Source organism: Gobius niger (genome assembly GCF_951799975.1).
Source record: "Gobius niger genome assembly, chromosome: 8".
NCBI classification, from domain to species: domain Eukaryota; kingdom Metazoa; phylum Chordata; class Actinopteri; order Gobiiformes; family Gobiidae; genus Gobius; species Gobius niger.
The window spans coordinates 28,530,121-29,101,275 of record NC_136859.1 but is presented as its reverse complement, the minus strand read 5'-3'; the positions used below and the strand labels follow the sequence as shown (position 1 = coordinate 29,101,275).

The following is a 571,155-nucleotide window of genomic DNA, read 5'->3' as shown; positions in this document are numbered from 1 at the left end:
CCTTCAGTGACACCAGGGAAACAGCATACAGTGGGGAAAAAAAGTATTTGGTCAGTTTCACATAGACATTCTATTGGATTTTGGCCAAATACTTTTTTCCCCCACTGTAATTGGCCTTACCTTTACTGTAAGAAAACATCTCCCATCCAGTGCCACTAGTCAGTGTCTGGTACTCCTCCAGCTCTAGGATCTTGATCAAGAGACCTATAAGGATTAGCCAACATGCTTCAATTCAGTGAGGTGAGAAGACAGCTCGTCGCCTGCGTCCAACTGAGACACCTCTCCCATGTGTTCTTGACTATCAATCTTCGGCGAGGCTCTTTTTACTGTCACTGCCGTCCCTGAAACTCATCCAGGGCCTGATAAAGTTGCACATATCATACTTACACTTTCCAGGCTCCACACCCAAGGCCTTTTAGATTGTCCAGCCGAAAGGTTCATGTGCCAACTAATCCGTTCATGTCAGCATGTGTCCATCTGACTGTCAGTCTTACTCATTCCCCACTATGGTTTCCTTTCAGAGGGAACATTTATGTAGTTGGAGCTACAGAGCAGTATGAGTTTATTTCTCAGTGTTAAAGCAACAGTCTGGAAGTCTAAATGTAATGCAAATTTGATCAAATGTGCAAAATTAACCACATATTTTTTTTGTAAAGTCCATCCTTCCCGGATCTCAGCAACGAATCATAGTCTAGTGTCCTCCTGCGTTGACCAATGAGATGAGCTTTTCCTGCAAACCCGCCTGTCAGGTCCAATCATCTTCTCTACCCATTTTGCAAACTAATGGTGCGTTCCAGGCAACCGGTAAATTTGGAAAAATGCCTTGGAACGCCGCTCGAACTGGTAATTACAACTTACAAACTCGGAGACCTCCTGACTGCTACGAGTTTGGAGACGAGATGAAGTCTCGTTCCATCGCATGTCTTGAATAATACCTGATTTGGAGAAACGTTCATATAACGTTAGCATCGTATGGGCTAACTGTTTTAGCATTAGCCGTTTTGTTTATCCACGAGTTTATTCAGCTGTAACGCTCTGAGGTTGTAAATCGTAACTTCTTTCAAATGATTGTAACAGTTATTGTAATTTACTGCAAGAGATTAACATTTTTTTCAAGTGCAATTTCCTATACTCTCTAGTATATTATTTTTGCTTTACTTTATATGATGTCACCTTTTTCCAAATAATTTGTTCACATTCATCGACTGAGTAGAATCTGCTGTCAAGGAATATGAATGGATTACATTGAAAAAGATGACATAGAAATATCAAGAACATCTTTAAATGGTCCACACACAAAAACGGTCCCAGTCAAATAAATAATCTAAACTTGGCACAGTTATTTTGATTAAGGCACCTCTTGCGTGTATGTGTTTGGGAACATGCTGTAGTCGCCCACAGTCCAGCCTCTGTCCTACACTATTTAAAAACACCCATTCATTGGCCATAAACTTTTACTGCCTCTACTTGGCATGTTTCTTTGCTTTGGCCGCAGTGAGGGAGGTTCCCCGTTGGTCGGGAAAGCCGTCAGTCAGTAAGATGCCCTGCATGTCCCGGCGACAGCTGGACAGAGGCTCGTGATTGGCTGCAGCCCATAGGTCACTGGTGTTGCGTAACTCTGGTCTGTGATGTCGTGTGGATTTATGTTTTCTCGTCAGCAAACTGTCTGATGATGTAAGGATGGCCCCCAGTGTGCCAGGCCTTACATAAACACAGTTATCCGGATTAACACACATATATGTGCATCTCCCATTGTGACCTTTCATGCTGCGATGCCCAGAGCTGGAGCGCGCTCGGTGGGGATTTCTCATGCCGTGATAGTTTTTTATTTTATTATGTGAGAAGGCAGTCTGGAGGGAAAAGACAACACATGGTGAAAGCTGTGGCAGTGTTTAGTGGAGGGTGAATAGAGCGCCTTCAGTGCACATCATTGCATAACATGAGAGTTAGTGCTGCATCTGTACGTAGTTTTAAATGGTTTTGGTTTTGAAAGATGATTTAGAAAGGAGAAAGAAAAGAAAATACACACTGAAGAGGCGCTTGATCGGGTAAACTGACTGAATTTGGAGAAAGAGCCGTGCAGACCTCCATAAAGGCAATAGCACTTGAGAAATCCATGGGACCTCCCAGTTCTACATACTGGATTTGGGACATAAGTCTGAGGGCGCTATCAGGCACTATATCGAGTCTCAGGGTATATTGTATTATTATTATATTATATGTTTGGACATTATATTTGCCTGGACACTACATTTACTTGGGCATTATTTTGGTTATTTGTTTTACTGTTTTAATGTTTGGTGCAGCCCTGTAAAATAACTCCTGTTGTGATACTGGGCAACACAAAACAACTTGATTTGAGCACAGAGTTTTTGTCCCGGTGATGGGAACTCCTGTAGTGGAAAATAGCTGCACGATAGAAGCTCTGATGAGTTTTATGAAATAGAGGTCGGGTTTATTGAAAGTACAGGGAAAAGGTAGGAGGTCTTGCACATAGTGGCTGCCTCACATCAAAATGTCCCTCGTCATCGAAACAGCGGGTTTTCATCCAGACACACAAACAAACAGAGGTGTGATAGCAAGTTTCTTCTTCTCATGTGCTAATTCACTCAGGACGTGTGTGGCAGGGGTCTTCAATACACAATACATTTAAGTCGGGGCCATGAATGTTGATTAATTAACAAAAGCCTGAGGTGTGAGAAATGATGCTGGCTCCAGCTCGTCTGGACGTCTGGCCAGTGTTTGGGTACACTGTTACTTTATCACGTAGATCTAATCACATAGAAAACACTGTTTAACTTTAAATATTTCCATTACCCCCTCCTGGAACCGCCACCTTAACGTGGTGGAGGGGTTTGAGCGCCCGAATGATCCCTGGAGCTCTGTTGTCGGGGGCTTCGTGCCCCTGATAGGGTCTTCCATGGCAAACAGGTCCTATAGGTGACGGGTCAGACAAAGAGCGGTTCAGAAGCCCCTTATGAGAGACCAACAGGCTTGAGAATCGTGAGGCCGTCCTTCTGTAGACCCACCACCTGCAGGAGGACCCATAAGGGGCTGGTGCAATGTGATTTGGGCTCCAACAGCTGCCCCCACAACAAGAAAATGGATGGATGGATGGATATTTCCATTACACACCATTTCAGACAGCATGGCCATATACACTAGAGATGGGATTGATGGCTCTTTGCCGGGAGCCGAGTCTTGGGATCATTCCTTTCAAAGAGCCGTTTAAAAGACTGGCTCCTTTTAATGTAAAATGTTAATAACACCAGCCATTTAACCCACAATATCTAAGATTTGATCGATAAAAGGCACTCTTTAAAATTAAAATCCTCTAAAATTACAATAGTACTGATATTTACACTTTGAAAAATGTGTTTGTGAATCAAATCTTGTGTTCGTTCGGGGGAGTTCTGGGTAAAACTGACAAGATCCAGCTTTTTTCACTGAAACTGAAATCTGTCTTGACCCGTTCAAAGAGTCGGTCATGAACGTCACATCACAAATGTATACTATAGTCTAAAAAAATGTTTATATATTGTCTTTTTCTCTCAGTAAAAGATGACATTTTCATTTCTGCCCTACATTTGACATTAGTTATATATTGCTTTCGTTCTCCTCAGGCTGCAGCAGAAAAACCCCCAGCATTTGAAAGTACTGGCCCAGGAGTAACTTTATTTCCTTTTCCATTGCATCATCATGGAGCAAACAGTCTTTGACAAACCCTGTGTAACATTGCATGTTCTTATCCTTGCCACACATCCCTGACAAATCAAACACGTGAATCAAACTCAATGTGAAGTTACTTGAATCTCAGTTTTCCACTTCCGTCTGACATTCAGCTGGCGAACCCTAAATTCCTCCAGGGCCAGAGCTGCTCCCGTGAAGAGGCTCCAGAACAAACCGGCTGAGAACTGCTCTTCGGCTGGTTTGAACAGGTTTGCTTTACCTCCCGACAATCTGAGGGGGGTTGGAAGAACCGAAGACGCTCAGAGTTAGTGCTGCTCACCTTGGCACATACATGTGAGCCCAGGCTAAACGTGTTCAGAGACACAGCTTTCAATTTAACATTCATAGTGTAATAATAAACCACCGAATGTAATAATAAACCACTGAATGTTCTCTAAGCCAAGTGATTCCAGACCTTTTTCATTTATACAGTGTGTGTGGATAGTTGTCGCTTGCTCTGCTGGTCCGTAAAGCTCCCCCAGTTCCTGTCCTGTCCTGTCCAGTGAGGAGAGTATTGTGCCTGGGACGTCCACCAGTGTCCGTGGAATGTCTCGCTGCTTGTTGACAGCTCTCCATCATGTCCGTCCAGTTCAGAGGTTGCGCTTTGTGTGTGCTTGAAGACAACACAGAGGTCAGGACCTTAAGAACTCACATAAAGGCACTGAACAGAATGGATATGGCTGATTTGTCTGCATGTTGTTACCTGCAGCGCATCAAGTGTTTACATTGTATGGCTTTTCAGATGGAACGGTGTCCTAAAAAAAAATCACCTTTGCAGTTATGTTTGTTTCATTTGCGATCAGTCACACTCACGGGCTCCTTAATCCCCTTTCACCCTGAACTAGTCTAAAAAAGCCCAAAAAATCCTTAAAAAATGTAATTATAGACAATGACATCTGGTTAAAATTGGAATATCAATCAAGAATATCGGCTGGGATAATGAAATCTTCAAAACTCTGCATCGGCCTTAGAAAAACCCATATCAATTGACCTCTACTATACGGTCATTGTTTACTGTGCCTGTAATGTCACATGAAGAAGTAAAAGAAAACAAAAACACAATAACCACTCTTGGAATTTCGTAAAGCCGCGGACTAATGCCAGGGTGACGATGGAAATATGTCCGCCTGTTTGGAGGAAGAGGCGTGAAGAGGCATTTATTTGGAGTTACACAACAGAGGAAGCCAGAGTGGCAAACCCGCGGGGCCCTGTAAAACCCCATGTTTATGCAACATGTACGCTTGTTTTATGTAAGAGCGCATTTAAAGAACTTACGCTGCATGATGGCACAATACAAAAACAATGCTGAGTCAGTAAAACAACATTTCTAGCTCCAAATCGCCTTACCTGCACTATACAGCAGGGGTCCACCAAGGTAGCATTTTAGGGCCTATTTTATTTAGTATACATATCAATGACCTGCCCCAGGTTTGTGCAAATGTCAATATCCCCCTGTATGCAGACAACGCTGTAGTTTTCATGCACGCTAAAACCACATAAGATGCCTCTGAACATCAGCGGTTGGACAAGTTGCTTTCAACTTAACAAACCGTCTGCATGATGTTCAGTAAAAAACAAAAACTGAATCACAGCAGTCCAATGTCTGAGTCGAGCTCTGTCTTGTTAAAGAGTTCAAATACCTGGGACTGGCTTTAGACCCCACATTCACATGAAGCATGTAATGTACCTCTCTAAACATTTTCAGACAGAAAAGACCCTTCACGACGCTGTATGCCGCTAGAGTGTTTTTACACCCCAGGATTTTGTTAGCCTGGCTATCGCCAGACAAAATATCACAAGTTATATTTAGTCTGGGGACCACCAATTCATTTTCCCTTGGGAGTGACGTGGTTTACGCAATCAATGTCTATTATGTGTCTGCCAAAAGCCATAGCCAATCGTATCATAGTATTCAATGACGTATGATGAAACTTTCGAGCTAAACTATATAGAACACGGTCTAAAGCTTGATCGAAAGATGGAGTCACTGGTGTCATGTTGGAGCTGTAAATAAGCTTTCATTTTTTGTTTATTTATCCGTAAACAAACTACAAAGTGCATCCCATCTCGTTCTGTGATTGGTTCCCAAATCCATGTAGAAATTTCGGCCATGGTCCCCAGGCTGTTGTGCAGTTCGAAATGATTCGAGCGCACACAGCAGCATGGGTTTTACCAGGCTAGGATTTTGTCCCATTTAGAGAAGAGTTTGCATAACAACATGGTCACTTGCTGCCTTGTTTAAAAGCCTTGAAAATGTTGGACAAGAAACTATCTTCATTTCACCACTGTATAAAGTAGCCTATTCATTTTAAATGTGGATGCTTTGTTTATAAAGTGTTGCATGAACTTGCCGATCCTCCTATACAGGATTTTATTTAACCTTTAAGAGTGCGAGTGGGATAGTTACCAGGGCCAGGCTCCACACAGGAAAACTACATTTGGACAGACTGTGCTAATAGTCTCTTATTATCAGTAAGAGGGACTCAAACACTTTTAAATCCCATCTAAGACAGCAGCTAAAGAAAAACCATCACTTGTTACTGGTTGTATTTGTAGCATTTTGTGTTGTTTCCCTGTCAGCTGAGAACTATAGATGGAATGGAATATTTACATTGCAAACATTGTAGATGTTCATTAACACAGCATTGTCCCTAGCAAATAAAAAAATAAAAAAATGTTTGTATATGCACACGGTTGACAGATTTGGATTGAGTGAATTTGAAGAGTGTGAGGTATTTGTCATGAACCACACCTTGTACACATTTGGAAATCATTTGGCTTGTTTTGCATACCAAGCCAACACCTCATTTAGTTAACAAAGTGTGAAAGCAAGTCCTGACATGTGCAATTAATAAAAAAGTATATAAAATGGATGGAAATACTACTGGTCGGTAGCTTTATTTGCTCTGGCAACAAGGCCTCAAAATATCCAGCTTCAAACATGTGTGTTGTCTTCTTTATACCTGAACTATTTATAAAAGTATGGAATTGTTTTTTCCTTATCTTTCTTTCTTTATACATTTATTCATCTAGTTCTGATGAAGTCATTTTTAGTCCTCTATAGGGGTTTCAATCATAGCTACAACAGTAACTAAGTAGTGTGGAATGTGAAGTGTTTTGATTTTAAGACATCATTATTTTTGACTGTTCTCTTTGCCCTAACAGGGAATGATTTAGATGAATTCTCTGAACCTTCTGCAGTGGAGTAAACCTTGACACGCATTATCAACAGGTCCGTGGAGCTTTGTAAAACAGTGGGAGATCCCTCGGCTCCTATAGACAACCCGACGTTAGTGCGTTGCACAAGCTGCAGCTGCTGACCCACTAACCTGCATATAGCTTTAGTCTAATGTACAGTACACTATATCAGTCCTATCATTAGCTGCACGTGAATCTGGAGCAGGGGTTCTCAGGATGGCGTCAGAAGCCACCGTCTCCTCGGAACATGTGCACAGAAACATGATGATCTGCTCAATTTCCTGACTTTATATGCATTTGAATTGATGTGAGTTAAAACCTTTTATGAATAGACTTGTTTTTCTTATAAACTCTACATACTGATCATGACATGAGGGTTTGATCATTGTGATAAACCTATTTTTATATCGTCAGTAAAACTTTCCATTTCTGACTATCTGCACGTGACTCCCCGCTCCAAGCCACGGTCCGATGAAATTTCAACATCCCATCCAAGTCTCAGCAGGAGGTAGGACATTACTCTTCTAAATGGAACCGAGCACCACATGGACACCAGGAAAGTCGAGGACAGATGTGGATTTTCTGCCTAAATGTTTAACAATCCCTGGTCTATTTGGATCTGGAGTTCACCCAGGACGACCTCAGGGTGAACATAAGGATATCGAAGGTGGGGTTTGCTATATGCAGAAACCAGACTTTGCCCTGGGGTGTATCTATGGACGGCTGGAATGTTTTACTCAATGCAAGCTATAGTACACAGTGCCAAATACTCCATGATGTATTTAGAAAGCAATTCTAAGAAGTGTTTGCGCGGATGTAGAGCAGAGGTCTCCAACCAGAAGCTCGCTTTCTATGCGTGTGGCCATGTGTAATAAAGTGAGCACAATTTGCAAACATCTACGTCAACATTGCTTGAGTTTACGGTGAATACTAGAGGAGCGACAGTTGTGCTGGAGGTTAGGTGAGCTGACAACAATTCAGAAAGTCTGTGCTTCATTTCCTGTTCAACCCCGTACTTACAGTTATTGGTGTTTCAGTGAAAACAGCTTAACCCCTTCATCTCCGCACGGTGCAGTTTCAGAAAGCGAGTCTGGGACCATCACAACATGGCCGCCCAAGATGTCTCACTATGGCAACGCCCTGTCTGCACTTTAACCGCTTATATACAGTGCATTTTCCCTAAATCTAAAAGTTTCTTGACTGGAGAGCGAGAGACCAGCGTAACGTCTCATTTGAAAACTAAGACCAACAAAACTGATCTAAACGGATATATTTTTCCTTGTGTCGTTGCCCTTATTCCATTGCTTTGTCTCGGTGCAGACGTGCAACATAAAACATATAACACAGAATTTAGATAGAAATAGGCTATAAAACTTGACATAGAACAATAGCGGGATTGTATTTACTGATGTGTAGGTGTATAAAGAGATAAAGTGATAGCAGTGGATGTGATTTTAAAATGTGGTTTTATGTATTGTACAAAAAAATGATTCCAATGTGTAATCCATAAGTATACAGTATAATGTGTAGTACATTGGTGTGTGGATGAGAGCGTGAATGGGGGACTAGTTGAAGGTAGAAAGGCGCTATATAAATTGAGACCATTTACCATTTATAATGTCAACATTTTTTAGAGAGAAATAAAGTAACGAGATTGCAAATTTCACAAAGCAAAATCTGCCTGGTAGATGAAGCCAATGCATGGGAGTGCTATGTCTAATTTCCTCTCACTGAGCATGGATTTTGGACTATTTCTATCTCTCCCGCTGGTCACCACACATCCTATGCCCCCCATTGAGCAACTCTAAAGCCACAAAAATGGGATTAGCTGCAGCTTCCTTGTCCAGTGAAAAGGATTAGTTACACTTTGTCAAAATACTTGCACTTTATTCAAATCGACACATTAATATCATTGAATAGAGTTCCTTTATTTCGACGTTCTTTTGACTGTGGTGTGAATTGTAGAGATATGTAAGTAGAGTAAAGTTCAGCAGGTCTCTCTGCAGGTGACTTTGAAATGCTGCTGGAAAACAAGTGTAACCTAAACACCTGTGGGCACTCGGACACAGTGTTCTGTACATTATGTCCCTCCCAAAATGACTCCACTGTCTCCTCCTAGTGGTCAAGGAGGGCGAACCAGGACATGGACACCTGTCCATAAAAAGGACTAGTCACTAACAGCTCAGTGACCTGAAAGATCAAGGCCATAAATCATATGTTAGTGGAGCCAGTACATTGTGAATACTCAGTCATGTTAAACAGGCTACTTTTATAAATACAATATAAACACATGTGCCTGCAATGTAGAGCAATGACCAAGAGATTATTTAATGTGTTGACTTAAGTTGTAGTTTTTTTCCTTAAAGTTTTCTTAAATCTGAGCTAAGATGTTGCCTATACACAGAATTCACAGTAGGCTTAATATAGACAAACTGATCAAACGATAATGAATGCGTTTCTACAATAGCTGTCATGGTCCTTTAATTGCGGTTCAAGTTTACAATAGTCTGTAATTACCCCGGTGACCTTCCATCCATCGTGGTCGCACCCTGTGTACAGCAGCCTGGCGCCCTCTGGTGGTCAGACTAACTCCCTTCACATCAGCGCCGACTGAAACGAGCAGGGGAAAGCTGCGGACCGGAGCCGGGACAGATGCAGCCGTGAAGCGAATCCACCGTGATGGCGCGCCCTCTGCTGGTGATGACGGCTCGAGCCCGATCAACATTTAGGGTTGATGTTAATATGTTGATTTACTTAACGCACGAGCGGAGTTAGTAACTTAGTTATTTAACCCCTTAACGCCTGAACTAATTTCCCATTATATAAAAAAATTTATTATCAGTGTTTTTGCTTTCAAGCTGATGCTAAATTAAGTGGAGATTGTAAATTTTTATGTCGCACATAGTATAGATATAGTTTTAGGTATGTTGCCAATCGGCAACAACAGGCATAAGTGCAATTTTGGGTATGTTGTAATTCGGCAACAACAGTCAAAAGTTGTAAATGTATGAAAATGACAAAATGTATTTATTCACAATTATTACAAATGTAAATGCACTGTAAGATACACTGAACACTTGTGTATTCAGGTTAGGATATTAGAACAGTAAACAGAGCTAACGCTTTTCACTAAATTCTTGCAAAGTGTTGATTTTGAGCAGCTGATGTCGTCCTGCAGCAGCAGCACTGGTAACAGGAAGGGCATCAGGATGTTCAGTAACATCTTCATTACTGCTGTTCCTGTCATCAGTGCCTTCCCTGCTGCTGCTGCTTTCATCACCTGATGTAGGGAGGTGAAAAAAAAGCACTTTATAAAGGTGCAGACAATTTATCTACAAAATATCTACAATTTTTATGACTAATTATCAGATTTTGCTCCCTTTCCTGAGGTTTTATAATACATTGTACATCAGATACCTCTATGTACCATTACTTATTTGCAAATTATATTATAATTGCACATTATTTTCGGACGTGGAACTCTTGTTTGTGGTCCAGTAGGTCCACCTTGTGGTCGCTTTGCAAACAACACCAACGGTTTCATTTTGTTCTGTGTAAAAAAAGGGCTAACTTTTTTTTTTATATCTTTGTATGTTATTGTTACAATGATTATAGAATTTCACTAAAATGGCATGTTCTAAAAAACGTTTTAGCGCTGTAATAAATCTAAATACTACTAAAATGCGGTCACTGTGGCCACCAGATGGAGCTACTGCAGTTTTCCTTTATGGCCTGATGTTGCCGATTGGCAACGTACCTAAATCTTCAAATAACAAAAAAAAAATCCATCACACGAAGTTCATTCCAATCAATAATCTAAAGATGGAAACAAGGAGCTGCTGCATAATTTTATTTTAGCACAACTCAATTTACATTTGAAGATTTCATCAAAGTTGCTGCCTCGATTTGCAGAAATGCTATTTCCGCTAAATAGCTACCATGACCCGCTTGTGGTTCCTTCTCTGACCGGTCCTACGAGAAACTAGTGCTTGCAAAACGTTCCTAGGTACGGCATGGATGTGCGCAAACAGGTATCAAGGGAAAACGTGCGTTATTTTAGCCACAGTCTGGCAAGAAGAGGTATGTTGCCGATTTACGCCAATAGGCGTTAAGGGGTTCGGTTAAATGTGTTCGTAAAAACAAAGCAAAAATCTTATGAACACATTTGGAAAGTGTAACTAGATGCTTCTGTTGATTGATGAAGATATCATAATTTCTAACAGCATAGGCTACACTTTTTGCCATGGTTATGAACAGGTTCACAACTAGTTTTTTTTTCTTTTCTTTTTTTTCGGTCGATCGTGCAACATGAAACCCTCACCCTATCACATAACTTTGATAAATGATAAACTATAAAAACTTTAAACTATAAGACAATAAGGGAATGCGTAAGAAGATTCAATTTGAACTATGCTAAAGACGACAGGAAATGCTTGTTATTTTTGTTCCGAAACCCTAACCCTAATCCTAATCAAAATGACCCTAACCTAGACCTAAACCTAGACCTATTTCTAAAAAATCCTAACCAAATTAACCCTAATCTTAACCTAACCCTAATGACCCTAAACTAACCCTAACAATACTTGTAAAACACAATGTACCAACTTATCAGGAGGCCACACACACATACAGTCTAGATTTAGTTTGAAGAATTGATTTCCCTTGTCCTCTTCAGCCTGCCGTCAGGAGCAGTGAGTGACCGCATCTCTGCTCCTGTGTCAGAATCTTGGTCAAGAGTTCATGGCTGGATGATCAGCCTATTGTGCATGTTTTGGGTCAGTACAAGAAACCGGAGTAATCCATTAAGACATGGAGAAAGAAACCAGAAAACCAAACATCCTGGGACTTTCTTGCTGTGAGACACTTTATTATTGTCTCCTAATGGAAATCAATCCTCTGCATTTCAGTGCCGCTGGAGGAACCTGAAAGGAGCAGTGGACAGTCACACTGCAGCCTGTCCAGATCTTGAGGCATCACCTTGCTCCAGGATTAGCCCATTGTGCATGTTTTGGGTTGACAGGGGAAACCGGTGCGCCCAGAGGAGATCCAACCAGACACACGGAGAACCTGAAAACTCCCCACAGAAAGGACTGCTCATCCAGGCACTATAATGAAATGTGCTGTGAGAAGCTTCTACAATACCAGCCCAGAAAGTCATTGGTCGTGTGTCGCCACCATTGTTCTGTAGATATACCTGGGTGTGTCTTCTTTTCTAAGGTGAAACATGAGCGGTCTGTTGCTCAAAATACCTCCATGCATGTGCCTGTGAGTATAGACATGTCACCCATGCGCCCATTCATAATGCATGTCCACGGCTGGGATATGGCTGAATTTATGGTGCCTACGCTGTGTGCGGTAATCAAACCGCAGGAACACACGAGCCATAGGATCAGATTTCTTGAATGGGCAACCAAGACTATCATCGCACATGAACTATTGGCTGACTTTACATTGATGAGCACCAAACTGGAAATGACACCTGCAATTCAGTGATTGAAAACGCAACAGAAAAGCTACAAAAATGACATGAAAGCAAGGATGAGAACGCAACAAGACGGCCACGGATAAAAGTCCAAAACATGGCAATAACGTGAGGACGTTTTGCTGGTTTTGGCTTTCAAATGAGGCCGACCTGGTGAAAATGTGCTCGGTTCAGGCGGGAGCTAAGTGGTTAAAAAACAATTACAGTTCAAAATGATATGTATATGTGTATTTCTTTGACAGTCAGGAGTCAGTTCTGGAATTGTGGGAGTAGGGGAGAGTCCCTTTATGTTTTCTAGCCTGGATTTAAATATAGGATCTGGCAACCTCAGTGTGTGGCTCTTTCTGCTTTCTGATAATTGTCTTGAGAAAAAAACAAAAATGTAAAGATTAGAGAAATCAATGGTGCAATTAAAACCAATAAAACCATTATTTGATTTTAACGTGTTATACTCAAGGAAGGCCGGGCATGTCCTATTGGGAGGAGGCCTCGTGGAAGACCCAGGACACCCTGTGTGGATCGGGAAGTCTGGGCATCTCTGCTGAGACTGCTGCCTCTGCCCCGGATGAAGCGGAGGTAAAGAAAATAGATGGATGTTAGACTCAGATCTGGAGACACAGCTAAAGGTCATGTTAATGAATTATTTACAAAAGAAAATATTACCCACCTTTGATTAGTTAGTGTTAAAGTTGGCCAAGCTAAATCTTCACCTTTGAGGAAAATTAAAATGGGCATTTCACAGGGATCTGTTCTGGTGCCTTTGCTGTTTAGCCTGTTTATAAATGAGTGACTTACCTCCTGTAAACCTGCTCTGGTGCCCTGTACTGTATGCGGACATTGTGATGTGGCTGACATGACTCAATGGCTTAATCAAAATCAGTTAGTGCTAAATTGAACTAAAACAGTTTCTTCATTAGAAAACAAAATGTAGACCAACGTTTTACATACATTTGCAAAATAAAACATACAATCCTTGACAGAATTCAAATATCTTGGGTTGTTCTTGACCCCCAGCTGAAGTTTAATAAACATCAAGGAAATGTCACAAATAATTCAAAGAAATCTAAATAGCTTTGAGTTAATCAGACACACATATAAAATTCTAACATAGATCATTGTGCATTACAGCATGGGCTCAGGCTGCTCCCTCTGCCACAGAGCGTGTTGGATCACAACCGAGAAACAAGAATCATGGACAATAAGCCAATTCGCTACTGCAATATTCTTGAAATGTATACACTGCTAGGCTTTGAAAACTTTGGCAAGTTGTGCATTTTTAAATGAATATTCAAATGTGTCAATGATCGAGCACCTGAGCCCCTCAGTTCATTTATCCAGTGACAAAACGGCAATATCAATCACCAGAGGGTCCAAAGCGACTACTTACTTTAGCTTATTACTAAATAGTTTAAAAGATTGAGTCTGTGTGAACAAAAGAACATGTTGTTGACTTTTGTTGTACTGTATGTGAGTAATTGAAAAACTTTTCTTATTGTATTTTACTATTGTAAATTGTGTAGAAAATATAAATAGATAAATAAAAGCCTTTAGGCCAATTTATCACGGAATCTAAAATCCCACTTAGTATGCAGTAATTTGTTCTGTTTTTGTTCGCAGGTGAAACCCAATCACTCATCAAAGCTTTATACATCCCTCTTTATCTCTGCCACACTCTGCCCAGCCATGTCTCAGGTTACCGCGGCGACCAGTGACAGAGGGAGCAAAGGGGAGGCCTGTGAGGAAGTGAACAGGGAACAATGAATGGTAAACGCTGTATGATCAGCTGCTGACCAGAGGAAGAGCTAAAGATAGAATACAGTTGCATCATGGGAAATGTAAACAATGCTCTGGACTATAATACTTATTTTCAGATGAAGTTTCTCTTGACTGTTAAATAAGCCCCGGATGAAGATAGTGTACAAGTATTTGTGTTTGACTGGAGGTTACAGGAGCCACTCACCGTCTCCTTCTGACAATAGACCTCGCTGTGGAAAAGAAAGAGCCCCTCTGAAATATGCATGAGTAAAAGTACACCTGTTTCCAGGTAACCGTGGCAGGGATTGTGAAGCGTGACGCTGGCTGTGTGGAACAGTGCAGGTGCATGCTCAAGCAGACTCACCTGGTCATAGTCTGTGGGGAAGGACAGGACAGCTAGCTTCAGCGGTAGCACTATGAAATAGTCTTTAGCACCAGTCTAAAGTTCTGTTCAGCAGCAGCGCAGAGGCTCATGCATGGGACCACCTTAGGACTGCCACAAGCTACAGTGAAGACCACTGCACCAGGGAGGTTTAGAGAGGCCTTTTCAGAACCCTGACGGGGCATCAGTGCAAACATGAACCCTATGTGGAAGTCCTACAAGAGCAAAGTGCTCAAGACCCTCAACCCTGAGTATGAGGACGACACAGCGGACGAGGTAAGGACTTGTTCATCATTTCTGCTTGATTAAAACAAAGCCACTGTCAGCAGCAGGTTCAGTTTTGGATCATGTCTTATTCATCCTGAGGACAGACGAGCTCAGTGATCATGTTGTTTCGTTATCTCAGTTAAAGGCTCGGTGATCCATCTCTAAGTCAGTCTGTCAGTCTGCGACTGCACTGAAACCACCACTCTCTGAAGTCACTAAAGTTAAATGCTATCATTGATTCATCTTTATCAGCGCAAACTGAAAATAAGACATTTATTAAAAACACTATTACACTATTTTAACTATAAATACATTTCATGTTCAATGGGAACTTTAAAATAGAAGTTAGCGTTGCACATCATTTCAAGTTGCTTTTGAGCATGAACCATTGTTTGTTTTGACCAGTTTATGGATCTCGTCTCACTTTATAATACGTGATCCATCATGTCGGTGGACACGCCAGTCTCTCCTGCACCTGTTAATGAACACACACCTGTTTGTTTGAAATGTCTGTGTTTCCATTGTTTTCTGTTCAGCGACACCTGCACAGACAGTGTTTCACTGACCCAGATCTCAGAGGCCTGATACTTGATCTGCGTGGGTTAGCTGGCATTCCTCAGTGAGTGACTGACAGGGAAATAGACCACAGTCTCCAGCACAGGCCCCATGTCCCTGAGGGAAAACAGGAGAAATACTGACACAGATAGTTTCCATGCACAGATGTGTACAGCTGTCCCCACAGACATTTGAGGGATCACTGGTGGCTGTGCCCCAGCTCAGTCCAAGTATTATGTTTTTCACAAATTGAATGCAGCACATACCAATAACAGTTAGGTATATGTCATATGTCCATCTGTATTCAGACTCCATAGTCCATAAGAAGTCCATAAGCTTGATTTATTGCTTTCTTTGAACTTCACTCTATTTCATATGATTTTTGTGAAGAGCTTTGTGCTCTCTTACCCTGGTATGAGAGGAGCCAAAGTATAATTTATTTATTTCATGATTATTATTTCCATTTTGCCATTTTAGGCACGCATTGTTGCATCTACAATCACCACTAGATGGTGCTAATCGTTTGTGTTGTGGAACAGGTCACTGATGTGGAGATGGAGAATGATGTGAGTCCAGTTCAAGAGGATGAAGGCCCAAACGCAGTCACGCAGTTAGCCAAAAAGGTTTGTGTAAAATGTAATACACATTCAAGGTAGCGTGTACTGTCCTTGACCTTTCACCTTTGTGAGGGTGCAGATGCAGGGAGCGGGAGCTAAGAGCTGGAACAAACTGTCCACTTTGTTTAACAAAGAAGATGAGCACCAGCTTCTGGAGGAGACAGAAAGCCCGCCAGTCCCAGACCAGTGAGTGCAACATACATGTCACAAGTGTGAGAGCAGATTATCAATTAAACAGATCACTTATTCCTCGGACCGTTTGAAAGCTACATGTGTTTGCTGTAACAGTCAGTAGCTGCCATTTGTCTCGTTCACAGTCCGCTGGCTGTGAAGCCTGAGGAGCCTCCTCGACCCTCACGTGGTGCAGGATTCTGGAACAGCTTTGCGACTAACTTTGCAAAGCAGAAGCAGGCCGAGGCTGCGGCCAACGAGGCCGCAGCATCAGGGCAGGAGGGGGAGGAGGCCATGGAGGCAGGGGGGCAGCAGTCCCAGGACGGCCACATCTCAGAGGGGTCCCAGGGCGACGAGGGCGGAGCTAAGGCCAACAGCTTCTCCAAATACATGTCTCTGGGGGGAGGGGCCGGAGGCAGCGAGGACGCCTCCTTCAAGTGGAACTTTGTCACCAGTAAACTGGCCGACCTGAAGACCAAGAGCACCACCAAAACCAACTGAGCCGCTCTGACTCCGCCACCTGTGACAGACTGGCCTTTGAACCACGGGGTTACAAGAGCACAGGTTCTCAGTGCTCTGTGCTGCTGACAGGACATTTGATGAGTCCTCAACTTTCAACACACTCATGTTATTTACTCCTGAAATTACACCTTTGAGCCTTATTGCAGAGACAGAAAAACAGTAAACAGTAGCAGTGATAAAGACCAAAGAGCTGAATAAGAGCATTACTCACCTGTGTGCAGCTGCAGGTGAGTCCACACAGGATCAGGAGATTACAGCACTGATACTGTCAGGATTACTGTCACCTCTGCTGTGAGTGCTGTGAGCGCACACAGTACTTTCATTCACAAATGTGAAAGATATGAATGTTTGTGGTGAGAGTAAGTGCCTGGTGTTAAAAGTTATTTATTTTGTTTATACTCTGTGTAGCCTCTGAGTGTGACTGAAACATGCAGAATGTGTGTTTGAAGAGTTCTGTTTGTGATGAAATCCTCTTTTTCCTCAATTCTTGGTGTGTCACGTGGTATGTGTTAATTTTGAATTGTTTTATGTTCTAATAAAGTCCCTGTTGCATCTTTATCCTTATTTGTGAATCTTTATATAATCTTTAAACGTTATGATTGGATTTCATGTGTTACTGATCTCAGGGGAAACGAAATAGAAGCACAAATTCTATGTACAGCTTAGATTCAGGTTCTTATATATACTTGGCAGAGGTGGAAAGTAAAAAGTACAAATTATAGATACTTTTAGTTTACTTAAGTACATTTTATGATCTTCAATGAAGGTTCTTGTGTCATCTTCTGTACTCTGTAGTTGAAGTGTCATACGTTTCGCCTCTTCATCCAAAAGGCTCAGCCCGCAGACTAGTCAAAGACCACAAGGAGGAGTTGATCTCGGCCCGGCTCCTCCCCTCTAATAACAGCTCTGGGTAAACACCTTTAAGTTGTATGATGAATACTTTTTACTTCTACTTCACTACATTTTCAAGCCTGTATCTGTATTTTCTACTCCACTACATTTTTAAATTGGGTAAAAGTAAAAGTATCTTATTTTCAAAGTGACCTATACGGTGAACTGGTTTGGTCCCGGTTTAGACTTTGTGGTTTACTCCTTTAGGCCTTGTTTGGATCTTGTTTAGACCTGGTTTAGTTTCTGTTTTTTACCTGGTTTAGTTCCTGTTTTTGACCTGAGTTAGTGGTTTACTCGTTTAGACCTGGTTTCATTCAAATGACTTAAAAAAAATCCTGCACATTAAACTTTTAAATTCTTTTTACTTATAAAGTACATTTTACAATGCATAAATATTTTATCAGACACTTTTACTTAAGTACATTTATGGTCCTTAACCGCACTTTTACTTAAGTAAAAATATCGAGTACTTCTTCCATCATTGACCCCTGGGTCAGGTGTACAAAGCTGGAGGATTTAACATGTTGTGGGTTAATGGGAAGGCCCACTCAGCCCAGGAATCGAACCTGCAACCTCAGTTATGAGGCGAGTGCTGAAAAAATACATTGGGTTTATTTCATTTGTTTGACCGGGATCCATGTACTGGATCATTAATCAAAGAGTATGAAAAATGCTTTATAGGAGCTATAGCATCCATTTTTTTTTTTTTTTTGACGAACCAATGCCATGTAAATCCTTAATGAGATACTTGATATAGACATTGTATTTATTTATTTATTTGCTTTCATGGTAAAAAGGCATAATGATTGTAATACAACTCCCCACCAGCAGAGGTCACAGTCCATCAGCTCGTTGCTCTATCCACCGCTACCACAAGAACTGCACAGGCTTTCAAAAAAGAAAAGAAAAAAATCTTCATTATTATTTCTGGCAGCTTTATCATTTCCTGCTCTTTTCCCACTTCCTGTTTTACACGCACAAACTTCCTCTCGGACTGTTCCATGTTTCCTCTGATAACACCTCCTTCCTTTTAATTTTAGGATCATTTGTTGACGTTTCCACATCATCAAAACACAACATCCTATATGATGCGGTAAAGATATATATTTATAACACGGCCGATGAACTTGGGCTGGGTTCATTGCTGTGTTTTGTTCTTTTTACATTTTCATGCCTTGTCTGTCTCGGTCAGCTCTGAGCCTGTCAGCGCGGATCATATTTTGGTCAATAGTTTTTGTCCAGAGCCGCACAGCTGTCAACTTCACTTTGATTCACTTGGAACAGGCTCTTCAAACTATAACTCTCTCCAGTAGAAAACAACTCAGAATGCATCTGTGTAGAGGATGACAGATGAGTGGCCAAAAAAAAAGTGGATGTATCAGCATGGGCAGAGAGAACGACAGAAACTTACATTCTCGAGCTACTATACACTTTAGATGATATATATAATATTTTAGCCAGGGAGGGAGGAGGGATGGCTTGAGAGAGGGCTGAACGAGGCTTCGTCATTATCTGTCTCACTGATACGACGGCCTCCACAGATCCTCCATCACAGAAAAGAGGATGAACAGATGAGCACGAAGAAGCCTTTTGGATGAGAAGAAGCGCCCTCAACTCCGACAACCTGCAGTCCATGTAGCAACTTTGACAACCTTTTTGGAAAGTTATTTTTAAATGAACTTACGTGGATTTCGAATTATTATTCATATTTGTACTCATAGCTCTTATACAAAACCCAAGTCACTATATTTTCCTATACTGACTGTCAACAACATCATAACTGAAGGTAATAAGCAGGGACTAGATGCAAGTTGGACATTTTATGCTCACTACTGCCACATCAGGTCATATGTGCAACTGCAGTTTCTATATTAAGCTTGTGCATGACGGCAATTCGGACCGAATTAACACCTATTTGAGTGACAGTGCAGGATTTTAGAGGCAGTTGTGGTGAACAGGTCTGGGCTCATTCTACACATTAGGTCATGGCTGGAAAGTGTAGGGGGACGAAAATACAGAATTTTAGCATTTTTAAACTCAGTATAGTCCCTTTAAAGAGGGGGGTCTTGTGCTTTTTTCAATCACATAGCACCATTCTATGTCACACTACAATGATGACGAAACCTTCAGTTGGTCTGTAAATGCAGTAAATTAAAATAACTGCCTTGTATAAAATTGCTCTCTCAAAATGGCTGTAGTGAATGTCTTGAAATAGGCCTCTGTCTCTTTAAGAACCTCTGACCCTTTCCCACACGCCCCCTCCACACGCTGTCTGTGGCATCAGTGGGGAGGGGGTTCTGCTGAGGAGCAGTGGTTGGTTCTCCAGGAGGTGGGGGCGTTCCTAGGAGGACTCAGGCAAACCCATCCCTAAAATGGCCGCCATCAGAGTTTTTACAGATTACTCAAAAATACGTGAATGTGCCAAGGCAACACTTTAGGCATGTTTTTAATGAGGGAATGACATTATAACATGATGTAAAGCTTAAAAAGTCAATTTTCCTTAAACCCCCCCTTTAAGGTTAAAAAATGTCTCAGTAATAGATAAATAAGTCAACATTAATTACTTAATTTAAGCGATGCAAGTGGTTTTTAGATGTAAAATCAGTGTGACAGCAGTGGAACAGATTCCTGATTACTCCTTTAAAAAGTAAATTAGTTACTTTACTGTTATTACTTGATATTAAAAGTAACTAAGTTAGCTTATAAGTTGCTTTGTTAGTTACATTCATCAGATGTCGACATCCCCTCCCCCGCCCCAAAATGCAAATGACGACTGGTTTTGCCAACACTCGCGTTATTGGAAGTGCATTTTAACAGTAACATCAACAAAGCTGCCACAGATTCAGAACAGTGACGTACTTCCATCTCTCTCCTCCTCTATTGTCTATGCTTACGTCGTGAGTCGTCTTCATGCTGAAATTTTACTTGTCGCAATATTACGTGACTCCACAAGACGCAAGACAAAAGAAGTATAAATAAATACATCTTTTTTTCTTGTGTCTTGTGGAGGAAGGAAAATCCTAAGGAAAATGACAGATGTAAAAGGAACTTAAATCTGATTACTGGTCTGGAGAAAGTAATGCGTTTTATTACTCTTTGCTGAAAATAGTAGTCAGCCTGGCATCAGCTACACAATTGCCAAACCTTTTCTCCAATGCGACTACGATTAGAACATGGACCGTCAGCTTAACATGCATGATGCTATTAATGACTTTGTGGTTGTTAAAAACATCATTTTGACTATATAACATTCGAGTGAGGATCATTTCCGTCATTTTCAGCTCCAAAGCTCATAAAACCAGACTAAGCAGCTGTGGGGCAGTGGTCTGTGTCCCATTTGTTGTTTAGTGTCTGCACAAACACGTCGTTTGGAGCAGGTCGGTGGAAGACCTCAGCTCTTCACACTTCGCCTCGGGCTCTTTCCCGCACGCTGTTAGTGTAAACAAAAACAACCCCTGAACACCGAATCAGACTAATCATTATAAGTTGTCGACATTCTTTCTTTCTTTTTCTTGTTTACGTGCAATTAGCAAATGGATTTTCGGATAGAAACAATAGAGCGTTTAGAAAATCAAAGCAACGGAGGTGCCTTGATTAAAAAATGTAGTAAAATTGTAGAGTGGAACAAATCACTGGAGAAGATATTAAAAGTCTTTTCTCACCGCGTTTCCACCATAATTGGGCTTAGTCAGGGTAATGTGACAAACACTATATTAGGTCATCACGAGAAGAGTCATGCAAGCTGCCCCAAACTACCATAAAATATGTAACGATATTCATGTCTTTAAAGTGATAGTCTGTAAGTTTAAGCATTTCACAAATTTAATAGATTGTGTATAACTGACCGTCTGGGTCTGAAGTTTAAGGTAACGTAAATTCAATAACAATATTTTTTCTAAAGTCCCTCCCTTTGCTGATTTCAGCAACCAATCAGAATCTGCGGGATACCAATTTGACCAATGAGACGAGCTTTTCCTGTGAACCGGCCTGTCAGGTCCAATAGATACAGACGGCATCTCTGGAATCGCCCATATATGGTCATTTTTGAAAACAGTTAAGGGGGAAAACAATTTTGAAAAAATGTATATTTTCTCTAATTATTCAAAAACTACTTTAACAAATGCTGAAATATGAACATAGTTTATACTAAATAATAATATAAAGACATGGGGAGGAGCAAAGTGGTTCAACATCCCATAAATACATGAATAACGGAGAATGCTAACTTGATGCTACATGTTAGCATTGGGCTAATGCTAACGGTTAGCTAGCGCTTGCTACAACTGCCGTTTTTTCACTTCTACTGAAAAATCTGCTGTGAGAAAATATCCAAATGGGCCAGATTTTCACTTGACTTTATTTATATGTGATAAATAAGTTGATATTCCACCAGAAAATGGCAAAAAAGAGTGAAAAATTGTGTTTCTCTAAAGATTCTATTTTCCCCCTCGGCGAAGCCACGCCCCCTTCTGTGACGAGATGCCATAGATCTATCGGGAGAGAAGGGGGAGGAGCTTGATTGTTTACTTTTGAAAATTCTGTTCCTGCGCTACTCATTTTGCAAACCAGGAAGGTCTTTACTTTTTTACTTTTTTCACTCTTTCTCTCCTTACTTTGCAAACTTACAGACTATCACTTAAACACAAAAGCAAATACTGAAAAGCAGGTAGGTTTGAAATATATAAAATAGATGTAATTAGAACATGAGTCGGTGGGTTTGACTAAAGAATGCAATGAACATGGAGACATGAAATTCAAGTACATTAATTAACAAAAAACAAAAATATAGCTAATAATAATAACTCGAACTAAGTAATTTTGATACCAGTAATAATATATCCTCAACAGAGAAAAATATTTACAACTGGAGTCTGACATAACAGCACCAAACCTCAAAACATCACCCTCGCGATGATATACTACTTATAGCCCTCAGGTGCAGTCTAGTCCACATCACTGTTTTGTCTGGAAACTCACAGAGGAGAAAGAGGGCGCTCCTTAATCCAAGTGAAATTATGGAAGAGTGGTTGTAAAAGTAAACAGGAAGGTGAGACTTGACGTGCCGCCCCGCACACACTCACGGCTCCTGTGACACCCACGGGAGACAGTCAGACATGTCTGGGGGTGCTCAGGTATGACGGGGCTGCTGTGGGCGTGTCAGACCGGGTGAGTCACACGGATACATACTCCAGGGGTATTGTCCCATCTGGAGACAGCTGGAAAAAAACTGGGAGAGAACAAGTGGGTCCCACACAAGAAGGGACTATCCTGTGCTTCACCTGCTGCCGGCTATGAGGCAGGTGGCTGGGGATAGATACAGGTTTGCACAAAGGTTTTCTGAGGTTAGTTTTCTTTTGGGGCAACAGTGGCTCAGTGGTTAGAGAATGTGTCCATATCCCACATGTGGAAAAGTGAAATACCATTACACTTGAATGTGTTGAAGAGGCACTCTGACCTGTTTAAGATTTCCCACAGGCCGTTTCATCCTGTAATCTGCAAACCGAATCTCATCCGCTTAATCTGAGCCCCTCGAGAAAAAGAAAACCTCAACCTTTTAGTCCTGTGTTTCCCAGGGCTGGGGGTAATCTCTGTATTAGACCAACCCCGATCCACCACCTCCAATCCCAAACAGGCTCAGGCACGCACCCCGCTCCGCACACTGCCCAGCACCCACTGACGGCTACTACCGGGGCAGACCCAGAGTTTATATTCAGAGACTCTAATGAGCAAAACCAATTAGGAATACCAGTTTGAAATTGTAATAGACATTTGTGGATAAGCCTTACACAAAGCCTTTTTACAGGTCATGAAGCAGTTGTTGCCATTTGTTTCCTGAACAATGAGAAATGTGCATTATAACCGCATCCATATGAAGAACTGGGATGTGCTAAGAAAGTAATAAATTGATTTTGACTACTCTTGACAAACTGAAATGTGCATGCTCCCTCTTTTCTTGCTCTAAACAAATGTGATACAATTCTTTAGCGGAAAAACAACCGTGTATTTCGTTGTCGTCATGGCTTCACGGTCATGGACTTCTCATTGGCTTTGCTGAATCGATTTGCCACTGAACTACTCGTCAGTTCCACTGCATGTTGGGCCTAATCTCTCTGTATGTTTGTCCTCCATATTGATTATTTCTCCAAAGCTGTGACAACCAACCGAGGAAATCAACATGAGCCCTGTCATGACGGTTTGTGCAGGAATAGCAGTGCCTCAGATGGTGGGGAGGGTTTTCTTAACGTTGGTGCATGGTTCGAATGGTTCGTCTGTCTGTCTGTCTGTCTGTCTGTCTGTCTGTCTGTCTGTCTGTCTGTCTGTCTGTCTGTCTGTCTGTCTGTCTGTCTGTCTGTCTGTCTGTCTGTCTGTCTGTCTGTCTGTCTGTCTGTCAAAAAAAGACAGACAGATCTGGAGAAAAAAAAAAACAGGTCAGAGGCCAAATCCAACCTTCAAGCCTATCCAGGCCCCCTAAATAATTTTCTGTTTATTAACCTCTTAACTCCCGCCTGAACCGAGAGCATTTTCAGCTTTACCCAAATCCTGTAGGCCAGTGTCACACCTCATTTGAAACATCACATCATCAGATTTTTTTCATCACTTTTTCGATTTTTTTTGTCCATTTTTTCGTCAAATTCTTTGCATTTTTTGTCAAATTCTTATCACTTTTTTGTCACTTTTTTGTCACTTTTTCCTCCATTTTTTCTAAATTTTTCGTCAAATTTTTCCTCACTTTTTTGTCAAATTTGTGTCAATTTTTGTCATTTTTTTGTACATTTTTGGTCACTTTTTCGTCAATTTTTTCTAATTTTTTTCACATTTTCATCCTTGTTTTCGTCTCAGTTTTGTTGCTATTTTCACACCTTTTTTCCAGAAGCTTTTTGGATTGGGGTTAAGCTGGAGAAAATGTGCTCGGTTCAGGTGGGAGTTAAGGGGTTAAGGGATGCTTGTTAAGTATTGATAAGGTATTAATAAGTATTCGCAATGAGTGGGCCATTAATATTATGCTCGTAAAGATATCAATATGCTGCTCAATCTAGGCTACTATTATCAACTATCATGCTAATAGGCCATGAATAAAAGGCTTATTCAATGCCCTGCCCTATTGTTGGGTAGTAACTGAACACTAGTATTCAGAGAGTACCTCACAGGACTCAATCATTAAACTTCAGTTATTCAGTTCATAATCTTAACCTGTTAAGGCACTCCAAAAAAACGGAATTCCTCTGAAAATATTTGAGAGAGGGTATCCAATTCCAAGTTTGATGAACAAAACCAGTATTAGTTGACAGAGGTCCTTTTGATTCTTGTTTTTATATAGGAAAGGCCCTCCATGCCTGCCCCTGCTATTAAACAACTGTAGACCCAGTTCACTTCTCTCAAGCATAGTTGGACTGTTTTAGAACAGAACAAGTTTAGGTCTGTACCATTCATTGTCTATGAAAAAGAAAGATACAAATAACGGGTTGTGAATACTTCCAAAACCAACTATATATGTCTGCATAAAAGTGTCATTAAGATTACCCCCTCTTTTTACAGTGGCACGTGATCGCATATCTGCACTATGTTATTGACTCTTGTTTGCACTGATCAATAGCCCGGCCTTCACCTCTGACTGCTCGGGTTACTGTTGCTACAGCTGCTGAGCCTTGTTGGTCTTAGCATGTGCTCCCGACCCGCGGCTACAAGCGCTAAGCCTAAACACACACGCTAACACATGCGCTCGTATCGTACAGCGAGCCGTGAGAAGCAATAAAGGGAAAACCTGGAAAGTGTTGGTGCGATGCGTCCTACTTTTCGCCCATTGATTAGGTGCTACACTAGTGTGAGCTGTGCAGGAAAAAAAAAAAAAAAATGGGCGAATTCCAGGTCAGGGGGTCAGAGGAGAGATCAAAGTGCTAAGCATGTTATTGCCAGTCAGAGAGTATTAATAGCATTGTAAGCAGTTGAGCGTGTGGGCAAATTTCCCAAGTGGCACTGAAAGTTAACCATCGTAGCTTTAACCTTTGTCATTGTGAGATCGTTGCGGGGCCTCTAGAAAATGGAACCTGCTCAAAAGTTTGTTAGTCTGCAGATCTTACAAACTAATAAACGAATGTGATGAAATTGCAATCGGGGTTTTCTTTTCTACGACCTCGTTTCCCTCACGATCACCAAACCACAACCCATCTTGGGGCGTCTTTTGTGGACAGAGATGGATGATGAGTTGGGTTGGTTAAGGCAACTACAGCCACCCATTTGCCTTGCCCGTGATGTGTATTAGGTCTTGATTCAACCTCTTCCACCAAACCCATATTAGTTGGTAAAAAGCACGCAAGCCTGGTAGAGATCATTTACTTGGGGTTGTTATGCCCTTCTCCCAAAACCCTTACCATAAGTTCTTCTTCAGTCACAATTTCGGGTTAGAAACCAATGACCTGTGACGAGTTGGAAACGTCTTGTCCTTGCACCAGCAGGAACTGACTAAAAGAAGACATTTCATACGTAGGCTCACTTTACTCCCACCACCTCCCGTGCACCCCCACAGCCTGTCGTCAGGAGGCCATTAAACCAGCTGAGTCCGTCTCCTGTCTGGTTCAACACAAATTCTTCAGTTTCATTCCATTCCCTTCACAGTCTTCATCCTCCGGTTTCTCTGACCCCTGATTTTCTTGGATTTTTTTCTGACATGGGAAATGTCACTGGAGGGTTGGATGACACGCAAAGATAAGGACTTCATTCAGGTTGTCTGGAAGGAGGGCTATTGTTGCATGGGCATAGTTGACAATCAGAGATTATAAAAGGGATTCAAAAATGCAGAGGACAAATTTCCCTATGTGGTTTTAATAAAGCACACCTGAACCTAAACTAGCTGGGTCAACGTTTTATGGTGGTTGGTGTAGAACAGGGGTCACCAACCTTATTTCAGTTGAGGGCTACTTTAAGAGCATTAAGTTGTTCGAGGGCTACCAGTTAAAAACAAATCCTAAAGACTTAAACGTACACTGTTCACTTATAGGATATTGACCCCATATTATATTAAAATAGCTTTATTTTAAACTCATACCGAGTCACAAGAACCGAAATAACTGTAATTTTAAGAATTAGATTCAAGAAAATAAAGTGTTTTACACTTTAGAAAAAGTCCGAAGGGCTACTGGACATGCCCCAAAGGGCCCCTGGGTGCCCGCGGGCACCACGTTGGTGACCCCTGGTGTAAAAGGTGCAGAAACTGGTACAGATGGAATAAGGCTTGAAGATTCAATGTTTTTAAATGAATGAAAAATGACATCATTACCAAAAGCCCAGGTATCGTGAGCTTTGGGGATTAGCGCAGACCTCTCATTCAACACCCCGACACCTTCTCCAGCTCTCTGCACCTGCGTGACTGGCGCACCGATCGGCCAATTAGACACCTGGACCACACCGGCAAAAAGGTCGCAACCTCATTCACAAACCAATCGCGGTCCGCTGTCAAGTAAACAGCGAGGGGTCAGGCTTCTTTTGACAATTCAGCCCCATTCAGACTTCGTTATTAGATGCTACGCAGATGCCATGTTATCTCTCTTCGCCTGAGGGGACCTTAAGACAAATGCGTCAGTGAGAAGAACAGACCCCCCCTTTCAGCGAGTCAATAAAACACAGTCAAATGAGGTCATGGAGTCTCTGGTTCGAGCCAATTTGGTTTCAGCCTGACTTTCTTGACAACAATGAAAGAGGTGCCTAAAGTAAAGTTATCCATGTAATGCTTATCAATATATTTATTCAAGTAGATTGCATCAAATATTAAAAAGTTTCTCTTTGCTGAACAGATGCCCTTCTAGTCAAAATTAGCATATCTGTAGAGGCCAATGTGGGTTTGGCAACTTGGGCAACACAGTTATATCGTTCACCTCACAGCAGGTTTGAGCCCAGACCTACAGTTGTGGAGTTTGTGGAGTTTGTGTCTGCGTATGTTTCCTCTGCTTTAAAGACATGTACAATAGGGTTCTTTCTGGTCCCAGGACACTGCTGAAAAAGAGATTTTGAATTGTAGTGAGACTTTCCTGGTTAAAAAAGTTCAAATAAAATCGTTTTCCCATTTGGACACCACAGCATTTGAGATATTTGTAGGGATGCACTGATGCATCAGTGATACCACATGCTTAAAGCAGTACTAAGTAACTTGTTTACCTTAACAAATCCTTTTCGTAGTCCCTCTGGAGGTAATACAAGTGTTAATGGGATGACTGGGTGGTCTTTTATCTCCCCCTGGTGTCTCTGGCCAGAAAACCATGCTTGCAATTTGACTGCCACTGGGTCAGAGGCACCAATACACACTAATGGAATCACGAAGAAGAAGCTAACAGGCAAACGGGCAAAGCTCACTGCGGGCTAGCGCCACTTTAACAGTATTTACACGAAAGCATTTATATTTGATAAGTAGCCATCTAAATAGAATTACGAAAAAACAAAAACAAATACAACACAGGCACTGAGTAACTTTTTATTGGCCGTTATGTTTATGATGGACAGTGCTCAGTTTGGACTAAACCATTTCCTATCATTTCCATCTTTAAAAATCAACAAAGTGAGACCCAAGAAACAAATCACACAAAAAATGCCTTGTATTCGCATCGGTTTTAGAAAGAGCCTATAGGTGCATCTATATAGTTGTACTCCTACCCTCTTAGCCACTGTGCCACTCCCCTAGGTTTTACTACATGTAAATATAGGTTTAACCTGTACAAGACCAAAGTAAAGGCTAAGTGTAAGTGCAAAATACATACAATTTGCCCTCTATTGTTTCACAGTAACAATGGGCCAGGATAAATGAGAAACCTGAAATGAAATATAACCCACATGGAAATAGACTCCTTGTTGCTTATAACTAGCGATGGCAGTTTGCCTCCATGGGTGCGATGTCAGGTGGAGGCCCGACAGTGGTTTTTCAGAGCTATCATTGGTCAAATCCTCCGGGAGGTCCTGCCCTGCGAGGCGCCACGCTCGCTGATCGGCCTTACCCAGCCCCGGCAGCCCGTCTGGGGTTAAATTAGGAACGGTTAACCCCAGAAATCTGGCGCAGACGAGGATGAGGTCAAACGCCTGCAGGCTGCTTTGAAGAGGCGGCAGTGGCACACACACAGACCGAACGGCAAACAGAGAACGGGCTTGTGTGGAGATGGTGCAGGAACGTACATAAATCTACTTCCAAGGTCGCAATCCTTCTGTAACAATGGCCGACGTCCTTGTAGAAGCATGTCAGGGCTGTACGGGTGATAAAGGCCTGGCGAGGGTTGTCACGGTGATTCAGGGTTAGAGTAAATAGCAGTAAGGCACTGATGTGGTCGCTGTTGATGCGGTTTTGTTGTGCTAGTAATCGGGAATTGCACAACATAAAAAAAAAACAAATGGATCAACTTTCATGATGATAATAACAATGTTGACCGACTTCGCTGTCCTACTTTTCCAGCTCCTAACTCCTTTTGCCCGGAGACACTGTCCCGACTCGATGAGCTGCGGAAAAAAACATCAGGACTAATTTGTGAAATAAAAAAGTTTCCTACCCTGGCTAAAGGCTATAGCGTTATTGTCTAAAAAACGAAATACCGAAAGGAAATGAAAGTGATCAACGGGTAATAATGCCGGAATAACAAGATTACCGTCTCATATTAAAACTCCCGTGCGACCCTCCACATGTTTGGTAACTGCCGCGGCCCGGAAAATTACATTAGTCTTTCTACACTGAGGGACAATTTTCTACTCTGCTCCAAAAAACAACAGAAACACGTGATGAAAATTGAGAACCCGAAGATTTTTATTTTCAGTGGTGCAAGTCATTTCCAGGTTGGATGAGGTGAAAGAAAATGGAAGGATGGACGGATGGTTAGAAGAAAATGATCCCTGTTTGTTTGCTTTTTATTGTTTGCAGTAGGAGGCCAGAGGCCAGAGATCCCTACTCCATAAGCAAAAGTGGTGACATAAGATAATCTACTCACATGAATGCATTACAAGGCTGTTGTATAAAGTATTTACCCTGAACTTAAAGGCACACTGCGTAACATTTTGGACTATATTGTTGCTATCAGTAAAAACAACATGCACCTAATGACCAGCTCAACACAGATAATGCTTTTACTGCAGTGGGTAATCAAAGAATGGATTCGGATGAGGACCTAACCTGTTTAGATCTCAAATTCTGCTGACTTTAGTCTCATCTCCATGGAGACGAGCTGGAGACGTACCCACACCAAGTTACTGTCATGTCTTTGGAGAATTGAGCCGCTCACAGCAAAGGCACATGTTTTATTTGTACATTATTTTTCAATTATGAAGATATCTGCCATAAAATAACTGCTTGTATTTCAATTTCATTTATTGGGTAAAATGCTACGCTTTGTAGCTTTAAATTGAAAAAGGTAGAGCTGACACCCCTGTAAACCCTCTCCATGTCAACATCTAAAACAGGGGTAGGCAACGTCAGGCCCGGGGGCCAAATCCGGCCCTCCAGTACAGAACCTGTGGCCCCAAGATGATTATGTGAAATATTATAATGCAAATAAGAGGTCAAATACCTGTTAGTTGTCTAAAAATGCAATAAATAGTGACAGTGTTTTAAAAATTTCCTGTCCGAACATATATATGACCTGCTTGGTCATATATAATGTTAAACAGTGATTCTCAACTGGTGGGTCGAGGCCCAAAAGTGGGTCACGGAACCATTTTCAGTGGGTCGCGAGGGAACTTGTGCACTCTGTCTGTTAAAATGAATGTTATTGGGTTGTTTTGATCTTAATTTCAGTCTTACTGGGATATCTACTGCTTGTTCAACAAAAACATGTGTGGAAAATACAATATTTTATACGATATATGACAATATTTTGTTTTATTTGGGTCCTCGGCTCGTCATCCGAGGGTAATGGTTGGTCCCATAGCCCTGCCACTTGGGAACCACTGATGTAAAACATTGGCATTTGCAGAAAATAGTTCTTTACTTTAGGCTACAATGTAGAGGTTCGGCCCTTGGGTGTTGTAGCAATGATGAAAATCGGCCCTACACGACACAAACTTGCCTACCCCTGATCTAAAACATTTGTGGTTCAATAGCAAAGTCAAATATTTGCTAATCTGCACAGACTTCCCCAAACAAATTGAACCAAACTGTGGGGAAAGTTGCATCAAAGCTGGCATCTGTAAAAAAAAAAAAAAAAAAAATTGTGATTGGCCATAACCAGGACTTACTGTGAACACATTCTGCATGGCGACGCCGCTCCAAAAAAAAAAAGAAAAACCTCTCTGAAGGTGAAAGAGAGAAAGAGAGCGGCCATAGGGGTCCAATAAAGTCGCCAATAAAATGCCATTCTGCGCGACGGCGGGTTTTGAACTGCGGGGCTGGATATCCCCCAGTGAGAGGAGTGTTTTTGTAGATACGGTCGAGGAGTCAGGAGCAGCTGTTGACCTGATGTTGTCTAGTTCCCACATGACCAGGAATAGATCGCACTGTGTGATTAGGCCGCCTCTCACCGCGCTCCGGACCAAAACACATCTCCCGTCCACAACACGAACGCGAGGTATTACTGTAAATCTCAACACAATAAATTAAGTTTGGTATTATTATTTTTTTTGGCGAAGACCAAGACAATGACCATTTGTTAGCAATGTCTAGCTGGGATTACAATGTGACTTTTTTTTTGGCATGGACTTTACTTTGCAGAGTCTGTCAAGAATCCCAATAGTAAATGCTCGTAATAACCTAAAAACTGGAATACTAGAAGGAATTATTTAGTCAAGACAATTTCGAGCACAGTTTTAGTCAATAATCCATAAGGCTACAGGCTGTGTGTCTTGGAAAATTGTTTACTATATTGAATTTGTATAATGACATAATTCAGTTTTCCTAATGTAATATTCTCCAGATGACGTTGCTTGCATAAACATCACTTGCAACTTATTTTGTGGTGCAAATCTACTCTGCGTCCACAGTTTGATTACAGTGCGAGCGCAGCAAATAAACATGGATGATTTAAATTAATAGATGTGCAACTGCCACTCCCATCGGCGCACGGATCAAAAGGATATTACCAGGAGTATCTGGTTACCCCTGACGGCATAAATCAGGCATTTGACCTTTCGGCTTCCGCGCCCGGTCTGTGTTCCTTTCGGTGTTTGCAAATTAGCCGCCGCCAAACAAGCGCGCACAAACAAGACGGCGTTATGAGCGCTCAGCAACTTATCACACATTCGAGTATAGCGTTTTGGATATGGCTGGTTTTGTCCTCGTGCAGCTCCTGTGTTGAATCTGCTTCGCGGTTGTTGTGATTCCAAAAAGTCATAATCTGTGCGTTTCCCATGTGAAAATAAACGCCCAGCAGCTTGTGTTTCTGCTACGTCGGCCACACACCTACAGGCTTTGTAACTAACACGCATCTTCCCTCACTAATAAACAGTATAAATCCATCATGTAGCAGCAGTGAGCCTGGGAATCTGAACTTGCAGGATTCTTAAAACATGTGCTGCGGCAAATTAGAATGTGTTTTTGTATTGGAGCCTGTCAAAAAGATAATCGAGAGGGCACACCGCAATATAAAGTCGTCAGTAAACATTCAGTGGCAGAAAACGGGAAAGTCTTAGCGTTCACCGGAGAATCGTAAATTAGCATTCAGTTCAAAACAATAGGTTTTGCATAAGATCCGTTGTGGCAAAGACTTTGGGGATATTCCACTTTTAGAATGTGTTTCCTCTTCAGTATCTGGTGTTTTGCGAGTTGAGCTTTAGTCTTGAGAGAGGTTAAACAAATACAGCCAACAAAGGGCTGGAACTATCCCAATAGTAGTGTCTTTTGTAGACCCACCGCATGACAACATTTTGACCTTTTTATTATTTATTGGTTTCTACCTTTCCTGGTCCATGAGGGAACTCTATTGTACATGTTGTTACTGGTACGTGAAACCAGACATAGAGACTTGGGGAGTACACACAAACCTTAGACTGTACCACTGCCTTAAAGGAACAGGCCACCAGAGATATGTTCTTGCCTGAGCTTAGACGAGTTGATACGTACCTGTCTGGTCTTTGTGGGTGCTCTCAGTCATGCAAAATGACCAAAGATGTTGTTGGCATTTGGCCTCTCTCAATGTATTCTAATAGCTCCAAACGGGGGTGAAGTTGGAAGCGACCAAGCTCTTCCACGACCAGACAGGTACGTATCGACTCGTCTAAGCTCAGGTAAGAACATAGCTCAGTATGGATCTCAGGATTTCGTAGGGTTTTTGCAGGTTGTTTAACTGTAATTCATCTACAGTAGAGTCGACCGACAGCTCAACCGTTGAACATTTTGAGTTCCTCTTTTTCCCGCTTCAACAATACAGGTCAACAGATCCTGCCCCAGAGTGAAAAGGTGAAGTTTTGCTGCACTCCCCCGCATTGACATCAAGATAGCCACTGCCACTGCTCAGGTTACCCATACAGAGCTAATGCCCCGCCCATCTCAACCCCCTACCCCCGTCAGCCCCCCTTCCTCTCCTCTGTGGATCCCAGGTCACGCATGGCAGAGGGCAATGAAAGGGCCCACTCCCCTGATTTATGACCCGCACTGCCACAGGATACTTCCAGCTCCGGGATGGGCTTTTGTTGAGCTCTGCAATGCGGGGGGACGCATCCCGCCAGCATCGGGTTTTAAAGTCGCACCCATTTTGGATATTGGGATTAATTCATTCAGCACTTTGGGAAATAAGAATGATGTGGATCTTTATTGTGCGCAATGAAGATAAAAGCAATTATCTCTGAGTGATGTTTCGTATCGGGCTCGGATTTCCAGATGTGAGCCGGCTGTTGCATTCTGGAGCGCAGCGATGTTGATAATAAAGCCCTTGTGTTCTCAAAGCTGTGTTTGCAGGTTTTTTTTTATTTTTATTGAAGTCTGACAGTGGCATGTCTGTGATGAGGCGGAGGCTGCTTCAAATCAAACGCAGGTTCATGAACTGGCGTGTTGCACTTATCACTGAAATGTACATTTGTTTATTAGCACTCACCTGTCAGCTTCTTCTTGTATAGCAAAAGCACCATGAAACCCACCGAGCCAACACGACTCCCATCAATGATGCCCCGTCCCTCGTGAGAGACGTATTTGAGCGAGCCCTGCGCCTGAGTCATGCAGTGGGGGCTCCTCTCAAGCGAATAAGTCTGCAGTCTGCTGAGGCTGCTGGCACTGGAGAACTGGGACACATTTGACACACTTCACAGGCCATGCTAACTCTGATGTTACTGCATCTGTGGACAGGGCACAAGTCACAAAGCACTGGCACAAGCCCTTCTATGTACAGGGCAGAAAAACACTCAGCAGATTGATGTTCCGCTGAATGACCTTTCCTCTTTATTTTACAAATCTGAACTTATTTTTATTTTTTTGTGTGGAAAGGGCACGGTAATCAGAATCATGTCCCCCATATCTTGTCCACTTGTGGGTCTAACATTGAAATAATAGTGATGCAAAAAAAAGATTGCAATAAGTTACTAGTGATGTGACGTTTATGACCGGCTCTTTAAGGTGAACAGTTCGAGCTGGATCTCAATTGTGAAAAGAGCCAGATCTTTTTTTTTTGTTTTTGTTTTTTGTCAATATTACCCAGAACTACTCCGAACGAACACAGGAATCCGCCCAACAATGGAGCGGGCCTCACAGGTGAAAGCTGAATGCACTAAAGTCAAAGCTGAATGCACTAAAAATGATTTGTCAGACAGTTGCAGCCTCTTTTTATGGCATGAAAACAGGAAGCGACCTCCCTCTCTCCTGGTACAGCTGAATTTTTTGCTTTTTTCCCGCGAACTGCATTTGTGGTTTCTGTTCCACATTGTTTTTCTGGATACTTTTGAACGTCTTTGTTTTTGTGGAGCTTTGGTGGATTTGTTTACTCTGAGAGTCCAAAATGGTCCTGAAGAAAGCAGCTTTTTAAAGGTAAACAAAAGCTAGCTTATCAGCTAAACCCACAACAAATGTCTTCTTCTGAGACACTGAGGAGGCACCAAGAGCCCCCCACACCTGCAGCACAGTGGAGGCGTCACACGAGGAGCTCCAGGAAGCAAAAAAGGGGCAGACGAGGAGATGGTGAAAGACTGCTGTGGAGCGGAGGAAGCTGCAAGAGGAAGAGGAAGAAGGAGGTGGGGAGCTGACCAGTGCAGGACACCACGCTCTGAACTTACTTTTGTACTATCTTAATTGCTGTGGCACAAGATTTGGTTCACAAACATGTTTATCAAAGTGTAAATGTCAGTCCCATTGTAATTTTAGATGATTTAAATGTTTAAAAAATGTGCCTTTTATCGATTGCGTCTTAGATTTTGTGAGTTATCTGTCTCGTGTTATTTATTTAAAAAAAGAGTGCCAGTCTTTTGAACGGCTCTTTGAAATGAACAGATCCCAAAGACTCGGTTCCCAGTCAATCCCATCACTATAAATTACTGGCCTGTAACTTGTCTAACCTGTCAATCAACCAACCAATCAAAGTCCAGTTGACAACATAGAAAATATGTCTCATTAAATTGTCTTTAAAAACGTCTTTTAACCCAAACTTTTGCATTTGCTGAAACACAAAGAATCAGGTCTGTCCCCCTTTTTCATTGTTTCTTCCATGCACCAAACCACATGAAGCGCTGCAGCCCGCACTTGTGGATCCCTACTGTTTCATCAGCCACTTTTCCCGACCGTTCTGCAAACCTCCCTCAGGTACAGACTCGGAAGACTTACTCAGCAGTAGACGGCCTCAAAGCCGTCTGGCCTGTAATAATAATAAGTAAAGCAGCCTGCAATTGTTCTGGGACAGCTGTTGTGTGTTTATATCCAGGCTGAGAGAAAACCCAAAAGTGGGCCATATGTCTGAGACCAAAACTGCGAGGAGTCCAAACAGGAAGAGGCAGCAGGCCCCTCCGGTCAGAGCAGGAGAGGCAGACACAGGAGGCCATTGTGTTTGGTGCTTTGATAAAGGGCAATGTGGAGGAGCAGTGAGAGGTCCGCCGGGGTCAACCGAAGCCTGGATGTGGTATTGTTGGACAAGTCATGTTGGTTACACGGGCAAATCTTTGGAGGTAGAAAAATAAGAGACTGCGCTGTTTACTTGAATGGGAGGTCAATGAGGTCACGTCAATTTGGTCACAAAAAATTGTCTACTTTGTTACAACGAAAGGAAAAACTAGGACTGTACGTGGTTCCTCTGTTATTGAAACCAGACACAGCTTAGTGAATGTATTTTTTTGATCACACAGTGGGGATTTTTACTTGTTTTAAAAAAAAAGGTCTGACAATGATTTATGTACTAAACAGAAATTAGATTTAGATCATTTTGCAATATAATTTCCACCCGACAGGGAGGCGTCTAAAGCTAGTTTCATTTATCTCGTAACACGCTGTTTATGCTTTTGTAAGTCTCATGATATTATGTCACAAGCAACAATTTGTCACAAGACAGTGGGTGGATACTACTTAATGCTCAATTGATGAAACCTCGCCGGGCCTGTTTCCTGACATGAGGCGGCTGAATCAGTTATTAAGACACAATAGTTGAGTGTGAAGTGTCCGTGGAACGGGACACCGCATCAGGTCACACAGACGACATGTTGTCTCCAAACGCAACCTGTTGCAACTCACTCAAGTGCAGACTATGCGGAGAATGCTAAAGGGATTAGCACTTGGCCACTTGAGTTAATGTGAAAAATGAGAAGACACAGTCAGTGAAGCATTGAGATCTGTGAGATTAGCTCCAGTACCTGCCTGTAGACTAATTGTATTACTACTGTTTGTGCTTATGAAGTCAGAGGCACGAGACACCACAAAATTATGTTGTTTTTTTCAGTTTATTTGGTGTGTACACAATACACTTCTCTTTGGAATAAAAAATACATCTTTAACATATATATATATATATCGGATGACTGAGATTTATGATTCACAGAGCCACTTTGTAAACATGCAGCCAAATGATTTTCAAAGGGAGGATACACAACCCAACAGCAGTCCAGCTTTAGTAAATCCAGGGGTGATAAATACAGAAAAGAAACGTATCTGCCTGAAATAAATGGTGTTCATTCATTACACGAACAGATATCGAGATATACAGATATAGTGTGGCCCTGGACACCTCCCAGTCTGACCTCACATACCTCAGCAGAACCCCTTCACGTTTCAGTGGCAGCCCATGCTATGGAAATGACCCTTCAAGGAGATAACACAGGAATCATTGGGATGGAAGGAGTGAGGTAGGATGTGTGGCTATCGGAGCAGAGAGCGTCTTCAGACTCCTCTGCTTGTTTTGATGGGAAGCACACTGATAGAGCAGACTGGGAGGTGGAACGTTTGGAAACTGTCCTGCTGAGATATTAAAACCCCCGGCACAAGGCTTCCTGTCCTGTGTAATATTGCCTTTTCTCTGGTTTGAACACACTGTGTGAGTGTGTTTCTCATGTTACAACAGCAGGACCAAAGTGGAGTAAACAGGACAGCAGCGTTAGCTCTTGTAATCAATGACTCTGTCAAAGTGTTTACTTTTAGAATTGACCCATTTAAAGAAGTGAGAATGAGTTGGCACTGCTTTTAAAATACTGTCCTGGCTCTGAGTCCAGTCTGCAGGTGCTCCCTAAAGCAGTGGAGCGGTAACATTAGGAGATGAATCTCTGTAGATAAATCTATAAGCCTAGTTTCATTTCCTCTGTCCAGTTCAGTGCATTAACAACCCCACAGGGGTGCTTTGCATGTTTGTTCCAACGCCTGCGTTAAAGGAGTAAAAAAGTAGCATACATGCTAAACTGGGACAGTTCCAAATGAGGTACTCACGGTTCACTTCACTCACACACAACTGTTTCCAGTTCAGACAGACATAGCTTAGTGGTTTTCAATTTCAGATTAAGTGTTGTCAGAGACACTACTCTGTGTGGACTGTGTCCTGACAAACAAATACTATTATGTGCCTTGTGCAGTTCAGAAGAGCTGGTTCTATGTTAATTGTGAAAGTAGTTAAATCACTTTGAGACAAAACAGCAGTGTCTACCCAATATACACCCACACATACTCAAACTTTGCTGGTTTTCAAATAAGTCCCCACATACTTCCATAGGATTCATAAATACAATATATCAATGTGACAGGAATTAACTGCTAGCAGTCACTGCCCTTAACCTTCAGTCTCTTTGGATCTAAAAAGGGCACATTACAAAGGGAACTGTACCACTGAGTGCAAAAGGATTGAAGCAAGTTAACCAGGATGACAATACCTAATACAATTACATAATTGCATTGTATCACACGTTATCATCACTTGTATTGCTTGTAAGCAGTCTGTGATTCTGAGTTTGTTGCTTTTCTTTTGTGCAGATTCAGCCCTCCCTGGCAATGGTCCAACATTAGACAGTGGACTCTTTGGGTCCTTCACGCGCAGCGTTCTTACATCCATAAAGCCACTTAATGACTCGAGCGTTTCTCTCGATGATGGACACACCGGTTGGAAGTGTCTCCACCAGCTCCTCCTCGAACAGTCCGTCTCCTGAGTGCCGCGAGAATTCACTGGGCTCTGAGCCGCCACAGACGTCCTCTGCTACACTCCGCAGGGCCAGTGACAGAGTATCTATGGAGCTGGCACCCGACAGAAAGTTCTCCCGGCCCAAACGCTCAATCAAGTCCATGTCAAGGCCACAGAAGGCAAAGAAATGCTCCTGCTCTGACAGCGCCACGGAGCAGCGTATCTGGAGGTCAGATTTAGACCGACGCAAGTCTCCGAGCTGCCTTCTGTGCGCTGGAGGAGATGCTCGTTTCCATGGATCGTTCTCATCTTGGTCACTCAAGTGGTTGCCATTAGTGACATTATCATTGGTACCATTGTGAACTCCAGTCTTTTCACATGTGCTGAAACCTGGGCTCGGGATTGACCCCGGAGAGCGGTCGTGGTCCATTTTGCTAGACCTTCTACTTTCCGGTCTGCTGTCTGGAGTGTCTGGAGTGTCTTTGTCATTGGTCCAGGACATGCGGGAGTCTCCATCCCGCGAAGGAGCCCTCTCCTCACCAATCACCATTCTTTGGATTCTGATGTCACCTCCACTGCTTTTCTCCCTCATTGATCCTTGGAAGAGGCGCCGGACAAAGCTGTAACCCCGTATTTCGGAGTTGTTGTTCTCTCCTGGTGCTGAACTGGTGGGACTTTTGCACTCTTTCTTCTGTCGGTAGATGACAAGAGAGTCCGGCCTCAGCATGCGTTTGCCAGTGCTTCTCCTCAGCACCGGCGCACTATGAGGCGCCACCAGCTTGTGAATGGCGGGCGTCCTAGGGCTCGGTGGCAACACATTGTTCACATTGCTCCGGTTGTTTGCCTCAACATCTACAGAAGTCTGATTGTTCTCCTTTCTGGAGTCGTCATTTTCATTTTCGTCTCTGGAGGCCGCAGAGTCGGACAGGGTGGAGAAGGCTGCGTTGGAGGAGCGGCGCGGGGGGAGGAGAGGTGTAACGTTCCCTGGGGTAACTCCCGCTCGTCTGGGAGGTGGGGTGGCGCATGGAACCAGAGCCGGCTCCTGTTTGGTGTTGATTACCTGCTGGCTCTTCACGTATTTAGCTTTGTCCGCCTCCAGCCGCTCCACGGCGCTGATGGAGCGCCCGTGGCTTCCCCCGTCGATCTGTCTGCGCAGATAGTCCGGGCCCTTGTTGAGGAGCCTTAGAGGGGAGGGCGAGCCGATTGGTGTTAGCGGTTTCATGTTGATTTACGGAGCAGGCGAGAACAGAGGTGATGCTTTGCCCCCGGTGTCCCCCAAGGCACAGTTTTTGGTCCTCTTCAGAACTCAGCAGAGTGCACAACTCTCTGCAGTCACTCTCAGTTCATGTTTTCACAAATCCTTCACACAAAGTATTGGATAGGTAGCAATTCAGGGAGACCACAGGCAGGCAGTTTGTTGTAAAAACCTCCAAAGATAGCTCACAGTGTCTTTGTTGGGCAAACTTAGTCTGCAGACAAATTGATATCTCTATCCAGTATTTAGGCAAGCATTTTACTAGGCGGGGAGGGCACAGGGAGGTCCTTTTTTTGTCGACCAAGAGCTCTCCCAAATGAGACGCGCCCTGCCCACAGCGCAACAGAAATAGCAGGCGGGGTGCGCTTTGAAAGGGTTACTTCTTCCTCCCCCGCCGGCACCCGTCAGTGTTGGTTTTGTGGCGACGACTTCTCCTCGAAAACGAGATATAATGTCTTCAAATATTTGCCTTTCACTCTGGGTTTTGTTAGACGCCCGTCGCGGTTGACTGGACTTGAGGGTGGCCGGCACCGGGGCACTTGATCCGTTGAAGGACAGATGGCCAGATGTGGATCTCGTCCTTGTCCTCACCTCACCTGTGGGAGAGAGACAAAAAGAGAAAGAGGGTTTAGTTTGAGGGGCAGGTCTCCTGGGCAAAGTACAAAGAGCAGATGGCAGAAGAACAGTGGTCCCAAAAGCTCAGCTCACATTATGCTTATTTAAAGCTTGAGGGAGCCGCATGTCCGGAGCAGTGAAGCAACGGCGGGACTGACATGAATAAGCATTTAATGAGCCTTAGCTGCATATACATAATAAATACAGTGTGCATTAGCTGGCACGCTAGTTAGCGATGAGAAAATGGGTAGGTCAGGCCAACAACAGGCTATATTTAGACGTCTTCGTTGCATCTACGTTGAATCATTCCTATTTTCCCAACGCGTTCTTGCAAAAAACACAAAAAAACATGTTATTTAGATCCTATTATTGGAATAAAAACAACAAATAGAGGTAACCCTAAAACTCAAATCAGTGTGAGTTCAAACAACATAGAGGTAGTCAACATAAAACAACAGCATTGTGGTGTTATTGATATCTTCCCCCGAGGCCACAGTCAAGTAATCGTCAGCGAAATGCCAAAAGCAGATCATTTGGAACATGCTACAACTTTATAGGATGTAAACACAAGTCACAAAAAAACAAAACACCATGAGCTTCTGAACTTAAACGCACTATGTCTTATTTATGATGTTTTGAAGAACGCCATATGTTCAATGCATTTACGCTACACAACAGTTTAAAGAAGGGAGAGCGGGGGAAGAGGCCTATATCGGGAACAGCTCGACCAAGCCTGTATTTATAGTTTGAAAACATCCCAGCCTATCTGCTTTCTCGTGTGTCTGTGTGCGAGTGCATGTGCAGCCGTACCGTAGCCCGTATACTCCTACTGTACGCCTATGCTAAGCCTGAGAGCATGTGCATGTGTCAGCAAGAGGCAATAAGAGGCTTCCCTGTAAATGAAAGACTGCCGTGCGCACAGTGGGGCTGCTGATTCCCACGACTTTGCTTTATCTCGAAACGCTTTTTATACGAGCCAGGGAGAGACCGGTGTAGGTGCCAAGAGTATACAAAGACAGTACGAAACTTTTGCAGTTATTAAGCCCAATGGGATACGCGGCGTCTAATTTGTATTCACTTCTATTCAAATGGTGTTACGCTATAGTCTGAAGAAATAAAGGCTTCCTGTGCTGCGGGAGGGTGTCACGCTGTCGGGCTGAGCACTCCTCCGGGCTTGCTGCTCCTATTGTCGAGCGCTATTTTAGCCTTTCCTTCGCATGAGGCAGAACAATGAGCAGCCACCTACGGCAGGAAAACGGATCCATGCATCATCCAGCGGGGCGAAAAAAGAAAGAAGTGAAGCAAGCGCACAGGGGTTGTCAGTGTTTTCTTACATTACAAGGTTGGAGGTGGTGGAGTGACAACGAGCCTACAGCGAGAAAACAGTTACAACTTTTGAGGCAGGCGGTTGAACTCAAATCTTTTAGAGGAAGCCAAACACTGGCGGAAAAATAGCCTTTGTGAGTGAAGAAAAGGCTAAAAACAATACAGTGTTTTCCAGATGTTTAGCACTAAAATAGGTTGGAGCGAGCTGTATTAGGTAGATCTACAGATTCAAGTTAATTTAGATTCATAAAAGGAATAAAATGTCCTTGTTTGCCCAATGAACTGACGTATTGTATCACCAACTATGTCGTCATCATGATATTTTTCTTTGTACAGTGATCTCATAATTTAGGCCCGAGCACCTTGTCCTGATAACAACAAGGCAATGATATCAGCAATAAGGCAAAGTAAGATGTCCTCTGGATCAGGCCCAAGCTCAATGTCGAGCAAAAGAAACTGCCAAACAATTCAGCTGAAGTGGAAAGTGCGCACGGTCTTTTCTAAAACTTATGACATGGCATTAGACTTTACGTAACCCGACCCTCCTCAGCCCTCGTTGGGAATATCGCTCGAATGGCACACGGCTATAAATTTACTAAGAAAAACGGTCGGGGGGCAACAGTTAGCCGGTACATTTTTTCCAGATGTTTTGGCAGCTCAGGCACAGGAAAGCCAGCCATTGTTGTGGAAGGGTTCTGGGAAAAGACGTAACTCGACAGGTGTAGGTGGGGGGGCGGGGGGTTTGATGCGGTCATCAAAGGAGAAAAATGGGCAGAAAACGAGGAGGATGTGGTGCTCTGCATTAGGGCTGCTGGAGGTGAGGTATTTATTAGACACCTCTCTTCCGGAGCAAACTGTTCTCCGTGAGATCTGGAAGTCCAGCGGTGGCAGCCTAATGCCATTGAAGCGTTAAAGGATTATCGCCACGGGAGCCGAAACAAAAGTCACTTATCTTGACGTTTGGCTTTGCATAAGGACGGTACAGCCTGCAAATGTATCCGTGCGGAGAGCATAAGGGCCGATATCAAAGGACACAGTTAGGAGCTAATCCGTAATGACCTCGCTGCTAACCTGGAAATCCATACACTGGCATACGGACTGTTCATCCCCATGTGGCCTACTTCCAAAGTTCCTACGCTTTTCCTTAGTTACTGAAATATCGCAATCATACCTTGAATATTCAAAGATGAAGAAGAACGGATTGTGCAGCTGTTGTTGTTGCTTTTATCGATTTCAACTTTTCTACAGTCCAACTTTTTCTACAGTCCAAACCTTTCACCTACACTCACCAAATGACAGCCCAACCGCCTGTGGATTAGTGTAAAGAACAAAAGCCACGGTGAGGTCCATTGGCAATAATGAGCCAAATTATTAGCTTCTGTGATGTCTAAAGTGGAGCATCTCTAGTGGTGAGTGGTGACTTCACTGCGGGCTGTCATTAACCTCAAGCTGGTCCCATCGCTCTTGTTTCTGATCTCCTCCCCTTGTAACTATAGTGTGCCTTTCTTTGCCTCCCCACTTTTGATCTCTGCCTGTCTGCTGTATCTGCCACGGGGGCTCCTCGCTCTTTCATTTCACCGTCTTCCTGTGGACGCCCTGTACAGATCCCCCTCCCACTTTTTTTTTTTTTTTACTTCACTCTGTTCTATAGATTACATGCTGTAGGTTTGACCAAGTTACTCACAAAACGCCCCGCACCGCTTTTTATTCCCTTTTACAACCCAGGAAAAAATGTTGCTTTCAAATTCGAAGATGTGGTGCAAACTTATTCCTACAACTTTTGTAATACATTCCTAACACCCTACTTCTTCACAGAGATGAGTGTATGAGAGTTCCTAGGTAACGGTTACAATATTTGCCTCCACCAACATCGATGGTGCTCCATGTCGGTGAACACAAATGCAATTAGCAAGCGTCTATCTGCAAATAAATGCCAAGAATGACATCCTATTGACTTGACACTGTCAGATCTAAACACAAATTATCATTATGCCTTGTGCAAAGACGTAACTCTTATAAATAGTTCAGAAAATATAAAGAAATGGATGAGGTGGCTTGATTCTGTTTCCTAAAAGTTTGCCTCGGACAACCTTCAATCTTAAATTGTGATTAATACAAGATCTAAACTATCCAAATTTCACATGCCACTGCACTGTTTCCTTTCAATAGCTGATTAGGCACTGAAATTTACTGCAACCACTAATGTGCACCTAACAGCTGGCTCATGGAGGTCCTTGCCCCTTTGAACGTGTAATTTAGTGCAATACAAGTTGAAGCTCAGCAGATATGTAAACGGACACAAGCAGTCGTCCTAGTGCGTGTGCTTGCATTTGCCTTCTCTGTTTTCTCTAATGCACCATGTTGCTTCCATGTCTGTCCTCCTTCTGAAGCGGAAGACCCAGCCTGCAGGGGATGCTTGGGCTACGCACCCCCATGCGGTCAAAGAGGAACCAGATGTTTGGTCATGCTACATCAAGACATCGGATTTACCCTGGCACACAGACCTGTCGAGCCAAGAGACTACGGCCTTTTCATCTAAAACATTGTTTGGGCTACTTGTGTTCGCCTTTCCTGGGACATGAAATGGGATGTCACAGGGTTGTCTCCGCATATAGCTGGGAGAAAATAGGCCGGGTTTTCAGACCGTGCCCCAGAAAAGTTGCCAAAGAAACCCAGGAAGTGGTTGCTTTCACATTAAGCCCGCTCCAATGGTTCATCTAGACTTGACGGATGCGAAAGAAAAAAAACAGCTGGCCTTTGGTTTTGACAGCGGAGGCGAGCTCTGTGTGAATTATGCATTGGGTTAAATAGATAAGAAGTTGATAAATTCTCCAGAACCACCTTTGAAGCTGTTGGGAATGCATTGAGCACACTTACCGGGGCAAATCCATCTCTGTGCAAGAAAGCATCTGCTCTTGACAAGAACCCAACTGGCCACTTCTGCGTCTTCCCCTTGTCCCCTTTGTCCCAACACTGTCTTTAAGCCAACATCTGGCAGCGCTATTAGCAATGGCAAAGACTAATTGCTACTGTTTTTGATGTCAGGATGTTACAATGCTCATCGTGACAAAACAAAGCACGCGCCTCCATTAGCGTCAACGCAAAGTGTGTCCGCTGATGAGTTTGCTTTCATGACAGGTTCGTACATTAACCAGCACAGCAGATTTGCTCCTATAAAAAGTCTGTTAAGGGGCGTGACCGAGGCGGCATCCCCTACAGCTCTAAACAAAAGGAGACACCGGCTTTTCTTTGCATTATTAATGAACCACAACAATGGTGAGTGGCCAGAGAAGGCTTGGCTTGGCTGCTGTCCCCAATTAGTCAAGGGAGGGAAAGGTATAAATAACAACACGGTGACAATAAAGTGTAACCGAGCCAGAGGACACAAAGGAAAAGCCAGACAGACAACTGTAAGTCCTGCCGCCTGGAGCGACATTAGCCACTTGATATACAGTCAGAAGATGAATGAAGCTAAGGACGATTTAAGGAGCACCAACGTGAATGGGCCTCCACTCAAAAACAATAAAAAAAGGCAAGATGGCCTCCTAACTCTCAGCGGGCGTCTCTTTTGTCATTCAAAACAAGTGATAACAGGAGCACTAGACGTAGTTTCCAACCAGTTACGGCACCATTTAGTCCTAATTTGATCTCGATCTCGGCCTGGTGGTACTTGAAGGGTCGGTACATGGTGTTAAAAGTTTGAGAATCACTTTTATATTAAGGCACTATCTCCACTGCAAAACCCATAAAGATAAACTTTCCAAAGCCCGCACGTTCACATCGCACTCGACAGACTTGGCTCGAGTGACGAAGGTGCGGCGCTGATAACAAGTGCACTGACCTCTAAGGTTCATGACTCAATGTTTACCTTTTCTGCCTACAGATTTCCAGCAACAACAAAAAACAGAAAGGGACTTTGAACCGGAGTTTTACCTGGGATTTGCTGTCATCCTTTACGCACATTTTCTTGCATAACAAAAGTCTGCGAGAGACTCTAATCCAAGACGCCAAATGAAATGGTTTGTAAGAGACACCTGGGCAAACCACAGTCGGAATGTTAAGCCCGTGACGTGACGCAAGCTGATGGCTGAGCTAACGCATCCCAAACATTTACAGAGATGACAGTGGGCTGCTAAATCCTGCCCGAGCTCATCTTCCCTCACGTCATGTTGCTTAGGCTACTTCGAGTTTTAATATGAAAGGTTTGCTACCCAACTCACAGTGGGCACTCGAAGCGCAAGACAGAGACGGCTAAGACACATTTAAATATCAATGATTTCAGCGTCCAATAGTGTTTTCCTAAGCGTAGCCGTATTTGTGATTAGCAATTAAGCTAAAGCTTAAGCTGAAGCTAATCTAAATCAGGAAAATGCTAATACGAGTCGCTAAAGAAAGCTCCAGAGTAGCCCAGGGTAGGCTAACTTAAAGGAAAAGGCCACCATTTTTCCAGACTGAGATATTCTTACCTGAGCTTCGACGAATTGATAAAAGTACCTGTCCGTGACCAAAGATGTTGTTAGCAAATGGCCTCTCCCAATGTATTTCTATAGCTTCAAATGGGGGTGAAAGACCAAAGACCAGACAGGTACGCATCAACTCGTCTAAGCTCAGGCAAGAACATATCTCAGTATCTCAGTAAGCTAAAAAGGAGACTGAAAACATGCTAACAATAATGAAATATGCATACAACACGAAGGCCTAATCTCAAGTAACTGGGAACTGGAAGCTAACTGTTAGCATTACATTTAGCATGGTTAGCATTCCCTGTCGTATGTACAAATTTAGGCTGTTGAACCACTATGCTCCTTTCCACGTCTCTGTATCTTTATTTAGTAAAAAAAAAAAAAACATTCATAATTCAGCATTTGCTATTTCTGCAATCTGAACGATAACAGGACTAGCACAAAATGGCCGCTTAGGCTAGGCTTGGTTTAAATGCGAAAAGTAATATAACTAAATGTAACTGAGTGTTTTGTAATAATGCTAATGGAATAAATGTTTCAGATTTGACATGAAAAAAGGCTGATTGCTTTTCTATTGTCATGTGATCACACTGTCATGTTGCTGTTCCCTCCACATGCCGGTGAGACGCTGGGCTACAGAAAAAAAATCTGCACCTATTTGGCCCGTTTATCCCGTCCAGTTGCGTTGAATACGTGGGCACCTCTCTCCGCTCTGTTCCCACAGCGTGAACTCTCATTAAACTCTCAGCTGGTGCCAGTGCTCTGAAAGACAGCGCTGTCTGGACCGCTGCCAGATGTTTTATTTCACCAACTCGGCACATTTTTCACTCTGCCAGGCTCTCGTCGGCTTCAACAACGCGATAAAAGACGGGTCAATGGATAGCGGCGCTTGAACTCTCAAAGAGCAACACGAAAGTCAAAACATAGTTAGCGGTGATAAATCAAGTCCCCTGCACACCTGTAAAACCCTTTGGCTGACAGAACGGGGTGCTTAGAGGAAATTACTTTTGGGATAAGAGGGATATATTGCACTAACATCACTCGAATGACCCATCACAGAGGGTGAGGAGGTTACAGTGAGGTGGAGTGCTCCCGAAGAGCCTCGGAATCGAATGATGTACTCCCACAAATGGTCACATTCGAAGCTGCTTCAAGAGGAAAACAAAGAGGGGGGAAAATACTCTTTAATCTGTTTGCTAGGCTACTCCTCCTTCTTAAACATGGATTATGGATGCAATGGAGAGCAGCAACAGCCTCAATTTGTACATATGACAGGAAATGCTAATGCGACAGGAAAGGCTCCATGCTACTTCTAACGGTTAGCTTCCAGTGCTGGTTTTTCACTTCCAGTGGACATGTGCTGTTTCTAAACACCCAAAAGGAAGCACTTTGGGCTTGACATGATTTGTGTGTGCTGAATATGTTTATAGTCCACCAGAAAACGTCTAAAATGAGTGAGAAAATGATGACGTCCATAAAGGACTTCCTTCTTCCTGGCTAGGCGCCTAGGAGTATAACGGCTGTATCCATTTTAGACATTCTTCAATTTAATTAGAGATACTTTTATTTATTTTAGTAATTTAGACATGCTTTTACACCCAGTTTAGATACAGTTTAGTCCAATTAAAAAAAAAATCAGACCCGGTTTAGTCTATGTTTTGAACCTGTTTTGAACCTGGTGGTACTTAGAAGGCCACTTTATGAGGTGGTGTTGGTGTGAAAGGTTTAGGAAAGAAAATCCACAGAAAACAACAAAGCGTCTGTCTGCATACGGTTTTACCTTGCCCTGTAATTTACATTTCTTCAAGCATGTTCTGAAAATCCATAAAAAATGCTGTTAGTTTAGCACTTCATATTCAGTCTTCTCTCAAAAGAGATCGCTATAGGACTTGTTTAAAATGTGCAATCTCTGTAGTTGTCACAGAAATCCCAATTAGCCTTGTTTTTGGCCGAAATCACGCAGCTCCAACACCAAACACATTTTCAAGAGGTTTGCAGTAATAAATCAACACCAGCTAGTGAGTGCCATTGACAAGGCTGACGTTGCTCCAGCTGTGATGTGTCCCCAAATACTGGGTCATTTGTGCCTGTTGTGCCAGGGCCCATCAAACATTGATCTCCTCTCTGCGCAGCTGAACTTTGTTTGACCATCGCACAGCACGGACACTGGACAGGGATGACAGCAGGGCACAATAAGTTACTGCAGTGTTAGTTATAGTAAAGCAGGAGGGCTGCAACTAACTATTATTTTGTAATCGATTAATCGATCGATTATTTTTACGATTAATCGAGTAATCGCTTGGCTGTGAATGGTGTAGGAAAATTCTAATTTTTCAATTTTTTTAATCACATATAGCTTAAGTGGCACTGCTTGAAGATGTGTTGATGGAGTAAACTAAAGGGAAATTGTTGGAGGCTCTATTCATGACATTTACAATGAACAAAATGACACAGACCCTAACTATATAAACAAAGTAGGATTTCATCAAAAATACTGCATTTTTATGTCATTTTTGCTCCATTTTAGTCTGTGTGAACCAAAAAACGATTAATCGATTACTAAAATAGTTGTCGACTATTTCAATAATCGATTAGTCGTCGATTAATCCATTAGTCGTTTCAGCCCAATAAAGCAGTGCGTCGTGTCTGTATTAAGATCACAGATGACGATAGCCACCCATTGTCCCATCACTTTGAGCTCCTTCCATCAGGGCAGAGATACAGACTTCCTTGTGCCAAGAAAAATGTGTACAGGAATTCTTTTGTTCCCTTTGCCATCAAGGAGCTGAATAAGTTGTAAGCATTAATGTCGTTCAGCCAGTCTGTTCCTTTTTCCTTTCCTGAGTGAAGTGAACCTGCTACTGTGTCTGCAGTGAACTGATTTTATAATGAACTGATTTTATTATGTACATTGCTGGGCAAATATATTAGAATGTATGAGCAAGCCAAAGGCAAATTTCTGCCATCATTGTGCATGGTAGACAATAAAGTTTTTTCTATCTTGACAAAAGTGCAAAATGGTAAATGGTCTCAATTTATATTGTGCTTTTCAACTTCAATTGAATATTTCACACAGAGAAATCACTCACCCAGTCAGTCTAGCATTCGGTATTACCAATCGGGCAACCACTCATGTCAGATTAGATTTTTTTTTTTTTTTCAAATGCTTTCATGGACAATGGCCTGGCACACCGGACCGCAACCAATCAATGACAGACCATATATCTGCCAAAAGTCAACAAACAACAGCACATGGCCATTTTGAACTCAGTGTTTGAACTTTGAATCATACGAGCCTTAACCTAAAACTGCAAAAGACCTTCCAAAAAATGCAAACTCCCTGGACTCTCGTAATGTTTTTTCCCTCCGCTGCCATCCACGCTTACCCGTTAACCCCGGCTGAACCTGCCCGCTGTCCTCTCCCATTACCCCACGGTCCGAGCCGCCCGCTCCCCCTCGCGAACAGCAGACCCCTCCACCGCAGTGTCCACTCCTCTCTCCATCCCATCGCCTTACACCTCTGTCTGTCAGAATCAGCAAACATCTGGGCCAGCCCGAGGACTTTTTATTTATTTATTTTTTTAAACCAATACCACCTCCATGCCCCCTCTCCCCGAAGTCGCTCCTACCGTCTTCCCATCCTCCCCTTGCGCTCGAGCGGACGGCTGAGTGTGATCGGATGTGGCGGGGCAACACAGGCGCTCGTCCCGACTGCGAAACAATTACCGGGATGTGCGAGCGGCGCGGAGAAGAGCGGCCGCCGCAGCTGTCGCCCGCGCACAGGGGACCGACAGGAGATGGAGACGCGTCAAAACGGGTTGCGAGCCCTTCACTGCCCACGGTGAATTATTGATTACGGAAAACATATATAACGATGTGATGTAACTGGAGAAATGACGGGGCGGTTTGTGGAAGGACACGAGAGGTTTCCCACAGACGTCTGCTGATGCTAATGGGGCCTATAGGCTAGTTTTATTTGAATCATTTCAGTCACTATGCATCCATTTCATCTGTACACAGTCCTATTAGTGGAGCTGTTAAATGATGTAAGTCGGTATTGGAAAAAAAGTTTTGGTTTTCGAAGGCAGGTACGGAAAAATATCTTCTATCTTTAGAGACCAGTTTTCATGTTGTTGAGTCCAGGGACAGCATTAAAGAAAGTTACTTGATGGGTTCAGCTCAAATAAATGATCCATTTTCCCACCCTTTTTTTTTTTTAAAGAAATTTCCATCATTTATTATTTTATTTATCTATTTCGCCCTATTTGTTTGCTTGTTTTTTAGATAATTTCCCCCCATTTTCCTCAAATGAGTCCCCATCTTTCACACATTTCTTGACATTGGAGGTGAACCCGATATTGTAAATTTGCAGATGTTCCAAACATAGTCGTTCGGCTTTCTGGTTCTAAAGAAATATTTTAGTTTAGATATCAGAAAAAATATTGTTTGTGTATCAGCATCAGAAAAGCAAGTGCCATTAAAGTACTGGTATCCAAAAAACGGTACCTGGACCAACCTATTCAAATGGTGGTTCACAATTGTTTCCAAAAACATTGTCACTTGTTTTAATGTAATTTAAATATGTAAAAATAACACATTTGTTTTTGCAGTTTGGAGTGCATAAATATGGTAAAGGAAGAGCCGAACTAAGATCATAGAAACTACAAACAATTCTTCTGAAGTCTGTGTTTGTTTTGTTTTTTTGAGGTGTTTTAGTCATGTTATGTGTTTGTGCATGTAGTTTTTGTCTGAATATTGTGAGATTTATTCATTTCCTTTTGTCTTTTTTTGTATTTTTGTAAAATGAAGCATTCAGTAACTTCAATAATGGTTAACCTGTAAAATGATTTGCTTCTCAATAATAAAAAAATTGAATCAGAAACTACAAACAAAAGCAAAATGAATATTACTGATCATAAACGGAAGACATAGGATCCGCATAGAAAACACTGCTATCTTGCTTTGGGTTTATAATTCACATTCGTCAATGAATTGAATCTGTCCAGGCCCTGCTATGGGGAACATGCTGCAAAGAGAAAGCCAAATCAGAACAATAAATACTGTATTATGCTAGAGCCAAAGCCAGCTTTCATGATTATGACAGGGACCTAAATTTGTCATTCTAATCTCCTCAAGTAATTTCCCATAAACTCAACGCTAAAATATGCATCTCCTGCAAATTAGAATTCAGTGAGTGAGCAAAAGCTAATCAAAGCATTTCTCATGAGGAATAACACATAAATAATCCGAGCCAGACACAAGTTAATTCCAAGAGGCAACACAGTCTCTTCGTCTATCGTGAAAAATACGTCTTTGCCCGTGAAATGAATATGACTCCTGGGCTGTGTTTACAAAACAGAAGAGCAACCAGCTTGTTACGTGGATTGCAGGTTTTGCTCCTCATTTCAACCAGACGGCCTTTGTAAAGAGTGGCTATTACTTTATCATAGGGCTGAGGAGGTCCTGGAAGTTCTCACAGCTCTCTGAATCCGTGACGTTTCTGACTCCCTTTTCCTCCTTTTCAAACAGCTCTTCCTGCAAACACCCCGGCAAGGAACTTCCCAGAGCCCGTCGGTGTAATGAGCCAAACAAGACGACAAGGGGCAATAAAGGTTAATTATAAGTGCGAGAAGGCTGTGAAGTCTCACTCTTGTGGATGTCAAATGTCTCGAACCAGCTGCTATCTCCAAAAGGCAGACACCCTTTTAACGTAAGCGCTGAGGGGGGAGATGATGTCACTAGCCCACTACTTTTAACCCTCTAATTAGAAACTCGAGATTCCCGCCATAACTCCGGGGTCTTTGCACAAAGCTGTGAACAATGCAGCAAAGCAGAGCGTTAGCATAACAAATGCTTTAGCCCCAAGTTTTTTATGGCATTGCTCCGGAGGAAAGCCAAGCCCCCGTGCGCTGCGTACAAGCGATCTTTAAAGTGATATGAAACACATTGTGAAGTGAAGCCGTGAAATGCCCTGTGGCTTCCGCTTGTTCTCCACAGGCTGCGCTGATACGGCCCCTGACAATCTGATTCGACTTTTATACAGCCGTGCCAAACACAGCAGGATAAACAGGAAGAAAAAAAAGTTTTGAAGCCGTAATGTTCCTGACTTTGAAACGATTGTTCAAAGGGCAACAGTGATGGCTTCTTAGGAAAGTCGAGCATTTGGCCAACAACAATGGGGAAATAATATTAATGCATCCTTGAAATGCTTTTAAGGGTTTGTTGAGGATGAGGAACAAAACTTAAGGCCAAAATATCAAGGATTGAGTAAACAATAGACATACTGTACTGTACCTTATAGGAACTGCAAAGGTCAAAGCACACAATTTCCTTCCTTCATGCCAAAAAACACAATATTCTTATCCGCGAAGTGCCTCACATTCACGGCCCTTCACAGATAAGGGCGAAACCAGGACTAAAATCAGGTCTAAACGAGGACAAACTCCAGATTTGCCCAGGACTAAACCCTGTCAATAGCAGGGCTTAACCTGGACTTAACCTGCACCTTTCAGTAAATAAGGCCAAAGAGCCACTAAACCCACATGGAAAATGGAAGAACGGTGGAACCACATGAAAAAGAAGAGGTCACTTTAGACGCGAGGTGAAATTCTGAGCACCCCAGTACAGATGACTACGTTTTAGAAAACCTTTGCAACAATTGAAAACTCTCAACAATGAGCATAAACATTGCTTTGAATGCACCACTCATTATAAGCTAAACCAACATGTGTGAGATTAATACAATGTTTCTGGAGATCTCACCTACACAAACCATGTTCCTCTAGACCAGGCGTAGGCAACATCAGGCCCGGGGGCCAAATCCGGCCCTCCAGCAGAGAACCTTTGGCCCTCGAGATGATTTTGAGAAATATTATTATACAAATCAAAGTTGTTTTAATCGTTTTAGAGTTTAACCTTAGCCAAGCACACTTTCTCCAGTTCAGCTTTACCCAAATCTAAAAGCTTCTCGACTGAAGCTTACAGCCATTTTTGATTGACTTTTTTGTCACTTTTTTGCTGCATGTTTGTTGCTTTTCTTGTTTTTTATTGTCTTTTTCATCACTTTTTCCAGATTTTTGGGGTTTTTTGTGTCATTCTTTTGATTCTTTTATTAAAGAAGCTTTTTAGATTTGGGAAGGTCAAATTGGAGAGAATGTGCTCAGTTTAAGGCAGGGGGTTAAAGCACTGAAAAAATGTGAGAAATACTGCCAATTACTTAGAAATATCTAAACAGAAAACCAAATGAGGTCCTATATTATGCACAGCACTGGCACTGGTAGAAAGTGGTGCTTTAATTTTGGCTAAAATGGTCAGATTTGGCCCTTAGACTATTTACAATGAAGATAATCGGCCCTCCACCAGGCAAACTTGCCTACCCCTGCTCTAGACCCTTTAACTGTTTATCCTTCCGGGCTTTAGCTGGAGGCGGGAAGCTCGAGTCCATTGTATTTCCATTGTAGCTGTTGTCATAACGATAAGCAAATGTCTAACCGTTGTTGGAAATATCAGATAAACCTTATTTTATCGCCTCAAATGTCATTCCTCTTGTTCTTGCACCTCAAGCCACAAGAGGACCACATTTTTTAGTTGTAGTTTTACACTTATAATCGCTAGTTTTAGTTTCATCTTATTTCTCTTGATCACTTCCTGCCTCCAGCTGATGTCACTGATGATGTAAGCAGCGAAAGGCTCTATACTCCGGAGCTGTAGCGAAATGCTTCAAAAACAGAAAGCCCTTTCTTCCACAAATGTCTTCTTTTACGATACACTAATGGACAAAACGAATGCATTCCACGACTAGAAAGAAAAAATGATGTTTCAGGGTCGCACGCGCTTTGCATTCTCACATTGTTTATTCCTAAGACAGACAAGTGTACACCAGCCGACTCGGGATGCCCTGGAGATGTCGACTGTTTATACCCCACCCTTTAGCCCACATCACAACCGACAACATCATTCCCATGTAACGCACCAAGCCGGGGCACGAGCCCTAACCACGCTTCATTTAGTCCTGCTAATTATGTCAACACTGCTGACGGGGGAGGGAGAGAGCAGCCTCATGCCGCTACACCCACAACTCGCGGGTCAGGTGGTGCTCTCCAAAAATCAGGAAGGATCTACTCCACTCGGATCATCTTCAAACGGGACAGGGCCACATGAATGGAGCGAGAGGGGAAAAAGATACAGTCATTTTAGGGATAGGTGCTGGTGCATGACGGCACTGTATGATTGGCGTTGGCTGTAAGTGTTTTTTACGACGCATGACTCACGCAAAGCTTAAAGGCGAAGGGATGGATGCAAGCCCGGTCGCATTCGAGAGGTTGCGCAAAAACAAAAAAAAGCCTCAGACCCATAAAGGGACTTACGTCACGCGAGCGCGGCCTTCGGATTTACAATCAGAGGAAAGGAGGTGGACGGGCGAGCGCGGGACCTTGCCAAAGCTTTGACAAGAAGCAAAAGCGGTGTTCCCCCTGTCCACTCTCACCCATAAATGTCCGGGTTTGAAGGGCACCTGCGGCCTGTTTAGTCTGCCATTGGCGACTTGTTTATGCGCCGCTCCACGCACAGGTGACACCGAGACGTGAGGTCGAAATGCGTTAGAGGCGGAGGAAGAAAGGGGGCGGGGGTGGGGAAGGCGGGGGTGGTGACCCTGAGGGCACGTCTGATACCGGGAGAGGGGACACGGGCCCTCCAGGCTATTCTTGTTCACTACATTCAAAACATTTACATGCGGCGCTCAGGGAGAAGATGCTCCAGGATTCAGAATGAGATTTACAAGCAGACTATTCATGCACAATGACTGACCAGTCCAGAGTATGTATAATGTCTAGTCTTCTTTAAATGGAATTCTTAGACAAAGAGAAGCCAGGGTTCTTAGTGCCAGTCCCATGTCTGGAAAATTTGAGAGGGTCACTGCAGAGAGGGCATCTGCGAGGCATAAAAAAAGAATCTGACAACTCTTTTCACTTATTTAATTTATGGAAATTTAATGAACTGCCATGAGGCTTTTTAATTGTCAGGGTTACTGTCAATTCTGTGGCTGCAACACTACTTGGTTTGGAGTTTCGGGAACAACTCAATGTGTGTTAAATGGACTTAAAATCAATCTTTTTTTTTTGTTTGAGCTCCATGAACCAGCTCAGGAAAAAAAACAAAAAAAACAAGACTGATCAATGTGACAGTATTTATGCAAAGAAGCTTTCACTGAACTTGATTTCTTACGCTCTATGTGCTAGCAATTTTGAATGACAACCTGTTTTAAATGAATCCTTTTGAGTCCTTTAAAGTTGCTGTATATGGTCATTTTTTGGGGGGCTAACTCAGCAGCTACTGTCTGACTTCACAAGCTCCACAAATCATATGCATGGAGTCATTACACACAAGCTTTTACTTCTGACACAATTCAGACATCTTAGATCACACGAACAAGCTGGATCGCTGAGACTTTCCATCTCAGCTGTGCTCAGTCCAACCTTAACACGCCACACACCGCGCCCGTGAATCACTTCGTCCAGGTGTGTTCCTCTGATTAAGAATTACAGCTGAACCAACAACTCCCCAAATCAGACTCAAAGGCGATAACTTCTCCTCGCCGTGCAGACGAACCTTCTGATTATATGTCACATCTTCAGCCCTGCACTGGACTCGTCTGGCTCAAAAGGCAACCCTGCCTTAAGTGGAGTATTTTTCATAATAGAACAGCTCGGCGGGACGACTGTCAAACTTTCCCCTCCTTGATTAGACGGTTCGAAGCCAAAGTCCCCGTTGCACCATCCAGATGTAAATATTTAGCAGCTACGATGGCTTAAAGCTGCTGGGCCCGGGTCAGCTATCTTACTTCAATCACAGTGGTCAATCATCCACTGTTCTCTCCCCCTTCCTCCTCTCTCTTTCTCTCTGGCTATTACTGACCGGACTTCCAATCCAAGGCTGACTTAAAAACCAGTACAGTATAGGTTTACATGCTGAATTGTTGCACTTCGAGTCCCCTCCAAATGCCACATCTGTTGTTTATGGGTTGTCCACACATCCATGCACAGAGGCAGACAGACAGAGTGTCTATACAGCGCAGCAAATAAGCACACCATAAAGCTCTAAAGGCAATGTAGCAAACTGACCACTAAAATCAGCTTCCAGTGTTCCAGGAAAATGTAAAATCACCTATGAAATTTGATCTAAACGTGGAATTGTGAGAGGGATCGTTCCTGTTTTTGAAGTTATGGGAAGCCCAACGTTACCTACAGCCTCTCCGACAGTGAATAAGTGACTGCCATGGTTGTGAGTGAGCATCTGCCCTCACCACAATCACAACCACATGTTAAGCAATGACCAGCTCACCTTCCTCTCTGTGACAGTTTCAAAAGTTGCCTGACTAATAACATGCAGCTCACCTGACTAAAGCGTGCCTGTGCCCATTGAAAGTTGGTTACGTGTGCCAGTGTGCGCCATCGGTCTGCTGACAGGTTTACGCGCGCGCAAACACGTACCAAACAAGATATAAAGGTCGTTTTCGCATCAGCTTTATCAGCAGAGATAAAGTGAAAAGTCCAAAAAGTGCTGTTTCACATGCGTTTGTCCAAATTGATAAGAAAACATGTGACTTATTGCCATCGCAAGGGTCATTCAGTTGTAAATAACGAGCCCTACGCGCGTAGCCAGTCTCCCCATGGCACCGGTCACGCTGAACTTTGGCCCAAACGCCACCCCCCCCACCCTCCCCTTTCCAAAAGTCCATGTAAAAAAAAAAAAAAGGAATCGATACCAACCTGTTCGGGTAGATCCGTCCACTGTGCGTGAAATCCCGTGAAGCTGCGCGTCTCCTCTTGCGTGTATATATGTATAAAAAAAGAGCGTGTCTCCGTGATGTGAGCGGTCCGGTGGTTGATGGCACACTGACTGAAGAGGCGCGCGGCACTGGAGTAGAAGAGAGACAGACAGTGCGAGAGAGAGAGAGAGAGAGGGAGGGAGAGAGGGGGGTGGGCAGGTACGGGACCAGGCCAGGCAGGCAGTCTGTGCGTATGTGTGTGCGTAAACTGACTCCTGCCACCGCTGCCGGCAGGGGGTGTGGGCCGATCGCAGGGCTCGAGGGGGGAGGAGGGACGAGACACGTGTGGAGTCAAGAAGAGTGTTGTTTGCGCTGAGTTAACTGTTTCACCGCGATATGAACGTTTAGTGTCAGGAAGCGGCGCTGGACTGAGCCCTCCGCGTGAGCAAATCTCCTGCGTTACTGACAGTGATGACTGTTTTATTGGGCGTTATTACCAGCGTGATTTGAGATCAGCATTAGGCAAACAGTGCTTCTATATTGGCTTGTAACTATGTGTGTATGACAGGTTTTGATGCTTTTGAAAATGTGACTTAGAAGGATGACATCAGTTGTTTCAGTGAAGCAGAAATTTTAGTGATAAATGAAAAAAGACATTTTTTTTTTCCATTTGAATTTTTAAAGAGGGGGTATTATGCTTTTTTCAATCACATAGCACCAGTCTATATCACACTACAATGATGACCAAACCTTCTGTTGGTCTGTAAATGCAGTAAATTAGAATAACTGCCTTGTATAAAATTGCTCTCTCAAAATGGCTGTAGTGAATGTCTTGAAATAGGCGTCTGTCTCTTTAAGAATCTCTGACCCTTTCAGACACGCCCCCTCCACACGCTGTCTGTGGCATCAGTGGGGAGGGGGTTCTGCTGAGGAGCAGTGGTTGGTTACTCGGCTGTTGACGAAAGCTCGGAGGCGTCTCCAGGAGGTGGGGGCGTTCCTAGGAGGACTCAGGCAAACCTATCCCTAAAATGGCCGCCATCGGAGTTTTTACAGATTACTCAAAAATACGTGAATGTTCCAAGGCAACACTTCAGGCATGTTTTTAATGAGGGAATGACATAATAACATGATGTAAAGCTTGAAAAAGTCGATTTTGCACAATACCCCCCTTTTAAAATTGTTGTTTCACTTCCTGTAGGTGTTCAATAAGGAAGTGAAACTATAAACATCACAAAAAATGGCAAAATTGAATAAAACTGGGTGATTTTTTTTTTAGCAAAAGCTTAAATATAATTGTGTTAACTATGTTTTAGCAAACATTGTGTCTCATGTGTCATATGCACTTTAAGTCTAATTATCCACATGACACATTTACTGTAATAATAGCTTTATATGTTGAATATAGCAGCAAATGTCAGTGGTTCTCAGGCTTGTCTACATTTCTATTCCAGCGTCATTTACAGATTCACTTCATTTATGTTTTTGTCCACTTTTGGGTTAGTCCAACTGTTTAGAGCCTCCTCAATCTTTAGTCATATTTCAGAGCTATTTTAGACTGGGCCTGCAAAGCTTTGTCCTGTTATAGACCATGGGGTTTAGTCACTGTCTTCTTACATGGCAGTTATTGTGAAAAGTAGGAGACCCACTGACTGGAATATTGTGCAAATGATACACATTGATCATCATAGTTACAACATGAAAGAAATTAAGTACAGGACGTTTCTTGATTAAGATGGGCCACGGTCTCTTCTCGGGCCAATTATCAATAGAAGTGGTGGCTTTACCTTCTGAAAAATGAATTTGTTGTCGCCCCTCTAATTCGTCACAGTCTCACGTGTCAGAAACCTTAGCCCTGTTCTCCCTTGAGTCGACTAAACCGCTCCATCGTTGAATTAGCTCTGATTGATGAGCTAAACAGAGACTAATCCAGGATTGATTACCAGGCCCTTGCCCCGCGATTGATTAAACATGCCGTTCACACTCGATCTCAGTTTCTCCAAGTCACTTTCAGCCTTTACCTGCAGTGGCCTAAGCCTTTCTATCTGTTGTTATGTAAGTGTGCCGCTTGATGTTGTCAGATAACATTGCATAATTGGTTTCCATGTGGAGAAGTGAGGCAAGCGACGTTAAAGAGTCTGCAAAAATGTGTCTGACAGAAAATGTGAGCCTCACATATTCAGCTGTAGTGTTGCATGACTCAGCCATAAACAGGACCTTCCCACGGGCAGCAGTTTTGATTTATTCAACCCTCGACAGTTTGCAAGTCCAGTAGTAAAGTGTGTGACAAATGCCAGTGGTAGAAGTCTTCAACCTCATTTTATCCTTCTGCGTTTTAGCGAGCCAAATTGAAGCTTATCTATGTTATCGTGTTTCTACAATCTTCAATCTTTATGGCGTATTTTGAAACACGCCTCCATGGTTTGAGTGGGGAAACCTGAAATGCCTCTAAAGAGCTGGGAAGCAACAATGGAAATGAGAATGCTGTCGGGGTAGTTCCTGATATGACCTGAATTTCAGGACTGGGTCTGAGGCGAATATATTTAAAGCTTTGCTACAATGGATAATTCATGGGCAACTGAGAGCCCTCACAAATGTTAAATATATACGTATAAATAAAATATCAACAAATATGTCAAATAAATCAGGGACTTCACTCTTGGGTTTGGAGCTAAAAGTGGATTGCGTAACCATTTTCATCGGGTGGCAGGCCTTTCTCTGGGAGCATTTCATTCAATATTTATATATTTATAAACGGAAACATTGCTTAACTTTGCTAAAATGACTGGTGGAAATGTTTAATCATAACTGATGCTTTATAGCAGGGGTGTCCAATCTGTTTTTCAAGGAGTGCCACATATTGATGCTTTACAGATCTTGTCAATTTGTAAAGCACTTTGGGCTTTCCGCATTGTAAACGTGCTATAGAAATAAAGCTGACATTGAAGGGTGCACGGGATGAACGGTCAGTGCAGCTAAACCTTCCATTGGGTGTAAATTATTTACTTCTATTTATGATTTTTAAATACACGTAATGCCAGCACTGTCTCACAAAAAAATGTTAGTTGTTCAGGTGTTGTGTAGAACAAAAGACTATAATAAAAAAAAAGACTGCTTCTGACTCTGTGTGCCGAATCAGCAAGAAGCCTGAGGGCCACCAAAAAATGGTCTGGGTTCCGCATTTGAGAAACATTTTTACACAAACCAGAGAGTACTTTTAACATTATTAGAGTTAAATGGGAGAAAAAAAGTTAGAAATACTGTCAATACACCCAATGTGGTTTGAAGGAAGTGCACTGGAAAAAGAATAATCGTTTAAAGGAAGAAATGACATAAATCTACTGGAATTAACAGATTAAATCTAAGGTTTGAGTAGATTTGGTCAGGTCATAGACGAGACAAAACCTCTAGTAGTAGTTATTCTCTTTTTTATTCTTGTTCCATTAGCGCTATAGCATTTGTATCTTGGATTAGTTCAAACCGATTCAAATTCAACATAGAAGAACTTTAATTCAGGCAATTTCAAGTCATTTAACTCATTTAAGATGGTCATTTTTCCAGTGTTGTGCTTTACTTTGGGCTAATAATCAGCGGCTTCGGCCCTCGGTCTATTTACAATAAAGAAAATCGGCCCTCCGCCAAGAAAACCTGCCTACCCCTGGTCTATATCAACAATAACATGTGGGGAACTACAGTGTTTAACTATATGTCAGATTCAAATATTGTGTGTTTTATAACTTTCTTTGTATGCACTCGCGGCTCGTCAATCTATGGTGATTTTTATCATAATTTTTCAATCTTTAGCGTCTCTGCCGCTCATAAGCCCCACACTGAAGACCTTTGATTTAGATTGCAATAAATTAATAAAAACAGACAAATCATGAGCGAAAGAATCAGTCACCAAACCAGTATCTTATATGTGCTCTAAGCTAAAGCATTTCCTCATTGGCTCTGCGCCCTCCCCGTGTTTACCCTCTCACCTCTCTGTCGTTTTAAAGCCCAGGCGGCGTGCACGCAGGCGGGCAGAGCGGAGGGCAGAGCCAGGCGGCGCACAGGGGAGACAGAGCGGAGATCTCCACACCACACCTGTTTCTCATTCTCCAGCTCATCGCGGCTGACAGCACGGAGAGGAGAGTGAGGAAGGCCAGCGCTGAGCACGGCCGCGGCAAATATGTGGGCCAGATATAAACAGGCCCTAAAACAGCGCCGTGGACAGGATCATACGCACCATACATCACAACATGCCTTTGTCATAGTTGGCCTTGAGCAACACTTTGCGCTTCTATACAATGATACAGTTTTGACGTAAAGGTGAAGCCATTGAAACGTGTAATATCTGAATACTGAAACGGCTACTGGCTGGAGAAAAATCCTATTTCAGGGTCTCACATGGGAATAACAGGACTGAGATACAACATAATATACACAGTAAAAGCAGTAAAGTACAGCTGTATTAGTAATAATGGCTTGGATTTGTTTTGCACTTTACAATCTTGACAAGCTTCTCAGGGTGCTACTCTGTACTCATTATGTATGCACTCAGTTGAGAGTCAGGGAAAATATTATAGGATAAAGTTTATTTAAAGAGGGGGTATTATGTTTTTTTCAGTCACATAGCACCAGTCTATAACACACTACAATGATGACCAAACCTTCTGTTGGTCTGTAAATGCAGTAAATTAGAATAACTGCCTTGTATAAAATGTCTCTCTCAAAATGGCTGTAGTGAATGTCTTGAAATAGGCCTCTGTCTCTTTAAGAACCTCTGACCCTTTCCGACACGCCCCCTCCACACGCTTTCTGTGACATCAGTGGGGAGGGGGTTCTGCTGAGGAGCAGTGGTTGGATACTCGGCTGGTGACGAAAGCTCGGAGGCGTCTCCAGGAGGTGGGGGCGTTCCTAGGAGGACTCAGGCAAACCTATCCCTAAAATGGCCGCCATCAGTTTTTACAGATTACTCAAAAATACGTGAATGTGCCAAGGCAACACTTCAGCCATGTTTTTAATGAGGGAATGACATAATAACATGATGTAAAGCTTGAAAAAGTCGATTTTGCATAACACCCTCCCTTTAACAGAATACTAGTATGAAAAGAATACTAGAATGACAAATGTTGAGACTTTGAACTTTTTTATGCCCTGGGAATAATTTAATTTGGAGTTAGCAACTATATTAAAGGCCATATTTAATTACAAGCAATGAAAAAAGCCACTAAATTAAAATAGTTGTGGCCCATGCACATTCCTAACTTTTCCAGCATATTCAGGGCTCAAACGTGCGACCACTTTGGTTTAACTCGTGCAACTAAACATTTGCCCTGATCCTCACCAAACCCCCCCGTAAAGACTGATCAGGATAACATAAAGGAGAGACTCCTTGTTCCAAAGCCTAGGAACAGCTTCAGACCATTCAGGCACAAAACAGACATCACAGATATATGTATTTGATGATTTCAGCAAAGTTTTCAACCTTAACACAGCAGTTATAAATGGAAGAAAAATAAGTTACATCGTCAATGACACGTGATTCTGAATGATGCAGCATTGTAATCGTGATTTAATAGTTAGCTAGCCTTTTACATTGGCTTTTCTTGCTATTGAAGTCGTTTGGTAGGGATACCAAGGATACCAACGATGAGGCAATCGCAGTTATAAAAGGATTACAAAACATGGCAGCAAGATGATAAGACATGTTTTACAACCCACGAACCCGCAGTAGCTCACGGGCCGCAGCACTTACCGGTGGAGCAGGTAGACTTGAAGGAACCCATGTGTCCAGTTGTAGCAAAACAACCAGTGTGTCAATACATCCATCAGGCAAAAGAGTGAAGTCTGCCCGAGAGTCATGGATGGATAAACTATGGATAAACTATAGCTAATATAAATTACTTTTGGAAAACCTTTATGCTACAGATGTCTATGATACCCTGCATGTGCGATACAACGCGATACATCTCTGACAGTTTCATAGTTTTTTTCGGGGTGTACAATTGTCTCAAATGTAATAAACTGACATCTTAAGTTAGCTGTGGCTGCCTTAAAAATAGCATCCAGAGAAGAACAATCAAATGTGCAGGTTAAGGAAGATCAGAACAGCGCTGTCACCATAAGAAGAGCTCAAAATAGTGGGTTTGCATTTTTCACGCTACATTCGGGGCGCCACCAGACAGGGGCCACACACTTATCTTTGCTGTCCCATCCCATGCAATCTCCCCAACGTCCACAACCTTTAACCTCACGCCCGAGCCACTTGCTGCTGCGTGTGAGGCGCCGTGTGACCTCCGCCTCTTTTTTATACGCCAGTTTTGACCCCATACAACACCCTTACTATGTCGGACCATGTTGCTATGTGGTTCTGGATGGCACGGGAGGAGCAGGTGGCTAAGTCCCAGTGCCACTCAGCTGTTTAGGAGCCCGTTAGCCTCCAGCGATAAGCCTGGGAACATACGAGAGAACACGGAGCGAGATGGCGATACATGCAATTGCTACATGTGCAGGTCTGTTGTTATGGGTGGAGTCAGGTTGGTTGTTGTGATTAAGAAAAACAACATTTTGCTGCATAAGCTCCGCCTGACTAGACAGACGTGACTTTTTACACGGGACGGCATTTGTGTTTGCCTTACTGACTGACCTACTCTGTATATATATAGAGAAGAAGAAGTCAGGCAGCTAGCCAGGCTATTTACAACCGTCACTTCACCTCATGAATGTCACGCTCAAGTACACAATGAAATCGTTGGCCCCCCAGTGTGACCCACCAAAACATTTGCACCACTGGTCCAGTCAGAAGCAAACTGCTGCCTCTAAGTTACAATACAAGGCATAATGCTGCACCCACAGGCTCTTACACCTGTCGACTTTCCCACTTTGCCCCCTTTGCTGAACCCAAACAACACATTTTTGTTGACTCATGTCTTTGCTTGACTAGCTCTCACCTTGTTTTAAAAGTTGCAGAATCAGCACGATTGAGGGGAAAAGGTCTCTCCTTTAGGCCTTAAGACCTTTTATTCATTTATTTATTTGACCTTTATTTATTCAGGAAAGTCCCACTGAGATAAAGAATCTCAGTGGGACTCTTTTTTGTGGTATAGGAAACCGGAGTACCCAGAGGAAACCTACACAGACACGGGGAAAACATGCAAACTCCACACAGAAAGGCCCCGTCAGACGAGATGACATCTGATGAAATATAAATCATATAAAAAAATATGTTTCCATTTTAGGATGTGCGCCGACCCCTATATTCAATACTCTCAGCATGACTGTAGCTTCATATCATTGCTGTGCAATGATATGCCTTCTGTAACTAAAGGACTATGAACAGCTCAAATAAACTAAACTGAACTAAACTAAACTCATTCTGCATTATTCAGCAAGGAATATACTGCGTTCCAAAATATTATGCAAATGACATTTTTCTAAGATTTTCTAAATTGTCAACTCAAATGAGAGTCAGCATAATTTTCAAGTCTTTAACTGGTAGAGGATCATTTAAATGTGGTGGGGGAAAAATCCTAGTGATAACAGTATTTTTTTCAAAAAGTATAATAGTATTGAGTAATAGTAAAAGTAATAGTAAAAACCTCAAAATCTACTATCTACTACCAAATTATTATGCAACTCATCGTTTCAATATATTTTAAAGCTTCTAATTAACTGAAAATGGTCATTTGTTGGATTTGTAGCATTAGGAGGTCATACTTACTGAAATCAAAAGCTATTTCAATCAAAAAAAGTATTAACAGGTCAAGTTATATTTTACCATAGGAGCCCTTGTGTGAAGCAGCTTAAAAATTCTTAAATCCCTTAAAATTGTAAGTTTTTGGACAGTTTCTGCTTGGATTTCTTTGCAGGATGGAAATAGCCTCCCAGAGCTGCTGTTTGGATGAAAACTGTCCCCCACCCTCATAGAAGTTTTTTTTGTTGAGGCTCCAAAGGTTCTCAATAGGGTTGAGGTCAGGGGAGGAGGGGGTCCACATCATGAGTTTCTCTCCTTTTTTGCCCATAGCAGCCAGTGATGCAGAGGTATTCTTTACAGCAGGACATGGTACGTTGTCATGCATGAAGAGGATTTTGTTCGGGAAAGCACGGCTCTTCTTTTTGTAGCATAGAAGACAGTGGTCAGTCAGAAACTCCACATATTTTTCAAAGGTCATTTTCACACCTTCAGGGATCCTAAAAGGGCCTAATGGGGCCGACGAGCTCTCTCCCCATGATTCTGGCCCAAAACATGACTCTGCCACCTCTTTACTGACGTCACAGCCTTGTTGGGACATTGTGGTCATTCACCAACCATCCACTACTCCATTGAGTTAACCATCCAGGGTTACACGGCCTCATCAGTGAACAAGACTGTTTGAAAATGAGTCCTCATGTATTTCTGAGCCACTGCAGCCGTTTCTGTTCTTCAGCTTCAATTAACCGTTTAGGGGAGGCCGGATAGAAGGTTTATGCACAACTGCAGCCTCTGGAGGGTCCTACACCTTGATGTTCGGGAGACTCCAGAGGCACCAGCAGCTTCAAATACCTGTATGCTGCTTTGTAGCATCTGTTCTCTTAACCTGATGTGTTTGTCTGGCAGAAAACGTCCATATTGTGCCATTATCCGCACAAACCGGAGTGTGCTCTGAATCATCCACAAATCTCTTATCTGTATGATGATTATGCTTAATCTTTCATGAACTATCAAAGGTTTTCATACCTAGACCAAGGCATTCAACTATTTCACGCTTTTCATCAGCAGAAAGACCCTTTTTCTTTACCATATTGCTTGAAAATGATGATCTGCATAATAAAGTGGAACACCCTTTTTCAGTAGTTTTTCCCTTAACTGGGCTTAACCTGAAAACTAATCATCCCAGGTCTCTGAGATTAATGTCAGTGATTCATAGAGCCCCAAGACACGATACCATACATGAGTTTCATTATTATTGTTTTTTTTTTTACCTTTTTGACACAAAAATCCAATTTGCATAATAACTTGGAACGCAGTGTATTGCAATTGCAAATATTGTGCAAACCAGCCGTGGCGCCACGGGTAGGCCTGGGCAAGCCTAGGCCCTCCCACTTTTGTTCTTCGTCCCTCCAGTCAAAGCTGAAGTTTTTTGCTTCATAGTTAAACTATTAGATAAGGACTCTCTGTCCGAGGGAAAAACAAAGAAAAATATCTATACAATGAAAGCAAACCCGTGTCCACTCTTGTTGTCTTTGTCTCCCCACCCATCAATGTATGCACATCCCCTTCCTTCAACTGCCGTCTCGTTTTACCCTGTTTAACAGAGCTGTTTAGCTCTGCTGCCTTTGTTTGTATTTGTGTAAAAACTCAATAAAAAAATAAATTAAAAAAATAAGTATAATAAGGAAATTATCACCTAAATGTTCTGTTTCAATGCCTTTTAGCAAATTTCGACCCCGCGCAGTGTCATAACGTTCTAGCGCTGCTTCAAGATAAAAGTTGCGTTTATTGGCGTTATTGTTGTTTATTGGCGATATTGTTGTTTATTGGCGATATTGTTGTTTATTGGCGATATTGTCCAATGGGCTGAATAAGGTAAATCCAAATGCACAAAGCTCTAATTTTCCTCCACAACACTGAAGATCGACAATACGGTTAAAACACTCAGAACAAAGTAGTCTTATTTAGTTTTCATTTTTAAAAGTTCACCGTGAAGGCAAGACTCAGGCGGAGGAGGAGAGAGATTGTGCTATATCACCAGAAGCACTATGTAGTAGGTCAATACAGTAGAGCAGCATCTTCTACGGGAAGCCAAGAGCTGTACAGGGAAAACAGGCTTTTGCATGTATTCGTCACACAGGATTCTCTCATTTACACATCAGATTTGGGGCCCTAAAACTGTAACAGGCACTTTCAAAAGGTCAACTGCACTCGCTATTTTGCACCCGGTTGATAAATGACCTCCTGAGTGCCAAATAATTGCACACATGTTTACATTGATTTCTTTTGACCCAATATCACTTCTCTGATTGTAAAGCTAGTTAGGTTTAGTTTTCCTCCAATACTTTTCATGGCGTTTCAACTTCTCAATTTTGGTTAAACACAGGACAGTAGCTGAACCAGGCTCCTAAGAAAAAAAATCTGATTAGGCTTTCCAGAACATGGTGATTGCTCACACCAAGAGGTTAAAAAATGAAGCATGTTCTCGTGCTTGCTTTCAAAAGGGGTCAGCAGCAGTTGTTTGTGTGCAGACCTACTGGCTGACCGACCTCCCCGTCTTCTCGGAGAATGCCAGCTCCGCAATTGTTTGGCCTCAGGAAGATGTTGAGCCAAAGGGGCCGCGCTTCCCTGATCCGAGTGGAAATACCCAGGGAATGCCGTCTCTCGCGCAAATATTGATCTTTAATATCGAAAAAACTGCACAGGCCGCATTCCTGCCATTCCCATCATAGAGGTCAGATTATGGATTTTCGGCGAACAGTGACTTGTGCAGAAGAGCTGCTTATTCACGTCGCAGTAGGACAGCAGTGGGCATAGAAACCAAAATATGTACTCAAATAACAGTAAAAGCAGTCATCCATTCAGTTACTCAAGTGAGAAGTACAATTCCTTCAAAAAGTCACCACCTCCGCTATAGATTTTGGCCTCAACCCACAGACCCGTGCGGCACATTGGGAACAAACCCATAATTCTTGTACGCCCAAACAACGGTGGCACTCGCTCAACTATTCTGACATTTCTGAAAACACACTGCGCCCTTTTCCCTTTTCTTACGACGAGCTTGAAGCAAAAGCGACGGTGTGTCTCCCTGATGTAAATGGGCTGTGTGCTCAGGGGGTCGTTGGGGTGATAGGGGTCACTGCAGGAGGGGGGTCCGAGTGGCTGTGTGCGGGTCAAAAGCCAGGTCTGGGTCACAGTAATTACCCTGATGATCCGGTCGAGGGGATAATGCGGATTCAGAACGACAGTCTGTGAAAGGTTTTGGGGCATTTGACGGCTGTTTAACGAGGTGAGTCGAGTCGTCTGGAGTTTAGGGACGCGGAGCCGATACTTGAAAAAAGTATGATATCGGTTATCGGATACAATTATCCGATATTGAACCGATACCAGTTTTGGCTCTCACTGTTTTAAAAACTCATTTTGAAGGGCAGAACCTGGAGGATTCAATTGCTGAGTCGCGGCTAGCAGCAGCATGCTAAAGCTAGCGCCAGCATGCTAACGCTAACAAGAGCTAATCAAGGCTACCTTACCTACGTCTGTAGTCTCTAAAATTAGTGAAACTTGTTAGTTGCATCAAGGCCTGATTTTAACCCTACCCCCTTTTGAAATCCCCTAAAACTCATACATTAAAAAAGATATGCAGCTCAAATTGTATTCACAGAATATTTAGTATATCAACATCAACTGTGCCCAGTTTGAAGCAAATCCAAAAAGGTGAAGTTGAACTGTTGTCCTAAAAGCTGTTACTTCACCATGGAATGGTCTCGCAGGCCTATGTGGACAAATGCATGAGAACTCCACAGCTCTGAGAGGGAACATGGAACACATTTTCTGTTACAGCTGCTGATCCGTTTGAGGTACTGAGCTCATCTTGGGCTTAATGTGAAGCTAATGAGTTGGGGCAGTTTTCTATTTACATTTGAAATGGTAAAGATAAACACAAAAGACAATAATGCACTCATTTGTGAAGCGCTTTTCTTATCTATATGACATTTATTTAGCATGTTTGTATATATATTGTTTAATATATGGAAAAAGAAAAAGCTAAAGCCCAAAACTGTCATATTCCTTTGTTCCTCATGATGTCAGCTTTCTTTGTTCTAAATTTCATTAATCTGTGACTCAGTATGTGACCACAGCACTACTTTGGATAGAATCACAAAGTTCCATCTGAAGCCTGTCCCGTTAAAGTGTTTTTTGGGGTCCCACAGCCGAACGGGGCCGAGTTACTGGTAATGACCCAAGATACACTCTATTGAAAGATACTAGTTTGGAAAAGATAGCAAAAATGTGCCTGAGGAGGGGCTCTGGCTCCCGGTCTACATGTACGTATGACTCAGTTACATGTATCAGGATGGTGATTCTAACTTCTGAATACCTTTGTCTCAAGTAACGCCTATACTCTGTCCTAGTGTGAGAACTAAAGTATGCAACTAAAGCATTTTACTCGCCATTCATTATATTTTTATTGTAATTCAAAATCAAAGAGTAGTTGCCCCTTCTGTTTGAATCTGAAACAAAAGCACATTAATAAGGACTTGGGTCTGTGATCATATACACAATGAAGAAAGAGGATACTTGCTGCAATGCACTGCTTCAAACTCTTACTGACGACTCCTGATGCCATGCCAAACATTATTTAAACCCTTGCTTTTTACTGTCATTAATTAATTCTTATGTTGAGGTTTTATGGTTGGATTTGATCCGCTCTGTAACTTTATGCAACTGTGAAGCAATGTGAATGAATTGTGCAATACAAATAAACTTGCCTTGCCTTGCTTTAGAAACATCCTCAGTATGTCACGTTTATGCAAAACCTTGTCTCTTAACTTCCAAGTCATGACACGTTTACCGCAGAATCTCTCCGATCTACAAGTGAACTGCTCTGTTTGTTCTTCATCCCAAGAAACGCATCTTTCGGGGTTTGTAATCATTAAAAACGATGAAATAAACCTTCACAGTTTCATATTAAGAATGCTGCTCGGCTCAGAGGCATAAGGCGCAATATCAGCCTGGAGATAATCCCTTGAGCGTGATATCTGAGTCATACCATGAGTATTTAAATCTTTTGCCTGGCCACAATGTTGACAGTTATGGCAGATTCTTACACGCTGCACACACTCTGGTGAAAATACTTTGTAATTTACACATTTCTTGCTTTGTTTTGTCAGGAGATACTCGTAGTGTTTATTATCACATTACATTATTACAGTCATTATCACAATTTGCATTTTCTGCCATTTATCATGTGGTCCGCTTACACTCTGTTATTACCCGTCAACAAATATCTAACTCAAATTCCAGGCGCAAAGAGCTTCTCAAAGCCAGACACATAGGCTCCATTAAAAGTGAAACAGTTCCACATCAGGTGAACCGCTCTCTGGCCTCCCGTTGTTGAACTTCACCTGCTGAGGACTCGAGAGTGCTACCTCGGAGGCCGAGGTCAGCGCTGTAAACGGCTCCACATGGCCGCGGCGGTCACCGTCAGCCGGGGAGACGCTGGTAAGTGGCCTGAGATGTGCAGGAGACCGGCCACGTTTCGCCTTCCTCCCCTTTGAAGAGTCATTACGCTCTGAGCTGGTGCGCACATGTAGACAGACTTCACTCACGGCCAGATTTTTTTTTTAAAGGGACAGATTGTGCTTTATTGTGGTTTTAGAAATACCTCTGGATTAATCGGCCTTTCATGTTTTGTGGAGCAAACTAATTCATCCACTGTTGAAAATGAGGACCATCACTATAAGAATTGATATTTCGAAAACAAGATATTCTGCCCATTGCGTGACCACAAGTCGACCGAATGGAGCGTGTAAACAAGGTGGGCGGGAATCTTGTTGGTATTCACGCCGATGTACTTCACGATGGGCTTCTTTTTTTTTTTCATAGACTCCGAATGATCTGGTGGCAAGCAAAGTATGTAGCCACAGCTGCCCTTGGGGTATAGACTGACAGACCCCTGGACCACGGCCAACCACACGCCCCAGCCACATGGCAAGATAAGATTTGATGTCACTTATTTGTTTGGCTGTATTAGCTCTTAAAACCCACACAAAGTTGTAGAATGTGCATCTAAGAAAAACAGGGTCAGTGAAAACAAGCCGAAACAATAAAAGGAAGAAAAAAAATATGTAAAAGGATCAATTTTAGCCGTGCAAAGAGACCGACTGCCTCCGAGAGCTGACACGACTGTGCACTCACGAGGTGCTATGGCCATTTTGCTCATGGTTATATCGGATGGACAAAGAAATGTAAAAAAAAAGATGCTGACAGATGCTGAAATGCTGAGAACAAGCCTGGTGTAGGAGCACTATGGTTTTCATCACAACTCGAACATGTCATAACAATATGTACAATTATAGTTCCTGAAGCTCTCAAACCTATTGTGGAGACGGCACAAAAGAGCCCTCAAAACACCAGCTGTGGCCGAACTAACCGTAAAGCTGAAGCGCTGACAGGCCGAGAGAAATGTCAAATGTCAAAGGCGATGATTTATTTTGGCATAAACTTTGTGCACCGCCTTTCAAATAGAAGGTGACATATTTGTAATAGTGGGGGATTATTTATGGGCATTCTCTTTACTCGTGTTGCAAATGCTTTGGCGGGCGATAAATAAATATCTTAAATATAGTTTACGCGGGAATCGGTCTGCGGAAAACATATCACACAGCTCGACTCACTCTGATCGATGGTGCTGTGTAGTGGTAGGCAGCGCTTCAAAATCTGGTGCAGCGCTCGATGGAAAGCAGAAACAGAAAGTTAAATATAGACATTGTGCTGTCTAATTTGGGAAGGGCTTTTTGTAGAATGCGATGCACTCATCACAGAAGTCATATTCTGGTGCATCTCAGAGTCATACTGAGGCCCTGCGATTCTTTATTTTCTAAATGCGTACAAGCATTTTCACATCGCAGTTGCAATTAGCAAATCATAAAGACTGCAACTAATTATCTCTAGACTTAAAGGAACAGGCCACTGTTTTTCCATACTGAGATATATTCTTACCTGAGCTGAGACGAGCTGATACGTACCTGTCTGTGTGTGTGCCCGTGGAACAGCTTGGTCGCTTCTAACTTCACCCCCGTTTGGAGCTATAGGAATACATTGGGAGAGGCCAAATGCAGTTACGCATCAACTCGTCTAATCTCAGGTAAGAACATATTTCAGTATGTAAAGGAACGGTGGCCTGTTCCTTTAACCCCATGCAAGTGTATTTTTAAAAGAGCTTTAGTACTTTGGAACCACGGGTGGGGCGATAAACAGTAATAACGGTAATCAAAAGTTTAAAAAAAGCATGATTAATTGGGATCATAATTTTTTAAAGGGGCTGGATGCAAGTTGGCCATTTTATACTCACTACTGCCACCTCAGGTCATATGTGTAACTGCACCTTCTATATTAAGCTCGTGCATGACGGCAATTCGGACCCGAAGTGACACCTTTTTGAGTGACAGCGCAGGGTTTTAGAGACATTAGTGGTGAACAGGTCTGAGCTCATTCTACACATTAGGACATGGCTGGAACATATAGGGGGAGGAAAATACATCATTTTAACATTTTTAAACTCCCTATAGCCCCTCTAAGATAATCGCCAAAAAAACACGGCTCCACATGATACCTGGTCATACCGCCTTTGCTCTGCCCAATCCCGTCAGACCTCGGAAGCTAAGCAGGGAAGGGCCTGGTTGGTACTGGGATGGGAGACCGTTTAGTAACACCAGGAAGCCTAGCGAATGTAGTGAGTGAGTGTGTGGTGGTGGTCGGAGGGGCCGATGGCGCAGACTGGTTGCCTCGCTTCCGTCAGTCTACCCCAGGGCAGCTGTGGCTACAATAGTAGCTTACCACCACCGGGTATGGAGTGAACGAATAGTGCAATGTAAAGCGTCTTTGAGTGTCCAGAAAAGCGCTATATAAAACTGATGCATTATTATTATTATTATTATTACCTATATGCAAAACAAACTGCGCACCCGCCACATTTTATTTGTTTAATTGACTGCCAATTCAGAATCTATTGTTTTTTTATTTACCATTGTTTTGCCCATCGACGCAATGTTCGAGATTTCACAATACTCGGGCTAATCTTCAACATTGGTCACGTATGAAGTTGTGTGTTATATCAACTTTACCATCAACTTTAATTTGTCTTATCTTTTCCACTGCAGGGATAAACCCCCGTAGCTTATATTTTCTCCATCCTGGTCTCATTACGCACATGTATGGTTTTCTCCAAATCCAAATTAAATCACCCTTGTCTTGCCCTCTCGATGAGCTGCCACTGGTTTGGATGTTACACATTTTCAGACTTCAGACGCACGTCGTGGCTTGCACAGTCCCGGTGTCTCGCTGCATTAGCCAGGACTTTAAGATTATTCGCATATTGGAATGAAGAATTTGGACAGACAGCACAGGAAACTTCAAAGGTCTGGCTCACAGAAGGGGAGGCTGACCGTGTGCCCCGCTAGAATCTGTCAAACAGCTGGCACGGAGCAGATGCCGGTGCAAAAGCCCAAGCTAATCGGCTACAAACCCGCCGGCTCCCTCTACACGAGCGCTGCAGCCGTAAAAAGTCATCATATTTTCCTTGCACCTATTTACAGCCGTCATTTAATTATATGCACAGTCATATATTCTAAGCAGGCCACTTCCATGTTGGCATTACAGCCCTGAAGCGCACGTATCAGGGAGACTCACAATGCTTCCCACATATGGCCGCTGCATGTTGGCTAATGAGCGACGGCACACTTGTGTCATCTGGCAAAAAAATGTTAGCAGCTTGAGCTAAAACCTGAGCACTGAAAAATGAAGGGTAGCTACTAATAGGTCTCTGTGGAACACGAAATGAAAGGAAATATGTGAACAACTCGGTTACATAAGGAGAGGTCTGAAACTTTTACTTTGGGAAGGATTTCAACTTTTACAAGACTATAAGAGTTTGCTGTCGGACGACTTTGTCAACTAATACTGCAACTATCTCCCAAACCTTTTATTTAAAATTTATTGCAATTCTGGCAGGTTGTTTGACTTTTCTCCATAAAGCAGAACTAAGTTACTTTTTTACCTTAAAGGGACTATACAGAGCTTAAAAATATTAAAACAAAGTATTTTCCTCCCCCTACATGTTCCAGGCATGTCCTACTGTGTAGAATGAGCCCAGACCTGTTCACCTAATATAGAGACTGCAGTTACGTGTAAGACCTGAGGTGGCAGTAGTGAGCATCATATGACCAACTTGCATCTAGTAATACAAGTGTAATGGGATGAATGGAGGGGGCTTTCATCTCCCCCTAGTGTCTCTGGCCAGAAAACCACAATTGCAATTTTCCCTGCACCGACCCGGCAGACCCAATACACACTAATGGAAAACATCTCTTTTCGCTGCTGCAGTTGTCGACAAAATCACTTTTGGCTCGCATTTCTGAGGCTTATGACATGGCGGACAGGTAAGTCCTGACTGTTTGTCATGATCAGAAGAAGCTAACAGGTTAGGAGCAAAGCTAAATTTGGGCTAGCGCCACATTAGCAGTATTTACAGCCAAGTTTGAGCGGAGAAAAAAATATCTCCAGCGAAAGCAAGTACATCGTCAGCCTGACAGAGTCAGATTTAGACAGGTAAAGGTCAAAAACTCAAACTACCAAGTACAGATGACGACTTAAGAACCTTTGTCAACTTCTGTATGACTTGAAAGCTCCTGTATGACAAGAGAGCTTACAGAAACATCTTGCAGTATTTTTCGGCTGCTGAATGCCGTGGGAAGTTTGAACATTTTCTCATGTGGAATCAACAAGATTGCTGTTGTTAACCCAGGCCAGTATTCAGGAGTCAGCACCAACCTCCCCAAAGCCGTTGCTACAGGCCTAACTAACTAACCATGGCCCATTATACATCGTCAGGGGCCAGAGAAAGAGCAAAACAAATGTTCATCAAAGAAGATTCACACTTCATTAGCTTTTCCTTCCGAAAGAGGAAGTGTCCTGTTCTCCATTCCCTTGTGCCCTCCAGGAAGACACGACAGGGCCTCACCTGCCCTTCGGAGGAGGCGTTGATTAAGGTAAGTGCTTGCGTGACAGCTTCTATTGTCCCGCCAGGCCCAGAAGATCAACCTGACTTTTGTTCTCATTTCTTAAAAGGGGAAAAGGCAGACTTTTACCATACGACTGGACCGGCATTACGTGTTTTTTGAGCATCGGGGGTGGTCGGCGTACCATAAACAGGTTCTTGTCAACACCTGTCTTGTTGCAAAGGTGCAGGACTAAGTGGATGTGTATAGTAAGAACGTGGTACGGTGACAGTTGGCTCCGTTCTCTTTTGCCCTTCTCTGCGCTCCGGCAATCAGAACTTTCATGGAGTTGATTTAAAGTGCGGTACACGATATGTTGGAGGATTCATATGGGTGACAGATTGAAGAGACCACACAGGCTTGTCATGATTGGTATTTATCAGCTTATGTTTCAGATACTGTTGCATTTGAGGGTTTACGAGTTTCATTTTGAAAGCTGTGCTAATTCTAGACTCTGACTTCCTGGTTCACGCTGGAGGAAAACATACTATATTTAGACACAACACAACAGCGCACATGGTCGGTTTTTCTGTAGCAAATGTAGCGTTTATGATGTGGATCCCTGGTGTCATATGAAGTGTGTTCTAATACAAGAAAATAATTTGGTTACCACAGCTTTAAAGGGATATTTCAGGATTTGTGACATAGGGCCTCATTTCCTAGTTATCCAGAGTGTTGCTGGTACCTGGAGATGTTTTTTTTGTAATTCATGCAGTTCCATGTTTGAAGAGTGGAATATAGCTGACCTTGTATCACATGAATGATCGCATTTTGAGGGACTATTTTCTAGCAGATCACTCCGCCGCTGCATAGCTTATACAACCACGAAGCTGATGCTGCTCAAGTATAAGGTGTTTTAAATGCAAAATGGTTAAAATTACTCTATCGACACAGACATTTATATGGTTAGTCTGGCGTTATAAGTTATTTGCCTCAGGTGCTCTGTGGAGCATGTAAGACTGTTTTAAATGCAGGCTAGCTGATGCCGTAGAAATGCGCTAGCCTTACATTAGCCTAGCGCCACGAAACTCTTCAAACATAAGAACTGCATGAATTACAAAAAAAAAAATATCTCCAGATATCAGCAACACTCTGGATGACTAGCAAATGAGGCCCTATGTCAAAAATCCTGAAATATCCCTTTAAGAAACAGAAACGTGCCTAAGTGTAGAGCAACACTAAACTCAGACAAAACTGAGATCATTGTTTTTGGCCCACAGGCACAAAGACAACGTGTTATCAGTCACCTTGAGTCTCTCTCTCTAAAACCAAAAAATCAGGTTAGAAATCTAGGAGTAATCATGGACTCAGACCTGAACTTAAACAGCCACATCAAAGCAATAACATCAGCAGCTTTTTACCATCTGAAAAACATTGCTAAGATCAGAGGAATAGTGTCAAAACCAGACTTAGAGAGACTTATCCATGCATTTGTCTCCAGCAGATTAGACTACTGTAACGGCCTACTCACTGGCCTCTCTAAACAAGCTATCAGACAGCTACAGTACATCCAGAACGCTGCTGCTCGAGTCCTGACAAGAACCAGGAAATACGACCATATTAGTCCAGTGCTCCGGTCTCTGCACTGGCTTCCTGTCACTCAGAGAATAGACTTTAAAACAGCTCTGCTTGTGTACAAGTCATTTCATGGTTTAGCTCCAAAGAACATCTCTGACATGTTAGAGCCGTATGAACCATCTCGGGCCCTGAGAACCTCAGGGAGGGGCCTCCTGGTGGTTCCCAGAGTTAATAATAAACACGGTGAGGCTGCGTTTCAGTTTCATGCAGCTAAAATCTGGAACAGTCTTCACGAGGATGTGAGACAGGCCTCAACTCTGACAATGTTCAAATCCAGGCTGAAAACAGTTCTGTTTGCCCGTGCATATAACTGAAAGTATTTTATCTGCACTCTCGCCTTTTACTGTAATTGATTAATTTTATATTGATGTCCAGAGGAGAAGGAGCGACAAAAACAGAGGTTAGGTAACTTACTTTTGAACGAGCAAGAAAAATAGTGCTCAAGACAGAGCGAAATAGTGCTCAAGACAGAGCGAAATAGTGCTCAAGACAGAGCGAGTCAAAACAAGACTTAAAAATGGTGCTCAAGACAGAGCGAGTCACAATAAGAATTAAAAATAGAGCTCAAGACAGAGCGAAATAGTGCTCAAGACAGAGCGAGTCCAAACACGACTTAAAAATAGTGCTCAAGACAGAGCGAAATAGTGCTCAAGACAGAGCGAGTCAAAACAAGACTTAAAAATAGTGCTCAAGACAGAGCGAAATAGTGCTCAAGACAGAGCGAGTCAAAACAAGACTTAAAAATAGTGCTCAAGACAGAGCGAAATAGTGCTCAAGACAGAGCGAGTCAAAACAAGACTTAAAAATAGTGCTCAAGACAGAGCGAATCAAAACAAGACTTAAAAATGCATATAACTGAAAGTATTTTATCTACACTCTTGCCTCTTACTGTAATTGATTAATTCTATGTTGATGTTTTATTGATTGTATTTGTTTTCTTATATTTATGCAACTGTGAAGCACTTTGAATTGCCTTGTGTATGAATTGTGCTCTACAAATAAACTTGCCTTGCCTTGCCTTGCCTAGAGCAATACTTTGCCTTGAGTGACTTGAAAAGTTCAAAACAAGCATATATCATTTCCTTTCAAACCTACACTAAATCAAAGCTTAAAACCCTCAAAAATGACAGATTTCAGAGCGTTTTAGAAGTTATATGCTAGCCTGACACCACAACATGACTTTCTGTCTGCTTTAGCTCAACCAATGACCTTAAATAATGTTTTATGTCAACATTTTTAGCTTTAAATATGTCACTTAAACATGTGAACCACAACCACAATGCCAATATCAAGGCATATTGTTTATGGACTACATATGGTTGATGTAATGACCGCGGGACATAAATTTACAGTCACTTGAAAGCCTCATGAACAAGTGTTTCATGTTAGCTCAGAAGGGCGGAGTCTTTGGGTCCCAGTGGGGCATTTACTGTTCCTCTGTTCAGCGTACAACTTTGAGAGACGTTTGGCAAATGTCACCCCGATGTCGGCTCCCCGTGAGCACCGTTTTTCTCAAGCCTGTCAGTCACTGAGGTGGTCCGTGCGCCTAATCCTGCGGAGTATCAAAGAGAACGGACTTCCAGCGCGCCATAATCAGAATCACATTGTCCAAAGCCACCGGTCCATGGTGGAACTTGGAGGCTTACGGGGAGTTTTACTTTGATTAGGCCTGGGCTCTTTGATCCGGTAAAGCTCTTATGCAGGAAGCGTGGTGCCCCTTCATCAGAGGCTACGGGCCTGTCCAGAATTCCCCCTAGGCCAATAGCGAATTTGAGCGGGAAACACCATATCAGGCTGGCTCCAGACAGGGATCACCCCTGGCGGCTGCCGTAATAACGCCATTAAATCATCTTGACACAGTGACACTGCCTAAGTGAGCAGCGCAGGGGCCATTTGCCAAAAGTGGACGGCAGAACAAAGAACCATATTAAAATCATTACAGACAATTGGAAGGATAAGCAATGTAAGGCGTATAAGGCTCAACTTGGCAGGAATTAGGTGGAAAAGAAAGTGCGCGAGACTCACTTCAGCTATTTGACCAATCAGTTTATAAAGATGTTTTAAACCGATGAACCATACGCCAATGCTCCCTAATATTTTCAAGATTTTTCATAGTTTGGCTTTAGAACTGAAAGGAATGAAAGGCAGTGTATCCGTTCATATCACAGAACTTAATAATGCTGTTAAATAAAGCAGGGGATTCTAGGAGAGCTGTATTTCGGTCCAGAACTAAATTTAGGCCAGCCCTGAAGAACAACAACACCTCCAAAATATCGCATATAATCAACCTCCTTTACCATCGCAGCACTTCATACAATAGTCATTATGTCGGCAGGGAACACATGCCTCTAAGCCGGTGTCTTCAGACGACCCCCGCAGGAGCAGACGGTTTGCGCTCGTGGCCAGGCTGGAGCCCCCCAAACATCATCAAATAGAGCTTGACCCTTCAGGGCCTTTTGCCTCGGACCTCCCACCCTCCGCTTGTTTTCTGAAGGCCACTCGTTTGCTTTGGTCAGCGTCTCCTGTCATTCCATGTGCCCGTGTTTGTCCAAATGACTCCTCTTGCCTTTGAAAATATGACTTATTTAGATGGATAACTAAGTTGTTTTTTTTCAGTGAAGCAGCAATTTTAATAAAAAAAAATGTTGGGGAGCACTAGATACAGACGGGAATGCGTCATACAAGGGGGCGTGGCCCAGTTGAGGAGGAATAATATCTCTCTTTTAATCTCTTTTAAGCCATTTTAAGAGTGGACTATAAATATATTTATCACACACAAAAAAATCAATTTTCACATCAAATTTTTCCGCTCGTCGCTAACGTTTGCATTTGTAGCACGACGCTAGCTGCTTCCAGGTTAGCATTGTTTGTTCTATTCAAGTATTTATGGGCTGTTGAACCACTTTCCTCCTCTCCGTGTCTCTGTATTTTTTATAGGTTGTGTTCACTTTCTAGAATGCTATTTCAGTTGGAGGGCAGGGGCCAATACAATTCTACGGGAGAGAAACAGTTTTTGAAAGAAATTTCCCAAAAGCAAAAGTCCAAGTGTTTTCCCTGATCATTATTTGACAGTGATTGAATTCACAAACCTGATTATTCTTTTTTGGCTGAAAGTCCTGGCCAACATCACGCTCATGTTTTTGAATATTGTCTCCACTTTTGGACGCCTTTATGAGGAAATCATTAAACCATTGTTCATATCTGAAAACCTTCCAAACAATTGATCCTGGAGTGTCCTAGAGACCACTGTGATCGAAAGTAAAGGTGTCATGCTGAGCACTCATACAGCTGCTCGGTCACTACAAGGTGAAATACACACAAACGTCAACTTTTTCCGCTTAAAAGTTGCATAATGCACCTTTAAATATAATTGTGTTGCTATGTTTCAGCAAAAAGTGTGTCCAATGTGTCATATGCACTTTAAGTCATTGTTAACATGATAACCTGAGCAACCAAAAAGCATTTATTGTATGGGGCAAAGTTTATTCACGTGTGTTGGCCAACAAAATAGCTTTATTCAAGGCCTTCTCCAGCGTCTGCCACTCCCCGAAAAAGACAATTTTTGTTTGCTGATGCGCATTTTGCTTCTGACCTCTTCATCCCCACCTGAACCGAGCACATTTTCTTTCAAGTTCACCCGAGTCTCAAAGCTTCTTGAAAAAAGTGTCGAAATGGCGACAAAACAACGAGATAAGTGATGAAAAAGTGACAAAAACACAAGGAAAAAAAGGTTTGAAAAGGTTTAACCAGTTTTGTAGGTCTTAGCTTTTGTAGGTGTCTTTTGGTTGTCTCTTCCTCTTCTGCTGAGGCACTCCAATCTGGCTTTTTTTCCCCCTGGCTTTTGTTTCCTTTAATAGCTGGAACACTAAACGGTCCTCTCCATTTTTAAAGCTCACCATCAATCTCAGGACTTGTTCCGAGCAGCTCTGTGCTAAAAGTGTGTTAATCATCGACTCTAGCTGAAAGTGAGAGCTTGTTTTCCCTGCAACGTGGCATTCCCAAAAGCTCCCTCCAGATTAATTAGAAATTCTCTCACTCCTTACTGCCTTTTCTTTACATAGCATAGAGAAGTCTGACTGCTGCCTCCCACAACCTGACCCCGGATAAAGCAGCAGAAGGTTGATGTATGGACGATTGTAGCCACGGAGTCCTCTTATTTTACATCATTTAGAGTTTGACTTACTCACCTCTTCTTCCCCCCCTCCCCTCCTCCAAATCTTTCTCAGATTAGAAGAGAAAACAACCACAGTCCACAAACCACACTCATAAGTAGCAGCGCGTTTCCAGATAGCGCTACAAGACTCTGATATCGACCCTCCGGATTAGCCACCACTGAAGCACCTTCTTCCACCAAATCTGTTTATCTAATTGTTATTCTTGACCCTTTCAGGCTCCCTTATCTGCTGGGGGGGTTCCTGTGTTTTCTCGGGGGAAGTGGCGTTCTTTTTTTGTTTTGTTTTTACATGGGTACGCTATAAACAGGAAGGCAGCCCCGTTGCATTGAGTGAGACAAGCCAGAACACACACAGGCACGGCGTTAGGCATCTATCACGTATCCGGGGTTTATTTACACACTTGACGGCTCTATACGCGGCCTGTCAGCGCAGAGTGGAAGTTAGCCCCCCAGTCACACTCACGGTGATCAGGAGCACAGGTTTCTGAAATCAGGGCAGTTCTGGAGAAGGGTGGGTTATAACTGTGACGTAGTTTTTGCGCGATGTGACCCTAGTGTGTTACAGAAGTATGGATTTCTAAGTATGTTTTGAGTAATGTATTGAGTAAGTATGCACATGGAATGTTTAAAGTATGTTAAGGTGCCGTATCAACTCGTCTAAGCTCAGGTAAGAACATATCTCAGTATAGAAAAACGGTGGCCTGTTCCTTTAACATTTTAGATGAGGTCGGGGCATTTAAACAAAATATTATACTGTAAGCTACGACTATGACAGAAAAGACGTTCACTCATTTGGAGATTTAATTGATACAAACATCTCCACATGTTTGCAGCTCTTGTGTATTTTAGTCTATAATCTGTAATCTGTCAGTACTCTTTTGTGATTGACAATTTTGTTGCTAAGTCACTGAGAGGGAGAGCATCTGTGTAAAGTCATAATCCACTTTTTACCTTAAAGGAACAGGCCACCATTTTTACATACTGAGATATGTTCTTGCCTGAGCTTAGACAATTTGATGCATACCTGTCTGGTCTATGTACATGCCCTCAGTCACACAAAACGACCAAAGATGTTCTTCGCATTTGGCCTCTCCCAATGTATTCCTATAGCTCCAAACGGGGGTGAAGTTGGAAGCTACCACGCTCTTCCACTGATACGCACAAAGATCAGACAGACCGCATCAACTCGTCTAAGCTCAGGTAAGAACATATCACAGTATGAAAGAACTGTGTGCCCTCAGTTACACAAAACGACCATAGATGTTGTTTTCATTTGGCCTCTCCCAATGCATTCATATAGCTCCAAACGGGGTGAAGTTAGAAGCGACCACACTCTTCCACGGGCACACACAGAGACCAGACATGTACGTATCAACTCGTCTAAACTCAAGTAAGAGCAAACAGTAAATCAGTATGTAAAACCGGTGGCCTGTTCCTTTAAAGCAGGGGTGTCAAACTCAAATACACAGTGGGCCAAAATGTAAAACTTGAACAAAGTCGCGGGCCACCATTGAACAAATGAACCTTTTAATATGGACCCAAACAAGATTTGCTTTAACATTGAATATGGAACAAGCAACACTTATTACTATACAATATATAACTTAATAGTCCAGATATGCAAAATCTGAAAAAAAAAAAAGTATAACACCGGTGGGCCAGCTCGAGTAGTCATTTGGTATAGCTTCGCGGGCCAAATATAATTACATTGCGGGCCAAATTTGGCCCGCGGGCCAGAGTTTGACACCTATGCTTTAAAGGTTCAAAATGTATAAGTTAGCCCATTGCTTGCTTGCAGTACTTTCAAGTCCGTAAATGTTCTTGAAGAAACTTTAAAGCATTGATTATAATGAAATATGTGGCCACTGAAGCAACTCTTCTCAAAATTTCCATCATCTGAGTTTGCAGCAAAAGTTCCACTTTGCGCACACATCCTGAGTTATTGCCGCTTACAAAATGTTTCTGCTAGATCAGTTTTTCGATGGGCTTTGATCTAGAAACAACAATAACCCCCTGAGCCTTATGAATCATTCCGCAAATCCCATGTCGCAATGTTTCAAAAACCGGGAGGAAACTTACCTCACAGGTGCCGATAACACACCCCGCTCGCATGTGTTGACTTTGGAAGCCGCACACTTTATTCAGCGATAGTAAATGAGGAATTGAATGGCGCTCTCGTATCGGACGGAGTTTGTGTTTCTCCGGCTCATCCTGAGTCTTCGCTTCTATCTGTCAGCAGAACAAACAGAGGAGCGCATGTCAGTGAGGGGCAGAGCTGCAGCTGTGTCAGCAGGATGTGAGCAGAATACAGGGGAGAGGATGGAGACGCGCACATGTTTGTTTTGGCCTCCGTCTCATGTACTTTTGATACTCATGCATAAATGATCAAGTAAAAGTAGTGGTAGTCGTATCTGCGCCATCATTGTTTAACTGAGGCGTGATGCTGTTTACTTTTCATCTCGCATGACTAATGTGACGGATGTGAAGGATATTGTTCAGGGAGGAATGCCTTAAATTCACTGTTACCAAGGAAATCCAACAAACATTGTTCATAGGCTAATGTTAGCTAAAAACAGCATAAAAAGTGCAGAAAAGAGCCGTGAAACAACTCAACAACTGCTGTGGCACAACAGGTAAATAACACATTGTAGAATGCAAGTTGGCCATTTTACTCACTACTGCCACCTCAGGTCATACGTGTAACTGCACTCCGTCCCGAATCCCTCTTATTTATGTGGTTGCACAGGATTATAGGGGCGATTGCAGTGATCAGAGAGGAGCTCAATCAGCACATCAGGCAATTGTTTAAACATGTATGGGTGAGAAAACGGTTATTTTTAACATTTAGAGTTGCGCATAGCACCTTTAAGCTCATACATGACTGCGATTCGGACCCGAAGTAGCAACGTTTTGAGACAGTGCAGGATTTTAGAGGCAGTTGTGGTGAACAGGTCTGGGCTCATTCAACACATTAGGACATTACTGAAACATGTAGGGGGAGGAAATGATTTTACATTTTTAAACTCTGTATGAGTGACATGTATTCAGATGTTTATAATGACGATGGAATAAAGTATTACTACTACTACTAGTATCAATTAAAAGTTGATGACTGATTCTCACAGCCCACCATGCAACATACATGTCCAATGTTATGAAATGTATTAGAACACAATATTAGCACATGTCCTCTGCACTGCCCATAATGCTTTGCGATATGACGTCATGTTGCAACAAGTCCATACACAGTGTTCTCTACAACTGCACACTATGACATTTGATCATTTTCTTTTGAAGTCTCTACTGACAGACATCTTCTAAGACCCGTGGTTCTCAAACTGACGGCATATGGGCGTCTTCAGTTGAGACTCCTCTCCCTGAGGCAGGACGAAAGAGGCTTTGAGAAGAAGGTGTGGTATTCCCTATGACAGTGGGAGCTTTGACTGGTGAGAGGGTCAGGTCGTAAATGATAATATTTGAGCAAAATAAATGGTCTAAAATCATGAAATATGACTGAGTAAGGACTACAGCACTACGCAGGGGGGGCTTCAACTAAAACAGGTTGGGACCCATTGCCCTATGAGACATGATGTCAAAGGGTCAAACAGGCCCTGTCCATAACACATGACAGTCACACACACTCCACTAAGAAGAGCGTAATCCAGGTTGTATTCTCCCGAAATATCTAAAAAGAATGACCACAAACTCCTGACACCTTTTTACTGGGAAAAGATCAAGACCATTTCCCTTCTGGTCAGGGTTCTTATGCCATTTACTGTATTGTCCGCACTTTCGCAATTCCATGTAATCCTAACAATAACAGTGCTCAATGTTCTATTGTTCTAATTCTGGATAACAGGAAAGTGACTATAACTTCCTCAGGCCAAGTGGCTAACTTATTCCGGCTAAGTGACATTGCCTCATTCTAATCTTTTCACCAACATGTAATTCCAACGATATCACAACTTCCTCTTCTGATCCCAGACTATACAATGACTGTGACAGCACCAAACTTTTGACCTTAGTTGGTTTTGCGGGCTTCATTCATCTTAGCGCATGGAGAGTGATACTTTTGATCTCTCAACCAATTTATCCTTATTCCCACAGCTCTCCTCAAAAACCCCATTGACACCAGCACGGCTCAGACCCAGGGCTATTCAGACAAGTTGACAATCTCCGAAAGAATACTAACTTTACACAATCCTTTCCAGATACGCTACTAAAACTGGAAACAGCCTCCGGGACACTGTATACAGGGAACACAGGGGAAGAAAGATTAAAAGGAATAAAATGTTCTCAAAAGGTTTTTTTTTTTTAATTATAAATGTATTTCCTTCTGAAATCAGGGCCCGTCTTTGGCGTAGCAGCCTCATTAGCCTCTTTATGACCTCATGATGAGATACTTAGTGAAGCTTAGTCACTTTAAATACACTGTAACCCATCAGGTTCGGTGGGCTATATATAATGCAATTCTCCCATTTGCCTTTCGAGATAGATCAACTTTACACGTATAACATAATGGACTCAAAACCTGTAGACCGCTCTCTTGTTGCCTTAAAATGAACCTAAAAGTTTGCAGATTCTGTCCAAAAGAAAATGTATCTATGTGACTTATCAAGCCTTGGCCGACGACCAAGTAAAGGCTGAAGAGATCCCAGTTGAGAAGCTTTTAGATTTGGGTAAAACTGAAGACTGGAAAAAAAAATGCACTCGGTTAAGGTGGGGGTGAAGTTGTTCAGTATTTTTCAGACTTTGTAACAAGCTAAAACAAAACAAAAAGTGCTGAAATTCACACAACAAAGACTTGAGGGTTCTATACCATGAAAGATAGACCTTTTATTTGGCTTTTAACCATCTTACAATGTTAAATCCTGATCCAATAACAAACCTGGAATGCATATTTAGTTTGTCACTCAAAGCGCCAGCCCTTACACAAGTCTCAGAAATGTTCCTTTGTGTCTGAAGTCCAGACACCTTCACCAATAAAGTTCTGCCTCTGCCCATGTCTACACACTGTACCTAATAAACTGCCATCTACATATGCATCAAATCTCCAGATGACATTTTTACTCATTCAGACTTCACTGTACAACAAACAAACCACATCACACCCTCCTCACGCTCCTCTCGCCGTTCCCCAGAGGTTCGAGCTCCGACCCAGGCATGACATCCCACTTTGTTCCCACCGACAAGTCACTGACGTCTGCGTGTTCCACAATCGCGCGCTATTTTCTTCCCCAAACAGCTCTATTCTTGTGAGCTGCCATCATCTCCTCTCCTCTCGCTTTGTTGTGTTGTTGCAGAGACAGAGAGGCCAGACAATGGTTTATTCATGCGAGGTCCTCTTAGCCCAGACGATGTGGTCAACAGATAATAGGACTAGAATAGGTTCCTCTGTGTGAGTGGAACATCTGGATTTAAGGCCTGTCCTTTGCTGTTCGCTTCTGGTAAAAAAAAAAAAAAAAAAAAGTAGGTTCAGCAGTTCAGACGCACAAAAATCGATCATTTCCCGAGCGACGGTTGGTGCGCCCATATAACAGCAAAGTATTGCAATATAAGCTGATGCAATATCACTGAAACCTTCAATTCCACGAATATTCACACATTTCTTTCTAACACAGCTAGTAAAGTAAATGCATGGTTGCTTTAAAATGTGCAAAGGTGATGTTTTTTGTTATATATAGTTTAATTTATAGCTTTGTTTCGGCGTTGTTTTTGTTGTTGCTGTACCCCAGGTGTGAGAAAGTATGTACGCCCCCTCATCCCGGTTTGCAGACTGGAGAGTGCATTTACGAGTGACCCACACCTGTGCAGCACCTCCTGGGTTTGCCCCTGTTTCATAGCGTGGTGTCCTGCACTGGTCAGCTCCACCTCCTCCTTCCTCCTGTGCAGCTCCCTCCGCTCCACAACAGTCTTTCACTATTTTCTGGGAAGAGCGTGCAAACTCCACGCAGAAAGGTCCAGTCCCCTGTGGGAAATCGAACCCGGACCTCCTAGCTGTGAGCGCTAACCTCTGTACGACTGTGCCGCCCACGGTAGATGGCATGTGGGGCTTAGCTGTGAGTCTTTCCCTGGATACCTCCTCGTTAAGCCGATCTCTTCAGGACCATTATGGACTCTCTGCAGTAAAAAAATAAATCCACCAAACCCCACAAAAATACTGCAAAAACGTACAAAAGCATACAATAAAACAATGTGGAGCACAGAAGCTACAAATGCAGTTTGAAGAAAAAGGCAAAAACCCAGCTGTACCAAGAGAGAGGGGGTTTGCTGCTTGTTTAGATATTAGTTTATTGCCTCCTACGATCGACGCATTTTGACAATGCACTATTAAACCATGCTTTTTATTTTTTATGACTGCAAGTGATTTCTTTTTTCTGAGTTGTTTTTCACATTTTTACTTACACAACTTGATTCTATTAATGTGGAGATGATAATGAAAATGTTGCATTTGAAAAGAAGAAGAAACTTTAACTTTAAACTTTATTTACATATATATAACACCTTTCGCAGATCAAATCACAAAGGGCTTCACAATGAAAGAGTCAGTCAAAAACAAAAAACGGTAATTAAATTAAAATAGAAACAATCGTTATTTAGTGTTCAAAGATGACCCAACTTAAATCAAATTACAATCACTATGAAAGTTTTTTTGTATCTTCACACCAGCTAAATGTTGAAAGCAAAAGCCGAGATTCGCTCTACCCCCATATCTCTGACCAAAATGACCAGCAAAGCCATGTTATCCCCACGGCACTGATACAAACTTTGATGCGGTGCTTATCAAAGTAACTGCAGCTTGGCCCGAAAAGAGCAGCACAATGGAGGAGACAAGCGGCGCTCTGTAATCAGCCCTGCCCACTGATAGATTCCATATAAAGATGTCATCTGGAGAGAGGAGCGAGGAGTGGTCGAGACTGGCACAGAAAGGCAGAGAAAGCCTCGAGGTACAAGAAACAGAAGTGAGAAAAGGAAAGCTGCCAAATGACACGGGCTCAGCGGGGAAAGTCAATGATTTACAACGTGTTACCTCAACAGCTGCAGGCAATCCGCAAACTGCGAGCGTAAACGGTTCGATTGGGCCAGTTTGGTGCCAGTTTGGGGCTGTTCAGACACACACACACGGCGCAAAACTGTAGACCTGGTAATTGTGCTTCGGAGCAGTAAAGTACAGGGTCAGGCGAGGTCATGTACATAGGTTGCAAAGGGAGATGGTGTGCGTGCAGTGTTGCCGTGAAGAAAATCTGCTGACATATTTGTTGAGTAAATGCTGACATATTTAAGATGAACTCAAGCATTTTTAAGCCTCATTTTGCAAGGTGCTGTTGCAAGTCCAGGTTCACTTGATTGGCACATGATTCTGTACTTTTATTGCACTTGCTTTAGCCTATACATCGATTGATTACTACGATACAATAACAAACTCGTTTTGCCTTCTAATAATATTTCACGTGGTTTATTTGGGTTATTTAGTTTTATATTCCCAGTGTATAAACTTGTCACATTAAAAGCGGTGCACACTAGAGATTTTTTATTATTATAATCAGGTCACAGTGAAAGCAGCCACTCTGTTCACTTTTATCTGTCTGCTGTCTTGTTTATCATGCTTATGTTTATCCTTTAGCCTATTCAATCTATCCCGTTTAAGGATAAGATAGCCTCCCTTCCTAGTGCATAAAAGTCTGTGTGGGTTTGGGCTGAGTCCAGAATGTGTGCATGTGGTCAGCCTGTACTTACAGGCTGAATCAAACAGGAGCTCAGTTTGCCTAAAGCCCCATTGAAACATGTCGACACATTGACAGAGGCAGACACACGTCAGCAGACTGTGGCCAAGGGGCAGACATGGGAAACATCTACTTTAAACTGTACTCATTGATGCCTCACCTCTTCTGGAGTGGTGCGGTGCAATTTAGGCTCCAAATGTCGTACTGTTTTCCCTCTGCCGTACTTTTCTGACAGCTTTTCGTAGGCAGAAACTGATCAATATGTAGCTCTAAAAGTTTGAAATTACATAATTAAACCAAAATTACCTTTTTGTCTGCAGCACTTCCATACACACTGAAAGTTTCAAACATTTACATCTTTCGGTCACTAGAAGACTTTTTATTTTGCACTGTGTTTGACCTGTAAACTAACCACCGTTGCAAAGCATTTGTTAGCATTTTAGGCAAAATACTTTACAATAGAGAACCCCTATAGCTGTAGTAATTCCTGTTGCCTCTCTGTGACAGTAAAAAAGTGACAAAGGAGGAAAAGAGCAGTTTGTAGCTTTGTGATTACAAAGTTGCAGCTTGCTGACTGGACAGGATTGGTTGTATTGAGGATGTTGAAACTGGTTGAGATTAAATGGACATGATGAGGATTTATGATTTAGCAAGGGTTTTACAACCACTGTGTAATCACAGTCACCAACTCAAGAAGTAGTTTTTCACCCAGGATACGTGCAAGACCACGCCCCACTCTCTAGTCTCAACTTCGAGGTCACCCAGGTTCATTCTTACAAATAGCTGGGTGTCCACACTGACTCCAGCCTCATGTGGGTTGTCCATGTAGTCTGTAGCCGGGTACAACAGAGACTGGACTTTCTGCATAGACTAAGAGTATTTGGTGTTGAACAGAAAATGATGTTTCCTTTTTATCCTGCTGTTATTGAAAGTGTAATCAGACATGGCATGTCTGCGTGGTTCACTAATTTGACAGCAAAAAATGAAATCAGAATTGACTAGGTTGATGAAGTGATGGGAGTAAAAGATTATCCAACATATTTGAGGAAATTGTCTCAGATCCATCCCATGTCCCAGTGTGAGCTGCTCCCGTTCAGACGACATTATAGATTCCATATTAAAAACAAAAATAGATACCTAAGCAGGTGTGTAAGAGATGGGTGGGTCTCCTGAACTCCAGCCAAAGAGCAGAGCGGTGATTGTATTGGAATGTTTTGTAATGGTTGTTTGTTATGTTCTGTATTGAATGGTGTGTGTCCTTGTCATTATCTCATTGTATTTCTTATTTCTTTTTGTTTTATGTGGCAGCCTCTGTGTCCAAGACAAATTTCCTTTGAGACAAATAAAATAAATCTTGAACCATCGATGGCATATCAATGTTCTCAGGATCTCTAGTGTAAAAGTTGATGGGATTGAGTGGTGGATATGATGAGGAATGAGTTTGGCGTCACCTCAATATAGGATCAGGATAACTGTGGTCGTGAATATGATGATGATGAATAATAATCCAGTGAGAGCTTTTTTGTCACCCCATTTCCTTTGCAAATTAGCATATATGTCACTATGGATCTAGCCCAGAGCCGACTGCACACAATCCTTTCAAAACCCTTTCAAAACCCTTCTCAGACATGGCTTTGCTTTACCCCTTCCTCCCAACAGTCCGGGAGACGACAGCCCCAATGCCTCTAATAATGCAATATTCAGATGTCCGTGTGTCTGTGCGATGTGCTCTATTGTACATGTGTCCTGTTCCATAAGCATCCGCGCTGAGTCACGCTCCACAAAGCGCTGCCCCCACACACTCCTGACATTTGGTGTAGTGCCTGGGGCCCAGCGGGGGCAGTGGTGAGCACACATGTACCCAGTGAACACCAATGGAGAGGTAAGGCTGTTCCCCTTGCTCTGTACACAATGTTTAAGAGCTCATTTCAACAGATGAAATACTGTAGTAGAATTATGGTTAATTCATGGCGACATGTTAACAAGCAGCAACCTCCCTCTCTCTTGGTACAGCAGCGTTTTTTGCCTTTTTCTGCATTTGTGGTTTCTGTGTGGTTTCACTGTTTACTGAATGCTTTTGTATGTCTTTGCCGAGTCCATGATGGTTCTGAAGAAAGCAGCTTTTTAGAAGTAAATAAACAGCTAGCTTATGAGCTAAAGACATTTCAGATCGACAGATTTGTTCTTCTGAAAAACTGAAAAGGCACCAAGAGCCCCCCCACACCTGCAGCACAGTGGAGGCGTCACAAGAGGGGCTACACGAAACAAAAAAGGGACAAACAAGGAGGCCTCCGGGAAAGACTCACAGCTAAGCCACACACGCCTTCTATCCCTGCTAGTGTTCTGGCTAACGGACGTTCATCGGAGAATAAAACAGATTAACTGCTAAGCTCCTCCCAGAACACGGTGAAAGACTGTTGTGGCGCAGAGGGAGCTGCGCAGGAGGAAGAGGAACGAGGAGGTGGAGCTGACCAGTGCAGGACACCATGCTCTGAAACAGAGACACACCCAGGATGTGCTGCACCGTTTCACAGGATCAGAGAAGCACTGAAGGCAGTCAGCCAGGATTCCTCTGGGTCTAACTAAGGACTAACGCCTGAACACAATTTAGTTGTATGATTGTACAATGACAAGTAAAGCACTTACTTACTTACTTACTTACTTACTTCATGCAGATTTGAGTAATCCTGTTTGCTTTGGTCCTTTCTTCTTCCACTGCTGAGGCATTCTGATTTGTATTTTCTGGATTTTGTTGCACTGAGCTATAGTAACGTCATGAACCGCCATGAATCATATATAATTTCTTCTGCTGACAACGATGGGCGTCTCCCCTGTGCAACATATGAGATTTCTAAAAGCCATCTTCAGTCTTATGTCTATATATAAAGCGCGAGAAGCCCAAATGCAGGTTAAGCCATAATAATTATTCATGATGTGCACTTTAAGACAGGCCTACTGACCCTTTCCATTTGGGTCAGGAAGGTTAACAGATGTAATAGCTAAAGCTCGATGTATTTGCACAATACGTGAAAACAAAATCCCTCTTTTTACTTGTGCTTGTGCATCTAAGCTCCGAGACACCCGCCCTTTTTTCAGACGCACGACTGAAAATCATAATAAATCACAACAAACAGTCGCGGATGATTCAGCAGTCTCTAAAATTAGCCGCGTGCGCAGTCTTCCAAAGCAGCGAAAAGGGAAAAAAAAAAAATCAGTGACAACTTTCCACCGCACTCATCAAAAAGCCCAATGATGATTCAATCACAAGTGAAATAGACGCCAGGAGGGGCACGGCTCAAACTGGCCATTTTCTGAGTTATTCTGTATCACGTTTCCTGCCCGTGTCCGACCGTGCACTCCATAATGTTCACAAGAATGGGTCACACACACCATTCCGAGCCATAAAACAAGCCATAAATGAGCCTCCAATAGGTCCCTCCGCTCCCCTTTGTGCTCCACCAGAAATAGCCCGCTGCATGTTTTATGAGGAACTGTATTTCCGTCTCTCTCACGCTTAAAAAAACGAGATGAGAGCGGCGTTTGGTGGCGTCCCCTCCGCGGGCCCAGATGACCACAGCCTTCGCTCTCATGTGGCGAGTCTATGGGGCGCGATGGCATTTGAACTCGGAGTTGTCACCCCGAGTTGATATGAGGGTATAAAGAGCGCCACTGTAAACTGCTGGGTTGATTAGAGACAGTAAAAAAGAGCTGGTATTTTGGTAATGTACATGGAAGTTTATAGAACAGTCACATTGTAAAGAAACACGTGGAAAGACAGAAGGCGGTTTGCGCGAGTGTGTAAGAGGCACATAGTTTTCTCACTGGGAAAATTGCAGGTTTTGGGAAAGTGAACCAGCTCTGTAAGGACAAGCTAAGCGACGAGAAAAGGATTTCGATTGGATGATAAATGGCATTGCCTTCATCATTCGCTACTGAATATAAAAGTCATCTTGAACATATTATGAGGAAAGAGAGACACAGACATTGTTATAAACCTTTCAAGTATTAAAACACAATCGCTATGGATTTTTAATAAACTTAGTGGCGGCAATTTACTGACTAACTGCAGTCCATTTCTAGATGACCATTCACATATTTGCCCTTGATTATAGGCCTATAGAGCAGGGGGAGGCCGATTTTCATCATTTCCAAAACACCAAGGGCCGAGCCTCACCATTGTAGCCCAAGGTAAAGAACAATTTTCTACAAATGCCAATGTTGTGCATTATGTGTGACCTAATGAGATGCTCTGCTAGGAAATGTAAAAAATACTGACAGCATTACTTTAACAGGTATTTGATCTGTTATTTGCATAATATTTGATGACGTGGCACTCAGTGTTAAAGGGGCTAGATGCAAGTTCGCCATTTTATACTCACTACTGCCATCTCAGGTCAAACGCTGTAACTGCAGGTTTTATATTAAGCTTGTGCATGACGGCACTTCGGACCCGAATTAACACCTTTTTGAGAGACAGTGCAGGATTTTAGAGGCAGTTGTGGTGAACAGGTCTGAGCTCATTCTACACATTAGGACATTGTTGGAACATGTAGGGCAGGGGTGTCCAAAGTGCGGCCCGGGGGCCAAATGCGGCCCTCAGACCAATTTTTGGTGGCCCTCTGCCTTCTTGCTGAATCGGGACACATCATCAGAGTCCTTTTTATTCCTAGAGTCCTATTTAGTCCTTTTTATTTGAAATGTAATAATTCTACACAATTCTAACCAAACAACTAACCTTTTACTGTGAGACAGAGCTGGCATGAAGGTTTTGAGCATAAATAAAGGTGTGGGGCGCAATTTAAACCTCTGCTAGTCAAAGGTTTTGCGGCACTAACCACCGATCTATGGCCCTTCACCCTGTGTACGCTTCAGTATGCGGCCCCCCATGAAAATAGTTTGGACACCACTGATGTAGGGGAAGGAAAATACATAATTTTGACATTTTCAAACTCCATATAGTCCCTTTAAAGGTTTGAGGACAGGGCCGGTGACAGACTTGCCGGGGTTCGGAGAGCGAAACGTTTCACCTCCCACTTTTTGCCATGAAATAAATGACTTACAATTGAAAATGGGCTCCTTCATGTTGTCCCAGTTGTCACCCCCCCATGTCGACGGCCCTGCTTTTGGCGTAGAATATAGATTTGTGTCCATATTAGTCCATTCCTCCCATTTATTCACCTAAATGGTAAACCTAACTTCAGCACGCACTGGAAGTACACCGTAGTTTAGTCTACTTTCTCAAATGTAAACGCTGATGAACAAGAGTTGGAAACTGTTGTAACAGTCTAGTCTGGCCCGAATAGTGGGTCACAGTGTTAAATAATATATGAAAGAGGAATTCCTTGCCGCGGTGAATAATACATGATATGGAGCTGGTAGTAGTGGTGGTGGTGAACTAGAGACTGAGGCGCAGGTACAGGCCGGGACATCTCCGAACGGATCAGGTGATGATTTGTGTTGCAGCTGAAACCAAAGGATGAGTCACAACATGGGCCAACGCCAACACCTCTGTCAGTGTCAGACAGTGGCTAATATTTGTGAGTGGGACGGTTTGAAGAGAGCAGCAGAATACTATTACTAAGTACTACAATGAGGTCACAATCCGGTTTATTCTTTTTCCCGTCAGTCAACACTTGAAATGATTAAATGTTGATTTAAGTGAAATCGTTAAGAAGAAGATGAAGATCCTATTTATGTTTATTTGACCATTCAATAGGAAAGGATGGTTTTGTGTGACCATATGTGTTATATACACTGTATATGTATATCATGTGTTGGTAATTATGCCTATATTGAATGTGAGAAAGAAACACTTAAATGCACAACGTCGCTCACTGAATTTTAACAAGATGGCATGGGAAATCAAACGTAACACATGCAAGTTGAAATGTGTCTAAGCCTGCAAATGGAAACTAAGAGGGTCATTTACCAAGTGTTTGCTCACGTGCAAAACGAGTAGCAGGAGAAAAGTGGAGCAGCAGCAGTCATTTCATTTGTGCATTTTTAACTCAAGCAGTGTCTTCTTATTTCCATACACGTCATTACAAATGTCTATTCAAGTGTAGTACAGGCACAACATACGTTGCACATTATATTTCGCAGCTTGCACGCACTGTTCAGCTCCTTTCTTGATGAATGACCCCTTAAAAAGGTATTTGAAGGCCAATATGCTTTATTTGTACAATTGTACAACAAGGTGTCGGGTGTTGGGTCAGTCATGAGCCTGGCCTCCTTTCTGTTCAAAAGAACCGTCTGGCCAAGGCGTGGGAACCCAGGGTGCTGAGGGCGCTACAGCACCCCCTGGAGGATAGCTTGCGAACTGCAGGCAATATTATTAAAGTGGAAATGTGCACAGAAAAGCATTTTTGGGGTAACTTTTGTCCCTCAGCACCCCCTAACTAAAATGTCTTCCCACGGCTCTGCGTCTGGCAGCCTATCATTTCATGATTTTACCCACATCGGTCCAACCATGCACCCTGAGACGGAAGCTGTCACCCATCACCACCACGCACTCTTCCTAAACATTAAAGATGGCGGCGCTGCGACTGATGCACTGTTTTCTTCTGCTCTTTCGTCTGTTTAAAATCATTTGGAAAAAATCATTCATAAAAAAGGAGGTTTTTGAGAAGGCTTCCTGCCGCTTGTCACTGCGACGTATCTAGCGTTGCTCTAATTGGTTGATGCCGTCTGTCAATCCCGCCCACCAGGAAATCGTTGAGATCGTGCTGGAGTACTGCCTTCAGTGCTCCTGTGAAACAGTGCGGCACCTCCTGAGCTTGTCCCCGTTTCAGAGCGTGGTGTCCTGCACTACTCAACTCCTCCTTCCTCTTCCTCCTGCACAGCTCCCTCCGCTCCACGACAGTCTTTCACCATCTTCTGAAGAGCGTAGCACACAAAAAATATCATCCGTCCTATTCTCCAGTGAACATCCATTAACCAGAACAATAGTAGGAATAGAAGGCATGCGTGGTTTGCTGCGAGTCTCTCCCGGATACCTCCTTGTTTGTCCCTTTTTTGCTTCCTGTAGCGCCTCTTGTGACTCTATATGCTATAATTTTGTGATAAAACCCTTTGTGAATTTATTTGCAAAAAGCCTATTTCGAAGATGAAAGTGTAGCCGCATATGTGACCTGGGTAGAGCTTGTTTATATAATGAGTTAAGAGGTTTTGCCCTAAAGCCATGAGTCTCTTACCTGCTCCACAGAGAGATGAACACTTCTCAGACCTTGACCTGACGGCTCGCGCTCTTCTTCTCCGAGCGACTGTGATTGGAACAGTATGTGTGAAGAAAACAAGTGATGTTTCATTCTGCACACATCTGAAACTACTTTACACTGTGTGCTCCTATAAAGTGCATCGGTTCTGGTCTGGTTTAGATCTAATGTGGATATTTTATATTACTTTTAAAGATAGGCTACGTCACACACACAGCCACTGGCAACGACTGGCTTTACGTGAAGTGCATTCATCTAATTGTCTCTTTAGTGTTGAGAGAGTGGCTGCAACGCCGGTGCATTTGTAGAATAGCGCTGCCCCCTCCCGGTAAACCCATGTAAATGCACAGAGCGTGTTTGTTTTTAGGAGGCTCTTGTTGTAGGAGCTGAGCTTGAAAGTTAGTTATCCATAAGGGAGTATCGTAACAAAATTGAAAACTGCAAATAATTACCAATGTTAAATCTTGATTAAAATCCTACATTTATAATTGATAACTTTGCATACTAAACTTGCACAAAAAAGTCATATGATACTGTTAAGTGTATAGCTACATCATGTTGTGGCTCAAAATAAGTAATAAATCAGCAGAAATTGAAACTATAGCCTTAAACGTACAAGCAGCCTGGCCCTACTCGATTTATTATTATTTATTCTGAGTATCTCAGCATGCATTACATATTTAGCTCTTTGACAGTAATGGTAGAGGGAATACATGATCAATTATATAGCTCAGGGCGGATGTACCTCTGTAATGAAAGATCATGATCCTCCTAAACAGTTTATGTACATGACTAAACCATGACCATGGAGCTGCCACATCCTACACACTCATTTGCCCATATGTAAATCCAATATTCAGTACTGGCTCTTATTTCTTGATGGCTTACTTATTGGCGATGATTCTATTTTCAGTACAAACCATAAAATCATGTTGCCCTATGGGTGTAGGATTTTGCCGCAAATTTAATGGCAAATTTGATAAAAGGCAAATATTTTGTTTGCTGTAACCTCTTCCCCCCGCCTTAAAGTGATAGTCTGTAAGTTTGCAAAGTGAGGAGAGTGAAATTCGAAGGTAAACAATCAAACACCTCGCCTCTTTAACCAGAAAGCCCTTCTTTGCAAAATGAGGAGAGCAGAAACAGAATTTTCAAAAGTAAACGCTCAAGCTCCTCCCCTTCCTCCTGATTGGACCTTACAGGTTGGTTCACAGGAAAAGCTCGTCTCGTTGGTCAAAGCGGGAGGATACTAGACTCTGATTAGTTGCCGAGATCCTTAAAGGAGGGACTTTACAAAAATAACGTGTATTACTTTAGATCAAAATGCAAGACCAGGTGGTCAATTTAGCACATTTTATAAAATGTGTCATATATTTAGACTTCCAGACTGTCACTTTAATCAAGTGCTTTTTCTCCAGCATGACCCAAATCTCAAAGCTTCTGGGCTGGAGTCTTTAGGCTTGTGTAACCCCTCAGTTGGAAGCTAACACCTACAAAACTGATCTAAATGGAACTTGTCCTCATGTGGTCCAGTGTCGCTTTTTTTGGTCACGTTTTCGCCGCATTTTCATCACTTTTTTGTTTGCCCTTTTGTGGCATTTTTGTCCCCTTTCTATTGCATTTTTGTGACTTTATTGTTGCGATTTTGTCACTTTTTATGTCAGTCACATGACATAACTTTTGGGAACTTTTTTTGTGGCTCTTGTCACATTTTGTCACATATTCATTGCTTTTTTTGTTGCTCCTTTGTGGCTGTTCTTGTTGTGTCATCTTCGTTTTCGTCACATGTTTGTCTTACCTGAATCTAAGCTGAATTCTCACGGTATTTGAGAGACAAACACACGAGAATCCATCTTTAACCACTCCCGCCTTCACCGATTGGAAGGTCAAACTTGTTTATCGCAAAAAAGACACTATTAAACTCGGCGATCTAAATAAAAACACAAGGTACTTTGCTACAACACATCACGCAAACACACAAAACTTATTTTCAAAACTAAACACTGAATGGATTTGCAGTGTTCTTGATCCAATGATTCAAGCCGGCGCCGTCCCAGATTGATGCCAGTGCAAATATTATTGGCACTGAAATGGCAATCTGGCTCTTCCCAGGTAAGTTTTTATTCCCAAGAAGTTTTTAAATTTGGCTGGTAGAAAATGTGCTTGGTTCAGATGGGGGTAAAAAGTTCTCTGACTGCTGGCATTTACAAGACCTTCCATGTGGATATGCACTAAAGCAGTGGTTTTCACATTTTTCCCTCCATTAACCACCAGGATCAAAACCAAATCAGCACTCAAACAGGCCAAAAATCGGGCTAAAACGAACCTGCTCTAACAAAATCGTAATGAAAATGAATGCCTTTGGAGATGAACCACCTGAAGGTACTGGTGGTTCTCCTCCCCATCATCACTATAGTTTCCAGGCTCAAACATCACTGACAGCTCTTCATTATGGTGCAGCCACTTGATCCAGGCCTGTCGCCGGGCGGATTTGCGACGATGGCCTGGGCATAACAGACGGTGCCGTGACTCCACCTGCCATAATCTCCTTGGAGGATGACTAGTCGTGACTGCATGTCTGCCTGTGCGCACTGGAGACAAATATTGTGACCATTTCCACCGTAACGCGGGCTGCAGGTGGTGATTTGCGGATTGGACGGTCTAAGAGTCACGTCTGACCTCGGGTATTTAGCAACTCAATTACATCCCTGCTTCATTTTCCCTGATAGCTCTTAGCAAATGCCACTGCGCTAATGATCCTCTGCACGAAGACATTTCGCCGTCCCCGGAGTCTCCTAGGAAATGCCATCTTTTCATTGCCGCATGCCGAGAGTCGCAAGCGGGTCCTATGGTAAATGTCCATTGTCCCTGCAGAATGTAATGTCAGTTCACATAAAGGTCTACAATAGCCTGAAGTATGTGTGCGCCTGTCACGTGACCATAAATGGGCACATATAGGCAGCAGGGGTGCGGGCCTAATGAGCGGAGCAGCCTGGTCCCGAGATCTGCCAGAGGTAAACATATATACAGTTAGGCATACTACTTTATTGTGAGTTGGGCCGACTCTCCCCAGGCCTGACACTCCGAGCCCCTTTCCACGAAGATGCTTTGACTAGCCAAGCATGAGGTTTAAATACAGCAGGTCCTCTTCTAAAGGTTTCTATTTCAACCAACAAAAAGGGAGCATGGTTGGTGTTGCCGGCATGTTTTTTCTTTGTGACGACAAAAAGCCCAACCGAGAATGTTTGGCGGCGAAAGGGAGAAAAGTGACACCGAAACATGAAGCGAGCATTTCAAATATGGAGCCAGCAAAATGTAGGAAATGTGAATGAGCTTTGAAATATCTTGTAGAAAATGTTTCCTGTTATGTTCACGATTTGACTTGTTAAACATCAGTTGTCCATCATGTACAGTGGATAGTGTAACAGCCTCACTCCAAAATGGATAAAATGTATTGCATGTGCATACGTTTACACACCCTTTGCTCTGACACTCAAAACTGAGCTCAGGTGACTCCTTTTTCCACTGGTTGTCCTTGAGATGCTTCTAAAAACTGACCAGAGTCCACCTGTGGTCACACCTCGCTATTAGGTCCCACTGAGGAACTGTCTGTAGACTTCAGAGACAGGTTTGTATCGAGGCACAGATCTGGGGAAGGAACAGAAAAAATGTTGCAGCATTGAAGGTCCTGAAGAGCACAGTGGCCTCCATTATTCATAAATAGAAAAACTTCAGAACCACCAGGACTCTTAGAGCTGGACGCCCACTAACTTGGGGGTCACTCTGACAGAGCTCCGACTTTATTCTGAGGAGATGAAAGAACCTACAGACAGACAACCATCTCTACTCTAATAAATTTTCAAAACATTCTAAAAAAAGAAACGCTGTGTATAAAGTCTTGTGTGTGATTGATGAGAAAAAAAAAGATTTGAATCCATTTCGGACTGAGGCCATCTCTGCAGCACTGAAGGCCTTTATGGCGCAGTGTATAGCATATAGTATATAGTCCAGTTGGTTCTCCCATTTCCTCAGAATACACTGCATGTCTAATCTGCAACTGCAGGAAACGTCTGGATGAAGTTATTGCTGCCAAAGGTCAACCAGATATTGAATCCAAGTTTTGGCCAATAGAAATACAGTATGATAACATCTAAATGTTTGGGTGGTATGAGTTTAAGCAGACACTGTTTACTCATTCTTGTGATTTTAATAAAGATCAGACCACATTTTATGGCCGATTTAGGCAGAAATTCTTATGGGTTCACATACTTTTTCCTCCCACTGTATGCACATTCCATATTTCAGAGATTTCTTTTTAGTACATTCGTAAAACATATGAAAAAAACTTTTTTCCTTTTGTCATTGGGGGGTATAGTGTCCATCCATCCATCCATCCATTTTCTTCCGCTTTATCCGGGGCCGGGTCGCGGGGGCAGCAGTCTCAGCAGAGATGCCCAAACTTCCCGATCCACACACACCTCCTCCAGCTGTTCTGGGGGGACCCCGAGGCGACACCAGGCCAGCTCGGAGACATAGTCCCACCACCGTGTCCTGGGCCTTCCACGAGGCCTTGTCCCACTAGGACATGCCTGGAACACCTCCCGCGGGAGGCGACCAGGAGGCATCCGAAACAGATGCCCGAGCCACCTCAGCTGGCTCCTTTCGACGTGAAGGAGCAGCGACTCTACTCCAAGCTCCTCCCGGGTAACTGAGCTCCTCACCCGATCTCGGAGGGTGCGCCCAGCCACCCTGCGAAGGAAACTCATTTCGGCCGCTTGTATTCGCGATCTTGTCCTTTCGGTCATGACCCAAATCTCATGACCATAGGTGAGGGTGGGAACGTAGATCGATCGGTAAATCGAGAGCTTTGCCCTCCGACTCAGCTCCCTCTTCACCACGACAGACCGATACAGCGACCGCATCACTGCTGACGCCGCACCGATCCGTCTATCGATCTCACGCTCCATCCGTCCCTCACTCGTGAACAAGACCCCGAGATACTTGAACTCCTCCACTTGAGGCAAGGACTCCCCACCGACCTGAAGAGGGGAAACCACCTTTTTCCGGTGGAGAACCATGGCCTCGGATTTGGAGGTGCTGATCCTCATCCCGGCCGCTACACACTCGGCTGCAAACCGCCCCATATATATAGGGTATAGTGTGTAGATTCAAAATGTGGGAAAGGTGTAGGGTTTGAAGACTTTCACTATCCGTTGTATATAAATACTCAACATGAAACCAGCTGCAGTTTGCATGGCCTTGTAAAATATGATATGAGTTTGAGAGTCAATACTGTACTCTACGTCAAATCAACAGTATGGCAAATATTCCTTCTTTCCTGGTTGAATTTTTGACTATCTAGGACAGTTTCCTCGATCGTCACCCCATTTCACCCTTTTTTGCTAGTCTCAGTAATTTGGGGCATAGGCTGGGTCTTACTTCTCAGAATGATCTTAGCAGAAGCAAGTAAAATCTGAACACTGTATATTGCACACTTTACACGGCAACTTGAAAAGAAGAAAGTCGGTATAAAAGGTAATACCGTCTAGACTTTGTTCAGCAAACATACATTCACAAAATAGAAACGTCAAAAGTGGCAAACGGAGAAAGAATGTGTGGGTAATTTTATGCTGCACTGAAAATCTTTCGCTTCACAAAATGACAAAGTCTCCCTAAATGTGGGTGGCTGGTCCTCCCAGGGCCCAATGCATTTTTCAAAGCCTTCAGAGTACCACACTTTTCTTGAGGCTGCAAATGTACTTTTGTTGAGTGCAATTGATGTTGTTCAGCTTTTGCAAAGGCATCCTAGTGTAAAAGGTATTGTTTTGTTTTATTTTTTGCTTCCAGGGGTCTAGAATATTTCTAGGAGCCTCTTATGAATATTCTCCAGACCATAATGATTGGACAAATGCCATGTTTTAGGACAAACAAAAAGCTGCTGATTCTGCAGACCATCAGTTTTCATGTCTCATCTCGTGGCTAACCCTTGGGCAGCAGCAGTCTTCACAAAGGTCAGACACCAACACACTTCCCCTTATTTGTTTTGATCGACAGACTTCCCAAACAGGAAAGGCTTCTCTAGCCGAGTCAATATTTACTTGTATAGTCGTTGCTTTGCAGCGTATATGTGTCTGATATTGTTACTCAACAACAAACAAATTCTGGTTACATTTTCTGTGTATGAGTTTCTACATTTTACAGCTCATTATAAAGTGTTTTGCGGGGGAAAAAAATCTTGTTAACCAAAAAGATGACCAACTCCACACATCTCCAGCACCGACTGATGTAGCAATTATTTATTGCAATAAGATAGAGAAAAGGAATAGAAGCCAGGGCTTTCAGCTTTCGTTTAACCTTTTACCACCTGCCTAAACCGAATGCATTCTCTCCTCTTTGCCTATAGGCCTGAGTAAAGCCTAATTTGAAAGCTAAGACCCACAAAACTGATCTTTATCCTCCCGTTGTTGCTGATATTATCATGTTGTTGTTTTTTTACTTTCATTTTTGCCACTTTTTTCCTCACTTTTTTGTTGATCTTTTGTCACATTTTTGTCTTTTTGCTGCTCTTTGGTTGATTTCTTTGTCATTTTTTGGTCACTTTTTGTTGCACTTACATCCTCATTTTCTCATTTGTCGTCTCCATTTGGATGAAGAAGAAGCTTTTAGATTTGGGTAAAGCCAAACTGGAGTAAATGTGATCGGTTCGGGTGGGAGTTAAGAGGTTAATGTTTAAAGTGATAATCTGTAGACTCGTGAATGAAAAGTGTGGCAACCAACCCTGTCTTTCCTACAAGCTTGTTTTCCAAACATGTGGACGAGTAACAGAAGTCAGCGTTTTTCAACCAGGGGTGCGGAGACACCTACATGGAATTATATCAGACTAAAAAAAAAGATGAAACTCAATAACATTGTGTCTGTGACTGCCATAAGCTGTATAATGATCGGCCTCCTCCACTGACTCAAAGCGATCTCATCAACATGGTGCAATAACTCATTCTGCAAGGCCATTGAAAAACAGACATCTTGCGTTAATTATAAATGGATGTGCACACACCTGATGGGCGTGTTCGGAATTTACAATGTTAAGTCAAAAAAATGTGAGGCAACAGGCTATGGCCACACCTCCAGAGGAAACAAAGTGCACCCCACACACAATGCCTATCTTTAAACATCACAGCTCAAGTTCAAGCTTTTATCATTCCGTAATCAGTTTTACAATCCTGGGGTGTTTATTACAAGGCTTATCAGACTTGTAGGACAAAATAGAACACTGACCTGGATTATTGGAAATGTTTTCATATTCAAACATGCTTTTCCAAACAACTTTTCAGCCTTTATTTTGATTATTATTATTATTCTACCATGAAAGCATGACCTAACTCCCTCAATCACAGACTGTACATGAGTTCATTTTCGAAGGAGCAGTTACAATATTAAACGTGTTGCAGCCTGGTTATTTTGGCATTCAAACAACACATGTAAGGTTTGACAGCAGTGATGATGATGTGTGGTGCTGTGGGCTATAATCGTGCTTTGCATAAATATTACTTCTGTTATGTGTCTGAAGCGTTTGACCTTCCCAGCGATATTTGGAGTGTCACATTACTCGGACATCCCAAACAGCAGTTAAAGGGCAGCTAAGCACTTTAAGTATTCATGCAACCTACATCGACGAATGACGAAATCAAGGGGATTACCGGCTGTTTGGGTGTCAGTTGTTCAGAAAGGGCTTTTGTGAGGTTTAAAATGGAAATAAATAAATAACTTAAAGGCCCTATGCTAGATATTATACATTTTACAAAACAATGAGGAAGCTTGAGCATGCTAAATTGTAAAATGGTTGAAATGCCCCGTGAGACATCGACGCATTCATACCAGCTCCTGCAAATGCACACTGTTGTTGTGTCCTTGGGCAAGACACTTCACTCGCCTCCAGTGTCTGCGTGCATTGGTGTATGAATGAGAGAGTGAATGGGTGACTGGGTCCTTACTGTAAAGCGCTTTGGGCCTGAAAAAGGTAGAAAAGCGCTATATGAGTCCATTTACCATAGAACTGTGTCGACACATGTACCAACACTTCAAGATGATTTGCTCTACTGCCCCATCAAACAAATGCATCATGAAGCAAATAAAGAAAATAAAAAATAAACAAAAAATAAACAAAATAGAAAAAAAGGTAATTATTTTCATCTGCTGTTCATCAAAACAATATAAAATCACAAAATCATAACTTAGAGCAGATTTGAACTCCAAACTGGCTATTTACTAGACCCTGCGCCCGGTGATTAAAGCAGTACTAGGTAACTCTTCCCCCTAGAGGCCATGAGCGCAACTGCAGGTGTAGTAGCAAGTTACGATAAATACTACGCTGACAGAAAAGGCGAAGGGAGAGAGGGTTACTGTGCATTCAATTATACAATGGAAATATTTTTTTTCACTTAAACTTGGCTGTAAATACTGTTTAAAGTGACGTTAGCCCAAAGTTAGCTTTACCCGTTAGCATGTTAGCTTCTTATTCGTGATTCCATTAGTGTGTATTGGTGGCTCCGGTCCGGTGGCATTCAAGTTGCAAACATGGTTTTCTGTCCAGAGACACCAGGGGGAGATGAAAGACCCTCCAATCATCCCATAAACACTTGTGTTACCCCCACAGGGACTACGGAAAGGATTCATTAAGGTAAACACGTTACTTAGTACTGCTTTAAGATAGAAGTTACATGGTCCATTATTTTCCTCTGATTAAGTTGTTTTTATTTATTTTTATTCATTTGTCCATGTCTTTTGAAGAGACGCTCCAAGCCAAGCTTCATTTGTACCTAATTTCAGGTAAAACTGATCAAAACGTAGGGTGACCAGATGTCCCAGTTTACCCGGGACAGTCCCAGTTTACCCGGGACAGTCCCAGTTTACTAGGGACAGTCCCAGTTTACTAGGGACAGTCCCAGTTTTGAGCCCCTCTGTCCCATGTCCCTGTAAGATTTCTCCAAAACCCATTTTTATGCAAGCTCTGTCCCAGGTGACCCCGGTTTATCACCAGTATACCATGACTAAAGCGTTTTTTGTGTATGTCAAAAACAAAGAGTGACCGAACCAACTAAATATCTTAAAGGGGGGGGGGGGGTATTATGCAAAATCGAAGTGTTGCCTTGGCACATTCACGTATTTTTGAGTAATCTGTAAAAACTCTGATGGCGGCCATTTTAGGGATAGCTTTGCCTGAGTCCTCCTAGGAACGCCCCCACCTCCTGGAGACGCCTCCGAGCTTTCGTCACCAGCCGAGTAACCAACCACTGCTCCTCAGCAGAACCCCCTCCCCACTGATGCCACAGACAGTGTGTGGAGGGGGCGTGTCTGAAAGGGTCAGAGGTTCTTAAAGAGACAGAGGCCTATTTCAAGACATTCGCTACAGCCATTTTGAGAGAGCAATTTTATACAAGGCAGTTATTCTAATTTACTGCATTTACAGACCAACAGAAGGTTTGCTCATCATTGTAGTGTGATATAGACTGGTGCTATGTGACTGAAAAAAGCATAATACCCCCTCTTTAAATATCTACCTTAATGCTGGTTGTTCCATTTAATTAATATTAGACTTTTAGGAACAACAAGTGTCAGTTAGCCTCATGTTGTTGTTGTGTGTGTGTTCTGCAGAGTAGGGGGTACTCTGGCTCCACTTGGTGCAACCCATTTACGCACCTTTTTCTCTCCACACTTCCCCCTCCTCTCCTATAGATGTCACTAGAGTAACCCTTCCTCCTCCTCCCGTCCCACCCCTCCTCGGCTCTCCTCCACCAGGCAAACCTCCGCGAAAGGGTGTGCGTTTGAAGGTTGTGAGCAGCTAAACCCCACTGCAGGCGGGAGGCAGGAGCAGTCACCACTCGGTCAGCCGGAGCGCGCAGGGGAAGCCTCTTTCCTTCCTTCATCAGCTGCACAGTCACCACCTCCATTCTTCTGCTCAACTCTTCTTCCCCCCGACAGAACGTCTCGTCTTGTGTCCTCCACGCAGAGAAATGCAGCATCCCTGGACAGAATCATTGAAAAGTTTGCACTGACGGGGCACGGGGGTGGAAATGCTCACTGACAGCTGTGGGTTTTCTCCCTCAAGGTCAGCATTTGCGCGCGGCTGCTTCCCGTGCGCTACTTTGGTGCCTCTTGGACAGTCAGTGGACAACACTACAGGAGGAGGAGGACGGGGGATGCCGCCTGACTTTGCTTGCCTCTGGGTGTAAACAATGACATTTGACTACAAGGGGAAAAATCACAGAAACGGCCTGAACTAAAGTGAGGAAATAAACTGGCTGTGGCGTTTCCTGCTTCTGTCCCACACCGCCGTACGTGCCGTGTTTACCTGAGCAACGTGAGGACACCGGAGTTAAGCTAGCGCGCCCATGGCTAGAAGGACATTTGTGTAGATATATCCGGGCTCTTTCCTCTTGTGACAGCGCGGAACAAACTCCAAACCATTAGCATGACCGACCAGAGCAGACTTTATTAACAACACTTCAAAGTTACAGCGAACTCGGCTGTAACTCTAACTTTGTTCATCTGTCAGTCCCTCTTGTGTGATAGCTCAGGATGCCTGCACGGATATTACCGGTGGTCCTGGTGCTCCTGGTGGGATCCGCGCTCCACCCCGCCGCTGCCAGCCCCACGGATCATCAGACAAACCACTCCGCTCCCACCAACGCGACGCTCCCGCCCCCGGCCCATCACAAGAAGGCTTTCCCTGTGCTGGACCTCAACTACGACCACGTCCAGGCGCCCTTCGAGATCTCGTTATGGGTGCTATTAGCGTCCTTAATGAAATTAGGTGAGTTCCCTTTGGATATTAACGTGACATGCGTCACTCCCACAGCACAGAGACAGCCAGACATGGGGTGGCCAAGTTTGCTATTACCTTTGCGGTCTAAAACCACTTTCTCCAAATCCCAGGGTTGTACATATATATATATATATATATATATATATATATATATATATATATATATATATATATATATATATATATATATATATATATATATATATATATATATATATATATATATATATATATATATATATGATCACCTAACACAGGGGTTTAAACGTTTGGGGTCTTCCTATGTAAATGTTTACAAGTTGTTTATTTTTGCAAATACCTGTATGCACATGTTAAGTCTAAAAAGAAAAAAAGAACCTTCAACATTGCAAAGTGGAAAACCCTGCCTGTCCATTCAGTTTGCTGCTGTTTACCCTGATGGAATGTTAACATGCCATTACTGTGTTATGACATCATACCATTACCTCTATAGGCCTTTAGCAGCTATTTGATCTCTGATCTTCATCTTAGGGGCCACAGGTTGTAAACTAGATGCCCTGATTTTTCCGCCCCCTTGCTGGACATTGCCTACACCTGGTTTATAACATAGCTAGAGCAAGGGTTTTACTTAAAATGTTTAACCCTCTAAGTCCTACCAGGACTAGACTATCTTAAAAGGGAATTAAGATAGATTTGGACTAAATTATGTCTGAGCTCACCTGGGTTTAAACCATGTTTTAATCAGAAAAAACACCCTAAACACAAAGACACATTACTAAAGCATAAATCAAATCAAATCAAATCAAATGTATTTATATAGCACATTTAAAAACAACTCTAGCTGACCAAAGTGCTTCACAAAAAGGTCTACAGCACTACCTCATGTAGTCATGAGGTAGTCCTCACTGTCTCATGTAAAGCGCTTTGTGACTATATGTCTGTGAAAGGCGCTATATAAATAAAGATCTTCTTCTTCTTCTTCTACCAGCTCAGATTCTGACCATGGTATGAATGATATACGTGTTAAAAGGTTTTGAGTAGAAATGTGTCTTATGATGAAAAAATTCTCAAATTTCTGATGACTCTGAGTCCCACTCAAAGAAGTCTACCAGCGATTCATGCATCACAGTTTGAGACCTGTACTGTTGTGTCATTGGACACTACTGTGGGTTTGATGTTTTTACCAGTAAAAACCCGGCAGTAAACACAGTTTCATATCCTTTGATCCCAAACTCTAGTCTAATTGAAGTCCATCAGTAATATTGTCTGCTTGTTTTACCATTGATCAAATAGATTGTTAACAGGGCATTGGTGAATCACGACCTTGTTTGGTGTGTAGTTTCAATTCTTTGAAGGCTACGCTGACACAACACAAGCTAGACCAGGATTAACCAAACTAAGTGAGAGTGATTAATAGTGGTAATGTAATCTACAGTAATTCATGCCCATGCAAATGCCTACTCGTCCGAGCCTTGTCATTCTGGGGTCTTTTGCTGTCGTACAATGATGACTCAGCAGGTCAATACAGCAGTTTGGCAACTTTTCAGAATGAGCTATGGTTGTGTCACACTTTTGCATTGCCATTGTCTGCCAGTGTTCAGCAGCTATTCCTCATGGTCAGGGTTTGCGTCTTAGTACGTTGCTTGTGGCTTGTCACAATAGTAATAATAATAATAGTAATAATAACAGTCTCAAAAACCAACTCCTGATTTAAATCATGCACTGTGACCTGGCTTCAGATTTAGAAACCAGAAATTGCCTATAAAATCCCTTTTACTTTCCAGATATCTTCAAATTACATCTTTCCCCACAGTCGTTCAGCCCCAGTGCTCATCCTGCTTTTTGCTTTCAAGTTGTAGATCATTTCCTTTTATGCTGTTTCTGCCGTGTTTCCTCTCTTTGCAACTCCTCTCCCTTCACACTCATGCATCTCCTTTCTATACTTTCCTATACTTCATGTAAACTAATGGCTTCCCTCCTGACCTGACATCTTGTTTGCATTGTTTTGGCCACAGAATAGTTCCATTGTGTTGCATGTGATCTCTTACAACAAACCCGGCGGTTTCCTGTGACACACATGACCCGAAGTAGCAGCAGCAGCAGCAGCAGAAATGGCGGCAGTTTGCAGTCAGTGTCTGGGCTGACGTCCCAGCTGTGCGTCCGTGGAGAGGACAAGCAGAGACCACCTGGCTCGCTGTGCCAGTGGTAGGACACTCTGAAGGACATGGCGCGCGTGGACTAATGGAAGGGACAGTTAGTGAGTTGGAGCATGATGTAATTGCACAAAGCTTTAAAGGGAGACGGCGGACCCAGGATGAATTGGCGGCTGCAGACAGTAGTGACCTTAAGCCCGTGATCATCTTTGCCGCGGTGGAAATGGCCAGAGGATAATTGGATGTGTCATCTCTCCTGAATTATAATAAATCAACAGTTATCTATAAAACCATTCTAATATTTTCCTCTTTCTAGTCCCTTGTCTTTGAAATAATGGCTGCTGATGATAATGCATGCAGGCTTCAAAGTTTACCTTTGGAGTCAGAGATGAATGCAGACATTTAGTTTTTTGTTTTTTTAATCAAAGCTGACTTCATTTAAACTTGTGAGTTTAATAACACAGGTCTAAAGAGCCGAGTATAGAAAACATCCCAGTTTTGAGTCTTCAAAGCTTAAACCTTCTGCTGAATCCTAATCTGTGGTGTCAGGACACGGATATGAACCTTGGACGTTCATAAAGACCCGTATACTTCTTCAAAAGAAGCTACTGATGCTTTAGCCAATCATTTATTCTTTTACAAACCCCAGCAATTGACCATATCTTGTCTGTCGTATCATTTCCTGAGATCTCAGATAGGATCCCTTTAGCTTTACTTTGTAGGGCGCGCCTCATGGTGTTTGAAAGTGCAAGATAGCTTTATCAAATTCCGAAATTGAAATAATGCTCTTGTTTCAGATAAGTCCCACATTATATCATTACATCAATCACATTCAAATGACTCTAGCCCAGTTTTATCATCATACACATCCTGTTTATTGACCATCACAGTGCGGTTTCTGATTGAACAAACCGGGGAAACTCTAGAGTGAAAGTCGGAATCATTTTAAGCTGAATTACAGAAATAAATGAACTTTTGAACAATATTCAAATTTTTCCGAGTTTCACCTGTAGTTATGCACAGGTCATCTGTGGACACGCCTTCTGTGCATAGAAACTCCCCTTTTCCTCGACAAATTATTCTCAGTAACATGTTTGGCAGGCCCAGTCAGTCTCAGCTTAACACATAATTGAAAAGACCTGTTCCAAAGAAGGCGTTGCTGTGTTTGTTATTGGAATCACGCAGCACTTTGTAGGCCACGGTTGATATGAAACTAACCTGGAAGTTGCTTGGTAGCTAGAGGGAACTCCAAATACAACTTTCAACATTCCTTTGCATTGATTAGCCAGCAGCTAGTGAGTGTAAACAGTCATCGTGTATGCAAATGGTATTGGCTTTCCATAGAACTGTGCTTTCTGAAACTAATGAGTGGAGCCTTTTTACAACATTCCTCTTACAAGTGGTCTTCCATTTTTGGATATTATTTGTCCTCTCTGTCACCAAACAAATTTATAGCTTTCTTAAAAGTCCATGTGGAATACATTTGAACCGAGAGGGTTAAGAAGCCACGTATGCATTTCATTATTCTTTTACTTCTTGGGCGTAAGTTATTGTGTCATGTTTGCTCAGCTTATCAACACTTAGAAAGGCTACGTCGACTTTTATTGGCAGCATTTTCTTTAAATGTGTTTTGCATCATTAAACGGAATAATGAAAACGACGCTTCGGAAAATGAAATGAGTGAACAGTTGCTTCCAACAAAACACATTGCTTTAAATTTCTTTCATCCATTGATCGGTTTATCAAACATAATTTTAGATGAACTATAAGTTAATTTCCCAGCACATTCATGAGTCATCAGAAAAAAGACATTTACAGTACAGACTTGTTGTTAATCTTCAAAATCACTTGCCAAACTGTTAAAGTGAATCTCGTAACGTGAACTTCCCTGTTTTTATGCTCGATTATTGAAAAAATAATAATCACGATTATTTTTGTCATAATTGAAATCACGATTATTCAAACGATTATTTGTTGCCTTTAAAAAAAAGTATTTTATTTATATATTTATTAATTTAAAAAAAACGATGCTGAATATTTTCAGTTTTCTGAACAGTCATAAAAGCACAAATGATTTCAAGTTTGCCTCGATTTAAGAGAGATCCCTGTTTCACACCTGCCCCCTGCTGGCCGGCCCTCACACCTGTGCAAGTGAACTGAGCAGCGCGGCCTGATGACATCATCACACAGCACTGTTTGTTTTTATGTCAGGCAAAAGCATGAGCCATGGCACGTGGAATGCGAAGGGAAAATAATCCCAGCGCCACGAAATAATGCAAGTCTGCTTTGCAAAAAAAATATAAAAATAAATAAAAATAAATAAATAATCAATTATGCTAATTTTGTAATCGTTTAGTGTAATAATCGAAATCGTAATCGAATTTCGATTAATTGCACAGCCCTAGATATGCCATTGTTATATCCTGTATCATATCTACTCCAAAGATCTGGGCATTTCAATCCCTTGGTTCGGAAACCTTTCACACAAAATTGCACCTAACCCTTCAAGTGCCACAGAATGCAAACTAAACACAATCAAGATTTTGCAGAAAACAAAAACAAAAAGATGTTCCGAAGTTTGGCATTTTTGTGAGGTTTATTATTTCACTTCCCTATTGGACGGTAAGTGGCATATGTGGAAGTAAATGTTTTAAACTGGAGAATTCAGAACGTTTCCTCTTTCGATTGCTGCTTCTCTGAGGTAAAACTATGATAGATACCGACCCCTCCATCAAACTAAGTCATAATTACAAAAGGATTAAAGGGGCTAAATGCAAGTTCGCCATTTTATACTCACTACTGCCACCTCAGGTCATACGTGTAACTGCACCATCTATATTAAGCTTGTGCATGACGGCACTTTGGACCTGAATTAACACCTTTTTGAGCAGGATTTTAGAGGCAGTTGTGGTGAACAGGTCTGAGGTCCTTCTACACATTAGGACATGGCTGGAAAGTGTAAGGGGAGGAAAATACATAATTTTAACATTTTTAAACTCAGTATAGTCCCTTTAAAACCCGTCATTTGCACTTTGAATTGGGCTAATTTATGCCTAAACTCAACCGGGTTTAGGCATAAGTTATGTTTCAGTAATGCTTAAATCAGTGGTTCTCAACTATATTAAAGGGGGGGTATTATGCAAAATCGACTTTTTCAAGCTTTACATCATGTTATTATGTCATTCCCTCATTAAAAACATGCCTGAAGTGTTGCTTTGGCACATTCACGTATCTTTGAGTAATCTGTAAAAACTCTGATGGCGGCCATTTTAGGGATAGGTTTGCCTGAGTCCTCCTAGGAACGCCCCCACCTCCTGGAGACGCCTCCGAGCTTTCGTCACCAGCCGAGTAACCAACCACTGCTCCTCAGCAGAACCCCCTCCCCACTGATGCCACAGACAGCGTGTGGAGGGGGCGTGTCGGAAAGGCTCAGAGGTTCTTAAAGAGACAGAGGCCTATTTCAAGACATTCACTACAGCCATTTTGAGAGAGCAATTTTATACAAGGCAGTTATTCTAATTTACTGCATTTACAGACCAACAGAAGGTTTGGTCATCATTGTAGTGTGATATAGACTGGTGCTATGTGATTGAAAAAAGCATAATACCCCCTCTTTAAAAGACATGTTTTCTGGGAAAGGCGTGTGACCCACTGAAAACTGTTCCGAGAACCACGGCTTTAAAGTTGCTGCTAGTTTCAAACTTCTACGTGTAAGTTATGTCATCCAATGGCTTGTTCGCACCTTTGTTTTTTTTTCTTTTTACAAACCAAGCTCTGGTTATGCAGAGGTGACACCAGATGCCGCACTAAATATGGCAGGCAGCAGTCACCCAATATGAATAATTAATAATAAATCAACATGGGTCTCGCACAAGCCCCATAGGGAACATAATAGTGCATGCACAATCAAACCATGACTCACGACAGCTTTTCTTTCACACAGCACTGGGCACGCCTCAACACTATCTTTTGTGGACATAGCACGGTGCTGGAAAGTCAATCCGTTTAGTGCACCGACAATGACATTGCAGATGAAATTGATTGATTTAGGACCTATTTTACACACAAATCACAAGGCTACGTTGTGATTGTTCAGTCAGCCGTATTTGGCAACCACCGCTGAACAATTAGTCACTTGGCAACGGGACACAGCTTGCGACTTCAGAAATGACTATGTGTAACAAGTGCCAGTGGACGCTGACACACTGTACAGAAGGGGGTCGGAGGAGCTAATAGCGTAATGCGGGGGCTTTCAGTGACCTTGTGTGAAGAAGACTCTCTGGGGAGGCTGAGGGAAGGGCTGTGAGCACTTATTGACAAACTGCCACAGCGGATTGGACAGGGTAATCGATGAGGGAAGCCCGTGAAATGCACTTTTTATTTTAGACTCCACTGGGTGTTTTTGCTTCACCTGCCACATCCATATGTAGCAATGTCCTCATGGCTACACAATTTCCTGCAATCAAAAAGCTTTGATTGGAGGTCTATTTTGTTCCCTAAGGGGATTGACGATGCAAATAAAAATATTGCTCCATCATTGTGAACAACTTCTCAGTCCAAAACAACTGAATCAGATTGATCCCAAAGTCTATTGCAGATTTTAGGTAGAGGTCGACCGATATGGGTTTTTCTAAGGCCGATTTTGGGGGATTTTCATTGGCTGATGCCGATGTGCTCAGCCGATATTTTTGACCGTTATTTTTGGCCGACTTTTTCCAAATCTCTGGTCTAAAAACATAAATTCGATTTCATTACTTAAGGTGATTCAATCTTAGTTTCTGTCCCAGCTTTGATTAGCTGCCGTTAGCATTAGCACACTGTTGCTAGCCACGGCATTTTGCGCGGCGATCCAAAATACAATTGCAGAGGTAAAAACTAAGTCAGCGATTGAATTCTCCAGATTCGGTGCTTCAAAATGACTTGCAGCATGTCCATACTCACTGAGGCTTAGTGAAACTTGTATTAAACATTGCAATGAAAATTGGTTAACTAAAAGATCTGTTCCCCTAAGGCTGAGGAAGTCGTGGAAGCCTCGTTTTAAAGCCCTGACGTTGCTCTTTCCAATGCAAAAAACGTGGGAGTCTCTATCCCTTTCGGTCCCGGAGATATCGACTTTTATCGGCACTAGATCGGCCAATAGCCGATATTGTAAAATCCCCAAATATCGGCCAACCTCAATTATTAGGGCTAGGACAAAATATCATATTGCAATACCTTTTGTTGGAATACCAAGGATCGATACGTTATTGTATCGCATACTTTCAATGGTCATTTTCACTTTGGTCATTTTGCGTGACTGAGGGCATGCACATAAACTAAACAGATACGCATCAACTCGTCTAAGCTCAGGCAAGAACATATCTCAGTATGTAAAAACTGTGACCTGTCCCTTTAAGGTCAACATATTACTTATCATAATTACTTACCGGCCGCCGTGTATCGTGATGCATATCATGACAAAAGTGTATCGTCCCGAATCCAGCAGTTTAATACTTAACCTAGTCCATTTTAAGATGCATAGATGGCATAAACACTAAGGTTTCTGTTTCTGCTTAATCTTTATATGCTGTATTAGGCTTATTGCTGATTCAAATGTATTTATTTAATATTTAAATACAAAGCAACATTCGTTCTATAAATAAAAACTAACAAAACAGAAACCGCTAGCCTTTTCCAGTTTGCTTTCTTTATAAATATTTCCCCACCTGATGAGCAGTTTTAGAAAGTCCCGTGACGTTCTTGTGGCCCAACACTGTTGTTCTGAGACGTCATTTCCTCTTGGATGGATGCCAGAGTTTACCCAATGAGTTACAAAGTAATGATGGCGCTGCTTGATCTTGTGTGTGTTGTTAAAGCTACAGTTCCACTTCACAGTCTTATCCCGAGCTCTTCAGTCGATGGGCACTGGAGGCCGTAATCAGAGTCACGCTTAGCAGCTTTAAGTATGTGGGAACCGTCCCTCTTCAGGCTTCCTACAGTGAGGGCTTTGTCCAAGGCCCTGTTGCTTGTGCTACTCCAGTCTCTTTTTGTCACTTTGACTCCGGTGCTGCCGTCTTCACTTGTCCCTTCCAGTCACCCCTGCTCTGAATGATAATGGGTCATGTGCTGTGTCTTAATGCCCATCGAACTAATGTCCATCTTCTATAGGGACACTGCGGCAATTAGTTTAGTCCAGAGGTTAGATAATGCTGTTCGTTAATCATTGGGACAACACAAATCTTGTAAAAACAAAAGTACATTATTTTTACTTTATCAACCAGACATTTATCTGGCCTTTTGGAAAATGGAAAACTGTGGTGTTTGGTCTTTCGCTTGTTCCAAGAAGTTTCTATACCGTGCTCACAAATGCTGGGTTTTTGTATACAGAAACATGTTTTTTCCCCCTATATTTTTTTTCAATTTTTAAAAACATTTTTGCCCAATGTTTCCCATTTCTCACATTGTTTTTTTATGACTAATATTTCCCCCCTAATTTATTCCCATTTTTCCACCCTATTTTCGTACACATTTTTTTTCTTAATTTTGCCACAATTTCCCCCCAATTTTTCACAAATTATTCCCCATTTTTAACACATTTCTTGACATTGAAGATGAACCCGATATTGTAAATGTGCAGATCTCCCACACATCCACACATTATTGTTCTGTTTTCTGGCTCTAGATGACAAATATTATAGTATAGGTATTGGAAAAAGTATCGTTCAGGTATCTGTATTGACAACCAAGTATCGTTAAAGTATTGGTATCGAAAAAAATGCAATGTAGTTGACTATTTACCGTTGTTATCAGGTAAATAGCTAATCGATGAGGTTTTCTTAAGTGGCTGCTCTACTAATTCATCCTCATCCCAGCGTTCACTCGCCTGCCATTTTCGATGTGCCCATTAGCCTTCCATCAAATGCCAGTTCTATTTCTGGATGGTGGTTTGAGGGGTAAGTGACAGTTGAGAGAAAAGTACCCAGGCAGTTTCACGACTGAGTGCAGATTGGTAGAGCTATTTAACCCCGCGAAGCATCTCATTATGACGCCCCTCACTGCTTCACACGACTCCATACAACCTGGAACTAACTTACGGACCAAAGTGGTAATTGTATGTGAGGAGAAAGGCTGCCAGTTACAAAGCCTCTTGCCTTGGTGAAGAATTCCTAAAGAATTAGTATGACTATATAGTTTCTTCTTGTTGGCCTTTCTTCGGTTTTACGTTGACATTTAGATTTAGAATAGATCGAAACTAACGCCTGAGTGACTGTATGTGGTGGAAAATCACATACAAAAAAAATATCTACAAAAGGAGATTGACGTGACTAAACATCCGGGCACGCTTTCTCAGTTAACTTAGAAATATTTATGATATATAGTATATAATTGATTTAATGCAGATCTCAAGGGGTACACGACTGCAAAAGGTTTGGGAACCAGATCTACTCTATAAGACAGTTTTGTTTTTTATTTACTATATGCTTTTGGGCAATAAAGACTCATTTTACTTAATAAGGTGTGTATGGTATATGCCAATAGTACAATAGGGACTCCCCTGCAATAACAGAACATTCCAAATCTCTGTTTGACACTCTCACCTTTTGTCCGTTGTAGAGATTAGATTTTGCCCTTGTCAGCATCAGCAATACATGATGTCGGGACAAACTCACTGCAGTTACTCTAAAATGCAGCTTTTACTCCTGTCCCTCCAATAAAAGGCTGCCATTGTCCTCTTCCCATAAAATTGTGACTTATTGAGCAGATTGCCCGACTAAGTCAGCATTTACAAATCGGTTCTGCTGTATTTGTATTCTCTTGGCCCTTTATTTACCCAACAATGGTGCGTTTCCCAAATGTTCCCTCCACCCTTGCGCTCCTTTCAAATGAAAACGCAGCATGACGAGGCATTTGAAGAGAGTGGAGTTTTATTTCTTATCATAACCGGGCAAGCCTAATTGAATCTTCAGTCTTGCACGTTTTGATTCATCTCAATAGCGCCACATGTTAATTTACCAACACCTACAACAAGGGAGCGAGTTGTTCATTTTCTTTTCCAGAGGCCCTGCAGTAAACAGATTGGCTGTTCTTCAGATGTGTGTGGAACAGGCTGAGCCAGCTGTGATGCCGTCCTCCTTCTGCAGAACCCGTCACAAAATTACTCCTGGGCTTTCACTTGAGGCGTCGCTGGCAACATTTGACAAGATACTGTTGTTATCCCAGCTGGCAAGTTAAACCCAGAGAGCAGTGGGTATATCAGTCCACTCAATATTGATGAGAAAATAGTCCAGCAAACGTATTAGAATCTATAGATGGGAGCCAAACCACAAAGGTCCCTGAGAAGATTACCAACCCCTTTGGGTGACGCTCTTGTCCATTGAAATGAATGGGCATATTTTATCCCCAGAATGAGAAAAGGTCCAAGATTTTGTATCTGCAGCCATAGAAAAAAATAAGCCGTTTTCACCCAGAGGGGGCGGGGTCTCGGTTAAAGTGCCCGGATGTTGCTCCCATCTACAGTTCAATGGACTGCAAAAAAGAAGTAGCAGGTGGAGTTGAGATTTAGGGCGCACTCACACTTGTCCATCCGAACCGCGCCCAAGCGCTGGAAGCCCCTTCTGCGCGGTTCGTTTGTGCAGTGTGAGTGCAATCAATCCGTGCCCGAGTCGGACTCGGTTCCGGACTTTGGCCCGCTTGGAGGAGGTGGGCCAGAGCGCGGCTCGGTTGCTCGTGTATGCGCACACGCACGGATACAAGCGGCTGTTGTGTGGGCGGTTGCATTTGTCACGTAAAACAGTGAGAAAAGTCTGTATTTATCAAACAGAGCAGAGGCTGCCTCGCTCTCGTCTCCCCGGCCCCGACCGCTTCTCCCCCGGGCGGTTCCCCGGACCCCGGGCCACATACCGCTCGTCTCCCCGACCGCTCACTCCCGACGCCCTGGACGCTTCACGCACGTCTCGGGCTGACCTTACGGGAGCGGCTGCGCTTCTCCCGCCCTGTATCTGAGCTTCTCTGCTGCTGCACCTGGTTTGGCCGCAGGCTTTAGTGGGACAGATAAAACCTGCGGGTGCTTTTATCACTTGTGACTTCGGTGCGTGTTCGTGTTAAGTGCTTTGTTGTAACGTAGCGTATACGAAGTATAGTCTATACTTCCAGGAGTTCACCAACATAAAGCTGTTTAACCAGTGGCCGAAGCAGCAGTGAATGACATAAACTGAGCGTCATATCTTCATTTTTCGTAGCCTTTTTTGAAGGCTGTATATGACTCCAAAGAAAGGCTCAGAGCGGCAGGTGCTGCTCCACCCCCCGCCTCAGCTGAGCGGGACAGAGGGACGCGCACTTCTCTATTTCTCTGCTTTATTAAAATCGACTATTATATTCACCACAGCCCTTTTTGTTAAACTGTAGTAAAATACAAAGAAAAGTGGAGTGAAGAGATTTGACAGGGCTCATAGACATTATTTCAAGCAGCTGTTTAAGGTTTTTTTTTCTTCCGCATAAAGTTGCGCTGCTGCTGCTCACGTGCACTTGTAAACAACTCCTCGTGTTCGGCCACGGCTCGGTTCGTTTGTGTAAGTGTGAGCGCGGGCCGTTCGGGGCATCCAGGCCTTTCCTCAAACGAGCTGGAGAGTGGCACGGTTCGGATGTCAAGTGTGAGTGCGCCCTTACATTTCTCGTGACGCTATGAAGCTACAGCTCACATTTTGCTCATGGGCTTAATGAATCTCCAAACCAGGACAGTTTGCTGTAAAATTTAAAATTGAAAAAATGCAAACGATGTTGTTTAGCTAGTGCTGTTTTGTTTATCAAAGCAAATAGTTTGCTCCACTGTTTTGGACAGGATAGGCCATGTCCAGGGCTGTCCCTGTTAATGAACGCCATGGTTCTCATTGTTAGTTTCAGTACCACACCGCTAAACAAACCTAAAACAGAACTAGTTTAATTGCTGTACATTATAGGGTCATAATAACTCCATTGCAATACATGCCAGTACCATGAGACCATCAAACTTTTAACCTCCATTATTCCATTGCCCTCCCATGTGTGTTGGGTAATTATACCAGTGCTGGCCAACCTGAACCTGCCTGTAACCCAACACAACCCGCCACCGTTGTGCCATATGCTGCGGCCAAGCGAGCTTAGCCCTGTGGCCCTGTCCTTGTTTTTAGAAATGACATGTCTCTATTGAAAGATACCCCTTCTCTTTCTACCCTCCGTACTGAATGAAATCCACAACAATGGCTTTCCTCCCTCATCCCTTATTAGATCAGCAAACCGTGTCGTCTCCCCGTATCGGATTGTTGAGCCCCCATGAGCATGTAGCCGTACCTGGGTCGGGTTACCGTACGTTTGGAGTGGTTGTTGATGTGCTCTTTCATCAGCTGAGACGGCGACAATGGAATGCCCTAATGCTGTAGAAGTGGAAAGTAAATATAGACAGGTGTTATGGGAACTACTATAAGCTAATCAATTTTAAAAGCCCTTTACTTAAAGGCCTTTTTTTTCTTGTGGTTGAGTATAGAATCATGATTTGAGGGCTTAAACACATTGGGGTTGCAGCTGCTACCGCTCTGCTGCCGTCTGTGAACAGGACAAATCGGGTTTAGGGCTGCCATTGTCAAAGTCTGATCAGCACATATCATCTAGAATCAATGTGACCTTTCCAAGTTTATAGTTAGGTGAGACTTTTTGAAAATGTCAGTGTTGGAGGTTTTTTCCTTGATTCCCCCATACACTCACTGGAGAAGGCCGTAAAGTTTTTACTGTCGGGCTGTCCAGGAACACAGACCCAACAAATACTCGAGTGAGGTTCAAAGCTACTCTTTCCATTCCTGTGTTGACACTTGACCCGCTGCACCACTGTTGCACGCTTTGGCAATGTTAATCATCTCCTACCACAAATCCTTTAACTCCACCTTACTGCACGATTGGTTTGAATGTTTTCTTCCAACACGATTTTGTGAATTTGTAGCGCATCCTTCACTCAGTGCCTTTCAAGGCAATCTGAAAAGAGCAGTGGGTGACTGTAGTGCAGCTCCCGAGGACCCATCCCTACCAGGAACTTGGTCACTGGATCAGCCTCCTGTGCGTGTTTTGGGCTGATGGGGGAAACATCCAGTGGAAACCCATCCAGTCAGGATACAACATGCACACAGCTTGCAGTGAGAGAGGTGCTGCCATTCCACCACTGTGTCGCCTGAACGAGAAGATTCAAATTATTTTTTTTCATCACTCAAACCCGTAAAGACCCCTAACACTTCCTTGTTTCTTTTTACAGCCAACATTTAGAGTCAAATAGTTTGTCGTCAGCTGTGTGCTGCCTGTAAAGACGTTCCCTGAGGCTTCAGAGTTCCTGCCTGTACTATCACATGTTTTGATCTATGGATGCTGTCAGTGTAAATAAATGTTATCAGCGTGTCAAATAGGTACGAGAAAGTGTTCTTGTGCGGCTGAATGATCCAGGAAAAACTGCAATATGATATCGGATTTGCCGTGCTCATTTTAACCAGTTCCCTGCCATGTGAGTTGTGTTTTACTTTTAGTGTTGTGTTTTACTCACACAGATCTTACACACATTTTCAGAAACTGCAGGGTCTTAGCTTTCAATTTAGGCTTTAATTAATCAAAAACGTGAGAAAAACACAACAAAAAGCCACAAAAACTCAACAAAGAAATGACAAAAAGGACGTGACAAAAACGTGACATATTAACCGCGGCAACAAGGTGACAAAAAAGTTCAGATTAGTTTTTTCAGTCTTCATTTTCAAGTGAGGCATTACACTGGCCCATAGCCTGTAAGCTCCAATTCAGAAGCTTTTAGATTTGGGTAATGTCGAACTGGAGAGGATGGTTAAAGTGGGGGTGAAGAGGTTAAAGGAACAGGCCACCATTTTTACAAACTGAGATATGTTCTTACCTGAGCTTAGACGAGTTGATGCGTACCTGTCTGGTCTTTGTGCGTGCCCTCAGTCACAAAAAATGACCATTTGGCCTCTCCCAGTATTTCCTATGGCTCCAAATGGGGTAATGTTAGAAGCGATCACACTCTACCAGACAGGTACGTATCAACTTGTTTAAGCTCAGGTATGAACATATCTCAGTATAGTAAAACGGTGGCCTGTTCCTTTTAACAAAATTTCCAGGAGCAATTACATTTAGGGAAAACTGGAATATGAACTGATGAATACAGATCTAAACTACTGGGTGTGCACTTTTTAACACAAGCCACAAGCCTTACAGCCTATTCATTTGATTGTGTGACAAATATGGGGCATGGGGATGTTTATTTTTTCCGGCAATTCCACAATCGATGGTTTGCATCTGATTTCCATTTTTCCTTCAGGTTTTCTTAGCGAGAGGACCACAGTATTTGCAGGGTCAGCTTTTGATGCTTGTCGTTTGTGTGTCTGGTGAAGTAACTAATGTGAGGTGTGGAATGCCGTGCACTGACATGACTCAGCCTGCACTGCAATTTAAACCAGGACACAGTCTCATCAGAAGCAAAATTGTGGTCATTGTTCTTTGCCATCCAGTTTGATGTTATCCAATTGCTACACGCTTTGCACACGGCGAGTAGACGTTCACTTTTGGTATAGCAACGTCACTGCTGCTGCTCAGTGCTCACAGAAGTGCGGTATGTCACGTTCTCGTACTGACAGCTTGAGTTCATGTTTTTTTAGTTTAGTTAAAACGTCGTGTTATTTGCTTTCAAGAACTATATCAGTGGCCCTATTGTACATAACACGTCGCATACATTTCTGTGTGGTTTGACCGGCAGCTGGTTAAGAGTCAAATCGCACCTTTCAAATATTTAGTCAGGCTTTCTTTGAAATGAGACTTTAGATTGCACACTAAGCTTATCACATAGCAGCAATCATGTTATAATACTAATCAAAAAGCCTGGGAAGTTTAAATACAAAGAACCATGGGAACAGTCAAATACCTTAAAAGTTCTCTCTATGTGTTCTTCAATTTTGGGTTGTGCCAAAAATCTGATTTAATCATATTTGCAATTTATACTTCAGAGAACTTTATTTTACATCTCCAGGCAATACAGTGTGTAAGAAGATCGAGTTCAGAATGGAATTTGGACTTTTGATAGGGAAAATGGAGATGACCTTGTAGTTGTTGTTCTTTGCTGTTTATTTTAAACAAGTCCATCTTGTCTATGTTCATAAACCACATTTAAATAAAGCATACAAATAAAATGTAAAATTCTTTTAATAGATTAGCCAATATGAGGAAAACTAGGCATGCCTGTCTGCCCTATCATTCACCCCAGTCCTTCTATCTTGATGGGGGGAAAAAAATCTAAATGTATATATCATGTATCTGAAAAGCTTGTCTTGTGACACGCTCTGTTTCTTTCTTTTTCCCCCCTCATTCCCAGGCTTTCACCTGATCCCGCGCCTGAACAACATCGTCCCCGAGAGCTGCCTCCTCATCGTCGTGGGGCTGCTGGTCGGGGGCCTCATCCGACTGGCCGGAGAAGAAGTGCCGCCAGTGATGAACGCAGAGGTGTTCTTCCTCTGCCTTCTGCCTCCCATCATCCTGGACGCTGGTTACTTCCTGCCTATCCGACCCTTCATTGAGAACATTGGCACCATCTTGATGTTCGCTGTCGTCGGCACTCTGTGGAACGCCTTCTTCATCGGCGGTCTGCTGTACGCCGTGTGCCAGATCAATCCGGGTTACCCGATTGAGCTTAACCAGCTGTCGCTGCTGCCCTGCCTGCTGTTCGGGTCTATCATATCGGCGGTGGACCCCGTGGCCGTGCTGGCGGTTTTTGAGGAGATTCACATAAATGAGCTCTTACACATTCTAGTCTTTGGAGAGTCACTGCTCAATGATGCTGTCACTGTGGTAAGTGAACGTCAAATATCTTTTTTGACCCGGCGGTATTCTGTTTTCTATTTATTTTTCCACTTTATGAGATGGTAGCATTTATCTGTCAGTGGAATTAATGAAAATTGTATCAGAATCTCATTCTCAACTCATTATGGGGCTTTTTAATCGTGAGGTGTAGAGCCAAATCTGTGGCAGTTAGATATGATTAATATTATGAATATTTGGGTGAAGTGGTGAAGAGCGGGCCTCCAATAAATTGCCAGCAAAATTGGAAATTTACAAACTGTTTGTTTCTGAAATTGTTGGTCAGGTACCCCTTAAATTCCTCCATAGACCCACCCCTCCATATTTCACAGTAGGTATGATGCACTTTTCATCATAGGCCATCATTGGCCTTGTTTACAACAAAAAAGTGCACCATACCTGCTGTGAAATATGGAGGTGGTTCATAGAATGAAGGTCCCGTTAGTGCCATCTCAGTCTCCTGAGGGAGAGCTGAAACGTGCAGTTCATGCAAGACAGCCCAGGAACTTACAGGACCTGGAGGCTTTTTGCCAAGAAGATATTGGCCGCTTTACCATCAGAAAAAATAAAGAACCTCATCCACAACTACCGGTTTAGAGGCCAACTTTGCCCTGTGCAAACGTGCGCTCCACACTGCAACACCTGAGTGCCCTTTCCTCCCCCTTATATAGGGCAGGTAATTGCACAAGTTTACACACAGTGCCACGCAGTGGCAGGAGGATCAAACATGAACAAAGTGCCATGATGGCTCCAACACACAGTATGAACTTTTCATCAGGGTCTTTTTGGTACTTTCTTTTTTCATTATGATTTAAAAATAGCAAACTCGGTTGTTTTACCATAAATGGCTTCACACAACCACTAGCTCTGAGTTATCTTTCATTTTCTTTCAATAATAGTTAAAAAATCTAATATTCTGCCAGGTTATGTAAACTTTTGAGCAAACTGTACATTCAATAAAAGGCATTCACCTACACAACCTATTCTAAAGCTTTGACTAATGCTCCTTACTCCTGTCGTCTTCAGGTGCTGTACCATCTCTTCGAGGAGTACGCAGGCGCTGGCACCGTGAGCGTGTTGGACGGCTTCCTCGGCATCGTCAGCTTTTTGGTGGTAGCGGTGGGCGGAGTTCTCGTAGGAGCCATATACGGGATCCTGGCCGCCTTTACCTCGCGTTTTACCTCCCACATGAGAGTCATCGAGCCGCTGTTTGTGTTTGTGTACAGCTACATGGCCTATCTGTCCGCCGAGATGTTCCACCTGTCTGGCATAATGGCGTACGTTGACACAGGATGAAATTATAACGTATCCAGTCTAATTTAGTCTGCAGACACAACAAGTCTATTTTCAACACTGTATAAAGCTTCTTTCTTTCTTGATTCTGCATTTTACTGTAAGCTGCCTTTTCTCTGATAGAGTCCAACTATCTAACTTGATTCAATTGACTAATCTTGAAGCCCAAGTTCAAGGTTATTCCTTTTGCCTGATTCAATTTTACCACAGACATTTCTCATGGTCAGCGATTGAGTGGCTCGTTCTATATACAGCCTTGATGTTACAGGGCCGCACAGTCACCTATTTCTCATTGGCAGACATCCCTGGCAGTCAGCAGACATACATCATGGTACATCCTTGTAACCTCTGCGACTATACAGCTCATCATATCCTTCATAAATGTGTAGCCTTTCCAACAGTGTCCAGGCTGCCACTTCTCATCCGCCGCACTCATATGTACCAATCCACTTTCTGCTGAAGGCACTCAGGGTTATAGATGATTAGGGGATATGGGGGAGGTGATATACTTAGTGTCGCTTGTGTAGCAGGGCCGTAGTAGTATCAAGGACAGATATCTCTTCTGAGGCTCGTCGGTGCCTTCTGAGAAAACCTTTGGACATCTCACTGCAGCCTCATTGTTTTGGTAGTTAGGAAGGCTCATTTTGTAATCTGAGAAACCTAAAGCAGATAAAACTCCTCATGACAAAAATACTAGGGAATTTTGACCATTAGAATCAAAACGCAAAATGTGTAAAGCGCTAAACCCTTTGTAGTTTCCATTTGAGTCGTAATGCTAGTACACACGGAAGTAAGTGCTTTATTTTTCATTGTACTTCTGTACAATGAAAATGTGTTCAGGCGTTAGTCCTGAGCCACTGCGACTGAGCATGTCACCACTGTGGGCCAACCTGACCAGCATGTTTTTGGAGGTCGGGGAAACCGTAGCACCCGGAGGAAACCTGGCCGGCTGCCTTGAGTCTCCTCTGATCCTCTGAAACAGTGCAGCGCCTCCTCGGTTTATCCCTGTTTCAGAGCGTGGTGTCCTGCACTGGTCAGCTCCACCTCCTCTTTACTCTTCCTCCTGCAAACCCCTCCACAACAGTCTTTCACCAACTTCTAAGAAGAGCTTAGCAGTTGATTTGTTTTATTCTCCAGTGAACTTCCATTAGCCAGAACCATAGAAGGCATGTGTGGCTTAGCTGCGAGTCTTGCCCGGATACCTCCTTGTTTGTCCCTTTTTTGTTCCCTGTTGTGCCTCTTGTGACGCCTCCACTGTGGGATGCTCTTGGTGCCTCTTCAGTGTTTCAGAAGAAGAAATTCGAAGGTCTCAAATGTCTTTAGCTCATAGGCTAGCTGTTTGTACACTTTTAGAAAAAGCTGCTTTCTTCAGGAGCATTATGGACTCTCTGCAGTAAAAAAAAGAAATCCCACAAAAAACTTTCTGCCATGCTGATATTTTATGTTGACTTTTTCCCGCCAGATTAATTGCATGTGGAGCTGTGATGAAGCCCTACGTGGAAGCCAACATATCGCACAAGTCCCACACGACCATCAAATACTTCCTGAAGATGTGGAGCAGCGTGAGCGAGACCCTGATTTTCATCTTCCTGGGCGTCGCCACTGTGGACGGGAAACACCACTCGTGGAACTGGATCTTTGTGACAGCCACCGTCATTCTGTGCCTGATCGCAAGAGTCATTGGTCAGTTAACTATGTTCCTTCCTTTCCAGAATTATATACTCTTCAGCACATGTATGCGCTACACTAGAAGGATAATGTCAAGTTTATTTATATAGCATATTTAAAAACGGCTACATCTGCCCAAAGTGTTGTACAACAAACATTATAAAGTGCAATCAAACAGTAAAACAGTTGAAATGAAATAATAAGAAGAATTGCGTAGGGTAAATGTCATGTTACTGAAGAGAAAACAATCCTCCCATTCATTTGTAGTATTACTGAGGCTGACAAATAGGAGGCCTCGGTGATGCAAAGTAGACAGTGTTAAATCCACTTCTTTCTGCATTGGCACTGCTTGGTTCGATTTTGTGTCCAAATTGTTTAGATAATAATGACACATTTGCATACACACATCAACTATACTATCAACTATAATGGTCTACTTTTCCTGTCCAGGTGTGATCGGTCTGACCTACCTTATGAACAAGGTCCGCATTGTGAAGCTCACCACCAAGGACCAGTTCATCATCGCCTACGGAGGCCTGCGAGGCGCCATCGCCTTCTCTTTGGGCTTCCTGCTCGACGAAAAGCATTTTCCCCAGAAAAACATGTTCCTAACAGCCATCATCACTGTCGTTTTCTTCACTGTGTTTGTCCAGGTAAAGCACATCTAATATCTATTACTTATTTTATTGTAACAAAGTGGTAGTAGTCATTTGGACAAAGTTGTTAATATTGCTGTTTAGAAATTGAGGTTGTTTCACCTTCTTTTCCTGGAGTTTCCATCAGTTCTGTTACTGATACTTAGGGATGGGTACCGAAACCCGATATCATAAAGGCCCCCGGGCCAGTCCATCCGGACCAATAAGCTCTAGCCTTAACAGTCATCTTAAAATAAGCCCACAAAAAAGGCTCACTCCCCTCTCATGGATGTATTATCTGCATCAGATCTGTTCATCCCCGCTACCCCGCCCGGAAACGCACGTGCTGGACCATCCCCACTCTGTCCCACGGCCTCCCTCTCCAGCCGTGCACGTAGTGAGACAAGCGCACGTGAAAGACATGCAGTGTTAACATTCAAAACTTGCTTCTACTACTCAGAATGCCTCTAGCCTGCTGTAAAAAGCTTTCAAAAGTGAAACATGTGAAACATCATTCACAAATACCCAAACTAAAGAGTTTCAGGAGAAGTGTATTTTTCCACAAATGACGACTTGAACGTGCTCACACATGCGCGTGCTCGTCGGCGCAAGCCGGTGTTGATCTGGACTCAAGCTGAGAGTGACAAGGAGAAAGTGGCTCTGGTTCATTATTTTAAAGAACTAAGATTTCATTTAGGCTCAGTCCCAGAGCTACAGCCAAATCTAACACTTGACTTAATCCTTTATTTATAGTTTTTATTGCCATTGTTGGTTAACAGGATTTTGTTTTTGTTTGTTTGTTTGTTTATTTTTTATTCCGAGTTCAATGTACAATATATATACAATTTTTACACCATTTTTTACATTAACATGTGCAGCTTTTGCGACATTTTAACATGCATTCATGACATATATACTTACATATAAACATAATGCTATACATAAACTCGAAAAGGAGTGGGAGGAAGTTTTTGTTGCTTCAATCGTGCAACATGAAACATATAACACATAACTTGGATTAATTATAAACTATAAATGCCTTTATAGTAGTGAAGGGCGGGTGAAGCCTTGTAACACTTTGAGGCTTTCCTAGCAGTGTCATATGCTTCGAAGTCTCTGAGCCGTTTCATTCTTTTTGAACACTGACCTCTTGTGGACAAACTTTATTCTCGCGACTTCTCATGAACACGACTGAAGCACCAACACAATCATGTGGAAGTTTCAAACAGACGTGTGGCAGTTTTTTTTTTTGCAGCCTGATATTGAGGTTTAATTGATCAAATCAATCAAAGGCTGATAAAAAAGTCATTTTCTTTGTAACGGGCCCTGATGACACCTGTGTTTCCATATGAACTTGCCTCCACCCTGCCCCCCAGTGGTAGAATGTAATGTAGGTCAACTGTGCCCAACTTAAACACTAGTGATGAAAAATAATGGCTCCTACACAATACATATTACAGTAGCCTCTCTCTATATCAGTGGTTCCCAACATGGGGGGCCTCAGAGGCACTTCAGGGGGGCCCCAAAATGTACCAGTTTAAACCAGTATCCACAGTTTTTATAGATGTTGTTTTTCATGTAATTTAAGCTGGTGTTTACTCGGCAGGAGCTCAAACTTTTTCTGTGGCCTTGATGAACACCTTTAAACTCAAACCGACTGGGAGCTTTCACTGACGTATGACACAGTTGGTTAATACTGGACCATTAAGAGTTGACACAAAGCATAATCCTCAGTCGGTGTCCCAGTCCCAGGAGGAAAAATATGCAGCCCAGCAGTTACCAAGGAGACCGCTGTGCATGACACACTGAATAGGACAACATGGCACCATAAACCTACAATAAATGGGTTGTTCCTTTGTTTCAACTCTGCAGCTTTAATCCATTATAAAAACCTCTTCCAGGGGATCTCCAGGATCTTTTGAAGGAGAAACTGATTGGCTGCCTCTTAAATGAAATCCAAATGTCTACTCTGAGGCTACATCGCAGCAATGTTTAATTCAATACCCGGGAGACAGCGCAGGTCACCCGGGGCTGAGATAGCAGGCCAAGAAGTCCAAGGTCCTTTTCGCTGGAAACCGTTCAGCGGGGAACGCAGTGATTTGTATCATAATGAATCCTTATCGCTTTAAGTCAAAGGCATTATCAGTTATGTCCATCTTTATAGCCATTGCATTTCTCAACGACACCAACTCCTCAACGTTTTCCACCAGATGTATTTATTTATTGTTGAATTACAGTGATATGACTTGTGTGTTACAGTATCACTTTTTGGGTTCCTTTTGTCAGACATTAGGGTTAGAGATGTTGAAATCAGAATCAGATTGACTTATCTGTGGTAGAAACACATTTGTCAGTGTGAGATATTTTCTGCATGACCTGTAAAAAAATTGCTCAGGAAACTGAGCAAACTCATTCAGAGCTTGTCCATTTGTGTCAGATAACTGGATATTTTTACTCTCATGAAAATGTCTTGTCCTGTGTTTCCTCTCAGGGCATGACCATCAAGCCGCTGGTGGAGCTTTTGGCAGTGAAAAAGAAGCAAGAGGCCAAGCGCACAATCAATGAAGAGATCCACACACAGGTAATGTCCGTCATACCAACATTAACATTTTTTACTTGTATTTTGTACTATAGACGTAGATATAGACATTTGCCTGTATTTCCTGCTGTGTGGCAGCAATAATGAGTATTTGACTAAAACATATTCAGACAGTGTGCCCAGCTGCATCACAAACAAAATATGGCAGAATCAAATCCTACGTTTTTCTATAAGGATGTTTTCATACATAGTAGCTCACTCTTATTAAAATATTTAAACTGGCAGTTCACATAGCACAAAATTAGTGCTGCGATTCTCATCTATTTTCCTTTAAGCGACACAGTGACCCCCAACAACCCTAATCTTACAGAATATTATTCCAGAACAAATAAATATAAAAAAGGACAATTGCCCTCTTTAATTGCACCTCTATCAACCTGTATTGGACACCCACTGCCCAGGGTTGGGAATCACTGCTGAAAACTGGAAGATTGCTTCCACCTACTGGCCAAATACTACAACTGCACGTTATTTCATAGCCTGGCCAGCCGTACGCACTTCTTTCTCTTTATATTTGAAAGAAAGTGTCTCCACTTTAGGATAAACAGGGGAATAGTCTGTTGTGCCAGGCTAGTTATTTCAGCCCACACTTTTCTTTAATTCTAGACTAACAAGCACACACTGTCGCGCTCATGTGTAGCTCTCATGTGTTTTTACCAGTCTGATCATAAAGAGTAGAGCTCATGCAGCCACCCACAGCTCTCTTTAGGGCTGAGTGGTGAGTCATACTGGCCTTCGCCTCTAAACTCTAACACGTGAGATCAGAGAGTCCACTGCAGCCTGCACAGCACTGAAGATACAACCGAGGTTTACTCCACTTGTGCATCAACCTTTCATGTGGTGGTCGCAGTTGTCCACTGCTATAGGTTTGTTGGTAGGTCTGAGGGAACATTTATTGGAGCCTTCATCTCACCGATAAAGCATCAAATGATGATGATGGGCTGGTCTAATATGGCTTTAGTGACATTTCTGCTTTGTAGACAGAAATGTTATATTTAATAAATCATAACAAATGTCTCTGTCTTCAACAATAAAACAATTGTTTTACTGGTAACATTTGTCATGCTCATAATTCAAAAACACCTCTTACAATCGAAAAGGTGTTAAAAGAAGTGTTTGTTCTTACAGCCTCCATTTACTGCCAATAGGCTCTGTGCAATGTTTTTGGCTAACTTCTTGTTGGCTAGTGTAGGGTGACGACTACTTCCTGTCTACAGTTAAGGTCAATTAAAATAAAATAAGCTAAAAAAAAACAGTAGACAACTTAAATAGACTTAAAGCCAAGTGTATTTCATGAAAATGGGTTTAGATGGTGGCTCTTTTATTTCGATATTTGATGGGAAAAGTAAAATCCATAAAGTGTATTTATTTATCTGAGTGACTAGCTGCTTTAGTACTCGGCAAAATCTGACCCACAATGAAGACAGTGGCCAAATTATTTGTCCAAACTTTCCAGGCAAGGACCCTCCAGATCCCCCTGTATTCCTTTCTATTACAATCAAGTTTCAAAGATTTGTACTTTTAATTATTTATTTATAGATACTGGCGTGACGTTGTAGATTGCAGACCCCTGCACTATAAATTAGCATCAAGTTAGCATCATGGCAAGTGCTATGCAACATTTTGTACACAGAGCCTGTTGTCTCTTCAGAAAGCTTTGTAAAGCTCTGTACTTTACAGATGCCAGATCCTATGATGAAAAACAGTCATAAAAAGTTAATTAAGTTAATAAACTGAAAGTGTGTTATTTTGGTTTTGTTAAGATTATTATTAGATTATGTTTTCTAATGATATAAAGGGGAGGCAAAAGAGACTGCCCAAATATTGATCACACTGCGCCGGTTCAATGTCCTGAAGTAGATGTAAGATTTCCGCTTGATTTACTCTTGGCCCTGCCTTGTCAGATGAGCATTTCCCGACCATGACATGGCCGACACCCCTGCTGGGACATTTTTCAAGTAAATCAATCAGCCCCCGGAAACTGTCAAAGGAAGTGGAGCTGTGGGTTGTCATAGAAACGGGCGGTTGTCATGTCAAGGATTAGTGAGCACAGCTGAGGGACCTGGGACCAGCCTCTTATTCTGGAGTACAGCATCAGCTCAGAGGCGACCAGAGAGCGCACTAAACACCGAGCCATCAATCACACGCGCTCTCTGCAGGGCTCCTCTGCAAAAATCCATTCGCTAAGCCGTCCCACTGCCGGTGATGATGAAGTTAGCAATATGACCTTTAAAGCATTGACTGTGACTGTGGGGGTACAGGAGGGTACAAGGAGCAGCAAAGGAACGTCTGATAAAGCTACAAAAACAATACTTTATCCTTCTTTCCGCAGTTCCTTGACCACCTCCTGACCGGAATCGAGGACATTTGTGGCCACTATGGACATCACCACTGGAAGGACAAGTAAGAATAGTTACAGTAAAGTTCAAGTTAATCCGACGAGTAGAGAAGCCTCATTTCACACAATGAATGGATCACTCCACACACATGTATGAGTGAAACAAAACCCAACTCCTCTTCATTAGTGTTCAACGTTATGGTCTAAGGCGAGCAAAAAAGAAAAGGGTTTACCGGAATGTGAGCCTTTTAAGCCTAACCCTACAAAAGGAGAAAATATTCATAACAGTTTTAATATAAATGTAGTATTCCAATACCACTTTTGTTTTCTTTCAGACTGAATCGCTACAATAAGAAGTATTTGAAGAGGTACCTGATCGCAGGAACTCGCTGTGAGGAGCCGCAGCTGCTCTCCTTTTTCCACAAGATGGAGATGAAACAAGCCATTGAGCAGGTGGAGAAGGGAGGAGGAAGCAAGGTGCCCTCTGCTCTGCCCTCTACTGTTTCCATGCAGTAAGTAACTTGTTTTAAAGATGGCTGCCAGTGTCTCGCATTCATTCACTTTGCACTATGCAGATTTTGTAATTTGATACATTCAATTGACCTTTCGCAAGACCCCAAAATGGTCATTGTTCATTGGCCATTTGCTGCATATCGTTCTCAACGAGCGAAACAAAACACTGCTAACCAGAGCCAAGCTAATACTTGTTTACCATATGCCATCAGCACATGGCCGAAACGCGATCTAACCAAAGCACATGTTCACTTGCTCCTCTCCCTTGCCCTCGTTCCTTCATGGCCACGGCAAGAGTCTGGTTGGAGGAAAAGAGTTGTTCTACATACAGTTATTGCCATTGGCCCTTGGGTGTCTGTCCAGCCCACGTACAGCCCACTTAATGTGCCAGGTCTGAAGCAGGAAGATTTCACAGTGCGTCCCTCGTCAGCTGAAAAAGTCTACGCTATAGTCTGTGTTTAGAAACACAAGATCGGGCCCATTGTGTCTGTGTTGGAGAATAAGAGAATAAAGATTGATGGTATATTGCAGACCCACAGCTGCGCGGGAGAGACAAAGCCACTGCAGCTTCTCTCTTCTTCACAGCCAGGAGCAACAGGGGCTGTCTGGGCATGGGCAGACCCCAGACTGGCCAAATTTTAGTCAATACTGGACTAACATAAGAAGAGTACTTACCCGGTGGTGCAAGAGTATGACTACTCCACACTACCGGTTTCATTCAGGGTATTTTCCGATTTCTTAAAAGCACACTGGTGCTTTAGCCACAATAGTTGAAGTGTTCCCTACGTTGTATATTTTAAATATATTCTTTCACTGCACATTGCAAACCATTTTGCCTCAATCTGGACGATGTCACCCTGGTATTGCACCAAAAAGAGTCACTTTGACGCACTTCTCCCCCATTACGATACGTGATAACCTCCACTAATGACAGAGCCAGCAAACATTGGCTAAGGAGGCAGGGCTTTTGCAAAAGGTCAACTGAAATTTAAATCAGAACTTTTTTTTTGCCCATATCTTGCAAAAATTTCAGACGGAAGACAGGGGTCTATATATAATCCTCTGGGAGTTGCCAGTTACTCATTATTTTATGCTCCAGGAACATCCAGCCCAAGAAGCCAGTAGAGCAGCCCGAGAGGATGCTGCCAAAGCTGTCTAAAGGGAAAGAGGACGAGATCCGGAACATGCTCCGCACCAACCTCCAGAGGACACGGCAAAGGGTACAACAACTGTGCTATAAAAGATCTGGATGTGTCTGCTGTCCTTCAGTGTTCTAGTCATATCAGCGCACATCTCGTTTTGTCTGTGCTGAAACAGTGTTGATGCTCGTCACATTAGTAGATACTGGATATCACATTGATTTGATTGATGTGTAAGAAGTCGTATGAATCGATAGATGTACTTAATATATCAGGAATCTAGTAATGACTTATAGAGGCACTTTATTTTTCTTTTTTTTTCAGCTACACAGTTACAACCGACACACTCTGGTGGCTGATCCTTTTGAAGAGGGCATCGGTGACATTATACTCAGGAAGAGGGTGATCCAAAAACAGGTTTGAATTTGACCCGACTCTCCTTTTTAACAGAAATCTTTAAACACACGCATGGTTTGGGTTTTATTCTTGTTTTTAGATTTCTATTGTGTTTTATACCATTACCTTTTCTTTCTCCTTCTTTTTCTCAGATGAAGGACATCAATAACTACCTGACTGTGCCCGCCGCTCCCCCCGACACCCCCGTCATGAGTAGAGCCAGACTGGCCTCAGGTAAAACATGATCTTAAGCTGATTTTCAGCCGTGATGAGTCTTCCCGAGTCATAACGACTTGAGGGCAGTTGCAGAGTGTCCTGTCTTGTAGTGTGGGAGGGTCAAGGACTGGACTCGTGTTCAATCATGTAAATGTGGGCGACTAAGCCTCAGTCGCAGAAACTCAAACATGTTTTAAGCCCAACTTTGGATGCACAGGAAAAGTGTGGTTGATTGATTTATTTTTTTACTGTCCCAAAAGTGAAGACGTGGAGTTCAGGGGCCAATAAAGTAAAAGTACTCAAGCTACCTCATCATAACAGCGGCACAAACAGCTAATTGAACAGAGTTTAGATGCACTTACTGTGCGTTAGGACAATTCAGCTACTTCTCTCCGCTGTCTCCTACTGTCTGTACACCTCCTCTTACTATTATTAAATCCACTGGAAATGCATCCAGCTCCTTCGTCTTGCCAACTTTTAATTTCCATTTGAAGGAACTATGAACAAGTTCAGGAAAACTCAAACATGCGCCTCAGAACCGTGTCGGGCCGACAGTGATCACATGACACTGCTGAGCAATCAGGACACGCACGTGTTTCCCACGCTCACAAACAGTGGCCTATCTTTGCTGATCTGGGGTCAGTTTTTCTCCTCTAAAGAGAGAAATCGAGCAGAAGAGATGCACTGCTGTGTGATAATACATCAGCATCAGCTGTTTGACAGACTCGTGTAGTGTTTCCACTCTCGTGATTCTCAGTCGTTATGTGTGAACCCCCAGTTGTTCTATAATTGCACTAAATTCAGTCGTTTAGTGTGAACCTACCAATTCTTTACAAGATCTTTTAAGACTGAAAAAAATGTGTAGTATGTTGCCAGTTCTAAGCCCTTTACAGGCAGGTCCCACAAGCTCAAGACCTTGCTGATCTCACAGACACAGAAATTAACAGACGCTCAAGCAATCAAGTCACAAAGTAGACAAAATATTTTCTTCAATGCTGAGCTTTTTGAAAAGAATCTGCAAACTTATAGGTTCATAAAGTAGACTTTAATGACAAAACTAAATTAAAATAGTTGAAATGGCATAACTGAAATAGCCTCTTTGATGCATAAGTAGCTCTGTCGGTTTTGTTACGTAAAAGTACCTCCACCATCATGTGAACATGGTTGGAGACCCCTGGATTAGTCAATACAAGTGCTTTGTCTTTCAGGTCATGTGTGAGCTCAGATACAGAAGTGTGTTTGGTCCACACATATGATGCGATTAATTAAATTAGTCACGATTAATTATTGTTTTGATTAATCGTGAGTTAAAGCTTTAATTTTGACAGGCCTAATCCTAACGTATAAGGACAGTTGGCAAGTAGGCTAGTCCACGAGTTAGTCTGCTCAATGTATTTTTCCTATAGTCGTCAGCATTAGCCACCAAACATTTTGAAATTATGAATGATCCAGATTTTTTCAGCTGTTGTCAAACCATTGATCACATGTAGGTTGAAGCTGAGTTACAGATCATTAATGAATGTACAGACCTTTTGAGATTTTACTTTAGATACAAATTAGTGTATAAAAGTGTCCTCTGAGCTAAATGCTATATCAAATTCAGTTAAGCTTCTGCTTTGTGGGGTCGGATACACATCCAATACTCTATTATGATAAGTAATATGTTTACCTTAAAATGTGTAGAAAGAAAATAAATGAAGATATAGCTCAGGTTTATAGCTCATTTATTGTTTGCTTTAAAGGGATATTTCAGGTTTTTTGACATAGGGCCTCATTTCCTAGTTATCCAGAGTGTTGCTGATCCCTGGAGATATATTTTTTTTTAATTCATGCAGTTCTTGTGTTTGAAGAGTTTCGTGGCGCTAGGCTAATGCAAGGCTAGTGCATTTCTAAGATGTCATCTAGCCTGCATTAAAAACAGTCTTACACACTCCACAGAGCACCTGGGCTGTGTAAGACTGTTCTTAATGCAGGCTAGATGACATCGTAGAAATGCGCTAGCCTTGCATTAGCCTAGCGTCACGAAACTCTTCAAACATAAGAACTGCATGAATTACAAAATATATATATATCTCCAGGGATCAGCAACACTCTGGATAACTAGGAAATGAGGCCCTATGTCAAAAATCCTGAAATATCCCTAAGTTTTGCTGCAGAAGATCCCCATGAGGGTTGAAGCGCAGGGCTTGAAAGCCTACTGAAGATCTCCAAAACTTCTGTTATCTATCTGCATGTGCGCTCACTGACCGTGATATACTCGAACGTCATTGTTGTGGTCCAAACTGATCTGAATCAGGCAGCCTCCAGACGGTAGAACATTGGGGGGTTTGTAGTAGCTCTGAAATCTGTTGTTACTGTTGATGACATCCTCCGGTCTTTGATTGTTCACTTCTCTGGCACTGTGTTTCAAGGGTGTGCTATAGCCGCTTTGACAGAGTGGCGTGTGAGACAATACTTGGTTCGCCGGTCCTGTGTTCAGAGTGGAGCTCGCCTCTCGCTGTTGGCAGCTACGTCTGCTGTTTTCAAGGATTACTTTGTTGCTCTGAATGTCATCTGCACATGAAGAAACATTCCAATCACTTTTGCTGCTGCTCCTGGTCCTGTGGTCAGCTGGGAAAGACAGCGGTGTTTCCAGGTCCTCCAAGACCAAAGTGGGGTCTCTATTTGGACCAGGTTTTTCTGAAGCCTTTCTGTAAAAGTTTGCCTCAAGCTCACTAAGTCGAAGGCTGATGAGTTTGACCTGTGTCTCCAGTGAGTTTGGCTCCTCTTTGCTGTCCTTCTGCTCGATGTCACATCTCTGCCGTTGTGCTTTGACCTTGTCACTTTCCTCCTTGGCTCTGTCTTGCTCCTTCTTGAGTTGATGTTTGATTTGTTGGTCGACATCTTCTTCTGTAGATGCAAAACATTTTCTCTTTTCAGCCAATGCGTTCTCTTGAGATTGCAGGGAGACCATTATGTTCTTCAGTTGGCTCTCCCTTAGCTCCAGCACCTTTGACTGCTCTTGCAACTGTGACTGTTTCACAGAGTTTTCTTTTTGCATTTTTTCTATGTTGAGCTGATGTTTTATGTTAAGTTTCTCCAGTTCACGAGAGTGAGACGCCTGAAGCTGCTCCTTTTCTTCTGTGAATCTTGATTGTAGTTGTTGCTTATGAAAAGTCATTTCATCCTTGTGTTTCTCTGTGATGCTGTCCATCTCTCGCTGGTGAGCTTCCTTGAGCTGCAGCAGTTCTGCTCTCTGTTCTTGGATTTCTTTATGCTTTTGAGCCTTTAGTTTTATAATCTTTCTTTCTTGCCCTAGTGCTATGCCAGTACGGATTTGGTCTAGAAGAGCATTACTCTCCTGCCTTAGTCTTAGGTCTTGTTCCTTCTCATTAGCTCTAAGAGATTCTTTGAGCTCCACCATGTTTTTGTCAGACTCTTTGGTGAGTTTACTCTCTTCTTTTCTTCTCCGTGCCTTCACGGACTGGCGTAGAGCCCTCAGTCTTTTTTCACTCTCAGCCTTGAGTAATCTCTCCTCCTCTTCTTCTTGCCTATGCAGAGCGTCCTGAAACTCCTGAAGCCTTTTCTGTTTTTCCTTCATCAATGCCTCTTTCTCTTCCTCTACAGGGTCCTTTATGTTTTGTTGCATGTCAAAGTCTTCATTTTTGTCTGAATGATTTGACAGTTCTGCATCTTGACTAAGTCCTGAATGGCATATTGAGATCTCTGCACTCTCCCGGCCAAAAGATGCACTCAAGTTGTGAGGTGGTGAACGTGAAGACTTCAGATGACTCGGTGAAAGACAGGCCTTGTGCGTTGCAATGGTTTGGTCTTTCAAAAGATCCTCTCCTGATTCCTGCTCCACAAGATGCCCTTCTTCTGTTACCTCCTCACTATCTGAAGGTTGTTTTGATTTATTCAAAGGCAAATAATTGTGACTTTCTTCCATTGACTTGGTTTCTTTGTTGGAGGAAGAAGTACTTGAAAGTCTATCCTTGGTTATTGCAGGCGCAGAATTCTCCACAAGTTCAGATGTGCGCTCAGGCAGACCTGCATCACTCTGTGAAGATTGAACTCCCAGTACAGGCAGGGGAGTCAAAAAACTGGAAAATCCACTGGGACAGGGACCTTTCAGTGGTGTCAGTGGCTCCAGCTGGACGCTCTTTGGCCGAGGCGTCATGCCTTTGAGTGGAGGAAGTTGTGTGAGTAGAGGTGCTTTTTTGGATTCCTCAGATTCCTCCCTTTCCAAAAAGACAACCTTCTTCACGGTTCTCCCAGGTTCTCTCATAGTTTTCTTTTTTGGTCCACTCAGAGGAGAAATATAGTTTATTTCTTCCTCTGACGTGGTGTCTTCATTGGTTGAACAAATCTTTGAAAGTCTGCTCGCTCCATCATCTGAATCATTGGACAGCCTGTGCAAGGATTCTTCAAAATCTGAAGAATAATGAGCATCTTTTCCTTCTGACATGCTTTTCTTGTCTTCTGACAAATCCAGTCCTTCTATTATCTCTTCAATGACGCTTTCCTCATCTTCTGAAGGTGGTTTTGGTCTATTCCAAGACCAACTATAGCTACTTTCCTCCTCTCCTTTGGTTTCTTTGTTACCTGATAGAGTACTTGAAAGTGTGCTCTTGGTCATTGCTTTAGCCTTCGTAGCTTTGACTCCCAGGTCAGGCAAGTGAGGGGACAATATGTCCTGAGTTTTGCCCAAAATACTGCATGATTCACTAGTACGAGAACACTTCAGTGAATTTGTCAGTGGCTCCAACTGACCTTTTTTGGGCTGAGGCGTAATGCAAGGCAAAGAACTTGTACTGTTTGTCATTGCCTCACCCCGTCTCCTCTTTGTTTTCTCCTCAAAAGCAATGCTCTTGTCATCTTTAGACGGTTCTTTGACAACTTCAGTGTCAAACCCGAGCTCATCCAGCAGATTATCTAACTGGTTGGACAGAGATTCACGTTTGTCCGTCTTTGTCTTCTTCTTCTTTAGGTATTTTTTCCGTCCCTGTATTTCAAAGTCCTTATTGTCCTGTGAATAACTTGGAATCGGCTTGACTAGCCGTCCTTCCATGCCAGGTAGCGGAGGAAGTCCTCCCAGGAGTCGTGGTTTTTCTTTCTCCACCATTTTTCCTTGAATAAAGGCTGTCTTCTCCATAGTTCCAGACGTGTGGACTGTCTGTGATGTAAGAGGTTTGTAAATAACTTGAGAGATATCTCTTGTACTGCGTCAGAGTTAGCTTTCTGCGTGAGTTTAACAGGTGTGTGCGAGTGCGCGAGTGCCAAGTAGCTAATGGTCAAATGGTCTAGTTCTCAGAAGTATGCAAATGAGACACATTTCTGGAACAACCATGGTAACGGAATATTTGCCAGATTCCGTCGCTACAGTTACACATTTAAATCACACTTAAAATTCTATTCACATAATTTGAGTTGTATATACGGCAGCGTAGTGGAGAGCAGAGGCCACCACAGAGTCATAAAAAGTCCTGAGCAGAGGCCTGCTCACTCCGAACGACCTCAGTCTCCTCAGAAGGTGAAGGCGACTTTGGCCCTTCTTGTACAGGGAGTTGGTGTTGTGGGACCAGTCCAGTTTATTGTTGAGGTGAACACCCAGGTACTTGAAACTGTCCACCTCCTCAATGTCCTCCCCCTGGATGTATCAGTCACTGGGTCCATGATCTCGCTGTACAAGACCAAAAATGTCCTCAAAAACAAAATAATTTTCCCTCTATATAATAGTATAGGCCTTTAGAATGCAGTGATGTCACCTGCAACCCAGCAATTGCATCGCTAAATACGCCACCTTTGAAACAGCGAGGTAACTTTGTCCCGAGAAGCGGACAAGCGCCGGACCACCCTCCCCCACGGTGCACCCCAAAACACACCCCTCACCACAACTATACAAGAACCGTGAGACATTATGAGTTACATAAATACTTCTAAATCTGACCGTGAAGATGATTAGTAGCACATGTTTTAGCAGAGCATCGAATACAAACAACAAAGAAAGATTAAAAAAATGTCATTCACTCAAAATCCTCCTGTTACGTTTTTGTCAGAGCTGTTTGGAATAAAAAGGAGAAGCAGCATTCGATCCTAACTAGTGCTGTCAATGGATTAATTTTTTAATCGCAATCAATCACATAAAGTTCATTTTTCTGTAATAATTATATTAATTATTAGCCTGGGAATACCCACGCTGCTGTGTGCGCTCAAATCATTGCGAACTTCACACCCACCTGGGGACCATGTTCGAAATCTTCGCATTGATCTGGGGACCAATCACAGAACGAGGAGGGACGGCAAGACAATGACGCACTATTTGACATACGGAAGCTTGTAGTTTGTTTACGGATAAAAAACAAGTTTATTTACAGATCCAACATGACAGCTTGATCTTTTGGTCAAGCTTTAGACCAGTTTAGTAAGAAAGTTTACAGCGGGTACGTCATACGTCATTGGATACATTGATTGATACGATTGGCTGTGGCTACATACAGACGCATGATAGACATTCAGCCCAATAAACGACTATGGACAATCGTAAACCACACACCTCCTACGAGAAAATGAATTGCTGATATTTAGGCTAATTCATTATTATTACTTGGCCGAATTCAAAGCATTTGCATTCACAGTTTTATAATTCTATGAGAAAAGCCTAACCGCTTATGACCTAACTCGCCCAAGGCTTTCAACATTTCTACTCGTGCTTGATAATCATCACAATTTAGATGTATTTTATGGATCAATTTATAAAATAGCGAAATGAACAGGTCAAAGAAACAGAGTTAGCTAGAAGTCACTGTAGATTAAATTGAACCACTTCCCTGTGCCTTTAAAGTGATAGTCTGTGCTACTTTCAAGCCAATTATACATTTTTTCTTTATGTGATGATGATTTTATATGATTTTATATGATGATGATAAGACAAAGGAAATAAATACATACATTTAAACTCTCCATCCATTTTCTCCATTGACTTCATCTAAGTCGGTGTGTGGTTTTGATTTTAGGCAGAGAGACTGATTTCAAACCTGCTCAGCAGCAGAAAGAAAGCGTAATGGGGTCAGGTATGTGGAGAGTGCAGTTTGTAATGGCTATCCCAGAAGCAACTAACATGCATGCTTCACCTTCAAGTCAAGTTAACATTCAAGCTAAAATTCTTTAACTTTTATTACTGTTATTTGTATCATGAGGATTGTTCTGAAGGATTTAGATCCCATGAGTTTTGTTTACGGTATTTATAATGATCAAGTTTTTAATAATGTTTTCAAATATGGTGAAACACGAACAAAGAATCTAACTAAGAATCTATTTAACTACAGTGAATGCCTTTGACAGAAACAGTCCATGTAATTCATTTAAAGGTGACACAAAATGTATTAAAAGTGGTGCTCTACCAGTAGCTATTTGATGAATCCAAGGTGGACTGAGTAGCACACCATGAAACAAATCTTTTAGTTTCTGTACTGTGTGCCAGCATTTAGTCATTAATCCTTTGTTGCTCCTCATTTAGCAGCTACATTTCTTGTAATCCATTAAGAATTACAACAATAATGCTGGTGACTCATATGCTTCCCCTCCGTTGCTCTGTAAATGTTCATTTTGTGCCGAGTTCTGTGTCAATCGCATGGTATTCTCCATCTCATCTTTGTTGAGTACATAGTTAAATATGATTTATTGACTGTATTATTCTCACAGACCCACAGGCCCGCAGCACCAAGTCCAACACGGACGACGTGCCCACCATCCAGGTAGACTTGGCGTCCCCCCAGTCCCCTGACTCTGTGACCCTGTTGAACGAGCTGAAGAAGGACGAGGACCAGGGGCTGATGATGAAAGCTCCTTCGTCGAGGTCCGGGGAGGGTGAGCGCGACCAGCAGAAACTCACCCGGTGTCTGAGCGACCCGGGACCCAGTGCGGACGAAGACGAGGACGAACCCTTCCTGAAGTAGGACGCAGGAAAGGACTCGTCCCCCTCGCCCTCGCTTCGGGGCGAATGAACCCATTTGCAAACAGCCTCCTGTTTGTCGTTATGCTTTATTTTATTCTTTAAACAGGATCGGAATCGCCTGTCAGCTCGAGATAGACATTCAGGAAAGAACTATGCATTACCAAAGGTTCGGACTGTTTTGATTTGTTTTTATTATCAATGTCACTTTTGATTTCACTTTCACGTGCTCTTAATTATATTTACCAAGGAATCTGCTGTAAGTGTCCACCTTTAAAACCGCACTTTGTGTCCACGTCCGATCGGGCCCACGTCTAATTAATACTGCTGGATATCCAAACGTTCACAGAGCTGTGTAGCTACGAGTTCCAACTATTTTGCCTTATTTTATGTGTCTTTTTTTTTTCACTTGGTGCAATCTGTTTAAATCCTAATTAACACATGTTTGATTTCAGGGGCGTCTTTTTTATTATTATTTTTTCCACAGATGCGAGGCATTCTGTTCAGAGCCACTGTTGGTGGCAGGAGAAGTGTTTAGTTGAAACACACTTTTTATAGTCCGTTTGGGGGACTTGTGGCCTTGTCTTCTGGTTGTAAAAATGAGCCGCGTGGGCACCCTTACTTTAATTTGAGAGTCAGTGTTGAACATGACGCGCCGGGAGTGTTTGGGGAACTCATTAAAAGGCAGCGATGCAGCACAGATGTTTTGATGTCAGTTTAAATAGCTGGTTCTCCAATTAGAAAACGCATCCTTCTGTGCAGCCTTAAGTTAGAGATGGCTCGGGTTTTTTTATGCTTTAAGTGCTCCTTTTGAACCAAATTTTGTTTACAAGCGCTTTATTTTGTCATTCAGGGTTAATTTAAAGGCCGGCAAAGAGGTATGTTTTGGCAAAGGAAAGAAAAGACAATGTACATCTATGCAGTAACTAAATGTAATTGTAAATGTTAATATATGACTATTGCTATATATTTATTAAAGCCCTTTAAAAACTAACTCTTTTAGTTAAAAAAAAAACATAACTGTGCACATCAAAACATGAACTAAAACTTTCATACAGATATATTTTGTTAGAAATCTATCTAGCTATTTGTGCATGTATTTGCATAGCTGCTCCGTATATTAAACAATTACCTATAAATGACATAGTTGTGAATTTATGACACTCTTGGCTTGACTCGGCAATCACAGCATCAATCTAGTGTTTACAACTGAAAAACAAAAATCACATTCACGATCGTTCACTGCTACAACTCAAGATATTCAGTCCTGTGCAATAAAAGAAAGAGATCGTACTGTCACATAAAATACTCCTGAAGAGAGTCGTTTGTTCTGTTTGGGAGAGACATTTGTTTAGGCGGGCATTGTATGTCAACCTGAAAGGAAGGAAGAAAATGTTTTGTACAAACAGTCTAGTGTGGTGAGAATGGCATTTGGCGATGTGGTCATTTCTTGACGTTTAAATAGAGCACTCAAGTTTCAAAGCTTTTTTTTTTTTTGGAGTAAGTGGCCGCTCAAAGCTCCCTCTTCCTTTTTAAGTGTTGCCTTACATTTAGAGGATTCGCATTACCACTGAAGGACTGGCAGGGGAATAAGACAAGGTTGTCCCAGTTATTTTTTTTAAGATCTGTAAACGACAGTATTGCCCCTTTGACTTCGACCAAAAGACTTGGACGTTTTTGAAAATACATCCTTTCCACCTGACTGCTCGATGCGCCCCCTCGGCATTTCAGCAGAGGCAGAGGGACAGACTGTAATTTGCGCGTCTTGGTCAAATTGAATTGTCTCTTAAGTCGTCTGCGTGTGTGATTATGGAGCAGACACAGGACGAGAGTCAGGGCTGGTCTGGATTACAACTTACCAGGCGACTCATGCGACCTTCTGTCAGCTCCCTTTTGTGAACCTCCTCGTTAAAGCCACACTGTGAAACATTCCAGGTGATATGCTGCTTCGCCACTGCTGCAGCTGCCCATCCATCAAAACCAAATGTGGTCCTCATGATCGGCCTAACAACAACAAAGCTATTTCTTTTGCAGCGGCTTAGCAAAATTAATCCTTTTTAGGTATTTTTCGTCATATTTTTTTGGTGAAGTGCTGCACAGAACGGCTTTAAATGTGTGCATTATCTCACATGAAGCTTGTGATGTGTCTCTTTCAGTAAATGATTACTGTATATTCAGAAGTCTCCCCAGGGCCCAGTTTTGTCATGTTTCGTAACTCCCGCTTCAGTGCAGGTTTGTAGATAAGATGCGATGTTTCTATCAAAGAATGTGCATATTCTACAAGAGTGTTGTATTTTTTCATAAATGAATAAGATGTTTATCAGACGTTGTAAATTGGGAATGGAGACCGACTGAAATGTTCATGTTAGTCCAAAGACTGTACGATACGTAAACACCGTTTTCATACTTGATTTAACAACATTTTTGAGACACTATCATTTTGTCATTTTTGTTTGTGCAAAAAAACTTTAAAGCCATAGAGCCTCTTGAAGAACTATTTTTGTATTTTATTTATTTTCATATCTGCCTTCGTCATGCACCAAACAAATCCTAGCCTTCCCATTCAAACCCTTTACGACGACGGTCCTCATGCTGTTTTGGACTCGTCACTTCAGTGTGGTACAATTAAAATGAATCTTTATGAATGTTTAAGCAGCGTCTTACATCATTTTCAACAGTTTTTTGTGTTTTAAAGTGAATCATCTGCACATTTTTAAGATTGTTTACCGTCGTGTAGCATTCCAGCAACTCTTCCCCGTGTTGAATTAGCTGTGCAGGTTACACAAGGCATTTTACAGATGAATAGTTTCACAAGACAAATAAGGTCTGGATCTGTGCACGGTAACCCTGGCGACCTGGTATTTTCTTCTCGGAGTGTAGACCTTTGTCCATTTATCTAAAGGCAGCTGATTATGTCTGTTTGCTTGACACCATTGTTATTTTGTGGTAACAATAACATGACATTCATGTGACTTTTGTTGTTATGGTGGCCATTTTGAATACCGAAATAGAATTATGCAGTGCTACAACGTGTAACAATATCTCTACTCAGGATGAAAATGAAAGACAATTGATTGACAGTGACAGTTTTATTTACTCGTAATCATTGCTCAAGAAGATAACAGTAATAACACGGCACCAGAGTTTATGTGAGGAAACCAGTGAGTCAGTGTGTCTAAGCTACTCAAGACTTCAGCATGCTACCGTTTAGCATTTAGCTTCAATAGCTCAGCTCTGACCTCTCCAAGAGAAAACCCTGAACCACAAACATCTAGCCTTGGATACAACATGAGACAGATGTCAGACCTGAGCTGTTTCTGTAGTATTTCCTCAGTGTTCATAGATGTGAGCCACACATGTGTTTATCGTGTTGAAGTTGACTGAATCAATGGTTGAAGGTAAATGCTATCCGGTAGCATGCTATCGTCTTGAGCAGCTTTAACACTGACTCAGTTGACATGGCAAACTGTAAAAATCACAGAGAAAGGTTTTCTGTTTCCTCTTTGATGTGTTGATTTAGTCTGAAGAGTGAAGCAGATCTTTAGTAAATCCTGCTGTAGCTCAGCAGACAGAGCCGCAGCATCTGTGCCACATTTGCTGGTTAAATCACATAAATGTGCGCTGTCAGGAGCCGTGTGTTAACTGTTATCTTCCTGAGCAATGATTACGAGTACATAAAAATGCCACTGTCAATCAGTTGTCTTTCATTTTCATCCTGAGTAGAGATATTGCTACATGTTGTAGTACTGCATAATTCTACTTCGGTATTCAAAATGGCCACCGGAACTATGCTTGATGTAATTGGAAACTTACTTTAACTTACTTATACTTTTAGCTTTCGTAGTACTCAATTCTCAGACTCTGACTTGTCATTTTCGGAACTCGCATTTGCCTGCTTTGGTGCCTTGGCACTACCAACCTCTGAAGATATGCTTTCATAACCACGCTTTTACGTCAGGGGTAGAGACATTTGGTTTTTGGTGGACCCATTTTCTCCCTCATCAAAAGAACAAGGCCAAACCTGTCAATTGTGGCCCAAAGTAAAGCATCACTTTCTCCAAACCCTTGTGTATTCCGTCATACATGATCTCACAGGTGGTTTTGGGGGCGTGTCCCTAAAGAACTTTGAAAGGAATTGGCTGTATTTCTGCATTTTTAGAGAAATTCAAGTAGCTGGTAATAATAGGTAGTAATTACAGTATGTTAAAAACTTTACTCCCGGTGTAAATACTTGACTGGAGGAGATTTCTATGTTTGTAACCGGAAGTGTTTAATCTTTGAAGCTAAAGGCTAACGCTAATTTAACACTAGTAAATGCTATTTTTAAGAAACACACTAGGTCTTTTAAATCTGATTTATCATTAATTGGCATTAAAATGTGGACAGGAAGAAGTCTTTACCCTACACTGGCCAGCAGGAAGTTTGCCAAAAAACAGTCTTTGCGCACAGCCTATTGAGTGAATATTCTTCATGGAAAAGAATAGGAAACTGTTCTTAAATGAGATTAACTTGTGACTTGCATTTGACTGATTTAGCTCCTCGGCATTACCGACCTCTGAATATACACTTTTCAGAATATACAGCTTTTAAGAGACAGTTTGAATGCTGTCAGAATTTATATGAGAGACTTGTACGAATCATCTTGTTTCTAGGCAACGTTATATTGGAAAAGACGATAATGACTTTTTTAAGCTGTAATTGCATCCGCTCAACTACGTCCCTAACCCATAATCAGTCTGCGATGGCATTGCTCACCCAAAGACTCCTGATTTACCTCAACATCTCCTTTACACAAGTCCTTTTGTTTCACAGCTGCACGAGTCGGCAATAAACGGCGTCAATGTAGTTTGGACTGTGTTCACTGACTGTTTTGAATTGGATTCTCTGCGTAATGGCTGCCATCGTCAAAGTTTTTTTTTTTCTTATTTTGTGTATTGTACTGATCACTTATATTTGCAATAATTATTTTAATGTATTTGGGGTTATAAATACAATGTGTGTTTTGTACAGAGATTGGTTCCTGATGATAAATGCAGACAGATTTTCTATTAACAAAGCTATCCATGTTCTTTAACAATCACTAAAATGAATCTACTTACAGGACTGTGTACCAAAATAAAGGTTTTTCTTAACAAAGCTATTGTAGTGTATTTTTTGTTGTTGTTTTTTATCACAATAGACAATTGTCAAACAGTCACAATGTTGGTGAATGGATTAGATGCATAACAATAATAGAGATTATATGATGCATCCTAAGATATTATTAAAGTGCATATGACAGGTTTTTATGCTTTTGAAAATATGACTTATTTAGATGATTAACATCTGTTTAGGAACAAATGTTGGGCAGAAAAGTTATTTGTATTAGATTTTTTAAGCTACTTACAGGAAGTAACATAGAGGTAAAGTTCCATAGCAGTTTGATTTATAGAAATAAAAAGGAGACTACCCCTCCTGGAACCGCCACCTTAACGTGGTGGAGAGGTTTGAGCACCCGAATGATCCTGGGAGCTCTGTTGGGGGCTTCGTGCCCCTGGTAGGGTCTCCCCCATGGCAAACAGGTCCGACGGGTCAGATAAAGAGTGGTTCAGAAACCCTTATGAGAGACCAACAGGCCCGGGTAATCGTGAGGCCGTCCTTCCGTGGACCCACCACCTGCAGGAGGAGCCATCGGGGGCTGGTGCAATGTGATTTGGGCAGCTCCAACAGCTGCCCCCACGACCCGGAAACGGAAAAGAGGAAAAGAAGATGGATGGATGGATGGAAAAAGGAGACTTTTCAGATTCCAAACATATACAATACAGATGTTTTCAGCTGTTGTCAACCCATCTACCACATTTAGGGGTCAGATTGATAAATGGATAGAAGTATGCTATACATGGATTTTCTCACTATGGAACAAGCAGCTTTTGCTCCTGAAGACTTGAGCAAAGAGCACCCAAACATACTTAACTAGTATGGTCTGCACTAAAACAAACAAATACATAGTATGTATGGCTTCAAAGGCCATTCATGGAAAGACTGGATGTAACTGTCCCAGTAAAATTATAACGATTTAAATTGAATGGGGACAGGCCTGTCCCCATTCAGGGGTCTGTGGTTTCTTTATCATTGACATCTTATGGCACAATGTTTAGTGGTCATTGGATGTGTGACTCCACAAGTGGCAGAAGCTTGACTGGATTTGAGTTGGCATTAGCTCACAAGACACTTTTAAGCGCTAATTTAGTGAAAGGTCAGTGCATTGATTGATTGCAAGAGTGTGCAATTTAATGCTTTGGAATGAATGAAGTGTGTATTGATTTTAATGCTGTTTTTGGGGAAATGTATTATTCTGCATTAGTATTTTTATGACTTTGTCTGTTGACATCAGTCTGCCCAGGGACTACAGGTGGAAATTAGCACAAGTGCTATAACCTGGTACAACGCATCTCTCCCTTTGAGGTTGATGTATATTGTACACTGTCCCTGCTCAAATAAATAAATAAACTAAACTGATGATTACTAATGGGTTCACCAATTGAGAGTCTGTATATGAACCCTCACAGGGCTTGGCATTACTATTGCTCTCCAGATGATTGTGATAAAAACATGATTGGATGTTGATAGCAATGATGATGATAAAGTAACATTAACAGCAATAATAATAATAATTCTAATAATAATAACGTCATGCCCAGCTCACCTTTTATACATTTGAAGATGTAAAAAACACAAAGTTTGTACAATGTGCAGGTGGCAGTGCAAGTACAGTCATAGTACAGGTGATCGATAAAGTGACTGATACAGATGTTATCAGATGTTATTGATTTTGCATAGAACTTATCACACAATGCACATAAGGTACTTTTGCGCAATTAGTAGTTTCATTTTGGTGAAAAAGTAAGTAATTGATCCATATAATACACAAAGGAGAGATTGCCGACTTGTACAGCTGTGAAAGAAAAGGACTTGTGTAAAGTGCAGCAAGTGCACCAGAGGAGATGTTGAGGTAAATAAGGCGTCTTTGGGTAAGTAATGACACCGCAGGCTGATCATGGGGTGACGAAGTTGAGCGGATCCAATTACAGAAAAAAGTCTGTCTGCAAGTCATTCTAGTCTTTTCCGGTGTCACGTTACTCACGTGACATTATGGCAGCTCGCCAACCGTGGATTCGAGAAACGAATTACCTGCACAGCTGTTCTCTAGTACAAGGTGTTCAATGTCCGAGTCCGAATCAAAGTCATGTCACTATCACCCAAACCCAATTCCAGCCTCCTTTAATAAGAGTTTTCCTTTTCTCTTCCAGCTAGTCTTCGCTCAATTGACTCTGGTATGAATTCTGACAGCATTCACCACCTTTGAACTTAAAACCATCATTTAACAGCTTGTTTATGAAAGCGTATCTTCAGAAGTCGGTAGTGCCAAGGAGCAAGGATTTGGAGAAAGTCATGCTTTGCTTTGCGTCACAGTTGACAGTAGTTAGGAAGTTAGGAGTTAGGAAGTTAGGAAAGTTATTTAAGGCACCTGCTTCCAATAAGGGTGGTATATTTTACTGCAGCTCTCTGGGTGCTACTTTGTTTCTCCAATTGATCCTGATGTTGAAATATCAGCGCTCCTGTTCCCATAAAAAGTAAACAGCTAATGATAAACCGATACGCAATTTCATTTTAGTGCAGGCTCTAATCCAAAATGTCTGCTGTTATTAAGAAAAATACCCAAAAATGCTTCATTTTGCTAAACCGCTGTAAAAGAAATAGCTTCATTGTTTTCTAGCCGATCACTAGGACCACATTTGGTATTGATGGATGCATCAATCAGCATATCACCTGGAATGTTTCACAGTGTGGCTTTAACTAGGAGGTTCACAAAATTGACTCACAAAAGGGAGCTGAACGAAGGTCGCATGAGTCGTCTGGTAAGTTGTAATCCAGACCAGCCCTGACTCTCGTCCTGTGTCTGCTCCATAATCACACACGCAGACGACTTAAGAGAAAATTCAATTTGACCAAGACGCGCAAATTACAGTCTGTCCCTCTGCCTCTGCTGTCAGCTCTATTCTTAAAGAAATGCCGAGGGGGCGCATCGAGCAGGATGAAGCAAGGATGAATTTTCAAAACGTCAAAGGGGCAATACAGTCATTTCATCGCTGAGATGAAGGTTCCAATAAATGTTTCCTCAACAAACCTATAGCAGTGGACAACTGCGACCACCACATGAAAGATTGATGCACAAATGGAGTAAACCTCGGGTTGTATCTTCAGTGCTGTGCAGGCTGCAGTGGACTCTCTGATCTCACGTGTTAGAGTTTAGAGGCGAAGGCCAGTATGACTCACCACTCTGCCCTAAAGAGAGCTGTGGGTGGCTGCATGAGCTCTACTCTTTATGATCAGACTGGTAAAAACACATGAGAGCTACACATGAGAGCTACAGTGTGTGCTTGTTAGTCTAGAATTAAAGAAAAAGTGTGGGCTGAAATAACTAGCCTGGCACAACAGACTATTCCTCTGTTTATCCTAAAGTGGAGACACTTTCTTTCAAATATAAAGAGAAAGAAGTGCGTACGGCTGGCCAGGCTATGAAATAACGTGCAGTTGTAGTATTTGGCCAGTAGGTGGAAGCAATCTTCCAGTTTTGAGCAGTGATTCCCAACCCTGAGCAGTGGGTGCCCAACACAGGTTGATAGAGGTGCAAATAAAGAGGGCAATTGTCCTTTTTTTTAATCTTTATTTGCTCTGGAATAAAATTATTGGGTTGTTGGGGGTCACTGTGTCGCTTAAAGGAAAATAGATGAGAATCGCAGCACTAATTTTGTGCTATGTGAACTGCCAGTTTAAATATTTTATTAAGAGTGAGCTACTATGTATGAAAACATCCTTATAGAAAAACGTAGGATTTGATTCTGCCATATTTTGTTTGTGATGCAGCTGGGCACACTGTCTGAACATGTTTTAGTCAAATACTCATTATTACTGCCACACAGCAGGAAATACAGGCAAATGTCTATATCTAAGTCTACAGTAAAAAATACAATTAAAAAATGTTAATGTTGGTATTGCGGACATTACCTGTGTGTGGATCTCTTCATTGATTGTGCGCTTGGCCTCTTGCTTCTTTTTCACTGCCAAAAGCTCCACCAGCGGCTTGATGGTCATGCCCTGAGAGGAAACACAGGACAAGACATTTTCATGAGAGTAAAAATATCCAGTTATCTGACACAAATGGACAAGCTCTGAATGAGTTTGCTCAGTTTCCTCACACTGACAAATGTGTTTCTACCACAGATAAGTCATCACTGTAATTCAACAATAAATAAATAAATCTGGTGGAAAACGTTGAGGAGTTGGCGTCGTTGAGAAATGCAATGGCTATAAAGATGGACATAACTGATAATGCCTTTGACTTAAAGCGATAAGGATTCATTATGATACAAATCACTGCGTTCCCCGCTGAACGGTTTCCAGCGAAAAGGACCTTGGACTTTTTGGCCTGCTATCTCAGCACCGGGTGACCTGCGCTGTCTCCCGGGATTGGATTTCATTTAAGAGGCAGCCAATCAGTTTCTCCTTCAAAAGATCCTGGAGATCCCCTGGAAGAGGTTTTATAATGGATTAAAGCTGCAGAGTTGAAACAAAGACAAAACAAAAACATTTATTGTAGGTTTATGGTGCCATGTTGTCCTATTCAGTGTGTCATGCACAGCGGTCTCCTTGGTAACTGCTGGGCTGCATATTTTCCCTCCTGGGACTGGGACACCGGCTGAGGATTATGCTTTGTGTCAACTCTTAATGTTCCAGTATTAACCAACTGTGTCATACGTCAGTGAAAGGATTCAGTAGTAAGATAGGTTTTAATGGTGTTCATCCGGACTGGGTTTTTTGGAGATGTTTCGCCTCTCATTGGGAGACTTTGTCAGCTCTAGAGATCTTCTGGTCAGGGGCCTCAGCTCAGGCTAAAACAAAGGCTGTGTCCGAATGTCCACCAGGGTGTGAATGTTTAGGAATCCCGGATCAATTCATACCTTGTAGCCCCAAATTTCTGAAATGAAGAGCCATCCATTCAAGTGACTTTTCAGTTTTTATGTCTAAATATTACTTACACACTTCTTAATTAACATGGATCCAACTTGAAATAACTGACATGTTAAATAGCGCTTGTGTTTCATTCAGTCGCCTTGTGTCCAGTTCCCCTGGCTCTCGCAGCGCATTGTGATGTATTATTGACCATCGATGAGCTCTACAATTTACCCTCAGGACACCACCACAAATTGGAATGACCGCGACATAATGAGGGAATAACACAGCCAAAAACTACAAAGTGCCAATTCAGGGAGCCAGTAATCAGTAACAGGAACTGATGGAACTGATGGAACCTCCAGGGAAAAAAGGCGAAACAACCTCACGATCTAAACAACCTTCTCCAAGTGACTACCTTTAAAACCTTTGTTCCGATAAAATAAGCAATAGGCAAGGTATGTTTATTTACCACGCATTTCATACACCAGGCAACTCAATGCAGCTTAGATATTAAAGGCACTATTCCTATATTTTTTTCATTGCCGACAATGAAAGGCCACTAAATTAATGTTAGGTGTGGTCCAAACTCATTCGTAACTTTCCTAACATATTTGTAGCATCCAAATTCTTTACAGGGACAAGCTTATCGGCACATTTCACAACTTGCAGGGTCACTTTTCAGGGTCACGTTCACAAAAATGCTCGAAAAATAGCCAGAAGGTTCATGAAATTGATACAAATGTTGCACGCTGCTTTCCCCACAAATGTTGGGGTTTACAATATACTAAAGGAGGATGAAATCATTTTCCTTCCATTTCTAGAAGTAAAATCAGGTATAGCTCCTTTAACCTCCTACTCCCCGCCTTAGCAGAGAGCATTTTCACCTGTTCAGCTGTACCCAAACCTAAAATGTTACAGCCTTTAGGCCAGTGTGGCGCCTCATTTGAAAGCCAAGACCTACAAAACTGATCTCGAAGGATCTTGGTCCTTGCGTCGCCACTTTGTCATTTTTTTCATTGCTTTATTGTTGTGTTTTCGTCACTTGTTTTTGTCACTTATTTGTCATTTTGTCGTCGCATTTTTGTCACTTTTTTGTTGCTATTTTGACACTTTTTTTGAAAACTTGGGTACACTGACGGGTGTTCTGTGTCTGTGATACTGCGTTAAAGAACCATATCATTTGTCTGGTTCTACGCAGCAGGTTCGGGGTTCAAATTTGGTCTAATTTTATTTCGCTCTTGCTTAAAACACACATGCAAACAGAATAAACTAATTACCTGTGTGATATCAAAAGATCCAGTGTTGTGTATTGATTATGGGAGAGCGTGACCACCGCGCAAAGCCTTCACCAGCACATCCCAAAGATTCTCATGCTCCCTGAGTCATCGGGGAAGAAAAAAAAGTCCATTGATGGAATACCTTGATCCTCCAGGATGTTCAGGTTGTCAGCACATAGTGTTGCTGAACCTAGACCTGACCGAGTTATAAAGCCATAGATAGAAACCATATAAAGAGGAAAAATATAATGTATTATAATGACGTCCCGCCTTCATAATTGTTTTCCAACTCTCTAATACTCAAGTCAGATATGTGGCATAACCAGACATTGTTTTAAAATGATATATATCTGTCAAAATGTGTTTATCATGACTTTCAGTCACAAAGAAATAATGGTGACTTAAATAACTGACTGAATATTGGATTTACATATGGGCAAATGAGCGAGTAGGATGTAGCTCCATGGTCACTCACGGTTTAGTTATGTACATAAACTGCTTAGCACGTTTTTCCTCTGCAGCATCATGATCTTTCATTATAGAGAGATACATCCGCCCTGAGCTAGTATATAATTGATCATGTCTGTGTATATATTCGTATACACACCCCCTCACTCTTTTTATACATGCAGTAAGGTATCTATTAATGATTTTTAATAGAGATGCACCAATCTAGCTTTTTGTTTCCGATACCGATACTGGGGGTTTGAGTATCTGTTGATATCCGAAATTAACCCATACCAACAGACTTCCATAAGAGTGAATGTTCCTCTTCCCTCCATTTTAAGATCAATAAAGTCTTATCTTTTTTTGTCATGATGTTACAGATCAATTATCAATTCTATGTATTAATAAACTAATGGAAGAAACATTAAACAAGGATCACTGGACTTTATGATATCCTTGTTGTACATGACAGGCTATTAGGTCACATTAATATTAACAACTCACATAAAATGATCTGATCATTACAACATTGCACTACAAACGTGTTACCTCAGTTATTCTTTAACAGCAATAAAATACAAACACTTGTTTTATGAGGCTACTTGAGGTCTTGCCATCTTAGTTTCTTAACCAGCCATGATTAGTTTTTGTTCTCGTTAGCATGCATTTTGCACGGCGATCAAAAATGAAAATAGCATTCAGCGTGTCCATATTCACTTAGGTTTAGTTGGTGAAAGTTGTGTTTTTAAAGTGGAGCCAAAACTTGTGCAGTGTTGGATATTTGTAGCCGACACCCGATATCACATTTTCTTCAGCGTCGGCTTCGATATCCTATACCAGTATCGGATCGGTGCATCCCTAGTCGGTGCGTCTTTTGTGCAAAAAAACAGCAAAATGTGTTTCGACCATTTCATTTTGACAAACCTATGCAGTAAAAAATACAGTAGTTTAGAAAAAGCAGTAAAAAAAAATCCACTTCTGCAGGTGCTATTCATCTTACCCATGAGCAAACGCTTTGCATAATTGGACACTCAGCGACGGAACTCTGGATGAAGTTGACAGCCTTGGCCCTGGAGCACTTTTCATGGAGAAAGTGTGTAGTGCCCAAAGACTCACTGCAGACCGCTTATTGTTTATTTCAGCTCAATGTCGCTCACAAACCAGCTTAGGCTGACTGTTCTCCCAGCATTATTCTGGGAATAGATCTGCGCCGCTAATTCTCCCATTTTAATTGTTGGCATGTGTCGCATTCAGACAGTTTTCCGCCGGGCTCTCAGTGTGGCCAAGGCCATTTAACATCTGAGGAGTCTAATTTGAGACTCCAATTACTGGAAATCTTGCCGGAAAATGTCCTTTGTATTCAGATTTGCTCTCATTTAGCTGAAATTCACCCATGTGTGTCGGCAATATCCCACAACTCTGAAAATCCATTTAAAAACAGGCAGGTGGAGCTTAATATTTTTGGGCATTTTCATTTATATCCAGGGATTACATATTTCATCTGACAAACATGGTGTCCAACTTTATATAGGTGGGATTGGATTTGCTCGGTCTTTCCATTTACTGACTCCTTTATCTGAAAGAATGAAAAGTCAAAATGCAAAACTTTTTCAGTTTTGGGCCGGTTTGATGTCAAAGATGTTTTTCTCAAAATGCATTTTCCTCACACTTTAGGGACAGCACAGAGTAGTAGTAACAGACAGAGACTGATCTAGTCTTGCTCTTAACAATATTTCACAGTTATTTCTCTGAAGTGGTTCTGTTCATTACCTTTATGGACAGAATTTCTAGGCGCAGCAAGGGGCTGTAGGTGTCTGGTTTGGGAGCCTCAGGATCTCATCTCTGCTGTTTGCAGACGCTGTTGTTCTGTCGGCTTCATTAAATCAGGACCTTCAGCACGCCCTGGGGCGATTTGCAGCCGAGTGTGAAGCGGCCGGGATGTGGATCAGCACCTACAAATCCAAGGCTATGGTTGTCTGTGGGGATAAAGGTGGCTTCCCCTCTTCAGGTCGGTGGGGAGTCCTTGCCTCACGTGGAGGAGTTCAAGTATCCTGGGGGCGTGATCACAAGTGAGGGACAGATGGAGCGTGAGCTTGATAGACGAATCATGTGGTGGGGGGCAAAGCTCTCGATTTACCGATCCATCTACGCTCCCATCCTCACCTATGCTCATGAGATTTGGGTAATGATCAAAAGGACAAGATCGCAAATATAAGTGGCCGAAATTGGTGTCCTTCGCAGGGTGGCTGGGCGCCCTTCGAGATCGCATGAGGAGCTCAGTTACCCGGGAGGAGCTCGGAGTAGCGTCGCTGCACGTCAAAAGGAGCCAGTTGAGGTGGCTCGGGCATCTGTTCCTCCCTGGGAGGTGTTCCAGGCATGTCCTATTGGGACAAGGCCTCATGGAAGACCCAGGACACGCTGGAGGGACTATGTCTCTGAGCTGGCCTGGCGTCGCCTCGGGGTCTCCCGAGAACAGCCTGAGGAGGTGTGTGTGGATTGTGAAGTCTGGGCATCTCTGCTCAGACTGCTGCCTCCGAGACCTGGATAAAGCAGAAGAAAATGGATGGATGGATAATTCTCTGAAGGATATGTTCTACTTTTTTTCTTGACAAAATAAGATGTCTAGTGTAAACCCATGCATACAAACTTCTGTTAATAATCCAGGTTTTTTTTTCCCTAAGAGTATATGCAATTTACAAAAATAATCTATAAATGGCTTTAATCCATTTTATTCTTGATATTATCAGTTATAACTTTCAAACGAAATATCTAAAGATAATACTTTTTTCAGTCCACATGGACTCTCATTCAAAAGCATCTGGCAAAGCAGACTGTTTCAGGTTGAACTTTTGCAGGAATAAACTTTATTCCAGTTCCTCTCAGATGCATTTCACTATTCTCTCCAGTAGATGGCACTGTGTAGCTATAAAATATCCATATCCTTCTTATCAAGTGCTGTCAAGTCTGTACCACTGAACAGTTTTTCTCCGTGTAATTTGTTTCACTGTTGGACTTGTCTGCGCCCTCAACACATACTCACATGTGTAATCAGAGTGTTGGGAAGGGATCGGAGCTTCTGCGGCCCCGTTTAACCAGCTTAATGCTGTGTTTGTTATTGCATTCACTACTCATTTTTTTACATGCCCCATATACCCCCTTCTAATGTATGGCTAATTGTTGTGTTTACTCTACAAAAAGCCTCAGCTACACAGTGTTGATGTTGAGTAACGTGAGGAAAAGTATCTGTTTAGATCAGTTTTGAAGGTCTTCAGGCTCCAGTCGAGAAGCTTTAAAGGGATTAGGTCACTTTTGTACTCACTACTGCCACCTCAGGTCTTACACGTAACTGCAGTGTCTATATTAAGCATGTGCTGTGCTGTATTAAAACAAAAACCCTTACTAACAGGAAACCCTGGGCAAGGTTGTGACACCGAAAAGAACTTCCCCATTTACTAACCATGGTTCATCATACAGACCTAAAAGGGAGGACATGGGGGTTCTCCAATGGAAGTTTTTGGAATATGTTGGCGTCTGGATAAGTGTTTGGATCATTACTATGTAGTTATGTTTTGTCTTGGAGGCCAGAAGAAGAGATATGCTCGAGGGTTACATTCATCCAGACCAATATACTATATAGGCGGTATATTCTGCTTGTGTCTTTAAAACGGAGCTGAGCAAAAGTCTCGGGAAACTTTGGTACCACTGCAAATAAGCAAAATGAATGGCACTGCACTGTCAATGGGGCTCCCAGTGTCCCAGTGCAGCTTTGGGTCTGACAGCCAGGGCCGTAATTCCCGATGTCTGGAATAATGTGTCGTGCTGTAAAGAAAAACAAATAGCATCCATTGTGACAAGCTCATTCATCTCTGCCCGCTGTGTGATGTATTGGAATGTGCACACAACAGAGACGCACTTCTCCATTGGCGTCTTCCTTCATGAATAAAACATTGTGGCACAGTTCATTTTTTGAATACAATAGAAGTGATATAACGGATCGCTGGACAGATTACAGGCCGTGTTGAAACTGTTTAAAGACCAGCGGCGCTTTTATGTCACTTTCCGGATCCCGTGAGAGAATCCAGCTCATAATTACATGATCATATACAAAGTTTTTAAATGGCTGTGATTAGCTTGGAGTTCCATGCTTTTAATCACTTATGTATTCGACAGTATTTGTGTAAATTACTCCTAATTGATAAAGCATGCAGCTGTGTGATAAGGAGGATCAAGCCAGGAGTGCACTGTCATTAACCCAGGCAAACAATTTCTCATGGTACAATGGATTTCCCATTCCCGGCTGATAAATAAACGTTCCTCAAGCAGCATCTCTGTATTTGCATGGACTATATGTGCAGAATCAGCACGGGATTTTCCACTATTTTCCTATAGAGCTCGGATCAGAATAATATAAATCAAATATCACCAAACATTGCCCATAGATTGACATTAGCTAAAGACAATGTATAAATTAGTTAGTTAGTAGAGTCACTACTGGTAAATAACATAATGTAGTGTCCAAATGGCTTTGCGGGAATGATAACAGTATTTTACATTTTAAAATCTTCACTGCTGGTCTATTATAATGGAATGTCCCAGAAATCTTATCAGTTTTCCCGAGCTCTGTCCTCAACCCGAAGAAACCTTTTTTGTTCTTTGAGGTAGGAGTTTTGTTTTTATTTTATTATCTCAGTGCTAATAGCTAAGGTTAAATCAAAACAATCTAAAATTGAGCCATTACCATCAACAGAAAACACCTTTCGTTATGATCACAGACTTCCACCAGAAATTGTGTATTTAATTTGCTTCCAGTCACAGCCCATCATTAAGTCGCCGTCCTTCACGTAATCTGGAGGTATTTATTTATTTGTGTGAGACACGGCTAATCCCTCATGGGAAAATAACAGGAAAGGAAGACCAGCGGCCGTCGGAAAGTCCAGTGTGCACGCCGCTGTGTGCACAGACTCCGCTGCAAGATAGACCGGCAACAGTCTCCATGAATGACATTTGTGCTACAGAATGGAGCCGTGCACTGCACTCCATCGACTTGCAGGGGTTACTTAGGGTGCCAAGAGTGAATGCAAAGTGTGCGTGGAATGGGGAAATTTACCTGCATTGGCTGTGTGTGAGAAATGCATGCGCTCCGACTTCAGCCTCGGCGGTGGCGCCTCGCTCATCTATCCTGGTGATGAACTGCACTGTCAGAGGGCGGCGCGGCTTCATGCACGCTCAATGTCTGGACTGTATAAGTTGGTCTTCTTGAGGAATGCTGACTTGATGTGTCTATTAAGATGGGTGGATAAGCAGTGGTTTGCTTTTCATTCAGATGAGATCCGCCTAAACATACGATGAATAAAACATCAGACAAATCCAGAATGCTTCAGTGATTCGGCTAATTATGTGCTCAGAAAGATACGGGCCGTGTTTGTCTCTGCTATGTATGATCTAACAGGCAATCAGACTTTACAGCCTTATTGAAAAGTACTGTATCAGTGACAACACTAGAAACCTTAATTGGTCTAACCTATTCAACATGACCAACTATTTTTGTAATCGGAATCTTTATCTGGCCTATGCAGTATGCACACAGTAGATTTCTAACACAGGCTAAATCACATCCTACCATTCCCTGCCCTCTCCTCCTCCTCCCTTAAATAATGTAACACAAAGTCTTAAGGAAATTAATATATTAGAACTGGTAGCCCTTGAATACCTTAACTTATGACACGGTTTAATGCTGTTGAAAATATGACTTATTTAGATCGGTTGCAAGTTCATCAGTTGCATAATTATCATTTTAAATCAGTGAAGCAGCAATTTTAATGAAGAAAAGTTATGTTTATTTGAAATTTTAAGCTGCTGACAGGAAGTGACGTCGATAAAGGTTCTGTCCCAGAGCACTTTGACTCACTCATATCCCATTGACTTAACATGGTCGGCACGGCAACAGTATAAAATCGTTGTCCTTTATCTATGTCACTTCCTGGCGGTGTCCAATAAGGAAGTGAAACTATAAACATCACAAAAATGGCCAAACTAAAGAAATCTGGGGAAAATCTTTAGCAAAACCTTAAATATAGTTGTGTTGATTGTGTTTTAGCAAAAATTGCCTCTAATGTGTCGTATGCACTTTAATGCTGTTGAAGCAGGCCACCACTCTTGCTCTCTGTACTATTTGAGGGATTGGGAGCAAGGTTATTTAAATAATAATAATAAAAAAATAATAATAACAAAAATCAAGGCATTTCAGTCGGCCTAATTTGAAGGAATAAAATATGAATGAATAAAAAATTGCTTTCACTAAAATGTTAATTTGTCGAAAGCAGCCCCACACGAAACAAAACAAGTAAACCAAACACCGCCAGGGGGCAGTAGTCACTGGGTTTACTAGGCAATCAATGCTAGGCTTTTTTCCCCCCTTCTTTAAACATTCAAAGTTGTATCAAACAAAATACAAACAAAATAACTTCAGTGCATCAATGCATTTTTTTTAGCAGTAAACTCAAAACGCAAACTATTGTTGTGTAAGTTACAGACACGCGGGAAAGTCTACTTGACCTGTGCTCCTGCTGCTGCTGCATCAACCCCAGTTTGGCTCATGTTATTGTTTTTCATCAGCTTCTTGACAGATTTGCAAAAATGTCAACTAAGTCTTCGTGAAGGTGAGTTATGTTTTAGTAGCCTTGTCAAATGCACGTACCTCCAAGGTGCAAAAATTGCCAAACCCGCTCTCAACATGTGCAGCTTGAATGTTTACTTTTTCAAGCTAACCGGCTAACGCTACACCGAGTCAAACCACATTTTACCCACCAGAAGTCCCGTTCAAACAGTTTGTCATTTATTTGTGTACATTTTTGCTAAGTCTGTATCAAACCTACCTTTATCCTTTAGCTGCAACACCCATAGGCTACGACCTGTGCGTAATTATCCACATCCTTACCTAGGTTTGGATATTTACGCACGGGTATATCGAATTTACATGGTAACACAATTGAATGGCGAGCTGTTTCTTGCACTCTTGTCTCCCATAAATGTTTGCTTGTGTGCCCCATAATACGCGTTTCTTCTTGCCAAGCTTGTTTGTTAAGTAGTATCTAGTGGCTGCGCTCTGTGTCCTCTTCTCCAAGCGTTTTTTTTTGGGGGGGAGGAGGATTAAACAGCTTATTTTCTCATGGGGTGTTGATGGTTTTCGAGCGTACAGAGCTATTCAGACCGGTCTGCTTTTGTCCGCAGGCTCACACGGCTTAACTCTGTTGTGATAAGCCGCTGTGAATATCCATCAAGACGTAGGCTACGACCGACCAGCCCACTTCTGGATTGCCGTGCAGCGGACCGTCTCGTATCCCCACACACACACACACACACTCTCTCTCTCCTTCTCTCTCTCTGTGTCTCCAAAGCCGGTGGACTTTGTGTATGTTTCATTTCCAGCTCCTCTCTCCTCGCTTTGTGCGGGCGGACGTCCACTGCGCGGCGACACGAGTGCGCACAACGAGCTTTGCGATCCTGAAGCAGCAGCAGCGGCGACGCACGGGCAGCGGCGAGCGGCGAACTGCAGCTGGTGGTGCCGGAGCGACGAGGCGGCTGTGCCTTTGTGTGGAGCCGGGAGGCTGCACGGGCTGGATCTGTTTATTCCGCGGATTTCGAACCTAAAGGGGGCTCTACCTCGGATAACTTCGCGTGGGACAAACACCCGCCTTGTTTCACGTCGTCCGCCCGTTTGTTGACGCCAGGGGAAGGGAAACCGGGATTGATCTCCGAACGCGGCGGGATGAGCGAGCGCTGACGAGAGAGGCGACATGAATTCGCACGCGTCCGCGGTCAGCGTGACAGGATAGACGCAAAACGGAGCGGGCTGGTGTTTTTGTTACGTGCGATTTCGGGAGGTGATCCATGCAGCAACGTGGGCCAAACGGAGCAGGGGATGAGATGCTGTGATGCTGGTGCTCGATGGTGATTTTGCACCACGGGGCTTTTACGTGTTATTGACGATTCACGCGGCGGTGAAATGTGTATCCAGACACAACTTTGGTCCCAGGCCTGACTCACTGACCGACCGTGAAATGCGTGGTTATCGTTTATAAATCCGTCTGTCATTGCGAAGAGCGCGTCGCTGCCCGGGAAAGCTCCGGTCTCATACGTAAGATCCCTGAAGCTTGTATTATTTACACTTCAAACGCGGCAGTCATCTTGACACCATTTAGTGCTGTTAAAAACCTCAAAGCTTTGGGTTACCAGTGCATGCTAAACGTGTCGGCAGGCCTAACCTCTGCTTATGCACATCCTGCTGATTGCGAGATAGAGACAGCTCTGGCAAGCTGTTGGAGCCAGCCCAAGTGTCACGGGGGTGTGTTTCAAATCCAGCATATCTACTGTTTACTTATGTCAATGCAGCGGCGGTGCTGCGCAGCGGAGAGGACACTGTCATAGCACCGACCACTCTGGAACTCTTCTCTGGTAGCGTTTATCCCAACTTCTAATGGTTTTCCGAAAGTTGCCCGGTGTTTCGGCATCGGGCATGGGTCTGCGACTGTCCCAGAAGTTTGTGTTTCTGCTCTTTCTCTCGGGCTTAGTAACGCTATGTTTTGGAGCTCTTTTCTTTTTGCCGGACTCAGTGCGACTAAAGCGCATTTTTCTGTCCAAGACAGAAACCCAGCCCGTCACTGTCGGCTCTGGGTCCGAGAATGACGCCAGGGAACACTTGAAAAGACCAAAGGACCTGGGCATGACCCCGGCAAAGGGAGAGACGAGCAGCACCAAGCTCAAAAACCTCAGCCGCAAGCCTTCGGTGTCTCGGGAGGGCGCAGAGGAGCGACTGGCCGGGGGTAAAGCACAGGAGGACCTGACTCTGCCCAAGACCAGGACGGAGCCAGCGACATCAGCCGAGCACCGCGTGGACGCGGATACTTTCAGTTACAACACGTTCAGGAGATGTCTGCTGAAGGCACCGATGGGGAGGGAGAACGGCAAACCAAGCGACCCCAAGACCAACGAGATGCGGGAGAAAGTGAAAGAGGTAAGCGCTGCTCTGCAGGGGGTCTCATTTCACCCGGGGCGATGTACTTCAGCTTTATTTGGTCATTAGGTCCAAGATGAAAGTGTTGCCATAACTGGTAACTGGAACATTTAACACTGTCTTTCTCCAGGTTGTTTTCTTTGAATTATTAAATAACACATGTGAATGGATAATTCAACATTTTGATCATTTTGTCTCAAAACAAGTGAAGTTCAGAGCAAGCATTTCAAATCTGTTGATTTTTTTTTATTATTACTTATATTTTATTCTATCGTCCATTTGCATACAAGTCCTCAGTGTCTGTGAGTTATTGCTGCTCTTGCTGCTCTATCTAAAAGTGCGTTATTGAATGAGTCTGATATATGTCATGGCGAATGACAGGCAGTTGAGATGTGAGCAGAAACTCCTCATCACCCTGGCACAACTGTGTAGAAGTAATGCGAGTGTGCTCTGTGCAGTGACATTGGCCAGCAGCTCCCGGAGCTGTGAGCCAGCCTTTGTTGAGCCCTGTAGGTCCAATAAGCTCTCCAGAGTGGCAGCGTCTGTGGATCACACATCTGTAGCACTCAAGGCAGGAACGCTGAGAGGAGGCGGGGTTTGTGTAGATGGCTTTCAGGCTTGGCATGTGACATAGATAAGTCCTGTTGTCACTCCACTCGGGCTGCTCATGCTTTTAGACCTAGAGGTGATGTGCTCCATGGTAGTGACAGCAGAGGGCCACTGGGTTATGCCCGGTCTACTCACTTCTCACTGACTCACGGCTTCTCTTTTGACGCTCTTTCACTGAATGTCAGTGTGACTTTGCCAGGCTGCTTTGTTTAGCTGAGCTCTGCAAAGTTCTGTGCCTCCGGGTCATGGGCGTGATATTTCACCACGCCCGTCTTACATCATTATGTTGCAGAATAAGAATGTTTTGTCCTCAGAGGGAAGACACTCTAAAGGCACAGGTCAGACTGTGCCTCCTCACTCACACTGATCGTACATTACGGCATGCATTACAGTGGCTGCTATTATGGCAGCACTTGTCACTGTGTCAAGCTTTCTGGCTGCATTCCAGATGGCTTCTGTGTTTCCTGGAGGCCCTCTTTTTGTTGGCCCACCCACACTCGGCACATGGTGTTTCGCCTTGACAGATGTACACAAATATTATCAGTCTCTTATATCTTTCAGAATATGCTTATGTATTATTAGTCTATTTTTGAATCATCAGGGGTCAGAGTGTCTTACCCTGGCTTGGAGCATCATATATTCTGTGGAGCAGGAGGTTGTCATTGGAGAATTGCGTGTTGTCTTTGCTGGAGTTACACCTGTGCTACCTGTGCGTGAGCAGGTATTTCGTTTCAGAGCCAGTCAATGCAAAAGGGGGGGTTCCTTTCAAAGCCAGACCCAGACCATTGAGTGCTCCACTGCCCAGTCGGTGAATGGGCATTGCTTTTCCCAACTGCCACCTACTAGAAAGCAGACTCCCCACTTGCCTGTTGCCTCCTGCCAAGACTGAAAGCCTGAGTAAAGGGACCAGCTTCTGAAGGGAGCCCACTGCTGGCTGAGCTGCAGGACACAAACAATTAAGTCCAGTCACTCTAGACATGTTGCTGCAACTCTAGCTGGCGCAGTTATTCCCATAAAGATAAAAACATGTGTGGTATCCTTCTGATGTAAAGCTTTGCTGTTTCCTTGGCTTTGGTGCCACCTCATTGGCCCAGACGCACAGACTTGCACATGAAATTGTGTTTGCTCAAAATCTGACAGTTCCGAGAATTTTTAGAGCACTATACTGGTAATTAGCTGTCACAGATTACACAGAGAGTAAAAAACGAGCTTTATTTCATCCACGATGCAAAAAGAATAACCTGTTGCCTAGGTTACTTGTATGGCGTGTTTGTTATGTTTGCACTTGTACAAAATGCAAAGTGTAAATGACACGATTCGCACTATTTAGCTGACAGCTTTGTCTTTGAGTGCATGAATATATTGGTGCCACGTGAAAAACCCTGTTATATACCAACTCATTTTCACCTCAATCCACTAGTCATTTCTCGATTTCAGGACGTCTTACAAGCCAGAATAGTATTGGGAGCATGCTTAAAGTGACAAAAGCAACATTCATTGACTGGGGCTTTGGGGCTGCACTTAGACACAAATATGCTCTCGGGGCAGAAAGCAAATCGGCGCATTCTTTGGATTATTGGACCTGCACAGACGCGGCCAGCTAAAAATTAAATTCACGCAGTAAAAATAGCCGCACATTTGACATCATAGTTCACCTAGTCCTCCGCAGAGCAGCAAAGGTGTGTACAAAAGGGGATGAGATGTCGCCTACTAAACAACAAGCTGCAGCCCTTTAGAATCAAACACAAATGTCAGATTGTGAAGATAGTGAAAGTGAAGATGTGCATGAAAGGATACCAAATGTGTGAGAAAAGCATTAAGGCCTCGAGGTGAATAATATATAAATGGGCAGAGCCAGTTCATTTGCGCTGCTGTATATTATATGCTGTATAAACTAAGTGCTTGTTGATACAAAGACAGGCCTATGTTTTTGCCTTTCATTTTCATAAAGGTGTTATTCATGTATTCAAATGAATGTACATATTGTGGTTTCTCCACCAGCTCACAGTCTTCTCTCGCTGTAAACAAAGCCGGGTCAGAAGCAGTGATTGCTGGAAGACTGGATGTGCTTACATAGCAGTAGCGACTGTTGTTGCGTCTGTGTGAATAAAATGCTGCCGTTAAGCCAGCGCCTCTGCGACCTCACTCCCGCTCCCATTATCCCGCGCTCTCCTACCAAGAACCAGGTGTGCCAAACAATGTTCAGCGTGAGCCGGGAAAAATGGCTGCCCGCTAGGCTTGTGGTAAAAAAAAACTTAAAAAAAAGGCGCGTCGAACAGTCAGAAGAAAAGACTTACGCCCTTGTAGCGCTCCCACAGAGATTTGTGCTTTTGCTTTCCGCAGTGGATGCTGTGCAAATGTCACTGACTGGTGTTTGGATTGTGAGCAGTGTCTTTGGTCTGTTTATGTGTGTGGGAGTCAGCCGTGGTATTAATATATGGAGCGGCTTAGGCAGATATTATCAACTTGCTAATGCTGCAGGGCATTGACGCCGGCCTTCACTGAAGAAAGTGACCTTTTGATCTTCTGGAGATATCTAGCTTTCGTGATACATTTTGAACCAGTGCCTCCCATTCTGAGCTGACAATAGCACTCGCTAAATAAAACACATCATGCTTGGTGTCTGGTGAAAAAGCAAAGTGTTTTTTTTTTTTTTTTATGTTCTCATCTTAGTGTAGTTTAATGGGTTCAGATGTCTGGACTGTTCGTAAGCTTTCATTGCAATTTGTAGCTAGATTGAGACTTGTTTCTGCGTTGGTTCAATAACATGTTAGCTTTTGGTATCATGTAAACCCTCCCTAAGGACACAAGAAGGCAGTGCAGAAGGAGGTAAGAGGAACATTAGATAAAACTATACCATTTCCCTGTGATAGCCATTAAGTTACAGAACACCAAGACTTTTCCCTTGGGCTAGAAAAAGAAGACAAAACGAGGATAGAGAGACGCCGCTAGCTTACATCCTTTCGCCAGTTTTCCCTTCCTGCATTCACTTTGTGGTGAGGCACTTGCTTAAGGGTACGACATTCTCTGTACAGACTTGTATTTGGAGAGTTGTGTGTCTGCAGCCCGCCTCATACAAAGCTCTTGTGCAACCTCATTCAGACAGCTCTCGCAGACCCAATAACAAGAAGCACGGTGGGTTGCCTTTGCCTGGGCAGATTTGTTTATTTTCTGTCCTCCTCCTTAGCTCCGGAGTTTTTTGGGGGGGAGTTTATCACGGTGCATGACAGCCCACTAAATTATCCTCAAGCCTTTGAAAGCGGTTTGTCTTTTCAGATGATGCGGCCAAGTCAACAGTTTGCATGTGTTTTCCCTTATTACACAAACCCAGATTCCCCCCCCCCCCCCCCCCCCCCCCCCCCCCCTCGTTTTGCTTGCTCCCATATTTGCAGCCTTTTGCACCAGAGCTATTTGTTTGCTGTGGCGGTCATAGGCCCCCCGACTGTTTACTGAAGCCAGCGGGTCCTGCGTCATTTGCCAGTAAAAGCACAAGGTCGCGTCGCCCAGGCCAGAATCTGTACATTTAGAACTCATTCAGGCGGAGAGGTGCTCGCATTACACACGATGAGACCGTAAACGTTTAACCCCCCCGGTACGCGATTCTTGAAAGCTACATTTCCGCTTTGCTCAAGTTTTCATCACCCCAGGTCTTTCCAAAATGTTTTGCACTATCAGCATGTAACCCCACCCCTGTTCATTGCTGGGATGTTGCAATAAGTTCCATGGAAGGCCGTTTATCTCGGGTTAACGGCAGTGTTGACATAATGGGGTCATTGTGTCTAAATCCTGGTTTCTGTTGGAAAAAACATAAAGTCATTCCTTAATAAATGCTCTCCAATTGCACGGTGCTTTCCCTCTGTAGGTAATGAGCATCCTTAAATAAAGTGTTTTGATTCGTATAATTGTTAGTTGTTGACTAGAGTCGATGATCCTTTGTGCCTTTGAGATAAAACATAAATCTAACCAAGTCTTATGATGGAAAATGTGTAAATAAAGAAGATTATGTTTATCTATGCAAATGTACATTAAAGGCTACGTCTGCTTAACCTTTTTGCTTGAGGCAGAGTTGAATTATTGCCATCGTCACAAAGAAAAAAATGACTCCTGAGCATTTCATAATAAAGGAACAGAGAAACTAGGGCTGTACGGGATGAGAAAAAAAATACTGTTGCAACATTTAATACAACAATTTCAACACAGTGAGTCCTAGGAATCATGGGTGATTTGTGTTTTGTCAAACAAGAGTACAGAAACTTGACCAAATCACTGGAAATCTCAATAATTGTGACTAAAACTGAACTTCAGCATATTTTACTTGCCATGCATTATTGCTAGATTCTGTTACAGCACAAAAAAACGGTGGCTTTTTGTGATATTGCGTCAACTTAAAGGGGCTAGATGCAAGTTAGTCATTTTATGCTCACTACTGCCACCTCAGGTCTTACGCGTAACTGCACCTTCTATATTAAGCTCGTGCATGACGGCACTTCGGACCCGAATTAACACATTTTTGAGTGACAGTGCAGGATTTTAGAGGCAGTTGTGGTGAACAGGTCTGAGCTCATTCTACACATTAGGACATGGCTGGAACATGTAGGGGGAGGAAACTTAGGGTTTGAGAGGGGGCGAGACACATATCTGTGACACCGCCTAACGTTTTATTTTTACTTCTTCCTGTTGCTGTTTAAAGGGTACAAGCGCATTACATGTGGCCTTGTCTTTACAATAGATTCTTTGTCAGGACGATCATTTGTTGCAGCCCGAGTTTGCGAGTGCTAAACATTGGCCAACAGTTCTGGACTTTGAGAAACTTCACATTGTTTGTCTGTGGATATTCTGCGTGTGCATTGGCTACAGATGAAGAAAGAGCATGAGATAAAAGCTCCTGGCATGGCCTTGTTTGCTGCCGGCGCTGCTGCGTTCCCTTTACTAGGCGGAGAGCGAAATTGTACCCCCCGCCTCAAGCGCCCCAGAAGCTCAGCTCTGCGGTCCCACTGTTGAGGCAGATTCAGCAAAAGGGGAGTGATGAGGGAGACAGTGGCCTAGATGTAACCGGCTGACGACTGGAGCCCACGCTGAGGGGCTGCCCTGTTCCTTTATGCTTGCCTAATTGGTCAGAAACTACATGCGTGCTTGTATTCACAGAGCAGCGGCAAGACATCAGAGAGTGGACTGTTTTTAACCCATATTTCTCTAACTCTTTGGAGTTATTGTCTTACCGAGGGGCTGTCAGTAGCTGCTTTGTAATTTAACTATGGCTGAACGACTTTAGGGGGGGAAAAGATAATTGCAGCCTTTGCGATTAGCTAATTGTGACCATTCAAACATTAAATAGCTATAAATCTTGCCTCACTGAATTCAACTTCTATATTGTCACGCTTTTCCATTATACAGGTTCGCCTTCGCCATTACAGATGAGCCGTTATCCCTTGGTGACATGGTTTCAGCCCACTTCGAGGCTCATTGTCCTTTATGTAGCGGCTTTTGTTGCCCGCGAGATCATGTTTGTATCCCAGGGGCAGGACAATAGCCTCATATAGAATAGACTTAACACTCGCCTTCAGTGGAAAACGTCTCCCTTTTGATTTCCGTCTCCATCAGCATTGTTCGTCTAATAGCCGTTAATTAGCATAGCGACTGTATAAGATGGAAACGTTTTTTTCTGTAATCAAAGGGCGTCTGTAACGCGTATTGGCCATTAGCGAAACCTAGAATCTAAATTTGGGTTTGGGCATGAGTGGATGACGGCCGAGTTGGAATATTTTGTATTTGTTTAGAGACAGTCAACGCAGCCAAGCCGAAACTAAAGTGGTTGTCGTCCTATGAGGGCTTGTGTGTGTAAAAAACACTATGATGATAATTAATTGGATGGCACTTAAGCGTACGTTTTTGAGAGCTAAAATTGCGCTGCAGGGAAACAACTAGTAACGCCGTGGAAAAATAAATAAAAGAGTTGATGTTAAAGCCACCTTCAGCCACTCACTGAAGCAAAGACAAGCTCCACACCTCCCCTGACTCACAGTGCGCCCCAAACACACCCCGCACCTGCCCCCGCTCCATGTTGACACATACACATTTAAGAGTTAGCGGCTAACACAGTCAGAGTTTTGCATTCTGACAGAAGTTTACAAAAGATCGTGAACTGACAAAGATCCGACCTTAATGAGATTTTCGTAGTTTATTGAATGCATCATCGGTGCAGCGTGTACTTAGTTAATGATTAGTTCATTTTCATGTCTTGTAATTTTTTTTGTAATATAAAGTTCTTTTACAGTTACAGTTTGTTGCGAGGAAAACAATGCAGATGTTTAAACAAAAAAAACATATTTTGGTTATAAAATGAGTCATATTCATTTTCTTAAAAACGATAGGGTAAAACAAGGTGAATAATACAAATCTAAATCGGGAACTTAAAATTAAAGATTGAATGAGGGCTTGAGTGCATCATTACTCATGCAGCACTTGCCTCAGTTAAACACACGGCGTCTAGAACCTGAAACTGCTACGACAAAAACCTTGGTCGTAGCTCTGATTGTCTCTTTGAACTCTGGCACAGTGACGAGAGACAAGAGCAGCTCACGGTTTTACAATCCCCACGTCGTGCAATGTGACATCTAAAAATGTTATAACACAAAAGAAAATTGCACAGTGTACGCCAGCCATTAGAGGTTTTAATGTCTGCAGCCTGAACAGCCAGTTTTTACGTTAGCATTAGCTATGATGCAGTAAATAGCTTTGGCTCTTACGTATTGTGGCTCCTTATTTAATAAGCAACATTTCACACGATCAAAGACCATTTGAAATGTGAAATAATGTGGGTACTTCCAGAAAAATCTGTGGTGTCTGCCCAAAAATCCGGAATCTAGAAGCAGAAGAGTTCGTTTGTAGTTACGTAATGCATTCTGTTAGATTTTTTTTGTAATTTTCTGGCTCAGACAAAGAGATTAGAGGGATTATATTTTCAATTATAGTAATGCTTGTGTTGATTTGCCGTTATCGAGATTAAGATCCAATTGTTTCATGTTGAACTTGCCTCAAATTCAGATGCGTTCATTTAATTATTATAAAACATTCAGCATCAAAAACCTGAAGACAACATAAAACAATCAATCATCCTAAGGAATAAAATATTTTGCCATTGTAACGCCCCAGAAGTTTGGTGATCCATGGGGGCAGTTATGATTACTACTGAATGGAGTGTCCAGTCTTTTTTCTCGAGAGTCTACAATAAAGTGTGCCTTTTTGTTACTTGCTCATGTCACTTTGATGAAAGCTTACTGTCAAAGCGTGGACCGCTGAGCGCTGCTTTACTGATAATGACGGGGACTGTTTGCTTAAAACACACAAATTACTCTCCCACTTTGGCCAGTCGTTCCAAAAATCAGGACGCATCACATATTTTTCCTTGGCGGATAAAGCCGTCTTGCAGCTTTACAAAACATCTTTCATTTAAGCTAATCATTTCTTCGCATAATCTGCTGTGTGCGCCGCTGTCACGCCAGAGCCCATTTGTACACGCAGGCGGCGGAGAATGAAAGTCGTCACTTTGTTGTCTCCCTCAGAGTTCAACAGCGACAGGAAATGGGTGGAACTCAAACATCCAGTTTCAGAAGTAACTGGTGACATTTTTGTCTTTGGGAGCACCCCCAAAGCCACAATGCCATGACACTCAGACAAAACCGCAAAATACACTATAAAGCGGCAATTTTACTGTCACTTTAGAGACTTATCACTGTAACTCCCTCCACTATAACGATACAATTTTCAGTCAATGTTATTGCACAATACCAAGTCAAAATGTGATGAAAACGACGCAATTCAGACCCCGACCCACAAGTTGAAAACCCTGATTTAGAGGATATCTGCTGCACTTCTGGTTGAGGATAATAACCCTATAAGAAAGGCCAGGTATAATAAATGAAAATGGTGTGAAATATATACAATAATTAACCTTTTGTTCCCAAGACGAGATAGTAGGTGCAGGCAGTCATTTTCATTTATGACATGCGCGTTCATACGTATCCTCCATTCGAAACCAGGCCACTTTTGAACCATGCAAATGATCTAATTAGTCTTTTTCACACGAGGTCCGTACTAAAAGCACAATCCATCCCTGAGTTAATTTGACCCATCATTAGAGTGGAAACCTACTGGTGACTAAACCGCCCCCCCCCGGAAGATGTGTGGCTGGTCATAATGATGTCCTGGGAGCGCAAAATGAGAGGAATGGAAATGACATGTTATAGTGACATCCTCCAGTGACCCGGGTCAGGGACAGAGCTCGGATCATGGAAGAGTTACTGCGTCACGGGCTGAAGCCAAGTCACTTTTAATTTGTCCAAATGGAGGAATAAATTGAAAATGGCAGTTTACATCATAATGAAGAGGCAGCCACTTCCGCTACAGTGATTGTAATTAGGTGTTTTTTTTTTTTAACGAAAGCGCCTCGATTGTTACACTTCCTGAATGGAATATTAATTTACGGTTGAAATTGAAATTGTTATTCCCCCTCCTCAGACGCTCAAGAAACTTAATGATTTTGATATCAGGAAACAATACCTAATGTGGATTCCTCTGAAGTATAAACTTCGCATTAAGCTATTGTAAGTAACTTGCTTTGCGTACAGTTAACTTTACAACTAGATCTTGACTGAGCAGAGATGCCCAGACTTCCCTATCCAGGCACACTTCCTCCAGCGCTTCTGTGGGAACCCCGAGGCGTCCCCTGGTCAGCTCAGAGACATAGTCCATTCAGAGTGTCCTAGATCTTCCCCGGGGCCTCCTCTCAATGGGACATGCTCGGAACTCCTCCCCAGGGAGGTGGCCTGGAGGCATTCGAAACAGATGCACCTCAGCTGGCTCCTCTCGACGTAAAGGAGCAGCGGCTCTACTCCGAGCTCCTCCTGAGTGACTGAGCTCCTTTCCCTACCTCTAAGGGTGCGCCCAGCCACCCTGCAAAAGAAATGAAAAGTCTTGTAAATGGGATAATGTCAAGCCACAGAGGCCAGTGGTAAACCTAAGAATAAATCATAAAAAAAATGTTTGAACAAGAGACCAATTAACCGAAAACTCTTTGAAAATGTCTTCACAACCAGAACCATACTTTATGTGTAAATGCTTTGGATGGGCCAGATCTCATGCCCCAAATATTGCGGGATCAAAATGCCACAAGATCTTTCGTCCTGTTCAGAGTAATATTGTCAATTTTTCTTTTTGTTTTTTTACAGGGATGCATCCAATATACTTTCTGTAGACTGCTTAAAGGTTCTTTGAGGAATATTTAGTCAATTGTTTCCCACCAATGTTTACACTTTAAAAAAAAAAGATAATTAGTTTTATTAGTGAGCAAATCTTGTTCCTTGTCTCATCTCTGGGAGTTTGTGTCTCAGCGCATACCCCCAGTAAATGCTTAAACTTACTAAATATATTCCTTGAGAGAAATTTCTGACTCAGTTTATCTACGCTAATGGGTTTGGCTCAATGGCGGCGCTCATAATGCCAATTACCACACAGATAATTATCTCAGCTGGACGTTTCTTTTATCTCTAAACGTGCGTAAATGTAAACTCCGTGCGGCTCCTCACAACATAAACACTCCTCTGTGCTGTATATAAAACACACACACATGCAAACCAGTAAAATCGTGTTTGGATACAAAAGAAGCCGCTGTTGCTCTGACAGCACATGGGAAAAGTTGTGATGTAAATGGAAAACAGGCCTATCAGTGGGGGTAAGCACCGCTGAGAGCTCGTGTGGGAGGCCTTTGGCGCAGAGGCTGACTTCAGAAGTAATGCTGCTGTAGTTTTCGGAGTCAAATGTTGTGGATGGTTGCAATTAGCTCTTCACTGTTAGTTGTTGTTAATGTTTTTTGTATGTCCTTGTTATGCTCTGCTTCGTCCTTCTGAAAAGACCATGAGAGCGAGAATGCAAAAGATTTGTCTGTGCATGTCTCTTAGTTAGCCAAGCAACTAGTTTGTTTCACTGCCCAGTCCACTCTCCCTAAAACTGGGCATGTGCCGTGTGATCTTGTGCCAGTCCAAATGAATCCCTAACTCGAACTGTAATTAAATCACACGGCAGGTAGAAACTCCCAGAACATTAGCTGAAACTCTTGGCGAGGTCGACTTTATCGACAGAAGAAAATTGGACTTTCATGACCGCGTGGGGAAAGCGGCAGGCAGACATTGACACACAGGCATGGCATTTTGTTGCTCACCTCTGCGATTTCAGACATGTCAGAAAAAACACTTCGATTGTAGATGTAGCGTATTATTCACAAGGGGAAGCCGTTGTACAGTACACACACAGCACCCCACCAATAAAGATGCATCCCACGTCTTCTTTTGTCCGCGTCAATCCGACTGACATACTAGTCATCCGTGGAGATCGCTGACTGATAAGCTGTAATTTTTGTAAATAATTTTATGTTTAACGCTTGGGTTGTTGCCCGCGCGTCTCTCTCGCATCAGTAATTGAATCAAGATATAGATGCAAAAAGCGATGGCCGATAAGGAACGGGAGCAAAGGACACGTGAATGACAACATAATACCAGAGAAAGCGTGTTATTGCTAGGCCATGGCAGAGATGGCTGCTGAGATGACGCTATTTCAATTAAGCTGGCGCTCACGTGACAGGGAGATGTTACATGGAGAATGCTAATTTGTAGTTGAAATTAATCGTCAAAGTATTTGATCGTGACCTTTTTAAAAGAAAATCTATTCAGTCAGTGACCTTCAAATCAATTTGTGTTATTTTGTAATTGATGTGTAATGCACTGTAGGGCATTCGGAACCCATTACCGCCCTTTATATGTATTCTCTGCGCTTCGGTCTTGGCACATTTGTAGCATTAGCTGAGTTTCTAAATGGCAAAGTTCAAAAGAGCACCTGGAAAACGGAGAACTAAACCTGTGCTCGAGCATTCTTGTTAATGCAATATGAGCTTCTTTTATATATAGCACTTTTCCACCTCCATTGCGCACTCAAACGCTTTCTTTCCCCGCACTTAGATCCTTACGACGTGATCCTTCTGTCTACTAGAGCGCTGCCTAAAGCAACAGCGCCAACACACTCAGGGGTCCGCTGGATACAGAGGAACTGTCTTATTTTAGCTCTCCAGTCGACACATGAGTGAACTTACAATGTGCACAGAACTAAAGGAGTCAACAAAGCGGATAAGCCACACCAAAACAAGACAGTAGTATTTGCAAAGCCTGCGCAGTAACGGGCAGGTCACGCTAGCAATGTGAGAGCTACTCGATCAAATAGACACAGACTAAACCACATGACTGAAAGTTTAAGCTTTATAGCTAAGTGCTCGTTCTGAGAGTTCACAGACATTGGTTAGAACTGCCTGTTATTCGCTCAAAGCGTGATGGTTACAAGAAAAGCAAAATTGACCTTTTTTTTTAATACATTGTATCGACTATATTGGTCTTGTTAAAATCATATCAAGAGCAGTATTTTGCTTCTCTCTGTTCTTTTCCAATTCTGCTACTGAAACATTCCGATCTGTATTTCTTTGAATTTTGTTGCGTCTTAGTGATTAGTGGGAACACAAAGTTTTCCTTCACATTTTTGAAGCCCATAATCGGTCACTGGACCCATTCTGCTCGCAAAGTGTGTTCATCACGGCATGTTTGATATGCTAGCTTGCCATTAGCTGAAAGTGGAAGCTTGTTTTCGCTGTTTTGTAATGAGTCATTCTAACTATTGCCTGCAGGGGAGGTGTTCCAGGCCATAAATAAATCCTGACCAGCCCGGTCTCTCACTCCTTATTGCCTTTTCTTAATATTGACGAAATGGTAAAGCACAAACTATCAGTGCTGAGGTTCCCCCACAGGATGGTTTTTCAGCCTCCATTGCCTTCATTGGGATGCTGTAAATACATGGAAATAAATACAAGATCAGTGGTTGATTCATAAAACATGCAAAATAAAACGCATCTGCATTGAAGCAATTTGAAAAATGCTCAATTATAATAATTACGCAACAGTTGAAATCAATTCTAATAGATTTGTGTTTCAAGTGCTTTCAAACTTCATAACCCACATCTGAGCCTCATTGTGCTGTGGGACTGGTCCAATTTGGAGACTGTCTTTGGGGACTGGCACCGGCTGGTTGGACCCCTCCCTGCGCACTGAACTCATTTGTTCTGAGCTGCCATTAATAATGTATAGCCGCTGTGAACAGAGGGGATCTCCAGCTTTCTGCTTGTGAAGCCTCTTCTCCAGCCTCGTGCTTTGCTCCACTGACACCCGTTTAGACGCAGTTTCACATTGTTGGTTCTGTCGCTTTGGCTTCCCGTTTTTTGCCCCGCACGCGACTGTCATTTCCAATCCCACTTTGTCTCGGGTTCCCTTGTATCTGGTTGCTTGTTGAGTGTATCAGAAATACAGAGGCACCGCGCTGCAGTCGCTCTCCTGTCATGAGAGCGAGATTATTTTCTTTTATGTCTGCCCCGCTCACATCAGCCTCGCCTGGTGAAACAGATGGAGCCCCTGGCAAACTGTGCCCTTGTTAGAATTCACTATAAGCATGGCAGGTTAGAGGCCACGCTGACTCATGCGCTACCATTAGAATGTGCACTCTTATCGCTGCGCTGCCGTTTGGTGATGTCTATTAGCGTTGTCAGGGATGACACAGGCACAAACCGATTTCACAGCTCCTGTCAGAACAGGGGACCGAGCAGGAGAAATTGCACTCGAGCAAACACCGCGTGTGCAGACGGCATGATGCAAGGAAAGTTATGCTCTTCTGATAACGGATTGGACTTGCCACGGCTATGATGAGTCTGTAGATACGCTATATGAAAAAAAAAAATCCCTCTTTAATTTATTTATTAGTCAAAGTTATGTCAATGTCCTGAAAGCTTTCTTCATGTGTTTACACAACAAACCTGTAAATTTATGTTCTCTGGTACAATTCGAGCCTTATACTGTCTGCACTAGCCTTATAACACCCCGATCTGTACGTCAGTCTGTCTCTGAAATTATTTAAACGTTTTTTTGTTTGTTTTTTTTCACAGAAAGTGATCTGGAAATGAAAAACAAGCACTGATATAATTGAAGATACTCTAATATTGCCAGACTTCCCTCCCTCCAGCATTAAACTGGAAGCTCCATTTGGACTTTAGGGGTCATTAAGTTTAACAATAACAACATTACGGTGGCTGTGCTCAGATTCTGGTTTAATGACTGCACTAAAAGGGATCAATTGCATTTGATTCTGATGAACCGATATTTCTCTCCGCTGTGACACGGCTCCAACACTGGCCTTTTAAAGTCGCAATCTAAAACAGAACAGCGCGTGTTTTCCAGCCGGATTTGCTGAACCTGTTGCTCCTGGCAACAAGTCTGCGATGCTAGCGCTACTCGCGGTCCATTTTTGTTGCAGCCAAAAATATTTGCCTCCATCTTGTACTACTACTACAACTACTAAAGCATAGCGTCCCCAGCTCATTCTTGTAAATGCACCCCCTCCGAGTGTAATCCAGTGCGTGGGAAGATGCATTGCCTCTGACAGAGCAGCTGGTTGTAGATTTATATACACTTCAGCTCCCACATTTTGGACTGTGAAAATCTGTGCAGCATTTTAGTTCAGTCTATCCCAAATGGTTCAGTTTATACTATGCAGCGTGTGAAGCATTACCATGGTGTAATGAAATTATACCAGCTGTGTCATCTTCTATCTAGCAAATGGACTACATCACTTTTGTTTTCAGATGAAAATATGACATTTTATGCATACAGACATTTCCTATATTTTCAGCAACAAAACCTAAATAATGGATCATGCCAAGTTTAAATTTATGGTTTTGTTTTGTTGATATAGTAAAAAAAAATCTGTAAAATAACAAAACAAAGCTCCCTAAATCACACATGTGTAGGAGATAACCATATTTGGGTCACAGAGTCATCACGGTTGCCTTTCGTGCTACACATGGATACCAAACTTGTCAATATTTATGAAGGAATGTACTTGGTGAAGTTATTTTCAGAGAGATGTAACAAAACCTAAAAATAATTGGCATCGTAAAGGGTGTGTTTGGTCTATTTTTACCCTGACATTAAGACTAAGATACTGAGGGAGAAAACATTGACCACTGTGTGATAAATAAATGTCTCAGTTTAAGTCCAGCAGCAACTCCTTTTGTTAAGATGCTGCATTTTATTAGTAGAGCTACCAAACACTTCAATCTCTTCTACTCCCTGACTATGTTTCTTCAGCTTCACGACCCTGCTCTTTCCCTTGACCTTTCCATGCCTCTGAGTTCATGTTTTGCTGACTCAGGCCTTTCTCTCCTCTCTGTGGGGTGGATGGTAATGCAGCAGAGCCGTAGGGCGCCTGTCGACTCCATGACAAACACTGTTTCCTTTTGAAGGTTCTCACCTGACAGCAGGGCCGCACACTGCACTTTTCCTTTTTTTTTTTACGAGCTTTTCTTTCTTATGACTGGGCTTTATGGCTTAGGCATGCAGAGAATCCACTTATCCTGAAATAACACTTCCTCTGTGTGTCGTATTTGCTGATGAAGGTCTTCTGAACTTTCAATCGCTGTTATATTTTGACCTACATTAACTGGGTTTTATGTTTACCTTGAAATAGGCTGGCTCATATTTACAATTTATTTGTCTCCGAGCAACACTGAAATATAGTTATTTTTTGTGTAGTTGTGTGCTCAAAGGGTCTTTTCTGTGCATAAAAAAAACGGCTTTAGAATTAGCCGCCATACCTGCTTACCAACCTGTTTCTCTATTCTTCTGCTGGTGAAATGTATACTGTAAATTCATGACAACTAATTCAGAGTTTTTTGCATTTAAAAATGGAGAAATAACAAGGCGACAGTGCTCAAAAAGCCTGAATAAACCCGTTAAGTTTAAACTTAACAGTTGGTTTTGAGACGCCATACTGCTGTCAGTACATAAATCATGCAAAACCAAATTGTGTCATGATGCGTGGCCATGTGACATTATCGAATCCTTCTCGCCAGCTAAACATCTGGCTGCTCTCAATATAAAACCAATTCCATCCATCTGTGTGTTAAAACAGAAATGATTTAACGCTCTATCCCATAAAGCCCATAAATACTGTACGATGATCCTCTTATTACCCCACAGCGATAGTTCCCCCCTTTGTCTGCACGAGCCGCTGGAAACAATGGCCGCTCTCTGCTCCCAGGTGGAAGCAGGAAACGGGAAGTGGACTCAGCAGAAGCGCCGTCTCCCATGGGGTGGAAGATTATCCGTGTCAGATTGCCCCGCTGCCTTCTCCTCGTCAACCTCAGCTCCTTTTCAAACATGCCGGGGTTAGAAGTCATCTCGCACGCATCCTCACAAATGAAAACAGCGCAGGAATCAGGCTTCAGGAATTTCCCGCTGTCTGTTATTGACACTTCAAAAGGTCCCGGGGAAAGCGGCGGTCTGGAAGTGTCCCTTCAGCAGATCGTAGCCCCCCCGGCCTCCCGCTCGGCTTGTTTTATTGGACGCTACAAGAAAAACAATTGAGATTTATGTGAGGGTGAGCTCTGCGGCACTGGTTCACTTGTTACTTTCAATCATCCCATCTTAGCTCATAATTCTGTAGAACCTCCCTTGACCCCGTTCCCCTCTTTGTTTGTGGAGCATCTGCATCGTGTTGGTGGTCCACGGGTCGCCCACGTGACCTGATGAGCTCAAGAGGAGTCTGGTCTTAATGAACTCTCCCCAAACTAGCAACAGATGTTTGAGGCATTGTGACTGTGTATTACTTGTGTAGCGCTCATCTTCTCCAAAAGCAATAAAAGAACGAATCATCTGGATTAAGTTTTTAGTTTAAATATGTTACAGCTTCCTTACAAAACGCTTTACAAGGGGGCTTTTGAAGATGTTATGGCAAGTTCAACTCCTTCTCACCGGCTGATACATCTCCTTTGTGATTTCTTGCAGATTGTGATTTGTTAGTAGCCTGCTAGCTACTAATGACGGCTTGGGATATTGCATCATAGGGGGGGAAGAAAAGTATTTGCTCAGTTTCCCATAGACTTTCTATTGGATTTTGGCCAAACACTTTTTCCCCCCATTGTAACGAACAGTTATGATCTGGGGTTGCTGCAGTTGGTCTGGTCTTGGTTCAGCAACAGAATGAGATCCGCTGAGTACCAGAACATCCTGAATGACAAGGTTATTCCATCAATGGGTTTCTTCTTCCCTGATGGCACGGGCGTGTTCCAAGATGACACACATTGTGAAAGAGCACGAGACATCCTTTTCACACATGGTTTGGACACCACAGAGTCCAGATCTTGACCCCATTGAGAATCTTCGGGATGTGCTTGGAGAAGGCTTTGCATAGTGGTTACACTCTTCCATCATCAATACAATTTGGTGAAAACTTACTGCAACACTGGATCTTTTGACCATTTCACTGCAACTGTGGGCTGTAATCAAAGCTAAAGGCGGTTCAACGAAACATCAGACTGTGACCTTTTTTCGGTCAGGCAGTGTATCTTTGCAGAAGACGTTTTCTCCACCTGAATTAGTGGAATCAAAACGCCTTTATGACAGGTATCGATCCAGGAAGCAAAGGCCCTCAGTATCGAGAGGCAGGTGCTGGGTGGCTACCTTTGCGTGTAAATATTCCAAATCCGAAGATGCATAATAGATTCAAATACGGCTAAATCCCTGCATGCTACTAGACTCCAGTTCCTTCCCGCTGTGCTGCCCAGCACTGCGCTGTAATCCGCGGCTCACCGGAGAGCACCTTGAGCACACAGGCATTAAATAGGCATGAAATTGTGCTCGGCTTCAAACGTTCAGAGGCAGGAGAGTGTTCTGGGGTTGTTACTGGCATAATTTATTTTTGACCGAACAACAGAGGAGCAGACGCACTCACAACCCATTTCTCCCAGTGACACCGAATGTTCACAAACAAGAGCCAGATGCACGTGAAGTGACAGGAATGAAAGCGCGGATTGCCCGGGTATTTCATGACGCTTCATGCTGAGGTGGGTTGAACAGTGCCCCGGGGCTGAAAGCATTAGTGGAGTATTTTTTGTGTGTTTTTTTTGCCTCTCACTGAAAAATTCTAACTCCGGGGGTCTCCTCAGATTGCAGCCAAGTTTGCAAGAAAGGCGGAAAGTGTGCCAGTGTTTCTGCATCAGGATAAGCATTATCCCCGCACAGCCCCTCATGAAAACGAGACACATTTTTACTATTACGATGAAACGATTCCCCCTTGAGCCTCCATACGGTGTGAGGGGGGAAAAAAAAAAACATGATTCAGCAAGATCATGTAATCTCCCATTGCCCTTTGAATTCCTACGTACAAACACAACCTCTTTCACAACCTTACTGCACCCTCGACTGTAGCTCTTGACAAAGCTGCTGCTCTCAGTCGTGGGAGGAAAAGGCAGCGTTGGAAAATCGCTGTAGAGATCAATAAGGCAATTTTGTGTTGGGTCAGCTGCTCAGGTTATTTACTCCTCGGGGCCAGGTTCGACAGTGCAGGAGCGTGCGGCCGTCTCTGCATGTTGTAAGACTTATCGCCCTTCTTAGCTAATCCTGCTCCGTGAGCGCTTTGATCCCGACCAACGGCTTCGGCAGTGTTCTGGATCACCGGTGAGATACAGCCCCACTGTGACATCACTCACAGGCCCGTCGTTCCCAAAAGTAGTAAATTCCAGACGACTTCAGTGTTGTTTACTCTCGGTAGAAGAAGGATGGGCTGATACAATGCTGGTGTCGAGTATTGACCCCAATCCAGAGAACTGATTGGATTTCAGTTACACATGTAGATTAAGGGTTTTGCTTGGGACGGTGGAAAATGTGGGTTAATGGACACACATGAGACTCGTGTGTCATCTCAATTTCTATTGTGGAGGAAAAGCCAGAAGCCAGGAAGAGGAGTAAACCAATCAGCCAAGGGTGGAAGTGCGTTTTTGCCGCTGTTGCTAGCAGTTTTGCATTTATATTTGAACAGGGTTACTAATCAATTTGTTTTTGAGAAGTTGCTGCCAATTGGCCATGTATTTTTATATTTTCTCTCAAAATGTTTGTCCAATGCAGTTTGTAAATTGTTAGAGAATAAACAATGGGATCCGAGAGGACAGATGAAAAATGGGCAGGAGTCTGAATGTCTTATGCAGGAGAAGTTTATTTACCATTGCTGCGGGACCCGGAGACATGAACTCGAGACATTACACTAGTCCTACCATTCAAGTGGGTCCATGCTTCCACAGAACAGGGACTAATATCCTCACACCCAAACATTCAGTGGCCAAGAGAAGGCGACTGAGCACCACAGTCAAGGCTTCGACAGAGATAGTACGACTGAACAGCTTGACCCACTGCGTGACCCAGTATGATAAATAGTATGATAATATTTTTATTTCATTCTCTAACATAAATGAATGAATTGGTGCACCTAGTTTAGAGTTGAGTGACGAACGAACAGGGATTGTTGTCACATGTCTGAAAGGTTCATGTCTCCTCAAGCCTACAGGCAAATGGCCAACAACAATCTTTGAATACTGTGATTCTTACTAGTTTAGAAAGTAATTATTTACTTGTGATAGGCCATAAACTGGTAGCGACGTAGGAAGTGGAGGTACGCAAAGGCTGTCGAGCTGCACAGTGGAGTAGGGCTGAAGTAAACAACACCAGCATATGCTAATTTTCCTTAATTAAGTAGCTACAGAACGGGGCATCCTCAATGGTCTATTTCTGACGTCTCAGAAACCCCCTCCGTGCTTTTCCACTTCCTGAAGCCGGCTAATGAGCACTGTTAAAGATTCTCCACATCCCCCCAACTCCTTTGGCCCCTGGAATAACAGAAGCCACCAGGGAAATACGGCCGGAGGATTCATGCAAAGAAACTATATTTACAGAACCCAGTGAGTACGACACATAAAGACATGGCAGGTTTCTCCAATACTGCTACTACTGAGTGTGGTGAAATTAAAAGATCTGAATGTACTCAAATGTGCCTTTCATAGGAAGGTCGTAGTTTAACATTCAAAAGCAGACTAGGCCGGATTTCTACTGCACGATCTGCCTTTTATTGTAAAATGCTGATGTTTTGACCCAGTATATGGTTATTAGCTCCATTATTTCCCACAGATTCAAACTGGGTTACTGTTTTGTTATTGAAATGCCACTTATGTCTTAATAAAAACCGGGCCACATTGATAACAACGTTTGTCATTGTTACTGGACTTTTGTGGCAGTTTGCCATACAATAATTCTGTTGATTATCACAGCACAATAGTGTTTGTGGGTAGGCACAGTGGCCATTTTCATTTCCCCTTCTGCGGAACAATGGACAAAAAGGGCAATTAGGGCCAATTACAGGGTCATTATTTTTCACAATCCAAAAAACATGTTCCTTCTCTGCAATTACAACGGCCTCAAAAGGATCTTGATATGAATTGAAATGTGGCCTTCGTGTCGTGTTGCCCCGGAATAATAGCGTGCAGTGATAATAACAGTCATTTTTAAGTCTATTTCTCTCACTGGCCATTCCTGATAGCGAATGCAGCAGCGCATGATGTGGTCTCACCCCAGGGACGGGAGCTGGTGTGTCAGGGCCTAAAGGCTGTAGGTAAATTGTGTGCTGAGTACACACCGGAGGTACCGGACGTATCAGTGAACCATCCAATTTGACTGCCCTACCCTCCGTGAAGCGTTTCTTTCTTTCCAATTACGGCAGTGGAAGCAGCGAGCAGGTGAAGTGGCCTATTTGCTTGTCGGAACACTCCCGAGTATTTGCCTTTGTCGCTCAGCTGACTGACGCGGAGGACGAGGATAAGGCAGGAGAGGTTGTGTCCGTGCCGACGCTCCTTTCTGTTGGCTCTAATAGATGCCGTCAGTCTTTGTGTGTTTATACCGGTGTGACAAACTCATCGCTTTCTACCCTCAGAAATATTGCCATGCCGACGACACGACCGAAAATAGCTGTGCGGGTTTTTCAAAACCACGGTAAACATGCCCCGAACATCTCATCCGGAGACTGCTTCCTGTCCCAGTTCCTCATGTTTGCTCACACCAAGAATAACCCGCCTTGTTGAATGACTTTTCTGTTATTTCCATAAATTCTCGCCTCGACACTAAATGCTACAGGCCTCATTCACAAATGTGCTTGCATGTGGTGTAGGTTTTGAAGCAGGGAATGACATTTTTCTCTCAATCTCTTCTTTGGTTGCAAGAGAAATTGCAATTTGACGTTTTTCCAAAATTGCCCCGCCCTGATTTCGAAGAGGCAACCTTCTCAATGGGGCAAAAGGTTGTTTAGAGGCTGCAGTAAACAAAACAAAAAAAGTTTTGGCTTGAGAGATCATGAGAAATTGCGAGTGACAGCAAGAGCAGGAGCTTTACTTGTCATTTAAAAAGAAATACAAAGTGCAAACTGCTGCATTGTTAAAAGAATCAGGGTCATGAAGGGAAGATCTGCTTTTACTGCCAAAAGTAATGAGGGATAGCTTGAAAGCAGTGAGTTGTCAACAGAATTCGGTCAACAATAGCCAAAATAAAACAAGAAAAACAGTCCGTCAGCCTGTCATGCCTTAAAAAATAAACTGCCATGCTCTGTGCCAGCCGCTCCGCCGCAGACATCTCTGACTGGAGCTGCTTGAGTGAGGCTGCACTTGTCTCTGTCCCTCACCGAGACTGAAGCAGCGTCACGGCCCGGCACCCAGCCCCCCGCCGACGAAACATGGAAGAGACACACAAAGGAGAGCATTGTTTTAAACCGTCTGCCAGTCGGGGGGCCAACACGGCGGGCACCTCCAAAACTAGAACCCGCGGGAGGCCTCGTCGTGACTCTGACACCCAATAGGCCGACTGACAAGCGTGTTCTCGAAGCAAAGGATTGTGGGACACGTTGTGGGAAATGGCAGAGGGGCCTATTCAGAGGTAGTCTTAACCCGAGAGCCTCTTCAATGGGGAACAGTGTCTGCCTTTGTCACGGCTGAAGTCGTAGACACATTCAGTATTTCAGCTGCCACCGCGACATTGTCGTGGAGGAGAAGTTCTCGGGAGTGAATGGGTCATGTGTGTTAGGGAGGGGGGGGCATTCAGGTTGGAGCGAGGGTCACGAAAGGCATCCCACCCGGACTACCCAGAGCCCGGTGGTGACATCATCGCTGCAGCTTTGGTTTCCATCCCCTGCTGAGCTCCAATTAGCCCGTCCGTTGCCTCCCGCTATCGAAGCCCGGGGTTTGTGCAGGCAGATGATAGCACCAGTGTTTTCTCACTGACTTCAGGCTGTCAGTTCGTCAGGAAACAGGATGTTGTGGTAGAAAGTGATAACACGCCCATGCAGTATGTTGCCGTTGCATCAAGTGCTATAGCTCACACATAAGCATAAGGAAAAGTAAAAGGAGGAAGTTTAACTTATTTGTGTGGCTCATTGCTACACATTCAGCACGCTCACAGTAGTCACTTTATCAGTACAATTGAAAGATGTGTTATCTGCGGTCCAGAGACTTTGAACCAGCAGCAGAACATCAGCGTACATTGTAATGGCTGGGCTCCATATGACGGCGGTAAAATGGCATGTCTAATCGCAACATGATAAGCAGTGCAGTTGCTGAACACATAACCAGCCGACAAAACTGGTTGAACAGTTCTTTATCAGAGTGTCAAAAACATTGTTATAATAAGTTTTAGGAGAAGCAAACTTGGCAGTGCTCACCAACCAAAACATAATGCAAAAAGCTATTTCATTTCCATTCAAATTAGTGCTTCGAGTTGCTATTACAAAGACAAACACAAGCCTAAAGCTAATATTGTTCAATTTCCCCACACTCTTCCGGGGAATGCATTTCCTTCATTCTCCTGCAAATCCACATAAACCAATTCATTGCTCGATGTTTGTTTTCCTCGTGAATTTAGCAAAGACAGTGTGCTTGATTAATCACCATCTGCATGTAAAAAAAAAAAAAAGCTATAACTCAATTATTGGTCCATTTTCCTGTTACAATCCAATCTCTGCCCTCATTGTCGTCCCTTTTCCTTTGCACAGTATGTTCACCTTAGTGGTATTTTTCCTGTCCGCAGATCCTGACACCTGCGTTTTCCGTGACGCCAGGACAACATTGCGTGATTTATCACCTTTTACCTTGATTCCATTGCCCAAGAATGCACCGCTTTAAGATGGACAAAGGGGCCGTTTAGCTGAGTGACCGTCTCATTTGGCCCTGTTGTAATTGGTTACCTTCTCCCTCCACGGCCTCGATGACTGCGCCTTGGCCTTGTGGCGCTTACCCACCCATTGCTACGGTAAATCATTGACAGTGGTTAAAGCCAACATGATAAGCCCTCCGAGTGTTTGATGAGAAGATGGGGCCGGACTGAAAAGAGTACAGGTCAGAATAGGACAGAAACTGCAAGAAATGGAGTTTGCTTCATTGCAGAAATCCAAGCTGAAGTCAAATTCACACGTGCACCCTCCCCTGGACAATGCTGTATGATGTCAGGAGATTTCCCAAAACAATCTTGACACATGAGAACATGGGGCATGTGTGAATTTGGCTTATGATTAGCTGTTCAGTTAGCTTCATTGTTAATTCTATGTAAATAGGATTTCATTTGCGTTACTCTCAAACTTCGGTGCAAAAAACAGACAAACAGCAACAATTCATTCTCAGTCCGTGTCTTAGCTTTGGGCATAATGATAAATAGTCAATGCATCTTTATGTATTTGGCTCTTTTCCACCTCAAGGGTCTAGATGCAACTGAAGGAAGGAAAAGGAAGGAAGGAAGGACAAGGAAGGAAGGACAAGGAAGGAAGGAAGGAAGGAATGAAGGAAGGAAGGAAGGAAGGAAGGAAGGAAGGAAGGAAGGAAGGAAGGAAGGAAGGAAGGAAGGAAGGAAGGAAGGAAGGAAGGAAGGAAGGAAGGAAGGAAGGAAGGAAGGAAGGAAGGAAGGAAGGAAGGAAGGAAGTGAATAAAGTGAAGGAAGGAAGGCGCAGAAAGACGGGGCGTGGTTAGGGAAGGGTGTATTTGTGTGCAGTTGTTTACAAGAAGTTGTTTACAGTTGTTTCCTATTCTAAACCCAAATCCTAACCGTTCTCCTAAACCTAACCGTTACTCACTCCCAAACTTAACCCCCACCCTTTTCCTAAATTTAACCATTTCCCAAATATTACTCTGTTCATTTAATCGCGTCTTACTGTTAGTTTTTTCTCTGCGTTCAAATCATTGAATCTTTTATTTTTCAAAAGTGGAAGTGACGTAATTTCCTGTGGAGCTCCACCACGTGACTGTCCATTGACTTCAGACAGATCCTCTTGCCTCCATTGTGCACTCAAAATGGAGTCACTCGCCGATTCACATTCACATCAATGTCGGACACAAACATCGCAATGTGCCCTTGCAGAAGCTGTGATCAACCACGCCACGTTCGCCCAGGGTCCTCCATAAAGTTCTCAAGTAATGTTTAGATGTTGGTTTTATATCTCACCTCTAAAGCTGACATATTTATTTCTCCCCACACTCTTTTCAAGCACTTTCCTCCACTTGTAAACGACATTGTGTTTGATCATTAAAACAATACTGCACATTGTGCTGAAGGTGTAGTGCCGTGTTCTTTATCGCCTCTTCAAAAGCCCTCCCCCGTGGATTTGCGCCGTAAACTCTCTGGCTTATGTGCAGTTTGCTCTCGTCGCTGACTCGTCCAAATTAGTTTGCTTACATGCAGAACTTTTTTGAAGCGAACTGGCTTGAGTTTTGCAGTATGCTAAAGGCAGTTCCCGGTTTTTGAAGGAAGTGACCAGAAATCCCTCCATGTTGAATCTGACAATATTTGCACCTTTAAGAATGAATGATGCCACCACTTTTTAGCATTATTTTTGCTTCATTCATGTACTGTAGCTATGAGTAATGCGCTTTATTAAAGTCGCAGTGCTAATTCTTGCACTTTGTTGTCTTAAATGTTTGTTAGGATAATTACTGGGGAATCAGTCTTACATCACTTTAATGCAGATGGGTGTTGAATACAGGTGAGCTTATCCTGTACATATTCATAATTTATGGCCCAAGTGAGAGGCGGAGCTTAAGTATCCAGCTAATCTAACCGTTAGCATGATCGAATCTTTTAGAAACACTTTCTTGAATACCTGCTTAAAGTTATGATTGTGCCTCTTATACAGACTCAAGATTCAAGATTCAAGATAAATGTATTTGTCCCGAGGGAAATTTGTTTTGGAAGCACAGGCTGCCACATATAAATCAAATAAAAACAATGAACAAATACAATGACATAATGACAGGACTTAACTTTCAAGACAAAACATTACAAAACACAATCACCGCTCTGCTTTTTGGCCTGAGTTCAGGAGACGGGAGACAGGAGAGTCGGGTTGTGAAGAAGAGATTATTTTTTCAAATGATTGCATTCATGAGGAAGTGTGTTTCATCACGATGTTATCAATTTGTCAAACCTCAATCATACGTGACAAGACGGCTTCAAACTAGGTCAAAACATTTGCATTTTGGAAGCGAAAAGGAAGAGCGTGCCATAGACTTCTGTCCGGCCCACCTCAACATTAAACCATATACTCTCCTGAATGTTGCGTCACGCGAGTGCACTTTAAAATCTCATCACAATCCTATATCAAAGCTGCTTCCTCGCGAGTCTCCTGCTCCACGGCAGTGGAGTGACAGTCTGACGAAGGCGTTCTCCTGACAGACGCCTTTTACTTATTCACATGAGCAAAGCAGACGGCTGATTGACGTCTTATTATAGAGACTTGCCTCTCTTTTGACACTTTATCAGGGAACTGGAAAAGTGATTATTTGAAGGGTGGTGAGGTGCCCCGGGACACTTTTTGGTAGAAATTACAAACCAGTCAAACGTGACAGTCCACATTGGCCATTTTTCTTTTGTTTCTGAGGAATGTTTAGATGCCATGGGGTCTATGCGTACTTTTTAAAAAACATTTTCATAGTGATAGTTCGGGTTCATTCTTTGAGCCTCTGGTCTGCAAGGCTTGTCAAATAATGGCCTTAAAAAACATCTATATCTTGTGCAAAGAGCGAAAACGAAGGCTAAATGTTCTGATGTAACGGAAAGAAGTCTAACATTGCTATTATGTTTTTAATTTTTTCTTGGAAACCTTGCAGGACTGATGGTTTTATAACAAACCTCCTAGGAGACAAGGTAGTTTTATTATTTGTGCTCCAGTATAATCCCCCATTGTGATTGTATTGTTAGCATTTGTGTTTCGTTCTATTTACTGGGTGAGACGTATGTTAGTGTGGCTTTAGGGTGAGTCCTGCAAACATCAAATCTCACGCTCCAAAAGTCTAAGTCATAAAGTTTTCATACAGTAGTTTACTGTGTTCGGTACTTCACGAGAGGTAATCTGAGGCAAGCCATGAAAGCCTCTATTCATCTAACTCTGAAGTGCAATAACAGTGGCTTGAGTGCATCCTGTCGTGGCCCTCAGCTGCTCCTCGCTGCACGTCTGCTACATCCACACTTCAGGCCCTAATTAAGAAATGGATGTTTCCCTCCAGGCCGTGAATGGGAACTGCTATGTTTGGATGTGCGAGTGGGTGTGAGGCTGCGAATGTAGGCACCGGCATTCTGCGAGAGCTACGGGGAGGCATGTCAGACTCTGTTTGCTGAAGCAGACATTACAGCAATCTAAGCAACAACCTGCAATCTGCAAACTCATTTTTTCCCTTCCCGTTCCCTAATGAAGTGCCTGCGCAGACGATCGCCCGTGTGACATTAAGAGGGCAAATAGTTTGCTCAGGCTTCATTACAATAAAACTGGAGCATTAATAGCGCGGCCTCTGAGCGTTCCATCTAAACATCGCAATAGGAATGTCATCGGCGTGATTTCTGTCTAGCGCCGGTGAATGCTAATGTAGCCATAGTCATTAAAAGTAACACACCACCGCTCGCCTCATTCTCAGTCTGTTCGTTTATTCGCTCAGCCGTCGCACGTTTAGTGATGCGAGTGAAAAACGACCGGTCGTCCGCGCAACAATCTCCACACACAATTCCCCCCTTTCGCGGAACTTTAGCTCGGGCTCAGTTGGTGCCGCTACCACCCCACGCTAATTCTGTTTTTAGGACCAGCCGTGTGCTATAAATGGCGACCCGCTCCTCTCTACACGCGCAACACAGGCGTCGCGCGCAGGTTTAATTTGCACCCACGCGCCGCGGTGACTCTTTATTGCCTCACTTCTTCAATCAAAACCGGCCCGCAGCCTGAGCGCTATAGTGCTGGAGAGACACTTCCATCAGTCTCGCCCGGGCCGCCGCACCCCGCGCACAAAGCATGACAAATGAGAAGAGCCCCTGCGTTCATTAGGCGAACCGTAATCAGTGTGTTGCCTGATAAGATAACAGCCGGTCCGCGCGCTCGCCTATCGACAACACTAACCGACCTGATCAAGTATCTGCGCTATCTGTGCAGGTCTGCTGAAACAGAACTAATGGGCAAGCGCGATCGATCACTGCACTTTTGACCTTTTTGCGTATTTTTTGGAGATACCGCCTCCAAAACCTGCGAAGCAAATGTCACACCGTCAGCCGCTGTTGCTTTTACTGCGCTCAGCGACAAACCCGACTGTACAGATGCAGCTGACACATTACCCTTGGGATGAAAACATGGCACCGTACATCAAGTTTATGCGTCTTACAGCAGTTTCACTAAACTTTATGTATGCTGGAGTCTGTTATTCATGGATGTGCTCTTAGAGGTCCGCTAAGGACACAAGCGCAAGTTTCAATACATCTGAACAATCCTCATTTGAAAGCTAGGAGCCACCAGAATTCAGTCCCTGAGCTTTAAAGCAGTACTAAGTTACTCTTGCCCCTAGAGGCCATAAGCGCAACTGCAGGTGTCGTAGCAAGTTACGATTTTACAAACTTATTAATTGTCTTGGAGAGTAAATACTACGCTGACCGGAAAGGCGAAGGGAGAGAGGGATATTGTGCATCCAATTATACAATAGAAATATTTTTTTTCACTCAAACTTGGCTGTAAATACTGTTTAAAGTGATGTTTGCCTGCAGTTAGCTTTGCCCGTTTGCATGTTAGCTTCTTCTTCATGATTCCATTAGTGTGTATTGGTTGCTCCGGTCCGGTGGCAGGCAAGTTGCAAGCATGGTTTTCTGGCCAGAGACACCAGGGGGAGATGAAAGACCCTCCAATCATCCCATAAACACATGTATTTCCCCCACAGGGACTACGGAAAGGATTTATTAAGGTAAACACGATACTTAGTACTGCTTTAACGACGGGAGGCCTGCACCAGCACTAGTATTTAAGACTTGATTGGATGTTGGAGAGAGTCCCTTTTCTGCTCATTTGAAGCTGATTTTAGCCATCGTTCTTAAGAAAATAATGTAAACATGATGAACAAGTTGTGTTTTTAAAGGTGCATTATGCAACTTTTTATGTGGAAGAAAAAAAGTTGATATTTGTGCAGATTTTACCTTGTTGTGACCCAGCCGCTGTATAAGGGGACAGCATGGCGCCTTTACTTTCCATCACAGTGGCCTCTAGGACACTCCGGGATCAATTGTTTGGAAGGTTTTCACTGCTGACGGAGCCTCTCACCAGAAAACCTACAAAACAATTGATCCTGGGGCAACATATAGACCACCGTGATTGAAAGTAAAGGCGCCATGCTGACCACTCAGCTGCCGGGTCACTACAAAGTCAATTCATCACAAACATTAACTTTTTTTTGTCTCGCATAAAAAGTTTCATAATGCACCTTTAATTGCAAATAACTCAATATTACGATAAAAATCAATACATCAAAGTATACGTCTTAAGTTGCTGCTGCTATAGTTTCAATGACTTTTGTTTAAGGATACACTTAAAGCAGTATTCCCACCCATGTCCTCGAACCCTGTTGCAAAGAAACAGCATTTTTCTAAAGTCCCTACAACGGTCCGGACAGCGGTGCGGGAGCAGTGGTTGTTAGGGGCAGGTTCAGACAAGACAGCGTGTCAACAGGAGAGTGTTGCTTTGTGCAGGTAATTGCAGGTAAGTCGTGCAGGGTGTTAAAGGCGAGGCAAGTTTATTTGTCTTCCAGGCAGGTGTTGTGCTTCATTTTCTTCTCATGGAAAGGGGGGGGAGTTACGGTGTTCAAAGAGCCTTTTTAGATGTCTGGCTTTTTTAACGATTGTTTTTGGCCCGTTGGCTTTATTGGACAGGACGGTGCGGAGCGAAAGGGAGTGAAGAATGGAGAGAGGAGATGCTTTTGAGGCGCAACTGGCTCATATTATATTGACTGACTGATTGGTTTATTATTCGATTCACAAATCACTGAGGGGCTACTTTTTCTTAATTAAAATCATCCAAAACATGGGCCTTGTTTTCATCTAATATCCCAAATATTTTTTTTTTTAGCTCAAACGCTCTCCTGTGTTGCCTGTCGTACTATTCCGAGAACAAGCTGTTTGAAAAAGGGGTCGTAGCACTTTGAATTCTGACCTAAGCACGACAGGATCAGTGTCTATTCTTTGAGCCGAAAAGCCCAGTCAGTCTGTGCGGAAACAAGAGCCAGTCAGGACGGACTGCCCCCTGCACTCCCTGCTGAGGTTTGCACTCGCAGGTCTGACTGTCAAGAACATGATGTGACAGGACACAGCTTCCGATGTATCAAGACCTGCCGCGGCTTGAGTGGATATTTTCCTAGCAACAATAGATACTGTAGGGCTTGATGCAGTTAAGCTAGGAATTCTGCGGTAATAAAAAGGTCATATTTTCATCAACATCATTTCCTTTGACACAAACTGTTTCCTCTCAAAGGGGTATAACTCATTTGTTTCATTTACATTGGTACAACTCGAGTTTGGAGTCCCTAGAAATGAAAGCCCTTGCTCATAATAACCCAGTCGAGGCGAAAAGGCAGAAAACCAGTGATGAACTACTGTACTCCGGTGTCAGTTTCACAGAATTAAACAACTTGCTCTCCCCGCAGCGGCCCAGTCAGCACATTTCACAAACACTCAGCAGGAAAAAAAAAAAGAAGAGAGGCTTGATACACGATAAATCACTTATGACGTGGAGGTGGAGGCTGTTTGGCTGTTCAGTGGCTGCAACTCAAAGTCCAGGTATGTGTTTGGTGTGTGAGAGGAGTGAGCATGGGAGTGCGTGTGCGCCCTCTCACACACATCGGCCCGGGCTGCTCGGAAGCCTGGCCCACGTCACCGCCATCAGACAGACAGCCAGACAGATGTGTTCGGTGGGCTACGTTGTGTAATTTGGCCCAGATGTAGGCGGAGACTCAGCAGCCAAACATTTGGAAACCTTTTACTCCCCCGGATCCCCTGCTGCCATTGTTTTTCATTTGACTTTCTCCATAAGGGGGATTTTTTTTCTTCTTCTCTCTACTTGACATGCAACTGGCTGGCCTTTGCGCATTTCCTCTTGGTGCCATACTTGTCTTTATAGCAGCTTTGTTTCCTCTTTTGGTTTGGCACTCCTTAATCACTTCATGAACTCCTTCAAAAAGAAAGATTTGCCCCAAAATGTTCTCTTCGCAGCCTGCAGCTTTCTCTGGCTTTATTTTTTAGGGCAACAAGGCAGCCAACAATCCCCATTTTTGTTGCGGATGCATGTTTTGGTACAAGTTAGTCGATCGAAAACTGCCTCTGTCCAGTTTTGGTGATTGCAAACTCTGTTGTTGTTTCTGTGTCTAGTGTTTTGGGGGTCTTGTTTTTTTTTTTTTTTTCTCCTTTGCTCTGGCCTCTTTTGGCTCGGTGCTGTTGATGCATGGTCCTTGTCAAAAGATTGAGAAACACACAGTGAGTGGAGGAAATCGAAAAAGATAGACCCAAAGATGACCGTTTGGGATAGCTGCGTCTCTCAGTGAACACTCTTTGGCTTTTGTTGACAAGCCCATTGCTCATGAGCTGCAGATAATTTAACAAGACGACTGTGATTGTTTTTCGTTTTTTTTGTGTTTTTTTTTTTTACAATTACTTGAGAAAGGTGATCAATAACACGCCAACATGTTATCATACAGCCGGCTCCTCTTCTATTTTAGTCCTTCGCTTGAATATAGCCCTTTCCTTTCCCTCAGTGAATATTTAATACAAAGCTACTTATGACGGAACTAGATTTGCATTTTTTCCCCCCATTCATATTCAATTCCCCAGAAATTCTTGCCTCTCATTTGACCTACTTCTTTTGAGTTGCAAAGGTAGGAAGAAGCTCTGGGGGAGCGACCTGGCCCCATGTATTTTTTTGGTTACATCTCAATTTGCATGCTATCTTTAAGACTCGTCAGCTGTATGTTTATATTGCCGTCTTACAGGTACTCTGCTCTAACTAACTCCGAAAACTATTGGCTCGTGATAGCCAAGAGATAGAAAATGATCTTATTAATGATGTAACGTGAAGACCGTGAATGGGCTCGGCTTTGATATCGCACTCACTTTTGGAGCTTTTACCATTTCATATTGTTTTTCTCTCGGCTCAAAACGCACGCCTGCTGCGAATGCACATCTGCACGCTGTGATCCGTGGAGCGCCGCCGTACCAGACTCCTTTCCTTTTGCACTGTGCTCGCAGATCAAGACTAGCGCCCTTTGGTATTTTACGAACTTCTTCCCTTATAAAAATGTCTGTTTACGAAGTCTCGCAAAGATCAGTTGTCTAAAAGTACTGTCGTCGAACTGTCGAATCTTCCGCAACATTTTGCCACGAAAGAAAGAACTTCTGCCTCCAGTAGAGTCCTCTTTCTCTGTGCACAAGTGGAAGCTTATTTAATGAATTGATTACATTCATGCTGCATGGATTGATTTTTACTGCCTTCTTGTAGCTGTAAACCACTTTGAATTGCCTTGTGTACAAAGTGTGCTCTACAAACACACTCGCCTTGCTTTACTGTACGTGACCATTGAGACACAAATTGATGCTGTTCCTCGGATCTGCAGTTGTGATTTTTACATAGCAGCATCAGGGAGCATCTGACAGACATTTTCCACCCACTTTCGCCCCGAGTTGCGCCGTCCACTGACACACGGCTCATTAGGTCATGTAATGGCTCCCAGAACTCTCCCTTTACACCACGGGCAACGCAGCAGAAGACGCCGGCCGCTACGGGTGAAGGATAAACAAATGCTCGGACTAATTTGTTGTTTTTTGGTCCGAATAAATAGGCCGTGTCTCCTCTGTCCAATTGACTGCTGCAAAGCTCCGAATGCGCCTCCCGCGGGAGAGAGCGCGCGCGTTCGGTGAAAGCCCTCCTCGGGGTATCATTATCATTTTTGTCAGGTGCTTGTTAGGCCAAGCTCATAGTTGGAGCAGTCTCTGTCCTTGAGGCGTCTGCAGAGCCTCCTGTCGTCCCGCAAAGACAAATCACTTTACATTGGCAGCGGAGCGGCCATTAGCTCGGCCAGGCTTGGCTCACCTGTTAGCCCAGGACAAAGGTTGTGGAGGACTCTACAAACACCCTGTCAAGATGCTCAGAGTAAGAGTGATCACGCATACACGCCAGTTTTACAATCAAATAAATTGGCTGCGTGATTTTGGATGGATTTTTGGATTGGAAATATGTTTCTGGCAAGTTGTGCAGTTATGAAAAGTTTTGCGATGTGTGTTTTAAAGAGGGGTATTCTGCAAAACTGACTTTTTACCTTGTTACAATGTTGTTCTCGGTTCAAAACATTCCTGGAGTAGTGTTTCAACCCAATGTTTGAATTAACTCCGCCCCCTATCTCTGAGCTAATCTGCCCATGTAATATTAGCAGTAAGATATAGTATATATTACTTCATGATGCAGTTATAAGGAGTTGATATTTGCAGCACAGCTTCATAAATGGCTAAACACACAAGCTAACACGCATTTTGACTCATCGCTCTGTTCTGGTCGCTCCATCGGATGTTTACTCGCGTTGGTTATAAAAGTTAATCCACTTTGATTCTGGCGAAGGTTCACCAAACATCCATCAGAGACAGTTACAGAAAAACACTTTTTGGGCTGATAGTCGCCGAATCCTAGAAAGAAATTCCAACTTCTGGCGAGTGGCCTCTTCTTTGGCAGGTTGAAAAAAGTCCTGTCCTCGTAGCCAAACTCGCTTTTTTTGTTCCGTGACATTATCGTTAGGTACGAAAAAAGAACAGGTGTGTCCAGAGTAGGTTAGACAGAGCTCCTTCACAGCTTTCAGTACAAACATGACGTCTGTTTAGACGCTCAGGCAACTCTTTTTACATTACAGACACGAGCCCTTCCTGTTTGACACTATGACGTAAAAAACGTCGTTTTCCAGGAGAGGGCGGAGCAGCTGCTCAGAGAGCAGGATTCAGGAGGATTGCTTAGAACTGCGTGAATGAAGCCAAAAAAACACTCTGGGGGTGTTTTTGATAAGGAAATTCATTACAACATGGCGAAAAGCTCCAAAAAGTTGATTTTGCGTGATATACCTCCTTTAAATCAGGATTCAGTCCACAGCGCACTTTTTAAAGATGAGTAATACAGCAATCGCATGAATTTCACAAGACGGTTAGGTCTAAGGTTAGCAGGGTTGAAACATAATAAGATCCCAAAGGTGTGAAGGATATTATGTCGTTTGGAAAGGAATTTGCCTCATTTGTTAATTGCAACCATTCAAATTGCGATTTTATTGTGACGTTCTACAGAGCAAAAAAAAAAAAAAAAAATCTATCTTTTGCTTCGGTCGGCTCACTCAGTTAAGACTGGGATTTAGTCTGGATCAGATATTGTAGGCGACGAGATGAGGCCGGTCCAAACAACTCAGCAAATTCACGGGCGGAAACATCGCACAGCGGATTGTGTTATTAGTAATACAAACACAAATCCACCACTATAACCTTATAATAAATATGCAAACGGCCTCATATCCTCCCACAGTCGAAGGCCTCATGCAGCCTCAGAATGCAAAATAAACACAGTCAACTCGAAACAAGCAGGAAAACTTGTTGGAGGCGAGTATTGAGGTGAAGTGGAGAATGCTGATGCCGCATCGTACAAGTTCAGAATGTGGGATAAGTTTCGAGTCGAATGAGGAAATTGTGTTTCAATTTGTCATAGTTTTTTTTTTTTTTTTTGACTTGTTCACCTTAACTTTGATCATTTTTGAATGGGACACAGTTTGACCTATAGTGAGCGAGCTTCCAACCATAAGATGTTGTTTTGTGCTGTTTTTTAGAGCAGTTAAGTTGAATGTGATACAAAACCGTCATTTACTGCATAAATGTTGTCATTGTTGAGCAGCGCTTATGGTTATATCCACGCTCAGAGCAATCATCTGATGGGATTAAGCATGGACTAATGAATGGCCGCGTGATATGAGCAGTGGACGTTTTGGCCTCGAGGCGATCACAGAATGAGACATAACCAACTCGTGTCGTTGGGTCCGTGGACAGTGGCGATGATGCGTCAGAGCCCACAGAGACCTGCCATTCCTCAGACTGACCCCAGGCTGTGAGGCGTCCCGCTGGGCCGAGGCACGGCGGCTACCCCCTGCTGCTGTTGAGCCATGACGACTTGCAATGGCCTCCCAACAGCTTCAGCCATGTAATGTAGGTCACCGTGGTCATTTGTGTGAAGGAACAGACCGGATGGAGCACGGTCACGGTCTAGCACAACATCTTTTAACGTCTTTTACCCTCATTGGTGTAGCCTATGGCTGCTCCACCTGAAACTCTTATGGTTTTGGATTGTCTTTGCAACACATGGACAACATCAAGTTTATAGTTTCCTCTCCTCCTTTATTTGCTCTTTCAGTCCAAACTTTTAAAGCAAATCCCAAAATAAACTCTGTGAAACATTGTTGCCTCCTTCAGATCTAAATATCGTATCATTGCAAGCTTTGTGTGCAGCATGTCTGCTTTAAAGCAGCCCCCGTGGCAGGGGCAGCTTTAGGTTTCCGCTCTGCCACTCATCCTGTCACACAGCTACCGTTTCCTCTTCTGGGTCATCTCTCCGGAGAGCAGGTCTGTCAGACGGAGACGGCGGAGAGGTACAGGGTTAGCGGAGTCGCATTTGAGTCTGGGTGTGAGGCACGGCTTGCAGGATGGATGTGGTAAATAAGAAACAACGGTGTACTTACCTGGCTAGAAAACGGATTTAGCGGCTCCGCCATGTTGTAGCTTTTCCCTCCTTGGTGGACACACATGATTAGAATAAGGATTAGTGGATTAACATAACGTTCACCTTAAACTCCAGAAAATCAGGCATGAAGCTTCTCCACCGGTGTTAGCTCAAGAATATACTACTCGGCCTGTAGTATGTCTAAGTATTGTCCAGTCAGAATCACACACTTCTTTAATTGCCTTGATCAGAAAACTGAAATATTGTCTTCTATTTTACTTGCTTCCCCCAAATGGATGTACTCTCAAAGCTTCACAACTCAGTGTAAGAATAGGCCGTGCTTTTCCGCGTATTGTTGCCACTCTCTTCTCCGGGACTTCGTAGATCTTCACTTAACTGTATACTGCCTTAACTATGACCCTATCTCCTCCCCAAAAACCATAAACAAGCGCGGCGCTGGCAGTCTATTTAGCTGATGGATATGCTATTGACTTTATGGCCTTCTGCTCCATCTGGAAGGGCCTGACATGGATGGTTTCCTGCCTTTGGGGGGGATTTGGCTGCGGGCGATGAATTGACTCCTGCATCGATAACTCTCTCCTTCTGTCTGTGGGCGTATGCTTTATGCACGTTGGAAGATGCTGAGGCGTAGACTCGTAGCGCCGTAGCCTTTTATGGCAGAGAGCGACTTATCACTTTACCCAAAGAGAAAGTGCATTTCTCTTCCTCTTAATACTTTGTGAAGGTGTGTGCGCTACTTTGGGCAAACGTGCACAACTATCTCTCTCTCAAACTTTTTAAAATGAAACTCTCAGCTCCAGCCGCAGTCCCAACTTTTCTCCGACTTCTGCCGATATTGTTGTTTTCCTGCCCGTCTGGTTGTTTTGCTGAAAACCTCACTGGTTTGCACTTTGCAGAGGTGCTGGCTAAGCCCCTGTTTAATATGAGGCTCTGACTGTGCATTTGTCTGAATTTGGGAGCGCCTTCTTAGCGCCGGTTATTGATGGGAGCTGTGTGAGTGTGAGCCGTGCGCGCCGGTGTAATGGTCTAGGCTTTTGTTTTCTCATCCCCGCACAAACCCTTAATGGCCTTATTCGGATCAATTAGGAGGCCATTCTGTAAAGGTGCTCAGTAACTCATGATTTAGCCTGCCTTCATTAGCTTATTGGGCTTGTTAATAGGCTTAGGCTGGCTCTGCGTCGGTTTGAGTGTGCGTGTTGTTCACTCCTTTTTCCCCAGTGGGAGGAGTGCTGGAGTTGGAAAAGTAAATGGACACTTTTATATTGCTGTGTGTTTAACTTAATACCTTCATAAAAGGCATTGATGATATTTTAAACTACTTACTACTAAATAGTCAATCAAACAATACAATAAGCTCCATTATCGAGGGCATGAACGGAAAATGTCGGTGCCTTCTGGAAGCTTTCGCCAATCCCCAAAATCAGGCTTGTTTTTACCATCTGAGGAACATCTGAAAAGTGAGGAAAATGTTGCGTAAGCAGGATCTGGAAGTGATCATTCAGTCTTTTATCTTGAGTTGACTATTTAATAAGACAACTTGAATTCAGCTGTTGGGGTTATTCAGGGTCACCCAAACTCGAACAAACGAGGTGCTGTTTCTGCCAAAGAAATGCTGTAAACCTGACGATTTTAAAGTCCCACGACGCAAGTTTACATCAAGTCAAATTTTGCATCGATTTTGAGATTTTACTTCTTTCTTTATGGGTGTTGGTTGATGAGGCAACCCATCATATCGCTGACTTGTTGTACCTATACACCTCACGACGTGCCCTTTTTAGGCCAGAGTCAATAAAGTTTACTCACTTACTTGTATAATTGAATTTTTTAGATCTCTCTGTCTCATCACCAGTTAAAGTGATAGTCTGTAAGATTGTAAAGTGAGTAGAGAGTGAAATTTGAAAGTAAACAAGTCCTTGTCCTCCCCTCCTGATTGGACCAGAAAGCCACTCCTAGTTTGCCAAATGAGAAGAATAAACTTTCATAATGGAATGATCAAGCTCCTCCCCTGCCCCTCCTGATTGGACCTGACAGACCGGTTCACAGGAAAGCTCATCTCATTGGTCAAAGCGAGAGCCCGGGGATTCTGATAAGTTCCTGAAATCAGCAAAGGGAGGGACATTAGAAATAATATGATCATTAAATAGTGTTGTGTGAAATTGCAGACCCAGGCGGCCAATTATACGCAATCTATTTAATATGTCAAACATGTGAACTTACAGACTATCACTTTAAAGAAGATCCATCTACCACTTTCTAACAGTGTTTTTTTGGGGGGTTCTTGCAGTCGAGTCAATTACTCTTTTGCCAATATGAAGCATGCAGCATTTTGCGCAGTTCATTTCAATGGTGTTGTTTGCCAAATCAGTACTTGCCCAAAACATTAATTAAATGTATTGATTAATGTGAAGAATCGGGAGGTGCTGGAGGGTTTGTGAGAGCCAGAAACGAGGGATGCCGCTGACGGTTTAAACTCGCACTGCCTCCCACTTTTCACACTTCAAAAACTGGGAAAAATCACCTTCAAATGGTCAGGATATTTGTTATAGTTAAGAGTTCATTCGTTAGTGTAGCTTATTATTGTAGCTTATTTCTTTTATATTGAATGCACTTTTAGAAGCCTTTTAGATCATTTTCCTGCGGTCATGGCTCTGTCAGTAAAAAGGACACGGCGTGGGGATGCCTCAGATGTATGGATCACGCACACGTAGCCGTAAACATTGATTAAAGAGGCTCGAGGGCACGGACACTTGGACGAGAAACAGAGCGGAAAGCAGTCTTCGCTCACATATGGAACGGCTCCCTTTGCTCAGCCTATATCATCAGCGCCTTTCATCCGCCTCTTACCTCCTCATTTGATGTGGCTTGTGTACAGTGCAGACAATGTGGGCTCGGAGATAGCGTTGACAGTACACACATTTGCCGGCAGCACAAGAGCGGGAGCTAAACAAAAGACGTGTAGCGACATGAGATGAGGCAAAACAGCAAATTACGGTCATTTGCAATCTGTTTGCTGGAGCGGCCGCGGCGTCGTCGGCTAAAAATAGGGTCACTAATTTTAGAAAACGCACTTCGGAAATGGCGGAAACAAAAGGCGGCGTCTGCGTGTAATGAAACCACGTGCGATTTTGGATTGAAAGATCAAAGAGGGAGAGTAATGCATATAGTACAATGCCGTTCTGAAGGACAGCGGCTTGATAAAAGTTGATAAGAAATGTTTTTTAAGCAAGGTGGGATAAGGGGACATTGGAGGTTTTATACGATATTTATTTGCCCTTGTTGAATATCGTAGTATCTAATTACAGTGTGTTGTCACAGGAAAAGACAGGCTTCTTGGGTACATCACTTTTAGATACACCTGTTGGAGTCTCTGACCGAATAGGAAACATATACTCCTCCAAATGTCTACCCAAGCCTTACGGAGGAGGCATGATTTCAAATTCCTCTGACAAAGTTGCTGCTCGTAACAAAAATATCACTTGGCGTGCGGCTCTTTGATGATGTTCTTCTTCATCATCAAGTACCGTACTTGTGGAGGCGACTGTCACATCCTATAGCCACGTCTATCTCATCTTTTGGGCACCGAAAGAGTTCGCTCGATATTTTTTTTTTTGTAGATCACAGATGACAGCCCTGTTATCAAGATCAACCCTCCCTGCGTTTCGAGGGGTTGCGGGGGGTTAGAAAACCTAGATATTGTCGGAGGCGTATTTGGACAGGCTTGCCGATTCGAGTTTATGCATCAATAGGAAAACCACACAAGCTGCCCCGCCCCCTCCTGTCAATCACAGCTGCGCTGGCTTTTTTATCTCAATCTTTTTTCTATGTGCCGTCAGCATCAAAGCTTCGCCGAAAAAAAAAACAGAACGAGGAGAGCGACAGGAGCGCTCTCAGAACATGAGATGATAAAACATTTGTGACAAGCACCAGACGCTCCCCACCGCGCTCGGAATTAGCTGCGGCTTGTGCGCTTTTGTCGATCAGTTGTTGGTTCCGTCAAGGTAAAGAGTGGCTGAGGGCGTCCGTCATTGTCAAAGGCATGCGCACTTAACCCCAGAGGAATCCCTTACAGACTGTGAGAGGTGAGTGGGTCAACAGTTATGTGCTTAAGTCACTCAGTAGCCTTTCTTGTTACACAAACTAGATGTTGACGTAAAGATTTTAAAGAGAGCGCTTTAATCCACTCTTAAAATATTTGAATTATTTAATTTTTACTGTATGTTCTTTGGAAATCTGGTATTTGTCTGGCCTATAACATCAACTTTTATTTAGCAAAACCTTCATTTTTACTCACTACTTTCTTCTTCCACTTGAGTAAATCATTTCAAAGTACTCCCTGTGTGTGATTTTTTGGATACTCTCTTCACCCACCTCTCCAGGCTATTGTGGTACATGCCGTAAGAGTTTTGGGGCCTTTTCTGTGTGTATAAATCCGAGGCCTGCTGCTGTGTTATTGGGCCAAATCTGATTAAGCCAATCGAGAAGAGCTCTTTTTATTGTTGTAAATTCCCACTCACCACCCCCACAGCTGTGAAGCCCTTTTATATTTTCATTTTGGGGGGAAATAGAACTGCGTTATGTAAATGAATTCTTCTTTTTGTGCTGTATTACAACCAAACATCATCGGTTGGACATTAAATCAGAGACTACTTCTTTTTTTTGTCTGGGACGACAATGTAAGCGGTTCCTGGAAGCTTAGACGGTGATGTCAGAGGATTGGATAGCGTGTATGCATTCTTAGAGACTCCTGCTCGTCCATTCATCCTCTTTCAGTCTTTTAATGTTGGCAGTTTGTCTCTGTTGGCTCCTCCGATCGGGGCAGTGTCCTTCCCACTCCTGTTTACGCTCAGCCAAATCGCTCTCAGATGCACGGTTAGAGGATAGGAGAGACAAATGCAGGCGGTGTACGGGACAATAAAGAATAAAGGTTTGACAGGGCTTTACGTGGCCATATACACAGAGCTTTGTAAAATCCAGTCTTGTGGAAAGTCACCAGCCTTGACATTTGGCCTAACAAGGAGAGGGAGGTTGCTCATGCGTGTTCACCTCTCGTCGGACTGTCATCAGGGCATGTGCAGGCAGAGAGTGGACAACATGGAGGAGTGACTCACATGCTAACACCTGCTGTGTGAGAGGCCAGTATTTGTCTAGACTGGACCAAAAAATGGAGCAATGTTTGGATATGGTTTAGTTGATTATCTTATTGATCAGGGACCATGTGCATTGTACAACTTTTTATACGAGGAAAACAAAAAGGTTGATATTTGTGCGTACATTCGTAGTGACCCAGCGGCTGCATGAGTGGTCAGCATGGCGCCTTTACTTTCTAACACAGTGGTCTCTACAACGCTCCAGGATCAATTGTTTTGTAGGTTTTATGGTGAGAGGCTCCGTCAGAAGCGAAAACCTTCCAAACAGTTGATCCTGGAGCGTCCTAGAGACCACTGTGAGGGAAAGTAAAGGCGCCGTGCTGACCACTCATACAGCAGCTGGGTCACTACATGGTCAAATACGCAGAAATATCAACTTTCACATAAAAAGTTGCATAATGCACCTTTAATTCAAGCTTCCACCAAACAATCTCACGGCTATGTTCATCACAATCATGTAAACTGTCAGAAATCACCATATTTCCCATTGATCGTCTAATAGCACTTTAGTTTTATGTTGTTCACAAACTGACGAAGGTCCATCTGGGATTTCACAATCTTTCCTATCAGAGCCAATCGGGACTAATAATGTGTGAATGAATATAAATAATCAAAAACTCTTGCTAACTTAGCCTTTTTTTTGTTCTTCTCTTCCTTCTTTTTTTGTCTTCTAAATAAACTGTTATATGATAGAAGATGTCACACACAATATATGCACAATAATCATATGACCAAGAAAATTGTCTCATGCTGTGTAGCAAGAGTTTCGAAACAGAATTTGCAGCAAACATGTCCGAGGTTCCTTTGCCATTACGGCGGAACCGTGTCATCGGCAATGACAAAACAATAGATGTCATGCCCGTCACATAAAAGCCACCTTTTTTTTTTCATACAGTAATCTATACACGTTACAGTGTGAGGGAAATGATTGACGACTTTTAAATCTCATCACGCGCCCCATCAAAGCCAGTGTAATCCATGTCCGCGTCGATATGCTTTCACGCCGCTATAACTCTCGTGGCACTCATCGGCAAAACAAGAGATGGTGACTGCTCCGTCGATACCCCTGTAATTAATGCTTTATCACAAGAGCCGCCGCGCCCTTGTGAACACATGAGCCGCTGATGTTCCGATAAAGCACCGGTGTAGCATTCGAGTCCACTAGCATTAGCATATTAGCCCACCGTTGCCCAGTCTGCAGAATGGAAAGTGTAAATTGCTTTTTTCCGGTGAATAAAACCGCTAACCTGTGTTTTTTTTCTCTCCCCCCTCCTCTCTCTGTTTCTCCCCATTTGCTGCTGTGACGGATGCTGACTCCCCCACTCCCGCGACCCCGATTCAACAGGTATTATTTAATAACTGTTTTTCTCCTCTTTTCATTCACCCGGTTGTTCGGCGAGGTTTCGTTCCCAGAGATAACCGTGCCCGGTGCCGTTGTAATAGCAGTTATTAAATAGTTATGACCTTGGTGTGGCCCTGAAACACAAGCATTATTCTTAATATTCTCCAGCTGAAGGGGGCACTTGACTGTGGCCAGCTATTAAGTGCATGCGCAGTCCTCGCTTTTGGTAGAAGAAAACTGTCCACATACTAGCGTAGATCCCCTATTTCTCACGGCAATAATTTGGTACTTTGTGTGAAAAGAAAAGAACCGCTAGTCGAGAATACTTTGTTGTGTATTTGTATTTGTAGCGACTGCCGTGGGCTTCGAGCTGTTGAACCCAATAACAGTGGGAGCATTGTCCAAGGACACATGGATTATTTGCAAACATTCTAAGGAAGCTTTTTTGTTGTTGTTCTGCACAGCTGGTCAAGTGTGACTTCCCTCGATTTTCCCAATCTTGAAATTATTTACCGTGTTGCTATCTCAGAGATTGTTCGGAGATTGTGTTTTTCCATTTCCTCCCGCACCAACAGTGAGAAAGAGGCTTAGCTGTATATTTCGTTAGCTTTACTCCAGCAAAAAGGAGAAAGCCCAGCAGAAACCAGGGTGTGAATGCGGGGTACTTCCTGACGTCGAATAGAATGAGTTTAATCCGCATAGGCACATCTGCTCTGCGTAAACATGTTTGTGTGTTTGTGTCACGATGCCACACTGCCCTCATTCACAAGTGTCCATATTTCAAATCCTCCGCTGCCCTTTGGCCCCAGCCTGCCCTCGCTGCCCCACCCCTGCTGTCGTTGTTTGATGTTTGCCTCCTCCCACTCAGCTGACATTTTACAACCCGCACCATTTTATTGTCTTCAGCCTTGGCCATGGTAGGCGGCCTCTTCTCCTCCGTTACACTTGTATCTTTTGAACTAACTTTGACTTTTAACCGAACTGACCATACCTCCCACTCACAGCAACTTCTCCCCCGACACATCGCTCTTTTGTGTTCTCTGAATTGTCGACGATACTGTAGCATGTTTTGTATCCAAAACAGTACACAAGTTGGCACAACACTGCCACTGTCTGTTCCCACGAGGACGTGTCACTGAAAGTGTTGTCTCTTCTGCGACTTTTGTTCACACAAATAGAGTTTAAGATGAACAGCTTTGATGGAACTTGAACACCCAAAGCAAAATAAGAAACAAGGAGATTGATAGTGATGCAAAACGCAAGCTTTCAAAAAATGTGTTTAACTGGTATGTTTTCAAGCACTCTTTTAAATCGTATGCTTGAGGCAAGCCATATAGAAAATGTGTGCCATGTTAAGATACTGGTTGCCTGGCCGTAAAAATATTTTTCCTAGGATAGTTGGTAAACGGTGGACATTCATCATCCAATCAGAGACTAACTTAAGATCAGGCACCAGCCCACTATCCTTAAGGTTAGTGGCTAGGGCAGGGTCAGGGATAAGCTGATTGGTTGATATATGTGTGACGTTTTACTCTCATGACTTGTGACTGGTTGATCTACCAACTATCCTAGGAAAAATATACTCGCTGCCCGGCCAGCCAGACCCAGCGCCATCTCCATGAGTTCCAATTTCCTACGTTTGAGTGATGGTTAAAAATTATCTGTGATTGGATCTATAAACACATGATCAGAGTAAATGATTTGCCGTGAGCCTGGTCCCAGTCCTAAGAGTGGCTGGCTGGACGGGCAAAGAAGTTGGCAATGCAAAAGTTGTGTTTTCTCTCCAAACAGAGACTATTATTACCTCATTCTGAACCAAATTTGCAGAATTGCATTCCAACAGTTTGTAACATAGAATTGCGGTCATTGCGTTGGACAGTGACAGATGTTGTTTCCTTTCCCCAAACAGCTGCCTAAGCCTGCATTTGTTTTGCTGTACAGCCGGGCTGAACTCTCCGAGGAGCCCTCTTTGTCTGTGTAAAGACCTTTGCTCTGATGCTGTTATTGTTTTGGGGTTATTTGAACAGACTATTTGTGTTTCCATGTCCATAGCCTTGTTTTTATCCCTTGCTCATAGTTCGTTGTCATTGCATCATGAACTGCCTCCAGAGACAGTTAATGCACGCCAAATGTCATCGCTCGACAGCCCGGTTCCCAAAATGACTGTCAACCACTTTACTGCATCGCACAGAGGACTTTGGGGATACCGCGCTGTTTGATATTCGCGTAAGAGAACAATCCGAGCTGGATGATGATGTCGAGATGCAGGGTGCAGATTACGAACTGATTCATTTGCGAGGCAAGATTTCTGGGGGTAGAAGGCGAGGGGCTGGTGGTGAGCTAAGCATTTGGGATTATCCAGATTTAATAGAGGGAATAAAGCAGCCTATCGGTGGCAATCCGCTTTCCATCCGTCCAGATTCCTGTCACATATTGGCTTCTGACGCGTCACAGAACACAGAGCACAGGGGCGACGAGGGGCATGAAGGCGCATCCTGAAGCACTGTTTGTCAATCCATCAAGGCACTCAAAGTTTGTGTGCACGTGTGTTCATAGATTACATAAATATCCAAAGATTGTTAGCATTACATGGATGGATTATGGATTGCGTTTCTTAGTTTATGAGTACCGGTCTCCGCATTAAAGCATTGGATTCCAACAGGCATTTATTTATTTCATTTCAAATATTCATTCCTCTGTTTGATTTGCAAATGTTAATAAACAGTAAATGCCAAGATTGTTTGTGTTCGTGACATTAAAACAGGCGCCGCTCACCACCAACTTGTCATCAGTCACGGGCAGCCGCAGTGCATCTTCTCTCGACTCGATTTACAAACATTAGCAATATCTTTTCTGCTCTGTGAAGATGAAATGACGACTTAAGGGAATCTTCCCCCGAATGCCAAGGATCCCGTCAATCTCCGCCCCGCTGCCTCTCATCTCCCAGACTGCGCCGCTCGTCCTGTGTTGACTTTGAGCCGCGGACTTGAAAGGTTGATTATACAGTGCCGTGGCTGCGTGATGAATGGACTGGGCCCGCGGATTGGCGAGCGTTAATAAGCAAAAAAGCAGAGCGCTGACCCGATCCCTCGCAGACGCAACCCAGTGAAACTAAATGGATCTTTGATGGCGCATGCTGTGGTCTGCGCGTTCGGGGGATCGGAAATGTGAGCAGCGGGTGGGCGGCTTGTGGAAGAGGGAAAAAAATGCCTGTGTTGAGTTCAGACGTTTGTTGGTGGGACGAGGACTTCCTTTGGTGGCGTTCAGGGTTTTCTGAAGTTTTTCTCATCGATTTCAAATGTACACTCTGATTTGACTCTTGCTTTGAAAGATAATAATAATCATGCGCCATTTTGGCTTTTAAACATTCTTTTGGGCGTTGACATTTAATGATTTGAAATGTCAAATACAGATGTTTGAGACATTTGAAGATTGTGACGGTTACGGTTTCAAATTGGCTTGGAGCCAAGAGAAACAAAAAACTGAAAATACAGGTTTCATTTTTAGATAATGGCATGCTAGCAGTTCAGTGGCAGCTTAATGAGTGCACGGGTTCGGTGAGGATTTTTGATCTTTGAACATGTAGAGGACAGTTGGGACCTTTTATATTTCAGAAAAACAGGATTACTCAAACTTGCGTGCATGAAGTAAAATACTATTTTCGGTTTGTTTTTGATGAGGGGACAGCATTGTACAGTATGATATGTCCCTCTGGACTTTTACACAGCGTTTATCATTTAATCCAGGTTAAGGCTCATTTAAAGGAACAGGCCACGGATTTGCATACTGAGATATGTTCTTACCTTACTTAGCTCAGACGAAAATGAAACATGTCGATTTTCTTGGCTGATAAAAGGGGTACCTTCGGAGCACATCGACGTCTGCAAAGTCACTGTGCTCCTTAGGAGTTATTACGCCTCATAATATAGTACCTTTTTTTATCCGATTTAGAAAATCGATATTTTTAATTTAGTGTGACTATACTCGGATCGTGTAACTACTCATGTAACCGTATTTAAATAGGAAAAACGTGGAAGAGCTTGGTCGTTTCTAGCTTCACCCCCGTTTGGGTCCATAAAGGAGAGGAGGAGAGGCTACATGCTAACAACATCTTCGTCTTTTTGTGTGACTGAGCGCACGCGTTGAGACCAGACAGGTTCGCATCAACTCGTCTAAGCTCAGGTAAGAACATATCTCAGTATTTAAAAACGGTGGCCTGTTCCTTTAAGTCCCACTTAGACCTGGAATGAATCCTGGTATAGTCCTTGTTCTATGCCCTAACCCCTTTCCACCCACCCACCATTTGCTTTACTTCACTGAGCAGGTGTTTCAATAAAGAGAAAAAATAAATAAACAGATGAATGTTTTTACTTTGCTGTGAAAGGATTATAAGCTCAGCAAGAGATCGAGAGGTGAGGAAAAGCTTTATTGGCTAATCATAGCCAAAGATCAAAGATGTGCGTGTGGCTCAAAACACAGCTCCAGGTATGTTTTTGATGAGAGCACATTGTAACAACAACAAAAGCTCTTAAAAACTGATCTTAAGAAATCCATCCATGACGCAAGGGTTTTTTTAGATTTCTTCATGCAGTGTGAGGTGCTCGGTGTAAACATTTCGAGCTATTGAAATAATCCCAAACCCCTCTGTTTATGTTCAAAATGATATTGCATGGAGGTTACCTTCCAACTCGACCATGCACTTTCAGCCATGTTATTTTCAAACACCCTCCGTGCGCTGTAGTGCAAAAAATGTTCAATAGTGCATTGCTTTTTGCAACTATCCCTCGCCGCTGCCCCCTGAGGCCAAACAATTCAAAGCAATCCATCGTTTCATGCTAGAAGTCCTTGAAATCTTCCACATGTGCCCTTGTTGGTCAAGCACTGAAAGATTTATGATATTACGCGCATTACGTTTCGCCCACAGTACAGGAGATGGAAATAGTGTACATCCCTGAGGCGGCATGAGGCATTCGTTGGCTACATTTGCTCCTGATAACGCTCCAAACCTCGCTAACAGTGTCGCCTTAGCGCGGAATGTCACCCAATTACTGCACGTCTACAACTTCTCACAGCTTCTTGTCACCGGCGCAGTGGCCCGGGCTCGTGCGAAAGGTTTCATGATGCGTGTGAGTGAGGTACAAGGTGGAACGCGGTCCTCACGCTCAGCGTTTTCTCCCAGTGTCCCGTGGACACCTAACAGCTGGTCGGGGAGGAGGGCTGTGCGCTAAATTTCCCAGGTGACTCTCTGTTTTCACACGCCGCGACCTGTTCTGTCAGCAAGGAGGAGCGTTACCTACTCCCCCGCGTCGTTTTCTGCCGGAGCTGCAATTATTTTAGCCCTGTGTTCTTATTTGTTCCAGTGTCTCCCGCTATTTTTGTATTTGGACATGATTAAAGCTAGCACAGACATCTCAGGGTGGAACAATAGCACGGGCTCATCTACTCACTAACGAGCTACTTTATGTGTGACTCTCTCCATAAGAGTCCAGCGACTTTGCCAAATGCGATTTACTATGAAATCTCATAAGCTCTTGGCTAATGCTGTCAAACAGTCGCCATCTGGAATGTTATTGTTTTCATTTAGACCGCAGGATTTGGTACAAAGTAATCCACGTCACATCTTTTAGGATTATTTGTGAAGTCAATTCTATTTATAAAGCACATTTAGAACAAATGCTGCTGCCCAATTTATACATGACATTGATTTAATGTCGCAAATGGGTCAAATAAACACAAGAAAGTAGTTCAAAACACAAAGACAGGTCAAATAATCAATAAATCAATGAAAAGCAAGTCAGTGCATCTGTATCTGACTGGGCGCTGCTGCAGGGAGGCCCGTGTGCTTTATGAGTGTACCTTTCCTGGTGTCTTTGAGCAAACGTGCCGCAGCCTTCTGGACTAACTGCGGGTGATGAATGGAGGCCTGGTCCAAGCCAGTGCAGTGGGTTTTAGCACAAAGATAAAGGCAGGAATGACGCGTAAAATTAAAGATATAGTCTTTTGCACATGGGTTAATATACATGCTATTTAGCGTTTCCTCAGCATGACCACTTGAAACAAGGTCCTCTTTCGACATAATCTGAAGACGCTGGTGAATTGTTCCTGTGGAGACCACCAGGGGCCAAAAGTCTGGCTGTAAATACACTTGTATTAATCAAGCGAGTGGATGATAGTGAAATAACCAATCAACTTGATGTGTCCCCGGGGCCTCCAACCCCAGGGTAATAATATAAATCTTAGAAGCTGCAATAACCCCTGGGGACTCATTTCACTTACTGGGTGAGAGAGGACTGAGGAGGTGATGGTCACTTGGAAATAAGTCCCATTGAAAGGAAAATGTAGTGTTATCCTTGGCGTTTTGCATGGGTTTCAGTCCAATCTTAAATGCAGTTGTTCTGTGAACCCGCTGTTAGACATTTGGGCAAAACAGCGCCTGTAAAATAAGACTCCTAGAAAGATGACAAGATTAATTATGTGAAAATGATTTATGCAAATGATTTTTGGCTTGTTTGTTCTGTTCTCTAAGTGGGACTTTCTGAATGCTCCTTTATCCTGAAAACACAATCACATTAGCGTCCCAGCTAATTCATAAACCTTCCGTCCTCGATTTATTGTGATTGCTTCCTAGTTTGTGCACATCAATGTTATAGTAGAGGATGTAATTAATTCCCCTTTGTGTCTCAGACTAAAAGGACAGACGTCAGGTGGGTCTGTTCAGAGCGTTGGGATTCAGATGAGGGATATTGTGTCATTTTTATAATGAAGTAGGGTGTTATCTGTCTGCTGCGATCACGGTTGTGGGTGGATTCCACCTTCAAGTGTTTCTACACGGTCTCCGCTCTGATGAATAATAATAATTTCCCCATAGCTGCGGGCTTCACCTAAGAAGGAAATATATTTTTAAAAAGATGTTTGTTTGCAAAGTGATGCGTTATCGCCGCTACATGGCTCAACAAACAGCGATTATGAAAGTTATTATTCACCTCCCACTGCTAATGCGTTATCAAAATACTCTCATTTCCCTTTTATCTGACAAGTCGCGCATTAATCACACTATAGGTGTATTTTGTGTTGCCTTTATTGATGCTGAGAGTACGTGCATTTACAAACTACTGCCATCCCTGAGCCTTTTATTAATAACCTAATTAAGTCTACAGAAATAACACATCAGAACATGCTAAGTTGTTGATGATAGCTAATTATGGAAATGTGCAGATAATTATCGACTCCGCAATATAAAGGCGGTGGGCATCCTCCTGTCTCGTAAGAAGCAACATGGACGTATTTATTAGAAAAGAAATTTGATTTACTTTTCACTGATTAGAAACTATAGTATGTGCTGACATGGATATCGTATTAAAAGTAGAGCTGGAAAATATGACAAAAAATGTGATATTTGATAAATCTCTTGATTATTGTTATAATAATATTATGTTATTTTACTAAATCATTTCAACAGAGTATGTTCATTACTTCAAACAAATAAATCCAAAGCAATTTTTCTATCAAACAAACTTTGGCGCGGAACGTAGCATAGTAGCATAAATACTAACTTCCTAACAACTGTCTGTGCTTTATGTCTCAATGAAATTAATAAATATTTTAACAGTACGTGACAGAAAACATGCAGCTGTTGTATAATTACTTACAACACGTTAAAACCTTTACACAGGATGGAAATATTCCACTGGTGGAGGCTACTGTTAGAACTATAAAGCTGTTTTAGCCTTGAAAAGGGCTTGATCGCATGTTGGCCATTTTGATACTCACTACTGCCACCTCAGTTCATACATGTAACTGCACCTTCTATATTAAGCTCGTGCATGACGGCAATTCAGACCCGAAGTAACAACTTTTTGAGTGACAGTGCAGGATTTTAGAGGCAGGGCAGTTGTGGTGAACAGGTCTGGGATCATTCTACACATTAGGACATTGCTGAAACGTGTAGGGGGAGGAAAATACATCATTTTAACATTTTTAAACTCTGTATAGTCCCTTTGAAGCTAAAGGGTACGTTAATTTAATGCTAATAGATTGCAAAATAGCTTTGCCATCTGAACTTATTTATGTGACACACGCTCGGCTTAATGTTTATTGAAGGTTTCTTCTGTTTTTTAGAAGTAATTTTATTTCAAATTTACGTAAAACTGTGGACAGGAAGTAGCCTTTACCCTATAGTGGCCAACAGGAAGTTAGCCAAAAACATGCGCACAGCCTATTGTGTCAAAACAAGACTTAACAAAAATGATTAATATGGTCCTCAACAAGGCTAACATGGAGCTAAAGTTGGATAATCATGATTAAAACTGAACTTTTGCACATTTCCAGCAAAAATACGGGCCAGATGTTGCGATGCACTGTGGCTCGTCAATTATAGATGCGGCTTTAAGTTTATAGTTTTGCCCTCCTCCTGTCGTTCCCTGCCAGCGTGATGAACGATCAAATATTGCTACAGGGTTAACACTATTTTGGAGGTCAAGGAGTATCAGAAGCGTTGTAGTCCCGTCCCTGTGAGTGGCCCGTCTCCATACATGCCAATAGAAGATGCCCTAGAGATGAGGCTAGATTGAAAAGCATGACTCGTGCCCGGAGTTGCGTGGATGTGTGAGCAAGTGAGGCGGCTGTACGGACGCCGATGTTGGCTGCAGAAGGATCAATGCGATGATTGAATGACTGGCTGTCAGCTGGGCCCGTCTCTGCTGAGGTGTAATTACGGGGGTGGAATAGCCATGCTTCTACAGGCTATAAATCTCAATCTGACTGCCCAGGGACAGCGCTGGAGCGGAGCTGCTGTGGACAGGCCGCTCTTCACACCCAACTTCACTTCAACTGTGCGCTTGAGCTCTTGCTCTTCGTAACTTTTTGACCATCATGTACAGCTTTGGCATTTGTTTCACATCATGCTCACCAAAAGCAGTATTGTGGTGTTTGCATTGGAGTACCTGAAGTCTAATGGATTCCTGTTCAACCTTGACCTATGGCTCAAAGCCCCAGAGCCCAACATCCTTCATAACCTAGACAGAAATAAGGTAGGGACTCCAGTAGTGTGACAGAGCTGGTAAATAATACAGTTGCACACGCAAATGGAAGGGAGTTCCATGAGCCAAAGTAAAGTAGAGAAGAATAAGTGCATAGTCGTGGTGTCATGGTACACAAATATACAAAATTGCCTTTTTTGGTGCACTAAACTTGCATATTGCTTATTTTAAGTTTCAAACATAAAAAAATCTGCACATTCTACTCCAGGAAAAAGGTAACGTAACGTCAAAATCTGGCCCCCCAGGCATAGAACCTCTTGCCCTCAAGATGATTTTGAGAAATATAGCTACAAATGCAAATCAAATACCTAAAAATGTGGAAGAAAAATGTAAATTTGTTACAAAACAGCCTGTTAGGCCTTCATATTAAATACAGTGTTGGCATTTGGAGAAGTGGTGCTTTACTTTGGGATACAAGTGGGAGATTCGGCCCACAAAGCAAACTTGCCTACCCGTGTTGTAAACCATACTATACCTTTTCCTATTGGCGAGAGCTCATATGCATTCATCTCTTGTCCAAGATGAATTCCACTTTCAAGGCCTGTTTTCTGCAGTCAGTTGAGTTCTATCTTGCACCCATAAAAGTCTTGCATGTATTTTACTTATTGATACAAGATGTGCTCCGCGTACGAGGAACCAGATAGTTGACAGCCCTCTCTGGCTCCGCTTCCCAGTGTACAGTATGAGATCAGCATTCAACAGCTGCACACAAGTGTCACGCGGCGCCGCAGCGCCCAGTGTGGATAAAAAAGACAACAGCCATGACTCATTTCCGTGGACTGAATATATGTGGCCACTTTGGCACTGGCTCCGCTCCCCGTGTCTGTCATTTACATACAAAGGAGTCGACAGTGAAGGGAAGACGGGGATTTGCATGCACATTCGTATCGTCCCGCTGCAACGCTCCTCACTCTGCGCCTTTATGCAAGTGTCCTTGTTTCAACATTATGCAACTCCTTGTCTTCCTTTGCCTCATTTTTACATAGACTGATTGCTAGAATGTAACCACAGAGGCTTGAGGAACGGCATTAGCCGGATTTGTTTCTTTTTGCGTGCAAAATGTTCTAGTGTTAGACATGCGGGCTGGGCTGCACTGCTGAATGTTCACGTCTATTAGTATTCCCAACTTCTTCACCACAAACCTCGGTCTTGTATAGTAAACTATATAGTGCACACATTCTGTTGGCGATTCGGACACGCAGCTCACTTGTGGAGAGTGAGCGCCGTGTCCAAATCACAAAAGATTGAGTGCTCTTCATCTACTACCGCCAAACGTCGGTAATTATGGATTTCTGTGATAAAGACCGACCAAATTCAAGTGGCAGTTTAATATACATTTGGATAAATATTAGTGTTCTGATATTTATCCATTAATTAATCCAATAATTTTATAAAACATTTTATTGTTTAACATGGAGTTTATTTATTCATGTTGTGTTAGTTCAGAGACCTGCATAGGGCTGGGTACTGTTACATGATACCAGTATGGTTCTAGGTTCTACTGGTTCTACTGGTACCGAAAAAATAAAAGACAGCGATTGATTTTTTGTGTTATCCAGTACATTAAGGTTATGTTGTCAAGCTCAACTGCAATTGTGTCGTAAGTGTGATTTAGAAGCATCACCGCCCTTTAAATCGTTTCCCCCCATATTATTTGGAATAACCAGTGTGCAGTCACACCCATATAGCTTTTATTGTGGGCAGTCCAAATGTCTGCTGTAGTGGATAGTGGAGATGTAATTCTTTGAACGACAGTTTGAGCTCAACATTAATTTGTTCATGCTCATTGTCTATGTGTGAAAGTCTTCCTGCATAGAGGTGCGCCCTCCACTCCTGCTCGTGTTGGTGTTCGTGTCTAAATGACTGTTGAGCTCAGATCTAGTCACCTGTTGCTGATCTGAAAAGTCTAGTTTGTCTTGCTTCAAGGGGGTGGCTCTGTCCCCTCCTTCACTAGAGCTCACGTTAACTGCACTCGGGGGGGCTCGGCGCTGGATTCGCGGCAAGAGGCGTGTTAGAATGTGACAATGCGAGGTGCTTCAGCAGATTAGAGTTACTCTAGGCAGACGTGGACAGAACCTTATTCCCAGTGTACATTTAACATATACATTTGTTCCTTTTATTTCAATAAGGGAGAAGTAGTGACGGTTCTTCCAGTTTGAAAATGCTACCTTTGAATTGCCGTGGCTCGTCGACGTTGTCGCTGTCTTGTTGAGTTTAGAAGTGTTTGGCATCAGCAAGGCAGCGTGAGTAGAAACTCTGCCCACCTAACTTTTAGCTGTCTAGATGCCTGACACCAAAGTGCTTCATTCAGCCGAATTGTAACGTTGTTCCCAGTAACAATAACGGCATTGTAATTATGGAGAGAGTGCTGTTATACTTGAACGCCGTTATTTCCAACACTGAGTGTAAGCAGATCAAACTTAGTTTATGTAGTTAATCCATAATTGAGCTTGTAAGCACGGGAAGTCGATAAAAGTAGATAAATGGTATTTGGAAGTACATCAAATTTAGAAAGAGTCAACCAGAGCCAGTGTCATTTTGCTACATGTAGGACTAAAGGCTACATGCAAGTATTGCACAGACGATTCTGTGGCTTGCTTCATTTCAAAACCAGAAACCCTTCTTAATCCATTGTACCTAAGTGTTTTCCCCTCCACATTGAAATTACTGGTTCACAATAAACCAAAACGTGATGAGGAATGCGTATGTGTGTGTAATGCTTTGTGAGAGCTATAAACAAGTAGGGAACAGCTAATAGTTATAATTCAACGTACTCGCCCCGACGCTGTTTGAGAACTGAACTGATGGAATGCAGGAAGCCTCACAGAAATGTCTCCTAGATTACATCACTCGTGAAAATCCTTGGTGAAGTGTAGCTGACATGTCGAGGTCTCGTTTTCCCCCCCCACACTTGACTGTTTCGTCACGTCATCGATTACACGCTGTTCTTCAACTCCACACCGTACAACACTTACTTCACCTTTAAGTACATCCGCAGTGTTTATTTTCCCCCACTCATCACATCATCGCTGTGACTGCGTCCTCTCCTGTTTGATTTCCGTTCAAGAGGCGCGCGGCGCTTTTGAAGTCCAATCCCTCTTGTTCCCCTCGACTTTGTATTGGACTGCGACGCCGATAATGACAAGGCCGCGCCGATCGCTCGCTCTCTCTCCCAAAACCTGCCGCCGTCGCATTTACATCAGCGGCGCATTACCGCACATTTATTCATAGCGCCGTGTCACGGAGAGAGGCCAGAGCGCCGATGATGGATCTCGGTAATGCATTTCACTTACAAGTGGATGGAGCACAATCGATTGACGTCTTTCGGGCTTTCGGGCAAACAACACAAATGGATGCAAAGTTTAGAGGTGCATGAATCACGGATGGAGTGATTGACAAGTTTGGTGCAAATGTTAGGATGTGTATCAGCCAATTGGACAGTGTGATGCATGTTAGAGGCGTGTGCGTGAGTAAAGGGCAGAAGTAGGCGGGTGTGGCATCATCGCTCAGGCAGTTCACCTATATGAGGAATGTGCCTAGATGAGAGAGGCTGGAAGCATTTTTTTTTTACTCAAAGGTGCAGTATGCAAATGTTTATGTGGGAAATAAAGTTGATATTTGTGTGTATTTGACCTTGTATAGTCAGCACGGTGCCTTTACTTTCCATCACAGTGGTCTCCAGGACTCTCCAGGATCAATTGTTTGGAAGATGTTTTACTGCTGACGGACCCTCTCACCAGAAAACCTACAAAACAAGTGATCCTGGATCGTAGAGACCACAGGGATCGAAAATAAAGGCGCCATGCTGACCACTCCACAACACAGCCGCTGGGTCAAATATGATGCATTAAATATTAAAATCAACTCCCCCCCCATAAATAGCTGCTTATATCTATCTTTAAAAGAGAAATATACATAATTGTGGCTTTTAAACCTGCTTTTGGGTGCCTCAGCATCAATATTTCACTTTTTATATTTTAAACGGACATTTTAGGGATTTTTTTTTACCATGTTACAATGTTTCCTTCTCATCAAAAACAGACCTGGAACTGTGTTACGACAATTTCGTAATCTTTGAGTCGTCACCAGTGGCAGCAGGGGACTCTTACATGCTTTAAACCAAAGTAATCCCAACATTTTTAGCTAAAGGCCTGGCAACAAACTCCAAGGTGCGCATTGTGCACATATCGAATGTCTTCGTCAGTAGAAGAGGAAACGACTCAAGAAAACAGGATTACTCAACACTGCATGAATGAAACAAAATACAACTCCAGGTGTGTTTCTGACGAGGGAACGCGGTTAAAAGCTGAAAGAGCCGATTTCGCACGAGACGTCCCCTTTAAATGGTTGACCAGTTTGCATGCATTTTTTATCCACATGTGAATCTCTAAACAACCCTGCACTCGTTCAACTATCCCATTCCTGGTGCGTTTGAACTTTTGCCCTTCATAATGGAACTTTTCGTGGCTTTTTTTTTATTGCTGCAAATACCACTCACACTGCTCTGTTTATACTCCCACTCCAGGCCATGTAAAGTGGCTCACGTCACCCCCACCGCCCTCTCTGGCCGTAAAGACCGCGTGCACTGAAAAATAATGGAGTGTTCGCCTTCTCCCGAACACATCAGTGGATGCAGTAAGTCAGGGCTCTTGCGGTCAGGGCTGTGGTCACCTGAAGCCGTAAAGATGAATTTTGTTGTGGGTGGGTTTGGCTTTCACTCTGCCGTGTTTATGAGGCTTGAGGGACGCCGTTATGAGCCCGCGGCGTTTGGTAATCAGCCTTAGAACGCGAGGCTGTGTATTTATAGGTACGGTCATAACGCTTAGCCTCCCGTCGCACAACAATAGACAGGCTTGGTCTGGTGTTTTAGATGCATATTCAAACTGCGCGTCACACGCTGACGACTGCATCTGTTTGCTGTTTACAAGTACTTTATGGCGGAACACCATGTTTATTCATTTGCACCAGGTTTGTTTTGGTGTTGGCTCAATATGAAACGATTTTGTCAAAACTTTTGTGAACCACGTCATAAGCGAGCGATGCGGTCTGATTATCATGCAGTTTGCCTATTCGCGTGAATTTATATCGAGCCGACCTTTGCCTTCTCTGTTAGCCTCTCAACTAACACTCAGTCTCAAGCTAATTTTACAAATCTTCTCCACACTATCTCGACCGCAGCAGCAGAACCATCAGCCTCTTCAGCCTCTTTGTTGCCTTTACCTTTGTGAGTGTCTCGGCCCCAGAAGTTTTTTTCCCTATTCACCTTATTCCGCCCCGCCCACTTTTGCCACTTTTTGCGTTGTCTCGGCACCTCGTTGTCCAGACACTTCCGGTCGAAAATATTCTCCGCTCAAATCTGATGTTTAGTCGATTGATTTGTGTAAAATGTCCAATGTTCATTTGCACCAACAAGTCAACACTGCACCGTTTCTCTGCGCGGCCTGAAAACGGCTTTGTTTTCGTGTAGTGACTGATTTTATCTGGACTTCTCCAGTCCCATGTTAACACATAGGAGAAAAGGGGCGGGCACAATTCATGGCGGCGCCCACGCGAACCTCCGGAATAAGGTGAATACAACAAATCCATCATTCTGTTGCTAAAATTGCTGTCATGGCGACAGGTAAACAAGCAGCAACCTCCCTCTCTCTCGGTAAAGCAGCATTTTTTGCCTCTTCCTGTGAACTGCATTTGTGGTTTCTGTGTTCCACACTGTTTTACTGGATGCTTTTGTACATCTTTGTCATGTTTTTGTGGTGTCCATAATGGTCAGCTTCTTAAAAGTAAACAAACAGCTAGCTTCTAAGCTAAAGACATTTGAGACCTACTTGACAAATAAAGCACTCACTTACTTTCTCACTTACTTACCTAATTCTATTTGCAGATTATATGTCTACATAAAAATCACACTGTGGAACATTGAATACATTTGAAGTCAGACATTATACATTTTCCTGCTCAAGTCTAGGGCTTTTAAGTTTTTCCTTGAAGCGCCATTATCATTTTCACCTTTTTACAATCTCAAGACTAAATACTGGATTGTCTCTAACTCAAGGACTCTTCTCTCACTCTGTCGTAGGATTATGATGCTCTTGCTGTACAACAATGTGTTCTCAAAAGATGGCAGCTTGGCGCATCACTTTGAATGGCTGCCCGTGGTGGAGTGTTTAACAAACCAGGGACAATGTGCTTTGTTCCATTTTCTCGCCAGAGTATTAAAATAAAGAAGTTACTGTTACGCTGAACCACTAAAATCGATTTAATATTGCAGCTGTTCATTTCTCAGGTTTGAGGAAGAATCCACGTCGGACTTTCTAGCGCAAAGCATTGCCCGTGCCATGACATCTTGCTGCAACTTCATTCTGCAGACTGCATATTCTGGTCAACTAAATATGCCGCCGTCTGACCACACATGAATTTGACCTCCCACATACTTCTCCTTTTAGTTTTCCATTGGGAATTGCCCAGCATTCCCTTGTAAGGTACGCACACTCTCTGTAGCATCTTGTCAACTCTAAACAACCCCATCCAAATCCGAGACAACTTTTCAAAGAATATAGGGAATATATTTTTATCCGAGACTATCTTTTTATTTTCTCCTGCCTTGGCTCCTCCAGCAGCTGTGTGTTCTTTATTGGTCGCGTAGATTGCCAAGCTGCCACTCTTTACGGCGCGGCTTCAGCAGGTGTTTGCGTCTTGATTGGATTTGATTTGTGACGGCGTATCCGAGGTTCTTACTCATGCATTAGAGGATATTAGCGCTGTGTGAAACAAATGGCTTTCCTCTGGATAGGCCTTCCTTTTAGATTTGACTCATCCACACGCTTCAGCTTGAGTTCTTTTTTTAATCCAGGACAAAAAAAAAAAAAGAAGAGTCTTGTAAGCACTCGCCTTTAAGGTCAGCATAAAGTTAGCAAACTATTAACGCGCAGTGCTCGAAATAGTCAGTCCATGATCAAAGCTTGAGCTGTTCTAAGTGTTTCTTCACATGCACAAATAACTTTTTTGATGTAGGTCTTGAGTAAGTATGCAAATCTGTTGTGGTAAACCATACCATGTGCTTCACTGTGATTTTTTCTTCTTGTATATGGGTGGGTTTCTCGTGGATGGACTGGTTTTCCCACAGTAGGCTAAATCCTTCAGCGAGGTATTGACCAAACCTTGCTCCTAACTAGAGATGCACCAATCTGACCTCATTTTTTTACATTTCCGATACCGATACTTGGCGTGGGAGTAGTTACCAATGCCCGAAACCAACAATACGGCATCACTTCCCTAACAATGGCTTGCTTTTGGTGAAAAAGTGCCCCTGCAAAATGAGATGTCATGGGGTTTTCCACTTCTACTAAACTGAAATGGAAAAGCTTTCCACAAAGTTCCCTGGACTTTTTGTACACGACACAACACTAGGTTGCATTAATATAGACCAACTTCCAACATAAAGGGATCAGATCACTAAACAACTTGTGGATTACAAAGGTTATATCAGTAAAAGCATTTAATTTAACCTAAAATGGAAACACTGAGATCTTCAACAATGGCCAATATTTTCACATTACTTTAAGTGTTACCCAGTCATAAAATCTGTCCCAGCTTTGATTGGTTGATGCTAGCGTTAGCATACTGCTGCTATTTGACATGGCAATAGAAAGTACCTTAAGTTACATTTGTAACTCAGAAACCGAATTTTACTCAATTCTGCTTTCAAATGAGGAATGACTTGTCCATGCTTAGTCTAAGTTGATGAAAGTTCTGTTTTTGAAAATGGTGTTTGCCAAAACTGGTATCGGTTCCGAATTGGGTATTTGGAATCGATACCAATGCATCCTACTCCCAGCTGGTTGCTCCAGTGTCATTGAAGGATATGTCAAAGCCAAAGGACACATTTTCCTAACTGGACAAATTCTATCTTATAATACTTTTTGTATTTAGTCTCAATATCCTCAAATAACCTCAAATTTTCTCCTTCGAATTCTCCTATAACATAAAGTTTCTATTCCAACTGGAATAGAACCAACAATACCCTGAAACTTCTTGATACAATGTAAGGTTCTTCTTCCCAAAGCAAAAGTCGTTTGGGAGCGGATCCGTGTCTCAAAGTAAATCTTATTCAGGAATCATTCAAAGGCCCAGGCCCTGAAGGATTCCCGTTTCCGCTGTGTTTCTTTTGTATCTCCTCTTTTGTGCCTTTTCTATTACGCTGCGTCCTCTCAGAGCTCCTCCGCTTTCCCTTGATATCCACACGCCTTTGCCTTGTCCTACAGCTCCGAGGGAAACCCGAGATTAGTGGGCGAGTTGAAGCTGCGTGCGTCTCTGCTTTCCGCCTTGTGTGGACACTTGAGGGGAATGAGTGCGCGGCGACCTTATGCCAGGACAAGTGGGACCAGGACGTCTCGGCTAAGGCTCCTTCTTCTTTTTTCTTTTTTTTTGGTCTTGAAGTTTTATACAGCTGAGATCAATGCTAACGCTGTCTGGGCAGTCTCAGGCGCTGTGATCATGGGAGGGGAGGTGAAACAAAGCATTGGTGTTGGTTCAGTTGAAGAGAAGCCTGGTGGGACAGTTTTGATGTTTTATGTTTTTATCATAGTCATTACTTGCTTTGGGACATAATTGATAAACTGTATTTTTTAAGAAAGATCCGACAACACAAATCCAATCTGCAGTCAAACATTCATTTTTACTTGGTCATTTTGAATTTGTATTGACATAAAACATTATCTTCTATATTTCATGTAGAATAATGTTCTTGTCTAACACCATACATCCCTTGTATTTAAGTCATCCTGCATCGTTTAGTCATTTTGCACATTTCCCAACTAGGATTCAACCAGGAGGCACGGCGAGAATGAGAGCAATTGATACGTGCCATACAATAAGGGAAGTCAATTTGCTAATTACAAGCTTGTAAACGGAGAGCGAAGTGTTTGTGCGCTTCTTTTGGACTCATTAAAATTTCATAATGGGAAATGGGGGCAAACGTCTTTCGAGCGTACGTGCTGGGAACACACACGCAAAAAAAAAAACAGAACAAATTGATGAAAAGCGTTTGGCTGATTGAGCGCCCAGTAAATGAGTAGATCCCATCTCTGATCCATATAAAATCTTCACAAATGTGTGTAATGGAGCGAGTGGAAAAGTCCTGCTGTGTTACTTACACCTCCAGTCGCCCTGCGGGGGTTAACTCAGCGTGACTGCTCCGATGTTGTGCAGCTCCCAAAAGCTTTTAGCCGCTAATAAATACTAAACTCCTCGACTGGATGCAGATGAATAACTTGGCGAATTGAGGCATCAATATTGAGCATTAAAATGTTTGTCTGTACGAACAGCGATGTTCCCTCCTGAGCGGCGGAGCGCTTTGCATTACAGCTCGTCGAACGCGGATGTTGTACTCATAGAAATCATCGAAGCATTCTTCAATATTACGAATGAATAAATCCCTAGATGAATATGGCAATATTTCATGACTTGCATATTATTTATTTTGTCAAATAAGGGGAGATTATGCGTTTTGTCAGTATTAATAATAATCTCAAAAGCATCTTCATCATTATCTTACTTCTTGATGGTTGGGAAATGCAATACTGATCTAGAACAGCTGGGAAAAGAATTCAGTAGTTTCACTTTCTGACTTTTTAGCCCCTCCCACTCACCTCCTCTTGCTCCCCTTCCCTGTGCAGCTGCTTCAATATAGGTCAAGTAAAGCGAGTGTTTTGACTTCACGATGAAAGCATTTCCTGGATACGTAGGACCTCAGGAGAAGCTTTTTGGGAGCTGCTGCCGCTGTGCTGCTAAGAACAGCCGTGGGGGAAGATTCCTCAAAGATGTGCAAGTGGGTCGAAACGTAGCTCCAGGTAGGTTTTTGATGAGAGAACAATGGCGTAACATGGAAGAAAGCTCTAAAATGGCGATTTTGCACAAAAGCCCCCTTTTAAAAGAGGAGGTTTGGTGGCCACTGGAAGCGTATGTGTCCAACTCAATGAATTTAATCATAGGGTACATCAGAGATCCCAAATTAATTCTCTCTACAAACATCTTTCTGTGAGATCGACAGACGGATCGGTGCGGCGTCAGCAGTGATGCGGTCGCTGTATCGGTCTGTCGTGGTGAAGAGGGAGCTGAGTCGGGGCAAAGCTCTCGATTTACCGATCGATCTACGTTCCCACCCTCACCTATGGTCATGAGATTTGGGTAATGACCGAAAGGACAAGATCGCGGATACAAGTGGCCGAAATGGGTTTCCTTCGCAGGGTGGCTGGGCGCACCCTTCGAGATCGGGTGAGGAGCTCAGTTACCCAGGAGGAGCTCGGAGTAGAGTCGCTGCTCCTTCACATCGAAAGAAGCCAGCTGAGGTGGCTCGGGCATCTGTTCTGGATGTCTCCTGGTCGCCTCCCGCGCCTCGTGGAAGACCCAGGACATGCTGGTGGGACTATGTCTCCGAGCTGGCCTGGTGTCGCCTCAGGGTCCCCCCAGAACAGCTGGAGGAGGTGTGCATGGATCGGGAAGTTTGGGCATCTCTGCTGAGACTGCTGCCCCCGCGACCCGGCCCCGAAAAAAACGAAAGAAAATGGATGGATGGATGGATGGATGGATGGATGGATGGAACATCTTTCTTCCTTTCCCCCGGGACACATGCAGTTCTTTCACTTAGCCGTGTTAAAAATAAGCACTTAAGTTAATTTACTAAACATAGCTGATCAATCAATAAATAAATATACAATTTGGCCATTTTAAGCTTAAAAGCCATAGACTGAGATGAGATTCGATTCAAAATGCCTTGGGGTCCGGACTAATGCCTCTGTCTCGCTATATGGTTTAGTATTTAGCTCAGATTCCACATCCACACCCTGACTATTATCTTCAGTGAATTTCAATAGGTCTGCACAATCTGTCACACTTTTTTAACCAGGCTTTGGCATCACCTGAATGTGGGTGATTGGTTGGCAACAGTCAAAAACCTTTGATAGCTAATACTGAAAAGTTTGCAGAAGTACGTTCGAATCAAATATCGCTTCTCCTTTTTTTTATTTCGGTGCTTGTACTAACCAAATTGACGTCCTGACAATGTGATTAAAATTATAACTCACATTTCCACACTCGAGTCCAATTTAGCCCCAGTCTCTTGTTCATGCAAATGCAAAGTGAGCGTGGTACATTTCAATGTCCGCACTCTGCGCTCCCCTCAGTTTTTTTTTTCCCCAAGCAACACTGAGCAGAAACACGGCGTTAAAGCGGTTGTGTGTCTCTTCAAAAGCTTTCTGTGCCCGAGTTTCAATCCATTTTAGCCCTAAAACGTGTCCTGGGAGCATGGGAGGGGGGTGGGGGGGCTGAATGAGTTAGAGCCTGTGCAATGCCTCGCTTTCCTGAGCGTGGCCATTATGGCAGATCCACAGAGACAGGCAAAGTCAAACGAAGTGAGGGGCCACGTCTTGGCGGTTTTGCCCCGGATTATTGGTCCACCCCTCGATGCTTGCAATCCCTTTAATCCCTTTTGTCACTGTTTTTGCTCACCCTCCCATGCTGTGGCTGCACTTACCTTTCCTTTAAAGCTCTTGAATGTTTGATGATCTGAAAACACCGCTCGCGTTCCTCATCTCTGGTTCCCTGGTTCTATTTTGATTTACATCGTGGGGCAGCAGAGTGAACAGAAATAGAAAATCAATTTTCATTTGCTAAGTGATATATGCCTGCCGAGGCCTGTAACTGGCCATCTGTCGTCTGAATGGATGACTTAGCAGATGGGCAATGCTGCTGACTTTGGAGGTAAGAAGTTCAAAGTGGAACCATAAACATGAGTGGCCTTTCTGTGACATGCTGTACTCCGAACTGGAGCATCGAATTGCCTCGTACTTCAATAGACGCAGTTCATTCGATTCATGAGCCAGAATCCACTTCCCGGTATCGAAGTTGATGGATGGATTACACTTCCTCCTCCGCTCAACTCATACCCTCATTAGCTGTATGTGCGCGGAAAGATGTTTGCATTAGTAAATAAATAATCATACTTCGTGCATAGTTTCCTCAATACACAAAAGCACGCTACATGTTCTCGACCCACAGCGCACGATAAAAATAAACAATTTCTCACATTTCAGCGTCTAATATACCAATACAGCTGGACATTTAGCCTTCATTTAGACGGCACTTGGTTTGTTCACTCACGTCGCGTTGTAAGTACAATTTTACAGTTCTTTGTTTACAAAAGTCACCATCCGCCCCTGTCGAGATAGTTGATTGCATTTAAGTTTCAAGTTTCAAGTTTAATGGTTTTGTATAGCCCAATATCACAACAGAAGTCGCCTCAAAGGGCTGCAACAAACATCAAGGCAATAAAACACAGCAATAAATATGACAATTAAAAGTTCAGGTGAATCCAGGCAAATATAATGTCCAAAGGTAGCGATGAGTGGCGTGGGCGTCCCCCGTCCTTAGACTCTCCAGTACGGCAAGGAAAAACTCAAAAACCCGGCAGGACAAAAGAGAAACCTTGGGGAGAACCACAGAAGGAGAGATCCACTCCCATGGACGGACAGGCTATAGAGACCCAGGGCCGAAGGATCCCTCAGCAGACGGGCCAAGATCACAGACTGTCCAGTCCTCGGATTCCAGAATGCCAGTTCCTCCGTTCACCCAGGTTCCTCCATTCGATCTAGACAGGCACTCCCGAGGGGGAGTGGGACAGGAGACACCATGTGAATAGTGATGAACAGACTACAGATAAATTAAGTATTGTATCATGATAAAACAAAGTCTGCAGTAAGAAGAAGAGGATAGCGCTTAGGGACACACAGATTGTACAATAGTTAAGACTGGAGAAGAACACGTAAAAAAAAAAAAAAAAAAGAATTGCAAATTTTCACACAACCTATGCGACCGAAATAGCAACAACTTATGCGATTTGTTACCTGCCACCAATAAAATGGCGATTTCAATTTGATCGCAGCTCATGTCGCTGTCACTTAAAATGGAGTTCATCTTCATTCTGGTCACATAAAACTAGAGGTCGACCGGCCGATATATCAGGCTGATATTTGGCTATTTTACAACATCGGCTATCAGGCGATATAAAGCTTAGTCAGAGCTTTAAAATGATCCCTCTCACATCTTCCTCAGCCTCTGGGGAACTGAGAAACATCACGATGAAAATCTGTCACAACTTTGTATTCATCGGATCATATATTATATATTATTTTATATATTTTATGTTGCAGACTTTTGGTTAGAATTTCAGAACCATAAAAGATAGAGACTTACCATTTTTTGTTTTGAAATCTGCCGATTTGTGTCTTTAAAAAGCTCCCTGAAGTACCCACTAAACAAGAATATCTCGAATTAATCAGCCCAATGCCTCTAATACAGCGCCCCCTGCTGTCACAGTTTAATCCTGACACAGGGTTAACCATGTAGAAGCTTCATACACAGGATTATAGACAAGACATTCGGATAAAATATAATAAAACTCCCCAAAACTCAGCATCGGCCTTAGAAAAACCCATATCGGTCGCCCTCTACAGAAAACCTTGATTAGCCTGTTCCAATCGAACAAAGGCAACGATCGCTCCCTTTGCATGTAAATGTATTGACTTTCCATTCATGCATTGTGCCAAAATTCACTTCTACCTCTTTCCTCCTATCTACGCTTCTGCAAAACGTAGATAAGTCTTTGAAAGGTTCCCATTACACCCCCCTCTCTTTCTCTCGCTGCTCTACCATACCCAGAGGCCTTTTCTTATTACTACGGTGTGTATCTCGAAAACAAGGACAGAAAGTGCATGTCTGATTGGATGCAAAAGAGAGAGAGAAAAAGAGAAGACTATATGCGCCGCGTTTGTTATTAATGTGCTCGGCGGAGGTTGGAGGCAGGTGTCTCTGTCCGGGCTCACATTATTTACTCAGCGGGATGAGTGAGGTGCTGAAATCCGCAGGCGGCTCCACTCCAGAGCGCAGCCGTTTATCTGAGATGGTAAATAACGGCCTAGTAAATATCGCTGCTCCGTCATGCCTCCAAGAGTGAGAAACCCAAGACCTGGGGGTTTGAACAACTCTTAAAACCAGGGCAATACTGACGTCAATGCCTGTGTTTGTGGTAAAGGCGTTTCAAAACACTGTCATCTGGACTGGTTTGTTTCGAATTGGAGATGTTTTGCCTCCTGTACAAGAGGCTTTTTCAGCTCTTGGGTTCCAGTGGTCTGATTCTGCACACTAGATTTAAAGGTCCTATATCATGCTATTTTAGCCATTCCAAAGTTAAGTATAGGCATGTATATGATATATTGTACCTCTACCATTATGGAGCACTCATTTTTGTGATAAATATAAGTGTTTTCTGGAGGTATTTTTCAAACCCGGAAGACACAACGCTTCGATTCAGTTAACTCCGCCCCCTCTCTCCGCACATACTTTACCGTAGTATAAATAAACAACAATAAGTGAAGTTACTTCACGATGCAGTTATACGGAGTTGACATCTGCAACACAGCGTCATAAATGGCTAACACACAAGCTAATATGCTAACACACAAGCTAACACGCGTTTGGACTGACTCACCGCTCTGGTCCATCGCTGTTTACATTGTGGGACTCGCGTTGATTATAAAAGTTAATCCACTTTGATTCTGGCTAAGGTTCACCAAACATCCATCAGAGACAGTCACAGAAAAACAATATTTTGGTAATAGTCGCTGAATCCCGGAGAAAAAAACAACTTCGATTGGCCTCTTCTTGAAAAAAGTTGAACAAACTCCCGTCCACGTAGCCAAATGCGCTTCTTTTTCTCCGTGACATTATCGTTAGTTAAGAATAAAGAACAGGTGTGTCCAGTTATAACGAGCTCCATCTTCACAGCTGCAGCGCAAACATGACTGATCTGTTCAGACGCTCAGGGGTGTGTTTGTTTTGGCCACAGCTGACCTGGAAGCACCTCGGGCACATCCTTTTTAATTTTTTTTTCCTCTTTCATCTCTCTTACGACAGAAATAATGAAAAAGTTGTTTTACAAATTAAAATCAGGCTGTAAGACATTACATTACAGACGTCGAGCACTTCCATTCCACTGTGACGTCCCAACTGAGCAGGTCAGTCGTTCACCAGGAGAGAGCGGAGCAGCTGCTCAGAGAGCAGGATTCAGGAGGATTACTGAGAGCTGCGTGAATGAAGCCACAAACCACTCTGAGGGTGTTTTTGATAAGGAAATAGCATAACAACATGGCTAAAAGCTCTAAAAAGTCGATTTTGCATGATATAGGACCTGTAAAGTGATTGTCTGTAAGATTGCAATATGAAGAGAGAGAGAGAGAGAGAGAGATCTAAAGCAAACAATCTGATCCCTCTTCCCCTCATGAATGGACCTGACAGCCACCCCGAGTGAAATCAGCAAAGGGAGGGACTTTGGAATAGAAGAATTATTTGATAAAACGGCGGTCAATTATACCTAATCTACTACAGTTGTAAAACATTTAAACTTACAGACTATCACTTTTAGCTGTCTTCAATGCTAGAAATGCCAGTCCAAATTACTACTTTTTTGTTTGTTTTTATAGCTTTAATTTGCTTTCAATATTCTTTGTCAACACACACACAAATATTATTACGGAATTATTGAATATTAAGCTATTTTTGGATGATATTCATTCCAGTATTGCAGGGTTTCATGTTTTGATTTTGGTGGCTGTTGTTCATCTATTTATAGCATTTTTGTTGATCATTTATCTATTTATTGATTTTGTGGATGAAGCTTTCTGATTGCTTTCCAAGTTCTGCGATTTGTCTTCATTTTCTTACTCATCAGAGCAACTTACCAAAAAAAAGCATCCGGCCAGTGTCATCGTGAGTCTATTCCGAGAGGGGCAGACTTGAATGCGTCTCTAATGTAACTTTGGGCTGTACAGTTACAAACGCGATCTCTCCTGATGAGTCACTGGGTTTCTTGCTGACTTCACACGCGGCCCTCGGCTTGTGTGATTTAAGGTCTAACAATGGGCTGATCAATAGCCATCAGGACAAATCCCCACGTCCGGCTGCAGATAGACGCCTCTCATTGCACGCTCATTGATTGGGAGGGAAATCCAGGCTGTAGGGAACGCCGTGCACTGTGTTCCTAACAGGGGGACAGCATTGGGGGAAAAGAAGTACACACAGCCACCGCATTTGCTCTAACTTGATGGGTAAAGGCTGCTCTTTTTGGGGATCTTGTATGTTACTTGGGGCGCCCTCTGCCAGGGGCGTCCAAGGACCTCATTTCGGACTGGGAGTTTTATCATTTAGACCAGCGCGTTTTCTTTAGCTTACTTTGTAGGATGTAAATTTGATAAGTCAGTAAGTCAGACTGCCGAGTCAGCAGAAGACTATTTTTTACACATGCATTGCTAAGGCCTTTTAGAACCAACTGCCTTTTTCTGTCCGGTCCTTTACTCACGCGCCCACTTCTCTCTTTGCTCGATTTTTAGAAAGCATGAATGAACTGCGTGATGCGAATGTGCTCTCTGATTAGATTGGTCCAAAATTGTGGGAATTATGGGAATTCAATTGTTTTTATTGACTGGCTAACAAAACATTCTCCATTTGTGCCTAAGAAAGTGAAACGTAATGAATATAGAGAGTGAGAAATATTGTTTGTTAGTGAATATAGTATTGTAACAGACCTAACTAAGCACTGTTTGAGACCACAGTCCACCATCAGACAAGCAAGTTTTAAAAATGAACGTTAACTGAGCCAAATGACTTCAAATGAATAATAAAGGCAGTTACTGGATATTGCATGGGTTGTTTGTAAAAATCCCTTCTCCACTGCTCACATGTTTTTGTCGTCTTCCTCCCCGACGCCGTAATAAAGCCATATCTGTTCTCTTTAGCTGTTTACCCATCGCTCTTGTCCAAACAGAGCGGGGATAAGGACACGGCCTCTCCACCGCCAAGCTGCACGTACCAGTGTTTCCCCCCAAAAAAAACCTCCGCCTCTCTCCTCCTGAGCTCCTCGCGCAGGGGTGTAATAGCTGTTATCTAAAGGGCCCGGAGCTGTTTCGGAGGGCGAGGGTTTCGCTGTAAAAGAAGACGGAATAATCCACGGGGCTGCGAAGCTGTTTATGATCCACTCTTTGAGGGTGACCTCCAGCTGCGGCTTTAGCACTTCATTTCTGCGCTCAAACAGTCGTGTTGTTTTGACCACCTCAAGACAGATGTGGAGTCGAAATAGCGGGGATGAGAGATGGACATTCGGAACCGACGGGGTGAAAACTTTCTTGACTCCGGGTCAGAGTTGAAGCAATGTTGGGTGTTTAAACTTGTTGTATTTGGAGTCTTTTATTCCGTGAGAAAGCCCACAGCCACTGCACCAAACAATTGCCCAGACGCATGAATGAGTGTGAATGGATAAAGGCAGTTTAAAATTAGACCATTTTCCGAGTGTTCAGGTGCTATGCGTGATTGTGTAAACCTATTATTAAGTACGGTATATGCAGCAAAACAAACTTGGTTCTGACAAAGCGTACAACGACAGATTGAATGTTGGCGCCGTAGCTTTCAAGGTGACATTTATATTATGCCACTTATCCATTAAGGTGCACATCCACAGCTATAATTACATAGTTTTGCCTTGGATGAAACTGTTATAGGATTATGTTTCTGCAGCATATTTGTGGATAACATCACACAGTATAGGCGTGATAGATAAGTTAGATGAATAGGAAAAGTTGGATGGATACTCTTCAATGCAGTGATGCGTGTTTGATGCAAATTGCCGCTGGAATAACATTCATTTAAGTTAATGCATTTAGCAACTTGTGCAGCTTGTGTCTTTTGGCTCAGCCTGAAGCTCATAGAATAGACAACAATGCAAAAGTGTCTGATCGGGTTTAGTGTGGTATTGTTTTGCTTGGAATAATATTTGTGACTTAATGTGTTTGATGCCCTGGAGGTTTTCGTGTCAGTTTCTCCTAAACTGGCGCCAAAGGCGAGAGTTATATATTGTTTTTCCATTTCTCCATTACTTTATTTAATTTAAAGTTATCTGAGTGAGCACTTTTCTATTTCTGAAGCAGGATAACGTTCTCATTCAAAGAAGAGAATATTTGATTTGGTAAACCATCACTCCAAGGGCTTATGTTTCAATAAATAAATCTGCTGGTATCAGCGATCAATAATCCCCCAGTGGTTTCATAAAAGACGTCAATGCTTTCACGTCACTCTCCTGATGCAATTTGTTACGGAGCGTTTAATATTTCAAAAATACATCATGTTGTGGCCAAGCGTTGGGCGACGCTGCTTTTAAATCATGCTGCGGGGCGGCGCATGTCGTCATTGGAAAGGATTAGAGACTAAACCGATCTATGTCTCATGCAGCTTATGACCCTTTGTAAGCTTTGGCTGTGATTAGATCTTTTCTATTTTTGGATGTTGCTTATGAAACATTTTTCAATTTTAAAAAGATGTGGGTCAATGGGACTTTGAGATTAATTGGATTCAAACTGCAATTCGAAAAGTAAATAATGAAGTTATTTAATGTTCCTTACAACAAAGTATACATCTTCCCTACGTTATTATTATATGATTTATTCATGATACCTTGTAGTTCGTAAAACGGGACTCCCCAGAAGCCATAAATAACTTATGAGTGGGGCCCACATATCAAACGCATGTTAATACAATGTGCACGCTGCATTACACTGTATGACATGGCAATAATGAAGATGTGGTTCAAACAGAAGGGCTACAGCACTAGGAGCTTCCCAAGAGCTCGGTGTTCTTTACTCTCTCAACAGCTCTTCTGTTTATTTCAATCTGTATCTTATGAGTATTTCTCCGGCTTCAATTTGAACAAAATATGATAAATGTAGCTTTATTTAGATTTAAAGATAATGCTAATGCTAATGGCAGAATGCTAATTCTAACGTCAACTATTCCATGCTGGGACAGAAATCATGATTGGATCACCTAATAAAATAGCCACTGCTGGATGGCCAAGGGCTTCATTCTAGTGAATTGTTTATATCAGGGGTGCCCAAAGTGGGGCCCGCGGGCCAAATTTGACAATTCTGTTGGCCCCTACTTTTGCGCTGCATGTGGTTAATACTCTCTTTCATTCATTCTCAAAGGTAAATATGGATGCAGTACACTTTTTGACCACCAGCGTCAAATTGGGGGCGCTGTTTCACTCCTTTCACAAAGTTAAGGAAAAACTGTTGTGGTGTCTTGGTATTTATCAATTACAGAGCGTTGTAGCATCAACTTTCATAGTTTTTGAACTTTTTATTGCAAAGGTTGTTGACGTCAACATCAGTATATGTTAAAACTGACTTATAAAAGAATTGATGCTGAACTTACACTTTCAAAATAATCTAATGTGGCAATTTCTTTCAGTTAACAAATGAGGTAAAGTTACTGTAGGTGCTGTAGATACAGGTGTTTTTTTTTTTGCACTAAATTGTTACAATGGTTGATTTTTTTTCTACTAAAACTAGGCTTTTGCCATAGTTACCATTTGTTTTAATATAGCATGTTATTTACATGGATAGAAACAAATGCAAATGTAGGCTATCGCAAAAATAAAATAAAGCAACTTCATATATGTGTTTTTCGTGCTTGACATCGCCATGTTTGGCCCGCGACTCAGAGGCACTTTTTCATTTTGGCCCTCGGAGACCAAAAGTTTGGGCACCCCTGGTTTATATTAATGTCACCTACTAGCCTGTCTTATACCCAAGGATAGTTAGTGAAGAAAAGCCCAGTGATCCTTGTGTAATGTTTTTTCCATTACTGTAGTTTATAATTGATTCGTAACATCTCGTTTGCAAGAAAAGATAAGACTTTATTGACCTAACACTGGAGAAAGGAGGATTATTAATTCTTTTTACTCACAGCAGCCACTTAATATCGTATATCGGCACAAACTCCAACCCCCAGTATCAGTATTGCTATTGGACGCAAAAAACATGGATTAAGCATCTCTAATCCTAGTTTAGGTCTGGTTTACAACCCCTTCAGTCATCGTTTGGTTCTCGGGTTTGGACTAGATCTCGTCCCCGGCAATTTGGCGTGACTCAACTCCTTCTCTTGACAAACTTTTTCAAACATGGTGGGGATAAGATGAATCTGTTTTCATAACCATCCAAATCGATGTGGTCTTTGATTGCTCGTAAAGCGGTGGTTGTTTTTGCGGTGAAGGTGATTTGTGATTTGTGGGAAAACACGGGACGCTCTTGTAAAGACGAGGAAGCGCTCCGTCATTGTGTGCCCATTCAAATAGAGGGTTTTTTTCTTTTCCTTTTTTCCCAGTTGGGATTTTTTCATTAAAGTGAGAGAATGGGGCTGTCAAAGAGTCGGGGCAAGGTGACGGATGCCTCCCCCACCTCCTCAAAGGCGAAGAAAAGAAAATTCATAACTTTCCCTCCGACCTGTGTTCACAGCTCAGCAAAAAAAAAAAAAAAAAAAAAAAATGCGTGTTGCATTCTAAAGCTGGCGGAAAGCGATAATTAATTAAAGAAGTGTTCTTGCGAGAGGTTATTCTGCTTATCTCGCATGTGAAGTCTGCGGGCCGCGGTTATTAAATTAGAATTTGGGGACGACGTTGGTTTCTGGGCTCGCCGTAATTGAAAGACGAGCCGGCGACGGCGCTGTATCGGTTTTACGCAGCGCATCGACTGTGATTTATGAAGGCGCAAGGACATCGCCCGGGATTTTCTGCTCCCGGAAAAAAAAAATGCCGCGGGCAATTTGGGAGAGAAAATTATGAAAAATACGCAGCAATAAACGATGTCATTAATTTAATCTTACGTCGCTGCATCAGAATAATATAATTAGGGGGGGGGGGGGGAGGGGACAACAACAGTGCACGAAGATCACCCTTATCAACAGAAATGCATTACGTTAATTGGTTCCCCTGGCGTTTAAATGGGAAAGAGGCAAATGTGCTAAACCAATTCCGCAGTGAAAACAGGCCGGGTATATTGTCTTGAAATCACAAAGTCTCCCATACAATTCTGCGCCGCACCAGGCTGATAAATTTGAGTGAAAAGATGAAGTCTCGTTTTCCCCTCTGCGTATACACTGCGTTCCAAATTATTATGCAAATGACATTTTTCTAAGATTTTCTAAATTGTCAACTCAAATGAGAGTCAGCATAATTTTCAAGTCTTTAGCTGGTAGAGGATCATTTAAATGTGGTGGAAAAAATTTCCTAGTGATAATAGTACTTTTTTCAAAAATAAATATAGTAAAAACCTCAAAATCCACTGTTCCAAATTATTATGCAACTCATCGTTTCAATACATTTTAAAGCTTGTAATTAACTGAAAATGGTCATTTGTTGAATTTGTAGCATTAGGAGGTCATACTTACTGAAATCAAAAGCTATTTCAATCAAAAAAAATATTAACAGGTCAAGTTATATTTTACCATAGGAGCCCTTGTGTGAAAGCAGCTTCAAAATTCTTAAATCCATTAAACTTGTGGGTTTTTGGACAGTTTCTGCTTCGATTTCTTTGCAGGGTGTCACAATAACCTCCCAGAGCTGCTGTTTGGATGAAAACTGCCTCCCACCCTCATAGAAGTTTTTTTTGTTGAGGCTCCAAAGGTTCTCAATAGGGTTGAGGTCAGGGGAGGAGGGGGTCCACATCATGAGTTTCTCTCCTTTTATGCCCATAGCAGCCAGTGATGTAGAGGTATTCTTTGCAGTATGACATGGTGCGTTGTCATGTATGAAGAGGATTTTGTTAGGGAAAACATGGCTCTTCTTTTTGTAGCATAGAAGACAGTGGTCAGTCAGAAACTCCACATATTTTTCAAAGGTCATTTTCACACCTTCAGGGAGCCTAAAAGGGCCTAAAGGGGCCGACCAGCTCTCTCACCATGATTCTGGCCCAAAACATGACTCCGCCACCTCCTTACTGACGTCACAGCCTTGTTGGGACATTGTGGCCATTCACCAACTATCCACTACTCCATTGATTTGACCATCCAGGGTTACACGGCGCTCGTCAGTGAACAAGACTGTTTGAAAATGAGTCCTCATGTATTTCTGAGCCACTGCAGCCGTTTCTGTTCATCAGCATTCAATGAACAGTTCAGGGGAGGCTCGGATAGAAGGTTTATGCACAACTGCAGCCTCTGGAGGGTCCTACACTTTGATCTTCACGAGACTCCAGAGGCACCAGCGGCTTCAAATACCTGTATGCTGCTTTGTAGCATCTGTTCTCCTAATCTGATGTGTTTGTCTGGCAGAAACCGTCCTTATTGTGCCTTTATCTGCATAAACCGGAGTGTGATCTGAATCATCCACAAATCTCTTATTATTACGATGATTAAGCTTAATCTTTCATGAAATATCGAAGGTTTTCATACCTAGACCAAGGCATTCAACCATTTCAAGCTTTTTATCAGCAGAAAGACCCTTTTTCTTTCCCATATTGCTTGAAAATGATGATCTGCATAATAAAGTGGAACACCCTTTTTCAGTAGTTTTTCCCTTAACTGGGCTTAACCTGAAAACTAATCATCCCAGGTCTCTGAGATTAATGTCAATGACTCATAGAGCCCCAAGACACGATACCATCCATGAGTTTCATTATTATTGTTTTTTTGTTTACCTTTTTGACACAAAAATCCAATTTGCATAATAATTTGGAACGCAGTGTACTATGTGAAGTGTATCGCTGCTGAAACTTTCGGAATAGAAGTAAATTGACAATGGGAGTTTAATGGAATAGTGTGCAGACAGAAGCGGCGATGTTTTTTTAAATGACCTCGACATTCGTGACCTTCATGAACCTGAACGCAGCGTCCTCGTGTTCTTTTGTTGGAGAGCTTTCTTCTTGTGGACTCCTTGATGGGTTCATTTGAGCATGACCTCGCCGGCTGCAGCAGATTGCAACTGTTTTAGTGATGCGCTGCTGGAGCGATCCACCCCAGTGTTCACAGGCCCACTCCAAATTGCGTCGAAAGGTTTGCAGTCATTTTAAAAGGATGTTGTATAAATCTGATTGTCCTGCATTAGGGCTGAAAAGTTATTTAGGTAATCTCTTGTTAAACACTGTACTTTAGGCTGTTGCAGACATGTGAAATTCATGTGATTCTTGTTTTAATTTAGCTGATATAATTCAGTCTTCTCTCAAGCCTTCTATTTTAATTTAGCTCATATATTTCTTCTTATTGCAAGACCAATTGTCAGAATTCTTTTTATTGTCTATATTTCCAAAATAGTTGGACGTGGTGTTTCACAAAACAGTCATTAAATGAAATGCCAAAGCTGTGGTCGCCTTCAACAGAAGCTTGACCAGAGGGCTGGTTGAATATGTCCTGGATTAGTTCCTTTAACCTTGGTCAACAAACCCAGACATGGAGCTTCTGGATAAGTGCTACTACATAGTGCATTATCAGTCAGCTAAGTTAACTCTGGCGTTTATGTGATACAAGACTGGTCAACGCCAAGTGGCCAATCACAGAAGAGACACAGACAGAGTTCATCCTAAACTCATGACGAATATGTTCTACAGCGCCATGAGCGGCACGAGTCTGAACCTCGCAGCACAGAAGGAGAATGTTCACATTTGTAAACAATCTTACTAAGACTTAAACGCAACACTCGTACCATTATGTGGACGAGAAATACACGCACACTTTCAAACAAAGAACTTCTCAAGGAGCTTCCTCCTCTTCCCTCTCTGCTCCTCACTTCCCCACGTAAGCCGCAGAGTTTGAGGTGACAACGCTGAGGATTCTCTCTTCTGATTGGTCAAAAAGCTGTCTTCTAATCTCAGCTGGAACTAAATTTGGTCCAGAGCAGGTTATGAGGGCATGTTCCCATGGAGATCTATCCCGCTAGAAAGGAAAACCCAGCGTTAACCCAGAATTTACCCCGCTAACCCTCTAATCCAGCCCCTCTGATCTCATTCTGTGGGCACATCGAGTTTGCTGAACCAATATGGAAGATTTTTTTTGTGTAATCAAAATGCAAATTTAAATGATTATTTTTAACACTGACATAACATGTTTGAATATTTTTTGTCCTCAAATTTCAGAGACTGAATATTCAACACATAATTCAAGTGTTGATGTTGAAATGAAAAGTCCACATTGAAAAATTCAGTGTATTGTTTGTAAAAGTTCCAATTCAACAGTCTAATTTTAGAGTGAGAAATTTGCTGTTTTAAAAAATCAGTGACTGAATGTTTCAATGTTAAAAAGATAGAGCATAAATTTCACAGATATTTAAGCTTCACATTTTGAAAATCTTCACAAAAAATATTCATTTAATACTTTAACGTTGCCTATACCAAAGTAGCAATCGCTCCTATTGCATCAACACATCAACACATATCATGCCAATAAGATAATGCTCACTATCCTGTTTTTCTTATTATCCTGTTTTGAACAGCAGCTGGAAGACTTATGATTATTCAATAGACAGACTGCTTTTGTTTTGAATTGGAAAAGCTGACGCTGTTGTTTTTCTTCACTTAGTTGAGACCAATGACAGATATACAGTTGATCTTTCTTACCTGGCAAATCGCTCATAAAAAAAAGTACAAATTCAGTTTTGCACTCTCATCAGATCTGTTTTCTGCTGGATTTGTCGGACGTGTTCCTGTCAGCTCTCCTCACTAACATTTCCCCCGACTGTAGGATTGTCTAACGTGCCCCCCTTGTCACATTGGGGACTTGTATCTAATAAGCATGGTGTGTCGGCCATCATGATCCGCGCTCTCTCCCAGTCAAACTTTGTCCCCGGGCGGCCCGCTCAAATTGGCAATTTTTCCTCTGACAAATGACTTCCTTCTGCTCTTGTCCTTCCTCCGGCACCCTCTCCTCCACCCCCCTCGCGCGTTCTAATAATACAGTAAAAGTCAGTAATGGGTGGCACTTATGCTGTCCAACGTACAATCTCGTCCCATCAAACCTGTAATTTTTTCCCTGACGCTTGTTTCGTCGAGAAAGTGCACGTCCAGAGCGCGGCTTCCGACTTCCACCGTCTCTGCGGCTCTCTCCTATTGATTGCGCCCGGTGAGTGATCCGCAGGAGCGAGGGAAACCATTTGAGCCGCTAGAGCTGCTGAGGAGACAAGCATCACTTTGAAATGTAATGCAACGAATGAAAGAAAGAAAGAGCAAACGCGGTGTGAAGTGTTAATGTAGCGTTTCAGTCAAGCCGTCACTCCAGCCAGGAGCGCTTTTCCCTTTGGACTCTTCGCCGAACGTTCAGTGAGTACAGTAATGAAAGTATCAGCTTCTTGACATTACATCCCCCTCATTGGAGATGTAATAAGTAATTCCAACTCGAGCTGTGTTTCTTGGGGGGGGGGGGTCATTTGTCAAGGTGGGTCCTAAACAGCGAGTGCAAGCTGAAAAATGAAATATGCTATTTTGTTGTCATTTTGCGCTTGGATTCCTATTTGATGCTGCCAGTATGACAGTATGGGGCCCCAAATCTGATATGTAAATGAGACAATGATGCGTGAGTAAAAAAAATGCACAAATGTCTCTGATGCTGATCCACATGTGCTACTTGTTTTGCACATGAGCAAACGCTTGGTAAATTACCCCCATAGTGTTCTACAGATGGTTCTCAGGGTCTTTAGGAAATGTTTAACTCCATTCAAACTCTATCATTTTAACAAGAGATAACTCAATCTATGCTTTAGTAGCACTTTAAGTGTTCAATTGAGGTCTATTTTAAAGGAACAGGCCACCGTTTTTCCATAATGAGATATGTTCTTACCTGAGCTTAGACGAGTTGATGTGTACCTGTCTGGTCTTTGTGCGTGTGCTCAGCCACACACAACGCACACATGATGTCAGCATTTGGCCTCTCCAAGCATATTCCTATAGCTCCAAACGGGGTGAAGTTAGAAGCGACTAAGCTCTTCCAAGGTCACAAAGACCAGACAGGTACGTATCAACTCGTCTAAGCTCAGGTAAGAACATATCTCAGTATGGAAGAACAGTGGCCTGTTCCTTTAAGCCCGTTTAGACGAGGTTTAGTCCCGATTTCATCTCGATCCAGGCCTTTTGATACATTGAAGCTCGTAAGGTCTGAATGTATTGTGATTGCAATAAGTTTTGCAATGAATTCATTTAAATCTGCATTGAGTTCACAGGAGCATTAACTCTGAACTTCTAAGCTCAAAAAAGAAATGCGCATTTCAACACATTTATGCAGCTGCCCTAAACCAGTGATTCCCAACTTTTTTCTCTTTTTTATCACACGTACACCTTGGTATTTCATTTAAACTCCAAGTACCCTCTAATTTGCGACTGCAGCCAATTATTTACAAAGTAATCATGTAAAAGTTTGAGCCCCTGGTTGGGAAACACTGGCCTAAACTACTATAGCAGTACAGTCTATAGATAATATTGGAGAGGACATTGTTGCAGCATTTGCGAGTCGCTAATTGCAACCATTCAAATCGGGATTGGCATTTTGCAGCGCCGAAGACCCTGCCTCGCGTCGCTCCCTGGGCGTCACAGTCCGGAGGTGGTAGATTTAAAAACATAAGGCTTTGCCCCTCGGAGACCAGAGTTCACGTCCTTAATTAGCTCCAGACACGACGAGCCTTTGGTCAGAGCTTTTGATTTGAATATTTATCGTTGGGCTTTTAATGAGATTTCTTTGCTTTTCGTTCGGTGTGTTCTAACCTCATTTAACCCAGTAGGCAGTAATTGGGTGAGAAAGTGTGCAGTATGTGTTCGCTGATAAAATGTGCCCAGTCTAGACGCTGTGGCTCATCAAGAGTCAACGGTACAGCTGCCGTTTACAGAGCCTACAGCAACATGAAAAGCATGAGTTAGAGTCTTTCATGTTCATTTACAAGGGGCTGCAACCTAGACATTGAGACAGTCCTTCCACCGGGCTGACAGGAGCTGAACTCTTCCCTCCCTCTGCTGCCCCCTATTGATATTGATATTGATATTGCTCAATAGATTATGTTAACCATTGCTGCACCCAGGGTTTGAGAGTAATGCAATAACTTTTCATGTGGTGGAACTGACTCGTCCAACAGCTGAAGACCAGCACGGACGTTTTAACAACCCGTGTGCGGCGACTCTGTCTGTCTGCATCAATGTTTCATGGCTCTTTGGAGCACTTTCTCAAAACCAACCGGAGAGAGGACTTGGGCTCGGGCCATACGTCTCCCCTAATGGTCCGTTTAACGCTAAAGAGGACACCTGGCAGAGAGGAGAGAATCCAAAAAAAGTCCAACACACACATGCGCACACATCGCCGCGGATTTAACGGCGAGGCTGTAATTGAAATGTTATTTATCTAATAGCTGTTACGCAGTGTCTTTAAAAAACGGGAGCTGATAAGTAGCACGGAAAATGCATCATAAATCACATCAGATAAGCACCATTGAAGCTAATTCTCTGGATATTATCTCCAAACGGCGTTTAGAGGGAGCCTTCTCCAACGCTTTTATGCATAAATCCAGGTGTCGGCATCGGTTTAAGCAGCGTTTTTGCCTGAATTATGTATTTGGCAGCTGGCTATGTGTTTGCGCATGTAAAAAAAAAAGACAAAAAACCTTGTGCTGACAGAATATTATAGCCGGATTATGTGTTTCCCGAACAAAACAAGCAGCTTTATTATGAGAGGAAGTCGTCATTTGTTAACACAGGTTACTCAAACATTAGCTTTATCCGCGCGACGCATTTTACACTAATTGGAGCATGTTCGGCGCACCGTCTGTCCGCTCCGACTGCCGTTCATTAATATCCTCCCTCTCACTGTCGTGTTTCCCAGGCTTTTATCACAGCGGCCCTTGTTTTGGGAGCGGACTTTAATTGGCCGCACAGTTTGCTGCTGACTCAGGACGAGACCTTGACTTTCGCCGCGCAATAGGTAGAGAATGGTCGGAGCGGAGCAGCTTTTGATTGCGGGAGACTGGTCCGTAAAGGTGGTAGGTTCAGGTATAGGAAGCTGATTTGGTATTTTCGGTGCCAAAGGTTCCTCTCCTCCCTCTCCCCGGTCGTTCGGTGATGATGATGCAGCACATTGTTCGCGCGCCGGCGTCTCCGCGCGACCAACACCAAGGTGATTTATCGTCCATGATCCTCCCAAAGCCGCCTCACATTAGAGGGACGCTTCATTCTGGCAGGCAAATCTAAACAACTGCATTTCCGTACGTGGGCCGGGGCGGGAGCACGTCAAGTGGGCCCTCGGCTGTGCCTTCTGTGTATTTATAAGGAGTGTAAAATGAGAAGTGGGGTAATGGAGGCACTGCGGTCGACAAGCTCTATATTGTACTTGAGTTTTGAGCGTTTGTATGATTTGCCGTTGGTGCTTCTATAAATACCATTAACTTGGAACAGCAGATTATATCATTATACCAATACCTAAATTATGAAGATCTTTGAAAAGATTCTCAAAAACATGATGGCCCCATTCATTCTTTATAATTTGCCTATCAAAAAGGCAAAGGCGTTGATGATGCAAAGCTGTGTATTTTAGACACATCTTGAAAAACCAAAAGCTCATGCAAGGATCTTATTTGCAAACTTTTCGTCTGCTTTTAACAAAATGAAGCCTCACATTTTAATAAATCATCTTTTATCTTTTATTTTATCAGTTTTTGGCACTGTTTTTAGACTTTCTTACAAGTCGTGTCCAGCAGGTTTGGATAAATGGATAAATGTCCAACAAAAGGTCGTCAAACACAGGTTCGCCACAGGGTTGCGTCCTGTCTCCTCTTCTTTTTATTTTGTAAAGGCGTCACAGGAAGGCAGCTACATTGTTAAGTTCTCCGACGACACTGCTCTCCTAACTCTGGTCACGGTCAGGCCCTAGATACTTTCGTTGAATGGTGTGATGCGAACTCTCAATGTGTCTAAAACAAAAGAGTTGATCATTGACTTTAGGCGCAGCAAGGATGCTTGTGGAATGAGCAGTTTTCATAATAAAAATGTGGACATTGTTGACTCTTATCGGTACTTGGGCACCATATTTGACTCTCAGCTAAAGTTTGAGTCAAATACAGAAGCAATTATTAAAAAAGGTCAACAGAGAATCTTTGGAGGAAGCTCTGTTCTTTTAATGTCTGCGACACAATTTTATGTAGGTTTTATTTATTTTACAATACAGTCTCTTCACATTTTCTTTCATTTGTTGGTTCAATGGGATTGTCTGTAAAAAACAAGAACGGTCTGCACAACATTGTAAAAAGCTGCTCTAAAATTATAAGAGTCCAGCTGAAGGACTTAAGTTCCTCTGGAAGTAGCGAGCTACTGATAAGGCCAAACAAAATATGAGCCAACCAGAGCACATTCTGTCCTCTGAGTTTCTGTTGTTGCCTTCTGGGCAGCGCTATAATGTGCCGCTAGCAACAAAGAATCTGTTGTCTTTCATACCTTCAGCTATAAAGCTGCTAAACAAGGATGAATCTCATTTTAATCATTAATGTGTCGTCTTAGGTCAATTATGGCTCCAACTTTTTGTCATCTTGCTGACTTATTTTATTTATTTGTATGTGTTAGGCCTATTCTTCTATGTACTGTATTTATGAGATAGACGAATGTTTGGCTGGGAAGCTGCATATGAATTGCCCCTCGGGGAGAAATAAAGTCTTCTGAATCTAAATCTGAATCAAATAGGTGCCTGAGCTTCAGACGGGTTGTGAACATTTTTTTAATTTTGTGTTTTTTGATGGGAATCTATGTTAAATTCAAAGGCATGACTTATTTCAATTTCGTTTCATTAACCCAGTGGCTGGTTAAGACTTCATTTCAGCCTGCGGGAGCTTGAGGTTTTAGATCTGGCCCACATTCAGCAGGTCAGCACACCAGAGGTTTTGTCATAGCTGATTGTGTGCTACGGTCTTAGACCATAATGATACGTCTTTGAAACAGTCAATTTGAGTTTGCATATCTGCGCTCGGGCATATTTTACTCTCGTATGGGGCTGCCGCACACCTAGTCAACTGTCAATTATTATGTATCCAATTTTCACACACGGGTCGATAGTGCCTTTCTTTTTCTAAGCATGGCCTTTAAAGTGCATGTGACACATTAGATACATTTTTTGCAAAAACATAGTTAACACAATTGTATTAAAGATTTTGCTCAATGTGTTTACCCAGCTTTCTTTTTGTGATGTTTTCAGTTTCATTTTCTTATTGGACATTGACAGGAAGTGTCATAGAGGAAAGCAATTGTAAACTGTTGCCGTGCCAACCATGTTGTGTCTATGGGAAATGAGTGAGTCAAACTTTAAGTCACTTCCTGTCAGAAGCTTTAAAATTCTAATGATTATTATTACTTACAACAAATCCATCCATCTAAAGCTCTAAAACCTGTCATATGCACTTAAAGCCTCACATGGCCATGCTGTATTCATTATGCTGCTCTCGACTCTTTCGCAGAGTGGATGGCAGAGACCAAACCGCAACCAACTTGAGCTAGCGCCAACTGCTGTCATTTTTGGGCATTTAGATCACACAAAACACAAAAATACTTGTGTAGCCCAGACTCCTGCTGCAGTCCAGTTATACTCCTATACCTAACAGCCCAATCAATATATTTTTGTCTGAAGGCCCAAAAGTGTGGCAGCCCACTGGCAAATGTTCCGACTCTCCCGATAACCCAGCAGGCCGCTGCATTAACTTGACTTGATACCTTTCAACAGCATATTCCTCACAATACGTACCAAATATATGCTGCGCTGACACTTTGAAAAAGCCTGGAGAATTCTAGTTTTATCTGGCAAGAAATATACATGTAAGCTACCACAATCGTAACATGCAAAACAAGCAACGCCGGTTAGAGAGTGTGATTCCTATAGATATGCTTTGAATTAATAAAACATTGTGACTGACATTATATTTTTGCAGCAGTTTTTTGACATTTTCTGTGGCAGCCATCTGGCACCATATTGTGAAGTCATATTTGTGCCCTGCGGATCTGTTATGCTACACTGATACGTACAACAAAAGCATGTGTTGTGTGAAACTTCCTCTTTTTGCCAGAAGCTGCTTATCCTCACGGCACACGTACATGGGTTTACTTTACTCGCCCAGGTGTGATAGTGATACATATCAAGCTCTGCTTGTGCTTTCCGCAGTGGATCTTTTGGAATACTTGTGATGTTTCACCGCGTCACTGCATCGATTTCTGTCTGGCTTTAATGTCAGCGCACGGCAAAAGCAGGACAGACTGAAGAATTCCAACGAGTCTGGCGGACTAGCTTCAGCAGCGCAGGTAGAACGAGGGGTTTTGAAAAGAAAAATGTAGATGTGAGGGCTGCACATTACAGACTATCGAAAAATTACTATACAATCTTACTGAAATATGCACATTTTTGCTAACACTGCCTAAAACTAAATTTTGAGTCATGATTGTCTCATTTTTGTTAGGATTAGACTTGCTATTTATATTAAAATTCCATATACATTTCACACTTCACAGTGCTCATTTTAAAACTTCAGAAGCATTAAAGACCGATATTTGAACAGCTAAACTTATACAACAATCCCTATGCATCTGATGACGTGTTTGTAAAACTGGTATGTCGACTCTCCACTCCATGGTAACAAAGTGATATACATTGGGGGAAAAAAGTATTTGGTCAGTTTCACATAGACATTCTATTGGATTTTGGCCAAATACTTTTTTTACCCACTGTACAGTCCTTTTCTGCACTGGGCGTAATACCTATACGTGCAGATTTGTTAATTGCGACGATTGCGATTTCGAGTCGATGGTGATAAATTGTGCAGACCATATCAGATAAATCCTGTTAATTCAAAAGTCCAAAAAGAGAGAAGGCAGGAGAATCCTACTAAAAGAGGCACGGCTGTTTGCAGATTGCTTTTAGTAAGTGCATGTTCACCACTCTCATCAGTCTGCACAGCTGTATGAATGAATAAATGTCCTCCTGAAACCTATATGAATGTCTCTCAAAATAGTCGAAGGTTCACTCAAAAACATTACATCTTTTTATCTCCGTGCCGCAGGTCCATAAAAAAAAAAACCTTTGTCCAAACAGACGCCTAGTTTCAAAAGAAAGCATCTTCAAGGCCGTGGCAAACACTGCGGCACCGGTTCAGTCTGTTCTGTCGCCTCTGTTCTATTGTTAAAAGAAGATATCCTTCCACTTGTCGCTGTGTTAAAAGCACATATGTGATCTCTCGTATCCATTTCAACACTTTGTCATCTGCGCTTCTCACACCAGGGTTTCTTCTGAAGAAAACCCACGCGCGGGGTGAAGGATGCCGCGTGCCTGCAGCCCAGATCCGCTCTAATTAGTCGTCCAGAAAAAGCTACAAATTGTTGGACCTGCCAGTTCATCTGCAAATATCTTGCACGCTGGGGCCGCGTGGAGGCCACCGGGTTCAGGGACATGTGCATCTTCTCCGGTGCGGCGGCCCACGCTGTTAGCATAATTGGCTCTAAACAGAATGCGCGCACGAGGACGGCAATGTGAGTGGTCGCAAATCACGAAAGGCCCCAATAATGTAAAACAAATGTATTTAATGGAACGCTAGCTTTTCCATCAACTGGAATCTATTCAAAACTAAGCCTGCTAACTTGTACTTGTTTAGCAGTTCATTTACATTGTTCCCTCAAACGCCAATGCTCTTGGACATGTCTCAAATGCATCTCATTGCACTCAAAAATCCTTGGCAGACAAATGGCAATGAGATATTTTTTTTCACAGAACATTTTCATAGCTACATCCTCCCCACAAACAGCCAACGGTTACTGCGTGCTCTCATCCACTCCGCCCTGGACTTCTTCTATCACTGCAGTTTCTTTGCTCAGTGTGAACAGTTTAGTGGCTATAAAAATAAAAAAAAGAAATAGAAAAAAGAAATCCCCCAAAAGCCATTGTCGCAGGAAGTCTATTGTAAAAGTCCCATTGAACGGCATTTGTCAAAAGCAATGAAACAGATGGACTTTTGGAAAATCATGACGCTTGCGGAGGTGGCTTCCCTCTTTCCCGGGTGATAGTGGCGATTATGGATCTCTGCAGGACAGATATTTGAGATATCCACTGAGAGGAACTATTATCTCCTCGGAACATCAGAGTCAGAGCGGCGCCTCTAGCCACTCGTCATTATGCTTGCTCTTCTTCTGAACCAGTGCTTTTACTTGGGAAGCGCCTTGTTATCTCTTTCTTACATCGCTGCCCCAGAGAAGCCTTGAGCTGCCATTGTCTCTTTGGAGTAGAAGATGCTTTTTTGTTTTGTTTTCTGTTTGTTAACAGTGAAATCTGCAGTCTCCATTCTCTGACTTTGGGATTTAGCTGAACACTGAAGCAGCACTTTTTTGTTGTTGTCTTTATGTATTCTTGTCTTGGAATGGCGTGTGACTTTGAAAATGTTGCTAACTATTCAGGACTTTTTATTTGAATGGGCTTTGTTGTGTTGACTGTGTTCTTTTTGACATGACAACAGCAGTGCAAGCGTTTTCGTCTCGTGAAAATATATGAAACCTATTTCTCCTTCGTCTCTCAGTGCGCCGGCCCACACTCTGATATACATCACACAGAGATATCCACAAAGCTACTTTGTATTTTAAGGTCCAGACGCCTTCACTAAATCAGTTTCTTTTCCGTAGATTAGCATGTTTGGATTTAGCTAACAATCTCCCAGCTTTAACTTTATTATCTATCTATACTAATATCTATCTATATCTATACTCTCCTGCTCTGGTCACTGGAGCTAAGGAGAAAGAGGTGCGCCCTCTGCTGGATGTATGTATAACTATATATAACTTTGTTTATATAACTAGGGGTATTTTCTATAATCCAGGGACATAATATGTATATTATAGATTATCATATACAGTGGGGAAAAAAGATATTTGGTCAGTTTCCCATAGACTTTCCCCACTGTAGATTAGTGAGTATAATATTGCTCCCATACAAGTAAGTGGTGCGCACTGAATGGGTGCTGCTGCCGGATGCTCTCTCATCGAATGCAATTTCTCCATCTAAGTTAAAGGGACTATACAGAGTTTAAAAATGTTAACATTTAGTATGTTCCTCCCCCTACATGTACCAGCCATGTCCTAATGTGTAGAATGAGCTCAGACCTGTTCACCACAACTGCCTCTAAAATCCTGCACTGTCACTCAAAAAGGTGTTAATTCGGCCCGAATTGCCGTCATGCACGAGCTTAATATAGAAGCTGCAGTTACACGTATGACCTGAAGTGGCAGTAGTGCGTATAAAATGGCCAGCTTGCGTCTTGCCCCTTTAAAGTACTTAAGTATTTGCAGTAAAAGTAGTCTTCGAAAGTCTTCAAAGTAAGAATTTGTTTAAATCAGTGAAAAGCATCTTGCATCACGAAAATCACGCCCAACTTCACCACCTGTACTGAAGTGATGGGGACAAACCTTCTTCTTTGTTGTTGTGAGTTGTTGGCATTGGCAGTCCATCTGCAGCGCCACCTGCTGTTTCGCAGTGTCCATTATAAGGGCTTATTTTGGACAAAATATTCTGCCAATTTCATACTTAGGAGACGATAGAGATGCAGTGGAGTGGAAAGTATTATTGTTATGTAGTAAAAGTAACCATTCTCAACAAAAATACCACTCGAGTAAAGTGCAGATCCTCAAACATTCTACTTTAGTACAGTGCTTAATTAATTTGCTGAGTTACTGACCCCTTCTGGTTATACTACAAGAAAAAGATCAGGTTAGGGCGCGTAAAGTGCAGTTGTAAAAGCCTGAATAAAGGACCTTCAAACTAACTGTGACAACTATGGTTAAATGTTTATGTTATAAAATGACCAAAGCCACTAAACACAGCCAGAAATGAAAGAACGCCTCACCCTGAGCCTTTTGGCAGACTTTCCGGAAGGACACAGTGCTGCAAACATTGAGCCTGTTCACTTAGCACGTATAAGCAAGGTAACTGCTCTCACGCTGGGGCCCTTCACACATCTCCTTTTACACAAAGTTTACACTCCCCCTGAACAAATCAAAAGCAGCTTCCTGTGCACGTCTTTCAAAGAACCTACAACTGGATTTTTAATCTCCGAATCTGCAAGGAGACGCTTTGTTTTGCTTTTGTTTACCGTTCACCGGCTGCTGTTCGGAGCGCCGTGCCGTGTCTGAGTGCCTCTTGGATTTTTTTGTCTTTCATCCTTTTTGAACTGATATTAATTTCCGTGGTTTACAGTGGAATACTTTCGAATGTTGAGGCTTTTTGATGACTTCATTGAAGCTGAGATGAATGCCCCGTTTAATCGTCTCAGCATTCAGCGGATAACCTTGTCTTTTTGCAAACGACAAAACCCAAAAAATTGAAAAATGAAGCATTGCTCAGTAAATCGCACTTATGGGTCTGCGAAATCAAATCGGTGTCTCTCTTTGTGCGTGTCTTTTTATACCAATGTCTGTAAATTAAACAGGCCTCTGCCCGCAACCGCCATCCACGCCGTTTCCCTTCTCTTCTCTCAAATGTGCGCGTCGCCTCTTTGTTGAACCCCGTCATTGTAATCACTGGCATTGTGTCGACTTATTGATCCCTCCCTCTGCCAAGCGCCCTGCCAATTACCGGACGCCCAGAGCACAGTATCCAGCACCGTGTCTGCTTGTCCTCCGGATACGGATCACCCATCCGTGCATCCATGTGTGTGAGTGTGTGTGTTATCCGCGGGCTCTTTTTTTTATTTTTTGGACAGGCTTCTCTGGAGGTGGGCGGGCGGCGTGTTTTGGCAGCCGCGCGGGCCTATCGATTTTTCGCGGCGTGTTGTGTGCGGCGCGATGGCGGCTCGTTACCGCATCTGCGTGACCTCTGCGGCCCACCCATTCTTCGACCGCGGACCAGAAAGCGGCGCGGCGGACAATGTTATCAAACGCGCTCAGTGTGCGGCTGCTCGCGATGCAATTGAGGCGGCATTGGACGACGCCGCGTTTCAAATTGGCGAGAGGCATGATTGTGAAAAGGGGACGGATGTGAATGAAAGCAGCTTTGGCGCGGCGTTCTGAGGTACAACGTTGGATCTTTCGGTGTCATTCATATGACGAGATGATACACAAAGAGCAGAATGAAGGGTTTTTTCCTTCTGCTGTTTGCGCTTGGTAACGGAAATAATGCGCCGTAGCAACAAGGGGGGGATTAAAGCGTGTTGCTACTTGGAAACGGCAAATCGAGGTAGAGCCTACACAAACATACTGCAATTAAATGTATGACCTGCTGTGTCCAGTCCAACATCCATCTTATTTACTAAATGACATCATTACATAAATACATTTGATGTCTGCAAATGAGTTCAGCCGTACAAGACGAAAGCTATGTACAGTGGGGGAAAAAATCCAATAGAAGGTCTATGGGAAACTGACCAAATACTTTTTTCCCCCACTGTATAAGAGGAGACTTTATTGATCTCACAGTGGAGATTTTTATTTGTTACAACAGCTCTTAAAACCCACAGTGAAATAACAAGGTACACTGAATGAAAGTCAGTACACGGTCCAATACTAGGCTGTAGCACGTTTAGCTTTGACTACAGCACACATTCACTGTGGCATTGTTTCAATGAGCTTCTGCAATGTCAAAAGATCCAGTGTTCCATTCACTTTTCGGCAAGATCTTGTATTAACAATGGGAGAGTGTGACCTATGTGCAAACCCTTCTCCAGCACATCCCAAAGATTCCCAATGAGGTGAAGATCTGGACTGTGGCGAACAATTCATGTGTGAAAGTGATGTCTCGTGCTCCCTGAACCGCTCTTTCACAATGTGAGCCAGATGGATCCTGGCATTGTCATCTTGGAATACAAAATCCCACCTCCTGAAAGTGCACACTGTCATTGTGTCCTTGGGCAAGACACTTCACCCACATTGCCCCCAGTGTCTGCGTACATTGGTGTATGAATGAGAGTATGATTGGGTGAGTGGATCCTTGCTGTAAAGCGCTTTGAGTGCCTACTGTAGGTGGAAAAGCGCTATATAAGATAAGATAAAATCAATAAAAAAACAAATCCATTGGAATAACCTGGACATTCAGGATGTTCAGGTCGTCAGCTGATCCCATTCTTTGGGCACATAGATGTGTTTCTGACCTGATCAACTGCAGCGACCCCAGATCGTAACAGTTAGTCAAATCCAGGTCGCAACTTTTTGGTCAGGCAGTGTATTTGTGCAAATAAATGATCACAAGAGAATACAGGTTACAACAGCAACTTAGATACCTAAGTTAAAAAATAATAACTTTAGGAAGGAATGAATAAGTCAAAGAAGCATAAATCATCTAAAGTTCAAGCTTGTATGAACAAATTCTCCTTTTGCCAAGTTGACGGTGGAATGGAGGTGAATTGAAACTAGTTAGCCGTGACCCCAACTCGTTTCTGGCTCTTACAAACCCTTCCACACTTGCTGAAAAGGCTGCTAACCCTGTAGTTTAGACTGCTGCATGTTCTGAACTGTATGAGATTCCTGTCCTAGCTTTTACACTCTACAAATGGAAGCCCAGTTTTTAAACATGAGTTGCTAAACCAAAACTTTTCTGAAAAATCGCAAAAGTAGGGGCAGCCTTCCTCCTCCTGTTTCGTGCTAGAATTCATACGCACATTCTACAACTTTTGCATCCCACAGCCATTACCTTTAAGTCAGCGCCGTTTTATCGTATTGATCGGCGAGGCCATTTATCAATTCCCGACCGAGCGCATCCAATCATTTTCAGCTCAGTCTCATCTGCAGTTTTTCATAATCGCTGGATGCCAAAGCTAAAAGTTTCAAGAGGCCCAGTTCGTCATTTTGTTGAATCTGTACGTGTAAGCGATCTTCGGGTACATTAATCTGTATATACTTTGGCTCTTTTGAAGGATTTGAATGATGTCTCCGGCTATTACAGAGCACTGACAGAGAGAAAATGGCATGAGAAGATAAATTTGTCTCTCTCCCATGTCCCACGTTTGTCTCCTCTTCCCGCAGTCGAGCAGTGGGAGCATGCTTCCTGCCTGTTTCCCATTTCCCTCTGACATTCGCCTGATGATGTTCATAAATCTCTGCCCCCCTCCTACCTTCCCTCCCAGGTTTCATTGCGCCTCTTGATTAGTTTTGTAGACTCTGACTCGCAGCTTTGAAAGAGTACGGGGACTGCGTGTTCTAACATTTACCCCAATCACACTTTTTTCATTTTTTTAGGTGGTTGTGCCCGTAGTTTGGAAGCCGCCGGGGCGAAAGAGAGAAGGCTGGCATTATGAAAGATGGAGTAAGTCTCACATAGTTTGTGAGGCATTTTTTTTTCTCGTTTCATTACGTGAGGCAGAACACGGTGTCGCCACTGAAGCAGGCTGATAGCCAGCTTCAGTGGTTGAGGTCAGAGGGGAGCGGCTTGCTGCAAGTGCCTGGAGCCTGGGCGAGAGTCCATTCAGCTTCAAACTTTCTCAGACAACTTAAACTTTTACAGCTAGCTGCTGAAGTCTTATATCTGAATGAGATATAATCTTATGCATTCTCTGTTGGGTTTTATGTGTGAGGAGAGCGGGTGGGGTGGGTGCTTATATTGTGAAGCACATTGAGCTGCTGCCTTGTGTGAAATGTACACCACAAATAAAATTATCTTTCCTATCAATAAGTTTACATAAAGATCAATGCTTGTATAGAATATACATTTTGAGATGCATAATATGGATTTGTAACCAACCTTCATGTCCTAGTGCTGCTACAATAATGAACTGGACTGTTTTACATACATACTTTATGTCACAAAAATATAAATACAAAACCTGGACAAACACAAGCAACAAACAAGAACAACAAGAAGAGGCGGTAAAATAAATCTGCTGTTCTAATTCTTTATCATCCTCATCCACCAGAAGAAGATGGTACAAAATTAAGTTTTCAGGTTTGTAATCGGGGAATACAAACATTTTCGCACGCTGTCATCGACAAGCAAACCCTTCAACCTATTATTCTCCTGCAGGCACTAGAGGTGTGAACTAACTACATCCCAGACAAGATATGAACACATGCATTGGCGGGAGTTGTGTTTTCATGACTCCACTCAAAAACTCATAATTATTGGCAGTAATTTAGTTTATAATCATCTGATGTTAATGCTCCAGTATCTCATTATGAACTCATTCCTGTAAAGAACAGAATGAGATTTGGACCACTTTACAGACGTTTATTGATTGCATATTAAAAATAAATAAATCGGGTACAGGGCCTTTATTTGAATAAAAGATTTAAAGAATATTACATGTCAAATATTGCGATGCATTAGTTTGAGCAATTCCTAGTTCTTTTTCTGTTTTTTATAAATCATATATAGAGTTTTTTTTTTCTTTTCTCTCCCAGAATCATTCAGCCTTTGTAGGAGGTCTTAAGAATGAAAAAAAGCTCCACAGCCAAGTTGTTTTTATTATTTTTATTGTTTATTCCGTCCCATAAGTAATGCAACATAAAACAACAACGTTACTGTAAAGGATGCAGTTTTGAAGATGCACTTACCTTCATCAAGGGATTAACATCTGCATCAGAAAGAAAGCAAATAGTCAAGTAATCCTCGTGTTACCTTCGCGGGTCTGTTTGACCCGCTGTCATGTTCCGGGCATTTGGATGCAAGGTGACACAAGGGGGCGCCCTTCCAACCTTCTCAGTGTAAATGTGAGTTGACTTTCTTCAGACTGAGACTTCAGGTCAGACACCATGAGTGACAGTAACATGACGCTAAATACAGTGAACTCTTCGTTTCCAGTAAGTAGAAGAAGAAGTTCTGTCTAAAGCAGAAGCTCCATGACTTCCTTCTTCACTTCTCAGTCTGTGACTGAAGAGCAATGAGGCCTCAGCCTTTTTAGTGGAAACAAAGAGCTCACTGTATTTAGCGTCATGTTACTGTCACTCATGGTGTCTGACCTGAAGTCTCAGTCGGAAGAAAGTCAACTCACATTTACACTGAGAAGGTTGGAAGGGCGCCCCCTTGTGTCACCTTGCATCCAAATGCCCAGAACATGACAGCGGGTCAAACAGACCCGCGAAGGCAACACAAGGGTTAAAACAATAGTAATAGGTTGGGTGTGAGGCAGAGGCTAGAGCAGGTTTGGGCGAGAAAAAGTGGGGACGGTCGCAAGGGGCAGCGCGCCAGGGGCGAGGGCCTTTATCGCCGCGCGCAGCTTTAATTTACATTATATACATAGAGCAGCGCAGCGGCACGACAGAGCAGCCATCCATTCGTTTTAAATGTTTTTTCCAGATGCTCAAAATCCATGCTTAGGGTGTTTTATGTGGGCGACACGGTGGTGCAGCGGCCACGCCCGCACTTCGCAGCGAGACGGTCCCGGGTTCGATCCCGGACCGGACGGGGCCTTTCTGTGTGGAGTTTGTGTCTTCTCCCCATGTCTGCGTAGGTTTCCTCCAGGTGCTCCAGTTTCCCCGACTACCAAAAACATTATAGGGTCAGTCTACCCCGGACCAGCTGTGACCTCTAATGTAGCTCACCACCAGCAAGTACGAAAAATGATCATAATGACTGACAATTGTAATGTGCTTTTCAAAGCCTGTGTTACCAAGTTCATCAAAGCGCTACACTGTCGCCATTATTCATTCTCATACTGAAAGGGAGCAAGCTACTATGGAAGCCACCACCGCCCGGGGTAGACGGAAGTGAGGCTGCCAAAATTGGCCCCTCTGACCTACATGTTTTTAGCGGTGGAGGAAACCGAAGTACCCAGAGGAAACCTGTGCAGACACAGGGAGAACATGCAAACTCCACACAGAAAGGCCCCGTCCGGCCTGGGGATCAAACCCGGGAGCATCTGGATGTGAAGAGTGGGTGCTAACCGCTGCACCACTGAGCCACCCACATAAAAAAAAGATGGATTTTGAGCATCTGGAAGCATTATATAAGTGGATGGGTGCTCTGCCACTGTGCCACTGCCGCTCCAGGTGAGTCTACTCTCCCATGACTCTCTGGTAGAACAGGACGTATGCTGTACTTTGCCTGTTCTTGCAGACGGCTCTCCCGGTTGTCTCCTGTACCCTGGAGTCATCAAAATTCAGCCACCTATCGGCCGGCTCATTGGGACTGTCCGCTGGAGACCGTCCGTCATAAATGTAGTGTCCTAGAAGAAAAGACCAACATCAAAATGAAGCAAATATAAAAGGCAGGATTAATTGTGTTTCATGATGAAGGTTTACTTACCACAATTAGAAGTCTGTCCTATGTGAGAAATGACTCCCATCAAGCTGAAACAGCCAGCATCCTATACAAAGCACAAATACAAGGGTTACTGGGACAATTCAAAGCTTTGCTTTACATCAATTTGTAGACATTTTACTTACTCCACTTGAAGACACAACAAGATCTCTGTTCAGATGCACGGCCTCAGTGGCTTTCTCCAGCCTGTAATCAGGGGTAAATCTGAACCGCTTCAGGTGAAGAATCAAGACTCTGCAAGAGAAAAATGTGAAAATTAATAATAATAATAATAATAATAATAATAATTGTATTTATTTGACCTTTTTTAACCAGGAAAGTTCCTATGAGATTAAGAATCTCTTTTTCAGGGGATAATAATAATAATAATAATAATGTATTAAAGCATTTTGTTTCCACTTACTTTGGCAGTGATGAGAACAATGATTTCATAGAGGACGCTTGGCCACCACAATTACATCTGAACTCCAGGTCTGCTTCCTGTGAAAGTCAAGGATATTGTTAGACGTATAGAAGAGTACACCTCATCAAAATAAAAACAAAATCGATTATCTTACTTTCAAGTAGTCTTGTAGGAGGAGGTCAATGGTGGCATGGGAACGCAGGTTGAGTGAGATGTTTGTGACAACCTCTTGCCGAGAAGAACCAAGTCCACAACTGTAAAAAAGACAATGAAAACAAAATTATAGACAGCTGTGAGCAGAAGAGACATGGAATGTGCGACAGTCTTTACCGGTGGCAGGTCCTTGTCCAGTTCATGCTGAAGCGCATCAGATCCTGTACTGGGCAGTGGTACGTCATGCCCAGGCTGGAGGCAGACATTCTCAGCGGTGGTGCCAAGCTTTGAATCTGCTCTATGAGGGCTGTTAGGAACTCGTGAGCATCCTGAAACACCATGACACAAAACCATTAAGATAAATATTCATATTGTACAATGCTATGCTGAAGGAACAAGTCACTCACCTTCTGTTGACCCCCATGAAACTCTGGCGCTTTCAAAGCAATGGTGTGTTTGAATGAGTCTAAACATCTGGCCTGGGCGAAGAAGTCTTTGGGAACGTGAGGCTTCTTCATATCTGCAATGCCCTGAAGATGCCTGAAACACAAAGAAAACATGTTGTTAGTTCACAGACTCCAATCTTTTACATCTGAAGACTAGTTAGTGGTTTTGAAAGGTGTGTCAGACGCTTCCATACCTCAGCAGCTCGGCATTCCTGTTGTTTGTCCAGATGTTCTCCTGTGAGCTGACTCTGTCCATAAAAGGGGCGATGTTCATGATGCTCTGGACACTTGCATTAAGGTAGCAAGAGTTTCCAATGTTGGGGAGTCTGGAAATGGAAACACAACATTAATAAAAATGACCAGTAGTTGAAAATATAAACGGGATGTAATGGATTGGACGACACTCACCCAAAGCGTGAAAGATTCAATGTCGTCTTTGTTTCGACAGACTTTGGCGTTTGGAGGCTGCTGAAAGACAGATATAAAAGTCAACTCACATAAACAGAATAGATGCTAGATATTTCATAAAATGTATTAACAAGTTGTTGACAATATAAACAAGATGTAACACTCACCCAAAGCATGAAGGGTCCAATGTCTTCTTGGTTTCAACTGGCGCTGGCTTTTGGGCACTGCGGAAACACAGATATAAAAGTAAACGTTAATAAAGTATGAAGCCAGATATTTAATCCTCTTAAAATCGGCAGTTCGAAACCTCACCTTGTCCAGGCCTCAGTCACTTGACGCGTAGCTCCGGCCATGAGTCCAGGTTTTTGCTCAGACTCGACGAACGGTGCAGGAGCAACTTGGTTTCTCTTTATTTTCGGTTTGGATGGAGCCGTGGCCTTGTCCTGGGGGGAAAACACAGAAATGTTAAACATTATCTTAGTAAATAATGTGTTGTTTTAGTATAATGGTAAACATAAGTGCATGTCGTTGGTGGAGACGGTCAGACTTACCCAAAGGCGTTTGGCAAAGCGCTTCACGGAGAAACGGCGTCCAACACTTTCTGCCTGCTCCTTGCATCCGCTGTAGGTAAAAACAAGACAGAAAACATGTTATATTTCTTTCAGTAAGTGCCAAGATGTAACAATTCATGACAATGGGTTTATTTTCTTCATATTAGCTCAAAATGTGCAAAACTTACCTCTGAGGTGGGCAAGGGCTGCTGTCTTCATCATCTGGCCGGTCCTCCGGCCTTGGAGATGAGCGAACGCCCTGAAAAATAGCAGAAATTGACATGATTAATGCAATTATCAACATTTTGCTGGTTAAGATTGTCACCTGAAGATAAACGCTAAGCACGTCGACCTCTAAACTGTAACTAAACTTCATGATTTACATCAAATAAAACCCGCTAAATGCAGTGGTTAACTAAAGATTACTTACCATACAACAGAAGAGGCGTCGGAACATTTTGACGGTCAATATATCTGGAAGAGCTGAAGGGAAATGTCGGCTTTGTACAAATGCAGTCTGCAAATGAAGGACTTTGCAAACTAACCTCTGAGCTCAACTGTGGAATTCTGCAACAGAACCAAGACCTCATCGCCCTGACAACGTACAGTTTCCAGGATAGAATGCTATGAATATGTTACCATGGAAATCAGCAATTTTCAGGAGAGCTAGCAAACATTAGCATTAGCCGCTAGCATTAGCTGAAAACAATATAAAAAGTTAACGGGGCAATGGGAGAAACTGTGAGCTGACGGCATCTCTGGAAGTGCCCGTATATGGTCATGTTTGAAAACAGTTAAGGGGGAAAAAACAATTTGGAGAAAAATCTAAACTCTTTCATTATTCAAAAACTACTTTAACAAACGTTGAATTATGTTTTCTACTAAATAAAGATAAAAAAGACATGGGGCGGATCAAAGTGGTTCAACAGCCCATAATTACATAAATAACAGAGTATGCTAACATGATGCTTCATTGTGCTAATGCTGACACTAGCCAGCGCTAGCTATGACTGCCGTTTTTTCACTTCTACTGAACAATCTGCTGTGAATAAACATCCATGTGGACCCGATTTGGACTTGACTTAATTTAAATGTGATTAATAAGTTTATATTTCGCCCGAAATGGCTAAAAAGAGTGGAGAATTGTGTTTCCCAAAAGTTTCTGGCCTCGGCGAGGCCACGCCCCAGGGTTGCCAGGTATAGGCAGCCAAACCCGCCCAAAAATATCTGAAAACCGCGGACATACGGCGCGGCTAGAATTTTCAATATTGTTTACTAGTTAACAGAGCCCATGTGCTCCTGCTATGATGAGAAACCGCCCCTACTCCCCTCCCTTATTGAAAAAGCAGCTTACAGAGCCTTGGATTTGCCTTCGAAATAGTGATTTTGATCAATTCAACATTGATTACAGCAAGGCAAAAAAACGCGGACAGTTTTTTTTCACCCGCGGAATGGCTTTAAAAACCTGGCAACCCTGCCACGCCCCCGTCTATGATGTGATGCTGTCTGTATCTATTGTAAATGAAGAATGTTTTTTATGTGAGTGATAATTTTATGTTATATCTTCATTGGAGAGAAAAATGCTAATAAATGTTATAAATATTGACCCCCATATATAGTGAGATGGTTTAAATATAACTGTCTAAATCTTGAAATTAGACACATTGTATTGGAGTTTTTGAGACATCTGAGTTTAAATTGACTATGCATCAAAGACTAAATAACATAGTGTTTTATTTTAATTAAAGAGTGAACAGACATTTTCAAATTACGTACGTAGCTATTCAGTGTCATTTTCTGCCGCCTCCAAACGCCCGTCCTCCCTTCTGTCCATCCGTCAGCATAGTCAGCTCACCTTACAGACGAGACCGGCTGCCACAGCTGGAACTGATAACTAATACGGGATATTAACATGCTTTTTCTTATTTGTGTCAGCATAAACAATACATGCTACTGATTCAAAGTACAACAAGCAATCCTAGACTTCTAAAATTAGTCTAAATATTGCTAAACAAAACACTTAAAGCTGTCTAGCAGTATGCAGGATGCTGTGATATTGTTATCCTTCATCCTTCCTTCAAGTAGTGGATGCACTACTTAATACAGATGTAGTCATGCTGCTTGTACAATAGCTGTACAACTCAAACAACGTTCAGTAATCTTTATTTGCTTGGGACAATATACGTTTGATGTGGAATGTAGCTACAAGCTCTCACCATGTCAAATGCTGCAAAATTGTACGGTCTATATTACTGAGTACATGGTTGAAATTGTAATTGTAATGGGAAAATGTAAGTCATGAACAGATACACGCTCGTGGTTGTGTGCGCCTGGGTATGAAAATAGTACTTGAACTTTGCATATGGTAACTTTATCAATGTAGTGTAAATTGTTGCAGTTGTTATGAGTTGAGTTCCCAATACAAATATGAAATGCACGAGTACTGAGAGTATTGAATATAGGGGTAGACGCAAATAAGCTTCAGCTTCAGCCTACTCATTTTGAGTTACCATTACTATGTGATAATGTGACTTCTGTAACTAACATGAATGTAAACAGCTCAAATAAACTAAACTGAACTGAACTAAATAGCACGTGAAGGTTTGCTGCAGGACCCTGTTCTATTACTAAATCCTACGTCCTGTGTACACTTCAGCTTCATAATGAGGTCTTAGGTTGAGGGGCCTTGAAGATTCCTGTTGTCGGAGGGAATCACATTCATGTTGCCTATTTCGCTGAGCTTTATTTGAACAAACCATCTTGTTGTATCAATAATGGAGATGCTGCTGTGAGCATCTGAGACTGGAACACAGTTATGTCAGAGCATGTAATTAAATGCCATCTGAATCTGGTTACACAGCGTTGTATTAAAACTGCTGTGCGCTTGTCACTACAGCATATTGCAAAGGGTTGATCCAACACCGATACTGGAACTCATTCACTTAGATACGGAAATACCGCTCTGTCCTGGCCGCTCTATTGGGTGTTCACATTATGGGGTCCGCGTTGGTTATAAAAGTGAATCCACTTTGATTCTGGCGAAGGTTCACCAAGCATCCATCAAGAGACAGTTACAGAAAAACACTATTTTGGCTGATAGTCGCCGAATCCCGGAAAGAAATTCCAACATCTGGCGAGTGGCCTCTTCTTTAGGAAGGCTGAATAAAGTCCTGCACCTCCCAAAACACGATTTTCTCCGTGGCATTATCGTTAGGTAAGAAAAAAGAACAGGTGTGTCCAGAGCAGGAGCTCCTTCTTCACAACTTTCAGTGCAAACATGACATCTGTTCAAAGACTCAGGGGGTGCGTTTGTTTTCGCAGCGCTGACCTGGAAGTGCCCTGGGCACTTACTTTTTTATTTTATTTTTGTATTTCTTTCTTACAACAGAAAAATGAATTAAAATCAGGCCGTAAGGCATTACATTACAGACGTCGGGCTCTTCACTGTGACGAAAAAAAACGTCAGAGTGTCACAACTCAGTCGTTTTCCAGGAGAGGGCGGAGCAGCTGCTCAGAGAGCAGGATTCAGGAGGATTGCTTAGAACTGCGTGAATGAAGCCACAAACCACTCTGAGAGTGTTTTTGATAAAGAAATAGCAAAACAACATAGAAAGCTAAAAGCTCCAAAAAGTCAATTTTGCATGATGTAGGACCTTTAATTCGAAGTCCGAAGTGCCATCACGCACAAGCCTAATATAGAACCTGCAGTTATGTGTAAGACCTGAGGTGGCAGTAGTGAGTATAAAATCAAAAAATCATATCATATAAAATCAAGTTACTATGTATTTTAAGACATTTGTTTTGAGTATTTGAATGGATTTCACAAATTATAAGTTTTACACTCTACAAACAGTAGCATTTTTCTTTTTATTTCATCTTGAAATCATCTGGGGACTCGAGGCCTCACGGCCCCCACTTTGGGAACCACTGATCTAGATGAGGGAGAATGCACCAAGGGCTTACCTGTTTGGGTGATTAGTGTTGTATTCAGTGTGACTGGCAACTAAATGTTTATTAAAACAAAGCTAGCTTATTAGCAACAATTGTTTCTGCTCTGGGAGTCCTATGAGACGATGTTTCTCTTGTTTGGAAACATTTAGAAAGCATCTACCACCAGTAAAATCCACTGCATTGCCGTAGTAAAGAGAGGCAGAGAAGTGAAATTAATATAAAAAAACATGTTTGAAAAGCAGGAAGGGCTTCTCACTCAGCATAAACTGGGACGAACTTGGCCCCACAGCGCCTCCTATCGACCAATTCCATCGCGCTGTAGACCAGTTTCACCTAAAGGCACCTAAAATGCAGGGGCTGGCCAGCCCTAGACAAGTGGCCTGCCCCAGTCCGCTCCCATAGAAAGACGACTAATAATGATTTAGCAGCATGATGGTGTGTTGTTTTGTTGCAGATAAATACTCTACAATCTCGTGCTTCTCAGCTTTTCTGTGAAGTCTTTCTAAAGCTTGCTTGTACAAACCTTGCGCTGTGGGACAAGTTCATTAAATGTTGTTTACAACCAAACAAAAGTCAAACGAAACGAAAACGTCGCCCGAACCCATCTGTACGGCATTACTGTTTGGATATCTCTGAATTTATTTGACTAGTACGAACCTCAACTTGCTTTCCGATGCTGCCAAGTTAATTGTGTGTGCTTAACGTGTGTCGCTGCAGGCACAGATACCGAGATTGAGGAGAAAAATAGAGCTCTGCCTTCAGTTCCCAGTCTGCTTCCTGTTTTAGCACATCAAAGACACCTCGCTCGTGCTCGCGCAGACAGGGAGGTGAACACAAGCCTCCCCCAAAACACTTTCTTCTTGGCACATTCTTATCAGTTACCCTTGCTTTTCATCCCTGACTTTACAAATCTTTAATTTAGGAAGCAGGCTGCCGGGTGCATGTCAGTCCTATTGTTAGGCACCGCGCTGTTTGCATGTGTCTGCCTCGCCTGTTTGTCTTTAATCCAGAGCAGATCAATACGCTATCATTGCCAAGGCCTTGAGGTGTGGCCAGTTAATTACAGCTGGACTGGACAGAGGCGCGTGCGGCGATGCTTGCCCTTACCCATGTGTCTGTTCTGTGTTTGTGTCGCAGATGATGAAGTTTGCCTGGGACAACTACAAGCTCTACGCCTGGGGCAAGAACGAGCTGCGACCTGTGACCAAGAACGGCCATATCGGGAACATGTTCGGTGAGTGCTTTTGTGCCTGTGAGTGTGGTTGACCATTAGACACAACCGACAGAAAGTTTATAGAATCCAATTTTGAGTAAACACAATACTTCTGAAAACACATTACCATTGACAAAATTAAACATATATATATCCACTGGCCCGCTACTTGATTTGGAAGAATCTGATCCAATATGAGGAAAAGCACTACTTTTTGCACTCAGTAATGCCGGAGTTTGGGCCATTATAGGAAAGCTCAGTCACACTTTGTTTGACCAGAAAAGAATATCGACCCTGGATCAGGAAAACTTTCCTACTCCTGGACTGTTACCAGAATAGTACAAGCACTTTAGATCAGGCCAGTTTGGGAATTGTAGAAGTGATGCAACTCATGAGAGCCTGGGGACTTTTTATGGAAAGCTGTTAATGCTAAAAATTAATCACTAATATCTTAAAAAAAAGAAAAAAAGATTCAGATTCAGTCAACTTTATTTATCCCGTCCATCCATCCATCCATCCATCCATCCATCCATCCATCCATCCATCCATCCATCCATCCATCCATCCATCCATCCATCCATCCATCCATCCATCCATCCATCCATCCATCCATCCATCCATCCATCCATCCATCCATCCATCCATCCATCCATCCATCCATCCATCCACTTCCACCCATCCACTTCCACCCATCCACTTCCACCCATCCACTTCCATCCACTTCCACCCACTTCCACCAACTTCCACCCTCTTCCACTTGTCCGTTGCCGGGTCATGGGGGCAGCCGTTGGAGCTGACCAAATCACATTGCACCAGCCCATTATGGCTCCTCCTGCAGGTGGTGGGTCCACAGAAGGACGGCCTCACGATTAACCGGGCCTGTTGGTCTCTCATAAGGGGCTTCTGTACCAGTCTTTGTCTGACCCGTCACCCAGGACCTGTTTGTCATGGGAGACCCTGCCAGGGGCATGAAGACCCCGACAACAGAGCCCACAGGATCATTCAGGTGCTGAAACCCCTCCATCACGTTAAGGTGGCGGTTCCAGGAGGGGTTTATTTATCCCACACGGGGCAATTCCTTCAGAGCAGAAAACATACAATATGAAAACAGCCACACACACCGCATACAAACAAGCAAGAAGGAGCTCACTTATAGATTACAATCTGCCTGAATAACAGGCAAAAGACATCCTCAAATTAAAGAGGGTTCAGGAGTCGTATTGCCTCAGGGAAAAAGATTTCCTACAGCGGTTCCTCTTACCGCATGGCAAGGCATAACGACGTCCTGAAGGCAACAAGGAAAATTCACCATTTAGGACATGCTCTTTGAATGAAATTTAGCAGTTGGCAAGTTATTTCTGGACACATGGCTGTAGGCCAACATGTCCATCGATTGTGTCCATAATATGAGCCATGACCAATCAAACTGATGCATAAGGTCCCCAAGGGCATCCAACCTCCAGGCACTTCCTGACATTTACTGCCATTACCTGTTTTATTTTTAAATTACAAACAATGAAAGAGGAAACTAGAAAATAGAAATGGTAGTTGTGGTCCAAACTCATTCCTTAAAGGCACCTTTCACAACTTGCAGGGTCACTTTTCACAGGAAACTAGCCTACAAGTTCATAAAATGATGCCTTATAATTAGATGCACAGTTTTTCCCCTCACAGATGTCTAGGTTTACAAGATGTGATGCACATTGCGTTTCAACCACACAGATCTGACGCATATTTTTAGAAACTAGAAGGTCCTGGCTTTCAAATGAAGTACCGCACTGGCATATTGGCTGTAGGCTCCCATGTCAATACGCTTTGAGATTTGGATATGTATAATTGCTAACTCTAACCCTAACCCTAAGCTGGCAGGATGACATAAAAAAAATAATGGTTCCACTACAAGACAAAAAAAAAAAATCAGGTATAGTGCTTTTAATATGTTTGACATACAGTCCCTAACATGGCCCAGATCATCTCATGTGGACGTTTTAGATATGAATAACATAGCAGGTAACTGAGAAATGGAATTGGCTGATACTTCCATGTTTCCTTAGAGCTTTATAAATTATATCCAGCAAGATAACACCTCGGTCAAACAAAATGATAATGATTTTATAATGAAGTAACAACAACAAGATTACGCAACCTCTGTAATTACTGCAGCTAAAGCCGTCAGTTTGAACGCACACTTTTATTACATAATTAAAAACGAGTGGAAAACTGGAGTACAAAAAAAGCAGATTTGTAAGCTTCAACGAGATCCGACAGGTCGAGATTTTGCGCGCTGGCGGACGGGACTTGCACCTGTCTGTCCAAACAGTCTTTAATTGGAGGCGCATCCGAGGGTCCCGGAGTCCGCCGCACCGAAGCGCATCACTCCGTTCCTCTCGCGGAGCCACTGGGAAATCCCACTAAAGCTCCTAATAACAGACAGATCAGCGTCTAATAAGACTGCGGACGGCTCAGTCTGCTGTACCTCCGGGTCCTCCTCTTCAAGCGGGTGGCCTTTCTGTTCTCTTCCTCCAACACCCAAAGGACACCTTGTTTTTTTGCTTTATTGTAGCGGGGCGAAGCTTCCCCAGAGCGCAACCTTCTATCGTGTGATCATAAGGTGTTCACTTCAGAGTATTAGCGTCTTATATGGGCAGACTTTAGGAAGCTTTTGTGCGAATCGAGAGCTGAAGGAGGCCGGCCTGTCTTCAAAGACTTTCTCACAGCTTTTTTTTCAACTGCTTTTAGAGGGAGGTGAAGTTTACTTTATCTCCCTAATACCTTGTTCTCTTGAGTTTTTGGGCTTCTTGAAGGGTCAGATTAGCGCAAACTAAAAGGCAGTGGTCCCGCTCGTCTCCACATTCGTACTTCCAAACCCCCAAAATATAGCAGCATCTTCGCCGTGACATAATATACACGCCTTATTTACTCATAACAGGCATCATTAGAAGCAGATCGCGCCCAAGGACACCGCTAATGGCTTGTGCTGCCGTCAGTAATAGGATGGGAGGTAAAGGCAGCGGCTCTGATGAAGGATAGCAGTGATTTGTTTGTGTTGAGGCTGTATTAAGTAACGTCTGATGGCTGGAGGGCAAAGGGGAGTTTCGCTGGCAACAGAAAGCCCCGATGATAACTATAAATTACACTGAGCATGCTGAAAATGGCAGTCAGTAGTCAATAATTAATATTTCACGCTTGATAACAAGATAAAGTTGAACTCTTCCTCCTGAGATTTCTTTCATTTAATAACACGTCTTTGCTACTTATTCTGAGGAATAAAACAGACCGTTTTTAACGTTCAAATAGATTTTGTTTTGCTCCTTGCCTGTGTTCATATCCTTGACATCAACACTTGCATGAGAACTTCCTCTGTTAATGCTAATTCATATTTTGAAAAATGTATTTATAGTGAGTTTTGCGTAGGCTCTCTGTCATCCATTTCAATCACATTAGATTTTAAATAGCGTTGACTGGACTGGTTGAATGACTTGTGTTTCTCAAACCCTTCTGACTAAGTACCACTTCGCCAAATATTTAGTTCCTCCAGGGCTATACTAGATCTAAAAAGAGACCCAACTTTGACTGAAGGAAGTCTAAAGTGGGTGTAAACCAAGTCAACACAACCACAAAAACACCCATACCAACTAAAATGCGTTAAAGGAACAGGCCGCCGTTTTTGCACACTGAGATATGTTCTTCCCTGAGCTTAGACGAGTTGATCCGTACCTGTCTGGTCTTTACACGTACGCTCAGTCACACAAATAGACCAAAGATGTTAGCATTCAGCTTCTCCTCCTCTCCTCTACGGGGTCAAACAGGGGTGAAGTTGGAAGCGACCAAGCTCCTCCATGTTTTTTCCTATGTAAATACGGTTATGTGAGTAGTTACATGATCCAAGTATAGTGTGGTACGGTCTAAGCTCAGGTAAGAACATATCTCAGTATGGAACACGGTGGCCTGTTCCTTTAGCAAAAGCATGAATGAAATGAGTGCTATTAAAAACGAAGTCTGAGTAAAAGACATTGATAGCAGTGAGGTAAAATCTTGGAAGTGGAAGAGTTACTTTGACTTCAGTACCGCCAGTAAAAAAAAAAAAAAACATTAATTGATCAAATTTTGAGTCGTGATACTGACTGTGTAGATCAGAAATGGTTGGGTTTACGGCTGTCTTAGGAGCCAGGTTTTACTCAGTCTTATCATTTGATCATAGCTCCTGATATGTCCTCTACAAATTAACCAAGTTCACTCAATGATATTTAAAATCTCTATAAGATCTTCATAGCAAATATAAATGCACACATGGGGGCCTTTATCAAACGTTTTACCCCATGTCTCACCACATCAAATATGAGGTTTTGACCTTCCCAGAAACACCAGGGCTAAATCAAGCTAAAGTTAGGTTTGAGTGCCATTGGTCTATATTTGCCATCACTATGAGAGTCTCTTGTATTCAGCCCATATGCTTTGCAGGGTTTTATTAATCAGGTTCCATTCCATCCGTTTTATTTGCTTTCGGGGGCAATGGTTTTCCGGTGCGGCACTTGACGTCATTCTCATGCAAATTACATTTCGAAATGTGAATACAGCCAGGCGTCCCACCTTCATGCACATTCCCGTGACTTGAAAACATGAACAGCGTGGGAAGAAGTAGAAAGACTCCATTTGTCTCTGCGTGCCAACGCGCCGGGGTTTGGATATGTGTATGTTTATTCCACAATACGGCTAATCCTATGAGCAAACACCTCCCCGCTTGTTTGAAGCCGCCGTTGTTTTCCTGACCGCACGGAGCTTTATCTGCACTATGAGACAGAGGGAACGGAGAAAGGCCAGTAAATGTCACATTGTGCAGGGCGGCGCAGGAAGCCAGGTATGAAATTGGATGTTGTGTTCTTTAATTTAATCCCCCAGAGTAAACAGATACGGGGCGAGATTGTAGCCAGTCCTTGCAAATTCGTCAGGAGCTCGTCTCTACCCCCCCCCGCCCCACCGCTTGTTTCAAAGGAGCGCGAGCCAAGCCCTGCCCTGACGGATCGAGCTGCGGCTTCCCTGGCACGTGTTCCACCATCATTTACCTTAGAGTCTCTTTGCCTCGCCGTCGACTTCTATTTTCTGACTAATCATCCTCGCCCTGACCCTTAAGCGCTGATTCCTATTTTGTTCTTTTAAGTTGAACGGGAGACACTCATTTCCCGCTCAATGCAGCGGGCCTTTGCAGCTCATTACAAGTTTTTTGTTTTACACCGCGGGCAATTAGAAGGAGGAAAAGTAGGCTATTTACAGCAGTTTAATATTCTGCCTTTGTCTGTGATCACAGCGACAACAAAGAAGGTTAAAATATGCACTCATTTACATCGGAAAAGGCTGAAGTCAGCATTTCAGACGATTAAAGCAATACAAAGTTATGTGCATTCTCTTCATTTTCTGGAAGTAGCACCGGGACATCAGCGGGAGTCCTCGCCTACCACTGCTTTAGGCCGGAGGTGGGTCGTCAATTATGCACAAAAAAAAAAGAAGAAGGAGAAAACTTTAAACGTTGCTTAGTGAAAGGTGACATTATGTTCTTCATCAAAATGTTTAGCCTAGTCGTCTTCTGACAAAAAAAACAAACATATATAACGCCCGTAGTAGTAACTGGTACCAAGAGCTCTGCCTGTATTATTTTAAAATCCATAAACCTTCAACCCGCGCTCAAATCGCCTCCACTGCGAGCGTCATTTTGGCACTGGCTTTGCTGCTAATTTGCAATTTCAAAATGCTTCACTCCCCACTGTTACCAACAGAGGGAGTAAGACGTGTCACCCACTTGTCATGCAAAGAGGAAAAAAAAATGCAATTAAAGGAGACATTTTAGTACCGTTTCAGTTTACATTCTGTACATGCTGTGTCTAAAAATGTTTGCAATGAAGTGTTAGCAGTTAGGCCTGGGTTTGGCCTATTACTTCCGTTCAATTTCAGTTGTCCTTTAAAGCTCATCTCAGAGCGCATAATGAAGCGTCATGATTTTGAATGTGCTGTGGGTTTTGCTAGTGTCCCATTTCCATTTCCAAGTCCAGGTATTACCTACACTGATATGTTCCGCACACAAGAGCGTGACTTACATAATTCAGTGTAAAGGTCAATTGGGAGGTGTGTGGGCTGTGTGCTGTTATTAACTTTGGGCGCCTGGGATTAAAAGTGAAAAGCTTTGTCAGCTTTAGACTTGTTTAGTGGTCACAGCGCGTCTCAAGATTTCTGCATCGAGAGAAAATACTTTTGAAAATGACTGTCTCATCTTAGCTGTAAAATGGGACATTTGGGAATGAGTGTTGGTCTACAGCAACATCAGGCCCGGGGGCCAGATCCGGCCCTCCAGCACAGAACCTTTGGCCCTCAAGATGATTTTGAGAAATATTATTATTTACTTTAATCGTTTCGGAGTTTAACCTTAACCAAGTGCATTTTCTCCAGTTCAGCTTTACCCAAATGTAAAAGCATCTCGAATGGAGCTACAGCCTAAAACTGATGTACAATTTTATTTTTATTTTTTTTGTTAATTTTCTTGTTGCATGTTTGTTGCATCTTTGTTTTGTTTTTTGTTCATGTTTTTTTTTTGGTCACTCTTACATTCTTTTTTTAAAGAAGCTTTGTAGATTTTGGGATGGTCAAACGGGAGAAAATGTGTGCTGTTAAGGCAGGGGGTTGAGTACTGAGTACTGTAAAAAAAAAAAAATGGAGAAATACTGTCAGTTACTTAAAAATGTCCAAACAGAACACCAAATTAGGTCATATATTATGCACAGCACTGGCATTTGTAGGAAGTGGTGCTTTACTTTTGGCTAAAATTGTCATGTCTGGCCCTTGGTCTTTTAACAATGAAGAAAACCGGCCCTCCACCAAGCAAACTTGCCTACCCCTGGTATACAGTCATCATCATTTGTTTTTAAAGTGCAATACACGTGTAAGTCATTGTTCTTATTGTATTGCTTTGGATAGAGTGAGTTAGATCACACTGCTGCCCAAGCCATTGTCCATTTTACTAGTTGACATGATCAAAGTTTCCGTTTAACCCAAAGATTGAGGTTACCCATCCTGACTCTTTCAGCCTTTGCTTTGAGTTTGTTTCTATCCTAAATCAGCAAAACTACACATAATTAACAGCGCAGCAGTTTTCCGATCGCTCAGGGAGAAAGAGAGTATGAGAAACTACATAGCAAGCCTAACGTCGGGCGATTTAAGCTTTGAGACCATGGGATTTCCTCCCTTAGGTTAATGTGAGTAGCTTTCCCGAAATAAGCAGCAAAGTCATATCAGGACACTTGTTAACAGTGCCGGAATCGCGAGCCAAAGCCGTGAGTGCAGTGAATTATTTGGAATGTCTCACTCCCAGAGCTCCTGCGTCCTACTTTTATAGACTTTTATAGTGAGGGGAGCATTAACTAAGAGCCAGTGATGTTGACTTTGTATTTCCATCTCATCCTGGAGCGAGACGTAAGTGGTGCCCCGAGTCGACAGCTTCAACAGTTATGATGTAAAACAGAAAGCCGGTCTTGTGGAGGTCATCGCCGTACAGAGCATCATCATCACTAATGCAGGAAAAATGCTGAATCTTTAAGTGCCTTTAGCTTAGCAGACTTTTAGCTCTTTTAACTGATGTCTTCCCCCCCATCAAAAACATGCCTTCTTCAACTCTCAAAACACAAGCTCCTCACTGTCTGATGTGGTGTGATTCTGATTCATGACGCTCGTCCATGTCCACACATTTTTACAAGACATGTCAAATAATCTGCACTACCCCCTAGAAATTGCAGTGACTTAGCAGACTTGCTTTTGGCCTGTTCCAAATGGTTCCACTTTGCGCTGTTGCTACAGATCGTCGGCAAGCACAGTGCTGGTGTTTTGTAGCTCACAGCAGTACATAGTTTTGTTGTGTCCTTGGGCAAGACCCTAAAACCCGCTGAGTCTGTCTGTGTACACTGGTGCTCGAGGCAGTACCTGCATTGTCTTTATTAATATGCATGGCGTCATTAAAGTGATGTATGTAAGTGAGAACAGATGAAATTAGAAAGTAACCAATCAAATTCCTCCCCTCTTTAACCAGGAAGCCCTTCTTAGGGTGCGTTCCAAGCAGCTGGTAACTAGTAAAACAGCGGTTAGCGCTCCTGCCTCACAGCTCGAAGGTCCCGGGTTCGATTCCCACCTGGACGGGGCCTTTCTGTGTGGAGTTTGCCTGTTCTCCCCGTGTCTGCGTAGGTTAGTGGTAGGTTATAAAAACATGTGCAATAGGTTAATCCTCCAGCCAGGTGTTTCTGACCACCAGCCTGGCTCCACATCATGGAGACGGGTCCCCGAATGCCAGCCCATGCTGGCAGCTCACTGCTCCTGCAGGTTGCCCCACGCAACACTGAGGATGGGTCAAACTAGTTTCTCTACAGAGATTTCTCTACAGAGATTAATACAGTATAGCTTAACTTAACTTAACTGAACTTATTTTTCCCACTTGAAAGTTACCAATTACGACTTCAGAGCGTTCCAGGTGATTGAAGTCATATGTAAACAAAACTGCTAATGTTAAAACAGTTAGCTCATACGATACTAACGTTATATGAATGTTTCTCCAAACCAGATATAATTAAAAACATGCGACATAATGTTATGTTGAAAGCTGTGACCAAAAGTAACGTTAGCTGTGCTGCTCCACTGTGGGCCGCCATTATTGTCTTCATCTCGTATACGAACTCGTAGCAGTCTGAGGTTTCCGAGTTTACAAGTTGTAATTAGCGTTCCAAGCCATTTTTAACTGGAACACACCATTAGTTAAAATATAAAATATGTTTGTTAAGTGGCGACGTCACAGCTCTACTACCGGGCCCGCTGATGTGCGAGAAACTATAAAAAACTCTTGAATACCACGATCAATATTTCTGAAACTCAAGAGAGAGTTACTGAAAATACTTATTTATCAGGCCCATTAGCCAAAAATGCTGTACCTACTGTTATAAAAGTAATATTTACCAAAAACGCTACATTCGGGTTAGTGGAGATAAATGCTAACAGCGCAGCAGCTACGCTAAATCCGAAAGTAGCAACTTTAGTAAATATTACTTTTTTCGCAGTAGGTGTGTCATTTTTGGCAAATGAGTCTGAGAAATAAGTTGGTTCAGTAACTCTCTGTTGAGTTTCAGAAATATTGATGTTTTTTTCTCACATATTTGCCGGTCTGTTAGGACCCGGAAGACTTAAGACTTAGCAAATGTATGATGAGAGCAGGAACAGAATCGATCAAGCTCCTCCCCCTCCCTCCTGATTGGACCTGACAGGCTGGTTCACAGGAAAAGTTTGTCTCGGAGGAGGGACTTTGCAAAAAATAATATACATACATTTTTACTCACTTTCCATCAAAATGCAAGACCAGGTGGTTGATTTTGCACATTTTATATAATTTGCAAATATTTAGACTTCCAGACTATCACTTTAAAGTTCTGTGATATGGGGTTCTTGATACATTATCAAATCTGTATAAAACAAACATCGTTCAAGCTAAGTAAATGCTTGGATAATTAACCATGAAGCTGCTGTACATTTCAAAACACGTCCAATTACCACCACACACGCGCCACAGTATCCCAGAGGTCGTTATAGACACAATATTCTTACTTTGTCCTGCCAGAAGTAGCGAGTCGGTCTCCAATGGAGTTTAATAGGTTTAAATAAAGCATAAAATTGGATCTTTCAAATCCACTATTGTAGGCGTTTAGCAGCAGCAAAATCTTGAGTCATCACTTGGACTAATCTTATTATGTATACACTGACTAATTGCGAACTTGTGGTTGTGGCTTGAGCGGTCAACAAGTCTCATATATTGTCTTCTGCTTTGAAAGTGATACAGCCCAGTCACTGAAGGAAGCCCAGATTGCACAGACTGTGATATTAATCTTTTATCAGCCCAGGCCTATAAACAGCGCTGCTCCCTCTGATCTGGAAAGAAGGGACCATAGAGGAGCCGCATTGAAAAGAGGTCTGTGGCAGTTGGAGCGGGTCCAGGGCGAGTTACTCTTCTCCGCTTTTGTTACCACTCTGGGAACAACCAAATGAGAAGAAGTCAACTCAGGCCTCCCCCATTCTGCCCTTGAAAACTCACAGGCCGTTCTTTTTTCTTTTCCTTCGGCGGCAACAAAGTTTCAGTTGGGAGCAGATTAATTGGCGTCTTTGTGCTAACTTTGTGTAAACCTCCCAAACAGTCCCTAAATCTAATAACAAATCACCTCCCCGCTGTTTTAGAGCACTCCGGAGAAATAAGGCAAAGTGCTGAGATAGATAGTTCTGGCTTTGAAGTTTTCTGTCAGGAAAATGTCACAATAACCTCAAGACAACAACTGTTTCAGGCATTTTTATAAGCAATTTGTTCTGTGAGAAAATGTGTTGTCATTCCTTCAACAAATAAAAAGCCTATATATATAAAAAAAAGGCTCAAGCAACGGGGTTTGGGGTAGTTCATCATTTGTCTGAATGAAAAGTCAGTCAGCCCGATAAAGTTCATTAGCACTCATTGTCACAGGCTGAACTATTTGCTGTCTAAAGCAGTGGTTCTCAACTCGTGGATCAAGATCCAATAATTAACCAATTTCAGTGGATTGAAACTGAGCCTTTCCCACGCAACATTTATTCATTCAATGTCATTCTGATATTAGTCTGTATAATGACTGTGGAGGTAATGCCTACCTTCGCTCTGCCTCTGGCCTTTGTTCTTCCGGGTGGTCATGCCGGCATGTTTGGAACAACAGGTTGACCGAAGTTTAACTCAGTTGTTTTGGCCCTGGTCTAAGCATTGCTTTGTCACGCCTCGGCGCAATCCACCCACTGTTGGTCCATGATTTGTGCAAATATGTTATTGTGACAAATTATTGACTTCTCTATTTTAAACCAAAACTACAAAATACAGAAATGGAAGAACATGAAAATTAAGACAAAGAGAAACATTATTGAAACAAATGAATTCTGAACCTGCCTCTGTGTTCAATATTGCTTACCTCTGTGCTTAAAGGGACTATATGGAGTTTAAAAATGTTAAAATTAAGTATTTTCCTCACCCTATGTTCCAGCAATATCCTATTGTGTCGAATGAGCTCAGACCTGTTCACCACAACTGCCTCTAAAATCCTGCACTGTGACTCAAACAGGTGTCACTTCGGGTCCGAATTGCCGTCATGCACGAGCTTAATATAGAAGGTGCAGTTACACGTATGACCTGAGGTGGCAGTAGTGAGTATAAAATGACTAACTTGCGTCTAGCCCCTTTAAGTAAAATGAGCATTTTTAGGCCCGAGCCGGACGCAGTCCTGGCAAGGGACTATTGTTTTTGGGTGGTTTCTTATTATTATTATTATTATTATTTTTTTTCTCCGGAAAGGATCGCGTTTTTGACCCGCTAAACGTGGGTGAAAGCTCCCCAAAATTGGCGGAGGCAATGGGGCAGCGAAAAAATTTATGATATTGGACGAATGGGACACGCCCACAACAAAATGGCTCCACAGCGCCCTCTGGAAGCGGACCCCAATTCAAAAAAATAGGGGCGTTTTTGGGCTTATGCCCAAGTCCTTGGCCACAGTGAGAGGGGACATCAGGACAAGCCCAAAACTCACTTGGAGCGCCACGCCCACTCGCACAGGGAGGCGGCCATCTTGGCTTGAAAGTGGCTTTTAAGTGGCTTGTAAGTGGCCCGCCCATCCTCCGTGAAAATAGCCAGAGGTCTTAGCCTGGCTGCATACCTGCCTCTGTCAGAGGCCTCTGTGTCCTGAAAATCGCCAATTTTCCAAATTTCTCCCTTTCTTCACAAAAGCCACACTTTTGGACTCGTATGTACTTATACTACCCCTCTGTCACAGACAGAAGCTTTAATTTGGACGTTTTGCCTCCAAATTCACGTTTTTTTAAACTGTACAGTCACAGGAACTTCAGTTTGTCTGTTTCCTGTCCGTCTGTGTGCGTGTTCCTCGTACTACATGGGTCTCACCAAATCATTGCTTCAATATCGAGGGTGCTGCAGGGCTGAAACCCCTTCTCAACAATTATTTGGGCAGCCAGGAATTTACCCTAATTAAATAATGATAGAATATATTATTTTCTAAACTGTAAATCCGTTTCCTGCAAACACACAAGTGCGGGGTCTTTCCTGACATTAATTTCACATCCGCTGTGCCATTCACTCAGCCTTAGCTCCATTGGTAGAGAGCTGGATTAATGTACAGGAGGTTGCTGGATCAAATCCCAACCGTGACTCTTTTCTATTTCCTTTTTCTATTGGACTGACCACCTTCCAGGAAGAACATGAATCACCACCTATGGTTCCACACTCAATAAAAAAGGGGAAATGACCCCTCTCCTCAAGTGTGTTGCTGGGACCAAATTTCGGCCTGGGAATTTAATTAAGACAAGTTGTCATCAGGCCCATGTTTCAAGTGAAGGAGGTTGCGAGTCCAAACACAGCCTTGACACTTTCCTATTGCTTTCACCTTTTACATTGTCACAGCCTAAAACACATGAGTCCGGGGCATTTCACCAGATTTGCTGTGCCTGTGTAGTGTCATAGCTTGAGTGTTGGGATTTTAACCATAAGAGTGCTGGATCAATTCTGACCTTGTTTCTTTTTCTTTCTGTATTCTTTTTCTTCACTGCGCCTATAGTCCCACCCTCATGAAAAACGCTTTCTAAATATAAGCCACGAAAGAGACAGAAATGGGGGGATAGGAAAACAATTGAGGCAACACTGCCCGATAATTTACAGCAAAGTAGCCCAGATCAGGCCATAATAACCAAGGAGCTATAGCTCAGGGATAGTGTGCTTGTCTTTGGTGTAGGAGGTTGCCAGTTCAAATATGGCTATGACACTTCTCTAATGCTTTTCTTTTCTTGCCGGCATTTTATTAGGATTTCTGATACAGTGAAGTCTGTCAGTGATTTCAACAGTTTTTACAGTTTCTGCAACAAAATAGGGATTTTTGCAACTACAACACAATTATGCAACTACATAGAGATTTTCACAATAGCACTATAATGCAACTTAATAGGGACTTTCGCATAACACGTAACTTAATTCACCTTATTCCGGCTGTTCGCGTGGGCGCCGCCATTAACTGTGCCCGCCCCTTTTCTCCTCTGTGTTAACATGGGGCTGGAGAAGTCCACATAAATTCAGTCTCTACACGAAAACAAAGCCGTTTTCAGGCCGCGCAGAGAAACGCTGCAGTGTTTATTTGTCGGTGCAAATGAACATCGGACATTTTACACAAATCAATCGACTACACATCAGATTTGAGCTGAGAATATTTTCCCTCGTTCTCCGTTAAAATGAACGGGCAGAAGTGGGCGGGGCAGAATAAGGTGAATAGGGACCTTCGCATATAATGCACTGTCATGCAACTTAAAGGGACTTTCGCATAAAATGAACTGTAATGCAACTTAAAGGGACTTTGCATAAAATGAACTGTAATGCAACTTAAAGGGACTTTCGCATATAATGCACTGTAATGCAACTTAAAGGGACTTTCACATAAAATGCACTGTAATGCAACTTAAAGGGACTTTCGCATATAATGCACTGTAATGCAACTTAAAGGGACTTTCGCATATAATGCACTGTAATGCAACTTAAAGGGACTTTGCATAAAATGAACTGTAATGCAACTTAAAGGGACTTTCGCATATAATGCACTGTAATGCAACTTAAAGGGACTTTGCATAAAATGAACTGTAATGCAACTTAAAGGGACTTTCGCATATAATGCACTGTAATGCAACTTAAAGGGACTTTGCATAAAATGCACTGTAATGCAACTTAAAGGGACTTTCGCATATAATGCACTGTAATGCAACTTAAAGGGACTTTGCATAAAATGAACTGTAATGGAACTTAAAGGGACTTTCGCATAAAATGCACTGTAATGCAACTTAAAGGGACTTTCGCATATAATAAACTGTAATGCAACTTAGAGGGACTTTCGCATAAAATGCACTGTAATGGAACTTAAAGGGACTTTCGCATAAAATGCACTGTAATGCAACTTAAAGGGACTTTCGCATATAATAAACTGTAATGCAACTTAGAGGGACTTTCGCATATAATGTACTGTAATGCAACTTAGAGGGACTTTCTCATATAATGAACTGTAATGCAACTTAGAGGGACTTTCGCATAAAATGCACTGTAATGCAACTTAAAGGGACTTTCGCATATAATGCACTGTAATGCAACTTAAAGGGACTTTCGCATAAAATGCACTGTAATGCAACTTAAAGGGACTTTCGCATAAAATGCACTGTAATGCAACTTAAAGGGACTTTCGCATATAATGCTCTGTAATGCAACTTAAAGGGACTTTCGCATATAATGAACTGTAATACAACTTAAAGGGACTTTCGCATATAATGAACTGTAATACAACTTAAATCAGTGTGATGAGGATTGGTCGCAAGGGACCACAGCAAACAGAGGTGGTCGTAAGGCGTGAGAGTGAGCAAAAGTGGTAGCAAGGGATAACAACGAGCGGAGGTGGCCGCAAGGGACGAGAGCGAGCGGGGGCGGTTGCAAGGGACGAGTCCCCAAGGGCGAGGGCCTTCATCGCCGCTTGCGGCTTTAATTGCAGATCTTTTTACTTATACATGGCTTATTCAAAAACTAAACAATTTATCCAAAATCCCCTCTGAAAAAATAAAATAAAAATCTTTGTAGCTATTGTATCAACAAAATAAAACAATGCATTTAAACCTGGCTCTATCCATTATAAGTAAGTGTTTTTTTTGTCATTGTACAAGCATGTAATGAAATAGTGTTCAGTTGTTAGTCCTGAGTCGCTACGACTGAGTCGTGCTACCACTGTGAGTCAACTAGGATGTTTTTGGATGTTGGGGAAACTGTAGCACTCGGAGGATCTTAGATCTAATCGCTTAAATTCAAGGTAATTTTGGCCATTTATGAAAACATAAAATAACAGAAAGTTGCAAGAAATGTTATTCTCATATTTATATTTAAGATTTACTTTATTAATGCCCGTAGGCCAGGGAAATCCGGAGCCAGGCTAATGGTCAGAAACACCAGGTTAAAGTTGATATCACTAAATTATAAATATTTCCCTGTTCACCTGCAGTGTCTCGCCATAAATAAATAAAAATCTGTGGGAAATACAATACATACAACATGCAAACATGCAATACAATATTTTACATTTTATATTTGCCTTCCCTGTTGCTCTTGGTGGAATGGGACATCACTAACAAAAATCTATAAAAAATATGAATCAGTAATTCAACCAACAGGCAACTGTTTAGTGCAGTAAGTGCCAGACAGAAGCGACGCCCTGCCCCCTCAAATCCTTGCACTTGCTTTGGTATCAGCTCTTTCTATCCTTATCCTCCTCTGCTGACTCAGTCTGCCAAACCAACAAGTCCCAGAGTTTGAATATCAGATTAAAGAGATTCTCTTCTCATGTGTGAAAGACGTCATTACCACTGTGTTTGCATATGTGGCTAACTAACCTCCGCTAACTAAATATTATTTATAGAACGATCGTGCCAGACCTTGCAACCAGAATCAACCAGAATGAGTGAATCTGCTCTTTGGAGTGACTCTCTAGCGTGAAAATATTGAATGGTTTTCATTGAAAAAAGAGCCACTCTTCTTTGACTTTTTATGCAGTTTCACTTAGATGTAACTGAACAAACACAAAAATGGAGCGGCAGTTAGTATGTTAAATTATAGTCGGCAATAAAGTCCAGGGTTTGATCCCCGGGCGATGTGCAGTGGAGGAATATATTTAAAATATGCAACAAAGGGGACACAAAACTATCGAGGCTAAAGCACCTGCCCCATAGGAAAGTGGGGATAAAATTCCCTGGCGCCACCTCAAATTCAACCGGCACAGTCATGTGGACTAGATATGCTCTTGCACCACTCTTCTTGTTTAGTCCAGTGTTGATAAAAAAAAAAAGTGGCACCTGCTCCTGGCTGTAAAGAAGAGAGAGGCTGCAGTGGCTCTGTCTCCCCCGCGCAGCTGTGGCTAAGTGAGGAATCATAAAAGTCGTGATTCTCCAGCTGTGATGCCCTGTGTGCTCAACATTATCAGTGGAAATAACAAAACCCCGCAGAGATTGTGCCAGAGATCCCAGCGGCAGAAACGGCAACGACAGCTCATAAAACTCTTGGCAAACGACAAGACAGACGGTAAACAAGTCTTACCTTGGCTTACAAGTTAGCAGGAGCTGCGTTTCTTTTTTCCTCAGCTCTAAAAGGAGGAAACAGGCTGCGCCTTGTTTTTCTATACTGTAGGTCCAGGAGAATGTCTGGTGACAACCGTTGCTATGAGGTATGATTGGGGCAGCGATTTGCGAGAGGACAGTTGCGTCCCATCTGTGGATGAATGCACTGCAATACAAGTTTAAATTGAATAAATGATGTAATATGACCATAATTTGTGTATTTGTGACTTACCAAGTAAAAAAAAATCTGCCAATGAAATCGTAAATTGAGATGTACTTTCTAATTTTATGTAGATGTTTTTTTCTTAATTAAGTGAGAAAATACTCATTGGTAAACCATTTTAATTACCAGCTCAAATCAATGTCAAAAACTAATTTCAAGGAAACGTCGCTTATTTATAGATTTCTAATTTAGCTAATTTAGATGCACACAACTGCACCAACTCTGACCACCACCACCATTCGTTGACAGACACCATTCATCCTGGCCTATTGTACGTGTTTTTTGCCACTTTTGAAACAGATCTGAAACATTCGGCTTCCTTCCCGGAGCCATGAGCCCCATCACTACTTGTAATTGTGCACAAAGGGAAAACATGGGGTTCACTGTCTCCGCTGTCGCCCCCTCTTCACTACACCATTTTCTTTTACAATACATGTCCCATGGCTGTTAAAGGGATCGGCCACATGCAGCTGTTAACAATGGCGCCTCAGCTGGTGTGCTCTTTTTCCCCAGCTCTGACTTACTGTTTTTTTTTTCTTCTCCGTTCGTAATAGTATGATTACATAATCCCTTCTCTTTTCATTTCGTCCGTCCCTTAAGCTTTGACCTCGTTTTTTTGGGGGTTTTTTTCGCCTCATCCCGAGAGGTGCAATTAAAGAGCATAAGGTCATTGCGTTTGGCTCCCAGTGATGTCCTGGAATCTGCAATGAGCCACTCGGAGCAACACATCCTCCTTCACCTTACCCTTCATGGGCCCTACCAGGGGAACATTTAAGACCAGTGTTTATGACAGAATCCCCCAGGCCTTTTAAATGACTGTTTAGAAAAAAAAAAAGCCTTGGCAGGTGCTCTTACATGATGGAGAGCGGTGGTCCGGGGAGGGCACTTTTTGAAAACGTGATTTCGCTTGGATCAATGCCCCAAATGATGAAGCCCGGGGAATTTATTATTTAGTGCTGTGGTTGGAGGAGGATTTGAAGAGCCAGATGCATGTTTTATGGAGCAGTTGGACGGTCCTTGGGGTCCTTGAGTCCACAGGCAACGCTCAGGGATTTTTCGGCGATTGTCACTGTCATGCATCATTGTAATTACAATCTGGTATGGTAAACAGTGGGGGCTTCGGAACAGCGGGCACTTTCGGCAAGAGAGAGCGGTTTCCAAAGTACTTAGTCATGTTTCAAAATCAGTTTGTTTCTATTGTGAGGGAGTACGCTTTTAAAACCGTAACCGTACAGTATCTATGCACCTGGGATTGGCTCATGAATTTTTACAGATAGAGTTGGAGACTGATCTGGAGCAGAGCAGAAATGGAAATTCTCACAACGTCACTTGGGAAAAGGGGAAGAGGTGAGAGTTTGTATTGTTTATGCTTCAGTACGCCAAGAAAACTTACTGTATATTTTGCTCTGAAAAACTGAACTGAACTGAAAGATTGTAAGGCATCATACACAGAATCTGGATGCATAAAAACGGAGTTAAACAGAGCAACGTTTTATCCTTTTGCTAAAAGATACAAATGTTACCTGAATGGCCAAGCACAGACTTTGATCAAATCTTGAGTGAAGAACTAAAAGAACAAGTAAAGGAACAATTTTCATGGCTAAAATTGTACTCAATCACTCAATCAAGTACAAAATTACTCGAAAAAAGTACTTTTCAACGCAATTTTATTGACATCTTCAATTAGTCTTTTACACAAACAGAAAGAATTACATTGCCCAAAGTACACTGAACAAAGATATAAATGCAACACTTTATAGTTTTTGCTTCCATTTTTCCTGCACTGAACTCAAACACATTTTTGATATGAACACCCAAACGACCCATTCGTCTCACATATTGTTTACAAATTATTCATTCAAAATGCCCCTTTGTTTGTTGTGCATATGTGCTGCACTGCGTGAGGCATTTGGAGTCACACCAGGTACTGACTGGTTTTCTAACGCCCCACGACCCCCTCAATAAGGCAAAACGTTTCAGAGAGGACTTTTATTGTAGACAGCCTGAAGTCCAATATTCATGTGGTCTAATTAGCATCGTCATATACCACTCCTGTGAGGGGGGATGGATTTTCTCGGCAAAGGAGAAGAGCTCAGCGTGTGTCCACCTGAGTCCCTCATTCACTATATACAGTCGGTCCACACTGTGCAGTAGACTTTGGACATGCAGCCCACGGCTTTCTCCTCGCTGTGTGACGTCATGCACGCTGCAGTGTGCAGACAGGAGTGAGCCCGGTGTCCGGAACGCCAGCAGAATCAGTGACTACAGCTACTAAGGTCACTCTGGGAATGTGTTTCTGTGATCGTCAAAAATGTATTTTATGTGAATGAAGAAATCGGCTTGAATTATTGCCCTTTTGCCTGAGAGAGGAAGTGACTGACCTTTTTAAGCAGTACTAAGTAACTTGTAAATCCTCTTTGTAGTCCCTCTGGGGGTAATACAAGTGTTAATGGGATGATTGGGGGGGTCTTTCATCTCTCCCTGGTGGCTCTGGCCAGAAAACCACAATTGCAACTTTGCTGCCTACAGGTCGGAGGCCCCAATACACACTAATGGAATCACGAAGAAAAAGCCAGCAGGCTTACGGGGCAAAGCTAACTGTGGGCTAGCGCCGCTTAAACAGTATTTACAGCCAAGTTTGAGTGAAAAAAATGATCTCCATTGTGTAATTGGATGTACGATATTGCTCTCTCCCTTTGTCTTTTCTGTCAGCGTAGTATTTACTCTCACGAACAATCAATGAGTAAAAAAATGCAACATGCTATGACATCTGCAGTGGCGCTTATGGCCTCTAGGGGCATAAGTTACTTAGTACTGCTTTAACAGCTTGAGCTAAAGGTATGCAGCTATCATAAGCCACTTTTCACCGAAACGATTTATATTCAAGTAGTTCATTCAGGAAAAATACGCAACATGTCATTGAAGCAGCTGTTTTCACTCATTCGTGTTGTGCTTAGTTCAAGGACCAGTCGCTGTCGGCTGTTCTCCGACGGCTCTCACAATGTATTGTGGTCCATATTGACCCGTCCACTGACCATCGCTACACACTACATTTCAAAATGCATTGTGGGAAATGTTGAGTGCCACAATATAGTGCACTATAGGGAATAGTGTGGACATTCGGACACAGCTTTAGGCAGATATGTGAACAATATTTGAGAGAAAATGGTCTATTGGGTGTAGAGAAAATGTTTCATGTCTTTGAGTTCAGCTCATGAAAAATGGGAGCAAGAAGGTGCGTTCATATTTTTGTTCTGTGTGAAAAGTGTGAAAAATCTGACCTTTTTGAAAGCATAGGTGTCGAGAGCAGTTTGTTTTTGCCTGCCACTCTGGGGGAAAAACCTCGATGACTCCAGTGGGATTTCCTGCTGTGTCAGTACACTGAGCCTGAGAGGATCTGTTCTTTCTTTTTTAAATGAATTGGAACAACCCCACCAAGCGTACAATGAGCTTTAATTCATCCCAAGTTAAGCCCCCTTTTTAACAGCAGAGTAGACTCTTTCACTACATTTACGTTACACTTTCTCCCCATTTCCACACGGATTGACTTCATACCAAAACAGTGCAGACAGCCGTGCATCGCTGCGCACACGTCACTGTCGGGCCTAAACACGGAGCATTTCTCCTCCTCTAATGTTTTCCGAGCATCATTTTATTAAAAGCGTTCAACTGTCAGCTGCCTGCCCCTCGAACAATCGCACGCCGCTCTCCTCTTCCACCCCCGTATTAGGCTGAGCAGACGGGATTCCTCCTCCCTGGCAATTACCGGTCCCCAGAATGCCTTGCGCGCGGCCGCTCTTAAAGGGGCACGGTGAAGGTGAGGGGGAGTTGGTGATTTCCTTACACATTACGACGAAACAAGGGGTTGTCACATCGAAGCCCTGTCAGCGAACCTCCCACCTCTGCATCACAGGAATCATCTGTCTCCATAGCGACCACGAGCGGGTGACACGTTGGCGTTCAGGTCCCTCCCCCTTCTGGAATCATCGCAGTCCTGCCCTTTAATATCAGCTATTTTTTATGCCACCAATAATATGCGTGATAACATAGGAGAGCAATGAAAACTTGTATTAATAAACCAGATGTTTAAAGTTCTGCTCCCCGACAGTATGATAAGCACCCAAAACCTTTTTAGCGTGCTTGTGTGGGTAATCTGCGGCCACAGTCTGAAATGTTTTAAAAATTATTTAGTTCCATACGAATCATGATATTTTTCCTATCAATGGAGCGCTACAGCTACGTTCGGCCTTGAAACCTACTCTGGTTCCAGAAATGTAATTCCTATACTTTTTTTTGCGAGACACACTGAGAAAATGTTGAAATTTTTAGCATCAATAAAAGTTTAAAGGCATGCCAGCCAGCTCTGTGGTATCTCATGACTGCGGCGCAATTATTTGTACTGAAGGAAAACATCAAAGACCCAAATATGTGGTGAACTACTCAGTTTATAAAGTTGCAGTCAAATATTTAAACTATTGTCATAAGGGGTTTGGGTTTGTGCTGGGCAGACATTGTTGAGCTCAATATCACGATAGACTGAATAAATATCAGAATGAACAGTGTTTTGCATTGCTTTTAATATTTTATAACATTAAATATACAGTGCCTCTCGAAAGTATTCATACACCTTGAACTTTTGCACATTTTGTCATGTTTACAATCCTAAACATAAAGATTTTATTTTGATTTTTTTACTGAACGTTCACACACAAGTAACAGACAACTGTGAAGTGAATGCAAAATGATACATGATTCCGTTATTTTTCAAAAAATAGAAAAGTGAAAAGTAAAAGGGGGTTCCACAAAGTATTAATACATGCTGTATGAATACTTATGCAAGCCCCACTTTTCACTTTTCTATTTTTTGAAAAATAACGGAATCATGTATCATTTTGCTTTCACTTCACAGTTGTCTGTTACTTGTGTGTGAACGTTCAGTAAAAAAATTAAAATAAAATCTTTATGTTTAAGGTTGTAAACATGACAAAATGTGCAAAAGTCCAAGGTGTATGAATACTTTCGAGAGGCACTGTATATCTGACATTTTTCAGCTTGTTTGGAAAAATCATGTCATTATAGAATGCAGAGAATGATGTATGCTAGTAGGCATGTAAACGCTGTACTAAAATGTATTTATTTACTTTACTGCATGTCCATAATCCTGCATATAGCCCTTTGCAAACAGGAGAGAGATCTGTAGGAAACCACGGCTGTGAAAGCCTTAGGTACTTACATTCACTTTCTTTTTTTGACTGCTTCGTTCATAGCCCCCCACAGTGTGCTTGTGTCTCACATAGTGGCACTTTTAGTGCACGTAATGCCTGTGGACTTGGCAACGGCGCTATGAAGCTTCGCCATGACAGAGAAAGTTACTCTGCGGAGGCAACTTAGTAAAAGACCGTTTCTCTCTAAGTCCAGTGTGTTGTCATTCGGCTACTCTGTACGCATAATATGATATCGAATAGTGAATCAAACTGCTGTGTAGCCCGTTGTTCAGTCAAAGTAGTCTTTTTCAGCCAAGTTATAAATGACATCTTACATAGCATGTGACTCTTGACAACTTCGACCTTTTTAAACCAAGTAAAGTTGTAAAAAACAAAGTAACCTTCTTTAATTTTAAGATTTAAAGTTTTGTAGCCTCTTCAATCCATCAGGGACATCAGGGCCTGAAGGACAACTACATCCACCAGGCTGTCAGAAAACTGCCTCCCTCTGCTGCACCTGTTCGATGATATATTTTTGAGATTTCTTTATAATCTCAACTTTTACTGTAGGGTTTATAATTTGTGCCATTTGTTTATTTGAAAATTGAGCATAAAGCAGGCTGAATTAATCTGACCTAATAGTATCACACAGTTTCTCCTCTACGCTGACTGTACTAGTAGAGCAAAAGTGCGGTGGAGGTTTTTTGGCCTTGCAGAGTGCGGCGTGGAGGGTTTCAGGTGCAGCAGATGAGAGGCCTGACAGGATGCTCAGATCTTTACTGTGTGCTGGAGCTGCTGTCACAGCAGGTTTGGTCCCTGTGCAGGAGGGTCCTGGCTGCACTGCGCTGCATCTGAGCCCAGCCAGAGACAGCTGCCTCAGATCACAGGATACGCAAACTGGGTTAGTGCTAAACTACACTTAAACATAGCAGGCTGAGCTCAGGACACAGTTACACGGCTTTACGTAACAACGCTGTTTCTAATTGTTGTTGTACTGAGGTTGCAAAACAAGGCTTGCAAACCTCATTTCGTGCAATGATTTCCCTCAATAGCGTCAGTTGAGGTTTAGTTGTGGGGAAGTTAATGCTATTAAAAGCCATGCGCATAAACCTCAAAACAGAACTGAGAAACTACGCACAGTCCCTCAGAAAAAATCACTATCTGACTCAACTACACTTTTCTTTCAAAATGAATTGAGTGGCAAAACATAGCCACATTCATGAAATATTGGTTTGCTTTGGCCTTTTGATTGCTCTGATGATGCTGACCATTCAAATAAGTGTCAGCATCGAGCAGCTCCTGATGCTGTGAAGAACATTTACGTTTGTTTGCTGCAAAGTCATTGCGTTGAGTGAACGTGACCCATCAGCTGCGCATCTGGTACAGTGCGTCCCAACTCAATAAAGCCTAAATGATTAGTCATTATCGTCAAATATTCATCACTCTAAAGACCATCATTTAGACTGATGAAAGCACATATTGATAAGCAGCAAGGCTTTTAATGAAGGGTGATTTGATCCGTATCTTGATATTTGGCTCACAATTAGATTCAGTTTTGATAACAGTTAATGCTCTTTAGAACAGTGCTTTTCAACCTTTGTTGAGCCAATGCACATTTTTTTTTCATTGAAATAATCACGAGGCACACCACCAGCAGAAAATGTAGCAGCAGGAACACCGTATAGTCTCACTAGCCACAATGCCTCAATACATCACTAATTCTCTTGTCTCAAAGAAATTAACTACCTGATATGGAAGAGTATCATATGGTTACTCTGCCGATCACTAGACAGCATAGACACTCAAAAACGGTACATTATTTGTGGATAATAATGCAAAAAAAAAACAACTAGGTGAGATTGGATAATTTCCCAAGGCACACCAGACAATATCTCACGGCACACTAGTGTGCCACGGCACAGTGGTTGAAAAACACTGCTTTAGAAAAACATACAACTTTATCTTACCATTTTCGTGGTACTTCACTAAAGCCTACGGCCTGAAAACATCTTGAAAAATATAAGAATAGAATTAACACAAACTGTGCTCAATACCGTTCAATCCCACATATAGCCAAAGGTCGTGTCATGGCCTATATCCCTTTGTCTCAGCTGTCTCGGGTGTCTCTGTAGTAATCACATGGCTCTTTATGTAATCTGTAAAGCCTCACCAGTGGCAGTGACGTAGGGACGGAGTCACCAGGATCAGGGTGATGTCTGGGGAATTTCAGACATGGGAGTTTTCGTCAAGCAATCAGCGCTTAACGGGGGGAGCTTCATGCCACGGGCTTAAGAGCGCGTTACGGGGCAGAAACACCGACTTACCCCAGCTACTACTAACCCGGGGAAGCTGCAGTCTCGTCAGGGTGTTTGCGGGAACCCCTGCAGCGAGGACAAACTCAAAACAAAAAGTTTTGAGTTTGCGGAATATTGGAAGTAGAAGTATTTTGTATTCAGAGCACTCCATTTGGACCTGTCCAGATGCTTTTTCTCCTCCGCATTTATATCTGCCTGAGTGCCACATCAGCCATGGGAAGACTTTGCTTTGCCTTCTTACATATTTATCACTCAGCGGGTTTCACTACCATGCATTTGTTATCTACACACTCGTGCACGTTTGAAGACGCGCTCGGAGTCACCCGGCCTATCCCACATGCGGGAATCCCACGGTGCAGAGATGTTTTCACTCCTGTCGAGAGCATTCCTTATGTGCGAAAGTGGAGCAAATGCGTTTAATAGTTTAGATATTACATGTATAAGTTCACCCCATGGACTTGTGCTTGCCTGATACAGACGTTTGTTAGAAGTACTCTGGGTTCTTGTTGTATCAATTCAGTTTATTTTACCGGTGGGGAAATACATGGGGAAAGCGACAGAATAATACTACGTTATGTCATTACGTTAATCACGGGTTTCTGTAACAATATAAACACCCTTAAAGGTTGGGTATTATGTTATGTTTCGAAGTACTCGTTTATGTTTGAGAAATCGTTATGTATTTCTCGATGACTATTCTTAGCACCGCGACGGCAGCTCATACAATGTTTGTTTTAGGGCTGGGACGATACACTTTTGTCACGATCCGATACATATCACGATCCTCAGGGGCCGGTGTGATACGTGATATGTTTATTTACCTCAAAATGTGTAAAAAGAAAACATTCATGCGTCCAAAGCTTATAAACCAAATGCCGTTTGACATTTATTGAAATGTTAAGATTGAAAAGTGCATTAGCAGAGTGCTGTGTAAATGTTCAACAAGGGAGTGCATGATAAAAGTGCCTCCAAACACAAATGCGATACAGTGGTAGTTTTTTTTTTGAGTAAATCTGTGACCAAAATGTCCAATTATTTTCGTCAAATAAAATCTGACTAAATAAAGGCAAAAAAAAGACCCAAAAAAAGAGCCTCAGATCATTTAAATTCACTGACAAAAAAAAAAAAAGGTCTGAGCTTTGTCCATGTGGGAGAAGCTCCATGAAGCAGAAGACCTTGTTTACATATGATTATAATGATTATAATAAATATTATAAATGCAAAGTTGACTAAATCACTTGTAAATTTAGTCGATTAAATTTACTTGCAACTTTAGTCCACTAAAACTAGACTACAATTGACGAGAACTTGACTTAAATGACATTTTCATCAAAAGACTAATTTCTCTGAGACTTTATTCTTTAATGTTTTTATTGATAGTCATTGCGCAGCTCTAGTGGTGAAGGGGAGGGATGGGCTGTAATAATACTTGGTGCTTGTGCAGTTGCATTTACTGAACAATGGCTTTTGAGGAAAACCGAATTAAACAAGCTCACAGTAGCTTCGAGACCAGGCCAAATCCAAAATGTACAGAAATGAAAGTGAACCTGTATTCCACGCTCAGATCATGCACCACATCAACTGTGTTTGAAGGCTTACAATCAACTGTAGACGAGCAGAACTGCGTCAAACGAAACACGAAGCTCTTTGCGAGACTGTCGCCGCACCGAGCTTGACGGTTCTTGGCGCATTTCGAGAGGCTTTTGACGCTCTGAAACACAAGCATGCGCCTGAAAATAAAAGAGGAACAGGTGAAGCAGCGTCGGGGAAATTGATTTTGAGTAGTGTGGACGTGTCTTTGCAATGTACCTGGCTTCACATTCCTGCAGGGCTTCTTTGCGTAAAGTTTACATCGGCGCCGTAATTGGGTGTGAAATTGCGGGTGAACCGACGTGGCACGCTTTGATTTCTTCCGACACACGCACTTTACGAGCGGTAAAAGGGGCGAATCTTTCATGTTGGTTTCTTTTTGGTGATAAAAATGTTATTCATGTCCCGCCTCTTCTGGATTGAATTAAACTCACGAGTGAACTCTGTATTGCAATCACACCTCCGGTCCGTCATCACTTTGAATTTGTAAATGATCCGCAGTGCTCGCTAATTCCTTTCTGACGGCTGCGTTTTGTCAACAGGTTATTACCGCCGCGGTAATTGGTTGGGCTGAGCATTAGTCTGTGTGCAACTAGTGAGAAAGCTCCAAAGCTCTGTTCAGATGAGATAAAGCCCAGACAGAGTGGGTCATGCTCGTGTTTTTTTTATCTGCAGGAGAAATCGGAGATTAAGCCTGGGAGGTGGATTTCTATCAGACCGAACCAAAGAATCCTCTCCCTTCAAGCAAAAAATATCATTATATTCACCGGGGGAAAAAAAAGAAAGGGCTGTTTTCAGGAATTCAGTTGGGCAATCTCCTTCAGGAACATCAATGTTATCCTTGGGGGCCAAGAAAATCACTGTTTCAATCTTTAATGATGCTAAAATAGATTTCTGTATGAACCATTTAAACCTTCCATTGCAAAGAAATAGGGATCCAAGACATGGTGCCCTTCTAAGTATTTTCCCCAGTGATCCATAGCTTCACTCCAGCATATTTTGTACTTTTGTATAAATGAGGCATGCTAGCTACTTTAGACTTTTGTTTTGTGGGCTTGATTATTTAAGTTGTTAAACAATTAGGGCTGCATTGGTAATATTATTGGGTAAAATCCAGCAGCGATAATAATTGTGAATATTGGCCTATATGGAGTACCAATGGAAAGAACATGAATTGTGATATTATCAAAAAATGTGATCGTTTTATGCAAAAGTATCTGCTTTTTTAAGTTCTTAATAAGCCTGCATCATAATAAGCCCGTCCATCCAACTTCTTTCTCTGTCTGGGGCCGACTCGCAGGGCACCAGTCTTTATTTGGGACTCCCGGACTTCCCTCAGCCCAGACACTTTCCTGCTCCTCCAGTGCGACCTCACTGCTCTCCCAGGCCAAACAAGAAAAATCTGTATCTCTGTTGTGTTACTAAAATCAGGCTGTAGACGAGACTTTCCTCTGTTAAAATTTTCAGATGGAGATGTTATGTAACAGTCGTCCTCAACTAGGGGCGGGCGATCTCCAGAGCTGCCGATCTGCAATTTTTGGATTGTTTTGTCACGATTTAAAGCACTTAAACACACAACACAATGTCACTCCTCTCCACTCCACATTGTGAGAGAATTAACAATGGTTTTCGAGAGGATAGATGAAAAACAGGCAGCAGTCTGGATGTCTTTTAAAGGAGAAGTTTATTTACCATCGGTGCGGGACCCGGAGACATGAACTCGAGACATTGCGCTCGTCCTACCATTCAAGTCTGTCTATGCTTCCACAGAAAAGGGATGAATACCCTCTCAGAGCGTCAGACTGATACGCAAGAGTCTGAGCATTACAGTCAAGGCTATGACAGAGATAGTATGACTGTACGGCCTGACTCAGTATGATAAATAGCGATTTAATGTTATCCTCTAACAAGCATATACGACCAGACTCCTTGATACAGAGCTTTTAAACCCAGCGTTCTGTCTTTATTTCAGCGGAACTTATGTCAATGTCTTTCCCCCATAACACCGCTGCTCTGAGTGGATTACACCGTGTTTTTGTTTGCCTGGACCATGTGCAAAGAAGCGAGTGTGTCCTTCATCTTTGCACTTCTGTCAGGCAATGCATCCTTACCATTTGTCTAGTTTAAATCATGGGCCGTCTCTCCAAATGCGCTGTCTATCCATGCTTTTGAAAATATAAAACCTTAAATAGGGTGTGGCCTGCTGCATCACAGGAAGCTGTCACAACGGCCTATGGCTAAACATAGGCAGCATATGTATACAACATACATCCAATCACAGAAAAAACAAAGCCAGGATATAGTGAAGAAGATAGAGAAGATCTGCCTAAATATATGCAAATCAAAATAGGCAGATCTTCTCTATCTTCGAGCTCTCTTATATATCCATTTCCCATATGTATTGCATGTGCCACTAAAAAGTTTTTACTGTATATATATTTTTACTGTATATATGTATATATGTATATTTTGGACTGTTACTATATCCTGGCTTTGTTTTTTCTGTGATTGGATGTATGTTGTATGCTGCCTATGTTTAGCCATAGGCCGTTATTACAGCTTCCTGTGATGCAGCCGGCCACGCCCTATTTAAGGATGGCTTCTCATTCACAAAAAACATTTTGCCTGACGAAGGCCACTGGCCGAAACGTTGCATTAATAAAAGAACACTGGTGTTGCAAGTATACAGTGTGCGAGAGATTTTTCCTTTTCTACATTTGGCCTCTATGCCTTCTCTTACGCACCTGTTTAAAACAAAGAGATGTGCGAAGTAAACCTTCTTGAAAATATAAAACCAAAATCTCAGTTCCTTATTGTCAAGTCACCTATTGTGTTGCGCCTCGTGTTCACATGCCGGTGTTGATCACGTTTTTTGAATTACGACGTGGTTAACTCCCGTTTTACTCTCGCTGCATTTGGACCAATCTGCCGCCGCACAACTGATTAAAAGCTGTCTTTGTCGATTTGCTTCCACTCATCGGCATTTGAAAAGACAAAACAACATTCTGTCGCGATTACGTTGATTAGGAGTAATCCCGAATCCACTTCTCAGAATTCAATCAGCAGGATGCACGGTAACAGGAAGCTCTGTGACGTTGTCTCCCGTCAGTGCCCGGCCTGAGCCTGTAGCTTGAGCTCTCATCTGCAGTGACACAGTATCCGGTGCCTGATAGTGTGGAACCGTGTTGATCAATGTGAAGGGTGTGGAGGAGGTGAGAGCTTCGATAACACTACGCAATCTCATCTGTCACATCACACAGGGCCTGGACATGCCACGCAGTCCCCTATAGTGCCAAATCTGATCCTTGCAATTATACGGAAGTTCAGCTGCAGACACCACGCAGAGCCGGTGCTAGTTACACCGCAGGAAGCTCTACATCTAATGGGGCTAACCTTCAAAGACTATGGTTTGTACAGCTATTATAGTTTATTATTGCAACGAATATTAGTGTGCGTTAATCTACTTCTAGTAAAATGAACATCTTTGTCTCTAGAATCTGAATACCTGTATGAGATAATTTGTATTTCTGATTTCTTTTACATTCTTCCGAAACTTTTTACATAATCAAAAAGAAATGTATGATTTTATATTAAACTACTTCGTAACGAACTACTTAAAAGAGGTTTAAGAACTTTCGAAAACCCACTGATGGTTTACTTTGTTCAAAGAAACTCCAGAGTGCTGCGTTTGAATAATCTGTCTTCTTCTCTCTGTCTCCCTCTGGGCTCTAAATAAGAATACATTACCTTGTCTCCAGCTCTAATGTGTTCAATGCTCTGTATCGACTGTGTCTTGTAAATATGATTCACTGACTGACACAAGCTACTGCACCTGGGAGGCAGGATACAGAGTGGCTGGAAGTTGAAGAGTAAAGGCTCGTTTAAGCTTTTTTATTACAGGGTGAAGGCCAATTGTTCTTCCTTGCTGCTTTCATCGTTTTTATCAGTTTTAGTCACCTCCATACATTCATTTGGTTTGGTTTCTAAGTTTTTTTTGCACATATTGTACTTATTTTACTACTAGACTGAGCACAAGTTAAACCCCTCCTCTGTGTATATTCACCCTGGTGCCAAACAAGATCATTTTTGCTGACAAAGCTTCCGGGATGACACAATATTTAAACTACAGAGCGCGCATGACGGCTTAAGAAACTTTGTGATAGAAGGAGTGGAGCTTAAACTGTTAGCTGTGCCCAGATTAGATTTTGTACTCTCTTTCTTTTTCTTACTATTCAAAAGTTGTTTTTTTTTCATTTTGATAATCCTCCTGTTCGCTTGAAATCCCACTTTGATCTTGACAGGGACAGGCAGCTCCGTGTCAAGAAACATTGAATGACTAGTCAGACAAATGTTTCAGCTATGTCTCGCTTCCATTTACAACGTGTCAACCCAAGGTCTGTGTAGGCATAAATTTGAAGAATGCCCCGGGCCACGTTGGCTCGTTCCCCTCCTGAAAACGCACAGAATTTCCCACGCCTGAATCGTCTCCGAACTCGATCGGGGACTTTTAGAGGCGCCGGAATGATTTGCAGAGAACAAATCGTACAGTCTGGTGCAAAGGCACGAATCGAACTGAACGCCGCGCCCTTAATGAGCCCCGCGCACGCACCCCTGCTCCGAGGTAACGGCGCTGCACAATGGTAATCAGCGGGATTAGCTAACATCGTGTAGCAGCGGTGAGATGAGTCTGAGTGTTGAAGCGCCGAGAACGTGGGGGGGAGCGGTAGGTCTAAACGGCCGTTAACGGCAGTGCGTGTTTGTGCTGACTCGTCCTGGCTGCCAAGTTTGTTACGCGCGCTGTAAATAGTCCTGCTGTGATTCCTGGCACTGCTCGTCAAAATAGTTTTGAATGAACAGCAGTCATCGATGGAAGGCATCCACTTGCAGACAGTCGAGCAGTGACTCCAGTCCTCCTGTTACGGCATACGATGTTTTGGTTCATCTCTTCTTCTCCAAGCTGTAATAGCTCATGGGCCTGGAGAGGAACTCAGCAGAGCGGGATTGATTTCTCAACAGTTAAAATCATTAGAGCAAGAAAGATGACTCAGATGTTGAAATGGTCTGATGTTCGGAATGATTTGGGACAAAAACAAAAAACAAAAACAAAAAATCAGGTAGAGCAGGATTTGCGAGGCGCATTAAAAGCCTTTAACCTTTTAACTCCCCCTTAACTGAGAACATTCTCTCCAGTTCAGCATTACCCAAATGCTCATTTGAAAGCTAAGGCCTACAAAACTTCCTCCTTGTCACATTTTGTTAATTGTTTTTGCTTTGAATGTTTTGGTCATATTTGTGTGGCTTCATCACTGTTGCATTACACTATAAAGCTAAATGCGGCCATGGCACAATAAAAAAAGCAATGAAAACGTGACTACAAACACAACAAAAATTACGAAAACAAGGAAGCTTAAAGGAGCTTAGCTTTAAAATGACCTGTTGGCTGTAAGCTCTCAGATAAAAAAAACTTTTACATTTGGGTAAAGCCGAATTGGAGAAAGTTAAGAGGTTAAATGAATTTCGTCAAAACGATGACCTTAAATGTCATTAAAAAGCATTAAATTGGATTCAAACTGCCATTAAATCTAAATTCTTGGTAAAACAATGACATTTATCGACACATTTTGCAGCTGAAACTGAATTAATTGTACAATTATTGACTCAAATTTTTGCTGTTATTTCCCTTTTTCTTTTGCATTTCAAAATGTGTCCTGATTAATTAGTTTTACGGAATGTTGAGAAAATAAATTTGTTTGTGGGCATTAAAAATCTAGTAGCTGGGCATTAAAATGGCATTAAAAAGCATTACATTTGCTGCTGCTGCTGCTTGTATATATATCCTGTATAGGGACTTTTATGTCTTTATAAAGCTGTGCCAAGATTGAATTGAAGCTTAATCCTCTCTTCAGTCGTTATGTGGTTGTGGATTGAAGTGGACTCTGGCCAGGGTACAGTAAGATCTGCTCATCATTGTTTCACTTTCTCGTGCTCCTGACTTCATCTCCCCATGTGTTTCCCCCCAACTCATGTCACTTTCAAATCTCTGTAAATTAGTTAAGTTTTTGTCTTAACCTTACAGTGACAGATTCTTTGGAAGTCAGTCGTAAGTCTTTGCACCTTTGCAAATGTGTCCTGAGTAAATAGTAAGTACATTTGAAATCATCTACTGTGACATTTGAGAGATCCATAATATATTTTTATCCCGTCTAAGCTGCAGTTACCTGTCTTTTACAGCTTCACGGCTACGGCTTTGTTGCTGCTCATTCTAATTTGTTTCTGCGCCGTCGGGCCTCGTATATATTCTCATTTCCGGGGCCTGTCCCCTGAGGCTTTGGAGAAACCACTAATCCTCACAGAATGTGGAGCGAGCGCTGGTCAGTATATGTCAATACATCGAACCACGTATCCACTTGTGCCGCCTTCTTTCTCTTAATTGACATTTTTGACAAATCCATATCCGACACCTGGAGAAGACCGCTGCTAACCGCTGGCATTCCGGGCCCGCTTTGATTGATGGCTTTGACATTTCTCCGTGTTTCTCGGGATGCTTAAGCTTGATAAACCTTCATAACGCTGCTCCCTTGCAAACTCACATTCACCTCCTCTGGCTCTCTCCATCAAAAGTCCACTCACCTATGTAGCTATATCCCTCGCTGGCTTCATCTACAGCGCCTCTATGTGCCGCGAATAGAAAGCAGCCCCGTATCGCTCCCATCACACCAGCGCTCGCCGGCTCGCTAACCACGTCTTTGCGGTGCCAGCCGGCATTAGCGCTCGCAAGATCATTGGGCCGTTGATTTATGATTGCACACTGCTATACACAGATAATAGGCGAGTGCAATTAAGATTAACCCGAGTGCCTCCATCAATTACCTTTGCTTCATGAACTTCAAGGGGGCGACCAGTCGATCAGACAAAATGGGAAGTCTCTGAGCTTTGAGGTTTTGTTTGGAGCTTTGTGCCATGTTATATTGTTGCATACTCGTGGTAGACATTCTTAGAGTTGGGTTTTACACGTTTAAGCGTTCTCTTTGCCCCAGGCTCCTCCCGCAGAACTGCTCTCTTCACCTCTCGATCCATAGCACAGCTTCGCAGAGCACTGACAAAAGCATTCGCCAAAGCTTCACGACTAAGGAACAACACGCAGCTGATAATAGTCCTGACAAATTCTTGCAAGGAGGAGCTGAGGTTTGTTTTGAGGGCGAGTGGAGGGGTTCAACCAGAGAAGATGGGCCAGTGGAAACACTGATTAAGCCGTTTCAGATCAATGTGGCATTTTCTAACCAGATGTGCTTGAAACTATGGCCAACGACCTACAAAAAGCATAATACCCCGCTTTAAATAAAGGACGGCTGCGCCCATTGTGCTCATGACCAGGGTGGAGAAGCACATGGGAGAGGATCAGAGCGCACGCCAGGCTGTATGAATGATTGATCATGTGGGCTGTGGTGGGCTAATGTAGCCTCCCTGACTGGTGGGTGACAGGCTGATGAATGAACATCCACAGGCCAACGACTCACTAATGGTTTCAGAAGGAGCGCCCCTGCTGCCGTGGCGTTCGCACACACACAAGCTCGACACATAACACATACGGTCATACTAATGCGGGAAATCGCTGGGATTCACAAATCACAGTATCTTTTCAGTCTCGTCCTTGTTTTAATGAAGAGTTTGTCTGGGGCACCCCTACACGCCCTTCCCACAGACCGCGGCACCCCAGCATGTTTTATCCACACGATAATCCTGATGTCTTATGTGATGATGATTTTATTTAATAATCCAAACACAGTGGCGAGAAAAAAGCAAGTACACCGTTTGGCATTTCTCACATTTCTGCCTAAATTGGTCACTAAATGTGGTCTGATCTTCATCAAAATCATAAGAATGATTAAACAGTGTCTGCTTAAACTAATACAACCCAAACATTTACATTTGATCATATTTTTATGGGCCATAACATAAAAGCATTCACAGGAGAGCGTGGAATAAGTAAGTGAACCCCATGAATCTCACTGAACTGCAGCAGTTTTGTAAAGAGCAATGGTCCAAGATTCATCCTGACTGTTATGAACGTCTAGTCTGCAACTACAGAAAAGCAGTTCTTTCTGCAGAAGAAGGATCAGTCAGCTATTTAATACAGGGGTGTACTCACTTATTCACATCCTGTTGTGTATGTCTCTTTTCTGCAAAATATCTTGATAAACTTGTTAATTCATTTTTCTGTTCTTGATAGCACGTTGTCCAGGCCCTGAGGCAGCAAAACAGCCCCACACCATGATTCTCCTGCTCCATTCTTCACAGTGAGCATAGGGTTTTGATGTTGCTGTACTGTTCTATTTTCCCTCCACACATGACGTTGTGTGTTCCTCCCAAACTATTCAACTTTGGTTTGCTAAAGAGCTCTGGGATGCTCCACAGCACTACTGGAAAAATATTCCGTTGACTGATGGATCCAAAGTTGAACAGTTTGAACAATAGTCAACGTGCTATCATCAATAGAAAAATTAATTCCCAAGTTTATCACAATATTTTGCAGAAAAACCTGAGACATTCACAACAGCCCTGTATTAAATATCGGGCTGATCCTTCTTTTGCAGCAATGACTGCTTTTCTGTAGTTGCAGATTAGACGTTCACAATGATCAGGATGAATCTTGAACCATTCCTCTTTACAAAACTGCTGCAGTTCAGTGAGATTCAGGGGTGTACTTACTTTTTCTTGGCACCGTAAGCTGCAGCAGGCTTAATTCTTGTCATGTGCCAGTTTCTATTTTTTATTGATTTGTTTTTTATCCTTATTTTGGCCCAGGCTGGTGAGGAAGCCTATACAAATGGCTAGAATTATACTGTTTTGTCTTGGATTAGTAAATTCCAACATAGATAAAACATATTCACCTTGAAGTAAAAAATAACAATTATCAGTATGTTGTAGAATATGCAGAAAAGTGCAAAGCAGAAAGAGCAATCTCATGCTTTCTCTGCTTCTCTGCCTCCTGCTCCTTCTCCTCCTCTCTCTCCTTCCCTTTCTCTCTCTCTCTCTCTCTGGCACAGACGTTATGAGAAAAGTCTAAATGCCTAAAAACAAATTTCAAAGAAAACACTACTGACACATTTTGAAACACAACGCCGCTGATTCCAACAATTAAACTGAATGATTTTTGATCATATAGCCCTATTTGGACTTTCCATATAAATCATAACTTTTCCCATGGTACCCCTGGACTTGCGTTGCGGCACACCTGGTCTAAGCTAATCGAATAAACCCGACACCCAAGTAAATATGCGGCTGTCTCCGAGCATAGTTAGACGAACGAGGCGGCCGCCTAAGGTGCCAGCTGTTTATTATTCATCTCCAAGTGGCATCTGCCTCATATAAAACTGTTTTGCGCATACATTTTGAACAATTGTTAAGACTTGATGTTTTGTTTTGTTTGATGGTTTGTTTTTCATGCATAAGCTTTAGACTTTCCCACCTTCAAAATGTGTGGGAAAGGCGCTGTATGGTAACTAAAAAGCAAACCAGCATTATATGGAGTAAATATGTGAAAGGCCATTTGGGTGAAAAAATCTGGATGTGTTCTTGTAACTTGTCCAGGGCACCAAGTAGAATAGACCTTCTGAACTTGCCAGGCTGTTTATATTCTTTGTCAATAGATATGTACATCATTTATCATTCATAGTCACAAACAAAGTTGGCTGAAATGCTTTCCGTTCCGTCTTTACCCACGAGTTTCAGATTCATACTTCCATTTGTAGCACCTCGTACATCACAAATCGACCTGATTGATCGGGAGCACAGGCTTCACGTATGAAAGCTTAAATGCCACAGTGGCCAGTTTCTGTGTTTGTGCCTTCACAATAAAACACAGTTAGCCCTATGGTCTGCAGAGGACCCTTGGGGCCTTACATTCTGAGCACAGGAGAGCAGAAATAAATAGGTCCTTAAAGTGTGGAAGCTGAAGGAGTAAACCATGATGGATTGATCTGCTCTGTCTATCCTCATAGTCAATCTATCATCTTCGTTTTGCTCCTGTTTTCAATAGGATTTTTCCACGCTCGCTTGCTTCGCCTGCAGCCTCAAAGATCTACCTCTGGGTTGGAGCCCCCAAAGGGCATTAGCTATCAGATTACACCTTCCTCCTCTCAGTTGTCACTATTTGTCATGGGATGGAGAGAAGACGCTCCGTTAGCAGCTAAAATAGTCTTTTCCCTCATGATAGACTGAACGTTTGAGTTACATCTTTGCTTTGTAACTTTAGACGTGGCAGAATGTGAGCCAGTGATGTACACACGACACTACCACCTCAGCAGATGGCTTTGGTGGGCTGTGCACATGCCTTTGGTCAGAACTGCCCTTTACTGTAAAGATGGAAAGGTCACACACGGACAGAGATGAAACTGCCTGATCAGTTTGATATTTAGTTGGACCAAACGGTGTTAATTTCGTCGACTAAAATATTTAGTCTTAATTTTAGTCAAAGTGATGTTTTTGACGACTAAAATTGGACTAAAAGTAAATTAAAAGTTTTTCATGACACTAAAACTGTGACTAAAACGTCCATTTATTTTAGTCGACTAAAATAAGACTAAATAAAAATGAAAATAAGAGACTAAAATAATCCAAACTTCTATTGACAGTTTGAAAGAGCCTCATATCATGTAAATTCTCTGCCACAGGATCAGCTCTGAGCTTTGTTCATGTGGAGCAGCTCCATGAAGCCGAGGACCATTATATATGATTATGATAAATATTATAAATGCAAAGTCGACTAAATGTGTCTTTAATTTAGTCGACTAAATTTACTTGCAATTTTTGTCGACTAAAATTGAATTACATTTTCGTCAAAAGACTAAGACTAAAACTAAATTAAAATATGTTGTCAAAATTAACACTGGGACCAAAGATTTACACAAGTCATAACAAGATACATTTTGTAATCTACCCAAAAATCTCTTAAAGCAGACATATCCTGCATAAAGGGCTTAAAAATTGACTTTAAACCATTATTTTTGGAGCCCCTGCATTGATTAACGTTTTATGATTTGGAATTATGTCTTTTAATTAAATAGTAGCAATGAAATACAGGAGTTGGTGAAGACCTTAACAGGGGCTCCTCCTGCTGCAGCAATGACTTATTTAAAAAGTAACCTTTGGTTTTAATTTACGGTGTGGTTTACAGCTTCAGCACCGCGTGATAAATACACTTGGAGCACAGAACGATATAATGTTGGATTATGGGCGATAAAAAATGTGTCGGACAATTTCGGGTTAAATCATTACACAATAACCAGGAAGTACAGAATGAATTGCTGACACTGCAGAAGAAGAAACGGCTACATTAAACGAGATTACCCAAGGATTACTGAAAACTGCTTGAATGTAGTGAAATACTGCTCCAGGTTTGGCTTTAACAAGGGAACAGTTATAACATGGTTTAAAGCTCAAAAGAGTCGATTTTACGCGATATGTCTAGCGCCCATCCTCTTGTCTAGCCAGTCAAGTATTGATCTGTTGCCTTTAGCATTCACTCTGACCTCATCTGCTTATGTAATTATGGAGATTGTGAGGTGAAAAGTCAGCCTCACCACCAATCAATCTATATCCCAATAATCAGTCCAGGCATCAGATACACTGACTGCAGCCAAAACATGATGATAGCCCGCGGTCCAAGACTGGTTATAGAGGTAACCCGCTGACACATGTAATATATCTGACTGCAACCATACAAACAGAGGTTCCAACTAGTGTTAAAGGAGCTGTACTCCTTTCTGAACTCATAGGGTGAAATCAATGCCGCGCCCTTTGCTGTATATTGAGTTTGCAGGCGCTTGTGAAAAATGAGAATCCTTCAGTCGAAGTAGCACTGAAGATAAAGCAAAAAACAAACAAAAACAGCCTGGTGGTTGTTGTAAGTTACTGAAAGGTGTGAAACATACGCACACATTAGCATTTTGATTGTTTTGATGATTGTGTTTTGGAATGTTAAAGTTGTGCTCAAAAGTTTACATGCCCTGGCAGAATTATATACTATAAGAATATGAAAGTACACCTTGGATTTTTGGATCATACTTCAACTACCCCCTATAACTATTTATTTATTTATTTTATTGATTTCCTTCAGTTTTTTTTTTCTTCTTACTTTTTAATCTGAAATAATTCCAAGCACTCCCTGGTTGGGAAACACAATCCAGAGAACTAAATTTCATAGTTGTGCTATATTAAATACTCTAACACAAGGATTTTGGTACCTGACCTTTTCGCCGTCCTACAATAACAAAGTGGAAACATTGTAAAAACAGTGACATGCTAATCACAGTAATCTAACAAACATTTCCTTCCTTCCCATATTAATGTGCCGCCGTATTTTCCAGACTTGCCCAAAGCTGCTGTTAGCATTTGCATCTGTGCTAGTGCTAGCAATAGCGCCCGCTGGAGAGCAGACACTTTGATGTGCCAGGTTTCTGCTCGGTTGCGTCAGATCAATGCAGCCATCTAGTGTAGGCTCTATGTTCGTCACTGCCACCAACATGAAGACCGTGCGCCTCTTTTCTCATTTTACAGGGTCACGCAATCACATTTCCCTCAATCAGTTACAGTCCCACAGCCCTTTTCATTCTTTACAGTTATTATTAAACTTCCAAGCTGTAATCTAGCCCTGGACTCTTCCTTCTGTAATTCATTAGAGCGGATTCTGAGCCGGTCTCTGCGAGCAACTGGTGCATTTGCATAATATCTCCTCTTATGAGAAGAGAGAACAGACCACGCAATGTTTTGTAATGCTGCCAAGATGGGTTGCACACATTCTAGCATGGCTGTAGGATTAATTGCAATATCGCAATTTAAATGGTGGCAATTGGCAAACTGCAAGTGCTGTATTTATTTAAGTGCAATGATCGGTAAACAATCACGTCTCTGTGGGGTCTTATTATGTGTAAAAGCTGCAAACCTTGAGTTCAGATCAATATAACATTTGTTTAACACTTCTCTTCTCCACTGCTAATGCCTTTGACCTCGCATAAAGCGTAGATTTTGTTTTTCCCCGACAGGTTTTTCATTATCATTTCTTGTTCATTGGCACACATTGCATTTGCTGCTTTCCTTTTTCTTTCCAAAACACAGACTCCGCTGTTTTCCAGCTCTGTGGATGCAGTTTACTGTCGAACATCAGCGTCGAGAGAGGAGCCTTGGCCACAGAGCTTTCTGGTTACGTCGGGAGTGGCTACGCAGGAAATGGGGGACTAAGTAGAAAGAACAAACAAAGGAGAAACGTATGCGGAAGCTATAACGTTTACTCAAAGCTAGCTGGAAAAAAAACCTCAAAACACAACTCCAGGTTTTTGACGAAGGAACCATTGAATCTGGATTTGAACACTTTTTTCACTCAAACTTGGCTGTAAATACTGCTAAAGTGGCGCTATCCCACAGTTAGCTTTGCCTGTTTGCCTTTGTGATTCCATTAGTGCGTATTGGTAACTCCGACCCGGAGGATTTATTAAAGAGGGGGTATTATGCTTTTTTCAATCACATAGCACCAGTCTATATCACACTACAATGATGACCAAACCTTCTGTTGGTCTGTAAATGCAGTAAATTAGAATAACTGCTTTGTATAAAATTGCTCTCTCAAAATGGCTGTAGCGAATGTCTTGAAATAGGCCTCTGTCTCTTTAAGAACCTCTGACCCTTTCCGACACGCCCCCTCCACACGCTGTCTGTGGCATCAGTGGGGAGGGGGCTCTGCTGAGGAGCAGTGGTTGGTTACTCGGCTGGTGACGAAAGCTCGGAGGCGTCTCCAGGAGGTGGGGGCGTTCCTAGGAGGACTCAGGCAAACCTATCCCTAAAATGGCCGCCATCAGAGTTTTTACAGATTACTCAAAAATATGTGAATGTGCCAAGGCAACACTTCAGGCATGTTTTTAATGAGGGAGTGACATAATAACATGATGTAAAGCTTGAAAAAGTCGATTTTGCATAATACCCCCCCTTTAAGGTAAACATGTTACGTAGTTCTGCTTTAAGAGGCTAAAAAAGCTTCTGCAATGTAAAAACATCCAGTGTTACATACATCCTTTCTTTTTTGGTGGTTAGGAAGTGTATTCTCACCAACTTGTTCAGCTCTTTCTCTTAGCGTGTCTCATTTAGCTTGGGGGAAAATGGACACATCTACAGATTGTTAAACTGTGTGACAGATGCTAAATGTTAGCGGAAAAAAATCAGTGCATTAGCCGTCCCTCCGCACCGCGCTCCCAAATGACTGCGCTTTCATGTCGCCGGCGCTGACGCTTTTTTTGCTCGATGCTTTTAATCTTTGGAGGGACGCTGTGTTTCATCTGGCCCCACATAGCGGCTTTACTATTATCATCGAACTCCACGGCTCCAATTACACCGGCTCAGCGTGCCAGGGGCTTTAATGTTTATCAGAGGCGCTGTCAACTTACAGGCGCTCAGCGAAAACATGAAAGCTCCGGGGTTAAAATCTGAATACCTGCAAGGCTCATTTAAGTAATGTCTCCAGGAAGAGAAGAGGATAAATTTAGGCTGCAGCAAAGACAAAAATGTGAGGAAGCTTTTAACGTCAAATTCTGTTTCAGTAGACAGATTACGAGGCGAGCTGTCATCAAAATGCATCTCGCTTTTTATCTTATAGGCTCTTTTTGTTGGCATCGCTTCACATATTCAATGCTAAATGCACTAATTTGTTTTACTATATTGCATAAATGCCTTCAGAATTGTACATCCAGAAGATTTTACTGAAGCAGAAAATTAACTAAACTCAGTGGCATGGACGGGAACTGCTAGCACTTAGTTTTCTGAGATTATTCTCAAATTGTGTGGACGTGAAAGTTCAAAGTTCTTTATATACCAGTATATTATGCATTATTTAGGATTATTGTAGAAAGAGTTTGACGAGGGTGAATCCATTTAGCACATTATGAGGCCTTTATGATGGTAAAATGTGTGTTTAATGTGAGAAAATCCAAATGTCAGGGAACTCGATAAAGAGTTGAGCTCAAAATAATAGTTACAATTTGAACAAAATTTTTTTTTTTACTGAGACCAGTGTTGCCAATGATTTTGGATTGCACAATTCTTTTAACCTATTTAAAAATTATCAGCCTCTCTGGTGCTGTCCATAAATGGTTTATAAGTTTGGATACCTGCTCCTCTAAGGTCCAGTGTGGTGTGCCCCAAGGTTCGATTTTTGGCCCAGTGCTTTTTAACCTGTATATGCTCCCTCTTGGTGATGTGAATATTTTTTATACCTAACTCTTGAGATAGCGCCACTGTGCGCCACTGTGTCACGTTGTGCTGAAAGGAGAACAGCTGTTTTAGAAGCCTCGACATCCTTTGCTCAGGCACTGGTTTTGTTTAGAAGAAAAGTCTAAAACTCTTCTTCAAGAGAAGATCTCAACGGAGCTCAAACAAACTCTTATTACTTCATGCCACTGAGATGATTGTTTCTGTTCCCTTCACATTTCACGAGCTAAAGGCTCAGGCTTTGGTTTGACATAAAAACATTAGCGCTGTGTGATGATGTCATCAGGCCGCGCGGCTCTGTTGGACAGGTGTGAGGGCTGGCCAGCAGGGGGCAGGTCTCCCTATAGGATTAGTTTAGAAACTTGAGCATATTAAAAAGAAAATGCTTTTATTGTCCAAAGAAAATGTAGTCCATAGTTGTTTTTTAAAATAATGATAAAAATGAATAAAATAAAGATTTTTTTTTTAAAGCAACAAATAATCGTTTGAATAATTGTGATTTCAATTATTACTAAAATAATCGTGATTATTATTTTTTCTATAATCGAGCAGCCCTACATGGAGTCAACTTTCACAGTTATGCTGATGATACACAGTTGTATCTCCATCTCCATGTCTCCTGATGACACCAGGCCAATGGATGCACTTTTTAATTGCATTTTAGATATCAAATCCTGGATGGCAGAAAGCTTTCTCAAGGGGAGGTGGCGGTTTGTGGGGGGGTTGTCGGGGGGTTTTGGGGATTCATTGTCATTTATTGTTTATTTGCGGGTTGGGGTAATTGGGGTGTTACTTTTTGTATGAAAAACGCTTTATAAAAAAAAGTTTGATTTGATTTGAAATGTTGCAGGAAGGGAACATTGTTAACAGACTGTATCACATCCTCTGTTAGGACTTTTGCTTCTATAAAAGTCCTGGGAGCAGTTTGTTTGAGATGAAATAGAACTTTCAGCTGACAGAAAGTTACAAGTTAACTAAACTGTAACATTACTTGTGTCGAATTGACTTCCTGACTTTGCGTCTCTGGTGTTTTGCAGGGGGTCTGAGGGGCGCCTCCATCATCGACTCCCTGGACACGCTGTACATCATGGGGCTGATGGAGGAGTACAACGACGCCAAGGAGTGGGTCAAAACCAGCCTGGACCTCAACTCGGTACGTCTGCTCATGCTTCTCGGCTCACAATCTCAGTCATTTACAAGCTCCGAAGTCAATTTGAGGCGGCTCTACTACTGCATCTCGTTTTAGATGAGTATTAACCAAATCCAAGAAGGACATAAGACTTTAATTCTGTGCGGCACCAATAGAGTTATTGCATAGTACAATTTGCCCAGGCTGCACTGCCCTTATTATTCACTATTGTGGCAGAGGCGTTTATATTGGGTATATATCCTGTTCCTTATGAATAGCTACGGCACTGACCCTCGCTTGCCCTGTTGCTTATTTCTCTCCTCTCAGTGGCATTGGGGAGCAGTTTATAATCAGGGCTTAAAGCACTGTGCAATGCTATTTATTTTGTTTTTGTCCCTTTACGGCTAAAAGCATCCTGATTGCTGCCAATTCCGAAATCATAACAAATAAAGAGTGAGCTTCCGTTTACCCGCACATCAAAGAACTGGCACCCTTGCACCTTGTTTTTGTTTTTACCTCTATCTTCCTGCACAGACGCATGCAGTAGTCAGCCAGTTTTACGTGCCTGGGTCACGGGTCCAGGGAATGGCGATAAAATAAGTTGAGGGAGGGCTATTGGCAGGAGCGTATCTGGACACTCCGCGCCAAAGAGACGACTGGCAGCTGCAGACAAGTGTCCATTGCTGCCTCCATTCTAAGACGGAACATATTTTACTTTGTGTTATGTGCTCATGGCACATATTCCTTCTAGATATTTTTCCTTTGTCAAATAGGGATTATTTTGGGGAGTTATCTTTCCATTACGTTCCGTTTTGGTGTTTATTATTTTCCCCTCTCCATATTTCATCTCGTCTCCGTGTCTGGAGCGAAACAGCCGTGAACCAGACCGTGCGCTAGCTCTCAGCTCCTGTTTTTACTCTGCCTGTGGGTTAATGCCGTCCCACCTTTTCCTCTATTATTTCATCACTGGTTTAGTGGCACTACAAAAACTGCATCTGGTAAATACTTAATGCTTTTAAATGCTATGCAGAAACCCTGGATAAACAATTATGTCATTAAATGAGCTGTTCTGAAATAAAGACCTTAAATGTATTTACAAGAGTCAAAACATGAAGTCATTTCTTTGGAATAGTGACGTTGCTCAACTAAAAAATCTTTGTCAAAAATACGAAAATATATGGTCCGAAATACATTCATTTGCAACTATTGTTGAAGGTTTCTGTCCATTTTTTGTTCACAAATATGTGAACGCCTCAAGTTTGATATCGTAAATATCCAACTTTTCCATATCTCCTCTAGTTACAAGATTGGAAAGAAATCTTAGAAACGATAAATGCGTTGATTGTCTTTAGGCAATAAAATGGCATTAAAAAGCATTACATTTGCTGCTAATTGTAGAAAGCCCTATGTCTTTTTCAAAATGTTTTTCAAAATCTTGAAGGAATAGGCCACCATTTTTACATACTGAGATATGTTCTTACCTTAGCTTAGACGAGTTGATGCGTAACTGTCTGTTTTTTGTGCGTGCGCTCAGTCATGCAAATGTTGTTCTAGTTTAGCCTCTTCCAGCATAGGTATAGCCCTAAACTGGGGTGAAGTTAGAAGCTACCAAGCCTAGGCGTAATAACACCTGGAGCACTTCGACGATATTACTGCGCGGACGTCGAAGTGCTCCAGGTGTTATTACGCCTCACAATATAGTGCCCCTTTTTTCCGCTTAGAAAATGGACATGTTTGATTTTGTGTAACTAGACTTGGATCGTGTAACGTTTCACGTAAATGTATTTAAATAGGGAAAACGTGGAACAGCTTGGTAGCTTCTAACTTCACCCCAGTGTGTAGCTATACTTATGCTAGGAGAGGCTGAACCATAACAACATATGTGTGACTGAGTGCACGCACATAGACCAGACATCAACTCGTCTAAGCTCAGGTAAGAACATATCTCAGTATATAAAAACTATTCCTTTAAACGATATACATATTTGCCTGCAGTTCTGTTTCTATCAGAAACAGAAGCAGGAGTGGAGGCATGGAGCAAAATGGCAAGGACAAGACTTCAACTCATGGCAAAATGATGTGACTTCTCGCAAACACAGAGCAGGTTTTATCACTGAGCTGAAAGTAGGGCTCAGTGGGGGGGACAAAAACCTAATTATGATTTTTCTGAGAGATGCAGTATATTGGGATTGTGATTTCATTTGCGATTTTAATATTTTATATATTGCATATGTGTTTTCATGCAATTGAGCATTAAGTTGCATAAATACTTCTAAAACTGCTGTGAAACAATCATGGTACCTATTTATTACATTTCTGCTTCATGCAGCAACAAGACACACATCTGCTAGAGGCAAAGAGGCATTTTATGGAGTGTTAGTTTAATCTTCTCTAATAAATGTGGCGCTCTCACAAGCTGCAAAACGCTGCTCGTATTATTAAAATCCACATCATATTTCCTCAAAAAACGTCTGTAAAGATGTTACAATTAGACGCAGTTTAATACAATGATGCATAAGGTGAGACGCAGCAGCTAAAACCTCCATTTCAGATATAGATAAAGGTTAATCGTGCAGCCCGAGCCAAAAGGTGTGTTGCTTTTATTGAATATGAAAGCCAGACTTCTCATTTCACTCTCATTTACTCACAGCTTGTTAGATGGGTGAGTTCAGGCTTGTCTGTCACCGGGAACTCAATACGAGGCGACAGCAGCTCGTAACTTGTTAGCAGCAAAACAGTGACAAGGCTCTCACGCAACTGTCAGCGGAGTTTCTAACGAGTCTCCCAACGCCGGCCCCACTGGGCACACTGGACATCAGCTGCCAAGCCACTTCACCCAGGTGTCAGCTCAAAATAACCATGGAGCTGCAAACCATCTGCCCACATGTAATTGACAAAATGATTATTGTAAGCTCCTAATTCAGTCCCATCCAGCTGCCATATTCTGGTGACAAAACCAATTAGTGTGGAAGACTACGGAATGTTGTTGATGTCTTATGCCACCTTTTCTCCTCTTGTCAATTACTGTTCATCATCCATAAAATACTGGTACAAAGAGGCACATTCACAAAGGGCTTTACTCGCTCCCAACTCGCAACTAGAAAGTGGTGTTTGATTGTCGGCTTGTGTGTTCTTCCGATGTCAGGTTAGGTCCAGGTTCTTCGTATGTAATAAGCAAAGCAAACCTTTATTCCACATCAAGACTACTGCGCCGTCGTTTAACAGGCAAAATAGCACATTACACCTGTTCTTAAATCTTTACTCGACTTTTTGCCTTAATGCCAATGACGCCTTTTTATCTGTCGGAACTCCTCCTGTCCAGCTTCTCCAGGCTGTTCCCAGGACCAGGCTGAGCTGTGGAATAACTTGATCTTGCACATCAGATCTGCAGAATCTTTGCACTATTTTACAATGTCTACTTGAGCCTTGAAAGACATCTGGTCTTATATATCATATATTCATATTGCATTTTGTTCAACAGGGCTTTTGTGAGCGTTTGATTTCATGTAATATATCGTGACATCCTCCTTGACACTTTAAAAATACTAGAAAAACAAGAAAATCATTGGAAGGGCTTGGGGTTAGAAGTCGATTTCTCCTTAATAAAACCTTACCTTGCTTGAAGAGAAATATCCATTCAAAGTAGACTTTATTCATGAAAACGCTTTGTACTGTGAGGTGCAAAGGACACTATTAAGTAAGTATTTGCAGTCTGCGATTTTGATTTGAATAGTTTTTCTGAAACTCCCTTAAAACTGCCCTTTAAAGACCATGATCGCATAGTCTAATGCACCTCTAGTGTACTTACATTTGCATTAACCTCTCATTGGTTTGAAGTTGTGGTCAAGTGCTTGTCCTCTGGCAGGTCGTCGGCAGGGCCCTCCCTTTTTAGGGCCGTAATGAAAAGCGACTGATGAGGACTTGAGATTGAATTCGATTCCCTCCGGTCGTCCCACTTTTATAATACCTCGCTAAAGCTCTCCACCTTCACCCCACACATCGGCGGCTTGCGTTTTTTTCTCGCTGTTTCTTTATCACTTATTATCAGTCGGCGCTCTTCTCATCGTGGAAATTTACCAGATCATGCGCCGCGATAGAAGCGCTCGGCCGAAATGAATCACTCTGACAAATCTGTATTCTCCCGCCGTCTGTCAGCCTCTTACCTTTTAGTTCCGACTCATTTGTCACCGAGTGGCAGGAGCGAGGAGCAAACTTCTGATTGGTTTGTTAACTAAAGCCATTTCCTCCTTCACTTTATGTTACTTTAGAGGATCAATATTTCAGGATAGCTGGCTGTTGTTTGAATGCAACATGCAACTGCGAGGAAATTGCTAGTCTTATAATTGCAACTGTGATTGGGTTGCAGTGTTGCCTCACATCAACACAGTCACGGGTTCAATTCTCAGACCAGTGCGGGTCATTTTTGTATGTGGACTTTACATCCATCAACCCTAAAACACAAATTTGTCTACCATGAAAACAATTTAAGCAAGTTGTGCATTCAAAAAATTGAAAGACACTGCCTGACCAAAACAAAAGCTCCCACACGCTAATATTTTTGTTTGACTGCCTTTCAATAAGCTTCTGCGGTGGCAAAAGATCCAGTGCATTCATTCTTTACCGAGATCTTGCATTGATGATGGGAGAGAGTGTGGCCTCTGTGCAAAGCCTTCTCCAGCACATCCCAAAGACTCTCGATGGGGTTTAGATCCGGACTCTGTGGCGGCATCCCGGCATTGTCATTTTGGAATATGCCCGACCGTGCCATCAGGGAATTGATGGAATAACCTGGTCATTCTTTGGGCACATACCAAGTTTCTCAAAATGATTCATTCACACCAAACTCAGTGGTGGTCAGCTACTATTGCACTGCAAAAAGTAATCTTAAAAAAAGTGACATTTTCTTGAAATAAATACATTTGTCTTTGATTTGAGCGCCACATTTCTAGAAATCAAAATGTCCATGGGGCAAGATATTTACACTTAAATTAAGATACAACTACAACAACAGTTATATTTCAAGTAAATTAAAGGGGGGGTATTATGCAAAATCGACGTTTTCAAGCTTTACATCATGTTATTATGTCATTCCCTCATTAAAAACATGCCTGAAGTGTTGCCTTGGCACATTCACGTATTTTTGAGTAATCTGTAAAAACTTTTAGGGATAGGTTTGCCTGAGTCCTCCTAGGAACGCCCCCACCTCCTGGAGACGCCTCCGAGCTTTCGTCACCAGCCGAGTAACCAACCACTGCTCCTCAGCAGAACCCCCTCCCCACTGATGCCACAGACAGCGTGTGGAGGGGGCGTGTCGGAAAGGGTCAGAGGTTCTTAAAGAGACAGAGGCCTATTTCAAGACATTCACTACAGCCATTTTGAGAGAGCAATTTTATACAAAGCAGTTATTCTAATTTACTGCATTTACAGACCAACATAAGGTTTGGTCATCATTGTAGTGTGATATAGACTGGTGCTATGTGATTGAAGAAAGCATAATACCCCCTCTTTAATATGTTTTTATTTATTTATTTGATCTTAATTGAAACGTGATTATCAGACAGATTTCTTGGACGAACAAAGATACTTTTTTCAGGAAAATTGCACTTATTTCAAGATTACTGTTTTGAAGTGTGTAGCCACAGTTGCCCATTGGGGTAGACTAATGGGCTGCCAATCTGTGCCATTGGCCTCTACAAACCACCACCAACCACTCACTCACACGCTCTCATTCTGGCCTATTGTACATGTTTTTACAAAGGCTGAACGTTGTTACATACCAAGAGCACACGAATGCAGCCCTGGCCTGTCTCACAGGAGTGAATCAATACCGGGCACAAAAATAGAAGGCTAGCTAATTACACTTTAATTGAGCTATAAGCAATGCAAGTGGTGTCGTCTGCTGCACTAAAAGCACTTTCTGCCAGTAGTTTTGTTTCCGCCCGGATGTTCTTCTGCTTCTTGTTTAGTACAGAAAAGGGACAATAATTAATCTTGGAGGCGAGCTTTTGTATGAGTTTTAATCATCATAATGGATCACATTTACATTGCACTCTCCAAGCTCGTTATCCTTGTCCTATTATTTTACATTACTTTGTTATTCATTCACTCCTCATTATTCACATTGATGATGATGACGATGGTAAGCTATTTCTGTAGCCACAGCTGCCCTGAGGCTGAGGTTTGCTGATGTATTAACTGGCTTTACTGCACCTCTCAAAGTGCGAAGTTTCTCTTCCAAGGACATGACGACAAAATGCATTGCCAGATTACGGCAACCTTTAAGTTAGTTTGTAAGACGTCTCCACTGACATGACATTTTGCCAAGCTCTTTTCTGTTTGCAACCAGTCTCTTGTACCAGGAGTCTGCATCCTGTTTGACCCAAAGACTCTGGAAAGTTAAGGGAATCTTATTTGTGTATCGCTTTTTGCACGGCGCAAGGGACAAGGGAATCCATTGGATTTTGTGCGATTACTTTGAACTGAACTAACTCTTAAACAAAGACTAAAATGGGTCTAGAACACGGAATGACTCCAGATTAGACCACGATTAAAAAATCCAAAACGGATCAAAACTGGTACTTTACATGGTCACCTTTAGATAACCAAAATGTGTCTTGAAGGCCCTGTCCACACGAAGTCAAGGTGAGGACTAAACGCAAAGATATTTTATCAATCCAGTGTATCGTCCATACGAACCCGGCGTTTCGAGTGAAAAAGATCTAAAATCACTGTTTACTTGGGGCCGTTGTTACGACGTCTCCGCAACTAGTGGTGTCTGTCATCCATAATCTACTGACCTTATAATGAGTTTTACTCATGGATCTATGATGGTTTTACTCCGTTCCTCTTTGCTCCACTGCAGTCCACAAGCCACAAGTGACAAGTGACAAGTAGAAAACCACGGCCGAGTCAGTCTGTGTTTTTGGACTGACAGTAAAAGTCCGGTCATTGACAGGTTTTTCTGCTTTAGTTCCGTAAAAACGATCGTAAATCCTTGAATCAGTTTCTCACACATTTACTTATCTGGCTTTGTGTGTACAAGGAAAGTTTCTGAAAACATAAGCGTTTTGTTTTCGTGTGGATATAGTCTGAAACAGGGGTGTGTAACCTCTTTTTACCAAAGCATCAGAGAGCTACTTGCCAAGATGATATTTAGATGAAAACAAAACTTGCTGGTGTGACCTCTACAAAAATGCTCCGACATGCATGGGATTCTTGTATTAGTTTAGTTGTTCACATTGAAATCTTTCATCAAATGCTAAAGCTCCTGGACATTTCTAAAACTTGACTCAAAAACCAACACAATCAGGCATTTTAACAATAAGGTGCAGCCCTTATTCCAACCTAGATCTCAGCACCACTGTGACGTTTTACCCTTTCCTTGTCAGTCATTGATTTATCCGCTTGTAATTACCCCAGTTAGCCGAGCCGTCTTCGTTGCAAATTGTGCAATTGAGGCCAATCGTTGGCAGCATCATTCAAAACCAGTCGTAGCGGCCCATCCATTGTGATTTGCTGCTGGTTAAAGATTGAAACACCCCCCTGTGAGTTTGTGGATGGATCCCACTGAAGCTCTTGAGCGTAACTAGCAACACGCGCTGACAATAACTCCTGATGTAGAACCCAGGAAAAAAAGTCTCCAGAGCTGAACAGTGCACCGGGCGGCAAAGTGTCTGGATAATTAGCACATTCAGGACCATAATTCCACCGCTCTGATGAGACTTAAATGGGTGTGAAATCTCCTGGGTGTCATTGAGAGGCAGGCGAGAAGGATGGAGAAGAATGTTGCGGTGGATGCTGGCAGATTACTGCGGGGCATGTTTGTTTGTGTGGTGTTAAGAGGCGAGGAATAGTGTTTAGTGGCTCTGTGGCATTTTATTATTAGTCGAAGAGGGTCAAGATGGTCGCAGTGGCTTTATGTAAATGTGAGTAGAGGGATCGGAAGAGGTGAGGAAAGTAAGTCAGAAATATACAAAGTCACAAAGGGATGTTTCTTTGTTGTGAAGCTGTGTAATAAAAAAGCATTTTGTTTTACGAGAAAGTTGTAGAGGTACATTATGTATACTGCAGTGCTTGTAAAACTTCAGAAGTCCCCATAGCTCTCCACCCTGGGATTGAGCACGTTAGTAATAGCTCCCAAATTTCTGCATAAGCGGGTTGAGATAACTTTGATTACTTTTTTGTCATATTTATACATTTCAATTGACCGCCCTGGTTTCATCTTATAAGATGTTGATGATGGAGAAAAACCACAGAAATGATATAAATGCCACATATTATTAAATATCAGGTCAGAAACATAATGCGGTGAATCTAATCTTAATTCTTCTTGTTACATGTGCCTCAGTCGTCTGCGTTCGGAATAAGCGGTGCAATGAACTCAGAGTGGTGCAGGCCAAAAGAGTATCTGGGAGCATTTGGTTTCGTGGTGGTCACCATCTCTGGGCGGTTGGTCCCTGGCCCCGGCGTCTTGGTGCCCTCTGCGGGGGCAAAATTGCGGCCCGTCATACTGTACTGTGGAGGCCTCTCCTTGATGAGTCTCGTGTCCACAACTCTGTAGGCCGCAGGACCAGGCGTCTTTTTGAGGTCTTCAGCGAAGCGTCGGGTCTTGCTGCGTCCAAACATGGAGTACATTGGGGGTGATGCGCAGTTTTGGCTCCCAGGACCTCAGGCAGTCGATAGGTAGCAGGGCCTGGCACTTGGTCATTTGTGCGTTCCTTTTGTCGCCCTGACAAAGAAAACGCCGGAGCACAGCGGAATATAGACTTGGTGGCATTCTCAATGGAGTATTGACCTGGCGCTGGGGACTGGAACACGCTTGGATCCTTTTGCCGTCCACACAGGGAGAAGGCAGGTGTCCCGACACGGCCGACTCGTGTGACATTGGGGGGCACCATGTACTGTGGTCCAGGGGACTGATTAGAAGGAGGCTGCACATGGCGTGTCCCAAAGCTGTAACTAGGTGCTTTCGCTTTAGTCAAGCTGTGCTGCTTTTCCCCTGTAAGTCCAGGCAGTGCGTATTTTGGCCCAGGGCTTCTATACATCGCATTGATCGGACCCCTCGGTTTGTGGGGCCTCCAAGACCCAACCCAGTGTTCGGCATCGCTGTAGAACACAGTGCAAGAGAGAAACTCAATCAAACGTTTCATTTACTGTGGGGGAAATGTCTATTTTTATTATTATATCAACTACACAAGTACTCAAAGCAGGCTGACTGTAACTTCCTACTTTTACTTAGTATAAAAACTTAGTAAAGGGTTACTGTTTCCACCATGAGTAACTCTGTAACGTTAAGTCAGTGTTTCCCAGCCAATGCCACATGCATACATACAGTACATACAGTGGGGGGGAAAAGTATTTGGTCAGTTTCACATAGACATTGGATTTTGGCCAAATACTTTTTTCCCCACTGTATAACATGACTTATTTAGATGGATAACATCTGTTGTAAGTAAAATCATTTTATTTCAGTGAAGCAGCAATTAAATGAAGAAATGTTGGGCAGAACATAACTGTAGCTTAGCTTAACTGTGAGAGAAATGTCCAACGTTAATGCTAGCAAAAAGAACCTTTAGGTGGTTAAGTTCAGCTTTTGAGATGCTAGCGCCAAATTCAAATGATTATCTAGGTTAAGCGCAAATCAGTGAGAAAAGACTGTTTTTATTTGATGACATCAAAATCCCCACTTTCCGTTATAAAAAGCGCATGAACGCAAACCAACTGGGGAATAGACGGCACATCTCGGGAAAACAAGCATCCAAGTTCACATGAATGCAGCACATGTCACTTCCAGTGAGTGACGTCAGTGTCCAATAAGGAAGTGAAACTATAAACATCACAAAAAATGTCAAACAAAATTTTTAGCAAAATCTTGAATAGAATTGTGTTAAAAAAAAGCTCACTGACGAAAAATGAATTAATTCAACGGTGAAATGGTTTTATTCAGCTCGTGCCTAAACTCTCTGGGTTTACAAGTTGTTAACTAAGTTAGCTAATTTTATTTTTTTTACAAATCAGAGGTCAGAAATGTACTAAAAAAGCGCATTCACGTGCATTATACCATGGTCTGGGTGAATACTCGATTCTGATTGGCTGGTGGGTGCTAACGAGCGTGCATTATTTTCGTATAACCGCACACGTAGTCCGGCGTAGTCAGCCATTCATTGTGATGCCAAGTCTCCTCGTACGAAGCCTGTTCCTTACAAGGGCAAAAAGGTGGGAAGCCCCGCTCTCAAGGGGCAGGCGCACCGGCTACGAGCCTCCACAGAGCTTCAGAGTCTGTCTTAGGGTTTCTGAAAAGGCTTCCACTTTTTAGTGCTGATGTACAAAAACTAGCGTGGTTAAAAAATATGCCACCTGCCCCAGCGTTGTCACATGGGTCATAGCAATTTTTAGAAAAACTGTTCACCAAGTGTCTTTTGGAGTCGCCCCTGACCACAAGGGGGCGGTATTACTGCAATGTCCCGCCATGAGGACCAAAGAGAAGAGTGTTCCTTACTTATGGACCTTACCCTAACGTTTTCCTAGCCTAATCCAAACTTTGGATTAGAGAGCATCTTAATTGATGCAAAAGTGTGGGCAGTTAGTCGGCCAATGAAAGTTGTGCTTGACTGAGACCCCATTAACTAATTAGCCGACTAAGCGATCAACAGGGGCAGTGTCCAAGTGAGTGATACTGACAGATTCACAGTCTGGCACTTTTGTACTGATGTTAAAGTCACAATTTATGGGTCTCAAGGTTACTCAAGTATTCTCAAAGCTTAAGTTACCCTCTGCCGTTTTATTCTGGAAAATCAGCTCAGTAGTTGGGAAACCCCAGCTGTAATAGATAAACTTTACTCATTCAAGGAAATTGGCTGAAGCAAGTTAAAAACCAACAAAGCGCACTTGTTTAAGTGCTCTGGAATTGCCAACTCAAAATTAGCTCTGTGTGAAAAGTCTCCACCGCCAGACAAGCCACAGAACTATGCACAGTTGCACAGTACCTGAAATTGGGTCACTTCGGCCTGCAGTCTGACGTAACCACAGTCTGATAGTGAAGATGTTTTTACAACAATGTACAGTAAATAATGTCCTGACTTAAGGCTTCCGAAGGCAAACTCCAGTGAAGTTTGCTCTTAGACTCTGCACAAGATAGAGTTCTTTCACAGACTGGAAGTTGGCTCAGAGAGAGGAGACTTTTTCTTTACTCCAAAACTTTATCGAATAGTCTCTGAGATTACCCCCCAGGACATGGCAACTTCCACAACACTTCCCTGCGCTGTAGTGTGTGGGATGACCACTACACGGGCAGTCCTGAAGACTTTTAAAAAGCTACTGCAAGAACTAAACTTTGGACTGCATTTTCTCTGCCTTGGGGGGGAAATCCACTCTTCAATAATAATATATATAACGTAACTTAACCTTTTCTTACAAAAGAGTGAAGGTATTGACAAATCAAACTTTGTAAGAAATAGGACCATAGTTGTATGAACAGTGCATAAACAAAACACTGTGTATCTTTGCCAGAATTATTTGATTACATTTATTACGAGAGCATGAAACGTGGAGGTGGGATCTGCAAAAAAGAAACAGCAAATCAAACGATGTTACTATAATTTGTGCGTCCAACGGGCTTGTATCTAAAACGGTTGCTAATTGGCGCTTAATTACCAGTCGTGTATGTGACTGCTTCAGTGACTCGATGCGGTGCGGACAGTCCCGCGGCGAGGAGCTTGTTTACCTCCTCCGAGTTGGATGTGGCCTCCCCCTGACCTCCTGTCTGCAGTAAACACTCGCAGTAGCTCCTGGTCATGGAGACGTCTTGGGTTTGAACAGTGTGATGGGCGGCGCTGCCGTCTGCCTCGCTCGACACACTGGCCCAAAGCTGAGGTCAAACAGAGCTGACATCCTGTCCCGGGCTGAGCGGGCCGGAGGACACCCCCCCCCGATATCAGCGACATGATCCGACCATTGTCTCTGTCTGGAGTGATTATGGTTGAGAGGAATACAGTAATAGATGCAGTTTGTGTTTGTAATAATAATAAAGTAGGATTTTGACGGATTGTCGTCAGGCCAGGCTCACTGTGAGAGTTATCTGGAAAAAGAAAAGACACTGCCCGACCAAAACCTGCCTCCTGGATGTAACTGTTCGGATCTGGCGTTGCTGCAGTGTGTCAGGTCTAGGCTCATGTAAGTTTTTCTTTTTTTTAACCTCTTAACTCCGGCCTTAACCAAGCACATTTATCTCCAGTTCTTTACTCAAATCTAAAAGCTTCTCTACTGGAGCTTACAGCCTCATCTGAAAGCTAAGACTGGCAAAACTGATATAAATTGATCTTTTTCCTTGTTTTGTTGCTGCGTTGTCGTCACTTTGTGCTTTTTTTGGTCACTTTCTTTGTTGAGGCTTTGTCACATTTTTAAGCTTTTAGATTTGGGTAAAGCCAAACTGGAGAAAATGTGCTTGGTGGATTTATCTCTGTAATTCCACTTAAAATGTGAAACTAATGTATGATATAAGCTCATTACATGCAAAATGACATATGTCAAGCCTCTGTTTTTGATGGTTATGGCTTACTGTTCATTTTCTAATTGTTTGAGATTTTTGATTTGGGGTTGTTACAAGCTGAGACATAATAATCAAAATTATAACAAATAAAGGCCATGCATATCTCACTTTGCATGTAATGAGTCTATATCATATGTTAGTTTCACAGCTTAATTTGAATAACAGAAATGAATCCACTTTTTAACGATATTCTAATTTTCTGACTTTCACCTGTATGTGTCCAACTGAGATCAGTTTAGATTGGTTTATTTGAAAAGGGACAGTGCAATTTCATACAACACATGAACAAACATGGTTTAAAAAAGCCAGAATTAGGCTAAAGGCTATGGTTCACCTGTAGTCCCCTGGGCAAGACGTAAAAAGGCATTAAAATACAACAATATAAAGGACACTGTAAAATAAAGGCACACAGTACCTGTTACAATATTAAAACACACGAACCATACACGTTCAAAAGGCTACGTTATCTAAATGTACAATTCTATTCATGGGAATCCTAGCCCCATGTTTCTGTTATTGGACACACAAGGGAATGTTAGGCAGATGATAGAGGACAAGGAAAACAACAACTCCTGTCAGGCTGCACGATATTGACCTCATTGCGATTTGTTCTGACAGATATTGTAATTGCGATTGGCGGTTTAATATTTTATATCTTAGATCATTGAGCTGCATATAAATCACTAAAACTGCCGTTAAACAGATTTTCATTCATTACATTTCAGCTTCATGCAGCCACAACATATAAATCTACAAGAGGCAGAGAGGCATTTTAGGAGTTGTCATAAAAACATACTTCGTTTTATTCATTCTCAAATAAGCATGGCGCTCTCTCTCACTCATCGCACTCATTCTCCCTCCCTATTCAGCTACATAAATGCATTCTCTGAATCACAAGCAGCAAAGATCTGCTAGTTTTAAGAAAATCCGCCTCATATTTCCGGCAAAAACCTGCCATAAAGATGTTACAATGAACAACTTCACTGGGGGATCGTCTGCACAGCGACAAACGAGGCCTGAGTTGTGAATGGGCTGAAATTCATAAGCAGTTTCAGATTAATTATTCAGCAACTGTTAAGCCGTGCATTCATATGGCATATTAAAGCCTTGTCCCGCTCGCCCCTGTCAGTGTGGGCTCTCGCCATGTCCGATGTCGCGCCAAAACCCAATCAGTCAGCCCCTCATACCTTACATAATTACCAAAGCTGAATGATATCGGGGAAATAAAATGTAGATCATACCTGATGAGACCGGAGCCATTAGCCAATCGTTTATCCTGATGCTCCTCTGGAAGGCCGTTTAATCAGCGTTATTGGTTGGAAATGGGCGCGGAGATTCGCCCGCCGCTTGTTAAATTGCATCATGAAAATGTAAAGGCGAGCGGCGCACACGCGTAAAACAAGCGGCGCGAGCTGATGTGCCGCGGCTTCTGAGCATTACTGTCGGAACGCTTGTCGCTTAAAATACTGTTTGAGAAATCACAGGGTGTCACTTTGCATTTAGAGTGACCGCAGAGGGCCGCTGCAAATGAAAGAGGCTTTGTCATGTTGGGATTGTTACAGAGAAGTTACTCAAATCTTTTGATTCACACCTGGGGCCGGCTTTTGTTACGTTGTTCTTTTTTTAATGGTCTGAAAGGTAGTTAAAATAATGCAGTAAAAATGACTGGATGAGATGTCTGGAACAGTAAAGAGAGGTGCATGGCTGTTCCTCAGTTTGTGGGTTGTTTGGGGGCCAATTGAAAGATTTCTAATTCCCCTATGTTCCCAAATGGCATAGTGAAAAAGAATGAGGATATGCTTATACCTCAAATTAAACTTAGCAGGATAATACTGTACTCACTTTTTTTTTTTTTTAAATGCAATAATGTAAGGGTCCGCAATCCACACAGAGGTAGGGCTGGGCACCGTTGCATTTTTTTCCCGATACCAGTACTTTAACAATACATGTATTTGGTTTACGATACTGATACCTGAATGATATTTTTCCGATACCTACACTAATATATTTGACATAGAGAACCAGAAAACAGTAATGTTTATTCCATAAAAGACTAATTTAAATAATAACATAATAATGTCTCCCGACTTGTCAGGTATAGTTACATTTATTTTATTCTAACCATATTAATATTCCTTATTATTAATTATTATTTTAATTATTAATTATTATTATTATTATTATTAATTGTAACTGAAAGTCAGTTTCTTGTTGTCTTTTAATAAAACATCTGACCTAATAAAACCACAGACATCACTTGTTTCCGCCGATAAATGCAGCGCCCGTAGTGAGGCTCCATGAACGGACTCCAGCTCCGCTGCAACACAAAAACATTCATATCTCTGTGAATATTTGATCAATCAACAATAAAAACTCAAGAAACCCAAGAAATAAAAACTGTTGTGCTGCCAAGCGTCATCTCTTCAATCCTAAAGTACCCACATCTGAGTGAAGTCTTTTTGAAAGATCGTGCAATATGACAATCTCCACATAAAGTTGCTGGGGACAATTTGGCCATCCTGAAATATTGGTCCACATGGTCCCCATGCAAACTTATAGATATAATATCTTTTTCTGTACCTGCTTTCTTTTATTTTTTTCAATACCAATAGTACTTAAAGCAGTACTAACTAACTCATGCCCCTAGGGGCCATAAGCGCCACTCCAAGTGTCGTAGCCTGTTGCGTTTTTTTATTTATTAATTGTCCATGAGAGTAAATACTACGCTGACAGAAAAGACAAAGGGAGAGAGGGAATTGTACATCCAATTACACAATGGAGATCATTTTTTTCACTCAAACTTGGCTGTAAACACTGCTAAAGTGGTGCTAGCCCACAGTCACCGTTAGCCTGTTAGCCTCTTCCTCGTGATTCTATTAGTGTGTATTACGCCTCCGAGCCGTTGGCAGTGAAGTTTCTATTGTGGTTTTCTGGCCAGAGACACCAGGGGGAGATTTAAGACCCTCCAATCATCCCATTAACACTTGTATTAACCCCAGAAGGACTACGTAAAAGATATATTAAGGTAAACAAGTTACTTAGTACTGCTTTAAGCTTTTTTTCCAATACCATAGTGGTATTGTTTAACGGTACCCAGCCCTTTTAAGGTTTTCCATCATAGCAAAGAATGTAAAGGGTAGCAGAAAACCCAGCTTCCTAAGTGTCCGAAGACTATCTTCTATTTAGAAACAATTTACATCAATTAACAAATCAAGAGATTTACAAGGAAAGGGTATTACTATAGTACACTATTTTATATATGTGCCTAGTCTGCTTGCAGGTAGAAAAAAATAATATCCATTAGATATCCCTGACCATATTCATGCTGTGTAGACTATTAGCCTGCTCCATAACCGTTAGCCAGAACAATGTTGTGCTTCTGTCGTTATTACAGGAAACTCTCGGCTTGACCCGAGGTTGCGCGGCCCGGTCCATTGTGTGGTCTCGGGTGGTTTTTTGTGATGCCATTAAGTTGAGCGATCTCTTTACAGCAGAAAAAAGCTGTTTAGCATGCGCCGCAGCTCAGAGGCCATTAACGCTAATGTCACAGACTGCTCTTCAAGCCTGGGTGCTGATCAAGACTATAATTGCTCCACAATTACAAAAAGAAAAGCTGGCACATGCAGGAAGCGCCTTGTTGTTGGAGTAGGGGGCAATAGTGTCAGTGTTTTTAATTGTTTATGTTTTATAATCTCGCAGCGAGACGCTAAAAAGATCAATGTCATTTTTATTGATGAAAAATTCCACACTGAGTTATTTTTCAACAATAAATTCAAACGGCAATTTTAAATATTTCGGGAAAATATGAAAAGAAGAACAACAAAAATGTATTAGACCATCTGTGGATCCATTTCATTGCTCTTAGTTATAATTGTGCGTTTTTATGAACAAATTAACGACTGCAAAACTTGCAATGAACGTGTCAGTGATGCAAAATGGTTATTTTTTATCTATGACTTATCAAGTGTTATAATTATATAGTATTAGCTTGTGTTTGGCTTAAAGCTGGTGATGTTTTGCTGTGAGTAAATTAAAGTTGCGCCCCTGCCCGGGTTGCCAGATAGCAGCGGCCAAACAGCGCTCATTCGATTATCCAGAGCCTCTTTCACAGTGAGAACAGCTCTGACGGCCTTAGATTAAAGATTTAGTCATTCAAAATAGTCATTGTTTTTAAGGAATGTAGGAATCGATAATAAATTTGGCCAATTTCAAAATCCAATAAGCAGATAGCGTAACAACGGCTAATAACGTAATAACACTGAGCAAATAATAACGATTTACCGGACGATATTGTCATAATTATTACATTATTGGTCAAGATGCAAATCGTTCAGAAATGTAATAAATTCAGCCAATAATGTGATAATTTCATTTGTTTTGAACACAATAAACAGTGTAAAGCGGGGTATCTTATGACGGAAAGGTTGCCACTTCACCCACCTCACCTGTTATGGCAACTTACTCAGGGCAGCTGTGGCTACAGTCGTAGTCTATAGCAGAAAGGGAAATATTTTGTCAGGAGAACTAGCATTGGCCTATTGTTTAGTTGTTGTTTTTTCATTATCCTTTTATCGTTGTACCAAACTGTGTTTTAGTCTGTGGGGGAAGAAGTCCTCAGACACAGGATAGAACTTCAGATACAGGAGCAGGGAACGTACTATCAGCCACTTGGACCGACCACCAACCAGTCACTCTCACATGCCCCACATTCACACACAGGCGAGGGGGGGAGTGCCTAGTCCAAGGACACAGCAATGTCATGCACTTGTGGGACCCGCTTTAACTTCTGGGATACCGTCGAGGTCAGATGCAAATGAGCTTCGACAAGTAACCTCAAGTAAAAAAGATTGTGATAAAAACAAACAAAAACAAATACAATACAAAAGCTGATGAAAACCAGCTCATAATGTGTTTTTTAAATGAATTCAAATTGATATATTATTGGCTGAATATATTACATCTGTGAACGATTTTCATCTTGTCAGGCCAATAATATAATAATTATTACATCATCGGCCGATAAATCGTTATAGCTATTACGTTATCGGTTCCTACAAGGTGTAAACATATTTTACATGCTAAAACTCACAGAGCTGGTAACCCTGGAGCTTGTATCGCATCTTATTTTGTTTGTACGGCTTTAAAGAGAAGAAAAAAGTGAACAATCCGAACGTTGTGTGCTAAAATACAGTAGGATTGATTTGAACACACTGCATTTAGCCAAATCAGCGTGAGCAGAGGAGGAGCGAGTCGAGCCGCGGATATAATTGGCCCCTGTCATGATTTGTCCATGTTAATTAGCGATGGTAAGTCCTGATTCAAGAGGTAGTCATCTGCTTCACTTTGAGGCCTGGCTCATCATCATCTCCCTCTCTCTCTTCTGTGATATCGGTCCAATTTGGCTTCGAGAGGTGCGCGCCGGCTAAAACCTGCGCTGTAGTGCTCACAGACATTTTGCCCAGTGACAATGATGCCTCTTTATTAGCACTAAATCATTACATTAGCGTCAGAGTCGGGACACAGGTCTGGCCGACACTCCAGTCAGCTCTTTGGCACGGCGCGGCGGGCGGGGGGGTTTGGGGAAAGGGGTTGCGTGCCAAAGCGGCCGCCGTCCCAGGCAGAATGGGCCCGGTCCGACGGGGAAGGGGGGAGGGTGGGTACAGAGTGTGTTCCCTGCTCGGTGAGTCCTCAGAGGAATAACGTCAAACACGCAGGAACACAGCGAGGCGCAGCTGAAGCAGAACACCTACAAGCTCCAACACCACGAACGCACTCACTCATTACACTCGCTAATTAATGTTTCCTTCTGCTGGATCCTCCCGCAGAGCTTTCACCGATCGGAATGTAGCCTTATGGCAATATCAGACTTTTATTACACCTCTCATTATTTCAATAGACTGTGATGCAACCGCTGTGAACAGGGCATAACATAGACGTCTATTTTACATAATACGCTCTCCTGCTCCTACAGCACCCCTGGCAGCTTCATTTCTCCTCCTTTTTAGTTTCATCGGGGCCACAGTGGCTCAGGTGGCAGAGCAGTCTTCAATCTCAGCTTGTACCACTGTTGTTGTGTCCTTGAGGAAGACATTTCTCCTTGCCTAAGTTCAAAAGACGCATTTATTTCTCCTTTTCATTATAGTTTGAGTTATTTCTTTATGAATTTGTGCTCCCCATATTCAGCTGTGGTTGCTGTAAAGGTGTAAAAGTCTATTCTACACGCAGCAGTTGGAGCCTTTTGAAAGGGCCGCTTTAAAGCAGTACTAAGTAACGTGTTTACCTTAATAAATCCTTTCCCTAGTCCCTGTGGGGGTAATACAAGTGTTTATGGGATGATTGGAGGGTCTTTCATCTCCCCCTGGTGTCTCTGGACAGAAAACCATGTTTGCAACTTGACTGCCACCGGTCCGGAGAAAGCAATACACACTAATGGAATCACGAATAAGAAGCTACCATGCTAACGGGCAAAGCTAACTGCGGGCTAACGTCCCTTTAAACAGTATTTACAGCCAAGTTTGAGTGAAAAAAAATATTTCCATTGTATAATTGGATGCACAGTAACCCTCTCTCCCTTCGCCTTTCCTGTCAGCGTCGTATTTACTCTCCAAGACAATTAATAAGTTAAAAAAAACGTAACTTGCTACTAAACCTGCAGTTGCGCTTATGGCCTCTAGGGGGAAGAGTTACTTAGTACTGCTTTAACACGCATTGAATAAAACCAATCAGCAAATGTGACAACAGCAGCACGGCGAGCAGAGTGCTGTCGTCCAACTGTGTTAGCCGGGGGCTGCTCTCCAGTGTAACACTCACCTGTTAAGTCTGAATCGATGCAACTCGCTGTGAAGGAGCTCACCGGCGAACAACTGCATAGACATTGCATAACATTCCCGCCATCGCTGGATCTGGCCCTGGTTTGTTTTGTACTACAACTTCATGTGTACTGGTGATGAGTGGGGCTTGTTAATTCCGTGCGACCGCTAAGATTCAAGGTTCAGTGTGTGTCCTGTCTTGTGTGCCGAGAGGACAAAGCCAGGCTAACACAGAACGATTATTAAACTAAAACTTATATGATTTTTTTTTTTTGGACCTTTCATAGTTTGGAGAAAAAAATGTATTTGTCAGGGAGTCCTTGCAAAAGTAAAAAAAAAAAAACATCTTTGGGTCGACTTGGCTTTTTATCGTTGGCATGAACTTCCCCTATAAATATTCTCAGCTGTAAACAATGAAAATAATCTGAGCCCGTTTGTATCCTCATTTCATTATGTTGCAATTTCACCCCTTTCAATCGCAGAGAGACGTTTAATGCAGTAGTGATTTCCTGCAGGATGTTGAGGGAATAGCAGTTGTGGGGTTTCGGTGACAGCTTCCCGTAGCCGACACTAATTAGATCCTCAGCTTGAGCGGCGTGAAGAGAACAAGGAGAAGCTCTGCGCAGGCCCAGCTGTTGCTCACTTCACCTGTTTTAAGTGTGGCATGTTTGCAAAAGGCCAGCGCCGCCTCCCGCGTCCTCAGTCCAAACACGCCGTGAGGAAGCCACGCCGAATTAAACGACAAAGCTCCAATTGTAAAGTGGATGTTATCAGTGTTCACGAGGGTGTTTATAGGGAATCAGTTCACACATAGACACAAAAAATGCTGTTTTTTACAAAGGGAAATGAAATATAGCGTCTGGAAGGCTATTTGTTTTTAAACCTCATATTTGGATACCTGTGGTTAAAGCAAAGCAGGGAGTAGGAAGATCCCCACATGGAGAAACACCCAGAGCAAAATAATGAAACTCTAACATGGCTTTACATTACATGAATACATTTCAATCCATATTAAAGCAGTACTAAGTAACGTGTTTACTTTAATAAATCCTTTCCGTAGTCCCTGTGGGGGTAATACAAGTGTTTATGGGATGATTGGAGGATCTTTCATCTCCCCCTGGTGACTCTGGCCAGAAAACCATGTTTGCAACTTGACTGCCACCGGACCGGAGCACCAATACACAATAATAGATTCACGAAGAAGAAGCTAACTGGCAAACAGGCAAAGCTAACTGCGGGCTTGCGCCACTTTAAACAGTGTTTACAGCTAAGTTTGAGTGAAAAAAAATATTTCTATTGTATAATTGGATGTACGATATCTCTCTCTCCCTTCGCCTTTCCTGTCAGCGTTGTATTTACTCTCCAAGACAATTAATAAGTTAAAAAATCGTAATTTGCAACAACACCTGCGGTTGCGCTTATGGACTCTACTTCTTCGTGAATCTATTAGTGTGTATTGGTTGCCCCGGTCCGGTGGCAGTGAAGTTGCAATGGAGAGGAGCAAAGTGGAGAATAACTTCATGCTACATACAGTATGCTCAACCCTAGCTACGAGTTCTATTTTTACACTACTAATGGACAACCTGCTCTGTAAAAACATTCATCATGACCCTGAAATGATCCTGAAGAGCGCCTGACTATTACAGACTATTCTACCCACTGAAGCGACCACTTTGTTTCGTCTTTAAAAAATTGCGTTAAATACAGGTTTGCAGGATGATTGGCACAATGAAAATGACCTCCAAATACCATAATGTAAACAGCGTGTAAATAGCAACCATAGAAAAACTTCATATTCAGGAAAATCATCTGCATGAATTTTCAGGCTATTTTTTTTTTTTTTAATTTACAGTCTTTTTTTTTTTATTTCTTCATTTTTCTGTATTCAGCCTTTTCCCTTTTATGTCAGTGGTTGCCAGAGTAAACCAGTCCAGAGGATTGAAAAAGATGATTCATGTGCTCTTTTCATTTAGCTATTTTGATACTGATATTGACTGATCGTATTGCGCAATCACAGTCTAGTTTCTAATTACGTCTGTATGAAAAATGACTTTAGACCCGCAATCCCTGTCTATATGGATTACAGCAGCATCATGTACATTACTTAAAGCGTGACAGAAAATCAATACAATAAAACTGTTTGAAAATGGGATCAATACTGTTTAAACCATTGCGACTCTCACTGGCTTTTCTTTGCAAACACCTGTAGTATTGGGGCTGGAAAATGATCACAAACTCTTCACTTCCATTTGGCAAGTGAGCTCTTTGAAATTGGAGGTTTTGACAATGTTATTAATCTCCGTGCCTCACATCTTCTCTGTGATGCGAATAAATGCCAGCACGGATTTAAGTTGTATTTTTAATGCGCGTTCACTCAGCCCCGGGCCTCTCTTTTCATGTTATTTAATTGAAGGGGAAATTGAATGGTTTCCATGACGTGAATCGAATGAATGAAAATATTCTCAACGGGTTTTTTTTTTTTTTTTTCTTCATTTGGAGACGGTCAGTGGGTTCTGAACGGTGTGGGGAAATTAAACCTGTGACGTGGAAAGCTGCGTAAGTTCTATTGATCCGGTATTTTATATGAATACTATCAGAGTAGAGCAGCGGCTAACGAAAGGATTGGACTAAGCTACAAGTCCACAATGACCCAAATGTGAATCATACGTAGAGGAGGCAGGGAACATATATTTTACATAGAATTACTCAGAATGACATTGAAAAGACGTTTTTGTATAATGCTTAAAGGGGGGGGGTATTATGCAAAATCGACTTTTTCAAGCTTTACATCATGTTATTATGTCATTCCCTCATTAAAAACATGCCTGAAGTGTTGCCTTGGCACATTCACGTATTTTTGAGTAATCTGTAAAAACTCTGATGGCGGCCATTTTAGGGATAGGTTTGCCTGAGTCCTCCTAGGAACGCCCCCACCTCCTGGAGACGCCTCCGAGCTTTCGTCACCAGCCGAGTATCCAACCACTGCTCCTCAGCAGAACCCCCTCCCCACTGATGCCACAGACAGCATGTGGAGGGGGGCGTGTCGGAAAGGCTCAGAGGTTCTTAAAGAGACAGAGGCCTATTTCAAGATATTCGCCACAGCCATTTTGAGAGAGCAATTTTATACAAGGCAGATATTCTAATTTACTGCATTTACAGACCAACAGAAGGTTTCGTCATCATTGTAGTGTGATGTAGACTGGTGCTATGTGATTGAAAAAAGCATAATACCCCCTCTTTGAAATGTACAAATAACACTACCCTTCCAAAAAAAGTGGTCTATTCTTGGTCAACTATTCTAGACCAACCAGCAACTAAGGGTGGGCCAAGACCATAGATATATATCCATTACAGCCCCATTCATAGTAATGATCCTGAGAGGTCTGTAAAATTAACATGGCTGCTTAGACACCTCCTACCTTAAAAGGGCAAAAGATGGAAAGCCTGGTGGGGCAGGCGGACCAGCTACTAGCCTCCACAGAGCTCCAGTGCCTGTCAATCATAGATCTAGGTGTCCAATTTTTGGTGTGGATGTACCAATTGGCCAAGACACAAATTCTATGAGACGAGACACCAGATTGGTTTTACGAGAACGGTACAAGACGAGATTTTGACAATAATAAACAAAGATGAAATATTTCCTTTTGCTGAACAGCTTTACATATTATTATTTTTATTTTTATTTTAAACCAGTATTATTGGTAAGATTATGTGGGTTACTGAATACAGTCTGCAAAAAGTATATTGGATGCATCCTAGTAAAACAAAAGAGAAATCGATAAAATATAACAGGGTGGCACGAGATCTCGTCTCATTCCTTCCTAATTTTAAACCATTAAAGGGACTGTACGAGTTTAAAAATGTTAAAATGATGTATTTTCCTCCCCCTACATCTTCCAGCATGTTCCTAATGTGTAGAATGAGCTCAGACCTGTTCACCACAACTGCCTCTAAAATCCTGCACTGTCACTCAAAAAGGTGTTAATTCGGGTCCAAAGTGCCGTCATGCACAAGCTTAAAATAGAAGGTGCAGTTACACATAAGACCTGAGGTGGCAGTAGTGAGTATAAAAATGACCAACTTGCCTCTAGCCCCTTTAAAACAAAACAAAAATAGCTTTGTAGTAGCACTCTTATAAATCTGTTGGTTTAGCGGTTTTCTCACGCTTTGTGGCGATAATGAGCCATGGAATTTTTGCAAAATTAATAGCAAATAGTTATTATTAATAGCTCAATCAAACATACATCAGTCAAATAGAATTCATTATGCTCAAATATCAATCAATATTAATCAAATCTAATAATGTATTTGAATTTTCTCTGCATGTGTTATAATATTCACTTTGATATATTGAATCTTACTGAATAGCCAAAATGAAGCACATTCTTGAGTTAATAGAATATTAAAAGTGATATTTTATTGGAGGCCAGCTGCTTTCACAGACAGGTTTTACAAATGCGCTGCAGGAGGGAGTATGTGACTGGTCTCCTAAGTGTACCACCTCATTTATAAACAGACGGAAGACAAATGAAAGGGAAAAGTTTGGGGGGGAAAGTTGGTGTTGAGGCTATTGCTCTCGTATTTTTCATCTAATTCACACGCTGCTGCCAAGTATCGATCTCTTAAGACAAAAACGACTTTAATAACTCAAAGTGGTTTGAAATATGTTTTGAAAAGAGATATGCAGATAAATGAAAACGAATGCCAATGTCTCCCTATCTTTACGCTTCTCTCCGAGTGAAGCTAATTGCCCTCTTCGGCACCCAATTACAGTTTTCTTATCATCCGCACTCGAGATAGCAATTTGCCTCTCAATGGGTCTCCAAGTCAATGAGTGCCGCGATGCCGCAACCTTCAGCGAGCACAAGAAGCTATAATTACGGTGACATATTGAGACACATGCGGCGTTACCTCCTCATCCTTCTTTGGAATATAGAAATGAAATCAACTTCAATCATTTCATGTGTGCAAACAGCGGCCGGAAATTGATTTATGGGTTTCTGATCTGACGCCAAAAGCGGGAAAACGTTGAGCACGCTGGGGATGACATTTGAACGCGGTCGGGCTGAAGGGCTTGAGATTTTGCTTTATCAGTCTGCGGTAAACTTAAAGCTTCCATTAATCAACAGTTGTGGGAGCCTTTCGGTTAAAACGCAGAGGGGGAATGATTTCTCTCTTCCAAAGTCCGGTTTTCTTGTCCAGTTTAATACTCTTGGTATTCTTTCGACAGAATTCTTTAGCAGGCTTCTTCGTACTCGGCCAAATGCATTGATTAACTGCTACAAAGAGGCGAAAACTCTCACTAACCAGGTTTATAGTGTCAAATACTTTCATCAGGCACATGCAAAGTGGAGAAATGTAGCAGATTACTTAAGAAAAGTGACATAAAAGTGACAAGAGAAGTGTCGAAAGGCTTTTACTGGTGCTATTTGCCACACATTTTAATTCTGTTATGAGGGCTGCACAAATGATCGCAATCATGTCGAAATCACGATTGAAATGTGCCATTTGCCCCAATTCATTAGTTAGCATTAAATAAGCAAAAACTTTCAATTTGTTTTGTCCCCATAGCCTGCAGTTGCCTCCATCTTTCTTTAATATTGATAATTTGTGGCAATTGCTTTTATTGGCTCATTCCCATTAATATGCCGCACACCGTCAAGGACGTCTAATATATCGTCTCAATGAGAGATAAGGTTAATCAATCAAGTCAGCGCGGAGTAGGGATTTTTATTATACATTATGCCTTGGATCTCTTAGCAACTGCAGCTGCTGTTGTCATGGCGATGTATAGAGAAAATTTCCCTTTCTAAATGTACAAGTCATGAACCACCTGTAGCACCAAGGTTCTTGACACATGTACAGCACAGATGAGCTCAAATATATAAGGTGTTTTGTCAATAAAAAAAAGTGTTGAGTTTCAAGTATAGATAAAGACGGCATCTCTGGATTCGCCCCTAATATATGGTCATGTTTTAAAACCGTTAAGGGGGAAAACAATTTGGAGAAAAATCTAAACTTTCTCTAATTATTCAAAAACTACTTTAACAAATGCTGAATTATGAATATAGTTTTCTACTCAATAAAGATACAAAGTCATGAGGAGGAGCAAGGTGGTTCAACAGCCCATGAATATATAAATAACGGAGAATGCTTCATGTTAGCATCGTGCTAATGCTAACGGTAAGCTAGCGCTACCTACGACTGCATTTTTTTCACTTCTACTGAACAATCTGTGGTGAGAAAATATCCATATATGCCTGATTTAGACTTGACTTTATTTATATGATGAAATAAGTTAATATTTCACCAGAAAGTGGCTAAAAAGAGGGAAAAGTTTTCCAAAAGATTCTATTTTCCCCCTCGGTGTAGCCACGCCCCCTTCTATGACGCGATGCCGTCTGTACGCATCCCGCCTCTATCTAGCATGCTGCATTCCAGGTGCCCTCGGAAATCAGATTCTCCGAGTTCAAATCAAACAAGGAAATCCTCAGAAAGCGATATTTAATTTACATTTTCATTTCTGTCTTTGCTCACCAGAACGGGGAGGCTTCGCTCTTCGAGGTGAACATCCGCTACGTCGGCGGGCTGCTGTCGGCGTACTACCTGACGGGAGAGGAGGTAAGATTTATACATCTGTTAAGTCTCTGCTGTGTGGTGAATTCATCCCCTTTGCTGTATACGGGCTGGCCTTGGACCTGTGCTGCTGAACTGATTGGATTTAAGTAGAGCGAGGCTGTAGAGGTTAACGGTCTGACCCTATAGGTGCCCGCTCTCATACTCACATAAAGCAGCTTTACTTTGCCAACCTCGTTCAGCCGTCATAGTTTGATTAATGTCATTTTTTTTTTTTTTTTTTTTTTTTTTTTTTACTTTTGGTACGTCGCTGTTTCCTTATCAAAACCAGGCCAGGAGTGGTGTTTTGCTTCTTTCTCGCATGTTTCAGGAATCCTTCAAGTGCGTATTTCGTCTGTCTCCCTCTTGTGCAGTCAAAACACCAGCCCACACTCCGGTATATGTCACATCGAGACTTTCAAGAGTTTACAGTTTAGACAACGTCCCCAAGCTTGTTCTGATCCTCTCTTTCTTTTTTGGCCACAACTAAAGTTTTTGCTTTGCCGTACTGGCCTTCGGTGAATATGAGGCTAAAGTGCCCCCTCTGCTGGTGTTTATTATAAATGCATATAACTACATATGGGTAGGATTTTCTAAACAAGTTATACTACAAAAACACCATGGCTAAGGGTCGTCTTAAAAGCCCAAATACTGCATAATATAAAAATTAAGTTCAGACACCGTCACTGGACTCTGGAACCTGATCGTTTCAGCGCCCAAATTGCCTTCACTTCAAAGCATGCCTCACAAATAGCATAAATTCCCCCGCGATAAAACGTTTCATGTATGAGCCCTGCCGAGTTCAGTCTTACGTTGTCAAATCATATCAAATTTGACCTATTCAAAACAATGTCCCGTTGTTTTGACAGATTGAGCTGGCAATAGTTTTCAGTTCGGCCGGGCCTTCACAGGTCAAGATGATTTTAAAAAGAAAACCCTAAACCTGCTTGAACTGCAACAATGTTCTGTGTTATTTGGCAGAATGTCCTCCATGCGTCATGACAAAAACAGTGTTATAACGTGGCAGAGATAGAGAGGCATCAGAACATAATGTCTTTAAATGCGATAAAAGCGCTGTTGGCTGCCAGAACAGTATCCGAGGCTGTGTCCTTGAACAGCTCTCAGTCAGCAGTCAGTGAACCAGCGCCGTGCTACAGCGTTAAAGCCTGTGGTTAGAATGGGCAGCCATCAGGTGTGAAGCTGTGAAACCGGACCGCTGTGAAGACAATATAACTCTGGCCTTCTATTATTGTGCTTTTAGCTCGGTGCTCGAGTGTTCGCCCACCAACACTGTAGGAAGGTTTGCTGTTCCATCCCAACGGAAAAAAATATGATCAAAATCCATTTCAGATTCATTGTTCGAGGCTTGCTTCCTTACATTTTGTTTGCAAATCTTAAATGAATCATGCGCTGATTTTTTTTTCTGTGTTTGTGGCATTAAAAAGTATTATGTTTGACTCCTGCCTGTATAAACCCTGTATTTACGAAGTGTACGTTTTAGCATAGATACAGACGGCATCTCTGGAATTACCCATATATGTTTGAAAGCGGTTAAGGGGGAAAACAATTTGGAGAAAAATCTAAACCTTCTCTAATTATTCAAAAATTACTTTAACAAATGCTGAATTATGAATATAATTTTCAAATACATAAAGACTCAAAGACATGGGGAGGAGCAAAGTGGTTCAACAGCCCATAAATACATAAATAATGGAGAATGATAACATGATGCTACTTGTTAGCATCAAGCTAATGCTAGCGATAGCTACGTCTGCTGTTTTTTGTGAATAAACATTCATATGGACCTGATTTAGACTTGACCTTATTTGTATGTGATAAATAAGTTTATATTTCGCCATTAAATGGCTAAAACGTGTGAAAAACTGTGTTTCCTAGAAGAGTCTATTTTCCCTCTCGGCGAAGCCACGCCCCCTTCTATGACGAGATGCCGTCTGTATCTATCACGTACAGAAGGAATGTAAGTGATGTCACTGCATACAACAGTTTGGCAAAGGAAGCCAATTGGGTGTCAAGTGTGCTTTGTTTGTTTTGACTTTGAACTTGGGAAAGTTTAGGGTTCTGCTTAGTTTTAAGGAATCGAGAAAAGCAGGTTAAAAGCTGTCCACACACTGAAGGCGGAACCAGAATGGAACAACATTAAGCCTCGACGAGATAAATAACGCTTTAGACAAGCGCAGAACTCAAGGTCCACTTTTTCACGAGCACAGAAGTGAAAGTCAGCAGAGGTCGCCGCGTCACTGTAATGAGCGTGTGCCTGCAGCGCCTCCCGAAGCATACACCCTCTGTCCGCTGTTTCACGCACTGTGAGATACCCGGAATCTGAGCTGGATCTGAATTAATGTCGGGAGAGCTCGCTGGTGAGAACGCGCGTGCCAGCCGCTTTAATGGACATTGATTTGCGAGCCGGACAAGTCGGGAGTGAGAGCTGCATAAAATAGCCCACTGCTCCGTGAGTGAAGCATGAATACATTACCGCCGCAGCTTATGCACTTGAAGCCATTATTCCACGACGTTGTCAGATAATGCCAAGCAAAAAAAGTTTGATTCACTGCGCTGTGGTGCGCTTGTTATGAGCTTAAGGTCAGCACACACTACACGACTTTTATGCCCGATTTCGCTCTAATTCTCAGTCGTGCCGAGTCTAATCGAGTCGCGTCTAGTCGAAGGCGGTCACACAGAGTCGGGTCGTGTAGTGTGGGCGGTAGAAAGACACGTGGGTGCGCCTCCTCTTTTCACTTCTCTGTTAAACCAGCGGCCCAAACAACTCATGTCATGGCCACAGCCCCACACACGAAACAGCACAACTTTATATCACCAAAAGTTCACGACAACCACCTTTTACAGCTACATTTCAACCACGAACAGAGTTTAGCGGCACTTACTGTGTTTGGAGACGACCTGTTTAGCTTCACCTCGCCGCTAAAGGCGGCTAGTCTCCCCGCTATCTCCTCCGCTGTCTCCTCCATCCTGAGGTTGACGCCCGTCTCCTTTTCTTATTAAAGCCACTGAAATACGTCCCGCTTCTTCCTGTCGCCAACTTTTATCTCCATTTGACAGAACTATAGCCAAGTTGAAGCTTCGTAGTAGCAGTAGCCTAGCGCTGCGGTGTTGTGACATTGTTGACACCGTTGACCAATCGGGACCCGCACACGTTATCCCACGCTCACAAACAGGCCTGTCTTTGCGGATTTGGGGTCAGTTTTGGAAGCCGTAGAGAGGACAGACGCGCTATGTTATAAAACATCAGCTGTTTGTCAGAATCATTTGTTCGCTCTTATAATTCTCAGTCATTAAGTGTGAACCCCCACACGTTAGAAAATCGCACTGAATCCAATCGTGTAATGTGGACCCCCCATTCTATATAAAATCATTTACGACTAGAAAAGTCGTGTAGTGTGTGCTGACCTTTAGTGAGTGACATGCCAGTTTTATCCATCACAGTGAACTTTCAGAAGGAGCAGATGGCTTTAGTTATTTCTTGAAGGGTTAAGTGCGCATGGATCATAAACATATCACCTCCCCCCTGCTGAAAAATATTAGAGTTTGAGCGCCTCTTCTGGGATTGCACACTGTTGTTGTGTCCTTGGGTCACCTTGCCCAAGTAAACGTGTTCGTCTGATTGTTTGGCTGCATATCAACATGTTTTTCTAAAGACTGCAGTTCTTCCTTTTGTTCCTCCTCCTCCGACTTCCTTCCTGTTTGTTGCGCGCCTTCATTTTTTCCCGGATGGAGCGCCGCGTCCCCATTTCCTGACGGACGTATCAATACCTTTTACGCGCCGCAGTTATCCATCACCGGGCTCATCCGCGGAGTTCCAGTGAAGGGTCCCTGAGAGGCAGATTTATAGCCACCTGATTCGCCTCCTCACGATTTGCCCATTAGAGTTCCTTTTCTGTCAAGTGCCTCCGCTCCAGCCCAATGATAAAACCACAGATTGAAGGTCTGTCGCTTCCCCTCCCAAATCGCCACGGTTTCCACGCGCGGGACCATGAGATTGTGTCTCCAGTATTTGACCAGGGGACATGGGCAGCTGGTGCCGTCCGTAAGTGATTGCCAGAGAATGGGGAGGGATGATGGCGCCTTGTGGGATGCAGTTAGGTGAAAAGTGCTTGGAGCAGGACCGGAGCGGGTCATTAATAACCTCCTGTTGTTTTGACCATGTGTCGGCACTGTTTGTGAGCGTGTGTGTGTGCGTTTGTGTGTGTGTGTGTGTGTGTGTGTGTGTGCTCATGGGCCCGGGAGGATCAGGCGTTAGTCTTTATGGGAGAGGTCCCCAGGTAAACATCTTGTTCAAACTGCTCCACGCACTTTACAATGCCATCTTTCATTCACACAGTCTCTGCTCTGGGGACAGGCTGTCGGACCAGTGAGGGCAGCGCGGTATTAAAAACATACGGGGTGCACTAAAGGCTATAAAAGTGGGTTTATCTGATGTCAAGCACGTTGCCTCATGGCTACAAGGTTCCGGGGTTGGATCAACCAAAAAAAAGCAAAACCAAAAAAGCCCATTATGTTATATTTATACCAAAAAAAAAAACAGACACCTGAGGCTTAGCTGTACTTACATTTGACATCATAGAACTATAGAAATAGAAAGCAGTGATGGCCATACATCCCCTGGACAGTTAGGAAGATGACTACTCTGGGAAACTTGCAAGAATTCTATAGCCTGTTGAACCATTTTTTCGTATAGCATTCAGGCATCGCAAATGATCAACAATCCAGATGTTTTCAGCTGTCAACCCATTGACCACATTTAGATGATGTCAAAGCCTGATTTAAAATCATTCAAGTATTAATGAATGATTAGATCGATTTGGTCGGATACACATTCAATTGCCACTAAACACCATTGTTCTGTAAAACCAGAAGGGACAGAGCGTTCCCGTTGTCGGTCCTTAACTGTGGAAGCCTCTGCTCCTCCACATCTGTTCTAGCCTGGCAAAAGCCAGACTGACTTTATATATGTATTTATAAATACATATAAAAGACAGTCTGGAATTGTGGTAATAGGACGCAATTTCGAAATCGAGACTGGAGGCGGGGCTAGCGATCGCAGTTTGAATGAGAGTGAACCGATCAAACACAAAGCGACACACGTCCTCCGCCATGATTGTTTGTAGTCCACACGTGCAGTCGAGTAAATGTTCCCTCAGAGCAGCTTCTTGCTGTGGCTTTAACGACAAGTCTGTCTCATTATCATCACTGTTTTCGTTACGGCCCTGAGGAGCACTGGTTGATGGGAAATCCTAGCTCAGAAGATGACGCACCATTAACTCCCGCCTCCCGTGCTATGATTGGCTCTGCCTGGTTTTGCCGGAGTCAGCGAGATTCAAATCGTACAGTTCCAGACTGTATCCCCATATATCTCTTTACATGGAGGATCAGTCTGGCTCGTGCCAGGCTACATCGTACGTCACCAGCCGCCGAATGTTTTAAAGGGGGGGTATTATGCTTTTTCAAGGTTTACATCATGTTATTATGTCATTCCCTCATTAAAAACATGCCTGAAGTGTTGCCTTGGCACATTCACGTATTTTTGAGTAATCTGTAAAAACTCTGATGGCGGCCATTTTAGGGATAGGTTTGCCTGAGTCCTCCTAGGAACGCCCCCACCTCCTGGAGACGCCTCCGAGCTTTCGTCACCAGCCGAGTAACCAACCACTGCTCCTCAGCAGAACCCCCTCCCCACTGATGCCACAGACAGCGTGTGGAGGGGGCGTGTCGGAAAGGGTCAGAGGTTCTTAAAGAGACAGAGGCCTATTTCAAGACATTCGCTACAGCCATTTTGAGAGAGCAATTTTATACAAGGCAGTTATTCTAATTTACTGCAGTTACAGACCAACAGAAGGTTTCATCATCATTGTAGAGTGATATAGACTGGTGCTGTGTGATTGAAAAAAGCATAATACCCCCTCTTTAAATCTCATCTTAAGACTCACTGTTTTTCTCTGGCTTTTAGCACCATGTAAGTAGCGTGGTCCCCTGTCTCTTTTTATTAATTTTATTGAGTTTCATTCTTAATTATAGTTTTTAATGTGTTTTATTTATATTTATTCTTTTAAACGGTTTATTTCATTTATTGTTTTATACTCATCTAGCGGTAGAGCTCATTGGTTTTGTTTTAGTTATATGTTTTTTGTGGTTGCGTGTGCAGCACTTTGGAAACGATTTGTAGTTTAAATGTGCTATATAAATAAAGTGGATTGGATTGATTTGGACATGGCCTTCACGATTTATTGGCTATATACAATGTATCGTGATATGCAAATATATTTGTCTAATCATAGTCTTTATTCAAAACATATCACAACATGTAGGCAATAAAAGGCTTAAATTGCACAGCTTATTCAGCTTAATAAAAACCTCCCTTTATGCACCTCTAAGATCCTTTTTTTCTTACGGAATATATCTTGGATTATGGACACTCTGTACACATGAATCGTGACACGTACCGTATCGTGATCTCTGTATTGGGATATGCATCGTATCGTGAAGTTGTTGTCAATACATACACTTAAGTGCGCATTTGTAGGAACAGGCTCAGACAACTAACGCTGCTTTTGTGATTTGTTGCAACCTGGCATACGACACTCGTTTGGCATGATGGCCACAGCTTCACCCACGCTAAAATGGCAGCCTTTGTCACTCAGGTGGTCATGTCACACTGACCCAGATGTCCGTCTAACTCAATAGGTAATTTTAACCAAGATCTAGAAGTGGGTTAATGCTTACCCACTGCTCCTGACAGGTTTCCCTCGGGCTCTGGTTGAATGATAGGCATAGGACAATTTTTTCTACAAGAACTACAAAATCTACCATGAGCCTTTGGTCTTTCTGCCAAAATAATTCAAATATTTTAGCATTATAAGGGAAAAACAACGACTTCATTTGGACTTTTTGGCAGGCTCATTTCAAAACAGTAATGCAGGCACTTCCTACATTCAAACACTTTATACATGAACAGTTTCTCAGTCACCATAAGGCTTATTGTGCACCCATGCACTTTTTCTACATATGATCCATCTCTTGCCTTTATTCCTAAGGCTATATACAGCAACTTGTTTCATAGTTGACAAACCCTTTTTTCTCTTACATATAAGACACACTATGTGCACTCATTTCATTGGTCTATGGTCTCTCTAACCACACTACGTGCATCATGCTTCCCTTTTGTTGTTTGTGAGGTTGCGGTGATGAGTACGGTCAGCTTGGCGTACTGAAGGCGAACGGCAGAGCTGGAGCCGCAGGCGAGCGTAGAAAATGTGTGCTCATAAACATCATGGCGACTGTGGAGACCAGGAGAGGTGGCGTGTGTTCAAAACGGCCATCAGCAAGTGGCACACGGGCAGCATCCATGATGAATCATAGTCAGAGCCCTATGCAGGCACTACTGCGGCCGGAGGCAAGAGAGGCACTTGAGGCCCTGGATGGTGCTTGTAAGTTGGCCAAACATTTCTGCTTAGGGCACCAAGACCGCGAGCAGTGGCCCTGATTACCGTGTTATCTCAGTCGCCTTTCCTGCCACACGTGGATAACAAATGCTGTATTTCAGTATTATCATATTAATATGTAAATGAACAATCGTGGGAAACCAGCCGGTGCGATGCAATGTTTTTAAATCTCCGACTCACTACAAAACGTCATAAAATAAGCATCGCAAAGGGTCTTTTTTTACTCTGACATTACACTATGATGTTAAGGGGAAAAACTAGCTTAAATGGAATGGAAGCTGCTTGAAAAATCAATGTTTTCACCTGCTGTGTCTTGATTTGTGCTTATTACATTTTATGGAGGTTAATTAAACTTACAAATATTGTGGGTTTTTTATGATAAAGGGGAAGACAATTATGCACAATTGGAAAATGTATTTAAGCCCTTTATTATGTAGAATTTGTTTACCGTCTTCCATTAGGGTGATGCAAGAAGCAAAAACAGCAAACGTTACATATACAACATCTCAGTTTTTTATTAATTTTCAGTCTAGTATGGCTTCTTTTGCATTTGTTTTCTGTGAAAGCTTCCAAAAAGCGGGTTGCCAGGTATTGACAGGGAGCTGTCAGCTCTTGTAAACCTGATAGACAAGTGGGTGCCAGAATCTAACTGTACAAATCACTTGTGGCACAATCCTATGCATGGGCAGCCTCATTCAAATTGAGGTGGTTCTTCTAAACTCTCGCCTTCTCCGTCTATTACCAATGCGCCCTGCTGCTGTCTGGTCTATTTAGCAAAAGCCGCTATTTCGCATTTGAGAAAACCATTATCATGCCAATTCCACAGTAAATACAGGAATATGTACTTTATATAAAGTGTTTTTCCCTCAGAATGGACTTGAGAATCCTCACATAATTGGCCCATTCCCGAGTGTGACAGACTTTTTCTGCCCATGAAGGCGCGGGTAAATATGAGGCTGGGAGTTTTAGGCAGAGGTGGAAGGAAAGCAAGATGAGCAGAGAGACGGAAATATGCACCGACGAAAGCAGAAGCAAAAACAACATTGTATCATCATAGTTTTCCATCGTAAGTGATCATTTTAAGTACATTTTTCAATTACATATAACAGGTTTTCATGTTTGCCTACTCATGTCTTAACTTGGTGGGTTACTCATGTTGTGAATACTGATAACAGTTTTACAGCAGTGAAGAGGCCATTTGTTTTTTACAGAACATCAGTGAAATTAGAAGCGGGAAAGCCCCATAAACCTCTTACCCATGGCCCATTGGTACAGTATGGTTTTAGGGCAATAGTTTAGGAAATTCCAGCGTTTCACATCCTGAGCCCAAGGAGCGACAATAAACATCACAAAAGGTCACATTTTCAGCTAAATCATGAATATATCTGTGTTCTTCTGGTGATTAAAAAAAGATAATTCATAATATAGTCACAGAATAGTCTCATTTTTATTCGCAAAGAGAATGCACTTTTGGAAATGAGAGAGAATAATGAGAGATGGTTCACACTTGGCAGGCAGGTTAATCTTACCAGTGAGTGGCAGCTCTCACAGTCTGGACCTCTATTTGCTTGGCGAACTCTCCTCAATCCCACTAATTAGGGTCAAAACATTCATTCAGAAGTACTTTTACAAGAGCGTCTTCAATATTGGTCATCGGATTCATGTTTTTGTGCAAATAAATGTCACTTTCTTATGGCAAGGCAAGGCAAGGCAAGGCAAGGCAAGGCAAGTTTATTTGTAGAGCACAATTCATACACAAGGCAATTCAAAGTGCTTCACAGTTGCATAAATACAAGAAAACAAATAGAATCAATAAAAAACATCAACATAAAATTAAACAATTACAGTAAAAGGCGAGAGTGCAGATAAAATACTTTCAGTCATATGCATCGGTAAAAAGAACTGTTTTCAGCCTGGATTTGAACATTGTCAGAGTTGAGGCCTGTCTCACGTCCTCATGAAGACTAATGGAGAGACTTCCTCAGGGTACTGACAGGGTTATCCAAAACTGGGAATGCGATTGTTTACTTTTTGCTTGGTTGAAAGTTGAAATAGCTGCGCTCTTTCATATTTAGCTTCTGTTTTGTTCCACTCAAACTTTAGTATCGGAGAAACTGTAAATGTAGTGGAGAGTGGGTGAAGGCAGTTGTTTTGGTATCCGTCCGTCGTGTTTTCCCTCTCATTTGGGTGCCCCACTTCTGTCTCAAAATATGGTTTAATTTTGGGTCACGACACCAGAGACTGCCTATTAAGAAAAACACAACTCGATGCCTTGTATGTATGGTATTTATTTTTCTCAAACGGTTGTTTACTCTTTGCTGAATAGCATCATTAGGCCACGGAGTCACCGAGGGAAATGGACTGGTTAGTTCTTCTGCCTGACTTGAATACATTTTAAATAGAGTTCAGTTGCACACGTGGATATTTTAGCAATGGCAGTCGTGTTCAATAGAGGACATTATTCACAGATATGTAACTTTTACAGCAGAATACTTTTTTAATTTGAAAAATTGTCACATGAAGGCTGGTTACATGTCTTTCGTTTTTCGAGCTTCTGCAAGTTGAGTTTTCCATTGCAGCAAAGGTTTTCACATGTTGTTATCTGGACTGGGTTCAATTCTTTAAAGATTATTAGTTTACGTTTGGGTACAAAGGTGCGTGATCATGTTTTAAACAGATCAGAAATACTGCAGAATTTAACTGTATTAACTAATAAAAATAACCCTGTAAAAGGCACTCATTGAAGTACTTGTTTTAGTTTTATTGGGGGGACATAACACAAGTTTAATTCTGTTGTAACATTTTTCAAACATTTTCATTATCACGCAAAAAAGCAATGTGAGCGAAGTTACCACATTTGGTTCCTTGCCTTAAAATGGTAAAAAGAAAAAAATACAAAGGTTTATAAAATATACAGTACTTGCTGGTATTCAGGAGACGTTGTGTTTTGTGTTATTGATGTTTTAATGATCACACCTGTCATAGGCAAGAGTTTTTGTAATGTGATTGTGCTTTACGTGCAGAGGGCGGTGTCAGTCACCTCCAATATTGTTTTCCTAAACATTTTACTAAAAATAAACTTTGGCAACATAAAAACATAGTGAACGATCATAGTATGATCAAATATGGTGCCTGCCTTTTTCATGCTGTAATTTCACTTATTTCACTACGTCCCCCAAAACTAACACATATATCATCACTTAGCACAATTATTCACCAATAAAATGTGAGTTTCATCAACTTACCGTGGTTAGTTTTCAAGTTATGTAAAGAAATGTATCGTGAATTTAGCCAGACTTCAGTCTTTTTCAGACAGAAAAGGAAGTTGAGAGCACTTCTGATTGGTCAAATACCACAGTAGTGGGATCTGTGATGTAGGGTGATCTCCTCTGAGTGGCTACATGCTTATTTACCTTACTGATGTGCAGCAGGGAGGCCATATTTAAAGTGTGCGGAAATTACCAAAAATAGTCACTTTTAAAGGGATACAACAAATGTATTACTCCTACTATTACTACTGCTTCCATCACAATGTGTCCATTTGCAGGTGGTTCAAGCCTTAACTGTTATACTTTCATGAGCAATTATCTCGAGACAATACCACCATGTTCAAAATGCAACTGTATGCTTTCCTCATCTAACGTACTATTTTAAAAACACACTTTTGGAGAACTGACTGTAACCTTTAGACACAGAAGCTATAGATAACTCTGTAACCTCAACTGCGTGACACGTTCTTCCCCAAAAGTCACAGCAGTCTGCAAAGTTGGCTTTACAAGCTCTCTGTGACTTTTTATCGATGCCTCTGGGTTTATTGGTCCACTCTTCACCCTCTGTCTTTGTGCAGAAGGAACAGAACTACTGGACCGGACTCCGGAGCCTGCGCCGTGTTGAGCGACAGTGTAAAGTTTGTTCTCAGAAGGGAGTGACGTGACCTTTCATGGCGAGCTTCTGACGATGACGGGGATCATTGATATTCAAAACTGCGCTAATGTGGAGTGGTTCGTCTTTAACACCCAGCCACAATGCGACACGCTGCAGGAATATCAAAACGCCAGCAGATGCGAGGGCCTGCATATCTGCCATACACCTCGCCTCTGTATGTCCTACGCAAAGAACACATCCAATTCTAATTCAAATTACTCCCTCGGGCTAAAATAAATGCTTCCTGTATATGGTTCTCCCCCCAGTGCTCCTCAGCCAAATGCCAAAACAAATGAATTCAGTTCTAAGGGCATGTTTTTCATGGTATTCTTTAGGTGCACTGCGACTTATAGCACATTTTAATTGTGAAATGCTCTGTTTATCATTTGTAAAGCTTTCACAGAAGCTTTGAAGCTTGACTTTACATTTTTTTTTTCTGCTGCCCTTTTGCCACAACAAACAACAAACCAGCTGCACGATGAACTGACTTTTTTTTTTTGCTCATGTCGCAACAAGCCACGCTTAGACAAGAGAGAGTGGCTTATCCAGGGACAGAATGACCATATGTGCTCAAGAGGAGCTTGAACCGGCAGCCTTGCAATTCCCAGAACAGACGAACAAACGCTTTGACCATTTCACTACTGTGGCCCCGCCTTGTGCTTAGTCACTCAAATAGGGTTATCACAATAATTTCATCATTAAATAAATTGACAGATAAACAATACATTTTGGGCTCAGTATTCATCGTCTCTACACCTATTTGCATTTTTTTCTAATGTTATACTTTATTCATGTTATTTCATTGTAATTTTTGTTCATTGCGGGATATTCAAAGATCAAGATTTCAAACAAACCTATACTGTCATTTTTAAAGAAGAACAAAGTAACTTGTTTACCTTAATAAATCCTTTTCGTGGTCCTTCTGGGGGTAATACAAATAATACAAGTCTTTCATCTCCCCCTGGTGTCTCTGGCCAGAAAACCACAATTGCAACTTTTATCTGCACCAGGACGGAGGCGCAATACACACTAATAGAATCACGAAGAAGAAGCTAACAGGCTAGCAGGCAAAGCTAACTGTGGGCTAGCGCCACTTTAGCAGTATTTACAGCCAAGTCTGATCTCCATTGTGTCATTGAGTTGTGGCACAATGTACAATATCCCTCTCTCCCTTTTGTCTTTTCTGTCAGCGTAGTATTTACTCTCACGGACAATTAATGAGTATAAAAAAACCATGCTACAACACCTGCAGTGGCGCTTATGGCCTCTAGGGGCATGAGTTACTGAGTTTCGCCTTAAGCTTTAGAGGTAGTTTCTATGGCATTAACCTCTTAACCCCCACCATAACCAAGCACATTTCCTCCAGTTATTATCCAGGTATCAAGGCATTACTCAAATCTAAAAGCTTTAAAAAAAAAAAAAAAAAAAAAAAAGGGACCAAAACGAGACGTAAACAAAGACGAAAATGCACCAAAAATGTGTCAAACAAGCAAAAATGCAACCAAAAAAAGTGATGAAGAAGGAACAAAAAAGACCACAGTAAAGTTACAAAAAAGCAGCAAAAACATGACAAAAAAGCGACGAAAAAGTGACAGCAACACGGCAACAACGCGTGGAAACACAACAAAGAAAAAACATTGGTTTTGTAGGTCTTAGCTTTCAAATGAAGTGTTACACTGGCTTGTAGGCTGTAAGAAGCTCTTTGGGTAAAGTCATACTAGAGAAAATGTGCTGCGTTAAAGTGGGGGTTAAGGCCTTCAATAATATTTTTGTGAATCAATATATCGAACTTCTTTGGAAATTCTGTTATCGTGACAGGCCTCGATCTCAATCATGATTCAGCTCCAGTTGTGTTCGGCAGATTGATGGATGTGTTCATTGCACTTTACGATATTGCCAAGTTTCCTAAAGTGCTACACTCGAGTCACGCTATACTCTTGTGTTTATAAGCCGGGCTAGCAAAGGCGCCGATGCCAAAACCTCTCATTCACACCCCATTCATTCAAGGCAAGGTCAAGGAAATCATCAAGTTTGTCGTCTACCACTGAGCCACTGCCTGCCCCATGATCACTGATTGCTTCCAAAACTGCCGAATCTCTCCAGTCCCTCGACCGCAGTTAATTCACTTTTCGGAAACTATTTTGTTTTCAAGCATCTAAATAGCACCACTCTTCCGCTTAATAAATACTGCCTCCTGCGCCTCCAGCTCTGCGCAGCAAAACAAAACCACTTTGCCTATAAATAGACGGGGAGCAGGTAATTTGCTTAGTCATGACTGATGCGGAGGGTCACACTACACCTTCTGCTAACGCTCCCGCCGATAATTTGACCTCGTTTCTCGCTGCACTGCGGTTGCATCATTTGCTCGCGGCGACGTTACGAGCCAAATGTCAGTTGCCACGCCGTATGCACCTGCACCATTTAGCGCGAACCGTGCGCTCCGGAATGTGCGCACAGACTTCGCCTAAGTGATGGGACGAGGAAGCCATTCTCGGGGGAAATGCACCTGGACGCTAATGCACTGATTCATAAAGCGGGGGGAATGAACTGGAGAGAATGCAAAAAGAGGTGACCATGGGTATGCATTCCAATTATGTAGAGTTCAGAAAGATAGTTTTCCATAAGGCAGGAAAGTCGGCATTGTAAAAAAAAAGAAATTGCTCTTACAGTATTTAGATAAAGCACTTCAAAAATAGCTTCCGGTATTGAATGCACAAGTTGGAACTTATTATGCTGTCTATTGATGGAAACTTTTGATAGTTCAAAATTAATTTCACTGGGAAAAGACCCTAAAAGTAAAACTTTGCATGCAAGTGACAGGTACAAAAATGCACCTCTGGTCTTTTTACCAAGATCTCTGATAAATGTTCGAACACACACAACTCTAATAATATCCATCCATCCATCCATCCATCCATCCATCCATCCATCCATCTTCTTCCACTTGTCCATTGCCGGGTCGTGGGATCACATTGTACCAGCCCCTATGGCTCCTCCTTCAGGTGGTGGGTCCACGGGAGGACGGCCTCACGATTAACCGGGCCTGTTGGTCTCTCATAAAGGGCTTCTGAACCACTCTTTGTCTGACCCGTCACATAGGACCTGTTTGCCATGGGAGACCCTACCAGGGGCACAAAGTGCCTGACAACAGAGCTCCCACGATCATTTGGGTGTCCAGGAGGGGACAAATAATAATGTTGCTTTTGAGATGCTTGCTGCAGTTTGCATAATGGCTGACGGCACTACTCCCATCAATGACATCAGTTACAGTTCCGGAAAATATCCACAAATATTTACCCCTAAGGATCTCCGACGATAAATTGCATTAACGAGCAATAGCTGTTTCTGTTTTGCCATGCGTCGATGTTTGAAATGCTAACTTAAGCAAAAAAGAGGATAGTTATTGTAATCCTTTGCATTTCTGGCCTTGGCAGCAAGAAAAAGCATGAGCCATATGAGAATAAAAAGCCAACGGTAAGCGTGTTGTTGTTGCTGTTGTTGTTGCCAACAGACAAACGCTAAAGTAACCGAACAGCTCAGCGGATTTAAACATTTTAATTAGTCTAAAGAACCTCCATCCAACCCACATAAAAACACGCTTTCCCTGCAGTGGAGAAAAAGTCTCGTCCGTCCGAGCTCGGGTCCTCTACCAGAGACCTGAGAGCTCTGTGCAGTAGTGTTGCTGTTTCTGGAACTGCACTTTCGACTGAGATGTTGGATGTTTTTCCTGGAAAAAGATATCAGACATTCACTGCGCCAGTTTGGGAGTTATTTATTAATATCAGGCCCTGGACGATAAAAGCAAAATACAATGGCTACAAAAACGGCTTTGGCAAACTTGCCGTTTGGCAAACGGCTTTGGCAAACAGATATTAACGGGACCAAAGTGCAGTTGTTTGCACTGGACAATGTTACACCCTAACATTGGTCCTGGGCAAACAACTTTGACTCCTGGACTCTTAATTACTTGGTGATATTAGATTCACCACGTAAACAAAGTCAGTCCTACTGTAAGTTAGCGTTAGCCTCCTGCCGTGGAACTACACACCACGATTTCCCCAAAGTTCCCCTCCCTAAATGCCAGATGATGCCATCAACAGTCCTTTTGGGAGTTCCCTGAAGATTCTGAGTTCCTTCAGAGCCTCCCCAGTCAGTGTTAGTGTTGCATTAGCTGCGTTCTCAGCCTGACTCCAGTTAAAACCAGCTGTAGTGTTTGCAAGTTACGGTACATCACAGCATCAGATTAAAATAAAATGGTGCTCACTTTCCGAACCCACTGTACCCTGGAAGATTGCTCTGCGACCACATTGGAGGCATGGACCACTTATTGTGCGGCTCAGTGCACAGTGTTATTTATCAGAAGCATGGAGAGATCATTTTCCAGCCCTCCTTTGGGACAGGCAGGGATACACTCTCCTCCAATGAAGGGTACAGTGCCTTTCCCCCCCCACGCCACACTGTCTGCCTGTTACGTAAGGACGCTATGAGGGAAGGAGACAGGGGCAAATGAAGTCGGCCCGGGACAGGAGATATATGGAGCGCAGTGCAGGTGGGGGAATGGGAGCCTTGGATGATGTATCGTCGAGATTATGCAGAGAATGTCCATGGGTAAAACGTGTAGAGTTATTGTGGTTTCTGGGATGTAAGAAAAACGTGTGGAAACGAGGTAACTTTACATAAATGAAATATTGCCTTCTCTCGTACTATTTTTAATCCTTTATTATACTGTCTCTTGCATTGACATTTTCAGCATATTAGAATGAATATTGCTTTCCTGTAATGCCATGGTAGACCGAACAGAATCTAGAGACATCTGCGCTAAATATTCATGCTAATACAAACTGTAAGAGCCCGCCCAGTTCAAATAGTTTACTTTTGACTGGCTTGATCAGACACCAGACACTTTAAAAGTTTGCCAACTGCATCTGGAGCTAGCATAACATCAGGAAATGCCACTTAAATCCTTGTCTGATTCACCGCATTTGTGCGTTCGGCTGAGCGCATCCCGGCGTCTGCCAGCTTTACATCTGCCAGTGTCCTTCTGCTGAAGAGATAAAAAGTGGTTTGGGGAGAAATTTCGTTTCTTCACATCAAAGTGGATCATCATAAGCACATAACCTGCCACTCAGCGCAGTCCTCGCTGCAGGCTTAAGCATGAAAGGAAGCCAGTCCTAAAGCCCATTCTGTACAAACAGCTAATCCTATTTGTGAGAGGTAAAGTAACTCGCTTCTTAACCTTTCACCAGTTTTCTAGAATCAATAGGCTAAACGTAGCTACTTTTGATATTATAAACTTGTATTAGACATGTTTTAAGTTAACTGTTGTGACGTCTTATCTCAACTTTGACCTCTTTGTCTCCTTACCTCGTGTGGCTAACATTGTAGCAGCTGTTTTTGTTCCTTTCTTTCGCACTTCATTGCTTCGTATGGTGACTGGACTCAACTCACGAAGCGCTTTTCTACCTTCATTAGGCCCAAAGCGCTTTACAGCAAGGAACCACTCACCCATTCACACTGTCATTCACGGACCAATGTACGCAGACACTAGAGGCAAGGTGGGTGAAGTGGGACGACAACAGTCTGCACTTGCGGCAGCTGGGATTTGAACCTCCAACCTTCTGATCATGAGACAACCCACTCTACCATCTACACCACCTCTCCCTCTGTAGAAAGAATTGTGCTACTCCTTCCTCTATTTTACCTACTGTTTCTTGTTCATAACCAAAAGATGTGTCCCAGATCTTAAGTGCTCCACCCATATTCCTTTGCTATGAATTCATGTCTTTTAACTGTAACCAGATAGTGTGGGTCAACATGTAATGTAATACATAAGGGTGGGCCATACGTGGTTTTTTTCTCGCAAACCGTTCAGTCTGTTTGTGTTCATCGCTCATCCGTCTCTGTGAAAAAAAGAGTTTCATGTTTCCCAAACAGTCTGTTCAAATGTTGCATGCATCAGACCCGGCTCTTGTTTAATATTTGTTTGGGTTGTACTGACGGGCTAATAATAACTCACTCTAAATAAATCTGTCACTCAACAATAAGCAAGACGCTTGCTGTGAGCGCCGTAGCCGTGGGATACGCATTTATGCCATGATTAAGATCACACACTGCGTTTGGTGCACCGAGTATACACTTTCTCCGGCGATGTTTCCCCCATGTATTTTTTGCAATCAGCCTGTTCGTTTCCTCCCTGCACACGAGCCCTTCAATTACTCTTTATTTTTAGCTGTACATAACAGTGTAGGAAGAATAATTGGAGCTGGCCTATATGGGAGCGACGTCACCGACTCCATATGAGCAACGTGAATCGAAACCCTGCCGGGAGACTGATGAAACTGTACAGTTTGCTGGAACTTGAGCCAGTCAAACATTACAGGACGGCGGGTGTACAAACACAAGTGCAGGGATCATTAGGCCCTTCTTAATGCTGTCAGCGCTGTGGCGTTTGGCTCTGTTTGCATAGCTCACAGACATGGCCCCATTTTCAGAGCCACTACATTGCCCGTCCGCAATTAAACAGGAGGTGTCTGGAGAAGCGACGGCACGACAAAAACAAACAAATCCGCAATGAGCTGTAGACAGGTTTTCGCGGGTGTAGTAAAGTTCCGTCGCTTGTGGCTCCATTTCCGTGGCCTCGGCTAATGATACAGCACTTTTAGGGGTCGACAAGCTGACTTTAAACAGTGACAGTATTGATCCTAATGGCTTTTGGCAGCGATCAATGGCTTCCCAGAATCCGCGAGTCGCAGCGTGGCGCGACCGGGTGGCTTATGTTCCCCTCTAGGGCCTGCCGAGTTGGTGAATACTAACGACAACTTCACAGCCAGCATTTACATAAGAAAATGCTGATTTGAAAGCTGTTCTAATCTGATAGCGCAGCGCCCCACTGAGCCTGGGTTGTTTGGCTGGCAAACTGCTTTTAAGTAGTTATTATGCTGAGGCCAGAGTAGTCTGAACTTTTCCCCAAAAAAAATAATACCACTAGGGAGATTGAAAGTTCGTCCCCAGGTTGTGCCTTTTTTGTTTTCTCGGAACGTAAACGAAATGGAGGAAAGATAAAATAAATTGATAGCGTTTTTTTTTTTTTTCTTTTAATCCTTCTCGTATTCTTTTATTTTTTTCCAAACCTACACACTGTATCGCTCACACTGGCAGGCAAGTACTTGGAATTCAGACCGTGTTGGCCATAACTACTTTTTATTCCAAACAAGACCCGGTGGGATTGGCTTGGGTGGCGGCTCCTCTAAACACGCTCAGCGGAGATAAACGCCGGTTGCCAGCTCCGGTTTGCACATCTTTCCCGCGCGCCCGCATTGCCCGCTTTGTACATAAAAACAATAACCCTCTGCTCAAAATACGGAATCCTCGGCCGCATCAAAATCGTGATGTCGGGAAAAACACCGATGCGCTGTCAGAAAGGGGGGGGGGGGGGGGGGGGGGCGCAGATCACGAGTTGACTTTTGTGTCCAGGGGAAATATTGCCACGGAGACGCCATGACGGCAAGATGAGGCATCGCCCGGTTTGATCTGTGAGGCTCGGTGTGTCGTATTGGATTTCATTTGAGTAGATTAATGTGGCGGCGCGCACATCCACAGCTCCTAATTGTGTTTTTCATAGTTGCTATTAATTAAGACGGTAAAATCCAAAGGCATTGCGTGTGAGCCCGACAGCCTACTCACGGTAATCAATTATCGTATAAATGATGAATCAAACCCTTTAATATTTGCAGCGGGGAGACATTCCATTATTACCCATCCACACCTGCTCCCCCAGAGGAATTTGAATAACAGGTAAGTGATTGGTCCATCGCGTCTTCACCCCCCCCTCTAGCCACAATACGCGCATTGACGCACCCCCTCGCAAACTAAGCTTGTTTATCTGGCGCAGCGGTAATCGATCCGTTCCTTCATGTTTACTGTAACACAATTAGCTAATGGAGCCTCGGTGGGACGAGTGGAGATTTGGAAGCGCTCCCTAGTGGAGCCGATGATTGGGAAGGATGGATGGCTGTACGGGCCCGGCTGGCTGCTCCCGGCTCTTCCTCACCGCGGAGAGCCCCCCCCAACCCCCCTTGACTTAAATGTATCATTACGGCTGCAGTGCATGTCCTTTTGCCGGCTGTGTGGGTAATGGGGGGCCCCGTCTCTGCGCACCGGCCTTCGCCCGTCAATCAGAGGAATAGGACTAGACACGAGCTCCTGCAACGCGATGATGATACGCGGTCTATACGGCAAAGGATGATGTTGACTTTGCACCAAGGTTCTAGCCATGACTTGCAGCTCCGTTCTTAAACCATACTTTTTTTTTTGTACTTAATCATGACACTGCCGCTTCCTTTTCGAAGGTCTGGCAGAAGAAGAGTGTTCGCACGCTGCTCCCCCGGTGCACTCACTACTCATTGGTCCCAAATAAAACGCACTGAATAGCAATTTAGCACAACTTTCACACTCCCAAATTGGCAGCCTGTAGGATTTGAACAACTGTATTTTCACAAAAATGAAGAATCTTGCATCAGAATAACAGTTTTAAGAAGCTTTTTTTGTATGCATATTGAATGTTGCAGACAAAAAGAGAATTGAACATGTCGTGATGTCTACTTTTACCCGCCCTCAGTTAGTCAGGGTTTCCGCGGGGCATTAAAGTCATTAAGTTTTGAAATGAATTTTGCCAAAATGTCATTTAAAAGCATGAAATGTGATTCAAACTGGCATTAAATGTTAATGTATTGGAAAATGATGATTTTTTACTGTTGAAGTTCTTTAAAAATACCAAAATGATAGTCTAAAACATGTTCAGCTGCAGTTTTAGCTGAAATTGACAACTTTTTTTTGCCTTAATGTTTCACGTTTTTTGTCCAATTATCTTTCCTCTGTTTGATTAAATGTTGGCAAATCTGAAGACATTAAATATGTGCCTTTTTCCTGTTAATTCTGTCGCAAAGTAAACAAATAAGACAAAATGAACAAGCTAACTTTATTGTAAAGTTTACATCCTGCTAGCTCATTGTGTTTTTCTTTATTTATTATTAGAAAGTTATAGTAGCCTGTCAGGTGTTTATTATTATTTATTGCCAGCTAGTCCTTTAAGCATAACATAGGAGTAGCTCGTCTTACTGGAACTCCCACAAATCCTGGTGGATGTCTCTTTCACGCTCAATGCTCCTCATGTAAACAAATTGGCTCAATTGTAAGCATTTAGGTCCATTCTGAGAGTGCGGCTCCGGGCTCTACTTTAATCGGCTCTCCCCGTGTCTTCTCTGTCGCCGCCGCTTTTATCTAGCTGGTAGCATTACTCCGCGTCCTACCCCGCTGAATGCATGGCTTATTCTCCTCTCCAATGTCTTTGTGCGCTCCCTGGAATGGCCACTATACACAAAGCGAGATGGCTCCGGGATAAAGCAGTCCCCTCACAGAACCCCGCCTCAGGTAGTTGCGCTTGGCTGTGCGTTTGACGGAAAAAAGGGGCAGCAGTAAGAGTGCCCCCCCCCAACCCCAACCCCATGCGTGCATCTTACTGTTGGACGATAGACTCCATTCTCCAAGGCTCACAATAGACGGGCAATCAAAACCTTTGTGAGGCAACGGACCGTGTGTGAATGTGGACAAAGACATGGATCTGGAGTCGTCAACCTGAATTGTGTGGAGGAACAGTTAGCGTTTTGGGCATGAAGCTTCTGTGACCCGAAGCAGCGCCCAAATTCAATGTTACGAATAAGACGTTGCACTGGGAATCCGACATGTTTAAGGGGAAAACTCCTTGCTTGGGTACAGGATATTCCAGCTGTTTTCCTCCAAGAGAGGTGTAGCTGTTTACGACCCCCATGTTATTTCTTCGGGGAGTGAAAACTTTTACAATTATTTATGCGAGACTCTGCCAGCTCCCCGTTGGAAAAGAACACGGGCAGGAAACAATGATCATTTACAAAGTCAGTCGGAACTCGCCAGATGTTCTGCAAGAAGCCCGTTAGTTATCATCAAAATGAGAGTCTCCCGATAAATAATAAGTGTTGTTCTCTATTTCAAAGGTTCTGTGATGATCATCAAAAAAGTTAATCATGAAAAATATTTTGGCACCTTTCCCTTCTCTTTTTATCTTTCTGTTTGGAAATTATCTGCCGCTCCTCAGTGGCTCGCGATATTCAAAAGAGCCTCTCTGGAGCTTTCCTTGTTTTGAAGAAAGTCTTTCCTTGTCCCCGTATCATGAGACGATTGATGAGCCTAGCGCTTTTATCTGCTAATATGAATCTCATTGGTATTTTTGTCACTCCGGTTATCCGTCCCAGGCCTGCCGTCCATCGGGATGAGATTAAAGAATAGACTTTTTACAGCGATTTTCTATGATTGATTGCTCTCAGGCGTGGAGCACTTACCATTCCAGCTGTGAATTTATCCACTTGATTTGATTCTCGGCACGACGCACTTTTAATACTCGCAATCCCACCGTGCACCCGGTGACTTAGCCGGAACCGCGCCTCGGCCCGGCTGCTGCTTGACTGATGGCTCACTGCTGTTGATGTCAGCTCATATGGCCAACATTGCACTCCCGGTGGCCCATGTGAAGACGCATCAGACATTGGGTTTGGAATGCAATCTTTTATTGGAAGTCAAGGAGAAAACAAACCTCCCAAAATCAATTCTGGGTTTCTATAGATTTTTTTTACCCACATCTATGCTTTTCCAAAAGTACGAGCCAATCCGTTCACATTTCAGCGACGAGGCCGGGCTTCATACTCGACTGGTGAATCTATGACCATGCTGTGCACTATTATTTCTCCTATATTGGAGCACGCACACAATAAATGTTCTTTCCAACAATCTCTCGCACTTACGTGAGGGGCATCGGGTGTGAAGGACGTTACACATAGGCTGCAGATGTTCAACTTCTGAAGCGGGGCCAGCCGTATAGTTCCTGTAGAGAATGATGTTTTATCGCATGTCAGCACTTATTTATAATTTAACCTTGTATTGTAGCTCAGGGTCTTTGAAGTCTTTGGTACATTACTCAACATACTGTACAATTTTCAAGGGTTAGCCAACGCAAGGTTGGAAGCTTTTTTTCTGGTCTACACGTGTTCGGGTAGTTAAGAAAGAATAGCAAAAAAGGCCACACAGATAAAGGCCGTAGTCTGCAAACATTCGAAGAACAAAATTAAATAACTTGGTAGCTGTTGCTTACTAAGAGAAGAAAAGAGATGCTGCTAATTCAAATGTAGTCCATTTATTATACGCAGGCATTTATTATATATAGGCGCATTGAGTTGCCTTGTGTATGAAATGCGTGGTATAAATAAAGTTTGCCTTGCCTAATTTGAATATTCTGTGAAGTGAAACTATAAACAAGTGCAGTAGGTGGACTAAAGACAGTCCTAACCACTCCCCTCAGGAGTTTAAATAGACGTACGACTCAAGTCAATTAACCCAGTCCAGTTGACAATATTTGAAAATCCCTCGTATGGCAGAAAATGACTATTGACCTTTGAGTGGGGAAACTTGGAACACTTAATGCTTTTATTTAAATACTTTCAGTTCATAGCCATATGCCATTGTTGTTTACTTTTTTTCCCAGTTCCTCTGGTTTTATGCCAATGGAACTCTCTCCATAATGCAGAAAAGTGCCCATTTAACAAGATCAGCGCAGATTTTAGGTTAAGCAACGAGGAGTCTCAGTTTGCAAACCATAAAAACACAGGAAAGTCTCTTGGATTTTAAACCTTTGTACAATAGAAAACTGCTGTATACCAGTGAGCGCTTACCTGCCTAAAATCATTGCTATTCGTCCTCTTTTCCCTCATACTTTTGTGACGCAGAGCAGTGCTTTATATTGAGAGTAACTGAGTTTAAGCTTTGATATTATTGCAGAAATCCACATTTGCCTTGACTCTTCCTGTCCTATATGGCTGGTGTTATTCATGAGTTCACTCGTTTCCATCCTTTCTGCCTTATCCGGGTAATGCACAGGTGAAGATGAACGCTGACATCACAAAAAGGATTTGCCTCCGCTCTGGGATAGCGAACCGCTCACTCTGAGCTGGTTAGAAATCGGATTAAAGTGAATTTTTGTGGTCAATAGCGATGACGCCTTTGATATATGGGTTAATATACTGTACATGTCAGCTTAGACCGAGCACGTTGGCCGCGTGGCTTTGAATGCAGAGGTGTAGAGAGAGTATTAAGTGGGCTCATACTGGCCCACGCAGGAAAAGTAGGGCAATTTCCGTGTTTGTGGGGAGGTATTTCATCATCACTCCACAGTAGCCAGGTGGTGGATGTCAAAGTAAATGCGATTCAAATGAATAGAGATTCAGTGAGAGAGGGCTCACATTTGTGCGCATGCGTCTATGCAGACAAGGCTTTAATCTGAAAATATTAGCTGAAAGGCAGCTGCATGTTAAGGTAGTTGTAAATAAATCTATTTGCTTTCAACTGTGTACCGCTTATAAGAGGGTTACAAGCAATGCTCATTATTAAAGTTAATAAAAAGCTATTTCACTTTTATATTGAGCTTAATAGTACTGCACACACTTTTGCGGGTCAGGATTGAACAATTTCTATTACAACTTAAATGCACACGCGCACTATTATGTGTACGAGAAATATTTCGTTTTTCATGTAGTCATCTAAAATCTGCGTCAGCCACATCTGTTGTAAAATTACAACACGATGTCGCTGCATGCGTGCTTTCAAATAAAGGACTTCTCTGCTCAAGTGGAGGATTCTCAAAGACCTGGTCCAGAGCAGGTTATGAGCTAAGGGCATGTTTCCATGGAGATCTATCCTGCTAGAAAGTTATCCAGCTTTGTAGTACCCAGGGTTAAAGCTAAACTTACCCCGCTGACCCTCTAATCCAGTAGGTCAATAGGTTACCCTCTGGGGTCAGTGGGACTTTCCTGGTTATACAGTGCCTTGTCCACCAAGATCTCAATGTGCTGAAGAATCTGGACTCTGTGGTGGCCATGAACATGCTGTAATTATCAAATACGAGGCTCTTACATATTGTGTAGTGCATTACGAAAGGTCAAAATGATGATTCAGATTTGATTCATTTTGCTGCTCCTTTTAGTAAATGCCAGTAACGTCGCAAACCATTTCCAGTGAAGCCAGACATTATCATTACTACTTTTCTTCGTAATCGTTTTCTACTTCAGTGCGCCTGCAGACCCGCACGTAAAGTTTTCCCACTTGATGGATCCAGAGAGTGAGGTTGACAGGTGCCAGTCATAAGGCCCCATTAAATGTTAACCGATGAGAGGCCTATATATACAGTGAGAACGTTTTGTCTCGGCAGAAGCAGGCTCCAAAACATGTCTTTACCCCGACATTCGAAAATCGGTAAACAGTGAGCGTCACACCATGGCCAATGCTTCAATTATCTGCATGGAGACGGATGCACTTCCATTCTGCTCATGACCGTAATTGGACCATTTGTTTGTGGATTCAGCGTCGCCACAAAAGCTAAGCCTCCAATCCAATGATTACTGTGGAAAAGAAACTCATCATTTCTTCTCCGGGTTATCAGAACAGTGACTTCTCTCTCTCCGCGCTCAGAAACGTACACGGCGATTATATACGATGCGTAGGAAAAGTTCAAACTCAAGCCTCCCATTGAAGGAGCTTATGGGCTACCTGTATCCATGGCAACCCGGAAAGGCAGTGCGGCGCGTGAGATGAAGTGGGGAAACGGGCGATATTTGTTTTGAAGCGAGTTGAAAGCGTCTGCCCATGATGCACCGGGAGAGCTCCCTTTTACAACCCACTTCAGTTGTTTTTATTAATGCAAGGAAATGATTACTAAATTGTCCATAATCTAAACGGATAGCTGGGCGAGTGTGGGAAATACTGGTGTGAATTTCCATTTGTGGTGGTTCTCTAAGCTGTCACTATTGCTAGGAAACTGCATTATTCCAGTTGTAGAGAGCTATCCGGACTAAACATGAGAAAGCTCATTATGCTGTTGTTGTTCCAGTTTCTCTTAAACAAGCAGATCACAGTGCAACAACTCAGCTTATATAAAATATCTACATGTTCCTGTTTCTTTATATTATATGTAAAAATACTAAACCCGGACTTTTGACTTGTTGTGTTCTGCAATGCATCCGGTTATTGCATTAGTATTTCGCACAAATGTTCTTTGCAGGTCAAACACATCTTTATCATTATGTTAGAAAATGTAATATTGTTCTAAAACAGCCAAAACAAATCCAGTAGTTTTGATCCCCATGGGGATGTACCGATCGGATATTCAGTATCGGTATCGGTAGCCAATCCGGGCATTTTGAGAGTATCGGATTGGATTGGATTTGATGACTGGACGGGTCTGATACATGACGGCCGTGAATCTGCAGCCATGAATCTGCAGCGGCTGCAGCGGCTCCAGCCTGATGGTTTACAGCACCGCACCGCTTCGAGGTTTAGCACAGCACAGCGGTAAACCTGCAGACTGGAGCCGCTGCAGATCCAGGACCACAGATTCACGGTCCTCATGCTATCACTAAGCTAGGATACTGATTTGATTTATTCTTATTATTGTGTCTTGCACATAAGTAAGTGCCCAGCCCTCATGGGCTTACAAGACACATTTCAAAACAGAATTCAAATGGCTGCCAAAATAAAATCACAGAAACTGTACAATCAATCATAGCAGAGCAACATCCACATCACATATAAGTTAGATTAATTTGTCTGCCATCGTTCACCTGCCGCTAACACCTGCGTCTGAAAAACATTCTAATTTAAAAGTCAAAGCTAAAGCCAAAACCTCTTGCATGTTTATAAAAAACAACTGGTAAAACTACTGTAATATCCATCAGCTATAATATACAGTATAATGATATGTATTATATAAAAGTACAAAAAGGCTGTATCAGATCGGTATCGGCCAGATGATGTGTCAAAATATCGGATCGGGAGCTTTAAAAAGCGAATCGGTGCATCCCTAGTTCCTGATTTTTGCACGATCTCACCGTAAGCCCACCCCACCTCCCGCCTCTTGCTCCCCATCACTGTGCAGCTGTTTCCACAAAGAGAAAAATAAAAGTGTTTCAGGTGTGGGTTTTTTTGTAACATGGTAAAAAGCTCTAAAAGTCGATTTTGCATAACCCCACCCCCCCTAAACATACTGTGAACCAAATCTTGCTATTCCAACTCAATTCTCAATCACAATATATTCCAAAGCCCAACCAATTTTTCATCACACGCATCACCACTGCAGACAGTGACTTTATTTAATCAGATGAAAAGCCAAACGGTTCATAAAAACACCGTGTCGTTCCTTGTTCTACTCTTGCCTGCAATGACAGAAGTATAATTGGATCCCAAGGCGTCATTGTTTTCGGGCAATATGGTCTATCTTTGGAGATTCACGTCATGCTGATGTTATTGATAGCATCATAAGTATTGTTCCGACCCCTCTCCCCATCGTCAGATTTATGTTTCAGGGCCAGTTTGCTAATTGATTTATCCGCAGCCCCGCTGGCCACGCATCACACGGCACGACGCTAATTCTGAACAGCAGATGTACAAAGGCTCGCCGGTGTTTGCCGGTCTGCGCCAGCGTTGCCTAATGATCAAAAGTCAGGCTCCAAATTAAATGTGAAATGTATGACTCTCCCCCCCCCAACATGATCTTTTTATTAACGTGTAATTATATCCCAAGAGCCGGCAAGAGCTCTCTCCCAGCTGTTCCACTCCGCTTCATCCGCTTCCTCCTACATCATTGTCTCAAAGTGAATCCGGACTTTGTCAATTCTCCAAGGCCAATTCTGATACTGTCTGTGCTTCCCTTGAGCTCATTTGCCACCAATTCCGCATCCATCTTTCCAAACTGTTTTCACAAGACGGGGTCGGGCCAATTCCACAGTGCACCACATTTCATTAGGTTGCGGGGATTGAACACATGGTGACCTCGGCCCGACGGACTGGCCCAGGTTTCTCTCCTTTCTTCACCTTGGAACGGGATTTTTTTATTTGTTTTTAAAGCCGTCTGGTCCACGCCGCACAATCTCCGCGCTCATAATGATATCAATCAGATCCAATCAGAGCACTTCCCTTTGATGCCGCATGCTAATTTGGGTCTTCATTAGAAGCTCATGAAGATTTTGCCCGGTGATTGCAGTGATCAAGTTAAACCTGCGTCGCATCTCACCGGGGGGGACGTGTCTTGATTAGCTTGTTGCGCGAAAATGACCCGGTAACTTCAGAGTGAATAAGTCGACTAAAAGCAGCGAGGGCGAGCGGCGGGCTGGGCAGAGTGCCAGCGTATAGTTGGACCGGGAAGTGCTTTCTTTCAGTGCCAAACCTTGTTCTGGCGGCGTTTATATCCACTACTTCGGCCCACGGAGCGCGGACACTGACGCTGGCACTCACTACTGGAGGTATTACACCGCAGGGAGGAGAGCGCTCTCATGGTCTGCCAGGCTCTGAACGGTTAACCCGGCCCTCATTCTTCGACGGACTGCAGTCACACTCATTGTAAGCGAATGATAATCACTTTTTGAGTCTGAAATGAACTGGACTTGTTTAGCCTTAAGGCCGAAAATGTGTAATTTCTTCATATTTTCATGAAAAATTAAAATGATTTTGCATATCATTACAAAATAATTTCCCAAATAATGTTGTGAATCTTGCTATTTCAACATTAAAGGCAGTTATCCAATATCGCTATGTATTTTAAACCAAGCCACCAGACATTATGATTATATTTTTGGCCGATGTTCTTGGTGAATTGTGTTTGATTTCAGCAAAAGGAGAGATTTTAGATTTTGTCCTGCATTTCAATAATTGGCTTCATTCATTTTGTCTTTATGAAAGATGAATAGTTGTTACGGCTTGTCAGCTTTTTGTGGCGTCTTCTGCTCTCGCGTTCAGAGGTGTGTGTGCAAAACCGTTGACGTTGTATAAAACTTCATTTATTCTGGTCTATTTGCGACAGAGTCAATTAGCGCCTTGTGCTTGGTCCTATGAACCCGGAGGAACGTTTTTGTTATAATTGCTAGCTCTATATAATTCAAGCTGCAATAGGATATTGCTATTATGGCAATTCCATCCAGGCAAAAACCCTCCTCTTCTTATTACAGTCGACCTAATAACTAATTGCCTCTCCACTGACTTTTTATACATAAAGGGTCGATTAAGTTGTTTTGCTGTGTTTGCTAATTGGGCTGTTTGAGGCAATGGCATGTCTCAGTGGCGCGAGGAGTCCTACCAAGGGGGAACAATGAAGAGAGAAAACAGAGCAGAGCTTTGGAGAGAGGCTCTTACAGCTGCCAAACAGGTAGCTGCCCTCACCGTGACACATCTGGCTCCTCCAACTGGGTGCACTCAAGAGCTGCCAAGTCCCACCGTGCTGCCGCCTGCTCCTTTCTCACTGAGACAGGTGACTTCCTTCCTCAGGCCGAAATGATGCCCAAGGTCCTTTGTGGATATTCATGCGGTAAGAGTGACAGACTACCTTCCCCAGAGGAACCACAGCTCTGCTTCTGTCACCGCGGTGGACATAGAACGTCCCTGTAGCCCTCTGAAATTAATAAGAGCTGACCGGCGGCAGGCACGCTCAGCCTTACTGGACTTATTCAGACTGACACGACCTGTGACTTGTCCAAACTAAGTTTGGTCCGGACGGGGCTTTAGCAAATGCCAGTCTGCATGAAGTGTTCTCTCCTTTATTCTTGACCTGGTTTGCACAAGTGACTCCAAGACACCAGGGTGACTTTCACAAACTTTCTATCTGGAGTTGACGGGAACTTCATGGTTTCAGTTTGTGGTTCCAGAGAACATCACAGTCAATGTATTGGATAGAAATGGTAGTATCAAGAAAGTGCTGATAAAGGATTCAAAACAGAAACATCAGCAGAAAACAATATCAGATTTCTTCTAACATTGACAGCGATATTGATGATGATACATTTTGAGCTAAAACAACAACTAATAGTTTGATCAAGTTTTGAAGATTTAGACTAAATGTTTTAAATGTTGGGTATTTCTGTATTTTATGAATTCATAGAATAGAATAGAATAGAATTTTGTTGTCTACCGAGGTAGAAATTCACCAACAAACAGAAATACAAGACTGTGGACAATACAAACATGCCCAATAGGAAAAAAAGAAAAGAAAAACACATATATAAGAGCAGTTCATTTCTGTGGCAATTGTATTCAGGTCGCTGCTTCATTCAGAATTCCCACAGCACCGGGTGACAAAAGATTTCTTCTGCCAGCAGTATTTCTGTTGCAGAATACAGAATTCCGTAATTATTTTCATATCTATGAACTTTGCGAAATGACCCAGTCTGCTCCGACTGTGCTCTCATCACGGCCTCACTGACCCTTGCTCTCTCATCTGTAAAGGAAAATTCAAGATCAGCTCAACCTAAAGCTGATTGCTTTGTACGCTTCACTAACTCATACATCAGACTCCCAACACGGGGCCAGCACTGATGCAGATAAGTGCCCTTAAAGTGAAGGGTGACAAAGTCAGCCAACAGCACAACTCGCATCCTCACACTGTTTGTGCTTCAGAGTTGAAAGTTTATCTGTGGTTGATCAGTTGGCAGCTTCCTGGTGCAGCGAGCAGCTGTCTCTGCGCCCAGTGCCAAGATGATCGCTCTGTTGTCTCAGTGTTGCACATCAGAGTGAGACCAGCGTTCAAACTAGGACTGCACAATGTGTCGTCACAATATGATGCAATATCCGTACCACAAGCAGCCACTATAAAGTCACAAAATCACAGAGTTCTTCTTTTGATTAACATTTGAAAGATCCAGCAGGTGGGAAATCAAGTCGGGCCATTTCCTTTTTTCGGGACATGAGTCAGGAGCTTGTATCTCCTTCGCTAAATTTGGTGCTGCTTCCTAGTTTTAGTCATTGTCAAGAGCTTGATATACTACATCTCAGAACAATTTTTGGCCCCTTTTTCATTCGGGCCTATTCCATTTTTAGCCTCCGATTTTGGTGAGCCGTAACATCGAGTTAGCGTCAAACCGGCTCTGGCCCACGCTAAATCTATGAGCTCTGACATTTGTGGCAAGACACGGCCCTTCGGACGACCCCGGGATCTTCTACACGAACGGGTGTGAGGAAGATTAGACGCCATTACGCACCATCTTGTAAAAAAAACTGCCAATGCCGTGTCTGAAGCCGAAAGCTGTGGTTATAGGTCAGTGCTGCAAGCTCTCCTCTCATGTCGAAGAATGTCAGAAATGATTCAGATATTTATTTGGTTTGCTGTGCCTAAAGACATTTTCGTAGCTGGCACACGGCCCTTTCCTCTACATATTCCCTGACCCGATCATCCCGATCTGAAATCTAAATGCAGCACAAGTCCTCCCTCTTCAAAATCAACAATGTCCCGGGGAAACGCTGGACCGGGCCATATTGGAATTGGCAGGAGAAATGGCTGAGGGCCAGCGGGGAGTGTTTCACCACAGCTAATCTCAGGTGGAAAAATCACAAGTCTGGGAGCCCTCAAGCACAGCCCTGGCCGGCGCTGCCTCGCTGGGCACACACTCAACAGTTCACGCCGGCGCCTCCAAAAACTGTTATTTTCTGATACCGTCTGACTTCACCTATTGGGATTGGAGCGTTTTGTTGGAAAAGGGCGCAGCGACAAGAAAGGTGCTGCGAGATGTGGCGGGGAATGAGGAAGAGGCGCGCTTTTATGGATTTGAAGCATAATCGATTTCAACATTTAGCTGATATGAACGACCTTTCCGTCAAACGCGGACAAGGTTCCCGGAAGATTTTGGCCCCTCCTCGCGCCTCTCTTTCTTCTCATCTTGCACCGCCCCGACTCTAATGGAAGATCCAAACCGGCTGTCAATATAAACCATTTCATGCTCACTTTGTGTTGCAGTATATTCTCGATTTTTTGTATATCTTGTACATCTTGAAAACTCTGCCAGGGAAGAGTGATCGGCACTGATACACGTGACTGTGTGGTGCAGCTCCATAGACTTTGTAGACTTTATGGTCCACATTGGTAAATTTGTCCTTTGCATTTGACCCATCCTTTTCAGTCAGTGGTGAAAAGATCAGCCCTAACCTGTCAGGAAAAGTGCAAAGTACAGATATTCTTAGTTGGTAATTCTCTCAAGTGCAAGTATATGTAAATGTATTGACCCAAATAATTGAAGCGCTACTCGCCTCTGCCAAAAACACATATTTACTATTTATATACAAGGGGAAAAAAATCATGCAAAGAGTAGCCCCCAAAACACAACTGGTCCTGAGAACTCAGCTCGTCTTCGCTCACGCCGGACTGTTATTGACAGAGCAATGGCAGCACGATGGATGCGACCCCCCAGTGAGAAAATGAGTAGAATCACAGCTTTTTCCACCCAGCTGACACCCGAGACAGATGGAGCTCGCGAACAGTGCATCGTCGCCCCCAGCCGCAACCATAGCAACAGCGTGCGCGAGGCAACAGGAGGACCGCCGGGCCAATTGGAGAGGCGCCGGCATCCAAGTAGCTTTAGAGGGGCTGGGGGGTTCAGGGGTGTGGAGCTACAGGGCTGAGAGAGTCGCAGAATATCAGGCAGGAATGCTTTTGAAATGGGGTCTAAGTACATCTGCTGTGTTTCGTGAGGGTGAATGGATTTGCGCCAATATCCAGCGTTTAAAGGAGGCAATCGAACTGAATTGACTTTTTCTCAGGGTTATTCCTGGTCCTGTTTCTTCTTCTATGGTGTCAGCACTTCGTCCTCTCTTTCCTGGACACAATCGTGTTGTTGAGAAAACCCAAAACATTCTGTGCTCCAAGTCTGTTTATCATGGCATGCAGAAGCTGTAAACCACGCTGTGAATCGGAACGTTTTTTTATTTATTAGTTATTCCCACAGCTTCCTGCAGGAGGAGCCCCATGCATACATAAGTTCAAATCATGAAACATCGAATAATGAATAATTTCACTGCCCCATATGTACGATGGAGCGCATAATACTATCTTCCTCTCGTGGCCTTGTTAGCTTCCCACCACCGAGTATGGAGTGAATGTAAATTGTCCCTTGCAAGCCCCTTTGTGACCATATCTGTGAAAAGTGCTATAAAGAATGTGAAAAGTTACACGATCCAAGTACAGTCACACAAAATGAAACATGTTGCTTTTCTAAGTGGATATAAAAGGGGTACAATTTAGTAAGTAAGGATTAAACAACGAGGAGCCGTGCATTAGACGGTTATAATGCATTATAACGTCTAATGCACGGCTCCGAGTTGTTTCATCCGCTTATACCAGGGTCCCACAAACGTAACATTTATAATAAATGTTTTTTTCATTTACTAAACTCACTAAATATGCCAGACCACCGGGACTATTTTATGTTGGTTATTAGCCGGTCACTGAAGGCTCGTCTCAGAGCGAGTCATTCTCCGCAGCTACGAGGATCTCAGTCAGGCGCAACCAAACAACATAAGCACACGCTGCATCGCCAGAATCACAACACAACAGGACTAACCCGGCACTTTTCCGTGGAAGTAAACACCGATGTGCGGCACTCGTGGGCAGGAGTTATTTCACTTTTGCGCTGTTTAACCTGAAGCTAGCTAGCTAGCTCAACCAGCTCAACTGTTTATGGAAACAGCTGCGGTGGAGTCGCTCACACCTGGGCCCCCCCAACTGAAACTTTTATGTTTGACTTTACTAATCCAGACAAATATGTTTAAATGCTGGATCATTTTATGTACGCCTGAAAATCATGAATAGCCTTAACTGTTTTCAATAGAAATGGAAAGCTCGTATTTTATTAACAGTAGCTAACCTAGCTGCTTACTCTCCTCTACTTCCATTTATCAAACGTTTTGTTTTGGCCAAAAGCGTTGAAATTAACACAAAATCCATCTCATACGTTCCTGTCAGTCACTAATTACGTGTTTATCTGATTCAGCTGTGTCATTCGTTGCTATGGCGATGCCCACAGCGGAGTGATATCCCAGTGATTTAACTACCGGACTACGTGTGCGGTTATACCAAAATAATGCACGCTTGTTAGCACCCACTAGCCAATCAGAATCGAGTATTCACCCAGACCATGGTATAAGGCGTAATAATACCTAAGGAGAACTATGACGTCGGCACGGTAAAGTGAGATATTACTGTGCGGACGTCGAAGTGCTCCTATGTTATTACGCCTTATATAATGCCCTTTTTTATCCATTTCATTTTGTGTGACTATATCGTAGAAATACATTATTCTTGTATTTGTGCGGCAGTTGATATCTCACTGTACATGCAAAAAGACCCTTGTCGTTTTTGTAACCAACAGTCGTTCAGCACCGCTAAAAACAAAAATCATGACATCCTTTGATTAAAATAAAAATAAAAAGTTTTGGGCTTGTCACTTTTGCATTTTTGGAGCATCTTCGGTGTACAACTGTGCCCAGGGCAATCTCGCTCAAGGACAGTCTCGCACGCTTGATCTCAAGCCGGACTGCTTTCCACTCAAAGTATCACTTTCCTGACCAAGGGGGGGAAAAAACACCTCAGAAAATATGATTTAAAGAGGATTTTCTGCCTCTGGGATGAAGAGCAAAGCCTTCCACATCAGTGTTGACCACATGTAGTTTTGGTTGAGAAGAGAATTACACACACTTTGCTTCATATAACCACGCCAAGAGACCTTCAGTAGTTAGTTGATAATTGATTACAATATCTACCCACAGATTAGCTGTTGAAATGACTAAGCATATTGTCCATCTCCCACCTCTGCGTCCTCCTCCCGTCTGCACTGCGAGCCTGAGAGGAAGAATGGAGTGTTCTAAAGCTAATGTCAGGAGAGATTTCCTGTCCCCAGATGTTGAGGATAATTGAAATAAAGCTGGCGCGTCTCCACTAAAACATGTCAGCGTCTTATTAGATTTCTGCTCTAATTGCCGGAGAGTCAAGCTTGATGGTGACCTCAGCGCGACCTTATATTCTTCAAACAGGACCTGGCTGCCACAATCACTGAGACTCACCGCTTATTATTATTACTATAGAGGAGCGCTTCATTTATCCCCTGCAATACCTCCGCCACTTTCAGAGAGCGCGGCAGCAAAAGGCGCGAGGTATAATTATATAAGACTATTTCAATAACTTTCACTGAGGTTACGCTATTGCTGTATCCTCATTTCTGTCTGTCTGAATTCAGTTTGACCCGGTAATCTTCTTTGCGGGAATTCATACGAGCACTTGCTGATGAAACGCTTGTCGTTAGAGTGGAAACGCTACAGTCTTCTCCCTCGCCCTTTTGAGGAACTTGACTTTTCCCGGATTGTCTCACGGAAAAGACGGAAATTTCGGTGGTTATCTTCCGTTTGCAGCCCCGCCGTGAGTTAAGCTGAGTTTCTTTTGAGTGCGCTCCATGGGGGATTGGTGATAATGCTGGCTATTCTTTTATGTTAAAAAGGAGGGATAGATTACATAGTTTTTTTTTTTTTTTGTTGCTGCAACTTTGCGCCAAAGACAGTGCACTTCAAAAGCGCGGCGGAATTAAATTGCTCAGTGTTCTGCCCGCTTTGAGATGCATGACAGCGCCGCACCGGCTTCTCAAGTGCACACGTCAGCTTACCTTTCACACATCCAGACACTTAAAGTCAAGTTTAAAGGTAGCAATGGCGCGTTTGTGGAATGGTATATCAGCCTCATGCGGCTACCAGAGAGAGCTCTTCAGAAAGCACACTGTGTATAGAAAAAATATATAATGTGGCAATTGTAAGAAAAGTCTAGCAAGATCAATTTAGTCTGCTGCCTTGTGATTTGTGTGCTAAGTTGTACTCTTAGGTGTTATCTGTTCGTAAATGAGCTGGAAGCACATCTGCGCGTTATTTGTTCTTTTTCTGGTTTATAGAAGTCAATCAGGGGTGTTGAATTATCAAACTATGGTAGAGTAAAAAGTGCCATCTCTGGTGAACCTTGAGGGCCGCCAAAAATGTGTCTGAGGGCCACATTTGGGACTTTGGGACCCCCCTTACCCCTTAATTATCAATTATCTTGACTTGCTGCCCCTTGTCACTCACTTAAATATGTTCATTTTTTTCTTTTAGTTATTTGAATGTTTTCCCCACATACTCTGCCTCAAAATGCCACGTGGACAGTCAAATCTATATGACTTTCCATTTTGTATTGATGCAATTACACTCTTTTTTTCTATATAAAATGGGATACAGCTAATCATTTCACAATTTATTAGAGCCCTCAGCACCCCCTGTTGGCAGCAAAGAGAATCTCACTTCACATTTCACGTTTGACATTTTGTGACACCTTAGTCAGACCAGATACCTCACAATACGGCGAACCCTTTATCTAATCCATGTTAATCACTTCTTTTGACAGACGACGTGAAGTCCGGGATTGCAGACATCTGCCCCGTGTTACTCGTTCCTCTTGTCGCCCACATGTGTGTGACATCCCTGCCTCAGTCGCCTTCTTTGATGAGCAGGGCTTTGAAGCTCCGCGACAGCCCACTCCTCTCGCTTTCTCCCCACTCACAAACAGCTGCCTCGGACCACGCAGATAACGCTAAATCTGATCTCCCCCATCCGGCCTGGTCTCCCCGAGATGTGGCCATGAGCACTTTATCTGCCGCGCTTCACCCACAGCCGCCCCTCGCGGCTTTGTGTTTGTCCAATCACGTTACCACTCCCGTGCAATCAGCTCCGCTCCGCTTTCTCATGCCTCAAGTTTATCAGTCTCCAGGAACAAGGCCACAGGGGATGGTGCGAGCAGGATGTTCTTTTTCTTTCGGGGAGTAGCCTACTTTTTTCTTTAAAGGAATATAATGCAAGGAAGGAAGGAAGGGAAACGGGGGTGCAGACTGTCATGTCCTTCTGCCGCCCAGACACTGCTGCTGTTTATTTCTGTTGTAAACCAGGACCATGTGAAACTCTGCTAACAGCCCGTCATGCCTCAAAGAGATTTTTTTATCAATCCAATCACAGACCATGTTGTCACGACAGGAAGACAGAATGAACCTCTAGTAAAACATTATCTTCAATGAAAGAATGCACCTAATGACTCCTTGTGTCCTTAAGTTTTTGTGGGAAAAACAACACAGATCGTTCACATTTGTCTCCGCTGTCAACAGACCAAGCCTGAGAAAAATAGGACGAGGCACTCATTTGTACCACAAGAAAATCTGTGACTAATTAAAGTAAAATCTATTTTTTTAAAGTCATAAAAATAGTGGAATGTTAGACCTTTGCGTACAGCTGGCCTGAGCATTATCGATAAACCTAACATGATTCGGGCCAAGGTACAGGTGCAGTGTTGGATCAGACTTGCTTTTTGTGCCCCTTCTGTTCATATTTTCATGCTCGACGATGTCTTAATTTGTGTGGAAGAAGGTTGTCTTGTGTATGTTTTTACTCTGCAAATGACAATAAATCCTCCACCTTCCTACTGTAGATTTCTGGCCAGTTCTGCAGGTAAAGCGGAGCTATCAGACGTAACAACAGACAGCGCCTTGTCATTTGGATTCGACACCGCTGACAGCTCGTCTGTAACAGGGGGACAGATACAATTTCACTAAATATCAATAATGAAAGATAACCGAGACAGAAGTGAACCTGGAAGCATGTGGTAAAAGTGCTATACGATCGCCCACGCCTCTTGCAGACTCTTTGACACATCCATGTAGCTGACAGCCCATGACAGTCAGGTCTCCTCCGCTATAACAAGATCTTGGTGATTTGCGGCGGTTTCTCTGGGAGTATTTTTCTGCGGATACCTGTTGGCTCCGGTGTGTGGCCCGCGCCTCAGAGCCTTAATGAGGAATGGACCTGATCTCCTCTGCTCGGTCCCTTCTGCCTGTCTCTGCAGTAATGATGGCACATAGCAGGCAAATCACAGGCTGAATTATTGATGGCTCGCGGATTCAGTGCAGGTTTCAGTCGGTGCAAGCAAAGAGCCGGTGATTATGACAGAGGTGCTTTACAACACGTTATCTGATCATTTTTGCGTGCGCGTTTGATGCACACAATGAACTTTTGAGAGCACGGTGTAGTTCAGAGAGAGGTTTGAATAGATATGGAAGCTATTCTTTCAAAGATTATACAACCCGCATTAGGATTCTGGCACGCAATTTGCAAACCATTTTGCATTGATTTAGACATTACAGAAAGTAGCAGCGTTTTGCGTCAAGTCCATTTATATCGAGCACAAAAGTGCTGCGCAATTCACCAAACCATTTGTGGAGACGACTCAGACTATAGCGGCTCCATTTTCACATCAGCGGCCGCCACAAGGAAAGCAGTCACGCACTGGTTTGCGCCTGATGACTTTCATTTCTAACCTGCCACGTTACTGTTGTTGTGAGCAGTGTCATATGACATTACGTGCTTTGGATTCAAACCAGCAACCCTCAGTTGACTTCTACAGTGCCATTTATATTTGTACCACTTAAACAATGTAATTTTCAGATTATACCAAATAGCATCCACATAGGACAGTTCCTTTTATCTGTACCAGCCCTGAGAGATGTCCAGTAATCACAAAAAGCTAAAACAGTTAATATCACCTAATGTGTTTAACACCTTTCTTATGTGTCCTCTGCAGTGGCATGTGCGTCTTCATTGGCAATCCAAAACAAATATTACTTGAAAGGTTAAAATCCCCCCTTAAATCTGAGGAGTACAGTGCCCCTCGGTGGCCACTTTGCAGAGTGGAAACATACAGCAGCACATTCACCACAGCGCCGATCATTATTATTCAATACAGTGCCATATCTGACATTCATACTTTTCTCTTTCGCGAACGGTTCTAAACGGATTACGAATGGCCAGAAATACCAAGAGGATGTGGACGATAATTGCATTGTAGCAGCTCCAGCATTAGTGTAGCGAGAGAGAGATCATCGCCATAAGCGCGGTTAGTGGGTCAGTGGGAGGAGCTGAGAAAAGTGGGCGGGTGCAACTTGACAGGAAAAGACAGACCTTATGAATATTTCTAAGCTGGAACATAATCTATTCTGAACTTCTGTTGTTTCCCAGTGAGGGCTTGAGCCGAGTATCTGCCACATGTTTGTTTTGGCAATTTGGGCTTTGGTGGGCGCTGGCATTTGTTGTTTTATTATTTTTTTTCCCCGAAAAGTCCCCTTCACTAATTTATGGGATCTGCTTTCCCGTGTTCGCCTGTGCGCTCCCAGGCAAAGCTGTGCTGCATACATTATGCAGAGGACGCTCTCCGTTCCCAACATCAGGACGAAGCAGCTGATGTGGAGAGCGAGCGCCGCGAGTGCACACGAGACACCATGTCCCCCTGCTGCATCGCCGAGGGAGAGGGTAAACAAGTGGGAGCTTTGGATTGCACTCGAGATGACGGATTGCTGTATTCTAGTGTTCTATCGTCTAAATATGTTTATGACTTTTAAGACTTTTCCTAACGAGTATTTTCCTAGGATGTCTGCTCATTAAAATCTGAACTACAACTAAATAGTGACTCAACCTAAATCAAGGCCGCTCCTGAAAAAGTGGCCTCGACTGTTATGACCTGATATCTATGATTTAGCTTAACCTCTTGACCCCGCCTTAACCAAGTGCATTTGCTCCAGTTCAGTTTGACCCAAATCTAAAGCTTCTTGACTGGAGCTGACAGCCAAAAGACTAGAGTAACGCCTCATTTGAAAGACCTACAAAATTGATCTACAGTAGAAGGATCTTTTTCCACATTTTTTGCCGCATTTTCAATCATATTTGTCTCATTTTTGTTTTTCTTTTTTGTCACTTTTTCGTCACATTTTTGTCATTTTTTTCGTCGCATTTTTTGTCATTTTTTTATCACATTTTTTGTCTTTTTTTTTCATCACATTTTTTCATCAAATTATGTCATTCTTTCATTCTATTTTTGTCACTTTTTCATCAAATTTTTGTCTTTTTTTCGTCACATTTTTGTCATTTTTTTCGTCGCATTTTTGTCATTTTTGTCATCAAATTTTTTGTCATTTTTTCATCACATTTTTTGTCATTTTTTCATCACATTTTTTCATCAAATTATGTCATTCTTTCGTTCTATTTTTGTCACTTTTTCATCAATTTTTTGTCATTTTTTTCATCACATTTTTGTCATTTTTTCATCAAATTATGTCATTCTTTCATTCTATTTTTGTCACTTTTTCATCAATTTTTTGTCTTTTTTTCACATTTTTGTAAATTTTTTCCATCACATTTTTTCCACTTTTTGCCATGTTTTTGTTGCTTTTCTGTTGCTCTTTTGTGGCTTTTATGTTGCATTTGTCAACTCTTTTTTTTTTGTCACTATTTTGTTGTGTTTCTGTGACTTTTTCATCCTGGTTTCCGTCTTCTTTTTGTGCTATTTTGATACTTTTTTTCAAGAAGCTTTTAGTTTTGGTTAAAGTCAAACTGGAGATAATGTGCTCGGTTCAGGTAGGGGTTAAAAAGTTGAGATTGAACATTGAAAAAAATTGGTGTTCGGTGATTCTGAAAAACGCAGTTGGTGCTGCAATGACAGTAAACGTTGCTTCACATAGTCTGAAAGCTGAAGCTAAAACATGCCCTTGAATTCAAACACGTGAAGACTCAGGTACAGGGTTTTGAAATTGGATGCTTGTAAGCCCGTTTTATGGGTTGTGACTTGGCTTAAGATCAGCATTATGGAGATAATGGAGCCACAGCTTGAGAACGACCTCCAGTTCAAGTCATGTCAGCTTTTCACAACAACATTAAAGAAATGGGACGTGGACTCGCAATAACAGATGATGAAGCATGACGATTATCAAAGGTTGTTTTGGCTGAGAGCATAAAGGCAAACAACACAAAGCTGGTTGAAGCCAGACCCGCCAAAACCAAGAAGCTTGGATCAGGATTGTGGAGCGAATTTCGATAATGGAGAAAATGACATGAAATCTCAAGGTTGAAAGGATTTATGCACAACAAACAGTGGAGACAAGGGCCTAAAAATCCACATTGTTCATTGTTTGTTTGTTTTTTTTTTGGTTAAAAATCACTAAAGCATCAATGAAACGAACTGTAATTAACAGGAATATAGTCTGAAATTGCAGATGAACAATATTTACATGGAGCAAGTGCTGGCGCAGACCAGACGATCACATTTTTGGCAGGGTGCGCTCAGATTTGATCCAACGAGGACGACAAATCCTCCTTCAAGTATTAAGTGCTCGGTTCAATAATGGCTCACGGAACAGCTTCCTGGGTGCCCTTGACAACGAGAAAATGAATAACTGTCGTAAAAATTGTCAGAGTTGTTCACATTTCCAAGCGACGTAGCACTTCTGCTAATATTTTTTCCTATATTACCACCAGCATCTCACTGAAGGTTGTTTATGAGCCTCGATGTTAACGCGCGTCTCTTCGGCGAAGCGTGGTGAAGCCGCCGTGCCTGTGACCTGTGCCTGACTCACCCGGCTCCAGCAGTTTGTGAAATGAAGAACAAAATCAATGTGCATGAAAAGGTTTATCCCGCTGCCACTCCTGCCAAACACAGCTGGAGGCCGGACTTTTGGCCACTTTACTTAACGTGACTCAGTGTGTCGTCATAGGAGGGCGTCTTCTGTCAAATGTTGTGGCTAAAGATAGAAATGGAATTGTTTTTATCATCTAGAGTTCTAGACGACATTGCTGAAGGCGTTCGGGCATAATTATTCAGTGAGTTTGTGGGGAAAACGGCTCGCATAACGGTAGTTTTGTATGGTATTGTGCACATAGCCCTTAAATTAAAGTGATAGTCTGGAAGTCTAAATGTTTTACAAACTTTATAAAATGGGTACAAATCCAGCTGGTCTTGCATTTTGATGTAAAGTAAGTAATAATATATATGTATATTTTTTTGTAAAGTCCTTCCTTCCCGGATCTCAGCAACTAATCAGAGTCAAGTTGACCAATGAGACGGGCTTTTCCCGTGAACCGGCCTGTAAGGTCCAATCAGGAGGGAAGGGGGAGGAGCTTGCTTTTGAAAATTCTGTTCCGGCTCTCCTCATTTTGCGAATGAACAAGGGCTTTCGGGTTCACCTGCCTTAACTGAGCACATTTTCTCCAGTTCGACTTTACCCAAATCTAAAAGCTTCTTGAAAAAAGTGTCAAAAAAGGTTGCCAAAAACACACCAAAACAGGTGACAAAAACGTAATGGAAAAGCAACACAAACACAGCAAGAGAAGCATCAAAAGAGCAACGAAGATGCAACAAAAAAGTGACAATATCTTAGACCCGTTTTGTAGGCCTTGGCTTTCAAATGAGGCGTTCCATTGGCCTATAGGCTGTAAGCTCCAGTGGAGAAGCTTTTAGATTTAGGTAAAACTAAACTGGAGAAAATGTGGACAGTTAAGGCGGGGGGTAAGAAAAGAAGGATGGAATTTGATTGTTTACTTTCAAATTTCACTCTATCTCTCCTCACTTGGCAAACTTACAAACTATCACTTTAAACTAAGGGTAACATGTACTCTTTCTTGTTATCTCAGACCTTCCTCGATTCAGTTAGTGAGCTTTCTCCAAGGCCTGCGCTTGCACTAAATTAGATACTGTATTGACAGAGGACTGATGCCTGGTTTGTGGTAAGAGACGTTTTTTTTAGCCAAAGGATCTGGCAGCCTAAAGTGCGGGGTTCATGATGTCACTTTCTGATTGAATCACCGTCTTTTAAAAGGAAAAAAAAAAATGAAAAGGTCCGCCATGACAGCTCCTCAGTCTAAATCCAAAACATTTAGAATTAGCCGGCAGAAGGAGATACAGATTATATTTGGTGAGACCTTTTTGTGCCCGTGCCTCTTTAAGGCAGTTCCAGGTGCCGCTCCGCTGTGTGGGAGGAAGAGGTGATGACAGCGGGGTTTAGTTTGCCGACTTGGCTTTTATAACCCAGCAAAGAATAAACCTTTTGTCAGCAATATCAGATCTTAGTCATTGCGTCGGAGGCTTGGGGACAGGAACACATCATAGACACCGGAGAACCTATTTAGCCTTCAGATTTCTGTTCTGTTCTGTTTTGTCTGGCACAGATGATGATGCCAGTTGTTGAAAGATGGGCATTTCCCTTGCGTGAGCACCTTTTTCCTTCCCATAGGTGCACTAAGTTTGAAGGATCTTTGCAGTTCGCTGCGTCTGCCACGACTTTACTGCCGAGTCACTTCTTCTCCAGCTCGTCGTCTGCCCCATAAAAGCTGTTCCCCTAATCTGCGGCGCCCTGACTCCTCAAACTTCCCTGAAATCCATGAATCCAAACTGCCGCCTGCCGATACAGACCTGGGTTTGTTTTTCCGCAGCTGCTTTGTTGGACGACGGCATTGATGTGGAAGACCAGCCGTAGTCGTCGCGAGGAGTGAAAAGTTGTCTCGGTAAACACTTGTGGCAGACAAGAGAATGGTTTTCTCCTCTGGATGGTGGCGTTGTTTGCCGCGGCGGAGACGGTTCACGGCTGATGCGCGTCGTCTTGGGCACTTGAGAGCGGATAGAAAAGCCTTTTGTGTTCAGATTGCTTTCAGTGGCTTCTCAAGCGTGCGCAACAAAGTGGCCCTGTCGGATCCGATTAGAATTTTCGGATTGAACGACATTTTCATCCAGCGAAAGAAAGTTTGCGATTGCTTTTAAAATGCCTCTGACGTGCTGTGAAAAAATAGTTTGGGAATTGTTTATGAGGACAGATGGCAAAACGTCCTCGATGTTCCCCGCCTTAACCATAGGAGCGTCAAATAAATTCAATATTTTTCTCATGCTGTGAGACATGTTTTGGTAAGCTGTTGACAAGTCGCTGAAACACTTTTTTACCAGCCCGGCGAGGCACGTACTCCTGCTTTCTTTTCAAAAACAAACACTCCAGGGAAACTTCTCACAACAAATCATTTCTCCCAGGAGTTTACTGTTGAGCCAATCATGACTGTATATTTATCATCCATGCATCACTCCAAGAAAGTTTTACAACTTTTTAGGCCACATACCAAGAATATCAAGTGTTTACGAAAGCTCTGGTTCACTGTTTTTTAGCAGCACTCAAAGGAAAGTGAGGAAAATTCAGGATCAATTTCATCATAAATGTGTTCTCAAAGTGTTTAGGCAGAGATATGGATTGCTTGCCTTCAACCATACAAAAAGCAAGCAAGTTAGCGTTCTTGTTGTTGGGTTAGGGACCGTAATAAGTGAATTTTCTCCCCTTCCTCCCGGGCCTCTTGAATGTGCTGACAATTTCGCCTTACTAAATGGATGGGTGGGCAGTTCAAGCACACAAAGTGTAATTACGGAGCACTCCAATAATGAACTCGCGTGCAGGAGGAGCGGCCCGGAGTGGTGCGCGAGAGCCCAGCAGCGGCGGCGGCGTGTCACTGAAGACAGATTTACCAGCACGGCCCTGCGTTCAGCCGCAACCGCGTGTGCTTACAGTAAATCACCGACAGACGCCATCCAAGGGGCTTTGCGCTCATTAATCAACTCATTTAGGAACAAGCAAAGAATAATGAGCGATGCGGGCCGTTGTCACTGTCCGGGCTACTGTATGTGTTGGTTGGAACTGATTAGTTGCGGTTATGGTGCTTTTCTTTTGGTTGTTTTTCAGTGGCATGATTTGAGTTTTACTTTAGCCCCTTAACTCCCACCTGAACCGAGCACATGTTCTCCAGCTTTACCCCAATCCAAAAAGCTTCTGGAAAAAAGGTGTGAAAATAGCAACAAAACTGAGGTGAAATCAAGGATGAAAATGTGGAAAAAAGTGAGAAAAAAAGGACGAAAAAGTGACAAAAAAATTACAAAAAATGTACAAAAAAAATGACAAGAATGGATAAAAATGTCACAAAAAGTGAGAAAAATTGGACGAAAAAGTGACAAAAAAAGGACGAAAAAGTGACAAAAAATTTACCAAAAATGTACCAAAAAAATGACAAAAATGGATAAAAAATTCACAAAAAGTGAGAAAAATTTGACAAAAAATTGAGAAAAAATGGACGAAAAAGTGACAAAAAATTGACAAAAAAAAATTAAAGATAAATTTAAAAAGTCACGAAAATTTGGCAAAAATGAGATGACTGCCCAACAAAAAAAGTGATGAAAAAAAATCTGATGATGTGAGGAAAAAGATCAATTTAGTTTTGTAGGTCTTAGCTTTCGAATGAGGTGTTACACTGGCCTACAGGATTTGGGTAAAGCTGAACTGGAGACGATGCTCTCGGTTCAGGCGGGAGTTAAGAGGTTAAGCCTCTGCCGCACAAACGTGGCCAGTGTTATGGTCGGAAAGCTTCGGAGCAGTGTGAGTGTGTGGACTTTGAAGAGTGCGTGTGGCCGGTGGGCATGTGGTCCGCTCGGCAGCCTGTGGTGGTAAAAAGAAGAGAGACCAGGCAGAGGGTCATTAGTGCTCTCTTTGATAAAGTTGAGAGCCCAGGGACACACTCTGAATTCAGCACTGACGCTGCTCCCCGCATTACACTCTTCATTTTTCTGTGAAGTGGAAGCAGTGAGTTTATCCGTCATTGCACTTTCGCCGTCTCATGATGATCATACTTTGGTAATCATAATGGGGTCTTTATTCTTTTTTCTTTTTTTTTGCACACACATGGACTCCTTTCTCGGTCGCCAGTTTCAAACCCAAACCAAAGTAGCAAACAACAGCGCTGACATCATTTACAGTGGGAGGGGAAAGTATGTGAACGCTTTGGAATTTCCTCACATTTCAAAACAGGCAACAAAACAGCCCCACACCATGATTCTCCCCGCACCAGACTTCACAGTGAGGAGAGTGTAAAGATGTAGATGGGTTGACAAATATTCTGTGGACTGATGAACCCAAAGTTGAATAGTGTTGTGAAAATATGATCAAATGTAAATGTTTGGGTTGCGACAAAGCTCTTCGATGCTCCACAGCACCACTGGACAAATATTCTGTGGACTGATGAACCCAAAGTTGAATAGTATTGTCAATGTTTGCATGTTATGGCTTATCAAAATATGATCAAATGTAAATGTTTGGGTGGTATTAGCTTAAGCAGATACTGTTTATTCATTGCTATGATTTTGATGAAGATCAGACCACATTTAGAGACCAATTTAGGCAGAAACGTGAGACATTCCAAATCGTTCGCCTTCTTTTCCCTCCCACATAGTATGATGATAAATACATCAAATTAAGCTGATGAAATTGCTTTTGTCACAAGGCAAAGCATTTCCGGGGGATTTCCTCTTAAACATGAACATTTGAACAAATCATTAGCCACTGCCTGCCATATAAAAACACTTTATGGGTTTACTTTTTTCTGTCTCTTGAGATAGTGGTCGCCTAAGCCTGGACCGCACAGATTTGCAATGTTTTAATTATTAAATCGTCTTAATTTCCTTTTCTCTGCTTATTGATGTGCTTACAAATACACATCACAAGTCATGTTTCTGTAAGCATTGACCATAAACTACGAAGATCAAACCAATCATTCCATTTGCTTTGACATTACATTGGTTATTTGCTTCACTGTTTTGATGTTTGGCGCGGCCCTGTGAGGCATTTTCTTACAAATTTAAAGAACTACAGAATAAAAAAAATACAATCTTCTAATTTAAAAAGATGCCGACTAACATTTACTCTGTTCTTCTCCATTGACTGTTAATTGTGCCGCTGGCTCTCGTGTAACCTGTGGCCCTGTTTTGCATAGCAGGAAGTCGTTTGGCATGCGAGCCGCCCATCCTGCGTCCGCTCCCTAAATAATATATTTATTTCCGCCCGGGCTTTGATGGATGACGTCCTTTGCTCCTGTTGCTCTGCGCAGATGTTGATCAGTCATTTATTCAATCATTTATGAAGCCGCTTGTTGTTTACCCTGATACGGCTCGGACCGGCTCTTGGCACCGAGTCAGAGCGCGATCCCGGATCTTTGTAAAGACATCAAATAGCTAGCAAAGGTCCCCCTGTACAACATTCATCAATGATTCATGTGAAGGCTCGTGGGAAGGCTTTAGAGGGACCTGGACGACCCTGCCGCCTCAGAAATGGACACGAAAAGTTAGTCCCGGCGTGTATCGACTTTAACGTGCGGAGTATTTATGCGCTATTATGTAAATGATCTGCAGGACAGCAGCCAAGACTGTATTGTTTTTGGAGAAAGGTAATGGCACACATTTATCTTCAGACAATGTGGGAAAAAAACGCAGCACTAGCACCAAGTAATGAGGATAGATTTATTCAGTTAAAGGTTTTATTGTGGAATGGGCACACATAAATATTCAGCTGTTTGCGCACAGTGAAATGTTATTAGGAAACATTTACTTAACACTACAGTGCAGAGCCATTAGAGCAACGAAATGCACAAAGTCCAAGTCTGAGCTAAGCAATCATTAAAACAGTTATTATCAAGCTTATATCAGTTTCAGTTTTTAATATTTTGTAGCATGTGTTCAGGCTTAGCACAAACCTACAACCTCTCGATTCTTGAAGTAAAGCAATACTGCAGCTCCACGCAAAGGCCACGCGAGTTCATTCTGAAAAAAATGATAATAATACACAGTGAAAAATCATAGTATTATAGCAGTAAAAGCAAAAGTATTGCTTCAGGCATTATGTAAATCCATTTGAGTCATTCAGAATTGACAATATAAAACGCCCAGCTTGGTAATTTTGATCAAGATCCTTGTTCAAGATTGCTACAGTCTCCCTCTGCTCCTGAAAGGTTGCCCTGAGGCACTGGTCAAAGGATGGGTCAATTGTAGAGGAACAATCGATGGGGACAAACAAAAAGTTTACAAATGAACAAACCCACAAACAATGCTTAAAGATTCTCTATGTCTCTCTGAGTCTGTATGAAATCTTAGTGTTTCTTTCATATTTTTTCTGAACTTTCAGTGTAGTAGTTTCTACCAATAGATACAAAATGTATTTGATTTTGTAACATTAATATAGCTTAAAGGGACTATACAGAGTTAAAAAATGTTAAAACTAAATATTTTCCTCCCCCTACATGTTCCAGCCATGTCCTAATGTGTAGAATGAGCCCAGACATATTCACTACAACTGCCTCTTAAATCCTGCACTGTCACTCAAAAAGTTGTTGCTTCGGGTATATAGAGACTGCAGTTACACATAAGACCTGAGGTGGCAGTAGTGAGTATAAAAAAATACCAACTTGCATCCAGTCTCTTTAAATAAGGACATAAATATATATTATGGTTTAAAAGACATTTTGAAAATCGATGTTACCTGCATTAGACTTCATTACTTGTATTACATTACTTTCAAAACACCGACATGTCGATTCGCACGAGTCTAGAACTACCTGAGGACCTCGGAGTTTGTCAAATTAACTTCCAAATTATCGATATGGCAGCTTCGCGCTGGCATAAACACTCAGGTCCCGAGGTCATCCTAATCCCGTCCAAATAGGTTTACACTGCCCCACAAGAAATGTGATAATATCAATAATTAAACGAGGTGTGAAGCCACTGTTGTGGTAACCAATAACACTAGGAATACTTTTCAGTCAAGCCCTCCCTCTCCTCTCCGCTTGTCCTTGTGTAGCCCTTGTCCGTGCTGCGTCATGCTCCCCCCACTGGCCCTGCTCTCCAGCCGCTCTCGTCTAGACACTTGTCTTCGTCTGCGCTCACCTCTGAGTCCCCTGGGCGCTCCGTGCTTATGAATCCTCCTCCGCCTCTCACCTCCGCTATCCTTTCATCTGGCCACACCACTTCCTTTGTCATCGTTTTCCGTATCTTCCTCCGCCGCCAGACATAGTGCCCATGGGCTGATCGAGATTTGGCCACTGATACGGGCGCTTATAAGAAGTTGCATTAACTTTTCTTTTTCTTTTTTACCGCAGCTTGGCCGGGGGAGATAGAGAGGGGGGCAGTGGAGGTTTTAAATGGGCCGCTGTGAGATGGCATGGGCGAGATTGCTTTTAATCCGTCTGGAGATGTATTGTAGTAGGTCTTGTGTTTCTCGTAATTAGCTTTAAAGGGCAGGACTGTGAGGGAGAGTTGCCAAGACTTGGTCTCTTGGCTGTCTGTGTTTTATTGGAATAAAGGAGTCTCACTGGCGCTTGTTTGAGCCTGTTTTATCCTCGCCTGTGACGTGGTCCTGGATTCAGCGGTGAAGACGTGGTGTTCCTGGTTCAGTACTTGTTTGGGAGTTGGTTTTGTTTTGTTTTGGGTTTTCTTTGGGTTTTCGACACAGTGTTTTTCAGGTCTAGGCTTGATTTTGATGTGGCCTCTGTTAAGGTTAAAGCTGGGAAATGTCTTCTCCGTATTTGAACCCGTCAGGAGCAGTGAATGATAGCACTGGATTGCGCCGTTTTGGCTCATATAATACCTGATGAGACCTTCATGAACAGTTGTAATGATCCAAATGTTCCAATGTGTCCTGATGTAAACAATCGTAATGGTTCCAATCTGGTTTAACACTTCCCCTTTTTGTGTTCCTTTCTCCGTAGCTTTTCAAGAGTAAAGTTCTGGAGCTGGGAGAGAAGTTGCTGCCCGCGTTCAACACGCCGACCGGAATCCCCAGAGGAGTCATCAACCTGGGGAGGTGAGTCTCCGGCCGCTGTTCTCCTCTGAGTGTCCTCTGTCCCACAAAAAAAGATGGTAGACTCGGGCTCTTGGCAGCCATTCGTCACCACACTCTGGGACGTGTTCACACTGGCACCTGCTGCAGAGGGTTCACGCAGAGATGATAATGATCAGCCAAATGACAAATAACAGGGCATACCTCGAACACTGCCAAGATGTACTAGTAGAGAAATGGTCACTGTGCACTTCAGAGGGAGTTTTAGGGGTAAGAACTAATTTGGACGGTTCTTCCGAGCGTTTAACCGTCTGATAATATTGTTACCTGGACTTGTGACATGTTTCATTCGTGCGCGTAGCTTCACTGTGTTTTAAAAGTCCGGACAGCTTCAACAGACTCTTAACCTCTTACCACCCGCCTAAACCAAATGCATTCTGTCCTCTTTGGCTCTTATATAGGCCTGTGTAACACCTCATTTGAAAGCTAAGACCCACAAAACTGATCTTTTTCCTCGCATTGTTGCTGTGTTGTGTCACCTTTTGTATGTTTTATTTTCTTTTTTCTTTTTTGTGACATTTTTGTTGAATTTTTGTCACTTTTTGGTTGAGTTTTTTGTCACTTTTTGTTGGATATTTGTCACATTTTTCTTGAATTTTTGTGACATTTTTCTTGAATTTTTGTCACATTTTTCTTGAATTTTTGTCACATTTCTCTTGAATTTTGTCACTCTTTGGTTGAGTTTTTGTCACATTTTTCTTGAATTTTTGTCACTCTTTGGTTGAGTTTTTGTCACATTTTTCTTGAATTTTTGTCACATTTTTGTCGCATTTACATCCTTGTTTTCTTCTCATTTTTTGTGGCTATTTTGGTGCTTTTTTCCCATTTTTTACTTAAAGCCACACCATGTAGCATTTCACCCAATAAATAGAATACAATTCAAGCATTTATTTTATGACTGACATTTTTATAATTGAAAAATGCATTAAAAAGATGACCAAACAAAGATGTGTTGGCTTTGAGCGACTTACTGTAGCTCTCTCTACTGGGAGCGGGGACATTTCCAGCTCGTCTCCATGCAGATGTTGAATAAAGGCCGCCAAATATGAGATTTATTTAGGTTAGGTCCTCATCCAAATCTACTTTTTGATTACCCACTGCGAAACTAGATGGTCATGTTTTTGTATTTCTTGCTAAAGAATAATCCAAAATGTTACACAGTGCGCCTTTAAAATTCAAAATACCTACAGGCGCAGTGGTTAGTGTTCTTGCTTCACAGCTAGTAGGTCCTGGGTTCCATTCCCACCTGGACGGGGCCTTTCTGTGTGGAGTTTGCATGTTCTCCCCGTGTCTGCATAGGTTTCCTCTGGTTACTCCGGTTTCCACTACCATTAAAAACATGTACAATAGGCCAGGATGATTGAGAGAGTGCTGTGAGAGTGCGAGTGAGGGACGACGGATGGGCTACAATCCTGCATGGCGTGTTTACATGGCACGAGACCCATGTGTGGTCATTAACATGCACTGTCCCGACCAAATGAACAAATACATATAAAACGTTTTAGCCGTACAATAGAATAGTATTTGAGGGCCCTGGGGGTACGTGAGCACTTGGCTGGGGGTCCTTGGAGTGAGTTTGGATTGGAAAAAAACGGTGAAACCAAGTCATATTTCAAAATTAATTTAAAGGGAATGTTCATTTTAAAGAGAAGATGCAAGTTGGTCATTTTATGCTCACTACTGCCACCTCAGGTCTTACATGTAACTGCAGTCTCTGTATTAAGCTCGTGCATGACGGCTTTTTGAGTGACAGTGCAGGGTTTTAGAGGCAGTTGAGGTGAACATGTAGGGGGATGAAAATACTTTGTTTTAACATTTTTAAAGTGTTATAGTCCCTTTAATAGTTAATAGTAAAATCTTTGAAGTTAAGAGTATTTTAGATTCGTTTTGAAAACAATAGTGAAACATTGTAAGATGATAAATCAAGTTAACCTCTTAACCCCCGCTTCAACTGGGCACAGTGCACAACAGTCTACCAAATACTGAACAGAGTTTAGCTGATCACTTTGACAAAGGTTCAGCAGGATCCTCATGATAGGGGATACTCTGATTATACATAAACGACTTTAGGGGGTACACAAGACAGTAAAGGTTGTGAACCAGTGAGCTAGAACACAAAGTAGTAGACTAATATATCAATAGTAAACTCCTAGTATAAGCTTAATATGGACGTTATCTAGTTACAGCTAACAACCTTGGGGGAAAAGACTGCATGCAGCCTTGTTGATGTTGATGTTTCTTGGCTGGGTGTGTTCAGTTCATGATCTCAGTGGGACAGACTTTTCATCATGACTATATTCTTCATCACACACTAATAGGATGTTGGACCTTAGTGACACCTGCTGCGAAATCTATGACGCTGTGCTGCACTCTGTATGTTTTCTGTTGTATCTTTACTGATGAGCTAAACCACACCACAATTATCCACCATCCAATTGGAATTCAAAGTCGAATCAGGCTTGTTTTTTGTTTTTTTCTCGAGTGCAAAAGGGGTGCATCGCGTCCTCACTCGGAAATGTTTGCACCCTCAATTTGCGTCGTCCTGCGATGTAATTTACTAATGAGGGTAACTCTGATGCATCCTAAGTTAAATGGGTCTGAGTTGAATACCAATTACCGGTAGCGAGTTTCTGAATATTCTGTCTCAATTCTGTCTTTTGATGTGTGTAACACCTGCTGCTCTGGGATATGTGGAAATATTCTAAATAATTGTGGAATGAAATGGGGAAAAAGGATCTAAAACAACAAATCTAGTGGCACTAAACGCATTAAAAGCATTCAGTCCGTGCTTCTAAACTGCAGTCGCTCCTCTCCTTTGCCCCTAAATTCAACATAAGCGATATCCATTTCAGAGAGACAGGTGTGATGTGTAATTGGCGCCATTAACGCTGTCTGAATCTCATTAAGTGCATCCGTTTTAAGTTTTCCGAGCTTGTTGTAATAGCCTCTCGAGGCGGCTCGTTCAGTCAGCTACGCCGCACCTGCTAAATAAAAATCTCAGTCCTGAAATGCCGTTAAATTATTAGCGACAGTCTGATGCCGACAGTAAACATTAACATCTCTTAAATGAAGGGGAAGTCGATCTCTAATTCGTTCACGTTGCTTGGGAATTGTCTCAAAGTGGCATCTTCTTTTTCGCAGATGAAATATCGTTAGCAAGTTATCGTAAGTTTTACACAGTCCCTTTTATTAACCTTGGAGCAGCTGCCGCCTTTGTAATCACAGTAACTCCCCGAGATGAAGAATTTAATCTGTGTGTTCACAAAAGCTTTCGCAAAAATCATATGAATAATATTTGCATTTTTAATTGGAGTCATTTCCAAACAATTACCTTTCTTATCTCGCGCTGATCTTCGCCTGTTCATCTTGGTGCCGATCACGGAGCTGTCTGTTGACAGAGTGATTTGAGGACACGCGGTTTTGTCCTGTCAACAAATGTTTTACATGAATTTAGTGCGATCGGGAGACGCATCGGTAACTTCACAACCCGTGGAAATAAGCTGATTTGTTAAATTATCGTTTAATGTGAGCTTTTTAGGTTAAACTCTGCAGCGTTTTTGAGTTTAATGTGAACTGTCATTCTTGGAGAGGAATGTTTGTGAGAGAAATGCCCGACATTGATGCAAGCCAAAAGAAAATGTATGTGATATTTTATCAAATTAAAAAAACTAAGTTGTGCTTTGGCGACGCTAATGCTAATTTTAAATGGCTATCTCAGTTAATTGCTAATCAGTGATAAAATATAAAATATATATTACATTTGCGGAAAACAAGCACCCCACTCCCCATGAACGCAGCAATAGAATCTTGTTTATGATAGATTGTAATTCAAAACACCAAACGAATGCGGTTGTTAGTTAGTTTTCACAGTAGTACAGTTCAAACAGTTTAAATGTCAAGTGTCCACGGTGAGATTTTTAACCATGTATCTACACCTTTATTTAGACTTGAAATGTTAAGGCCAGCTCTGTCTCACACTACGGTAATAATGCTTGTTATTGAGGTTATAACAGTGTAGATTTTTTAAACTTGCTATCTTGAGCCAGCCATAGACACATTATCAGTAGACTGTTCCTCACTTCTCCCCATCTACATGATAACACAGAATCTATGATTGCATGTCGGTATGTGGACATACAGGGCATGTGCCAAAAAAGGTGGGAAACTCCACCCACAGCGTGGGCAGAGCAGGGACAAGCCTCCACGGCTCTCCAGGGCCAGGCAATCAAAGCCCAAAGTGAGAAACTTGAAAAATCCATATAACTAAACGCATGGTTGAAAATATGATACTCTCGTCAGTGGTATCACAGGAGGGAACTAACAATTACAAGTCTTTGGACTTCAGCGTTCAGCCTCCACACACACACTAGAGTTTTATACGCCTCTGAGTTTAGAGTTGCATTAGATCCGTGGTTCCCAAAGTGGGGTCCAGGGCACCCGGGGGGCCTCAGAGGCACTGCAGGGCGGGCCCCCAAAGCTTGACTACAAAAAGTACATTTCTTTGCTACATTATACTATTTTAAACCAGTATTTAGCCGATACAGTCATAGTTTAATGTTGCTTTTAAAGTAAATATATTATTACTGGGGTCCCGCCAAGAGATTTTTGGATAAATAAGGGGGCCGAGAGGTCTCGAACTTTGGGAATGGCTGCATTAGATGAACGCACCTTCTTACTTTCTCTGAAATTATCTTTATGCATATTTCCACCCTCATCTCTATAATAATTAGCCAGTGACACATTGGTCCAACATTTTGAACGTGGAACTCATATTTTGTTATTCAATATTATTTATATTCTACTTTAAAAATGTAAATTCTGAATACTGAGTATTTTGTTTGTCAGTCATTCCTAAACCACTGAAGCCCAACCGTGCCCCTCAAATCCTGCTTATATTGATTTTTCCCATAAGCCTTTGAGAGAATTTACTCTGACGGAGGCTAAGCTCTGTATATTTAGAATATTTATTCAGAAAAGTTGTTCTTCTTTCATTTAAAGTAACTATTCTCCAGTTACTATTTTACTGATCTGGAACCATAGTGGGTTTCAAGGCAGGCGGAACTGTCTGTGCTCCATCAGAAACCACTGGTGCATAAGCCACTATGCAAGGAAGTTACTGTTTTAATATCCTATACATTTTAGAAGATAAAAACAAGAGCAATTTGCTTTTGATACCTTTCCAACATGGGTGAACCGAGTGAACACAGCACATGGTTTAATCAAATGATACAGTAAAATGTCAAGAACACAGAAATAGTCTGGGGGAATGAGTAGTGACTGAGTGAACTTGATATCAGTGACTAACATACGGCTCGCAGCTCGGTCTCACCTCCACTCCGCCGCGCCGCAGTGTGTCATCTGTAATCGCCCAGAGGAGAGGCGGCCGCCCACACTCGTCCTGCCGGAGCCCGTACAGAGCCGTGCCCTATCAAATAACTACACCTTCAAAACGCACGCCTTCCCAATACAGCTTTCCAAACTCGCCGTCTTCCAAGACCCTTCCTTGGCACTTCCATCATCCAGCCGCCTCCAATCAACCACGCTGCCAAGCCGGACATCTGCCGGCCGCTTTAATTACCTCATTTTACTCTTGCTTCCAAGAGGCATGGGCACTTGTGAGGTTGTGCGGGGAGAAGTGTAATAACAACCGTATCGATGCTATACGCAAATATCAATTAAGACATGAGGCTGGAACATTAGCAGCCAGTCTCTGGGGAGGAAACTGCTGCAGAAAAATATTAATATTTTGCAGAGGAGGAGATGGCGGGGGTTCTGTATTTGCCAAAGAAAGTGGAGAATGCTTGCGGTTTCAGAGAAAGTGTAGGTGAGCCAGTGTAGGATGGAATTAGCTGGAAGTTGTGTGTGGAGTAATGGTTACGTTCATTTTAATAGGGTGAAATATCAGACTTTATCGGTTATATACAATATCAAAGTTTCACTGTTTTAGTCGAGACTTTTCCTCAGTAAGATCAAGTCTTTCTTGTCCCGAGCTGACCTTGAAAAGGCCATCAATGCCTTCATCAGCTCGAGGATAGACTACTGTAACGCCCTCTACACTGGACTGAACCAATCACTCCTCAATCGACTTCAACTAGTACAAAACGCAGCAGCTCGTCTCCTCTCCAACACCTCCAGACGCTCACACATCAGCCCAGTCCTCCGCTCTCTCCACCGGCTCCTGGTGGCGTTTAGGGTGGACTTTAAGGTCCTGATGTTTGTGTTCAAGGCCATCAATGGTCTGGCCCCGGCCGACCTCGCCGAATTAGTAACGGTCTACGAACCAGCCACAACTCTGCGCTCCTCTGAACACACCTCCCTCGTCACTCCCAAGTTCAAATACAAAAAGTTTGGAGGCCGGTCATTTGCCGCGCAAGGCCCAAAGCTGTGGAACGCACTTCCGGTACAGCTTCGAAACTTCACTGAGTTGAGTGTTTTTAAATCACAGTTGAAGACACATTTTTTCAGAAAAGCTTTCGATACATAGCCACCGACTCGACTGCTGTTTTTATGTGTATTTGTATTTATTGTTGTCTATTGTGATTCTTGTTTTAATCCTGGAAAGCGCTCTGGGCACCTTCTGGTTGTTGTTGGGCGCTATACAAATACATTTTGATTGATTGATTGACTTTTACAATATATGGAAATGAAGCCTATCAGAGCAGAGCCACACTTTCGTTTAAGCTGCAGCGTTCATGGCTCGGCCTCTTCCCAGCTGTGCTGCGACCCACCTCCACCCCATCAATGGCTCTTCTATCCACGGCTTCACCCTTCTACATCCTTCAGCGGTCTCCCATACCACCACCAGTGTCCAGGCTCCGGGGAAACACATCCCTAACCCAGGGGACTCCAAAAATTGACCTGTAAACAACTCGGGACCCTCATTATATAAAGTTATTATACCTGGGGAGAAAAACATTTTAAATCAAATGAATATTTGCAGTTTCTTTTGAAGCATTGAATGGATTTCACAAATTATAGACTTTCTAAAAACAGTAGCTTTTTGTTGTTTCATCTTGAAGTCAACTGTGGACTCCAACCCAAGGCCTTGCGACCCCCTGAAGGGTCCCGACCCCCACCCCCACTGTGCTAACCTACCCATCTGTACCATCTTCAATTCATTTATCAGTCTACTGCCGGGGTCCGATTCCCAAAAATATATATATGACAATAAATCTTTCTAATCGCTGCTTTTGTATGTTTGAGTCAGTCCAGGTTGAATTGTAAGGGTATTGGGCAGGGAAGTGCAATTATGTGAAATTGCAACTTATATTGTTGTTATAAACCACTAAACAATTGCAAAAGAAAATTCTCGAGTAGATCATTTTTCTAAACCCGTGTTGCAGTGAAATGGCAAAATAGCAGAGGTAATTTCAGTGCAGCCAAGTTTAAAAAACAAAGCATAATACAGGAAAACCCCTTGTGATATGTTGATACATTTTGACATCAGAAAAGAGAGACGAAAAAGACAAATTAGCTCCTGCCTTTTGATACAGTCAGTTCAACGTTTGCGATGCCTGTTATCGCCTAAATCCCCTGAGTGACGAACAAACTCTCTTACCGCGAATTTTTCAGTGCTTTGTGCCGTCAGCCCTCGCAGTCATTGTAGCACAATTCCAATCTTTGAAAACAGTTCCATTGAACCCTGCGCTAAATTAATTCAATTAGGTCGACGCAGGTTTTATCTCCGCTCAAACAGGCAAAATGATTTCCAATTACACATCCCCCGAGACACTATTCATTGTCTTTACGTGTTCCTGCCTGTTTCGGCTTTCCGACGCCGCAAGGTCAATTTTCCCACAGCATCACAAGCAACTATTAGCACTGATCCGATTCATGGTTTCATTTCTACCCACAGCGTAATACGTTCTGTTTGTAAAAGAGCTTCATGTACTTTTTTCTCGTATTTTAAAACCAAGCGACGTATGTGCCTTTCTTGTAAGTTTGTCAAATCCTGCGTATTCAGTCAATCTAAAGAGCTCAAAACACTACCGCTGTCATGAGGTTGTGCTCCTTCACCAGAAACACTGTCGCTTTGTGCTCAAGCTAATCCAAGTCTAATCTTTTGGCATTGACAGCTCATAGCTATTGTTTATAGTCTTATTTATAAGGCTCATACTGTATAATGCAAAATCAACTTGAGCTTTTTTAATTATGTTATGTTCGCAGTAGAGCTGTCGATTTGAAAGTGTCTTCCAGTCTCTTAGGAAATGCAATATCGATCGAAAACAGTTGAAACAAACTTCCAATAGTTTCATTTCCTGATCCTCCATGCGATTCCCCACAAGCCCCTCCCGCCCCCTTCCTCTTGCCCCTTCGCCTGAGAGATCGAAAGGTGAGGAAAGCATGTCCTGGACACGTAACATGGTAAAAAGCTCTAAAAAGTTGATTTTGAATAATACCCCCTTGAAGAAATGAAATATGCAGAATAGTTACTTTGTTTGTGTAGTATTTGGGCATAAAAATGACATTTTGGTAGCTCTGTGATGAACAGAAGTGAAATAGATGACGAACTTGAAAAGAGTCACGATCTGGACATTTTATATATATATTATGGTTTCTTTTCTTTCTTTTTCTTTCTCAAGTGTGTTTATATAATTTTGAAAGCGGTGGAGCATAAAATACTGTACTAAAGCTCAGGTTCCCCTAGGTGTTTAAAAAAAAGTGGAAATAATGAGTGATATTGGACCGAAAAGGGTAAAAAGATGGAGGGAAAGGTGCCAGTTCAGCTCATTACCAGACTTTGATGATGTGGATAGTGTTGTTTTAAGCACTGTAGCACCTTTTAACTCTATTCTCCAAACACTGCCAGCACCCTGCCTGCACCTTCGCTTCCGATTGATTCTTCTCTGGGGAACAATCGGCTGGAGCCGCTAACAACGTCTCCCCTAAACTTTTAATGGACACATTTATCAGGCTGCCAAACTCTCCGATCTCCCCGGCAGCCACCTCCTCTCACCCCTACACTCTCCGCATACCGTCTTATAAATTCACTTCAACTCATTATGAGATGTTTCGACTCCAGCAGCATCTATTAGGAGGATATGTAAAGTCATCGTGGCCGGTGCATAGGCGCGCATTAGCCGCTGTGGAATGACACATTAGCGAGTGTTCAATTTGCCGGAGATATTACCCACGCTGCCTCCAGGAAACAGACGAGATTGTAGCACTGGGATGACCTTGTTCACAAACTTGGCAAACGTACCACGAGTCTCTCAAATTTCTATATCCACGTCTAATTAAGAGAGTTGATTTGTGTAAATTATTCATTATTCTACTTCTGTTGTCGTTAATGAGCAGATAAAAAGTCAATTATTCACAAATTAGAGGCCGGAAAAAGGGAATTTTATATGCATTGTTACGAAAGAAATGTATTTCTTATGCATAAAAGCCTGTGAAATATATTAAATATTCAATTATAGTGTTTGACGCTAACTTTGAAACAAAGCTTTGGTGCTTTTGATGTATCACCCACAAGAAAAAGACTTTTGAGATCAGAAAAACATTGACTTCATCAAATTTCATCATTTAAGATCTGCGATGTTTCATCATTTCATTATTCTTTGTAAACAGCTGTATTCTTATATCCTCTAGATTAAGGTATAGCCACATTTTTGTGGGGCACAAGTTTTTCAGACTTTCAGTCTAGTATCATGCATCAAATAGAAGCTGTGACATCTGAGTTTTCAAATCCAGACTGAAGACCTTATTTCATAGCTAATTTTATCTGATCATTATCACTTTATCTGCTGCCCTGAGGTCTTCATTTTGTTTTAATTCATTTGAATTCATTTTAACTCCTCTTACTGATGCTTTATCACTGTGCTTTCCCTATTGTGTGTCACGTGTCAATTTTTACTTTTTGTTGTTGATTGCTTGAAAAGTGCTTTATGAATAAATGTCGATTGCTTTACAATCGGTCACACGCTCATTTTGTTGGACCGCATTTAGCTTTGATTACAGCACATTTGCTGTGGCATTGTCCCAATAAGATCTTGTAGGGCTGGGCGATTATTAGACTTCTAGCGTCACAGTACAACATCCCCAAGTCACCGCTTCACCAGGCCAAGCAACACACAAACATCTGCAAAGGAGTCGCAAAAAATTGGAATATTTGAAGAATGTCAACGAGCGCATGTTTGTGTGCGGAGCCTCAAAGAGCCACGAAGTCACGGAGTGAAGCTAACAACTTAATATTTGCAAGAAATTAGTAAACCTCGCATTTATTATTAAATAGGACGATCACATTTACAATTCACTGTTAGAAAACCAGCTTATCCTCCGCTGCAACTTCAAAACAAATCCACATGGTCCAAATAGCAATCGATAGTTTTCCTCTTCGAAAATGTAAACCCTTCATCCGCGTGTGCACGATTAGATTAAAATTCGATGAACTGTCCCGCCCTAAGATCTTGTATTGATGATGGTAGAGTGCGACCACTGGGCGAAGCCCTCTCCTGCACATCCCAAAGATTACTGGTCGTTCAAGATGTTCAGGATAAGGTCAGCTGATCTCATTCTTCGGGCACACAGTGTTGTTGTTATTTGTGACTAAAGTTTCCAGGTGTAGTATTTGTGTTTGAGACAGTAAAAACAACAAGGACGACGTCTCTGTGATATAACGTTCACACACAAAGCCAGAAGATTGGCCCGATTCCTGGTTCGATCGTCGAGTTCCAGTTGTGTCCTCGGGCAAGACGCATGATGGATGATGGGCGGACAGGCAGTTAGTTGGCACAGATCGGCGGATAACCTGCTGTGCGTGAGAGGCGTGAACAGATAGTGCAGAGTAAAGCGCTTTGTGTAGAAACATGAAGGCAAAAGAATGAAAGTGGTTTTGTAAGCATTCTGTCTTTGCCGTCAGAAAGTCGCTGCAGCTCAAGTTTTCGTCCGGCTTGTTGCTTGAAAGTCAATCTGGCAGGAGAACAACAGTCTATCACATCGACAATGCAGCGCGAATTAGTTTCTCTGACTTTGCCGCCACAGATTGTGCCGCTCGGAATGCGATGAGGTTCATGGCTACTGTTAGACTTGTTACAAAGAGAGAAGAGAAAAAAAAGCCCCACACAGACATTGTGCTGGCTATTTGACAGGCTTCAAGGATACGAGTCATTCTGCAGCTCGTTGAATAGCGCCACGTTAAGCTGGCATTACCTGAAAAGTTTGAGCTCTTTCGCAACTCCACTTTGCTGCGGGGTGCACTCGAGATGATCTTCTCCTTGATGCGAAACACAATGACTGGGAGTGCATTGACTGCATTTAGGAGACGGCTCCAAGGCTGGTATTGACTGGTGTTTCTTAACTTTCCAAAACCGCAGTGAAACTTTAAAGGTCCTTAACTACAACGCTCTATTCAGGTTTCATATAGTACAACACCATAGAATTGAAAATCTGTATTAACTTACTGTGAAAAGATAACTAAAATAGTCCAATAAACCTTTGACTATTTATTATTTTTCTCTGTATAACTTTACAATCTCAATGTCCTTGACTCAATGCTTCCTGATAATCAAATCAAGAAGTTGTTGTGTTGGTGGTTGTTAGAGATGTATGGATTATGAGGCCTCATGATCAGGCTAATTCTAAGTGGATTGAAGGTTTTAGCAGGTGTATGTTTTTATTTTTTAACAAACACACACTAAAAATAAGGGAGCATTTTCACAATAACAATGCAGACAGTTGCCTTGCCAGAATTTTAAGAAGTGAAAGTGTGTGGGGGAAGAAATACCTTTGTTTTCTGTAGATTGCCTGGCCAAAAAAAGAAGGAGGGAGGGAGGGGAGGAAGGAAGGAAAGAAGGAAAGAGAGTGGGAAGGAAGGAATGAATGAAAGAGGGAAGGAAGGATTGAAGGAAGGAAGGAAGGAAGGAAGGAAGCAAAGAGGGAAGGAAGGAAGGAAGGAAGGAAGGAAGGAAGCAAAGAGGGAAGGAAGGAAGGAAGGAAGGAATGAAGGAAAAAATACCTTTGTTTTCTATACATTGCCTGGCCCAAAAAAAGAAGGAGGGAAGGAAGGAAGGAAGGAAGGAAGGAAGGAAAGAGGAAAGGAAGGAAGGCGGGAAAGAGGGAAGGAAGAATTGGAAGGAAGGAAGGAAGGAAGGAAGGAAGGAAGGAAGGAAGGAAGGAAGGAAGGAAGGAAGGAAGGAAGGAAGGAAGGAAGGAAGGAAGTTGAAATCATGGTGGAAAAAACAACCTGGCACCAGTCATTATAGCAAACTCAGGGGTACTTTTCCAATGAATAAATACTGAAAGAAATATTGGCAAAGCCTCGCAATCTACTTTTGGGTCCTGACCCTCCAGTTGAGAACCCCCAGGGGTGACATTATCACTTCCTATGAAATACGCTCGCAGACTCATGCCCTGTAGAGAATGTTCGACATGCTTCAGGAAAGTTAGGAATGTGCTCTGAGATGGAGAGCACCACCTCACGACATCAGCTGGTGTTTTTGGAGAAGATGTCCAACGAATGTTCATTACTCAAACAGGAATGAAACACAGCTCCATACCGCAGGCTCTTTAAGAAGTGCGCCACAGACAGAATCATGGGCTTTGTTGTCAGCATGCAGTGCTCTGTGTTCTGCCCAGTCCAGTGTTGATAAGTGGCTTGGCTGTGCTCTGTGTTGCAGTGGGACCAGTTGGAGCTGGGGATGGGCCTCGGCTGGGAGCAGTATCCTGGCAGAGTTTGGGACCCTCCATCTTGAATTCGTCCATCTGTCCGAGCTGTCTGGCAACTCCATCTACACCGAAAAGGTTAGAAAAATCCCCCCTTTCCCTCACAGCCTTGACTGAAGACGGAGCAGGAGTTTTTATCGAGCCAGATTTTGGAGTACAAGCCTTGAGCAAACGGCGGCACAGAGCAAGCCATAACCACTCAATGTCCTGTTTATATATTCAATAGGTTATGAATATTCGAAAACTGCTGAACAAGATTGAGAAACCCCACGGCCTCTATCCGAACTTCCTGAGTCCCGTCAGCGGAAACTGGGTCCAACGTAAGTAATAAAAACGCATTACTCATGAATGCTTTGGTTTGATTCTGTCCTCTCACAAGAATACTGACTGCTTTAAGATCACCTTTTTTTTTTTACGATATACAATACAACTATTCTGTACAATACACTTTGTGCCATATTTAGAATATCATACGAGACTCTGGCAATGCAGTTCAAAGCTACACCTAAGGGTTCTGGAAGTAATAATCCCTGTCAAAATTCCATAGAGATTTGAAAAAATATATATATCATGTTGAGTAAAGATTATAGCTGATATAATCTGGCAGGTGGAAACTCATGGACATGAAACGCGCAATTTTGAATAAAATATTTATCCAAAACTTAATAAACCCTAATGTTAAAAGCCTTTTGCCTTATTTTCAACTATTTGGTGTTTTCTTTGTTATAGATTTTACGTACAGAACCAGAGCAGAAACAGAGGCAGAAAACCAGAGCGTCCAAAACAATAAATGGACGGCTGAAACAAATAAATCACTTCCAAATAATGATCAGGGATCAAAATATGTAAATACAAAATGTACAATGAATGAAACAGTTTTGTTTTTGGATTAATAAACACCGATATTGTTTTTTCTAAGGCCAATGCCGGTATGCACGGCCGATATTTTGGGCCAATTTTTTCAAATGTCTGGTAATCCTGTCAAAACATAAAGACTTGGCCACTCCAGTATTCCTTTTACTACTGTAGGTGATTCAATCATAGTTTCTGTCCCAGCTTTGATTAGTTTCCGTTAGCATTAGCATACTTTTGCTAGCCGCATTTTGTGCAGCACTCAAAAATACAATGGTGGAGATTAAAACTGACTCAGCGATGAAATTCTCCAGGTTCTGTGCTTCAAAATGACATGCAGCATGTCCATGTTGACTGAGGTTCAGTTGGTGTAACATGTGTTTAACAAACTTGTTGCTAACCCATTTTCATCCCAATTTTTCACTGACGCCGAGGAAGTTGTTGGAGGACTCGTTTTGAAGGCCTCATTTCGCTCTTTTCAATGCAAAAGGGGAGTCTCTGTCATTTTCAGTCCCGGAGATATCGGCTTTTATCGATCCTAGATTGGCCGATATTGTAAAATCCTCAAATATCAGCCCGATTTGTTGGCCGGCAAATATATCAGTCGACCTCTATTTAAAACAACTAAATTATAATGATAATAGAGATACCGTAACTTCTATTCATGAATCATGTCTTTATTTCTGTATGCATGTGTTAATTTATAGAGAGTTTTGTCCTCCACAGTATCAATGAATATAATAGATTTGTTCTCTTATGGCCACGCTACCTGTCATCACACATAGTCTTTCCCTCCCCTCTCGCACTTTGGCTGCTCTGTCGTCCGTGCCCACTGCCCACCCTGCCCTTCCCTTCACTCTTATATCAAGTTCCCAGCTCTGTCGGCGTGACTCCCGTTGCTCTGTTATTAAAATGGTAATGAATTCAATTACTTCAGAAAATTGGATCTTTGTGATTCACCTGAAAGGGGATGAAAAGCGGCTCTTGGAAAGGCGGCGGTCTGAAAAGGTGGTAATCTGGGTGATTAGAGGGGCTAATTGTTGTGTGGGAACATGCGGAGAAGCTAAATGCTGTATATTTATCGGCGCTGAGGGAACAGAAAGCCCTCCGCAGCCCTCGCTCGCTTATAGGTGCCGGTGAAGGACATACACAATAGCCCCGCGTTCACCTTGTGTGGAGGAGTCCGCCGTAGCTGCGTGCAAGTGGATGGGTTCAACGCGCCTCCGCCTCTGTATTGCATTCATTACAGAGCAGACACTGAAATGAAAAGATACTTGTGTCAATGCCTGTTACATTACTGGGGACACTTTCTATGAGAGGTATTTGATTATATAAAGTGAAGGATGGAAAAAGTCTATTTAAATTCATAAAGCCATCCTGCATAACATTTTTACTGCATATGAAATACAAGAGGTAATTTCAGTGCGGCTGTTTATACTGGTGAAAGATGTCTTTACTGTGAGCTTATCTGACCAGGCTCGCCACGTTGCAAGCAGTGCGACATCACCAGCGTCTCCATGGAGATGTTACTGCTTAATATGTTCAAACCTGAGCTGTACATGCATTAGGTCCTCCCGCAAATCTTTTATTTTGATAACCCACTGCAAGAATAACATTGCCAGCTGGAGCCGGTGGAGCAGCGTATGACCTGGAATGTTCTGCATTGTGGCTTTAAAGATGCCGCTTCATATTTCACCCCATTAACTGAATAAAATGCACTTGTTTTATAACAGGAGTAATTGAAAAATACCTATAAAATGATAATAATAATAATGCATTGGTTTTATATAGCGCTTTTCTGGACACTCAAAGACGCTTTACATTGCATTATTCATTCACCCCATACTTGGTGATAGTAAGTTACTATTGTAGACACAGCTGCCCTTGGGGTACACTGACGGAAGCGAGGCAACCAGTCTGCGCCATCGGCCCCTCCGACCACCACCAACCACTCACTCTTCGCTAGGCTTCCTGGTGTTACCAAACGGTCTCCCATCCAAGTACCGACCAGGCCCTTCCCTGCTTAGCTTCCAAGGTCTGACGGGATTGGGCAGAGCAAAGGCGGTATGGCCAAATAAAGGTGTGTTTGCTGCGAGCTACTCATCTCTCCTCAGACCTGACTGTAACATCACTGAGAGCGGGACGTCTCCAGCTCGTCTCCATGGAGATGTGACTAAAGGGAGATAAATATGAGATTTAAACAGGTTTTGTTCTCATCCAAACCCATTCTTTGATCACCCACTGCAAAAATAGCATTTTCTGTGTCGAGCTTTTTTGTATTGGCAACAGTATGATCCAAAGTATTTAGCCTTTTAGTAGAATTGACATCACATTATAGATACATACGGCATGTCGTTATAGAAGGGGGCGTGGCTTCGCCGAGGGGGAAAATAGAATCTTTAGAGAAACACAATTTTCCGCTCTTTTTAGCCATTTTCTGGTGGAATATGAACTTATTTATCACACATATATAAAGTCAAGTGTAAATCGGGCCCATATGGATATTTTGTCGCAGCAGATTGTTCAGTAGAAGTGAAAAAAACGGCAGTTGTAGCAAGCGCTAGCTAACCGTTAGCATTAGCCCGATGCTAACATGTAGCATCAAGTTAGCATTCTCCGTTATTCATGTATTTATGGGCTGTTGAACCACTTTGCTCCTCCCCATGTCTTTGTATCATTATTTAGTAGAAACTATATTCATAATTCAGCATTTGTTACAGTAGTTTTTGAATAATTAAAGAAAATTTACATTTTTTCAAAATTGTTTTCCCCCTTAACTGTTTTCAAAAATGACCATATATGGGCGATTCCAGAGATGCCGTCTGTATCTATGCCTATACTCAAAGGTACATTATGCGACTTTTTATGCAAAAAAAAAAATATATATATTTGTGTGTGATTAATGCAATGGCTGTATGGGTGGTTAACATGGCACCTTTACTTTCCATCATGGTGGCCTCTACAACTTATCTTTTTGTTGTTTCCTTGGGCAAGACACTTCACCCTCCTTGCCTGTGTGACAGTGTATGACTGTGGTGTATGGATGAGCGGTTGGCCGACGGGACCTTTACCGTAACTTGTATCAGTCATTGCTTTGTTCATAGCTCATAGCTGCCTACTCTTCTTCCTCTCAGATCACGTCTCCATCGGGGGCCTCGGGGACAGCTTCTACGAGTACCTGATCAAGTCCTACCTGATGTCAGACAAGACGGACGAGGACGCCAAGAGGATGTACTACAGTGCGCTCGACGTACGGGCATTTTCCTCTCACAATAAACTCGACGCGGTTCCACATGAGAGTTAGATTCATATAGAGTCATGTAGAGTCATTTGCATAGTATCTTCAAGCTGGCTGTGCGTACAATCAATAAAGCCTAAGGGCCAGAATATATCTAGCTTTTTAAAAACAAAAATGAACTTTACTTCAGCTAAACAAACCTCGTCGTATACGTCCTTTCATCAATGCAGCACAGAAGCCCTCCGATCGCTGCGGCAGGTCCCTGTTTGATCAAATAAAATAGCAATCGACCATTATCTCCACAAGACTTTGATCCCGCAAAATATCCAACGACATTAGTTGATCAAAAGGATATCGAGAAAAGGAGTAATTGCGTAGAAAAAGGCGCTTTCAAATTGAGACTTTATGCAGGCTCTTATGCAAGCTCCTGTTCCCCTGCGTACACACGACCGCAATTTAATGCAATCAGTGTTTTCTGTTCGCCGTAATGGAGGTCTGTTCGAATCAGACGCCATGTGAGAGTGTTTGTGACAGAGGAGCCCCTTCGTAGAGTGCTCTGGGAAGAGGACACACGATTCTATCAAGGCCACGCTTCCCGGTACCGCGTAATGGGATTAGCACTGCGATTAGATGCTAACTGACTGCGTTCATGTATACAGGAGAGTACTTTCAGGACTAGCTAGAACACTCTCTTTAAGCATGTACTACTCCCAAGTTCATGCGATCTATAAAAAAACATTGCGACTTCTGAATATTTTAATAGGATAATGTTAGACTAACGTACATCGGTTCCCCAAGGCTGCAATTACACCATCACACACAATAAACTTTAAGATGGCCGCAGAGATTTGCGCCCTCCTCATCAGAGGGTCAGCCCAGAGGCGCAACGGCTAATTACAGTTCCCGTTTTTCCCTGGAGTCTTCGTATTGAAATGGCTAAGGTCCTCGGCGCTATCAAGATGCTACACTCGCTATTTATACCCAGATCTTAGGTGGCGGCACAACTCATTAACTTTGGCATTCAAGTAAAAGTACATTACTAATTAAAATACAGCGTTTGAATGGGAGAACATTTTTCCAATTATACTTAGGCTATGATTAGCGCTAGCAGCCACTAATTAGAGGGAAGTGCGTCAGTCTCGGCTCTCTAGGAAAAAAAAGAAAGTTTCATTTCAGAAAGCGTTCATTGTTTTCATTTGCTTTTGTTCCGTTTTGTTGGAAGCTAAATGGCTGTAATTATTTGCTTTATGACATTCGTGTATACTTTAAACTCATTGGTAAAATGGATTTTGCGGCTCTGCGGTGCGTTCAAATTGCTTGGATTTGGTCCGGCCGACCTTGGCCAAAGCTTTAAACACACCCCTCCGGTCATTGCTAATTTGTTTTTTGACACGCTGTTATTTATTAGCTAATTATTCCCCCGTGTGAAAAGTCTTATGTGTTCATAGTATATCCCGATCCAATGCTCTGCCCTTGTGTTGCGCAGGCGATCGAAACCAACCTGGTGCAGAAGTCCCAAGGCGGGCTCACGTACATGGCTGAGTGGAGGGGAGGGGTGCTGGATCATAAGATGGGTCACCTGGCCTGCTTCTCCGGGGGCATGATCGGGATCGGAGCGGACGACGGCCCGCAGGAGAAGAGGCAGCACTACCTGGACCTGGCGGCGGAGATCACACACACCTGCCACGAGAGCTACACTCGCTCAGGTTAGTACGGCACAGGGGGAAAACCAGGGGGAAAAAGACACGGTTCCATTCACATTTGGATTTCTTGGATTTTCAATTTGTTGTCATTTTTTTAGTTGTCGCTTGATTTACACACGGATTGTCTGATCGATTCAATCTTTTTAAGAAAGCCTCTCTTACTATAAATCTCAAAAAGCAAGTAGTTGTGCAGTTTGGTGGGACACAGAGGCACAAACCAGATAACATGAAGCTTTGAACTTACGGTGTCTGATAGTTTTTTTTTTTGTATTGATGTACATCCATGGGCACTGCAGGTAACAGAAATTAGAAAAGAAAATACAATATACAAATATACAAGGTAAAAAAAAAAGATAAAAAGGAACTTAAAGGAACAGGCTACCATTTTTCCATACTAAGATTTGTTCTTTCCTGAGCTTTGACGAGTTGATACGTTCCTGTCTGGTCTTTGTGTGTGCCCGTGGAAGAGCGTCGTAGCTTCCAACTTCTCCCCCGTTTGGAGCTATAGGAATAACAACATCTTTGGCCGTTCTGCGGGACTGAGGGCACGCACAAAGACCAGACAGTTACACATCAACTTGTTTAAGCTCAGGTAAGAACATATCTCAGTATGGAAAAACTGTGGCCTGTTCCTTTAATGACTTAATAGTCAAAGCCAAAAAGTCAAAGTCAGCTTTATAGTCAATTTCACCACATACAAAATACATTCCAAACAGAGTATTGAATATACGCAGCCCTCAGTAAAAGTGTTTACAATATGCTGTATACACAATTGAGGGCATGGAGTGGGAGAGTTCAGCTTCCTGTCAGCCTGGTGGATGAAGGTATCCTCCGCAGTCTCCTCCTTTAAAGGAATAGGCCACTGTTTTTACATACTGAGATATGTTCTTACCTTAGCTTTGACAAGTTCTTTAGGACCTGTCTGATCTTCACCCGTGCCTTCAGTCACTTAAACACAGTGCAGACGGCGTTAGCATTTAGCCTCTCCCTCTCTCCTCTATAGCTCCAAAACAGGTCAAGATAGAAGCTACCAAGCTCTTCCACGTTTTCCCTATTTAAATATGGTTACGTGAAGTGTTACACTACAAAGTATAATTACACAAAATTAAACAATGTGGATTTTCTAAGCGGATAAAAGGGGGAACTATATTGTAAGGCGTAATAATACCAGGAGTAGTTTGGCATCCGCACAGTAAAGTGAAGATTACTGCGCAGATTTCAAGTAGGCACCAAACAATGACGCCTATATTTCACACCAAATAATAAGTGCCACTGTGGCAAAGACAGTAGTGCGGTAAAACCTGTGGTCTCCAAGTATGGTCTGGTCAAACCGAGCAGCCATGGATGATGAATTATACAACACGTTGCATGAAACTTACATGTGGTATTCTTGTCACATCAAAGCAGACAGGGCCTCCATGACACAGCTGCATGTATTATTCTCAGAGTCGTTTCATTATTTGTGAGGCAAGCTCAAGTTTTACAGAAGAAGCTGACTCTTATTGCCAATTTCGCTCAGCAGATTCTCTGCAAACAAACCCTGTGTTGAAGCTCTTGTGGGGTTTAACAACAAAATAACGTTTTACCCCAGGGCAGCTGTGGCTACAATAGTTAGCTTGGGGTTTGTATGGAGTGAATAAATCATAACAACTGTGTAGCGCTTTGTGAAGCTTGTAAAGTGTAAGCCGTGATTAATATTTCCATATGATGCAGGAGAGTGGTATTCTTCTCTTATACTCATGTCAGTGATATGTCGGTACGACTGTGTAAACATGGACCGACGACAGATGATGTGGGAGGCATGTTTTCTATGTAGTTTAAATGGAAAACGTGTCCTGTAGGAGTCTCAAACAACAGAGAGTATTATATTTGGGGGAGCAATGTAACTTAATAGTGTGACCGAGAACTTTTCACACGTCACAAGTTCTAACTCCATCAAAGTCACTTAAATCTTGCCTGGCCTTTTTTTTTTTTTTTTTTTTTTTCTGTCTGTCACGTCAAGATCAGGACAAAATGTTCCCCGTTCCTAATGTCCTCCTCCCTCCTCTTTCAGACAGACTTCACTCACCTGTGAATGGCACTTTAACTGTCTGCTGCGCTAATTTCAGAGCCCATTAATGTGCCTCCCACACTTTTAGAATAGATGGTTTATGGACAAGCAATATTTACCGAAATGCACACTGCCTGACCAAAAGCATCACCATTATCCTCAAAGATCATTCATTACACATTGTAGTTTAAGTCGCAGCAGTACACAGGGAGCATTAGACGTGTTGTAGATGTAGTGTGAATGAAAAGGCGAGCGGTTCTTGGTGGCTTCTCCTCCGCACACAGACGGCAGGACTAATAAGGAAGGGAGCAGCGAGAAATTAAAGTTCTACATTATTGCCTAACACCTCACAGCTGCGGGAAGGAGCGGGAGACTCACAGGTGATTAAAACCCATGATCGCGCGGCCTTGTAATGCAGCAGCAGCAGCAGCAGCAGCAGCAGAGGAAAAAGTGCAGGGAGTGATTCACGGCGTGGGAGAGTAAACACTGGTAAAGATATTTAGCAAATCTGGTGAGGGTTTAACTTTTGAAATTAGGTTAAAAGAAGAAGATGCTTGGGTTCAACCTCTTAACTCCCACCTGAACCGAGAGGATCTTTTTCCTCACGTCATCAGATTTTTTCATCATTTTTTTGTTGGGTATTCAACTCATTTTTGTAACTTTGTCATTTTTTTGTAATTTTTTGTCAATTTTTCATCCATTTTTTTTTTATCACATTTTTGTCATTTTTTGTCAAATTTTTGTCATTTTTTTGTCAAATTTTTATCACATTTTTGTCATTTTTTGGTCACATTTTTGTCATTTTTTCGTCCATTTTGTGTCAATTTCTTGTGACATTTTTGTGACATTTTTGCCACTTTTTCATCAATTTTTCGTCACTTTTTTGTCACATTTCCATCATTGTTTTCATCTCAGTTTTGTTGCTATTTTCACAGCTTTTTTCCAGAAGCTTTTGGACTGGGGTAAAGCCAAACTGGAAAAAATTTGCTCGGTTCAGGTGGGAGTTAAGGGGTTAAAAGATGTAAGGGTCTGGGAAATATACAAGGAAAACTACTAATCACGTCGTATTCTTGCTTCTCAGGGATTTGGTAACACATCTTTATCACTGTTTTAAACTTTGTCGGTTAGAAAATATTATATTGATCTAGTCACCTTATTCCGGAGGCTCGCATGGGCGCCGCCATTAATTGTGCCCGCCCCTTTTCTCCTATCTGTTAACATGGTTAACACCGTTTTTATGCCGCACAGAGAAACGGTGCAGAGTTGACATGTTGGTGCAAATTTTTGTTTTACACAAATCAATCGACTAAACATCAGATTTGAGCGGAGAATGTTTTCCCTCGTTCTCCGTTTAAATGAACGGGCTTCGCGCTCGACCGGAAGTGTCTGTACAACGGAAGTGCCGAGACAAAGCAGAAAGTGGCAAACGTGGGCGGGGCGGAATAAGGTGAATAACAGCTGAAACAAAATAGTTTCATTTCTTGAACTGAAAAAATCTCACCGTAAGCCCCTCCCTCTTCCCCGTCCTCTTGCTCCTTCACTGTGCAGCTGTTTCAGAGGAAAGTTTGTGTGGCTGTAGTGAAGCGACGGCGAGTGCTTTTACTTAGTGACGAAAGGATTAAGCTTAGCAAGAATTCGAGCGATGAGCAAAGCATTTCCTGGATTAGTATAGTTGACCTCAGAAGGGGCTTCTTGGGAACAGGAGCTACCACTGCGGTGCTAAGAATAACCATGGAGAATATTCAAAGATAACTCAAAGATGCGCTAGTGGCTCGAAACACAGTTCTGGTTTGTTTTTGATGAGAGAATAACATTGTAACATGGTAAAAAGCTCTAATAAAAAGTCTATTTAATCAATAATATATGGGCGTTTCTGTTGGTTGGATAGTTACGAAAGTATTCGTCACAAAGATAAACTTTTATGAATGTAAAATTAGAAAAAAAAAACTATGATTAAAGCACAAGAATAGGCCCACGCTATTGGTTGGGGGAAAAAAACGCTCCTTTGTTTTATCCATCACAACTTAATGTATCTTGATGCCAGGCGTACGGTACAGATCTTACCAATAGAAACAACATGTATATGAATTTGGTGCCAGACTGCTACATAGTAAAATATCCGTAATCGAGAGAAGTTTGAATACTCTCTGATTCCACTGTGTAAAATGTCAAACATGGAGGTACAGCTGCGCCACAGTTCTGTTTTGGAAGCCTCTCGTTTGATCTTGTCCCTGGCATCTGTCCTGGCACTGAAAATAATCCTCTGCTAATTTTAAGCCTTTGTTCCTGATTTGCTGTTAGGTGGGCTGTGTGAATCCAATCAGAAGTGTGTGTGTGTGTGTGTGTGTGTCGGTTTCTTTATAAATCAAAACCTCTCATAAAAAAAAACTTTTGATCTTCTTGCCCAAAAAGCTTCCTGTGGATTTCTTTCTCCTCACTCATTACAGGGGCAGGAGGGCGCGGAACAAATTTTTTGGTGAAGCTGGAGAAACGTGCGTGTTGTATGTGGGTTTGCCGCCTAGCTTTGCGCTTTAAAGACTTCCCTTTTCTGGTGCACCTTCGGAAAACAAACACGGCGATGATTCAGAAAATGGGATTTTCACGGACGCCGCAGCGGGAGGAGCAGAGTCTTTGTTTCAACTCGGTTTATAGCTTCCCATGCTTTTGTTCTTGCTACTACACATTGTCAGATATAGCCGGCTGAATATGACACATTGGAGTTCTTAGGGCCAAGTTAAATAAGCTGTACTCAACTTTACAATGAGACGTGCTATTGCTTTGAAATGCACATGAACAATCACAAAAGCCATTAGCGTCTGAGCACTTTCTCCTTTCTGCCTATCCCCAAAATAACCACTAATCATCCATGCTAATAACTCCAGAATTGCTGTAAAAAACCCATGTGATTGACTTGTTTTGACCAGTTCCCAATGCGTACTTTACTGTGCATGCGTTTTAACCGCCGCCATTTACATTTGCATGAATGAATTATTGAGTGCAGAAGCAGCAGGGGAGTTCAGAGGGAATCAGCTGGATGCTCAAAGTAGAATCCTGTCCGAACCTTCACATGCAGAAAGTGCTTAGGCAGTAATGTATCTATGAAATATACATAATCCTCTGATGGACTGTAATTTAGAGGAGACCAGCAGAGCAAGTTTATTCAAGATGTGCACGGCGGAGTGGGTTGTTAGCACTTTTACCTCTGGAAACTTTGGCTTTTTTCCCAATACTGAAAGGCAGCTATGTGGATGAATCAGTGACTCGATGGAGAGCAACAGAGCGTGACTTCTAGTTCCAGATGTACAATTCCCATTCCTGTTAGACTTTCCATAGATTCCATAGACTTTTAGATGGGTAGAAGATGGAAGCAAATCAGCCATGGTGTAATTCATGACGACTGTAAAGCAGCACAAATACAGCCCCCTTCAGGCTCATAGTAGCTTGCATTGGCTCCAGCCTTCCACGTTTTGCAGCGTTATTATATTTGACCAAAAAAAGTAGACGCGGGGATTGACGGGCACGTTTGTTGAGATGTAACTTCGGCGTCTTAATTACAAATAGGACAGCGCGGTGTAGACGCAGCTTGAATTTACGCCCTCTCGAGAATGCGTTTTGAGATTTACACACTGGCCCTAAATTGTTAGCCGTGAATTAAGCAATGAATCGTGCTCTGTTTATACATCCCACAAATAAACACAACGGCCCCTGGCAGATTAATTGTACATTAAAATACTGTCCTGCTTTGAGAGTAACGAGTGCGTGAGCTGCTTGTAAGTGCGTAGAGGACACTGGATGCATCAATTTACAGTAAGTGAACAAAAATGATGCTTCATCTGTGAAATTATTGATGATGTGAGCTGCTCTGTAGTTTATGAGACTTGTTAAAATGCTGCTTATTTATCAACGTGCGGCCACGAAATGAACTACGGAGTTGCTCTTTTCAAATCGTGAAAGCTGTAGATTAAGTGATGTGTTGTCTAATGTTTGCACACAAATGTCCCGTCTCTGTTGGCTTTGTTATTATGCATGAAAGCCGCTACCCCTGTAGATTCAATCACTACAAACAATACGCACTGTAAAAAATTCCAAAGGAAACCTGTTTTTTTGTTTTGTTTCCCAAAATTGTTGCGCTTATGCTGACACTTGAAACCCACGCTGACCTCAGAGTACTCTCTCCCTCCCACCACCGGACCAATTCTCAGAAACATCAGCGGCAGAGTGGTCGGATAAAGGAAAGATGGAACCAAACTGTACACTCACACACACACACTCACACACACACACACACATACACAGGCACAGGCAGAGCGAAGCGACCGCAACCATAAAGCTTTCAAAATGTGTGGCTGCATTAAGATGTTGCTCGGCTCCTGACGTCAGCGCAAATTGATCCTTTTGTTGTGTATTAAGAATAGAATCTGAACGCTGCCGACTTAATGTAACGGAAAAAAGATTGTAGGAAAAATGGAGAGAGGCCACCCAGGGACAAGGCTACAGTATAGTCATTCAGTTGAGCTTTCAGAGGGACTGAATGGCATCATGGCATTTCATCTTTAAAACACTTTAAAGGAATAGGCCACCGTTTTTACATACTGAGATATGTTCTTACCTTAGCTTTGACGAGTTCTTGAAGATCAGACAGGTCCTAAAGAACTCATCAAAGCTCAGGTAAGAACATATCTCAGTATGTAAAAACGATGGCCTATTCCTTTAAAACACTAACTACCTAGTATACATGGCCGCTCAAAGAGGGGTTATTATGGTTTTTGCAGGTATTTGGTAACCATTTCAAACACATCTTTATCAGTGCAAATGCAATAGTAATCCTAAACAGAAACAAAGCATTCAGTAGTGTCACTTCCTGGTTCTCAAGCGATCTCACCGTGAAGCCCCTGCCACAGTCCCCACCCGCCCTTCTTTTGGTCACCTTCGATGCGCAGCCGTTTCGATAAAGAGAAAACAGATTGAGAGCTTTCAAAATGTTTTTACGTAAGTTAAGTTTCTTGTTCAGCAGCAACATGTCGCCTGGAATGTTCCGCCTTGTGGCTTTAAGAAACAAATGGTAATGTTTGGCTTCTGTCTGTGTTTGTGTCCGCCAGGTACAAAGCTGGGCCCGGAGGCGTTCCGGTTCGACAGCGGCGCAGAGGCCACGGCCACCAGGCTGAGTGACAGATATTACATCCTGCGACCAGAAGTCATCGAGAGCTACATGTACATGTGGAGGCTCACGCACGACCCCAAGTACAGAGAGTGGGGCTGGGAGGCCGTCCAGGTGAGGAACACACTGCAGGAACTGAAATAACCATGCAATACAACTTCCAGTAAGGTGAGGCAAAGCATTCGAAACTTCCCTCAATATCAACAGAAGCTTCAAATTTGGGACACATTCATACATGTTCTCGTAAAAATATTGAAAATAGGGTGTTGTTCTATGTAAACAAATTCTAGGCTATAAAACTGACCGCTTTGACTAGTAGCTAACATTAAAGGACATTATGTATGTGCACTATCCCCTCCTGTACTGTCAGTCGGAGTTCAATGCGTTTTATTTTGATTTAGCTGCAGATCATATGTTGAAGTGTTCACTTGTTTTGCTTCTTCGACTGGAATGATTGTAAAACAGTGTTTTCCTTCTGTGATGAATCAACGTTTAATGCCACGAGCCAGGCCGAGGAACAAATTGAGTCGCTCAAAACGTTTCTTGTCATTTACAGTGACAACTCAATTTGAGGCTTAGTCATGAATTGTTTTTTTAAAACACCAGAGCAATGTTTGCTGTTGCTATGGCGAAGTCTGTTATTTGATCTAAGTGCAATAGCATGATCCAGTGTACGGATATAGCGATGCTAACTGTTTATAAATGTAGACTTATCTTCAGGACGACACCTTCAATTATTCCCTCGCTGCTCTACATTAGGTGACATTATGTAATTGCTGTAGTTCTTCCACTCTGCATACAAGGCAGAGGTTATTAAGCCCTGTTACGGCACAAAAGGTCATAATAAACTGAATTAAAACGATATTTTAATACATCAGCATTAGTGTTTCATGTTTCAGAACTTAAAATATTGTATCAGCATGACACATTAAAGTGTAATTCCGGCCTACTTTCTGAGTGCACCAAAAGCCTGACTCATCCTCAGCTGGTAAAGAGCGATGACAATAATGGTAATGATACTTTCAAAGTCTCTATCTTGCTTATAAGGCTCCAGAGTTAAAAAAAAAAAAAAAAAAGCTACAATTGGCAGCATATTTTGTCTCATTTGAATGGTTTGCGATACTCACTCCAGAACAGTAGGTGGCAGTGTGCTGATGTACGGTCAATGTCACTGACTAATAACAAAGAAGATTTGTTGTTCCCGTTGCAACGTGTTTGGAAGACGCAAAGTGTATTATTTATTTAACACTTAAAGGGACTATACGGAGTTTAAAAATGTTAAAACTACGTATTTTCATCCCCCTGCATGTTCCAGCCATGTCCTAATATGTAGAATGAGCTCAGACCTGTTCACCACAACTGCATCTAAAATCCTGCACTGTCACTCAAAAAGGATTTAATTCGGGTCCGAAGTTCCGTCATGCACGAGCTTAATATAGAAGCTGCAGTCATGCATAAGACCTGGGTTGGCAGTAGTGAGCATAAAATGACTAACTTGCATCTAGCCCCTTTAATTAAACCAACGCTTTATTAGTGGAGTAATATTGGACCAGAAGTATGCATTACTATTCCAGTAATGAAATCAAGTACTTTCACCGCCACTGGTGAACAACTCAGTCAGTTGAGCAGTGTTAGCGTCAAGCGGCGGGACCTTAGCTTAGCATTCAGTCAGCAGAGTGAGAGACCAGGCGGGCCACTGCGACACGCCTGTAATTATAAAGCACAAAGGTTGAAAGAAGTGCTGACCGCTCCTCTACGTGAACACGGAGCTCTGACACGCCGGGGTCTTTGTTAATGAATGCGTATGAGCCAGCGCCCTTTGACGGGCTAATAATGTGCTAATCCGCTTGGCTAGCCCAGACACTCTCCATTAGCCCTTGTCAGATTCTGCGTGGCAGGAGACTAAACTGTGTAGCCGACCCGAGGCACCTCAGAAAGTTGGTGTGCACAGGATTTTTTGTTTTTTTGTAGAGAAAGCAAAACAAAATAATCAATAAAACAATTACTGAGGCAGGCACCAAATGACTTGAAACTTGTGACGCTAACTTTTATTAGCTAATACGCAATCATTTTGCTCCTTTATATTTTTCCACTTTGCTTGAGGTCTAAATTGTGCTTGGTTATACTAGTCTAGACTTACTGAACTACATTTTTCTTATGTTGATACAATGTCTACAATCCCAGGCTAAACCATCTTCTTGTGGAGTGAGATTTATTCCCATTTTCCTTAGAGCAGAAAATATTTTGTTCTTGTTTTGTGACCTGTTGTAGTTTATTGTGTTTCCAGACATTTCTTAAAAGAAAGAGACTTCAGTTTGCATCCCGAACTATTTTATCTGTCGCAAACCCTGAAGTAGCGCATTAGCCAGCTAGTTTTAGTTAGCTTTACTGTTGTGTTGACACTCTGTTTTCCCGCCGAAAGTTGTGAAACCTTTTGGACTGCAGTTAGTCGTCCAAATGTAACTAATCCGCTCTGACGCAGTCTTTAAGATTTACATAATTAGCTCTAAAAACTTACACAAATACATTCTTTACTAACTAATAATTGGTACTGTCTGTTTATTGAAAATAATTAATAGCATAATTTCCCCTTTTCACCAGTATGTGCTGTCTGTGTTTGTTGTTCTGCCAGGCCCTGGAGCAGCACTGTCGCGTGGAGTCGGGTTTCTCGGGGATCAGAGACGTCTACACCACCACAGCGAGCCACGACAACATGCAGCAGAGCTTCTTCCTGTCAGAGACTCTCAAGTACGTCCTCTCTCCTCTGCACAAATGGGTTTTTACCACTGCGCCGGCACAAAACAGCCATCTTTCACAACAGCGTCTCCACAACCACCGCTTTCATCTGCGCGTGTCTATGCTGTTGTGCACCCTTGAAAGGACACACAGCAGAATATGAGCGCAATTTTCCTTACTTTAGCTGGAAATGGAGAATACTTTGAGAAACATGGTGGCGACCGCAGATGGGGTAATCTGAGCTCGCCTACGTCGCGGGTCATTATGTGATTGGAGCCTATCTGGCTGCGATGTTCTGACACACCAAGTAAATGTTAAAGAGCTTTATTTTAAGACCGGGGCGCTCAGAGTGTATCCAGGCCGACAGACACCAGACGCTTTCAGCAGCAGCCTGTGCACGGCTCCAATTTGCATCTGCATTAACCTCAAAGTGACAATCACCGTAAAGTAAGATGTTCCGTATAGAATCATTTAATGTAAGTGAGTAACAAAGCAGAAGGTGGTTTTATGGAGCGGCATATCGTGAAAGTACAGCATTTTAGGCTCTGGCCTTTCATGTTAAAGTAATCTATGTGCATTTAAAGTCATTTTGCAAAAAGTAAAGGAGTTTTTTATAGCTAGTTATTTGAATTTTCAGCAGCCCAGAGGCCGAATACGGCTTGCTTCTGTTCCTTAAACAGTCAGCACTGTTATGGAAATAGTTTGTTCCCTGCCTTTGATCATAAATAATGGTGAACATGCTTCCAGTGTATAGTCATTAATGAATATGAATCCTTATAAAGTGCAGGCAGGAAATTGACTTGATAATATTGTAATTACAATTTAAGAACATACCTATGTCTGACAGAAAATCATTGTTAAATAATGAAAAAGTGATGGTGGAACATTGTAATAATAAAACTGAACATCTGAGTTGTGATTTGCGATACATGGTTTGAATATTAGGCACAAGTCCAACCAGTGAGTTTTATTGAAGACATAGATTAGACATTGATTGTTCTAAGTTTATAAGTAATCGCAGAGCATTTCCTTCAGTATTTTATTCTCACGTCTTGTGGATTTTTCACTGCATGTCAGAACTGTCACTGGTGCATTTTTGTTATGCCTCAAGATAAATATCAGCAGCTCGTAAATGAATGTCATATTTTTGCTAAATGGTCGACAGCCAAAACAATATTTTCAGTGGAATGGCTCAGTGTAATAAAAGTGATTGTAAAGCACAGGCACATCCAGTCCCTGACGGGCTGACAAACACAGCTTTGAAAGTTCATTTTAAATGTACTGGAGTCTCTTTTACATATTACCGCGTGTGTTCCCTAAGGCGCTGGTGTCAGAGCAGCACTTACCTGAGGGGAAACCTTTGAAATGCATATGATGTTTGTTTTTATATTGCCTGATTTATATTATATTTTCTCTGTGTGGTTCTTTACTGAATGCTGGCATTACGTCATGAATAAATGAATGTTCTCTCCTCTGTTTGCATAGGTACCTGTACCTACTGTTCTCTGATGACGACTTGCTCCCCCTAGAGGACTGGGTGTTCAACACAGAGGCACACCCTCTGCCCATGATCCGCAGGAGCTGCGTGCAGAACCATGTGACACAGACTGGCGCTCAGTAACTGTACCAGGGTCTGTCCGGACTCTTGGGCTCTCTGCAGTGAGGCCCGCGGTCCATACGCTGTGATTGTATCTCCTCTGGCCGCAGGGACCTCTGCCGGCACTTCTTTTTGTGGACAATCAAAACAAACTTTCATGAAAAGAGCACCTTTTTCTTTCCTTCTTTCCTCTGTGAGGAAACAGTACTGCAGACCCAAATGTGTGGGAGGAGGCTCGGGGCCATACTGTTAGGCAGAACATTTGATTTGAATACTGTGTTGATCTGATGAATGATTTTCTTAATCCTTGTCATGGCATTTCCTTTGTGAGTTCACTCTTTGACCAAAGGTTTGTTTGCATCTATCCCCTGTTTCTAGTCATGTGTTTTGGTAAGGTTTAACAGCTAGTGAAATGACTGCATTGTTCTAAATATTAAAATGTACAGACTAAATGAAACGTGAATCTCGGATCCACCTCCAAACTAATGCTGATGTCATGTTTCTCTGAAACAAGCTTGAATGAATTTTTTAAAGTTGTCAGGAAGGCGCCAGTGTCTTATGCATCCAGGGACCATTTGAACATTGTTACGTTGCATTTCCTCTGTACGCTTGGTTTCTTTTTCTCGCTTTGCCTTTCAAATCAAAGTGACAAAGGGGGCCACGCCGGTGCAGCGACCATAATACACATGTAAGGAGAGAGCGCAGCCAATGGCTTTTTCTCCTGTCTGTGCTGTAGTCTCCGGTTCAGAAGCCTTCACAGTCCGTGTGGCTGCCGCTGCGGAAAAGCTACTTTCACATTCATCTCTTCTTTTATCACTGCGCTGTGGAGCGAATGTGCTGTACATACAGACCAAGAGAGTGACCCGCCTCAGCTTGTCTCCATTTTGTGATTCTGTTCTTTCCCAATTCAGTGGTTTTGTTTTTTTTGTTTGGGGATTTCTTATGATTTGCTTCCCTCAGGTGTTTTCAGTAAAGATTTCAAGTCTAGTTGATGCTGATATTAATTATTATTAATGTTATTCTTACTGTTTGATTTAACTTTCACTGTTAAATATTTTCAAATACTGATAAAAGATCTGTGCAACTTTGTACATTTAACCTCTGCTCTTGCGTCATTCTTTATCACTCCTTCCTGTTTATTGGCCAGAAAGTTGATGCCAAGGTTGCTTTCTTTGAAGTGTGATGCAGTTGAAACAAGGTCTCTGTCTGCACCTGCGCTGACTTCCAAAAAGGGACCGAATTCGCCTCATTTGCTGCTCACATTTGTTTCGATGTTTGCTTCCAGGAAGTTCATTACAGATTTAATTAAAGGGGGGCGTCTCGGGGTTGGGGGGAAAGTTCCAGCTATCAGCGACAGAAAATGACTAATGGGGGTTTAGCGTCGCTCTCTCTCCGTGTGTGAGGGCAGAGCCAGACTTCATATCATCAACCTCCTGTCGTCGGAATCCTAATTTCAACGCCTTACAACTTCAGGAAAGGAACTCCTATAATTGACAGTTGAGGGTGAATTGAAAAATAGATTGGATGTCCATTGTTTGGCCTTGACTTGGCCTTTAAGAAGAACCGCCCACGCATTTAATAAGTGCAAGGGTTTGTCAGTGCTGGTGGTGTGTGTGTTTGTTATTGTAAACCCAAAGCGCCTTCCGTAACTTGTCTCTCCTCTCAGTAGAAACCTCCACAATTTCAACTTAGATGGACCAGACTTTGATATAAAACCAGAGTGCAAAGGGCAGTCCTCATCAACTCGATGTTTTCCGTCCAGCGCAGAGATGACCGACACGTCGTCAACAACACCCCCGAGGTAAACAGATAAATGTCATCCGTTTGATCTCCAAAGTCTTGCCGCTCGTAGATCGCGTCGGTGTCCGAGGCTCACACAGTTTATAGGAATGTTAAAAAAGTGAACACTGCAAGTATACACTGAAATGTGTCCAAACAATGTTATGTGGCTAGACTGTCAAATTCACCAAGATCTATGGGTTTCTTCGAACAAACGCGGCATAATGGAGCAGTTTACTTACATTTTCCCAGCTCGTCTTTGATGTGAAATGCTTTGGAAGACGCGAACCCATTAAGTGACACTGAAAGACAGTATAGAACCCTTTTAAACATCACAAAACCCCCCCAAAAGCCGGCTTTATCTTTCATTACGCAAAACCGTGAGAGTGACAAGTTCGTGGTCCTTAGCTCCACTTCCTCCTATTTTGGAAATCAAAGGAATTTAAATCGTTGTGATGTATTCTTGGCCAGTGGCGTCGTCGAGTGCGCTTTTATAAACAACTCGGGGAGGAAGCAAGTGTCAGAGTCAGAGATGTCACTGAAACAAGAGAAAAGCTTCAAATTGGTAAATAACTTCAAAGACAATGTCACGCTGATTCTTATATAATGCACTGCTTTTAATTTTCCAAAGAAGACGACTCCATCGCCGTGTGATCTCAGGTCTTGTCACTTTCTTCTCGGTCTGTTAAGCGCACATCTTCCTGCAGGGCTGCCCGAAAAGAACTTCGTTAGAGAAAAGCTCCTGTCTTGTTCAAACTAATGGATAATACCTTTTCGAACCAAGCTCCAAGGAATGGGCGAGTTAATTGCTTGTAACATTTAGGCGTGAGGCGAGCATTAGGTAAAACACTGTGGGAGCTGGTGGGCAATTTTACAACGTGTTATTTTGAGTGAGGGCACACGTTCCAAAATGACCAACAACTGTGAGAGGTAATTATGTTGGGGAGTATAGATCAGTGTCTCCCACCCACAGTGTGAGGAGTAACTGAGCACTTGGCCTATCCGTCACAAGGAAATGGAAACATCTAAACAATATTTTAAAGTAGTGTTGAAACACTATTTATTAAGACACAGTAAAGCTTACTTGATTTAAAGGTTTCTTCAGGTCTTGATCTGTGATTGTGAGTCCAACTAGATGCAGCAGCACTGGGTCCCTTTTGACAACTCTGTCCTGTTGAGTGACTGTAGTGGAATACAGTTACTCAACATGAGTATCCTAAATGTTTTCTAAATACATGTACCCAACACTGACGGAGGCTGTCAAAGAAACATCTACATGTTGAACTGAGAACCATCAACCACCAATCCACGACAAAGCCCTTCTCTTTGGTCCTCATGGTGGGGCGCTGACATTGCTGTATGCCACCCCCTGGTGGCCAGGGGAAACTCCAAAAGAAACTTTATAAAACGGATTCCTATGGAGACTTTACACCTCTCAAACACTGCTTAAGAGCCTGGCTCCAAAGAGTTTCCTTTTTTATAATTATCACTATGACCCATGTGACAACGCTGGAAAGCTTATCAGATTTTTAAGCACACTGTTTTTGTTGTGTTGAATTAAAATGTAAGCCTGAGGCTTTGCTTGACAGGCTCTGGACCACTGTGCGGCTTCCCTCCTTTTGCCCTTTTAGGAACATGCTCTGCAGGATCGTTACGATGAATGGGGTGGAATGGTGATAATGCGTCTCTAAATATAAATCTATGGCTCCCACACACCGGGAACAGAGCCGTGCAAAGGATGCCCAGGGTCTTTTTGGTGTCGTCACGGTGATGTGACCACCCACTGCTACATCCACTATGGGTTTTAACCAAAACCTAAATCCCTGTTTTTGTGGCTTCTTTATCAAGTAAGTTCAGCTGCTCGGTCTATTTTCTTAATTTCAATTTCAATTCCATTTCTGTTCCCAAATGTATGTAACCTATGTATGTGTGTGCATAGACAGGGCCACGTACATGTCCTTAGTGTCAGTCCTCATTTGGACCTGACTTAGCTCTGGCCCAGCCCCTGGTTTCCACAGTAAACAAACTCATTACAATTGATTACAGGCCTATAGAAGTTTAGCATTTGTGAGAAGAATTAGCTCGGCCCCTGTGCGCTCTATGCCGAGTGCAATAAAGAAGTTGTTTCATTTAGTAACCATTAATGTTATATTTTATGTCCAGCAGCAGCCCTCAGGAGCAGACATATTGTTGATTAGTTCCATTAGGCCCTCCTTTTTCCTATATCACAGACACTGAAAAGTTTCCACCTTAAAAAGTAAATCCAATCTGCTTCGGTCTCTGAAAACTGCTTCCCACCGCTTTTATTCCTGAACAGAGCAATGTGTTTGATTAGAGCCGAGATTTATGATTGAATTGTGCTAATGTAAGCCGTCCAGAAGCCCCTACCGTACTTTGTTCCTCCCATTATGAAACTGTACGATTATTCAAACTTTTTATTTGACTGTCAAGGGAAAAGGATTCTGCCCATTCAGGCTGTCCTCTAATATCTCCCTAAATTCTACATTATATTTCAATCAGCGGGAAACATTGATTTTTCTGCCTTCTTTCTCTGGAGCGCTTTTGGCTATAAAAGCGGATTGGGCTCATTGGGTTGCTTTGAACTGGGTCGATGAGAGAATGAATAACCCAGTACTCCTTTTTTTGCAGCTACAGAAGCGAAGAAATACTTACTAATGTTTGTAGGATGCACTGCAACTACAGCCGGACTTGGGTTGCCTAAAGGTGAGGACGCTCGCTCAAGTTTTCCTATATGACTGTGTTGGGGACATTTCGCTTTTTACCATGTAGCAAATGTTGTTCTCTCACCAAAAACATGCCCGGACCTGTGTTTCAACCCACCTGCGCATCTTTGAGTAATCTCTGAATCTTCCCGAGAGATTATTCTTACCGTCGATCTCTTGCTAAGCTTTATCTTTTCGACGCAGAGTAAAAAAAAACCCGCCATAGCTCCACTACAGCCATTTTTCTTCCTCCCAATCTCTGCTTCCTCTTACTCATCTGAAACATTTTCAATTTCCCTGCCTTCGTCTGCGCCTGGTGAAAGTGTCTGCCCCCCCTTGCGCTCTTGATCCCATCGCCGCTGACATTTCGAGGTAAATTTGCGTTTTGAGGAGCGCCTGGTTAAACATTCAAATTAAAGGCCTGTTTAAACTCTTGGCACCTGATGAAGGAAGGTGTCGGGACTACCATAACCACACGTATTCCTTGTTAACACTGGACCCGTTCATTCTAATGGTCTTTGCTCTTGGCTGAGCTGAAGACCCGCCGCGATCTGTGGTTCCCGGAAGACCGAGAGCCTCAACAGACAAAGCAACGCCTGTCGAAAAATGATCAATGTTTTACTCATCTGAATTATTGTGCAGACTTTTTTTCGCACGGAACAACACAATACGTTACACCCTTGTTGTCGTGACGATCATCAGCGCGTTTGACGTCTCCCCCCTCGATCTCTTTGTGATTAATTCTCCGGCACGACGCCTCTTTTGTGCTGAATCCACTCGCGGCCCGACTCTTGTCACGTCTGAGATCCTCACGAGTGGATAATAACACATAATGCCACCCAGCGCTAATGCTAATTGTTACGGTTTTCGGCAGACGTAAACATTCATCTGTCTTCTGCGCAGCGCCCCGCGACACTCCACTTGCCGCCGAGATTTAGTGCTTTGAAGACGGATGGATTTGCATCAGACCGAATCCCCCACTGTTTGCCAGTAAAAAAAAAAAAAAAAAAGGTACAAGTAATCAGTACATCTACGCTCGAGACATTCAAATAACGGGGGAAATGATTACAACAAATACTTTTTCTTATGCAAAATGGCAGTTTTGAAAAGAAGATGGCATTATTTGAAGCAACATTTCATTTGTTCATTTTTGGTTAAAAATACATGGGATACCTAGCCTGGAAGACTAAAATCACAAGTGATATTTAGTCTGGGGACCACCAATTCATTTTCTCGTAGGAGAGGTGTGGTTTACGATCGTCCATACTCGTTTATTGGGCGATACAAAAAAAAAAAAATGTCTATCATGCGTCTGCACGTAGCCATGACCAATCGTATCATCGTATGAGATGACGTATGACGTACCCGCTGTAAACTTTTGAGCTAAATTATTTAGAACAAGGTCTAAAGCTTGATCGAAAAATACCATCGTGTCTGCTGCTGTCACGTTGGATCCGTAAATAAACTTTTTTTTTTTATCCGTAAATAAACTACTAGCTACCGTATATCGAATAGCGCGTCATCATCTTGCCGTCCCTCCTCGTTCTGTGATTGGTTCCCAAATCCACCGGAAAATTTGGGCCATGGTCCCCAGGCTGTTGTGCAGTTCGAAATAATTCGAGCGCACACAGCAGCCTGGCGTTAGCCAGGTTATGGGATACCAGGTATGGCTGTCACACTTTTTGCTTCAGCACCTGTAAAAGATTTTTTTAGCTAGAGTTTTCAAATTTTCATACAAAGTACCCACATTTGTTTACAACAAATGGCACCAATTCAAACATACAAATAAAATACAACCTACCCCACAACCGGGGTAGCAGTTGGACAAAAGAAGCAAAGACACACCATGCTTCAAAAAGAGCTTTATTAACTTGGCTTTGTGCCCCTGGTAGGCTCTTCCATGGCAAACAGGTCCTAGGTGACGGGTCAGACAAAGAGCGGTTCAGAAGCCCCTTATGAGAGACCAACAGGCCTGAGGATGGATGGATGGATGGATGGATGGATGGATGGATGGATGGATGGATAATGTCTCTCACTCTCTAACCTGTCATATGCTAACCTCACATGGAGTCAGTCCATAATACAAGTCTGCTGCCTGAGTGAAATAGTCAGCCAACACTTCCTCCTGCACCTCAGAGAAAACTTGATGGTTTGTTGCTGCTTCAGTGACCTACACTGGGATGATCACTGGACCCCTGGTCTCTGAGCTTCTGCTGTGTTTTGCAGTATCTACTCAGTGTTACATGACAGATCCCATGTTCTGACTGACTTCCCTGACCATCTGACCTCATCAGAGGTCTTTTTTTTTTTACATTTGAAGGCACACCTCCGTCAGACTTTCTTTTCTACTGCCCCGGCTTTCTGTAAAAGTATTAAAATCAAGAAAGTGTTCTGAGTTGTATGTAAATGTATGTGTTGTAATACTTTTTAACCCCACCCCATCCGCCATTGTTTTGCAAGCTGTATTATCATAGTGGTTTGGAAAATATAGTCTTGGTAAACACTGATATGATCATTTGACACCTATCTTCTCCCTGACTGGTGGAATTGATGGTGTTGCAACTATCCTTATGTTACAATCATGCCCAGTGTCCCTATATGTACAATGTGTGGGCTCACTTCTCCTCAGACCTTTTTTTTTTGTAATAATCCATTGCATAAACAGCACACCCGGTGTTATATTTGGTACCAGCATGTGTGTTTGAGTTCTACCAGCATGTAGTTGTTCTTGTGGTGTAACGACATGATCTGAATGATAACCGCTGAGTTTTCCCATGTTTCCAGCACAGCGCAGTGAATCAAATTGCATTACTGACTTCATTGTATCATAAATGGCAGCCGTGGAAATCTCATTGCGGAGTTTCCTCGATGAATGGGGAGGGAGCGACCCATAAATATAGATTTTTATTTCTTTTCTTTGTGCGCTTTTCAACCACCAGAAATAGCCTATACTGAGTGTCCTGGGGGTTTCGCGGGGCTACGCTTTTGATGCGGACACAACCTGGAAGCTGCCTATAGAAGCGGGTTTCCTGTGAAGTGTCCCCGGTGCACCTGCGCATATGGAGGAGTAAACACTTGAAGGAGAGCCGCAGATGATTCCATTGTGCCCGTCTCAATATGGATGAGTGGATGGATGGATGTTGTCTTTGTGCTTTTTCACAAAATCGGCCCTGGTTCTCATTCACAGGGCTGCTTTCATCCTAATCGTGTTTTGCGAGCGGTAGAAAAACGATGGAGAGAGAAAAGACAGAGCGTTTTGCAAGTCTCAACATTTTTAATAATAATCTGGGAAAGGCTGTTTAAACCTCTGAGTTGAATCAATATTCTATTTTCTTGTTTCTTGTTTATTCGTTTTTCTCCCCTTGGCTCTTCATTGTGCAAAAGTGTGCGGTGAAGAAAAGTTTATTAATTCCCCCCCAAAAATCTATCGAACACTTTGACTGAATGTTCCAGTTATCAAGGTCTCGAGTTGACAACAGCTTAATCGTGGCAGGAGAAAGAATATCGACTTATTATAAAGAAAAAAGTTGTTACATGAGTGGAAGAAACTTTGTGTGTTTTTTTTTTTCTTTCAGGTTCATTGACTGAGTGCCAAGCGTTACTAACTCTGATTCTACATCCAAACCTGCTGCTGCTGCTGCTGTACGCCAAGAGTGTGACTCCAACTGATTCACAAGCCTCAGTGACTCACTGCTTCTAAAGCATGCTGTACAAGGATACATCAATAAGGAAAAGTGGGAACAGATTCAAATATCTACAGGCAGTATCAAAACTGGCAGAATTACGCTGTAGAAGCAGGGTCCAAAGTAAGTGTTAGAGGTTCAGCGTCAGCATATTTGAGAGTTCTAAAGGTGCGTACACACCAAAAGCGTCCACGCCTCCAACTTCCATGTTAACCCTATGTAGAGGCGCTTCAACGCGCTTCGAAATGCAAGCAAAGCTGTCCGCGCGTATTGAGCGTAGCAAACGCGAGCGGATGAGGAAGGACGCGCGTGACAGCCAGGGAGAACAGCGCGGTGAGCGAACAGGGAGGCCGCGCCCACTGCTTCATGCACTTAAGTAATCCAATCTACACGTGCGTTCATTTATGCCTTGTTAACCAATCAGGGATACTGACTGGGCTCAGGCGTCACCTGTTACCTGCAACAAACCATGCCCGAGTCGGACTCGGTTCCGGACTTTGGCCGCTTGGAGGAGGTGGACGGAGCGCGGCTCGGTTGCTCGTGTATGCGCACACGCACAGATACAAGCGGCTGTTGTATGGGCGGGTGCATTTGTCACGTAAAACAGTGAGAAAAGGCTGTATTTATCAAACAGAGCAGCGGCTGCCTCGCTCTCGTCTCCCTGGCCCCCGACCGCTTCGCTCCCGGGCGGCTCCCCGGACCCCCGGCCACATACCGCTCGTCTCCGCGACTGCTCACTCCCGACGCCCTGGCCGCTTCACGCGCGTCTCGGGCTGACTATACGGGGAGCGGCTGCGCTTCTCCCGCCCTCTCTGCTACTGTACCCGGTTTGGCCACAGGCTTTAGTGGGACAGATAAAACCTGCGGGTGCATTTAGATCACTTGTGATTTTGGTGCGCGTTCGTGTTAAGTGCTTTGTTGTAACGTAAAGCGTAAACTTCCAAGAGTTCGCCAACATGAAGCTGTTTAACCAGTGGCTGAAGCAGCAATGAATGACATAAACTGAGCGTCAGATCTTCTGTTCTCGTGGCCTGTTTTGAAGGCTGTATATGACTCCAAAGAAAGGCTCAGAGCGGCAGGTGCTGCTCCCCCCCCCCCCCTGTTATATTCACCACAGCCCTTTTTGTTAAACTGTAGTAAAATGCAAAGAAAAGTGGAGTGAAGAGATTTGACAGGGGCTCATAGTAGACATTATTTCACGCAGCTTAGGTTCTTTTTTCTTCCGCATTATTTTGCGCTGCTGCTGCCCACGTGCACTTGTAAACAACTCCTCGTGTTCGGCCACGGCTCGGTTCGTTTGTGTAAGTGTGAGCGCGGGCCGTTCGGGGCGTCCAGGTCTTTCCTCAAACGAGCTAGAGAGTGGCAGGTTCGGATGTCAAGTGTGAGTGCGCCCTCAACAACCGGTGGCCAGACACGCCTCCCATGTATGACGCTTGCCAACCTTCACGCGCCAGCAAACAGGCGTTTGTCGCGTGTGTGAAGCGGCGTTGTTTGGCGTCCAACGAGAGGCAGATGGGGCGTGGACGCACGTTTGGTGTGTACGCACCTTAACAGGTTAAGCACAGATAAATATCACACCAAACCTTGCATCTCAGCACTGGCTCCCTGTTCATTTTAGAATTGATTTGAAGATCTTATTGTACAGCACATCTAAATTTACCGACCCCCGCGTGCACTGAGGTCTGAGGGCCAGCTCCAGCTCGTGGGTCAGATGAAGACGGACCGGAAAACCAGGGGAGACAGAGCCTTCTCTGCTGTGGAACGCTCTGCCTCTCCACGTCAGATCAGCCCCCACCGTGGGGTGTTTTAAGCCTCGTCTTAAGACCCACATTCATTCTCGGGTTTTTAGCTCCACATGAGTTGTGTGGTCCTCTGTGGTCTTCTATTTTGTGTTTTTTTTTTCTTTTATTGACACAATTTATCATCTTATACATTTGATAATTTTCTGTAGATTTGATCTATTATTCATTTTTCTTTTCAGTATTTTTTTTTATCATTGTCTATTTGATATATGTGCTTTGTTTATGAAATGTGCTGTAGAAATCAAGGATTGGACTGAAAACCGTGGGGAAAACAACACGTTCTCCTTACATTCACTGGAGATTTGTACATGTCTGTCAAGGACTAGCCTGACAATGGCTTACACTTATATTGTGCTTTACGAGCTTGAGCTGACAAGTTCCAGTGTAGCCATGATTCATTCACTCCATGCTGTAGATTGACAGAAGTGAGGCTGCCAACATGCACTATGATCGTCTCCTCCAAACACCAACAGACACTCATTCACACAGGCAAGGCGGGTGCAGTGTCTTGCCCAAAGGACACAATGTGTGAGCTGTAATTTGAGCAGTTGAACCATACAACCACCTGAGCCCCTGTTACCCATACAGAGTATAATCAAAATGCAAAAAAATGTATCTGTGCGGTGGAGGGGTCGGAGTTCAGTGTCCTTGAAGGCACTGGGGGAACCAGAGTCCGTGAACGCTGCCCAGAGGGTGATGATGACCTTCAGAATGATGTAGCTGAAATAATCCAATGTGAAAAGCCAAATTCAGATATGTGCCCTCAGCGGGACATTCTCCAGGTGAGATTTTTGGAAGGAATTCATAAAATGATCCCGACATTGTCCTGAGGGGGGCGAATGTGTGAATTTGGTCATTGTGATTCTCAACTGATATACAGTAGCATCGGGACCCACAGTCACCCTACACACAGACAAGCCGTGACCTGAATTAGAATTACATTTATGTCAAATACTGTATTTCCACCAATCATTGAATGAGACGTCTTAAAGCTGAAATCACGATCAAAACAACTCAGCACCAGGCAGTTAACAGACGGTTGTTATGGTTCTGCGACCCACATTTGGATCCTGACCATATAGACCAGGGGTAGGCAAGTTTGTGTCATGGAGGTCCGATTTTCTTCAATGCCAGAACACCAAGGGCCGAAACTCACTATTGTAGCCCAAAGTAAATCACCTTTTTTCTACAAATACAACTTTTGCACATAATCTATGACCTAATGGGTTGTTTTGCTGGGAAATGTGAAAATATTGACACTATTTTCCACATTTTAGAGACCTTTTCATGGGTTCGGTCTCTGATTTATGAATAAATATTTCTTCAAAATTCTCTTGGGGGCCAAAGGTTTTATGCTGGAGGGCCGAATTTGGCCCCCGAGCCTGACGTTGCCTACCCCTGATATAGACTGTAGAACACCGATGGACTAAGTGAGGTTGGCTTTCCATATAGCAGTCAGAGGGGGCTAACTGAAGCTTGTTCATGCTAGCAATGTGTCTGGGTTTCTAAATTTAGATCGATCGATCAAAAAAATAGGATACAAATAAGACGATGTTGCATATGTTTAACAAGACTGGGTTCAATAATGACTTAAAGATAGGCAAAAACTTTTAATGGCAAATCCATTACAGCAAGGAACCTAATGAATTCTGCCTGCATTTCCTATTCGGCTTCAGCTGCTAATAGCAATGCTACATCCATGACCCTCCAGTTGAGAACCACGCTCTAATCCTTAAAGTATGGACTCAGACTGTCTGCACAGCCTTACAGAGACGGCAGTGTTCCCTTTTCTGCAATCAATGAATACAATATCATAATAAAATATGCATCGTAGGCGTCGCTGTACTTTGCATCACTCGGATATAGTTGTTTGCAACACGCCCAAGTATATTTAGTGCTATTTTTAAAATCCTTTCACAAATGTTTTGCTTTGAAGTGAGTCCAATATGTTGTTCACAAACATGGCGGCTGTCTGGTGCTGTGTGTGTTTGGATTCCCGCTGGGATGACAATTATACCTGGATGCGACGCGCTGTGAAAACAATAACATTTGCTGCGAGTCAACAAACTGGCGACAAAAAAATATTTCCCAAACTACTTATGTGCATAGTTGTGGATCATGGTGTTTGATGACGATTCGGTGAAGGTAAATAGCAGCAAAAGGTCGGTGGCGTCTGACCAGCTGAAGAGAAAAACAAGAAGCCAGGAACTCAGGTAAGAGGGATAAGGCACAAAAAAAATGGATGTTGTGGTTGTAACATGGTAAATGTTTTCAATTACAGTAAGTTTATAGGCGTCTCCCAGTCACGTGACGAGAAACGCAAGCACGCGACATTTTGAAGGGAAACAAACATGGCGAATGCTACAGAAAACGATAGCGATTCCACACAATTATGCAGCGTTTTTTCACCTGCATCTGCTACAACTCACTTACAAGGAAATGCGGCACCAAACAGTCATTGTTGGATATTGCAGACCAGTACACGCTTCCGGCCCAGTTATTTACTGACGTGAAGTTCTCGGTCCACATACCTTCACTCGAGTTTGGCCATATTTACATAGTAGTACATAGTTACTTGATAGACTTTCCATCTTCATACACAGGAAAATCATTAAAAGCACATAAAAGCCTTTCTGTATACAGATGTTTTGAGTCAGGATGGGTATCGAATACATCTGTATGGCAACCAAAACCAATAATACTGTAAAACACACTGAATTGGACACCCAGCTTGTTGTATACATAGTTATCTTTCACAGATTAACGAACAGTAAATCTCACATTGACAGTACATCTCAGCAGTTTTCAACAGGCCAATAATTTGATGAGATATGCATATACGATTGAAAAGTACATTGGGACCCCATTAAAGGAGTAAAGACATGAGAAATTCTGATAGCACTAATTTACATCCAACTGCGCAACAAGTTTCAGGCATTTCAGCGGTTTTGAAATGTAGATTTTAAATGAAACGTTGGTGTGAGTTTATCTGGAGTTCATTAGCATGTATCCCGTCAAGATGGAGTAACTTAGTTGGTGTGACGTCATGCAGAAGGCACCTATAGAGCGTTCTTTTCAATGAATGAGAGGCCAAGTTCCCCCATTTGATTTTTAACTGGTGTCACAAATATGTCCTTGATCATTTTGGGGGCCAGATATTATGTGCCACATTTGGTCCCTATAGGCCTGCCTTTGCCAACACTACCATCATTCATTATCGTCGGTGTCTTCTGTCAGTGCTATTTTTTGACTCTACTGATGTGGTTTTCATATAAAACCTTACTTTGCTAAAAAGAATATGAAAAGTTATGATTGGCTACACATTGCAGAGAGTTTGACAAGACACAATAAACAACCACAAACTTCGTCTTGCTCATCTAACGGCATCACTGAAGCGCTAAACCTGAACATAAAAACTACATGCCTGACTCACCCACAACATCCCAACACAATCCTGTCATTTCTGCTCTAGAAACTGTCCAGCGCCTCGGCTCCCTCACACACCAGGCAGTTTCCCCCCTCTCTGCAGCACTCTAGTCTGCTTTTCACCCAGAAAAAGAAATACTACATGAGTTTTCTTAGTAGAATTCTTGTTATGTTCATTTTATTTTTTATCCGTTTTTCCTCAACTGGTGCAGCTTTAGCCTTCTTATGGTTTGTGACTCAAATAAGAATATTTATTTCAGCTTTTAGCCTTGTAAAATAGCGGTTTGACCCTTTTTTACGGTATTGTCTAAATTCAGCATTTCCTGGCAGTTGATAAAAGCATTGGCAAAAGGCCACCAGTCAGATTACCACTGCACTGTTATAAATGACCCGTCGCTAGGGTGAGGAAGTCGACCTTATTTCAAGTGCAAGTAAGTGCTTATTGAAATACTGTAAACTCCCACTGGCACCAGGCAGGGGCGTAGCACTAAATTCTGGGCCCTGGGTAAAAAATAATTCACATTTTATATTTTAAAGGTCCTATATCATGCAAACTTTTTTTTAGCCATGTTGTTATGTGAATTCCTTATCAAAAACACCCCCAGAGTGGTTTGTGGCTTCATTCACACAGCTCTCAGTAATCCTCCTGAATCCTGCTCTCTGAGGCTCCGCCCTCTCCTGGTGAACGACTGAGTGTTCAGTTGTGTCGTCACAGCGGAACGGAAGTGCTCAAAGTCTGTAATGTAATGTCTTACAGCCTGATTTTAATTTGTAAAACAGCTTTTTCATTATTTCTGTAGTAAGAGAGAAACAAAGAGAAAAAAAAGAAAAAGAAAGGATGTGCCGAGGTGTTTCCAGGTCAGCTGAGGCCAAAACAAAAACATCCCTGAGCGTCTGAACAGATCAGTCATGTTTGCGCTGCAGCTGTGAAGATGGAGCTCGTTATAACTGGACACACCTGTTCTTTATTCTTAACTAACGATAATGTCACGGAGAAAAAGAAGCGCGTTTGGCGAGTTTATTCAACCTTCCTAAAGAAGAGGCCATCATCCGAAGTTGTTTTTTTCACCGGGATTCAGCGACTTTTCTGTGACTGTCTCTGATTCACTTTTATAACCAACGAGTCCCATAATGTAAACAGCGATGAACCAGAGCGGTGAGTCAATCCAAACGCGGGTTAGCTTGTGTGTGTTAGCGTGTGTGTGTTAGCTTGTGTGTGTTAGCTTGTGTGTGTTAGCGTGTGTGTGTTAGCGTGTGTGTGTTAGCGTGTGTGTGTTAGCTTGTGTGTGTTAGCGTGTGTGTGTTAGCGTGTGTGTGTTAGCGTGTGTGTGTTAGCGTGTGTGTGTTAGCGTGTGTGTGTTAGCGTGTGTGTGTTAGCGTGTGTGTGTTAGCGTGTGTGTGTTAGCGTGTGTGTGTGTTAGCCATTTATGAAGCTGTGTTGCAGATGTCAACTCCTTATAACAGCATCGTGAAGTAACTTCACTTATTGCTGTTTATTTGGTGAAAAAAAAGGTCGGACTGTGTTCAATACAGATTTGTCCTGGATAGTCAAGGTTTGTTTGTTTGTTTGTTTGTTTGTTTGACTTGAAATTTAATCTGAATTGGCTCCAGTTACAGAAATTGAATAACCTTTAATCCTGTAGTGATATAGATATTTAAATTGGTTGTGGAATATTGTTCATTGGGCCAATGGAAATGGCTAGTTTCAGATAGAACATAATGATTGTTAGCATCACATGAAACAGGAGGGCTGCACCAGAGACATTTGCGCCGGGAATAACAAATGTGTGACTTTAAAATAGGCATTAAAATGCTATTTTATATACTACATGTTGTCTCTGTGGCCAAAGGCGTCTCATAGTCTCACCATATTTGAAGCTCACCTTTAAGTGCATTGTCAGTAAATTCTTGTTCTAAAAACTTACGCTGGAATAGGCTAAATGGCACGAGACATCCCACATTTTCACTAGAACCACGTTGACTCGTCTCCAAAGCTGCGCATTTATAATGCGAGTCTCCAAACGCGCGCGGCTAATTAGCGTAATTAATTCGTCGAAATATCGTGAACGACCTGTGGCTTTTGTCACTGTATTGGCCTGATGGCGGTCAATTATAATAAATATAAGGAAAGAGAAACTTTAGAGGCTAAAACAAGGAGAGAAGGAGCTGTGCCTCTGTCTCTGGCTCTTCCTCTGCACCATCCACTTCTCAGCGCAGGCAGAGGCAGCTGGCTAGTGTCGCTCAGGTAGTTTCAATGTGAATGTTTGCAATGTAGCCACATATTGACACTGTGCCTCTGTTGAGCTCTCCTAAATACGTTTGAATTTGCGCGTGCTATTAACGTCTCTGAAGGCCAAAGAAGTAGAATTGATACTGAAGGAGTTGTGCTATAGTGTAGAGGCTTTCAGTATTCTGGGGGGTTATTGTTATTGTTATTGTAGGCCATTTGTAACTCTAAAGTTTGTGTTTTGGCGTCTTTTTTGGTGTTTCCCTCTTTTCTATTTTCTCAATAATATTTTGCAATACATTCGATCATACAGTAGTGGAAGACTGTGTTCCTTCTCCTCCAGGACCAGGCTTCTCAGTATTATGCCCTTGTCCTCTGAGCTCCACAGCTGCCTCCCCCACAGCGCTCCATAAAGCGGTAAAAGAAACATACCAGTTTCAAAAACGCAGTTAGCACCTCTTCCTCCAGCAGCATGCCTCCATGGGGCAGCAGCATAAAGGCACACATCCGTGAGGCTGCTCCGTGCCAGGAGGACCGCAATGTGCCGCCCGATGGGGAGTGGGAGAGAGGGCACTGGAGCAGGGCTCTGCTGCACTGGGGCATTTACTGATCATGAACCTGAGCTCTTCAAACACTTACACACACTGTCTAAACCTGCAGGAAAAACACCGTTTCATTTTTACTGAGGGCAAAGACGTGTAAAGTTAAATACACCTCTTACTCTTGTGTTAAAGTTTAGCCAATAGCCACAGACGTATGGCTTCAGCAGGGAGCAATATGTTTACTTTTGAGTAATTGTTTGTAGTTTGTGCAGATAAAAAACATCTATTAATCAGAGTAAAAACGGCTGGTGTGCTCCAACTCTCACAGTGAAGTGGTGCGCAGGATGCTCGCTGGGACCATTAGCGGCATAATGAAGGGATTTGGTGCATTCCACCAACAGCCAGTATGAGTTTCTAATTATGTTGTTCTAACAGGCAGAGTGAAAGAGGAAATGAATATCATCCATGGAACAGGAAGATCCCATCCGTGGAAGAGGAAGCGAAGGATTGTGTCGTCAAAACTGGTGAGATTTCTGGGATTCTTGGAGCTTTCCATGAAAAGATTCTATTTTAGATTTTAAAATGTACAGTATTCACCAATCTGGCAGTTGATGAAGTTGTTCCACTGCTTTTTTCTTTACTTTTTTATATATGAGGTTTATATGTTGGCTCTATTGTGAGGTTTAAAACATATTGAGACACTTACGGTCATAAAAAAGGTTTTCACAGACAGAGGCGTCTGCTCGGTTCATAATTACTTCTCAGCGCGTTCCTCTTTCCTTCAGATCATGTCTCCTTGGTCTTTCTCTGATAAGCAAAGCTCTAATCATCTCGGGTCAGACGCAGATGATGATCCAAAGCCTAAGAACTTTATCTGTGATGAACGCCTCCGTAAGACGCCATTCACTCTAATTAGTGCGTCTCTCTAGTGCGTCCCAAAGAGCCTGCAATGACTCCCCGATAGTTTACGTGCCGCGCCTCGCCCCCAAAATCCCCGACCCTTTGAAGAGGGCACCGGTAGAATGCAATTGTTTTGATGAGTATCAGCGCACACACATCTCGCTAATTACCCATGAAGTCATTTCCATAAATAATAACTCCTGTTTATTACGGGGGCTCCATCTGTCACACAGAAGTAATCAAATGAGCACACCGACTTTGACTAATGGCTCCTTCGGGTCTCGACTGGCACCAGAACTACCACACAGCAGCAGCTCGTCGTCTCAAACTCGGTCACTCCAGGCCGCTCCACAATCAGCGCTCACTATCTGGGGTATAGCATGTTCTTAATAGGCTCCGAGAACATATTTACTCTAGTCATTTTAACAATGACATGCTCCACTGGAGAGGGGGTCTATAATGTCCCCCACTTCTTTACGCTCCAGCTCTCGCTCTGCTCCACTAATATTTACCGTGTTTGATTTCATGCTGGTGGTTCCTTATCAAAAAGTGTCATCTGAACGCGACGGTTTGACTTTACAGCACAGCAATAACATCGTAGGCAGGATGGATTCAGGCGGGACGCTCCCCTACAGGCGGCCTATCCGTGTGGAGTTAGCATGTTCTCGTGTCTGTATAGGTTTTCGCCATGTGGCTCAGTCGTTTGGCAGAACGTCCCATTAATGTTTTGAAAAAGAAATACAGTTGATGCTCTAAATAAAATGTGCTTTTAGAAATAGTGAAAAATGCATAAACTCTCCTGGTTTGGGGTGAAAACAAATGGTTGTGCACAATAACTAGCTTTCTAATTTGGCCTGTAGTAGAAATGCGCATGTGTTTCGAGCAATAGCCGCTGGCTGCTCCGCTTTATGCCCACGACACTAGAGGCCGCCATTGCTGTAGTACCTCCATATCACCGCTATCAGTCCGCCATTGAAAAGCATTGGGCTTTAGACACGTTAAAAACAACTTTAACGCCTGGTTTCTATTTTTTAAACACTAGACTAGGCTAGATATTCCTCCTGTGATAACGCTGGGTTAGGCACAATTAAAGAAACCAGGCTGGTTTTCATAAGAAGAATTTTAGAAATCTCGTACTCAATGAGGTTCTGACTGTTGGCATAGGAGCTGCGCGAGCTACACGTCACACACACAGTGAAGATCCCGCCCTTATGCCCTTTTTAGGAATGTCACGGGTTCGTACTCCAACAGGTAAAAAAAATGATGGCAAAGGCCGAAAATTTAGATCCACCGGCTTTTATTTACAGTGCAGCTCACACGAAAAGAAAGTATTTAAAAAAAAAAAAAAGTACAAATTCAAGGCCTCCTCAAGACGCCAGCCAGCTCCGGACTCCAACTCCCACAGAGCCCGGAATGCTCCCCTTTAATACCCCCCAGCCCCTCAGCTTGAAAATATAATAAAATAAAATAACCCCAAGGAAGAGCAGCTGAAACAGTACGTTGTTGATGCTAATGGAGGTCATGAATAAAAACAACACAAACTTTGGACTTTGCAGTAATAAGATGGTCTTAAACAGTTCTTGTTGTGAAAGTCAGCAACCACCAATAACCGCGAGACAACTCTATTTGTCGCACACACGCAAACAAGCTTCTCAATGACTCTCCAGCCGACGTCCCTCGTGTTTGTCGATATTGTTTAAGGACTAATGGAGCTGTGGACACATGACAGAGGTGTTTACATGTTCTGAAAGCTGCCTGCGACCGTCAGACACTTAATTACGCCTGGATAAACAAGTCAGATTTAAGCGGTCTTCATAATGGCAGGCACTCAGTACGGTCGTCAAAGCAAATATAATTCATGACAAGCAAAAAGATGGACACGCAAAACACACACGGTGGTGCAGTCTTTCATTCCCGTTCAAATGGGCTGATGGGACACGGTGGACAAGCCCTTTGCTCTGAAAGGTGAAGAACAGGAGAAACTAGGGCCATGTTCACAGTTGTTGATTTGCCGAGCTTCGTCCAGTTGGTTAATCCGTCATTGGTCTGGATCATGTTCCCCGGGTGCAGTAATAGCACTAAAGCCAAAAGGGTGCAGTATGTCGGTCTTGGATAGAAACACAGAAGTAGTCCAGCAGTATTCATTAAAAAGACCACATAGTGCAGTACTTCTGAAGACATTTTTATCGATCTTGAACCAGCAGGAAAGTTGTTGTTAGCATTACTATGACAGTAAAGCTCCAAGTTGCCCCATTAAAGTTTTGAAACGTGTTTAAAAACTCATCCTTGTAAAAAAAAAAAATCAATTTTGGAGCAATAATCTGTTAACTTTTGCATTAGGGTCTTCAATATAATGAATTGGCAATAACAACAGGTAACACTCCCTCATTTGCGTTGTGTTGGTAGTGATGATTTGTTGATGCAGGAGACCTAAATATATATTCTGCAATTTATCCACTGTGGTCCAATTTCTACAAATGCTCTCCTGGGATATGTATATGCCTCTTTCGTTGCCTAAAAAATGTTTGTTTGTCTGCTTTTGTTGGTGCTGGGTTTAGTTTGGAAAGGGAGCGTACATGCAAACCTGGAAGTAACAATCTTTTTACAATTAAAAGAAGGCAAAAGATCCCATCACACTCAAAATTAGACATAAAAAAAGATCATAATTGAAGTGGAAACTAAAATAATTTATTGAAATGAGTTACTCTAGGAAGGGGCAAATGTATGTATTTCAAGAAAATGTTTCTTATTTATAGGTTGGTTTATATCAACACCTCCACCTATGAGTCGCAGCCACACCTTCTCCACAGCCAATCATAGTTCAAGATCCCACATCGAACTCTTCTCCTTCACCTGCACCCGCCTCTGTTCATCCCTCATCCTCCCATTCCTCCACTCGTCTTCAGGGTCCGGGGGAAGACGTACATAACGCTCATCTATTCAGTTCATAACACCTTCTCCTGGTGTCTGAGCGCCAAAACCTATATTCATGCCAAACTGACAATAGAGCTTTCTAATTGCTGCCATTGTTTCTCTGTTGTCTGAGTCTCTCCAGGTTGAATTGTTAATGGTACCAGAGTGAATGTACATTCAACAAACTGCACAAACGTGTTATTGATGTCGTTTTCTTTCATGACTTCTAGACGGACAGCGGTTTCCCTTTTGGCACACCATTAATCTCTCGTGATGCGCTGGAGACTGTCGGCTTCTGGCAGCAACACCTCGGACGAGGAAGCGAAGGCAACAGCACTCCATCAAAAGAAAAGAAGAAAGGCTCTCCAAAAACAAGTAAGAACATCAATGAATCTTTCTCCTAAAAGGAAATTGTATTGTTGTATTACCAGACATTGTAATCAGGAGACTTTTAGGACTCCCAAATAACAGCAATCACAGTATTACATGTATGCCTGAATGGAAGAAATCAAATATTAAACTTGGTAAGTGGCTTATGTGCAATCAGGTGTGTGTGACTAAGCTTGTCTTTTATCCGTCCGTCATTTGTGGGAAAGCACTGAGCAGAATAAAGTTAGCTCACAATAAAACTTTCTATAGCAGAAGTCACAGAGGTCCAGCAGGAGTATTGAATTCAGCCACCGTCTTTTGACTGCTCATTCTGTCCTCTCGGTCTTGTTTTGATCTTTGACTTGAGTCTTTTGTTCCACCATTGACTCTCACCTCTGCTGAACATAGACGGTGCTCTACCTTTAGACACACTCTTTTCTCTTCAAGTCCATCCATCTATTATGTCTATAAACTAAAATGTATTAAGCATATATCGCTTAACATTTTGCAATATACAGTATATATAGTTACCCTTCACTGCCCTCCAAAAATAAAATATAAGTATGTAAATAAATTAATGCATACATAAAATGATAAAATAAATAAATTGTGCATGCGGCTCCTACACTGTGTTCAAAGACACCCACACAGTGAACATGTGGATTACAACTGAAGAGTCTCTCATCCCTTCTTGGTTGTATCGTCTTAAGCCCAAATCCTCTGGCGTTTCATCGACTGTCTGCATTGTCTCACATGACTCAACAAAGGGGAAGAAAAAAGTTTTCTTGTGCTTTATTTTATGTTCGAAAACAGTGTGTGTATATTTTTTCCTTTAGCAGCGTTGATTTCACTGTAATGCAGTCCAGTATCAAATAAGACCATGGCTGAGGAAATGTTTTAGAATCTGTTTATATGTGGGACAATAAATACTGTATAGGAAATTTGTCCTGCATTCGACCCATCCTTTGATGCCTCCCGGGCAGTCCGTAAAGGGCAGTGGGCGAGCGCAGTGCAGCAGATCTAGATCGAGGCTATTGGTCAGAATGACTTGCTTTTGGGTGATGGGGAAACGGGAAACCCCTCAAACTCTGCACAAACAGTCATGCCTCAGACAGGGGATTGAACCCGTGACTTTCTTGCAGTGAGGGAAGAACGCTAAAGACTCAGCCACTGTGCTGCCACCAAACAACAGTTTGTTGGTGTTTTCAAGACAAAAATGTGCATAACTTCTGGGATATGTTTAGTTGCAGAGCATTTACACCAAACAGGAATATTTGTCATACATTGGTTCCTCGTTTCGCTCCCACCACTGTTTTTGGGAATGTTCTGTTCGGCATGATGTGTCTGTGCAGTGTCATCGCAAATAAATATACCCAGAATGTACTTATCATACATGTTCTTTGTCTTTTACATCAGCTGTGTGACATTTCTAAAGGTCAGTAAAAGGCTGCACTCTGACAGCTAAAATGTGTTTGTCTGAACACATTCAAACCCTAAGGTCATATTGTAAGTTCATACTATTGGAAGGGACGCTGACATATGATCAATGTAATGACCCTCTGAGAGGCCGCTGTATTACATTAGGCTGACTGTGAGGAGTTGACCTTTACATTTAAAATATCACTTTGCTATTGTTTTAAACAAACTTTTATTCATTTGAGCGCCTCTTTAGAAAGACTGAGATTTGGTCAATAATGTACCAGAGCATTTATACAAAGTTACTATTTCCTACTACGTGTTTTCCCCTATAGTGGCACAGATGGTTTGTGTGTACACGTTCATTTGATGGATGGGAACCCAACAACATCATGTTACAGCTGTTGGCAGCAATGAGGCATGACGGTTTCCATGGTATCCGTTATTATCCTCCACAGTGGCTTTGTGTTTTGTTCACCATCCATTAATTCATAGACAACAGCATCATTATTGTGGGGCGCTGTTGATTCTTTGCATCTACAAAACAGAGCTCACTCCATGATGGAGGAGCCGCTGTGGTGACAACAGCAGGAAACGGGAAGAATGCAGAAAAGCTGCCAGCCTCCATTACTGCCGCTGTTGACAGGTGTGTGTCATTCAGAATTACAGGCATACAGTGAGTGACAGCGACGTCCCGAATCAAGACAGCTCGTAGGATTTAAATTGTGTTCCCTCGATAAACATGCAAATCATTGCTGTATGACACTATATGACATCCCACTGTGCAACAGGCTTTAGTGTCTACAGTTCACACATACCCTGCATACTTTTTACTTTTATGCCCTCAAAAGTAGCCAAAACTAAAGTCAGAACTCTCTCTGTTGTGATATTTTTCATGAGGAAAATAAGGCGTGCTTCTTATTTTGCAAGGAGGACGCTCAACCTTTTCCCCGTCAGAACTTACAGCACAGGGCTGCTCGATTATTGAAAAAATAATAATCACGACTATTTGAATCTTTCTCTCTTCATAATTGAAATCACAATTATTGAAACGATTATTTGCTGCCTTAAAAAACATTATTTTATTTATTTATTCCCTGATGACATCATCACACAGCCCCAATGTTTTGATGTCGGACAAAAAGTATTTGCCATTAGCACGTGAAATTCAAAGGGAACAAAAATAATCCAGTGGCATGAAATAATGCTTTGAGCTGTGTTAGTGTGATTTGATAGTGAAGAGTTAACCAGCGCCTGGTCAATGGATATGAGAGGCTTCTAAACTTCTATTCTTTTTTCAGTAAAAGGTTAGCACTTACTAGTGGTGTGATCACAAGAGCTACGCATTAATATTGTTATAGTTTACTGCGACAAATACAACAGTTTATCACCCAGCACTGGTAGTTCAATGGATTAGATGCGCTCACACAAATGAGGGACTAGCAGGAGGGCATTCTTAATAATCAGTATTATTATTGTTATACAATTTTTGCAATCGCTTAGTGTTATAATCGAAATCATAGTTGAATTTCGATTAATTGCACAGCCTCATTACAACATGCAATTTTGTCTGTAGATGAACTCTGTAAACATACCTCTGGATCAGACATGAGCAAACTTCAACTTATATTGGGCTTCATCATCTTCCGCGGGCCAGCCTGAAGGGATAGGCGTGCCGCATTTGGTGTAATGCAGATCTGCCAAACCAAAGGAATCTGTGCTGTGATTGATTGTCTGTCGTGCACTTTTCATTACACATGACTCAACACATAGCACATGATAACAGAATATAGAATCCTCGTAGCTTTTCTCTGACATTTTCTACAGAAGTTGCGATGAGAGAATTATTCATCCAGAGTTTCAGTGAGAACAACATGTTGTTTTCCCCCTTTCACATGACCAGTCTCCTCCACTTCAGCATCAAAGTTTCAAGCATCAGTCGGTCCAAACCAAACACGCGCAAGACACAGCGAAACCTCAGGAGATAAAAGAGCAGAGCAAACACCTTCTCTCCGACTCGGGAATGAGACCAGGAGCTTTGTGTGCGTTGCCTGTGGAGCCCATTGGCACGTTTCCCATCATCCGTAGCTTCAAAGGCGCACAGCGCTTCAGCATCCGCCTCATTGCACCTCGGCTGGAGAGAGGCCCCAGCTCCAATCAACAGACACACGCTCTACCTTCTATTATTTTTGATTTCTTGTTCGATATATTGTGGATGATAATGATACTTAATCATAACAAGCGCTCTGTACACAACAAAAGCACACACTGATGCTGCTTCACGTTCAGGCTCATCAAGAAGAGGAAGCAGAGATAATTGAGCCGCTACCTGAGCCACGCTTTCAGCGCAAAAAGTGCACCCTCTGTTATGCTGATGAACTACGTCTGTAGGAAAGCCTTCACGGCCCTTAGCTTTGGTGCTTCATATGTCACCCTTAAAGGTAAAGGCTGTAGGATGTTTAAAAAGGCACTCCAACGTTGGCCACTGAGCTTTAGCTGACTGAGAACAAGTGTGGGAATTGTTAATTTGACACTGGTTTTAGCCAAAGGACATGGCAACCCAGACATGAGGCTCATTCTGCTTTCTGACTGGATAGTTGTCCCGAGAACCAACACAAGAAAATTTATAAATAAACAACTTTTACATATACAAAATGTAATTTAACCCTAACCCCAGTAAAAACAAAATTTGACTTGAACATGCCGACCTGGTACAAATCGTGTTAAGGAAATATTTATAAAATCTGTTTCTTACCCTACCATAAAATATAGTGAGGTCTATCGTGCATAATTCAAGCTTCAGACACTAAGAGTGTATTCAGACCAGAAAAATCCTTTGGTCCGCATGTTTGGTCTGGACCACTGTCCTTTTTGCAAGTGAACTATATTTTGTAAACACATACACGTGTGTGACGATCGATGCTAGCGTTTTGTGCGGATGAAGGGTCGTCTGCTGAGCTGTTTGTTTCTATTATGTCCACGGGACAAACTGTTGGTCTTGTTCCTCCGCTCTTCTTTAATGCGTCTCATACTTTCATTTAAGTTTGGCGATGTATTTTGCACTTTGATGCCACGGCTGTTCAGAAAACCGCTCGAAGCCCCTCTCCTTCATTTTCTCGCTAAACATGCTGAGCACAAACACATTTTTGTGTGTCTTTTCTAGCAGTTGGGCTAGTGTGCATCTGCCCAAATATCCAGGAGGCCCAGTGTCTCCTCATTGTTCCAGGTCTGTCCACGGCTCATTGTTTGAGGCGTCCATCCAGTATTAGCGTTAGCAACAGCGAAGGGCTTATTGTATCCTGGAGTTGTTTCTGATCAACTGTGGTTTATATTCACACCTGAAACGAACCGCACCAGAGACCATTTGGAAGCGGACCGAGACCACCTGAAAAAGTGTGTCTCAGTCCGGTTCTTTGATCCGTTCCAGAATTTGTTTGTTGTGTTCACACCTGCATAAAAAGGTGTTTGAAACAAACCCTGGTCCGTTAAAAATGGACCAAACAGTGCAGGTCTAAATACACCCTTAGTACAGTGTCTAACAGTATTTTACAGTGTTGCTGAATTACAAAAGGCTGCCCTATTATCAATACAGTAGGTTCAATCATCTCATTTAAAGCCACACTGCGGAACGTTCCCGGCTACATGTTGCCTTGTCACAAGACCAATCAAACTGTGACCGATATAAATGTGGTTCTACTGCTCAGTTACTGACACAGCTACTTTTGCCGAGGGAGACAAATTACTAAAATGACTTCAGGTTTGGCTGGAGTCAGAGTTTGTGATGTCCCGCCCCATCAAAGTTTGCACTTTCACAGTAAAGTCGCCTGGTTTACGTGGCATTTTCCACTGATACATTAATGTTTAAAATGCTGCCTGTTACGTGTCATATGTACATGCGATTGTTCAATATTTATTGCAATTTAATCTGCATTTCTATAATTAATGTGAGCCATCGATTTGACAGTTTAGTATTTACGCTGTGGTGAATTATGGATGAGCACATTACGTCTTATTTGAAGCTCTTTCTAAACGCTCTATCCGATGATTTACAAGTTGCCTCTCACAGCATTTTCCCCTCTGTGCAATTCCATTTAAGTCTCTCTGAAAATTAACTGCGGTATAGGAAATCCAGGCCAGTCCTTTTGCCCGATGAAACTTAAAGATACACACAGAACATTGGAAAACGAGTTTGTCGTGCACTTATTGTACATCCAGGTTACAATACAATGACGAACCTAACAGCTCTGTACTCATGTTTAATGGTTTTCTAATGGACAAATGGAGCTGGCTTTTCAAGTTTTAAAATTTCAGTTATCTTATACCTGGCATCTTGATTCCGGTAATTTTAATTGCTTTTCACACCGTTCACGGGACAGAGCGCCACAGCAACTAGTTTTTATCAGGAAAATAGTTTTTGCATCAGTGCAACTTCCTGGTTTACCTTTCCCTAAAAACAGATGATAATATGCACATTTTCTCCAAAAAATTATCTTATCGCAAGGGGTCAAAATGGATTTCAAACTGCTAAAATTGATTATAAGTTTGAAGAATAATGAACAGGGCACATTGGAAAGCAGAAAGATGAGCCAAGGGAAACTTTAAAGCAGCCGTTTTAGCTCAATATACAGTGGGGGGAAAAAGTATTTGGCTGAAATCCAATAGAAAGTCTATGGGAAACTGATCAAATGCTTTTTTTTCTCCACTGTCGCATTTTATAACCAAGAAAATAAAATGGTGATCAAGATGCGTCTGAAATTGTTGCGTAAATAACTGCAAAAAGCCCAATACCCCTAGAAAAAAAGTAAATTCTGAAAAGCAATTTGTCACAAGGAGCAAATTTCCCACAGACACTAAAGTGCACTAACCTGTGTAATCTTTTTGTGAGAATGTGATACAGCCAGTGTAAAAACTCACTGGGTGCTAACTACATCCAAAACTCATAACAAATAGACTAATCAGAGCCTGTGCAGCCCCTCAGCTCTGCTCCTCATCCTATTACTCACTTTCACCATGATGCCTGTGTGCCACTGATAATAAGAAAGCCAAACATTTTTCCTCTTCTCTTTACGAGTGCCTCCTGCGCACTAAAACCCTGCGTCAGTACGTCCCAGTGTTGCACAAGCGCTGCATGGAGGCTCAAATAATATGTGCCGGTTTCATTTATTTTGTTATATTTGATAGGGATGTAAAAATGTGTTTTCTTGACCAGGCGAATTAAATTGCCTACTTTACTTTCAGATGATGTATCACGTTTTATTCCCTCCTTTATATGTGCATAAGCTCTTTGCAGACTGGGAGCTCCAAACAAGTTCTGCCCATGCCTAGTTTTAGTTTCAAACAAACAAACAAACGGCATTGTCACTGCATCTCATCAGTGCGTCCACTAAATTTCACGCTTAGTTAAATAAACTCGGCAAATTTAGCAGAAAAGCAATTAGTGGCGAGTCCAGCAGCCCTCTGGTCAGCCTGCTCGCCCCGCTGACGACTCATGCCATTCAGCCGGCTGCTCCTGCCCTTTCCATTTGGGAGTTAATGAGTCCAGATCAGCCGCGGCGATGCCAACCAGTGAGGAGCTCACGCCAGTCCCCTCTGTCCCAACATGGCACAAGTCAGGGGCAGGAGAAGCCTGTGCAGCCTGCAAAGAGTTTCACATCAGTATAAACTCTTTGCAGGCTCCTTACTGAGAACATACATTTGATCATTCTCCACTTCTGAATTGAATGTGATATTAACGGTCTCAAATATTGCTATATTTTACAAAACCATTTTAACTCGGTGTGTTCCAAATAAGACTTAAAGGTAACATTTTGGATTATACTGTTACCTGCAATGCAAAAGATTCTCCTATTGACCAGTTAGACCCTTTGCAGTGCTTTGCAGTGGGTCATTAGAAGGGACTTGGCTTCCAAAGCTGATATGATGGGGAAAAAAAAGTTGATATTCGTGTGGGTCACAACCTAGTAGTGACCCAATGGCTGTATGAGTGGTCAGCATGGCGCTTTTACTTTCCATCACAGTGGTCTCTAAGATGCTCCGGGATCAATTGTTTGTAGGGTTTCTACAGATGACGGACGCTTTCATCAGAAAACCTACAAAACTTTGTACAGACCACCGTGATCGAAAGTAAAGATGCCATCCTTACCACCCATACAGCCGCTGGGTCACTAGTAAGGTCTAATACGCACAAATATCAACCTAAAAAGTTGCATGATGTACCTTTTAAACTTATCGAGTGAAAAGTTCATGGCTAAGGTGGGTCTAATTTAACAATTGTGACTAAAACTGAACGTTAACACCGTTTTAAGCTACCTTACACTTTTGTTAGGTTGTCTTTGCAAAATGTAAATCTCAGACTACCTCTTGTTTCTTAAATATATTTTGGCTTCTTGTAATCTTTAAACTGTTATTTTTGACCAACCGTACCATAGTTTTAATGCGTTTATAATCGTTAAAAACAAAAGCTTCAAAGTACATGCAAGTTTTTGGAGAGTTTCAGCTTGGATTTCTTTGCAGGATGTCAGAAGAGCCTCCCAGAGCTGCCGTTTGGATGTGAACTGCCTCCCACCCTCATAGATGTTTTGGTTGAGGCTCCAAAGGTTCTCAATAGGGTTGAGGTCAGGGGAGGAGGGGGTCCACATCATCAGTTTCTGTCCTTTTATGCCCATAGCAGCCAGTGATGCAGAGGTATTCTTTACAGCATGACATGGTGTGTTGTCATGGGTGAAGATGATTTTGTTAGGGAAAACACGGCTCTTCTTTTTGTACCATAGAAGACAGTGGTCAGTAAGAAGCCATCTACTACTCAATCCATCTGACCATCCAGGGTTACACGGCCTCATCAGTGAACAAGACTGTTTGAAAATGAGTCCTCATGTATTTCTGAGCCACTGCAGCCGTGTCTGTTCATCAGCTTCAATTAACAGTTTAGGGGAGGCCGGATAGACAGTTCATGCACAACTGCAGCCTCTGGAGGGTCCTACACCTTGATGTTCGGGAGACTCCAGAGGCATCAGCAGCTTCAAATACCTTTTCGCTGCTTTGTAGCAGCTGTTCTCTTAATCTGATGTATTTGTCTGGCAGAAACCGTCCTCATTGTGCCTTTATCTGCACAAACCCATGCGTTCTCTGAATCAGCCACAAATCTATTTATAGTACAATGATTACGCTTAATCTTTTGTGAAATGTGTTGTTTTCAGACCAAGGCATTCAACTATTTCACGCTTTTCATCAGCAGAGAGATCCTTTTTCTTTTCCTTATTGCTTAAAAATGGTGATCTTAATAATGTGGAACGTCCTTTTTCAGTAGTTTTTCCCTTAACTTACCTGACAACTAATCATCCCAGGTCTCTGAGATTGATGTCAGTGATTCAAAGAGCCCTGACACAATACCATCCATGAGTTTCATTGAAAAAATTTATGACACTGAAATACACTTTGCATAATAATAAACGCAGTGTATTACTGGGAAATACTACTTCAGAGGTGTTGACAGGGCAACCAGCTGCAATGCATCACAATGGAGCTGTTCTGATCTCGAGTTATTGGTTCGTATAACGAGCTTGGAAAACCATTCCATTCCTTTTAGGCTGAGAACTGTATACGTGCAGAAAACTGTGGACCCACGGTAGGTGGCATCTTCTTGGACCATCTACCACGGTTTTGGAAAGAATAATTGAGTAAAGTTAGTTTCCCCGCAACATGATATCGCTAATGTCAGTCAGAGGAAGTGCATTTTGGAGGCTGTTTACCTCTCCCTGTCTCTGTCCCAGCATGAATCGCAGATCAATAGTGTGAGCTGCTCGCGCTGTGCCCCGCCGCGCGCAGAGTGGTGTCGTCTTGACATGGCAGCAGACTCGCAATGCACTGGTGAAATCCTCCCTGTGATCCGGGACTTTAAAGAGACACATCGAGGGACTGTCAAAGAGCTCTCCCTGGCTGCTGCTCAGGCCCGCGCAGCCAACGGGGAATTCACTTTGTATGCATTTAGATATTCAAAAACACTGTATACTGTGGAGCGGAGGACTCCCGCTGAGGCTTTGAGCGCTTCTTATGTAACTCTCAGCTACAGTGTGCTTTTTAATGTCGCTTCTTCCATTTGGCTCCAACAGTTCAACCCACCAACAATTTAATCAACAGAGCAAGAGATGCATTGATCATCCATTAGCAGCTGGGGAAAGGTCAGTGAACTGTAAGGCCATAGGACAAACAGTGTCAATGTGATCATCCATTTTACTCACATGGTGCTACAACTTTGCCCTACATGGGATCATATGATTATTGTTAAAAAGACTCACATCATGCAAAATCGGCTTTTTGTGAGCTTGTTGTAAATGTTTTCTCATCAGAAAGATACTTGGAGGGGTATTATGCTTCCCTCACGCAGTTTTCAGTAATCCTGTTCACTTAGATATTTTTTCCTTTTTCTGCTGGTGCTGCCATCTGTATTTCCTGGATTATTTTGCGTCATTAAAGGAACTGTCTTCCACATTTTTAAAGCCCATTATCCACCAGACACTGGAAATAGGTTGAGTGATTTGCCAGCATGCTGTTTGCTGAGAGTAAAAGCTTGTTTCCACCACTTTTTAACATGTCACTACTGCCAATTTGACTTTCCTTACTTTTTCTTTAGATTATTTCAAATGTAAGTGTAAATGCTCAGGGGCCCAAAGTATGGCAATCGTCCCAAATAGCAATTTTGGTGTTGGGTTAGATAAAACGAAATGTACAGTTTTTCTATCTGTTCTGCTGTAGAGCTTGCGACTTGTCAAAAGTGCTAATGAGTTATTGTTCACATAAAAGCATTTGTGTGCTGCTGGGTGTTGGATGTATTTACCACAGTGACCCGGCAGCAAACAGTGTTTTCCCACGGCTCTTTGTTCAATTGCTTTTAGCTAATTTTAGTTTATGTTTATGAGTTTTATGTTTGCTGGTTCACCACAAACTGACACATTTCTTTTCTAACGTTCAATTTATAGCATCCAATCCCAAACTCTGTAGGAGCATTTGTCATCGCACGCATCAGTTCTTTCAGTCTAAAACAAAGCAGACTGGAAAATGCGGGTGTCAATAACACAAAGCAAATCTCGACAGAATTGTAAACAGAGCAGCGCTTTGACAGGTCCCTAATCAAATGACAGCCCATCTGGAGCGCCCTATTCATCTGCATGTGCGAACGCTAACATTAATTTAGGATCGCATTGGCTTTGTGCAATGCAGAAAAAAAACAAATATCACTGTCTGTTTTGAATCCTGTCCCAAAAGTTTTTGCTGAGACAAAACCAAATGCAGTCCTCATAAACACTGGCCATTTTGGAGTTCAGTCGCACTCGTTGTGTGCGCAGCGTTTTTCCGTTGACAATACTAGCTCCTGTTTTCCATCGCTCAGTGTTTCATAAATGAGAAGGTCCCGCTCTTTTGAAATAATAAAAAAGCAGACGGCGCAAATGACAGAGGAGAATCAAAGGCTCTGGTGGAGAAAAATGCCACGCAATGGCAAAGCGGACTGAGGACTAATTAACATTTGCTGGCCTTGTTTTAGGTGACTCCATCTCGATAAAAGTGACTCGCCATTCTTCTCTCTCTGGCCGAGCAGACTTTGTCAACACAATTTAATTACCTCCCCGATGGTCGCACGGAGGGCCTGTTTATTGATGCTCCTCATTTTTACGTGCCTTTGATTGCGGTTTTCGCTCTCCATGACTTGCCAGCTGATGCCCCGCAGTCGCAAATTGCTAATGAGGAGCTTTGTTTTGCGCCCGCTGCTTTTCCACAACGGCCTGTCGCTGCCACAAACTCGAGTCCCGCGCATGTTATCTTGAGTTCACATAACGTGCTCTTCAGGGGACCCTTTAAAAAAAAAGAGTGCGACACGAAAGGCGGCGAGGTGCTCCGCTTCTCCGTCTGCGCCTCATCCCGGCTGAGGCTGTAATTAACTTGCACTGATTGAGCCATCAAGCCCACTCCAAATGTGCCAGCGCGCATTTCAATCCCTCAGACGAACCAAGGCGAAATCCGAGGCATGCCGCTGTTTGGCTGATTGCGTTTTTGTTGTTAGGTATATCTTTTTTTTCTGTAGACGCAGCCAAATCTGGGGTGCAGCGCCGTCCTATTTAAAATAAAGCAAATGTGCATGAACAGATCACAGGGAGCGCTCTGTCGCACAAACACCCACTCGCTCATCTCTAATCCAGAGAGCTTTATTAGCAATAATTCCGCTTATCTCCCGGAAGCCTGGTCCGGGGCGGCTCACACACGCGGCTCTCGCTCCCCGTTGGGTCAAATGATTAGGGCGAAACAGGCCTCTTCAAACGCCCACGATGAACTCATTTACAGCCACAGGGTCTGCTCAGGGCTTTTGGGATTCACAGCACTGTCTGGCCTTCTGAGGCTGCTGCTCCACTCCCATAATCACAGCATCTTACCGAGCGTGAGATCCGAAAATCTCCAAAACGTGGTATATTTTCTTGCTCTATTTAACAAGTTGCAGTGAGCGATCTGGGCAGTGGTTCTCAAATTGGGGTTGTGTGCTGGCTGTACGCCTGGTGGTTCTTGGTTCTTGGTGTGAGAACGATGTTGCAAATCCAGCTAAATCTTCCTTTTGGTGGCTGAGGGGTTAGCGCTGTTGCCTCATAAGGAACAGGTCCAGGGTTTGATTCCCCCGATGGTGAGAGCCGTGCATGTTCTCCCCGTGTCTGGGTTAGTTTGAACTCTCTCTGCTCCAGTTAACAACCCAAAAAAGGCAAATTCTCTAACTTGGCTCAAGATCTGGAGATGGGTCCCCAGGTGTTGCAATGTGGCTGCCCCCTGCTCCTGGATGTCAAGCCACCGACAGATGGTGGCGGTAACTAATGTGCACAACTGCATCAGCTATTTTTGATGAATGCTGTATGGATGGCATCTTTCTTCATGGCGGCAGATGCTGTGGATCTTTTTTTTTCAGTGAGCACCTTGAAAGTTTGATTCTGTGATGGCGGTGCAGTGCATTCTTCACACACGTGTGCTCAGGAACACCTGTTTGATGTGGTTATAGTTGAAGGCATTTGAAAAAGATCCTCAAGATTCGAGGCATCGCTTGGGCAACAGCCTGGAATGAAATTAGGAGAGACAGGAGTGAAATGAATCCTGGTTGGTCTCTCGCTCCAGCTAATCAGATAACAGCAAAAGGCAGCCGAGCATAGGGCGAAGTGTCAGAGAGGGAAAAGAAAACTGCCTCAGCCCTGACAAAGAGTATGACTGAGGGGGAGAGGGACTGGGCACAAAGAAGCGTGCATCTAATTGCTATACCAGCAGGTGTCAGCAAAGCAAATCCTAATAACTAGCATGGACACTGAACACTGGTCACATCCAAGTATGGGATGGAAGGAATTATCATTATAATTATCATTATTAGTGTAGCAGGACGGGATTGTTTAATGTCCTATACCAGATTCATTTTATCTTTTTGTACAAACATAATTAGTGCCAAGGTATTTTGCTATAGCGACTGAGAAAAATGCAGATATCTCCGCATCCGAAAGTGATAAAAGAGGAAAGAGCTCAGTCAGAGTGTTAAAAAGAGCCCTCCCACAATTTCCTAGGCCTCAGGGGAGCAGAGAAACATCGCAGTGAAAATCGGTGTAGACTTTTGTTTATAATTCCGGAACCATAAGAGATAGAGACTTACAGTTTTTTTTGTGTTGGAATATATTGATTTCTGTCTTGTTTTCTCTAAAGTACCTACTAAACATTAATATACAGCACCCCCTTCTGTCACAGTTCAACAGATATACATCGATGTATATTTAGATATATTTCTATGACTGAAACCTTTAGTATATCAATAAATGTTTAGCTATAGGATATTTGAGAGATTTCAAATAAAATAACATCAAATTAAATTACTTGAAATATCAGCCTATATATTTGCTATCGGCCAGACCAACCCCCTTCATATCAGTATCGGTATCGGGCCCTACACGTTACTGCAGAGGGCTGTAGTCGTGCTTCTTTAGTCCGGTACAAATGGTGAGCCACTTTTGTGTTAATGAAGACGACAGAACACGGCGCACTGCAAATGCACTATGATTATTGATGATAATTTCAGTCATTGTTATTTTAACCTGCTGCACTGTGCAAATGATTATTTTGTTCTTTGAGGCTTCCATGTTTTATTTCTGGATAGTGTTGTATTTTTATTGCCAACAGATGGAAAGGCTTTAAAGTCATTGTCAGCCTTGACCTTTCTGTGAATATTGGATGTGTGGGCTTTCTCGGTGTGTGTTTTGGTTCATGCTCTGTCTGAGCAAATCAAAAAAACACCAGTGTGACCAGAATGCCACGCTCATTACCCTTCTTTTTCTTCCAGATTTAGAGGAGAGTTTACAAAAAATCTGACTTGCCAAAGGTCAGTGCAGAGGCCAATTCTCCGCCGTCTCCGTGTTATCTTCTGCGACCCGCGGTGTCCTGGTACTATCGTGTGGGCTGCTTAGTCGTACTCAGGCGTTTCTCGTCAGACAAATACAAGCTGTCTTGCTTTCCAGAGCAGCCACAGCTCGCGGCTATCGGACTGTCTCATCTTATCTGGCCATGCGCTCCTTCCAGGGAGCACAGACACACTTCTCGTGGATCCTGCTCCTGCACACTCTCAGCCATTAAATAATCATTTTGAAGAAATCTGCCAAGGTGTTCGCTGACCTGTTTCCCAGAGTGCAGGGAGCATTTTGCTGCTGCTGATTTCAACAAATTTGTCACAGTGTAGGGGAGATGTTGTAGGACATTGAACGAACTAGGATTTCATGTTTGAGCATTCTCTAGGAGGAATAAAAATCTCATAATGGAAATTCACCATTTTAGTCACTGCAAAACGTTCAATCACTGTAAATACATTTTGGACAAAGATGCCTTAAGTTGAATTTGTGTACGTGACATTTTAAATCACTTAGTTAATCAAAATATGGCGAGAAAAATGTCATGATAATAAACCGAACCTGTTGTACCTGTATCATCTTCAAACTGATACGCCAGTGCCAAATCCTCTGATAATCTTGAGTTTAATAGAAAGATGAAGGCCCATGGCAGTCGATTCATCATGTTTTATCTGCGTCCTTCAGCCCTCGCAGGAACATACTGCCCTGATGTGAATGATCTCAAGTCACTTTGTGCTTTATGCATCCGCAAAGCGCTTCCCTGGTTTTAACAGAGCAGATGTCGGCAGATTAAAATACTTCTGCTAGACGTTCAGAAATGAAAACAGGTGTCCTTGAGAACTTCGGAGACAGACACGGTGAACGAGATGTGAGGACAAGTGAAAAACAACCGTGGGTAAATTGTTTCATTTTGTACCGCTGCGTTCTGAGGAAGATGAAAACTATAGTTACACAGAAGTTTGGGCGCTCTCTGACTGACTTAAATAAACAGGGAAATGACAAGGTCACGGCAGCAGCACGCCGCTCCTATACATGAATATTCAGTATTGTGTCCCAAATGGTAATGTGTAGTTGAATGCAATCACATTCAGTCACATTCTGTTAAAGGATCCGGCCTTGACCTTCTCAGCAAGGTGAATAGATTTGGACTCTTTTAATCAGCGCAGCATCCATAGGGTTTGCCATAAAATATAAATGTATTTATTTTGGAAAGTTGTCGTGAAGTCACAATGGTGAAAACATCGATTTAATGCGCTAGTTTTCTCCTTTTACATCTTAGTAATGTCGAAACTCTGCCTTTACGATGCTGCTTATTTTATGACGTTTTGTCGACTCGCGTCGTAGTTTTCAGGAAGTTACTACAACTCTTTAACAGGCATATTCATTGGCAAACACTGACATCTTTGGTATCCATGTGCTGTTTTCCAAATATGGTCATTTCCTTTTTGGGAGACAGCAACAGCAAAAAAGATGTACACAAAAGTCCCACATTTTAGGTCAGATAGCTTCCACAGACTCCCAACTTCCCTGTCTTGTACTTGAGAGCATTTTGAAGATGTTTTCAGAGAGATTTTTATGTATGTCTTATTCCTAGCCTGATTTACTGACTTTTGAACCCCAAAAAACAAGGCAAAATTTGACTTTGACAACTGAACAGTTACCATGCTTGAACTATATCAGTGGTCCTTCCAGGAAGCACCATCTTTGACTTTCCAAGTTCTATTCAGGACGAACTGGGTCTTAAAGAGTCTAAAATGAATCTGAAATGGACTAGATTATGTCCAAACCATGTCTAAACCAATAAAACACTTTTAAACATTACTAAAGCCTTTCAGGAAGGATCTCTAATTAATGGAATAAAGTCTAAAATTGCAGATGACCTTGAGCACCAGCTGAAGACGATACCACCTGCGAGCCGCATACTAGAAGATTGCAGTTTCACTCACAATTCCATTAACTTCAGTATTTTCCTATATCAAATTTGAGATAAGAATACGATGAGCAACAAGCACCATATTCTTGAACCCCGATAGACGGACGTTTATCTGCTGAGTTACACTGCAGACCTAGATTTCTGCTTGTTTGATGATGCCTGAGCTTCATCGGGGCGCTGCATAAATCCCCGTGAAGGAGGGATTTTTGGATGGGTTTTTGGAAGAGACGTATGAAAGCTCGTGGCCCCGCAGCAGACGGGCCGAGCCAGTGCAGCCTGGATGGAGCTGGAGCGTGCCGTTTGTTAATTTTCTAAGTGAACTCCCAGTGACCCCCCCCCCCTCTCCTCTAAACGTGAGCTCTGGGCCCATCTCACACAAGGACGAATGAAATGATAAGCGAGCGCAAACAAAGCAGCACACATGAGCACACGCATTCCTATTCCATAAGCAAATAGTAAAGTCGATTAAAGACTGCACTTTGACACATTATTCACTGTAAACAGTCCATAAAACCAGCATTAAGCTCATTATTCTACTATCTGTCAATCAATGGAAACAACACGGCCTATAAAAACAAAAGTCATGTAGACCATTACGTTGTCAGTGGTAACCTATTATTCTCAATTGAGTCAATGGCATTTCCAGGTCTTTATGATCTAATACATCGATATAAATGGTGAGCCTCCTCTGGGAGATGGATAAGTCTCCTGCAATCCTGGCATAATGAATTAAATCATGAATGAAAACAGAGGATTGACTCTATAGTTTTGCTTTACTTCATTAAAAATAATTGGATTCACAGGGGTCTTCACAGCTGAATAACTAGAAGAGACGGGATGACATTAAAACGAGATGCTACTTGTCTGTTTATGTGCGTTTGTGTCAATATATTAAAATGAAGTGCGAGTTATACATTGAAATCCTGGAGTAGGGCCGTCACAAAACGATACCCAGACACTATTTAATAACCGGTGTTTAAATTGGATCATCATTAGCAATTGTATCTTTCAAAGGTATTTTTTCCAAAGTTAGATCTTTTATGAACAGTTTTAGAAATATCTTAATTAGTTGCTAGTATCGGCTCACCATTCTCAGACGTAGGACCTTTCCCACGGACAAAATGCTAACGTGACTAAATATACGTGCGACCGTCTATTTGCTCCACATGGGGAAAGTCGCTTGTCCGTTTTGTTTGGCCCATTCTCTTTCCAATTGTGTCATGTTTGCGGATTTAAAAAAAATCTGGATATCTTGAATTCCGATTTGTACGAGCCCCAACAGTAGTGCTTAGTTCCTTGGTGTTTCGAAGACTGACTATGGAAGCGACCCAGACCCAAGACGGTATTACATAACTTAAATTTATAAGCTATAAAGGTGGTTCAGAAGACAGGAGTTGTATTCGACTATACTGTCTTGTTGTGCCCTCGATAATGAATGTTTGGTGATAATATCAGCGTTTATATCGTCATGACTGTGAAGAACTTTGCTACTTTCTGCAGTTAGTCTTGAGGTGTAGCCACTGTGCTGTTGACATGATGTGTGTACAACATAAGCAAGGGAATAACAGTTAACATAAGCCACAGATAAACCATGAGCTGTCTCCTTAGCAACTTCGTCAATTTGATTTACACAAAGCAGGATAGACAATAAAGCAAACTGGACAGATCTGAACTCTCAAAAGTTGTCGTGGTGTCAGTTTCTCCTCTGAGCGAACTTGTAGTCCGCTCTGAAAGGGGGAACTCTTTCACCGCTCTCACCAGCCACTTGGAACCCTTTGTTCTGTTCCGTATCTTTCGTTTAATTTCATTTCAGAGTCGACTGGCTTTGAAGGGCGGCGTTTAAAGAAAAAAAAAGCTCTCCACGCCGTCGGAATGCGTAAGCAGCTTTCTAAATGTGAGAGAAACCCGAGGGACCCCGGACCCCACACAAAATGTCACCAGCACGGCCAATAATCCCAGCGCGCCGCGGCTTAGGGAGCGCTCTTTAATTGAGGCGCCGCGCTCTGCCAACAAGGACACGCTCGCTCCCTGCACACAACCGAGGTTAACGTGAGGATTCCACTGTTTGCATTGTGCCCTCGTGCAAAAAACCTCATCCGTTTCAAATCGGGTTTTTCAGGGTCTAGTAAATTAGGCCCAATCTCAAAAGCTGACGATGTGCAAAAAGGTCCTTGTTGCTTCACTCGCAACTGGTTTTCATTGTGCAGTTTGTTTTGGTCAGAGCTGTTGGCCCATTGTACACGGACAGGCCAGATAACCAGATATTACACGATATTTGATAAATCGTCGGTGTCTTCGGAATATTACACAAGTGACAAACCTTTATCTCGCACCAAATCCTTTGAACAAATCCACCGCGTGTCGAGTCTCCCTGTGGACTATTGATCCGCGTGTTTGGACAGCCGCACAGTCTTAAGTCTACCTTCTGAGGTTTACTTTTGCTTTGAAATCCTCCACTTTGATCTCATCTTTCAAGATAACATTGCTTCTTTCTACCCTTTCCTCGATCTTCCATGTTTGCGTGGGGGGACGGCTCGCTATGCTGCGCACCTGGGGTCTCCAACCATCGGCACCGGCCACTTCCAAGTAGCTCCCGAAAGGCTTTCTACATTTTTACACACACTTGATGAGTCGCATTTGTCGTCTTTTTCTGAAATATTTACGTAGATATTGTAATGGAACACTCTTTATACACCGGGAGTTAAGCAAGCGTCTTCGGAGTATAAGTTGCGTGAAAGTAGTTGAGCCTGGAGACCCATGCACTTTATTTTGTCGGACACCTTGTTGGCTTTTGGATTCAATTTTCAAGGTGGAGTGGAGCGGGGTTGAGGGATTACGTGGGCCACAGGCCGGAGGAGAAGGACTTCTTTCTTTGAATTGTCATATTGTGATTTGTGAATCCTTGCGGAGGTGCAGCGGGGACTGGCATTCGTCTGCATTACTCCTTTCGAATAGAAAGCCGACTTTCTCTGTGAAAGTGATGGATAAAAGCTGTCAGATCAGAAGACACATGCGCTCGGCTGCCCTGGCTCCTCAAGGTGGCTGTGAACATTTATATTACTCTCTAATGAGGAGTGCACATGCCCACCAGCATTGTCACTTTTCTTCTGCAGTCCATGATTCCTACTGAAGAACTAGACCTTTTTGAAGGACGTCTTTGATTCAGTGTCAGGGCTTAGAAGTACTGTAGTCCAAAATATTTACTCAAACAAGACTAATGTTACTTGAAATGACCTTAGTAGAATGCCTATGCGTTACTGTTGTACACACAGTAGAAAGACTATCCACATGTTTTAGCTAACAAAACCTAACTAACCGTGTAGACCTTTATAAATATGTTTCTTAATGTGGTCCTTGAATTATTTCAGCAGTCAGAATTTCAGTGTGCTCTCAGACTTAACGACAACCCTAATCACATTCCCAGTACGTCTGAAAACTCAAGTAGTTGATAAGTTGTGATCTTTAAATGCTCGTAATCAGTGAGAGGCAGACTGTTAAAACCTCTTCTTGGATGTCCACACACAAATGGAAGAAATGTCAAAGGGAATTTTCAGCAAAGGCACTTATACAATCTACCTCTTTTCAGCCGTTGGCAAGGACATATTGATGAGCAGTGATGGGGCGTTTGTCCTCCACATTGAGGATGTCTTCTGCGAGCTGTATATACAGAGGTGGTGGCTGTTATTATTCAGTCACTGATCAAAGACACACAAATAATGGTCACACCAGGCAGAGAAATTCTTTTGTCCTTGTCCTTCTAAATCCCGTAGGACAAATTTAGCATGTGGTGATAGACGTATTGGTCTTTTCTCAAGAGAAACGTTTGGGAGTTCCAAGGCTGTGACGCACCCTGCCTCTCGCTGGGCTGTTGTTTGTAATAATGCCAGTGGTATGTGACTGAGCAGCTTCAAGCGTCACATATGTCTTACTGTGAAAGAATGTGGTTTGGCTGTTCAAATTGAATTACCGTAAGGGCAGTCTTTATTTAGATCCATAGACAATTCACACGCTGTTCAAATGTGCATGTTAAACTTTTTGGGGTTCGGCACTGTCCTTGGAGTTTGATGAAACAATTGCAGCTGAACATTTATTTTCCGGCCCTCGAGCACAGAACCTCTGGCCCCCAAGATGGATTTGAGAAATATTATTATGCAAATTAGAGATCAAACACATGATAATACTCTAAAAATGTGAGAAATAGTGTCAGTATTTTTTATTTTTCCTTGCAGAACATCCCGCTTACATAATTTAAAACGGTGATTCTCAAAAGTGAGTGGTGGAAACATTCCCAGTGGGTTGCGAGAACTTTTTTCAATATTTTCCATCTGAAACTGCATAGAAACACTGTTCAAATCCGTGTTATAGGGCTGTCAAGATTTCAGTCTTAGAAGCATATCTACTGCTTGTTCAATTAAAACTTTCATGGAAAATACATTACAATATATGACACATGACAGTTTTATTTGGGTCGCAGCTTGCCATTAAGGTAAAGGTGGTAATTGGCATTGGCAGAAAAAGAGTTCTTTACTTTAGGCTACAATGGTGAGGTTCGGCCCTTGGTGTTTTGGCAATAATGAAGATCGGCCCTCCGTGACGGAAACTTGAAGTATCCAGTAACATCTCTCGTTCAGTCCAGCACTCAACAGTTGTGCAATGAAAGCACCGGGTCATGTACGGTATGTTTAATCGATGCCTTTCTCTCTCAGGAGAACAAACGCTGTTGCATCAGTCATTCTCCACGTGCCTTTACAAACATGGCTTCCCCCTGCACTGATCTTGAGTTAATTGACGTGTTTAGTGAGTGCGGTGGCATAAGGTCAAACACGCGCGTGCGATCAAACCAGGTCCCTCCTCGCGACACGCCGCAGATGAGTTTTACATAAAAATCATTCCTCGTTAATTTCCTGCAAAGGGCACATCACACAACACTCTGATGTGACCATTAGTGGGACGCATGTTGTTCACACGCGCCATTTGGGCTGCTCTCGTTTCCGACACACTCCCCTTTTATCTATTATTAGCTTTTCAACTCTTAGCCTGTAATGTCACTAATTAGACTCCGAGGTAAAACTTGACCACATTGTATTCTACTTTTGTATTATTATGATTGTTGTTTTGTTAGTTTGTTCAATGCCTCGGTGAATGTTCCACCTTGATCGTCTCCTTGCGGGTATGTTGAGTTGTTTACGTGTCTAAGGGGCCACACTCTGCTGCTCGCTGAAGGCCCACCTTTTTATTATTATTATTATTATATCGCTCTCATTCTCATTCTCGTCTGAACTAAACAGCTCGTCTTTTGTTTGTGACCCGCTACTGTCAAAACTGCACCTCAGAAGTGCAGCGGGTCTGACGCACAAGTTCACACGTCTGAGATTTCAATAGTTTTCCTCGAAGGAAGCAGCCGTGGAAGCACATTGCGAGACATTGAGATTGTTATTTTTCATTCATTTTAACATGCTTTATAGGAGAATTCTCTTGTCATCGTTGCTATAGAATAACTCAAACTTGTACATGAAGAAGACATAACTGTTTTGTTCTGACAATATTTGAGCTTTAGTGCTTACTTTTAGTGCAGGGGTGCCGAAACTTTTTGTCTCTGAGGGCCAAAATGAAAAGGGTGCCTGCGGGAAACTTGAAATCGTGAAAATCAGATAACTGCATATAATAATAATATTTTCTTTTTTGGTACACATTTGTATTTAGTTCTGTCTATGCAAATACTATGCTACATTATAACAAATGTTAACTATGGCAAAATCCAAGTTTTAGTAGAACAAAATCAACAATTGTAGCCATATAGTGCAAAATGTAAACGACAACAACATCTGTATGTACAACACCTTCAGTGACTTTACCTCATTCATTTGTTAAAGGAATAGGCCACCGTTTTTATATACTGAGATATGCTCTTACCTCACTTTAGCCAAGTTAATATATCCCCGTCTGGTCTTTGTCCGCGCGCTCTGCCAGGCACACGGAGCACATACGCAGCCTCTCCCACATATCACATAGCTCCAAAAAAAGCTCACGATAGAAGCTACCAAGCTCTTCCACGTGTTCCCTATTTAAATAAAGTTACGTGAAGTGTTTTCATGCGAAGTATATTTACACAAAACGTGTCGATTTTATAAGCAAATAAAAAGGGGGACTATATTGTGAGGCGTAATGATACGAGGAGCAAAACGTCCGCGCAGTAACTCCTAAAGACTTCCCCCGCTCACTTCCGTCAATAACCTTTAGGAGTTACTGCGCGGACGTTTTACTCCTCGTATCATTACGCCTCACAATATAGTCCCCCTTTTTATCTGCTTATAAAATCGACATGCTACATTTCTGTGTAAATATACTTCGCATGAAAACACTTCACGTAACTTTATTTAAATAGGGAACACGTGGAAGAGCTTGGTAGCTTCTATCGTGAGCTTTTTTGGAGCTATGTGACATGTGGGAGAGGCTGCGTATGTGCTCCGTTTGCCTGGCAGAGCGCACGGACAAAGACCAGACGGGGATATAATAACTTGGCTAAAGTGAGGTAAGAGCATATCTCAGTATATAAAAACGGTGGCCTATTCCTTTAACTCAAAGAAAATGCCACATTAGATCATTTTGAAAGTGTCAGTTCAACATAAATTATTTTATAAGTCAATTTTTAACATGTAGCCTACCTTTGTTGATGTTAACAACCTTTGCAATAAAAGTTGGAAAAATGGGAAAGTTGATGCTACAACGCTCTGTGATTCTTCACTTCGAGAAAGGAGTGAAACAGCGGCCCCAATTTGACGATGGTGGTCAAACAGTGTACTGCATCCATATTTACCATCGAGAATGAATGGGAGAGAGTTAGTATTAACCAGATGCGGCGCAAAAGTAGGTCACTCTCTGGCGGGCCAGCGTAATTCTTCCGGGGGGGCCAAATTTGGCCCGCGGGCCCCGCTTTGGGCACCCCTGCTTTAGTGGACAAATGCTGATTGTCTTTCTACATTATCCCACCTTTCATGCTCTGCGGTTGCTTTTCTCGCACATTCCAAAAGCTCTGGAGAAAAGATGACTTATGTTTTTGCTAATGGCTACATTCTTTTGGTCGGTTGTCTACGACTGCTGTCTCCGTGACCCGAGTAAAATCGATGAATGGTTTTCGCAAACAGTGTAATAAAAAGATTATGCATGACTAGCACGTATAGTTTACCAGCATGTCCTCATCAGGAAGCTAAGCAGGTCTCCAAACCCTTCCCTGGTTTACAACTCCAGGTCAAAGGCTGTTCTCAGTCTCTGTGACGTAACGGTGCTGTACTCGTTTTTCTCTGTCTCATGCCCTCTTTAATTATAAATGTAAAAAACATCTGTTGTGTCCATTGTTGTCATTCCTAACATCCTTGTAGCCTCTCAATTCTCCACAGGGACGTGTTTATGAGCAAATTTCACAACTTTCAGGTAGCGGCACGACAAAACAAATTTCATTTCACTACTAGATCTCAAAAAAATAACCGGGCACTGGGCCATAATAAGCTGCTGAGGTGCGAGGAGACGCAAGATCTTCTTTCATTTCGTTTCATTTCAAGATGTATTTGAAGTTGCTGTTGAAATTCAAGAGCGAACAGACGCACATCACGTCTCCGCAGTTTGTGTCCAACATCTTCAAAGCCTCTCCTCATCTTTGCAATGACTCCACTTTGAATTATTTTGCCAACAAGGGAAAAGGATAAGTTCTCTCAAGCCTGGATTCACGGGAGCATAAAGTGACAACAAGGTGCCGCCGACACGCTGCTTCTTACGCACATAAAAGAGCTTTTGTCTCTGCTTCAAACAAGCGCCAAGTTTGACGACACCTGTGAAGAAACTTGTATCATTTCAAATTCTTCATTGGTACTGTTGTGAATATTAGATTAAAGCATGTTACAGGTTAAAACGTTAGGGAGATAGTTATATTTTGACATATCCAATTGTCACACTACTTTTCTTGACCAAAAGGGTAACAATTTTTTTTTAAATGTCGCTTTTTCTTTCTGTTTTCACTACACATTTCATCACCTACAAAATTGCAGTTTTCCCATTTTGACCTTTGAAACATCGATTTGTGATTAGTTCCGCAGTAACATAAAGCAAAACACATTAAATGCATCACTTTGTTAGTACAGGAGATAAGTATATTATTAGAAACCTTTGTCTTTTTCCACAAAAAACAGGAAAACGAAAAGAGGCCATAAATCCCAGCGTGAGTGAAGTAAAAAGGCTTTGTTAAATGAGCGGCTCATTCTAAACACCCACACTGAGCTATGCCCACGACTTCAAACGTAATCTATGGCAGCTTGTTGTTTTGCTAAATTTCATTTTGATTTGCTCTTTTCCACAGAGCAATTAGCGTCAAGGTCCTAAAGCTGCAACAACGTATTTTAATTGCATTAGTTTAATTGTGTTTGCGCCGCACTGGGGAATTGCGCTGTTCTCTGCTAAGCTTTTTTACTTCGCTTTTTTTTTTTCAAAAGTCAGTCCTGCTAAATATTTACAAATAATCATTGCTAAATTGGGGATGAGATGTTCATATCACAAGAGGCCACAATACAGGGAGGGAGTTTTTGCCAACACAGCTTTGCTAACACAAGACAAAATGCACTGGTAGCATCTAAATATAGCTCATTTTTCCCGATTGCTAATGTGGAAGGAAGTAGCCTATCAGTGCAGTGTTTTCTTTGGCTGTCACTGTCTCACTCCGAGCTCCGCGGCAGAAGCGTCCGTCTAATTAACTCAAGTGAACTAGTTCCGGGATGTGCGTGAGGTATTTTAAAAGATGTTTGAGCAGCAGCCAAGAAACTTTGCTCAACTACCTTCAACTTTTCAAAATGGTATCATTCAGGTAGAGCAGCTTGTGATGAAAAATAACGCTTTTAATGATTATTTCTCACATCATCCTGCGCATTTTCCAACTTTTGTACATCTGCCTAGGAGCAGGGCCGCCTTATCCACCTGGCTTACCGGGGCTGGAGCCCAGGGGCCTGCAGTTGTCAGGGGCCTATCAGAATTCAATAAAAAACAAAATCAAATTTGCGGCATGAGTTAACCAACCCATAGGCGCGCATCAAGAGAGGGCCTCTACCTATCAGAAGTCATTATAGATTTATATTATTCTACCACTTTTTGAATTTTCTGTCAATCACATCATTGTGGCACAAGTGCACCAACCCCACTCTAGAGGGCCGAGCAAATGTTGGGCCCTCTAACTGAAGCCTGAGCCAGTTAAAAGAGGAGATGGAGGAGGAAGGAGGCCAGAGGTGCCGCCACTTCCAGGGGACTATGGGTAGGTTAAGGCGGCCCTGCCAATGAGTCACCTTTGCCCCACATTCCTACACCTGTAACATCCCATGCAAAGCTGAAGAGGTTTCACTTTCTGCTTTCCAGTAAACAGTTAAAACTAGTCCAAACCTGAAAGACGAGTGGAGAGGCCCATGTGACGCAGCTGAGAAGGAGGGAGGTGATTGTAGAAGCGACAGAACATAAGGAAGTAAGGCTCAGACATTGAATGAGAAATGGGCGGAACAAACTGTAAAAAAAAAAAAAAAACAGGAACTAGGTGATAACGTGTGCAAAGTACACCTGCACACCTGCGTGACGCTGCTCAGTTCCCAGGGCAAGGACACATACTCCGCTCCTATATGTAACATCTAGAATAAACTTGAGGCAACAATTTGATTTTGGGATGATTGTATATTTTTAAAGCGTGCTGGATTTAAAGCGTCCGTATCGATGTGAAGAACTTTCGCCCACTTGAGCTACACTCCGATGACAATGCGGAATCTCATGGTCATATTTCTGCTCTTCTGCTACGGTGAGTTCACCTTACATAAAATGGGCCCTCAGAACTGTAGACAAATTGAAATTGTAAATGTAATATCCAAAATCAAATATCGAAGTGCTTGAAAATGTCCCTCAATAATTTTAATGCAGTATTGTAGTAGTAGTACCTTGATTTTGCCTTTTCTGACATTTATAAATGTAGCGTCTTTATGAAAAATCCTTACTCATGTATATGTTTCTCAGCCACATTAGCTTACATCTAATAATTTGGGTACAATTAGCTTTTACCGCATTAATCATTAAACTTATCTTTCTTTAAATCTGATTGACCTTTTTTCTCTGTAAAGTATCGCCTCTAGGGCAGTTGTTTGCAAATAGTCTGGAAGGAAATCTTATCTGCGGTGGCATTGTGCCTCAGGCCAATCAAGAACAATGGTGCGCTGCTACTGTAGGACTGTGCACTGCAGAGATTATAGATTTGCATGTGTGTATTAGTCTAAAGCTGTTTTAAATCAATAGTTTACACAGTATTAGTTTTTTTAAGACCAGGCACTGCAGGTGAATAACAGGAAATGCAGATTAAAAAATGTACGTTAAGGAATGGGATGTCAAGAAAAAGATATTTTTAAGTACAAGACTGGAAAATGGAACGTGAGAAAAACATAATCTTTGTATATTTGCAAGTTTCCATGCCAACCTGAGGAAAGTATAATAATACTGTAATGAACAGACTATTCTATAGATAAGATTATTTCTTTGTTTGCATATCAAATGTGTACGTTAAGGCAACAAAATGGCTCGAAATTTGAAAACGGCAACTAAAATAATAAAATCCCTGTTAAGATGAGAAAACGAGTGTATTGTGAGAAAGCGTAAGGGAACACCCATCTTTATATAATATTAAAAGACGTGGGGAAAATGAGCCTATTCATCTCCTGCTCTACATCTTGGTTTTAATTTACCGCTGGACAAAAAGGACTCTGGCGTTTATCTTTTGTTGTTGAGTGTGTTACATATTTCTCCCCAGCTTGTGTTACCAGCGGCAAAGGGAGTGTCACGTTCATCTCCAGAAACTTCAACAACACCCTAACTTGGGACCCTGCTGCTCCAAGAGCCCCGGGAAAGACCGTCCGATACAGCGTCTTGTATGGGTATGAATATTATACTAACTATACTATCTGGATCATCACACCCATTAGGGCTGCACAATGTAATGCCAAATAATCGTTAATATCATTGTTGAAACCGCCTTGACGATGTGTTGTGGTGTCTGGCTTGTCAAATGTATTTTCTCCCCCTACAAATGCTCAGAACAACATGGAAATGCCACTTTGTCTAATTAGTCATGACGCGCTCTCCCAGACAAATGTCAAGTGCCAGCTCTGTCGTATTGACTTTTTCCCCTCCTAGACGCCACATTATATTGTCTGAGTGACTCCAAATCCAAACAGTTGTTGCACAGAAAGGATTGCAGGCCTTCTGTCGTAGTGGAAAAGCAGATTTGTAAGTGGCAAACACAACACTGTAGAGTTATGCCTAAGGGATGTCCGCAAAGGGTAGAGTGATGGGTGTCCTTGAGTGAGTTGGGGTCAGCCCGATGTTCCCAGGTTCCAGTGCTGCCCGGGGCACAGTGACACCTCTTGATACAGTTTATTTTCCAGCCACATGTATCATTGCAGTTTTTCCATGGACATAGGGTTAGCGCTAAGGTTAGAGGCAAAGGTTAGGATTGGAGTTGGAAGGATGACTGGACCTGTCAGTGTACGAGGGATGCGGGAAAAGTCTCCTGGGTTAAGGTTTAGATCTGGCTGTGTGATTGGAGGCATCAGTACTGTATGTCATTAACGCTGTTCCCAAAAATCGAGTTGGGGGGACGAGCTCCAGTACCAACAGCAGTACACACAGTAAACATAGGTACATAGAGAACATATCGGTATGCACCCGTGGGCTGCGCATGGCCTAAAAGATTATTATCACTAATCATCCAATGTTATTAATGTATTGAAAGATTGTCTGTTTGGTTCCATAGATTAACTTGTTTGTTTTCTATTCTTTTCAGTGATACACACAATGAGGTGCTTCATAGGAAAGCTGAGTGTCAGAACATTACGGAGCTCCTCTGTGACTTGACCGCAGAGACCCCGCCTCACCACGACACGTACTACAAAGCTCAAGTGTTTGCCGATGGGTTATATCACGGCACAAGCAGACCATTCAAACCCATAGCTGAAAGTATGTTTTATTTATTCAACATTTGAAATGAGATTATCATTTTGTGTTGCTCCATTATCTTCTTTGTTTCCATCCAGCTGTTTTGGGGGCGCCCACCTTGTCTTTTGACACAAGCGGGACTTCGTTACATATGAAGGTCATGTTGCCTGTCGGGCCTAATAACGAACCCATCATAGAGATTTTCAGCAGAAACCATAAAGGACCTTCTGAAGCAATGACTGTTTATACTATGACCATTACACAGCCAGGGCCAGCACAGGTAAGAAACACAAACGTGTATAATACTACACTATTTTAATACTCTTTTTTTCAGTTGAATGCAAAAAAAGAAGGAATTAATAGTGCAGCCCTTATGTATGCATCATAGCAGAACCACAGACTCAATAGTTGATCATTTCATTTTCTACAGGTGATCACAAACACAACCGGCCACTTCGACGTCAGCCTAAAGGATGACAAAAGAGAGTACTGTGGTTATGTGGTCTATACGCCCGTACATGAGCTTGGTCGTCCGCTGAGTGAAAAAGCCACTTTCTGTGTAAAGCCACCAGGTAAGAACATAACACTACCATGTTTACCAGTATGATATCTGCTCTTATCCAAATTCATTAGCATTTGTAAAAGCACAGATTGCCACAACCGATTAAACAGTTCAACACTATGCACTCTGTTATCGCTTAGGCTTACGTCATCAGTGTGCAAGCTTTGAATAAAACAGAAGATGGTGAATACTTTGTTCTCGCTAATAAAAACAAAATCTGTGTTTGCATTGTTCTATTACACGCACAAGCCGAGAGCCATGGACAGTGGGGGGTTCCACTTCTGTAGACTGCTGCTTATATATTTACATAAAACTGCTCTTGCCCAGCCTGGTATCTTTTCCGCCCATACATACTATACCTGTCCTTCTTTCTACCTGTTTCTACAACATTCCACGCTTTCCCAGTAGCTTTTAGTACCATCGGGGTGAGGTTGAGAAATATTTTGCATTATATCCACTACATGTGAGTTAGAGCAGCGGTAAAGAGGGATTTGAAACTCAATTAACACCTTTCCATGGCATGTAAATGTATTGTTCTGTTACTCAGGTGAGCCGCCGATGGTCCTGCCCTGGCTGTTACTGAGTGTGGCGGTTGTGGCAGCTGTAGTGTTGATGTCGGCGTGTTTTGCAAAGCACTACGTCAGAAATGTGAAGAACGACAAGCTTCCAACATCGCTGGTAAGTACCTGTCCATCTGTTGTTTTGACTTCCAAGAAAATTTGGTTCAACTAATTCTGAAACAACTAATCGGATTAATCCTGACTAATTGTCAATGTAGAAATTGTTAATTGTTTAATAAGCCTCATCAGAAGTGTGCACTTTAAACGTACACATAGAGAATATAGATGCCACCACACTGCCGTTAGTTGCTGCCATACTGACACAGTGCCCACTAATGTTTGGTGAGCCATATGATCTCTCAAACCTTTCTGCTCTGCTCTGATTCATTTCTTATGCTTATGAGGAAACAGGATTTGCAGTATGATGTGTATTTTTAAATCAGATGGAGGAGTTGTTTTAAGTCAAATTGTGTAAGTAAAGGGTTTCTTTGCTTTACCCTCAGGTGTCGTCAATCCAGACTCCTCAGGCTATACTGTATCCACAAAAGGAACCAAATATTTCCAAACCGGAAATATCACCTGAAAATGAAAAGACGGTATATGCCAAGATACTGGTGAAGCCAAATGTTTCGTCTCCAGCAGATGATTCTTATGGACATAAGAATACAATATTTATGCCTTGGAACGAAGACTCCTCTTTGGACACAGGGAGATGTCACAGTCCAGGGCTACATGACCAGGATGACAGTGCTCAGTCCTCTGACATCTATGGTGCAGTGGCTGTTGAGCTATTCCAAACTCCAGACAGGAATAACACTCCACTGATGTCAAATGGAAAGGATTTAGTTGAGAGTGGACAATTGCTGTCCACAATAAAGACATTGCCATCTGTAGACAATTTTGACAACAATGAAGCTCAGCCGTTATTTTTGCAGACACGGCAGAACAGTGAGGGGCAGCTTCTACTGAACATGCTGTCATTTCAAGCGCCACAGACATTTACGGCAACCACTGAAGAACTAGACCCTCCTGAGAGGAAACCTCTCCTGTCCTACCTCATAGTCTCCTCAGACAAGGGAGAAAACTTTGTATCGTTGCACAGTTTGGAAAGTTCAGAGTGCTCAGACTCAGGATTAGATGAAAACACTCTGCCAACTCCAACCCAGGACTGTAGTCCATACTTACCAACCGACCAAAGTCCATACTTACCAACTCAACCGGATTTGACTAATTTCAGTCCTGGCTCCCAGAGCCCTCAGTCTTGTGACAGTGGAACTCAAGATTCAGGCTACAAACAGAACTGGATGCCTCCTTTAATCCATGAACCTTATAAAAGCAGTTATCCCTGGACATGGACAGGCCTCAAAGAGGACTGCTAAAACAATGGTTAAGTTTAGGAAAAGAAGGATACTTTGTGTGTGTGCCTGTTTTAAACATTTTAAACTGTTAACCATGTCTTCAATTTAAGATGACTTTGTATATGGACAAAGACAATATTTTATTGTGTATAAACATGTAGACACCAGATTTTTGTTTGGAATAGCACTTCAGTATCTATTGGGATTTTAAACTTTAACCAAAGAGGATCCATCAGTTAAAATCTTTTTCAGGGTTATTGAGTTATTGACTGTTTACATGTATCATGTAGTTTTAAAGGTTTAGCTTTGCTGCACCATCTACAACGCGCGTACAGTAGGCACTATGTGCATGACAGAGGTGGACAGACATGTACCCTGCTGTCTGTAAGACTCATACTGGTATGATCTGGTAAAAAAAAAAAGGAGGGTAAAGTGCACTCTCTATCACCATGGCAACATATTAAAATAAACTATGTGCTGTCTTTGAGATTAGATAACAAATGTCCTCATTGCATAGGAATAAGGAGTAAACCTAATTAACCTCATGGCCAGAATAATGTGTTTAGGATCATGGAATGACTGAGTTATTGTTTGTTAGAACATTGTCTGCATTATTATTCAGTTCAGTTGGCCTTTTTTATTAATATTATTATTAAGAGGGCTCACAATAGCTTTGGTCTAAACTGCCATAAAGTTTATTACCCTGTTTTATTGTGCTGGTTGTTTGCTGTTCTTTCAGTCAGGAACTGCGACGTGTAATATATTATAAGGTGGGGTCAAAGTATAACCCCAGCCGTGATTATCAGTGGAAATATCCCAATGTGAGCTCACATATTATGTATTATAGTATGACTGTTTACTGTTGTAGTGTATCAAATATTTTATTTTTTTGTGGCTTGCAAAAGATTTTGTACATTTGCAAAGCAAATACATGTTTTGTTTATAGCGCATTTGGAAAATACTGTTTCTCAAGTCAACACAAGATCTAAGTTGACCAACGAAACACCAAATTTATGCCAATATTATACTGCGCATTCGTGTCAAAGCTATCATGAATTACTATATTATTTATTTGTGTCAACCCTTGTTAGACTAATGAAGGACAGGTGTTTTTATAGTTGGGGATTTTCCACTGACTTTTCTCAGAGGAAGTGTCATTCGAACTGGCCGACAGCGGTTTGTGACACCAGTCATCAGTTTGCCTTGGGCGTGACTCTGGTTTCATTGTGTGCTTTGTAATCCAATGTTTATGTGACACCAAATTGAGATGCCTACACTATATTATGTGGCCTATTTTCTCACATTGTTGCAATGTACATGCCGCACTTGTAATAAAATTCACCTGCATTACGTATTTGTAGACTTTTTTGTGTGCTCCTAGATTAATTTCTCCTCTGCATTTGCCCCATCCATTTACAATGTTATTTAAACCAATTTGCACTTCTTTTCAACGGTTCCTTCATGTCAACTAACGCAGACTTTTGATTACCTGACTTTCACTTGCATTGGAGTCATTTTTGACCAGGAATATCTGTATTTTTACTGAAGTAAAAGCGCCCAACACTGGCTACGTTTACATGCAGACCAAAAGTCTGATTTCTGGATTTTTCAGTTTATTCAAGTGGCATGTAAACAGCCTTATCTCAAAAACATCTGATATAGTTGTAATCTGATGTGCATGTGCTAACCAGAAAAGACAGTTGAGTGGCTGAGGCTGCTACACATATGGCAGAAATTAAGTCCGACCTCAGTGTTTTGGGTTTGAACCCCGGTTCAAGCATCTTTACACGGTTCAGAAATGGGCCTGATTGAAGGGAGGCGTGGGGCAGTTTCTCTAAAAATCCACAACTGTACTGGCACATGAAGAACCTGCAGTTTTTGATCATCAGATTTACTGAAGCAAATCCAAACACATAAGTTCTGATTATTTGGTTTTCTGATTACTCCAGTTATCTGATTTTTCTGATCAAACCGAGCTGCTGATGTATGGGATAATGGGAATCCTTATTGAAAGTCCCGAACATCATCCACTTGCAAAATGTTTTTCAGTGTTACAATGAATTCAACAGTTGTTCTGTCATAGCCCTAATTCTGATGGCTTTAGGGACCCAAGTGTTGTAAATGTGAGACATCGAGGCAATATGACCGACAGCACAACAATTGCCTTAGTGCAGAGCCAATCATTCGGACAAGGCGCTTCAGGTAAAACAAGAAAGAGTGCTCTGGGAGGGTTTCCTTTTTGTCTGATGAAGAGCTTGCCGTCCACTGTATCCTCCAGCTCCCTTTTGGACAGCTGTATAAAAACACTGTTCTCATCTGTTCTGCTCTGACAGAATCTTTTCATACTGTCAGGGAGAAGGCTGTCTTTCTCCACTCTTCAACTCTCCAAACCCCCAAAAGAAGATGGAGTGGTAGATTACAGCGCGGCACATTCTCTCGAGTGAGTAAAGCAAAACCGGGAGCTCAGGTGAGTCGGGCACGTCTGGACAAATTTCACTCGCGCTGCAGAAAAGCCGAAGGTAATGTTTATAAGCCGGGCTCTTAGTGGTTTCAAAATGCTTTCTGTTTGGTTTTGTCCGGTGTTCGGATTTAGGATCTGGCAGCCCTAAGTGTGCAGATAATAATCTTGAGAAGCAATTTGATTGATCATGGGAGGCCAGTGTGTATCAATCCAGGGCTATCCACGACTATGGGCTCTAAAACGGGCCCATAGTCGTGTGGAATAACACATTAGCAGGGAATACATCCAGGGTAATTATATGTTATTCCATTTCATCATTTTTCATTGCTTGCAGAAAAATAACTTGCAGATAAATGTCAGCGAACGTCTCTGCCTGGACGCGCCATTAGTAAATCACCACACGCCTTTCTCCATTGGTATCCCCCAGAACAAATCAGCTGATGAACTGAAGTCTGCGTGTAATTGGATGTCGTCGGTCGGCCCCCGCCTCTTCCTGTCTTGCATCCTAATGTGCTCTTAATGGGCTCTTGATTAAGGAAAGACAAGAAAACAGCTGTCAGGGCCGACCAGGAAATGATGGATCGTCCGCGGGATTTTGGTCACCATTAAGCTCTATTTTGGGACGCGACTCTCGGATGAAAAGAAAGCTTATTAAAATTTGGTTTACAGCATGTCTGTCCCCAAAGGAAGCAAGGGTTTAAGTCTTTAAAGGGAATGATGGGTGAAGTACATCCAGTCCAAGCTTTGTTTGCAGATCTTTCATCTTGCATCTAAGTCCAGCAACTTTCTATACCACCTTTGCAATTACATTTGATTATCTTTAGTATCAGATAATTGTCGTCAGAACGCAAAAGTGTTTCAATCAAACAGAAAGCGGCTTCTTTGAACTCTTTATCTCTCTTTATAAGCTGTGACTAGTATATCAATTGGTTTATACATTATGGAGATTGTGATTTCATATTATTACCAGGAAAATACTTCTCAGGCTGGTGAAACACACAAGCACAGGTAAAACTGGCTCCAGCCCAGTGCAAAGGCTGTTTTGATGAATGAAGCTATTTTGTGTACACAAGACATAGTTGGCCTATGGCTGTCCCAATGTTTAAATAGCTTCTTTTGTGTGTAAAGGGCAAGTTGGTCCTTTTTATACTCACTACTGCCACCTCAGGTCTTAAGCGTAACTGCAGCTTCTATATTAAGCTCATGGATGACGGCACTTCGGACCCGAAAGTAACACCTTTTTGAGTGACAGTGCAGGATTTTAGAGGCAGTTGCGGCGAATAGGTCTGAGCTCATTCTGCACATTAGGACATTGCTGGAACATGTAGGGGAAGAAAATACTTAATTTTAACCTTTTGTATATTGTATAGTCCCTTTAAACAATCCTACATCTGATGACAAGAGTGAGAAGAAGCTTTTAAACAAGTGAAACGTCCTCTACTCACTTATCCCAGTCCAGTTGACAATATTACTTTAAGGGTGTGTTATGTTTACTTGTAATTACGATAATTACCATGCTACCACACTTATACATAGCATGCAAGTTTCATCCTTTTACCAGTGTTGTAAAGCAATGTCCCAGCGAAATCCAAGTTATTCGACAATCCCACTAAACTGTTTCCTCTTCCAGCGCCGCACATTAAAGCTCTGATATCCTCTGAGTCCCAAAGGTGCGCATAAATGCAGCAACATTGAACAAAGAATTAACCCTTTCCGCGCACACTCACTCAGGCTGTGTTTCATAATTCATGGACATAAAAGCAGAGCGGACATGAATTGGGAATAAGCATAAATGATTAATAAAACAAGGTGAGTCATGCAGCCTGTGCCACATGTTTATTCCCTGTCGGCCTGTCGTGCGCTTTACCTGCGACTTGTACAAGTTCATTACATGTTTTTCCTGCTGTTGTGCCCCAGGTGCTTTGCGAATGCGCTGCCAAGAGAAGCCAGGTGGGTTTGCTGCACAAGCTTTACTTTATGTGAGTAACTGTAATTGTTTTTTTGCATAAAACATTCCAGCGTAACTGCACTGTCGAGTTAACCCACATCCACTGAGATCGAAACGCGTATTGTTTCGTGCTTAGATTTTAAAAAGAAGGCCCAACTCTTTCTGACTCGCAGAAATTAATGCATTGCGTTCTGTATGTTCTTGTTAAAGTGTACTTTATTTATTGTGTAAATGCATGACTCTTCTTTTTTTTTTCTTTTCTTTTTTTAACCGTTCAACCATTCAACTACTCACTGCACAACACAACAACCATAATGAAGCCTGGAAATGACTCCAGACGTAAAGTCAAAACTTTTGCCAGGACTCCTTTTCTTTTGCTTTTCTTGCCTTTACATTGGGCCAAAACAGAAAAAAAATACTGTGTGAAAAAGCATGTGATCACCTTGTTTAGTTACTTTTCACTCCGCAGCTTAATTCAACCATTAAACTGAAAACATGAGGCCAATTGTCATCAAATGAAAAGTGATAAAAACCTAGAGAAGGGGACACTTTATCTGTGGATGTGTTACTGTTTGGAGAGTTCTTGATTTTGAAGACTCTGCTCTCTCAGTTCACTTTGCTTCTATGTAGGAAAAACATATTTTTTAATTAGGTTTCATGGTTTCAAACTTGACAAAGCCCTCCTTAATTAGTTTTCGTCCACTCAATAAGGACGGTTTAGGTCTCAGCTGTCGGTTATTCTTAGTGCGTCACTCATGTGAGATGTGGAGCTGGCAGCCGCTGCTTGTATTGTGTGCCATGTTCCAGAGGCAGGTGCAACTGTGTCCAAAGGGGGTATAAATAACCCCCCTCTCTCATGATGATGACTGATGCTGTCTGTCCTCACTGTCCCGGTGCACCCCACCCCAGTGGCTGCTGAAATATACACGTTGTCATGGCAACAGAGGACATTATGAGGCAGATGCAATTGCTAATATTGAGAAAACTAACAACTGGATGGCTCTGTGGTTGATTCAGGCTAGACTCTCACTAAAAGATAAATGATTGATTGATGCTTGAAATGCTGAGTAGGTTTGGACCAGCTTTACACTAGTGGAACAAGCATTATCTCGTTTTAAATAAGGAATGAACTTCCACACTTACAAACACACACACAAACACAATTAAAGAAATGAATGTGCTTGTTCCATTTCCAATCTTAATTTCAGGTAAGACCAAATCTTCTCAAAATCTCCATAAATTAAAAAAAAATCTAAAACAATCTTTTTTTCCCCAAGTGTACAAACTTTTAAATGAACTAAAAATGTCCCTGAAGACGATACGATTGACTTCACAAACAAGAATATCCGACTCTGACTTTCTCTTGTGCCTGTGTGTTACTGCTTTAGGAAAATAGGGGAAAATCATAATAGATATAAAGATATAAAGTGTGGTCTTTTTTGGTCTGGTTTGAGTTTCACAACCTTTGTCAGACTCCTACTCCCTTCATTGAACTTATTGATTTATTGTATTTATTGTTAGGAAGTCCTAATTGGGAGGTTCCCTGTTATTTGCACTCTCAAATCCAAAATCATTCAACCTGGGAGACTAATTTCAGCATCACATACCTCCAACCAATGATCGCTTCCGAGAGAGCCGCACCTCCGTAGCAGCCAATCATCGCCCTCGGTCCCGCTTTTAAGCCCCAGCAATCATGGTTCGTTCGCTTCCCAGCTGTGCTGCGACCCGCCTCCACCCCATCTCCGCCTCTTCCGGCACGGTAGCGCAGCGGTTAGTGCTCTCACTTCACAGCTAGAAGGTCCGGGTTCGATTCCCACCTGCACGGGGCCTTTCTGTGTGGAGTTTGCGTGTTCTCTCCGTGTCTGCGTAGGTTTCCTCCGGGCACTGCGGTTTCCCCTACCACTAAAAACATGCACAATAGGCCAGGATGAATGATGTGAGTGAGTGAATGTATGGTGGTGGTCAGAGGGTCCGTTGGCGCAGACGTGTGTAGTCGTGAAAGCGCTTCTGTCAGTCTCCCCCAGGGGAAACTGAAGCTACAAACGTAGCTTACTACCACCGATGGTATGGAGTGAATGTACAATTGTCTCATGTAAAGCGCTTTGTGACCATGTCTGTGAAAGGCGCTATATAAATAAAGATCTTCTTCTTCTTCTTCTTCCGTCCACGGCTTCTACCTGCTGCATCTTCACGGGTCTTCCATACCACCACCAATGTCCAGGCTCCGAGGGAAGACATCCCTAACTACATGCTGTTCCTCCATACTACCATCAATGTCTACTGCCGGGGTCTGATCTATCCAGGTTGAATTGACTCTATTGTGTATTCAATTTACTCGTAGCGACATGTCATTTGATGGATTCTTTCTCTACTATGGACATTACTTGCTAGTTAAAAATGACAGATTTCTATTGTAAGTTCAAGTTTATGAAGTTTTAGCTTGAGCTCTATATTAGTAACATTGTCGTTCCTTTGAGCCGGCTGCTCTCCGGTTATTGCTCCTGTTGTTTAGGTCTTATTGTCGTGGGAGCTATGGAGTCATTCTTCAGCTGCTCTCTGTAAGTGGATCGGGCTGGTGATCAGTGCGGGGTTTAGCGAGCCCCGTTTAGTCGCACACATTTGGGGGACGTGTCACTGGGGCTATTTTTGACCCGCTCGAGTATGAGACGGTATTGTCTTGCCCACATTGTTGGCACTGAAGGGGCCTTTGTGTTGTGCGCAGGGTCACCCTCAGCTGCATCAGGAGGAGGCATGTGGGGAGGGCGAGGAGCCATCGGTGTGAAGACTGAAGCTCATCCAGAGGTGAGGCAGATATTCAAGGAGACAAAGAGAACACCAGAAGAAGAAGAAAAAAAACATCTTGGAGAAGTGTGGTGGACTTTTGCAGATTTCCCTAAAGAAAGGTTGGTTCCTTTTCTAACTTTTGTTAATAAAGCGGGGGATCGATTATTTGGAGTACTCTGGAGTGTGAAGTATAGAACTACAGTGGTGATTAGATCTCATTTGTGAGAACTCCTATTTCTGAAAATCATTTACCCCCTACTGTAACTGAGCACATTTTTCCCAGTTTGGTTTTACCCAAATCTAAAAGCTTCTGGACTGGAGCTACAGCCTATAAACACCTCATTTGAAAGTTAAGACCTTCAAAACTGATCTTAACTTTTTTGTCAAATTGTTGTCATGTTTTCATAGTTTTTTGTCGTTTATTGTTGCTTTAAAGGGACTATATGGAGTTTAAAAATGTTAAAACAAAGTATTTTCATCCCCCCATAGTAGCTGCAGTTACGCGTCAGACCTGAGGTGGCAGTAGTGAGCATAAAATGACCAACTTGCATCGAGTCTTGTTTTCGTCACTTTTTCATCACTTTTCTGATCACTCTTTACGTTTGTCGCTTTTCCATTGTGTTATTGTTACTTTTCTGGCCCATTTTTGTTGCTCTTTTGACGCCTTTTTGTCATTTTTCAATTTGGGTAATGCCAAACTGGAGAAAATTTGGCCCCTGAACCTGTCGTTGGCTTGCACACCTGTCGTGGTCACTGTCCTTTACTGTCTTCATTGCCTTGTTGGTGCTAGAAACAGAAGAAATCACAAATTGTTTTAACAATTAATAATAAAAATGGAGATGGGTGAAGCTATTTTGTTCACTAGTTTGTTAGTTATTCAACAACACTGAAGACGGGTATTTTTCAGTGAGGATTTGCGAGAGGTACTCACTTGACCTTTGGCGTACGTTTCCTTCAGGAAATACGGGCAGAACAGCAGATAAATGTAGGAAAGGAGAAATCCCTTTGGTTTTTTTTTGCATATATTCAACGCCAAAGTATTTCTGCTTTCATTGTGGTCACCATAAGTTTTAGTCTGTTTTGCTCCAGTAATTGCAACATGAACTTGACAAACTAAATGTACCAGCCATGTGGGTACTAGACTAGTGTGTGGCAAATCGTCGAATGAATTGAACTTTCACAGCATTACATTTTCCCCAAGTTGCCTTTATAGTTGAGCAGGTTAAACTCCCCTAATCCGCCTTTTTCTGGTGGCCTCAATGAATACACGGTAGCTTTAATTGCTCTCCAGGGGATCCGCACAGAGAGCTCCTACAATGCTGCTCATACAGAGTTTCTTAGTTGAAATTCTGCAAAAAGGAAATCTTTTGTCCCGGCGTCCTGATTGCCCTGAACTTCAACATCTATCATGCGCACTGATTGTGTAAAAATGAAATAAAATTACAGGGAGCTGCTAAATCGACTTTTTGCTTTCAACTGTTATTGCTCCTTCATCAAAAATGTAAATCGTTTTTTACCACCGTTCATTGATTTGTTTGCTCCAAAACCCCAAAATAATGGATGATTCCCGCTATATTTGGAATCTGACGCCTCATCTCCTTTCTTACTCTTTTTGTTTTCCTTTCAAATACCTACCACCATAAGATCAGTTACCCCAGCTTTAAACACTGTGTATCTTCCCCATTCTCCAAGCATCCACCCGGGAGGAACCCCACGGGAGCCCTCGGTGATGTGTCAGTGATTGACCTTAGCGTGCTCTAACAAATGTTTCGCCAAGCGCAGCCAACAGGGGACTCCGCTGCCAGGTTATTAGCCTATTAGCCTTTAGCGTGTTGCCCTGCGCTGTGTCGTGAAGTGAAGGAGATGGGACAGAATAATGCCTGGACGGTTGCGGCCTGAGCAGGTGCTTGTTATTGGGAGCGGGTGAATGGAGCCATCACTCAGAGCAGGCCTCGGTGCTGCTGTACGAGACGGTACTATGCGCCCGCCGACTTCCCCAGAGCCGGATGGTGATTAATGACGATGAGGAGTGGGCAAACGAATGGCCGGCCTCATCCGATGAATTATTATCGGCGCACAAAGGAGTGGGGGGAAATCTATAAATCTGAATATTTGCTGTTTTTCCTCCGTCATCAGTGACAGTCGGCTCGATATGTTTGGACTTGTGATTGATGGGCAAACATCTAACCGTGAGCTCGGGGAAAATGAAATTAGCATTTTTGCTGTAACTCAGCAGCGAGATGGAGAATGTGCTCCATAAATTAGAATAATTACTTCTAAAAAAGTAGTAGCTGGAGTTGGGAAACAATAGAAATGTTCTTGTATTGTATTAACTTTTTGATTTGTCAGAGTGGTAGCTGCGCTGACATTTCTGAAAGGGTAATTGGTTATTTATTTATATTTAGTTGGACCGCTGTCACTATATTTGCAGTGAAAGAGGCCTGACTTTGGATTGGACTAAATTCTTTGACTTTCATTGTAAGGGACTTTTGAGGCAGTCACTGGAGCCTTTAACACTGGACATGTAGAGTGTGCATGTTCTCCATGTGCCTGCGGAGGCTCCAGGTGCTCTGGTTTCTCCTACTACTAAAAACATGTACAATAGGCCAGGATTAATCTGTGAGAGAGCAGCAGATGAAAATGAGCCAAAAGCTACACTGCGCCATGAGCAGTGTTGGGGGAAACGTTATACAAGTAACGAGTTAAAAAATGTATTACTTTTTTCAGTAACTAAGGAATATAACATATTACTTACACGGGAATATAAAATACGGGAATGTATTAGTAATTACAATTCAAGTAACTCGAGTTACAAGTGCTTTGAATGTATGAACGAAAAATGCCAAACTCCCCCCAAATAAAATGCAGCACCAGATCAAGTTGGACACTGGTGTATGAGATCTGCAGTTGCCTGTTGTTAATGAGTGAAACATAAGGAAAAGGAAATCTTCGACTGCACTTTTCATCGGTAGCTTTATTACTATTTTCAGTTTATATTTTGCCAAAAGTAACTCAAAACTAACTCAGAGGTAACTACAAGTAGTGTAACTCAGATACATTTTTGAAACAGTAATATGTAATACAAACATATTACATTTTTAAAGCTGTAATCACTAATAAAGAATATATTACAGTTTTTAAGTAACAGCAGCAGCAGCTCAGGACTGACACCTGAACACTATTTCGTTGTACGCTTGTACAATGACAATAAAGCACTTACTTACTTAACTTGCCCAACACTGGCCATGAGTGATAAGTCTTCATTAAATCCCCTCCAAAAGACACTACTAAACGTAAAAAGCATTCTAACAAACTGTCACTTTGGGTTTAAAGATTTTTAAAGTTTTTTATTTATTTTGCATTTTCATTGTACATTTTCAAAGTACCTTTTGCGTTTTATTAAGATTCTAATTTACCATGAAGCATTTGTTATAAATGTTGTATATCGTAAATTCCAGACTGTTAAGCGCACCTGAATATAAGCTGCACCAACTAAATTCAAAAAGAAAAAGGAAAGTACATATATAGGCCACACTTGTCTATACGCCACAGGTGTCTGTTTATGTTGTAACACGAGAACACACACACACTGCACCAGGGCCCAGAGACGAGCGCGGTGCGGGACAGGGCATACGGGCAGCAGCAGCACAGCCGAGTGTCCCTCCTGTTTGCCACTTCATTCTCATCTACACCTCGCTTGTTTTCCCACAAACATTGTGCTGCATTTTCTGTACTTTTACACTCCAATGGACACTAAACTACTTCTTTAGCCCACTGTGAGTTAAAGCAGTGCTAAGTAACTCATGCCCCTAGAGGCCATAAGCGCCACTGCAGGTGTCGTAGTATGTTGTGTGTTTTTTTACTCATTAATTGTCTGTGAGAGTAAATACTACGCTGACAGAAAAGACAAAGGGAGAGAGGGATATTGTACATCCAATTACACAATGTAGATATTTTTTTTTCACTCAAACGTTGCCGTGCATACGGCTAAAGTGGTGCTAGCTCGCAGTTCGAAATGTGACCAATACACTCAGCACTTCCCTCCCCGCAGTCTGAAAAGGGCTGAATTACTGGGCAACTCCTCCATATGATTTCGCAACCCGAATTTCTGGTCGGGCTCGGGCATGAGATTTAAGTGCAGTGCTGTTGGCCCGTGCAAATGTGTAAATTAGCCGCATCGTTTTAGGCTGTATGGTTCAGAGCCTGTGAAAAAAGTTGTGCCTTATACAGTAATCCGCAAATTATGGTGCTTAAACAATGACTGACGGATAATCTCTGAAAAAAATCTTGGGGGTGGGGAGTGTATGAGTTTTTAGAGCTTTTTTTTTACCATGTTACAATGTTGTTCTGTCAAAAACGTACCTGGAGCTTTGTTTTGGCCCACTCACGCGTTGAGTAATCTTTGACTCTTCACCAGTGCATTGGCAGCTCCTCCTGTTCTCTTCAAGCTTCTGACTGAAGTCCTACATATCCAGGAAACACTTCACTCACCTCTTGATTAGCGTCATCCTCTTGTCACGAAGTGAAAAACTCCATCGCTTCACTACAGCCACACAAGCAGCATAGATTTTTATTATTTTCTCTCTTTATTGAAACAGCTGTGCAGCGAAGGGGAGCAAGACGAGGGAGGGTTTTTGAGATTGTGTGTGAAAATCAGGAAGTGAATTCAAGAGCCTTTATTGATCTCACAGTGGAGAAATTCAAATTTACATTGATACTTTCTGCTGATATGATTGATATGCATTGTCCTTATTCAAATAAACAAACCAAATAAAGTTTACTGTAATTTTTAAGCCCTGAGCTGAAAACTCTTTGTGGAGTGCTTTTGTTTATGGTGGAGGTTACAGGGAGCTTCTCTGTGACCCGTGCCTCTCTTTCATGTGTAGGTTCAGCCTGATGAATTCATTGTCCCGTCTTACAGGTAACAGCAGGGACGCTACGATGGAAAGCGCAAAGATGACGCTGGAGGCGGAGTCGTCGCAGATGTCTCACAGCATGAAAGTGTCCTCTCAGAAGAAGAAGAAGACCTTCACTTCTAGGTACAACCGCAAACTTTTCCCCAGGCTCATTCAGTTCAGTCAGAAATGTTGATCTGATCTGTTTCATATCTTACCTTTAATCCAATCATTTACATCTGTTCCGAGTGGATGAATTGCCTGTGTAAATGAAACGCAAAACTACTTGCGAGATCTTTTTAAGGTGTAAACAATATTATACAATAGTACAAAGCTCAAAATCTCTTTTTAGCATAATCTGTTTACCGTAACTTTTTTTTGATTAAAAGTAAAAGAAAAATAGTCTGATGCTGATCTGTCGCGGAGAGTTATTTTTGCGAAGGTGACAGCTGTGACACTGGGTTTTCCATAATCCTGTCATTAGAAAAACAAATCCAGTGGTAATCAGATTCCTGTTATAGACGTGGAGGGTCTGTCTGTCTTGAATACAAACTTTCGTCTTTTGCGGCGTCGCTGTCCCCCTCCGTTCCACTCTGAGGCGGAAAACTGTATTTATTTTAAGGGACAGGCTGGTTATTGTGAGCGCAGTGACACATTACACTGTTTCTAATACGCCCTGTGGGCTGGAGGGTGTCACTGTGGACTCATGCAAACAAATAAGGCGCCAGCGTTCTCATCGGTCTGAGTGAGACGAGCACCAGCGGCTGGGGACCCATGCACGAGATTTAAGATAACAGCTCGCTCACGTAAATGTGCTTGTCATTTACAGAGTCAAAAAGTACTCGGATAAAACTTTACTTGAGTACTGTGAGTAACTGAGCGTAAAGGTTTGATTCATGCTTCAGTCGTGACATAAATTATGAGAAACAAAACATGAAATATGAGAATTGTAGAAAATACGATAAAAACAAACAAAATCATTATGAAGAATTACGTAAAGAAAACACAAAATATCTGTTTATTAAGATTAAGATTTACTCACAGTGGAATGAGTTACTATTTTTTTACTACTTCCTTTTAATATTTCTCAAGAAGCTAAGTAAAAAGTTCTGTATGAAAAAAGTACTTGCAAAAGTACAGTTACTTCGAAAGGGTAAATGTACCGGAGTACTACCCACGTCTGGTTTTGACTAGTTAACATTTATTTGGGTATTTGACCAAACTTGTCCTGACTGGTTTCAATATATTTTGCCTTTATTCAGATTGATTGATTTGCCACTGGGGGGTGAAAAAAATCCATATGTCCCATTGGCTGTTTTATTTCAAGGCTTACTTTATTTCAAGCTAAATTCCTTAGAACCAGTCAGAATTGTCTTCAAACAATCAAAGAATCATGGTCCGATATTAGTGAAAACCATGAAATGAATATTCTCAATCCAAGTAATTTAATCCCATGCTTGATGTTAAGTTTTTGTTATTGTTTCGAGTAACATACAGGAAGTCAAAGTTGGCCTCTACAGTTCAGCGGCATAAGCGCGGTGGTTCTGACCTGGGCACATTTTTCAGCTCAAAGGAGACGACATAAAGTAAATCGAATCCTGCCCTGTCCGAGGGGGCATGCCCGGTCACGTACACCGACGGATGAACAAACAGGGCCACACAAGTGCAAACATTTTAAGCCCCGGCAGCTTTCGAAATAAGCTCTAAAGTTCTGACCTGTGGGATATATATCGTCATAGTCCAGGGCATCGCCTTACCTCTAATGCCACTGTGATATATGAAACGCCGACATTTCACTGTCCCCGGTGAGGGTCAGGGACACAACACGGGGAGGAGATGTTTTCACATTTTTAACATGATACAGTAAAGCCAATGTAAAGAAGATACAAGCATCACCAAACACAGATGTCACTGTTATGCTTGGACAACAGTTTCATGCTGAGTCCGAATGTTTTACAATTTAGACTTGCAAATAACTGGTGACTTCTTTTTTTTGGCGAGGCAATGTTTGTGTTTTTTTATTGGTTCCTGATATATGTTAGCCATTTGAAGAAGTGTGTTGCTGTGACATATTCTTTGTCCCGCTAAACCGAGCTTAACCCCGAACTTACCGCACTAACCCTCTAATCCAGCTTCATAGCACAGAGCCACAGTTCATCTCTTGTGCCCTGAACCTTCCTTTGTATCTTCATGTCTCTGCTTGGCTACAGTACTCTGCATAATAATATAATTCAGCGTTTCCAGACTCATGAGGAACCTGCGCACCAAAACAAAGTTAAAAGCAGAAGTTTGTCTCTGAATGCTTAAATAGGGGAAATTCACTGGCGCACGAACATAAGAAAAGGAGAAGTCTTAATTTGCCTTCTGTTTGTTCGACAGCCCGTTGAAGGTAGTGCCCCAGGCCAAATATTACAGCAGCGGCAACAGTAGATCTGTTTGAACACTCACACACGCACACACACCTGATACTCTCTCCAAACAACCGAACTGTTTTGGACTAAATTACTGACTGCTTTGTAAATACAGGAAAGCCGAACACTGCCGAGAACAATCTGCAAATCTTACACCTAAGCGGGTAAGATTAAGGTTAATGGAGAAATATTCCATTGGGATTTACAGCCATCTAGGCCTCTATCCCACCTTTTAGATGATGATGCTCTTTTATCATCCTGCGAAATGTGTGGTAACATCGATATCACTTTTGGCTCCTAAATGGTTTGGAATCTGTTGAGGTCTTCTGCTCTTTCGCTGTCATGTGCTTGTTTGAGCGAGAAAAGAGAAAATGAAATAGTTTGCAGACCAGGCACTATGACAGCTTTTATCTATTAGACCCAGTAATGTATATGGGGCCCCTACATATATATGGACTCTCTCACATCCAGCCCTCTGTGTCTCCGAACATAAGCTTTCATATCAGTTGCTTTCTTCAAGAATGCATTCGGTTCATTGTCTCAAATGAGTTTAGTTTCTGAGCAGATATCAAAGTCCAAAGCTCTTTTGTTTACAAACTTTGAGAGGGGATCTGGCCTAAAACTCATTTCTAGCTTAAAACATGTTTCCAACACCTCAGTTATTCACAGGTATGAGTTTATAAAAAGGTTTCATATTTCAGGGAGCTTTATGTAAAGTTTATAACAGCCAGCCTGCTCATCTATGATCAATAAAATACTTATTGATCATAGATCATAGATTAGATGCATCGTGCTTTCACACTATGCTCAAGGGCAAAACTGCTAGAAAAAAAAACATCAGGCACCACGATTTCTTCTTTCACATGTAAACCTTTGTTCCCGCCCATGAACTCTTCACTTTCTGCTTCAGCGGTTCCTAAAAGCTTCACTTTAGTGTTTACAAAACGGGGCCAATTGAAAGTTGCCAGCGTTGCATGAAGAAGCGGAACAACTGCTGGCCCTCGTCCCGACCCTCTGGCTCATACACCGCGCACTGTCTCTATCTGTTTGTCAGCTGCCCCTGTTCCTCCTGATTATATAAGCTCCCAACAGACAATAGTGTGCAAGAAAAAGGAGAAACTCTGTTAGAGTAAAAGGACTCCGCACGTCACTGTTGGGCCCAGGTGTGAACAAGTCTTGGCCAAGTCTTGAATAAGTTTTGAGTTTCTAGTTTGTTCAAGTCTTTGAGGAATTGACATTCATTTTGCAATAAACTGCAGCCCCGTTTAAAACTTTTCTTACCCAATGTAAACCTGTTTAAATTTCGTGTGTTGTCTACGACGTACAGCCCGGTTCTTTGTAGCGTCTTTGAAAAGGCCGGATTGTGAGTGCTCTGCTAAGCTCGGCCAAATCCCCGTCGCCACAAACTGAAGCATACTCTCCGGCTTACCCCGCGCGGCGCAGACTGACAGCGGGTATTAGCGCCACGGACAATATTGACATCATATTTCACAGCGCGCTCGCCTTCGGAGCATCTTCCCAGCTTTATGTGGCTTTGTTTGACTCCGCCGCATCAATGTTTACCTTTGCTAGTTTGCCCGTGCGCCGATAGAAAGAAAAAATATATCCACTAAAGAGGCGAGATAAGATAAGAGTAGCTGGTTTAAAGTCGATCCACGCGGCGCTTAAATAAATGAGCGTTGGTTGCATATTGAGTGAGGCTCCATTAGGGATGGTCTCGGTGATCTATGGCCTCCTCTGCTGTTCACTTTGGGGATCGGGAGCGGCTCGTTGCTTTCTACAAGCACAGAACTAATGGAGCTAATGAGGCACAGAGAGAGGAGAAGTGATTAGAAATGCAACCATTCAATATCAAAGTAAAATGTATTGTTAGTAGTTGTGAAAATGATGAAAAATCTGCTTCTAATCCTAAGTGGAGTGTTGTTGTTTTTTGTCTCCGCAGCACATGTTTCAGTAATCCTGAATATTTTCACTCTGATTAAACACATTGAGTGCCGTGCTGTTTTTGGATTTAGCTGCTGAGTGCCAACAATCCAGATCATTTTTCATGATATTTGTTGCACCAGTGTATGTTTTAGCTTTGGACACATGTGTCTTGTTTGAGAGGTGAGACTCTAAGCTCTCCGTAGGTGTTTATTTCTACGTGCCTCGGTTCCTGAGAAATCTAAGCTAAACAGAGGCTAGTTTGGATCAAAATCACTGATTTTTTCTAGAAACAGAGACAATGCGTCTTTTATGAAACACTCTCCTTTCTGATTAACTCCTCTCTCCTCCTCTATCCTATACAGGCACTAACGTTATGTGAAGAGACAAATGCCTAAATATTTCCGTTTCAAGTCAATTTTCAAGGACAACATTGTTGACGCGTTTTGAAACACCGCTTGTTATCGATCGCTTTTATCACAAGTGCATTTAAACAGTCTGGTTCTCGGATTGAAGACTTTAACAGGATGTTTCTCAGCCGTCCTTGGACCGATTTTAACCATTTGAAAACTCAGAGAAATGTTAAAATCTCAACTGTTTCGATCTTTCTATGGGAAGCTGCTCTGCTTTGTCAAACATGCTCCAGAGAGCGAGAGAGAAGTGTCGGGTTTACAGCTTTGCTGCGTAACACCACACCCCCGCGGACTAAAAAAAAGAAAAGAAGCACAAAAATATATATGAAATGTCCAGATGTGACTTTTTACAAGTTTTTGATCGTCATCTATTACAGTTCTGTTCATCACAGAGCTACTGAAATCACACATAAGATGTATTAGAGTGTCTAGTTTCGGAATTGAAAAAAAAACACAGCAAAAACAAGTTTTTCCGTTTTTGGCACTCAATGTTAAAACTAAAAGTGTAGTCACTTTCACCAAACCTGTTCTTATTCACTTTGGGGTCATAGTCTCTTCCATGTTCTGATTAGCATTTGTCTATTGTTATTCCTTTCAATTTGAAAACTCTTCCTTTTTCCCTGACTAAGTACTTTTAAAAGCCCAGATAAAGCATAATATCAAATGTTCAAGTCAAATATCTATTTTGATGTGGGTGTATTCACAGTAAAACAACGCGCACAATTTCTATGATATAAGGGCTGTTTCTGTGTAATTCAGTGCAATTGTCCAGCTGGGTTGGCTGGTCCAATGTCTGAAACTTGTGTAATTAACCTTCATATGAGAAAGATTACAGGGCAGCTCATTTGTGCTGAAAGCTAGCACTAGTATAAAGTAGTAAAATATGCTTTTCCTTCAACTGTCTGTTTTATGTCTATAGTGAAGAAGACACGTCCTACAACAACACAATTCCCATTATCTCTGCTGACGTGATGTCTGTGAAAGAACTACTGGACATCGGCAGCTTCCCCCGCCACAGGACGTGGTAAGACTGAAACAAACCTTGATCTTTAAGAATCAAAAACGGTGTATTGAAGAAACGGTGCATGCCTGGATACCAGTGCAGGAAGAAGAAGCCAAACTATAATTTCAATGTGTGTTTTTTATCCAGAATGATTAACCTTAACCACCCCACAATAGAACACTGTGTCACCAGATAAGCATATTGTCATTTAGTACAAGTTGTTCTCTAGTTGCTGATGGCATTTGCTTTCATCACTGGCTGGAATACATAAACAGTAAAACATGTAAATATAATTCAAAGACCAACCAATAAATCCAAACAAGTAAAAAAAATGTAATAATTTTCTGAAGTTAAATTATTTACTCATTTACATGGAATGTATTGAAGGGATGATAAAAATCATTATTTAAAAATAACATTTCATTATTACAGGGCTGTCCACACGTTTTTCAATAAGGGCCAGTTGTTGAAGTGTAGAAAAATGCCTTTTGATGAATTGTCCCGTTAAGTTACAGTTTACATGGAATCATTGCAATAATTTCACCTCGTTGTTGAAATTAGGCGGTTTGTTTGTTTCCAGAACTGACTCAAAACCTGAAAATTGCCTTTTGCCTTTTTCAAACCTGCAGAGAGACTTGGACCTCTGACTCCCAGATGCACATGTCTGCCTATGTTTGACTCAGTTTAGTCCTGGATGAGATATGAAATCATTCTAAGGCATTGCACGACTTTGCAGCACAGAGTATATGTGTGCGTGTGCGTGTGTGTGTGTGTGTGTGTGTGTGTGACATGTCAGTGGAAACACAGTGCCCGGGGCCACTGCTGAGTGAAGATGGCAAATGCAGTGCGTGCCTTGTGGCTAAACATATCGTTCCCTGTCCTGGGAGGTGCTTCACTTCTCATAGTATCAGACACAGCTTATAGAGAACCTGACGACATGAAGAAGCACCATATTCTCTGTCGGATGCTTCAACATCAACATCATGGATTTTTGGATCTGAACATAATCCACAGTAATGAGTTACATTTCGGCAACTTTTTGAAGAAATTGTGCTCCTCAGAGTCGTTGTGCATCACTTTTTGTGTTTGTTCTTATCACTCAAAAGATTGTCAACAGCTATTCCTCACAGTTACAACACTTTTTTGTGTTTTTTACCTGATTACCCTTATTTGGGCCGCTACTTCTGCTTGGATAATATTAATAGTTGAATTAATAGAGTGTTATTTGACAATGTATTTGTCTTGTGGTGTGCATATCCTGATCAGATTAGCTCTTGTGCCATGACAAGAAAAGACGCCTTGCTCTGTCTCGCTCACACGTGTTGCAGCTGCCGTGCTAGTAGTAATTAGCATATTTTGACATTTAAATCTGAGCATCCTCCCTGCTCTCAAGTCCATCCCAATCAGTCTCTCCCACTGACAGAAAGGAGCCTGACAGCACGTGTACTGTCTTCATCAATGCTGAAAATAACCAATTTCCTCCAGTGACTGAAAAGACGTTGGCAGCACGAAATGGAAGGACGGAGGTCAAAGTGTCTATTGAAAGCAGCAGTGGAACAGGACGAGCTACAGGAAGCGTGATGAAAAGGGCACTGTAGCGGTCCTCACCAGGCACAAAGCACATGTGACAGTGATGAGCCTCAGCTGCACTGGCGCGGCTGCCAACCGCCCCTCTTATTAGCCGCCGCCTTCGATGGCACACGCCTCGTACAACCTGTGTGCTGACATGGCAACTCGTTGATCTGAGCTCACCTCTGCTCCTCACCTGGCCCCGTGCCACGGTCTCCAACCATCTCCGCACAACTCTTTCAAAAAACAGGGAGTGAAAGTCAATGTGTTTCGGCATTTTTTGGACGGGAACAGGAAATCCACTTACTCTGCGCGTAATTGACTTCTCCTTCAATGCCGGGGAAGGACGAAAGGATAAAGTCAAAAGCTCTCGAGGCTTGGCACCCTATTTCAGGAAAGTCATTGTGACAGGAAAGGAGAGCGTGACATCTGTTTTGATTTGTATGAAAATGAAAAGGCCTGATCTGTGCTTGTAGTTTCAATGGAATATTATTATCTGCCGCATCTTCAGTGAAGGATTTTTAGCAGTTTGTGACATCCAAAATGAGCGATTAAAAAAAATTCAACTCTGTCATGACCAGAGGCTTAATGCATTTCAGCCTTTCATTCCTCTAGGGGTTTCCCTTCAGCGGGGCTTTAAAACACAATCAACCCCTTTAGGTCAAAGCTGCAGTTGAGGCATGTGCATATATTTTAAAGTATGCACACGCACACACTGCCTGACCAAAAAAAGTGGCCACCTGGATTTAAAAAAACTGTGATCTGGGTCAGGTCTAGGTTCAGCAAACACTGCTCAAAGAATGAGATCAGCTGACTACCTGAACATCCCGAATGACCAAATTAGTCTATCAATGGATTTCTTCTTCCCTGACGGCACGGGCGTATTCCGAGATGACAATGCTGTTATGTTTAGGACCTCCTTGTAAACGAGATGTTACATCTCAAGGGGCTTTTCCTACTAATAAATAAATACAAATACAAATGCCAGGATTCATCTCACATTCACCTCACATTGTGAAAGAGTGTTCCAGAAGCATGAGACATAATTTGCACTGCGTTCACAGTTATTATGGAAATCATATTTTTCTCAGATTTTCTAAATTGTCAACTCAAAGGACAGTCAGCATAATTTTCAAGTCTTTAACTGTTCGAGGATAATATGAATGTGATTGAAATAAATGATAACAGTATTTTGTTTAATGAATATAATAAACAACTCAAAATGTACTGTTAACAATTATTATGCACAGCATCGTTTCAATACATTTTAAAGGTTGTAAACGACTGAAAATTGTCATTTGTTGAGTTTGCAGCATTAGGAGGCCATATTTACTGAAATCAAAAGCTATTTCAATCAAAAACATCTTAATAGGTCAACTTATATTTTAAACATAGGACCCTTATTTGAAAGAGAGTTTCTGCTTGGATTTCTTTGCAGGATGTCAGAATAGCCTCCCAGAGCTGCTGTTTGGATGAAAACTGCCTCCCACCCTCATAGAAGTTTTTTTTTGTTGACGTTCCAAAGGTTCTCAACAGGGTTGAGGTCAGGGGAGGAGGGGGTCCACATCATGAGTTTCTCTCCATTTATGTCCATAGCAGCCAGTGATGCAGAGGTATTCTTTACAGCAGGACATGGTGCGTTGTCATGCATGAAGAGGATCTTGTTAGGGAAAGCGGGGGGGTTCTTTTTGTACTATAGAAGAAAGTGGTCAGTCAGAAACCCTTCAGGGAGTCTAAAGGGGCCGACCAGCTCTCTCCCCATGATTCCAGCCCAAAACATGACTCCGCCCCCTCCTTGTTGACGTCACAGCCTTGTTGGGACCTGATGGCCATTCAGCAACCATTCACTACTCCATCTATCTGACCATCCAGGGCTACACGGCGCTCATCAGTGAACAAGACTGTTTGAAAATGAGTCTTCATGTATTTCTGAGCCACTGCAGCCGTTTCTGTTCATCAGCTTCAATTAACCGTTTAGGGGAGGCCCGGATAGAAGGTTTATGCACAACTGCAGCCTCTGGAGGGTCCTACACCTTGATGTTCGGGAGACTCCAGAGGCATCAGCAGCGTCAAATACCTGTCTGCTGCTTTGTAGCATCTGTTCTCTTAAACTGATGTATTTGTCTGGCAGAAACGGTCCATGTTGTGCCTTTATCTGCACAAACTTGTGTGTGTCTGAATCAGCCTCAAATCTCTTATCAGTATGATGATTACGCTTAATCTTTCATGAAATATCAAAGGTTTTCATACCTTTTTTCATACATTTCTGCTTTTCATCAGCAGAGAGATCCTTTTTCTTTTCTATATTGCTTAATCTGACAACTAATCATCCCAGGTGTTTGAGATTGATGTCAGTGATTCAAAGAGCCCTGAGACACAATACCATCCATGAGTTTCATAAACATTTTATTTTTTATTTTTTTTTATTCTGTAATAGAATTTGAGACTTGAGATGTGAACCCCATTGAGAATTGGAATCGAATGTGCTGGAGAAGGCTTTGCGCTGTGGTTACACTCTCCCATCACCAGTACCTGTAAGATCTTGTGTATGCAACACTGGATCTTTTGACATTGCAGAAGCTTATTGAAATAGTCACAGTGCCGTAATCAAAGCTAAAGGCGGTCCGACCAAATATTAGAGTGAAACTAAATTACGCTTTGTCAAAAGGATTAAGACTTAATCAAATTAAGTAACATTTATGCATCAAATAATTGAGTTATGAGCACACGAGTTGTGAACACTCTGCAAGCATGTGGTAAATAAAGTTGAATATTATGAGGCAATTAAATCGATGTTCTTTCTGTGTGAATATCATCTTGACACACCTACTGTAAGTCCCATAGTTTCTTTAGTATCCTCAAAGCACAAGTAGCTTTGTCTGTTTTTATTATGTAAAAGTAGCTCATGGGGAATAAGGTTGGAGAACCCTTTTCTATTTCAATCAGTTGTATTGTGAATTTTAGCTCTTTCATGGTGCAGTGCTGGCCAGTTGCCCAGAGACTACACTCTTATGTGTGTGTTTGGTGGTGTTAGGATGTGCTTGCAAAATGCGTTATCAAATAATTAGCCCCTGGGAGTGTCAATCACAGCACGCCGCTGGAGGATATAAATAATACTCCTCTGGTAAAATGAAGGGCTGAAGTACTGAAGTGTTTACAAGCCAGGCACTGCTCATAATTTGAGTGTTTGGGCACTTTTACTGCTGTGCATATAGATGAAGTGTAATCCGCCAGAGAGCAGCTAGGCCTCAGATAAGAATATGGATTTACTTGAGTAATAAAGTTGGCATCCGTACACTGTTTTATTGGTTGTAAAAAGTCTTTCACGACGAGCCGTGTCTGTAGGGAGCTCATTTTATTAAACACTTGTTACATTGAGATTCCGGTGTGCAGCCGGTGCGGATTCAGCTGTGAGAAGTCACCGAGATGTCATGAACTTGGCTTTGCCCTACTTACGCCGGCATTCGTATGAGATGAAGGGAAGAAGAGTGTGGTGTGCTTCCCTGAGTATCAAACACGAATGTGCTTTAGACGGGACGTTGCCGTGGTAACCCAACATAACCAACATCCATCTCCAGCGGCCATATTGTGATTGTGAACTCTACTAAAGAACACAGTAGAGAGGACATCAGGCTTGCAGCAATTTCATTCTGAACAGAACCTTCAAAAAGTCCCAGAATGAGCGTCAAAACAACTGTCTTGATGGAGTTTTTACATTATTTGTAATATAGAATAGAATTATGTCGCCAAAGCCTCTAAGATTTCTTGAGTTCATGGCACGTTGCGCTACATTAAAGCCTCTACAGTGTGTTCAGATGTATTTACCAGTAATAACCCGTCTGCTATTGAATTTGTTCCACTGCCCTCGTCTCTACATTTTCATGTTGTTTTGGCTAATGCTACACAACAGATATACAGATGACAATGCATCATACTCCAAGCATATTGAAGTGTGAAGCTAACATTAGCATTATGGTTAGCATTCTCCGTATTTATGTATTTTTGGGCTGTTTGAACCACTTTTCTCCTCTCCTCTGGTTGATGATGTTTTCATAATTCAGCATTTTTTGAAGTAGTGGGGGATAGCAGGTTAAAAAGTTGCTCATTTCCCTCCAATGTTGTCCCTGAAAAAAGTAGATTAATTCCGAAGTTTAGAGGCTTTTACTGCCGTTTTTGCCACACCTGCCATACGGTCAAAGCTAAGGTGAACTTAATTCTCCCCGTGACGGTATCAAGCATGCCCTGTATCTCCATGACAACTAACGCGGCTGAAAAATAAAGACAAAGATGTCGCCCGGCCAAGCAACAGAGCAGCAGTTTGAACAGTCTACACCTAAAGGATCCTCAGAGGCCGAGCGCTTCCTGTGAGATATTTCAGAGCGGGGAGCTGTGATGCGAATCAGCAAGACACCCAGGTTTGATATTCTGCTCAGAAAAGGCCAGCGGTTCACAAAGTACGGGCGGATGTGGGGAGCGTGCTCATGAGAAGTGACACGAAGGTCCAAACGGAGTCGCACACCCCTGCCCCGCTCGCCGAGGGTTCAGATGACAGCCTGACAGAGATTATAAAGAGAGCCTGTCTGCAAATGGGTCGGGACAGGCACGCAGTCACGATCACTGGAAAAAAAAAATCAAAGTAAGATGGCTTTGTTTTGCACAAGTTTGACTACCGTTGTTGTTGTTGTTCTGGCCACAAACAAACTTTTGTCTGAACATCTGTCACCTTCTCTGATCAACATCAAGACGACGCACTGGAAAAAGCGATGAAGAAAGACTGTTTTGATCTGTCAAATGTTGTTAAGCATCATCTCTGTCTGTTTTTCTATAACCACGACCTTGTTTATTGCCGGCAAATATTTCTGCTTGTTTTCATTTATTGTCTGGGACTGAAAGGATTCATTATTTTACATTTTCTCACCGACACTGTGAACATGACTACAGATTTTGTTTCAGCCCAGGAGTATTGCTACTTCAGAGAACAAAAATGTTAACTCAAGGTTTTATCACCTGCCAAGAGAATGTGTCTGTAGAAATCTTTTTCTATGCACGATCTTTTGCTTATATTTTTGAAAGTTTTGTTTTTGCATCGCCCTGAACCTCGGAGCACACAAGAGGATAAGTGCTGGCATTTTGTATAGCTGTATTTCCTTAACATGTGCATTATTTTAAAATATTTTAGAAAGGATAAAGTTGAAAGTAGTTGTCAAAGAATTAATGACTCTCTGTGTCCATTTTTAGGGACATCATGACGCATATGGCTCACGAAGAACATCGCAGAATCAAATGGACTTTATTTGGGAACGAGGCTGAGAAGATGGAGCGAGATGTCACAAGGACGCAGCATCTTTTACGCAAAAGAATCGACAAAGTTGCCCTGAGAAACCGGGTTTGTTTAAAGGCGTTATTGTCCATTTGCGCTTCAGACTGCTACGAAACTAGAACGAGCTTTCTTTTTTTCAGGGTGAAGAGAAAGTGGCCGAACACAGGCGTTACCTTGAAGCTCTGAGGAAGAAAGCTCCTGACTTCACCATCCCCCTGCGCTCTCACACTGTGTGGGAGGGCATGAGGGCTGTGTTCACGTGCACCATTCAGGGCTGTCCTCCCCCTAAGGTCACATGGTGAGAATATCACACTAAAACACCATGCCTTCTGCCCTCTGCCTCCGTTTTAATTGGTTTCATTCAACACTTCATGTAAACTCACAAAATTAACTGCAGAGACGCCAGAACATTCAGTGCAATTGTTTTTTCTGCTTTGGCGCCATCTGTTGGTGAGAGGGTTTATCTGTTCCACCTTGTAGCTTTACAGTGTACATTTGAAACAACTTCAGATAGACAATTTCAGATTGTCCCACAATAGGGATATGTAAAGTTGCAGCAGCTGAGTACAAGAACAGATGCAGTAAAATATGTCAATAATATCATCCTTCACCTTATAAGCTAAAAAGGACTATATTGTCCTTTAACTCACTACTCGAGGACCTAGCAGGGGGTATTTGGAACTATTTCAGATTGAAAAAAGGGGAAAATGTAACATAATATTTTATAGTAAAAGCTGTATTTTTAAGTAAAATGTGTTGCTTTGGGAGAAGTGTAGGTTTATTTTGACTGCAACATTGTCCTTTTTCTTACACCTATCACTTTAAGGTAATTACTTTTTAAATAAACTGTAACACCCTTGAGGTAGGGGGTACACGGTTGACCACTGAAAGGCCAAAGGGGTACGGAAGACAAACAACTGCTTTAACTGACAGGTTTACAAAGTGCAAAGTAAATGAAACAATTGAAATGAAACATGAGCGCAAAGGCTATTAAAGTATGTATTTATAGATTTTTATTTCTATTTTATTCATAAGGAAGTCCCACTGAGATTGTTTGTTTTAGTGGGAAACAGGATTATCTGGCAGAAACCTATGCATGTGCAGTGAGTAGGGCTGGGTACTGTTGCTGAATGATATTGGGGGAAAAAGGTTTAGATACTACTGATATCGAAAAAACATGGTATCAAAAACAGGCACCGAGTAGTACCTGTTTTTGATACCAAGTACTTTTATTTATATACCAAATGTTGATGCCAGTTAGGTCCAGGAACAGCACTAAAGAAAGTTACCTGGTTACCTGGTTCTATTGTACTCATATACCCCTTTGTGTAGGCGAGAGTGCTAACTACTGCGCCACAGTGTCGTCCTACAGTCTTTGGAGGTCAGAGAAAGGTTACAGTATTTGTGGTTGGATTAGTTTTATACAGGGTTAGGTTTGAAAGCTGTAAGTCATGTGAAACCATGCGTGTTCACAGTGTGCTCATAAACACTAGGGGTAAACAGCACCGGCCAAACCGCGAGAGGAATACGCGGTGGCATATTGATATGAAATTACCCGTGCTAATTCTGGCACTGTGCCGATCTGCCGACCTTGATTCTTTAGCCTGTGTGAAAGAGGCAGATGAAAGCGCGCGCTCAGTATTCATGAAGCAGAGCAGAGAAGCACATAACCTGAGGCTGGAGGGTTTCAACGGCCCATATGGGACACATCCAGCCCGGTGCGGTGTCTCCACTGCCCCAAACAATGCCCCGCTCAAGACAGAATCCCTGATCACAAACCTGTAGAGCCACAGAGCACATTCAGCTGAACTAACATTTGATCAGCCCAAGATGTGCATAGGTAATAAGGAGGCAGGCAGTATGAGCACTCCAGCACACCCGCGTCGGCTTTGATATTCAAAAACACAAAACTTGCAACTCATTCCGATCTATTTTTAACTTCTGACTGCAGGTTTAAGGACGGGGTTCCCCTGACATGCCCTCACCACGCATGGAACTACACCCCAGTGCAGAAACATGGCATATGCACCCTGGAAATCAGAAGGTCAGTCAGAAATCAGGAAAAAAATGCAATAATCGATGAATGTAATATCAATTATACTGCAATCTTTTTCAAAAATATAGAAAAATGTCAACAGTGACTGCATGTATCATTTCATCATATTGTGAACGATATTTTAGGAACATGTTTCTCCATTAGACAGTCACAGTGGGAGAAAAAAGTAAGTACACCCTTTGGAATTTCTCACATTTCTGCCTATATTGGTCATAAAATGTGGTCTCATATTTGTTAAAATCACAAGAATGAGTGTCCTCTTAAAGAAATAGGCCACCGTTTTTCCATACTGAGATATGTTCTTACCTGAGCTTAGACGAGTTGATGCGTAACTGTCTGGTCTTTACGGATGCGCGCAGTCACACAAAAAACACCGAACATGTTGTTAGCATTGAGCCTCCTCATGGACATATCTCAATATGCAAAAACAGTGGCCTAGTCCTTTAAACTAATACCACCTAAACAATTACATGTTATCATTTCACTGGATTAAGTTATTGCTGCCAAAGAAGGGTCAGCCAGCTATTTTACTTACTTTTTCCTCACTTTTCTGTGAATGTGTACATGTTATGGCCAATAAAAATATGATAGCGTGTAAATGTTTGGGTGGTATTAGTTTAAGCAGACACTGTTTAATCATACTTGTGATTTTAATAAAGATCAGGCCACATTTTATGGATTTAGGCATAAATGTGAGAATTTCCAAAGGGTTCAAATACTTTTTCCTCCCACTTCATAACAGTTCAAATAAAGGCAGGTTTTAAGGGTAATTTTATTGGGTTGTAAAGTCTGATTAATCGCTTTCAATTAACTGCTACATTTGTGTCCACCGACGCTACATTGAAATATTGTGCTCATATATAACCACACTGTTCTGCCCAACTCATAAATCCTATATGTCGGACCAAGGTGCTCCCCCGCTGACGCTGGCAAGTACAAAGTGGTGGCCAAGAGCGCCCTGGGCCAAGCTACAACTTTTGCAACACTAGTGGTCAACTGTGAGTTCTTCTTTTCATCATCTTGTCAGAAAAAGTTGAATCCACAGGAAATAGTGTGTCTTTCTTTTGCCGGGCATTTTATTATTTTATTGTTGAAGAGCAACCGTGCTGTACCAATGGGGCCACGAGGAGTCAGAGTTCTATGGCAACCTCCTCTCTTCCTGTGTCATAAATGTTCTAGGAGATACAGTTATTAGCAAAAAAAGAAAAAAAAAGTTGTTCTCGCCACACTGACCACACCATCTGCAGAGAAAGAGGTAGATATTTTGATGAATTATTCTAGACTGTTTGGCGTGGGTGTACACATTAACATGTTGAACCTCAAGTGTCCAATATCAGTACAATTAAACCGTAGGATAATGTTATAAAAAACCACACCATCCGTTTTTATTGGCAGATTCTGTAATAATGAATACCCCTGCAGCTAATAATACCGTGCAGGATGAAAACCCTAAAAATCTGAGCACCTGCCTGACTCTGATATCTGTATTGCCATCATTGGACTTTATTAGGTCATTTTTCATTCCTCTCTCATCATTTTGGATCTACCAGACTATTGAGCCTCCAGGGTGCCGCTCTCTGTCCTGCCAAATCAGACAGAGAAGCTTTGGAGGCATCCTCAAGCTCAGCTGTGTAGAAATAAACTTGCTTTTCAAAGGCCAGTCAGCACAATAGATGACATTTTGTTTGTTTGTGAGTTTACATATATGCAATATCCAATTTCTCTATTTCCTGGAGGCCCCAGTTTTTGCAGAATTTCTAAACTTCAATTCTAAACCTCATTCCACAGCAGTCTCTGTCATGCCCCAGCATTCAATTAGAGTTCTCCATTATGACACAGTTCAAGGCCTGCGACTTCAACCTAAACTTTAAGCACCCAACTCTTTCGCTATAAATAGCTCCAAGAGAATATCTGATGTGACTTGCATGAGAGAAGTGCTGCCATATGTAATTTGTCCTCTTGTTTTTACCCCTTTCTCTTTCAATTCCCTCAATCCCGTTCTGCATTTCTACTCCCCATCTCTGACCCGCCGCCCCAATCTGTTGTGCTCTGCCGCCCAGCGTATCTCGGAGCCGTGGCTGGATCGGGGCGCTCACAGACCTCCGGTAAGTCTCGCGCCGGGCCCTAATGAAGAGTGTCCCCTTTCATTTTCCCTGTCACCCTTTGAAGTTCAGCCCTCCCCCCTTCAGGGAACCAGGGAGGGCCGTCTTGCCTGCTTTGAAGCCTGTCACAGCGCTATCTGCCGCATGGACACATAAAGCTATACATGGATAGATTGGAGCGGTGCAAGGCTTAGACAGTGTTGGCTTGCTACGGCACTTGATGTTTTGTGTACGCTTGGCTGTGTCCGTGAATGCAAGGGTTTAGGTAAGACGATTTGGAGGATGGCTGCTGGAGGGAGAGAAAGACTTGGCGTCCAATTGAGCGGAGAGGATACTCATGTATTTTTCATTCCCGAGACCGGCTCCAAGCTGTGGAGCATCACCTATTAGCTTTGGCATGACTTTGGCCGAGATTAGCCCGTGTAGGGCATCAGTATTCTCGTCACTGCTTGGCCACTATAGCAGCATCTCTTGGTAATAGAGATTTAAGGTGAAAGGGCATTTCCAACCCCTTTTTGTCTTGTGTCCTCTTCATTTAGAGCTCGCTTTACTGAGCTTGTGAAGGCTCTTTTGCATCTATCTTCAGAAGCAGCTTCTCACATTTGTGGTTGGAATGCAGGACACTAAACACACAAGCCAGATCTATGTAAAATCTGGTTATTCTTCAGAGGAGGGGTTAGGGTAAGTAAGTAAGTATGTAAGAAAATAGGTGAAAACAACAATATAAAAATGTATATACATATGTAAAATTAAAGTGACACTAGTGAAAACCCACCAGTCGTTATCCCTCCTACTGCACTAAGGGCCTGATTTACTAAGCCAAAAGCTACACGGCAAGTGCTATTTAAAGGGACTGTATGGAGTGTTATATAATGTATAACATAATGTATATATAATGTTATATAATGTTAAAATTAAGTATTTTCATACATGTTCCAGTAATGTCCTAATGTGTAGAATGAGCTCAGACCTGTTCACCACAACTGCCTCTAAAATCCTGCACTGTCACTCAAAAAGCTGTTACTTTGGGTCTGCAGTGCCGTCATGCAAATGTTTAATATAGAAGGTGCAGTTACACGCATGACCTGAGGGGGCAGTAGTGAGTATAAAATGGCCAACTTGCATCTAGCCCCTTTAAATTAGCAGTGGTGGTCAAAGTACTTTTTTTTTTATTTCTCAAGGAAAAGTACAGATAGTCGGGCATCCAGAATGATACAGCTCTGTATTTTTTATACATGGGGATATCAGTCTGGGCAGGACGCCTTCGTTTGCCGGGTCCGTCCATATTTATTTGCGGTCACGTGGTGTTTGTGAGTAAAGTCACTCTTGGGATGCAGAAGTCCCCCTAGGTAACAACTACTGACGCCGCATGGTAGCCAAGAGCTTTTTTCTAATCGGCATATAAATTCCCAAAAACACATTAACAGTAGGTGAGTTTTGTGATTCATAATCCTGTTCGAATATGACCGCAGAACAGCTAATAGCACCACTGATTTCCCTTCGCTGATTGGTTTACCCCACTTCCTGTTTCCTTGCATATCGTGCATATCTAGCTCTGGAAAGGTTTTTTCTAGGCATGCAGATTCTACTGTTCAGATATTACGCCAATATAAGTAAAAGTTGCTCAGTCAAATTTTTACTCAAATGAAAGTACTTGAGTATTTGCTGTAAATATTTAAAATAGAAACCAGATTACAGATTACCTAATTCACAAACCTAGTTCACTCTCCTGTACGGCAACACAACGGGGACAAACCTTTTTCTTTGTTGTGAGTCAGCGACATCGACAGAAGATCTGTACACTGCCACCTACTGTCCTGGAGGGTGTATTATTAGGCTTTTGAAATAAACAAAATATAAGGACAAATTTACTGTTTACTTCGGAGCATTTTTCTATAATGCAGCATTGTAAAAGTTCTCAACAAAAAATACTTCAGGTAAAGTAAAGATCCTCAAAACTCTACTTCAGAACAGTACTTGAGTAAATTTACCTTTGTTACGGACCATGTCTGAAAATGGGTACATGTCATTTTATTGCGTCTTGCACCTGAGTTATCGTTTGAAGCTGTTTGTGTTATTTTGTTTGGTGAATCAGGCCAGAAGTGTGGGGGCTGTCGGTGAGATCTTTTAGTCTGAACACAAGAGCGAGATAGAAACAAAACATCCAGTTCAGTCAGTGATTTTTGAAGTGTAGTAGTGTGTTGTGTCAAGGCTAAAATACTTCATGATGCAAACCTTTTACTGCAAAACATTGTTATCTCTTTTTTTAATCCCAAATAAGTACCTCCTACAAAGTGTGCGCCTACCTTCCGGGGTCCCCCTACCCCTGGTTGGGGAACACTGTCAACATTTGATGCTTTTTCTCATTTCTTTTTTTTTCTTTTTCTTTTCCACTACTTTTTACTTGTACTGCTGAAGTCATTTCAAAGTAACGTAGGTATTTAGGCTACTCTACCCACCTCTGTCTGTCAGTGCTTGGCTTCCCGTGAATGGCGCGCCTCCCTCGCCTGGAAATGAAGTGGCAATTATTTAGACTGAGCCGTTATCTGCATCTAGCGTCATAGCAATGAGCCCAGCGTGATGTGAAAATGTGAGGGATCGCCTGCTGCTGTTTTTATGTTGTCATGGTGCGTCATATATGGAGCAGAACATACAGTGTTTTCCCAGACAAATCACTCGATACACAGAAGCACAACGGTGTGTCACAATCAGCATTGCGCTCAGGCAATGAAGAGTTAAACGTGTGACGATTGGGGAGCAGGAATCAAGTCTCCGGTTTTATGACGGCTATATAACTGCAACAGCATCATTAGAAAACATCTGTGAGACAATGACTATTTGAATAGCTTTTCAGCCAACTCGCACCATGAATTCTTTTCACAGCTGTCACAATAAAGAACCACAAGGACTGTAGATACGACAATCATTGAGTTTTCAATGTCATATTGAAATCCAAATAGATATAATAAAATAGTTGCTAAATGTTCAAGGAGCTCTTTGGTGCATGCAAAAATACATATCCAATGAAATAAAGGTTTAAAACATTTGAATAGCTTTTCCTTTTACCGTTTGAATAAAAGACAACAAGGATATTCAGTCCTGTCATGGGTGATTAATAATCTTAAAGATATTTGCATATTTCTTTTCACAATGACAAACAATTTGACCTCATCCAGTGACATAGCCCAGATTGAGACAAGTATGGCATGTTTATTTATACCACGCATTTTGTACACAAGGCAACTCAATGCGCCTTAAAAAAGAAGACATTTGAAATTACAATCAGGTTAAGTTAAGGGACATACATAAAAACATGAAGACATGGGAAATTCACAGTACACAAGGTCACATGTTGGAATTTTTCTTGGGGACCGGAAGGAGGACCGGCCATTGAAGGGGTGTTGGGGGAACGTGTTGAGTCAGACGCAGAGCGACGGGGGCGTGGTTAGGGAGGGGCTATGTTTGTGTGTGGTTGTTTACAATCCTAAAAGTCAGTGTTATGCAAAATATGAGCCAAGGACCTCAGTCCTAATCTGGTTTAGCTCCGTGGAATGGCCTTGAAGGGAAAGTGTTGACTGCAAGGGAGAGATAACGGCTCCAGCTGCTTTAACCTCCTCCACAATAGTCATTTAAGAAGCAGATACCAGGTCAGTGCAAGCAAGTTGTTTTAATGATACTCTTAACCAGGGGTAGGCAAGTTTGCTTGTTGGAGGGCCAGTTTTCTTCATCGTCAACAAAAACAAAACAATGGCCAAACCTCCAAGTTGTAGCCCAAAGTAAAACATCACTTTCTACAAATGCCAGTGGTGTATGACCTAATGTTGTTTTGCCAGGAATTAAAAAAAATACAGTATTTTCTGCATTTTTAGTACTTAAACAGGTATTTGATTGCTGATTTGTATTAACGATATAAACCTTCCTGCTAGATCGGTATAAATCCAGCATGTTACAAAAAGATCCTTAGTTGCTGACGAAACCTCTTGAGATGATATACTCTAAAACAACCCAGTTTAAGTGACTGCTCCAGAACCTTATTCTATAATGGAAAACTCCTGAACAAGTGACATCGTCCAGGTTGTTGTACTGTACTTCGACAATTATACGATGATAGTTCAGCAAACAACTTGTCAAGGATTGTTCAGAAAAGTTGTCAGATTTGGAAGCTTTCTCAGTTGCCGAAGTCTTTAATTTGTCGCTCCGTGGGAAGGCCCGCTCCTGGATGTGTCCCTGGATTAGTCCCTGACGCCTGCTTGGAAAAGATCGCCCCTTTAGTTAATTAGGAGTCTGTGGTTTTTCATCACTCTGACTCTCGAGTGAGAAATCTGGGAAGGGAGAGCTTGTTACCGCAAGCTTGAAGGGAAAATGAGGTGCTGGAGTCTCAAACATACTGTCAGAAAGGGCTAAGAAAGAACACCGCACATTCTCGGATTTATTTGTCTCAGGGAATTCCAGCACAAAAACACAGAAGAAAAATAATAGTATAATGTGATTTGTATCGGTTCGCGCTATGGTTTGAGGCTTTTCGAAGAATGATTGCTTCAGTGCAGGGAAGTAAAGGTAGAGAAGGTCACCCAACAGCAAGCGGGTTGCATTTATGATGTTTCAGAATTGTATGTCATAATGCTAGATGGAGAGGCGTTTGACTCTGAGAGATTCATAGAGATTTTAAAATGGATTATGCATTTTAATAGCCAAACTAAAGAACCATTATATACAGTAAATGCACAAATGTTGACTCTTATCATTATTCTTTTTGTTGGATTGGGTTCACAGACCTGCCCTGGTTGAATTTCTTGCCGTTGCTACAATTCATTATCGTTGCTGTAACTGTTTATTTCTAGAGCCCGAAGCCCAGTTTAGCTGCGCTTTCCCCCCGACCTGGGTGACCGAGGGGGAGCGGCTTACCCTGCGGTGCACCTTCACGTGTCCTCTCCTGCCCTTCCAACGGGACGTCAGCTGGTTCAGAGATGGTACAAAACAAACAAACAAAAAACTACTAAACTATCAAATCGCTACAGGTTCAAAATTCAGCAGTTGTGTTTGTTTTGCTTTTGCAGGGGTCCCGCTGGAGCCGAGTAAAACTGTGGACCTGAAGACCGACGGCAACGTGGCCACTTTCACTTTAGAGCCGATGTACAAGGAGCATGAAGGGGTTTACACGGTGCAGCTCAGGACGAGGGATGGAGTGCGCGAACACAGCGCTTTTGTCTATGTCAAAGGTAAGTTTTATTGCGTATAAATTCAGGGCACCGAAGAGGTTTTGTCCCTACTCGCTTGAATCGAATTTCCACGTGAACATTGATGACAGTTATTACTATAGGTCTTGCAGACTGTGATGTCATCTTATGGTTTATTGTTTAATTTATGTGTGTCATCTGAAACCCACCAGCAGCATTATGAAGTCAAAGGCATAGGTTAGGGGCTTACAATGACAAATAAAACTCTCAAAAGCTTCCAGACTCTGACCTTTAGTGAAACACATGTATTCTTGCCATTGCTATTATCAGTTGTCCCAGGCTGAATAAATGGTGTTTTCATTGAATCTCTCTGAAGAAAGTCTGTTTGTGTTCGCCAGACTTTTGTTCCACTTTCATTTCCTGTCAGCGCACTCCTCTGATTTATACGGGGAAATTGCGCCATCAATCAAGTAGTTCAGCAGTGGAGAGCTTGTTAACTTTGTTCACTGAGACCATATATTCTTCAGACTCCTATTTCGTAGCGCTCGCTCTTTTCAGCATGCAAATGAGCCCGGGAAACTCCCACTTGACTCATCAACATTTGAAATGTGTCTGGACAGCTGTGGAAAGACTATAACATCAATATCCACTGACATAAAAGATGTATTGCCCGTATAGACGGAGTATTATGCAAAACATAATGGTAACTCATTTCCCAATAGTTTAAAGTCAGCTCTCATACATCTTCGTTATAAACACGGCGAGATGTAAAGGTATATGACAAGTGCCTATGCAAGGATACACAAAAATAATCAAAACATAAACACACATATTATTATGCACCATGATCGTATCGTTCCTGTATTTCATCTGTCAAATTTCTTTCTATTCTTTCAACACACGGTGAAGTGGTTCTCAAACTGTGGTACTCAGGGTCTGTATTGCCCCCTTTAGCATCAGTGACAGCTTGGAGTCTTTTGTGGTACTTGTGAAGAAGGTTCTGTACCTTCACTTTACTCTGCTGGAGCCACTGGCATCAGCAAACCACCTCCATATTTCACAGTATGTACGGTGCACTTTTCATCATAGGCCTTGTTGTTGTCATCCTTCTCCACAACTACCACTTAAGACTCCAAGCTGTCATTGATGCTAAAGGGGGCAATGCACGGTATTTGGAACTGGGGTGTGTAAACTTTTCAACAGCGTCATTTTGGTATTTTATTTTGTTATGGTGATTTGAAATGAGTTCACAAAACGTTTTGTGTTTTCATTCATATTCTTTGAGAAATGGCCAAAAAATCCACCAGGGTGTATAAACTTATTGGCACAACTGTAGATAAATATTTATGTTTTAGTAAATTATTAATGGTTTAATCCTACTTGAGTATAAAAAGAGGAGAGATCAAAAAGGTCTTATCAGAGGTGCGAATGACGAGGCACTGAATAAGATATAAGATACAGCATTGTCCACTCATATTGCAAATGTCTTGTACTTTTCAGGCTGCAAGCCCCAAAATCAACAGAACAACAACACTGTAAAATTATATTAGAATTTATAATTATTTCAGGTGCAAAACAATAAAATCTGGTTTATGTATTTTGTTTTTGGATACTATATTTTGGTATTTGGCTTAGTTTCACTAAAATATGCTGTTTTTCAATGAGACAGCACAGCCAGTAGCTCACAGATTTTTTTATTTGCTTAGCACCAAGTGTTACGTTTCGGGCTCAGGCTTCATCAGATATGACATGACATGACATCACTCTCTCTGATGAAGGCTGAGCCTGAAACGAAACACTTAGTACTAACTGCTAAGCAAATTCCTGGGAGTTACTGGCTGTCTATCCATCCATCCATTTTGTTCCGCTTTATCCGGGGCTGGTTGTGTCTCAGCAGAGATGCCCAAACTTCCCGATCCACGCACAGTCGCACACCCGAGGCAACACCAGGCCAGCTCGGAGACATAGTCCCTGCAGTGTGTCCTGGGTCTTCCACGAGGCCTCCTCCCAATAGGACATGCCTGGAACACCCGCGGGAGGCGGGAGGTGTTCACAAATTATACAAGAAATAGTTCTGATTTAATAACTATATTTGACATCTGCAATAGTCCCACTTAGGCTTAGGCTTGATATAGTCTTGGCTCAGTTCTGGTAATACGCCTTTGTGGACAGTATACAGTAATTAGGGTGCAGAAAAATAAATGAATTATCCTTGATGTATTATTATTATTCTTGATGTATTTCACAATGGTTATAACCTTGCTGTGTGTGACAGATGCCTCGGCTGCAGTACTGGGGGGCCCTGCCTCTCCTCTGGCAGTCACGGTGTCCGATATCAACAAGGACTATGTGTTCCTCACCTGGCAGCCGCCCAGTGCTGATGGAGACTCACCTGTGGAGGGCTACTATGTGGAGAGGTAGTTCACTCGCCCCTATGCACACTTTTCCACTGATTATGCTGGATTTAAATGTAAAAAATGTGCATTGCTTTAAAACCGACAAGTCCAGTTTATACAAATCAAAATACAGACTGATTTCAGTCGCAGTGGCTTGCTCTCTGGATATCCGGAGTGTTTTGGAAATATTTGTTTATTCAAGCAAAATGCTGTAGATTTAAGGAGGTTTGGACAAATTTATACAATCTGTAGCTTTCAGTCCCAATCCACAATTTAGAACTGCTGGTCTCCTGTTTGTGCTTTGATCCTCCAGTCAATTGCATGTACTTATGTCGAATTTGTATCTGTCTTTTTACCTACAAAAGATTCCAGCTCGAGACGATGTTGATTTTTGGCTGAAGCAGGAAAATTGCCAGATACCTCTCAGTTCCCTAGCAACCCCTTACGGATTTACAAGTCTGGTCTTTTTCCGTCTTTGTTTACTCTACTCTTTTCCATCACTGCTCCCGACTTAAAAGATGACATGATGTTGTAATATCAAACATCTATATGTGCGCTCGGCTCAGAATTATAGGTCTCAGTGGTGTGCTTTTTTTACTTGAGCTGAGACATTGTGACTACAGTGTGTGATGTGCTTGGCCAATGCTAGTTTACTTAGCAGGCTCTCCTTAAACGAGTCAAGTACCAGCTTTATGAAGACAAAATTTGAATATAAGTCTAAATGTTTGTATTCCAAAATGCACTTTTGTGTTGCAGAAAGGAGCTCAGTGAGGAGCAGTGGGTCCGTTGCAACGTGCAGACCCAAAAGACGTGCCAATACCCTGTGTTCGGGCTAAAGCCGGGCACACTCTACCAGTTCAGAGTGTGTGCTGTTAACAAGGCCGGCATGGGACGTCCCTCCAAAGCGACAGACCCCATCATGACGGCAGACCCCAATGAAGCCACCAGAACTATGGGTAACTCGGAGAACAAAGTTTTTGTCACATTTTTTTGGTGCCTGTGCTCTAACCCCGGCACATAATTCACCCTGAGTGCCTCCGATGCCACTTTACATGCCCAGGGAGATGAGCGGCAGACGGAAAACAGCTGCTGTGTGTTGATGTGGATCTCATTTGATTCTGCTAGGGGCTGCCATAAAGCCGTTACTGCCTGAGCCTTCTAATAGTGCGCATAAAGAGCCAGGCTTTGTTGGAGGGTTATGACCAGAGAAGCATTTCGTTTTAATACGTGAAATCCAAAGGGACGCATTGCGCTTTTGTCTTCTTGAAAATACTTTCATACATTGGCATTTCACATTTTATTGGCGCGGCTTTTTGCATTAGTTTGTCTTTCATTTTCATTTTTTAACAGTTGGTGCCCAGACAAATTAGCAGCATGGCCATTGTCAACACTAAATGACTGCGGACCTGAATAAGCCAGTACTAAACACTTCTGTTGATGCTTCACAAACAATTTAAGAAACTAACAAGCTAAGTGAACGCTTGTTGCTTATTCAGACCCTGTTCCGCGCTCAAAACACCAGCCCACACTCAGACATACTTCATGCTGAGGAATCCTTTAAGGTCCGGACGCCTTCACCAACCTTATGCTTATCATGGTGAATGGAAAACTCAAAAATCTTTAGTAAAACTCTTGATAGGACACGGCCATGGTAATAAGTTGGAACAAATGGCAATCCTGGCGGCCATCTTGTGAATGGGAAACACCACTTATTTCCTTGATACTGTTTTGATCTATTTAGAGTTATTTCATGAGTCTTGGCTCATGGTGGCTGACCTTATGTCATATTTGCAAGAAAATAAAGTTTTTGCAGTTTTTCTAATGTTATTTTAGTTTTATAGGAGGCATAGACTTTAGCTCCGTTTGTTTATGGATTTTCCTCTGTCAAACACTTCAAATCATTCACTTTTATTATATCAAATATAACATTTGTTTCCTACTTTAAAACTGTACTTCTGTACTCTTTAACACAACATGACCAATATTTGTCGAACAGTGACACAATGAATGCTAAACACTGGAATGCTAACACTGAACCTGGGGAATGAATACAGAAAATTATGTTAATACTGCTAAACAACACGACTAAAAAAAGTACTTAGAAGTAATAAACTCTCACATTCTGCCGTTGAATCAATGAAAATGTTGCTCCTGGTTTTGCATTGGTTGCTATATGGGTTAGCCTCGCCCGGCCAGTCACAAGATGGCCGCCATGTTTGCCATGTCAACGAGTCTCATGTTCAACGAGTTTTATTAAATAACTTTGGGTCAAACTCTTCCTTGCACAGATTAGCATGTTTGCAAAAAGCAAACAATCTCCCAGATTAAGTAAGTGGAAGAAGTTTGCTTTCAGATGACGTGCGCACAAATTGTACAAATTGTACAGCATCACAAACATGGCTATGGTGTGAAAAGTAGTTGTGAAAGCATCTCCACCTTTTTCACTGGGAGACAGACGACTACCTCACAGATGCATGAAACACACAAAAACCTATCTCTGCTTCTGAGGTGACAACATCACGCCATGGTTGAAAGCTCAGAAAGTCAATCTGGCCTAATATGCCTGACATAACAGAGGGTGGGTGAAGACAATGGCAGCTGGAATGAGACATTGTGTGATAAGGGGAGGGCAGATGGACTGTGGTCAGATGCTGTGCACCATTAAACCCAGGGAAGGACAGGCAGACGGTCGACTCGCCTCCAGCCCGTTCGCTCTCACCTCTTCGTGACTGGCTGCTCCTCTAACATTAGGCCTAGCACTGTTATCATGGGCCTCGTAAAATTTCATTACTCTGATATGGCTTGGATTTTATGTCTCCTTTCTTAGTGGTCAGTGTTGACAGAGGGAGGACCATCACGGTTACCAAGGATGAGCTGGAAGGTGAGAATGCACACATTGTTCCTGATCGAGTTTGGGATCAAATGTTTTCAATTAAACATGACCATAAATACGCCATTTTAGGGATTGGCCTAACTAGCATACATTGTCCATAGAAAAAACAAAATACTAAAAAGTAGAAAAAAGAGCGGCAGAACTACTCCGTCACTAATACTAGGAGGTAATTGTACACGGCCAAACCTTTATTTAACCAGAAGTCTCACTGAGATTCAGAATATCTCAATAGCCACAGTGCCATCAATGTAATCTATGATGTATAATGACAAACAAAGCACTATACCTTGCTTTTGCCAGCACAATCCCAACCTTTTCAGTTTATTTTACACATATTTTTTATTTTCTGATGCCTCCAGCTTGTAGAGAAATTCCATAACATGCTAAATTGAACAGCCCAGTGCGGTGATTGCATGTGTGTCTCAGTGTTTTTCTATTAAGGCGATACAGAGAAAGTAGCTAGTCGTCAGTGTTGTGAGCGTAAACCCACATGGCCCAAGGTGGAGAGAAAGCCTGTGAAGAGGCCTGATAACCTTGGCTACGCGGCTTACAGTGAGAGAGAGATAACGCGCGGCAGAATGTGTGTTTCAGGAGGTAACCAATGCACCTCTGGGGAATTCTGATGTTCTTTATCACATCGTTTACCAGCGTTTCAGAGTAAAATAGCCTTTTGTGTTTGACTGAACCTGAATAGAGCAAGTCAATTCACAATTCCACTCCCTATTTTCACCATAATGAATCATCCGCTTTGTATTTTGCAGCATTATGCAAATCCAATTTCCATAGCCTTTTAGGTAAGATTTTATCAAGGCTTGGGACTTACACAGTTGATTATAAATTTCATGGATTGCAGAGCATCTTCAGTGCCTGGATTCATTCTCCAGTTATTCTCACAACAATGTGTCTTACTGAAGATTGAGCCTCTAATAATCTTCCTTTTGATCTGCTTAAAATGGTCCTCGGTGGCACACAGAGCAGAGTGCTGACATTGCTACAATACCACCCCCTTGTGGCTATGGGCGACTCCCAAAGGCACGCTATCATATCATAGCAGCTTAAAAGCCTGGCTCCTGGCTTTTCTGTCGACTCTGGTCATTGATGATCATAGGGAAGAGTGAGGAATACAGGTCTATTATACAATACTGTATTATGTCTATGTACATCTGCACACCTGCTGTTCTAGAGTGTGCATCATAATGCTGCATCATAATGCTTACCCAACTCTTTACTATTGATCCTTTTTAGAAATGTGGAGTGGAGTAGAACGTTTTGTATTTTTTTCTTTTAAATGTTGTGTAAAATACTACTCAAGTAAAAGTACATTTCCTCAAAAACAATACTCAAGTAGATCAACTTCACAACTTACTACCTCTGCGACCCCCCCATCCCACACCAGCTTGTTCCGTTGTGTACTCCACCTCAAAGGTAGAAACTACTGCAGTCATATTCCCTATTTTATTCCTGTCCCTGTTTTGGGGATTTTTTACAAATCTATACTTTCAATGTACAATGTAGCAAAGCTGCTACGAGGTCCAAATGCCAACACTTCTGGCACTGAAGCTGGATAAGCATTTGAGCATTCCTCCCCCACCTCGACTCGTCCCGGCTGTCATTTCGACTGTGCTGACTCGGCCGTTCCACTTTTGTTATCTGCCGAACTTTTATGTTTTATACATTCGAAATAGAGGCGAGAGCTGCTGAGCGCTTCTACTTTGGAAATGTTCTGATGCAAAGAAGCAGGTGATGACTTGGTGCTTGAACTTTGCGTGACTTGTGGCTTGTGCTCTTCCCCCATGTTTTGGCGCTCAGGTGAAGTTAAAGCCCCCTTGCCCCCGACAGATGTGTGCGCCTGTGAGGTGACCGACACGTACGTGGTGCTGAGCTGGAGCGAGCCGGAGCCCAGAGGCCGAGAGCCGCTCACCTACTACGTGGAGCGGGTCAGTGCGCACTTCCACACACCCGACACGCCGTAACCCTTGGACTCTTAGCCACAGTGGAAGAAGTCGCATCAAGCTGTCTGCGCAACTTTATAATGCTTTTGTGATCTTAATGTCAGCTTTTCTGTTGCACTTTTTATACCTGTGTTAGGAACTCTACTGCTACATCAAAGCTCTGTTCGCATTCACATCCTTTCACACATTTTTACACCATAGCAGGGCAGTGTCTGTAGTCTGGATCAAACCACCGACTGTTGTGTGAAGCTGGATTAGGAAATGGCAATATTCTTCTGTTAAGATATTTTAAAAAAAAACTACACATCAAGTACATTAAGGGTGCATATTTTATAATTACTCTTAGAACAGCTATTCGTTTTACCAAACCATACCACCCCATTATACCAGTTGAAACACCCAAAACTACCCTTTAATAATCCGAAACTGCCAAAGGAAGCAGATTTTATTATTGGTGTTCCACACGTTGCTCTGGTAATAAAACTGTCAAACCTGTCAAAGGTCTATGAGAGACTGCCAACGTTTGCCGCTTCACTTGTGGCTTCATAAAGAAGGAAATGCTCAAATAACCACACTGCCCTTCAGCAACATATTTTAGCTTCATCTATAATTGATCAAGTTAATCTCCTTCAAAGTACTGAGTGTTGTTTGTGTATTGTGGTTATAACTGTATAGATAATAGACTATATAGATGTAAAAATCCATTTCAAAATGTTTGAAGGCTTTTCAACTGGCTCAGTTACACATACTCACTTTGTTGAAAGGATTCAAGCAAACCATAAGCCAATCATAGTAGCATTTTGCTGTTTTGTTCAGCATTTGATATTTTCTTTCTGGTGAAATACGTCATGTATGCTCAGTAGTTGCCACATTGCTGATTGCTGATTGAATGGGATTTTTACGTCTTGATATTAGTCTGTCTTCTATCATAAGCATCTCATTATTGTTTTGTGTAATACTTATAATAAGTTGTGTCTGTCTTTGCCCAGTGTGTAGTCGGTAATAACAGCTGGGAGATGGCCAGCCTGGAGATGGCGGTCAACTCTCCTCGCTTCCCAGTGATGGACCTGGTCAAGGGCAAGAAGTACTACTTCAGAGTGCGCTCCGTCAACAAGTACGGAGTCAGTGACCCCTCCGCCGCCAGCGCGCCCATATCCTTGGGAAAGCCACAAGGTGACTGTGGGCCTGTGTTGACTGCAGTAATGTGTTCATTACTCTCAGAGTGCAGGAGGCCAATTACATTTTGCAGAGCCACTTTCTGGTTCAGACTTTCGCTCGAATAGTTTCTCAAACTGTGGTACGTGTACCACGGGTGGTTCTTGAGCTTCTTCGGGGTCATCAAATATTACAGTGGCTTAGATATGGTTTATTCCCAGTCTAGTCACAATATATTCCAATTTAGGTCTATTATAGACCTTTGTAGAGTTAGTCCTGCTTTGATCTCGGTCCACACCTGGTGGCTCTTGGAAGGTCAAATATTCTCTGGTGCTTGGTGTAAAGAGTTTGAATGAGTAAGAAAAGGCAATATTGTGACTTCAATAGGAAAGGAAACTTATTTGTGTAGTGTTTTTTTACCGATGAAGGTCACCCAAAGGAACTGCTGCCCCGGGGTAGACCCACAGCAACGGCTGTGCTGTTGGCCCCTCTAACCAACACTTACCTAGCCTGGCTAACACCAGACTAAAATCACAAGTGATATTTAGTCTGGGGACCACCAATTCATTTTCTCGTAGGAGAGGTGTGGTTTACGATCGTCCATACTCGTTTATTGGGCGATACGAAAAAAAAAAAAAAAAAGTCTCTTGCGTCTGCACGTAGCCATGGCCAATCGTATCATCGTATGAGATGACGTATGACGTACCCGCTGTAAACTTTTGAATATAAACTATTTAGAACAAGGTCTAAAGCTTGATCAAAAAATACCATTGTGTCTGCTGCTGTCACGTTGGATCCGTAAATAAACTTTTTTTTTTATTATCCGTAAATAAACTACAAGCTTCCGTATATCGAATAGCGCGTCATCGTCTTGCCGTCCCTCCTCGCTCTGTGATTGGTTCCCAAATCCACCGGAGATGTCGGCCATGGTCCCCAGGCTGTTGTGCAGTTCGAAATAATTCGAGCGCACACAGCAGCCTGGTGTTAGCCAGGTTAACACTTACCACTCACTCACACACCACAAATCCAAGCTACACAAGCAAGAAAATAGACATATTCATGAGTTAAAATTATTCACATTCATCTTAATTTGAGTCATTTTCCCTTGCCAAGTTATAAACCTGTGGAATGTTTTGTCCACTGACAGATAATTTAAAAAAAAGATAATAATTTAAGTTCATTATCTGATGTTAAGTGCAGTGAGATGTTTTTTCTCAATTTAAGTGCAAATTACTTGTTCAAGTGGGAGATTTCTTTACTTACTCTCTTAAAATCAACGCATTTCAAGAAAGGTTCTTATTTCAAGATGATGTTTCGCAGTGTGCCTGGCATTCCCGCTCAATAATTTCACAGTAATTACAAAACAATCCAAACTCACAGTAAATAATCACGCCAACGTGTTTCTCTTGACTGAACCTTCTCTGTGTTGGCCTTGTTTGTTTGCTCAGCCCCACCTGCCCCACCGCACTCTCTGCTGCCCTTCAGAGACACAGACACCTCGGTGCATCTCAAATGGCAGGAGCCAGAGGATAAAGACGGCATCCTGGGCTATTACCTGTACTACAGTGAGAAAGGCAAACAGAAATGGAAGACCGTCAATAACAAGCCTTGCACCAAGAACAGGTAACTGTCGTGTTTGTCCCACAGCAGCTCTGCCCCTCGTCTGGCTGTATTCTAAAGTTGCAGAATTTAAATCGTGCCTGCGTTAGCTTTATAGTGCATGGCCTCAAGACCGGAAGAGAGTACGTGTTCAGGGTGAAGTCTGTGAGCAGAGCCGGGAACAGCAACTACTCAGAAGAGTCTCCCTCCATCAGAGTCAAAGCGGCCCTTAGTAAGTATGGGTTACGGAGTGGACGGTTCTCACGCATTAGAAACTGACTTGAACGCTATATAATCTGGTTTGGTTTCTGTGGCTTGGATTGACATGAAAGTGTAAATAGCGCCCTTAAAGCAGATCGAGCGAAGGGAATGCAGCAAGCTCTTGTTGAAGTCAGTGCTGCTTGTATAACACGCCTCTGCCGGCTACTTGTTTCCAGAAGTGACGCCCACAGCTTACCGGCGAAGGCACAGGTGCACAGCATGCATTTGCACTCGACCGAAAACTCGCTATGACCCAGACCATCTTTGTGACAGGCACAAGATCTGGCCCATTGACTTGAACTTGAGTCATTTTATTTTGAAGTAACTGTACTCTAATAATAATAATGATAATGCCTTACACTTATATTGCGCTTTACAAGCCTGTATTACCAAATTTCTTAAAGTGCTACACTGTAGTCATTATTCATTCACGTCATACCCTGGGTTAGACTGACGGAAGCGAGGCAACCAATCTGTGCCATCGGCCTCTTCGACCACCACCAACCACTCACTCACTGCATTCACCCAGGCTTCTTGGTGTTTCCAAATGGTGTTACCGAACAGGCCCTTCCCTGCTCAGCTTCCGAGGTCTGATAGGATTGGGCAGAGCAAAGGCGGTATCACCTTATTTGAGTACTCTTCCCTGTAAATCTTTAGGGGGTAAAAATACAAGAAATTTGAATATATTTATTTTCATTTTCTTCTATATTATGTTTTAAAATATTTGTTTTATTTATTTATATTTTATCTATTTTTATGGAAATATCTTCTTTTAAGCCTATTGTTTTTTCTGTCTTATTAAGTCAACACTAAAACATACAAAACAAATCAAACAGTTACTTATTACTCACACTATTACTTTAGACTAGTGGTATAATGATTGTGCTTTACAAGCCTGTATTAACAAGTTTCTGAAAGTGCTACTCTAGTCATTATTTATTCACTCCATACTCAGTGGTGGTAAGCTACTGTTGTAGCCACAACTGCCCTGGGGTAGACTGATGGAAGCGAGGCAACCAGTCTGTGCCATCAGCTCCTCCGACCATCACCAACCACTCACTCACTACATTCCTTATGGCTTCGGGACTCACCATTACCCGACAAGCCCTGACCCAAATAAAAATGTAGCTTTTGGCCATATATTGTCTAAGATATTGTATTTTCCACACAAGTTTTTGTTTGACCAAGCAGTAGATCTGCTTTTAACACTGAAATGGTGATCAAAACAACTCGACAACATAAATTTCAACAGACTCCGGTGGTGTTTCCATGCAGTTTCAGATGGAAAATAGAGAATCTATCTGTAGACTTTTTTTGACTTTTACTTGAGTAACTTTCTCATATTTTGGCTCTGTATATTGCACTGCCCGGCCAAAAAAAGTCGCCACCGGGATTCAACAAAACAAAATAGGTAATAGCTTCCAGTTGGATAATTACTGCGTGGGCGATTATCTTTCAGGTGGCGGCAATTTATTTAACTCCAATTGGGAATAACTTCCTCATTTCTTCAACAACGTCAACACGTCTGTGATTTAAGTCGACAGTGCTACATGAGCCATTCAAGCATCCAGTGAAAATCATGGATGTGAACAAGAGTGACACACATGCTGGCATCAAACATCTAAAATGTATTTCTAGACTGCTTTTCACTGATACAAATCAGAAAGTGCATCAGCCAAAATAAAGAAATAAAATCTAATAAAATTCCTGAATAGAAAAAAGTCTTCAATTGCTTTTAAGGAGATTTGACTTTAAGGAATTGTCAAAGACTTTATCACACACAGTCTTGAATTGAGTATTGTCTGTCAGGCAGGTTCTCAGGTGTTTCTGGGGTTTCACTGTCTCTGTTGTGCGGCCTGTAGGAGTGCCATCTGCTCCATCTGCCATTGCTCTGCTGCTGTGCACCGGCTCGGAGATGGTGGTGGGCTGGAGAGCGCCGGCACACAGCGGGGGAGACCCTGTGCGAGGCTACTACCTGGACAAGAAAGAAGAGGGCGCAGACGTTTGGGGAGAGGTCAATGTGAGCGCCGTCCAACAGAGGCAGCTTAAGGTCAGTGCATGTAGGGCTTCAATCAGATATAACAGGGCAGCACAAATGACTGCAATATGAGCAAACACAATGTTCAGTGTCTCATTCGCTGTATTGGAAAGTCAGAGAGATCTTCCATCTGACTGAGAGTGGCCAATTATTTTGCGTGTCACAGCTGAAGACAAAAATGTTCGATAACAATGTGCAAAAGGATTTTTCGTTGCATTTCAGTCTTGTCTCAGGGTTTTGCTGATTTGTTTTGGCACAATTTAATGAAAACCCCCAAAACAAAAATTTCTATTTACAAAACCGTTATCAAACATTGTGCAGCTTTAAATACTAATTTTATTAATATTAACAAATAAAATGTCCCACAGTCACCTCACGCGCCCTCTGCAGAAATGACCGAAAATGATATTATTTAATTTGACTTCTGTCACTTAGCAACTGAGTGTCCATGGAGACATGTGGCAAAGTTAAATCTTTCACCTTCCTCTGGAGATCACCGCTGCTTTGTGATTAAACATTAAGCAAATTAGTGCTTTGCTTTTACACTGGAGAAAAAAGAGAGAGAACAATGTATTGTCATTGCAAAAACCCCACATCAGAATAAATACATTTGCATAACATGTTGTACATTCTCAACACTGCAGAGCTTTGGAGCTGCAGGATGACTTTTTTTTCCAAGAATATACAGCTCCCCCTGCTGTTGTAAGTGAGAACCTGCAGGACTCAGAAGTTTTATTTCGACGTTGGCGTGTTTTCCACTGTTTGCTGCATAATGCAAATGAGAGCAATTACAAAATCTGATTGGATTTGTTCTTAGGCTCCGGCGCTCTTTCCAGGTATCTGAAGTGCACTTTTTCTAACTTTGTTTTCAACTTCAAATGGAAAGGCAGGCTGGAGATCCAATGTTTCCAAACCACTATTTAAAATGCAAAGTGTAGCCAGGCTTTCACATTCTAACAGGACGTTTCTCACTCTCACACTGCCACAAACTGCAGCCTGTATTGACCAGATAACAGATGGCTCCTCTGCCTTATGTAGTTAGAGAGGGATCTGTAGACAGTGAGGGGGCGTCAGGTAGGAAAGGGTTCTTTTCAGACGCCTATTGCGGTTACGGTTGTGTCAATTATAGTTGCCCCAGAGCAGCGGCAGAAGTTCACAAGTGCTGGCACGAGTGATGAGGGCCTTAAAGTCTAAGTGGCTGTGAATAGGGAGATCAATGTGCAGATCGATGCGTCTGAATCCCTGCTCCTCCCGATGCTAAAGTGCCTCGGGAGCTCAGCAGAAACGCTCGGACAGCAGCAGCACTAATACCCCATACAGCACCTGCCTCAGGGGCTTTAGAGCAGCACTAACAACAAACTTTTGCTACTTTACGGACTTTCACCACATCCATCAATGCGGACTGTTTATAGCTTTCGATTTTCAAATAAAGCAAACAATGGTCCAGTACTAAAAGTGGACACAGTGCACAACGGAAGTGCAATGTTCATACTACTATTGTAATTGTTTCTAGATTGTTATGCAGCCGTACTGTGCGATTGTTTTTATTGGTCACACCACTTACCCATCGTTTGTCCCCATGGGGTAATTTAACCAAGTGCATTTTCTCCAGCTTTACCCAAATCTACAAAACTCATCAAAACAGATTTTCCATGCGTTGTTCCCGCATTGTCATCACTTTTTGGGACATTTTTCCATTGCTTTTTTTTTGTGCGTTTGCATCATATTTGTCACTTTTTTGTTGCTCTTGTGGCTTTTTTATGCTCATATTCGTCTCATTTTTGTTGCTATTTTGACACTTTTTTTTAAAGAAGCTTTTTGATTTGGGTAAAGCTAAAGTGGAGAAAATGTGCTCGGTTCAGGTACGACACACAGCACAGTATTCACAGTATTCTGATCCTATAAAAGTTTCCAAGCTCAATCATTATGCTGTTCATGAATGTTTATGTTTTTTATGAAAAAACATTTTAGTGTCAGACCTCAAAATAACAGATTGAGGGGTAAAATTACTCCCTGAGCCAACTGTGTCTCCCTCATGTCCCAGGTGTCTAACTTGACCAGTGGCAACTTCTACCGGTTTCGTGTGTTTGCCGCTAATATGGTGGGCGTGGGGAAGCCGTCGGAGCCCAGTGAGCCTTTCCTCTGTGAGAAATGGACGATGCCAGAGCCAGGTAAGGGGCCATTTTAAAGGAGCGGAATGAACCATGTTGCTGCATCCTGACGAATGAGTGAAACCTTTTACTGGGAGTTTGTCTTGTGCACAGAGAGCTCGACACTGCTGTCAGCAAAACAACTGCAGTAGAAACATAAAAACATACATTCAGATACGTTTTTCATAGCACCACATACCTTCGCCCAGATGGTAAGCCATAGAGGATGATTCAAAAACATACTTGGGATGGTGTTTTGTCTTATTCGTGGAGGTTTCAGTTATCATGCATATTCAGTCACCAGCCCACACTCCGATATACGTCAGAGGAAACATGATGCTCCTCTGTATTTGAGGTCCAGACAATTTCAACAAACCTGCTCTGACCCTGTTCATGGTCAAACTTCCCTGCACAGATAACAATGTTTGAAGGTCACACAATCTCACACAATTTTCACAGTTGCACATTTGCTTTTCTACAAAAAACACAAAGTAGAAACTAGTGAGATTAACAAAGTCTTATCGTATCTCTCATCTCATCTCTCAACACTTCTAACCTCAAGGAAGGTTGAACTTTACAGAAAATGTCCTCCATGAATCAGCTCCTCCTGCCTGTACTGCCTTATATCATTTCCTCTGCCGCTACAGGCCTTCTCTTCCACGCAAAGAAATGGAAAAAGTAAAATTCCGTTTCTTTCAGCATGAAACCAAGTCCACAGGTCCATCGGCCCGGCACACAAGCCGCGCGAAATCTGCGAAAAATGACAAATTGTCCATTCAAGAGTGACTCGTCTGAGCAGCTCATTATAAAACCAGACACACAGGCACCCTGAGCCCAGTGTGCACCAGTGGCCCCTTCACACGAGTGCAGCCAGTGCGGAGGCACTCACTCACACGTCAGGCCACTTTGAAAGCGCACCTCATTAATCTTGGCAATGGGCTTCCCCCCGTGTCGTTAATAATTGAAAAGAGACCAAAAAATCATTAGGCAAATTAACTACAGTGTGCCACGAAGCCATGAAGCCACCCCAAGACTGTACTCCTTTGGACTTTAATGCTCTGCTGTTTTCTGATTATACTTTTCTGATTATACTTTTATACTTTTAATATTTTTTTAATAGTACTTGTTGGAGGACACACTGCAGAACATTTCTGGTTAAGCAGCACATTGCTACATGCACTGTACATCTTGGAGCAGTTTTATCATACAGAACATTTTTCTTCTCACTAAATTAGATTATTTCAGTAAGTAAGTAACACTATTATTGTGGCCACCTTTTGTGTGAAATGTTACTCAGTGTGACTCCTTCTCCAGGTTGTCCCTATGACATGCAAATCAAGGAGGTCCGAGATACTTCGCTGGTCGCTGTTTGGGCTCCACCGTTGTATGAAGGACAAGGTCCAGTTACTGGTTATTTACTGGAAATGAGCCAGGACGACCAGTCAGACGAATGGACCGCTGTAAACGACCAACCCATCTCTGGAACGCACTACAAGGTAACTACAGCTGTACAGTAGGGAGTTTGGATGGGACTATTTTAAGATGATTGTTCAGTCTGTTCTTGTCCCGCTCTGTGCTGTCCGGGGCCCAGCACACTGGTTCATTTTGTTGTTTTAAGAGTACATTACCGTTAAAACTGGGATTTCAATTTGACAGTGCTAAATTGTGCAGCCCTAGTGCAGTACTTTCTTTTGGAATAAAAATGTGTTAGTCTGGTGATTCATTTAATTTTTCACTTTTAAGATTTTTAGCTAGTTTTCTTCCTCACAAAAAGTTTGCTGCGTGTTGCTCTCCCCCGTGACATTTCCATTCACGGAAACATGACAATCATGGTGTCCTTGAAACATGCTCAGTATGATCATTTCCTTTGTTGAATATACCCGATCAAATGTAAAAGTAGTTAGTTAGATGATCTTAGGAATTGTTTGATGTTGCAGGTGTGTGGTCTGGAGACAGGGCAGACCTACCGCCTCAGGGTGACGGCTGTGAATGAAGCTGGGGCTGGATGTCCCTCTCTGCCCTCGGAGCCCATCACTGCCCTCACACCTCCAGGTACCGCACTGGACACTAGAGATTCTTGATTCAGAAACAGTACCTTCTAAACATTTCCTTTTTTCCCCCACACACAATAATTGATAATATTGTTGTATTGATCACTGTAAAAGTGTTTGTAATGTGTCAGGATGAGTGAATAGTGATGTGATTGAATAAACCTCACACCTGCAGGCTCTAAAGACATAGAAATCGGTGTGGATGATGAAGGCTTCATCTGTCTGACTTATGAGGCCGAGGAGATTGATGAAGAAAGCCCGGGCCTCTGGAACAGAGACTACACTGAGCCCATAGATGAGAGCAGAGCACAGGCACACAGCCAAAAGAACAGGTACTGTTGTACGCACAAGGCCATCAAGGGAACAGCGTCTGTGGCCATAAAGTTACACAACTGAAAAGTTCTATATATTCAGGCTGGGGCTGCACAATTTATCGGCAAGTCATTGTTATCGCAGTATAATATGATGAAATACCCGCATCGCAAAGCCACAATAAATTGCAGGGTCTTCCCTTTGACTGTGATGTGCACATTTTTGCAAGCACAGCCTAAAACCTAAACGCTTGGTAACTTATGCGCACAATTTCATGTTTATTTGTTTTATTTTGTTTCATTTAAGCCCTGTTTTGGTCCAGATTTAGTATTAATGTAAGTCTTTTTTAAATACAATTGTTGTTACTACTAGAAGCCAGCAGCCGTTAGCTTTTGGCAAGAGATGCTAAATGGGAATAATTTGAACTTTAAAAACACACTGGAGCATTTCCTGGCACCACGACACGACCTCGTGACATCAGTAGATAGGAAAGAGCGTTTTGAACGTGAGATTGTGTAAACAAAGTATTAAAACTTGCATGCATGAAGCTACAACTCCAGACAAGTTTTTATTATGAAGGAATATTGTGGTTAGTCGTTAAAAGTTACCATAGACAAATCCCTTCTGGTCTTTTCTACCTCACTTCAAGCTTTAACAGCTTTACAGGGACTGCAAAACTTACTGTATAAAGTAGATTGACTTGGTGTTGTAACTTTACCTCCACAGAAGAGAAGGGGGCTTATTGGAGTGTGATTGAAACCTAAGGCACACCGGCCGCTCTGAGCCAAGAGAATTAGTTCTAAGAAATAGAATTGTGCCGTGAGTGGCTGTTTCTCTTTGGGATTTCCGTGAATTTCACACCCGCACTGTTTCGTTTCTGCAGTGACCGTGGGAAGAAAAGTTTCATTACAAGTCGGCTCGCTTTGAGGCTATACACATAGAAAACTTCCCTGGCAACACGTAGCATTTTGTGCGGAACTGGAGGACGTTCGGCTGCACGACTTTTGGCCAAATACCGACTTGCAATTTCCCTTGCGACTGCGATTTGATGTGATATTTTGTTCTATGAAAGGTTATTGTGCTGCCTGAATGATTGCAGCCTTTGCGATGTGCTATTTTCGACCAAGCAAGCGGCGAGTTTGGCTAGATTGTGATTGTTGTGCAGCTAATCAGAGGCTGGGTTACTCTCTCTCGTTCACCAGCTCAGTGCTCACCTTCTCTGACGCGTCGGAGGAGGACCTGGGCCTGTACACCGTGGAAACGACTGACGACCCCGGCAAGTCGTCCAGCTATGATTTCACTGCAGAAGGTAAAGTCAGAGGTGGTTGGGGAGTGTGGTAAAGGCGCAAAGCAAGAGAGGGTTAAAGGGGGAGTTGAGAAAAGGTCGTTGTGTTTATGGTTCTTGAAATGAATGTGTTGATAAATGTAGTCGCACAGCCTCAGCACTTCATTTATTTTATTTATTTGTTCATTTGATAGGGACAGAACAAGAAGCGTTGTTATAAATAGCGATGCCATATTCATAGCCATAACAGCTAATTCGCAGACCTGGTCCTGGTGATTGGGGACAGGATCGCAAATGTAGGAGACAGCCCCTTTGTGTTCATTTTATGTTCATACTGTTTTAGCCATAGGATCTGGCGACTCAAAGTGTGGGGCTCATTCCGTTTTCTGATTAAGAACCAAAACAGAAATGTGTTCTGTTCTTATGGCTGTGTTTCAGTTAAAGGAACAGTTTGCCTTAATATGCGAGTCAACCATTTCATGTGGCTGGCTCCATTTAAGACCAGGCTGTAAACGATTGTATTTGGCTACCATTTGTTTTATTTTTATGTTGTTATGATGAACTTTCAGGTCAGTTTTTGAGCATTTCTGTAAAAACGACCCCGAAAAGTGACCCTGCAAGTTGTGAACTGTGCCTATAAAGTGCTCCCTGTGAAGAAACAAGATGCTGGAAACATTATAGAAAAGTTAGGAATGAATTTTAAACTACAACGAACATTTTAATTTAGTGGCTTCCTCTTTCATTGCTTGTAATCCAAGAATCAGGTATAGGACCTTTAATCTTTTAGTGATATTATTGCTTTGCAGATTTTTATATCACACTACAATGATGACCAAACCTTCTGTTGGTCTGTAAATGCAGTATATTAGAATAACTGCCTTGTATAAAATTGCTCTCTCAAAATGGCTGCAGCGAATGTCTTGAAATAGGCCTCTGTCTCTTTAAGAACCTCTGAGCCTTTCAGACACGCCCCCTCCACACGCTGTCTGTGGCATCAGTGGGGAGGGGGTTCTGCTGAGGAGCAGTGGTTGGTTACTCGGCTGGTGACGAAAGCTCGGAGGCGTCTCCAGGAGGTGGGGGCGTTCCTAGGAGGACTCAGGCAAACTTATCCCTAAAATGGCCGCCATCAGAGTTTCTACAGATTACTCAAAAATATGTGAATGTGCCAAGGCAACACTTCAGGCATGTTTTTAATGAGGGAATGACTTAATAACATGATGTAAAGCTTGAAAAAGTCGATTTTGCATAATACCCCCCCTTTAAATGTTGTTCTAGTGTAAGGCGGATTGAGTTGTGTTACCTAAATCAGTATTTGATGTTTTCCTCATTTCTGGGGCCAGACAGGGCATGTTTATGAAATATTTACAAAAATATATATTTTTATTGAAGCTCGGGCAGGACCAATTTTGCAAAAACATCTAAGAAACATCCAATTTCTCCAAACAGCACCGTCATTTCTGTTACATTTCAAATTAAGATTCATTCAACATATCCAAAAGCTTTGACAACTGAACGGGAACACTGGAGAAATTAACCTAATGCAAGAATAGCATGTATATTTCAGGACATGTTTGTAGAAGTTTAAACTACAGAGGTTATGAAACTTCAGTCTCTGCAATTGGCTAATCTGATTCATCCCTACAACAGTTGAAAAACTGAAAAATGAGTGTAGTTTCTAAACTTAAGATAGCGTTCTAGCCTCTGCTGATCTATTGCTAAGCCTCTGTTAACATTCTTTGTGTGCACTTAAAGTAGTATTTGAAGTGTTAATCATCAGTTTGATCTTTTTCAGACCTGGAGCGGCTCAAAGAACTCAGCTGGCAAGTGAGAAATCCGTGTATGTGTCTAAATGATATTCCTTTCCAACAATGATACGCAAGATAACTGAATATAGAGCATCCTTCTGTAAGCTGTTTAACTTTGTGTCGACAGTGATCGAGCTGAAGAGCGGCTGGCAGGTGGAGGTCTCAGAGGAAGGCAGGGTCCGTCTGTGGCTCCAAACCGAGAGCCTGAGTGACGCTGCGGAGCTACGCCTTGTTTTCAACGACCACGAAATCTCCAGCGCTCCGGTATTGTATGTTAAGTAATATGTTAAGTCATTTTACTGTGCTATTAAGAAAGTGTTTGCAGTGAAGGCGATTTAAGCGCTGCAAGAATCCAAATGTGTCTGATAAAAATACAAAGGAGAACCATGACGTCGGTAGGTGGGGTGGAGCATGTTGTGCCCTTGGGGAGTAAAGAGACTGAATTTTATGAAGTATATACTCAAACATGCAGTACGTGAATGAAACAACCCAAACTTTTCCACAAGAAAGGACATAAAAGTTCTGGTTTTCAAACGATGAAAGAGGGAGTGACTGACGTTTAAACTGTTAGTTTTTGTCTAAACTAATTCCCAGATTTCTGATATTCTAATTGTTCACAGGAATAAAGACTTAGAGTGAGTTTATGAGCATGTTTCATCATTCACTGTTCGTCATTACAATTACAGGGTTTCTGCAGGGCATTAAAAAGCATGAAAAGTCATTAAAGAATTTTGCTAAAATTAGGTTTTTAGGTACTTAAAGAAGCATTAAAGTAAATACATTTTTGTGGTGAGAATAATGACATTGCTCAACTATTATTACTGCATATGTTGTATAAGTAAAAGACATGCAGCTGCTGTTTGGCAGAATTAGTCTAAAATAGTTTGCAAATCTTAGAGGAACTAGATGCTAGTTGATGATTTTATACTCACTACTACCACCTCAGGTCATACGTGTAACTGCAGGTTCTATATTAAGCTTTTCGAGAGACAGTACAGGATTTTAGAGGCAGTTGTGGTGAACAGGTCTGAGCTCCTTTTACACATTAGGACATGGCTGGAACATGTAGGGGGAGGAAAATACCTAATTTTAAGATGTTTAAACTCTGTGTAGTGCTTTTAAGAAACTAAGTATGCACAATTAAAATTAAAATATAGTATTTGGGCATAAACAGTGGCATTTAATCCTAAGCATTAAATATGACCTGCTGCTGTCAAAATGAAATGCCCACAGTGGTCGATTTTTAAAAATTTTTTTACCATGTGTGGTGATTTTATTCCACCTTGAGAAAAAAAAAGTCAGGGTCTTTAAAAGCTCAAAATGTCAGTTTGTCTGAATGTGGTCCTACATTAGGTAAAGGCTGTTCGCAGAGCACAAATCGTCCTGGAATTGCCAACAAAGAAAGAGCAGGTGCGACACACGGCACACGGCCCAGAAGCCGAGCTCATTCAGGTGGTAAGACCCTGGGATCACTGAAGATGGAGAACATCTGCTTCAATCTGGTTTTGGACAAATGCCAAAAGCACAAAATGACAAAAACAGTCAGATTGATGTACGACTGTACCTCTGTTTGATTGTTTTACCATCATACGCCACATCAGGCATTACTTCATACATTCATCCATAAAGGAAAACCAACATGTCGTGTGTTGTCTCTGGCCATCTCAAAGTCATCTACATCAACCCATTTTCATAAGGTACTACAATGCCAGGCAGAGCTGTTCGCAAAACAAAAACAAAAAAGCAATTTCAGACACATGTTGACTACATAATGAGACGCCACTGTGCGAAGAATCTGGAAAATGAGAGCTTTTCTGCCATTTGAAAGGCAAATGTCTTTTGTTTATAATAAAGAAGTGCAATTCCAAAAGCAGCGTAAAAGAGAAGTGCACATCAGTCATAACTGTAGCCTCCGCAACATTCAATATACTGTAACATGCCCCGAATATTCAGCAGGGCATGTACCGAAGGCAAGCCAAACAACAACCATGTGCGGCACGTTTCACTGAGCACTTATTTCTCAAAATCAATTCAAAAGCCGACGTACTGATTATGTGCTATTTCTGAATGATCTGAGCTGAGGTTTGTGAATTCAAAAAGCTGTTTGGCTGATTAGGCCTGTCGTTCATCACAGAGCAGAGACCTGTGCAGCCCCAACATGTGAGACTCTTATCCTGATGAACATAAACGTCTGGATACCAATTCAAAGCCTGCTGTATCTGTGTTGGAAAATACAGCAAAATAATTACAACTACTCCATGAAGTACAGTTACTTCAAATGGCAGGTGAACATGTTCCTTTAGATTTATGGCATCACTGCATTTCCTGCAGCTTAACACAGATAAAACAAAGTGTCACTAGTCACCTTTCTAAAACTACAATAAAAACAGGTTAGAAATGGACCACACTTCCAACAGTTGTATGAAATAAATAACATCAGCAGCTTTTTACCATCTAAAAACATAGCTGAGATGTAACGGCCTGCTCAATCTGTTAGACAGCTGCATGATAGAATAAACGCTGCTGCTCGAGTCCTAAATAGAACCAGCAAATATGACCACATTAGTCCAGTGCTCAGGTCTCTGCACTGGCTTCCTGTTGCTCAGAGAATAGACTTTAAAACAGCTCTGCTTGGTGCAAGTCTCATCATGGATTGGCTCCAAAGTACATTTCTGACACATTAGACCCATATGAACCATCCTGGCTTTGAGATCCTCAGGGAGGGACTAAACGTGCTGTGGCTACATTTCAGTTTTATTTGCCTAAGGTCTGGAACAGTCTACATCAGGGATCAATAGAATAGTCTTGCCTTGCCTTAAGCACATGCACTTGAGTAACTGTAACTGAGCACCTCTGCTCAAGTGCAGTGTGTTATTGCCATGTTTTTGTATCCTGACCGCTGGGTCACAGAGAGTCTGTTTGCTTCGCAGCACCGGAAGATCACCTTTGACAAGGCCAAAGGTCTGGTGGAGATTCTATTCGATCCACTCTCCCCTGAGGACCAGGGCTCGTACACGGCTCAGCTGAAAGACGGCAAGGCCAAGAACCAGTGCACATTAGTGTTTGTGGACGACTGTGAGTTCATATCATTTATCAGTTCTTCATAGTTCTTCATCAGACTGGAGTTAAACATTCCAGTCAGTTATTGGTGCCGAATGTTTAGTAAAAGATACAACACACTGACTTAATCTTTGCTGGTTAATTTGTCACTCCAGCCCCAAGAAGAGCTTTTAGATTACACTAAATGGAATATTTAAGAAACATACTATAAGCATCGCACACTTTCTGTCACAACCCTCACCCCCATCCCTCCGGGTCAGAGGCCCCAATACACACTAATGGAATCAGTAAAAAAAATGCAACATGCTACTACTACACCTGCAGTGGGGCTTATGGCCTCTAGGGGAATGAGTTACTTACTAAAATAAAGGTTTAAATAACTGAAATTACGTATGAAGTTTGAGATTGTGTATTTGTTCAAACTTTTCTGTGTCTTAGTGTTTCATCAGACACTGGCTTTGGCTGATGCAAACCGACACAACCACAAGAGGAAGTCTGGTGAGAATCCCCCTGCATCACAGACACGTACTGTAACTCCAAACTCACCTCCGGTGCAGCAAAGAAGATCAGCCCTAACCCTCAGATTTCTGTTCCTGAGTTTTGTGTCAGACGTTATTGGAGGCACGTTTAATGCAGAACAGAACGGTCAATGTCCTGGTGGCCCATGTGCAAATACACCTCACGGCCGCACCGTGTCACAGGCTTAAAGTCCATGTCCCAAAAAAAAAAGAGCACCAAATCCAAACGCTCTAGAATATTCCAATGCGTTACAGACACATCTCACACAATGCTATGATTTTAGCAAGTGTCACGACATTTTATGCTGCTGTTTCTTTGGTTTTGCAGGGCCCCATTTCCAGGAGGACTTGTCCTGGTCTGTGACTGACGAATGTGAATTGGTTATTAAGTGCAAGGTAACTTCACTTTGAGGCTTGGAATAGATAATAATGATTTGGGCAGTGCTGTATTCTTTGCAAACAAACAATGTATCCTGCCTCACTCTACATTCCCATAGGTGACAAATACAACCAAGGAGACAACCCTAAAGTGGTTTAAAGAAGGCAAAGAAATAAAGGAAGTTTCGTACGACCGGACATCAGGGGTCAGCTCATTCACCATCCCACAGGTACAGATGGGATTTGTAATTTGTGCTATTGTACCGTGAAGAATTGCCACCTTATGTTCACCTTGAAGAACATCACGGCCCTAAAAGTGATAAATTAAACTTGCCTGGTTGTCCTGGGGGTGTTAATATTTCATTGGAAAAAGTTGTGAATGTGCTGTATCTCTTTTTCCCCCTGCAGGCTTCTCAGGAGGAGACGGGCACGTACAAAGCCGTAGTGTCCGATAAGAGAGGAGAGGATCAGAGCAACTTAAAGTTATTGGATGATGGTGAGGCTTGACCCTGGACTCTAGAGTTCGGGATTGAATGGTAAATGACAAATATTATCCAGAAAAGAGCAGAATCACAACTTTGGTAAACACAGGTAAATACATGTACATCTAATTAGGTGAAATGTCCTTTAATATAACATTGTTTTCATAAGCTCTCTGTCGTACAGGAGTTTTCCATTGTAGACCAAAGTTCAGGCTGTCATCTGCACTCTGTACTTTAAGTGTTGGACATTTATTCAAGAAGCTTCGTCCGCAGCACTAAAGATCTTGCTCAGAAGCAGAAGGCTGACTAAAACAAGAGGGAGGAGATGGTACGACCTGCCTTTTAAGTCTCTCAAATTGTTCAAAAACAAACCTGGGTAGGTTTTTCAACAAAGAAGTGTGGTACATGTTAAACCCTCCCATTGGTCTCTTATATTCTCCCTGCTGCCAAAACTATGATCATAAGTGCTGCTGATGAAGCTTCTTGGATGAGAGTCCAGCACTTAAACTGAGTTCTGCAGTACTACAGTACAGATGACGGTTTAAAAACCTTTCTTCATGATTATGCAAACTGGGAATTGGGAACCAGAGACGGGCTACGTTTACCCAAGCACATGTGCTTTGGAAACATGTTCTCAAATAAGTGCATTATCACACAGTACATTTGGTAAAACAGTTGGTTCCACTCTTTCCAATAAACCACATTTTAAACTTCAGTTAATTTTCTTAAATTAACCTTAAGATTCATTTCTTTTGATTTGCTTTTTGGCTGTATACTTTGGAAATATCAAAAGCTATTTTGTTCTGTCCGTCCTTTTACATCAATACAAAAACTTAGATAAATTTTTATTCATGTCTTAGTGGAGAAATTGAGGTGCAGACAGAGATTAAAGTAAGGATCCACGCAGCAGTGAAAGCTCCCTATGTTTTAATTGTTTCTTAAACCATAAATATATGTGACGTTTCCGGCCTCGTGCCCTTCATCAGACCAAAAGTTAGCCTTCTCAGTACTCGCACTTGGTGATAATACACTAGTCTTATTTTTTCCTCACTTCTACCTTTAGGCTTCTTTCCCCACCACTGGTCACGTCGACACATTCCTTATCCACTCCAAGACAGCAATAATAACTTGCTTGTCTTCACTCTTTACAATGTTAGATCCACCTTTACTCTAATCAAACCTTGATTTATTTTAGAAAATGGCCTTGCACTTTCTGACGGCTTCACGGTTCTCTTTGTTCGCAGAGTATGACAAGCTCCGGCAGCAGCTGAGTAAACAGTGCGGTGAGTTATTTGGATTTGCCAGAACGAGCTTTATGAAATTTCCCCTGCGCGTCCTCCTTTGTGACGGGCTTAATTAAGAACCTCTGTTGAATTAAGTGCACTTTATTCTGAGATATTAATTATTATGGTACACAAACTTTATTAGCTTTATTATCAACAGCAGTGTGTGTGCTAACTGTCTTTGCAGCGCTGTCAGCCGGCCCGTTGAGCATCGAGTGCACCGAGGAAGGCTTCAGGCTCTTCTGCTCGCTCAAATATTACACCAGCCACCTGAAGACCAGCTGGCTCTTCAAGTAGGTCTCACATACTTTCTTTGGGACAGAAAAATGCAACCCTAACAAGCTCGAGTAACTGTGATGTCCACTGCTTATTAGAAAATACTCAATCTTTGGGACCATACTCTATTGAGACAGCATTTTGGATCAGTGGTTAGAGCATTTGTCCACGGACCCAAGCTCCGACTGATGCATGCTGTTGCTGTGTCCTTGGGCAGGACACTTCTTGCACCTATGTGTGGGTGTAAATGTCATGCGTCAGAGAGCAACACTTTGTGCCCAAAAAATGAGATCAGCTGACCACCTGAACATCCTGAATGACCAGGTTGTTCCATCAATGCCAGCATTCATCGGGCTCACGTGGTGAGAGAGTGATTCAGTGAGCAGGAGACATGGATGGGCCGCCACAAAGTCCAGATCTTAACCCCATTGAGAGTGTTTGGGATGTGCTGGAGAAGGTTTTGTGCAGAGGTCACACTCTCCCATCATCAATACAAGATCTTGGGAAAAAATAAATGCAACACAGGATCTTTTGACATTGAAACGATGCCACAGTGAATGCTGCTGTATTCATAGCTTAAGGCGCTACAGCCAAATATTAGAGTGTGTGACCTTTTTTGTGGTGAATTGTTTGGGGTCAGGCAGGTCAGTTGGCAGGAGAAAATGCAGCCGGATTTTTGAATAGACTGTTATCAGCTTGTCTCATTGTCAGGCTCAGTTTATTCCATGGTCATTTTATCCAATCATGGATGAAATGTCGTCTTTTTATTGAGGGACTATAAGCTTCAAGTAGCCTGATTTTTTTTTACTTTTTTTTAATCTTATGTTCTTTAGTGATCATATAGCCTTAACCCTGTGCTTCTCAAACTTTTCTTATCAAGTGCCCCCTCCTGAAATATTGAACCTTTCCAGCACAGCCACCTAAACTTGACAGAATATAATAAATTGCGAAAATGTTTCTGAGTTCAGTGGCTGTGTTTGAGTCAGGTTATAAGAGTTGAAATAAACCAAAGTGCAGGATTCTCTGACTGGTCTGTAGCCCCATCTGCTGGCCAGTTTCTGTAACAGCACTAAGTGTTCAATCCTATCGAGTAACTAACTTCTGCTCTCCTCTCTGCAGAGAGAAGCCTATCGACCAAACCAGGTCAAGAACTGGCTTTAGTGCTCACAAGGTCTGGATTGATATTCTCAATCCAACTGAGAAGGACAAAGGGAAATTCACTTTGGAGATGTTTGATGGAAAGGAGACGCATAAACGCCACCTTGACCTGACCGGACAAGGTAGGTGACCCAGTAATTGGTATCCAGTAAGCTTTTACACCAGTTGATTTGACTCTAACCTTTAATTTCCTTCTTAACAGCCTTTGCCGATGCATTACAGGAGTATCAGAGACTGAAGTAAGTGCTGCCTCCTAGTGGTGTGAACAGCATGGTTTGGTGTGACAGGTTTTAACATGATGTGAGGTATCTGCATGTATCAAACTACCACTGCATTAGATACTTTGCTGTCAAATCTCCTTAAAAAAAATATGTGTTTTATCTTACAGACAAGCTGCCCTTGATGCAAAGAGTGAGTGTTTTTCATTTTGTTCAAATATGGAGACGTTTGGTGGAAAGATCATTTGTTTATTGTTTCTTAACAGGACGAGCTCATGTGATAAAAGGTCTGCCTGATGTGGTGGCTATCATGGAGGCCAAGGTATGGCCTGAAACTCTTTTACTATAAATCCCACTCATTGATCACTTTATCTGAGCCTATCTATATAATATCATTCTACCTTCTCCTTCCTCTACCCAGACTCTGTGCCTGACATGCTTCGTTGACGGTGACCCTTACCCTGACATTTTCTGGCTTCGAAATGACAAGGAGATTGCGTTTCAAGGCCACTTTGCCGTCATCAAGGAGCATAAATGTACAACCATCACCATCAATAATGTCACCATGGAGGATTCTGGGAAATACAGCATCTTGGTGAGCAACAAATACGGCTCCGAGAAGGTGGACGTGACCGTGGGTGTGTATAAACGCGGTGATAAGCCGCCGGAAAATGCTGTGATGATGGGTTAAGCGTGTGTTCAGAGTAATCAACTGTGTGGAGCAATATGTCAAGTGAAAAGGCTTTATCGACAACTTAGAGATGTGAGGAGTGGCCCAAACATTGACTCAAGTAACTGAAAGAAAGTACTAGAGTATTGAGTGTTTTGGCATAGGATAGACAGAGCAAAAAAGAAAAGATTTGCAAAGAAATTCTAGAATACACCGTAAAGAAAGAGTAATCAAGAGGTTGTTACTTAAACACATACTTAAGTAAATGTAGTCAAACTAACTGATTTAAATACTTCTGTAACTATTATCACTATGACTATTCTTTGGTTTTGAATAAAGAAAGAATTTCTCCTTAAGTATTTGTGAACTGCTTTGTCATGTTTTATTCTATACACATACTATTGATTTTAGCGTTAAAACAGAACAGGCCACCGTTTTTCCATACAGAGATGTGTTCTTACCTGAGCTTAGACGAGTTGATTTGTACCTGTCTGGTCTTTGTGCGTGCGCTCAGTCACACAAAAAACACCGAACATGTTGTTAGCATTTAGCCTCCTCCTCCTCAGGGACCCAAACTTAGAAGCGACCAAGCTCTTCCATGTTTTCCCCTATTTAAATATGGTTATGTGAGTAGTTACACGATCCAAACATAGTCATACAGAATTAAACATGTCAATTTTCTAATAAAAAGGGCTACTATATTGTAAGGCGTACTAGCACCTTAGGAGCACGTCAACATCCGCACAGTAAAGTGCTCATAATATTATTGCGCCTTGCAGTACCTTATCGACATGTTAAATTTTGTGTGAGTGACTATACTTGGATTGCGTAAACACACTTGCTTGACTGAGCGCACACATAAAGACCAGACAGTTACACATCAACTTGTCTAGGCTCAGGTAAGAACATGTCTCAGTATGCAAAAACGGTGGCCTGTTCCTTTAAAAGAGTCCAGTTTACATAAACTTAGTACCCGTGGTTAACTATCAATAGTTTTTTTAGGCCACCAATGGATCCATATAAACGATGCCCAGTTCTTTAGTAGGTTTAGGGTATTTTTAGTGTCACATTTGAATGTCTGCAACAGTCCGCTGTGTCATTGACTCCAGAGCAGGGCCTCACTGCTGGTCTGTTCACACACTGGCTCCCTGATGTGTCACAGAAATGACCAATGATCAATGGTAAACATGAATAAGAGCTTGAAAATGCAGGGTTGGAAGTCTGTTATTTATCAGGTACCTACAGGACAACTTATTCTCACTGTCCCATTGATTTTCAACCAAGCCAAACTGCTGCTTTACATTTAGCAATTTGTCAGCGTGGCGTGTCCTGAACAAACTTTTAAAGAAGAAAAGTGAACAAAACACTACATTACTGCTGTCGAATACGCAGACCAAGACCCCGTGGCACAGACAGAATGCACCATGTTGTTTCCAGACTGTGTCAATTGTTTCTTTTTGTTTTGACAAAAATGTGAGAAAAGGTTGAAAAACACTGCACAATTATATGAACTTCTTGCTAGCATGCGCCACATTATAAAGATAAACTTCATAGCTTTGTTAAGCATTACCGAGATCAGTGATAATGCAAAAACTGGTGGTTCTTGGATTCTTCAACTTGTTGAATCAGTATCTGCAATCTTAGGACTTAGTAAATTTTCCATCGAGATTATTTTATTTATGCTTTAGTAGCACATTTTCTGTTTTAGACATGGTTTACATCCAGTTTAGACATAATTATGTTCGATTTTGGTATATTTTTTGGCCCTAATTCAGTCCTGATTTGACTTTGATCTGGTCCTGGTGGTACTTGGAAAGTCAAATATAGATGGTACTTGATGTGGAAAGTTTGACTTCATCTGCCCTAAATCTTTCTCAGTCTTTAGTAAAGTTTACTATTTCATAATGAAACAGATACAGCAGTACCTGGTAAATAGTAATTTGGTCTGTGCAGGAGTTATTGAACTCTAGGTTGTTCAAACAGGGAGGATCACTCCACAGAGGCTGTTACTCATTAGACACAGTGCATGTGCTTTCGGGTATAAGAAAGATGAGCCCCAAGTGTCTGTCCCCCACTTTGTGTTGAGCTTCACACAGTCGCCTCAGCCTCCAGAAGACCTCACCACCATCATCATCATCATCATGGCCTTCAACGGAACATGGCAAGTCTACGTTCAGGAGAACTACGAGGAGTTCCTCAGGGCAATGGGTGAGTGAACTGTACCGATACTGTGCCATTGCAACTCACAGGGATGTTCATTAATTGTGTTGGACATAATTGAACAGAGCTTCCAGAAGAGGTTGTGAAGATGGCAAAGGACATCAAACCCGTAACCGAGATCAAGCAGACCGGCAACGACTTTGTCATCACCTCCAAGACCCCCGGAAAGACCCTCACCAACGCCTTCACAATCGGCAAGGAGGCTGACATTACCACCATGGACGGCAAGAAGCTCAAGGTAAAAATCGACTCAATCTGCCTCAGTCTTTTGATGTTGCATTGAATTAAAATGAATGGCTCTCCCCTAAAGTGCATCGTCAAACTGGAGGGTGGGAAGTTGGTGTGCGACACTGGCAAATTCCACCACGTCCAGGAGATCAAAGGAGGAGAGATGATTGAGGTACATGTAATATTTTAGAGAGAAAAATAAAACTTAATGAACACCATAACTGAACTACTTTTGCTCTTTTGCAGACTTTAACCATGGGCTCAACAACTCTCGTCAGAAAGAGCAAAAAGATGTAATGTGGATATTTAAATTAAACAAATTGCAACTATGTTGGAATTTTTGTTGTGTAAGAGGGATTGAGCTATGTGCAATATCAGTTTGACAGATGCACATAAAGTTACTCAACACAAGAAGTGCAGAGGTACAGCTGTGAAATATAGACTAATAAATATAGGTAATGCCAAATACTGAGCGTTGAATCCAGCCGACGGGTTTACGGTTTGTATCTTTGTAACTACAGTGGTCAGTAGAAAGAACCGACGCGTATGTGACTGGTTTCATTGCCCCAGTGGTTCTCAAACTTATGTCACCAAGTACCACCTTATAAAATATGTGACCTCCCAAAAAAACAGACTATCGTGGGTCTAATAATGGTCAAAAAACAACCAAAATTACACTAAACTATGCAAATGTGTGATAAAAAAAAAAGCAGCACTGATCTCTGGCAGCAGGTAGACTGTTAGAGACCAAGAGGCGGGGTTTAAAATACTAAAAAGTTTTGGATTTTTCCAAATACTACTATAAACTTCGCATATATTTAAAAAAGCCAAGATTCAAGAGGTTTCCAAAAATGTAACTTTTGCCATTCTATGATTTACAGTTGAAAGAGTACCATTACTTACTCAGTAATAAAAGGTACACTGTGATAAAACTATATGCATACTGTAGTGTAAAAGTAATGTCTGGAGACCTACTTCATTGTAGTGTACTTTTAATGTCAGCTGTTTACGGTCTATTGTGAAGTATGACTATGAGATGTTATACGTGATACTTACAGTGAAGACATTATCGAGTCAGTGGTACAATCTGATTAACTACGTGCTACGAGTACGCAGTACACTACCTCATCTTAAAGCTAAAATGTTTCTCTTGTTATACTATAGTGAACTGTGCACATCTTTCCATAATATACCAGCTATCAACAACAATACTGTGAAGTAAAAATAGACAAAGACAGTTTAGGGGGGAAGGGGAGGGGATTTATTTTTTCTTTTTGGAATTTTGGTTTCAAATAACAGTGCTTATCTTATTTATCTTTTTCAACAATACCAATAGTTACCAATCTCAAACAGGGCATACATGGTTTCCATTTCTTAAGTGACATTTCATAGAGGGACAATAATTAAAAGCCAATTTATAAAGATGAAATTTAGACGGAGACATTGCTATGCAGGACCCGACCACACAGGAAATAAAATAGAACAAAGACATGACGGGGCTGAACCAACCAGTTTTCAGCTGGCGGAAGATCAGCTGAAAACTGGAGGCGGTTCAGAGGAACGTCTGGTCGATATGTAGTACTCAAACCAGATACAAAAGGATTGCAGCAGTTTTCAGCATGGGCATCAGAAACTTAGGCACAAACAGGTCAATACAGTAAATACAAGCTCACATGATGCAAGCACGTTTGAATCTTCATCCAAACATAAGCAAGTCTCCATTTATCCAATTTATTAAGGTTTTATTATTAATTTTCATTTTATATTTGTTTGCACATAGCATCTTTCACCCTACACTGTGCATAATACAAAACAATAAAAAATGTGTGCAACATTTCTGGAAATAACAGTGCAGGGCGTCGAGAAATGCTATAGGCATTTTTTTAACAAAAATATTCTTCAGTATTGAAGTCAAGACATGACCTTGGCATGTCTTATACATTCAGTGTTATTACTAAAAATACTTTTGCCGAGCAGATCAAAGACCTGCAAATGTACATATGCTACAAGTACTTTACATTTTATTATTTACATGGCTCTTTAACATTTATCAAGTTCATACTTTGTTTTGTCATCTTTACGCTGGCCATGGACAGCTCCAATTCTGCACAGAGAAAGCATTAAGTGCCTCAACATAGGATAGAAATAAAAACAACAGGAGATAGTTGATTAAGCCTCCATCATTCTGACCTGAAACTCAAATTCTGATTGCAGTGCACAGGGTAAACAAGGCAGCAAGTGTCTGCTAATGCGATGGTCACCCGATTTGTAAACAAACACCAGCCATTGTTGTGTCCCTTAGGCCACATCACTTCAGAAAGTCTCCACAGCTTTGCCAGGCCTTAAACCGGTGCAGGCAGCCAACAGGGCCAACGATTAGTACAAAATTCAACAATCTTATATGAAACCGTGGCCCTCTTCCGCAGTGTTGAGCTGCTGCACGGCTCTGTGCTGGCAAAGTCTGAGAGATTAACATAAGGATTAGAACAGCCAGGAAGACCCACCCCAACTAACTAATAGTTAGGATAATGTGGATAAACTGACTCAAACATCATACTGGGCAACACATTAGAGCAAAACATTGCTTTGGTTAACACAGCATTTCATACCTCTTTTCAATCACAACAAAAACATGTACAAATAATGCTATGATAGAGTGTAGCAGCCCGTTGAGCCAACCCCTATAGTGCATATGCGCACAGCGCAATAAAAAGATACAGGAGTTCAAAGCCCAAGGTCTCTGTGCCATGGTCTCTTCACCCTTCTGTTTGAGGTTACACTTTTGACCTATTCTCACCAGCTTACAGCGTATCTCCAACAGAAAGATAGCTTTTTCCCTGCAGAATTGCAGTTTGAGTGTCGCATTGTAAAAAGCAGAACAAAAATAACTGGCTACTAGCTACAAATATGAATTTGTATTAGCACTGGAAAATAAAACGAATTCAGAATGTCAAACACAAATCTGTTTGGAAATAAACTGCACTTGCGGGAACTAACCTGAAAATTAAACACTTAATGGAAAGTAAACGAACACTCAAATCTGCATTGATAGCCAACATAAAAAATACAAAAAACAAAGTACTACATAGGATACCCAGTCTATCATTAGTCTCAGAAGATTACTCCTCCGAAGACATCACCTACCAGCAAGGCAGCAATGCTGTAATGTTTTTCAATCAAGTTAAAATAGGGAATAGAGTAAGCGCGTACAGCAAACATCCCCTGGTCTGAAGATCAAATCTAAAACAGGTAAAAGGATTACAGCACTGAGGTGTTTCTGGTGGGTGTGTGCCCTCAGAGGGTCCAGTTCGTTGGCCAGTCTAAACGTCGAGCAAATGTTCCCTCACGCCTGCACCTTCAGAAGGCTCTTGAGCTGGAAGGCCATGATCTCCCGATTGTCACAAGAGCCCATTGGAAAGGACACCCAGTGACTGGGGGGCTTAGGCAGAACGCTGGGCGATGGTGGTTCGCTGAACTTGGGCCCTGCGTAGCTTGGACTGCCTTGAGCTGCCAGGAGCGTGTTGAGGTGAGACACCGCACCTTCCCAGTTCTTATCGTAGCTGATGGCAAAACAGACAGAGGCATTCTTGTCTGCAGACGCGGCCTGCCGCGCCTCAGGAGATCTGTGGTACGCAACACCTTTGTCACTGCGGCGATGACTGTGATGAAGGCCCCCTGCACTCCCTGCAGATGCAGCCACAGCCGATCCGTTCTGGTCACGGCTCCTCTGCTTGGCTCGGCCAAGTGGATGGTTCTTCTTGGACAAAGAGCGTTCAGGGTGGGAAACTGGAATGTTGTATCTCTCGCCACCTCCCATTGTGTTTTTCACTCTGTCACCTTTAGATGAAGAAACAATAGAATCATGAAGACATGCGCAGGCTGTGCCATATGAGCAGTATACAGTACAACAGAAACACGCTAAAGCCTGTGTGACGCTGAGCAGCAGTCCCGCCTACTGAACAACAAGCACAGAGGCTACGTGCAGAAAGCAGCCTGCCGCCCCTCCCCCACACACCCAGAGCAAAACAGTCTGAGCTTACCTCTTTGTTGTGAGAAAAGTGTTACAGTGATCTTCCTTTAACCGCACTCCTCTGATCGGGCCCCAGGTCCTCGAAGTAGTTTGTCTACTTCTCACTGCACTTTTATGTCCAGCAAGAACTGAGGTTTTCATGTGCCAGTGAGCGTTGTTTTGTCGTGGAACCGAGCTGAACATCAATTCACCTCGGTGCACGAATGCTCAGGGGAAGTCACAACCCTGTAAACAAATGGGCTTTTAGTTTCAGAACATTACGCACGATTTTTCATGTTATGAACATCACAGATCCGAGAAGGTCAGAATCCGATTCTGAACTGCGTCATCACGCAACAAAAACAAAATCCTACAACTGTATTAAGAAACTACACGGCATTCAATCGGAAGGATAAACCGACTAAACCGTGTATGCAGGCAACATTTTAACATTGCATACACGTTTTCGTTCAGTTTTGCGCATTCTGCTAGCTCTCCTTTGTTCACCATTACGTGACGTGAAACTGGGTAAAGAACGCATAGTTTCACGCTACATCCGTAAGGAAACACGGCAATTGGTTAAAAAAGCAAACTATTCACAGAAAAGGCATTTGTTTACGTGGGCTCGACCCTTTTGGCAACAAACCAAAACAAAGAAGGAATAACTCAATATGGCGACCAGAGCACAAAGCGTTTCCCTTACCGACTTCCTCAGGCTTGGTATTAGAAGCCCTTCGTCGAATAAAAAGTATGAACAGCCTTTGATATCCCTCGACGGACCGTGTAGAAACTATAGCGGGCTATATTTTCTCCTCTAATCCGTCCCTGTCGTGGCTTGTGTGATAAGTGGCCTTAGAGTCTCCTCCTGACTCGTCTCCGTCTGAAATGCAACAAAATGGAAACTTCGGGGGGGCTATGTAGCTGAGGCTCACCCCGCTCTGACCAATCACACGTCGAGTTGTCCGCGCTCAGCCAATCAGCGGCCAGTTCAGCAGACGCATTCAAGCCTGTTGCCAGACGGGTGACGTCAGGCAGCGTTAGCCATGGGATTCATGGCTCTTAAACAGGAATCGAATCTGTGAATGTTATTATTATTATTATTATCATTATTATTATTTATTATTATTTATTATTATTTATTATTATTATTATTATTATTATTATTATTATTATTATTATTATTATTATTATTATTATTATTATTATTATTATTATTAGGACTAATATTATTATTATTGGTGTTGTTGTTGTTGTTGTTTTTTTAAATTAACATCATCTCCACATTTCAGCTGGTTCATGTTGCCAGGGGCCAACCAGGTCTCAAGTTTGGCTCGTGTCTTCAGCCATGGACTCTTAGAAGAATGCAGGCAGGCCACAACAGCCCCATCTTTTTCAAACCAAGAGGGGTCAAAGAAGCAATTTTTGTGAAGAAGCGAAATCCCTCCCTGAACAGGAATGGTGAACTTGTTTCACCTGTCACCACTGTGCAGTAACCTCCTGCGGCCCAGGTTTTGAGCGCTCTGTCATGTTAATGAGGCTGAAACTCAGACTCAGACTTCAGACTGAACTCAGGTATGAGTTAGGTCGTTAGGATCTTGAACTACAAAGACTTATAACTACAACGTTGTTTCCCCAGTGAGAGCAACCATGAATAGAGGACTAACTGAGCCAAGCTACACTCCTCCCTGTGGTTTTCGGGCTGAGCTGAAACTTTAGTGCGCTGATGAAGGCAAGGCAAGTATATTTGTTGAGCCCAATTCATACTCAAGGCAATTCAAAGTGCTTCACAGTTGCATAAAATGATAAGAACACAGATAAAATCAATAAAAACATCAACATAAAGCTATAACATGTCAGAGATGGACTTCGGCGCTAAACCATGAAATGACTTAGAGCACTGGACTAATATGGTCGTATTCCCTGGTTCTTGTCGGGATTCGAGCAGCAGCGTTCTGGATGTACTGCAGCTGTCTGACAGTGAGTAGGCCGTTACAGTCGTCTAACCTGCTGGAGACAAATGCATGGATAAGTCTCTATGTTTTTCAGATGGTGAAAAGCTGATGATATTGTTGCTTTGATGTGGCTGTTTAAGTTCAGGCCTGAGTCAATGATTACTCCTAGATTTCGAACCTGAATATTTTGGTTTTAGAGAGAGGGACAAAGAAAAATAAAAAAAATAGAAAGAAAAAAAAAAATATCCGACTCTTTTTCCCGGTCCGAACCATTCACGTAAAGAGCCGTTCAGAATAGCCGATTCGGTGATGAACGTCACAAGCGTGTGTGTCCCGCCCCCGTGGTCCCGCCTCCTCGTCCTTTTGTGAGGCTCGGAGAGTATTTCCTGTAAGAAGAGAAAAGAACAGAGAAAAACAACTCGATATTTACTTACTTTGAACGTCTTATTAACGCTGCGATGGCAAATATTTGAGGTCCTGTCTGATCACATGGGCCGCGTTTACTTCAAGGCCAAAAATACAGCCCAGGCCAAGAACTGTTATGTAACCATGATCAACATTTTCTCCTTCTTTGGTTAAACATCTGTTGATATGAGTTGGCCCACATTGTTTTAAAGTGTAAAGACAGTCTTCTCTGTCAAATGTATGGAAATATCAGGCTTCTAGTTTTGCTTTCTTTTTTACGCAGCTTCCCATCCCCCATCCATAAACCATAAAGTCACATTGCTCAGGCCTGTTCAGTGTCAGATGGCCAAAATACTAAAGATTTTTCCGTCTTGATGTAAAATGCAAGCTGCCAAGAGGTAAATTTAGCCAACAAGAGACACTTAAGGGTTGCAAGCCTGTATCTTTAGAGGTGTGGCTGTTGCAGAGGTTCAATAATAGGTATAAACTACCGGCCTAAGTTATGATGCATTCATTAAGCAAGTTTAATATGATATAGGCTGGGTTACAGGCCACGTCCAGGAACACATGGGAAAGTAGTCACAGGATGTTATTGTGGGCCTGTCTGCCTGCCCTTCCCCCATTGTTTTGTTTGAAGACCCACTAGTGTGGCTTTGGAACAGATGTGTGGGTGTGAAAATAAGTTTCTGCACACACGAGAACAGACAAACAAACCAAATGAAGAAATAAAAAAAACACAGCCTGACACTTGAAATATTATCTCACTGAAAGTTCAGCACTTTGATTTAAATGGGTTCAGTAGTCCATGTCTGTGACTTGGGGGAACAACAAGTGCAAAAGATTAACCCTTATCAGTGTCCGATGTTGGTTTATGGCGTGAGTTCAAGTGCGACGTGGGGTTTTTAAAAGTTGTGCAATGATCTGGGTCAGTCCATAGACTTCAGGACAGGACGCCGGGCCGGGACACTCCCCAGAGCAGACAGTGCAACTTTAAAAAGGGGGTTGTGCCTACTGCCTACAAGCGTCTGCCATGTTTGGAATCTAGGTCATGTTACCTGTAGGTCATATATAAGGCGCGCACAAAGCTCCATATTTGTCCTTACAGTCAGCGTAGAAGCATATTATACTGTGGGTTTAGGAAGTGCTTTCATTTCAAATGAATCTTAAAACTCAGGTTCAGAGGCTGTACCTTTTTCTATCATGGGGCAAGGGATGGGCCTACCACGGATTTACTTTTTATGATGAGTTTGCAGTTGTTGTATTGTCTTTAAAACTGTGTTAATATGGCATTTTAGGTTGATTGCTTTAAATTTTCATTGTCGACCATTTAAGTGTGTTTTTGCCAATAGAGAAACAAATCTATATTGGCAGTATCAGGGTGTTACATAATTTCAAATAGATAAACAATCTCCAAACTACAAACCATCTAGCTTAACTGTATTACTAAAGCTGAAATTATATGATATTTAATACAAAATGAAAGTCTAAAATTGCAGATCCAAAAGAGAAACAAATCTATATAGAGTTTGGGAAATTACACAGTTACCACAGAGATCCGCCATCTTTGCAGCTGTTAGCATACATTTTCATAGTCTAACATTAGCTACAAATAGTATAAAAAGTGAGAGAAAATAGCCGTGAAACCATTCTCTTAGCTGCTGAGTTACTGCTGGTAAATACATCTAACGCGTCCAAGTGTTTTAATGTGAACAATAACTCAAGTATTTTGACTTTTAAAATCTCCATTAGTTTACAATTGCTGCTAATCCCATTATGCTTAGCGATATGAACATTCCCGAACTCTTTTGAAAGTATCAGAATGTCCCATAAGGGTAACACTTTACATTACGGGACGGTAAGTCCTTGGTACTTACAGAGGCAATTCTAGATACTTATTGTGGTGCTTACAGTGATACAGTGGAAATTCTAGGTATTTATTGTGGTACTTACAGTGGTACTTATGGTGGTACTTACAGTGGTACTTATGGTGGTACTTACAGGGATACTTACGGTGGTACTTACAGTGATACTTATAATGGTACTTATGGTGGTACTTACAGTGGTAAATACTAGTAATAATAGTTGTACTTCTAGGTATTTATTGTGGTGCTTAAAGGATACTATAGTGAGAATTACCATGTCCTTCTAAATACAGAGGTAACTCTTAAAGTAATGAAGGTTGTACTTCTTGTTTTCCCTAATGCTGTTTTATGTTGTTTTATAGTCACAAAATCCTAGAAATTACTTCTGTATTTAGAAGTACCACATTTATTAGCTATGAATTGCGGCTGTAGTATCCTTGAATTACCAATAAGTACCATAGATGTATCACTGTAAATACTAGAAACTATCACTTAAAGTACCAAAGGAAATAGAAGTACAACCTTCGTTACTAAGAGCATTACCACTGTATCTCTTAGTAATGAGAGATACAGTGGTAACTCTGTGTCTCCCTAACCCTAATCCTTACCCCTAGCCCTAATTACTAGTAATTACCACTTTTAGTACCACAATAAGAGTAAATAAGTATCACTTAAGTAACGAAATAAGTACAAAGAAGTACCACTGTTTTTACCACTGTAAGTACCACAGACTTACCGGCCTGTAATGTAAAGTGTTACCGCTGAAATTATATGATATTTAATAAAAAAAAAAAAAAAGTCTAAAATTGCAGATGACCCTGTGTGACACTTGAAGAACCACCAGCAGTGGGATCGATACTGTAGATCTTGCACTGACAGAGAGTCTCTCATTTAGCGATTGGGAAATGTGACTGACGCTCACCTCGTGAAGACACAAGTCACAACGCATTTTTCAACGACTTACCATATGTGACGTCAGCCATCGAAAGAGCTGTGAGGAAAAGGAATGGGCCGAATTGTGTCATGAAACACGCCTACGCACAGAGAGAGAGGAACAGACGGTTTCACACCAACTCACTTGAAAGACATCCTACAAGACACATCTGAGTGGACAAAAAGGTTTTCAACTCCTGTTAAAATGTTAAGCTTTGAGAATATCCATATTTTGTGAATGGAATGGAGTGCATAGTTCTCTAATTCACAATGATATCAACTAAAAATACCCTATACTTTTTTCCTTTTAATGCCTTTGTTACACTCACAGTAGAAGCATAGAGGCAGGCAGATATCCTTTACAGTTTTACTCAAGTGAAATCGTAACATGGACTGAGTTTTTGATATTTACTTCCACTTAATAATAGTATTTTGGAGCAACAATACTCTGACTAGTAAAGCATTTAGTCAGTATTTCTAAAAGTAAACTAAAGCTTCATGACAGTCAAATGTCTTTTCTTTTCTCCCCTCAACAGTTTCTGGAGTTGCCTATTCTTGCGACATATGAGAATTTTCACTTTATTTCCTGTTTTGTCGATTACATCACACCAAAACACACATTTGACTTTTACGCTCAAATCCTAAGAATTTAGTAATGATCATGAAAATCACTCACAGCAGTTTTATGTTTGAATACTTATTATTTGCAGATGAAATGTCATACCATCACAATATAAACGCTCTATTCATTTTAGCCAATAACTCTAATCCATAATAATTGCAGAGCATCTTGATTTCGACCTTGTTGTTATTAAATTTGCATCTCTGAGAGGCATTAGTGGGTGTAATTCTCTGCTGTCTGGTGCATCCAAAGCAGGAAATGTCATTATTCTGGAGAGTGGAGTGCAGGCCCTCAACCTATTGTTTCCATGGCGATTCCTGCAAGAGGTCCCTGTAATATAATCCAAATGATGATGAAGAGCAGGCTGCGTGAGGCCTGTGCAGCTGATCTCCGGGTGAGTGAGGGGACATCTTATTGGAGCTGCTCTGTCTTCTGTATAATCACATTCCCGCAAGCAGCCCTGACCCTGGTCTGCAGACGGGGGACACGTGTAACCCGTTTGATGTGCCGTCAGGAATAACCTCAAACTATCACTTTCATTTGTAGGTCAATCCGTTATGTTTCACACACCATTTAATTGAGTAAATTGAAACTCTTAAGATAAGGGTGTAATTTCAAACTGAGAGCCTGGGGTTTGTGTGTGGTGACCTGATTCACTCTCAAACTACTGTTAATTCCCCAGAGGCTTAGAGTAAATTAAAAAAGATGTATTAATGTTGCAGGGCTACATTTTGAGGCATTATGGGCAGCACGTGGATCATAGGCCTAGATGTTATGTAACACAGGCTTTTTCTCTTTTCCTTTTGTCCCCCCACTTTGGCTGGACAATTGTTGATACGAGTGTGTTGTTTTCAAATGTTAAGGTTATCAAATATACAAAAAAGTGTTATAGACAATAACAGGCTTGAGTATAATTTAAAGTTCATTGCTGGAGGGAAAAAAAAAACAGGTGTCAATTTTCCTCAGCAGCTCCCTCTAGCGATCAAGGTCATGCATTACATATTGAAGAGCTCAGCTGGTGTTTGTCTATAATTTACATTCTGAGCCAAGTTATTTTAGTTTCACAGTACAATATGTTGCTGTAACAACAAGATTTAGACATCTTTCAGCTTTCTGTTTTAAAAATAACAGAAAGGACGCGTCACAGGAAGGTACAAATTGCATTTGATTTTAGATAATGTCAAATGAACGTCAAGTGATATTGTGATGAATTATCTCTCGGCACCAATGGGGAGATACAACCACCAATGCATCCATAAGGAATTGACCATTTACTATGTGGTGGTTCTTCTTACATACTGTGTGACATAACAGCTACCTGCAGACTATATATAGGCTACATGTTTTTGTTTATGCTTTATGTGTCATGTTGCGCCGAAGGAGATTCTTAGTCTGTGTTCACGACCTGTTCACTGACAATGGCAATAAATCTATTCTGATGTTTCTCTGGGCATGCTTGACATTAGCACTAAAACACTGGTAAATTTACTTTTCGGCTTGTAACTCCTTTACTTTTACCTGACACTGTGTCCCGTTGGCTTAAAATAAACATAGATTTTGAATAGGGTACATGAAAATTAACAATGGCACAGCTATTTTTTATTTTTTGTTTTTTGGGTGGGATTATCTTCCATCTACATAAAAACCTCAATTGGCTTTCATCATATTAAGCATTGGCCAAAACTTCACTATGTGCTTTAATATAGGCTTTAGAGGTTAGTGGATTGAAGAACCAGCCTTGCAGGGCTGTCACAGACACCAAAGCCCATTCATTAACATTCAATAGAGCACAAGTCTTAGTATTGTGACATGCAACTGTGCTACTCATCCATTAGGGGGGCCTCAGGCTGAAAGGCTATGCAGGGGGCCCCAAAGCAATGCAAGTAAGCATACAAACATAAGCATAAAAAACATCTGAAAGGAATTCTTATTTGTATTTATTCAGATTTAGTGATTGAATCAGTGTGTTTCCAGTCATTGTTTGTGAGCTCCAAGATTCACATTTTCAGAATCTCTGTGAATCCTTCACAATGCAGCTCACACATTTATTCATGTTTTTGTGCACCATTCACTAATCAAAACACATAATGGTGAATCAGATCAGTGGCTTTGATCACAGTATTATACTTCATGATAAACAGTTTTCTACCATATATTTTTCATTGATCTGTCCATGTTGTTTTAGCACCATGCTTTCAGACCCCTGATCCCACAGAGTAGCACCTTCTCTAAGAGCTCTTGTCCCTCGAGTCTGCCATGACCCTGTTTCTTTGGAACGCAGTGTGCCCACAGCATGCTTTACTATGTGGATTATTATGCATATATTATGATATTATTATTATTATGCAATCCTTGATATTTTCTTCACAAATACTTCTAACACAATTATAATCTTTGCTGGATTTCATTCATATTTGAGCGACAGCAGATGGAGCGGTGTGTCCCTCCCTCTCTTGCTCTGCGTCCTGTCATCATAGCCTTATCTTCTCCGCTGCTCACAGTCACATCCATCGGTCTGAGCAGTCATGCTGCTTCTCATCGTCTGCTGAGTGACCAAACAAACCACAAACACTATACTGCAAGACTGACCGCACAAATAAGGTAAGCTTTTATTCTTTTATGAATTCAAATGTAAAAAATAGGACAAGATTACTATTGTTTTACTTATAAGAAATGTTCCAGTGGGTTTCCCCACTGCACGTTCAAAGTGCTTTTGAAACTAAATGTGGTGCAAGACGCTTTGACCAACCTCTTTCCGCATAAACAGAGAATAGTCATATCCAAAAAAGCTCTACTTTAACTCAGTTTAAGTATTAAGCTGAATAGATTTTTGTACAGTCAAAAATATGAAACAGATATTTGGAAAAAAAAAAAAAAACATTTCAATAAAAATGCATGGAAGGTGAAGCCATTATGGGTGCTGCAACATCAGTAAAAAGCATTGTTACTGTTCTGTCAGTTGCACCTTTTTTATACTGACACAAATTGTGCTTCAGTGTCGCTGTGAGTTCATTTATTCATTTTTGAAACAATGTTCCTGCTTTCCAGGGCACAATGATCCACATCTCAAGTTCATAGGCTATTTACAGGCAATAGTGCACAGCAATCTTTAAAATATCCAAAGTACTAATTGAAATATGTTTCTGTATAAAATTCTGTGGTTGAGTGTAAAATCATTTCCCGGCCATAAGCCCCTCTGTGCAAACCCCGCCGCCATTATTGCAACATTATTTACACCGCCTGAAATCCTCTTACAACAGCTTTTCACACTTGAATTTAATATATTGATTGCATTTAGGAGATGCTCTCTGGAGATCATTAACACCCAGTGACCTTCACCAATCGATTCACTTCTGCCTTGTTAAAGTGCAGTACTGTGCGTAACCACAGAAGGGCGGCATTTTACACCTGGGCTATAATTAAAACGGCAACAGGCTCATTTTCCCTCCTTTTTTTTGAATCTTGAAATGAAAAAAGACGAGGTAAAGTATTTCGTCTTGTTTTTGATCTTAGTTTGCATAGTGTTATTTTTGTAACACAAAAAAGAAGACACACGAGATGTTGAATTATTTGTAGTTTTGTTTGTCAGATGTGTCTGGGCTAACAGCACATTTGCATCTCAAACTGCTTTATTTATCATGTACTCACTATTGCAACGCATGGTCTTCTGCAGCCTTCGTGTTTTTCATTTGGAATCTCTTACGATATTTCATATGGACATTTTATGGCCTGGCTGGCTCTTGCCTTAAATGGACGCTGTAATGATGATCGTCTGTTTGCCTTGACCTCTAAATGACTTTCCATTGCGCCTCACAAATGTTAATGTTCTCCTTCAACTCCAAGTTCAATATTGACTGAGACAAAAAATAATTTCATTTTATACTTTTATCGACAGGAAGTTATGCTCAAACAATTAAGTTGATGCAATTAATAATGATTAACAAGATCATTTTCTGTCTTATTTTGCAGCTGACTACCTTACTGCTGCTGAAATGGACGCCTGGACGATCCCTGGTTCTCAAGAGTCCAGAGAAGCTAAAAATGACTCTACAACAATAGGTAAGACTGTGATCATTCATATTTTTGAACTGTTTTGATGAAAATATTTAATGTATTCTGCTTTCAGGAAACAAGTCATGTGTGGACTTGGCGTGCTACATGGTCCTGAGTGAAGCAGAGAAGAAAGCCATTGGCTCCATCTGTTTCCTGGCTGGTCCATTCACCTTCTTGGAGAACAGCGTGGTGTTGTTAGTGATCCTGTTCACTGCGGCTCTGAGGCAAAGGCCTTCGTACCTGTTCATCGGGAGCCTGGCTCTGGCTGATGTCTTTGCCAGCTGCTTCTTCACCACCAGCTTCCTGGACTTCCACCTGTTCCAGCACACCGACGGGCCCACAGCCTACCTGTTCAAGTTAGGAGGAGTCACCATGGCCTTCACCAGCTCTGTGGGCAGCCTGCTGCTCACCGCACTGGACCGTTACCTGTGCATCCACCAGGCGTCCTCGTACAAAGTGCTGGTGACACGGCACAGGGCCCTCCTGAGCCTGCTCACCCTGTGGAGTGCCACCACCATCATCTCCCTGCTGCCTCTGATGGGCTGGAGGTGCCCCACAGGTCTGATTCCCCCCTGCTCACACCTCTTTCCCTACATCAGCTCCGCCTACCTGGCCTGCTGGACCAGCTTCATTCTGGTTCTGTTGGCTCTGATCTTAGGGGCTTATGCTCTCATCTTATGGAAAGCCCACCGCCATGAAGCCTCTATGACCAGCCTGCAGGGAGCTGCGGTGTCGGGACAGGCCCGCATGAGGATGGACATTCGTCTAGCTCGAACATTTGGCCTCATTCTGCTTATTCTTGTGGGCTGCTGGCTCCCTGCACTGTCATTCATGATCGCCGATGTGTCAGTGGTCTTAAGCTTCACTCAGCAGAGGGCTTTTGCCTTCTGTAGCACACTGTGCTTGGTAAACTCTGCCGTCAACCCACTTCTCTATGCCCTGCGCTGCCGGGAGCTTCGGGAGGCTTTACTGCAGCTCACTTACAGACTGTGTGAAATGGGCAAGTGTAAAAAACCCACTGAGCGCTTCTCCCCAGAATCACATGATGAACAAGACATGAGCTGTACGGCCCTTTCGGAGAGCGAGGGCCTCAACACCAGAGCCACACACATCACCTCTGTGTCTGCAGCAGTGAACAAACACTGACCTCACGTAGGGATTTATCCACAGTGGGCACAACATCAAGTTTAGCAAGCTGTGTCTGATATTGCACTAAAACTAACTGCCACTTGTCTTTACACAATTGTTTGTGGAAAAAAGCGCTCTAATCAGCATCAAGTTTAAAAGCACATGGCCCACCATATTGTTTGTTGTCGGTAGGCTATCTTGATTAGACATAGTATCTTTAGGATAAGCAGATATAATAATTAGATAATAAACACTTTTCAGCATAAAAAGCCTTTTCAGCAGAATTAGGTTTGTTGGTTTTGTTTTCTTATTTTGTTCCCATTAGGCAGACTTGTGGGGTGCCTAATGCCTATGCTATCTGCACATGAATGCCAGGACACCACAAAGGCCTGGTCCATGGTGATTTTCCATGTGCTCTTATGTGCATTGAAGCAGTGTGCGGCAGAGGAAAATGAAAGATGAATGGCAGCCAACAGTGGAACAACTGGCAGCTACAATACACACACATATACAAAGCACTTAGGCACACAGGCTCAAACTGCTTGCCTTTCAATAGGTTTGAATACTAGTTGTGAATTTGTTGAAGGCCTTTCTTAGTTTTGCAGTCTTTGTTCTCTCATGGTATTGGTCAGAAAACAGGGTCAAACTACAAAATAATAACATGTTGGAAATGTTTAATGAATAAATTGAACTTAGTTTATTTATCCTAACTGTGCATCAGGGTTGTTTGCTTTTCTAATGCACTTTTATGGTTGTTTTCTGTGTGTTCACAATGGCTATTAAATGTCAAAAGCAAAATCACATTGTCCTTTATTATCATGAATTGATCTGATGTGGTGCACAGACCTTGGGGTTCATACATACAATAGCTATTCATAAACCGAGCAAAAGGGCTGCAAAATAGTTGATCTAGATCATTTCCCCCCGTGTATCTTCACCTGTTTTCCCACCACCAGACGTCTCGTGAACCTTTTAGTTAGAGTTCATCCCGAGACCTTTTGACTTTCAATATAGGGGTCTAATGACCACAAAATACAAAATTAAAAGCGTATGAACATTATCTTACGCATTACCGATCCAAATATATGGTGTAAATAGCATACTATGTAGACAAATGCCTGTATAATGCGTTTCCTCCTCAACCAAACGTGTAAAACATGTAGTTGAGCTGTAGTCCCCCCCTCCTGCCGCACATGGTACGGCCCACCATTGTGACGTTTTAAAAATTCAGCAGCTTCAGTTGGACCGAGGCTCAACTCAGAGAAAACCCGTTGTTGTGGAGGAAGAAAGGCTCAGCTAAACACGGAGCGTCATCGCTGTAATCAGGGCGGTTTTAACCCCAATATTTGCGGGTTTCTTTCTGCACTCTGTATTTCGCTTTCGTCAAGCTAACATGGCTTGTGGAGCTACGTTAAAGCGGTCGATGGAGTTTGAGGCCCTGCTCAGTCCTCAGTCTCCCAAGCGGAGAAGGTGCAACCCTCTACCGGGGACTCCCAGCACTCCGTCACCGCAAAGATGCACCCTCCGTCCGCCTGTCGACAGCCCCACGCACTCGATGTCTTCACCTGTAATTGGGGCCGAAAGTCGTCTTACCCCAGGTAAGAAAACTAAATGGAAAATTACTTTTTTCTACGTTTGCTGATGGGTGTCATGGGGGAGGGGGTTTGGGTGGAGTGAGAATCAGATGGGGGTTGGAGGCTAATCGTTAGCTTAGCAAATGTTCGCCAACGGATTCACATATGAACGTTAGCTAACGTAAAGTCACTATTTTTCATTGAATGTGCCCTGTTTATTCAATCATTTCTGAATGCTCCTGAAGAATCATGTGCTCTTCATGTGTTGACAGTGTAGCTCGAGCAGATTGCTCCTCCTTTGCTAGCTTTGCTCTGGAGCTTCTTAGAAATGGGACAAACAGACTGTCCAAAGATACCATTTACCCTTCAAGACGGCTTTGTGCAAGTGTGACCACATCGGCTACAGACAAAGACCCGGGCCTGTCTCTCCTGCTCCTGGCTGGTACTTTTTAGTGACTTTAAAAGACAAATGGCAGCAGACCCATCTTGGAATGGTGTTCATTAGGAGCTGCCGGCTAATGTTTCCTGTCCAAACTGCACTCTATCATCACGGCGTGAGGTGGGGGAGAGCTGTCCACCACACCACTGCTTTTCCTCTTTAACCCCTTAAGGCATTGTTAGGCTTTTTTCTCTTTGACCTGGAATGCAATTCCACAATGAGCACTGAGCTCATGCGGGGTGCACTGTCAAAAACAGTCACGGGAATGTCTCTAGAAGGCTTATTATGCTGTCCCTGGTCATCACGTCACTGCACAAAACCCATGCCTGATGGACTGCAAAACCTACACCTTTACTGACGTCTGAGTATTTAATGTCTTATTGGCTGTAAATCTACATTATGTAAAGCAGTGGTTCTCAAAACTTTTCACACCAAGTACCACCTCATGAACCATGAAGTCTAGATCAGAACTAAACCGTTTAAAATCGATCTAAAATGTCTGAGGCACTGTAAATCATGCCTAAACAAGAATATACCTAACATAAATACATCACAAAAGCATAGTTGCAATGATCTCTAATTAAAGTCACCCCGAGTACCACCTGAAGGAGCTCAAGTATGACCAGTGTGTGCACATAATAGTCCGAGAACCACCATTATGTGTTAGTATTATATTATATATAACACTAATACATAATCGTATAGCAGATATTATAGTTTGTGGTTCAGGCTTCTCCCAGACTAAAATGCACTGACACAAGTCATCAGAAATGGTGTTTTCCAAAGAATATATGTATTTAATGGGTCTGCCGTTGAAAGAGTTATGTACTTAAGATTCCTTTAAGAGGAACTGTGGCTCATAATGACTCGCCCCTCACTTTTTGCCTTGTCAAAACCCTCCACTGTTTGGCTGTAAACACATGCTCCCTGAAAGAAAGCACAGTGCCAGTTGAGTTACTGTGCAGCAGCTGCCATTTCACTGAAGTCATGTGTTGCTGCACATTGGACACAAGCCTCTGATAGCAGGTCTTGTACTCACCTTCTCCCAGAAATGGGGCCCTGTGTGTGGGATCTGCCCTTGTGCCGCGCTGTGCCAAGTGGAAGCAGTGTTGTGTTTGGTGAAAGGTCAGCTGTCAGTTCTCCCAGGCTCTTGCCCTACTCTGCCCAGGAGTTTTCCAGCCATGCAGGTGAGCTGACGACAGACAGCTGGAGGCCAGTGAGGGACCATGGAGATTATACAGTGTCTGCTGCTTATTATTTCAGGTTGTGGTTGTAGTTAGGAACAATGAATCGCTATCAAATCAAAAGGGCAATTTTAATTGTGGCAGAGGCTGCAATAACTTAAGTGATCATTGTGTATGTATTAAATCTACTGACACTGTAGTTTAGACAACGACAAACATGTTTTGAATATTGCATTAGTTTGGCAGTTCATATCGTTGTCTCTCCAATGTGAATGTGTCTGAACTGTTTATAGTGGCACAGGTATTTAGGCAGGTATTCTAAAGTCATGCCACTGCTACCCTGATGGTATAAACACAGACTTGATAGTTTGCCTTTGGCTTTCTGAATATATTCTTCTGGTTGCAGGAGTTGAGTTACGTGGGAAAGTAATGTAGTTGTGGAAGGTTCTGATTATTGTGGTGGTTAAATGTTGTTGCAATCCAACCACCATAGTAAACAATGAATCTGTTAAGCTCATTATGTGCAACCCTAAAAATGAAGACAATCTTTCCTTGGGATGCCTGCTCTAATCCCTGTGTCTCATAAATTCTTGCAGTCATTATTAAACTTGGGAACATTACACACAGCATGTGCTTGTTAATGAAAGTGAATGAGTGAGTCAGCTTCCTCTACTGTCCAGTCTGTTATTGTATTACGGTTCGCCTGTATCACAAAACTCTCCCTGGAGTTTCCCCAAATCCCGGAAGTCTCAGATTGATGACTTGGCTCGACTTTGGCACGGTCAGTGTTGCCAAGCAACGCCCACGTTTAGGCCAGCTCTGGTTGGCAGCAGTACAAAGGAGCACCAGCGGCGAAGGGTGCTGTACTTGCCAGTCTCCTTTACACATTCTGTATGTCAACTAGGTTTTCCCTTTCATCTATTTCAGCTGTACAGCAACCAAACTATTTTTGTAGTAAAACGATCTTCACTTTTCACTATTTATTTTTTTTGTCATAAACTTCCTGTTTCCTTTCTGACACAAGCTATATGGAACTGCTTTGCATGCCAATCTTTTTATGGCATCAGTTTTGAGGCACCATGTCACAGGCTGTGTTGAACATTTTGGTTTTCCTTTCTTCCTCCATAGAGTTTGTTGTAAAAGCAGCAACATAATGTAAAAATGAGACTGTGCTGTCTGCATCTTGCCGAGCACGTTAATGTGCTGGGACTTCATGTCAGTGCCGTGACAATAAACTCTGCTTCTCTACCTGGAAAATGGGAAGAGAACTGGGATGTGCAGAAGAAGAAATGAGTTTGGGCTTCTGCTAACTGTTTATTGAACTTCCTTCCTCTGATATAGTTCAAGAAAAGGAGACATTGGGATCAGCAGCTCTAAAATGGTGTGTAATTTATTGATGATTTAATGCATTACAAGCTGCCACCTAACATTTACTTCATGTACTTTTCCCACATACTGTTCATTTTAATGTGTGCAAATGAGTATGAATACAGTTTCATGAAATGATGGTTTTGACGGGCCCACACCCTATTCTATGTCCTTTAGTCTGAAGTGGTCGCCCCTCTCGTGTCTCTTAATTACCCGGGCCGAGTTTCTTTCCCGTCACCCAATCGATCACGGGTCTTCTTTGCAGCCCCAGTGAGGCGCAGGGCTGGTGTTTTTGTTCCCTGACATGGCTGTATTAAGAGTGAAAGCACCGTGGCCCACTGAGCCTGTCAGATTAGCCTTGTGTGTTGTTAATGCGGGGAGTTTACAAAAGACGCATTCTACAAGAGGGCCTCAGTCATTCAGCACCCTGACCGGCCGCCGAGGCAGAGGACACTACTCCCCCCAAAAGCAAAGATCCTGCTTTTTCTTGTGCGTCTAAATAAGCTGGACACGAGTTTGGACTGTGAACATGGCCCCCCCAGCTCTCTCCACCCAAGATTAAATGCAGCCTGTCCACTCAGATAGAGGAAAGAGCCCCATTTCCAGATATAGGTTCAAGCTGAATATTTGGTTATCTCTGCTGTTTGCACTGAGGCTTGTTGTTTTTAACATCGTCTTTTGACCTTTGGATGGATTTGTCACTGGAGCAGCTTGTTTACGAACGGCTTCTAAGATTATAAGAAGCAAACGCATTGATCATTTGGGATCATTTGCAGATTTTCTTGAGGTATTGCTTTCCTGATTCTATTGTAGCCACAGTCGGACCCTTATTTATGAGCTGACGAGTCTCCCATCACGTAAGCATCTTCCCAGCTGTTCTTTGACACAAAAAAAAACATGAGCAGCTAAAATGGAGGAGAAGTGAAAGTGAAAAATGGATCATCCTTTTCTCTTCAGCCTGTTGTAGTTTGTCATATGGCCACAGCTGTTTTTTGAGTTGACACCAAACTTCCTGTCTCTTAAGCTGCTGCAGTCGGGAGCAGTTGAGACGTCAAGAGGAAGCGCCCGAGCTTTGTCATGATTGCTGACAATGTGATATGATTACAGCGTTTGTTCGAGCTGGAAAAACACCGGGCTGTGTGGCAGCCGCACTGAACGTGTCTGTCTTACTGTAGTTCTGGCCCTGAAAGGGGAGCGCGGCGCACGGCTAGCGGTGACTTTTCCCTAGCAGTGGTTGCCATCATGATGTTGAAAGTGGCCAGAATGTAACTAACTCTGGCTCTCGTGTTGGTCCCACAGAGCAGATCTTCCAGAACCTGCGTCAGGAGTACAGTCGGATCCAGAGGCGGCGACAGCTGGAGGGAGCTTTCAACCAGAGCGAGGCCTGCAGCTCCACCGATGTCCCCAGCCCCAGCTCAGCACTCACCGCCCCCAGTTCTCCCCCAGGTGCGTACCTCCAGCGCTAGTACATGTTTAAAACTTGTATCGGAATTGGGTTCATGTTATATTGTCTTGACTCAATGTCTTCCCACACCATCCTGTGGAAATGAGGCTAATGTGGCCCCATAATAAAACATCGCCACAGTTTATAGCTTCATGGCCTTTTTTTTTTTTTGTATTATTTTAAAAGTGGAACAACAGGATTAAATGTTAAGAAAAAAAGATGTTATCTAAATGCATAGCTCCAGGGGCTGCACTACTTTCCACATGCGCTGAATCTGTGTCATAGATCACGCTGTTGGCATCCATTTCCAACTCCCGACACCGCGGCTGTACCCACGGTTGTCCATGATTTACGAAATGTAAGCCCTGATGTCTTAAACCATTGAGGAGTAATGAATCACCTGGGGAAGGCCACGCTACAAGGACTATAAAAATGACTCTTGCATGCCGTTCTTTTTGGCAGACGCGGGGCAGATCGAGGGAGCTCCATTACAGTCTTGCACTGACTATTTTGACCTTGTTTTTTTTTTTTTTTTTTTATGTAGGCGCCTCCAGGAAGGACCAGCCCTCTTTTACGCTGAGGCAAGTAAGCTACCTGTGCGAGCGGCTCCTCAAAGACCACGAGGATAAGATCAGGGAGGAGTACGAACAGATCCTTAATATAAAACTTGCAGGTAAAGAATCTCTCGCGTCTCATTCAACTTAACTGGGTCAGGTTAATGTTCCTTTGCTTCTGTTTGACTTTTTCAACTGGGGTTAGGGTTGTTCCGATACAAGACACAATTTTAAGACATTTGTGTCAGTAATTACCCAAACGAATTTAACAGTCTGATACCAGTCTGTGTTTTTCTAAAGAGAAGGAACAGAGACGAGTCGCTTCGGCTTACTGAGTTGCGGCTAATTCTAACGCCACAAGCAGCTTAAATGAGGATTTTGGAGGCTTTGTGAACACTGGAAACTGCAATAATTACAATTGGAAAAAGTGTCTGTGTTACTACTTCATACTCTTCATTTATTTAGTGTTTTGAGAGAAAGCAGAACTTGTGGAATACTGTGATGCGAAGACGGCCACCGCGCTCACGTATGGACTCTCTTTATGGTAGCTTTGGCCCTTGCATCTTGTCTCTGGGTTTCCTGTTCTCTTTTATTCACATTCACATTCTAGTACTGTATTTTGGCATTGACCGCTTCCCTGCCAGAGCCCAAGTGTCATTTTTTTATCTGACTGTTTTATCGGAACAACCCTAATTTCAGCGTGAACATTTCAGCTTGTTTTCTTCATTGATTTCTTGATATGCAGCTTTTGTTTTAAGACTGTTAGATTATGTTTTTGCTGTTCTCTTTATTTCACAATATTATCTTAAAGCTTGAAGTGCATTTGACACATTAGACTGTTTTTACTAAAACATATGTAACATATTTAAGAAAAAAAAAAATTACCTAGCATTCCTTTGTTTTAGAATTTTTTTGTGATGTTTATAGTTTTGCTTCCTTACTGGACACTGACAGGAAGTGACATAGAGGCAAACTATTTTAAATTGTCGCCATGCCAACGGGAAATGAGTGTGTCAAACTGCTATGGAACTTTACCTCTATCTATGTCACTTCCTGTCAGTAGCTTAAAAATAAAAAATACTTTTTTGCTCAACATTTCTTCATTAAATTACTGCTTCACTGAAATGAAATGATAATTAATACTTGCAACAGATGTTATCCATTTGAATAAGTCATATTATTCAAAAGCATTAAAACCTGTCACTTTAACTATCGGTCCAAAGAATGGATCCTTTTGTTTTTGTGTTTAAAATAAGGCGGAAGGAACTATTTATACCAGGGATCCAGATCCGGACCCCCAAAGGCTTTTCATCCTCTCAATATACTTTAATTTCTATGGCTGAATTAAAAATTATCTGAACAAGTTGAGGAGCATTGAAATAAAAAGGCAAAATTATTGATTAATTAATCAGCTCTGCTTTGTAAATGCACAACCTGTGCCCATGTTTTAACATTTTCAAACACTGACTGCATATGTCTGGACCCCGGACATATGTCCACAGTTATGAAAGAAAGGTTGACTGATTTATTTGGGGACCCCTGATTTAGACTATAATAAATGAGAACATTTGAATTCGAGATTGAGGGTTAACATAATTTAAATGTATATTTTAGCGCTACACGGATGTCAAATTGTTTATCTGAAGCACAGTCTCATCTCCTGGCCTTTTCTCTTCCAGAACAATATGAATCTTTTGTGAAATTCACACAAGACCAGATAATGCGAAGATACGGAGCGCGGCCAGCCAGTTGTAAGTTTCACAAAGTACAAAGATAAGATGATTTTGTTTTATCTTGAAATGCTAACTCGTGTTATCTCCCTTGTGCGTTTCAGATGTCTCGTGAGCTGACGTCGGCGAGATCCCAACTTCCTCTCACAAGATGGCTGCTCTTTTACTCACCTCTTCTTCCTGATTTACATTTTATGTTCCTTTTCACCCCCTTTATCACCTCAAACTGTTCAGGTGCCATGGTTTCTCCAGTTTTTTAAACCCACATGTTCAAAAATGGTGATTGCTGCTGGCCCCAAAAGGTATAAGAGTAAAACGTAATGTAAAAAAAAGCCCAGCTGTCTTCGCCCTGTTGTTGATGATATGCTCTCTGGAAACTATAGCAGGTCCGTGTCACTCTGTTGACGCTGTAGAAAAGCTTTTATGGCTCATGATGATTCTGTATACCCTCCCAGCAGCTGCACTTAAAGGCCCCTGCTTCACTCCTGTTCCGCTCCTTTGACCGAGCTCCTCATAACTCGTTACCTAAGAATGTGCGTTATTTTTTTTCCCATTTTGAAAAATTAAAAATTTCAGTGATTAAAGTTGTGTCGTGTGCTTTCGTCTTAGTTTTGATGACAACAGCAGCAATATCCAAAAGGGGGGGGATCTCATATCATTGAACTGTGATATGTTGAATAGCTTAAATACATGTTTCAACATTATCTTTTGATGTACGTGGGCATATCATGTAACACCTCTGCCAAGCTTGTGATGCTTTGGTTTTGAAGATGATAATGCAATAATTTCTCTGTCGTCAACAATGGGGTGTATCAAGTTTCCTAAAGGCGCACACACACAAACCAACCGGACCTGCAGTCTATCCAGTGTGGCACAGGGGCTGCTTCAGGTCTGAGAACCTTTTCTTGACCTTGTTGGATTGAGAAATTATTTTATTCATGTTTAATCCTCTTTCATAATTAGTTCTCATTCAGAACAATTTTAGTCAAAGTTTAATGTATTTGTAGATCTCGTTTACGTACTTTACCACCTGGAATTGGTCATTGCTGTTTGGACCTCAGAAGGTCAAGGTCAACTTTATTTATAAAGCTCCTTTACAACAACCTTGAACATAAATTGACAAACAAGTAAACAACAAAGTGATAAAACGACACAATGGGGGAATAAAGAAAGGAAAGAAAAGGAAAACTGCCCAACTTTACATTAAAAGCCATTGTGGGGAAAAGTGTCTTGACTAGAACAGTGTTTTTCAACCTCTGTGCCTGGCGATGTTGTGTGGTGTGCCTTGGGAAATTATCCAATTTCACCCAGTGGGTCTAAAACATATTTTTTGAAAACAAATTAATTATTATCCGCAAATAGTGTGCCGTTGTGTAGTGTCTCTGGGCTGCCTAGTGATCAGCAGACTAACCATGTAAAGCTCTTCCATAGATCAGTATGTTATGTGGCCGCAGGTAGCTTTGAGACAACAGAATAAGGTATGCACGGATGTGACAGGTGGCGGTGACAGAGACGTTGTGGCCAGCAAGAAAACACATGGTGTTCCTGTTGCAGACACTTTGATGAGATCCACTTTATATTGTGAACATAGGCTACAGAGTTACATGTTTAAAAATGTTCTGCTGGTGGTGTGTGTGATTTTTTTCAATTAAAAAAAGTGCCTTGGCTCAAAAAAGGTTGAAAAACACTGGACTAGAAGTTAGAGGCACTGTCTTGAAGTGTGTTCTGACAGTGCCAATATTTTCTTAGGTGATTGACAGTTTGACATGAAAAGTCTATATTGACATTGAAATTGATTTTCTAAAAAATAGTCCAATAATCCTAAATATGCATGTAAAAATGACAACCACAATGTCAGCTCCAGTTCCCAAGACAGTCCAGTCTGCATTGATGGAGTAGCGAATCTGCAACAACCTCACCCATGGGTCCAGCATTAGTGTGGTCTGGTGCCATCTAGTGGTGAATGAAAGTACAATAGACCTGTTGAAACCACAGACTGTAAGATTGAAACTAAAACAAAAACTTAACCTATGCATTAAACATAAACGCCATGATGCCTAAACACTGCTTTCCATCGGAGCGCAGGGGGAGGAGCGCAGAGCTGTTCGCATTATTGTGCAAATCGTCTACCTGAGAAGCCCCCGCGTGACGTCACCCCTCAGGTGTGGCACTGGGACGCAGGTACGGGCTGCTGCGGCTCGGGTGGCGCGTCAGGACAGAGAGAGTTCTGTTTGCAATCGTGTTTACAGGACAAAGACAAGCATCGCGGGGTCATTTGGACGGAGGAAGGAAGTTTGCCTCACACACACACAAAAAGCAATGGAAGGGCTATAATTATCTCCCCGTGCGTTTTCCATCGAGCTTCGGAACACTGTGAGGAAGGAGGTGGAAAAGGCTCTGCTGCTAAAATGGAGGAATAGACTCTTCTTCACCTTCTCCCGAAAAAACATTTGGGAACCGGTTCTTCCAAACGATCTCGTGCTTTGGGGGTTGTCTTCTCTGCCTTCCTTCCTGGAGTTTGCTGACTGTGAGTATAAGCCCAGCAACACATCTGACAATGAGTCGAATGAAGTAGAATATCAGTCCTAGTTTATTCTGTCTGTGTGAAATGCGTTTGTTTGAGCAGCAGCAGTTTACTCGTTTATATCAAAAGTGGCAACCTGGTTTTTTCTTATGGAAATGTATTAGAAACGCCCTGTCATCAGGAAAGCACATGCTGTTGTTTTATGTTTACTGCGCTTTCACATTCACTTGTGCGGCATTTTGGCAAGATAGGAAATCTACAATCTTTATTAGGTCGTCCAAAGACCGAGATGGTTCATAGATCAAACAAAAAGCCTAGTTATCACGTGCACTAGTTGTCTAATGCCAATAGCCTAATGTTTAACTCATGTAGTCCAGTTTAGCCAATAACAAAATGTGCATTTTTGCCTGTGGAGACCAAAAATACAAATAAAAAATAAACTAAATGGACATTCATTTTCTAATGGAAACAAACTGCAGAATATTCACAAGAAGGTTATTTTTTTACACTTTTGCTTTTCCATAATCATCTAAATGCGAAATTGTGTGTCAACATCTCAACTTAATATTTTGAAAGGTTTTTCCAATAACTTCTAGCCTGATACATTGAGCTTTGAACAGAAAAAAAAAATCCAATAGTTATTGGTATAGTAAAGACTAAATAGGTCAAGGTTTCTATTCATATCCATAAATTTAGCTCATTTTGCCACCACAAAGGTACATTTTACGTATTAAGGCAAAAAACATGAATTCAAATGCAATACATTTCTTTATGCCAGTCATCTCCAGCAAAAGTTTCATTTAAGTTTATGAATTGATTGATTTTTTCCTATTAAGCTGCAGTGGCGCACATCTTAAAGCTGGGAGAACTGATTTAGAGGAGTCATTTTTATAGTCTGAACTATTTCCATGGAGGGCCGCCCTGCTTTGTTCTGCCATCTCATGGAGCTGCACACACGCAGGAAACCTGAATTCACATGAAGAATTGCGATGTGCGGGATGATATGTATACAGTGAAATTGGGGATTGGGGGTTCCCTTTACTATAAAAAAAACACATAATGTAAAAGAAAAAGATGCTTCATATTATACAAATCAAGTGTAGGTTGTTTTTCACTGATTGATTTTCACATTGCTTCACCAGTCGAGCGGCGGGGATGGACCAAGACCCGGAGTCCAATGAGCCGTTTCCGGTGGACAGGGACGGGAGACGGTTCAGGGTCGTGGATGACGAGGCCGAGGCGGACGGGGGCGGCAGGAAGTTGGGATGTTGTGAGAAGTTCCAGCGCACCGTGTCCAGATGGATGCTTCCGGAAAAGAGCCGCGTCTCCTATCTGGAACGGGCCAACTGCTGCCCGCCCCCCATCTTCATCATCCTCATCAGTATAGCCGAGGTGAGAGACAACCTGCCCTGGATACATCACAACACTATGGATTGTATGGACTGTTTATGTAACGGCAGCACACACTGACTCATTACTGTATGGATTTACTATGGAGGCTTTAAATGGGACAGATATTTAGGTGAGGTTAAAATAGGCTGTGCCATTTTTTTGTCCCTGGTAATAAATTAATACTAGGGCAGTGCAATTCATAAGCAGTCTCAATCCTTTATCAGCAGAGGGCTTTTTAATTGACAGCTTATTCTGTGCCATTAACATTATTATTGTAGCCTTGTCTCGAAGCCATTTTGCTGAAGCAGGAACAGCCTTATCCACAAATCCAGTCCATAAGCATAAACACCCTGGCACCCAAGATGATTTTTAGAACTATACTCGTGCTCAAACACCTTTTTAGAATACACAGAAAGTAGTAAAATTATGTTCATTATTTTTTTCCCTTTGGATTCCCCCATTAAAGTCTATTTGGTGTTCAAAACTAGTATTAAGAGAAATTGTGGCTTTGGCCACCACGGGGAGGTTTGGCCCTCCATCATTTGACATGGGTAAATTACGCTGTCAAGTGTCCCGTTTTGCCATATTTTGTCCCTCTTTCCTGCCGTCTTGCCGCTTTTATCCTGTAAATTTCCTGTATTATAATAAAATAATTTAAAAAGCGCTCCTCTGCCTCTCCGAACTGAACTCTATCATTAGCCTCGTGAGAACTGCCACCTGCAGAAGCATAGCTGTCAAGTGTCCCGTTTTGGCCGGGAAACTGTCGTATTCTGACCCGTCTTTGAGCTTGACTGGGCTGGTGGGACGGCTCGCGCTGGGCGGCCGAAAAATTTCCCGTATTTTTCCAAACCCGAAACTTGATAGGTATGGGTAAAAGATCAGCCAGCACTTGGCAAACTTACCTACACCTGCACACAGAACATTGACGGTAATAAATGCATTCTTCAGAAATATTGTTTAATTTGTAATGTTGTCTTACAGTTTTGCAGCAATATAGGCGAGGTCTCTTAGCTCGGACAGATAGTACATCAGAACAAGACAAGGCCGTGGGAACCCAGGGTGCTGAGGGCGCTGCAGCACCCCCTGGTGGATAGTTTGTGAACTGCAGGCAATATTAACCCCTTAACTCCCACCTGAAATGAGCACATTTTCTCCAGCTTTACCCCAGTCCAAAAGGTTCTGGAAAAAAGGTGTGAAAATAGCAACAAAACTGAGACGAAAACAAGGATGAAAATGTGAAAAAGGTGAGAAAACATTGGTGAAAAAGTGACAAAAAATGGACAAAAATGGACAAAAAAGTGAGAATTTGACAAAAAAGTGAGAATTTGACAAAAAATGCGAATAATTTGACGAAAAAGTGACAAAAAATGTCGAAAAAATGGAAAAGTGAGAAAAAATTGACGAAAAATTTAGAAAAAAACGGACAAAAAAGTGATAAGAATTTGACAAAAAAAATGCGAATAATTTGACAAAAAAGTGACAAAAAAAACACGAAAATTTGACAAAAATGAGATGACCGCCCAACAAGGATTTGGGTAAAGCTGAACTGGAGAAAATGCTCTCGGTTCAGGCGGGAGTTAAGAGGTTAATAAATAGGATTTATGCACAGAAAAAATATTTTGGGGGTAAATCTTGTCCCACAGCACCCCCTAACTAAAATATCTTCCCACGGCTCTGGAATAAGATCAACAGCAGCTTCCTTTTGGTCTGAGGGCAAACAAACACTTTCTGACTGCTGCCTGACATTACTGTATTAATATCAGCAACTGGACGTACATAATTTCACTGTTTAAAGTCTCATTTGATATTTGTTCAGCAAGAATCAAGGGTAGACGGCTACATACAGACTGTCACTGACTACATGACTTTTTTATTGGTGAAGTTTTGACTCTCACCAGATTAGTAATGACTCTAATTTCATTGTTTTTAGTGAATGACTTGACAAACAGCCAGTGATCGGCTTTCTCTGTATGATGATGCTGCTCCGCTCTGCAAACATAACACAGTTTTAGACATTTGGGTTGAGAAAACAATCCCCGTTTTGAGGAATGTGAGCAGTCAGCAGGTGGTCATGTGAAAAGTAGGTTACCGCAAGGCTTGCCTTGTGCAAAGGGGCTGAAACACTACAGCAGAGTTCACCGTTTTTGGGGGCTATAATAGCAGAAATGATGGTTTACGGTGGATTGTGACACGGGGTTGGGTTTTGGCTACAGCTGTGTCATTTCATGCAATGTGTGTGGGTTGCTGGTCTTGATCAATCCACTATGCTTGAAGTATTTTCAATTTCACACGATTGTCAGAATTCAGAAGTCATTTGTGTTAAAAGAGTGGATCGCCTTTTTGAATAAAGAGCACAAAGATTACAATATATCAAATGTGTTTAGAACTGATTTTATTTACGACAACGGTAAGTTTCGTAGTTAAGACCAGGGTCATAGATTTAATCATTTACTGTCAATTCATACACAACAAGCGTTCCTTTATGAGTGAGAGGGGCCTATTCACATTGCACTAAATGTCAATGAACACAGTTGGATAGGCTTTTCATTTAGACACAGAAGCTGCGTAAGATTAACTGAGCTGGTGCGTCTCTGAAAGCATCCACTGTGCTTCATGGGGTCTGTCAGAATACTTCACTTCTCTTTACACAAATGCACCACACTCTAGAAGAAATGTACAGTGTATGCACCGAATGTAAACAACAATGATTCAACAAAAAAGTCTGATAGAACCTAGCAATTCTAAGGCTGTGTTTTATCTGAAGACAGTCGTAGAAAGACTCATTTATCAAATATTTTCACTGTGTGTGTTTTTAGTTAGCGGTGTTCATCTACTACGCCGTGTGGAAGCCTCAGAAGCAGTGGGTGACCCTGGATCAAGGCATCTGGGAGAGCCCTCTGACGTACAAGCCCGAGCGCAGGGAGGAGGCCTGGCGCTTCGTCTCCTACATGTTCGTCCACGCCGGGTAAGAGCGGTTTGTGGATCAGTGATTCATCAAAGAGTGGTCAGGACAAATCAGGCGACGCCACAGGCCCCACACACAGTAACCACCGGTCTATCGTCGAATTTATAATCTGGTCTGACTCATGTGTGCCGTCTCATGCAGTACTTAGCATGTTCTAATTGTCTTGTGCTCCGTGGATTATTTTAATGCTGACTACTTGCAACACTGGTGTGGAAATACAAATATACAACAAAGAGTCACGAGCACCAACTTGTTCATGGAGTGTGTTTACATGCACTCGAGTATCTAGGTGATTAATGGGGATTTTAAGTTTCCTGGTTTTGTCTGGTTCATGTAAACACAGAATCCTGGTTTCAGTTTTCTGGATAAGCCAATATCCAGGTTATTAGAAACCAGAGAGTACATGCACTCAAGTAACCTGGTTATTTTGGCATAACCTGGTTATGACAATATTCTGGATATGATGTTTACATGCGTCCGAGAAACCAGGACACTCATCCCTGTTTACATGAGCAACTGCACTATCCAGGATATTTAGGCTCCAGAGAGGGGCGGAGCTAGTGATAAACATGGTATGGAGCTAAATACTTAAGCAATGTTGCTAACGCATGGCTTTTTCGGACATTTGTCTGGCACAGGGAAAATGACTACCCAAGGAAACACTTAAAACAGTAGAGTTCTTTCCCGGCTTCAGCGACAGACGTGATATTGTCTTATCCAGGAAACTGAAACCAGGATTCTGTGTTTACATGAACCAGACAAAACCAGGAAACTCAAAATTCCCATTAATAGCCTGGATACTTAAGTGCATGTATACACACTCGGAAAGAAGATAATGAGCACACGTCACTTAGGGGAAACTAGCAAACACTGTCCATCGTCTAACATAAGCTAAAAAACAATGAAAAAAGAGAGAGAAGAGCTGCTGATCAACTCCGCAACTCTAGTCTTATACATTTTAAAACTCTTTATTGGTTTCTATCATGTTATTGTACTAACTTGGTAAAAGCCAGCTGGATATTTTAGCTGGATTTTACCAAGCTAGCTAAAATATCTCACCCTTAACCCTAATGACTTGAAGACTTGAAGAGTACAGACAGTGAGCTGGATTTCTTCTGCTGACTGAATGAAGCTCAACTCATTTGAGCTAATATCACAAGCAAGTCTCAAAACATAGCAAAACAACTAAGCTCTAAAGCAGGCATGACCAAAGTACGGCCCGGGGGCCAACTGCGGCCCTCTGATACAATTTTGGTGGCCCTCAGGCTTCTTTATTTTTTTGTTTTATTGGCACACATGAACAGATGGTACTTTTTACTGCAATCTTAATAATTCCATAATAATTTCATAATTAAAACTTTAAAAAGTCACATTTATAGTGAGACAGAGCTGGCATCGTGGTGCCAAACTGCTAGTTTTTTTGGGTTTAGCAGCTAATAATAATTACTATGAATAAAAGTCGGAAGATGTAAAGCCCACCCACATTCCATGTGATTGGTCAGAACCAGCAACAATTGAGCCCAAATGTATCGGTTTTAGCTTTTCAAGATGGGTTTTGTGAGATTGAAAATTCATATCATGCAGCAATCCAATTTGCAGCGTAAGGTGAGGAATGTGTCCTATTCCCAGAGCATTTAAAGGTTTTGATGACACAATCCAGATTTCTATACGCAAAAACGTATTATTATTAAAAGTAAACCCATGTATTTTCCTAGAGTGGAGCACATAGTGGGCAACCTATTGATGCAGCTGTTGTTGGGAATCCCTCTGGAACTGGTCCATAAAGGATTTGAAGTGGGAATGGTGTACCTCGCTGGTGTAGTGGCAGGTTAGTGAGTGCTGCTAATATCAACTATTTGTTTTTGTTAATGAATTGTCTCTTGTGTCAAAGCTAGTCCCTACATCTGCCTCATGTGTGTTGCCTTCAGGTTCTTTGGCCAGCTCCATATTTGATCCTCTCAGTGCCTTGGTCGGGGCCTCTGGGGGAGTGTATGCTCTGATAGGAGGCTATTTCATGAACGCAGTGGTGGTAAGTGAAGTTTTGATGGATGAAGGCATTAAGACTGCATTGTAGTATGTTTTTTGGTGACATTTTTACCAACATTTTTTTTTTGTCCACAGAATTTTCGAGAGATGATTCCAGTGCTTGGTGTGTTTCGCATCCTCGCCATTCTACTTATTGGTAAGTGTTCGTCCCAACTCACCATCTTATTCATTGGACAACTTTTAACAGAGCTCCATTGTCTTTGCAGTGGGCACGGATTTTGGATTTGCCTTCTACAGACGATTCTTCACTGATGAACAAGGAATGAGGGTAAGACTTGTCCTTCACGTTAATAAATTCACAGGTTGTTTTCATGTGACTTTCTTGTTAAAATAATAGTGAGCAATGGTAACGCTTGATTGTAAGGCTAGCAGGTTAACGTTCCGAAGTTGTCTGAAGCACGATTCACTCAAGTTAAACAAAATTGTGGGCTTGTTTTTACATAGGCTATTCTCATCTCGTCATAGTGGTGAGGATGAACTGTTTTAGAGAGATCCGTATGGACATGCATTCATTCACAAACACAAGTCCTTGCATGATCTCAATGCAACACGCCTCTGTGGTTTTACTCCTCACTGGCATCATCCTCCATTTTTAGATGTGTTTGTCTTTGGTTGTGAATGCACCAGAGCCAATCCCTCTATCTGCTTTTTTTGTGGTAAACCAGTGTTTCAGGTTTTTAACCTGAGGTCACGTGTCACCATGGTCAATTTAGCTATCTAATCTCTTTGAGCCTGCAGGCTAATCTTTAACCAAATGCAACTCCTCCTTCTCTTCCACAGGTGTCCTTTGTGGCCCATTTCGGAGGGATTGCAGCGGGCATGACCATCGGCTATGTCTTCTTCAGCGATTACAACGAGAAGCTGCTCAAAGACCCTCGTTTTTGGATATGTATCGTGGGGTTTGCGGTATTTTTGCTTTTCGCCGTCCTCTTCAACATCTTCCTGTCCTCCGCGCCATAGAAACCTCACATGGCAGACTCTATCAAGTGCCAAACACCAAAGCTTTAATCACACATACGGGTAAATGTTTTCAGAAAGCCTGGCATCCATAGGGAGTTGGTGCCGATCAGCCAAACCTCTTGGAATGATTTGCAAGATCAGATGAGTGCCCCCTGCTGTACATGTGTTGTATTACATATTATTGTATACTGATTGTTCTCAACTGGCATATCACAAGAGGACAAGCTGCTAGAATGAAATCTGTCATACATAATGTGAAATACAACATTTTCCCCATGGATTGTTGATTTAAACAGTAAATAAGCTTAAAGCTGAAATCATAAGCAAAATTACTCTAGATGGGCTTTCATTCTTTTTCAGGAGAACAATATTTTGATAAAAGTTCTCTGGGAAAGTCTTGTGACCCACTTTCGGGTCCCGGCCACCAGATGAGCAACACTTTTGTAAACAATGCACGAAAGAGCACAACCATTTCAAAACCAACGCAGGTTTCTGTTTTTGTATATAATGCCCTGTTTTGAGTTGCTGTTCTTAGTGTTTAAGATTTAAATGGTTTGCAGAGAACTGGCTTTTTACTGTTTTTACAGACCTTTTTAAAAGGTCCAGAGGTGGATAGTACTCTGTTACATTTAGCTGGGTACATGTACTGTATTTGAGTAACTTTTTGAAGTAACTGCACTTCTTAGAGTAGTTTATCACATAGTATTTTTACTTCTACTCGAGTCGTTTTATTTTTGAAGTAACAGTACTCATTTTGTTCCTCTTGCCACATCTGTCGGGGGTAAAAAGCTTCATGTGACAGATGAAAATGAATTGAAGTTTAATAAATTTAAACTTTTATTAACTCTTGTTGACACCAAGTTCTTGAGTAAATGTATTTTTTAGGCAACGTTACTCTCTCTTTAATATTTTGGGTACTCGACCCACCTCTGAAAAGATGCACATACTGCACTGTCAAATAAAAACGTTCCTGGTGTACTATGTGTGCATATAACGTTGACTCTTCCTTACACACATGCCTGAAGTCATAGGGCACTGGAATGGCCACTTCCTGTCCTGGACATAACTTCATGTTTTATGTTTTTGTCCCCTCTTGATAAAGTCCTTCAGTGAAGCCATTTTAAGTACAAGCAAGAGCTTTGTGAAAAAATATCTTTGTGCACTGTGCATCGAATTCTCAAGCATTTTTACTGACGCATCTAGTCGTGGGTTTACAGTACATTACCAAAACGGTATTTCTCTAAAAGTTGTGAAACTCTTCCCTGTGAAAAATTCTGTTGGAAATGTGTTACAAAAGTTAGGAATGCATGGGACACAACAACTTAAAATGTACACGCTCCCTCTTTCATTGTTTGAAAAGTCCCCAAATCGGGTACAGGACCTTTAAGTTATTGTGACCCGTCTCCCCCGTTGCTTTTGGCTCCAAACACCAGCTGCTTTTGCCAATGTGTGGAACATTGCAACACTGTCCATCAATACAACTCGCCCATTCAATATTCAATTACTGTAAACATTCTATAAATCTAGCAGGTTTTAATTGAAAATGGAAAGATTGGGAGTTGTTTTTTTTATTGCATCCTTTACGTCGTGCAACATTTGATCAAAGAAATGCACATAATTAAATCTTGTCTTTTGTAATTGACAAACCATAATCGTCACAGCACTTGGCTTTACACTGTAAACGTGACCTATGGTACAAGCGGTGTGATCAGATTGCAGTGAAGTATGAAATGGGACAGGATGAGCCATTGATTTGTTTCCATACCAACAAACTATTGACTTCATTAGCCCCATGTTTATCTATGGCAGCTGTTGTTGTCCCAATGTTTTTCTTCTGTAAAAATGGGTAATTTAGGGCTATCAATCGTACTAATGCACACTCAACGTACAACTAAAGCGCATTAAGATACATTAACCACCAACTTTGAACATAGGCTACTGTCATTGAGTACAAAAACACTATCTAAGCCATATATAAGAAAACATTTTTAAATTTGAACGCGTAATTATCAAAAGATTGTGCATACTTTTATTTCATTAGCTCCATCCCATATATTTTTCCAACACCATTTCATCTATGCAGCAGTGATCTCTAAATGAACTCATATAGAACGTATTGACTTTTCCTGGTCAAAGCGCAGCACAGTTGGCATCTTTCACTCTCTGCTGCTCAGTTGGTCCTACTTTAGTCTCTGGCAGCCGGGCGCGTTGAGTGGGGGCTGGCAAAGTTTGGGCTGATGTGAGTGGACTGATGTGGAGCCTAACGATTTTTCAAACTTTTTGGTGAGCTCGTCAGGACTGCATGACCCGAGGAGATACAAGTCACCATCGGCAGTCCATCCACGCTGCTGCTGCTGCTGCGAGGTAACTGACTGGCTTACAGAATGGATTCACTGATTTGTTTTTTATTAGTCTTGAATCTTTATGCAATTTGAAGTGTTTTCTTATGTAGCAGAGATGCTGTAGTTCTTTAGTCTACTCAGTTAATATATCTGTCCAGCTAATTTCCCTCTTAAATTGTGCCCCTCAGTCATAATGGTCGAGTGAAGATGGGAGACTGGAACTTCCTGGGGGGGATTTTGGAGGAGGTGCATATCCATTCCACGATGGTGGGCAAGATTTGGCTCACCATCCTTTTCATCTTCCGTATGCTGGTCCTGGGGGTGGCAGCTGAGGATGTGTGGAACGACGAGCAGGTTGACTTTATATGCAACACTGAGCAGCCCGGGTGCAGAAACGTGTGCTACGACAAGGCCTTTCCCATCTCTCTCATCCGCTACTGGGTGTTGCAAGTCATTTTTGTATCTTCCCCCTCATTGGTTTACATGGGCCATGCTCTGTACAGGCTGCGGGCGCTGGAGAAAGAGCGGCAGAAGAAAAAAGCACTTCTGAAGAGAGAACTGGAGTTGGTGGATGTGGAGTCAGTGGAGACCAGGAAGAAAATTGAGCGGGAGATGAAGCAGGTGGACCAGAGCAGGCTGAACAAAGCTCCTCTGAGAGGCTCTCTGCTTCGCACATATGTGGCCCACATCGTCACACGCTCTTTTGTGGAGGTGGCCTTCATGACAGGCCAGTATCTCCTGTATGGTTTCCACCTCTACCCTCTGTTCAAATGTGAGCGGGACCCATGTCCCAATGTGGTCGACTGCTATGTCTCCAGACCCACAGAGAAAAGCGTATTCATGGTTTTCATGCAGAGCATTGCTGCAATATCACTTTCACTAAATCTCCTGGAGATAATGCATTTAGCTTACAAAAAGATCAAGAGGGTCATTTTAGACTTCTACCCGAGATTTAGAGATGACTCGTATGAACCTGAGGACTATTTTTCAAACAAACTCAAAAAAGAATCGGTGATTCAAATTTTCCCCACTTCAGCCCGTAAGTCAATGAGTGCTTCAGCTCCATGTGACTACACCTTTCTGGAGAGGGTCCAGGGCAGCGTCATGTATCCAAACCTCCATGTACCTTCAGCTTTCCTGCCTCTACAAAAGGAAGATGGCTCCAAAAGTTCTGCTCAAAGCCCCCCGGAGAGTGAGTGCACTGCCACTGTTAACAAGCCCTGCTCTGAATGCTACGACTTTCTGGTGACTCAAAAACAGGAGGGAGAGGGCTCTCTACACCATGGACAGGATAATGGCAGCAGCGAGAGGACGAGCCCTGAAGCAGTTAAACTTTCAGAGAAGTTACCTCATTCATCCTCTTTCCCCACGCTGCCAGTGAGCAACATCAGGCGGCCGGTCAGAGCGCACAGTTCCTTTAAATTCTCCACAGTGTTGGAGGGGAAAAGCTCGGACACAGACTCGTATGGTGCAGTCAAGTCCTGCAGTGCCCACACAGCTCCTGAAATACACTCGACACAACAACAGGAGAAAACCCTGAGTCAGCATTCTACCTCAGAATCCCAGGACGACTCCAGCTTAGGCTCCAGGCGCCTCCCCAGACCCCCCTCCTCCAGCTGTAAGGCCTCCACAGCCAGTACGTCAAGCAGCAGGCGAGCACCTGACCTGAAAGTCTAATCTTTTCTATGTTAACTGCATTTATACTTTTATGTCTTTATCTAAAGGTTGTTGATAGTTGGAGCAGGATATTTGGATTCATAAATTCAGTTGTTTAATAATGCAGTGTTGTAAATATCAGTAAGGAGCCACTGTAGGAAAAGGAAAGAATTCAAAACCAGTGTGGTTTCTTTATTTGTCGAACAAAGAAGTGTATCCTAATCACATAGTCATTTTGTGATAAATTCAGATTATTAGTCAAACTGAAGTAAGTTTGTTTTTTAAACTGGTAACAAAGTGCCAAAATTATTGTATAGTGCACAGGTTCAAGTATGTGGACAGTACAAATGCAAAATAACTTACACAGCAATGCAAAGAATAAGTTAGAGTATAATAAACTCAACTAAATATTAAGTATGATTAAAAAATGCTCATTTCCTAAGTTCACACATCATTCTCTGACTGGGGTTCAAATTGGAGCAGCTGTAAAGGAGAAAATGAAGGATTTCATTTAAAACAGTGACTTGAGTAACTTGGGACAGGTGCAGAGCATTACCTTTTCTTTCAGCTCCTTGTTCTCCTCAGTGAGCGCAGCACATTTCTGTCTCAGCTCCGTCACTTCCTGCTGCAGAGCCTCAGAGTCAGTGGAGATGTGGCCAGCAGCGCCCAGGTGCTGCTTGATGAATCTGGATCACCTTCATAAGGACACACACCCCTGTGTGCTTTGTATGAGCATGTTGTGTTCATGACCCTGTTGATTTAATCATGCCATGTATGGAAGGATACTCCAAAGGATTGCTCGGCTTTTCCTGTAGGTCATAAAGAACTACCAGAACTACAAACCAAAGGAAACATACGTTGGTTAATAACACAGGCCGATTTGAGTAGCTATTTTAATATTGGTAAAGTGGAGTTACTGTTTAGCAGGAAAACAATAATGGAAAGAGAATCAGTAACAATTTACCACTGGTGAGACTTTCAATCACACTGCCTTTCTCCAAGTATCTGCGGAATGTCTCCCTTTTGGAGTTTGGTGTCTGTTTAAGGGAAATCAATAAAGACAAGTGAATAAAAACGACCTCTTGTTTGTAAATGAGACTGCCTTCGCATATTTGGGCGTTTGAAAGAAACCACTTTCATGTGGCAGTTACACGTTAAGTAACTTTAATAAACGGCTGAAATAACCGCCCATGCGGCTAAGCTAGGTTAGTACAAGTTTACTTACAGTTTAAACCTTACATCCATGTAATGAAACAGGCTGTACATTAAACAGATGACACTTACTCTGTGATATGAAGCCATATTAGTACTTGCCAGTATCTTCAAATGTGACTTTATTTTCAGTTAGTTACCACAGCAGAGGTGCCGAGTTTCGTTTCGCTCTCCTCACGAGACAGGTCATTCCTATGACTGCTTTGAGGAGCTCCGTAGAAACAACATTTACATTTCAAATTACATTTTGACATTTTATTAATCTTGTACGCTGTAAAACAACCGACGAACAACTATAATTCCTATAATTTCGTTTTGATTGAATATTTGTATTTGTATTTATATAAATACAAATATGCATATCCAAACCATTATACCAAACGTCATTCAAAGCCATAATTAATTGTAATAGAGCTTATGTCGCCCTCTAGTGGCAGTTCCGTATAACGCCAGAGTTCTAGATTCGCTAAATGTATTAAAATTTTAAACTGAACATTTTAGCCCACATACGCAACAATTGGCACGGCGTGATCCACTTACAACTGTGACAAAATAATATGAAAATAAAATGACCAACAACAGCGTAATTGTTATAATCGTGTCATAGGTCGCAAAACAAGTCTGTGTACTAGTCAGGTGACAGCGACCAGCCTCAGTTGAGTGGCAGCTCCCTTTGACCAATCAGCTTTCGGTTTGTAATCTCATCAGCCAATCAGCATGAGTGGGTGGGCAAGAAGAGCTTTTTTTTCCTGGGGGAGAGGAAATCCTTAGAAAATGTGCGGTGATCATGGCCAAGTAACCGGACAATATTGACTTAGCATATCTTCATTTCTTAAGTCGAAGGGGCGCACGCCTATCCCGCATTATACAGGCAGGAGTGTGTGGAGCCCTGAACTGCGACGGGGGGGAACTGGGGGTAGTAGGCAGCAGCCGCGGTTCGGTCGTAGGGTCAAAATGTCGATCCAGTACGAGGTGGAGCAGCTGGCTGACAGCTACGGGGTGGCGGACTCGTTCCCCAAAGATTTCGGCTACGGGGGAGAAGAGGAGGCCGACATCGAGGACAACCCTTCCCCGTCCGACAGCAAGCCACGCATCCTCCTCATGGGTCTGAGGAGGAGCGGGAAGTCCTCCATTCAGAAGGTACGACCACCCCGTAATAGTTACGTAAAACGCACCCAAGTCATGCAGACACCGCTAGCAGCCACTTTAGCATGTTATAAGATCTACACGAATGCTAAGAAGACTCAAATAAGTAGCAGCAGAGGGAATCATAACCTTTGCTAATGTTGCTTGTTAGCTTCTACTATTAGCAGACTGTGAATGATTAACCAGGTGGATGGAGACGCTAAAGTGCATCTGTGTGAGAAGAGTGGGTATTCAGCACGTGATTGTTTGGTTAGCATCCTCCAGTCAAACATGCCCCAATCTTTATCCAGCCCCACCTATCCCGAAGGCTCAGGGGCAGGTCTGATACACTCGCTCACATGACAGCGACCACACCTTTCTGTCTGCAAGTCACAGCTCTGGTCTGAAATCAGTGTCCTGGCTTCATCCAGCTAGCTTTTATTTCCTTTTATTGAACTGTGCTCACGTGACGCTAGTTTAAACCAGTCCTGAACCTGTTATCGAGCTGCTAGTGCATTAAGCATGTGTGTGTGGCGCATTAGCATGACATATTTCAGTGTTTCACAGGAATACATTCACAGGATAGATCAGGTGCTGACTATAATAACAGCATTCCTTGAGATTTAATGAATTCTGTAAAGTATGGGTTAAGCCAATCCACCTGCCAAGTGCTATTAGTCACTGTAAGCCTCCCTCATGAACATAAATTAACATGTGATTTGGCTTTTCCCAGAGTTCTGCTCTCACTGACCAGCAGCAGACCACTGAGCAGCTGTAAATACCAGAATAGAAATGCCACAAATCCACACTTGGCTTGTGACCTAAACATTCATAACACCTTTACAGCCGAATAATTCATTCGTGCAGATATTTGAATTATGTTTTGTTGTTATTCGACAGCCTTAAAGGTGCATTGTGCCACTTTTTATGCGAGAAAAACAGTTGATTATTGTTTGTATTTGTATCGTGCGCCTGGGGCCAGTGGCCGTGTGAGTGGTCCGCATGGCGCCTTTACTTTCCATCACAGTGGACTCTAGGACGCTCCAGGATCAGTTGTTTGGAGGGTTTTCACTGCTGACGGAGCCTCTCACCAGAAAACCTACAAAACGATTGATCCTGGAGCAATGTTTAGGCCAGGAGTCTCCAACCTTTTGCACCCGGTGAGTTACTTTTACGGAGAGCTACTTAAGCTTTGAACTAGTATAATTATGTGACTTAAAGGTGCATTATTTAACTTTTTTTATGGAAACGAAGTAACTTTCTAGTTGTGCGTAGTTGACCTTTTTGTAACCCAATGGCTGTTTGGGTCACACCTTCAATCACGGTGGTCTCAACAACGCTCCAGGATCCATTGTTTTGTTTTCTGGTGAAAGGGCCCGTCAGCAGTGAAAAAAAAATCAGAATTCTAAAACCAATTGATCCTGGAGCATCAATGCTAACCACTAGGTCACTAAAAGCTAAAATTCGCACTGATAAAAAGGTGTTTGTTTTTTTCAGATATAAAGTTCTATAATGCACCTTGGAAAGGAGTTCACCTTGGAGAGTTTGTATATTCAGACAATATATTTCAATAAAATGAAAGAAATTACCTAATTGGTTTGCAGATTCAGTTTAAAAATATTCAGGACAAATACAAAATGCTTCTAAAATGACAAATAAAGCGCGTAAAGAAATGTAGAAAGGGCTGGAGAGCTACAGGTAGCTCCCGAGCCACTGGTTGGAGATCCCTGGTATAGACCAACGTGATCAGAAGTAAAGGTGCCATGCTGACCACTCATACAGCCACTGGGTAATGACCAGGACAAATACGCACAACTTGTTTTCAGCATAAAAAGTTATGTAACGCACCTTTAAAGAGCAATATAAGGTTAAACATTTCTCTGTCTCCATGAGCTTCTTGTACATTGTCCATTAAATGTTTAACTGTTTAATTAACTGTTTCTTTTTTTCATCTGGTGAGAAGGTTTAACAACATTTGCACAGTTGTTCTTTCTCATAACTTGCTTATCCACTCTTGGTGTTTATTTAGTGTTATTTATTTTGGCTAAAATCTTGCCAGGCACCAGCCATTACCTTTATATTTGTAACTTCACATCTTTCACGTGCCGCCATCATAAGTGCTTTCTAAAAAAAAATGTCGCTCCTGTGATGTCTTTTCAGGTCGTTTTCCACAAGATGTCGCCCAATGAGACGCTGTTCCTGGAGAGCACGAACAAGATTTACAAAGACGACATCTCCAGCAGCTCCTTTGTAAATTTCCAAATCTGGGACTTCCCCGGCCAGGTGGACTTCTTCGACCCCACGTTTGACTACGAGATGATCTTCAGAGGAACTGGGGCCTTGATATTTGTCATCGATGCTCAGGTGAGGAGCCGAATGCCGAATATTTCCACATACTGTTGGTCCTTAAGCACATGCAAGTATATCTTGGACATATATCATCATCATTATTATAGACTCACGGTGAGTTTATATATCGGACTATACTTTAAATGGATTATTTCTTAACCCACTTACATTAAAACATTTACTTGTGCTCTGTAAGTGAATTCTCGCTTCCTTACACCGTACTCTGCACATTTCCTTGTAGCCTCTTTAAAAGTGATGACAGTGTGCAGCTCTTGTTTGCTCAGGGCCACTTGTGACTTTGTTTTGTCACTTGAACAGATCCCAGGCCCAGTGACGCTCGGCTTTCAATGTGTAGTTTCTTATTTTTAACAATTCAAAGCTCCAATGTAATTATAAATCAATCACTGGGGGATAAAGGATGGAAGGCCTTTGTTCTTAACACCTTTTTTATACTTTCAAGGCTGTTTCTCATCATACAGCATTTCCACATTGACCACTGTTTATTTACATTGTTAGTTTTGGTAGTTTGCTTTTCATTAAGATTTCTCGTCTGCGCTGCCGTGTTAAAAGACCTGATGCTGAAGTCCAACGGATAGAACAGGTCTAATAATATAATAATATAAACGACTAAGTGATCAATGCACGTGGTATCCCAGTAATGTACTCTCTTATTACCCTCAGTAGCTAATGGACTGTTTTATGCAGCCATTATCGGATCGTTGTCAGTGTCAGTTTAAAGAGGACATATCTTTTATCTTTTTTTTACTTATAGCGATGTTATAACATTATTCCCTTGTCAAGAAAATAAATTAAAAAGTCTTGAAATAGTAATTTTGCTTCATTCACAGGTTTGGATGATATTGTTACTTTAATCGTCTCTTCTTCTCTGCTCATAAAACTTCACTGAACCTGTTCTGAGCTGTTCTTGAAACCGAACCACTTGCATTGCGGTGCCGTTGATTTGTTAGCATGTTGTTAGCTATTGTCTAAAATGTCGACATGTGGGATGGCAAAAAACCTCCCTTCTGCCAGTTTAGGGTACCCCATGTTCACAGATACATTTCACGTGTAAAACAATGCTAAAGTGCCCAAAAGCTCATTTTGAAGCCACTTTTGATTGTGTACTTCAATAAAAAGGCATCAAACCTCTCTGTTGCAGGACGATTACGTGGAAGCGCTGACTCGGCTCCATCTCACGGTTTCCCGGGCCTACCGCGTCAACCCCGAGATCAACTTCGAGGTCTTCATCCACAAAGTAGACGGGCTTTCTGACGACCACAAGATCGAGACGCAGAGGGACATTCACCAGCGGGCTAACGACGACCTGGCCGACGCCAGTTTAGAAAAGCTACATCTCAGGTAAATATTTAGTGTTTAGGGATCTTTCTTTTCTTGATTCTTGATACTCAATATGTATATGTATGTGCGGTGTGTATTTTGTCTCAATATCGTCTTAAAATGCACACTGCCTGACCAAAAGTAAGGGATTTGTATGATCTCTGGATGCTGCCGTTGTTCATAAGTAGGTTCAGCAACATTACGCACCAAAAGAAAGAGGTCAGCTGACTACCTGAATATACTGAATGACCAGGTTATTCCATCAATTGATTATTTTTCTTCCTTGATGGGACAAATATAATCCAAGATGGCAATGTCAGGATTCATAGTGCTCAAATCTAACACAAATCCATACTTTGACCTCACTGAGAATATTTTTTAATTGAGTTTATTTGAGCAGTTTGCTTTTCTAAATAAACATTAAACTTCATATCGTTATAGATGCTCAAAAGCAGTAGGCTGAAGCAAGAAAGCTTATGAGCACCTACCCCACATTTTCAGTTCATTTTTCAGTCTTATACACCCAGGACGTGCTTTAGCTGAAATTGCACATTAGTGTCATTCGGCCGTCATTTATGGCACCAATGTTGCGCAACATGAGCCGCAGAGTGCATGTGATGATAGCATGGTCGAGATTGCATCGGCCTAGTTTGCGTGTAACTTTACTTGCCTAATCTGTCTTGGCTCCCCCGTATATTGGAGCGGTCATACAGTAGATGGCCTCATTGCGGGAATCCTTCACACAATATTGCTAGATTCCTCTCCAGTCTTCTAATGAGAATAACCCCTTCACATTGTTGCGCTCTTTAACGATGTGGCCTGTTTTTTCCTTTTCTTTATAATATACAAGACTCCACGCCATTGCAGCTGTTAGCTAATGACCCTTAGGCTTGATTCATGTTGTTTGTGTTTTTGGATCATTACAGTACAATATCCTACTCTGGTCTGACATGAGCATAATTGATTGTTGTTTTGAAGACTCAGAACAAATGAGATTAGACATCACTTAGCGAAGTTGTTTTAACTTTGTTGCGGTTTTTAGCAGCTTCGTGTGGTCTTGTGACCGTGCACCTGCTCCACTGAGTTTAAAGGAAGTGCGACAACTGCTGATTTAGTTCCTGTTCATTTTTTTTCATTTTTTTTTTTCAGCTTTTACTTGACGAGCATTTACGACCACTCCATCTTCGAGGCCTTCAGCAAAGTGGTGCAGAAGCTGATCCCGCAGCTCCCCACGCTGGAAAACCTCCTCAACATCTTCATTTCTGTAAGGAAGAAATGCTTTTACGGCCCGTCATCGAGCGTGTGATTTGTGTGACTGTGTGTCTGACGTGACTCAGTGACAAGAGCATTCCGCAGTTCCTACATGGGTTTTACAAGCAAAACAAGCTAATCATTTTCAACTCCTCATTCTATTCTATACAGAGCATCAATTACTAAAACTTATATACTACTCAGTAAATACCACTCATGAAGATCCATTTTTAAGAAAGAAAAACATGCTAATTATTTAAAAAATCTTTAAAACATTGTGTGCTTGGTGTTGATTTATCGCGTAAGAAAGCAGGAAAAGCAGCCTTTTTCAGGACAATAGGCTCCCTGAAGTAGGCTGACTTGTTGGCCACTCATAGACTCTTACCTAAGAATCAAATTGAATAAGAACACTGAATATAGGAAAAATAATATATTGTTACTGTTTTTCAGAATTCAGGGATCGAAAAAGCCTTTCTGTTTGACGTGGTCAGTAAAATCTACATAGCCACAGACAGCTCCCCGGTCGACATGCAGTCCTACGAGCTGTGCTGTGATATGATCGACGTCGTCATCGATGTGTCCTGTATATACGGGTGAGTGCGGCCCAATGTTTTACAAACATGTTCCTTGAATCATTTTACTGCGTTGTTTAGAAATGTTTTGACACTTTCTGGATAGTATAGCAGATGTTCCCTCTCAGGCATTGTATTTCTGACGCCCTTGTTTCCTGATTTTTCTATTTCAAGTTATAATACTTGCACCTCATTGGTAAAATGTCTGTACACAGTGCACACAGTGACCGCAGACATCTTTGGTATTTATTACATACAGCCTTCTGAGACTGCAATTGGTTTGCTATTTAACATTTAAAGTATTTTTACACACATTAAATGAATAAATCTACAGTGACCTAATCTCAAACCAAATCAATTGCAGGGTAGTATTGTTTTGGACCAGTATGAAAGCATTTCTGTTTCTTCATGAGGTACCCTGTGTGAGCTCATGTTACTGTGCCGCACAACACAACGCCTACACATAAGTAAAGTTGCCATTGTGATTTTTCAACAACACCAAGATTGTGTGAAAACTGCGCTCTTTAGATTGACTCTATGCCACCTGAATTGTTATCTCATGTTTTTTGCCGCAGGCTGAAGGAGGATGGCAGTGGCAGTGCTTACGATAAGGAGTCCATGGCCATCATCAAGCTGAACAACACCACTGTGCTGTACCTGAAAGAGGTCACCAAGTTCCTGGCGCTCGTCTGCATCCTGCGAGAGGAGAGCTTCGAGAGGAAAGGTAAGTGTGTACTGTTATTTCTCTAAGAGGAATCACTATCCCATCACCACCTCTGACTTTGTGGAGATGGTAACAGGAAATATAACGAGATTACAATTTATTTTTCTTTATTTCATGGAAATGTTTGTAGTTGGTAACCTCCGTGTGCAGCTAAATAGATGAGACATATCCGTAACAAACAAAGAAGGATCACAGAGGCTCTGTCGGGTCCAACTCAGTCCTGTGCAGTGCAAGAATGAAACTGGATGATGTTGTCTGATCATTAGCACAAGGAAAACGGCCCTTGTGTGCACTAAACATAAAGCTAATGGAGGACTGAACTGAACCATTCGAAGTCACAGTGATAAACGTTCAACACTATTTGTCCCTGATCTACCAGATAAGTGAACCAGAGAAAATGTTATTTACAAACGCGCGGTACAGACTGTTGTCTTTGTACAAACAGGTGATGGCACTTATCTCAGCATTAGAGCTTTCTGGAAGTGAAATGTGGAGCGTGTGTGAGTAAATACCAGGGTGGCGAAGTGGTTAGCGCTCGTGCTTCAAAGCTAGAAGCTTCCGGGCTCGATCCCTGGCTGGATGGGGACTTTCTGTGTCGGGATATCGTTAAGGATTTATCGATACTACTATTTCAGCCAATGGAGTGCGCCTTAGTATAAGACACGGCAGCTAAATTTGCGGCCTTGTACGCGGAAATGGCCAGTGTAGCCTACCTCAATGTGGAAGTGTTGGGATGTGACGTGTGGCCACAACGCAGACGGGTTACACATCTCCAGCTCAGACCGCATACGCATTTCTCTGCGTCTTTTCCATGATGGTGTGTATGTGCGCAAAATTACCGCTCAAAATCAAAACTACTGGGGAAAAGAGGAAAAAAAGTAGCGGCTTATAGGCCGGAAATTACGGTACTCGCATCGATACTCCTTATCAATCTAGTACTTTAACGGTACTCTTATCGGTACTTTGAAAAAAAATAAAAAATAAAAGAAGTTAGATAGAGGCTACTGTATAGGCATTAATCCTTGGCCTACATTTATTTATTTTTACTCTACATTTGGACCTAATTTATTTCCAATTTGTGCATACACTTAATATATGGGAGTTAAAATACTTCACTTACTTCACCATTTTTTTCTGTTTTATTATAATCTAGTAAATCAAGGCTGTTAGATTTGGCTGTAGCTTTGGGGACTGAGTCCAAATGAAAACTTAGTGCAGTAAAATAATGAACTAGAGCCAAGGCCTGTTTTCTGACGCTCAGATTGTGTCCAGTGAGACGACACCGGCTCGCACTGATGTGCACGTGTGAGCGTGCACCCTCACGCTGCAGTGTGCGCTGTTTGTGGACAAATAGACTCCACCCGAAACTCTTCAAGAATTTGTGAAAGAAACAAAGTGCGAGTGGCTCGTCGGTCGGTTCAATACAAAGTTGATACGTTTCGCTTTTTACCGCGGGTTAGCGGCAGCAGAGAATAAGCAAGTGTTGAATGTTTTACACCGCGTGTCAACCGGCACACCCCGGGTCCGTTTTGATACTGGTGTTCGGTACCCATCCCTATTTCTGTGTGGAGTTTGCATGTTCTCCCTGTGTCTGCGTAGGTTTCCTCTGGGTACTCTGGTATCCAAGTTCTCTAAAAAGATGTACAATAGCCCTGGCTGAGGGAGAGTGTGTTTGAGAGTGCAAGTGGGGACGACAGATTAAAAGCAGCCCATAGCCAGAATCTAGCGTGGCGTGTTTACATGCATGAGTCCCATGTATGGTCATTAACATGCATTGTCCTGACAAACAAATAAATATAAATAAGTCAATTTAAATATTAAATCAGGCCTTTACATTTCTGCTCCTTATTGATGGATGGATCAAATACTGAGGACAAATTGCCCTTCAAAGGCCAATAAAGTGCACCCTCGCCTTACTTTTATTCATTATTATTATTATTATTATTATTATTATTATTATATTTTTTTTATTTTTTTTGCTTTTATTATTATTATTTTTTTAATTGTCATTACTATTTTTATGATTATTTTACAAAAGATTACGTTTCTGAGCACAGATTAAATGGTTACCAATTTATTGACCGCCAAGGACTCAAACTAGCTTTTGAAATGTGAAAGCCTGCATCCCTAGTTCAGACTGAAGTGCGGAATAATGAATTTGAGACAATGCTTGGTATGTCCTGTGTTTTCAGGCTTGATAGACTACAACTTCCACTGTTTCCGGAAGGCCATTCACGAAGTATTCGAGGTGGGCGTCTCCACACAGTGGCCGGCAGGTCCCCAGGCAGCGGGCTCGCCGTGCACCAAGGCTGTGGCACTCAATGGCACACCACGCAACACTGTCTAACAACCCATGCAACAGACTATTACAAACAATGAGGAAAAGAGAGGACGTCCCCAGGGGCCAGAGCGCCCGAAGGGAGGAAGCAGACTTCTGTGGAACGGGGCGCCAACGGTGAACCCCAAACCAGACAGCACCAGCCCGGGAGCACAGAGCGGTCAGGACACGCACACACCAACCAAAAGAGGCTCCAGTCCTCTGAAAACTGAGGAAACGCAAGGTGTGGTAACATTACAAAGACTAGAACTACACTTGGACACTTTCCTTTGCTGCTGCTGCTGATGTAACGTCTCATTCTGGACAAGCTGTGATGTCATTCTGGGATACCCCTGACCACTTCTGTGCTGATGGAGGAATAATACAGAGGAACTCGCTTTAGTGTTCAGAGATGGCCTTATGCAGATGAAGCTCGTCTGAAACGCAGGCGGCTTTTTTCTCTCTCCACCACTCACCTCACCCTGCCCGAATGCTGCCCGTCACCAGCTTATTATTATTATTTTTATGATTATTTTTTTGCTCTCAAGGGAAGGAAGTTGAGCAGTCTGAAAAGGGATTGAGCGGTCCACTTGACTAGCTGTGTAGGTGACTGTTGTCTGGGTGAAAGAGTGTGAGAAAATGTCTATTCAAGGAGGACTTCACTGTAAACAGTATTTGCTTTTCTGTCTTTCCGGCACACCCCGCTGATCATTTATCTTTTTACACTGAAATTCGCTTATAATCTGCTTTCTGTTCGCAATAAACAAGGGTGGAGATTTGCAAAAGCACTGCCAAATGTTGTGAAGATGACTACAATGTTAACAATTTAATGAACAGAACAAGGTGATGTGCAGAATTCACTTGCATGCTCTCCAATCATTTACACCAGTGTTTCTCAACTAGTGGGTCACGGGACAGTTTTCAATGGGTCAAGGACTCTGCCTAAATCAATGTTTATATGTAGTTTTGATCGTTTTTATTGGTACACCTTAGGACAGAACTCTACATTATTGTGATACTAAAATAAGGCAAAACTGCGCTTAGGACTTTAGGAGTTTAGTCCAAGTTCAGCTCTTCAATTTGCACGTCCGAGGCTAAGTGCACGCCCTGAACGTCCAAGTCCGAATCATGAATATAAATTTAGAGTTTGAGTCCGAGTCGAATCAGTATCGTCTAAAAGTCCGGGTCTTAAAAAGAGCTTTCTCATATATTGCTGGTTGTGTCCAATCAAAGGACTCCCCTCTTATTCTGATTGCATCTAACTATCTAAAACTTAAAACCATCATTTAAAAGCTGAAGGCCACACCACCACCCTTTACTGGGAGCGGGGACGTCTCCAGATCGTCTCCATGGAGGTGTTGTCCAAACGCAGTCAAATATGACCCTTAAATACCGAGGTCCTCATTTAACTCCATCCTTTGCTTACTGATTACTCCTTTTCTGTATCTAGATGGTCATTAGGAGCATGTTTTGTATTGCTGGCAACAGTCGGCTATCATCCTAAATGTTACGCAGTGTGCCTTTAAATACAGAGGTTTGTCGCGCTTTGAGCTTGAGGGCGAAGTCGATCAAGTCTTAGTCTCTTTCCCTCAAGCTCACAATCCACAGTCAAGTCTCAAGTCCTCAGCTGGATGTACGAGTCGAGCCAGGCGTCCTGAATTCGCTTGTAAAACGTGTTAAAGGGTGGGTCCTGGAGCTGCACCAGTTGAGAACCACTGAACACAAAGGAGACTTTCCATTCATTCCAAGCATGCAAGTGTCTGCTTGTACTGACCACGACACTGCTCGCGTAGTTTCCAAAGTCAGTCCGAATGAAA

General features: G+C 42.4%; 13 protein-coding genes and 1 pseudogene across 16 annotated transcripts; 10 read left to right on the top strand and 4 right to left on the bottom strand.

Moving 5' to 3' along the window:
- Positions 1 to 14,551: 14,551 nt before the first annotated feature.
- On the top strand, positions 14,552 to 16,989 carry LOC306966943 (uncharacterized protein C1orf232). The gene is made up of 4 exons (XM_079561804.1): positions 14,552 to 14,822; positions 15,908 to 15,991; positions 16,065 to 16,171; positions 16,303 to 16,989. The coding sequence occupies exons 1-4, from the start codon at positions 14,742 to 14,744 to the stop codon at positions 16,655 to 16,657; spliced, it is 627 nt and encodes a 208-aa protein (XP_079417930.1). The 5' UTR covers positions 14,552 to 14,741; the 3' UTR covers positions 16,658 to 16,989.
- Positions 16,990 to 36,404: 19,415 nt separating this feature from the next.
- Positions 36,405 to 56,514, bottom strand: fam110d (family with sequence similarity 110 member D). Its single transcript, XM_079561943.1, has 2 exons — positions 56,454 to 56,514; positions 36,405 to 39,879 (listed from the first exon to the last, which is right to left on the bottom strand). The coding sequence occupies exon 2, from the start codon at positions 39,248 to 39,250 to the stop codon at positions 37,913 to 37,915; it is 1,338 nt and encodes a 445-aa protein (XP_079418069.1). The 5' UTR covers positions 39,251 to 39,879; positions 56,454 to 56,514; the 3' UTR covers positions 36,405 to 37,912.
- Positions 56,515 to 105,434: 48,920 nt separating this feature from the next.
- On the top strand, positions 105,435 to 143,053 carry slc9a1a (solute carrier family 9 member A1a). Of its 2 annotated transcripts, XM_079561889.1 has the most exons (13): positions 105,435 to 105,679; positions 121,190 to 121,662; positions 122,698 to 122,948; positions 124,427 to 124,647; positions 125,083 to 125,285; positions 127,759 to 127,848; positions 130,199 to 130,269; positions 130,540 to 130,716; positions 131,817 to 131,937; positions 132,181 to 132,273; positions 132,405 to 132,486; positions 139,464 to 139,520; positions 140,152 to 143,053. In XM_079561889.1, the coding sequence occupies exons 1-13, from the start codon at positions 105,445 to 105,447 to the stop codon at positions 140,403 to 140,405; spliced, it is 2,328 nt and encodes a 775-aa protein (XP_079418015.1). In that variant the 5' UTR covers positions 105,435 to 105,444; the 3' UTR covers positions 140,406 to 143,053. The 2 variants fall into 2 exon arrangements, with proteins under 2 accessions (XP_079418015.1, XP_079418016.1); XM_079561890.1 differs by lacking the exon at positions 139,464 to 139,520.
- Positions 143,054 to 159,415: 16,362 nt separating this feature from the next.
- LOC306967021 (mannosyl-oligosaccharide 1,2-alpha-mannosidase IA) lies at positions 159,416 to 407,332 on the top strand. 2 transcript variants are annotated; one of them, XM_079561903.1, is made up of 12 exons: positions 159,416 to 161,134; positions 259,434 to 259,530; positions 301,352 to 301,467; positions 327,340 to 327,420; positions 376,134 to 376,228; positions 388,879 to 389,005; positions 389,154 to 389,247; positions 392,914 to 393,029; positions 394,504 to 394,723; positions 401,870 to 402,042; positions 404,561 to 404,676; positions 406,150 to 407,332. In XM_079561903.1, exons 1-12 carry the CDS (start codon positions 160,598 to 160,600, stop codon positions 406,283 to 406,285), a joined length of 1,908 nt encoding a protein of 635 aa, XP_079418029.1. In that variant the 5' UTR covers positions 159,416 to 160,597; the 3' UTR covers positions 406,286 to 407,332. The 2 variants fall into 2 exon arrangements, with proteins under 2 accessions (XP_079418029.1, XP_079418030.1); XM_079561904.1 differs by having other exon boundaries at positions 159,418 to 161,134; positions 388,882 to 389,005; positions 406,150 to 407,331.
- LOC306966744 (ciliary microtubule associated protein 1B-like) lies at positions 309,787 to 313,237 on the bottom strand (annotated as a pseudogene). Its single transcript has 3 exons — positions 313,166 to 313,237; positions 312,975 to 313,000; positions 309,787 to 310,548 (listed from the first exon to the last, which is right to left on the bottom strand). The product of its transcript is annotated as a ciliary microtubule associated protein 1B-like (transcript).
- Positions 407,333 to 468,992: 61,660 nt separating the features above from the next.
- myom3 (myomesin 3) lies at positions 468,993 to 518,881 on the top strand (the record flags this gene model as incomplete). The annotated part of the gene is made up of 36 exons (XM_079561995.1): positions 468,993 to 469,090; positions 474,613 to 474,717; positions 481,504 to 481,651; positions 481,726 to 481,883; positions 483,537 to 483,629; positions 484,551 to 484,639; positions 485,702 to 485,746; positions 490,585 to 490,713; positions 490,801 to 490,962; positions 493,196 to 493,337; positions 494,073 to 494,272; positions 496,144 to 496,197; positions 498,019 to 498,146; positions 499,151 to 499,334; positions 500,765 to 500,939; positions 501,026 to 501,147; positions 503,039 to 503,226; positions 505,259 to 505,385; positions 506,679 to 506,860; positions 507,302 to 507,416; positions 507,591 to 507,747; positions 508,930 to 509,036; positions 510,805 to 510,849; positions 510,945 to 511,081; positions 513,748 to 513,892; positions 514,316 to 514,375; positions 514,724 to 514,791; positions 514,893 to 515,003; positions 515,182 to 515,269; positions 516,500 to 516,538; positions 516,726 to 516,831; positions 517,934 to 518,094; positions 518,175 to 518,211; positions 518,361 to 518,383; positions 518,457 to 518,512; positions 518,612 to 518,881. 36 exons carry the CDS (start codon positions 468,993 to 468,995, stop codon positions 518,879 to 518,881), a joined length of 4,254 nt encoding a protein of 1,417 aa, XP_079418121.1.
- Positions 518,882 to 520,900: 2,019 nt separating this feature from the next.
- Positions 520,901 to 521,679, top strand: fabp10a (fatty acid binding protein 10a, liver basic). Its single transcript, XM_079560916.1, has 4 exons — positions 520,901 to 521,068; positions 521,146 to 521,318; positions 521,391 to 521,480; positions 521,555 to 521,679. The coding sequence occupies exons 1-4, from the start codon at positions 521,002 to 521,004 to the stop codon at positions 521,603 to 521,605; spliced, it is 381 nt and encodes a 126-aa protein (XP_079417042.1). The 5' UTR covers positions 520,901 to 521,001; the 3' UTR covers positions 521,606 to 521,679.
- Positions 521,680 to 524,486: 2,807 nt separating this feature from the next.
- On the bottom strand, positions 524,487 to 526,220 carry pnrc2 (proline-rich nuclear receptor coactivator 2). Its single transcript, XM_079560879.1, has 3 exons — positions 526,021 to 526,220; positions 525,349 to 525,563; positions 524,487 to 525,145 (listed from the first exon to the last, which is right to left on the bottom strand). Exon 3 carries the CDS (start codon positions 525,123 to 525,125, stop codon positions 524,652 to 524,654), a length of 474 nt encoding a protein of 157 aa, XP_079417005.1. The 5' UTR covers positions 525,126 to 525,145; positions 525,349 to 525,563; positions 526,021 to 526,220; the 3' UTR covers positions 524,487 to 524,651.
- An 8,863-nt stretch (positions 526,221 to 535,083) lies between these two features.
- On the top strand, positions 535,084 to 536,904 carry cnr2 (cannabinoid receptor 2; the record flags this gene model as incomplete). The annotated part of the gene is made up of 2 exons (XM_079561717.1): positions 535,084 to 535,150; positions 535,218 to 536,904. 2 exons carry the CDS (start codon positions 535,084 to 535,086, stop codon positions 536,288 to 536,290), a joined length of 1,140 nt encoding a protein of 379 aa, XP_079417843.1. The 3' UTR covers positions 536,291 to 536,904.
- A 590-nt stretch (positions 536,905 to 537,494) lies between these two features.
- Positions 537,495 to 545,149, top strand: akirin1 (akirin 1). The gene is made up of 5 exons (XM_079562035.1): positions 537,495 to 537,870; positions 542,137 to 542,283; positions 542,826 to 542,954; positions 544,515 to 544,586; positions 544,670 to 545,149. The coding sequence occupies exons 1-5, from the start codon at positions 537,666 to 537,668 to the stop codon at positions 544,678 to 544,680; spliced, it is 564 nt and encodes a 187-aa protein (XP_079418161.1). The 5' UTR covers positions 537,495 to 537,665; the 3' UTR covers positions 544,681 to 545,149.
- Positions 545,150 to 547,076: 1,927 nt separating this feature from the next.
- rhbdl2 (rhomboid, veinlet-like 2) lies at positions 547,077 to 554,668 on the top strand. Its single transcript, XM_079561271.1, has 8 exons — positions 547,077 to 547,096; positions 548,232 to 548,481; positions 551,298 to 551,446; positions 553,162 to 553,274; positions 553,375 to 553,475; positions 553,568 to 553,628; positions 553,699 to 553,760; positions 554,273 to 554,668. The coding sequence occupies exons 2-8, from the start codon at positions 548,245 to 548,247 to the stop codon at positions 554,450 to 554,452; spliced, it is 903 nt and encodes a 300-aa protein (XP_079417397.1). The 5' UTR covers positions 547,077 to 547,096; positions 548,232 to 548,244; the 3' UTR covers positions 554,453 to 554,668.
- A 2,078-nt stretch (positions 554,669 to 556,746) lies between these two features.
- On the top strand, positions 556,747 to 558,508 carry gja9a (gap junction protein alpha 9a). Its single transcript, XM_079561206.1, has 2 exons — positions 556,747 to 556,816; positions 556,983 to 558,508. Exons 1-2 carry the CDS (start codon positions 556,755 to 556,757, stop codon positions 558,469 to 558,471), a joined length of 1,551 nt encoding a protein of 516 aa, XP_079417332.1. The 5' UTR covers positions 556,747 to 556,754; the 3' UTR covers positions 558,472 to 558,508.
- Positions 558,509 to 558,745: 237 nt separating this feature from the next.
- On the bottom strand, positions 558,746 to 559,845 carry LOC306967184 (c-Myc-binding protein-like). Its single transcript, XM_079562102.1, has 5 exons — positions 559,735 to 559,845; positions 559,415 to 559,487; positions 559,237 to 559,285; positions 559,007 to 559,136; positions 558,746 to 558,933 (listed from the first exon to the last, which is right to left on the bottom strand). The coding sequence occupies exons 1-5, from the start codon at positions 559,750 to 559,752 to the stop codon at positions 558,895 to 558,897; spliced, it is 309 nt and encodes a 102-aa protein (XP_079418228.1). The 5' UTR covers positions 559,753 to 559,845; the 3' UTR covers positions 558,746 to 558,894.
- A 580-nt stretch (positions 559,846 to 560,425) lies between these two features.
- rragca (Ras-related GTP binding Ca) lies at positions 560,426 to 570,604 on the top strand. Its single transcript, XM_079561949.1, has 7 exons — positions 560,426 to 560,802; positions 562,948 to 563,151; positions 564,296 to 564,495; positions 565,624 to 565,738; positions 566,176 to 566,318; positions 566,873 to 567,021; positions 569,214 to 570,604. The coding sequence occupies exons 1-7, from the start codon at positions 560,617 to 560,619 to the stop codon at positions 569,366 to 569,368; spliced, it is 1,152 nt and encodes a 383-aa protein (XP_079418075.1). The 5' UTR covers positions 560,426 to 560,616; the 3' UTR covers positions 569,369 to 570,604.
- The last annotated feature ends 551 nt before the right edge of the window (positions 570,605 to 571,155 follow it).

Excerpts from the sequence above, each read along its gene's own strand:
- LOC306966943 (XM_079561804.1), top strand. The coding sequence starts at position 14,742 with ATGAACCCTATGTGGAAGTCCTACAAGAGCAAAGTGCTCAAGACCCTC. Across the intron at positions 14,823-15,907 it reads AGGACGACACAGCGGACGAG|GTCACTGATGTGGAGATGGA; the intron begins GTAAGGACTTGT and ends GTTGTGGAACAG. Across the intron at positions 16,172-16,302 it reads AGCCCGCCAGTCCCAGACCA|TCCGCTGGCTGTGAAGCCTG; the intron begins GTGAGTGCAACA and ends TCTCGTTCACAG.
- LOC306967021 (XM_079561903.1), top strand. The coding sequence starts at position 160,598 with ATGGTTTTCCGAAAGTTGCCCGGTGTTTCGGCATCGGGCATGGGTCTG. Across the intron at positions 327,421-376,133 it reads ACTACCTGACGGGAGAGGAG|CTTTTCAAGAGTAAAGTTCT; the intron begins GTAAGATTTATA and ends CTTTCTCCGTAG. Across the intron at positions 404,677-406,149 it reads TTCCTGTCAGAGACTCTCAA|GTACCTGTACCTACTGTTCT; the intron begins GTACGTCCTCTC and ends CTGTTTGCATAG.
- LOC306967184 (XM_079562102.1), bottom strand. Across the intron at positions 559,286-559,414 it reads GATTGAAAGTCTCACCAGTG|TTCTGGTAGTTCTTTATGAC; the intron begins GTAAATTGTTAC and ends TTTGGTTTGTAG. Across the intron at positions 559,137-559,236 it reads AAGCCGAGCAATCCTTTGGA|ATTCATCAAGCAGCACCTGG; the intron begins GTATCCTTCCAT and ends AAGGTGATCCAG.
- gja9a (XM_079561206.1), top strand. The coding sequence starts at position 556,755 with ATGACCCGAGGAGATACAAGTCACCATCGGCAGTCCATCCACGCTGCT. Across the intron at positions 556,817-556,982 it reads GCTGCTGCTGCTGCTGCGAG|TCATAATGGTCGAGTGAAGA; the intron begins GTAACTGACTGG and ends TGTGCCCCTCAG.
- fabp10a (XM_079560916.1), top strand. The coding sequence starts at position 521,002 with ATGGCCTTCAACGGAACATGGCAAGTCTACGTTCAGGAGAACTACGAG. Across the intron at positions 521,069-521,145 it reads GGAGTTCCTCAGGGCAATGG|AGCTTCCAGAAGAGGTTGTG; the intron begins GTGAGTGAACTG and ends ATAATTGAACAG. Across the intron at positions 521,481-521,554 it reads AAGGAGGAGAGATGATTGAG|ACTTTAACCATGGGCTCAAC; the intron begins GTACATGTAATA and ends GCTCTTTTGCAG.
- pnrc2 (XM_079560879.1), bottom strand. The coding sequence starts at position 525,125 with ATGGGAGGTGGCGAGAGATACAACATTCCAGTTTCCCACCCTGAACGC.
- fam110d (XM_079561943.1), bottom strand. The coding sequence starts at position 39,250 with ATGAAACCGCTAACACCAATCGGCTCGCCCTCCCCTCTAAGGCTCCTC.
- rragca (XM_079561949.1), top strand. The coding sequence starts at position 560,617 with ATGTCGATCCAGTACGAGGTGGAGCAGCTGGCTGACAGCTACGGGGTG. Across the intron at positions 564,496-565,623 it reads TTAGAAAAGCTACATCTCAG|CTTTTACTTGACGAGCATTT; the intron begins GTAAATATTTAG and ends TTTTTTTTTCAG. Across the intron at positions 566,319-566,872 it reads GATGTGTCCTGTATATACGG|GCTGAAGGAGGATGGCAGTG; the intron begins GTGAGTGCGGCC and ends TTTTTGCCGCAG.
- rhbdl2 (XM_079561271.1), top strand. The coding sequence starts at position 548,245 with ATGGACCAAGACCCGGAGTCCAATGAGCCGTTTCCGGTGGACAGGGAC. Across the intron at positions 548,482-551,297 it reads TCCTCATCAGTATAGCCGAG|TTAGCGGTGTTCATCTACTA; the intron begins GTGAGAGACAAC and ends GTGTGTTTTTAG. Across the intron at positions 553,629-553,698 it reads CCTCGCCATTCTACTTATTG|TGGGCACGGATTTTGGATTT; the intron begins GTAAGTGTTCGT and ends TTGTCTTTGCAG.
- akirin1 (XM_079562035.1), top strand. The coding sequence starts at position 537,666 with ATGGCTTGTGGAGCTACGTTAAAGCGGTCGATGGAGTTTGAGGCCCTG. Across the intron at positions 537,871-542,136 it reads CGAAAGTCGTCTTACCCCAG|AGCAGATCTTCCAGAACCTG; the intron begins GTAAGAAAACTA and ends TTGGTCCCACAG. Across the intron at positions 542,284-542,825 it reads CGCCCCCAGTTCTCCCCCAG|GCGCCTCCAGGAAGGACCAG; the intron begins GTGCGTACCTCC and ends TTTTTTATGTAG.
- slc9a1a (XM_079561889.1), top strand. The coding sequence starts at position 105,445 with ATGCCTGCACGGATATTACCGGTGGTCCTGGTGCTCCTGGTGGGATCC. Across the intron at positions 124,648-125,082 it reads CCTGATCGCAAGAGTCATTG|GTGTGATCGGTCTGACCTAC; the intron begins GTCAGTTAACTA and ends TTTCCTGTCCAG. Across the intron at positions 127,849-130,198 it reads ATGAAGAGATCCACACACAG|TTCCTTGACCACCTCCTGAC; the intron begins GTAATGTCCGTC and ends TTCTTTCCGCAG.